Source organism: Mastigoproctus giganteus, chromosome 9 (genome assembly GCF_048544385.1).
Source record: "Mastigoproctus giganteus isolate SK-2022 chromosome 9, ASM4854438v1, whole genome shotgun sequence".
In the NCBI taxonomy this organism is placed as follows: domain Eukaryota; kingdom Metazoa; phylum Arthropoda; class Arachnida; order Uropygi; family Thelyphonidae; genus Mastigoproctus; species Mastigoproctus giganteus.
This window is the reverse complement of record NC_143583.1, coordinates 125,867,529-126,423,680: the sequence shown is the minus strand read 5'-3', so window position 1 is coordinate 126,423,680 and position 556,152 is coordinate 125,867,529. Positions and strand designations below refer to the sequence as shown.

The 556,152-nt window shown below is 40.5% G+C and overlaps 1 protein-coding gene across 1 annotated transcript; it reads left to right on the top strand.

Moving 5' to 3' along the window:
• The first annotated feature begins 121,694 nt into the window (after positions 1-121,694).
• On the top strand, positions 121,695-442,136 carry LOC150080705 (gonadotropin-releasing hormone receptor-like). The gene is made up of 3 exons (XM_090380790.1): positions 121,695-122,605; positions 439,248-439,452; positions 441,622-442,136. The coding sequence occupies exons 1-3, from the start codon at positions 121,868-121,870 to the stop codon at positions 442,134-442,136; spliced, it is 1,458 nt and encodes a 485-aa protein (XP_090236916.1). The 5' UTR covers positions 121,695-121,867.
• The last annotated feature ends 114,016 nt before the right edge of the window (positions 442,137-556,152 follow it).

The following is a 556,152-nucleotide window of genomic DNA, read 5'->3' as shown; positions in this document are numbered from 1 at the left end:
GTACTTGTCACGGATGGGGGAGGGGTATAGTATTCTATGTGTTGCTACACCGGTGGTTTCCCCTCAACTCCGTGATGTAAGGTTGCGATGCTATACGAACTCTAGAAAATGTGTGTAATTGTGTAGTGTTATGTTGTCCATCTGGCCTCTTAGCCATAGGGCCTTTGGAAACCGATTCCCCCATATTGCAGAACCATATTACCGAACCGAATTCCATTCTACCAGCACAAAAACAAGAAATTACGTTACAACAGGCTCAGAAATACAACTCTGGACAGTGGAAGGTCGAAATACTGATGTCTAGTCTGATAAATCCCAGTTACTGCCGTTTCACCCTGATGGGAGGGCCAGAATATGATGAAAACAACAATGAGTTCATGGACCCATCCTCTAGGATGTCAAAAATGCAATCTGCTGATGGTGATTTAATGGTGTGGGGAGTGTTCTGTGGCGCACATTTAGCTCTCTGATATCAGTGGAGCAAATTTAGATGCCGCAGTTGATCTAGAAATTGTTTCCGACTTGGCGCATCTCTTCATGGCACTCTTTCCCTCTGCGAGTGGGTTATTGCAACAGAATAATTCTCCATGTCATGTCAGAATTGTACAGTACTAGTTCCAGGAATGTTAGGGTGAATCCAGCTTTCTGGGATAACTCTGCCCCTGCCATCAGATCTCGGTCTAGTTTAAGAACTATGAGAAGAGGTGGAACGAGCTCTTCGGAGTACATATCCTCAACCGTCCAATTTTCAATAACTGTGGGAAATAATTGAGTCAACATGAATCAGAATCGGTGTGGCACTTTAGACATCTCATTGAGTCTATGGCAAATCCAAACTGTTCTGAGAGCTAAAGTAGGACCTACTCGCTATGACGTAGGCTCACCTAATAAAGTGGCCACTCACTGCATGAAGGGTGTTGTATATTGTGAAGTCTGTACTGTATTGTATATGTAGTACTATAAAGTCTATGGTATATAAGTAGCCTGGCGGCTACATATATATTAGCACCCTTAGACCTTTTAATGACGGCACATTGGTAGCGATCGGTGCAATGTCTGACTGTGTGGAAAAGGCATTCGGTTTGAATTATATTTCGACGAAATAAAATTGGGCATTTTCACAACATAGCCGACTTAGTTGGTCTTGGACACGGTTATCATGGTTCTTCACTCGATTACTCCGGTATTTTATCCAGAGAAAGAAGTGTACCGACCAAAAATTAGACGCACATTGAAGAAACGATATATTGACAGCTCGTGGCTTTGGTTGCCTCTGTATTATTCTAAAAAACGACTAGGCCAAGCAGTAACTGTAGTGTAGAATGTTAAATCCTTGATTGTTTAGCAGAAATAACCAGAACAGCAATTACTGTTGTGGCAGTTAGTGCTTTGAGTTGTTTATAATCTGGGCAGAGCCAACTAAGACCTTGGTTCATAATGTTTATAAATTTCGTACATTCTTCGGTTGTGTTACCCTTTCTTGCGAGACGAAAATACGACACTTTTTGAGCAGAAACCGTACAACTTTCTCCTGGCGGCAATTAATAAGTGGCACCCACATCTATGATGTTCTAAACGATGAATTAAAAATATTTTAAGCATCGGAGTTAACGCTCATATTTGTATCGTGCATTTTCATGCAGAATAATACGTGTTCTGTTCATGAGGTGATTTGCATGTTGTGCGGGTTTAAAAACCCCGAATACTTTTAGGGGAAGGAAACCCTGCTCCCTCCGACAGCCCCTATTGAACGAGTGGCAGACAACTTCCCCTTGCACGTAACACATTTGGCGATGTAAAAGTGATAGTATTTTTGTAGAATTATAATTCTTCAGGTCGGACTAGCAACCACTGTAGAACACACACTCTTGCACCGCCGTATTGCTGTCAAACTTCTGTTCCCCCAAAATTCGAAGATTTGGAAATCTGAAGGGAAAACGTGCAAGGTGAAGGATGTTCAGAATTTTGGGCGGCGGTTGTTCAGAATAAACTTCTTAACTTATTCTGTATTCGTATGAGTGTTTTCTGCCAATAACAGTAAGAGAGTGAGACGACTGCCTTCAAATGCAGTATACAACGCCTACTCCCGCGCTTTCTAAAGTGAATCCATCGTGAACTGTACTGCAAATCTTCGGTTAATAAGCCAGTTCGGAGCTTTCTTTCACCGAAAATAATTATCCAATACTGCTCAACCTTTTTACTTATTTCTGTGAACGCCATCTTGCGTTGTGAAAAGTGTATAGTGCAGATAGGATTAATGTATGGATCAGAATCCTTGTGGCACTTTCGACATTCGTTGAGTCTATGGCAAATCCAGACCTTTCTGAGAGCTAAAGTATCACCTACTCATTAGGCACTAACATGGTGTTGGGTCATCCTTTATTTTTAAAACAGCTTCTATTTTACGAGGAATAAATTCAAATTAATCCCGAACTGTCTTAAGAGGAAAACTGGACCATTCTTCATGGAGGAATGTTTTAATCTCCATTAATGAGGAAGGTGGAGCAAATCTGTTTCTCACCCTCCTCTCCAAATAATCCCACAGTAGCTCAATAAAGTTTAAGTCTGCTGACTATGCAGGCCATGGGATATGCTTACCCTCAATTTAATGTTCCTCAAACCAAGACTGGACACACCTGACTGTGTGTGTGTATTGAAACATTATCATCTTGAAACATGGCATCGTTTGTGGGAAACAATGTTTGCACTCTGTAATGAACCTGATCACTCAGAGTATCAATGTAATCAGTGGCAGCAATTGGTCTATTCAAGGTGATGAGAGAACCTAATGAATATTAAGATATCGTTGCCCAAACCACTGATCCTCCATTATGTTTGCCGTTGGCACAAGACAGTCAAGATGATGGGCTTCCTTTGGCATTCGTCAAACAAAATGTGTGAATGATGATTCGTCTGCAAAACAAGACGCTTCCATTCATCAAGTGTACCATTTTTGTGCTCCTTACACCACGGAATCCTCTTCCCAGCATTGCTATCAGTAACGAGTGATTGGCAGTAGTAGCTCGGCCATAAACTCTAGTTTTATGAAATTCTCACGGAATTGCTTTGCTAGAAACTGGATTGCTGAGACCCGCATTAAATTCTTCAGCTATTTTCGAGGAAGTAGTTTTATGTTTTCGGGCTAAAATCGTTTTTAGTGTCCGGCGGTCTCTTTCAGTCAGCTTCGATTTCTGCCACAATACGTCCTATCAAATTTTTCCCTATACTTCTTGAAAATCGATACATCACTTTCGATACAGTTTCTCTGGATATATTAAACAAATCTGAGTTTTAGTCACCGATGCCTCCCATGCTAAACGTGCACCAACAATTTGACCTCTTTGGAATTCAGACAGGTCGGTCATTTTCTTCATGTGCCTTTTTATTTCACCTCTAAAAACACACACTCTTGACTATGTTCATAAATACCTCGATTAGAGAAACTATACAGGGTGTCTATAAATTATTCACCTAACTACGAAGCTCGATCAAAATTCTATTATAATAGGCATCTCAAAATAGTTTCTTGCAGTTATCAAAGCAATTCAATGAGTTAGTTGGTTCTCATCGGTTGACAACCTTGATCCCAGCAAGCATTGCGAAGTTGTACAGCATTAATATGGCGACAGTGCTGGAGAAAGCAATGTGCGTGTTGTAACTGTGACATACCAAGTCTTAGTTACTGCAAAAAGACGTTTTCATCGGGAATTTTAGAAAGATCCACTTATGGAACAATCAATGAGGCGATTGTTGAAACAGTTTCAAGAAATCTGCAGTGTGCTGCACCAGAAAGGAGCAGGCAGACCTAGTGTATCTGGAGATAAAGTTACAGAAATTCAGTAAGTGATTACTCGAAGTCCTACAAAATCTACCTGCCGGACAACCTGCAGCTGCAAATACCGCGAGCAATATTGCATATGGTGGTTCATAAGAGACTGAAACTTTTTTTCTTACAAAGTGCAAATTTCAGGAAATTGAGTCTCACGACAAACCACAACGAGAGGAATTGGCTGTGACAGTCTCAATCGCATAGACGAAGATGGGCAGTTTCTGTAAAATGTCGTTTTCAGTGATGAAACGACTGGTAAAGTTAACGGGCTCAATTGTCTCATATGAATCTGAACATTCCCGCTCAGTTCGTGAACACGATGTGATAGTCCCGAGGTAAACGTGTGGTTCGCACTGTCCTTCAGCCAGGTGATTTAAATCATTTTCTTCCACGAAAAACACTGCGAACTTCGCAAATTACCTAGATATGCCCGAATTGTATGCTGCACCTCAGCTGAAAGACTTCCTCAATAAAGAAATGGATTGGCCGGGATGGTCCCATCAAATCTATGAATTTTTTGTATGTGGCTACTTGAAAGATAAGGTGTATGCAACAAAACTTAGTCACAGAGTTAAAAGACTGGACTGTACAGGCAGTGACTTCCATTTCTCAAGAGATGCTTAAAAACACTTCGACTGAAATCGTCTACCGTCTCGACATTCTACTTGGTGCCAAAGTTGTGTAATAAGAAAGTCTTTCAGTTGCTTTAAGTGCAGCAAATCGTTTTTCAATGCCTGTTGCAATTTTTTTTTCAATCGGTCGGTCTTTTTTCACAATCAGGTGACTTATTTCAAGTGTTTCCATTATTTTGTCCACCCTCCCCCGTTGGATATCTGGTTTTTGTATTCCAAATCCACGACACTACGTTAATTAAGAAGAAGGGACTTCTTGCTTTTGACTATCCCATGCTGAGCTGCTCTGTGAACAAGAATTACAACAAGAATATGAAAGTCAACTCCAATATTTCTTTATTGGCTCAGGTAAGTTTCTGGCTACCACTTTCAAGGTTGAAAATATATTGCAGTAATGGAAATATCGTATTTTAAATCAGTTGATTATTTGTTTTAATTTTGGTACTATGATGTATATCTTACAGTACGGTCTCATCCATGTAAATATTGTTTTTAATTTGTTTTATGCAACCACCACGTACACTTGTACATAAAATTCATGTACGCGAATTTTATGTGCCTCAAAACGTTTGAAATTAATGTCATATTCCTAGGTGATATTAAACTTACCTTTTAATCATTTATATTAAGTTAAATTGGAACAAACATTAATAACCAAGCTGAAAAACGGCGTGTTTTAACAGACTGCAGGAATTTCCATGCAGAAAAATAAGAATATAATCGAAGTACTCGTAAAACAGAGCATTAAAATCAAACTGAAAGTTCTGCTCTCTTAAGTGTAGTCGGCGCCAACGGAATTCGATTCGACAAGTTTCGCTGGGGTAAAGTAGGTTGCAAGAGTGAGTAAAAATATCGGTGAATCGAAAAGACAATGTCGGTCGGCTGAGGATATGTTTTAACCATTTTGAACTGCCCTAGAAGTTTTAATTATATAAGAGGACGCTAAGCGTTTAATAATCTTTTAGTCCTCCAGAATACGCGGATCTTATTGAAAGATCTGACTTGTGTTAATTCTTCTTACTGAAAGAAGAATTCATAGTGCGAGTATAATTGAACATGTTGGAGTGATGCTTATTTATGAATAATTATTTTTCTGTGTTTTTTAAATTGCACTGTCCTGATTCAAGACACAATATACGTAATTAATGATTTAATTACTTTTATTTTATAAGCCATACGCTGTGCAAAAAGTTGCCTTCCGAATAACTACATCCACATACTCGGAATTAAACGAGTTGACTCGTTAGATTTTGAGTATGGATCCAGCGCTCTTATGGGACTTAGACCACGCCAGTTAGCGTGAATATTCACTGAATGCTCTCAAGACTGTAAAAGCTTCCACAAAAACTTTATCAAGCCCAACGATTACTGCAATTTTTGGGCCATTGTAAGGTGACGAATCCACCCCCCCCCCAAAAGATTAACACTTGAGAATTCTTTAATGGTTTTTCCCATGCAGAGGGACTGTAGTTAGCTAATCTCATTCACCCCATGGGATATTTCGATCCATCTTTCTCACAGAGCGAGTTATCAGGGTGAGGCTTTGCTTCGTCGGAATTGTGGACACAACCAACCAGCTTTCAACCGACTTGATTTGTGGTTAGTCCATGATTCCTATTAAAAGAATATTAGTGTTACAATACGTTTCTTTTTATTTTCTTCATTTTGGGTGAGTAAATAAAATAGATTTAGTGTATACGAACCTGTTATTTTCCTTTTTATTTATAAAAGAAACATAGTAAGAGGGCTCTATAAATTCTACCGTGTTTGCAGAAGGGAGTCTCCGGTCGGGTGCCAAGTGGGCTAGCTTTTGAGGTGTATCGCGCGAAAGGTTAGTTTGCAAGTTCTATACGATTACTCATAATTCAGAAAAAGCGTAGACTGAAGCGATTACTTTGTGCGATGTACTCTTCCAAAAGTTCTGTGGAATAAGTTAAAAAGCTAGTTGTTTTGGTAATTTTTCTTGTCTGTATTCGGCACTTCTCTTACTCAGAACATAGTGTGAAAGTTTACTGATTCATCCCTGTTCAGGGCCGAATTGCATTTTGTGTGTGGCTGTAAAACCAGAAGAACTAATGGGGAAAAAAATATGCCTCTCCACTGCATGGGACCTACGTGGGTAACTCAGTGTTTACGATCGCCTGATAGTCAGTATGGATATAAGAAAGGATAATTTCGAAGGGAAAGTCAGTGCAGGTCTTATTAAAAGGACGATTAAGCTTGAATAGAAGTCCGCTTGTACGAGCTGAAGGAGTGCAGTAGCACACGCCCTTTGAGTAGACCGGGGTTCAAGCCCCTGACTGCTGGATACGGTCGATCTGCCAACCCGCACTGGACCAGCGTGGCAGATTATGGTCCATTTCCCTCAGCATGAATTGTTGAGGAGGCTTCCATCCTGCAGTGGATTGATAATGGCTGCACTTTTTTTTTTTTTTTTTTAATAAGACTGTAGTCAAGTACTTGGGAGTGAGTGTGCGAGAGCGGATGAGCTTTATTCCGCATGTAAAATATTTAAGAAGCAAGGTTGGTACATTGTATTCCAAGCTGAAGAGTTATATGGGTTGATTGGGGAATTAAGGGCAGAGCACTTACTACTTTATTTGATTCTCTTTACACCCATCATTTATGCTTCTGTGGGTTGACTGCGTAGTATAACTAACACGACTGTTAAAAAGTACTTATTTGAAGCACGAAGATTCGCTCTCCTTTGCACAACCAGGGCTTGTCGAACAGTTTCGACTGAAGCACTGCAAATGATTGCAGGAAGGCTTCCAGTGGATCTTCAAGTAATACTGAATGCATTAATGTACTGCACTATTAAAAAAAAAAAAAAAATTATGCTCATGTGGGAATGAGGAAACTGCTGAGCACTATGTTGAATTGTGATAATTATGTGGGCATTCGAATGGAATTAGAAATATCCCTGAGCCAACTGGAGTGTAGTAGTCTTTGGATCATACTCACAGATAGGAGGATATTCGCTTAATTTAACGAATTTGTTGCTGATGTCTTTAAGAGAAGGAACAGGTTGATTAGGCCAGTAGGACCCATCCATCTCGCCCATCCATTGGGATGGGCGATTAACGTTTGTATTAATTGGTATATTGGCTCTCGTGGGTAGCACAGTTGGTAGGATCGCTGTCCTCCCCACACCGGGTGGAAAAGACCGGAACAATTTGTATATTGTAAACTCCATTGACCTGGTAATCATGCCGGAGTATAAACAAGAACTGAGACACATTCAGATTTCTTTTTTAATAGGCCAATGGTTCTATTGTGATTGATTATGATAAAGCGTCAAACACAAAAATATAATACAGAGTGTGTCAAAAAATCACGTTATTGGCGTTACCATATTAATTCTGTTCTCCCGGAAGCTCTTGTTTTTCGTTCGACAAACAGATAAACCATCAGAAGAATACTCGTTATTACAGACAACATACTAACGCCTCATAGCCTTAGTTCTTTTGCCACTTAAGACACGCACACACCACTTCACTATCATGTTGTGAATTTTCTGCTTCGCTTTATTTTAAGATATTTTTGCTTTTATTTTAGCTTATTTTGTTTCAGAACGTTTGAAATATGTTCGAAATCGGGAAAAATCGTCCTGATCGACGATTTTTCCTGATTAACCCCTGGGCCACTGTCCACGAAAAGCCTTAGAATTCATGCAGGATTACTTATAGCCCCCCCCATCCTCTTTGGCTATTCGGAGTATAAAATCAGTATTTAGTAATCTGTATTAAATGCGTTGTAAGCCATTTCAATTTAAACGAAAATTAAAAGTAATATAACATACATTGGATAGATGGCGCCACCACATAGTATTTGCAATATATAGCAAATTTCTGTTTTATTTCTGAAATTATGACGTACAATAAAGTAACAACTGACACAGCATTAATTAATAAAACATTTATTTTTGAGTGTTCTCTGAATTTAAGCGACGAAATTTTAGTTCTAAAATTATACCTTAAACTTCTTAAATAAGTTCTCAGTTGAAGATGAAGTTACATTTATCTGCGGTAGATGGCGCCACTAACTGTTAATCCGATACAGATGACAACCAAAATTAATGATTCGCTTAATTGAACTGCTTGACTTTAAAAATAATTATATACTTTAAATGCTTCTGACTGACCTGAGACAATCATTATCTTCAAATTTCTGAGGTGAATATACGGATTTGACATAAAATGTAAAGTTTAATTGCTATCTTATTTCTGCATTCATTTTAGTTAATTGAATTTTTTCCTGAACCAGTCCTTTATATAAATAATTCGGAAATAAACCATTCATTAATGTCTTAAGTACTTTTGTATGTCCCAAGCTGCTGATGCTCCCGAAATCTATCAACTAGAAAACAGTACCAATAAGTCTTTAAAAAAAACCCAGCTAAATTTGCCAATTTATCAGCGAATTACTCAACCTCTGCATAAAGCCTAACTATTGCTCATATTACAAATGGCCTATTTTAAGAAATCGGCTGATGGAAAAGAGTAGTGAGGAAAATCCTAATTATCTGGCACTGTTCTATTTAGTTAAATCTTTTAAGAGTACTTGGCAAATGCCCTTAGTGCGTTGTGTACGGACGAAAAGACTGGTTCAATGGATGCTGACGGTTATATCAAAATTTCTGCCAATAAGGTCCATTGAAGGAAGGGTTTATTGTAATAACATTTAAATAACTTGAGTGCACAGACTTACTGCCTAATGGGTATCGTTTAATTGGCTGACTACGATCTAGTTAGCTGTCACTATATAAAACGAAATCAAAAAATCTAAACCCTCGAGATTTGTCTTGGCCATTTAGCCAAATTCCTTATCTCCAAAGCGAAGGAACGAAAACTCAAATGCATTTTAATGAACTAAGTATCATTTTTGAATGAAGTTTTCTGTTACATATGAAGCATTAAAGAATGGGCAAGAAATGAAGAAAAGTTTTCAAAATAAATAAAATACTATGTACAATTAAAATTAATACTCAGTATTACACAAAAATGATAAATACATCAAAGTAAAGCATAAATAATGTACATTCTAGTAACTCTTGGCAGCTTATGCTTGCTTCATTGGCTAAGGGATGCCATCAAAACTTTAGATCTGCTTTAGGATCCCCGTACCGAGATTCAATTATGTCATCTTTTCTTGGACAACGCACATAAGGGGAGGGACAGAAACTTAAGTTGAAAAAGGAGGGTTGCAGTATAGATGTGCAAAAAGTTGCTTTCAGCCAAAGATTGATTGTTGGAACAACTTCTATCTGGTGTTGTGGAGGTGGGTACTTTGAATAAATTTAAGGAAGAATTATTCAGATTATTGGAGGGGATGGAAAGATCAGGTGGCATAGTTTTTTGTTTTGTTTTGCTGATGTTTTACAAGCTTGCATCCTTCCATCATTGTCAATACTCGCATATCAAGTTTTTCAATGATGAATCTAGAATTAGAGGTGAACAAACTTAAAATGCTCTGACAAGAGTATGAGAAAACTGATTCCATTAATTATTATAAATGTAAAGCTGTTTATTGAAGATGTGTACAGTAAACTGTGATATTTATTTTTTGAACTGAGCTATTCAAAAGAAACGGTGAATCATATTTTGTTTCAAGCTTAGCGAAATGGCTTCAGATAGATGTTATGTTGAGAATAGTTTGGAAAAGTGTTATCAAAAGCACCAATGATCAGATGTTTTTTTAAGACAAGGTGCTCATACCGCCTTATACATTCCATAATTTCAGGCTAAAGGCCTATAATACTCCTTCCACATTATTATCTAAACCATGCTCCATTGTTTAGAAATATGATGTTGAAAGGAAAGTGATTTAACGTTGTCTTGAAGATTCGCAGAAGAAAACATCGCGTGTGGGAAATACTGTCAAGTATTGTGAAGGGAGAATTTCGCAAGCGCTTTTAAGATGGCAGAGCGACTAGTATCTTTAGTGTTGTGTGTATTCGTATTTTGGAAAATATAAACTGTTCTGCAAAACTGGTTTAGCTTTCTTTAATGCGTTCCTGTTTCTAAATCTTTAGCAGTTTGCTCTTCTTGGTAATGATTGCACTGTATTATAGAGATGGGATCGTTGTATCGCTGGGTTTCCATTAAGGAGTGAGAGTACGCAGTATTTACAATGAAACACTTCCTAGTTCATTTCGCAAATATACGTGGTCTCAATTCTAATCTCAATGATGTCCATTTCCAATTACCGTCTGCCAAACCCCATGCACTTTTTCTGACAATCTCCGTTAATGGTTTATTCAACTACTGCTCATCTCAGTTGCCCAAATTATTCGCTGTATGATTACTTTCCCCTCAAAAGTGGTACTTGTGCATATGTCTGTTCCGATATTGCTGTCATAGACTTGGTAATTTAGAATCTCCTCCTCTTTTCGATCTTCTTTGGCTTAAAATCTCTCTACCTCATTCTGTCAAATTCAACTGTTGTCACTACCGTTCCCCAACTCCACTAATCACTTGGAACTCTTTGTCTTCCTCTCTTTGCAACTTGACATTTTCCTGTCCAAATTTCCTAACAGTCAGGTAATTTTCCTTGGTGATTTTAATGTTCACAACTCCAGCTGGTTTCCGTTTTCTAGTCACGCCGACCCAGCTGGTCGGGGATGCTGAGGCTTTTGCAATTACTAATGACCTCGCACAGATTGTGCATTTAGCTACCGGACAATTCTAACCATACAGCCAACGCGCTTGATCTTTTTCTCACAAACAACCCTTCTAAGTACACGGTCAAATTGAGTGGTCCTTTAGGTACCTCAGATCACAACTTGGTGATGATCTCTTCTCCGATGGAGGCTTTATCTCATGGCTATTCCCAACCTCGTGTTGTTTGGCATTACAAGAATGCAAAATGGAATGACCTGCGAGACTTCTTTTCCTTGGTCGGATTACTGTTTCAAAAGTTCTGATGTCAACGTTTGCTCAGATCGTGTCAGTGAAATTATTTTTGCAGGAATGGAATCTTTTATTCGACACTCCACTTTAAAATCTCGTCCTTTACCTAAACCTTGGTTTTCCAATAAATTGCTAAGGCTGTTCAAGAGAACGTTGCATATCGTAATTGGCTTGATTACAACTCTTCAGTTTCATTTTCTGCATACACCAAGCTCGCAATAATTGTAAAGTAATTAGTAATCAGTCCAAACTAGATTTTGAGCAGGCTAAGAGTAGGAAACTTGCTTCTTGCTCTAATGGTAGCCGAGCATTCTGGTCTCTTGCCAAAGTTATTGGCCGCAACTTTTGCCCATCTCTGCTTCCACCTCTGTCAAAACCAAATGGTTTTATTGTCACTTCAGCCAAGGATAAAGCTAACCTGCTAGCATCCCATTTTTCTTCCAGCTCATGTATTAATGATCTTGGTAAAACACCTCCCACCATTCCCAACACGCTCCATTCAATGCCTCCTGTGGTCTTCCGTCAAAAGTATGTCAAAAAGATTTTGACGAATCTTGATACTGAGAAAGCTCCAGGCCTTGATGGTATTTCTCCACTTGTTCTCAAAACATGTGCTCCTGAACTTATTCTTGTTTTTTGCCGCATTTTTTTCCCTTTCTTATTCCAAAGGTGTTTTTCCCTCTGCTTGGAAATTTGTCATATCCAGCCAGTTCCTAAGAAGGGTGACAAATCCCTCCCATCCAATTATCGCCTCATCGCAATTACTTCTACATTACTTCTAAAGTAACGGAGAAATTAATTAACCACCAACTCTTAAACTATCTAGAAACCTTTCGTCTGATGAACGATCGCCAGTATAGTTTCCGTCAGTGTCGATCCACTGGTGATATTCTGGCTTATGTTACCCATTTATGGACAAATTCAATGGAAAAGCTCGGTGAAACACAAGCAGTTGCTATTGACATTTCAAAGGCTTTCGATCGTGTTTGGCATATAGGTCTTCTAAACAAGCTTCCGGGTGCATAAGTACACGTGCCTTGAGTGACCGGGGTTCAAGCCCGTGACTACTGAATACGGTGCTGTTTCTGGTATTCTGTCTATCTTGTGAACTCCTCTGACCGTTTGGTCGTCCCGGAGTATAAACAGAAAATTTATTTATTTATTATTTATGGTCTGCCAACTGTTTTTTGTTATTGGTTATCCAGTTTTCTGACTGAGAGTGATGGTAGATGGTGTTTTGTCTAACTTCTCCACTAATGCTGGTATCCTCCAAGGTTCAATTCTTTCCCTCATTCATTTCCTCTTGTATATTAATGACCTTCTTCTATTGGATCCATAGTTTTGCTGATGATAGCAAAATTTCCGCCACTCTGCGGTAGACAACATGATACATTTTAGAATTTCTCGCACTGTGAAGGGCGCAAAATTTGAAATAAACCTAAACGCGGAAGCAACTCTTTGGCGAATTTAAGAGTCTTTTAAACTGGAAAATGGAAGAGGTTAAGAGGCTGATGATGCTTCTTTTTAGTCTAAAACGGTTTTTTCTTTGAAATTTTCAGCGGAATTAATGCTTTTTAAAATAAAGCGTAAAGCACAAGCCGCCCTTTAAAAGTGAAAACAATAAGTATTGCAGTCCATTAACAAAATATGAAGTAAAATTAAAAAAAAAAACCCAAAATATTGAGCACCCGTCAGGTGTTCCGCCACAGTTTTTGCTGTAAAACTTCATTTACAGCAAAAACGGTAGCTGGACGCTTGACAGGTGCAATTACTGCCGACTTCGGGCTACCATAAAAAGAGGTTAATAAGAATTTTGAACGATATCGAACCATTTATTTTCGATACTGTCCTAGTGTACTTTGCCACGCGAATTTCATAAACGAGATTATTTAACAGAGACGATCGCAGTATTATTTGGTTCAAGGTCACATGGTTGGGTTTTTCGATACCAAATGAGTCATTTATGTCGAATGAGAAATTGAAGAATCTCCCATCGTCCTTGGCAGAGGCCTAACTTTGACATACAATATTTGCAGCTATTTAAAGCTAGGATTTGGTTTAATTCAAGAATAAATTTTGCATATAATTTTTTTTTAAATACTGTATCACAAGAGTTAATTCTGTTATAATTACCATAAAAGTATTAACTGTATTATACTCGCCATCAACTATGACTCCAATAATTAACTTGTTTTAGAACATAACTAGATAAAAAAAAAAAATATATCAAATAATCGTGCAACCACATTAACATTAATAACAGAAGATATCAATCTCTCCTAAATTGGATTTCAACCGAAGTTTCACGACAATATCACTCGATCTTAACCAAGTTTAACTAGGTTTTCAATATCATTATTTAACATTTTCTAATAAGTTTGTCTCTCCTATTCCAGTAAAAACGATAACTACTTTTCATACAGGTTTGAAAATAACTAGAGCGCACTTATAATTTAATTTAAAAGATTCATTATAGATTTTTCATAAAGTCACATTGGATTAATATTATTAATGAAATAAATAAGTTTTATAATGAGTTGAGCGACAACGTTCTTTATCTTGTTAATAACTCAGTCGTAAAAATAAAATGATTATGCTTTTGGAAAAGCGTACTCTCAAAAAAGCAACTGGTAATTATGTAATTTTAAACTTAGAGTTAAATGTAATTTTTCTACCTGGTTTATCTCAATTCTTCGAGATGACTCATCTTAAATTTACTAAAGCAGGGAGGGAGAAGGGAAAATATTTGAACATCGAGAGAAAGTTATTCTTTTTCGGAATATTTCTCCACTGTATATCACATATAAGCTCTTCAGAGGACAGGCAAATGGCATTCCAGGGTGGTATTTCATTGTTACGAAGACTAGGATTTGTGTGATATCTGGGAAGACTCTGTCCTATTGGGTTACGATGATTGGGAGAAGTATAATACTCTTTATTGGCAGTGGGCCTAAGAAGAGCAATACTAGGGACAGCCGCAAAGGCCGTCCCTAGTATAGCCTTCACTAATGAAGGATGGATGAACATTCTCCTCAATATATCCCCAGATGAAAGTGCCCATGATTAACCCAAAAGAATATTCTCGTCAATGAAGGCTGTGTAATGATATTAATCATGCCCAAAGGGATTTCCTCTCACAGCGGTACACGTTGGTTGCAAAGATATGACGTGGGAGATGCGCAGTTCCAATTTCTCTACAGGTGTCTCTTAACAGTTTCGTTTATTGCTGGGCCATTTGAAACAATGCTTGAAATTTGTTGTATACACGCATACGTTAGTTAAGCGTAGGATTCGTCGACCATTCCTTGTTAATAATAATAATAATAAATAAATTTTCTGTTTGTACTCCAGGAAGATCACACGGTCAGAAGAGTTAATGTTGCTGCACAAACTTCGAACCAAGTATTTGCTAGTGCTATTGTTGCTAAGACCATCTTACCATTTCTGAAGCATTAGTTGCATTATCAGTGACCCATGCACTATTAGTGAATTCAAAAATTCCTAATGGTGCAGTAAGTAAAGCTGAAAGATAAAGCGGTAAAAGTAATTATAAACAAATTACATTAAGATTGAAAGCAAAATAAAAACATACCCATTTAATGAATGCACGCGAAATAATATTTAAAACGAAAATTCAGTTAGCCTTGTCTACAACGGACTGGATACTATTAGCAGAAGGAATAAACCAGTAATACACGAAATTCCTAACGGGGTAGGTGCATAACGTTCCTAACGGGGTAGGTGCAACAGAAAGTTCGTAGAAATTTCTGTTGATATCACTTAAGAGCCGATGGTTCTACATGTTAGGAATTCAGCCATAACAACTGCATTATTAATTAACCGCTTGTGCTTTGAGGAGTGTACATGGGCGTTGAGTTCCGTGTGGCTATAATTAGTATTCCGAGTTTACTCATATGTTTAAATGCACAGTTGTAGAAGTGCACAAGGGGTTTGTACATTGCATCCTAAATTGTGACACCTCTGAAACTTCTAGTATTGGAATACCCTGCGAGAGAAGCTTCATTAGTAAATTATGGTCAGATGGAATTAAGCAAGCGTCATATTCCTGAAAACCTAACCCGTTCATTATGCTTCACTTAGCTAACCCCTGCCCTTTTCTTGTCCTTGTGAATAGCACAGTTGGTATAATCGCTTCCCACCACACCTGATGGAAAAGACGTGAGTGTCGAGTACTGGGCGCAATACGGTCTTGGTCGCTGATATGTGTGTAAAGCCCAACGACAACCAATCACACCATTTGCTAGATGTCACATGGTTAGGGTGCTGTTTTCAACTGACTCTCTTCTATGCCTTAGTGTAGTTGAAGTTGTAAGTGATCAACTGAAGTTTCTCTTAATATAAGGTTCTCAAATGATCTAATTTGTGTATAAAAAATAATAGCATACCAGAAAGAAGAGATAGATACCTGTCCACTTTTATTTCGAAAGGAAGGTAGCTAACATAGTAATATTGCCCAAAAAGAATACGCGATTACTCATTTTGCCTTTTCATTTGAATCACTTTTTTTTCTTAGCTGTTTATTGCACTGGAAGTTATTACGAGCGCTGATCTCATTATCTTTCGCTTCCAAATGTCCTTTCGAAAGAATCCAATTACTGCTTGCAGAGTAGCAAAAGTGATGTAAAATATGTTACTCAAAATGCGTTCTTTGATTGAACGAATTGCCCTATTCTAAAAACTGATAATCGAACCCTACAAAATGCAAAAATGATTCAGGCAACGCCTCAAAAAGGCGTTCTACCTTATATTGAAGTTACTCAATCTTTCAATTCGCTGGATTTAGATTCTCTGAAATTGTTTTTGTCTGAAAACACTTTCGCAATAAAACAAGTTTTGATTTAATTCTTGGCTTTGAGGGGAGTAGGAGGTATGCACACAATGAAGTGTCATTTGTGCTCCTACTGGGAAATGCTGAAAGAGCTTGATCCATCAGGTATTCCGTATACGCCTTCATAATTAGGGGTTTGCCAATGTCCGTGGTATATTAATGCTTCGTAGAGGAAGAGTCTCTAAATTGGATTAGAATGAATAAATGGCAATATAACTGGGAAAGTTGTAATAATACAATAAAAAGAAAATATAAAATGTGACATGCTTTCCTGTTTTGAACTTTCGTCCAAAACAGGAAAATAGACCACAGAATGCACATAATTTACAGATATATTGTTCTGACCGTTTGTAACCTTAGTTTCCTTTGCGTGTTTAACATGCACACGCGATCATGTCCTGCTATTTTCACGAATTCCACAATACCGTCTGATATCACTGTCATTAGTGTTGATGTATTATTTTCTTAACTGAAGACTCCGAATACATTGTAAACAACTTTTGTAATAGCAATTTTTGCTGTATATGCTCTTTATAAGGCTACTTAATAATTGACAAATAATTCTTTCTTCTCAAATTTATAATATGAGAAATTGAGACTTTAACATCTTTCTGTTTTAGATTTTTTAGGTCTAAACATCTCTTCTTTCTGAACTTGCACTGGCTGCATGAATCGAGGATGAAGTTGGTGGAAAAAAAAGCAACAGATTTAACAAAAGCATGGTCGATATGAGCATCTAATATAATAAGCATTCAAAAATAGCACATATGATTATTAATTTGATATAAGATGACATTTGGTCAGCTTAGTTTAGAATATGAGCCAAGGCAATTAGTGTCACGAAGAATTTATGATCTTTATAGAAATTGAATGTATTATAAAGCCAGTTTGTCTCATTTGAGAGATTAGTGTGCATAGATCAGACGCCATCTGTGATTTCCCACATCTGCGCCATATGTTCGCTGTGAAGGAATACAGTACTACTGTAAATGCCAGAAAAGTATTGTGTTGTATATGACATATTGCGTTAGGTTCTGTTGTGCGTTCTGGCATTTGGCCGCAGGGCCCCTGGTGGGACTCCACGTTGCCCGCACACACCACTAGGAGGTAGCCAGGTTGCCCATTATTCTCTGGCTTGTCTCGCCAGGGTCGCCAGAGCTTCCTGACGGATACAAAAAAAAAAAAAAAAAGGTAGAGTCGGGGAAGTACAGAGTGTACGCAAGAAAGGAGGGTAAATCTAGAAATATGGAGGATGTAGGCGAAGGCATCCTCCAGGTTATCAATGGAGCAATAAGCGGCATCAATTGAAAGGGGAACCCGGGAAGGACGATAAATAAGACACAGCAAGAGAGCTGCGTTTAAGTTGCCACTGAGGAATGAGGTGGCCCATACGCCAGTTGATCCTATCCAGGTTAAGATCGGTTGGCCAGTTAGGTAAGGATCAGATGTTTGGGTTGTTCCTATTTTGTGTTGGCAATAGGGTGCTCCGTCTTGTGAAGAGGGCTTGTGCAAACTTGGTAAACTCATAGTAGTAGTAGTCTTCTTCTGTGATGAATAAGTGTTCATTCCCTTGAAGGTTATCTTGTATACGAGTAAACAGGATGCTGCGGAGGTCCTCATAGTGTTGACAGGTATTTACTAGATGGTTCCAGTCTTCTATTTCACCACATGCACAGTAGGGGTTGTCAATGATTCCCATGGATTTTAGTTTATGGTTTATTGATCCGTGTCCGGTAATGAGGTAGGTGGTATAAAGACCAGGAGAGAACCAATTTGGAGACTTGGGAAATACGGCATTTACATAAGGTATAAATTTCTTGGTGATTGGGTCCTTGTCGGTAGCAGTCCATATGTCCTGCCAAGTCTGAAGTAGTAGGATTTCATTCAGGTTATTGATGGAGTGTCCAAGGATAGTTGCTGGTATATCCCTGGATAGGGATATACCAGCAACTTCGAATAACCTCCAGATCAAGTGGAAGGACGCTCTCAAGAACCTGAAGGGCTGGGTTGTTAACTGTGCAGCCTGCCCTTGTAATAGTAAGAAGGATGGTGCGCTGGATGGTTCCAGTTTACGTTTGTTGTAAAGAGTTGCCCTGCGAAACCAGACCCCAGATCCATACGTTATGAAGGGAAGGAAGATTGATTTGTACAGAACCTTTTTACATTCACGATTTGAAAACCTGGGTTTGGATTCTGTCAGTGACAGAATGAATTTTTATTGATTTCTTTTTGATTCGTGGTTAAGTTAGCCGGTGTCCAGCAAGGGATAGCATGTTCCCATTACTGGCTCGGATTTTGTCTTCAACACAGAAAAATCTGCAAGGATATGTATTTAAAAAAAAAAAAAAAAAAACCCAGCATGCGGCAGGTGCATGGAGCTTCCATTTCGTTCATTGAAAATGTTTTTGTTGCTTATTTTTTAAATAACACCTTCGGGTTAAGTATCTACGATCCAACCTCATGAAGAACACCGATCGAAGATGAGAAAATTCTCGTCGAACGGTTTTCTGCTTTATCACACAACGGCCGAATAAGTCGCATGGGTTTTCCTATCGGAAACGCACGTTTTTCCATTCTGGAATACAAACTGAATATGACATACATGAAATTCACACGTGATATTCTTATATTAATACTTTAGTTGACTTGGCACAAATTTTATGCAATGTAAACTCGGCCTCGCCTCAAGCCACTTTAAAACGTCTCGCCTTCATTCTGAAGTTCGATTAATTGAACAGGCTCAATACTTTGCTTATTAGAAGCTGGAAGCGGCGAAACCCATGTTTAGTCTCCAGAGAAAACCTCCGACAACACCCCATCTCTTCCATCATGCCATATGATTGCTCTCATCCGCGGTTATTATGGACATCATCGCTCTAACTACTATTAGAGGCGCCACCGTAGCCAGGTGGGTAGGAGCAGCAGTGCGTAGCACACGCTTCTTGATTAGACCGGGGTTCGAGCCCGTGACCACCAAATACGGCGGATGCGGAAAGGTCAGGGAATGACCACCGCATATCCCGGAGCAATATGGCCTAAGCTGCTAATGCTCCTAAAAACCAAACAACTACTACTATTACTTACGTTTCGAGGGTACATCTCTAAAACGGTGTTTGTTGGCCGGCAGCTAGACGGTCCATCGGACAGATCTATTGGTAACTCTCTAGGAGGCATCCAGTTCAACTAGTGTATAATCTCTTTATCAGATAGTGACTAGAGGGAGTCCGAGCGTTGTGTATGCGGAAGGTATTGTCGAGGCTACGTTATGTCAAAGAGATGGACATATTTTTGCCGCGTGTACGCCATATCCTAAAATATCGTTACTTCATACTACATGTCCTCACTTTTTCTTAGTACTGAATATATCATGAACAGCAAAACTTAAAGAACAATCTTATCTGAGAAAATATCTAAACATCTCAAACATTTTCTCGTTCATATCACAGCATACGTGGTTGTCAACTGCAATCCCTATGATATCCTTTTCCACCTAGATCTATCAAGTGCTTTACTTGCTTTTTGTGAGAGAATTCTAATTATCAGTTGATCCAACCACTGCTCATCTCAGTTGTCCTAATTGATCGCTGTACGATTATTTTCGGTTCAAATGGGAAACTTGTGCATGGCATGTCTGCTCTGATATTCCCTGTCAGTGACTTACTAATATAAAATCTCCGCTTTTCGATTTCCAAGATTCTCTGACCTTATCACAAATCCTAGGCGATAACTCCAACATTGAAAATATATTTACTTATTTAAAATTAATAGGATATTTTGACCAGATATAAATCATATTTAAGAAATATAAACGTCCTTGTCACTAAACATTAAGATAGGCGCAATATGGCCAAAGATGCTTTTGCGCCAAAAAACCCAACAACAACCAACCAACCGCTTTTCGATCTTCTGTGGCTTAAAATCTCTCTACTCCATTGTGTTAAATTTATCTGTTGCCTTTATCATTCTTCCAACTTCACCAATCACTTGGAACTCTTTGATTTCCTCTTTTGAAGTTTGATTTCCTCACTGTCCTACCAGCGAAGTAACGTTCATTTGTGATTTTATTCACAACACCAGCTGGTGGAGATGCTGTGGCTTTTGCAATTACTAATAACCTAGTACTGTACCGATTGTTCACTTACCTACTAGAATAGGAAGCAATCCTAACCACACAGCCAATACTCGATCTCACGAAAGATCCTCTCAAGTACACGGTCGATGGTGAGTGATCTTCCAGGCAACTCAAATGACGACTTGGTGATGGTCTCTTCTCTTGGGCCGTTCTCAACCCTGGTGCTGTTTTGCATTACAAGAATGTAAAATTGGACGATATGCGAGATTTCTGTTCTTTTCTTTGGTTGGATGACTGTTTTAAATCTTCTGATGTTAATGCTTGCTCAGATGGTGTCAGTGAAATTATTCTTATAGGGATGAAATCCTTTATTTTATGTGCTAAGGCTGTTCAAGGTAAGACTGTTTTGCTTATCGCAATTGGCTTGCATCGAAATCTCTAGCTTCATTTTCTGCTTATAGCAAAGCTCCCAACAATTGTATAGCAGTTATTAATCAATCCGAACTAGATTTTGAACAATAAGAATTGAAAACTGTCCAACTGACAGTCGAGCATTCTGGTCTCTTGCCACGCTATAGGTCAGACATTTTGCCCATCTCTACTCCCACTTCTGTTAAAACCCAACGGTTCTATTTCCAACTGCGCTAAAGATAAAGCCGACCTGCTAGCATCCTACTTCGTATAACTCGTATATCGATAATTTTAGTAAACAACCTCCTATTCCCATGAACACTCCATTCAGTGTCACTTGTGGTCTTCCTTGAAAAGGGGTTTACGCGATTGTTCATTGATATAGACTACACTGTTATATTACGTTATAGATCAAGTTAGGATTGAAATGATACAATTTAAAAGAATTGAATCACCCCAATACAAAACGCTTAAACGATTTATGGCTACGTTTCAAGAACTTACTGTTTCCCATCTTCAGGCCTGTTATCGGGGAATATCTTGGTCCGAATGGATGAGGAGGACTGAGCTCCAGTTAAATTCCTTTAAATTTTATCATTTAAATAATAAACTTAATCTACTACGTGATGTAATAGTGTAGTGTCTATCAGTCCATTAATATAATGATATCAGAAGAATTTTGAACAGGAGTGATGTCAAGAAAGCTCCTGTTCCGGATGGTATTTCTCCACTTGGTCTCAAAACCTCTGCTACTGATCTTATTGCTGTTCTTGGATTTCTACTTGGAAATCTTGTGTTGCCTTTTAACATTTCTTGTTCCACTTGAAAATTGCCCCTGTTTTTATTGAAGAAATTCACTAGAAAGTCAGTTCCGAAGAGAATTCGCTTTTAAATATTTTGGTTTTAGACATTTAACATTTATATATAAGCAATCATAAAATAACTTCCACGAAATATTCGCCGTAAGCTTTTCCAAGACATTTTTCTCTTCCCTGAATCGCTTTACGATAGGCACCGCAGAAACCATTCCTAATTGATTATTTGTTTACAATTGTTAAAAGCCTGATGAGTATTGTGAAATGCAAATTCATGTTCCAAAATACAAAGGAATCACCATTATATCATTTGCGGAAATATTTATACATAAAACATTTCCTCTTTTAATGTTTCCTCTAGCCATGGAGCTGGAACGTGACGATGATATCGCCAGAAGGTACCGATGGAGTCTGTTATAGAAGAGGCCACACTTTGTGTGGAGTCTCAGTTGTAGTTTGGAGTACGACATTATCCTGATGAGTTAGTAGCCCATAAAGAGATCTAATCTATTGTAAAAGTGATGTTATATGATAACTAATCAAATCTCAGAAATATAGTGAGTCTAGTTTACATGATTTCCTAATTATCCATTCGTTCTGTTAGTCACATTCAGTAGCTAGAAAATAACTCTGAAAAAAAACGATCTACTGGCGATAAAATGCTCCTTGGGCAACTGCCAAATGAACACTAAGTTGTTTAAGTAATTTATTTGGCATACATGTTTAGCCCTTTCAAGGAATATATAAAATGGAAAGTTTCTGAAGAGTAATCTGAACAAAATTTTATTTTTAGAAATAAATGATTTCTTGACCCACTTTTTTCTCATTTATTGTAATAGCTGGATAGATAGGCGCCGTACATTATTAGTGAGCATTGTAATAAACCAAGAAACGAGCTAAGATAGATAAATGAAGACATTTTTGGCACGGTCATCTCCCTAAGGTTGATCCATCGGCTGTTTTGTTCTCGTGGGCACTGTCACAGAAGTCTACATTTTCTTCATAATGGCGCCGATTTATAACAGTTGCTATATATATATATATATATGCACACAACCCTTCCCACAAGGTAAAGTTCAAAAGATTATTTGCGATTCCATGCACTGGGAGCTTAAATTGCTGCTAATCTCCCTTAATTCTTTTATTTATTCATCGAACGCCGGTTACAAACTTTATAATAAACAACACATAGTCCTATTCTATAACATCGAATACCTTATTGGAAGCACCTAAATATACTCCTTTAGAATGAAGCTCTTAGCTAAATATTATATAATTATACGAGAATTTGGTCGGCGTATCACTAAAACGAAGTAAGATAGATCCAAATTACTGTCCTCATGGGTAGCACAGTTGGTAGGATCGCCTTTCTCCACACACTGGGTGGAAAAGACCAGAGTTCAAATGCCATCGATGACGGGAGGAATTTTTAAGTCTTTCAAAACGTTGTTGAGTTGGTCGGTTTCAGACGAGGGTTGCATTGGTTTTACTCCCGGAAACTAATTTTTCATCCAGCAAACAGAAAATCGATCTCAGAACACGCGCAATTTACAGACAATATATACGGAGCAACATGGCATTAGTTGTCAATGCTCCTAAAACCCAACAACCACCACCAACCAAATTACTTTAACGCACAAGTTGTAGTTTACACACACGGTAAGTGACTTAAAGTGCCTCCGTGGGCAGGAGCAGCAGTGCGTAGCACACGCTTCTTGATTAGACCGGGGTTCGAGCCCGTGCCCACCAAATACGGAGGATGCGGAAAGGTCAGGGAATGACCACAGCATATCCCCGGAACAATATGGCCTTAGTTGCTAATGCTCCAAATAACAACAACGAAAAAAATGTGGGTTTCTGCGTTGTTTACTTGAACTGATGTTTTTTATTTTGCATCGATTTTTCTATCGCAGAAGAAGTTTTCATAAAATTGGCATGTGTTAGATATGAAGAAAAGAAACCGTGCTGCTTGGATGCGCGTGAAACGAACGATCAGAGAATGATTATTTTGTTGACATCAAAGTACTTCATTTGCGAACTTATCGGTGCAAAGAAATGCTCCATTCTGATTTTTTTATTCATCTTGAGATCATTCTAGCTTAATTTAACCATCAATGTATCGTTATCTATTCGAAAACACTTGTGTTCAATTCGTTCTTAGCATGATGAATTAGGTTTCTTTTGATCCTTCCTTCGTAAACCATTGAAAAAAGCAACTCCTTATTAACTGCGAAATATAATTATATTACAGCAACTGCGTAGTAATTAAAACGATGATTTAACGATGTTTTTTTTTTTCCTTCACAGAATTTAACTTTTTGCAGTCAAGTAGCGTCGTGAAAGCTACGCAGCAAACGTTAAGATAAATTAATTCAAATGAATGAAATATCGAAGTCCACACGCAAGTGTATCCATTCCATTAAGTTAGTATGGCTGATCCTCCAGTTGTAGCCACGCAATAAAAAAGTCAAATAGAAAGGTCGGCTCACACGTTACAAGACATATTTTTATTTCTGTTAGTTTTTAAAGAAACGGAAATGAAATTCCAATAAACCTTTAATGAATTATTGGAATAAACTAAAAAGGATAGATTGAGAAAAGAAACAATTTGGATAATATGAAAGGGTGACGTGGGAGTGAGTGAGGGCAAATGTTATTTCAGCACTCTTAAGATCCAAACTCGCAGGAGATTTTGATATTACAACGTAGTGTGGCATATCATCCGAGATGAGGTTTGCTAAGAAAATTACAAACGAAGCTAAGTGGGTAATTTACGAGGTCATTTTAAGAAGTGTGCTCGAAGACTTTCCAGTGAACCAAAGATTAAGAGCCTTCATACAAAAACACTTTAAAGTATTCAAATCTTAAGTACAGATAACTCAAGACCTCCAGTAATGTAATGATGATTCTCAAACAATCGTTTGGGCTTTGTTTTTCAATTAAATGGTTGGTATGAGGAGATGGTTTTCAATGTGTTACTCACAATGCTTTTTGTACTAGTAAGCATCCTCATATTCAAATTGAAGAAGAAATTAACCAGATTTCAGTTTTGAGGATTGAATAGCATCTGCGGAATGCTCAGATCTCTATTTTTCTGTACAATTATTGCAGACTCGTATCTAAGTATATTTGGCATTCAAAAGGATTTTCCCTTCCTTATTATTGCATTGCTATGTGACAATATCTCGATAAAAACAAATCATGAAAGTGGATAGGCTACATGGACTTATCGAGATCGCCTCATCTTTCCTGTATGTGTATATTGTTGGGGTATATTACCCGAAAGACAAAGTGGTTGTTATAAAACCAGGAAATAAACATGCTAAATAATTGGATAACTTTCAAAAATTAACCGAATTCTGTGTATTTAAAGTGTTTTTTTTTTTTTTTTTTTTGCCAGAGCATGCGTTCAGTATACCTAAGTACATTGCTGCCCAAACCATTGTTGATCTTCCTCCTTGTTTAGCCGAAGACATTCAAGATGATGCGCTTCCTTTGGTATTCGTCAAACATAATCTCTCCCTGATGTTGGAAAAAATGCGATTGATGATATTGTCTGAAAATATGACATTTTTGTGATCACCAAGTGTCTAGTTTTAGTGCACCTACATCATTGCATTCTCTATCTAGTATTACCATCAGTAACGAAGCTATTCGGCAATAGTGGCGTTGCCATAAAATTCAGCTTTATGGAGTTCTCGCCGAATTGCTTTGCAGAAACTGCATTGCTGAAACTCGCATTAAATTCTGCAGTTATTTTTGAAGCAGTAATTTCATGTGTTTGGGCTGTAGTCTCTTTCAATCAGCATCGATTTTTTGCCACAATTCCCCTCTCAGATTTTGTTTTTCTGTACTTGTTGAACATGGACATTACTTTCGATAAAGTTTATCCGCACGGGTTGCAGAGTGACCGTAACTACCATCCTACTCCCTATTCTCTATATCAGGTGCAAAAAGCACGATTCGACTCCTACCAATGACGCGTGGAACTTTTATGGGCTTTTTTTTTTTTTTTTTTGCGTGGTCGCCGTGATAGTAGGTCTTGGGTATGAATAGCAAGGTACTCCCCTCATCCGCCTCGGGATTTTCGTTCAGCAGATCGACAGGGAACGCGTGAAATTTATGGACATAATAAACGTGGGCAGATGAATTAGTTTGGAGGAAAACTATTTTGAATAACTGCTGATGCTTATACTATTTTTTGATTGATTCAGAATGGTTTGAACACAGAACTATCATGAGCCTTATAATGAAGGAGAGGATTGAAATTGTAAAGTGGCATGTAAAATATGAAAATGAGGCAGAAGTTGTACTCCAGTTCAAGAAGATTCCCAAAGAAACTTAAATTTTGGAACTTGAAATATCTAAAAAAACTTAAACGGAATCATAAAGAAACTTAAATTTTGGAACTTGAAATATGTTGTTTCAAAGTTTGATTAAGGATGATCCAGAAAGAAGATTGGAATTTTCCAAACGGTTTTTGGTCATTAGTGTCAGCAACATCTGGGTTTCGAATCTAGATATCGTTGACAATGTTTTGTGGACTGATGACGCCGCACTCAAACAAATGGAATTGTTAGTCGCCATAACTCTTTTTATTGCACTATCACTAACTCTTTTTTTTCGTAGGATGGAACAAGCTCACTAGGCAAAAATTGTTCGCGAATTCTTAGACCAAAAGTTCCCAGGTCTCGTTGGATCGGACCGTGCGACTCCATTGTATTTCATTCTCTCCTCCTATGATTTAACACCCTGCGATTTGCTTTTTGTGGAGATTATTTGAGGATAAAACAATTAATAAGGACTGTCTACTTGGGTGACACAGTCGTTATAACCCCTGTCCTCCCCAGACCGGATGGAGAGAAAGCTCGGATTTGTATTCAGTCACTGACGCGAGGAACTTTTAAGGACTTTCACATTTTTCTCACACTTTCCTCCTCCCTCAGAAACTTGGGGTTTTCTTTCAGAAAAGCTGGCAGAGCGACTATAGAACACTCATGTTTATGGACATATAATACACATGGGCGTATTATAAGTTCGATCTTGGGTCGCCCCTAACATGACTGTCTTTTCTGTTGTGCTATCATTAATTAAAAAAAACTATTGGAGGGGATGGACAGGTGATGTGGGAGGTTTTGGTTTTCTTTTGGCTGATGATATATAAGCTTGCGTTTTATGCCACTACTAATTTTAGTTTACATAATCTCTGTTTTATTTACAAAATAGACCACACTTCCTGCATTAACTAAACCTTCTGATAATCAGATGTAAATGCCAAGTGAAACGAAAAGTTAGTCAAAGTTATAAGAATAAACATGCCTTATAGAAAAAAATGCAGTATCGGTGAATACTCTTCTTGCCTTAGGACTGTCTCGGGAATATGAACAGAAGCTTTAATGTTTTCGAATAAAAACACAGCTGACTTACTTAATCAGCTGTGTCATAAGAAAACAACATAGAGAAATGAAGCAAAATCGTTCTTTCCTTTGAGATTCATGAATATAAGCAGGAACCAATGGCTTTTTAATGTCAGACAGAATATTTCAAACGGACTTTGACAGTCTACCAAATGTTTCTTTTTTATTTACATGCCATCATTCTTTAAGACATACTTGGCACTCTCTGGCGATGGTAATCGTCCCAAACATATTACTGGCGCCGTCATCTAACCTGAACTACCAAGAGATCTTAATACACTTAGTTCGCGTTTTTATCGCTATTAAAGACTTATTCCTCAGTGGAACTCTAACTCATTCGTGTTCATTCCAGATTGGAATCCCTGAACTCGTTATGAATCGAATGAAGATTAAATTGGCAAAAAAACTGTGCAATGATCCAAATGAGTAAAACATATATGTAGTGAATTTTTCATTATTACTGTTAGCTATTTTCTCTCTCTCTCTCTCTCTCTGTCAGGCAGAAGTGGATTGAAATAAAATGCTGGTAATCAAAAAGCTATTCTAATTGCAAAGGGTGTTTGCCGACTTTTGTGAGAAGCCAAAAAACTTAAAACTCATCTGAGAATGAAAAATAAAGCAGTAAAGTATTTCACCTTTTTATAAGCCAAAATGTGTTCTTGTTTAACTCATCTCTGAATTATTTTTATAGCAATTCACAATTTCTATTTACATACAATGAAACATTTTCTGAATCTATTCATATGACCAAGGATTCCAATTTGCTTTTTATTCTATGCAATGCGAAACATGATTCAAAAGTATTTTTAATAAAGAAAATTTTAAAATCAATAATAACAGCTTGCGAAGTTCTGCTTGTATTATCGCATAACTGTACGTGGAATTTTATACGCTGTATAATGTATTTGTAAGAAGTAATTATGTATTTTACATTGGATTATACTCTACAAGGATATTATACTCGCATTATGCATAATACTGCATACGGAATTATGAAGTTCCTAAAATCAAAATACTGTATAATCAAATTTAAAAAATTCATTAAAATAAAACAACACAAATAATTATATAGAATTTTACATTTATTTCCACATCAAGATTGTATTGCATATCGAAATATGATGGTTGAAATACCTAAATTAAAAATGGGGGAAAAACATTTTAGTTTTCCATCCTGATTGTATCTTAACTTTAATCTGGGTCTTCCAAGGCTTCTCCTGCCTTTTGGTGTCCCGCCCTTTTTTATTCTCTACTAGATGTCTGTTTTCCATTCGGTTGAAGTGTTAATTCCGTTTTAATCTTCTGTTTTTTATCCAATTATTTATGGGCTCAATTTCATATTCATCCCTTATCGCAAAGCTCGTAATTCCCTTAATTATGTCCCTTAATGATTATTGTGTAATCTTACGTGTACCTTCATTTCTGCGGTTTCATTTATTTGCGTCGTTTTCTTGTGTTTCGCATCCTTATGTCAAAACACGTCTTACATCTGCTCTTCTATATATTCTTGTTTCTGTTTCATTTCTTAGATCCTTATCTAAGACACTTTCAGCATCCAGCTATTTTGTTAGTTGTTCCCGCCTGATTTATGACTTCATTCTACTGCGGTATTTATTTCTATGCCCAAATATTTCATTTTTTCCCTTCTAACTCCAATTTAACTCGATTCTGTTTTATTTTCCGAAATCTTGGTGCTATATTTTACTGAAGTTTGTTTAAATCTGCGCAGCAATATTTATAAATCATCTTCCGCGCGCGTGTGTGTGCAAGAAATACTGTTATCTGCATAATATATTTTAATTCTTCATTTCCTTCTACTTTCTTAGCTTCTAAATTTATATCTCTAATAATTTTGTCCATAATAAGAGTAAGAAGTGTTGGACACGATGAATCACCTTGTCTTACACTTTTTTTTTTTTTAATTGATACTTCTTTACGTACGGTGTTTGATTTTCCGTATAAATTTCTTTCACTGTTCTAGTAAGGTTTTTACGTATATTTCTTCTTTCTAATATGATTAATACATCTTACAATCTTAGTCTATCAAAGGCATTTTCTAGATGAACAAAGCATAGGAATACTGGCACATTAAATTCAATTAATTTTTAAATATTTTGTTTCGATATAAATACTTTATCTTCCCTTTGGTTTATCTTGAAATTCCAAGATATTCTTGTTCTATTTTTGCGTATAATTTCAATGTGTTATATGATAAATTTACTCTTCTATAATTTTCTGCCTTATTTTTATCTCCCTTTTCAGAATTAGCATAGTTTTTTTTTTTTTTTCCATGGATTTTTACACTCAATGATCACAGAATTATGACCACCCCCATTCGTAATAGACTGCCTTATATATTGCAGTAAAAAAAGCGGAACAGTGTCCGCTTTTTATACTGAGACAAGGGATGTCCTCTCCTCACGCTGATCGCCGTCGACGGCGAATGCTGTCGTGTCAACAACATGTTAGTTGGACATGGGAGGATGGGAAGTGAGTGTGCTGGTCGGATGAGTTCAAATACCTGGTCCAGCACACCAGCAGAAGCCTTCGTGTGTGGCGTAATTAGCATGAATCCATGGACTCATGGTGCCCGCTATCCAGGCAGGTGGCGATGGTTGCTTAATATGGGGCATGTTTTGCTGGCAGGAACTAGGGCTCCTGGTGCGTATAGACCAACGTTTCACCGGTAAGGTTTTTTTGTTTCTTGTTCTAGTTTGCGATCTCCATGGTTTCACCCATGCCACTGCATTGTCTGTACTTAGCAAATACTAAAGCTGGCTTTGTAAGTGTAGCGTAGGTCTGTAAGTATTGTATTGTGTCGGTACCTGGTGACTTTCCAGTCAGGGGGCAGCAGACATCTGGTAGGCTGCCCCTGGCTCCAACCCCAGTCACGTGAAGGTACGCCAAGAACTACTATCCAGGATGAGTCTTGCATCGGACTTTCCAGAAAATTCGGGAGAGGTCCAAAAGAAACATTGAACAGAGGAAGAAATAGTTGAAGAGTGAGGTAAGATGGAGCGGGAAAGTAGAGAGAAAGGTAGGGGAAGAAGGATACAGTCTCAAGAAAAGTAGACGTTTTATAAGATGAATGAAGAAATGTAAAGCAAAGAAAGTCTGGACAGTGGCGTCCGGCAATCACACTCCCGTAAGGGTCAGCAGAAGGACCACCCAGGGCTCTACCAAGGTCAGTAGATCCCGAGAGGGTAGTCTATCATATCGGTGAGGTCTGAATCTAGTGTGTATCTGTCAGCGGTGGTCCCCTACAAAACCGCGTAAGAGTCACTGTGAAGAAGCAAAACCTGCCAAGGCCAGATGAGGGTATAAGTGGGTATATAGGTATCGTGAGAACATTGTTCGTGTTGTTCATCTGGCCTCTTAGTTACTGGAAGGCCCGCCCTCCCGTAACAAAGAGAGAAGGCTTCTAGTAACTAAGTTACAGTAAGGCCCCACAGGGTAGGGGCATTCCAGCATCCGTCTACGGCACGAGTAGCCGGGCCAGGTTAGTAGAGGGATGCCTGTCGGGGTGAACCCTTCCTGCTTAAGAGGGAGGGAGAGAACCAAGGAAAAGTTGGAAGGGGTGGAGAAAGCGTTAAGAAAAAACGGGGACCACAAGGAGTATATTTTTACGTATATTTCTTCTCAGGTGAGTAGAAAATCAAATCAGAGGCCACTATTGGAAGAACACTCAGTCAGGTCAGCAACAGTACATGATAGAGGAGACAGGAGTGAGCGCCAGAAGACGACAGAGGTAGGCACCCCTGCCTCAAATAGGGCCTGCTGGGAGAAATCCCACGCCGCCACAATGGTGTCAAAAAGAGATTCAACTCCGAAGGATTAGTATGAAGTTGAGGTTCAGCGCCTGAGAGAACAGAACATGGTCCAGTCCACTCTTCCCTCTCACCACAGGTAAGGTCTACCGGCAAATCTTAAGCGACCATGTGCAACCTGCCATGTTGCATTTTTTTTTTTTCTGGACCGTGTTATCGAGCCCACACTATGCGCGAGTGGTTTGAGGAACACAGTGAAATATCACCCATCTTAGTTGGCCCTCAAATTCTTCTGATTTCAATCCAATTTAACACCTGTGGTATGTTTTGGAACGGAAGTGAGGCGTTGGGACACGCAACCAACACTGGGAAAAGTCTTGCAGGCAGCATTGCTGCAGATCCCTACTGAAGTCTTCACACGTCAAGTGGAGTCAATGCCGAAGCGAGCAGCTGCTGTTATCCGTGCGAAAGGTCGCCCAATATTTGGTAAGTGATCACAATTCAGGGATAACTCAGTGTACAAAGTAATTCAATACGATATGTTATATAATATGATATTTTCGTGGATTAAAATAGAGATCATAATTACTATATAAATGATGTCATTAGTAAAATAATGTTTTCAACAGCGCACCTAAAAAAAAATAAGTTGTCTTGATATGTCACAAGAGAACGAACCCCACATTTTTGACTTGATTTTTAATACATTACACTGCATTTGCATACGCTGCGTCGAAACCAGTAGTTTCTAACTGTCTTTGGGAATGCGACTCATTTTAATCAGTTAGGCTTCGCGACCAAGCTAATTGAAACTTGAAAAATAGGAGGGTGGGATGCAGAGGGATTTTATTATAAATTATAATATCAAATACGGCAAATGAAGGCTATATTAATATTCACCATTTGAAGAAAAAAAAGCACGCCTGCTTTGTAAATTGATTATCTTTAGTATTCAAAGATATTGCAGTTCATTTGGTTTCCTTAGTTCAAAGTACCTTCTTTTCTTTTCGCTAAACTCAAAGGGCAAAATAAAATTTTCAATACACTGCTTCAATAAAAAATTGTTACTATTTTAGCGATATTAGGTGCTCAATAAAATTTGAAAAAAACATTTTTCAGTTGTTCCCATCAATCTTTCTCTAAGTGAAAGTGGCAAAAGCCAAATTAACGAAGGAGGTAAAAATGAACGTGCCATTTTTATATTTGCATGTGAGTGTGCGCTGTAGTTATTTCCATTTAAAGACAGATTTATGTCTCGATGGTAATTCTCATTCAAGCCGCCTTGCTGGCTGTTTTGTTATTTTCGTTACAGTGTTGTAAATTACTCTTCTGACTTTTGCATCATTGCATTCTTAAATCTTCTCATAAATCGCCTTCCACATCGTTCACAAGGCTATCCATAGCAACCTTCTAAATGACTTTCAATATGTTCTGTTGCACATGTCTCGGAGGCACACTCAATCCGCTTTTAATTACAGAATTGCGCTTTGTTTAAATTATATCTACTCCACACTGATCCTTTAATTCGGTATTCTGAACTCGAAATGACAATTTTGCTTTCAAGTTATGAAATATTCAAAATAGTTCATCCAGAAAAATCCAATTATAGTTTAAAACTAATCATTACTTATAAAGCTGCATTGTATTCCATGTAGTTTAAATTGCGGTTGGAAGAAACTTAAAAAAAAAAAAAGACAAGGAAGTCCTGTGCTTTTCTTGCAAATATCAACTGAGCCAAATAATTTTAGCTATTGCGTGATGTTTGAAGTATTCCTTCCTAACCGTACGGCAGCTCTCATAGAATAACTAGTTTTGCTGTTTTTCTAAGATTTGTCACTAGACAATTCCCAACCGAAAGTGTAAAAACGAAGAAACTTTCTTACATGCCTCTGTCGTCTAATGAGGCACCAACAAGGCTTGAAATAGGCTCTTATATTTTGAACCAATGCCATAATAACCTCTTTGCTATACCATTTGTTTAAATCAGGGATTCCCTGATTCTGGAGAGAGTTCGAGTCTCATTGACGACTGGAGGAATTTCTAAAATCATGCAATCAAGGCTCTAGTCGCCGATCTCTGGCGGACAGAGCACGCTTTTCCCTGTGAGTCATTCCGGGATTTAACTCCACACCATGCCAATTGGCTCCTTGAACAGACACTTCTACAGACACCTGCCGATTTAGTATGGAGTAAACAACAGTTATTCCAACGTTAGTATTTCTATTTTCCTGATCAGTAATTCCTGGTGTATGTTTAGCAACCAACAACTTCTACTGACGACTGGCCGCGCTTGTATACATTTATGCATGCACTTACAGGACTAGTTTATTGACTTAGTGGATTATAAAAACAATGAAGTAAGAAATATTTTAGTGCAATATCTTCGTAAAACGTTATTTCATTAAAACCAATCTAATTTCTAAGGGAATGTTTAAAATTTGTGTAATTTGATGGTCTTTATTAACAATATGAATATAATTGTACCCATTATGATTTATAAATCTCTGAAACACTTACAAAATCTGCTTATTGCTTAGCATATAGGTCGTGTTTTTGATACATTTCTGAGTTAGATAATCTATTGTTTATAATTCAAATCTTATCTGGCTTAACTTTGATTTCAACCTGTTTTTTTCCCCCTAGAAGATAAACTGCTTCTAAGAGATGTTGTCTTCCAAAACCGCTGTCTTCCCTTTAAAATGATTATCTTCTGAGTTATTTTTTCTTTTTATGGGGAAGAGAGATCGAGATCTTTGGAAATGGGTGGATCGGAACTCGGTAATGTTGCTACATATTCACCTTTTATTGTTTTTCTCTGAAAGGAAACGACCAAGCCTGAATAAAATGAGACGAGCCAGGCTCAAACACATCCTGTGTTTCATGGAAGCAATATCGACAGAAGGGTAGAGTCGTAAATGCTAGACACACTTAAAGATCTGTAGGGAAACAACTATTACCTAAGCTTAACATGTACCACAACAACGCTACTACTATCGTGCATCGAAACCACGGATCGATACTAAGACTATTGGAAAGTTCATTTCTGGACTTAAGAATGAAATGCTCCACTGGCGCTAAATGAAGTTTAGATAATAAACACTGCAAAACAAATGAAGTTTTCCTTCTAAGGAATGACCATTTCCATTATTCTGATTATGAAGAAAATCAGAGAATGATAATTGAGAGCTCAACGTTGTATGATTTGTAATATTGTACAGTGTACTGGAGGGGTCTGTCTCTTCCAGTTTTTCTTAGTTGTACAACTCTCCAGAACCACGAAATTAAATATAATCAAATATATACACGATTATTCAAAGTTTTATTATGAAATTCCAGAACTCGGAGAGTGAAGACTACAATTTTGTTGTCACAAGTTAATTAGATATACTGAGACATGCATTTTAAGAGACTGGGTTATCTTAAAGTGAGTAAAAGCATTTACTTAGAACATCAGGCTTTTGAAGTTATTCTTAGTAGCAATTATTTATGTTCGAACGATTTCTACTAGATCACGCGTAGAAGGAATCCTACTGCGATCATTTTAAAGGAAATTGTTTTATGTTCCATCAGAATAATATTAAAACAAATTTGAAAGATAATAAGCAGATGCATTTAGGAACCAGTTTGAACAGTAGTTTAAGAAATTTGGATATAATGATGCAGTGGATTTCAATTAGTGCAATATTTGAAAAATGTATTAAATTTATACATGTACATAGAAGCAAGGAATACTAATACTGTTTTTAGCCTAAAAGGAAATAAAAATCCGAAACAATTTGCACGGAAGATGGCTTACACTTTAAGATTTTGTGAAACGTACAATGAATGCTAGGATTTTTTGATGGCGATGGAAAAAATATTAAAAATGCTCCAATGCTTTTCATTGGTATGATAAAACACAATGCATAGGGTTAGGTTTCAGCTGGGAACTCTTAATCTAAGCATAATAATTAACGCGCACCTGATACGTATTATCCTCACACATATGCTAGATAAGTATCAGTAAAAAGTAGGATGTGAAAGATATGCATTCGTCTTTAGAGGCAAATGAAGACTGGAAGGAAGGACCAAGAGATACTAAGATGCCCTTCACACAAGAGATGAGAAAGTAAATTGTCGCATAACGGAATGCCTATTTGCCGATAAGAATGAACATCCAAAACAAGCTGCTGGAAACTTCATTCGTCCATGAAAGAGAACAAAAGTATCATTTATGCCAAGCCGTGCAGATCATCACAGTGACTCCACAGAGTATGTCAATGGTTGAAACGGACAGTGAGAAGAAATCGCAAAGTCACTTTTAATGAGCTGACCAGAGAGACAGTTGACAAAATTAGGATAAGCGTAGAGCGAACAAATATCATAAAAAACGCTCCATAGAATAGGTTACCATAGCTGTGCAGCTGCTCCTAAGCTGGAGTTTTCTTAGAAATGTACGCTACACGGACTATCCTGGTGCAGAGGCAGAACGTTAAATGATGAATCATGTACACAGTCCGGTGGATGCAACTGGGTATGGCATACGGACAAAAAGGAAATTGTTTTAGCCAGATTGCAATTCACCAATAATATTGGTGACGGTAAGTGTGAAGATATTGGCCTACTTTACGTGGTTTGGACTTGGCTCAGATTGTCATCGTGGAAATCATGAATACACTGGCGATTCCCGCCACCTACTGAAGGTAGAAAGTACTTCCGTAGAATTTTGAACACTGTGATCGAGTTAATCTTGGGCAAGGATTGCATAGTGTCTTCTTCGAAAAACTTTGATTTTTTTTTTTCATCTAGAAAACTGGAAAATTTCATAGAATATACGCAACATTCAACTTACCTTGACTTTAAGGATTTAATCTTCTTCACTCTCATTCTACACAGTTCCATAAGACCTACCTACTAATAGGTAGATCGAGTGGCATTGTATTTGAAATAAGATTTTCATTTGTTTTAGAAATAAAATTCTAAATAACATAATGCTTAATAGTTTTTATGCACGTGGATATTTTTCATTTGTTTTATCGCCAAAGCAGTTAAGGTGTAACTATAATCTGTGTCAATTATGTGTATTATTTTATGGTTGGATTCACAGTTTTCTTGGTGAAAAAAAGTTTCTGCGGGGGGGGGGATACTTTGATCCTTATCCCAAGCCAACTAACCCAGAGTGTGAAAAAAGCCTCTAAAATTCCTTCTATTACTTACTAGAATACATTATCAAATAACATTCAATAAAGTCAAATTTTCATTTTTAAATTAAAGATATAAGCAATATAAAGGTCAAAAATAAAGCCCAGTTTAATTTTCAGTGGTTACCTTATTTTATCAGGAAATATTATTTCTCTTTCCATTGAAATATCTTTTTTTATATTTCACATTTATATTACTTCGTTTAATTTTCTCTCTCAAGAAACAGATAGATATGGGAGGGGGCACCATACCTGGGTTTCATCAAGTATACCCGAAGTAAAGAAAATACACGTGAAATTACTTTCTCCATTACGTCTCTGGTTCAGAGAAATATGGGTTAATGGTTGCTGTTTGAGCAAAACTAAACTAGAGGCCAATATCATGAACAAATATACGTTTTCGAGAATGTTTGTTCATCTCATACAGCTACTTGTTCACCGGACACAGTGAAAGGCTTATCGAGGATCTTACCGTATGCTGGACAGTTTCGTAAGCTAATGCATCCAGAAATTAAATATTAAAAAGTAGTTTCAATTATTCAAGATTTAAGCGTCAATTTCGAGATCTCTTTTAGAGACTCGTCTATTTCTCTGTTTACCAAAAATAGAAGTCATCTAGAAAACCAAAATTTTAAAAGCAAATTCATTGGAGTAAACGATTTAGAGACTTTTGAATTCATCCAACAAGTCCATGTTCCATTTCAGTTAAAACGTTTCATGTTTCAGAAGCAATGCATCCAGTGAGGTTGGTAATTTTTAACTTGTGCTTTTTAAGGGACGAGAATATCGTTTGCATAAAGCATGGTAACGTCAAATAAAGTGCACAAAAACAGACCCACCCTGAGAGGCAGATGTGTTATGAAACAGGCTGTAATGTAAGTTGCATTGGTGTATTCTCTACTGTTTTGATGTAAATAATTAAATTTAATTGTAAATAGTTATTTTCAGTCACGCGGAACTGGATATAAGAGCGAACAGTGCTTGAAAACCAACCGCAATGCCTGCTTTCAGAATTGCATCCAAAAACCGCTTCTTAGCAAGAGATCAGGTTTTAAAAATAACGTTGAAATTCTGTATGACAGGTATCGTAGTGAACCAACATTGCTGTCATTCTGGTAATATAAAGTTGTCAGAACTAACGAGAACGCTGGACAGGCATTTGATAAGGTGTTAAGTTCGCCACAGAAATACCAACTCTGTGTCACAGAACTAAACTTCAAAGTCACTTCACCGCAACGCATAGTCCACAAAATGGGTGTATTTTCTTACAGGACAAAAGAGTTACCCAAGCATTGGTTTAATTTTTGGTATACTACTTTATTTTGGCGTATATTTTTATTAAAAATCTTTAATCTGAATATCAGCGTTGATATTTATAGTAAATATCAAACCCTTCAATTTTGTATTTATAAAATTATGGAGGAAAGCCTCAAAGTTTTCAGGGAACCTAAATTTTCCGTATGATTATAACGTTTTAAAGTCCATGTGGTTTGGTTAAGGTACAGCAAAAGATTAATGACATGCAATGCTGCTGTTTCTTGGAAGGCCTTCGCGGATATTTCCTATCCAAGCTTCCATTAACTCGTTACTCAAGTTTTCATCTCTCTGAAGACTTCCATTTTTTTTGCTAGAGTTCTTTGTTGATTACCATCTGGATGTAGTGTAACATCTGAAACAGTAAGAAGCGTTTTATAAATAGATTTGAAGGCTATATCTTATAGAATACATTTTTATTGGAGAGCAATAACGTCACCATGTGCCCACGAGTAGTTTTACTAAAAAAAAAAAAGAAATGAAAAAGGCGAAAGAGTCCATGTTTACTGGCTCCTTGCCGTATATGATAAAATCAGTTTCTGCATTACAGATTTCCCATCCAAACATGATCCACACATGATAAATCACAGAATTACAATGGCGCCATTAAAATATATTGTTGTTTATTCCACGCGGCTGTTGTAAAATAATCCTCATTCTAAATTTTATCAGTTTTGTACTTTTAAATATTTGAATACAATGAAATTATGATTTCATTACTGGTAATGTGTAAAATGTTATTACATATTTTCGTTTCATTTTTATTTAATTTTATATTTGCATATTTCGATTTTGCCTATTTCAGTGTAAAATATCCGATGTCTAGTATTACTACAGTAATGAAAATATAGAAGTATTATAGCTTGACTAGCTATGAAGACGCAATGTCTAAAATGTTCAGCCAAGATATCTGAGGCATTAGCTTCCAGCGTTAGAGGTAGGAGAGAAATCTTATACATAATCTCTTTCGAAGGAGAGAAGCAAATGTTTCTTAAAGGATTGCTGGAATTCTGCAAATAAAAATTACCATGAGTTCTGGATCATTAATTTTTCCCCATGAGGCAGTTTATACGAACAAAAACTATCCTTGAAGCCTGTTCCTAAGAATGAAGAGCAGATCTATGAAAAATATATTCATCTGCTATAGACATTACATTCTCGGTTGCAAAGCTTATACGCTTTAGGCACATGATGCTATTTTTTCTGCTCTCAAAATAAATTTTTTGGAGAACCATTTTACATTTGCAAAATAATTTAATGTGGCATAAAGAAATCGCTCTTAATTTCAATGAACAATTTGAGAATTACACCGTTACATTTTATTTAGAAGGAAATCCAAATAAAGAGTTACTCTTTTTATATAAACTTAATGTTGCCGCTAAGTCTCTGTGAAATATTCGTGTTGACATTTCAATTTATAAAGTATGCAAAAATCCGAGTGATTAACGAGTATATCGATTGAATGCGAAGGAATGCCAACTATAAACAGAAGGATGACAATCAGTAATTGCCAATGACTGTTACACCAAGTGAAATTATTTAACAAGAAGAGTCTAATGTCGGATCCTAGAAGTCAATTCTTTCGTACTAAAGCAGAAGGAAGTTAACTGGTAGATTGAAGAATGTTAATCAGCTTTCGTGGATTATCACTCCGTTCTTTTAAATATCATTCAAATAACAGATCAGTGAGAATCACAATTATTCTCCTTCGAGTGCCTGACTGAGCTCTTCTATAAATTATATTTTCTAACCGCACGTTCTGCAAAGGTCATTGGTGCTGAATTCCACAGTTAATTTGATTCGTTTGAAACGCAGTATTGATCAGTAATTTGTGCAGTGACGTATATGAAATAAGATGCCGTGTGTGTCATAGCATATTACTACACCAATAACAGTAGGTATTCTCCAAACCTACACATTTATCTATAATTTGGTCATAGAATTCAATCATCACTTCTCCCATTTTGCATATATAAACACGAATATTTTAAGTAAAGTTATATTTAATTTGCATAATTCCGCTTCACCTTCTTTCAGCTAATATTTTTCATCTACCAACAACAGTATTATTAAAATTAATTAATGCTAGTTTACTGATTGGTTTAATAATTACTGTTTCGTGAGGATATCGTAAACTTAGTGTTATGACATATTGCCACTGCTAAGATCTTATTCTATAATATCCCAGCCATTCCATGACTTCTGTACTGTAATTCTGAGTTATATCTAAAATATGTGCTGACTGAAAATGTGTAAATATATTGTAGTAAAGGAATAATAATACTACTACTTTAAGGACCACAAAATTTTGATGGCTTCTTTGATTAATAAAAATCTAGGTTAAAATGTAATTATTAATATGCATCGCGAAGTTTACTATTTACAGTACCCTACTGACTGATTTGATTCATATTACCAACTGATTTTGTTAACTACTGCAAATTCTAAATTAGAAGTGATCATGGAAACAATCTTGGAAGCTAATAAGATTTTTGTACCAATGGATGAACTGATCAAACAATTTGCAGAGAGAACAATGCATGGGTGGATTATAAATTATCAGGGGACACTGAAACCTACAGTAAGTATAAATTATCTGCAATCAAGTCAAGCTAATGCAAATTAATAGAAGTCTTTTGCCAAGAATGCAAAGAGTAGCAAAGAATCATTTGCTTGTGTTATAGCACTAGGAGAGGAATGAACCATATTGGCCTACCGGATATGAATAGCATAACGATTGATAATCCTGTTCAGGCTACTGACAAACTGAATGAATATATTCCATCTATATTCATGCGAGTAGAAGTTAAGGATGACAATACTAGGAATATATGAAGTCATAACTGAGTTTTAATGATTCTGTGATAACTTAGAAAAAGCGAAGAGAAACTGTAGTAGCTAAGGAGCTTACGGAATCTATCCATTTGTATTAAAAGAAGCAGCATGAAAGTTAAGCAAACCTCTAATCATCATTATGAGAGCTCTGGTTTCAGGGTAGATCGCTACAGATTGGACATGTGAATATAAATATTGATGGCATCCTTATCGTTCACACAACAGGACTTTAGCTTTGGAAGGATGGCTGGATGATACGAAAATTTGATTGCAGCCAGAGAGTGATTGACTGTTAGAACAAACATCCGTCTGGTGTTAAGAAAGTGGGTACTTTAAATAAATTTAAGGAAGAATATGACAAATTATTTGGCTGTATTGACAGCTGATATTTTTTATTTTTGGCTGATGCTGTGAAAGCTTGTTTCCTTGCGTCGTTTCCTACTGCTAATAACAATACTACTGTTTCCTTGATGTGGATTTGTTAGGAGTTATTTGAATATTTGTATGATCACAACTAGAAATGTTAAGGTTTAAAAGGGACAACAGATCCTCTATGGGTCGTCTTCTATCCTTTCTTTCCAATTCTGTTTTGAAATGACGTTTTGTTATAAATGAGGATTCGAAGTTGCTGTTTCTCTCGCAATGAAATGGAGTTGGAGTCCATTTCTGACCCACATTTTTTTACGTGTAGTTTTCTTGCCGAAGAATCTTGACAAGAACTAGTTATAATAGTATAGTAACTGTACACCATCAACAAAAAATTGTATTTCTGCGATCCGTGAGAAGTGAATATTTTTTACTGGTCAATAATAAATAAACAGAATCGCCTTTTGTAAACTAACTTGTCTTGTGAACAGAACTTTGCAGGTATTACAACGAAAGTGAAATGTAGCTTAAAGAATTGTCTACATTTACTTAAATAAGAACTTTTAATTTCTTTTTGCTTTTAACTGTTAATGCCAGCATGCTAACATTTACCTATTTTGTAATATGTAAATCATAAACAGACGAATTAAAGTTGGTGATTAGTTTTCTGAAAACATCTGCCAACTGTATATTCACTTTCTCACGATTGTAGCAATGGTGAAATCATAATGATCTGATCTCTGTTTTTTGTGAAAGATTACCGTTACGTTTCTGAAATCTCACATGCGTGACATCAATTTTCATCCAGAATGATTTAGAGCGGTACTAGCGATAATTTTCATCGGGAAAGTCTGAAGAAAAATCCTTTCTGTTCTAGTGATGGCAAAGCTTTCACGCTAATTAAAACTTTAATCAAATTGGACACTAGAAACAATTGGTAGCAGTCGTGAATATATAACGAAGCTCTCAGCCTGAGCACTTGTCTCTGGTATAAACTCACTGAGGTTTACCAGTATTCATTAATTAATTAAAACAAGTTACTGAAGCGTTTAATGGTTCTTTGTGAGTGACAAAGTCATTAACCAGAATACAAGTGGCAGTTCTGTTTTAAGTGTTCGTTTACAACTCTCTGAGGTCGTTAGTGTAATAATGGTAAACAGCGACATAAATGTGCTAAGTGCAAACAAATAAGAATGGCCAGCAGTGACTTAGTATATTCAGAGAAAGCGCTCTACTAGCGTTTATACCTATCCTAACAAAATCCCTGGACGAATAACAGTATTTATCCCGTACGTACCTCTTTCTGTTCTGTTTTGGTAATTTAAGTTTCAAGCCCATTTATGGCTGTGGCTACTTGTATTATCTAAGTTTAGGAATAAAATTCGTCATGACATACCGGCAAATGTCTACAGATTTAGAATATTTTTACGAGAATATAGATTGCAATGGCGTTGCGAGATCTTCATTTTATTTCAGTTCAATAATGAGAACATCCTTTGGGCACTTTTAATTTCACAACACACTAGAGTTACTACTGGGAAACGGCACCATCAAAGTGCTTTTAGGTGTTTGTTGGTACAAAGGCGAGCTATATTATTCCAAAGTTGATGAGTGTACAAAAATGGAGTTGCTACTCAGCACATACGTTTTGTAACATATACAGAAAGATTGATCATTTCGGTCGATATTTTAAAATAAGAATTACCTCTGAAGATAATGACAATCCAGGAATAGTTCTTTCAGAACTACCTCTGGATTGTCATTTGAAGCCAACACCAAACTCTTTGGGTAGTGTTTGGTGTCTACTTGCAAGCTAATTTATGGCTTTAAAAGTTTAATATTTTATCAAGAAATTTCGTGGCTCTGCAAGGGTAAATAAAGTTTTCAATTGACAAATGTGTGAGTATTGGAAGTGCCAATTTGAAGGGTGAAAGTGTTGGGATAATGCTTTTGTTGCATCCATTTTTAATTTGCATTTGAGGTTATTTATATTTGCAGCGAAATTTTAAACTTTTGGTCACTGAAGTGAAGTAAAAAAACATGCCAAGAATTCAGTTACGGTTTTTTTTTAAATAGTTAGAAAACCCAGTCTTCTAATGGGCAGGCAAATTTCTTATATATAATTACACCCTGGCTGTGTCCGCAAACTGCTTTCCTAATAATGACTCATTGGCGAAATCACCAGTCAATGTGTTTGATGCTCCATTTTTATTTTCTTACAGGCTACCAAGCTCCACTTACATTTTCTTACAGGCTACCAAGCTCCACTTACATTTTCTGACAGAATCCCAATTATCAGTTGATTCAACCATTGTTCACCTCGGTTGTCCTAATTATTCAATGTACGATAGCTTTCCCTTCAAAAGTGATTCTTGTGCATATGTCTGCTCTGATATTCCCTGTCAGAGACAATTTAGAATCTCTTTTCCATCTTCTATTGCTTAATCTCACTTCCTCATTCTGCCAAATTCATCTCCTGCTTCTATCGTTCTCTCTCAACTCAACTAATCACACGGAACTCTTTGATGTCCTCATTTTGAAATTCGACTCTCTCCAGTCCAACTTTCCAAACAGTGAAGTAATTTTCCTTTATTTTATTGTTCACAACTCCAGCTGGCTTCCATTTTCTAGTCACAGGGACCCAGCTGTTCGATATGCTGAGGCTTTGCACTAATGACCTCGCACATGTTGTTCATTTACACACCAGACAATCCTAACCACAAAGCCAATTTTTATCCTTTTCTCACACAACTCTTCCAAGTTCACGGTCAAGGTGAGTGGTCCTCTAAGCACCTCAGATCACAACTTCGTAATGGTCTCTTTTCTAATAGAGCCTTTGCCTTGTGGCAATTCTCGACCTCGTGTTGTTTGACATTAAAAGAATGCAAATTGGAATGATATGCGACATTTCCTTCCTTTTTTTTTTCTTAAATGGATTACTATTTAAAATCGTCTTCTGTCAGCGTTTGCTCAGCTCGTATCAGTGAAATTATTCTTGTAGGGGGAAATCCTTAATTCCACACTCCGCCTTAAAATCGCGTCCTTTTTATTAAACCTTGGTTTTCTAACAAATGTGTTACATATCAAATTTGACCTGCAACCAAATTTCCAGATTCGTTTTCTACCTACACCAAAGTTCGCAACAATTGTAAGGCAGTTATTAATTTGCAACAACTATAAAGCACTCCAAACTAGATTTTGTGCAGGCTAAGAGTAGAAAACTTGCTTCTTGTCCAAACAGTAATCGAGCATATAGACCACAACTTTTTGTCCATCTCTAGTCCCACCTCTGTCAAAACCGGATGTTTCAATTGCCACCTCAGCTAAAGATGAAGCTGATCTGTTAGCGTCCTACTTTTCTTTTAACTCTTGTATTGATGATCTTGGTAAACCTCCTATTATCATTCCCAGTACACTTCATTCAATATCTCCTATGGTCTTCCGTTAAAAGGATGTCAGACGAATATAATTAAGGAAGGACGTTACGTGGTCGTTTTCCATTAAGATTAATTACTATATTTAATACAACTCGTATGCCACGTGAAATTTAATAATATAGTTTAAGCTTATAACTTAAATGTATAGTGGTTTGGAATATTAGCTTAATAAACTATATTATTAATAATATATAATAATTAATCTTAATGGATGTCAGACGAATTTCTTAAACAGTCTTGATGCCAAGAAAGCACCGGAAACAGATGTATTTCGCCACTTGTTCTCAAAACTTATGCTCCTGAGCTTATTTCTGTTCTGTGTAGCCTTTTTACACTTCCTTATTCCACCGGTATTTTCTCTTCTGCTTGGAAATTTTCTCATGTCCAGCTAGTTCCTGAAAAGAGTGACAAATTCCTTCCGTCCACTTATCATCCCATTGCACTTCTATACTTTTTAAAGCAATGGAGAAATAAATCAAGGGCCTACTCCTAAACTATCTGATCAATGATCGCGAGTTTAGATTTTGTCAGTGTCGATCCACTGGTGATATATTTACTTATGTTACCCATCTATGGACAAATTCAATGGAAAGTTTGGTGAAACTCAAGCAGTTTATCGTGACATTTTCTGAAGCTCTTTATCATATTTTGCATGATCTTCCAAACAAGCTTTCATTTTATCGTTTTCTGACCGTCTTTGCAATTGGATATCCAGTTTTCTCTGGCTGCTTTCTGTAGGTGCTGGTAAATGACTGTCTTCTAACTTCTCCAGTGATTCTTGTATTCCCCAAGGCTCAGCTCTTTCTACTACCTTTTACTTCTTGCATATTAATGACCTTCCTCTGACTGGAAATCCTGTTCATAGTTGTGTTGATGATACATTGCATTCCACTTTCCAGTTTGAGAAGCCTTGCCCTGCATAAACAGCTTCAACGTTTTAAATATACACTACCAATTCCTTAAGTCCAGATTTTCAGCTAATTCTACAACGGGTGGGGGAGTGGGCTAACATAACAATTAATTTCAATCTTTCTAAAACTCAGTTCTGTCTTATCTCGCGAAAAGGATTCTTCTGCTCCTGTGCTTATCTTCGACGACACTCAGATTTCTAGACAAGATCACACATTTCTATTAGGGATTCTGCTGACATCTAATCTCTCTTGTGCACAAGCACATTACAAATATTGCTTCCTCTGAATCTAAAAAAAAAAAAACTGGGTTTTCTCTTTCGTTCTAGGCGTTACTTTCCTTTCAAACAGCTGTTCACTCTGTACAAATCTGAAAGGCGTCCTACCGTAGAATATTGTTCCCACATCTGGGACGGTTCCCCCAAAACCTCTCTCGGGCTCAAGATTACATTCACAAGAATGAATTTAGGTAAATTAATGGCCCATCTATAACAAAATCTTTGCAAAAACAGAACGTCTCATAGACGTTCTGTTTTTGCTGAATGCATTTTCTGTAGATACTTCCTTGGACAATTCTTCTGAATTGACGTCTGTAATTCCCGAATTCCCGCTGTCTCTTCTAAACCACTCCGAACACGTGCGCAACCAGCCAGCATCGCTTTAACGTTCAAATTCATAGCATTTATTTTTTTCTTCAGATCTCTTTTTCTGGAACATGAGATCCAAATGTCTTTTTATTACTAGTTGGAAATTATATATAGAGATGGAACTCAAACGTTTCCTGTATGTTCCTATCATTGATGACTACTGTCTTCACTATTCATTGTCAAAAAGAACAGAATCGCAAAATGTTTGATATACGTGATCCGTTGGCCCTCTGTTCTTCGTAAAGGCAAAGTAGAAAGATTATCACTGATGAAGTGGGGAAACACTTCGAAACGTTTCATTTCCATCTGCATATAATTGCCATATGTGTTTGTGATAATGGACAATAAAGAGCAATCTTATGGTATATTTCTTTAAACTGAAAGGGAGGATAAAAAACAAATACTGCTTGTATCTTTTTCGTAGATAACCGATTCCACGTTTGTTTATTTTCCACGAATTTTCTGCTGCAGAGAAAGCCCTGCTTCCATCCATGTACTTGGCTAACTGATGGTTTCCCCACGACATCAGTGTAGCTGCCGCGGGTTCGTTTTACTTTCTTTCCCCAGAATCTACTAAGGAAACTAATTGCTTTCCGATGATGTCTTCCCGAAATCAATGGACCCAAATCTAATCCAATCATTTGTGGAGAAAGAATCGGTGGAAAGTTTCTCTGCTGTAATGAATTCTCCTTGTACGACTGTTTTCTTGTCCTAGATTTTTCTGAAAAATAAATGAGAAAACATCAGTATTAATATTTGTCAACTTTTAAACAGATTTACATGTTTCACTTCGTCTATTGAATATTCCAAGTTCATCATAAAATTAATGCATTTCAAAGTGCTTCAGAGTTTCGTTGATGAACGGCAAGACAATTTCGAAAGCATAAGCATTTAATGAATTTGATTTGAATTCGCTCAGATACATGAAAGATATTTCTGTTGTTGGGACCAAATAATGTCAGTTATCAAGAACTGGAAGTATAAGCTCTTATAGAGAAGAATCGTAACTCTTAAAAGACAAAGAAAATCATTAAATTAAACCGAAGTTTGGAAGTCTGAGATATTATTGAAGTTGATATGGCAAGAGATTAAGACCTTATTAAACAGCACACCTAGGTCTCTCTAATGATCACTATAATATTTAGTACTTTATATTTCTTGTGTATAATTTTTACTAGATTGTTTTCTCCGATACCAAATTTTGCTAATTACTCTGAACTTTAACATATTCGATCATTGGCAGTGTCTTTTTTAAATGTTTACTAGCATCTTCGCAACAAAATCAAATACTGTAGTAGCTCTTTATAGTACGATACCATTTGCATATTCGATACCTTTATATTACTATACAGTATTTAAAAATTCTCCTTAGAAGACCTACTGTTTCTAAGGTGTCAGTATTTTCATTTTAAATCATTAATAATTTATTTATTGTAGGATTAAAAAGCGAATAAGAAATACTTGAAATAGTATTCTCTTTAAATAGAATTTTCTCATTTCATTTTCGCTATTAACCGGCTCCGCTGTTGTACCAAGCAGTGAGGAGGCGGCCAGCACTTTCAAATTCATAGTGATGACCCCTCTTGACTCCTTCGTACAACAGTGGACCCGGTTGATAACTTATATCAGCGACTCTCAACGATGTTCCACCAATAAGCCCTCCCAGAAGTCCAACTTCTTATTCTCATGATCTTTAAGTCCTCTTCTACGTCATCCATCCATCTTTTCCACGATCTTCCTCTCCCCATCCTACCATTAGGTGTCCAGTTCATTATACTCTTAGGTGTTCTGCTATCATCCCATTCTGATGTGTCCCAGTCAGGCAAGTCTCTGGCTCTTCACAAATCTAACTATGTCCGCGCCCTGAATAAGATGGTCAAGTTCGTGGTTCATTCTGATCCTCCGGGATCTGTCAACGTCTTGTACGGGCCTAAAAACGTTTTGTAAATTCTACACTCGAATACTCTCAACGACTGCTCTCGTTAATGTCCAAACTTCACAACTGTATGTCACTTAACGACGTTACTTCATTAAAATACAAGTTGAAAGTTAAGAAAGATGGAACTGAGAGTCTTGCGGCTGTCTTGGGAACTTAGAGCCATTAAGAGTTTCCTAACTGATCACTTAGTGTGTGGAGACATTTTAAGTAATACCGCACCTCATTTAATGTTGCCGCCGTTCTACATTTCGAAACCACTGGTATATATGACACTCCTGGCTGAAAGTAAACAAACATTCAGAAGCTAAAACTTCTGAAATATGGTTACTATCTTTGTTTTGTAGTATTAGGCAATCCAAAGAAGAAGAATCGCATTGTAAACTAAGCAACGTCATAATAATAACGTAGTATAGGCTCTGAAAATCCGAGGTTCTCGGATGCAGCCATCTCTCCCGAGAATAATTAACTCTACCACAGTTTGAAAAAAGCGAATAAAAGTAAGTTCACTCAGAAAAAGGAAGAATTTCTCATCTCTGACCTGGTGACTGGAATTAAACCCAGTCCTTTCACACACAAGTAGAAAAAGGCGAGTTTGTGTTCTGTGTTATACGTAGTAAAGATTTTAGTGACCCCCGTGTAAGCAACTGGAAACTAAATGGGACAAGCCATTCCCACAACAAATTCAATACCTCCAATGAGAATTAAAGGACATGGCCTACAACTCTGCGACTGACTGAACCCTGAATCTGCAAAAGCCCACATGGACCTGAACCATGCAGCTTCACTGCCATCAAGACTCGTTGGGGACCAGAATCGAGCACCTGACTCGATTCCTTTCCAAACCTACCACGGCGGGGCGGAGACTCCTTGTGTCCCCTCGCCGAACCCCCTCCCCTTTCCTCTCTGGTGAGGCATGGGCATGCTTCATTGACCAACTGGGGGCATCTTCTCTATCGCTCCCATATTTCTATCTTTACCCCCCAGTCTTCTGTCTCCCCTCCTACTCTATCTATATACAATGCGAACGCCCCACACACTAAATTTAGCAACACTCAAAATAATCTTCGCCCAGTCTTGGCCTATCCATCTATGTAATATCAAACCCCCCGCGGTGTGTATAGGCATACAACATATGGTGTATGCAGACAAGTGAAATGAGTATATACGTGCATATACATATTATGGTTTTTTTTTTTTTTTTTTTTTTTTTTTTTAGGTCCTAGCCGCCGAAATCTCAGGAAACTAAGCGGCAGGACCTGCCAGAGTAACTAAGTCTACTGGGCTCCTGGTCTGCCTCCACGGGGCGAAGGTGGGGCAACGTTGGGCTCCAACAGGGGTCCAGCGGCTAAATGACCAGATGAACAACGGTACACGACATTACACATGTACAATACCCACACACTTTTAAATCTCTGGCATTCCCAGCAAACTGGTACACCCACAATGAAAGCAACGCGGAGATGGGGGAAACCCCTGGTGCCGCATGACATCAATATACCTTACACCTTACCCCCATGTAAGATTTATCATTCGATTATTAAAAACACTTATCCTTTTCTAAAAATACTCTTGGATGTCAAGCGTTGTATACAGGTCTGAGATAATGGTGAGTGCATTAGTTCTGTAATTGTTTTAATTACCTTCATTAAATCTTTCTCGTTTAATGGCTTTAGGTCAACCCAAAATAAGCTTTCCCTGGTAAGCACAATATACCAGAAGAACTAAATTGCATATTGTTTCGTAATACGAAACTGGCTTAGCACGCATTCATCTATATTGCGATAAACCGAACATTTTCTGAAAGGTTAGAAGAGAAATTACGAAAGACACGCGTGTTATTCAAAACAGCCGTGTGAACTTTGTCTTTCAGATCCCCAAAAGAATTTTAAATCTAAGGAAAAGGAAGTGGGAAGCACGTCTTTCTTCTGAACTCAGTTTTTGAAGAACATCAAGCGTACATATAGCGTAAATTTAATGCAGTGTGTAAACAACATAAATTAAAATTCTTGTGAAAAAATACTATTAGAGTATTTCTCCTTGAATTTGACTATCATAGAATATATTTCATGTTTGAATTTATGATAAATCTTTTTTTGTGTGTGTGTTTTGCTTTCAACAACGTCTTCATTAAATTTTATGAGCAAAAAGCAACCGAAGACAGCTGGATAATGAATTCCCTTGTTTGTGTTCAAAGGAAAATAAGGCCATGAGGCGTCAGCATAAATAAGACATTTCATGTTATGTTTGTATGTCTTTCGAGATGGAAAACAACAGTTTCCATGGAGGAATCGTGCAACTCTCATGAAATATAAATGAGCAATGTGGCGAATGCGCAAAATCGAATTGCTTTGGGTTCGTACATAAGTCATTGTTTTTTTTATTGCATGTTTATAAATCATGATTTCTAACTAATTTCTAACGCCCCTGAACGCACATTAACGCATTACGCACATTAACTAACTTTTTAAATTGCATTTTGTATGGATTGTAGTTTTGAGAGAAATATTAACATGGTTAAAGAAAGATTTTATTCCTTATATAATGAACCTTCCCTGCTTCACACCTCGTGTGCAACGTTGGTAACATGCTTCTCGAAATTCAATTTTAGTAAATGTACTAAACACTTAGATTCCGAAAATCCCTTTATAAAGTGAGGATAAATTTACATCTCTATGAAAGGGGTTGCCTTCTCCTAAATTCGATAAAAGAAAGAATAGCATTTTGCACAGTTAACATCATTAAATCGGTTGTCCATTTAATGATAACGCGATTGCTTGTTGTGTTTTTTTTTTTGTGCGCTCGAAATAAATATTTCGGATATAAACAAATAAATATTCTGGAAGGGGCCTGCATGAGTGATTATCATTATAGACGAAAAAATGACGTCATTGGAAAACAAATAGGTACTAGTAAGTCATCAATGAAAAGTAGTTTGTACATAAACTACGTTACAAAACTTATTCGGACACATAAGAATAAATGTTTCACTATGGAGAGTTGTGAAAACAGTGCAGGGCGGCGCATTATTATAAAGATATATATAAATGAATCTTCAGAACGCAGAAGTGTCATTTAAAATAAACGAACTTGGCGAATTTGAACATGGACCAATATGTCATCGAACGCAGTCCAAAATGGTCGACATTCAAATTAAGCTAAAAGTAGCTTATTGGTCCGAGGTATCTGCTTGACACATTCTAATCTCTATATTCGGATAAGCATTTGGCAATTTTTTTTAGTTTATTTTCTCTGACTGTATCTTTAACTTCTTAGGTCCACTAAGGGGTTCGGAATTTCCTGTCTTCCCATGATCATATTTCGCAGCTTCCAGTAAATTTCTCTTAAACCTGAAGACAATTTATCATCAGAATGTTATTCGGCTTTTGAGCAAAAGCGTTTCTATAATTAATTGATTGTTGGCATTTCTTAGAACTTTTCTGAGTTTCGTTTTAACCTTTTTATACCTCTTATTTCTGACACAAACTATAATTTTTAATTTTCTCAATAAAAGATGGACACATATTTAAATCATCTACATATACCCTTATACTTTCAACTAGTTGAAGTTCCTTTTCTTATGATAATACAGCCAGTCAAGCTTTTCTCGGTTTTTTTTTTTTTTTTTTTGTTACTTTCTCTCTATCCTGAAATACTGTGCTTTTTAATTAAGAGTGCATGACTTGAACAAAATTCTAGTAGACTTTTACCATCACTTAAATTTACATTTCTTTCCAAATCTTCCTAAAATATCTCTGTAGATGTTATTTCCAATTCCTACCCTGATATGAAGTTTTCTGAACAGTGCAGACAGGGTGCCAGAGATGCGCTCATGGGGTATTGTCAATGATGTACAGGAATTTTGCTAGCAGGGAAAACGAGGTGATTATCCCTTTGTATCAGGCAATGGTCAGGCGACGTCTTGAATACTGCGTACAGGTCTAGAGGCCTCATTTTAGGAAGGATGTTGAGTTATTTGAGCATGTACAGCGAAGGGCAACAAGACTGGTGAGGGGAACGAAGGGATTCTCTTACCAAGAAAGGCTTAAGTACTGTAAATTTCAGCGTCTGAAGACTAGGCATCTGCGAGGTGATCTGATTGAGGTGTATAAGGCTGTAATGGGTTGAGCAGGCTCAATTCGTAAGGGTTTATTCCTCTTTCTCAGATTACGAACCTGATGGGGCATAAATTCAAATTGAAGAACAACAGTTGTAGAATAGATGTGCGGAAATTTGACTTTAGCCAGCGGGTGGTTAATTGCTGGAACAAACTTCCATCTGTCGTTGTAGAAGTTGATAGCTTAATTGATGACACATACGGTAAGCTTGCTTTCTTGAATAATATATTACTACTACTACTGAAATTTACAACCAGTGCTATTCTTTCTTTTGTCATTTGTTTTTTTATTGCTCTTTTTAGATACAAAGGATTTTTTTTATGAGCCTTCAGTTGTTCCATTTGCACAAGCAAATTTCATCACCCAAATTTCTACTTTAACATTTACCCATTAACCCCATTGAATAATGCTTCTCAGCCAATTAAACTTTCTTCGAAACTAATTCTAAACACTGTTGTTACACCTGTATCTCACTAACAGAACAAAATTAATATATAATTTTTGTGTAGTTGCCGCTGACATATTTCTTGTTACTGCTAAATCTACCATTCCGTTATCGTTCTTCTATTAATTCTATGTCTTTGCTGTTCAAGGCTCTGACATCGATGGTTCTCCCAGTAGCCTGTGTGTGGTATTGCAGGTGGCTCCTAGGCATTTGCCCATCTCCAGCTTGTTCATCTGTGGTGGCGCACAATCTCTGCAGATTGGCTCCGGAAAAGTGTTGGCGCTCGTATTAGCCTAAATCGAATTTAGTCGGAATATTCCCATAGTAGTCTCTTCTCCCTCGTTCGTTCAATAGTTGAACAAACGATAGACCCACACTGGTCTGCCTCCACGGGGCGAAAGTGGGGAAACGTTGGGCTCCAGCAGGGGGTCGAGCGGCTAAATGACCAGATGAACAACGGTACACTACATTACACATGTACAATACCCGTACACTTTTAAACCTCTGGCATTCCCAGCAAACTGGTACACCCACAATGAAAGCAACGCGGAGATAGGGGAACCCCTGGTGCCGCAAGACATCAATACACCTTACCCCACACCACTCGCCCTCGTAGGTAGTACAGTTGGTAGGGTCGCCTTCATCACCACACCGGGTGGAGAAGACCCGAGTTCGAGTCCCGTCGATGACACAAGGAATTTTTATGGGCCTTTTTCACAACCTGGCTGAGTTAGTCGGTATCCGCCAGAGAGTGACTGGAGAGAGTCCGAGTAGTGTGTATGCGGGGGGCATTGTCGAGGCAACGTTATGTCAAGGGTCTGGGTATATTCTTACCATGTGTACGCCATATCCAAAATGTCATTACTCCATATAGCATGTCCCCCCCCGCCCCCACTTTTTCTTATTATTGAATAAACCATGAATTGTCAAACTAAAAGAGTAAACTTATCTGCGAAAAGATCTAAACCTCCCAAACACTTCCTAGTTCATTTCAAAAATATACGTGGTCTCATTTCTAATCTCAACAATGTCCATTTCCACTTAGCCTGCCAAACCCCATGTACTTTTTCTGACAGAATCTAGTATCGGTTGATGCAACCACACTCCGAGTACCTCTCAATGCATGTATACATTAATGTTGATGGTAGTCGTACGTTCGAGCACTGTGTTATGGATTGTTTTTTTTTTTTTTTTTTTCTATTTTGTGTGCAGCAGCAAATGATTTGTATGCATTAAACGACACTAAATTACTGAATCTGTTGTTCGATTTTTACAACCCTTTAATAGCTTTCTGCTGCTATAACGACTCATTTATTACCTATGTTTACTTGACAAAAAATGTTTCATTTATCACCTGTTCAAGTTTGTCGGTAGAGTTTCTCTGCACTCTGTATAGTGTGACATAATGACCTAATTTTTTAGGTCACTAAAATTTTAATTCTGTACTTTTACGACCTGGTTCTGGCGCACTATAGCCTCAGTAGCTAAGGCGCCAATAAAACCCAAAACCAAACCAAATTGTCACTTAAGCCAAGGATAAAGCTGAGCTGCTAGCATACCATTTTTCTTCCAACTCATGTATTAATGATCTTGGTAAAACACCTCCCACCATTCCTAACACGCTGCATTCTATGCCTCCTGTGGTCTTCCGTCAAAAGGATGTCAGAAGGTTTGACAAATTGTTTCTAAAAAAGGCTCAAGGCCATGATGGTATTTCTCCACTTGTTCTCAAATCCTGTGCTCCTGTTCTTTGCCGCCTTTTTTCACTTTCTTATTCCAAAGGTGTTTTCTTCTGCTTGGAAATTTGCTGATATCCAGCCAATTGCTAAAAGGGTGACAAATCCCTCCCACCCAATTATAGTCCCATTGCAATTACTTCTACTCTTTCTAAAGTAATGGAGAAATCAATTAACCGCCAACTCTAAAAACTACCTAGAAACCTTCCGTCTGATCAACGGTCGCCAGTATGGATTCCGTCAGTGTTGATCCGCTGGTGATATTCTGGCTTAAGTTACCCATTTATGGACTAATTCAATGGAAAGGTTCGGTGAAACACAAGTAGTTGCTCTTGACATCTCAAAGGCTTTTGATCGTGTTTGGCATAAATGTCTTTTAAAAAAGCTTCGTCTTATGGTTTGCTAACTGGTTTTTGTAATTAGTTTTCTCTCTGACCGTTTACTTGAGGGTAATGGCAGATGGCTCTTTCTTCTAACTTCTCTGCTAATGCTGGTGTCCCCCCAAGCTTCAGTTCTTTCCCCTACTCTTTTCCTCTTGTATATCAGTGACCTTATTCCATTGACCTGAAATGCTATCCATAGTTCTGCTGATAATAGCACATTGCATTCCACTTTCCAGTTTGAGAAACCTTGCCCTGCTCAATCAGCTTCAACTTCTGTAATATTTGCTACCAATTCCTTAAATGCCGATCTCCAGATAATTCTCCAGTGGGGCAAAGATAATTTAGTTGATTTCAATCCTTCTAAAATTCAGTCTTGTCTTATATCTAGAAAAAATGATTCTTCTGCTCCTGTGCTTCGATGTATCTTCGATGACCCTCGGATTTCTAGACAAGATCACACATCTCAATCAAGGATTACCCTTACGAAAAGGATTCTTCTCCTATGCTTATCTTTGGTGACACTCCAATTTCTAGGCAAAATGATATCTCTTTTGGGGATTACTCTTGACTTCTTGGCACAAGCACATTACAAAGATTGCTTCCTCTGCATCTAAAAAAACTTGACTTTCTCCTTCGCTGTCAGCGTTACTTTTCTTCCAAACCAATTCCATTCAGAAGAGGGCAGTTAAGTTAATTAATGATTCATCTCTAACAGAGTCTCTCCACTCGCTGTGTCATAGACGTACTGTTTCTGCTGCATGCCTTTTCTACAGATACTTCCATGGGCACTGTTCTTCTGAATTGGCTTCTATAATTCCTGCTCTCTTTCAAAACAGTCCGAACACGTGCTGCCACCAGCCAACATCCATTTACTGTCCAACTTCAAACTCACAGAACCAACTTTTCATCTTCTTCGTTTATTCATTCAACTGCCCTTTTCTGGTATCACCTTCCTTACGTATATCCTGAAAATTACAGTCTATAAAAGTTCAAGTCTAATGTCAAGAAATATCTTCTTTCGGCTTCTCAACCCCTAACCCATGTACGATTCTAAATATTATAGGTTGTAATACCTCTTGTGTTTGGAGTTTTCATAAAAAAAAAATGAAGGTATCATGGTTTTTTCATCCAGCAAACGAAAATCGACCTCAGAACATACGGCATTTACAGACAATATACACGGAGCAATATACTGTAACTCATAAGTCACTGATGCTCCTAAAATCCTACTACCGCCTACATCACTCTGAGATGTATAGAAAAGCAATGGATGTTTTACACGATCCATAGCGTGTGGGTTGTTAGCTATTGTTTGCTGTTACATAACAGATGAAGTAGCAGGGTGTGAAAGGGCTCCCAGTGCTTGTCTCACTACATGTGACTGCAATTTACATTACAGCTTGCGTAATTATCGTTGGTAGTTAATGGGAATTGTGACAGAATTTCATAATTTCTATTGAGAACTGCCAGAAGCTATGATCATTATTAGACACAAGAACATGGGCTAACTGCTGAGAGATTTTTTTTGGAGACATTGAGAAATAGCAGTTTTACCATATTCCGAATTTTATATTTAATTTTCTTACATAATTTTCCGAATACAATGGGTTTTGTTCAGCGTAACTGCGACCAGTATACCAGAAAGAGCATTTGTAGTAAATTATGTGGACATATGGTGTATGTTATGTAGGGCGTCTCCTGAATGCTAGTTCCACCACTGCGTAGTATTCTGTGATGATACAAAACTCTGTAGAATGCTATATTTGTGCAATGTGTTTTGCTACCAGGGAGCATCGACGGGTACTTGGGGGCAGCCACGGAGGGTACTCCCCAGTACTCGTCCACACCACGAGGTGGTGGGCCACAACTATACGTATACTGTTCAAGATGGACTCAAAAAAAAAAAAAAAAAAAAAAAAACTGCCACCCACAATCAGAATTGTGGCCTTATGGCGTTGCCAACAGATTCCATAAGGGTAGGAGAAGCAAAAGTCTCGCCCAGAGATGCTAGCGTCCCACCTCATCCGGGCGTGGCAGTAAATTTATGCATCGCCGCAATAAACGAGCAATTTTTTTCTATTGCTATCTTTGTATGCGTGTGATTCGCACGCATACGGTAGAAGAAATTGAATCAAATCTCCTCGCTGGTGCCTATTCTCCAGAGGCTGCAATTTGAAAAACTGAAACCTTTTCTAGTGAGACCACCTGTTTTCTTCTCTCACCAATCTTGTTGCTCTTCTCTGCAGCAGTTTCAGCAGATCCGTGTCCTTCCTAAAATGAGGCTTTCAGACTTTCAAGCAGTGCTCAAGATTTAAAATAAATATCTTCAACATTGTTTAGAAAACATTGTCAAGTGTACCATTAGCAACAAAGATTAAATTGCTTCGCGCAAAACGTCATTTGGCGTTGTTTTTCTACTATACCGAAAGTACTTAAGCACTATATAGATTTGCTGAGAATAGCATTTACAACATTATTTTCAAAAGTTCGTAGGCCCTTAAATAATTCTGTCACCAAACTGCGTTATGGCAATTTGTGAAATGACTGAAAATATTGATATAATACTCAAGTGTAATATCAGAAGGAAACTCCAGCGGGAAAATAGATCTATTCGTTAAAAAGAATCTTAATGATAGAAATGACCTATCATTATTTAAAAGAAATACCTTCAGTATTTGAAAAATATTGTCGAGTGTGTCATTATGAACAACCACATTTTCTGAGCGAAAGAAATTTGCTTGTTACATGAATCAATTTTTACTCCAGTAAGGAACCAATCTGAACATTTTTCTACAGTACACCATGCATTCCGATTGCTCGAAAAAACACGAACGTTCACAGATTTGCCACATTTTCCAGTTAGGAACACGTTTCGTAGCCTTTATTATAAAGGCCACTTCTGTTTCGTAGAGACCCGCTGTTTGCCGTTACTGTTCAACTCTGACTTTGCAAAGCACATCATTTTCTATAAAGCAACGAATATTTCACAAAGCTGATTTTTATTTTCAACAGTTTGAATTCTTTTCTACATGATTAGCAATTCATTTATTGCTGAATCCTGTTGTAGAATCGTTTAATAAGTAAATTAGTTTAACAAAAGTGTGATTGCGACTGAACTCAATGAAGGTTTTTCCTAATATTGCAGACATTTCAAGAAGGTTGCCACACAACGTTTGGGACCAGCAGTCAATAGTCTGCTGTTAGTCAGTTACTGTCCCGGCAGCTGTTTTGACTGTTTTCTTTATAATTTGTACAGAGGTTCTTTGGATTTCTTTGATGGTATAGGGAGAATGACAATTGGGGATTGTTTTTATTCCTCCAACCCTTGCTGCGTTCTGGTGTGAGGACAGAGCAAGGGGTTTACTGATTGTAACTGATGGGGAGAGGGGGAATTAATGACTCTATCCTTCTTCCTATTGAAGGAAATCAGTGTTTGACTCAATAGGCTGCACTTCTACAAATTCTGGTCAGCGCTAATGTTTGATGGTCTGGATATGGAATTTTACGTTAATCAGGTGACTACTTTGCGATGAGCCACACTTTTTAATACGACCGATCAATGTAGAATTTCACGCAATAGCAGTCAACTCTGTGTACTGAGTTACGAATTTATGGACAACAGGTCCTGGCTATATCTGTTTTATCCTTTTGTTGCCATAAATAATGCACAATAAATAGTGCTTTTTGACCTCGTGAATTTTTGATTCTGGGCACAATTTCCTCCATGTTTGGATGGTGTGGGAAGAATGGCATATTATTTTGCTTATTTTCTTCTTGAGGAGGTTGAAGATGCTGATCATGTGGGATATCACTCTGTTAACAAAATCATTTGGCCAATAATTATTTTTTAATTATTATTTATTATTATTCATTGATTTTATTGCTGATGGAATATTGCCAAAATGTGAATATAACTACAAAAATATGTTTATAAACCAACAAGCGATGACAGTTAAGGGTAGTTTAATAACTAACATAATTAATTGCAGACCTGTTTATTGATACCTTTTTTTAAGCATCTCTCATTACTAATTCAGTTGGAGTAAAAATTAAATCTTAACAAGCAATTCAAATATCGAAATTTTTGAAAGATTTGTATTCGCCTAGTAGCTGTGATAGACCGATGTGTTTTTTTTTTTTTTTTTGATTCCTTCTGATCTCTATAGCGACTACACAAATTTGTTTCGATCTTAGAATTATGATATTTTTTTTTTTTTGAAATGGTAAGTGAAGCGTCGCGAAGGATAAAGCTGGGATACAGATCAGTGATTCGGTTCCTCTTTCTGCTAGAGAAAACGCCAAAACAATCCACGAAGTAATGATCGCTGTTTATGGAGAAGATTGCCCAGGTTAATGTTATTGCACATTGGTATCAACAATTCAAATGTGGAAGAACCTTACAGTACATGATGGAGAAATCCCAGGTCTTCCGATAACTGCTCAAACAGAAGAGCGTTGCAAAAATTGAGGCATTTAAATCCGGAAAATCGCAGTATTAGTGTTAAAAAAAAAAAAAAAAAAAAAAAAAAGCTAGTTGCAGAGCTCCAAATTATTGTAGGGGTCTCTGGAGAATATCATCCATCAACAGTTGCATATGAGTCAAGTGTCTGCTAGTTGGGTTCGCAGACTTCACTCCCCGACCAGAAGGAAAGGGCACAACGTGCACACGAAATGTTGTCGATGTGCCAGGAAAAGCAAGAGGAGTTTTTTTTTTTTTTTTTCCATTGCTAGTTAACATGAATGAAACTTGGATCCAGCACAATGATTCCGAAACTAATCAATTGTCAAAACAATGGAAGCATGCAGAATCACCCCCATCCTCCCCATAAAGGCAAAAGTGCAACCAAGTGCTAGCAAGATGATGCTTTCAGTTTTTTGGGATCAGAATGGTGTAATACCAACAGATTACCTTCAAAAGGACTATACTGTGACGGCGAAGTATTATTCCAACCTCCTCATATTCAACTGCTGCTATAAAAGAAAAAAAAACACAGGAAAATCTGTCAAAATGTGGTGTGCGTCTATTGGAAATAAGCGCGTAATATAATTTATTACACAATTGTCATGATTTGATGGGTCACGAGCTCCCTAAATCTATATATGAGACAGTCGTGGAAGGTGGTCTCCTCTGAACAGAGGTCCTCCTCTTGTGGACATTCCAACAACCATGGGTCCCTTGAATCACCCCACTGAGATTACTTTTATATCGGAACACGTCAATCCAATTCCTAATAATAGATTCTCAGATGTTCGACCATATTCCTCTATACGATAAAGTTATAGTTGAAACAATCGGTCTGTTGTATTCACTTTCGTAGATTTGTATTTAAATCATAATTCCTCGCTTTCAGACGATGGCTGCTACCTGCTCCTACTACCTGCTCCAGGCTGCTACCTGCTCCTACTACCTGGGCGTCTAAAACATGTCACATTGCCTTTGGTGCATACCAGATCCAGTTTTCGTATTCCTTCTGTTGTGCTATACCGAGGCTCCACCAGAGTCTCCAACCCCTTTGAGATGGCCTGTTGTTCACTGAAGCCACCACATCAGCATGCCTTTTAATCCTGATGTCATGGGACCTGTGACATCGGAGAGCAACATGGGCCTGAGACTGTGCAGTATCGCAGCCTCCCCTACATTTCTGATCCGAAGATCGTCCTCTAGATGTTTCTGAGAGGGTAGGTAGAGCATTAATACAGGTCCTCAGTAGCCAAATGTAATCATGGCGAGTCAGGAACCGGGTCATGTCCCCGATCCATTGATGCTGGGCAGAGACGGACTCCCTCCGTAGAGCTCGTCCATCAACAGAATTGTATAAGTTTTTCCATCTATTCCGAACCATTTGTTTAGTATTCATCACTAAAGTTCCATCAGTAAACAGTTTCCTAACACTATTCTTCTCTCTCAAGAATGAACTTCTTTCAGTAAGCATGCTTATTAATTGGGATTCTGAGGACATTAATTTCTTCATACGATTATCTTTTAAGATGGGGATACACCATCGATAAGATGGAACCCCAAGTCCTCCATGCTTAATGGACGCATAAAAGTACACGTTGGGGACCTCCTTGGGGAGGCTCAACCACTTCTTTATCGTCCGAGATTTGAAGATAAAGGGAGTTGAGTCGTCCGGCTGTAATCCTACCCAGTACCAATCTGTGATATATTCGTGGTATCGGAAAGGTTTTCAAAATAAACATGAGTTGTTGGGGTTTAAGTGGAGCCTTCTTTAACCGACTCAACTCAACCTCTAGATTAACAGCTACTTTAAATTTCCCGAGGGCTGAGAACTCCACCTCAAGGTATGCCCACTTGTCCTCTAGCTTCATTTCCAGTAAAACATCGTTACCTGCAAGGAACTTACATAATTCAATTTTTATTTTCTTCTGTTTTCCTGATGGAACAAAGGACATCGTCCATGATTTCTTGAGATTCATTTCAAGACCTCTCTTAGATAAGGACTTGGCTCGGTCTAATAGTTTTGAAGGCACGCTTCGTCTCAGCCATCAATATAATACCATCGGCAAAGGCCATTGCGTTTACAAACTCAATAGGAGATCGAAACCATAGTGAATAGAAGGGGTGAGAGGGATCCCCCTGCCGCACTCCTCGAGTCAGTGCTACGCAATGGCCTCTGCCTCTGAACCTCATAGTTGTGGTTTCCATATACGTTGCAGAGATACTTAAAAAGATTATATGGAATTCCATGTCTATGGGCTACTTCCACAATTGCAGAGTGGCTTACTGAGTCAAAGGTCTTCAGAAGGTCCATGGTTGCTAGATGTAGTGGCCTTAGCTTAGATCGTGATTCATCCAAAATTGATTGTAGTATATACACGTTCTCTGCTGTGCCATCCGTTGGAATAAAAGCTCTCTGGCGAGGATCCAATTTTATAATATTGGCAAGTATAATAATATTGTGAAAAGTTAATTTTTTTTTTTTTTTTTGGCTTTTTTTTTTTTTTTGGCTTTTTTTTTTTTTTGGCTTTTTTTTTTTTTTGGCTGACGCTGCATAAGCTTGCTTTCTTGCATCAAATGCTAATGCTAATAACACAGGCGACATTGATATTAGTCTAAAGTCAGCTGGAGAGTCGGATTCCTTTTTCTTGGGAATGAAGATAGTTACAGCTTTATAAAATGACTTTGGCAAACGGTCAGAATATAAAAGAATGTGGAACAGATCTTGTAATATTACACTTGGAATGTTTCTAAGCATCACAGGAGCTAAGTTGTCAAGACCAGGAGATGTCTTAAATTCCGAAAAACCATCTTTTATTTCCTGAAGGGAAATTGGTTTATATATTTGTTCTGCAACTTCCTTATCAGGTACTTCGATGGTGTTGTACCTAAGCATAGCTTGAGAGCCGCTCCTTTGTTGTTCTTTAGGACAGAACACATCCTCCCAATAGGTGAAAGTGTCATGATCAATGTTCCAATCACCGATTTCAATGTCATCTATAACTTAAAGCGCAGCGACGCCTAATCTTGTAATACAGAATTTGCATCCGTGTAAAATCCTTCTTGCGTTGTTGTCTCTTGCTTAACTTTTTCTTGTTTGTTTCCGCAACAGCTTCTCTTCTAGATGGTCTTCTTATTGTTATATCCGATCCTATTAACATAGTTTTAATATACTTGTCGAGCTCTTCGAAGTCTAATCTGTCATCCAGGACCTCAAAGGTAAACCTTCAGCAGACGGTGGTTGTAAGTATCCTCCGGTATAGTGGCTAATGAAGAGACCATAGCTTCCCTCAACTGACCCTTGGTGTCTTACTGCTCCTGGCTCTCGATGATCACATCCTCTCGCAGATATTCAACTGATGGACGTTGAGATGGTAGTAGCAAAGCAGAAGAAGAGGGAAAGATCCTAGGCGGAATGGATGTTGGAGGCGCCATTCGAGGTTCATCCCCAGGTCTGGAGCCGGGATCCACTACAGATTCCCGGCTCCTCCTGGTCCCCGGAGCTTCTTCCCCGGTGGTACCAGACACAGTGTACAAACCCGAAAACCTTTCGGCTTCTGGTACCACAGCTGGCCAAGGCATTTCTTTTGATTTAAGGGAGGGGAGAGACGTAGAAGATGGAGCAGTTTCAGCACTTCCGTATGAGTCTGTAGAAGGTCCTGCACCTACGCGGCGTTATTGCGTCTACCTTTGATGGCCTCGATTGATCGATGTGCGGAACCAGGACTGGAGAAGCTGGTTGATGTTTTTGTCTCTGAAGTGTCGTAGTTCCACCTCGGCATGTGCAAGCATTTGCAACTTCTCCTCCGACCATCGTACATGAACGCGTCTGGCATCTATTTGAATGTTAGCTTCAGGTGGATTATTCCTTTGTATGAAGGCCCGAGCCTGATTTGGTGGTGAACGATCTCGAACAATAACTGCACAGAAACGGTGATCAGCGGCAGCTGGTTGCAAGATTCCTCCAACCCTTCTAGAGGGCTGCGCCTCAGCATAGGGTGGTGCTGGATTATCCACGGCTGGAAGCCGACGGACAACCTCTTTTCTCTGTTGCTTACTCGTCACTAGATCCAGAACTCCTGGCGGCGTAATGGGCCCATGAGGAGATATAGCGCGTACCACTTTCGCCAGGCGAACCTGCCCAGCCCACGCCACGACGAGTTAGGTTAGTCCGCCCTTGTGGTTGATGTTAGTCGCCACTTAGTGGGCCAATAGATGAAAATGACCATGGATGAAACTTGGATCCATTACAATGATTCCGAAAGTAAACAAATGTCAAAACAATGGAAGCATGCAGAATCACCTCCCCTCCCCAAAAAGGTAAAGGTGCAACCAAGTGCTAGCAAGATGATGCTTTCCATTTTATGGGATCAACGTGGTGTAATACTAACATATTTCCTTCAAAAGGACTCTACTGTGACGGAGAAGTATTATTCCAATCTCCTCATATGCAACTGCTGCTATAAAAGAAAACACAGGGAAATCTATCAAAAGGTGTGCGTCTATTGAAAATAAGCTCGTAATATAAATAAACGTTCCACGATAATGCCCCTGCACATTCCTCTCATTTTACAGTAAGGTGTGTCTACAAATGCGAGTTTGCAAATATTGCTGCATCGAAAACACTTTGCTGTTGCTGATAAACATGATGAGGTGATTTCTGCTGCAGGAGTCATGGTTTGAAGGGCAATCAGAGGACTTCTACAAAACTGGCCTATTTACAGGTGGAGAAATGTTTAAATTTGCCTGGTGATTATTTTAAAAAAGTGTAATACATGGTGTTCATTTCAACGCTCTGTCACAACGACTTCTGGGTGAATACAAATCTATTTTGACCCACCCCCTTGTAACTAATTGAGACTGTTTTCTACTTCTTTCGATGCTGAATTTTTGTTTCGTTCTTGTTTCAATATAACTGAACGAAATAAAATAAAAAAAAAAATGCTTGAGAGAGAGTGCGCCCAGAATTCTCCCCGTACTGGAAATCTAGTACTTCAGTCTAAATTCGAGTTCCAAACAGGAATCGTTTATAATTTTAATTGCAGCCGCCTTGTTTGAAAACGGAAGAGCGAAGGAAAACTAGCCGGATATAGACATAATGAGCTCATAAGACCACTTTACATTTTTAGAAAGTAAGTTTAAACGCATGCTAAAATTCTGACAGTGCAGGAAGAACCATCATCCATACAGATTTCCGAGGATAATGGTGTATTCGTCATCAATTTGTTTCCAAAGCAACCACTAATCTTCGTATGAGACTAATTAATCATAAGGGCAGCTTGCATGATTTGAGGAAGAATGGGATGGAGTTAGTTTCCTATGCACCCGAATACAAAAACAAATTAACAAGGAGATGCATCAGCGACAATCGATTTATGCGTTTTGAAATGGAATAGAAGGAAACGTTTGCAAATAAAATGCGTTTTACTCTATTTCCTTCAGTGCTTATCAAAAAAATGCGATTTAAATTTCATTTCTTTGATGAAATGACGTGTAAACGTTTATTTATATTACTTAAGTAATATAAATAAAAGTTGCACGTCTTTCGTGGGACATATGACCTCCCATCGGCCTGGATTCTACCCTGAGAAATTCGTTGCAATAAAGCATGTTATTATTCTTTCTATTTTCTAAATTGGATATTCTCTTGAACTTTCGTAGTATCCAGAAAATGAATAGCGAACTGAATATTTGGGTTCTATCAGCCTCTCAAATGTACAGTACCCAGTATTTACTTAAGTATAATGAAATTTTAATGCGCCTTTCCAATTTCCATGGCCCCGAGTGCCAAGCGATAGCGACAAGTGATTTTCTCTTCGATATATAGAGATTAATTTTCTTTTCTAGTCATTTCCCCTTTTGTTTACTTCAGGTGGTTCTGTGCTTCAAGTGTTGAAATAAGGACCCAGAAAGGAAATCTACCTTTCTTTATTTAGTGTAGATATTAATTACTAGCAAACTAACTTCTACAACCGCTTGGTCACTGGTGGCACCGCTCCTGCTCCACGTGGCGGGGTCGGTAATCTGGAAGATGAAACTTGATCTCCCAGAGCTAAAAGGAGCAACGAGGGATATTAACAGGCTTATGAATCCCTTGGATCTAGATTCATCGATCAGAGATGATATAAATACATCCAATGCAAAAAAGGCAGAAAATATAAGGAACTGAAAACCCTGCTCTTCTTTTTCTTATTCTGCACTCCTTGACAGATAACTCATTGAGTAAGCTGTCCCCATTTTAATTCAGAAATGTCTTAAACGTGAGTGGCCCGCCAAAAATTGTCCGAAGATTTCAATCGGAAGAACTCCTAGTAGACATGGGTGAGCATAAATACTCAAATTCTCTTAAAAATATCAACATTTGGTGGAATTCCCACAAAGGTTACCCCCCCCCCATAGCACCTTGAATTCCTATAAAGGGATAACTGCAGTGAGAGATCTCCTTAATGTATCCGAGGAACAGAGCGTTCAAGAACAAAAGTGATAAAATGTAGTACATTCGAAAAGAATTCGAAAAGTGATAAAATGTAGTACATTCGAAATTACGATCCAAAAAGATGGAGTACTTACTTCTACTCGGACCGTAAACTCCGCCGTTAATACCTTGATCAAAACTGTTTCCATCACTGCCTCGTGGCGGTGGTCTTCTACCATCTAAGAAGTCTTGTGTGTCTTTCAAAAACATCTTTCACAAAATTATTAAAATAGATACACGGGCATTTATCAGTAAACAGAACACGCAGACTGTCTCTCTTCAAGATACCAATAGATCTCTCAAATTTTGCTCTTATATCCGTTTATTGAACACATTCAAACATAATGTGTTCTGAAGTTTCATTATCTGCACAAGAACAGAGCCCTGATTCTTGACACCCCAATTGGGATTAATTATATCTTAGCCCATGCCCTGTTACAAGGAAACTTGCATTAAACCAAAATTGCAACCAGGGCTTTCTTTTTGGGTTTATAATCTTCACATTGGGAAAGAACAAAATGGTCTGCCTGCATTTAGTTGTCTTGCCATTGTACAAAGATTTCTTGTACAATAATCTTCTTTTCTTTCAATCATTATGCTTATATACATAATCCTCCATAGGACATGAAGTTATTTAAATATAGGTTCTCTTCATATTATTCTTAGTGCCATGTAACAATCCTTTAAGTAGGACTTCACGTTGAGTAGCCAACCACTTGCAAAGCCTCGGAGGAGACCGTCCGACACGCCCTAGAGATACCCAGTAATGCAAATCTTTGTGCCTGTACAAGATATTTCTCTACCATAACAGTATCAACTCTACGTGCCCAAGCTCCAGAGGCATACGTCGCGATCAGGGCAAATAGACAATTATATAACGAGATTAATGCTAGTTCGTTATACTCCAATCGGTCAGAATAACTCTCCGGAGCTTGGCATACAATGGTCTGACTTTATTCTTCGGTTTATTCTTTCGCCCCATTTCGAAAGCCAATTAAATTGGCTTTCGAAATGGGGCGTAATTGTGAGTCCATTTTTGATTTATTTTATTGTAGTGGTTTTCATCTGTTGGTGATATTTCACATAAATTTGGACCTGGTGCCCGTCAGAGGGGGCGCCGTTAAATTTCTATTTAATTGGCTTTCGAAATTTAATGAATTATTATTTTATTATTCTTATATTTAGATGTTCTAAATTATCTTAAAGCTTCTGCTGCAATATTTTTATTCTTGTTACTCCTCTGTTCCCTCCCTGTTGGTTTGGTCGTTATGTTTAATTTTGACTATTTTCGCTCTTCTGTCTTGCCATGCTGCTGGCATTATTTTTAATTCTTATTCTAATTTATTTTTATGGTTATATTTCAAGCATCATGTGGAGGAATATGCTTTTTGCTGCCTCTGATGTTTGCCTGTACCTTTTTTTTTTTTTATTTATTTTTATTATGAAAGATTGAGTTTCCAACTATTTTAAACGTTATTCAAATATATGTATAATTATATATAGATAGATATGTGTATGTGTGTCTACTTATCTCATCTATATAATATCGGTGTAAATACACCATAGTTAACCCATATATTTGAGCTACGATTGTAGCGTAGAAGGCATCGTTTTAAATGTATCTCATAATGTGGTTGCCTTCACAACAAGATAGCTACTATTGAATTACTTCAAATAAATAACGCTTCTCTAGTAGAGAAGACTACTGTTATTTATTTTCAGCAGTACCACCACCCAGACGATCGTTTCGAAGCTTTTTGGCTTCGTCATCAGTGGGCGGGCAGGTACCCAGGTAATACAACAAGCCATCTCAGTTGCGAAGTTATATCCACATTATGAGAGATGCCAGAAGGGTGTGGTGGTAATGTATTTGGAAAATTAAATGCACTAGGCATAATCCTTATGGGTTTTGATAATTAACTATATAATATCGGTGTAAATACACCATAGTTAACCCATATATTTCCAGCCCACTGATGACGAAGCCAAAAAGCTTCGAAACGATCGTCTGGGTGGTGGTACTGCTGAAAATAAATAACAGTAGTCTTCTCTACTAGAGAAGCGTTATTTATTTGAAGTAATTCAATAGTAGCTATCTTGTTGTGAAGGCAACCACATTATGAGATACATTTAAAACGATGCCTTCTACGCTACAATCGTAGCTCAAATATATGGGTTAACTATGGTGTATTTACACCGATATTATATAGTTAATTATCAAAACCCATAAGGATTATGCCTAGTGCATTTAATTTTCCAAAAACTTATCTCATCATACTTAGTTCTAACATTCACATTTCTTTCTGAAAAATATAATCTTGGTATACTAAGTACAAGTTATTAGCATATTCTGCTGCTCTAATTCTTGATAGGTTACTTCCCCACTAGAGCCGGACGAAGCACCACAAAAATCGACAAATATAGCCAGCACGTATCTTGCATCTCTCCTCTCCACAGTCTCGGTCAATCTATATGCTGCGTCCGCAGTACTTCGTCCGATTTTGAACCCATATTGGTTCATTGGGGACATATTTTCTTTCGTATGTAATCATCAAGCGGCTTACGCACAACCTTTCATACACTGCCCAGTGTATGAAAGACTATGCCAGTATCGAGAGAAGAGGAGTAATGGGACGACACGCACCATTTTCGTTCATTAATCTGTCTGTTCCTTTAATTATCAACTTTAATTGTGCCTCCTTCTAGCTCTTAGGAAAAGTACCCTCTCTCAAACATCTATTGCATAAATCAACAATCTGTGGAGTCAGCAAATATGCTTCAACACAGCAACTTCAACTTTATCAAGGCCCATTGACTTACCATCCTTTGCATGGTTCACCACAACACTAAGTTATTTAAGTGTAAATTCATCTTCGTCATTATTAGGATGGTAGAGCATATTAGCGTCAACATCTGAGAGGGCGTATTTTGGTGTTCATCCATTCTTAGAAAAAATCGTCCAGCATCCTGTTTATCGTGTCCGTCGAATTTAATGTTTGATTGCCTTCGATACCTATTGCATTGGTTATTTCAGCTAAGTTCTTCTTGTTTGTTAAAACTTTAAAAATTGCTCTACACCAATAAATGGATCGTTGTTCCTCGACATACCTTTTCCAATGATTATGTTTAGACTCATTGACTGCCTTAACGTACTCTTTTTTTTTCACGATACATATTAATATAATCATTCAGGTACATCGACACTGCCTAATTTTCGATGTCTTTGGCACAATCTTCTTAGCTTCATTGTTTGTTTCTTTAAATCAGTCAACCTAGTACACCACCAATACACTCGTCTGCTTACTTATACAATTCTTTCTCAGGCAACGTTACAGGAGTTAATTTATTATTTTTGTCAATTCTTGTACATGGTCATTGGCATTTAACCCGCTCCAATTTACGTTAGCAACCAAGTCTAAATATTGGGCATTGAATATTGGCCATGTACCACTATTAACATAATAATATTTTAAATCATACATATTTCGAATTCCATCTTGATTCTTAATAGAAAATAGCATAAAATTGTGGTCACTAGAAGTGTAGCCTTCCACAACCTTCCCGTCTCTTATCTTATTATTTACAGTTCCCATCTCGAAAGTAAAATCAATATAGCACTGGCCATGTACCGTAGAGTACGTCGGAGAATGTCCGCTAATATTCAATACCTCCATTCCTGAGGTGGCTATAAATTCTTACAGTGCCTCTCTCATCAGAATTTTTTTCTCCCCAGAGCGGAGAATTAGAATTAGTCGAGTGCCACGACTACCTCAGAGGAGCCAAGCAATCTGTCCACATTCCCAAGGTACTCCACATCAGATTTAAGCATTTCAGAATGCTGCTAATTCAATGTCACATGGTATACCCGACCAAAGATGCCGATCAATTCACAACAAATCGCATTCTTATTGCACAAGGGCAACACTTTTTTTGTAACAACCAGATCTTGTGCTCTAACAATGATCGCAGCATTTGGAGAGTCCCCCTCAGACAGCACTCTGCAACCTTGTGGATAGCACTTCACTTGTCCGTGAACGGCGTATGACTGCTGGAGGAGAGCCATAGCAATATCGTCTTTTTCCATCATGCAATTTGTAGAGCCACACGTTTTTGCTATTTGGGCATTTAGCTGCATAATTGTTATGCCATTATCCATAATTTACTTTTCTTTTGTAAATTTCAAGAGCCTTCTTATGCTCCTGGACATGCTTTACTCAAAGCAACATAGCCCGTTTTCAACTTATTTCTCTTACAATTGCAACAGGTAGATGTTTATTCTTATTAGTGTGGTTCCTAACTGTGTCCGAACTCAACACAGTGGCCACAAAGCTTCTCCTTCCTGGAATAATTTGCCACATGGCGAAGCATCAAGCACTTAAAGCATTACGTTACAGTAAAGATTTCCTTAAATCTGCAAGCAGACCAGCCAACTAACAATCTATTTTTTATTTTTAGCTCGCTTCCATACATTAGGAGCTCATTGTAGTATCCAGTTCTGTGTTCCTGTCCTTTGGCCTGTTTATGGCCAATACTTCGATACAACCCATACATTTCTTCTCGCTTAGCTCTAGGTCTTTAAAATTCTTAAGCCACACTTGTTTAGGTAGTTCTTTTCTTTTAGTTCCATGTTCCGCAAGCTTAGTGCAGAGAAGGAAGGCGTTTTCATTGGTCCACAAATAAGGCAACTTTTCAAAGAAGACGAACAGTTCGAATTTAGCGAGAAATCAGGGAGTAAAGCCTTTCGAAATGTTTCGACTGGTTTTCTAGTAAATGTTAAAGCCTGCAACTACAGGCAGCTTGTGGAAGATCTCATTACTTCTTACAAAAAACTGGGGCGCAACATCTCATTGAAGATGCGTTTCTTGCACTCGCATCTGGATTTCTTCCCACCAAACTGTGGTGCCGTCAGCGACGAACATGGTGAGCTTCTATGCGCCATGTTAACCGATTATTGTAGGTTGGTTGGTTAAAATGAATGCTCCCGAAGATGAATACAAGCGAAAGCCGAAAAGGTCCTGTTTGATACAGGTGTGTCCGTAGCTACATCTTACTGCCATATATAAAAAAAATACTACTTTTTTTCGAAAACATAAGCCAATCTGCCATTTTAATTATTTCCATGTTTAGCACTTAAGTCTATAAAGTAAACTTACTTTTATGTCCGTAACAAGATATGACCCAAAATTTCTTGCTTCAGTGTTATTCCATTACAATCTACTCCTGCCAAAGGAATGATCATCAACCCTTAAATTATCTCGAACATTTCTCTCCAATCAGTAACCGCCAATGTAGATTCTGTCAGTTTGGATCCATTGGAAATATAATGGTTTATATTGTAATCTTTGGATGAATTCATTGGAAAGGGTTGGTGAAACTTAAGCAGTTGCTGTTGATATTTCTAAGGCTTTTAGTTGTGTTGGACATAGTCTTCTAGACAAGCTTCCATTTATGGACTATCTACTGTTTTGTGCAATTGAGTATCCAGTTTACTCTGACTATTCACTGAGGATGATGATAGGCAACTTTCTGTCTTCTAACTTCTCCACTAATGATGGTGTTCCCCACGGTTTAGCTCTTTCTCCTACTCTTCTCTTGTATATTAACAGCCTTCTTCGACTGTCATCCATAGTTTTTTTTTTGATGATAGCACTCGCATTTCACCTTCAGGTTTCACAAACCTTGCTCCACCAAGCGGTTTCTAGCGCTCTCCAATATTTCTTAAATGCAGATCTACATGAAACGTAGCAATTCGACGAGGAAAACAGCGTCAATCCTTCTGAAAACTCATTCCTGTCCGCGATGTTTGTAGTTCTTATTTAAAAAAAATATCTCGGAACCCTCTGGCGATGGAAGAATGTGATAGGAATGGAGTGCATAGAAGTTGCATGTATAAAATTTTTCTATCTCTTTTTTAATTTGGGCTGGTGCAGAAAAATCCTGATTATTCTTGCATCCTTTGGACTATATTGATGAAGTCCGAAAGATGCACGAGATTAATACATTCATATTAATATGAATCTGACTTTCGTTTCCATCTTTTTACTTTTACTGATAGTAATATAATCTTGATTCTTTATTGATTTTTTTTTCTAAATAGTATATTCTGAATCTTGATATTTTCTTTAGTGGAATTCGAAATGTAATAAGTCGTATGATTTGATTTTGGAATGTTGCAAACTCGACGTGCTGCTCTGAAAATATTTATGAAAACTAGCTACAGCGAAATTTTATCAGAGCCGAATAAGTTTAAAAATTTAATACTCCTTTTACTTATAGCCGGGACAAGCTTCTAGTTACTGTATACTGCTATTCTAAAATAAGTTTAACTAGATGATTATTTAGAAATTTTTAAATCTGAAAATAATTAACTGTTACATTTGAAGGAACATGATATAAATACTGACAGATCAAAGTATTAGAAGCTCCATTCAATTTACATTGACGGCATGCAAAGGAAATAAATAACGAATAGTGCGTATATCATGAAATCTCGCGACCTTGAGCTTTAAATACCAAAATTAACTGTAATTGGATAGTGTGGGTGTGTACGTGCGTTCATTACTTCAAATTATTATTATTTTTTTTTTTTTTAGGAGCATTAGCAACTAAGGCCATATTGCTCCGGGATATGCGGTGATCATTCCCTGACCTTTCCGCATCCTCCGTATTTGGTGGTGACGGGCTCGAACCCCGGTCTAATCAAGAAGCGTCTGCTACGCACTGCTCCTTCCCACCTGGCTACGGAGGCGCCTACTTCAAATTATGACGATTCTTGAATGTCCAAGAATAACAGATGAACAGATCTTGCCCAAAAGTTTAGCGTATTGCTAAAGGCTATGGTGTAAAGTGGACTGCCTTTAGAATTAAGTCATTTAATTCTTGGAGGCCTTTTCAGTCGAGATTGTAGTTAGTTAGTTTCGCCAGTCTACGATAGGATTCAAACCCAAATCTTTCCAGAGGATTTTGAGACGGTGAAAGTCCTGTGTCCACTAACTTCCACGTAAAACTAGTGGTTGCAGAAGAATAAGGAATCTGTCCTATTTCTATCAATGGAGATCACATGGTTCATATGTGACATACACTGCCCTACAAGTAATATCTGGACACTTGCCTTTAGACAAATGTTTGAGTCATTTAATATTTTGTGCTGAAACTTTTTTTTTTTTTTTTTGCTTTTATGACGGCCTTCAATCTTCGCGGCGTACTCTCAACAGCTTTTTATAAATGTCAGGTGATATGTTCCTCCACTCTGCCTTTAACGCAGCCAACAGTTAAGCCGTGTTCTTTGGGCGATCTCGATGTGCACATACCCGAAGATCCAATACATCCCAAAGATGCTCGATAGGGTTCAGATCACTCCTCTGGGCTGGCCTGGCCAATCCAAATTTTCACACCAATGTGGTAAAACTACTCTGTTACGACGCGAGCAGTATGGCATGGCGCGTTGTTTTGCTGATACAGGTATAGGCTTTCCCCGAAGTATTGCCATAAAATTTTGGAAGTGCATAATTGTCCAGGATCTCCTTTTATTGCAGAGCATTCATGGTTTTGTCGATAACGACTAATGAGCCCAAGCCAAACCATGAAAGGAGCTCCATACCATGACACTGCCCCTGCCAAACTTCATTGTTGGGAGGTTACAATCAGGAAGGAACCGTTCCCCTGGCATTCGCCACACCCAGGAACGGCCATCAGACTGGTAGGGTGCGAACCTCGACTCGTCTGTCCATAGGGCTATTTTCCACTGCTCTACAGTCCAGGATTCACGCTCTTTACACTACCATGTTAATCGGCGTCTAGCATTTGTTGAGGTGATCAATTCTGTTGAACTGTTGAGGTAATTCTGTTTAACGTGTCATCTTGCATGCCCACGTTTGCAATTGTCTGTTCGAAGCCGAGTGTGCATAGTTATAGCAGGTTCTGTGACGTTGAATGCCTAGGCCCCGTTTCTCCATCCATGGATGAGTTGTCCGGATATTAATGGTAGGGCCGTGTGTGTGTGTTTTTATTTTTAGATTATCGATGCGCCATTTTGGCCACTCATGGACTTAATTGCGAAAGATTATAAACGAAATCTTGCTATTTTTCTAATCTAATAAATTATTTTTTTATTTATTTACGTTTGTGTTTGTTCTTTAGCTTTTATGTATCAGTTTACCTAATAATACTAGTAGGATTACAGCGCAGCTACATTCTGTCATAGTATGCCGCATTGAATCACTGCATGTTAGACAAGAGCGATGGATGATACGCGAGTTAATGATGGAGAATATTGTGTAATAAAACGAAGACCATGAGTAGAAACTATGCCTACTCCCAAAATGAGAAAGAGAATTTATTTAACCTACTTAATAAAGCTTCATGTACCAGAACATGACTCGGCATGGCCCCGGGTGCCAAGCGATAGTGTCCAAGCGATTTTCCTAAGTGACATATAGTGCTCTTTCTAAGTGATTTCGTTATATTTTCTTTCCAGTGCTTTTCTCATCCTTATTTCTTTATAAGTGGTTCTGTACTTAACAGGTTCTAAGTAAGAACCCAGAAAGGAAAATTACCTTTCTTTTCCTAGTATATTTATTAATTTTCGCACTAACAAACTAACTTCTCCAACCGCTTGGCCACTAGGTGGCACTGCTCCTGCCTCCACGTGGCGGGGCTGGAAGTCTGGGAGAAGAAATCCACTCTCCCAGGACTAAAAGGAGCAACGATGGACAAAAATAAACAGTCCTCGTGTGGATCTTATGATTCAGAACTAGACAAACATAATCCAGATCATGACGACACAAATGTATCCCATGCCAAGAGACAAAAAAAAGAAGGAATGGATAAGATCACACCACTCTTTCTAATACTACACTCCTCCACAGACGAACCACTGAGTAAGCTGTCCCCATTTTTGATACAGAAATGTCTCGAAAATGTGGCTGGCCCTCCAAAAATGGTTCGGCGATTAAGATCCGGAGATTTATTGATTGAAATGACCGAACATCGACATGCTGAGAGGCTATTGAAAATTTCTACTTTCGGTGGAATTCCCACGAAGGTTACCCCACATGCCACCTTAAACTCCTCTAAAGGGGTAATATCAGAGTGGGATTTATTAAACGTATCAGAGGATGAACTTGTGCATGAACTAAGAGATCAAAACGTAGTACAAGCCAAAAGAATTGTGATTAAAAGAGATGGAGAACCTGCTTCCACACGCACGGTGATCCTAACATTCAAAACACCAAATCTGCCTACTTCTATTAAAGCTGGTTATCTTAGATGCCAAGTAAGACCATACATCCCAAATCCAGTCCGGTGCTTTAAGTGCCAAAAATTTGGTCATTCCCAAGCTGTCTGCAGAAGTGTAGCCACTTGTGCTAACTGCGGATCAAAAGAGCATACACACACAAACTGTAACACTGAAGTGCAAATTTGTCCTAACTGCCATGGTAACCACTCTGCCTTCTCTAAGGAATGCCCTCAATGGAAAAGAGAAAAGAATATTCAAAAATATAAGATAGAGCAGAAAGTATCCTATCAAGAAGCTAAAAAACATTTTGCAGCACCTGCTAAGTCACCTACATATGCTTCAGTTACCCAACGGCTACGCTCAGTAGAAACTCAGACAGACTGCTCAGTCCCTCCAAATATCTCAATATCTGGTTGGACTAAATCGCTCCTCTCCTCATCAAAGGAAAAACCTACTCCTAAATATGCTACTCGAGAAGCAAATACTCCTGTAACAATACCTCCAGATAAGAAGCCTAATGAGCAACCAAATGAACGAGCCAAGACTCCTGAAAGAAGCAACACTACTAAATTTATACCCGATACCATGGATATTGATGAAAAGATAGATGAAGATGATTCAATTCTTGAGATTCATCCAGAGGATGACATTGACACGGGTAGGCCAGTCTTCCCAAAAAAAGAAAAAGCAAAAGTAGACAAGCGCAAACAAAAAAATCCGCCCTAAGAAACCAAACCCTCCTTTTAAAACCAAACAATGCACACAGTAATTCAATGGAATTGTCGCGGATTTCGTGCTAATATCGATGACCTCTACGATCTCCTAAGTGAATATAAGCCCGTCGCAGCATGCATACAAGAAACAAACCTGACGAATGCAGTATCTATAACAGTTAAACACTTCACCATGTACAGAAAAGATAGAAACTGCTCTAATACAGCACACGGAGGAGTGGCGCTGTTAGTAAACTCTTCAATTCCCTCCAGACCTGTTCCCTTGCAAACACCGTTGGAGACAATTGCAGCCCGTATCACCATAGGCATAACAATAACCTTAGTCTCATTGTATCTGTCACCAAACCACGCTTACACCCTTGCTGATTTAGATGACCTAGTAGGACAAATACCCGCTCCTTTCTGTATTCTGGGTGACTGGAATGGCCATAACCCTCTATGGGGTTCTCAACAACTTGACTGCAGAGGGAAAATAATTGAGAAATTCCTGGATAAACACAATCTAACTATTTTAAACACAGGTGATCACACATATATTCATGTACCATCTGGCTCAAGCTCTGCCATTGACCTAACAGTCAATAACAAAAAAAAAAAAAAAAAAAGATTTTTTTTTTTTTTTTTGGCTGGTGCAGCATAAGCCATAGGCTTTCTTGCACCATGCGGCCGTTACTAATACTAAATACTAAAGTATGTTCTCCAACAATATTTCCTCTCATTGACTGGACAGTTACTGACAATCCTCTTGGTAGTGATCACTTTCCAATCATCTGTAATTTCTGTACAAGTTCTCCTCCGATCAACAGAATTAGAACAATTTGGAAATTTGACAAGGCCAACTGGGCTAAATATCAAGAAATAGCTCATTTAGATTCCACTATCATTGCTACTGACAAGATAGATTCTGCAGTAAGCTATATCACAGAACGAATAATGACAGCCGCTGAATCCGCTATCCCAAAATCATCATTTAAAATCCGACTCCATCCAAAAATGTGGTGGAACGAAGCATGTAGCATTGCTAAAAGAGAAAGAAATAAGTCCTGGAATCAGTTTAGAAAACATCCAACCACAGCCAACCTCCTACAGTTTAAAAGAGCAAGGGCTAAGGCTCGTTATATAAGACGAACGAGTAAAAAAGAAGCATGGTCACGCTATGCTGCCACAATAAACAGATTCACAGATACTGCTACAGTCTGGAAAAAAATCAAACGTATCAATGGCAAATACCCACTTGTTACTTCCCCAATTCTATTTCTGAAAGGAAAGGAAATTTCTGAACCCGAAGAACTTGCTAATGCATTTGGCTCGTCTTTTGAATCACTCTCAGCTGTCTCCGCCTATGAACCAGCCTTTCAGATGCTAAAACGCAATACAGAAAAGTATAAACTGAATTTTAATTCCGCTCTCCAACATTCATACAATCTGCCGTTGACCATGACTGAATTGCTTAATGCGCTCACAAAAGTGAAACACAGTGCTCCAGGTCCTGATGGAATTTATTACTCAATGATTTCCCATTTAAGTGAAAGATCATTATGTGCTCTCTTACTACTCTATAATAGAATTTTCTTAGAGGAATATTACCCCACCAGCTGGTGCCATTCGTATGTGCTAGCCTTCCCGAAACCAGGAAAAGACCACACAGACCCAGCAAACTATCGACCTATCTCCTTAACAAGTAGCTTGGGAAAAACAATGGAAAAAATGCTTAACACCCGACTAACGTGGTATTTGGAGACTCAAAACATTCTGAGTCCAAGCCAGTATGGTTTTCGGAGAAGTAGATCGACGCTCGATCTCATTATCAAAGCAGAAGCAAATATTCGGAACGCCTTTCTAAGAAATGAGCACTTCGTTATGATATGCATTGACATCGAGAAAGCATTTGATACAACTTGGCGTTATGGGATTCTTCGGGACTTACATAAATCTGGTCTTCGGGGTCATCTCCCGAAATTCATTCAGAACTTCCTATCTAACAGATCCTTCCAAGTCCTCTACCACTCGTCACTTTCTGGCACATATGTTCAAGAAGAGGGAATTCCCCAGGGCTCAGTGCTGAGTGCAACACTTTTTGCCATCAGGATCGATTCTATAACTAATAGTATACCTAACACAGTTGATGCATACCTGTATGCTGATGACCTTGCCATCTCATGTCATTCTCAAAATATGCGACTTATTGAGAGACAACTACAAGTCACCATTAATAGAATAGTCTCTTGGCCAAAAACAATGGCTACAGAATTTCTAAACCGAAAACAACTGCAGTACACTTCTGTCGTAAACGTACATTACATCCTGATCCAAACCTCCAGTTAGACTCCCATTGTATTACATTTCAACCAAGCACTCGTTTTCTTGGTATAATACTTGATAAAAAATTAAACTTCCTTGAACATATAAAATATATTCGTACCAGCTGTCTTAAGAAACTAAATATTCTCAGAGTAATCTCCTCTATGTCATGGGGTGCAGATCGGTACATGTTGCTACATTTATACCGCTCATTAATTAGATCCCGCTTAGACTATGCATCTCCTGCATACGCCTCAGCCAGGCCAAGTGTACTGAAATGGCTTGATCCCATTCATCATAGCGCACTTCGAATAGCACTGGGTGCCTTTCGTACATCTCCCATTTTAAGTCTATATACGGAAGCCAATGAACCGCCGCTAGACCTTCGGCGACAAATTCTTCTCCTAAACTATGCCGCAAAAATCAGCAGCCTTCCACATCACCCTATATGGCAATATCTCTTCAGACCAAAATGGGAAAACCTCTATCGTACTAAATCACGTCTCAACAAACCATCTGGCATTAGGCTTCAAGCTCTAAACACTAGCTGGGGAATCAGCATGAATAACATAATGCAGGATACTAGCATGCAAATCCAGCCATGGCAAATACCCACAATATACGTTGACAGATATTTTCAGAAATGGGGGAAGAATAATCTTCCAGATATTAACATCAGACAATTACATCTGGCCCACTCAATTCAGTTTAGGAGTTATATGCAGATATATACAGATGGATCCAAGACTGCCAGTAAGGTTGGTACAGCTGTAGTCCTGCCGGATGCTATCATTGCTGAACAGCTTCCCTCAGAATGTAGTAATTATACTGCTGAGTTGTATGGTATTTTACTAGCCCTGGAGAAAATAAAAGAAGCCTCATATACTCAATCCATAATATATACCGATTCATTAAGTGCCGTCAATTGTATGCAAAGTAAACGCCCCAACAGTCATCCTCTGGTACAACAAATCTGGACTCAGTTAATGGCAATTCATGCACGTGGTCACCGCATTATTTTTTGTTGGATTCCTGGTCACTCTGGAATCCCAGGAAATGAACAGGCAGATTTAGCTGCCAAAAATGCTTCAAATCCTATTTCTTACAATTTCAAGACACCTTATGTTGACTATAAATCCATTATACAGCAGACCTCTAAAGAACAGTGGAAACATATATGGGAAAAAGAATTACATAAACTTTTTGAAATAAAGAAAGAACCCAAACAGTGGCGCTCCAGTCTGAGAGGAAATAGAAAAGAAGAAACTGTACTAGCACGACTGCGCATAGGTCACACATACCTCACTCACAGTTATCTATTAAGAAAGGAAGATGCCCCACAATGCAGTAACTGTTCATGTCCACTCACTGTAAAGCATATCGTTATCGAATGCCCGCTATATCTAAGAGAACGAAAAACTGCTTTCTCCTTACTTTCCAAAAATTGCAATCAATTAACACTACGTAATATTCTGGAAGATCGTCAAGATATGGATGACGTTTTTGTTTTCCTAAAATCAATTGATAAATATCACCTTGTTTAAATTTTTATCAGAATCAGCATCAACAGCAAAGATATACTAGTCAGAAATCAGTGCATTATAGCCACAGTTGCTGATGCACCAACAAACCTAACAACAACAACAACATGACTCGGCATAGCTAATAAAGATCGATACTGACACTTTCGTAGGCTAGTAATAATAAAAAAAAAAAAGGAAGCAGCCATAACTGAAGACCAAGTGACCTTCCAGACTACGGTACACACATAGTTCTTCATCAAGGCCAAAACTAAAGACACGCTCTTAAGGCCTTATGTTATAACAGGACCAATGTTTTCTGATTCTTGTTGTAGGAATAAGAGTGATTTGCCAACTAGTGGCTTCTGTTGATGGTAGTCTTCTATTTCCCTCAGCTGTGCGATTTAATTGGCAATTTCTACTGCGCTTTGGCTTCAGGTAAAACTTTCCACATCGAAGCCAAAATTAGCCTTTTCTCTGCGTATTATTCAAGAATCAATTTGAAAAGTAATGTGAAAGTGATGCTATGTAACACGTAGTGTGTAATGAGCAAATATATCGTCTGAAAAGAAACTTCCAGAACGCCCCAGCTCCAAAATGATTGCTATTTCACTTAACCTTTTGGCAACGCTTATCCAAATGGCTGAATTTGCACATTGGGCAAGTGCCCTGTTATGCTGCAGTAAGTTTTAAGCTTCTTCACCAATGGAACATACCACCTGCAGTTTCATAGGCACTACACTATTAGAAATTAACTGGCGGATATATCGGCAAAAAATCCCTCCACATTAGATTTGACCTCTGCTCATATTCCAGCCTCTGATCATGTCATCATAAAAGCAGCATGCCTTGAATAGTGGAAAGAGCTATGGCACACCCAGACTAATAACAAACTTTTCCAATTGAAACAGGAACCAAAATTTTGGCACTCCAGCATTTAACCAACTAGAAGGGAAGAAGTGGTACTTGCACGGGCAAGAATAGGACATACTCATCTGACACACCTCCATCTACTCAAGGTGATGATGCTCCTCAGTGTCCACACTGCTCAGTACATCTAACAATTAAGCATGTTCTTGTCGACTGTCCTCAATATAATCAAGACAGAACATCAGTCCTGCTTTCTCTGAATAAACTACAAGAACCAATATCACTAGAGCATATTATAGGCGACAAGGCAAAAATGAATGAACTTCTGTTTTCTGAAAACAAATTACATCTCGGAAATTAAGATTTTTGAGATATGTTTATATATACATTATTTTCTTATTTTTATCTGCATAATATGCTTTTACATTTGTTCCGGGCAATTTTGAAGAGCCATGTATATAGGGTTTCTACTCGCGGCAATTTTTTAAATTTTATCAGGTCTGCAGGTGAATCAGAAAGGTTGCCCAGTTTTGACCTACGATCAATGCTCATTTCCCATGACAGAAAAAAATTCTAGGGAGCCTGCACATTGCGAAAGATACCCATTTGGGATGTATAGTCACTCTAAAAACTTTGATCAGTCAGTGAAATCTAGAATTTTTTTTTTTTTAATGTTTGTAAGAGATTTTTGAATGATTGGATGGCTGCATGATTGAGTGAGTGCAACCGATCACTAAATTTTAACTCTTTCAAGCGGAATGCGTTGTCATGACTTTTGCTGCAGTCGTATTATTGATTTACCACTGCATAAAATTTATCAGTAAATTTTATTTTTATTCATGACATGCTACAATATTTTACCGTTTCCAGAATAAAACAATTTCTGTATTTCCAAAAGGAAACTTTGTCTGGTGTTTAAATCGGTTATTTATTTATTTATTTTTAAAGATTTTCCGTTTTATATTTTTAATAATCGAAGTTTTTTCTATTCCTATTCAATTTTTGCATCGAATGTGGCATTTTCCTTTGTCTGTTATTCGCTTCAGAAATATTCTGCAAATACTACATCCACAATCTTGGCGAGCTACGATTCTCTTAGGGATTTCTTTAGGAATAGATTTTCGCTTTTCGTTTTCTTTGGTTTAAGGGGAAAGTGACAACGCACAAAATTACTGCCGAAGAATGTGCACGAGAGCGAATTGCTCGCTACAAAACTGAGCTCCTTCGGTATTAAGTTTAAAGCACGTTGAACTCAAATCGTTTTCTTCGATTTCAGCAGTAGAATTTTGAAAATCTGAATTGAGGTCTTTTGAAAAATATTCAATTCAACATTTAATACTTGAAGTTTCCAGCATTTCTTAAAAGAAAGGATCGAACACCCTTCTCTTGCTCAATTCCACTTTTGCATATCAGTAATAATATTGTTAATCTGGCTGTGCTAGACGTTATAACCTTTAGTGACATCAGAGACTTCTATTTATCGATTTTTCTTGCTAATCAGATGTGCAGCTCGATCTATTTTTCCCAGATATTTCGGTGTATTATTCTCGCCTTTTTCTGTCTTCTGGTCGAACTCAGACCTCTCCAAATGAGCGACATGGCTAAGGTCAGATTTTAGATAATTCCGTTTTGTTTTTTCTCTTCTTTTATAAGTTATGCACAGAGCTTTCGTATGCAGTTTGTTATGTACGTATTCTATAGTCATCAAGCTCCGGTGAGCTGATAGCGAAACTTATTGAAATCACATTAGTGACAACGTTTTAATTCTGTTAACTAAATAATCTAGAAATATTGTTGGAATCGCGTTTGAATATTTTTATTGGATAACACAATAGCTCTCATTGGAGATTTCTCTAATCTCCATAGAGTGATAAGCTTTGAGAGAGTGTGCAGTTGTTCAAGTACTTGTGTGATATTATTACCGATGACAACAAAGTCAATGTGGAGGCAAAGTTAGACCAGCTTACGGTAACAGGTATTATTTCGGCTATTAGAAACTACGTAGATCCGCGAGTGTTTTGAGGAAGTACGTTAACCATTTACAAAATAATAACAGTCGTTCTGTATGGTGTTGAAACATGGACAGTGCCGAAGAGATGAGAACATACTGTAAAGTGTGTTTAGGATCAAACGGCACCAGGGGTTTCCCCCATCTCCGCGTTGCTTTCATTGTGAGTGAACCAGTTCGCTGGGAAATGCCAGAGATTTAAAAGTGTATGGATATTGTATATGTGTAATGTCATGTACCGTTGTTCATATGGTCGTTTAGCCGCTGGACCCCTACTGACGCCCAACGTTGCCCCACTTTCGCCCCGTGGAGGCAGACCAGGAAACACCAGTAGACTAAGATTTACTCTGGCAGGTCCTGCCGCTTAATTTCCTGAGATTTCGGCGGCTAGGACCAAAAAAAAAAAAAAAAAAGAGGAAAAGAAAGTTAAAAAATAAACTAAGATATATATATTTTTTTTTATTTTTATTTTTTGGTAAATTCTATGTGGAATAACGCTAAATTTTTGAAACGCCGAGTGTATGAGCGAAAAACGTAATTTGGAGATGATTAAATCAATTCCGATGTGTAGGGCATTCGCTTGCGTATGTGCAGGTAGAGTGGGTGGGGAGACTGAAGTCTGGGGGGAAAAGACAGAAGTATGGAGTCGAGAGAGGAGGCAACTCCAAGTCACAGGTGGGACATGCTCATGCCCCACCAGAAGGGAAAGTGGGAATGGCGAGAAGGGGATGAGACAGTAAGACCGTCTCTCCCCCCCACCGGGGATATGGGTATTAAAGATGAAGGAGGCTAGGGTGCCCTCTTCAAGTCTCCAAATGGCGTTTGGCAGCTGTGCTGCGGTAAGTCTTTTCTTCAATATTGAGTCGATTTCAGTCCAGTCGCTCATGGGGTAAGCTCCGTCCTTGTGTTTTTCACTCACTTGTTTCAAGATTTTTCTCTGTAGTAACTGTTGGATAGTATTTTATGGTCTTGTACAGTTTAACTTGTGGTGATCTTTCTTCAGACACGATTTATGGTAATTAGCAGTTTTCTCCTCTCGAAGAGGTCCTGCGCATATTGAGAAAGTGCTCTGTATTCCTCTTCTGTGTCAATGAAGTGGGATTCCTGTCCTTTCGGAAGGTAGTGTATCTTTGTGATCAGGATGCCTCTAAGATCTTCGTATTCTGGGCAGTCGTAGACCAAGTGGTTCCAGTTCTCGATCTCCCCACATGTGCAGTTGGGGTCCTCAACAAGGCAGAACCCAAGCAGCTTCTCCTTAAAGGGACCATGACCAGTAAGGAGCGAAGTCAAATGCTTCCCCGGAAAGTACCAGGCTGGTTGCTTGGGATATATTTTGCTGAGGTTGGGAAGGAATTTTCTTGTGATTTCTCCTTTTGTTGTATCGGTCCATCTTTGTTGCCACTCCCGAAGTAGGTAAGCCTGTAATCGGACTTTTTCTGTTTTTGTACTACTCGCTGGGTCAATTATGAAATCCTGGAAGGTGGCAGCAACAGAACATACTGTAAGTGTGGAAAATAAGGCATCAGAAAAATATACCGGGCAGTCACTGAGGACGGACAATGGGAGATTTGAACGAACAGAGAATTGCGCCAGATTTACAAACACCTGGACCTAACAGGAATAAGGAAAAGAATACTGCGATGGCTTGGGCACTTGGAAATGATGGAAGAGAACAGACATGCTAAACCGAATGTTACACATTTTAATATTGTTAGAGAAAATACTTAAGGGCAATTGAGTTCAAGACACTTTCCCCTTGATGTATTATGGTTTCTTCTATTAGAAAGAAATGAGATGATAGGTTCAACATCTGGTGCATTAATTTTCCTTATGATTAGTTGTTTTAATGTTTCTAGAGATGACTATAAATTTCTATAGTTCAACACGACAGTAACAAAACGAACTTATAGTTCGTTTTGTAACGAAGTATATAGAGTGGCAGAGAGAACTCCACCCTGTGGATTCCTCTAGAAATTTCAAAGGTCACTTTTCAGATAGTTGTGGGTTATCAGCAGATTACATTTAGGCAGGAGTTTGGCAAAGAACTGCTTCCTGAAACGTTGAAAGAATTTTCTAATACGCTGAATGTTTGGCCCTTTTCATGAAATGGAGAGCTCATGCGATCTATAGTACGTACAGAATTACAGTAGGCTCCATTGAGGCCTGGATAGATTTTTTTTTTTTTTTTTTTGGCTGTTGCTTTAACGAGAAGACCATGATTTTTGACTTCTCAGGATTGATACGCAGACCTAATTGTTTGAAGTAGATGCATATTGAGGCGAGAGTGGATGTTAGCTCTTCTGATATTTGGTGACGGTCTTGGTTTGCCTTAATTGGCGTGAGTACCTTTTAGATCGTCAGCATATGCCAGGATATTTAACTTTTGGATCAACAGTGGAGAAATAAGGGCGGTGAAGGGGAGGCCAGATAGTACTGCCCCTTGCGGGACTCCAACCGAGAATACTTTGCAGTATTGGGATGTAGCCATTCAGTGTATATAAAGACCTTTGATTGATAGTTCTTGATCGTTTGTATCTGAAAGTGGTTTGTAATGGTTGATCTTTCACTAATAACGTTCTAAAGGTAGAAAGGTATGTTGGTAGGTACTTTGCGTGCCAAGATGGTTAGAATTAAAATGCTTAGTTCTGGCCATTTTGAGGCATCTATTTTTACAAAGCCGTGCTCATCTTAATTTATTTTGTGTTTGTATTTAATTTTTGGATATTTCTACCAACTCGATGTAAAGGATTTAGTGTTGTTTTGGTAAGAGTCTTTATCAATAAAACGAGAGCTTTTATTTGCACGACTGCGTAGACTTTTGCTTGCTGTTATAGTTTTAACATTAGAGTCGTGCAACATCAGTCACATTATGAGATTTGCTTTGCATACAGCACCCTGGATGCAAAACAAATCTTTTGAAGAGCAAATTCATGGAGTAACAAGAAGAAACTCCTTGTGCCTTTTGCTTCCTCATGGTTTGGCCACTGGCACTCAAATTGTGGTCCGTGGTGGTCCGCAAGAAAGTGGACTCCCTGATCATTGTATGCGCTACGACTGAATTACCTAGCAAAATGATACGAGTTAATCTGTCACACAAATTTTTAGAACTTGTTGAATTTTTAGAGGGAACTTTTTTTTTTTTATTTCTCTCCAGCATTTTTATAAGTCGTTATGTAAATATACAGTTTGAAACGTGGAAGGGAAAATTTTGAAAGTGGCTTAGAAATATGTTGTTTTAATCGATAATGTTTTCTTATTGAGAGCAATAAAACAAAATTAATTTTGGGAGTCCACCGATAAAGCTAAGAATCAGAAGGGCGCAAAAACGTTTGCGAGATACTGCTCCGGACACTGTTGGCTCCAAATGTCATCTTTTAGTTTTATTCTTTCCACCTAAAGAAGGCCGAAGTGGCACACTTGTTACATGTACATAAGCAAGGTATGCTGTCACGTTTAATGCACGCCACTCGCTTGGTTTGTATTAAACTCCTAACTGTAATTTTTCGTAATCAGCATCCATCGTACACTTCTATTCATCAATACAATATCCATCTTTCTCGTACACTCATACATCACTAATAAATCGAAACGGAAACAAAAAAATCTACATTTATGAGGAATATTACACTTAAAGGCAATATGCTCGCTCACAAATTTAGAGAAATGATAATAAAATAAAAAATCTGTAGCAGGTACATAATGTTCTGCCGCTAGCATATTTAACGTGTTTTACATTTAAGAGTCATCGGCAGGCGTTAAAACCGCTTTAATTTTCAGATATTAATAAAATTCATGGATAATAATATGACTTTTTTTTTTTGTATTTTAAAACCTTAATATTTCGGTTTCTAAATTCCTTAGCTTTCCAACGATATGCTATACGTCCACATCATCACGTGAGAAACATTCCTTGATCACATGTTATATTTTCCACTATCCTGGAAAAACTACTGCAATTTTCAGATGTTTGAAAGTTTTCCCTCTAGTATAGAGCTAAGATAAAGCTCCCTGCAAAATTTCATTAAATTTGGTCCAGTAGAAGATAAATTATTGTTGCCATGATAAGAGTATGCAACGGTACAAGTTACAATAATTCGCATTTGGCGGAAGCTGAAGATGACGTCGCTTCCGTAACGCTTTTCGCATGACGGTTTTTCGTTACAAAATTTTTGGAATAACGCCAGTAAAAACGCAAGTCAGAAATGTCTATCCATGTTAGAGAATGTTAAAATCTTATTGTGGAATAAGAAATAAAGGCTTTACAGAATTTTCTTTTTCCGGTTCGTTGCAGGTCACATTATACCATCCGTACTCGGTCTATGGTTACCCCTCTCTGACTTAGGCTATCTTCCACACTTGTATAAGTACTCGCTGTCACGTTTTACTATTCTTTAGAGAACACATCACCCATTTACAAAGCACTTCCTTGGAATTTCTCTTTTCCTCTTCTATTCCTTCTAAGTTGCAATCTCTAAATCTGCTTCTGCTCTGCCACAGTCAGTTTAATCAGTCAACATTTAATTTTTAAGTTTCCTCTTTTCCAAATGTCTGTTGCATCTCAAATATCTCGTGTAGTTCATAGTTGATTCATTCATCCATTTTCGCTGCCATAGTAACCATCTATAAACAGCAGTCCCCAGATTATCTGCATTTTCTACTCCTTCACTAAGCGCATCACTCATTATGATAAATAAAAATAGGCTGAGTGCTTACTACTGTCTGCTATTTTCATTCTATCTTCTCTGCAATGGTCGGTCGTCTCTCTACTTCGTGAAGTTAATTTTTGTTTCATTTTGCACAGTGAGCATCCGTTCGCAGTATTCTGTCTATTTTCTTTGTTGTTCGTCCTTTATCCTCTGGGAGGATTCCATTTTCATCTCTTACTGTTATAACACCTCTATGGACGTCCTATGTTTCCTTCCTCTAACAATAAATGGGTTACCATCAATTTTCTTTATCACCTTCTGCAGCAAATACTTCATTCTGGTTTCCTAGTTTCACTGGTAACTTAATATCAATTTTACTTTACATTTTCCAACAACCAGTTGGAAAATACTACAAAATGGTATACTGCCTTTTTTATCCCCTTTTTTTATCTTTGCGTTGTGGTCCTTTTTACCTAAATAAAATCCCGGCTTAGTCAATTCTTTCTTCTTTGCCATCCAATCTTAAAATAAAATTTCCTTATAACAGGTTATAGCGGTCCACCGGACATATTTGTCGTTATTTAAAATTCAGTTTTGTTCTGCACTACACGTTTTCTTCCTTTATTTCAACCTTAAGTTTCACTTGCTCTCAGCTTCCACTTTCTACATCTCGATTCTTTCGCATGACCACTTCAGCTATCACTCTAAAATTCAAATTTTCACGAGAAGTACAGTACTTGAACAATTTACTACAGAATTTTGATTTGCTAATAATTTAGTACAAATTTTTTTTTTTTTAAATTTTGATGTAATGGTTGAACTTTATCATATTATTTTAATAATATTTCTTTTAAAGATGAACTACTCAATGTTTTTAATTTTCTGCGAATTTGAATCTTTCGTTATTGATGGCATTCTAAGAATGCAGCTTAAAGGTTGATTTCAAGGGTTTCTGTTTACTCCTCTAGAACATTCGTACGAATAGTAACCGTTTCTGATTATTTCATTTAGGGTGCTCCTCATAATTGTGCCAATTTAAAGGTTGAAAGAAAATTGCTGGAGGGAAATGTCTTTAAGCGTATGTTCAAATATATCGCGTTTTCTGTTCAAAGAGCAATTATAATCAGTTCTCAATACAGAAATGAATTTCCTTCAGTAAAATCACAAGATACGCCGCTCATCCGACTCAAATATCTGGTTTGCCTTAATTGGCAAACCAGATATTTGAGTCGGGCATATTCAGTCTTTAGTGAATAACCATCAGTCTGTCGTTCGCATTATAAATGGAAGGATGTTATTCGCATAAAGAGGAACTTGGTTAGCTTCTAAAATTAAATGCATGAATTCATTGATGTCATTGGAGTTCTGATAATTGCTTGTTTACTTGAACTGTACTTTGTATAGTTTAGAGATGTACAGTTGGAGAAAACTCTATTTGCGGTTTAAACCTCTGCTGGCTAATTAGTCTTACACGTGCTTATCCGCTGAAATTGTGCATAGCATATAAATAACGCGTATTCTGAGCTACATACAGAAATAATGTAAAATACAGTATTGTGTAAGATGGTATGGGAAATGCACGCTAATTCTGAAATATGAAAATTAGTACATTAAAAATGAATACCCAGCAGAGAAAGCAAACAGATAACATTTATAGGGATATTATTATCTTTAGAAGCCAATTAACACTCACAATGGGATCTCATACTGTTAAAGAAAGAACAGGACATAAAGAGACATAATAAAAATCAATATTGCTATATTAGTTTTACATTAAACATTAGTAAAATGAGTCTAAGCTTGCCCTCATGGTTTGCACAGTTTGTAGGATCGCCGTCCTCCCCACACCGGGTGGAAAAGACCCGAGTTAGTCCCGTTGATGACGGGAGGAATTTTTATGGGTCTTTTTCGCAACATTACTGAGTTAGTTGGTCTCAGACGAGATAGCATGGTTTTTTTCCCTCCAGGAAACTCGGATTTTCGTCCAGCAAATAGAAAATCGGCCTTATAACACAAGCAATTTACAGACAATAAACATGGAGCACCGTGGGCTTATTTGCCTATGCTCCTAATACCGAACAACAACCAACAAGTCTACGCTTTTCTGTTCCATTAAGTTTTATTTCACATTATCTTTAGGCCCCGGGTGCGAAGCGAATTCGAGGTCAAGCGTTCTATTGCGAAATAAAGAGATTTTTCCCAGTGATAAGTTCACCAAACCTAGCCAACATAATAGCTCCCACCAACAGAGGAAACTCAAGAAACCAACAACAATTCAAATCCAAACTCTCCAGACTAAAACAAATGGACAGGATGTTCCCCAATGCATCCCTTCGCCTCATAAATTATCACAACATTGATTGTAAGAGGTTTCTCAACTCTGAAGCCTACAGGAGTCTCATTTCCAAACAAATTATGAGAAATACAAACGGCTGCCTACCTACAACCCAGTAACTACATCCAGAGCCAAATGTGATGTTCTGCAATATATATTTTTAATCATTATAATTCATATTCGTTGTTAATGTATATATAGAATATGCTATGTAATTTTTTATATATATATTTGTCTCCTTTGTACTGAATTTATGCCCCTAGCCTAGTGCTGTGATGGGCTTGCTGTAGTTGCAATAAATGAAATTTATTTATTATTTATTCTTTTTTAGTTTCATCGTTTACTATTAGCATTCCATTTATAAACCCGTTCTACACTTGAAAAGTTTCAAGTAAGAACAAAGAGGGGAAATTCACCTTTCTCCTTAATTACATTTATTTTTTTTACTAATCAACTAACTTTTCTATCCGCTTGGCCTCCTTGCGGAACTGGTCCTGCCTCCTCGTGGCGTGGCCGGAAACCTTGGCAGATAAGTTCTTTTCAAGGGCGAAAAGGAGCAAACATGGCAAATACAGACCATGTCGACGCCGAAAATGACAACCCTAAGAGACAAAAGACTAGTTGCATGGAGCAACCCTGCCCATATTTCTTAATCTTCCACTCGCTTAATAACCAGCCAATGAGTAAATTGTCTCCATTTGTTATACAGAAACATCTGGAAGGTATTGCAAAATCTCCCAAGGTGAAGAGACTGAAATCAGAAGACTTACTTATAGAAACCATGAATCAAAGACATTCTGAAACCTTTTACAACTAAGAAGCTTTGCTGGCATTCCTGTAAAAATATCTCCTCACGCAACCCTAAATTCATCTAAGGGTGTCATATCTAGTTGAGATTTATTAAATGTCACCGAGGAGGAAATAACCCAAGAAATGCAGGGACAGAATGTAATAAAAGAATAATGATTAAAAAAGATAATCAACTGGCACCTACCAGAAATATTATTCTTATATTCAATACGCCTAATTTACCCTCCGCTCTAAAAACAGGTTATTTATTTTGTCGCATCCGCCCCTACATTCCCAACCCTTTAAGATGCTATAAATGCCAGAAGTATGGCTATTCTCAAACTATATATCGAGGGATTCCTGTCTGCCCCAACTGTGGATCCTCAGACCACATACAAAATGACTGCATATTACAAAAATGACTTGTCCAAATTGCAAAGGTGACCATCCTGCATATTTCAAGACAAGTGGAAAACCGAGAAAAAATAGTAAAATACAAGGTTGAGAACAAAGTCAGTTCCCAAGAAGCGAGAAAACTAGTTGCACCAACTATATACCAAAATATTACCTATGCAAATGCTATAAAAATTATCAAGCAGTCTCCGCTCGAACTGATGTTACAGTTCCTACTAATAAATCAATTTCTGATTGCGCAAGAAATGTCCTCTCTGAGCTCCAAACAATTTCATGCAGGCAACAATCCAGGACCATAGACCGAGCAAATAATACTCCTCTAACAATACCAGCGGCATCTCCTCCTCTAGTGATTGCTACCACATCTCGTATTATAAACTCATACTGTGAAAAATATTCAGGACACAGATGCCACATTTATACAGGAAAATCCTATTTTAGATATCCATGCTGAAGAAGAAATGGACACTGGTCGGCCAGTTTTCCAAAAAAAAAAAGACAATTTGGAACGTCATAAAGCAGTCACCTTCAAAAAGCAGCCAGAATCAGCTCCATCAGCTAAACTCAAATAATGCCATTGTATTTTACAACGGAACTGCAGAGGCTTTCGTTGCAATACAGGCGATATCCAAGATCTAATTAATCATTATTCTCCAGTTGCTCTTTGTCTTCAGGAAACGTACCTAACCCATGCAAATTTCTCCTTCGATAAAGAACTATTGCCTTTATCGAAGAGATCGAAATGCAGCCCATGGTGGCGTGGCAATCCTAATTAATTCAAAGATCCCAACTAAACATATTCCACTTCAAACAGAAATAGAAGCCGTTGCTATTCGTATAACTCTCCACATTGCAATAACACTTGTCTCAATCTACCTTCCGTCAAACCATACTTACTCTTTAAAAGATCTTGAAGACCTCTTCATACAGATACCTCCACCCCTCTGTATATTAGGGAACTTTAATGGTCACCACCCCTTATGGGGCGCTACTAAATTAGATAGACGTGGTCGACTAATTGAAAGCTTTTTAGAGGCACTAAAACTCGCCATACTTAATACTAGTGCACCCACACATGTACAGCTCCCAACTGGACACACCTCAGCAATAGATCTCTCAATTTGTTCTCCAGTACTGGTCTCGACGATAGAGTGGTACGTATTAAATAATCCTATGGGCAGTTACTACTTTCCAATAGTATTCAACCTTTGGATAGCACTGACTCCTTCAACTCAACCCTGCAGAAAATGCAAATTGGGTAAAATTTCAGTCATCAATTGCTCTTGATGAGGAAATAATTTTCCTCTAGCCTATTGATAACGTGACAAATTACATCATGTCGTACCTTCTAAATGTGGCGAAACACGCAATACCACTAACTAATCCGCCGGGCCGAAAGCATTAACAAACTTACTGGAAACCCTCAACAATAACAAACTTACTGGAAACCCTTTTTCGCGTGCAGAAAGCACTAAATGAGAAAAAGCAAATCGATATTATTTTTTTTGGATATCTCCGCAGCCTACGACAACGTCTCAATTCCAGCGCTCATTGCGATTTTAAAGAATTATTTTAATGTAAGAGGAAATCTGTTAACTATAATAACCAGCCTGCTAGAACATAGAAAACTTATTGTTAAGCACCAAAAGCTACAATCTTGCTTTACCATCTCGCAAGGAGTGCCACAAGGGGGAGTTCTTTCGGCTACTCTCTTCGCGGCCGCCCTGGAGCCGTTTCTTGCACGGTACTACAATTTTATAACATATGCTGATGATGTAAAATTCTTCATCACTTCCAAAGACCATGAATCAGCAGAAGGTATTTGTCAGATGGCAAATAGCACAATCAGAGAATTTGAGAGCTACCTGGATTGCATCGGGCTCCGTATTAATGCGCAGAAGTCTGCCCAAATGACCATAACTTGCAAGCAGAATAAAAATGACATCTCGATCTCTGTTAACGGGTCTAATGTGGTAAAAGTGCACTCTCACCTGGACCTGGGTCTTAAGTGGGATGACAGACTCACCTTTGCTCAACACTTCGCCCATATGAAGACAAAAATATTCGCCGCTTTATGGGCTACCAGACAGGAACTGGTAGGAATTAGGGATCCTCAGCTAGCGACCAAGTACATTTTAATGTGTGTCCTGCCAATTGCAATGTATGCCTCGCAAATCTGGTCTTCAGCTCCAGATTCACATAAGTCCGTCCTTGGGATCGAGTACTGGTTCTTGCGATGGCTTAACAGAGTTGCTGGCCACCCTTTTATTATCTCAAGGGCCATTCTCTACTCAAACCTTAACATCACACCCTGGATGCAGCGGACAATTAACAGGAACATACACACTCTCGCACAAATGCTCACAGGCAGAGTGGATGCTCCAGTCCTGGATAATATTCTAGTCAAACCGCGTGCCACTGGTAGACGTTGCGGAGAAGTAAATAATCCACTGCGTTCAGTCCTGAACAATCTTAGTAGCCTGCAAAGATTCTTCCCATCAAATGCAGCGAAAATATTTAACTCACTACACATAGATGCCGAAAAACTGTGTGAGGATGCAACATACCGGAAAGAGATCTTCCAGGATTCGTACAGACTTACCAAAATATGAATCGGCTGCAAAGTACCAAAGAATTTAGAGTAAAAGAGAAACTTTCTGCTTTAAGAACAATAATAATTTGTTGACTGTAAAAATATACCTTCTGTAACAGTTATGTTAATATGTATGTTATAGATGGAATTATTAGTGAATTGTAAATATATCAGTTGTATAATGTATGTACAGAATCATCAATGTGTAAATACTGTATATGTTAAACATAAAATGTGTATATAATATTTCGGGACGAGACTACGTGTTCAGTATATGTAACCCACTGCACGTAGTATCTCGTACCCTGATATGTACTTAGCACCCTCCTGGCACTTTGCCGTCCCGGGGTGGTTTCCTTATGGAAATAAACGGATAATAATAATAATAATTATAACTACTGGTGGAATAAGGATTGCACCAAAGCAAAGAAAGCCAAAAATAAAGGCTGAAATTTATTTCGTCAATGTCCGACTACACCTAATCTCTTTAATTTTAAGAAATTAAAGGCAAAAGCACGTTTCACATAAAGGCAAGCCAAGAAAGAATCCTGAACCCATTTTGTCAATCATCAACAAAAATACTGACACCAAAATTAGACCGCTTTCTGGTAAGTTTCCTACCGTACCTTCTCCAATACTGTCCTGTAATGGGCGAGATCTATCTAGTCCTTTGGATATCGCAAATGCATTGGGCAATACATTTGCTGAAATCTCAGCGGTATCAGCTTACACACCATCGTTTCCTTTTTCCAAATGATACCATATCAGAACAGATACCCCTGGACTGCAGCATTTACACTGCAGAGCTGCATGGTATAGAGTTAGCTCTAGATCACATAAGAAAACACCATTACCAACGGTGTGTTATATATGCCGATTCAATGAGTGCACTACAGGCTTTAACAGCGATGTCACATACTAATCATCCAACCCTGTCCCGAATTCAGCAGATAATATACAACCTCTATGTAAGTGGATTCGATATCCGCTTCTGCTGGATCCCCAGTCACATCGGGATTAGAGGAAATGATTTGGCTGACATTGCAGCCAAATCGACACCACTGACGGTTAATCCTGGCCTGTTAGTCCCCTATACAGACTACAGGCAAGTGATCCGTCGTAACCTACAATCTCAGTGGCAAGATTCGTGGCATCGCCTGGTTATTACAAATAAACTATGTCGAATTAAGCCTGTGATCCATCCTTGGCGGTCCAGCTTACGCAGGGATCGCAAAGAGGAAGTTGTTCTTGCTCGGCTCCGCATAGGACATTGTCATTTGACACACTCCTTTCTGCTGAGGGCTGATGACCCTCCTATGTGCGAGCAATGCGACACCATCTTATCTGTTCAACATATTTTATGTGACTGTACTAGTTTTAGAAATGCTCGTTTTATCGCTTTTAACCATCTGACTGAGCCGTATACACTCAGTCAGATTTTATCTGACAATGACCATGTGTCTTCTATTTTTAGCTTTCTAAAATCAGTAAACCTCTTTACTCACATTTAAAAAATCTACCTTATTATTGTTACTTGTTTACTGATATTTATCTTTTACAGTTTATACTTGGTTTTTATATTTTGACTTAGTGACCTAATTCATTAGGTCACTGAACGTTTTTTACTTTTTTATGACAAGGTTTTGGCGCATTATAGCCTTAGTTGCTGATGCGCCAATAAAACCCAACCAACCAACCATCGTTTCCAAGAATTAAAAACACTGCAGAACAGCATCCTATTAACTTACAAACGGCCCTCCTGCCATATAACAAACGCCTACAATATTCCGAACTGTTGCATGCCATCGGAACAACCCACAATGGTGCTGCCGGACCAGATGGGATCTATTATGTCATGCTACAATATCTTGATGACAGAGCTTTACGCCTCCTACTGGTTTTTTTTACAATTGTGTTTTTCTTGAAAATGTTTATCCAGCTTCTTGGCATCATTCTACTGTTTTGGCGTTCCTAAATCCTGGAAAAGATCCAACCAATCGCCATAACTATAGACCAATATCTCTCTCAAGCTGCCTCAGCAAAATTCTAGAAAAAAATGTCCACAGTAGACTTGTCTGGATCATTGAGTCAGAATGGTTAATGAGCAATAGTCAATATGACTTTCGTCAAAACAGGTCATGCTTGGATTTTATAGTTAAGGCTGAATTTTCCATTCGTAATGCCTTCGTTAAACACGAACATCTAGTAATGGTTTCCATAGATATAGAGAAGGCCTTTGACACCACCTGGTGGCATGGTATACTAAAAGATCTTTACTCTCTTGGTCTGCGGGGCAGCCTTCCTATATTTGTGAATTTTCTACATACTAGATCGTTTCAAGTTCGATACCAGCAAGCACTTTCTGTTACGCTCCTTCAGGAAGAAGGCGTTCCACAGGGATCAGTACTAGTGCCACTCTTTTCGCTCTTAGCATAGGTTCTATTACTAAACTTCCAAATACCGTAGAGACTTACCTTTATGCAGATGATCTTTCCATCTCCTTTCATTCCCAAAACATGAGATCTATTGAACGACAGCTTCAGATATCATTAAATAAAATACAGCGATGGGCCGGCGTCAACGGCTATAGAATCTCACAGCAGAAAACAGTTGCTATACATTTTTGTAAACAACGCAAGTTTCATCCGGATCCTGAACTTCATATCTCTTATATCTCCATCCCAGTAGCTAATAAGATCGGATTTCTAGGATTAATCATGGATAACAAGATAAATTTCTTAGAGCACATTAAAAAATTACTAGTAAATTTATAAGAGGAGTTTACCTCAATATAGTACGTGGAACACTTCCGTATGATACCCTCCAGAAATTAAAACGGAAAAAACGAAAAAATCGACAACTTACCGGTACATTAAAGTAAAATATAAATAATTAAAGTAAATTATAAATAATTAAATAATCAATTTAACACAATTCAAAATCAATTCAAAACAATTAAAATTCAAATTAACGCAATTAAAAGAATCTAACGAAAATATACAAAACGATTTTCCTTCCTGAAGCTGACAATGCTTTTCGACCGACTGTCGTGATCACAGGAATGAAAATTATCGAATCAGGCTAAACCTGCAACTTAAATAGTGATTGTGTCTTCGCGCATGCGCGTAAAGGTCCACGCATCGGAGATCAAATATGGCCGCCGAACATTAACAGAATTCTCGTGTAATTTAATTTCAACGGTTTCTGCAATTAATAGTCGCGTATAATTACGTTGAACGTTAAGTATTTTGGCCTCGTTAAATAAAAAAGTATGTTTTTCGTTAATGGCATGAAAGGCTAATTCTGACGCTGCTGAACGAGAAGCACGAACAGAGGCTTCGTGTTGATTTACACGGATATTAAGAGAAAACCGCGTGGAACCCTGATAAGACGAGTCGCAATCACCGCAAGAAATTTTTTGAATGGCTTGGTACAAAATTACATTAAATCTACACTAAGGTACTCGGCCCAAAGTTACCATATTTCTTTCCTAAAATATTGCCTTCAAAACAACATCGTTCCGAAGTTTGCCAGGGTGAATTTAAATCAAAAAATTTCAGGCATAAAACAACTATCACTGGCGACATCACGTAATATTGTTAAGCTTGCCTTAAAATCTCGATATTCGGATAAACAAAAATACCTTTCCCAGGTTAGGAAGCTTCGCGATAAATTAAAAAATTATCTACATCCGAACGATTGGTCTGTATTGAAGACCTCCATAGATTTGCGACGGGAAGCACAAGCCTCAGAAATAAAAAACAGACACGTTAATAAGTTGCAAACATTATCGAATAGTTCAAGACACGTTCATACGAATTCTAACACATTGTCGCGAGCTTGCGACCAAGTTCACACGAGTTGGGTGACATCCCCCCCCACAGACACATAACGCACTACCACAGAATATGTCGGCTAGTTCACGAACACCCCCTCACCCAGTATCCAACGAACCGACACATCAACAGGTTACAAATCTTTCCTCGTGTACACTATCGCAGGACCAGATTTCACTTTTATCCAAAGGATTAAATTATAATTTACCACCTCGAAAGCTGCCAAAAAAACAATGCGTAATTGATTTTGAATTTGGACTTCGTAGTGTTCCACAAAAAGATGTATTTATTCAACAAGTTAATCAAGTAGTGAATAACATAAAAGAAACACGACTTCCTAAATTGAATACACATGACAGTTCAGCTTTACGAGAACTTCGAGAAAATAAGGACATTATTATACAGAGGGCAGATAAAGGAGATACAGTGGTAATACTAGATAAACATGATTATATTAATAAGTTAGATTCAGTTGTATCTGATAGCTCCACTTATTGTGAAGTGGACCCGACACTGTTTACCAATTTGGTAAATCAATACAATAAAACGTTAACCACATATCGTAAAAACGACTACATTACTATGGTTCAGTTGAAGGAATTGAAGTCCAGAACATACAATATTCCTGCACTTTTTGGTCAGGTAAAATTACACAAGCCTGGATTTCCGATTCGACCTATTGTTTCCTACAGGAACTCGGCATTTTCAGCCTTAGCCACACATGTATATAACATTATAAAACCTTTTAGACAGGTTATACAATTTGGGATTAAGAATTACGATACATTATTTAATAATCTTAAAGACTGTAGACTCGGCGACAATGACAATTTATTCTCATTAGATGTTACATCATTATATACGAATGTAAACGTTGAATACACATTAGATATTATTTGGGATATGTTAAATAAAAACTCGACACCGATTAATTATACGAAGCTGCCTATAAAGGAGATTTTTCACTTAATTAAACTATTAGTTGAGGCTAACTACATCACCTTTCGAGACAAGGTGTACAAACAAATTTTTGGATTACCAATGGGTTTGAGCCTGAGTGGCTTAATGTCAGAGATCTATCTCTCAACGATTGAGCAGATACATTTGACACCTTTTCGTCCCCGTATCACATACTATGGGAGGTATTTAGACGATGTTCTAGTTATTACCGATAGTAGTACTATCCAAGATATTTTACATTCGTTTAACAATATTCATTCTAGACTCAAATTTACATTGGAAAGGGAAGATACGGATACTAAGTCATTAAACTTTCTAAATTTCACGCTTACCCGGGACTCGAACAAAATACAATTTAGCATCTATCGAAAACCCACAAACACCGGTATGCTTCTACATTATAATAGCTACCACCCGTTCACCTACAAAAGATCGATTATCTTTAATCAATTTCTAAATGCCTATAAATATTCAACGACGGATTCTGCTTTAGACTCAGAAATACAAATATTAACTAGCAGATTCTTGAACAGGGGTTATCCCATTAACACAATAAATCGAATTAGGGTACAAGCTAAGGATAGGATACAAAATACTGCACCAATCAACAATAGTAATATCAAAAAATACTTTATTTCTGTCCCATATGTTGAACAGTGGCACAAACAGCTTAACAGATTCTTTAAAGATACCGAATTTAAAATTATAGCTAGGCCTATACGGAAGTTACACACTATATTGAACAATCGCTCGGTTCTTTCGGCGTTCGCAACACAAATTAATGATCTAGTATACAACATTTCTTGCGGTGATTGCGACTCGTCTTATCAGGGTTCCACGCGGTTTTCTCTTAATATCCGTGTAAATCAACACGAAGCCTCTGTTCGTGCTTCTCGTTCAGCAGCGTCAGAATTAGCCTTTCATGCCATTAACGAAAAACATACTTTTTTATTTAACGAGGCCAAAATACTTAACGTTCAACGTAATTATACGCGACTATTAATTGCAGAAACCGTTGAAATTAAATTACACGAGAATTCTGTTAATGTTCGGCGGCCATATTTGATCTCCGATGCGTGGACCTTTACGCGCATGCGCGAAGACACATAATCACTATTTAAGTTGCAGGTTTAGCCTGATTCGATAATTTTCATTCCTGTGATCACGACAGTCGGTCGAAAAGCATTGTCAGCTTCAGGAAGGAAAATCGTTTTGAATATTTTCGTTAGATTCTTTTAATTGCGTTAATTTGAATTTTAATTGTTTTGAATTGATTTTGAATTGTGTTAAATTGATTATTTAATTATTTATAATTTACTTTAATTATTTATATTTTACTTTAATGTACCGGTAAGTTGTCGATTTTTTCGTTTTTTCCGTTTTAATTTCTGGAGGGTATCATACGGAAGTGTTCCACGTACTATATTGAGGTAAACTCCTCTTATAAATTTACTAATATCATTATCAACGTAGAACATATTGAGTATTACAGCTCTGATTCATACTATCTAATTAAAAAATTACGTACACCCTGTCTAAAAAAGATAAACATACTTAGAGCACTATCTGCCCTAACCCGGGATGCAGATCGTACCTCCTTACTTCTATTATACAGGGCATTAATCAGATCCCATCTCGATTATGGAGTTCCCATTTATGATTCTGCCAGAGAGAGTGCATTACGCTGGCTTGATCCAGTTCAACATAGTTCACTGAGGATTGCACTTGGTGCATTCAGAACATCACCAGCACACAGCCTTTGCATCGATGCTCATGAACCCTCACTATCTTTATGTAGGAAATCGCTATTGCTGAAGTACTCTGTCAAGATACAAAGTTGTGCCTCGGATCCCATTCAGTCATACCTTTTCAATCAGCCATTAGAAAATCTGTGCAGAAATAAACCTAGCATAGTAAAACCAACTAGTCTTCGCCTTCGTGAACTAATACAGGTTTGGAATGTTTCCATCCATTCCGTACAGCAGGTAGTAACTTGTACTCAACCACCATGGGTTCCACCTCCTATACCGACCTGTGACACTTACCTCTATCAATGGGGAAAGAATATTTTACAACCATCAAATATCAGACAACTTCATGCAGTTCATACTCAAAGATATATTGATTTTTACCAATATACACAGATGGCTCTAAATCAAATTCAAACGTTGGAGCAGCTGCAGTGTTCCCGAATACAATTGTATCAGTATCCCTTCCATCTGAATTCAGTATTTTTTTTTTTTTCAGCTGAATTAATCCCAATTATAAACTAGCTTTAGCAAATCTCTCTTCTGACCGTTCTTTAAAATCAATAATTTACACTGATTTCCTCAACTCAATCAAGGCATTGTGTAATTCCTCAGATAAAATTCACCCTGTTATTAATGAAATTAGAAGATTATTACTGCAGATTGAAGAACGCCACCAACTAGTTACCTTCTGTTGGATACCAGCACCGTCTAGTATTTTGGGCAGTGAACTGGCCGATAATGCTGCAAAAAACCCAACCAGCTTAGATTTAATCAATATCCCTGTTCCAGCACCAGACTATGCACTAATGATTAATGCTGCATGCCTATCAGAATGGGCAGCACTATGACATTTTCAAACTAATAACAAACTCCTTCAGATTAAACAGGATTCGAAAATCTGGCACTAGTGTCCGTGCATCAAGACGAGAAGTAATCCTTTCAAGAGCAAGAATAGGTCATACTCACTTAACCCACTTTAATTTACTCACAGGAGATGATCCACCACAGTGTTATATAAATTTGACTGTTAAACAAATTCTCCTTGACTGCCTCTATTATAAACAAGACAGAATTTCAACTCTGCAATCGTTGGTTAACTTTCATCAACCAATAACTCTAGAGAACTTTATTGGTGACAAAGCCAATATTTCTGAATTTTTCCGCTTCCTCAAGCAAACTGGAATTTTTAATATTTTCTGATTAAGAACCTTACTGACTGTACGAGACTTTCTGATTTCCTTTTTATAATAAATGAATAGGCGCATTGTAGCTTATGCCCTATGAAACCCCCATAACAACAACATTATATTTATTTCACTTTCACGCATATCATAAGTTGATGAGGGAACACACTGTTTTTGAAACCTGGTGCGATGAGTTCCTGGAGGTTGAAACCGGTCAAATGGACAAGATCGACTTTGCCGATGACGTTTTTCTCCATGTAAAAAGTAACACAAGAGCCCTTGAAGACCAAGCAAACTATGCCCTGAACCTTCTACATGACTGGACTAAAACCCGTAAACTGTAATCTATAGTAGTAAAATTTAAATCTATATTACTGTAAGGGAAATTACACATAAGAAGAACATCTTTAGATAAATATCTCGGAAAGCCCCTCGACGTGGGCACCTGTACGTGGTGAGGGGACCTCCCAGTGACGCTGCTGGACTTCCAGACTAGCATCACTGGGATCCAACGCCCACAGCCCAGGTTCCAGGCTTACATCAATGGAATCCGGCGTGTTTGCCGTGCGCTGCGATCCGTGGAAATTCGGAAAGGGGATCCTGGTGGGTGAGGGGCCCAGCTTCAATACACCACTCCACTTTGGCCCCTGCTTCGACAAGACGGGTGGTCCTGGAAGGCCCGGCTAGGATCAATCGGCTAGTAGGCTCGCCTACGAGGGTCAACCGTGTCAATGCCACGCCCCTACCCTCATGGTCCGAGGGACAGGATTCAGGTTGGCGGCGGTGCGGGTATAGTGTCTCGGTAGCCCTGGCGTTCCACTCCCGAGCGCATTTATTGCATGCCGGGTAGTGGGCGTCCCTTTGGGCTCCGTGGTGGATGGGGAGCCCGGTCACTGAACAATTTAAAAACTATATGAATCCTGATAAACTTACTTCTTCAGGGGCCCCAACCCGGTCCCTATCTGAAAATTTAGACAGAGAAGCAGATAGCATTATTGCTAAAAAGAGGCAGCGAACCGAATTACCATCAGGGCCTGTCCCAAGGTTCTTAATCATGCATTCTACCAATGAGATACCGATTGGTAAAATGTCGCCCTTTTTATTCAAAAAGGGTTAGACGGGTTAACAGGTTCACCCAAATCAGTTAAGAGGCTTCGTTCTGGGGAATCTCTTGATTGAATCTAAAAATGACAGGCAATCAGAACATCTCCGAGTAACATCAATCGGAGGAATACCTATAACAGTAACACCACACAGAACACTCAATTCATCGAGAGGTGTCATTTCGGAGTGTGGGACCTTCTCGACGTAACCGAGGAGGAAATCTGCTCCGAATTAAAACCACAGGGAGTCATTGCCGTCAAGAGAATCACTGCGCGAAGGGATGGAAAAATAGTTAAAACCAGGAGCGTTATCCTGACTTTTAACTCTCCTAAACCTCCTGACGAGATTAAAGCTGGATACATCAATTGTTCAGTGCGTCCATACGTTCCGAACCCTTTACGGTGTTTTAAATGCCAGAAGTATGGACATTCTCAAATGGCCTGCCGTGGAGTCCTTGCATGCGCTCGATGCTGTGCAAAGGACCACGAAACAACAGCATGTTCAGCCGCAAAACCCACCTGTATTAACTGTGAAGGCGAACACTCGGCCTACTCACGAGCATGCCAGAGGTGGAAAGAAGAAAAAGAAATTCAACGGCTGAAGGCAGAGCTAAACATATCATACCAGGAGGCTAGGAAATCGGTAACATTACCGAAATCGCCCAGAAGGTAGCAGGGAGATGTTCCGTCGGAACTCAGACGGACATGACCATTCCTCCAAAGGAGTCTTTCACTCCCATCGCGCGTTATCTCTTAAGTTCTCAAAAACCTGCACAGAAGGACCAATCAGCTGCCACTCCTATATCGGTACCTCCTAATACTCCACAAGTAACAAAGGTAATTATAAATGAAAAGAATAAGAAAGGGGAAAGTCTCCCCTACTACCCAAGAAAAGATGGATGTCGAGCATAAGGAGGTACCCGAAGATTCAGTCTTGGAACTCTTTGCGGAGGAAGAAATGGACACGGAACCCCTCTGTCATGCTGATATCATGCCTGTTCTCTTCTGAGGCATTGGGTGGGCACTACTCACACTGGCCGGATGGTGCACTGCCACTAGAACAGGAAATAATCTGAAGTCCTGGATGGTGCACTGCCACTAGAACAGGAAATAATCTGAAGAGTTCTCAACTACAGCCTTAAGAGGTAGATCTCTACTGACATCCTAGGGATCAATACATTCATACTAACTGACCCAAAACAAGAGACAAAAGTAGTAATGACCTATCTATACCAGCAATAGCAAGACAGGTAGGACTAAGCAGATAAAATGGAGGTCACTAAGAGGTTCCTGCCACAGGTAACGCTAGTCTCCTGCAAGACTTCACCGTGGTTCGCGCCATGTCTATACACCACATTCTTGCTAACAGGGCCTGGTACCCTGAATGCAAAATTATGCCAACTGGGCCTCACATCTACCTCAAATGTACCCGTGGTTGAGTCCATGTCTTATGACTACCCCAATTACTATCCCCACAGATGTATACTTATGACAAAAGTAGGAGCTACAAACCACGGAGATGAACTACTCATCTCTGATGACGTGCATTACATGACATGCTCTGAATTTTCTCAGAATGCTTTTGAGTCTAGGAGAGTACGTACAATGGTAACCAAAACTGTTACCTCCGTCTGCCATGACAAGTTCTCCTCCCTGACTGTGACAACTGCTGATATTGAAAAACCCGAATGAGAGTGGCCTCCTAGAATATGTTTCTAACGCAGTGAAAATGTGTATGAAAGGAAGTGTTTTTGACTATTCTGTGTATAAAAAATTCAAGCTCTTTGAATGTAAATATGTTCTATAAAATTATGTTGTAAACTACTGTTATTATTTTGGTGTTATGTTATTAATATTATAACTCGATTATACACATTGATAATTACCATAAGTTTACCACCCTTAGCAAAGCAATTAGTGCGAATGTCAGTATATTTGTAATGGATGGTGTATCAGAAATTGCGTATAGGCAGGTACCTGTATAGATATATGCATGAATGCCGATAAGCACGTCTGTGAGTAACTGAGTGTGGCTGTGTATGTTTGGGTGATTGAATGTTTGCTCGTGTGTGTGCGTGTGCATACAGCTGTGTGTATCTTAGAATATATGCAAAAATGTGAGCGAATGCATGTTTAAAAGTTGTTAGGTATGAAAGTGTTAATATTCGTAGTTTTTGGGTGGGAAATGAGTCCAAATTTACCTGGAAAAAATGTGTATATGTAAGAGTGGCAGGTGTACAGATAGGCTGAATGCATGAAGTATGGTTTTGGCAAGCGTCCCTATTCGAGCTGCAATGTGCAATCTAACAGGAACCCCTCTGTCATGCTGATATCATGCCTGTTCTCTTCTGAGGCATTGGGTGGGCACTACTCACAATGGCCGGTGTGGAAATTAGAGTAGTACTGTGCATCCACAGCGCGACCCACACATAGGGTGCCCTGGCCCTATGACTTCCCCCCCCCACAATCCATTCCACAAGTTTTCGCCAGGTGGTCTCTACCACCATAATTTTTTTTTTTTTTACTTTTACTTAACAGTTCCTCCCTGTGGAGGATGGGTACCTCCACAGGGATGCCCCTCTGTTCCTTTCAACTTCCTATTTCTAGGTTGACAGCTATCCTATTGTTCACCTTGTTCTTCATCTGTTCCCTCCTTCATGTCCTTTTTTCCAGAGGATTTTTTTTGGGATTCCCCTACCTGGAAAGCTTAGGTGCAGTCCAGGGTTCGTCCCCACCAAAGAACTTTCTCCTACTACACTCGGCTACCTCCCCGAGAGGGTGGATGGAAATGCTGCTCCCACCACGGACCCTGGCAGCTAAATGTCGGAGGAACGAACAGACTAACATAATCCAACACTACACCAGGCAAACCAATACTAAAACCTACGTTATCTCTGCCATTTATAGAGTTTGTATTGGGTCACAGAGAATACCACGCGGTTTGTAGGGAGACCCCTGGTGCCGCTTGTCAATAAAACACTATGCACTATAGCCTTTAGGAAAATAAAATAGCCTATTCAGGGAAAATAGTATCTTATTGTCACTATCGTGGGACACTAATGACGAACAAAACATGTAGAGATGTATTTATTCAAAAAATTAATGTTGGCCATCTTCCACCAAGATAACCACTTGTATATGTCATTGGAAACTTTCTACTAATTTCTGAAACAAAGCAGACGGTGTTGCTTTAAGTTGAACGGTGTGATGTTAGAACTTGCAAGGAACGCTTCTATAAAAAGACCACAAAGACATGCCTGCCAAGAACATAAACGGGGGAGACAGAATTCATGGTTCGATACAGAGACTCGTCCTTTTTACGTTCCGGGGAACACTTACAGTTGTGCTTGTAGCTGCTCTCAGCTACAAACTGAGGTTCTGTACGATCCGGATGAGATAACCAGCCATCTCAAAGGAAGTCGGCTCCTGTAGTCAGTATTTTACGCCTACAGGACTCGTTATTACCTCAGAGCTTTCATTTCTTTAGCATGGTGTTAAGTAGAGAATGTTTGCTTCCTGAGTAGTAGCACGCTCAGTTTCCCCACATTGCATTCAATTAATATTCCCCCTCTGAAACTCTTTACTTCTTTCAGTGTGCTAATTTCTGATGTGTTCGGTGAACACATTTGAAGTGAATTCTGAAATAACTGCTGATGACTTTATAAGACAAAATATTTCTATAATTCGTAGCTATATACAATTACTAAGATTAGGGTGTTCAGGTTTTTGATACGATAATACAGCAGTATGTTAAAATCTTAAGAGGAGTTGTACCAAGTCATTTTTGCACTTGAGTGGAAGCACGTGTGTGTGCTGATCGATCTTCTGAACCTTCCGAGTGGTTCAATTATTATTTTAAAATGGAAATATAGTTTGTGTGTATACATCCTTCCTTTGTAGACAACTAATTCTGTCTAAGCTGATGGCTCCACTAGGATAGATCATAAAACCTACAAAAAAAGTATTATTCCAGCTATTAAAGGCTCTTTAATGTGCCTACACTTGTAGATCATCCTGGATTTGTGCAAATTCACTAAATTTAATTGAACACTGTTTGTGCCCAGAGTTTAAAAAGCACACCTTCTCTCTTGTCTTTACTGACACCAAAAAGGCTCCTCTTTGCAATGATATTTCCTGAATTTTGATCACAATAATCTGTATGATGAGTCATACAATTTATTCTGAATCATTTATATTTCAAATCACCACTGTTTTGAAATATAAATGTCGAGATGATTTAAAGATACCACTTATGTTTATTCACGTTCACTGCTCGGTTTGATTGTTTTGCAGGATGGAAAACTGTCACTTGTCGCCCGAGAAGTAAATTAGCCTGCTAATTAGGTTACACTGCAGAGGTTGGGAAGGCCTAGGATCACTGAACGTAACTCGACCCTAGGAGAGTTCTTTTTTTTCCCTCTCAAATTGTGGGAAAGCAACCGTATAAAACTGCCAATTACAATTGCAACGTTATGCAAAATATAAGAATAGGAAAACCTATATTCCTTTTTGCGCTGATGCAAAAGATATAAAATAATCGCACAATTGAGAATTCTTTTTTTATTCTCATAATCTGCAAATTAATATTAATTGCCTAACTTATGTCTTACAGTTATTTCTTATAACCTTGAATTACTGCTTAGTAACCTGTATACTCGTTTTGCTTAATACTTCCTTTTATTACGTCATGCCACTATTTCCACCTGTATCAATCCCTGACTGCAGTTTTGTTGCCATAACAGACAGCTGCTTCTGTGTCATGATTTATGCGGTTCCTGAAGGTACTAACAACACGCAATAAAGATCTCATAATTTTTGGTTATGGTGAATACTTATGTTTTCTGCATGGTTCTCAAACCATAGACCTTGATATAGAAGGAGCATAAGAATAATCAAAATCTTCAGTGGAAAATTTTATGATTGAATTATCAATAATAAAGACATACCTTATGAATAATAGTAATGTGGATGGTTGGTTGCTATTGCAATCTATTATTAAACTATCGGTGTTTTGAACCAAACTCTTAATGAGGCTCAACGAGAAATGTAAAAGTATAATAATAAAGTCTGCATTCAAAATATTATGGAATAGTTTTGCAAAGGTCCAGTTGATCGTATTTTACTCGATGATTTCATTATAAAATCTACCACAAATTCTTAAGAAGTTAATTAACTTTGAGTCATTGCTACAACCTTCAAGTAACATTTGAGTATTCCTACTTTTTTTAAAGTAAGAATACTCCGTGAGCAACCCTATTACAAAGAGGGAGGATAAAGGAAGTAAGGGCTCATTTTAAATCCAGAACCTGTTCAAACACTTCAAAAATAAATTGTTACGGCCGTTTCTTTTAAGAACATCTAAATGCATGACACAGTTCATTCCATCTACGAAGCCAAAACTTGATATTATACTGTGCGGATAAAAGTGGAATGTAATTTCAAACGAAGAAGATCATTAGATCACTAAAACCGACTACAGAGATTAATAAAATATGCGTTCTGTAGGAATGCAAAAGATTCTTACAGATGTGGATCGATTGTGGCTTTGCAAAGAGAAACGTTATATTCAGACAGTACGTGTATCTGTAATCTTAGACGATCCCGCAAAGATTTCTGAAATAAATCTCAGTGCGACGCCTCTAGAGGAAATACAGGTTGAATCTTAAACTAATCTTCGAAATCATTTAAGTTATGTCAGACAAATGGGTATTTCGCCATGATTTGGAAACCGCAATGGATCTTTCTACAGAAGATGGATAAAAAGGGAGAAAAAGAAAAGCTGCAGTCAGAAATTTTGATTGAGTTATCGACCGAAACCTTCCGTACTAAAATAATCGAGTTGGACTTATCTGTGCCAGCTGGATATATGAAAGTTGATCCGTTCTTTTGAAATGGACGTTCTGTTTGAAATCTGGTACGAAAATTGTTCAGTGCATTTCATTTACAACCACAATTATTGCTTTGGCTCCTGGACAGGATTATTCGGGCTGTGATGGTTAATATTTCTATGCTTCCTTCTGCACACTCATTTTGATAATATAAGATATGCAATAAATGATTTAATTACAGGTATAACACTAAGACCATTGTGTTTGAACTACATATTTTAAGAACGCTTCGTTAAGTTAAATTCGTTTGGTTTGGTCTCAACAGTTTATCACAGGTGTCGTCCGAGGTTTCATTCCTTTTCGGTACATATGTTTGGCGTGCGCTTTTTTTTTTTATTTATTATCAGGGTGTGCTTTCTATTCGCAGAATTTTTCTAGATTAATGTCAGATTATTAATGAAATCCACGTTTTCTAGGAAACTTGCGTCTGAGGTCTTTCAGACTTAAAACTGTTTTGTACTGGAATCCTAAAATCGATTTTGTTTCTTCTAACAATTTTGGGAATTTTGACCAGATCTATGATATCAGGGACGTCGATTGAGTCCTGTGATAAGTCTGACGAATGACAATAGGTTAGTTACGACGTGTTGATTACACGGGGTGACTCCAACGTTGAAGTGCAGTTGGCCTCTGGAAATAGTGTACTGGTTGCTCATCGCCAGTTGTACCATTAAGACTCAGAACTTGTTGAAATGTGTCGTAGAAGTAGAGATCTATGAAATAGAGATAACGGAAGACGTATTTTCTGATCAATTCTGCGTCGTAACTCCGTGTTAGTTTCTGGCAGATTATCCAGAATGCATTATGGAACTTTTAACTCTTGTGTACAGCACGTTAGTTTCGATCTTTCCCCATTCGCACCACAAAGAAAAGGTATGGTTCGAATCCCGTCAAACACAAGAGGAATTTGTAATGGACTTTTTGTACACCGCGAGTGAATTACTCGATTTCGGGTGAGGAGTCAAAGATTTCTATTTCTCCTGGAAATTCAAATCAATGAGTCTCATATTTTTGTCTTAGCCTTGGCCGCAAAAACAAAAAGAAAAGAAAAAAACATTTATCAAACTTTTTGGCTCGCACAACCATAAATGTTTCGGCTGGATGATGAAATGCTGGGAGACCAGTGACACACGTTATGTCCACCATATCTCATTCGTTTTTCAGCCACGATGGGAAAATTTGTACAACACCCGTAAGACTGCCAATCGTTATTTTGGTATTCGTCTCCAAGAGCTACTCAAAGAACTTAAAATCAAGGTAGACAAGGTTGCCCAAACACCAAAGCAACCCCTTCCACCCTGGCATGCTCATGTTCCAACATGTGACTTGTCCCTTAGAAATTGGGGAAAGTCGGACACTCCATCGTTTGTCTACCTGCAGCTTTATTCAGCACACCGAGCTGAACATTCTGACTTCGCGCCAGTTTACACAGACGGTTCGAAGTCGGAATCATATGTGGGATCTGCTGCTGTCTTTACAGACACCACTAAATCAGAGCAGACTCTCTCTGAATGCAGCATATTTACTGCAGAGCTGCACGCTATAGAGTTAGCCTTGGATCGCATTAGTAAATGCCAATACCAACGGTTCATTTTGTATTCCGACTCGCTCAGCGTGTTACAGGCTTTAATATCTGTGAGATATAATCCTCATCCAGTTCTGTCTAGTATTCAGCAGAAGATTCACTTCCTCCTTGGATGTGAATATGATATCCGCTTCTGCTGGATTCCCAGCCACATTGGGATTAGGGGAAATGATTTGGCCGACACCGCAGCCAAATCAGCAATTCCCGATAATAACCGCTGCCTGTTAGTCCCCTATACAGACTACAGGCAAATAATACACCAAAAGATATATCCCAATGGCAGGATTCGTGGAATAGACTACGAATAAATTATATCAAATAATGCCTGTAATTGAACCGTGGCAGTCTAGTCTGTGCAGCAATCGTAAGGAGGAAGTTGTTCTTGCCCGGACCCGCATAGGACATAGTCATTTGACACATTCATATTTGCTCAGTCCTGATAATCCTATGTGTGAGTCCTCTGACAGTTTTTTATCAATTCGACATATTTTAATTGACTGTCCAGATTTTAGAAAAATACGTCTTACCGCTTTTAACCATCTGACTGAGCTGCAATTTTGTGTACTGGAAAGTGACTAGTATAGACGGCTAGGTAATAGAAATAATAAATCTTAAAGAAAAAATATTATACAGAGACACGCATCATTCCTTTTATTTTATTCTGTTGGGTTCTGCCATTTTATTCAAACAAAGACTCCGTGACCTGAAGTTTTATATTAAATCGATGTTGGATGAGTTGGCATTCTTTTTCCTAAAAGAAAAGAATCCTTTATTTTAAAAATTCGTCGGCACTAACACAAACAACTTTATTAAACGGCAGAGCGTGGGGAGAATTTCAATATGAATACAGTGAAAAAGCATCTACTCCTTTAGAGAGACACCTTGTTGGATGTTACTAACATTTTTGATTAAATTCAATCTTGAACAGTGTATACAGTATACATTGGTCGAAATGAATTCCTACAACATAAATGCGAAGATCGAATGTGAATGATTAACTATTACTTTGCTTGGTATTTTGCTTGACTATTAGTTATCCCATGTTTGGCAGAGGAAACAAGAAAATTAAACGAGTCGAGAAATTCAAAACGAATAGGGTTTTATGTCTCACTAGCATCAACAAATTAAGAAAAATATCGAATTTTATTAGTAACTTAAAATACATTGCTCGACAAAATTAGCAGAAAAAATTTGTTTACACGAATATTCGTTGTAATAGGCATCCTGGCATGCAAATTGCGAGTATCCAATATAAATCGACCTACCACTTTACAGCCCCCATTATGCAAATTATTCATGCCTATAAAAGCATGAGTGCGACCACATTACTTCATACCCGTTTTTTTAGCATGCTCAGTGGGATAGCTACAGCTCCATTAGTCAGGATAGCAAGTTATCATCGTTTAGATGATTCTTTGAGATGGCGAGCCGTTGGACGACTTGAAGCCGGGCAGTGGCAAGCTGGCTTAATTCTGCGTCGCTTGCGGCTGACACGGGTTAAAACATTTCAACCCGGATTATGTTAAGAATGCTTAATTCAAGTAGACGCTACGAACGGAAGCCAGTGGTTTGTATTTCATTAACCACGAACCAACGCAGAGTTCATCGAAATTGGTGCCATGAACATATGATTTGATCAATTTTGAATGACATGCATTTTTCTACTTGTACTCCAGGACGACTGAATAGTTAGAGGATGTTGCGTCCAGAATATCAGTGTGTTGTTAATCTGTATTATTCTGTTAATTCTCACAAAAAAAAAAAAAAAGAAAAGGGTCAGGAGTTGCCAGGATAAACACGAATACGTTAGATAACGTTACAAAATACCATTCGTTTAACACCCAGCTCTAAATTGGAACTGACTGACTATTAGATATGTGTAACTATTGAAGTGGATATTCAACATATACCCTGAGGGGGACAGAAATCATGGGATACCTACCTTGTAACGGGTAGACCCACTTTTCGCCGTGATAAGAGCAGTCACACAGAGAGGCGTTTAGTTCACGAAAGAGTTCCACAGGTATTTCCATCCATGCTTGCTGCACAGCTGTCCATAATTCCGTCGAATTCATGAGTGGAGAATCCAAAGCTCGAACGGACCTTTGCACAGCATCCCAAAGATGCTCCACAGGATTCATGTCCGATGAACGGGGAGGCCATTCCATGGTGGTAAAATCTACAGAATGCTCTTCGAACAATGTTCTAGTCACCATGGCTCTGTGGGGAGGCGCATTGACCTGCTGGAAGAGTCCATTGCCCTGTGGGTGCACGGTGACCATGAAAGGATGCAGAGGGTCTGCAAGGACGGGCACGTAACCTGGACCGTCCACAGATGCGTCTAGACGTACCAGAGGTCCGAACATGTACCATTACCGCCGTCCGCCTGCCTGAACAGTTCCTTGTTGATATGACGGGTGCATAGCTTCGTGCGGTTTCCGCGAGATACACCCTCCCGTCCGCTCGAAATAACTGGAAATGGGACTCATCAGACCAGGAGACCCGTCTCCAATCATCCAAGGTCCAGTGTCGATGTCCTTCCGCCCAGTCGAGACGTAGAGTCCTATGTCGTGGTGTTAGAAATGGGACGCTGGTGGGTCGGCGACTCCCATAACCTATTGCGACTAATGATCGCCTGATGGTCTTGGGGAAGACGTTTCTGGCAACTTCCTCGTTTAAGTTGGCGTTGATTTGTGCCACTGTCGCTCTTCGGTTGGCTGAAACAAAGCGAGACAGACGTTGATGGCCACGTTCATCCATCACCTTTCTTCGCCCACCACTGTCTACGATGAGTTATTATTCGGGAAATGGCGTATTTCCGATACTCTTGATACTGGCATTTACTGCCATGAAGGAAATTTGTCATCTCCATTGTACCACTCTATTTAGTATGGTAGGACAAATAAAGATTTTATTTATTTATTTAGTGTCGAAAACGGGAATAGTGAAACTCTGTACCACCTTCACGATAGAGTGATCCATGCGTCGGGCACCCACTATCATCCCTTTTCGAAGTCGGTGAACTCACAATGTTTATCCATACTGACATCGAATTACCGTCTACGTGAATGCAGTATACCTATATACCTGCCAATCGGTGGCTTCGTTCACTAGCGAGAGGGGTGACAGCGTCGCGTTGCTCAAGGACCAGTTATCCCATGAATTCTGCCCTTCCAGTGTATATTGTGCGTGCATCCGCTATAAGGTCTGATTGGTATTTAATAAAATTTGTCACGTTTATTCTCATTACAGTTGAATTTGGAATAGTGCAGTTAATCGTCTGTATTGTAATTGGCAATTATAGTGTGCGCTAATATAAATGAAGCTGCAAAAAGTATTCTCCAGAACTTTCCCTTTTAAATTTTGCAAAAGGAATAAATTAACGGTGGTGGTTCACAGCTGCGTGTAAATTAGCAATTAGAGCAAAGTTAGTAAGTTTTAATCAGACAGCAAACACCGTAATGTGGGGACACGTTACTTGTGTAACCAAATTCCAATAAAAAAAACACGCCTTTAATGACCCTCAAAAAAAAATCAAGTAATAAATATTTCTAAGCTCTTGAGGATGTCGTGTTTCTTGTGCATTCCCTAGAAACCAAATGGGATACAGTCTCGTTGTTCTCGTTCCACTGGCGAGGTACTTGTGTATTTATGAGCCTGTAATTACCCTTCAGGAATGCCTTGTTCTTTGCTGCGTGCAATTTTACTTTATTTTGATATTAAAGAATATTAATTTTTCACGCGAGCAGCTTAGCTTACACTTTGCCGTATCCTCTCGATGAAACCACCCATAAATTGTTTTTATTATCAAATTCTCCAACTCTTAATTTAATCGCAAATTCCATGTTGAATTGTGTGAAAAACGTTCTCTTAGTTGCGCATAATCATCTCTGAATTATTCAGAAGTGCATTCGCTCATTGCCACTTGTTAATTAGTCAGGTTTTGCACTTATTTCATCCAAATGAACTAGAAACGTAAAGTTAGCCTCATTAGCATACACTTGTGGAACCTTTCTTACTGCCTCATGGCATTGACTTGCCTTTCATACCAATGAACGGATCGCTCGTTTTAATTTTCACCAAGGCAATTAAGCCACGAGATGTCAGTACATCGTGTCTACGAACTGCTTGTATTCTATAGTCTACGAAAACACCGGTATGGGGTTTTCATCCGGAAAAATCCAGGATGAAAATCCGAATTTTCTGAAGATAACCCGTTGCTCTTTCGCGAGACCGAAAATGTAGGTCATGGTGTATCAAAAGTCCATCTCGGTTCCAGGTGAGTTGACATTTGAACCCAAGTCTTTTCTAGTGTGCAAAGACATATATTATAACCATTGTGTTAGCTGAGAGGTCCATTGACATTCCATTAATCTTTTTTTAAGTCATTCCTTTCATGACCTTACTCTGCTTAGCCAAATAATCTCTAAATGGCAGATCCGTTCTCTGTAGCCCTTGCGCCATTAAACAACAAAACAACATTCTTTGTAGTCTAATATCAACGTCTTTAAAAACTCATGTCTGATTGTATAACAAGAAAGCTTTCGATTTGAAATTCTTGATCTAATAATAAAAAAGTATTAAATCACAAAGATGTCTCGTTAATACCAAGATACATTTTACTTTGATCATACGAACGAAGAACACCTAATCTCCCCATTTCTCCTTTACACTTTCACAAACTATATTTTCTTGAGTAAAACAAGCGTGGGATCATTGGTTTTGAATTATTTTTGCTACTTTGATTGCAGTATTAAATATTAAACAGGCAATCTTTTGGGAAAAAGATTATTTCGAAGATGAATTAGCGAAATACAAAGTTTTGTATTAGCGAAATACAAATTTTAGTTTTATTACAGAGTTAAAAGATCTTAGAATACTAAAAGATTCTCAAATAAAAAAAAAATTCTTAGAGAGATAATGGCTGATTCGAAAAAATCCATTGTTCTCTAAAGGATTTTGCTAAATTATTTTCATTTGCTTCTTGAGCTGCTGAAAAAATAAAATAACACTCCATTCTTTTAAGCTTCTGCTTGATGGAGAGTCATGAAAAATATTCGTCACACGTGTGGACTTCTTTTAGTGAACTTTATCAATAATATATAAAATGGTTAGTATACTTTTGGGATCCAACAAAGAAATGTTCCATTTCATCAAGAGTAGATGTGAAAATGTGGTTATAAAGTGAAACTTCTGTTTCGCAAATTAAGAATTTCTTTGAATGGACTGCGCTTTGTTCAATTCAAAATTTTCACGTTCCTTTCTTTCGTATGGTATTAGTAAAAAAGTCTCGCGCTTAGTTAGTATAAAAGCAAATTACGGCTATTACAAATATGCGCCTTGTTGTCAGGAAAGTAAATATTCAGTGAATGATAAAGTTTCGTGCAAAATAGAAAGTAAAAGCAGTACGCTGTTGCCATTTGCGATTTTACGACTGCTGTTAAAGTGGATTGGTAAATGAGCGCATTCAGAACAAAAATTGGAAATGAAAGGGGGAAAAGAAGAGAGAGAGGTGTCTTTACTTATTATTAAACTTCTCACTGGTGTTGATCCTCACAAAAATACCTTATTCGCGCTTAGGTCTGTAAAATCAACATCAGGGGGAAAAATCAAAATGAGAATCTCTTTTCAAAGTCGACATTTTTAATTAATTTTCGTTTATATTCTAGGCGTTCTACAACTCCTTACATACCCGAAAGCAGCAATAACTCGTTTATTTTCTCCGAATAAAAATATAAAATAATCATCAGAAAAAAAACTTCAGTGTTTCATCACTCTCCTTAGCTGAAGCATAAGAAAGATGCTGCAGATTTTATCCCAAGACCAATCTACAGAAACTGTAGATGATTTGGCAAAAGATTAGCACTGCTGGAGCTGTTACACTTCAGTGCGACTACAAAATGTCAGACGCCATTTATATACTTATTGGAAACATCACTCCATTGAAATAATTTCTTAAAGTACCTAAGATGTTGTTTCTTTAAGATTCTTAAACAAATGGAGCTTTCCGTTCATATTTTCGTGCGTTTGTCTACATATGTATACGTTCATCAGTCGATGTGCGTATTAGGCTGAAGAAGCGTGGATCTCTCTCTCTCTCTCTCTCTCTCTCTCTCTCTCTCTCTCTCTCTCTCTCTCTCCTCCTCTGAGACCCGCTAATTCAGACTGATGCTAATAGTCGCTGTATTAGCAAGTATGTAACCGTTACAATATACAGTTTTAATTGCCACCACATACTCAGTACGTGATGGCGATTGGTGACATGATTACAAAACTTTCTTACACGCACATAACCAGAACGTGTTTCCTTCATCAAATTACTACATCCTGGCATGCGCAGTGCGAAACAAATCAAACCGATGAAAAGCGGCGACACTTTTCTAAGTGCACAATCCGAATGAGCATTTTCAGAACATTTTTTAAAACTGGAACGTCAATAAGTTTCCTACGTGCGCAGAAGTACAAAATGTGACAAAATTATGCATATTTGCAAAAAGGTGTAATTATAACGTACACGCGGTAATGTAAAACATAATAAATCATATCTTTTGAAACGGTTGCCGTGTAATTACATCAAACTCCAGGTGACCTTTCGGATTTCGCAGTGATTATAATCACCATCCACCACTTCGGGTGGAAAGAGCTGAATTTGAATTCCATCAATTTATTTTCTACATGAAACTCGGGTTTTTCATCAAATTCATAACCAACTGACTGAGGAAAACACGCAATTACAGATACAATATACTGACGCCTTGTAGCCTTCGTTGCTTTGGTGCTTAACAGGCATCCAACAAGGTTGGATGCATGTTAAGCACCAAATTTTAGTCTTATAAGGGAGTTACTTCGTGCATTCTGCAAATACACGGCAAACGTGAGTTGTAACTTAATAGTATGAAGTCAAATAGGTAAAAGTGTAGAATTATCACTGAATAAAAAGAAATGTGTGCTCGTTTTACGCGAGGAAGACACGAATAATGCCACTATGGCTGAAAAAATAGGATAATATAACGTTTAAAATTGGTGGAAACTTATAAAATAATCATCGCATCGAGTATCTGAGTTGGTTTATTGTTTTTTTTAATCCTGAAAGATTTCTTGAACATAAGAACTAATTCTTAAACTTTTAACTCTTTAAAGATATGTCATTTTCTATAAAATGATTTGTATGTTTTAGTATACCAGACAGTGAAGAAGATACAAATTTTCCGTGGTAATTATGCTGACTTTGTGGGGGTGGGGGTTGTTATGATGAAACAATCTATCTCTATTTATCCCTGGCTGGGTCGCCAATTGTGGGGGTGGGGTTTTTTCTTATATATATATATATATATATATATATATATATATATATATATATATATATATTACCTTTTATTTTGTTATTATTTGTTATTTATATTTATTATTAATTATATTCTTAAAATCCCCACTTTGCATCTGACTTGTTATCTCACAGAATTCCGGTTCTGAGGGAGTTTCTATATTAGTGCACTCCTTCTTTGGGCTTTGCTGTGTGTTCAGAAATGACCAAACACTATTTGCTTTAAGTAAAATACAATCAGTTTATTATACATACTTACAAATAAAAGATAAGACAAATCATTACACATTATTCACTTCATATATAGGTACATGGCATGGATCACGTTCCTGGTCATTAGGCTCTCCCATCCATCATCTTCTTCTTACTATAGGCCCACTAACATCTCGTACAATCAGTTTAATTTAACTCTTTCTTAATTACAATTGACATTTATTATTTATCTATTTATATCTTTCTTTTTCATACCTATCTAGCACAATCCTACATTCTTCTTCATGTTTGATACAATTCTTCTTCTGGAATTATGTCCACTCTACAAACTATTCTATTCTATTCTATTCTATTCTCTCCCCAGCACTTTAAAGTTACATGTTAATGAAATGTACATGGGATTATTTATTTCTTCATTCCCTCAGGTAAACTTCAGCATATAGCGACTGACTTCTCTACTTCAGTAACATTATATAAATAACATACAACTGTACCTGCTCTATAGGCTAACCCGTCCAAAATTATTACTTTTACTCCATTGATTAATCAGTAAATAAATCATAACTGTAAACCATCCTTCATTAACTATTTCTATGATATTTCCTTACTTATCTATACCTTAACTTAACTCTTAACTGTATGCTTCCCTAAATCTCACTTAATATTTATCTATCTTCCCTGCAGTCCTTTGCAATTACATAGAGGTAAATTCGTTGTTTAACCACTTACTTCTGGGGATTTGGATCTTACCGCTGATACAATGTTTGGCCTGTGACTTTCTGCTCTGCATCGGGTCCTCCATTGGATTGGGAACGTTCATCTGGAATGCTAAACTCTGCCAGGGACACTTTTCGCTTTGCCGATCATCCTGGTCTCGTATCCTTCTTTGCTGTGCCGGATCATTCAGTAGGGGTCGCTTCCCATCGCTTTATTTCCACAGGACGGTACGGTGTTCTTCTCGCTGTCCTCCTTTCAAATATATCTCTCAGTGGACGCTTTCGGACTTCTGTGTTTCATCTCGAGAAAGTTCCCCTTTCTGTAACTCATCTATACTTCATTAAAACTATCAGAATTTAGTGAACTCACCATAACTGGTTCTACTGGTGGATCGCTTCCGGGGACTGTTTCCTGGGCCTATCTTTCCAAAAAATCACTCTCGAAGAAAACTTTATCATCTTCCGAAAAACTTTATCTCCAAAAAAACTTTATCACATCTCAAAAATTCATCTCCGAAAAACTTCATCACATATCTAAAACATCTTATCACATTTTTATCCCCTTTTTGCACGCGCTCTTCCCCTTTATTTTCCCAAAATTTAGTAACGCCCCTCCTTTCCTCGGCCAATCATTTCTATCTGACCTTCATCACCTCCATTCTCATTTGCCTATGACACCTGACAGGAAGGCCGAGTTCCTTCCGGTGTAGAAATAACTTCCGTTTCTAGAGAATTCTCGAATCTTCTGGAAATGACCAGAATTTTCTGGAGCTCGGTACCCATCCGGAAAACATCTGCGTCCATTTTCTTGATTCGTCTCGCCTTATTATAAAATGACCACACCTGCTCTGTTTGCAGTAAACAAGAGCGCCCCCGCTGGTACCCCTATTGTCATCTCTGGACCAAACCGTCCCTTGCCATACTATCAGTTGACCCCCCACTGTTCCGTCTTGCTATCTTCGCTTGCTGTTTCCGGTGTGGGCACTGATCGTATATCTGTTTCTAATGTTTTTCTTCAAGGTATATTTGCTTGTACATTAAATTTAACCTTCTCTTAAATTAATTCCATTAGCGCGAGACCCATTATCTTAAACAATATTAGTGACTTTAAGTGTTTTCCTTTGTGGTTTACAATATCACTATCTAGCGTTCTTTCTTAAATTATATTTAAATTTAACTTGTAAGACTTTGTGTCTTTCAACTTCTCAATATTATGTTGAGCCTCAAATACTTTTAATGAACTGAGTTGTTAATTGAGAAATAAACTAACGCAAAATCTGATTTGGATTTAGAGGGGCCGTACTCTCGAAAATATCTGGATGCTGAAAGTGCTATAGATATTTCATTTATAGTTTAAATACCTCCAAATATAGTAACGATGCAGAAAAAATTTAAACCAATAAAATAAAGCTATCTATGCAATAATTTGCTTCTGTTACGGAATTCTCTTTGAACTTCAATAACTCGAAGACTAGACAAGTTTTGATTTGATTCCTTTTGCAATAGGTTTTATTTATTGATTTGGCTTCCGCTGAAACTAATTTTCCATTTACTTTCAAGAGAAGACAATTTCTTATCTTTTGCCATCGCAATCAACAAATCTCAGGGTCAGATTTCAATAAAGTTGTCATTTTCGTTAATGGACAACTTTACGTAGCAGTTTCCAGGTCCAGATAAGTCTGTGCAATAACCAATTTTTTTTAAAGGATGCTACAACCATACGTGTAAAAAAAATTATCAAATTGCATTATTACCAATGTCCATCCCATTGACACCTTAACTAGCAGCGAAGGGAGTCGCTGCTTCCTATTGAGAATATCCAGTAGGACGCATGCACGGTATTCTCCATGACCATTTGCATATGACACCTGTCTGTGCACTCTCTATGTTCCAAGACTACTTACACCTGAGCAACAGCAAGTTCGCATGGAAGTTTGTCAAGAGCTGCAACGGATGGTTACTGAAGGTGGTGAGGTTTTGAACAAGACAATGGCGGATGGGACATGGCTTCATTTCGACCCAGAGAGTAAGCAACTAAGCCATGTTTAGAAGTCTACATCTTCGCGAACACCGAATAAAGCAAACGTTATGGCTTCTGCAGAAAAGGTCATGGTCATCTCCTCTTTTGACATTCAAGGAATGATTTACCATGTTGTACTACGTCATACGGCTGTTACATGAACTTAGTAAAGAATTGTACTGGATTCTTTGTAGAATCGCATTCATAACGACAATGCGAGACCTCACATTGTCATCGAGTGCTTAACCAGCATTAATGTTAAATGTGTTCACTGTATTCCCAATATAGTGAATTTTACCCAAACAACCTTTCGGGGGCAGCAGATATATGCCCTTGTTTAAAAAATGGAAAAGTAAAAACAAGGATAAGGGGATATGTCTACTGTCCCTGCAAGGCTGTCTGGGTAACATTATTCACTATATTCCGAATAAAGGATTCAATTTATTCGGAATTGATGTTCAATATATCTGGAAAACAGAAAAATTTGTTATTTTTCTGTTTCCAGAGTTCCTGCTTCATTCAATTTTCCGATTAGGAGGGAAAAAAAAAAAAAAAAAAATATATATATATATATATATATATATATATATATTATCCTCGCGAGATTCCCTTAGTATCATACATTTGTGTTACATTTCAGGCGCTTTAGCAAAAAGTAATGATTCTTGACTTACAGCAAAAGAAGTGAACTCATCAATATGAAAATATGTAAGTAATTTTGAAACGGATTAGAGTTCCTGTTCCAAATTTATCGTAATATTTCTCTAGGGGAACTTGAACTTAGAACCATCCCAGAGAACAGCAGAATATAGGTTGAAAATTTGGCCTCCATCAGACTTTTCCTTATCGAGTTATATGCGAAATAGCTTTTATTTGCATGAATAGATTTCTGTGGTTGGTTGGGGGACCAGGGCAGGCTATAATTGGTCCTAAAAGCTTTCTACAACCAACAAAACGTACGCAGAAAATGTGATATCCATTGAACATTTTTCTTATTAAGTAATGTCCAAACTTTCTTGTATTACAAGTAAGGTAATGTACGCGGTGCGTTACATTTCAACCTTGGGGGCTTCCCCAACTCTGGGGGTGTACTTGTTATATTCTTGGTGCATTGCTGATATTGTTTTCGCTACACACAAAGAAAGGATCGTGAAGGGAGGGTATGAAAAGCAGTCTACATACCTATAAAGGATCTCTTTGTTCCACCACGGTTTCTAGATTTGAATCTAATCGAGAACTTATGGGATTCGTTAGAAAGGTGTATCACAGAGTGACAGCAGTTGTTGGAATAGAGGAAGCCTGAAGAACTGAAAAGAACAGATTATCATCACTAGAGTTCTTGTGCATCTAGAATTAATGGCAAAGAAGGCTGTTTTTTTGCTATTAAAGGATGACCAAATATTTAACTGCATTTGTAATGTTTTGGCAATGTACTGCATTTCAGATTATTTATTTGGATTTATTCATACACTGAAATGAAGGGTATTAGTTCCTTATAATGCATTGCGTCAATATAATTAAAGGATCAATCTCCTCTGGTAAATGAACTTCATTAAGTTCATGTTTGTTATCATGCTGCATAATCCGTTGACTTCAATTAATCACTCGAATTGCCGAAGGCGTTGAAAAGAACTATAGAAATAATGCTTCCCTTATTTAATAATTAAGCTTTAATGTTTCCCTTATTTAATAATTTGTACTTAAGTTGCTATCTTCCAGACTTCTTTCTGTCTCCTGAGAACCGTGTTCAAAACGATGTTTCGCTATACTCAACTTCCTCGTGGAAAGTTCGTTCAAAATACTCTTGCGAATAATTAATGAAATAAGCCACGCTCTGAGTATCCTTCCTATGGATTTATAACGATGATTAATGATCTACCAGAAACATGATTTACTTAAGACGTTATCCTTGTGGGTGGCACAGTGGATATAATCCGTCCACTCCACACTGGTGTAAAATTCGCGGTTCTAATTCCTTTATGGACTTTTTTTTTTTTTTCAGTGCGGTTGAGTTAGTCCGTTGCATGGTTTTTTCCTGTTTGTTTTTGTCCCGCCGGATTCTAGACTTTCATCTGGCAAACAGACAAATCGACCACAGAATGCATTCGTTTATACACAATACACTGATGCCTCATAGCCTTAGCTTCTTTGGCGCTTAACACATTATTTCTACCATATTTAGGTTGTAACTTTGGGAAACACTAAGTACCATTTCTAAATCACGAATTTTTTCTTTCTCACTTTTACCATAAATATTTCAGTTCATCTGGCGTGTTCTAACACCCAATTCCTTCTCTTATAATCCGTGAATATTATTCTTCTCTACCCAGTCCGACTGGGATTCATATAGGGTTATTCAATTAAAGGCATTAGTTTTTCATATAACAATCACTTTGCAGTACAACGGAATTTTATTTAAAACCAATATAGAATTTTTAAATTCGACTACTGCGGAACTTGTTGGAAGTGTCCATCTTACTGTTTTGTTGGTGAACAAAACAGAAAATTGGTATCGTGGAATTTTGCTAAGCTCGAGCACAGATAGTTACGAACAGCTTTGGTCCTACAAACGCACTTTCATCAATCGATATCAAAGTTTCGTAGGCGTCTCTTGGTTTTATCACATGGCCGCTAGATGGCGTTGGGTACACCATCACAACTTTTGGGAACTTAGAGAAACCTGGCTGCTTGCGGAGAGTATTCAGTGCGATGCGGCGATAAGTACTAGCAGCGGTGGGAACAGTATCCAGGCGTGACCTCTGATGGTAACATTTCGAATCCGGGAACCACCTGAAGTTAATGATTTGCGTTCCGATGGTAAAACGTTGAACGGAGGGTAAGAAAATGAGGAAAAAAAATGTATTCTTCGTGCGCGTACTTTTATCCTTAATGTAATAATGGCCCACCGAGTGAAGTACTCACGTGCGTTACAGGTGTTAATGGTGGTAGCAGTTATTACAGGTGCGAGGGGCATGCGGGTCCCCCACGGAAACCTGGAAGAAATAGCAAAGGAAGAAGACGACGAAGAGGAGACGGATGATAACCAACTAGCCTTGGAACCCAACCCAACTTCGAGTTCGGCCGCTGATGACGGAAACGTATCGTGTGGGTGGCCCTCAGCTCTACCCTCTACGGATGTTCTAATGACGTCTAACGACAATAGCAACGACATGGTCAACGAAAGTTTAGACTGTCAACAGTTAAAACACGCTCCCCAGTTTGTTCCTTCTACGATGGTCCGCGTCGTGACCCTGTCTCTGATCGCCCTGATCTCTCTTGTGGGGAACGTGGCTATCCTGGTGTCTATTTGCCGCACGCACAAACAGTGTCGGTCCACTATTTACCTTCTAATTGCCCAACTGGCAATTGCGGATCTGTTGGTCACCTGTTTCTGTGTGATCGCCGAAGCTGCTTGGACTTACACGGTCCAGTGGCTGGCTGGAGACGCTATGTGCAAAATTGTGAAGTTTCTGCAGATGTTCGCTCTCTATTTGTCTACTTTTATTCTAGTCATTATCGGCTTCGATCGCTTTTCCGCAGTTCGATTTCCAATGAGGCGTGCCAATGCCAAACGCAGAGTACAGAAGTTTATAATCATTGTGTGGATTCTCAGCTGCGTCTTCAGTTTGCCCCAGGTGAGCGCAATATTGTTTCTAACACTTGATTCTTATAGATATTTACCATTTCATCGATTATTCATTTATTAGAACTCACCACCGATCGAGAATACTGTTTATATTGCAATCAATGGTGGTCTTGAAGTGGTTTAAGATTCATAAGAGAAATACAAAACCCAAAAGGATAAAGAATTTGTATCTTTATGAAAATCTTCAAGCATTGAACACAATCAAAGCAGTTTCGGACTGTTTTCATTTTTTTGTTGATAACTGAACTTCGAACTTATCATGCAACAGTTAACTTTGCTTCAGTAGATTTTAAAATCCTCCGCGAACAATTATATTATAAAGTAATCCAATAATGAATTCAAAATGAGTTATAGAATAATTAAATTTGGAGTGCGGCTTTTTCATTGAATATAAAATTACTAGGATTAATTTTTATAGATTTGAACACAATGCAATTGAAATAATGTAGTCCTCTAAACTATATTTCTTATGAACTTTTAAAAACAAAATAAAATTTTCAAATAGTCATAAATTCATTTATAAATAGGGAAATTACTTGATGCAATGCAAAGAAAATGGGTATCCAGTTGAGCAGAATAAACTTTTGTCTCGAGAAAATTATGACTGCGAGGGGAAGATGAATAACAGAATGATATTCTTTATCAAGTACTTACTGGCGCCGTGTATCGCGAAAGACAATTGCTTAGGGAAAAATAGAAAAAGCTGGTTCAGCACAAGATGAGATGGAGGATATCTTTAGATGTGCTTAAGCGAGTGCGGGTCAAACGAGGCTATTTGATCAGCCGATCAATAAGGAGTGTGGAATTTCTGTTGTTAAAAATAGTTGGTGAACTGTCTAGGTACATTTCTTAGGATTAATAAAGTCTCAGATCAAAAGGCGATACGTCACCTGACCTGATATTACACGAAGGGACCCGATATATTACTTTGTTACAGGGAAAAAAATGGAGTAGTTTTAAATATATATGCGACAGTTACAGAGCCATTTTAACTACACTGGAACTGGAAAGTTAACGAAAGAACACAAAAGTATTATAAATTAAAATATTCTATTAAGTTATTTCGGATGGTCTTAGTGAGACCATCCAATTTGTTTCATTGTCTTAGCAATGCTCAAAAGCCGGACAAATTTCCATCTAGAATTACAGAATTATGCAAATAAATTCACGAGTGACCAAAACCGGTGCATCCATAACTCTTAAACTCAACAGTAAGGTTTGGCCTCTATGGTAGAGCAATTTATCCAGCACTTTAGGCGTTATATTGACTCCTCATGCTGAGAATGAAACTATTAATAGTGCTACGTTATTAGTTTCCATTCTCACATATGAGCTCATATGTGAGGAAAATCTATCTTTCTGAAAAATCTGTGACATAAAATTCACTTGTGTACAGCATCCCAGTCATTCTCTGTTGGATTCGAGTTTGCAGAATCTGGCTTGCGATTCTATATGGAATATATTCTCCATCTGAAGGTATTAGCTTTCTTGGAGAATTCTAGGGGAATTCCATTATGGTCCATTAAAAGTAAGTCTAGAACTGCTTTTGCAAGAAGGACGAACATGAGGACAAAGATCTCGATACCTTACTACCGTGAAAAGTACTAGTTTGAGAGATTTGTATGGACATTGACAATGATTCCAGCTCATGCCAGCACCTCTAAACTTATCTTTTTCTTCAATGTTACGGGATGAAATCGACTTTCTTGTTCCCTCCAGATAAAAGTGCGTAAGAGATTCGACTGAATCTCAACTCATCATATAGTTGTACCATGGAAAACGCTCATCCCGCATTCGTTATTCCTGGGTCCAACTGACATGCTGTGAACACCAGCAGATATGCTCTTTTGAGCATAGAGGCCAAGAGAACATAAACAGCTGCTCTTGTGTATAAAGATCCCTCTCGTGGAGTCGTCTACGGGCATTATGCCTGAAGTAGGTAGCCGTACTCTGAAACCTCTTGAAGATATGGAGCTTCGTAGTTAGGATCAGATAAAATATTTTCTGTTTACACTCCGGGACGGCCACACAGAGTTCACGAGAGAGAAAAATGACACAAGAAACTGCACTGTATTTAGCAGTCACGCAAGCTTTTACCACAGTTACTCAAAGCGCTTATTCTTGTGCATCCTTCCTGACCACATAACAATCGTTGCGTGCCGGTGACAACAGGAATTGTCTTCTAGACAGATTGCTTGCTTTGGAACTGGTTCTACAGTCTATTTATAGTGCCGGGAATCATATTATATCAGCTGGCCATTTCGTCTTCAAAGTGCTAAGAAATGTTTAATGCATCGTGGGTAGCAACTGTGCTACCACGAGGGCACTGTACTTCATTAACCTTATTGAAGTCCTTGCGGGCAGCACATTGGTTATGCGCACTGCCCTCCCCACTTGGAATCCCGTCAATGATGCAACAAACTTTTATGGGATAGTTTCGCTCGTAGCTGAGTTAGTGGATCGGAGGAGAGGATAGCAAGGTCTCTCTCTTTCTCACTCTGAAACTCAGGTTTTTTTTTAACAGCAAAACAGGCAACCAACCAGAGACCAGTAAGTAAGGTTTACTTACTTTATTTACTTTATTATAACAAGTATTATAAAAAAACAAAAACTTTGCGGACTACCTTAGTTCTTAAAATATTTTTGGAGAATTACGTTACTCCCAGCTGAGATATCCAAGAAGAAGCCAAAGTTGTTTCTTATGGTAGAACATCTTTTGCTTTCGTATTACATTATGAATATGATTAAAAATTGTAAATTTCAGTGTTTTCTCCAAGTAAATACATTTTGTTTGTAAATTGCATGTAATCTGCGATCGACGTGCCTTTTTTGATGGAAGAAGAAACCAGAGTTTCGAGAAGAAAAAACAAGCAGCCCTTGATATGGACTGTTTCGGGCATCTTGTGAAAGCTCAAATTCCATTCGTCATTGACGAGATTTGTACCCTGGTATCTTCCACCCGGTGTGAAGAGAATAATTACATCAGCTGTGCTACTGCGAATGGACGATATTTTTAATGAATTTTATCGAAAAATCTCTCTAAAGCATGTAGAGTCACTAAAATTACGATTACGACAGAAGAGGTCTATTGGGGGGGGGTAAAAGGTTAATACAACTTTCTCTCTTATTAAAATGTTTCGAATGTAGGTAGGCCCAGTTCATCCTTGAAGTCGTGGTCCTTTCGCATTGGTAGGTTGAAGTTTTACTGTTCATGGTCGCAACAGTTGAAGTTATGGTATATAGGCTCAATTAGGAGAAAATAGTTATGACACGGGTGGATAAGCCACTCAGATTTCTGGTATAGGTCCAACGTAGCCAGACCTTGTGGGTAGCGCAGGTTGTAGAATCGGTCCTCCCCACACCAGATGGAAAAGAGCAGAGTTCGAGTACCCTTGATGGCTTGAAATTTTATAGGTTTTTTTCACGATGTCGCTGAGGTAGTAGGACTCGGGTAGCATGGTTTTATTTCCCGGAAACTCTGGTTTTTCATCCAGGAAAACAGAAAATAGACCGCAGGACACGCGCCATTTACATACAGTATACACGGAGCAATGTAGCCTTAGTCACTGATGCTCCTAAAACCCTACTATAACAATCAACGGAGCCACTGTGAGCTGAATTTTCAAATTCAACTCAGTGGCTACGTTGGACATGCTAGGACTCATGGATATTAACGTCACCTGCTCAATTAAAACTAATATTTCTGCTGGAGGAATGGAAAAATATTTTCATCGACGTAGACGTATCATAAATTGATAAATGGTATTTCACGAAGAGTTAATGCCCTATTTTACACTCATAAGAAGGCCATATTGAAATCAGAACTACTAACCGAGATTTTTTTTCTTGTTGCTGCCCCAATTCTTTTGTTAATGCATTGTAATCAGGTACAGGAGTTTGCATTATATATACATACCTTTTTTATACAATCTGTTTTATGGAGTGATCTTTTATTCTTTTTTAGTTATTCAGTTTTTATTTTATTTCTCTTAGACACATAATATTATGAATTATTACTGTTAGCCTTCACTCGTTTGAGTTATAATGGATGCCGTTACTTTTTGTTCTTGATTTGGAGTGTTTAGCTGTATAAATTATCTTTAATTATCCTGTAACAAAATGTTTTTCTTTTACATACCGTGGAGGGTAAATAACATGGATGGAAGTGGTTTTTTTCACACTTTGGCTGAGTTACTCAGTTTCTAGAAAAGAGCTGCTGTTTATTAAGAATTGGAGGATCCAAATAATAAATTTTTAAAGCTGTGGAATAGTCTTTGGAACTGACGACCAGATTTTTGATGCGTATACAGTGACAGGAAACATACCTACCAGGTGGGCAGGAGCAGCAGTGCGTAGCACACGCTTCTTGCAGCCATATGGTGGCTGCATTAGTTGGTCTCGAAAGAGGACCACATGGTTTTTTCTCCTACAGTCCCCGGATTTTTCATCCAGAAAGCCCGAAACCTGACCAGAGAATCCATGTTAATTACAAACAAAAAGAACACAACGGGTGTACAAGTATGAACTTTGAATCGAGTAATGCTAAAATATAAAGTGATTCCTTTTCTTACAGTTATTCCTCTAATAGTAGAACGTTAATAGTAATTCATGAAAGATGTCAACAAGTAGTCAATTACTGCCATGAAAACTTGAAATGAACGGATTAATCATCTGTTTTTCTTTGTTATTCGTCATGCCTTCTGCTTATTTATAAAGGAATATCTTAGGGGATGGGATTTTTTTTACAAAGTATAATTCAAGCTTGGAACACCACTGGACCAATTACATCTGTTTCTGGAGATAGCGCTGAATATAAAAAGTCATTTAGGTGTTATGGTTTTCTTGTACCCAAATTACGAGTGTTTTGAACAGGCTTCTCATAGGAAATTGGGTCCAGCGTCACTGATGTCAGCCGCACATTAAGCTTCCTGACTAGCAATCGCAACACGCTAGGAATAACTTCGATATAGCAGGTGTGAGGAGTCTCTTAGACGTTGTGGAGAACACAGGGCGGAGATAAGAAACGTCTGGGAGACTGTTCATTACCTGGAACGTCATGAGCCGCCAAGGAAAAGATGTGTAGGAAATTGCTGCATGATAACAGTTTCTGCTCTGTGTACGAGTGACCACAGTACTATATATAATGTAGATTCTTGAACAAACTATCTGGAATTTTGAAAATCCGAAATGAAAAACCCGACGAAAAAATCTCCCAGTAATAAAAACTTCCTCTAATAAAAATCCCCCAAGTTTCCATAAAAATAAAAACGCCCATTTTACCAAATTTTTTGTATAAGGGCGCAGTGAGTTAAGTAAAACATTAATGTAATAACATTATGCAATAATGAGGTTAAATGAATTACAAATAATAGTGTAGTAAAGTTAGAAAGAATATATATAAATAAATAATGACAATGGTTTATGGAAGCACAAAATATTTTGATTGGCCAGACAATTCAGTGCAAGTTCGGCAAAATTTCTTACCAAATTATTTTATTTTGAATTTGGTAACAATTTTCTATTTTAAATCTACAAAATTTTTAAAATAGAAATTTCTAAATTTAAAATAAAAAGAGGATAAACCACAGTGGCTTCTTGATATGATAAAATGTACCCTTTGGTTTATGATTATTCATTTATTTATATATCATTTCTATGCTATTGGTTGTAATTAATTTAACCTCATTATTGCATAAAATTATTATTACATTAATTTATACTTATCTCACTTAATCTGTCAAAGTCCCCTCTTCTGAAATTAAAACCAGCGCCTTAACTACTGCAACATCTTTCTCCATCTTCCAACTAACCACTGCTTGATCACTGCCTTCCATTTGTTCTTGTATTTTATACCCCGTGATGTCATCTAATTCGTGTGTAATGATGAGGTCAAGAATATTCTCACCCCTAGTATTCTCTGTGACTTTCTGGTACAAATAATAATCTAGTTTATTTAGAAAAATTTCCCCAAGGCGTGTTTCTCTCCCGCTTTTTCCAATCAATGTGGGGCATAAGAATTTTCGCTTACTTGTTCATTCCATTTGCGTGTAAAGACTGTCGTCATATTCTTCACAATCTTCTGGTCTGTAGATTACTTCCATTCTCATTATACTTTTGCGCAAATTAACTCACACCACACAGACTACACCGATACGAGTACCAACCAGAGTCATGAACTGTTGCTTCATCCATTCTCCTTTCCATTTAAACTCCAGAACTGTTTTCTAAATTAGTTCCTGGAAATTTTACTATTATTGCTTTGAAATTAGATGGTATTCACCTTGTTAAAAATTGACTTAAGTTAATATTAATTGTTTATTAACATTAGGATTATAACAAGTTTTAAAAAGTTCACATTCAACAGTTTTTCATTATCTTTTTTTCTTTATTATCTTGTGTTCCTTTTTAATACATTTTCATCATCTGTTTTGTTTATATATTTCTCTGTTTTTTTTACTTTAATAAATTTCTTTTTTAATTCTTTTATCATTGATTTGTTTCTCTCTTTCATTAATTACTTTGATTTATTCATTATCTACTAACTACTACATTTTTACAATTCAAGAATTCCTTTATTTTCAAGGACATATTTAGCTTTATTAGTTTTTGATAATTGATTTTGATGTAATATAAAGTTAAATTTTCTTTTAGTTAAGTTGGTATAATCGTTAAAAATTTAAGCTGAAAAATAGTTTTTATTCTTTAAATTTTGGCATTGATCAGTCAACATTTAGTAAATTTTTTTATGAATAAAGATAGTTTAAAAATTTCTTTGCAGGTGATTTTCCCCGTTTTTATCTAGAAAATTATTTAAAAAGTCCCCAATTACTGATGGTTTTCTCACTTTTTTAAAAAATAAAACAGCGTTATAAATTTAATTACTCATAATTGCAATTTTAAAAGTTTTTTTTTCTTCCTTGTATTTGTTATGAGAATAGCGTTTTTAAGTTTCATTCCACAGTCACTTAGTACAACACAATTATGCTTGTTTTTGTGCAGAAACTGTGCATTATTTAAATGTTTGACATCCACCATCTGCTTTTATTTCCATAAAAACTTCTTGCATGTAAACCTTGTCTCTTAAAATAAAATGTTTGTGTTTTTCTTCAAGTTCACATAAAAATATCTCTGTTCATCTAAATTTTAAAACTATACCCTTTTTTTTTAATTCATTCTATTACCATCTTTACAATGTGGATGACATATTATGAATTCAATTTTATCGTTTGCTTGATTATACTTCTAACACAGTTTTGATGCAAATTTTGTTTCTTTTATAAAGAATTTTATAAAATTGCTTTCACAGTATTTAAATTTTCATGATATTTAAATTGAAACTGTGAAGAAAGATTTCATTTTTATATTTAAAGTATTTTATAAAATACTTTAAATATAAATTAAATAATTAAACAATTTTTTAAAATTTCCTTTATAAATGTTACTTGAAAAAACTAAAATAATTGTTCACTTTCAGCTAATCCCCAATTTAAATAATATTAGTGTTCCTTATCCAATTACCTGTTTTTAAAATTAAAACAAAATATGGAGAAAAATAATTGTAACTTTATCTGATAATAATGAAAATACTTTAAAGTATTTCTTCCAGATATATTTAAAAATGAAATACATTAAAATATTTCATAAATCAACATTAAATAAAGTAAATTAATTTATAATGTTTGTAAAAATGTCATAATTTTGAAAATATTTACTTAATTTTTATATTGATTTAATAATGGTAATTTTAATAGGGTTTAACAACCATTTTTACAACGTAATATGCTGGTCTCCTTTTATTTACTATAATCGCATGAAATGTTATTTGTATGTGAACAATATTTTTCATATAATTTTCATATAAATGGGAGTGATATTTTTCATATAAATGGGAGGATTTATTAAGGAAAGGTTTCAATATTCGGGGTTTTTTTAAATATTTGTACTAAAACCTATTGTTTTTTAAAAAAAAATACCAATTTATATTTAATTTAAATAAACTATATGAATAGCTTCATTTAGCGAAACGAACATATCAATGAAAATTTGGGGTTGTTAGTGGAAATTTTTTTTTTATTCTAAATTTCTTTCATCACCTTGCAATTTACAATAATATATATAGTAGGGGGCCTCGCCCCCTGCTGGCTTGGCTCGTTCATTTGCACGGCCTAAATCGCAATATGATATTTCAGTGGTTTCTTTGTTATCAGGATCTTGTGAAGATCTTACGTTAATGTCTAAGCCATATAACGTTCGTTGAATGTCGACCTGTTCTTCATCCATATTAGCTACCTGCTTCCTGTTGCGTTGATTTTCCACTTGCTCCGCCGTCATTGAACTTGTTTTCTGATTAGTTCGTAACCTTTCGACATGTTTCCCTCTGTATTTTTGTGCAGTCTCCTGACGGTTCGTTCTCTCTCGGAGTCGGTGATTGCCAATCTAGGTCATGGCACTGTATTAATAGCTACGTTAGTAAGCATAATTAGCAAATCAAACGTCACGATTCCAGACACATCTGTCGAAAATCACTGATCGATATCCAATCAGGAAATGACCTATGCAGTTATTTACCTGTGCATTTGTAGTGACGTTTTTGCCCTGCCCACTTGTACCACATGAATTGCATCCCTCTTCGCCCACTGACTACTGCACCCCCACCACGCAGCATTCTCAAGGTCGAATAAATATCACCAAGAGGAAAACTCAATGTGTGATATACACACACACACACACACACACACACGTGTGTGTGTAAAAAAAATTAAGATAATTTATGTATCTTGGGTGTGGGCGACTCTCTGCAAAGAAAGGTGGCTGTAATGTGAAAATTACACACACAAACTACTAGAATAATCGTGGCTTAAACCATAATCCAAAAATTCTGTTGTTTTAATAATTGGATATCGGCTTTAGTAATGTTTTTCACTCTACTTGGCCCCGAGTGCCAAGCGATATTAGTGACCACAGCGCCTTTTCATAGTGATTATCTGATACGCTTTACTGTATATACGTTTCTCCTGAGTTTCGCAAGTCCGTTAACTCTTGAGCATTATAATTGAATAGATCTTTCAAATTATATAACCCAGAAAGGAAAGTACCTTTCTTTAACCCCCTTTTTTATTTTTCGTTAATACTAACCTTCACTTCGCTTGGGTCACTAGGCGGCACCGCTCTTGCCTCCACGTGGCGGGGCTGGTAACCTGGGAGAAAAAGGTAATCTCCCGGGGCCAAAAAGAGCACGTCATGAGTAAATCAAACTCGGACTTATCTGGGCTGCCAGATGCACCCCAGTCAACAAAAAAGAAAGACAGTTCTATTGCAGGAACTTCAAAACGGCAGAAAACTGACTCTGACATCTATCCTACTCCAGCTTTCCTGATCATGCACTCAACTGGTGAAAATGCAATTGGCAAAATCTCGCCATTTAGGGTACAGAAGGAATTAGAAAGCAGAGCTGGAACTCCTAAGTCTGTAAAAAGACTTAGGTCAGGAGATATTCTGATCGAGACCTCTAATAGTAAACACTCAGAGCGGCTCTTGAATATTAATCTCTTTGCTGGAATACCAGTTACTGTGACACCCCACAGATCACTGAACACCTCTAAAGGAGTGATTTCTGATTGGGATTTAATAGATGTATCCGAAGAGGAGATGCTTGAAGAACTTAAAGAAGAAGGCGTTATACAGGTCAAGAGAATTTCCACCAGAAAAGAAGGGGTTCTGACTCCTACACGTAATCTCATTTTGACCTTTAATACACCACATCGCCCAGCATCCATTAAGGCTGGATATCTCGTCTGTAATGTCAGACCTTATATTCCAAATCCCCTACGGTGTTTCCGATGCCAGAAGTACGGACATTCCCAGACAGCTTGCCGGGGAACTCCTGCTTGTGCAAAGTGCGGGTCAGTTGAACACAACTGCGAAGCCTGTACTGCACCCCAACCGATATGCCCAAACTGCAAAAAAGATCATCCCGCTTACGCTAGAACATGTGAACGCTGGAAAACTGAGAAACTTATTCAGATTTATAAAACCAATCATAACGTGTCCTATCAAGAAGCTAAGCGAAATATCTCACCACCAAACCTTGCAAATAGATCTACGTATGCTCAAATCACCAAAAAATTCCAATCAACCGCATCGCAAACTGAACTAACAGTACCCCCAAAAGAGTCTTTCTCGAACTATGTAAAAACACTGTTCAATGCAACTGAAACTCAGGCAGTCAATACGCCTATTTCTATACCAATCGAAAATCTCCACTCCCTGGATGAAGGGCACAAAGAAAAACAAATCGTAACTTCTACTCACCAACAAGAAATGGATACTAAGGAAATACCCCCAGATGACCCGGTCCTACACATTTTTGTAGAAGAAGACATGGAAACAGAAAGGCCCTACTTTCGAAAGAAAGACAAAAACAAGAGTGAAAAACAGAGAACCTCAGCACCAAGAAAACGCTCGGAAAGTCTAACTAGAGATAAACAATGAACACAATAATTCAATGGAATTGTCGTGGTTTCCGTGCCAATATTAATGACCTATACGACCTTATCTCTAAATACACACCAATATGTCTCTGCCTCCAAGAGACATATTTCAAACCTCAAGACACACCAAAACTGTCTTATTACAATATCTTTAGAAAAGATAGAACTGATCAAAATACTGCACATGGTGGTGTAGCTGTTATAACAAACCCACATGTTCCTGTCAAACAGGTCTTACTGAACTCTCCCCTCGAGGCAATAGCGGTCCGTGTAGCTGCTGACATCCATATTACAATCTGCTCCTTATATATTCCCCCAAGCTTTCCGATCCAACAAAATGATCTAAACAACCTCATAGCTCAACTCCCCACACCTTTCCTCATTCTGGGAGACTTAAATGGTCATCACACACTATGGGGTAACAACAATATTGACCAAAGAGGAAAACTAATTGAAAAATGTTTAGATGATAACAACCTTCTCCTTCTAAATGACGGGTCACCTACTTATGTTCACCTTCCTTCTGGAACATATACTGCAATAGACCTGTCTATCTGTTCTGCAACTTTGTATCCTACTCTAAAGTGGACGGCAAACAATGATCCACTGCATAGTGATCACTTTCCCATTACAATTGAATTACTAAATAAACCCTCTTATCAACTTACTAGAATTCCTCGGTGGCTAATTGATAAAGCAGACTGGGAGATGTATAAAAAATTAGCTAAAGTGGACCCTGAAATTATACAAAAATCCCCAACCAAGGAAGCGGTTGAGTATGTCACAAAAACTATACTACACGCAGCAGGACAAGCTATACCAAAATCCTCCTCAAAATTACCTGTACACCCAAAAATATGGTGGAATGACGAATGCCGTGCAGCAAAAAGAGACCAAAATAAAGCTTGGAATACTTTTAGGCGCTATCCAACCACAGCTAATCTCATTCAGTTTAAACGCGTTAGAGCAAGAGCCAGGTATGTTAGACGCAGTAATAAAAAGGCCGCTTGGATTCGCTTCACTTCAACCATCAATCAAGCAACTCCCACACACAAAATTTGGAAAACAATCAGGAAAATGAGTGGTAAATATCAAACGACACCTCAGCCTATCATGGAATGGAGAGGGCAGAACATTTCTGACCCTGCCCAAATTGCCAATATACTAGGAGAAACTTTTGCCAAAACATCAGCAACAGAAAGTCACATACCAGCCTTCAGAAGATTCAAAGCAAATTCAGAAAAACAAAAGTTAAACTTTTCTTCAAAAGCAGAAGAACAATATAACTTACCATTCACTATCCACGAACTACATAGAGCCTTGTCAACATCTAGGCCTAGCGCTGTAGGACCAGATAATATCCATTATTCGATGATACAGAAACTAAGTGCTGAATCACTGCAGTCACTTCTTGATCTGTTCAATAGGCTCTACCGGGAAGACACATTCCCTGAACAATGGCACCACGCTACAGTCCTTGCATTCCTTAAACCAGGAAAAGACCCGACAAACCCTACTAGCTATAGACCCATTGCCTTGACCAGTTGCCTTTGCAAAATTCTGGAAAAGATGGTGAACCGTCGACTGATATGGTACCTGGAAAATTTCAATCTCTTAAATTCTGCACAATTCGGCATTCGACAGAACAGATCAACACTAGATATACTAGTAAAACTAGAGAATTCCATTCGGAATGCATTCCTTAGATCGGAACACCATGTAATGGTTTGCTTTGACATCAGCAAGGCCTATGATTCCACGTGGAAGTATGGAATACTCCGTGAATTACACCGCCATGGACTTCGGGGCCATCTCCCGATTTTCATACGCAATTTCCTAGACAAGCGAACTTTCCAGGTTCGATTTAAAACTTCACTGTCGGAACTATTTTTTTCAAGAAGAAGGAGTTCCCCAGGGCTCTGTACTTAGTGCTACACTCTTTATAATTGCAATAAACACCATTGCTGAACAACTTCCAAACACTATCGATAAGGCACTGTTCGTAGATGACCTTAGTATTTCTTGCCATGCGAAAAACGGCCCCGGGTGCCAAGCGATTGTGACTGAGCGATTTCTCTGTGCTATTACTGCGATTTCTCAAAAGTGATTTATAGTTATTTTGAGTTCTTCACGTTAATAAATCTATTCATTTAAAAACAGCTCTTGTAACAAAAACACTTGTACAGAGCAAGAAAGGAAAGGCACCTTTCTTTATTTCTTCTAGTTTACTACTAACCACTTACTACTTTTCGCTTGGTCACACCAGGCACTGCTCCTGCCTCCCCGTGGCGGGGCCGGTAACCTTGGCAGAAAAGTTCATCTGCCAGGGGCTAAGAGGAGCCAACATGGAACAAAGTATGTTTCCAACTCTAGAGCCGTCGAGCTGTCGGCCAAACACAGAAATGAACCATGATTCGTCGCAAGCAAAGAGGTTGAAAACCAATCCCTCGGCGACAGACTTACCTGCATTCTTAATCATGCACTCGCTATCTGATCAGCCTCTCAGTAAGCTATCCCCTTTTTTAATCCAAAAACACCTGGAAAGTATTGCAGGGTCTCCCAAGACGGTTAAGAGACTGCAATCAGGGGACTTACTTATTGAAACCATAAATGGCAAACACTCTGAAAAATTACTTAAAAAGACAACTTTCGCTGGTATTCCAGTGAAAGTAACTCCACATGCAACCCTAAATACATCAAAGGGTGTAATATCTAGTTGGGACCTGATGAATGTGACGGAGGAAGAAATTAAAGAAGAGCTTCAGGAGCAAAATGTAACAGCTGTAAAAAGAATTATGATAAAAAAAGACAATATTCTCACACCTACCAGAAATATCATTCTTACATTCAACAGTCCAAACCTACCCACATCAATAAAAGCTGGATATCTACTTTGCCGCACTCGTCCTTTCATACCCAATCCGTTGAGATGTTATAAATGCCAGAAGTATGGCCACTCTCAAACAACGTGCAGAAGCAACCCAGTTTGTCCCAACTGTGGATCCTCCGATCACATTCAAAGTGATTGTTCGGTGAAAGAAATGATCTGTCCCAACTGCAAAGGCAACCATCCGGCCTACTCTAAGACATGTGAGAGGTGGAAAACAGAGAAAAAAATTGTGAAATATAAAGTTGAAAACAGAGTTAGTTATCAGGAGGCTAGAAAATTAATTGCACCGAGTATACCTAACCGTACCTATGCCAATATTACAAAAAAATATCAAACCATTGCCACACAAACCGATGTTACCGTACCTTCAAACACTTCCATCTCTGACTGGGCTCGGGCTGTTCTCTCTCAGCAACAGTCCAGTGCCGTTAAGCACTCAGACCAAGCAAATAATACGCCTCTCACAATACCAGCAAAAACTCAATCTCCGCCAGTGAATGCCACTACAAATAATAATAGTTCGTCTTCGAAAAAGATTATCCAAGACAAATCGATGGAGGCAGAGTATCCATCCAAACAGGAAGATCCAATTCTGGAAATATTTGCTGAAGAAGAGATGGACACTGGTCGCCCTTCCTTTCCGAAAAGAGAAAAACCAAAGCCAGAACGCCATAAGACAGCCACGTCAGGTACAGCTTCTTCCTCTAAATTCAAATAATGTCTAATATCTTGCAATGGAATTGCAGAGGCTTTCGTGGAAACATTGATGACATCCGTTATTTAATTAATCGCTACTCTCCAGTTGGTTTCTGCCTGCAAGAAACCTATTTAACTCCTCAAATTTCCATTTCCATCAAAAACTACTCGATCTATAGACGCGATCGGAACACATCCGATTCTGCTAGAGGTGGTGTAGCAATTTTAATTAGTACAAGGATTCCAGCTAAGCAAATTACTCTTCAAACCCAAATCGAAGCTGTCGCTGTGCGTCTGATTACCCAAACTGCATTAACTCTAGTCTCACTTTATCTCCCACCAAACCATGCTTACTCTTATAATGATCTTAAAGAACTTTTATTACAGCTACCCTCCCCTATCTGCCTGCTAGGGGACTTCAACGGCCACCACCCTTTATGGGGTTCATCTAAATTAGACAAACGCGGCCGACTGATTGAAACTTTACTGGAAAAAGAAAACCTCACTCTTCTTAACAGTGGCTCGCACACCCATATACAGTTACCCAATGGACAGACTTCTGCCATTGACCTATCGATTTGCTCCCCAATACTGTTTTCAGCTATGCAATGGTCCACCCTGGATGATCCCATGGGTAGTGATCACTTTCCAATTGTTTGTAATCTGTTGACTACCCAACCACAATTACAACATCCCTGCAGGATATGGAAATTCTCTAAAGCCAATTGGGCGAAATTTCAATCAGCAATCACTCTTGACAAAAAAACTATTCAACTACAGCCCATTGATGAAGTTACTGATTATATTACATCCCGCCTTTTAGTTGCAACTAAGTACTCAACTCCGTTATCAAATCCCCCGTCCCGACGGCATTTCAACTACTGGTGGAACGAAGAGTGCACAAGGGCAAAGAAGGAAAAAAATAAAGCATTTAATTTATTCCGTCGATCTCCAACCACAGCTAATCTAATTAGCTACAAGAAACTAAGGGCAAAAGCGCGTTACATTCAAAAGCAGGCCAAGAAAGATTCTTGGACTAGGTTCGCATCAACTATCAATAGGAACACTGACTCCAGACTAATATGGAAAAAAATTAGGCAGCTTTCTGGGAAGTTTCCAACTGTTCCTTCCCCAATTCTCTCCTGCAATGGGCAAGAACTCTCTGCTCCTATAGATATAGCCAATGCCTTGGGCAAAACTTTTGCTGAAATATCGGCTGCATCAAACTACACTCCAAAATTCCAGAAAATTAAGACTGCCAAAGAACAGAGACCTATCAACTTTCGAACCTCACTGTCACTTCCATATAATCAGCCTCTGCAATATTGTGAACTTTTACAGGCCATCAGAACAACGCGAAACAGTGCCTCTGGGCCAGATGGCATATATTATGTCATGCTGCAGCATCTCGATGAGAAAAACTTACAAATGATTCTAATCTTTTTTAACCGGATCTTCCTGGAAAATATTTATCCAACCTCTTGGCACCACGCTACAGTTTTGGCGTTTTTGAAACCTGGAAAAGATCCCGCCAGTTCTAATAGTTACAGACCAATATCTCTGTCAAGTTGCCTTGGTAAAATTCTTGAAAAAATGATCCATAGTCGACTCACTTGGATCATTGAAACTCAACATCTACTGAGTAATTGTCAACATGGCTTTCGTAAAAACAGGTCATCCCTAGATCTGATGATCAAGGCGGAATCTGAAATTCGCAATGCCTTTGTGAAAAACGAACACCTTGTCATGGTCTCCATTGATATAGAGAAGGCATTTGATACTACCTGGCGGTATGGCATTCTCAGTGACCTATATAATCTTGGTCTACGAGGCAACCTACCCATATTTATTAGGAACTTCCTCAAGAGCCGATCTTTCCAGGTGAGATATCAAAATTCCCTTTCTGCTACATTCTCGCAAGAAGAAGGAGTACCACAAGGATCAGTTTTGAGTGCAACCTTGTTTGCCCTTAAAATTGATTCCATTACAAAAGTACTCCCAAATACTGTAGAGGCTTACCTTTACGCTGACGATCTCGCTATTTCTTGCCATTCTCAGAACATGAGATCTGTCGAAAGGCAATTGAGATGTCCCTCAATAAAGTTCAAAAGTGGGCTGAGCTCAATGGATATCGTCTTTCCCCAGAGAAAACAGTTGCGATCCACTTTTGCTGTCAACGCAAATTGCATGCAGATCCTGAACTTCGGATTTCAAATTCTACCATTCCGATTGCCAGCAATATGAAATTCTTGGGACTAATCCTGGACAGTAAGCTCAACTTCTTAGATCATGTTAAATTAATACGTACTGCCTGTCTCAAAAAGATCAACATGCTAAGAGCTTTATCTGCCCTCTCTTGGGGAGCAGATCGTACAACATTGCTGCTCTTATATAGAGCACTGATTAGATCCCGTTTAGACTATGGTGCTCCAGTTTATGATTCTGCCCGAAGGAGTGTGCTACGCTGGCTGGATCCTATTCAACATAATGCATTGCGGATTGCAACTGGTGCATACAGGACATCTCCAACTCAGAGTCTATACATTGAAGCTAATGAGCCCCCTTTGCATCTTCGTAGAAAAATGTTACTACTTAAATATGCAGCCAAAATACAGACTTGCCCTTTGCATCCTATTCAGCCATACCTTTTTAATCAACCACTAGTTAATCTCTATAGAAATAAACCAAGTAAAATCCAACCGGCTGGCCTACGGCTCCTTGAAATATCGCAGAACTGGAATGTTCCTCTCCACAATATGCAACAGATAAAGAATTACTCTCATCCACCATGGACCACCTTTCCTCAACTGACCTCTGATACCTATTTTCTTCAATGGGGAAAGAATTGCCTGCCGGCAGTGACTGTGCAACAACTCCATGCTAGCCATCTTCAAACTTATGCCGACTTCTTACCGATATATACGGATGGTTCCAAATCTCTGTCAACTGTTGGAGCAGCAGCAGTGTTTCCCTCTGCTATCATATCAGCTTCTCTTCCACCTGAGTATAGCAACCTTTCAGCAGAACTGTATGCAATACAGTTAGCTCTAGAAAATTTGAATTTACATCCATCTGCAAAATATATAGTTTATACTGACTCTCTCAGCTCAATCAAAGCAATGCAGAATACATCTCAAAAGAATCACCATATTGTAATGAAAATCAGGAGTTTGTTATTGCAGATTTATGATCGTCAACAACTAGTGAAGTTTTGCTGGATTCCAGCACATTCAGGCATAAAAGGGAATGAAGTGGCTGATACATCCGCCAAAAGTCCAAGTTCAGACCTAACTTCTGTCCCTATTCCAGCGCCCGATTATAATATCTTAATTCAAGCAGCATGCCATGCACAGTGGACAGAATTATGGCATAACCAAACGAATAACAAGCTTTTCCAGCTGAAACAAAACCCAAAGTTCTGGCATTCCAGCAATCAGACAGTGCGGCGGGAAGAAGTGGTACTCACACGAATGAGAATAGGACACACCCATCTGACTCACCTCCATCTACTAATGGGCGATGATCCTCCTCAGTGTCCATACTGCTTAGAACATCTAACAGTCAAACACATTCTGATTGACTGTCCGCAGTATCAACAACATCGAGCTGCAATACTTCAAAATCTGGCTAATCGTTCAGAAAGATTGACATTACATCATATCATTGGAGAGGACGCAAATGTTAACAAACTTTTCTGCTTTTTAAAACAAATTGGAGTGTATCATCTTTTATAAATAGGCTACAGAACTGAAACTAATTTAAACTGGATTATTTTTTTAATATTCCTACGAATAGGCGCACTATAGCCATAGCAGCTAATGCGCCAATAAACATCCATACCACACACACACATACCATGCGAAAAACATGAATACGATCGAGAGACAGTTACAAGGGGCAATAAATAAGATCAGTACATGGGCACAAACCAATGGTTTTCAGCTTTGTTCTCAAAAAACGTTGTGCATCCATTTTTGCCGACAACGTAAATTGCACCCACACCCGGAACTACAACTGAACGGACAACCAATAGCAGTTCAACCCAGCATACGATTCTTAGGAATCACCTTAGACCATAAGCTTACATTCCTGGAACATATTAAAAGACTAAGAACATCCTGCCAACAAAAATTAAATATTATCCGGGTTCTCTCAGCAACAAAGTGGGGAGCTGATCGCCTTACCTTATTACGGCTATACAGATCTTTAATAAGATCAAAACTTGACTATGGGGCACCAGTGTATAGCTCAGCAAGGCCTAGTGTCCTTCGCTGGCTTGATCCTCTCCATCATAGTGCAATACGCATTGCTCTAGGAGCATATCGCACGTCTCCAATACATAGTCTATATGCCGAAGCTCACGAACCCCCTCTCTCTATCAGAAGGCAACAACTTATATTACGCTATGTATATAAAATTAGATCTATGCCTGAACACCCAAATTGGGAATTACTTTTCACCCCCCAACACAGCAGGTTATACCATAACCGCCCTACTGCTAACCGACCGTTAGGTATAAGAATAAGACATCTTCTAGAAGAACTTAATCTGAGTTTTGATAATATTTCAAATACCCCTCCACTATTCCTTGCTCCGTGGAGCATTACTCCACCTTTATGTGATAAATACCTTAATAAATGGGATAAATCTGCACTACATAAAGAAAATTTCTTGCAATTGTACCTTGCAGTGGTGGAGCAGTTTCCAAACTTTGTTGTAGTTCATACAGATGGGTCAAAGAATGACACCCACGTTGGAATTGCCGCAGTTTTCCCGAACATAACATTGGCCTACAAACTGCCACATGAGTTCAGTATATTTTCTGCCGAACTATTGGCAATTCAGGTTGCACTGAAGCATATCGAGACCTCCAATATTGAAAACAGCATAATTTTCTCTGATTCTCTAAGTGCACTTCAAGCCCTGGAAAACACCATGAACATCACCCACCCAGTCGTAAAAGAAATAACAAACTCTTTATTTACCTTATCCGAGCTTGGAAGAACCATACATTTCTGTTGGGTCCCAGGACATATGGGAATTCCAGGAAATGAATTAGCGGACAATGCCGCAAAAGCGGCCGACTTACCACCTGATGTACAGTGGAGAGTTCCTCATCAAGATTATAGACGAATAATACATGAAAAATGCATGTACCAGTGGCAATCAACGTGGCAAAACCAACTTGAAAATAAGCTTCGAAGTATCAAGCCAAATCTTGAGCAATGGCCTTCAAGTCTCAGTACAATTCGACAACAGGAGGTAATACTAGCTCGTCTCCGTATAGGTCACACTAATATTACTCACGGTTACCTTTTAAGAGGAGAGATTCACCCCCAGTGTGATCACTGTAAAACAGTGCTTTCAGTGAAACATATCCTTGTGGAATGCACAAAATTTGCAATAGAACGCCAGAATCACTTCAATCCAGCCTCAACTGAAGAACCACTAATGCTTAGTTCACTTTTGGGCAATAAAACAGATGTCTCAAAGATTTTTAACTTTCTCAAAGCAATCAATGTATACCACCTCCTTTAGCTAGTCAACAATCAGTTTCCTGACTCTCGATCCGTAAAGAAATAGGATAAATACTAACCTATGTATGGCGCATTATGGCCATAGACGCCCATGCGCCTAAAAAATCCCCAAACAAACAAACAAACAAACAATCACTCTACTTTTCTCCAGTCGTCCAGGAAAGAAGGCATTCTTCAATAAATTAATAACGTTGTCTTAATTTCATGCATTTTTCTCAATAAATCCTACGTCTATTGAAACGTTGCTACCTCAGTATATATTTAAAACCTTTTTGATAACGTTGCTTTTGACCTCAATTTCTGAACCATGAGAAGTGAAGCTGCTGCTAACTGTAATTGCGACACACGATAATTAAAAGTGCATTAAAGCGGTGCACTTTTAATTAACTGTTATTAAATTTGCATTTTTTTTTATTTCAAATCATAGGTAATTCTATTCTCATAACGTTGCTGAACCTATTTCTCTAATAAATTTATATAAGTCGCATTTTCAATTCTTTGTTGAGTCGATTGAGATTTCCAATTACCGCAATCCATGATCCTAACCTTCTATCAAGGGAGGAGCTTTTTTAGAATATTCTCTGATTGATAATTGATCGAGGATCCATTTATTTATTCATCAAACATTTATGCTGGTTGGTGGCGGGCTCAAAGAAGGAAATCCAAATCAAAGGTTTATTTGAAATCTCGAACCAATATAATCACATGCAGAGGAATGCACGTTCTTCGTAATAATGGGGGTTTAATTTTACCCAGCAATGAACATCGAGTGACTTAGCACTTCAGTAAATGATGGCACGATTTATGATGTTAGAAGCCATTAACATTTTCCTCGCATCTCAATTAAAGTTATGTCATTATTTGATGGGTTTGAGCACAGTGTTAATCGCTTAAATGTTTCATATCTCTATTCATCGTTGTTCGTGGTATTTGAATTTCTGATAAACGTTGTATGTTACTCAACGTGGTGAGTTCTTCAGTGGTGAGCTGTCAACTGTTTCTTCGTCGGTAACAGCACTTCTTGCATTCCTGGCTGATGGTATTCCAGTTGTGTGCATTTTCTTTCATATATTGCCCTACCAAAATATTAGAGAACTAAATTAATAACTTGTTTTAATTTTAAAGGAGGATCAGCTAGTTTTGACACTTCTTGCCAGAGGTTGTACAAAGTTTACATGGAATCGTTGTTCACGTTGGTCTATTCCGGGAAGCGTATGCTTCAGATTTCCTATACTTTCGTTGGCAGCTATTGTTGTTTTCTGTGTTGCACATTTTAAAAGGATCCTTTTCGTATTCTCAACTGGATTCAAATTACTGCAGTTGGTAAGACGTCAATAATTCAGGAAGAACCAACTGGTTGATCCGAAGCTGTGGCTCTCCAGCTTTCAGAAAAGCAGACGTCAGCTACGCACAAAGTGCACGAAAGGGCATAACATTCTTCGCTCTCTCTCTCTTTCTCTCTTGGGGTGCAGACCGATACCCACTAACAGTAAAGCATATCATCACAGAATATCCTCAATAGCAAAAAGAACGGAAAACAGCTTTTCCCTCTAATTTTCATAATTATAATCATATAAAACTGCAGTGTGTCCTAGAAGAGCGAGAGAATATGGATGACATTTTTTCTTTTTCTAAAATTTATTAATAAATATCACTTTATCTGAACCCCTATCTCCTGTAAGAAACACGAAGAAAATATCAGACAGTAATTAGTGCATTATAGCCTAAGTTGCTGATGCACCAATAAATCTAACAAACAACAACAACAGCAGACCGATGCACTCTGCTCCATCTATACCATTAACTTGTACGCTCAAAATTAGATTATGGGTCTCAGGTATATGCATCTGCCAGAAATAGCGCTGTTCGTTAGCTTGACCCCATCCATCATCAAGCCATTCGTATTGCTACTGGTGCATTCAGACCATCACCTGTCCAAAATCTGTATGTCGAAGCAAATGAACCACCCTTGTCGCTTCGACGAATGCAGTTGTCTCTACAATACGCTTTCAAGCTGAAATCCTGGCCAGACCACCTGACGTGGACATCCGTTTTTGAGCCACAATGGGAAAATCTTTATAACACACCACGCACTGTCAATCGCGCATTCGTGTTCAAGAGCTACTCAATGAGCTTAACATCTCGGTAGACAAGGTTGCTCGATCACCAAAGGAGCCCCTTCCACCCTACAATGTACAAACACCAGCATGTGACTTCTCGCTCAAGATTGCGACGAAGTCTAATACTCCGTCTTCTGTCTACCTTCAGCTCTATTCGCAACACCGTGCAGAACATTTTGACTTCTTGCCAGTTTACACAGACGGCTCGAAATCAGAATCGTATGTGGGATCTGCTGTTGTTATTTCCAAATAATACCATATCAGAGCAGATACCCCTTGACTGCAGCATTTACACTGCAGAGCTGCATGCCATAGAGTTAGCTCTAGATCACATAAGAAAACACCGTTACCAACGGTGTATTATATATGCCGATTCAGTGAGTGCACTACAGGCTTTATCAGCGGTGTCACGCACTAATCATCCAATCCTGTCCCGAATTCAGCAGATAATATACAGCCTCTATGCAAGTGGATTCGATATCCGCTTCTGCTGGATCCCTAGTCACATCAGGATTAGAGGAAATGATTTGGCTGACACTGCAGCTAAATCGGCAGCCCTGACGGATAATCTTGACCTGTTAGTCCCCTATACAGACTACAGGCAAGTGATCTGTAGTAACATACAATCTCAGTGGCAAGATTCGTGGCATCGCCTGGTTACTACAAACAAGCAATGTCGGATTAAGCCTGTGATCTATCCTTGGCGGTCCACCTTACGCAGGGATCGCAAAGAGGAAACTGTTCTTGCTCGGCTTCGCATAGGACACTGTCATGTGACACACTCCTTTTTGCTGAGGGCTGATGACCCTCCTATGTGCGAGCAGTGCGACACCATTTTATCCGTTGAACATATTTTATGCGATTGTACCAGTTTTAGAAATGCTCGTTTTACTGCTTTTACCCATCTGACTGAGCCATATACTCAGTTAGATTTTAAATGACAATGACCATGTGTCTGCTATTTTTAGCTTTTTGATATTTGTAAACCTTTTTACTGATATTTAAAAAAAATCTTCCTTCTTATTGTTACTTGTTTATTGATATTTGTCTTTTACAGTTTAGACTTGTTTTTATACCTTGACTTAATTCATTGGGCCACTGAAAATTTTACATTTTTATGACCAGGTTTTGGCGCATTATAGCCTTAATTGCTAATGCGCCAATAAAACTCAACCAACATCTTTAAGTAAATACCACAGTCCATTGTGATCAGTCACCCAGTGGTTCTTTTATCTGCAAATTCTTAATGCATGAGAAATCACGGCTGATTATCAGATCAATAGTATTACTCCCTTTTTGTTGCCTCTCGAACACGTTGCTGTAGAAAACAGTCATCCGATAAATCCTAGTGCGAGTGCCCAATCCACAAGTTTCAGTCAATATTTGGAATGTTAAAATCCCCCATTATAAGACACTCTGATTTATTGGCCCACTCTTTCTCTGTATAATTGTTCATTGTACTCATCAGAGTCATTAGGCCTATAACAAACACACACACACACACACACACCTACTCTCATTTTCCCTTTCCCAGTGCTTATGTCACACCAAACTGACTTAACATTGCATTGTCCACCAACGTCAACTGGATGCACTTCCTTAGATTGTGTGTTTCTTCTAACAGCCATAACGCCTCCCCCCCACCTTCCTATCCTTTCTGTACACATTGTACTCCCCCAATTCCAATTTTGCACTGCTTATGTCTGTGTGACACCACGTCTCTGATATCCCAACAATATTCGCCTTTAATGTCTTGACCAGAACTTCAAACTCATCAAATTTATTAACTATACGTCTAGCATTGCTGTACATGCAAGTATACATGCACCTGTTCTTACTCTTAGTTACCCTAACACAGTCCATGTATTTACTTTTTCAACTATGACTCTCAGCTGTCCTGGAAATCTCCAGCACCTTGTTTTCTAGGCTGCTGCTCATTCTAATAGAAGCAGTGCAAGAATCACCTTTGCCTGCGGCCACTGTTAAACCCCAAGCTAGCAGTTTTCCGACCTACCTAACACTGACTCGATAACACCAGCAAATATTCTTGCACCCTTTCTATTTAAGTGTTCCCCATCCCTGTAGAAGCAGTCTCTCCTGTCAACAAGCACAGACCACGCTGAAAAATTCTACCCCTTGAGCCTTGTACAATCCCTCCAGGGCCGAATTGATTGACAAGGCTCTCATCATACAGTATACCCCTCTTATCGTGTCTGTGCAGAATTGTACACCCTTTGACATTCAACACTAACTCGCGAATTTTTTTCAACATTGACCTGTACTTGTTGAGTAAATCTGCATATATCTTACTCTTAATGTCATTAGTTCCCACGTGTACAACAATATCACCTTTTGTGTCCTTAAAAGATATCTGTTCTATAACGTCATCAACGTTTGCCCCTGGCAGACAATCCCTAGTCCTGTTCCACCTATCCTTCTTGTTATCACCATCTCTCTGACAATAACTAGTATATTGTTGGTGCATGCAAGAGCCGTTAGCATGTACATATAAAGGATATTCGATTCTGTGATACTTTGTTGGAGCACAAAACAATAGTTTCCTTTTTAATTTCAGAATTGTTCTTTTGTGCGGTTCTACTTTTCCAGAGCATCCCATTTTCTATACGACTAGAAGTCGCAGAACGAGAATTCTAAAAACTTGCTGGTACGCTGTCATTACTGGAGCAGACGGCAGACGTTCTTCAAAGTAAAATTTATGGAATCCATTAGCTTCAGTTTTAGCCAATGACGAAAAATTATAAACAGATAGATACACTGAGTGATCACTGAACTATGACCACCCCTATGAAAAGTGGATGCGACCCGTTGACCACGTGTGGTACGAGAGTGCGCAGTTAGTCGACCTACGTACCATAGATAAGGCGCCTCCGTAGCCAGGTGGGAAGGAGCGGCAGTGCGTAGAACACGCTTCTTGATTAGACCGGGGTTCGAGCCCGTCACCACCAAATACGGAGGATGCGGAAAGGTCAGGGAATGACCACCGCATATCCCTGAGCAATATGGCCTTAGTTGCTAATGCTCCTAAAAACCAAATAACAAACCATAGATAAGGTGGCAGTAGTTCAGTAGGTAGTACAATTCCGAGCGTGATGGGTATGCGGAAGGATTTATCGAACTTTGATAAATGGCAGATTGTAGGAGCTCGACGAGCTGGTGAGTCCCGCTGTAGTTAAACTGTACCAGGACTGGCGTCAAAATGGTCAAACAACGACCCAACGGCAAAACTGCGAAGGTCAGCGAAAGGTTGATGTTAAAGGTGAGCACCAGGTCCGACAACTAGTACAGGCGCAGCACTGTTGAAGAGTAAACTATCCAATACAACATGGGCCAACCCAGAACAATATCTGGCATGACCATGCGTCGCACGTATGGGCTATATCATCAGACTATTCCTACGGCATCCTCTCCTAACCAAGGTTCATCGGCTTAAAAGTCTCCCCTGGTGCAAAGGGCATGCAAGTTGGACGTTAGAAGACTGGAAAAATGTGAGCGTGTTGGAATGAGTCATGTCATGTGCATGTAAAACAACGTATCACTAGTCTCCGCTATCGTCAACTGCTTGCTGACTGTGTTAGTTAGTTATTTGGTTTTTAGGAGCATTAGCAACTAAGGCCATATTGCTCCGGGATATACGGTGGTCATTCCCTGACCTTTCTGTATTTGGTGGTGACGGGCTCGAACCCCGGTCTAATCAAGAAGCGTGTGCTACGCACTGCTGCTCCTTCCCGCCTGGCTACGGAAGCGCCTGCTGACTGTGTACACCCCGCTATGTTACACTTTTTCCCGAATGGCGATGGTGTCTTCCAAGATGACAATGCGTCGAGCCATCGGGCACTTGTTGTGCAGGAATGGTTTGAGGAGTTCTGACTTCCATCATATCGATTGACCTCCGAACTCTGCCGATATCAATCCCATAGAGCACTTGTGGGACACTATTGAAATGCATATCAGGCGTCTGGATACCCCAACCACCTCCATACCTGCATTGCTGACCGCATTACACACACTTTGGTTGGCCATACCTCCCGAATGCTTCCGGCATCTTGTTGAATCAACGTCACGTCGGATAGCTGCTGTACTGAGATCGAAAGGAGGACCTACAAAGTATTAGGTAGGGGGTCATAATTCAGTGATCACTCAGTATATATTAGAACCGAAAAGCGATGGCAATTTTAAAGATAAGAAGTTCAATCCTAGCGCCACTCTCTAGATTCCATTACAGCACATGCATTCACACTAGTGGTGTGATAAATATAGTAAAGCCATCGTTGCGCAGAATCCCACAAGAATGGATTGTCACTGTCAGTCGTCTTCTTCTTACCACACAAAGCAGCGAGGCGAAAAATTGATATCCTGACTTTCTTAGGGAAGGAAAATACTATCGCGATATTCAGTAAACCATACTCCCTCGCTGGAGTAAACGGCACTTTCTAGCGCGTAGAGAAGTTTGCTTAACACCTCTGTTTCTCTGGCAGTGTTATTTGAATTTATGCTCGTGCTTGTTTGCCATAAGCACATTTTCACGCGTTCGTTATTCCTTTAAGTATTGCCTTCACGGCTGCACCCATGTGTTTAAAGCTCACATGCTCCGACATAAATTATTTCACAATGGTACTTGTAGTTGGACTGCTATTATTAGCTATTTCTTGAAACTGGTTATCTGAAATGGGCTAGAAATATTTTGTTCCTGTTCTTGGGAATTTTTTTGGTGCATCGCTTACTAAGGCCATAATGTTTCATCGTTTTATATCAAATAGTTTCATAGATTAACTCTGTTGATCTAAGAATATTGAAAATCTCAAGAAATACACGAATGTTGCAATGTCATCAAGAGGTTTATATTTTAACCGGAAATTTTAACGAGATTCCAGAGCTTTATGTGACTCAGGTAGTGAGTCACATAAAGCACAAGTCACACAAGCCCTTTTTTTTATTTACATCAAATTGATGTATACACTTTTCCCTGCTGGAGATACAGGATGAACTGCGTGACTAGTCATGGGTGGGAAACCCCATGAGCTCTCGACAATGCACCTAAGGTTTCCTTTTGTCAGTGGAAAGGCGCGATTGGAAGAAAGTTAGTTGGTCATCCTAAGCATCTAAGTCGAGATATTCCGGACTTTTGAAGATATCTCTTCAGGACGACTGTCATGTTCTTCAGTCTTTCTTAATGAGTGCTATTTGAGCTGCTTTCTGTTCAGTTCTCCTCCAAAAGTTTGGATTGGACCTAAACAGAAAGCAGCTTAACTGTTTCTCAGGACAACTGTTTGTAGATGCTACTGACCAATCCAGTAGTTTGGATTGTACGATAGCGTTCCGCTAGCAACAGTTGTCCTAAAAGACTTCTTCTTCTGAAGTGTCACATCATTTAATTATTACTGGAATAAAGATATAAACCAACCTGGTATCCTCAGTAATATCTGTAATGGATATACAGACATGTATCTAGTTAATAGCGTACTGGACCGCCTTTCGCCGCGATACCCGCTTCCACCCTGCGTGGAATCGACTCTACGGGACTGCGGAAGGTATAAGGTATGTTAGTGTCTAGCGGCTCCTGGGATTTCTCCCATCTCCGCGGGTGTACATTGTATCGGGCCCAGAGATTTGAAGTGTGTGGGGGTCATGTGCTGTGTATTGTGTTGTGCCCTTTGTTCCTCCGGTCTATTAGCCGCCGAGCCCCTAGTGGGACCCGACGTTACCACACCATGCCACTGGGAGGTTGACCGGGTGTACCACTGTAGCTAGAGTACTCTGGCGGGTCCTGCCACCTACTTTCCTGGGATTTCAGTGGCTAGGACCAGATTTGAGAATGAGATGATCGCTGTTTCTTGAGCAACGGTTGTAATTTTAACAGAGCGTAGGGTTGTTCGCTGATAATTTGTTCTAGGGCCAAATAGGTCGGGCAGTAATTTTGATGTTTTTAGATTTAGACCTGTGTGTGTATATATATGTGTGTGTGTGTGTGTGTATGTGTATGTATATATATATATATATATATATATATATATATATATATACTATCATTGAATTTTATTAAATTTTAATATTAATTCAATTATAATAAAGTAAATAAATAAATAATTAGGCGTTCATTAGAGGCAGTGACATGCAATTCCTCCATATGAAGCTGAAATACATCCAATATTTTAAATTAAATAAATTAAACATAAGCCAGTATTATGGCAAAAACTGTAGAGCGAAAATTAACATAAAAATAAACAAACGAACGAAAAAAAGAATAGACATAATAGTAGCCCGATAACCCTTGTATAATTTCGAGTTTTAAATCCGATTAATAAAAACTATGCAAATTTTAGGATAATGCCAATTATATAATAATTTAGCGGTACCCCCCGAGAGGTACCAGTTCCGAAAGACGTGAAATATCACCAAAATATGGTTAAAGGAACTACCAAACGATAATAAATTAAAATAAATATAGACTGACCATCATGCCCCATATCGACAGAGGACCACGAGGCCAATAATGGTCATGGAATCGCTGCATTTCAATCGCTATACAAATCGTCGCCGTGGTGAAAAGATCGAAGTACCAATTCACCCTCCCTCCTCCGATCGATCCACCAGTGCAAAGGATTTGCACGGCGGTGGTCCTTATGCAGCGAAAAATAAACTATAGAGCAGAGAGCACTCTAGAGCAGAGCAAATTTATTTAATTTAAAATATTGGATATATATATAATCATCAAGAATAATATAATAGAGAAGTTATATGCTATAGGGGGAAGAAAACTAAGAATTAGATTAGATAAGACAGTTACAATAACGTGAATTATGGATCAGGGTCACTGCTATCGCAAAAGTACCCTACAGCCATAATGTATATATAAAATATTACTAGTATAAAATACATTAAGTAGATGTTTATGCATGGAAATGAACTAATGAAAATACGGTGTATAATGCATATGCATAAATATGCATAAACATCTACTTAATGTATTTTATACTAGTAATATTATATATATATATATATATATATATATATATAATATTACTAGTTTTGCAATATGACGCAACAATGAATCACAGGAAGCTGCTTGTTGCTGCATGTTGAGACATGTTCATACGTGCAGAGTAGCCGCCGCGCCAAGTCGATGGGCTCAGTTATTCATTAGTAGTGAGGGTGTAAAGTGCTTGCGATGGCATCGTGGTCACGAAATGAGATAAGGACAGTTTTGCGGTATAATTTCGTGCGTGGTTTAACCATAGACCAGTGCTTAGAAGAAATGACTCTTGCACTACATGATGATTGTCCACATCGTACAACGATATTCAGGTGGTATAGAGAATTCCAAAGGGGAAATTTCACTCTGGAGGATTCTGAGAGGCCGGGAAGGCCACGAACGTCAGTTACGGAGGAAAACGTTACTGCTGTGAGGAAAATGCTTGACGAAAACAGGCGAGTGACCTACCAACAGATAGAGGATACTTTGGGCCTAAATGCACCAGCAATTCGTTCGATTCTGCAAGATCATTTGCACGTGAAGAAACTTTGTTCTCTCTGGGTGCCGCATCAACTGACTGAAGAGCAGATGACACGACGTGTGACTTGGTGCCGGGAGATGTTAAAAAAGTTTGATAAGGGACAATCTCGGTATGTGAACAACATCGTGACAGGTGACGAGACTTGGCTGTACTATTACGATCTGCCGACCAAGGCTCAAAACACAGTTTGGGTCTTTGATGATGACGACACACCCGTAATTGTCAGAAAATCCCGATCTGTAAAGAAGAAAATGATAGCTGTATTTTTCAAATCGAGTGGAATTGTGGAACGTGTCGTTTTGGACACGCAGAAGACAGTCACAGCTAAGTGGTATACTGAACAATGCCTGCCTAAAGTCATTGGATCTACGAAGAACCTGCGGCCAAAGTCAAGAATGGACACCTGGTACCTCCATCACGAAAATGCTCCAGCTCACCGCGCCAAAGCCTGCACCGAATATCTGACCACGACAGGACTGAAACCTCTCGAGCACCCTCCCTACAGTCCAGACCTTGCTCCCTGCGACTTTGCACTGTTCCTCTCATGTGAAAATGAAGCTAAAAGGGAGGCGGTTTTCCAGTGATGAGGACCTTCTACGGGCTTGGGACAACGAGTGTGCTTTACTCCCTAATGAAACTTGGCAGAACTGGTTTAAAGATTGGTTTCGGAGGATGGAGAGGTGTATTGAATGTAGAGGAAATTACTTTGAAAAAATTAAATAAACAAAGCTGTATTGCAAAACTTTCCTAGTACCCTTTGTATATATAAAACATTGTGCAAGGGAAAAGTAAGGGAGGAAGGCAGAAGACTGGAGGGTAGGAAACATAAGAAAGGGGCCAACAGGGAAGATGGCCCCTGTTGGCCCCTTTCTGTAAGAGAAAGATAGGGTGGGGGAGTAAAAGAACGGATGGTAGGAAACAGAAGAAAGAAGCCGAAAAAAAATTAGAGAGAGATATACCCCGCAAGTTCAGGGTAGGTACAGCTAGCACGGCGAGTCAGTTGGAGCCGACAACTTGCTGGAAATCCAGCAGTGTGAGTGCTGCTATGGTGGATGGGTCATGTTCAGTAAGGTCTAGTTCAGGTGTCGTCATTGGGACTCCATTTGGTGAGTCTGTGTCGCATCCAGACTGAAGGCTGGTCCAGTAGTCCATGATAACGAATAGTGGGGGTGGTCAAAACCGGGAATCCAAGATTGATGGTCAAGTCCAGGGATCGATGGTAGGCCTCTTCTTGATGAGATGTGTCACGTCTGGTCGAGAGAAGTTGGTCCAGGAATCAATGATGAGGAATTTGTCAAGGTATGTGTGGACCCTGTTTTTGATTGCACTGCTGGTAAGGTGTCCTGGACAGAAGAACGTCCCAGCGTTAGGCGGAGCGAGGCACTGCAGTGGTCCAGAGAATCCTGTGTTCCATCGCATCCCACAAATATTAGATGAGATTGATGTTAGAGGAATTTTGCGGCCAGGAGAGCACACGAAGTACTTGTACATGATCCTCCAACCATTCCTTCACACGGAGCGTTATCTTGTTAATTTTCATAATTGCAATCAGTTAACACTACAGTGTGTTCTAGGAGATCGAGAGAACATGGATGACATTTTTCTTTTCTCAAAATTGATAAATAAATAAATATCACCTTATCTGAACCCTTTTCACCTGTAAGAAAAACGAAGAAAATATCAGACAGTAATTAGTGTATTATAGCCTAAGCTGCTCTTGCGCCAATAGCTCTTAAAAAACAACAACCACCACCACCACCACCTTACTTCATCAGACAAGAAGACACTTCTCTGGCAATCCAATGTCCAGCTATGAATGGCGCTCCCGTTTCCAATTCAGGCGGAGGTGTCGATGGCGATCGGTCAACATGGACACATGAACGGGTCGCCTTCTCCTTAGGCCTTTCTGCAAGATCATCAACTAGATGGTGTTCATGGAAACGTTTCTCTGCGCCTTAGTTGTAGTATACTGCTAATTGCGGGATGGTGAACCGTCTGTTGTTCCGAACAGCACATGTTCACCTCGACTGTCAACCGATGGTGGCCTGACACGTTGGGCAGTTGTGCGTCCAACTGCCCAATGCTTTGGTTCATAATTGTATTTAGATGTAGTCGATTAGATGGATTGTAACTTATATGATCTCAAAATTAACCCAGTTTAATTCAGGAAGGAATTCATTGCAGTGTTAATTGAAACTGGATATTTTATACTTAAAACCGGATAATAATAATAAATGAACCAATATTCTTAGCATCCAGTTTTATTTATGAAAAACTTAACGAACGAACATCTTACATACTCAGAGAATATCCGTAAAACGAAATCTTACATAAATATTTCGGGGTAGATTATTAGGGCGAAACCGAAAAAAATGTTTATATAAACCTGGATCAAATTTCTTATTTATTCGTGCCAGACCTTTCCTGAATGACTCTATATGCTCGAGAAATTTCTGGTAATTAGGGGTAAGCACCGTACTAAGCTAGAATTAGCGTATTCTGAAATAAAAAAAAAAAAAAAAAAAGAAATCCTGCAGAATATAACTTGACATGTAAAAGCATTGTGTATTAAAAATTCTTCGCCAGTTTAATGATGCTGAATAAATTTTAATTTTTTTACTTTATTATCTCATAATTTCCGACTTCACGACGTTCATCAAACACTTAATCTCTTCAGCATGTATTAAACAACTGAAGATAATGTCCTGAATGTTTTAATAGATAAATAATAAACAGCAGGAGTCAGAGGAGGGAACTCTAACTTACTTCGTTACGTAGTGCACTCCAGGGGAGAAGGAGGAGGCTAAAATTTCTTCATGTTAGTCAATGGCTTTAGATGTAGCCTCCAGCTATGAAGGCTGCATCTAAAGGTATTGGGCAACTGGTCTGGTGATACCATAATGAGAGGGAATAACGAAGTTGTGGGCCACTGAGTTTTGAAACACCCTATCTTAAGGAGATTGAGGTGTATAAGGCAACGAGGAGTGAGCAAAATGAACGATGGTAGAATATTCACATTAAAAAGAAATACAGCGACTAAGGAGTCGTAAAGATACCAATCTTGGACAAGTTATAGATTGAGCCCAAGTAAGCTAACGTTTGGGAAGTGTCGTCGACCACTGGAACAAACAGTCTGGTTGGATAGTCGAGGCTGATAAACTGCAAAATATTAAAGATCAGCTGAGTCGGTACCCTCTGGCGGAGGAACGAATAACAGAGCACTTGGTACATGAAGGGCGAATCGTTATTTAAAAATTAAATTCCGAAGTAATCAAATCCGCGATTTACCGCACAAATGTATGCATTTTCCAGTGCTAAACCAGTTATTACAGCATGGTAAATTAACATCTGGGATCCAACATTGTCTTACAACTATAGGGAAAAAAAAAAAAAAAACTATAATCCTAAAATTGTTGGGAAATTTGTGATGTCCCTTTATTTGTATAATGCACCGACTGGAAGCTATTTCTCCTCACAGACAATGATCCTCCTCAGTGTACACACTGCAATTCTCAACTCACAATGAAGCACATTCTTGTTGAATGCACCTTATACTCACATGCCCAGCAACTCTCTTTCAGTTTTCTTCCCAATCTTAAAGAATCTTTGAAGCTCTGTCATATCGTAGGTAACGATGCCAACCCCACAGAATTTTTCTCATTTATCAAACGGATAAACTTTTGATCGTTTCTGACTGAACAGAGATCATAAGTATCTTCCACATCACTGATAGGCGCAGTATGGCCTGAGCAGCCCTTGCGCCAAAAATAACAACCACCGACTGGAAGCTCTGTGGTGTGTATTAATGTTCTGCAAAACCGCATGAGGTCAGGCACGGACTTGAGTAAAAGCTTCGGCTGTTTCGATGTGGATTATCTGACTAGCAATTACACACTGCTCATGGAGAGTTTAGGATATATTTTCCCAGCATGTTTCTGAATAAATGTGTCAAAAGCAGAACAGTTCGGGCAACAAAATCTGAGAGATATCCGCGTAACTGTGAAAATGCCTCTACCGGGAATCAAACGTTGAAACTTAGTATCCTAACTGAGATAGCGTCTCTGCAGCTTTAATTCGCAGAAAAACTATATGACAGATTGCATTATTGCATCAGGAAGTGATGAATGAGATGTGGATGCCGAAGTTGGAACTCCGGCACTAACAGGCACCTCTGAATACACAAATAATTGGATCTTCTTCTCACTTCTGTTACACAAAATAGTTTGAATCTGAAAAGCGATTAAAACCATTTGAAATAAGATGGTTTTTGCACATTTTGCCCTTCCTTACCCCCAGGTAAGATATCACTAAAAAGATTACTCACACCTTGGGATCTGACCTGGTTGCCCCCGCACTCAGCTCAGACCCGATAAAGAGGCATGTGCACAAGCGCTTTCGAAGTTGTCTAAATTTTTCGAAAGTTAATGTCAGATACAATTTATCAATCGTATTCACCACGATTCCTATCCTTTGAAAGACCATTGAATAATTATGCTTTTCGGCAAAATACAACAATGTACTGCAATCTTAAAGAAAACCAACAAGAATTTACACGATGAAAAGTTTTACAGCTAGATTTTGCATTTTATTTAGACTTTGTGTTATAAAGTTCGGCAGGTGATTATTCTGTTTGTTTATTTTTACTACCCATCAAATAAATTAATTTAAACTATACTTAGGTTTATGACAGAATTCTCGCAATTTGTTCTAATCGTTTTGATTATAGAAAAAAAAACAACCTTATTTATCTCTAATTTTTCTAGATAGTTAAACTAAATTAATAAAGAAAATTGTCATCTAACAGAACTTTTAAAATATATAAATAAATTGCGAAGTTGTCGTGGCGAGAAACACTTCCCTTTCGCAGCGTTTTGCAAATTGTATAATTTAAAAACCATCCCGTAAAAACTACTGACTTCAGCCTGAAGTAGCCACAGTTTAATCTTAGGACATTAAGGGAATTATTTTAAAGAATAAAACAATTGATAATCGAATAAGAAACCAGCTACCAAAGCTATTCCAGTCTCGATCCTACCTGATGTGCAGGGCCGTCAGAACTCTATTAGCACGCTTGCTTTTTGTGATATGCTTTTGAGGGTATTCTGATGAAAGGTGCAATATCGTACATCAAACTCCAAACCACTGATCAGGACAACAGCGTTGAACATTCTTCTCATCACATCTGATATCCTGCATATTTCGGAATTCTGATTTGATTAATCGCAGAAATCGTTCAAGTAGCCCAGCGGTAGAAGCATCTCCAATTTTTGTAACACGGGTGATATCTCGTCCCCTGACAAGCCCATTTGGGTTTTTTATTCCGATTTTAGTGTTCTAAATCTAATGTATGACCTTTTTATCAGTCGATTGCAATGATTTGGTTTGGTACAAGATTTTTTCTGGCTCATTAGCAACAATGACTATTATCCGCCAAGACAAATAGATTGCAACACTTCAGTTCTTCATTTTCTTAATAATTATCTAAATTTTAGATTATGTTGTTTATACCACTAAAAGGCCCCAGGTGCCAAGCGATTTTGTGATCAAGTGTCTTTGCCAGTGAATTGCGCTCTCTTGAATAAGTAAAATCGTCTTCTTTATTTACAGCGTTACACTAACAATCAATTAAATAAGCTTCAGTAAAGAAATCACTTTACTTGAACAGGAGGAAAAGTAACCTTCTTTCTTTTTTTCCCCTTTTTTCTTTGCATATTACTACTAACCTACTACCGCTTGGTCACAAAGGTGGCACTGCTCCTGCCTCCACGTGGCGGGGCCGGTAACCTGGAGGGGAAAAGGTCTCCCTTCCAGGGCGAAATGGAGCAAGAAGTCCATAAAACCCAGAAAAACACTGGGTACACAGAAGAAACTCTGACAAGGCAAGAAAAAGAGGAGTCTGGTTCTGTCGCAGCAAAACGTCAAAAGACTGACGTAGGCAGAATCCGAACCCCAACCTTTTTGATTATACATTCAACTGAAGAACAACCAGTTGGAAAACTCTCCCCTTTCCTAGTGCAAAAATGCCTAGAAAGCTTAATAGGTACTCCCAAGACAGTTCGTCGATTAAGATCTGGAGACCTACTGGTTGAAGTTGTCACTGCCAGACAATCTGAACAACTACAAAAATTACAATCCTTTGGTGGAATTTCGGTCAACGTTTCACCGCATGTTTCCTTGAACACGTCAAGAGGTGTCATCACTGAGTGGGACCTCATCAATTTGTCAGATGAAGAACTCAAACAAGAATTACGAGAAGGAGTCATCAATGTAAGGCGAATCCTCACGAAGAAGGATAATGTACTAGTTCCTACCCGGAATATAATCCTTACTTTCGATAATCCTAAACCACCAACATTGATCAAAGCCGGTTACCTTAACTGCCGAGTTAAACCATACATACCAAATCCATTACGCTGCTACAAGTGCCAGAAATTTGGGCACTCAGACGGTCTGCAGAGGAGCAGCTTCCTGTGCCACATGTGGATCCACTGAACATTCTACAAATGACTGCAATAACACAACTCCAAACTGCATTAACTGTAAAGAAGCCCATCCGGCGTATTCGAAGGAGTGTCCCCTTTGGAAACGCGAAAAACAGATACAGCGATACAAAACTGAACATAATGTAACCTACCAAGAAGCTAAAAAATCTTTACCAGTTCCAAATACTAACAAGCCAAGTTATGAACCAAAAATCACGTATCAATTGCTACCCAAATAGAGGTAACTATACCACCAACAAAGTCACTAGCTGAATGGGCAAAGTCAATATTGTCCCCAGTGCCAACACCCCAAACAAAAAGCAAACAAAGCAAAGCAATAAATACGCCGATCACAATACAACCAGATGCCACTCAACAGTAAAATACTAGTGTCTACCACTCCCGACTCAAACCAAACAGACTACATGGATTCAGAAGATAATTCAAACCAAGATGGACAGATTTTAGAACTGTTTACTGAAGAGGAGATGGATACAGCGAAACCTTATTTCCCAAAGAAGGGAAAAGGTAAATTTGAGCGATCTAAACCTTCTGCACCTCGAAAACAAATCGAGGGCCCCACAAAACCAAAATAATGCTTACTTTCGTACAATGGAACTGCAGAGGCTATCGCAGTAATTTGGCTGACATCCGAGATCTCCTTTCACAGTATGATCCTGTTGCCTTCTGTCTACAGGAAACCAATCTAACAGCAAATACAATTGTTTCCCTTCAGAAATACATAATACATCGGCAGGATCGTGTTGCCCATAATCTGAACAACATTGCACATGGAGGAGTAGCGCTGATCGTCAACTCCCAGATACCCTCAAAAGCAATCCCACTAAAGACAAACCTTGAAGCAGTTGCTGCACGAATCAATGTCAACTTTGATTTAACCATAGTCTCATTATACTTACCCCCTAACCAAAACATAAGCTACGCTGAATTAGAAGAACTAGTGATCCAGCTTCCCAAACCCTACTGTATCCTAGGAGACCTGAACAGTCACCATCCGCTATGGGGAAACCATAACTTGGACAAGCCTGGAAAAACTATCGAAAAATTACTTGATCAACACAATCTGATAACTCTCAATAATGGAGCGCACACTTATACGCATCTTCCTACAGGATCTACCTCAGCTATTGATGTCTCTTTATGCTCAGCAACCATATACCCTCTGTTCGGATGGACTATTCACAGCAACCCACTGGGCAGTGATCATTACCCTGTGATATGCCGCATTGATACAAGCGTTCCCCATATTTTCTACCGAATTCCAAAATGGATATTCTCCAAAGCTGAATGGGATACGTACAAGTAGCTGGCTACACTAGAAGAAAAACAAGTCCAACAAACACCCATAAACTTGGCAGTAGAACATATATCTAACAAAATACTGCAAGCAGCGGACAAAGCAATTCCGAAACGATCCACTAAAATATCGGCCCGCTCTAAAGTGTGGTGGAATAATGAATGTAGTGCCGCGAAAAAAGAAAAGAACAGAGCATGGAACATCTTCAGAAAGTTTCCAACGACAGAAAACCTCATCTGCTTTAAAAAGGCAAGGGCAAAAGCAAAACGAGTTAGACAGACCAGCAAAAGGGAAGCATGGAGGCGTTTCGCTTCCACAATTACAAAAACGACAAAAACCCAAACAATTTGGGCCAAAATACAGCGTATGTATGCAAAACATCCAAGTGTCAACTGTCCCATTCTGACTGTAAATGGCTCTGATATTACAAAGCCAGAGGAGATTGCAAATGCTCTAGGTAGATCTTTCATGGAAATATCAGCTGTGACATCATACTCGCCACAATTCCAGACACTCAAAGCACAAGCTGAAAAACACTCAATTAATTTTGAATCAACATCCAGTGCTGCATATAATCTCCCTTTTACAATGTCAGAATTACATCATGCTCTAGCCTCCACTAAATTCAGTGCAGCAGGGCCAGATGGAATACATTACATAATGATAGCAAAACTTACTGAACCGGCACTTAAAACACTTTTATTGCTCTACAACAGAATATTCAAAGAAAACACTTTTCCTGACAAATGGCGGCATGCTTACGTTTTGGCATTTCCAAAACCTGGAAAAGATTCTTCAAATCCGCAGCATTATCGACCTATTGCACTCACCAGCTGCATATGCGAGGTAATGGAAAAAATGATCAACGCTCGGTTATCCTGGTTTCTAGCTCGAAATAACCTTATGAATCCAGTGCAGTGTGGCTTTCGTGAAGGTAAATCCACTCTTGACCTTTTGATTAAGACAGAAATAAACATCCGTGACGCCTTCGTACGCAAAGAACATCTTGCGATGGTCTTATTTGATATTGAAAAAGCGTTTGACACTGCCTGGAGATATGGTATAATGCGAAATCTATACGATCTGGGACTACGCGGACACCTACCACAGTTTATAAGAAACTTCCTACAACACCGCTCATTCCAAGTTCGATTTCACAACCACTTATCTTCAAAGTTCATACAGGAAGAAGGAGTGCCACAAGGATCAGTGCTAAGTGCTACCCTCTTTAATATAAAAATGAATTCAATAACACAGGACCTGCCACAAACAATATCCACTACCCTGTATGCCGATGACTTTAGTATCGCCTGCCATTCGCCTAATATGCGAATGGTAGAGAGACAGCTGCAATGTACAATCAACAAAATAGCAAAATGGGCCCAAAACAATGGGTTTCGCCTCTCAACCCAAAAGACTGTCGGTATACACTTTTGCAGGAAGCGTAATCTACCACCACACCCAGAACTTCGACTAGAAAATCAAATCATACCAGTTGTCCCTAGTGTCCGCTTTCTTGGTGTGATACTTGACCAAAATCTCACCTTCCTGGAACACATAAAAACATTCAGGATTACCTGTCTAAAAACTCAAAGGGCATCCAAACCTTCCCACTTGGAACGGACTTTTCTCTCCTAAATGGGTAAACCTATACCAAGCGTATCCATCAATAAATCCACCAACCGGGATACGTCTTTGCGCATTGCAGGCCGATTGGCAAATTGACTTTAGTAAGATACAGCCCACTGCCTCTCATACAGTCCCACCTTGGACATGTTATATACCACCGTGTGACTTTTCATTGACAGCCTGGGGAAAACACACCCTATCTCAACAGAACATACTGCAAATGTTCGCCGCTTTGAGGACACAGCACGGCCAGTACACACCAATTTACACAGACGGGTCTAAAACAGACAATCATGTTGGTGCAGCAGCAGTATTTCCTAACACCACTCTTTCCAAAAAACTTCCCATTGAATGCAGCAGCTATACTGCAGAACTCTGTGCACTCCACATGGCCTTAAACTACACACTCTCAAGAACGAAACTGCACAGCGTTATTTATACCAACTCCATTAGTACTATCCAAGCCATACAACGCAATACAAAAAATGATAACCCCTTACTTAGACAGATCTGGAACACTCTGACCAAATTTAAACCAGAATAAACAACAACAAGTTCTGTTATGTTGGATTCCTGGTCACGCTGGAATTCCTGGAAATGAACAGGCCGACCTAGCTGCCAAAACTGCTACCGATCCTATAGACCAATCCTTCACTACACCTGCATCTGACTATAAATATATTATAAATAAACGATGCCTTGAAAAATGGCAACATATCTGGCAGAATCAAGTCAACAATAAGCTACTTGGCATTAAAAAAGGTCTTAAACCATGGAGATCTAGTATACGTGAAAACCGACATGAAGAAGTTGTACTAGCCCGATTAAGGATAGGCCACACGCACCTAACACATCTTTATTTGCTTGCAGCCACTGATCCGCCAACGTGTACAAGCTGTAACACCCAGCTCACTGTCCATCATCTACTTATTGATTGTCCCAAGTACAGTACTGAGCGACAAGCTATGTTTATCTCATTTCCCCCGACGAACACCTCTCTCAGCATTTCTGACCTACTAGCAGACACACCACATGTGACCAAAATATTTGATTTCCTCAAACAGATAAAACTATACAACATGATATAATTTTGAACATCATCTATACAGATAGAACTATGTATCTTAATATCACCATAGCTAGGCGCATTATGGCCTTTGCTGTCCTTGCGCCGTCAAGCCCTAAAACAAACAAACATACCACTAAAAAATCTCACGAATTTTAATGAAAAAATGTTTATTAATTATATTTAAGTTTTCACAAACATGTTGGAAACAGCAACGTGTAACATTTAATCTCTGGCATTTTAAGTTTGTGGGGGCGTTACTCAATTACAATTGTAATACTGTACTTCGCTTCGTGTGCTTATCTTTTATGGCGATCAATTTTATTTTTCTTATGAACAGCCTTCTTTGCATATTACCGTCTGCATGCCACTTTCAAATTGGTAACTTCTAAATTCGTTAAGGGAGCAAAAAATCACCATGGACCAGCGTATAGCATGCCGGTGAATCTTTTTGAAAAAACGTGCCATTCTAATGAAAAGTAGTGCTTCGCTACTCGATAAACTGTACTCAGCCGGATACAATGGGGTAATGCAAACGATACCATTTTGCTCTCTGTTAGTCACTCGGGTTTCACGAATCTAAAACAATATAAATATTGAAAAAAAAAAAAAAAAAGAGCGTATACAAGAATATAAGGCACTGTTAGGAAGGTACAAAAAGAATCAATTACTAATCACCAAACCAGTGAGTCAGCAGGATTAAATATTTTTCCGCTGGCAATGTCAGAGGACGTTATGCTACTTCCAGGCTAGTCTGGGAATGTGAATGCTCGCTTTTACCTCAAACAGCTGGCAGAAAAGAACGGTGCCGTAACAATTCTATAACGCATAGCTGTTTGTCCAATTGCTTGTAGCATAACTAGTCTTACTTGAAGCAATTCTTTCTAAAATTAAATCCTCATAACCAACTATCCATCAATAGGGTCTTTTGTTTCCTCAGCGTGCTGACTTGTCTTTGTATCTTGTGTTAATCATTGCTGGTTCTCTCTCTTTGATAAACCTCCTAAAATTTAGTGTTACGTGTCACGGTTTTTCAATGGAGCAACGAACGAATATAAAATTTTGCTTTAAAACATGGAAAAATCTGCGACAAAAACGAATGAAATGTCAAAGCTATTTATGGTAATGAAATTTAATGAAAGTTATACAGGTGTGTTAAAATTGCATAAGCCGTTCAAACAAGAATGTGAGGATGCTCGCGATGATCCAAGAAGTGGGCATCCGTCAGCCTCTCGAAATGAGGACAGAAATTCTGGAAATAGTGCCAAAAAATTCTCGTTTGACCCACAGAATGACGGCTGATGAATTAGATATGAATAACGAGACGGTTCGTCAAATTCTGCAAGAATATTTGTGGAAAAGAAAAGTCTGTTCAAAATTTGTGCCGCACAACCGCACGGATGAGCATGAGCAAGGAAGGGTATCGTCATGCGAAGGCTTCATCCAGACTTGTCAAGACAATCCTAATTCATTCGACTATTTTCACTGGAGATGAGTGTTGGGTGTTTCAGTACGATCCAGAGACGTATCGTCAGAGTATGTATGCAGTGGACCTCAAAATCATGCCGGCCGGGCTAGCCGAGTGGGTAAAGTACCTACCCGGCAACCCAAAGGTCGCGGGTTCGATTCTCGCCTCGGGCTTGGATCAAAGTACTGCAAAAACCTTGGGAGGTGCAATATGGCCACAGAAGCCGATGCGCCAACAACTACCAAATCAAAAATCAAACCTCAAAATCATTACCAAAGCCCAAAGAGTTTTAGTTTACAGAAATTCAGGATAAAGACTTCGCTGATCCTGTTTTTCGACAAACAGGATATGATTCGCAAGGAATTTTTTTAACTGAAGGGGAGAGAGGTAATGTTGCCTTCTACGTACATGCGCTTCAAAGACTATTGAAGTGCATTTCCTGGGTGAAACCGCAATTTCTAGAGAAAGGCATCTGGTTCTTTTTGCGCGACAATGCTCCGCCCATTTCGTACTCGTTGTGAAGAAATTTCTGACGAAACGTGGCATTGCAGAGAACAACCATACATCCTACTGGCCCGATCTAAAAACCCAGCGGACTTCTTCTTTCCCAAGGAGAAACATGCCCTCAAAGGAAAGATTTCAGGATGTCGAGGACATAAAGAAAGACGTAACTGCCGAATCGAACGCCATCTCTTTGGACTCCTTTGCTGAATATTTTCATAAACTTTTAGCACGGTGTTACGCTCACAATATTACAAAAAAGAAGCAAATCTACGTGATCAGAACATTTGAGATACTTATTTACCACAATTAAACCACAACAGTTATCACTTTCATGTAACTACACTGCAAACTACTGCTTAGAAAATACGATGTTCGCTGCAAAATCATGCAAAAGCTCCACAAATATTGAATCGTAACTTACGAAATCTATAACTAAACTTAAAAAATAAGCTAACGAAAATGATTAGGACTATTAAAAGGCCCCGAGTGCCAAGCTAGTGATTATAGTGATATTTCCAATATCACTATAAACAGATCTCTTCATCAGCGACAAGTCAGAAAAACATTCTGTAATAACTCTTTGCTGGACTCTGGAATAGAAGGCAATGAAAAAGCAGATAATGCAGCAAAGTCAGCTACAGAACGGCCAAACAAAATAATGATAGTACCATACACTGATTTCAGACCAACTATTATATTAGAACTAGTGAAGACGAATGGGCCCAGATATGGAGAAGTCAAATCAATAATGAACTGCGGGAAATAAAACCGAATCCACAAATATGGAAATCAGGCATTAGAAAAAGTCGCAGAGAAGTAATGCTTGCCAGACTACGAATTGGCCACACTCACCTCACGCATTATCATCTATTATCTAATGAAAATCCCCCTCTCTGTTTCAACGCCAAGTTCAGCTTACAGTGAAACACATCCTATTAGATTGCTGCGCTTCAGAAATTCCAGATTCCTTTGCTTCCAGAGTCTAAGCAATACTCGGAATCCATTTACTCTTCAACAGATATTAGACAACTCGGCAAATCTAGATGAACTGTTCAATTTTATTCGGCAAATCCAATTTGACAAACAAATATGAAAGAATTGATTTTCATTAAAATAAAACATGGAAAGACAAATCTTGCCCTTTGATGCCCTTGTGTCTTAAAACCCTTAAACAACAAAAACGACTATTAAAACTGTTTATTGAGCATAATTTAACAGGATAATTAAGTAAAAAAAAAAATGGCAAAATTTATCCGCTTCCTAGAACTGAAAATTCTTCTACTGCACACAATTGTAGCCTCGATGTTATGATGCTGAATTCTGTGATATCACTTAGGACTCTTATTTGCTATAAATGTGTCACTGCACTTGCAATTGTTTCATTTGGTGTGATTTATTTTATGTAAAATAGCTGGCCCGTTCGGCCTATGTTCTATTACTCAGTTTGTGAAAATTATAAATGTCACATAACGTATCGGTTTCTACCACTAAAATGACATTTAATCAATTGAGTTTATTGTCTTCATGCGATCCGTTAAAGCTGCAACGATGTGATAACCAGGCCTCTTCGTGAGAAACAGCAATTACGTTGTCAACAACATGGAATCAGTTTGTGCCCGCTATAGCGTGAACAGACAATATAAATCTGTTACTAACTACTAAAGAATCAACACTGTTCACAGTCTCATAGCGTTTTTGAAAATTAACGGTAGTTTCCAAGAATATTTAAGCGAATTATTTAAATTTATGCCATAATTATCAGAAGGCATGCTTCGCTTAGTTCACTCCTGGTCAACTTTAACGTTGCTGTTATTAAAGATACGGTTCGTGCAGGCGACCGGAAAAACCAACGAAAAGATAATTTGAGAATTATGTTAAACTCATTTAAATTTTGTATGAGGCTTAACTTAACACGAATTTTCTTGTTATATCACCGCGTTTTTCTTCATGAAAGCTGATGATAATTAACTTTTCTTTTTCCATTCTTTTCGTAAGATTGTTTATCTAGTCCGCGTTATCAAATGTCCGCAGTAAATTCTTTTGAAGAAATATCGTAGGAACTTTCTTATACATTCTTCTACCAAAAGTCATGGACTAATTGCAGAAAATTGTGTGATTAATTGGACAGTTTTGTGAGCTATACATTAAGGATCATGAAAATGCCTCGAGGATTGTGAACGCATGTTTTTGTCAGCGCCGAACTCAACCACTTCATAATGTAGTGGAACGCAGCATTAAGGAAAGACTAAGATGGGCCACTTAAGAGGAGCTCTCGGATATAAAGGAGACCTCGAGAAAATATTACCAGATTTCAATCAAATTTTTTTCTAACACTTTACACACCACGTTAAATATATTAATAAATGTTACCAACCCTTTGCTTGGTTCTTGTTCACATGTAGTGGCTTGTTGTTTGATGCTCCTTTATTAAAATGTTTATTATGGTGTATAAACGATAGAATAGTTCATTCATTTTTTTGATGGATTCCACCCTGAGAATAGCATTTTGGAAACTGCTCAAACCATTAAGAATAATCCTGAAATGATAGGGAAATCGTGGATCCGTTGTGCTGGATGCTGCATTGAACAAAATGGGGGTCAAGTTGAAGGTTTTTTTTTTTTTTTTTGAGGTTTCTCTTTTCGAGTTTCTTTCAATTTCTTCTTTTTATATTTTGTAATTTATGACTAATTTTTAATATCTAGGAAACAGTCGTTCTTTTGAGATGATAAGTTTAAGAACTTTCCCTTATTTTTATCTGTTGAATGTGATCCAAATTTATTCCTTGCATTTTAAAAACCGTGAATATTGAACGAATGAGACAATTATCATAACAATTCTCATCGGTACTTCAAAACAGTTTCTATTTCCACTTACCTTAGTTTATTTATATCTAATCCCTTCAAAATCCAAATTAAAAAGGTCTCACGGAAATATAGGAATCGCGTTGCTTAATTAAAGAAACGGTAGGATTAAACTTAGTAAACAACCACTCTACTGACGACGCTGAGATGTATTTATAAGATAATCACTCCTTAAGGGAAATGCAGCGCAGAACTAAGTCTGATGTAACAGTAGCTATCTCCTCTAATTCAATTCTATCTAGATAATGTCGCCTGCTATTCGAAATAGCTGTTTTGGACTTAATCACCGAAGTCAAATTATTCCGAGCCTGTTTGGGCTAAGTTTCTAACAGATGTAATTCAAATTAGCATTTTTCAATGAGAAATTGCATGCTTGCTCCAAGCTAGAACATCAGCCAGTATCTAGTTAACTGCCTGATTTAAAAAGATTGTTCGTAATCGATGTAAGGTTAAAGAGGAAGCGTAAAACATCAATTTCAATGCCTTTTTCCTAAGTTTATCAATAGTAACGGTAGACAATAACCAAACAATCTCACTGTTTCAAATAATTATTCATTTTACAATATCAATATCATGCGCATACAAAACAATCTATATATCATCCAACAATTCACCATCTAGTTGCCTGTGTTATAACTGATTCCAGTTTGTCCCAGTAAAATGAGTTCAAATAAGCGATAATTTCGCTGACTGTGGAGAAAAACACACAGATAAATAAGCAATATAACAGGAATAACATCGTTATGTAATTCCTCAGATAAAGTTCACCCTGTTCTAGATGAAATCGGAAGCTTATTACTGCAAATTAAAAGACGCAACCAACTGGTCACTTTTTGCTGGATTCCAGCCCATTCCGGTATTTTAGGCAATGAACTGGCCGATAAAGCTGCAAAAAATCAAACTACCTTAGATTTAACCAATATTCCTGTTCCAGCATCAGATTATGCACTAACCGTTCATGCTGCTTGCCTATCACAATGGACAGCACTATGGCACTCCCAGACTAATAATAAACTCTTTCAGTTTAAACATGATCCGAAAATTTGGCGCTCCAGTATCCGTACCTCGAGACAAGAAGTAGTCCTTTCAAGGGCAAGAATAGGACATACCCATCTGACCCACCTTCATTTACTCACAGGAGATGATCCACCACAATGTACACATTGTTCTAATAATTTGACTGTAAAACATTCTTATTGGCTGCCCCTATTATAAACAACCCAGAACTTCATCCTTGATCTGACTGGTTAATCGTCATAAACCAATAACTCTTGAAAATCTCATTGGTGATAAGGCAAATATTTCTGAATTTTTTGACTTTCTCAGGCAAACTGGACTTTTTAATTATTTCTGATTTCAGATTTTCTTCTGATTTATGGAAAACTCATGTTTTAATATAATAAGTGAATAGGCATATTATAGCCTTAGCAGCATATGTGCCATTAAGCTTCCAGAACAACAACAGGAATAACAATCTAACAGTTATGAATATAATTCTGGTTATTTGTTTCTTTATTTTTAATTTTTACAGCCCAGACAGTGATAATGCTTATCAACTTTCGTACCATAGAAAATGTTTTATCAATTTGTTGAGTAAAAGGGAGGTGAAATGGTCCTTAGATTCAAAAGTTACTGAATATTAACTCGATTGATGGCTCTTTTAAAAGCCTGAAGCGGCATAAAGATGTCAGCGTCATAATTTAATTAGTTTTGCATTTGGATGATGGAAATTTGTAGCAAGAAGTTGAAAAGATAGTGGAATATCAGAAATAATACGTCAACGTAAATAATCCTGGGGATATTTGAACTGTAAGACAAAGAGCATATGAGAGGAGTCTTCGTCAGAATGCTGAATTTTATATGTAGACAACACGGTGAGGTAATAAACCAAAGTGCCTACAGCGATGCAGATTGTCAAAACGATAGTAGACGTGGGTGTGAAAAACGCAGATATCAAATTAGCCTGAATATTTTCTAACTTGTTTATTGAACAAGATGGGATGGCATTCTTGAATAGGTCATAATAAAGAAGAATGGAGAGGACTAGTTGTTCGCAGGGATTAAGGGAAGGAGCCAAAGAAGAAAATGTTCCTTCAGTGTTTGATTAGACCCTCGAACCAGAAAGAACGAGGTATTACAGACGAGACCCGAAGAGAAATATGAACATTAAATCGAAGACATATACCTAAGTCGACAGCGGACCAGACGGTTTGTATTTTTACCATCGATGACTAATCAGAATGTGTTAAATGATTCTCTTTCGGTCTAGCTCAGTCAATAGCACTTAATTTGTTTTCAGAAACTTTAAATTCATTGAGTTCTTACATGACCAATTCCTTTGCAATAATCAGATTTTAAAACCTACTAAATTCCAATCTCATCAGTATTCCTGTATTTTCTTCGACCGGAGTGAAAGCATTCACAATCCTTTGTATTTATAGCATTGCAAAGCTATTATTCATAGAAATACAAATTCAATTTCACAAGCACACTATTTTATCATAATGCTAACCACCCCCATTTATTTCCAGTACATTTATCCATCCTTATCGTTAGTATTTCTGAACTTCGACCGGAAACGAGAATCGCACCCAGGTAACGCGGCGAAAGAGCAGCTACCTTACCGGCCAGGTCCTTTAAAATGGCTACAAATATTCAAAGCATAACCACCTATAAATTCAGATGGCTATTGGCTGAGATCGCATTACGTTCCGTTAATAATCTCTGCTGGAAACTTTGTGCCATTTTGGACAAAGAAAACCCCACGCTGCTCTTGGAATACATGCTCTGCTCACAAAGGTTAAATGAGAAATCGTTGGAAATTTCTGCGTTACTTCCAACTCCACCTCACAATTCAAAGGCCAAACATTAATAAATTAAATTTTGATATGCCGCCTTATCCTTCCAAAACTTGGGTTACCCGTGTTTGATATAAATATTTTCTCTTCAATTCTCAGAGCTTCTAAATCGGCTTTCTTTTGAATTCTTCCATTCTACACACGAAAGATGAATGTATCCTCGCACTTTACTTCATACCTTTTTTTTTTTATGGTAGCAATATTTACATTCTGTTAGAAATACTACTCAACAGTGGGTGTAGCTGTTCACATCATTTTATTTTTCAAATTTAATTATTTGCTCATTTTAATTTATCATTAAAATCCTTTCATGAATGTTTCTATCTTTACACAGAATGTGATGAAAGAAACATAGCAACAGTACTCATCGTAGTCCAAATAATCGTGGCCACGGGTTAACATAAACAATTAGCATCACATAATATAAAGTTTAGTGACAGTAAGGATGATATTTAATCATTGACTCTCTAGTTACACGAAGTAGTTACATATTATATTAGGTAATCACCAATGATATAACCCACACAGCAAATAACATTCCATGACGTCCTATAGTTTCTTTACCAGTGAAGTGGCAAGTTACCGACGTAAAAGAACATCAGTACAGCTGTGTCGAAATGATCGGAGTTCACGGATGAGCTTCATGGTTGAATTCACCGAGGATGCATTTTCGATACCTTGGTTCTTTGCAGAAATCTGACGAAATCAAAGTCCAGTTGGACCAGGCTAACCATCTGAGTAGGGATAAACCTGTATATGATGTGCAGTCCATGTTTATTGTGACACAGGGACTAGGTAGCTCGTAGGCCATAGATGAGGAATCCTCCAGCGGCAGAAATCCCATACCTGTGGCACGTCAGTTGTACTAGCAAGAAGTTTTACAGTAACGGTTAGCCTGATGTGTCCAATTGTCATTGACAATCTGGAATTGCTGATTGTAATTGCCAAATCGGTGGTGTTATGACTAGCTTGAATACAGGTCACCTCAACACCCAGAATTCCTGTGCTAAAGGGAGCTTCAGAGTAGTGGGATCCTGCAGCTCCATCCCATAAAAGAATGGAGGAGTAAATGATGGTGTTGACGTAGTCTTTGTTATGCAAAGGACATCAACATGCAATATGTGCTGCTTTGCATTCCATTTAAACTTCTGCATTCTTGCTGTGACCCCTCAACGTGGGCACCGGTACGTGGTGAGGAGACTTCCCAGTGATGCTGCTGGTCTTCCAGATTAGCATCACTGGGATCCAACTCCCATACCTAGGTTCCAGGGTTACATCATTGGAATCCGGCGTGTGCACTCGTGCGCCGCGACCCGTGGAAATTCGGAAAGGGGGATCCTGTTCGTTGAGGGGCTCAGCCTTGATACACCACTTTGGCCCCTGCTTCGACAAGACTGGTGGTCCCGGACCGGCCCGACTGCGATCAATCGGCGGGTGATTCTTACTGCTTGGGTCAACTGCGTTCCAATAAGTCTCCCTCCCTTGGTCCTGGGACGGGATCAAGGCTTATTGGAAATGTGGGTATGGTGCTCGTAAGCGAACTTGGCGTCCCATTCGTGTACGCAGTACCTGCTAGTTCACGAGTGGGCGTCCCCTCGTTAAGCTCCGTAGTGGGTGAGGTACTTAGGGCATCTGAAATTATGTTACTCTTATGAGTATTTTAAACTCTAATTCTTCTGGGCCCCTAAAAAGGCCCCTACCTAATCCAGATGATAGCACGGATAAAACCTCCGTAAAAGAGCCAGAACTGAGGACACGCCACCATCAGTGACGCCACTTTTCATCATTCTCCATTCCACCGGAGAGCAGTCAATCGGAAAGATGTCGCCCTTCTTTATCCAGAAAGGATTACAAGGGTTGGTAGGTTAATTTAACTGCGTTAAACGACTGCGTTCTGGCGCCCTTTTGGTCTAAGCTTCTAGCGCAAAACAAGCGGCAAAAATCTTGAACTCTACATCCATAGGGGCAATACCTATCACCGTAACCCCCCACAAAACTCTGAATTCTTTACGAGGTGTTATATCACAGTGAGACCTTCATGTCGCTGATGAAGAGATCTGCTCTGAATTAAAAGACCAAGGAGTGACAGCTGTAAAGAGAATATCGAACGAAAGGATGGGAATCTCGTCCCTACCCGAGTTCTTATCCTCACATTCAGCACCCCACGGCCTCCAAGCTCCGTCAAAGCAGGCTATCTAAACTGCCCAGTGAAGATTTACATTCCAAACCCACTCAGGTGTTTTAGATGGCAAAAATACGGCCCATCACAAACATCTTACCTTGGTAAACTTGCCTATGCTCGATGTGGTGCTAAAGACCACGAGAGCAAGGAATTCTCAGCTTCAAAACCCACCTGTGTCAACTGTCAAGGAGAGCATCCCGCCTATTCTAGAGCATGCCAGCGGTGGAAGGACGAAAAAGAAATCCAAAAATTAAAAACAGAGCATCCTACCCAGAGGCTAGAAAACGTATCCAACCAATAAACAGCGGGAAACCTTATGCCCAGAAGGTTTCTGCTAAGTGCACTATCGGTACACAAACTGAGATGACCGTACCACCTCGAAATTGAGTTCAGAAAAGCCCACCAAAACAACACAGACAGCTGCTACTCCTATATCCGTACCTCCTAGTGCTCCAGCACTACCAAAATGAAGTGGTAAAGGAAAGCCAAAAAGATCAGAAGAGCTACCCGTAATATCAGAAACAATGGATGTAGAGGATAAGAAGGTACCGGACGATTCAGTCTTGGAACTCTTTGTGGAGGAAGAAAAGGACACCCGACAGCGTCTATACTTCCCCAAAGAAGATAAACCCAAGACTGACAAAACAAAGCCCTCAGCACCACGGAAGCCGCCTGATGGAACCATCATGCCAAAACAATGGCTATATTCCTATAATGGAATTGCCGTACATTCCGGCGAAATACTGATGACATCAAGGCCCTCCTGTAAAAGCACGAGCCAGTTTGCTTTGGCTTGCAGGAGACTTACCTTAAGGCCAAATGATTATCCCTCCATGCATAACATAACATTTTTTCGTAAGGACAGAATTGCGGATGGTCCTACTCATGGAGGCATTCCCAAACGAATAATAAACTCTTACAGATTAAACAGGTTCCGAAAATCTGGCTCTCCAGTGTCCGGACATCAAGACGAAAAGAAGTAAGACTTTCAAGAGCAAAAGTAGGTCATACTTGCCTGACCCACTTTCATTTACTCACAGGAGATGATCCACCACAGTGTCCACATTGTTCTCTAAACTTGACTGTGAAACACATTCTCTTTGAATGTCCATACTATAAACAAGACAGAAATACAACCCTGCTATCTTTGGTTAACCTTCGGAAACCAATAACTCTAGAGAATTTCATTGGTGACAATGCAAATATTCCTGAATTTTTTAACTTTCTGAAGAAAATTGGAGTTTTTAGTCACTTCTGATTTCTGCCTTTTCTGACATGACAAGAAATTCTCATATATTATTACAATAAAGGAATAGGCGCATTATAGCCAAAGCAGCTTATGCGCCATAAAACCTCCACAACAACAACCTACTCATGGAGGAATGGCTATCCTTGTGGGCAACCAGATCCCAGTTCAGCCTTTCCTACTTACAACCAGCATAGAGGCTGTTGCAATTCGCCTTACAGTTGCATTTTTATTAACCGTCTGCTCTATTTATTTGCCACCTGGGACTGACATCTCCCAGTAAGACCTCGATGATCTTGTAACGCAGTTTCCTTCCCCTTTCTTGCTTCTCGGGGATTCTAATGGATATAATACCCTGTGGGGTAGTGCTAGCAATAATAGAAGTGGACCAGTCATAGAGCATATGCTAAATGACAATGACCTCTCCCTTCTAAATGTGGGAACCAACACATTCTTCCACATGCCTACCCGTACGTTTTCTGCCATTGATCGTTCTATCTGCTCCCCTTCTTTACTCCCTTCATTCAGTTGGGAAGTGGAGGAGAAACCATATGGAAGTGATCACTTCCATGTGATAACCTCGTTACACAGTGGGAGACCGTGTCTTCCTTTCAGGTTACCACGGTGGAACACCGATCATGCTGACTGGACTGCCTTTCCAACAAAAGGCACATTTTGACCTCAGTGCCTTCAGTCAGGAGCCTATCTATGATGAAGTTACGTACATCACAGAAATCATCGCCCAAGCAGCTGCGAATGCGGTTCCAAAAACAACTGCTCGGTTTCCACCGTTTCCCAAACTTTGGTGGAAGTAACAATGCACAGCAGCTAAAAAGGCACAAAACAAAGCTAGTAGGATATTCCGACGATATCCCACCACGGCCAACCTTATAGCCTTTAAACGCGCACGAGCCAAAGCAGGCTAAATCTGCCGTCACAGTCAAAAGCAATTGTGGATCCCTTTTACTAAATGAATTACTCAGTCCACTAGTACTAATTTGGTCTGGGACAAAATCCGGAAAATTAAGGGAAAATATACATCCTACAATTCTTCAATCCTAGATTATAATGGATGCATTATTGCAGATCCAACTGCAATAGCCAATTCTCTTGGGGAAACATTCTCTAACATCTCTGCGACTTCTTCGTATTCCCCAGAGTTCCTGGTCCTGAAACATTTAAAATCGAAAAACAGGCACTTAATTTTAAGTCTAAGAGCCTTTATCCCTACAACGGGACATTCACTATAGAGTAACTGAAAAGAGCTCTCATGCTTTCCAAGGCAAGTGCTGTTGAACCAGATGGCATCCATTAGGAAATGATTAAGCATCATTCATCAAAATCTATGAATCATCTGCTCCTTCTATACAACAGAATCTTTATTGAAGGGCAGTTTCCGGATTCCTGGCGCAAGGCAATCATTCTTGCCTTTACTAAACCTGGAAAGGAACCTAAAGTCACTACTAATTATCATCCTATTGCACTGAATAACAGTCTCTGTAAACTCCTAGAGAGATTGGTTAATTTTCCTTTAATGTGGTATTTAGAATCAAATCACCTTCTCTGTAACATCCAGTGCGGGTTCCGAAGGAACCGGTTCACACTGGGCCATCTTAGTAGATTGGAAACATCCATCCGGGATGCTTTCCTAAAACTTGAACATTTGGTGTATTCTTTGACATTTAGAAAAAAATGTCAACTTGTAGTTTTGGTATCTTAAATGATTTGCATAGCCTTGGTCTTAAAAATGGGGAAATTGGCCTCTCCCCATTTTTATTAAAGACTTTTTAGCCAATCGATCTTTTCCTGTTCTTGTGGGATACTGACTCTCTCGTCACTTCTGTCAAGAGGAGGGAGTACCACAAGGTTCATATTAAGTGTCACGCTTTTTTGCCATAAAAATAAATTCCATCACAGAACTTCCTCCGACTGTAAACAGTGCCCTCTATGCTGATGAATTTAGTATATTTTGTCAGTCATGCAACATGAGGGTTATTGAAAGACTACTGCAAAAAGCCATTGATCACCTAAATTCGTGGGCACTGTCTAATGGTTTCAGGTTCTCGCAGCAGAAGACCGTTTGGGTACACTTTTGTCGTAAGCGTAATCTTCATCCTGAACCTGAATTAAGGCTCGGACATAATGCTATTCCAGTAGCGGAGGACACAAAATTCATGGGACTCCTATTTGATAAAAAGCTGACCTTTCTGGATCAATCCGTCAACTCCGCACAAAGTGCACAAGAGGCCTGAATATTTTGCGCTCTCTCTACTCTACATATTGGGGAGCGGACGGATGCACTCTACTACGCATTTACCGTGCGCTTGGGCCCCGAGTGCCAAGCGATATTAGTGACCACAGCGCCTTTTCATAGTGATTATCTGATACGCTTTACTGTATATACGTTTCTCCTGAGTTTCGCAAGTCCGTTAACTCTTGAGCATTATAATTGAATAGATCTCTCATATTATATAACCCAGAAAGGAAAGTACCTTTCTTTAACCCCCTTTTTTATTTTTCGTTAATACTAACCTTCACTTCGCTTGGGTCACTAGGCGGCACCGCTCTTGCCTCCACGTGGCGGGGCTGGTAACCTGGGAGAAAAAGGTAATCTCCCGGGGCCAAAAAGAGCACGTCATGAGTAAATCAAACTCTGACTTATCTGGGCTGCCAGATGCACCCCAGTCAACAAAAAAGAAAGACAGTTCTATTGCAGGAACTTCAAAACGGCAGAAAACTGACTCTGACATCTATCCTACTCCAGCTTTCCTGATCATGCACTCAACTGGTGAAAATGCAATTGGCAAAATCTCGCCATTTAGGGTACAGAAGGAATTAGAAAGCAGAGCTGGAACTCCTAAGTCTGTAAAAAGACTTAGGTCAGGAGATATTCTGATCGAGACCTCTAATAGTAAACACTCAGAGCGACTCTTGAATATTAATCTCTTTGCTGGAATACCAGTTACTGTGACACCCCACAGATCACTGAACACCTCTAAAGGAGTGATTTCTGATTGGGATTTAATAGATGTATCCGAAGAGGAGATGCTTGAAGAACTTAAAGAAGAAGGCGTTATACAGGTCAAGAGAATTTCCACCAGAAAAGAAGGAGTTCTGACTCCTACACGTAATCTCATTTTGACCTTTAATACACCACATCGCCCAGCATCCATTAAGGCTGGATATCTCGTCTGTAATGTCAGACCTTATATTCCAAATCCCCTACGGTGTTTCCGATGCCAGAAGTACGGACATTCCCAGACAGCTTGCCGGGGAACCCCTGCTTGTGCAAAGTGCGGGTCAGTTGATCACAACTGCGAAGCCTGTACTGCACCCCAACCGATATGCCCAAACTGCAAAAAAGATCATCCCGCTTACGCTAGAACATGTGAACGCTGGAAAACTGAGAAACTTATTCAGATTTATAAAACCAATCATAACGTGTCCTATCAAGAAGCTAAGCGAAATATCTCACCACCAAACCTTGCAAATAGATCTACGTATGCTCATATCACCAAAAAATTCCAATCAACCGCATCGCAAACTGATCTAACAGTACCCCCAAAAGAGTCTTTCTCGAACTATGTAAAAACACTGTTCAATACAACTGAAACTCAGGCAGTCAATACGCCTATTTCTGTACCAATCGAAAATCACCACTCCCCGGATGAAGGGCACAAAGAAAAACAAATCGTAACTATTCACCAACAGGAAATGGATACTAAGGAAATACCCCCAGATGACCCGGTCCTACACATTTTTGTAGAAGAAGACATGGAAACAGAAAGGCCCTACTTTCGAAAGAAAGACAAAAACAAGAGTGAAAAACAGAGAACCTCAGCACCAAGAAAACGCTCGGAAAGTCTAACTAGAGATAAACAATGAACACAATAATTCAATGGAATTGTCGTGGTTTCCGTGCCAATATTAATGACCTATACGACCTTATCTCTAAATACACACCAATATGTCTCTGCCTCCAAGAGACATATTTCAAACCTCAAGACACACCAAAACTGTCTTATTACAATATCTTTAGAAAAGATAGAACTGATCAAAATACTGCACATGGTGGAGTAGCTGTTATAACAAACCCATTTGTTCCTGTCAAACAGGTCTTACTAAACTCTCCTCTCGAGGCAATAGCGGTCCGTGTAGCTGCTGACATCCATATTACAATCTGCTCCTTATATATTCCACCAAGCTATCCCATCCAACAAAATGATCTAAACAACCTCATAGCTCAACTCCCCACACCTTTCCTCATTCTGGGAGACTTAAATGGTCATCACACACTATGGGGTAACAACAATATTGACCAAAGAGGAAAACTAATTGAAAAATGTTTAGATGATAACAACCTTCTCCTTCTAAATGACGGCTCACCTACTTACGTTCACCTTCCTTCTGGAACATATACTGCAATAGACCTGTCTATCTGTTCTGCAACTTTGTATCCTACTCTAAAGTGGACGGCAAACAATGATCCACTGCATAGTGATCACTTTCCCATTACAATTGAATTAGTAAATAAACCCTCTTATCAACTTACTAGAATTCCTCGGTGGCTAATTGATAAAGCAGACTGGGAGATGTATAAAAAATTAGCTAAAGTGGACCCTGAAATTATACAAAGATCCCCAACCAAGGAAGCGGTTGAGTATGTCACAAAAACTATACTACACGCAGCAGGACAAGCTATACCAAAATCCTCCTCAAAATTACCTGTACACCCAAAAATATGGTGGAATGACGAATGCCGTGCAGCAAAAAGAGATCAAAATAAAGCTTGGAATACTTTTAGGCGCTATCCAACCACAGCTAATCTCATTCAGTTTAAACGCGTTAGAGCAAGAGCCAGGTATGTTAGACGCAGCAATAAAAAGGCCGCTTGGATTCGCTTCACTTCAACCATCAATCAAGCAACTCCCACACACAAAATTTGGAAAACAATCAGGAAAATGAGTGGTAAATATCAAACGACACCTCAGCCTATCATGGAATGGAGAGGGCAGAACATTTCTGACCCCGCCCAAATTGCCAATATACTAGGAGAAACTTTTGCCAAAACATCAGCAACAGAAAGTTACATACCAGCCTTCAGAAGATTCAAAGCAAATTCAGAAAAACAAAAGTTAAACTTTTCTTCAAAAGCAGAAGAACAATATAACTTACCATTCACTATCCACGAACTACATAGAGCCTTGTCAACATCTAGGCGTAGCGCTGTAGGACCAGATAATATCCATTATTCAATGATACAGGAACTAAGTGCTGAATCACTGCAGTCACTTCTTGATCTGTTCAATAGGCTCTACCGGGAAGACACATTCCCTGAGCAATGGCACCACGCTACAGTCCTTGCATTCCTTAAACCTGGAAAAGACCCGACAAACCCTACTAGCTATAGACCCATTGCTTTGACCAGTTGCCTTTGCAAAATTCTGGAAAAGATGGTGAACCGTCGACTGATATGGTACCTGGAAAATTTCAATCTCTTAAATTCTGCACAATTCGGCATTCGACAGAACAGATCAACACTAGATATACTAGTAAAACTAGAGAATTCCATTCGGAATGCATTCCTTAGATCGGAACACCATGTAATGGTTTGCTTTGACATCAGCAAGGCCTATGATTCCACGTGGAAGTATGGAATACTCCGTGAGCTACATCGCCATGGACTTCGGGGCCATCTCCCGATTTTCATACGCAACTTCCTAGACAAGAGAACTTTCCAGGTTCGATTTAAAACTTCGCTGTCCAAACTATTTTTTCAGGAAGAAGGAGTTCCCCAGGGCTCTGTACTCAGCGCTACACTCTTTATAATTGTGATAAACACCATTGCTGAACAACTTCCGAACACTATTGATAAGGCACTGTTCGTAGATGACCTTAGTATTTCTTGCCATGCGAAAAACATGAATACGATCGAGAGACAATTACAAGGGGCAATAAATAAGATCAGTACATGGGCACAAACCAATGGTTTTCAGCTTTGTTCTCAAAAAACGTTGTGTATCCATTTTTGCCGACAACGTAAATTGCACCTACACCCGGAACTACAACTGAACGGAAAACCAATAGCAGTTCAACCCAGCATACGATTCTTAGGAATCACCTTAGATCATAAACTTACCTTCCTGGAACATATTAAAAGACTAAGAACATCCTGCCAACAAAAATTAAATATCATCCGGGTTCTCTCAGCACCAAAGTGGGGAGCTGATCGCCTTACCTTATTACGGCTATACAGATCTTTAATAAGATCAAAACTTGATTACGGGGCCCCAGTATATAGCTCAGCAAGGCCTAGTGTCCTTCGCTGGCTTGATCCTCTCCATCATAGTGCAATACGCATTGCTCTAGGAGCATATCGTACGTCACCAACACATAGTCTATATGCCGAAGCTCACGAACCCCCTCTCTCTATCAGAAGGCAACAACTTATATTACGCTATGCATATAAAATTAGATCTATGCCTGAACACCCAAATTGGGAATTACTTTTCACTCCCCAACACAGCAGGTTATACCATAACCGCCTTACTGCTAACAGACCGTTAGGTATAAGAATAAGACATCTTCTAGAAGAACTTAATCTGAGTCTTGATAATATCACAAGTACCCCTCCACTACTCCTTCCACCGTGGAGAATTACTCCACCTTTATGTGATAAATACCTTCACAAATGGGATAAATCTGCACTAAATAAAGAAAATTTTTTGCAATTGTACCATGCAGTGGTGGAGCAGTTTCCAAACTTCATTGTAGTTCATACAGATGGGTCAAAGAATGACACCCACGTTGGAATCGCCGCAGTTTTCCCGAACATAACATTAGCCTACAAACTGCCACATGAGTTCAGTATCTTTTCTGCTGAACTAATGGCAATTCAGGTTGCACTGAAGCATATCGAGTCCTCCAATATTGAAAGCAGCATAATATTCTCTGATTCTCTAAGTGCACTTCAAGCCCTGGAAAACACCATGAACATCACCCACCCTGTCGTTAAAGAAATAACAAACTCTTTATATACCTTATCTGAACTTGGAAAAACCATACACTTCTGTTGGGTCCCAGGACATATGGGAATTCCAGAAAATGAATTAGCGGACAGTGCCGCAAAAACGGCCGACTTACCACCTGATGTACAGTGGAGAGTTCCACATCACGATTATAGACAAATAATACAGGAAAAATGCATGTACCAGTGGCAATCAACATGGCAAAATCAACTTGAAAATAAGCTTCGAAGTATCAAGCCAAAACTTGAGCAATGGCCTTCAAGCCTCAGTGCAATTCGACAACAGGAGGTAATACTAGCTCGTCTCCGAATAGGTCACACTAATATTACTCATGGTTATCTTTTAAGAGGGGAGAATCACCCCCAGTGTGATCACTGTAAAACAGTACTTTCAGTGAAACATATCCTTGTGGAATGCGCAAAATTTGCAATAGAACGCCAGAATATCTTCACTCCAGCCACAACTGAAGACCCACTAACACTTGTTTCACTTTTGGGCAATAAAACAAATGTCTCAAAGATTTTTACCTTTCTCAAAGCGATCAATGTATACCACCTCCTTTAGCTAGTCAAAAATCAGTCTCCTGACCCTCGATCTATAACGAAATAGCAGAAATACTAACCTATGTATGGCGCACTATGGCCATAGATGCCCATGCGCCAAAAAAAAATCCCCAACCAAACAAACAAACAAACAAACCGTGCGCTTGTACGATCCAGATTAGATTACGGGTCCCTTGTATACAATTCGGCCAGAAACGGTGTACTTCAATGGCTGGATCTTGTACATCATCAGGCTCTCCGTCTCGTGGCCCCGGGTGCCAAGCGTTCCGTGACCAAGCGATTTCTTTGCGTATCTCAAAGCGTTATCTCTAAAGAGCCTTCAAGTGATAGATTATATTTTGTTTCAACAACCGTTTTCTTTATTTATTAATTAGTGTAGCTCTTTTGCACTAGAAGAAGTAGGCAAAGGCCCAGAAAGGAAAGTTACCTTTCTGTTTTTTATTTCTAATAGTACTAACTAACTAACTTAGCCGCTTGGTCACCTTGTGGCACTGCTCCTGCCTCCCCGTGGCGGGGCCGGAAATCTGGGTGGTAAAACCAACCCCCAGGGCCAAAAGGAGCAAAACATGGACTGTGACAATTTTCCACCGATTAGGACTGCAAATCCAAATACACTAGATTTGCACATACCCGATAATGATTTATCCAATCCAAAGAGACTGAGGACGGATGCTCCCCGAATGGAAAACCCAAGTTTTCTGATTCTGCATTCGCTAACTAACCAATCGTTGGGTAGTTTATCACCATTCCTCATTCAAAAATGTCTTGAGAGCGTAGCTGGCTCCCCTAAAATGGTACGACGACTGAAATCTGGCGACCTGCTTGTTGAGACCACCAACTCAAAACACTCTGAGTCTCTACTCAGACTCACCTCATTTGGTGGAGTTTCAGTTAAAGTGTCCCCACATGCCACTCTTAATTCATCCAAAGGTGTTATTTCTGAATGGGACCTGATGAATGTATCAGAAGAAGAAATTGTTCAGGAACTGCAGGACCAGAAAGTCACACAGGCAAAACGAATTATGATGAAAAAAGATGGAGAACTCCTTCCAACTCGTAGCATAATTTTGACATTCAGCTCACCTAATTTACCTTCATCCGTAAAAGCAGGGTATTTGCATTGTCGCATTCGCCCATATATCCCGAACCCAATAAGATGTTACAAGTGTCAGAAATTCGGACACTCACAAACAGTCTGTCGAGGAGACCCCGTATGTCCTAACTGTGGTTCAAAAGATCATTCCCAGGCTGACTGTAAAGCCCAGGCTCCACTCTGCGCCAATTGTAAAGGTAACCATCCAGCCTTTTCTAAAAACTGTGAACAATGGAAATATGAGAAAAAAATTCAGAAATATAAAATAGAAAAGAAAGTTTCATTCCCAGAAGCCAGAAAGCAAATACAACTAATCACACCTAGACGCACGTATGCTGAAGCCGCTAAAAAGTTTCATTCAGTATCGGTGCAGACTGATACATCAATACCTCCAAATACCTCTATTTCAGAATGGGCTCGTTCCCTACTCAGTTCTGCACCTCAACCTTCAAAGCAACAGATTTCTACTAGAGCTAACAATACACCAGTCACGATACCACCTTCTGCCGGTGCAGATCCCGTAAGATCCGTCCAAGCAGATAACGCAGATTCTAATCGAAAACAGACATTTGACTCCTCCCTTATGGATACTAATGAAATTTCCAATCAAGATGATACCGAAACCATTCTGGAGATCCATCCAGAGGATGAAATAGACCAAAGACCGGTTTTCTCAAAAAGAGAAAGGATTAAAATTGACCGTGCCAAACAGACTTCCAAAAAGCAGTCAGATTCAGTTCCTTCATCTAAATTGAAATAATGAACAACGTTGTCCAATGGAATTGTAGAGGCTTTAGGAGCAACATTGATGACATATACGACATAATTAAGCAGCATAAACCAGTGGGCATCTGCCTACAGGAGACATATCTGACTCCTCAGGTATCTCCTTTGATAAAAAACTATACTCTTTTCAGACAAGATAGACCTATTGCAAATAATGCTCGTGGTGGAGTAGCCATACTCATAGATTCGCGAGTCCCATGCAGACGCATTTCTTTACAAACCTCTATAGAAGCCGTTGCTACCCGAATAGCAATTGGCATCACTCTGACTCTTGTTTCGATCTATCTACCACCCAATCATCCGTGTACTATTCACGAACTTGAAAATCTTATAATGCAGTTGCCAACCCCTTTCTGTTTATTGGGCGACTTCAGTGGACACCATCCATTGTGGGGTTCTCCCAATGCAGATGGACGAGGGCAACTCATTGAAATGCTCATTGACAGACAAAACTTAACCATCCTAAATACTGGTTCACCCACTTACATCCATCTCCCAACAGGAACAGTGTCTGCAATAGATCTATCAATATGCTCTCCGATCCTCTTTCCTAATATTGAGTGGACAGCTCTAGATGATCCACTAAACAGTGACCACTACCCATTAATCTGTAAGATCCAAACATCACGCTCTTCAACTGCAAAAAACCAAATAAAATGGAAATTTACCAAGGCAGATTGGGCCAAGTATACCTCTCATGTTTCATTTGATAAACAGATCATTGAATCCTTCCCAATTGACACAGCCACTGATCATATCACCAAAGAAATTCTAGCAGCTGCATCCATTGCCATCCCACAATCACAATCAGTCACCTACAGACCCATAAATTATTGGTGGAACGATGAATGTAAGAATGCCAAAAAAGAAAAAAACCGAGCGTGGAATATATTTCGCAAATACCCTACTACCAACAACCTTATAAATTATAAGAAACTAAGAGCCAAAGCCCGACACATCAGAAAGGAAGCTAAAAAAAACTCTTGGATCCGATTTGCGACTTCAGTAAATAAAAATACTGATGTAAGAACAATATGGAAAAAAATAAGACAGCTAAATGGCAAATTTCCTCCATTATCCTCGCCAATATTCAACTGGAATGGACAGGAGCTCTCTAGTCCTGCAGAAATTGCGAATACTCTAGGGACAATATTCTCCCAGTTGTCTGCCTCGAACTCGTATGATCCGTCATTTCAGAAGATCAAAGCCTCAGCCGAAAAATCAAAACTTAACTTCAAAACCGCTGCTTCTCTACCATACAATCAGACACTTACTATGATTGAACTTCAAAAAGCTATATATTCCTCAAAGAACAGTGCTGCTGGTCCAGACGGACTATATTACATAATGCTTCAACACTTAGACAATAAATCACTGTCATTGCTGCTGACCTTTTACAACCGTATATTCATTGAACATTCATACCCCACTCGCTGGCATCACTCCTATGTAGTGGCAATTCCCAAACCAGGCAAAGATCATTCTATCCCTCACAATTATAGACCCATCTCTCTTACCAGTTGTTTGAGTAAAACATTAGAAAAAATTATACACCGCCGATTAACATGGTATCTGGATTCAAAACATCTAATCTCTGATAACCAGTTTGGTTTCAGAAAAAATCGCTCATCCCTAGATCTTATGGTTAAAGCTGAAACAAATATCAGGAATGCATTTATACGAAATGAACATCTTGTCATGGTCTGCCTTGACATAGAGAAGGCCTTTGACACCACCTGGCGTTTTGGTATCTTAAAAGATCTTCATTCCCTTGACCTGAGAGGTCACTTACCATGCTACATACAAAACTTCCTTCAGTATAGATCTTTTCAAGTTCGCTATAGAGAAGTCTTCTCACAAATCTATATACAAGAGCAAGGAGTACCACAGGGCTCAGTTCTCAGTGCTACTTTATTTGCATTGAGAATAAATCATATTACCAAATGTATTCCCAAGACTGTGAACTCATATCTCTATGCTGATGATCTGACTGTTTCCTGCAGTTCGCCGAATATGAACTTCATTGAAAGGCAACTACAAATCTCACTAAACAATATTGAACTATGGATGACACAGAATGGTTACAGACTATCTCATCAAAAATCGAGTGCCATTCACTTTTGTAACAAACGAGGGATGCATCCTGACCCAGAGCTACACCTAACAAATCATCCTATCTCAGTTATGAGTAGCATTCGCCTCCTCGGTCTAATTTTTGATAGGAAACTTAATTTTTTAGAACATATCAAATATCTCCGGACAACCTGCCAGAAAAAAATGAACATTCTCAGAGTTCTTTCTTCTACAACATGGGGTGCTGACCGTTACACCTTACTTCACCTGTATAGAACTCTAATTAGATCTCGTCTTGATTATGGAGCCCCGGTGTATGACTCTGCTAGGGAGAGTGTGCTAGTACGGCTTGCTCCTGTTCAACATTCTGCCCTTAGGATTGCTACAGGTGCTTATAGAACATCGCCAGTACAAAGTCTCTACGCCGAAGCCCATGAAATTCCACTCTGCCTCAGAAGGAAGATGTTACTTTTGAATTATGCCGCTAAAATTCAAAGCATGCCTACCCATCCAATTTGGCCAATACTTAGTGATCCACAGTTTAAAATGTTCTACAGAAATAAACCCAGAGCAGTCCAACCTACTGGCATCAGATTGCAGGCTCTATCTGAAAGCTGGAATGTGCACCTTGAAAAAGTCCTCCAAGATCCAAACACTTCAGTTCCCCCATGGTCCTGGGTTAATCCATCCTGTGACAATTACTTCCTGAACTGGGGAAAAGATTCCCTTGCAAATATTAACGTGCGACAACTTCATACTTCTCACACACAAAATTATCCGCATTTCATGAAAATATACACAGATGGATCAAAGTCTGATAGTGGAGTAGGTGCTGCAGCAGTTTTCCCTTTTAACACCATCTCTGTATCTCTGCCTACTGAATGCAGCAGTTATACAGCTGAGTTATTCGCCATTAAACTTGCCCTAGAAAATATTATTCATTGCTCCATTAAAAAAAGTATAATATATACCGACTCGCAGAGTACACTAGTAGCCCTACAAAACATCTCCTCACCAACCAATCCTTTAATACAAACCATAAGAAGTAAGATGATTCTTATTCAGGAACGCCAACAAGTAGTCATCTTCTGCTGGATCCCAGGTCACACTGGGATCCCAGGAAACGAATGCGCAGACCATGCTGCAAAACATCCATCTAACCCATTATCTTCAGGCTTTTGTGTTCCATATGTTGATTACAAACCTATGATACGAAGGACATGTAAGGAACAATGGACACTTCTATGGCAAGCTCAAACGGGTAATAAGCTATTGGAAATAAAATCAGAACCACAGTTATGGACCTCTAGTTTTCGTACTAACAGAAAGGAAGAAGTCATCTTAACCAGAGCACGAATCGGCCACAGCCAGTTTACTCACCTATTTCTCCTTACAGGAAATGATCCTCCACAGTGTTCTCAATGCAACTGTCAGCTAACAATGAAGCACATTCTTGTTGAATGCACTCTGTACAAACATGCTCGGCAATGTTCATTCAGCTTCCTTCCAAATCTAAAAGAACCTCTAAAACTCTCTCACATCATAGGCAACGATGCTAATCCCTTGGAGTTATTCTGTTTTCTTAAACGAATAAAACTATATGATCGTCTCTGACTGTTTCCATAACAGTCACCATTGATAACTTTCATATCACTGATAGGCGCAATATGGTCTAAGCAGCCCTTGCGCCAAAAATAACAATAACAACAAATCTCCGTCTCGCTATTGGAGCATATCGAACATCTCCTGTCCAGAGCTTTTACGCCGAAGCAAACAAACCACCGTTATGTCTTCGACGTAAGCAGTTGTCTCTAAAGTACGCTTTAAAACTGAAATCCCTGCCAGACCATTCTACGTGGCCATTCGTTTTTGAGCCACGATGGGAAAATTTGTACAACAGCCGTAAGACTGCCAATCGTCCTTTTGGTATTCGTCTCCAAGAGCTACCCAAAGAACATAAAATCAAGGTAGATAAGGTTGCCCAAACACCAAAGAAACCCCTTCCACAATGGCATGATCACGTTCCAGCATGTGACTTCTTCCTTAAAAACTGGGGAAAATCGGACACTCCATCTGCCTACCTGCAGCTTTATTCAGCACACTGAGTTGAACATTCTGACTTTGCGCCAGCTTATACAGACGGATCGAAGTCGGAATCATATGTAGGATCTGCTGCTTTCTTTCTGGACGCCACCATATCACAGCAGATTCTCCCCGAATGCAGCATACTTACTGCAGAGCTGCACGCTATAGAGTTAGCCTTGGATCACATTAGTAAATGCCAATACCAACGTTTCATTTTATATTCCGACTCTCTCAGCGTGTTACAGGTTTTAATAACCGTGAGATGTAATTCTCATCCAGTTCTGTGTTGCCTTCAGGAGAGGCCCCGAGTGCCAAGCGATATTAGTGACCACAGCGCCTTTCCAGAGTGATTATCTAGTACGCTTAATTGTAAATACGTTATTCCTGAGTTTCGAAAGTCCGATAACTCCTGAATATTATAATTAAATAGATATATTCAAATACTATAACCTAGAAAGGACAACCACCTTTCTTTAATCCCTCTTTTTATTTTTAGTTATTACTAACCCTTTTCTTCGCTTGGGTCACTAGGCGGCACCGCTCTTGCCTCCACGTGCCCCTCGACGTGGGCACCTGTACGTGGTGAGGGGACCTCCCAGTGATGCTGCTGGTTTACCAGATTAGCATCACTGGGATCTAACGCCCATACCTTGGTTCCAGGGTTACATCTTTGGAATCCGGCGTGTGCAGCCGTGCGCCGCGACCCGTGGAAGCGGAAAGGGGGATCCTGGTGGTTGAGGGGCCCAGCCTTAATACACCACTTTGGCCCCTGCTTCGACAAGACGGGCGGTCCCGGACCGGCTCGACTGGGATCAATCGGCGGGTGGTTTTATACTGCTAGGGTCAACTGCGTTCCAATAAGTCTCCCTCCCTTTGGTCCTGGGACGGGATAAAGACTTATTGGTAACGTGGGTATGGTGTTCTAAGCGAACTCGGCGTCCCATTCGTGTACGCAGTACCTGCTAGTTCACGAGTGGGCGCCCCCTCGTAGGGCTCCGTGGTGGGTGAGGTACTTAGGCATCAGACATTTTTTCTTTACTCCTATGAGTAATTTAAATTCTTCTTCTGGGGCCCCAACAAGGCCCCTACCTAATCGATCGTCGGAAGAAAGTGAGAGCAATTCTGCTAAAAGAGCCAGAACTGAGGAGAAAACACCATCTGTGACACCGCTTTTCCTCATTCTCCATTCCACAGGAGAGCAGTCAATAGGGAAAATGTCACCTTTCTTTATCCAGAAAGGATTAGAAGGGATGGCAGGTTCACCCAAATCCGTAAAACGGCTGCGTTCTGGAGATATTCTTATTGAAGCATCGAATATAAATCAAGCAGAAAAAATTTTGAAAGCCACATCTATAGGGGGAATACCCATTATTGTAACCCCTCACAAAACTTTGAACTCTTCACGAGGTGTCATATCAGAGTGGGATCTCCTTCATGTTTCTGAAGAAGAGATCTGCTCTGAATTAAAAGAACAAGGAGTAACAGCTGTCAAGCGAATATCCATGCGTAAGGATGGGAATCTTGTCCCTACCCGAGTTCTCATCCTAACATTCAACACCCCAAGGCCTCCAAGTTCCATCAAGGCAGGGTACTTAAACTGCCCAGTGAGGATTTATGTTCCAAACCCACTGAGGTGTTTTAAATGTCAAAAGTACGGCCACTCACAAACAGCTTGTCGTGGTAACCCTGCCTGTGCTCGATGTGGTGCTAAAGATCACGAGAGCAAGGAATGTATAGCTCCTAAGCCTAACTGTATTAACTGCCAAGGAGAGCACCCTGCATACTCTCGAGCATGCCAGCGGTGGAAGGACGAAAAGGAGATACAAAAGTTAAAAACGGAGCTTAACATCTCCTACCCAGAGGCTAGAAAACGCATACAACCAATAAATAGCGGGAAGCCTTCATATGCTCAGAAGGTTTCTGCGAAGTGCACTATCGGTACACAAACAGATATGACTATACCACCAAGAGAGTCATTCACGCCGATTGCCCGCTATTTATTGAGTTCACAAAAGCCCACCACAAAAACACAATCAGCTGCTACTCCAATATCCGTACCTCCTAGTGCCCCACCACTAACAAAACCAAGTGGTAAAAAAGAGCAACCAAAATTAACAGAATCAATGGATGTAGAGGACAAGGAGGTACCGGACGATTCAGTCTTGCAACTCTTCGTGGAGGAAGAAATGGACACCGGACAGCGTCCATTCTTCCCCAAAAAAGATAAAGCCAAGACTGATAAAAGTAAGCCCTCAGCACCTCGGAAACCGCCTGATGGACCCACCAAGCCAAAATAATGGCTAAATTCCTACAATGGAATTGTCGTGGATTCCGGCGAAATACAGATGACATCAAGGCCCTCCTGCAAAAGCACGAGCCAGTTTGCTTTTGCTTGCAGGAGACTTATCTAAAGGCAAATGATGATCCCACCATGCATAACATCACAATCTTTCGTAAGGATAGAATTGCGGATGGTCCTGCTCATGGAGGAGTGGCTATCCTTGTGAATAATCAGACTCCAGTTCAGCCCTTGCTAATTACAACCAGCATAGAGGCTGTTGCAATTCGCCTTACAGTGGGATTTCTATTAACGGTCTGCTCTATTTATTTGCCACCTGGGACTGATATCTCCCAGGAAGACCTTGATGATCTTCTAACGCAGTTGCCTCCCCCTTTCTTACTTCTCGGGGATTTTAATGGACACAATACCCTGTGGGGTAGTGCTAACATCAACGGAAGGGGACGAGTCATAGAGCGTATGCTCAATGACAATGACCTTTCCCTTCTAAATACTGGAACAAACACCTTCTTCCACATGCCTACCCGTACTTTTTCTGCCATTGATCTCTCTATCTGCTCCCCTTCTCTACTCCCTTCACTCACTTGGGAAGTGGAGGAGAATCCATACGGAAGTGATCACTTCCCTGTGATAACCTTGTTACACAGTGGGAGACCATGTCTTCCCTTCAGGTTACCGCGGTGGAAGATTGATCAGGCTGACTGGACTGCCTTCCAACATCAGGCAAATTTTGATCGTAGCACAGTCAGTCAGGAGCCTATCAATGATGCAGTTAAGTACATCACAGAAAATATTGTCCAAGCAGCTGCGAATGCTGTTCCAAAAACATCTGCCCGGTTTCCACCATTTCCCAAACCATGGTGGAATTCACAATGCACAGCAGCCAAAAAGGCTCAAAACAAAGCGTGGGGGATATTCCGTCGATATCCTACCACGACCAACCTTATAGCCTTTAAACGTGCACGAGCCAAAGCACGCTACATCCGTCGTCAGAGTCAAAAGGAATCGTGGATCCGTTTTACATCATCTATTAACCAGTCTACCAACTCTAAGGTAGTCTGGGAAAAAATCCGGAAAATGAAGGGTAAATACACAGCACACCCCTCATCGGTCCTTGAATATAATGGATGTACTATTGCAGACTCTACTGCAATAGCCAATGCTCTTGGGGAAACATTTTCTAAGATCTCTGCAACGTCATCTTACTCCCCAGAGTTTCTGGTCTTAAAGTGCAAGACTGAAAATCAGGCCCTTAAATTCACATCGAAGGGTTCCCACCCATATAATGGGCCATTTACTATCCACGAGCTAAAAACAGCACTTGCCCATACAAAGGCTACCGCTGTTGGACCAGACAACATCCATTATGAAATGATCAAACATCTTTCACCAGAATCCATGGACTGTTTGCTTTTCATGTATAACAGAATCTTCCTTGAAGAGCACTTTCCGGATACCTGGCGCAAGGCAACTATACTTGCTTTTGCTAAGCCGGGAAAGGATCCTAAATGTCCAAAAAACTATCGTCCTATTGCTCTGACCAGCTGTCTGTGCAAAATATTGGAGAGAATGGTCAATGCTCGTCTCTTATGGTATTTAGAATCGAACGACCTTCTCTCCCTCTTTCAGTGCGGCTTCCGAAGAAACAGGTCCACACTGGACCACTTAATTAGACTGGAAACATCAATCCGTGATGCTTTCCTAAAAAGAGAACACTTGGTGTCCATCTTCTTTGACATGGAAAAAGCGTACGACACAACTTGGAGATTTGGTATTTTAAAAGACCTTTACAATCTCGGTCTGAGAGGCCACCTTCCCATTTTTATTAAAAACTTTTTATCCTGCCGTTATTTCCAAGTTCGTGTAGGATCCTCCCTTTCACGGCCTTTTTATCAAGAGGAGGGGGTACCGCAAGGATCTGTCTTAAGTGTTACGCTTTTTGCCATTAAAATAAATTCTATTTCTGAACAACTTCCTCCAACTATAAACAGTGCACTCTATGTCGATGACTTCAGCATATTCTCTCAATCATGCAATATGAGGGTTATTGAGAGACAACTGCAACAAGCTATTGACCGCGTTAACACCTGGGCCACGGCCAATGGATTCAGGTTCTCACCGGAGAAGACCGTTTGCGTCCATTTTTGTCGCAAACGTAACCTCCACCCTGAGCCTGAATTACGACTTGGACAAAGCACCATTCCAGTTGTATCAGAGGCGAAATTCCTGGGACTCATTTTTGACAAAAAGTTGACATTTGTTCAACACATTCGTCAGCTACGTACGAAGTGTACGAGAGGGCTTAACATCCTCCGCTCTCTCTCTTCTACCTCTTGGGGTGCAGACCGATGCACTCTTCTACGTCTGTACCGTGCACTTGTACGTTCAAAATTGGACTATGGGTCTCAGGTATATGCATCTGCCAGAAATAGCGCTGTTCGTTGGCTTGACCCCGTCCATCATCAAGCCATCCGCATTGCTACCGGTGCTTTTAGAACTTCGCCTGTCCAAAGTCTGTACGCCGAAGCAAATGAACCATCTTTGTCGCTTCGGCGAATGCAGTTGTCTCTGCAATATGCCTTCAAGCTGAAGTCCCTGCCGGACCACCCCACGTGGACATCCGTTTTCGAGCCACGATGGGAAAATCTTTATAACACACGACGCAATGCCAATCGGCCATTCGGCATTCGTGTTCAAGAGCTACTCAATGAGCTTAACATCTCGGTAGACAAGGTTGCTCGATCATCACAGGAGCCCCTTCCACCCTGGCATGCACAAACACCAGCATGTGACTTCTCGCTCAAACTTGCGACGAAGTCTAATACTCCGCCCTCTGTCTACTTTCAGCTCTATTCACAACACCGTGCAGAACATTCTGACTTCTTGCCAGTTTACACAGACGGCTCGAAGTCGGAATCATATGTAGGATCTGCTGCTGTTTTTCCAGATAAAACCATATCAGAGCAGATACCTGTTAACTGCAGCATTTACACTGCAGAGCTGCATGCCATAGAGTTAGCTCTAGATCACATAAGAAAACACCGTTACCAACGGTGTATTATATATGCCGATTCAATGAGTGCACTACAGGCTTTATCAGCGATGTCACACACCAATCATCCAACCCTGTCCCGAATTCAGCAGATAATATACAGCCTCGATGCAAGCGGATTCGATATCCGCTTCTGCTGGATCCCCAGTCACATCGGGATTAGAGGAAATGATTTGGCTGACACTGCAGCCAAATCGACAGCCCTGACGGATAATCTTGACCTGTTAGTCCCCTATACAGACTACAGGCAAGTGATCCGTAGTAACCTGCAATCTCAGTGGCAAGATTCGTGGCATCGACTGATTACTACAAACAAACTATGTCGAATTAAGCCTGTGATCCATCCTTGGCGGTCCAGCTTTCGCAGGGATCGCAAAGAGGAAGTTGTTCTTGCTCGGCTCCGCATAGGACACTGTTATTTGACACACTCCTTTTTGCTGAGGGCTGATGACCCTCCTATGTGTGAGCAATGCGACACCGTTTTAACCGTCGAACACATTTTATGTGATTGTTCTAGTTTTATAAATGCTCGTCTTACTGCTTTTACCCATCTGACTGATCCGTATACACTCAGTCAGATTTTAAATGACAACGACAATGTGTCAGCAGTTTTTAAATTTTTAAAGTCGATCAATTTGTATACAGTCATATGAAATAAACAATTTGCTTTTGTCATTGTACTGATTTTATGACTGTATGCACCTTAAGACGAAGTAGCTTTTTACAAGTTGCCAGTCTTACCTTTTTATATTTTAACTTTTTCCTGGCGCACTATAACCCTGCTGTTTTTGCGCCACAAAAATCAAAATCAATCAATCAAGCCTCCACGTGGCGGGGCTGGTAACCTGGGAGAAAAAGACAATCTCCCGGGGCCAAAAAGAGCATATCATGAGTAAATCAAACTCAGACTTATCTGGGCTGCCAGACGCAACCCAGATATCAAAAAAGAAAGACAGTTCCACAGCAGGAACGGCAAAGCGCCAAAAAACGGAGCCAGAGACATATCCAATTCCAACCTATCTGATCATCCATTCAACTGGTGAGAATGCAGTTGGCAAACTTTCTCCCTTTAGAATTCAAAAGGAATTGGAAAGTAAAGCAGGATCTCCGAAATCCGTAAAAAGACTCAGATCAGGAGATCTTCTCATAGAGACGTCTAATACCAAACATTCTGAGCGACTTCTGAAAACAAATTACTTTGCAGGTCTCCCAGTAACTGTAACACCCCACAGATCACTAAACACCTCTAAAGGAGTGATCTCAAACTGGGACTTACTAGATGTAACTGAAGAAGAAATGCTAGAAGAACTGAAAGAACAAGGAGTTATTCATGTCAAGAGAATCTCCACGAGAAAAGATGGTAATCTGATCCCTACCCGCAATCTGATCTTGACCTTTAACACACCGAATCGTCCATCATCCATTAAGGCCGGATATCTGGTATGTAATGTCAGACCGTATGTCCCAAACCCGCTACGGTGTTTCCGATGCCAGAAGTATGGACATTCTCAAACAGCTTGCCGGGGAACCCCTACTTGCGCAAAGTGTGGTTCAATCGAACATGATTGCGAAAACTGTAATGCTCCTCAATCAGTATGTCCAAATTGCAAGAAAGATCATCCCGCTTATGCCAGAATATGCGAGCGCTGGAAAAGTGAGAAACTTATCCAGAAATATAAAACTGAGCATAATGTTTCTTACCAAGAAGCAAAAAGAATCATCTCACCACCAACTCATGCAGACAGACCTACGTATGCCCAAGCCATCAAAAAATTCCAATCAACCGGATCGCAAACTGAACTAACAGTATCCCCAAAACAGTCTTTCTCAAATTACGTAAAATCTTTGTACAGTGCAACTCAAACCCAAGCAGTAAATACACCAATTACCATACCACAAGAAAATGTCCAGAGTCTGGATCAAGGACCCAAAGAAAAACATATCCTAACTTCTAGTCACCAACAACAAATGGACACTGAAGAAAAATCAGCAGATGACCCTGTTCTTCAAATTTTTGTTGAAGAAGACATGGACACCGAAAGGCCTTCCTTCCCAAAAAAAGATAAAAGCAAAAGTGAAAAACAGAAAACTTCAGCAACCCGAAAACGCTCAGAAAGCCTAATAAGAGATAAATAATGCACAGAATAATACAGTGGAATTGTCGTGGATTCCGTGCCAATATCGATGACCTATACGATCTTTCTTGTAAGTACTCACCAATATGTCTCTGCCTTCAAGAGACGTATTTAAAACCCCAAAATACACCAAAACTGTCTCGTTACAACATTATTAGAAAAGACAGAACCAATGGGAATATTGCACATGGTGGTGTAGCCATTTTAACAAACCAACATATTGCTACCAAACAGGTCTCACTGAACTCTCCCCTCGAGGCAGTAGCAGTCCGTGTGGCAGCTGACATCCATATGACAATCTGCTCCTTATACATCCCACCAAGCTATACCTTCCAACAAAATGATCTCAACAATCTTATAGCTCAACTCCCAACACCTTTCCTCATTTTGGGAGACTTAAATGGTCATCACACTCTATGGGGTAACAACAACATCGACCAAAGAGGAAAACTAATTGAACAGTGTCTAGACTATAACAACCTCCTTCTTCTAAATGACGGTTCACCAACATACGTTCACCTTCCTTCAGGAACAAGCACTGCAATAGACTTGTCTATCTGTTCAGCAACCTTATATCCTATTCTAAAGTGGACGATAAACAACGATCCGCTACATAGCGATCATTTCCCCATAATAATTGAATTACTTAATAAGCCCTCTCATCATCCTACTAAAATTCCACATTGGCTCACTGAAAAAGCAGATTGGCAGTCCTATAAAAAATTAACTAAGCTTGATTCCGAAATAATCCAAAATTCCACAACTGATGAAGCAGTTGACTATGTCACAAAAACGATATTACATGCAGCAGAACAAACTATCCCGAAATCCTCATCTAAATTACCGATTCATCCAAAAACCTGGTGGAGTGATGAATGCCTTGTGGCTAAAAAAGAGCAAAGCAAAGCTTGGAATTCTTTTCGCCGGAGTCCAACTACAACCAATCTCATTCAATATAAGCGCGCTAGAGCAAGAGCGAGATATGTCAGACGCTGCAATAAAAAGGCTGCTTGGATCCGATTCACTTCAACTATTAATCAAACAACGCCTACACATAAAATTTGGAAAGCAATCAGAAAAATGAGTGGCAAATATAAAACGATACCTCTACCCATCATGGAATGGAGAGGGCAGAATGTAAATGATCCTGCTGAAATTGCCAATATACTGGGCGAAACCTTTGCAAAAACATCAGCAATAGAAAGTTATACACCGACTTTCAGAAGATTAAAAACAAGTTTAGAAAAACAAAAGTTAAACTTCTCTTCAAAAGGAGATGAACAATACAACTTACCTTTTACCATTCACGAATTACACAGAGCCTTGTCAACATCTAGACGCAGTGCTGTAGGACCAGATAATATTCACTATTCCATGATTCAGAAACTTAGTACCGAATCATTACAGTTACTTCTTCATCTATTCAATAGACTCTTCCTGGAAGATAAATTCCCTAATCAATGGCATCGTGCCACAGTCCTTGCCTTCCCTAAACCAGGTAAAGACCCTACAAATCCCACTCATTATAGACCAATTGCCTTGACCAGCTGCATTTGCAAAACTCTCGAAAAGATGGTGAACCGCCGACTGATCTGGTACCTTGAAAATCTCAATCTCCTACATTCTGCACAATACGGTGTCCGACAAAACAGATCTACACTAGATATACTAGTCAGACTAGAAACTTCCATCCGAAATGCATTCCTCAGATCGGAACACCATGTGTTAGTCTGCTTTGACATCAGTAAGGCCTATGATTCCACGTGGAAGTATGGAATACTCCGTGAATTACATCGTCATGGACTTCGGGGTCACCTCCCGATTTTCATACAGAATTTCCTATGCAAGCGTACATTCCAGGTTCGATTCAAAACCTCACTGTCCCAAGTATTTTCCCAAGAAGAAGGAGTTCCTCAAGGCTCTGTACTCAGTGCTTCACTTTTTATAATTGCAATAAACACCATTGCCGGACAAATTCCAAACACTATTGATAAAGCACTGTTTGTAGACGACCTGAGTATTTGGTGTCATGCAAAAAACATGAATACTATTGAGAGACAGTTGCAAGGGGCAATAAATAAGATCTGTTCATGGGCTCAGACTAATGGATTTCAACTTTGTCCGGAAAAAACATTTTGCATCCATTTTTGCCGCCAACGAAAACTCCATCCCAATCCAGAGCTAGAACTGAATCGCCAACCAATAGCAGTTCAACCGAGCATACGGTTCTTAGGAATCACTTTAGACCAGAAACTCACCTTTGTTGAGCATATCAAAAGACTAAGAAACTCATGTCAACAAAAACTAAATATCATCCGGGTTCTCTCTGCAACTAATTGGGGAGCTGATCGCCTTACTTTATTACGGCTATATAGAGCATTAATAAGATCAAAACTTGACTACGGAGCACAAGTCTATAGTTCAGCAAGACCTAGTGCCCTTCGCTGGCTTGACCCTATCCATCATAGTGGCATACGGATTGCATTAGGAGCATATCGCACGTCTCCAATACATAGCTTATATGCTGAAGCACACGAACCTCCTCTTTCGATCAGGCGACAACAACTGATACTACGTTACGCCTATAAAATTAGATCTATGCCAGAACACCCAAATTGGCAGATACTTTTTTCATCACAGCACACCAGGTTATACCAAAACCGCCCTAATGTTAATCGTCCTTTGGGCATGAGAATAAAACACCTCTTAGAAGAACTAAATCTAACCTTAGACAATGTGGCACATAGCCTCCCATCCTCTCTTGCTCCTTGGAATATCATTCCGCCCTCATGTGACTTACATCTACATGAATGGAATAAATCTACATCGCATAGAGAAAACTTCTTGCAGCTATACCATGCAGTAGTGAACCAGTTTCCTAGCTTTTCCATAGTACATACTGATGGATCAAAGAATGATGTCCACGTTGGAATCGCCGCAGTTTTCCCAAACATCACATTAGCTTATCAGTTATCACGTGAGTTCAGTATATTTTTCCGCAGAACTAATAGCAATTCAGGTTGCACTGAATCATATCGAGTCTTCCGATATTAACAACAGCATTATTTTCACAGATTCCTTAAGTGCCCTTCAAGCACTAAAAAACACAATGAACATGACCCACCCAGTCGTGGAAAGAATAGTCAACTCTCTGCATACCTTATCAGTACTTGGGAAAAACATACACTTCTGCTGGGTCCCAGGACATATGGCAATTCCTGGAAATGAACTAGCGGACAATGCTGCCAAATTAGCTCACCTTTCATCTGAGAACAAGTGGAAAGTGCCTCATCAAGACTATCGACCAATAATCCATGAAAAATGCACGCGCCAATGGCAGTTATTATGGGAAAATCAGCCAAACAATAAACTTCGAAGTATCAAGCCAAACCTTGAGCGATGGCCTTCCAGCCTCAGTTCAATCCGACACCAGGAGGTAATATTGGCTCGTCTGCGAATAGGACATACAAATGTAACTCATGGTTATCTTTTAAGAGGAGAGATACCCCCTCAATGTCATCACTGTAATACAATGCTCACAGTGAAACACATTCTGGTCGAATGCACAAAATATACAAGAGAACGCCAGATGCTTTGCACTTCAGCCACAACAAAAGATCCTACACTTACCTCAATTTTAAACAATGAAACAAATGTCTCAAGCATTTATAATTTTCTCAAGATAATTAAAGTATATCACCTCCTTTAGTTAGAAAAACTTTTTGGTCCCTTCTTTCCATTTTCTCTATTTGAAAAGAAATTACATGCATAGTTACCATATGCATGGCGCACTATGGCCATAGTTGCCGATGCGCCCAATAAATTCCGAAACAAACAAACAAACAAACCTTCAGTAGAAGATTCACTCTTTCCATGAACATGAATACGATATGCGCTTCTGCTGGTTTCCCAGCCGCATTGGGACTAGGAGAAATGATTTGGCTGACACCGCAACCAAATCAGAAATTCCCAATAATAATCGCTGCCTGTTAGGCCCCTGTACAGACTACAGGCAAATAATACACCAAAAGATGCACTCCCAATGGCAGGATTCGTGGAATAGACAGACTACGAATAAATTATATCGTATAAAGCCTGTAACTGAACCGTATCAGTCCAGTCTGCGCATGAATAAGGAGGAAGTTGTTCTTTCCCGGACCCGTATGGGACATAGTCATTTGACACATTCGTATTTGCTGAGGGCTGATGAACCTCCTATGTGTGAGTCCTGTGGCACAATTTTATCAATCAGACACATTTTAATTGACTGTCCAGATTTTAGCAATATTCTTTTTGCCGCTTTTAACCATCTGACTGAGCCATATACACTCAGTCAGATTTTATCTGACAATGACAATGTCTGCTGTTTTAGTTATTTTAAATCAATAAAGGTTTTTACTTGTATTTAAAATTTACATGTTATTGTTATTTCTTTATTGATTTATCTTTTCTACATTTTATACCTTTTTGTTATTTTATATCTTGGCATGGTGACCTAATTAATTAGGTCATTGAAAGCTTAAATATTTATATATCATCTGGTCTTGGCGCATTATAGCCTTAGTTGCTAATGCGCCAATAAAATCTAAACCAACCAAACCAAATCTTGTTGTGATGAGATCAAGGTGATTATTGAATGTGAATTTTTAATTTGAATGTGGATGACATTAGTTATAGACATTAGTTGTTCAGTTAGCATTAGAAAAGGCAGTTGATATTGGCTGTAGCTGCTGAACATGTGAGGAAACTGAGCCTTGTGGGTAGGTCTGACTGTATATTCTGTCCACATAATAGGAAATATGCCTTGATTAAAGCCAGCATTGTAAACGCTGACAAGAGGATCTATAATTTACGGACTTAGTGCCCTCGCCAATAAAAGACGCACACATCAGGGTCCATTGTTTCACTGTCAGGGATGGAGTTCATGGCAGTGATGCCCATCTGTCCAGTCAGCTGAATTTTTGCAAGAACGTAGAAATAATCCTGATCTTCATACAGATGAGGAAAGGAACGTATCGTGGATGAATTAAACCTTGATACGTAGCCCATCCAGTCTTATGGACTAATATCATTCCATATATTTGTCGGGTTGAATAAAGGGCTAGTGTGGGATTCGTGCATTGTTTGATTGCATTCGATATTTTTATATTAAGAGTGGCACGTGCTTTTGAGAAGTCAGTTCTATCTTTACTACGCGTTGTGCGTGTTTCTTTTTTTTTTTATCTTCTTGAAAAGCGTTTGAAGCCATCATACTTTGGATTCACTCTCTGGCTAACATCCGAAAACCGATTATGTTAGATCATATCATTGGAGAGGAGGCAAATATGAATGAAATTTTCTGTTTTTGGAAGCAAATTGGAATTTATAAACAAATATAATTAGTTTGAGCTGAAATGAAATTGAACTGGCTTCATAATTATTTTTTTAACATTCTTGTGAATAGGCGCCCTACAGCCATAGAAGCTTGTGCGCCATTAAACACACACACACACACACATGCTTTGGATCTGCTTAGTGATTGCTTTTGTAACAGAACAGGAGAAACGAGAAGGGTTGTTTTCACACTTATTCATAAACGCAATCACAAAATCGCTTCTCTTATCTTAGGCATCGTTGCATAAATCTTAAGCCGAAGAAGAAAACTACGTTTTCTGTGAAGCATGTTTAACACTATTTCATTTTCGAAAAGGTAAATTTAAAATATTATGGGGAAACAAAAATTTGCTACTTTCTTCAACTGCTTACACACTTTTCGCCCTTTCCTAGTTAAAGCAACTGCCCGTCATGAAAAATTCATTTTTTCCAGCTCTCTTTTACAGTCTTTCAACATCCTTTACTTTTATCGCCTCTCAGTCTACATGGGACTAAACTAACAAGAGAACTTGCTCAATCCGCTTTATCTGTTACATTTGCATTGTGCCTGCATCCAAGGAATTGAACTCGATGGTCAAGATATATGTTGCATGATTTGAAGGAGGTATTTACGTAGGGTTCCTTTATATAGAAAATACTTTTGGTTTACTTGAGAGAGAGGGCCCCGGGTGCCAATCGTTATAGTGATCAAGCGATTCCCTGAGTGATTTCTATAGCGTTTTTATCAAAGCTACAGTTATATTAATTTGTAAAAGTTTTCTTACGTTCCCATTAATTATTTCTTAACTTAGTATTACGAATTGTAACTAAGTTACAGGAAGGAAAACCACCTTTCTTTTTTTTCCATTACTTACTATTACTTTTTCCATTACTTTTTCCATTACTTTTTCCATTACTTTTCCATTACTTACACTAACTTACTAGCCTTTACATCGCTTGGTCACTCTAGCGACACTGCTCCTGCCTCCCCGTGGCGGGGCCGGTAACCTGGTAGAAGAAATCCACTCTTCCGTGGCTGAAAGGAACAAAGATGGAAAACAGTTCTTTTCCACCTTTAGAGCCATTGAGCTCAAGACTAGAAAATGACACCGAAAATGACTATTCTCAACCAAAGAGGTTGTAAACAACCCCGCAAGAGGAAATACCAGCATTCCTCATACTGCACTCTCTATCAGAGCTGCCTCTGAGTAAACTATTCCCATTCCTTGTCCAAAAATGAATAGTCTGCTGCAGGTTCACCAAAAACAGTAAAGCGGTTCCAATCTGGGGGATCGTCTGGTAGAGACCATGAAACCCCAGCATTCCGAAAAATTGTTAAACATGACTATTTTTGGCGGACAACCAATAAAAGTTACTCCCCATGCCACCCTAAACTCCTCGAATGGAATAATCACAGAATGGGACTTGTTAACTGTATCAGAGGAGGAGATAGTTCAAGAGCTACGTGAACAAAAAGTCATACAAGCAAGGAGAATTGTGACTCGGAAAGATGGTGTTTTTTGTTTCCACTAGGAGCATAATTCTCACTTTCAGCTCTCCCATCCTACCATCATCTGTTAAAGCAGGTTATCTCCGTGTCCGTCCTTACATCCCAAACCCAATCAGGTGCTACAAGTGCCAAAAATGCTGACACTCCCAAACTGCATGTCGAGGTAAGTTAGTATGTCCAATTTGTGGATCGAAAGAGCACAATCAAACTGAATGCACTGCTACGACTTCTATTTGCCCAAACTGTAAGGATGATCACCCAGCTTTTTCCAATTGTTGTGAACTTTGAAAGCAAGGAAAAAAATCCAGAAATATAAAGTGATATATTCAGAGGCGAGAAGGCAAATGCTAAAAACAGATCCAAAGCGTACATATGCAACGGCTGCTAAACAATTTCAGTCAATAGGTACACAAACAGATGTTGCCGTTCCCCCAAATATGTCTGTCGCTAATTGGGCACGTTCCATGCGCTCTGCCCCCAAACAGTGCCCTTCGCAACAAAAAACTGAACAAGCCTGTAATACCCCAATTACCATTCCAGCTAATGTAAACCCAACAGCAAAACAAAAAGTGACAGAAACCATGGTACTGAAACCACCAGATTCAACCAGAAGGGATATTGACCAGTACAATGACTCAGAAGATGCCATATTAGAATTTCATGCGACTGATGAGATGGACATAACTCGTCCCTACTTTCCAAAGAAAGACAAAAGAAAATGGGATCGATGCAAACAAGTCAACTAAAGAGCAGTCAGAAACTAAAACAACCAACAAAACCGCTTAATGGAAAGATTCCTTCAATGGAATTGTAGATGGTTTCGCGGTATAAAATATGATTTACGTGATCTCATCCACCGTTATGATCCATCAGGCATATCCCTTCAGGAAACCTATTTAAATTCACAAGTGTGTCCTACTATAAAAATTTCTCTATCTTTAGAAGAGATAAAAATATGGACTCGCCAGCCCGTGGAGGAGTGACCGTTCTTATAAGAAATAACGTACCATCCAAACATATTGCTCTTCAGACTCCTTTTGAAGTAGTGGCAGTGCGCATTGAAATTGGCATCACTCTTAAAATAGCATCTATGTATATTCCTCCTAATTTCTCATTTTCTCCAGATGACCTAGAAAATCTAATAGAACAGCTACCGTCTCCTTTCTGCTTACTTGGAGACTTTAATGCTCATCATCCGATGTGGGAATCTCAAACAATTGATTAGAGAGGCAAGTTAATAGAATCCCTTCTGGACTCTTATCAACGTACCCTTTTGAACACTGGTAAACCTACCTATATTCATTTTTCGACAGGATCCATGAACGCAATAGACCTGTCAATCTGTTCTCCCTCCGTATATACTATTATGGAGTGGTCCGCTCTTGAAAATCCACTAAACAGTGATCACTTTCTGATTCTCTGCAAGCTGCAAACACGGGCAAACTTTCCTTCACTACGTCGCTCTACTTGGAAATTTCGTAGGGCACACTGATATGAATATGCATCTCATGTACAGTTAGACAATAAAATAATCCAATCTCAAACCATAGATAATGTCACAGAACATGTAACTATTCAAATATTACAAGCTGCTACCTCTGCAGTACCAAAATCTTTTCCGGGGAAACGGAAACATAGTAATTACTGGTGGAATCAAGATTGCACACACGCCAAACAGTACAAAAATGGAGCTTGGAATTTATTTCGTAAATTTCTCACAACTACCAATCGAATTAATTTCAAAAGACTGAAAGCCAAGTTCTGCCAAAAAGATGAAAAGCAAAGAAAGATGCCTGGATTAGCTTTTCCTCGAGTATAGATACTGAATGCATAATTATGTGCAATAAAACTGGCTCTAGATAACATAAACGAATATCATATCAAACAATCTCTGATATATGCAGACTCTTTATATAAGTGCAATCAGTGCCTTTCAACCTACCTTTCCTCCCTCTCATTCCGTTCTTAAAGAGATCCAGTCTAAATTATTTTACCATCAAACAGCCAACCGCAAGGTTACCTTCTGCTGGATTCCTGGTCATGTCTGCATCCAAGGTAATGATCGTGCGGATGAGGCTGCTAAACATCCCGACTGTGGATCTTACAGTCAACTGAAAGTTCTATACACTGACTACAAATCTATTATTAAAAAAACATGATGGAAAGAATGGTCTCACCTCTGGCAATCTCAAACCAATAATAAACTGTTCCAGCTAAAAAAAAAAAAGAGCCTCAACTGTGGACATCAAGTTTTAGAAGAAACAGGCGACAAGAAGTAATTCTGGCAAGGCTGCGCAGCGGTCATTCAACTGTGTGTGTTTTTCACGCTGTAGGCATCTATATTTCTACCATCAAACCTCTGTATAAAATTAATAGGAAAGACAGTTGTTGATGGAGTCGCGTGATGGTTACCAATGCGTTATGTGTCTATTCCCTCAATTACTTTGTCGATCAAGGGGTTGCACGATAAAATGGATAACTCTGTGTCATAAAGTTTATTACGAAGCAGGTTGAATAAAAACCTCCCTTTTTGTTTCTTTATTAGCAGACTAATTCAGAATTGGGCGAAACATCCTACAAAAATACCACGAAATTTTCAATTCAGTAAGCAATAATATTTGTCGAAGAAGTCATGATGGCTGTTATTACTGGAAATTTACCGCATCAATCAGTGCGAAGTTTCTAACGGAAAGGAAGCGTCTCCCGTTCCAAAGAAAATCCGATCTGATGAAAAGAGTGGGAAAATGGATGGCTAACTAGTTGATGCCACTCTAAGACAATTATGCTTTCGAGTGACTTTTGTTTCCGAAATTAAAGGTGATGATGAAGGTGAAATTTCATAATCATTACAATTAAAGTCAGACGTAAAAGGCAGCTACAAGAAGCGGAGAAAATCCTAGGAACAGTTTATACGCTATTTATGAAAGGCATATACTTCATATCATTATTTATTAAGTTAATTAGTGTTCCAATAACAGCTATGATCTTATTTATTGTTCGTATTACGTATTTTTTGGGTGGAACAATAGATAAGGAGTTAATCTTCTTTCATTGAACCACACCCATATCACCAGTGGGGGCGTGGATTACGTGATATATTATGACGATAAAGAAAGGAAATAGTCCTCTCCTTCCGATCCCATTACCCTTTGTCAAGTAACATTTAATATTTTCGATGGGGTGTGCAATTAAAAACAAGTGGAATGAGTTTTATAGAAGTTAGTCTTCATTCGAACTGATCCCGAATAGAAACTGGTCAACTAGTTTTAACAAGCAGTCTTCCTGTGGTCAAGCTAATAGAAGAGGTACACTAAAAACAGACAATACGATTAATAGAAACTGACTTTCTGTGAAATCTCTGGAGAGTATTGTTCGTTAAAGAGTTGAATTCTGAGTTTTAAGACGCCAGACTCATTTCTTATTCACGATGAATACTATCCTTTGACCAGCTGTCGAAAAAGAAACGTGTTAAAAGCTTCTCGCCTCAAATTAAAGAGAGGACTTTCTTTAAGTTTTTTTTTGTTGTTGTTGCGACGTACCAACATTTAGAAATCGATTCACGAGTTTTCAAGACGACCTTTTAGTCAAAAGAGAAAAAAGGTTTTTCTTCAGTTTCAGTCTTCACTCTTTAGAACTTTTATAAGTAGTTGTCAGGCGTGATAATTAAAACTAGCTCCGATGGAAGGAACAAAATAAAACGTATTTTCTTGATAGAATTGTTTAACAAGGCTTATTTAACAAGAAAGCGTGAGAAAAAGTCGGGATCATTTAATGGGTGAACGTGAAGAAATAGACGAGGTACAGGAGGAAAGAGATGAAAGGCAATCGCCATCTGAAAAAGTATCTAATGAGGTACGCAACTACTGAAATTTTTTTCCCACTAATATTATATCGGGCTACACAAACAAATAACATTCAAACATAATAGCTTTCATTTTCACTCCTCGTTTTGTGTTTCTTCTGAATTTGTAGGGTGTAAAACTCCCACTCATTAAAGTATGCAGCCTATTTGTCACACGCTCGTGGTTAGCACGGTTGGCACAATCGCTATTCTCCCCACACCTGGTAGGGTAGGCCCGATGTCCAGTTTCATCAATGATGAGAGGAAGTTTTATAGGCCTTTGTTCGTTATAACGTGGCTGAGGAGGTAGCATGGTTTTTTTCTCCGGGAAACTCGGAATTTTCATTAAGTAAACAGGGAATAGACCACAGAATGCACGCAATTTACAGACAATACACACGGAGCATCATGGCATTAGTCGCTGATGCTCCTAATACCCTATTACAACAACCATTTGTCACTTGAAATTGAGCGAACGTGATCGAATTTCGTTGAGGGAATTCGTATTAGGTCTGCATACTTTTAGGCAAGTTTGCCTTCATCAGGAAAACGATAAGAAGTCCGATACATACTTGTAAAGCCTTCACAGGAATTGAAATTAAGCTGTCGTCGACCCACAGAAAGTCAGTATTGAGGATATAAAAAGGTTGCTGTACATTCAAAGAAACTGAATTTGTAAGATATGAACAAGACGCTCAGTGCAAACAGCAACATGTATGTGTACACAGTTGAAGTGAAATGAACTAACCTTTTTTAAAGGTTCGCGTTGCACCGATTATACTGGTTGATATCGAAAAACTCTGGAATAAATGTCGAATTCGCACCTTAGGCGAAAGGGATTAATTGCACTGACAACTGTGGGACTACTGAGGTACAAGTTAGCAAAATTCAGTAAAAGGAAATAGGAAGTGGCCAATAGAAAAAATCTCTCGAGATCGAATAAACTCCTAATTGAATAGAAAGCCAGGGCTCAGATTTGTTTCAAGGATTGTCAGAGGACTTGTACTCTAGGACAGTCATCCAATTTCACTCTTCCAAATAAAAAACAAAATGGCCCCGAGTGCCAAGCGAGTGATCAAAGCGAATCTACAAGTGAATTTCAAAGCGACTTCTCTAGAGTTAATAGATTTCAGAGAAATTTCAAGTGTTTCATTTGCTAAGTTATTTATTTTCAGCTCTTCTAAATAAAGAAGTAAGCTTTTCAAAAAGAAAGGAAAGGTACCTTTCTTCTTCTTGTATATAGAAATAACACATAACACACTAACCACTAATCTCTAATCGCTTGGTCACTGGTGGCACCGCTCCTGCCTCCACGTGGCGGGGCCGGTAACCTGGAGGAAAAGTTATCCTCTGGGGCTAAAAGGAGCAACCATGGATTATGACAACTTTCCAGTACTTGAGCCTAGACGCTCATGTCATGACTCAAATGAACCCGAACGTGACGAATCACAATCTAAGAGACTACGCAAAAATGAGAATCAGCAGGAATATCCAGCGTTCCTCATATTACATTCTCTTTCTGCCAAACCTGTGAGTTCACTTTCACCATTTCTAATCCAGAAATGTTTGGAAAGCGTGGCTGGTTCACCGAAAATGGTGAAAAGACTCCGATCCGGAGATCTTCTAGTCGAAACAACTAAGCACCAGCATTCTCAGTCTCTACTGAAATTATCCACTTTCGGCGGAATACCAGTACAGGTCACCCCTCATGCCACTTTAAATAGCTCCAAAGGAGTAATAGCAGAGTGGGACCTGATGAATGTCACTGAAGACGAGATAGTAGAAGAACTAAAAGATCAAAAGGTAGTTCAAGCAAAGCGGATAATAATTAAAAAAGATGGTGAACTTGTTCCCACTAGGAATATTATCCTCACATTTAGTACACCAACCTTACCATCATGTGTCAAAGCCGGATACCTTAATTGCCGAATACGTCCCTACATTCCGAACCCAATCAGATGCTTCAAGTGTCAAAAATTTGGACACGCGCAAACAGTATGTCGAGGAGACGCCATCTGCCCAAACTGTGGTTCTAAAGCTCATGCACAAACGGACTGCAATGCAGAAACGCCACAATGCCCAAATTGTAAAGGCCAGCATCCAGCATACTCAAAATCATGTGAACTCTGGAGGGTAGGAAAAGAGATCCAGAAATACAAAGTTGAGCAAAAGGTCACCTACCAGGAAGCTAGGAAAAATGTTATGCTCAGTATGCCAAAAATTACCTATGCTGCGGCAGCCAAAAAATACCAGTCAGCTGCAACACAAACGGCAGTCACAGTACCTCCATCCATCTCAATTGCTGATTGGGCCCGATCAGTGCTGTCGGTCCCACAGCAGCCACCTACAGAACAATGTAAAGTGACTTGTGCTAACAATACTCCGCTAACAGTCCCACCAACTGCAACTGATACTCTACCAGAAACTGTGAAATTGAAAGCATCATCCCCAAATATTGCACAACAACCATACTCAGGAAATATGGACACAGATGCTGGTACCCCGCATGATGAGACAATATTAGATTTACATGCAGAAGATGATATGGACCTTGGGCGTCCTAGCTTCCCAAAAAAAGAAAAGATGAAACCAGAACGACACAAGCAGGTTGGATATAAAAAACAGACAGAACCATACTCAATCCCAAAAACTAAATAATGCAGAATATTATACAGTGGAACTGTAGAGGTCTACGAAGCAATATATTTGATATTTATGACCTAATCAAACAGCACAGTCCAATCAGCCTCTGCTTGCAAGAAACCAATCTAACTCCGCAGGTGACTCCAGTGATTAAAAATTATAGTATCTATCAACAAGACAGAAGCAATACTAACTCAACCAGAGGAGGTGTAGCCATACTAGTTGACAACAAAGTTCCTACAAAACAGATCTCCCTGCAGACCACATTAGAAGCTGTAGCCATACGTATTGTTTTAAATTTTACTTTAACCATTGTCTCTGTATACCTTTCCCCAAACAAAGAATTCACTGTGAAAGAACTGGAGGACCTTATAAAGCAGCTTCCATCTCCTTTCATTCTACTAGGAGATTTCAATGGGCACCACACTATGTGGGGATCTCCCCAGATAGACAAACGAGGAAAACTTATTGAAACAGTTCTTGAGAGCCAGAATCTCACATTATTAAACACTGGTGCTGACACTTATATTCATTTTCCCACCGGAGTATCTACTGCCATAGACTTATCAATATGTTCCCCAAAACTATTCCCAATCATTCAGTGGATAGTTTCAAGTAACCCACTAAACAGTGACCATTACCCAATTATTTGCAAATTGCAAACAAACAGAACCACACATATAGCCAGCCGCATAAAATGGAAATTTTCAAAAGCAGACTGGAACAAGTTCACAGATTCAATTTCCTTTGATAATGAAGTCATCAAAAGCCAGTCCATAGATAAAGTTACCGACCACATTACTGCACAGTTAATAACAGCTGCAACCTGTGCTGTACCAAAAACCACAGCCAGTCCTCGCAGACATGCCAATATCTGGTGGAATGATGCATGCCGTGATGCTAAAAGAGAAAAGAATAAAGCATGGAATCGATTTCGCAAGTATCCAACAACTGAAAACTTGATTAATTTTAAGAAACTTAAAGCAAAGGCACGTTATGTGCAGAAAAAAGCGAAAAAAGACTCTTGGATCCGGTTCGCTTCCACTATTACTAAAAATACAGAGATTAGAAAAATCTGGAATAAAATCAAAAAACTGAATGGTAAACTGTTCCCCGAATCAATGCCGATTATAAGCTGGAAAGGTAAAGACTTCTCCACTCCAACAGAAATTGCAAATGCCCTGGCAGATTGCTTTTTCCAAATCTCCGCAGCATCAGCATATGAGTCTACGTTTAAACAGCTAAAAGCTAAAGCAGAAAAGCATAACCTGAACTTCAATACAAGGGCATCTCCTCCATATAACCGACCTTTTACATCATTTGAACTAGAGAGCTGTCTAAATAGGTCGGGTGATAGTGCACCAGGGCCTGATGGGATATACTATATAATGCTTAAACATTTAAACAAACAAGCTTTGAATTCATTGCTAATATACTTCAACCGGATATTCTCAGATGGCTACTTTCCTCTTTCTTGGCGTCACTCAATAGTTCTAGCGTTTGCTAAATTTGGAAAGGATCAATCAGATCCACGAAACTATCGGCCAATATCTCTCAGCAGTTGCCTTGGTAAGACACTAGAAAAAATGATCCACGCCCGTTTAGTATGGTATCTAGAATCTCATTCGGTGATGAATAAGAATCAGTACGGATTTCGAAAAAATCGGTCAACTCTAGACCTTATGGTCAAGGCAGAATCCGACATACGCAATGCTTTTATCCGTAAAGAACATCTAGTCATGATTTGCTTGGATATCGAAAAAGCCTTTGATACCACCTGGCGGTATGGCATACTTCAAAATCTGTATGCCACAGGGCTCCGGGGTCAACTACCCCTTATCATACAGAGTTTTCTAGAAAACAGGACCTTTCAAGTGCGTTACTGCAATTCACTCTCCCGTACATTTGTCCAAGAAGAAGGGGTCCCACAAGGATCAGTTCTAAGTGCAACGCTCTTTGCGGTTAGGCTAAATAATGCAACAGAAAATATTCCGGCTAATGTTGACACCTATTTATATGCAGATGACCTTACTATATCCTATCATTCACAAAGCATGCGGTCCATTGAGCGACAATTGCAGCTCTCGATAAATAAAATAGAATCATGGGCATCCCGCAATGGCTATCGTCTCTCTGCAACAAAAACAACTGCTATCCATTTTTGCAAAAAGCGTCAGCTCCATCCAGATCCCGAGCTAATATTAGGAACCCAAAAAATACCACTTAGCAAAAGTATCCGGTTCTTGGGCCTTACACTTGACACCAAACTTACCTTTCAGGCACATATACGACAAATAAGAACTCAGTGCATGAAAAAGATTAATATCCTCAAAGTTATATCTTCCATGACATGGGGAGCCGATCGCTTCACTCTTCTACATCTGTATCGAACCTTAATAAGATCTCGTCTAGATTATGGAGCCCCAGTTTATGATTCTGCACGAAAGACAGCATTGGCTTGGCTCAATCCGGTCCAGCATAGTGCTCTCAGGATTGCCTTAGGGGCCTTTAAGACATCCCCAGTGCAAAGTATGTATATAGATGCCAATGAACCTCCACTACATCTTAGGAGAAAAGTACTGCTTCTTAGTTATGCAGTCAAATTACGTAGTCACCCGTCTCATCCCATCTGGACATATCTTTTTGAACCGCAGTGGGAAAACTTATATAGAAATAAACCCAACGAAAACAAACCTGCTGGTATTCGGCTACAAGAGGTAACTCAAAATTGGAACATCTATCTTGGAAATATCTTTCAAGCTACGGACGCAGTACAAGCACCATGGGCAATGTATATACCTCATTGCGATGACTATTTTCTTCAGTGGGGAAAACACTCCTTATCGAACCACAATCTCAGACAACTACATGCGAATCACGCATTGACCAATGCTCACAGTCTTCAGATATACACGGACGGCTCCAAAACTGATGTCTCCGTGGGAGCTGCAGTAATGAGTCCTGCATGCACTGTCTCTGTCCAATTACCACTTGAATGCAGTGTTTTTACGGCCGAACTATACGCAATCAAAATGGCTTTAAAACTCCTTAACGATGTTCCAAACACCCAAGTAATAATATATACAGACTCTTTAAGTGCGGTGAATGCTCTGCAGAATAAATCACAACATTTGCATCCATTCCTCTCACAAATCAGGTCACAGTTATGCCAACTCAACAAAAATAATCGGACTGTTACGTTTTGCTGGATACCGAGCCACGTTGGAATTCCAGGAAATGAGCGTGCAGACGAAGCAGCAAAACACCCCACTTGCTTCGATTCCACCCCTGTTCCTTTTTCTGACTACAAACCAGTCATACGGCGGATATGTACTGAGATGTGGTCTGAAATGTGGCATAATCAAACCGGTAACAAACTTCTTGAAATAAAACACAATCCACAGCTGTGGAGATCCAGTTCCCGATCAAACAGGCAGGAAGAGGTCGTGCTGGCAAGAGCACGAATTGGCCATACACATCTTACACACCTATTTCTACTGCTAGGAGAAGATCCTCCACTTTGCCCGCATTGTAGTTCCATACTTACTGTAAAACATATTATCATTGAGTGTACACATTATCATTCAGCTAGAATCGCATGTTTCAAATCCTTAATTAGCTCACAAAAACCTCTGCAACTAAGCCATATACTTGGAAATGATGCCACTTTATCAGAACTGTTCACCTTTCTAAAAATGATTAACGCATACAATCACTTCTAGAATAGTCTCCTTTCCTATATTGACAAACACTCCAAAGTAACGGTATAGGCGCAATATGGTCATAGCAGCCCTTGCGCCAATAAATCCCACTCCAACAACAACCAACAAAAAACAAAATTAACGTCTCCTGTTAGATCTCAGCCTGATAAAAGCTAACTGTATGAATCATATGTCAGATGCACCTGATTACCTTCCAGGTAATTATATGCATTTAATTCATCAATATTTTAAGATAATAAAATTTTAGGGCAGTTTTGGCATTGTAGTGATTTTTGACAATGACAATGTGTCTGCTGTTTTTAGCTTTTTTAAATCAATAAATATTTTTACTTGTACAGTATTTAAAATTTACATGTTATTGTTATTTCTTTATTGATTTATCTTTTTTACATTTTAAACCTTTTTTATTTTATATCTTACATGGTGACCTAAGTAATTAGGTCATTGAAATTAAAATTTTTATATATAACCTGGTTTTGGCGCATTATAGCCTTAGTTGCTAAAGCGCCAATAAAACCCAGCAACCAACCAACTAACCTAACCAGGAACTTATGCTCCTTGACCCTGGCTTCTTTTTGCTGACCTCAGCTCGCTCTGTTACATGTGAGTTATGCTGACGACGCCTTATCTTCTTTTAGTCGTGGTATTCATTCTCCTGTTGTAGTGGCTATTTTATACACCGCTGCTCCTCCAGCGTGAGATTTGGCGAAGGTACAAGGATCTACTTCTCTCTTACTGTGACATGCCTTTCTGCTCAGCGAACAGGGGATCATATCCCATACCTTCCCATAACTAAGGGACCAGTCGAACAACAACAATACTCGCGGAGGAATGGAGCGCTGTACCATTTCGGTCTATTGTACGTTCATGTAAAGATTATCCACGAGTATGGAGTGTATTGTAGTGGGCACAAGGGTTCCGACACGCTATAAACTGGGAAGGAGCGACATCAGTGTGAAACCAAAATGTAAAATGTTGCCTTAAACGTTTTGGAGGATAGTGTATGTTTGATTAAGGCGTAGATATTCTCCAACCGTAGCAATTCTGAACGAGTACTTTACAAGAAAATATGCAGAGTATGATGAAATTTCATATTACAAAATCAATCTCGAAATATGCCTAAACAACAAATATTGAAATCTTCGTGTCATTAAAGCATGATGGAAATTTATTGCGATACCTGGTGTAATTTTAAAATGCTAAAATATTCGTTGAACTCGTGGAAAAGAATTTATATAATAAATTTTATCGAGTTTTACATAGTTTGCGGACCAATTAAAACATTACAGACTTGTGCTTCTAATTTAGATAATTACTTGCCTTTTATTATTAGTGTACTGGCATTAACGATTCTCTGCCGCAAAGTGGCAAAAGGAGTATTTTATGGAGCTATTGGACCGTGAAAGTCTCAAGGCTATTCGAGAAACACGATACTTTTCCTGAGATGAAATAAGTAGCAGAAGAAGGTTTTATGAAAATATTCGAGATATTTACCAGGAGTCTTTACCTGTACTTATAGCGGTGTTAATTCAGTCTCATTCGGCCATGACAGCCTGCTTATATGAACTAATCTATTAATAACATACGCACATAACAACCAACATTCGAGCATAGAAGGGAACAATTATTGATTTAAATTTATTCATTAAATATGGAAATAATATTTGCAGCTCTTTTTAAACATTCTGTTAAGAGAAGCTCTAAAACCAAGTTGTCAACAAATAAATACGCAAAAGAAACAATATTTGAAACAAAGCCGGCGGACAGATAAATAAATGTAAAATAATTTTAGGAGTTGGTGCCGTTGGTTTCTTTTTTTTATTTTCGCGCCGAATTGTTTAATATTTATTAATCAAAATGGTTAATAAAACTTAATTAATAGCAATAATTAAGGTTATGAGGTGCCAGTATAGTGTGATTGTAAATTCCGTGTATTCTATGGTCAGTTTGCCTTTTTTGCTAGATGAGACACCCAGTTTACAGAGGGATGTAGCTGTGCATGCCTTTGTCCGAGACAGATTTCCATAGTGTGAATAAAAGGTTGAAATTATTCTTAAATCTTTAATTAATCAAATTGAATAGATGTGTCTAAGTAAATTGCTAAAAGGAAGCCCTCACGAATAGCACAGCTGGTAGGATCCCCATCCTCTCAAATCAGGGTGGAAAAGACCTGAGTACGAGTCCCGTCGATGATGGCAGGAATTTATGGGCCTTTTTCACAACTTCGCTGAGTTCATAAGCTTCAGGCAAGGTTTTTTTCTCCTAGACACTCGGGATTTTCTTCAAGCAAACAGAAAATCGACCACAGAACCACGTGCCATTTACAGACAGTATACTGTATATGGCATTAGTCGCTGATTATCCTAAAACCTAACTTCAACGAGAGCTAAAATTAAATTATAAAACCAGACATCGTCACCATTTTACAACTTCTTTAAGATAATTGGAAAGAAGACAGATTGACGGATTTTGTGCTTGTGTAATTTTAATTTGAGGAATTTGCTTAGGTGTACCTGTTAAATTTCATAAACTAAAGATTAAGCATAATCTTTACGCGAATTTGATGTTTTACTTTTCACTTTAGAAGTTAGATTAGCTTCCATTTATGTCCTTCACACAACCTGTCTTGTTTTTTTGGTGCTGACATAGTTCTATTTCTAATTCATTCCGTAGTTCTATTTCCTTTTAACTAGCAAGCTTTTTCTATGCAATGCGATTCAAACTACAGTGGAGATGTTTTTTAAACCATGAATATATGGACTTAGTTTGTGTAATTTTCTTAAATATAATCGGGAAAATGCGTTTAAGAGAGTGACTACCTCTGCGCGAAGACATCTCTGCACGCATCTATTCTCATTAGTTTCAGTTTTCAGTATTTCCTTCTAATAATAACTGAACCGTCGAGTTACGGCACATAAAACTATGAGAGAGCCAGTTTCCATTTTTCTGACTCTTCACGGAATTTTATTTCACTAATGAATACTTGGCTCTAGCGGGATAGAATTTCCGTATTGAAGGTTAGCGTAATGGCTACATTAAATGGATCACGTTTCTGTGTTAAATTCTTCCGTTTTATTTTATATATGCACTGGTGTCTGGGCACAGGTGATCTAAAGTTTTCTCTCGTCTTTCTTTTATACCTTAAAATAATTGCTAACTGGAGAAGCCATATATCACGAAAACTATCAGCCAATCTACAGGTAATGCAATCATCGAAACTGCAGGAAAACATCCTCTGAGCACACGTTTAATTCTATTACTCTTGTTAATTCTATTAAATTAAGCATTCCAATTTTTGCAGATTATTTACTCTTCTACTTCAAGTGGTATTTGTGATTACCGTGGCAATTTGCTACATCCGACATCCTGGATCCAGACATCTCGCTTCTCTTAATTGAATCCATCTCAAATCTTTTCTAAGGTGGACGTGTGTTTTGAATTCAGCTTTTGACTAATCATACTTCAAAGTAAATGTGGATGACTAATCCTGTCAGTGAATTCATTTGCTCTTAGACTTCTCAAGCACGTGCATTTCAAGGATTTAGAGACCGCAGCATTTCAGAACCGGATGAGCTGTATCAGTTTTCTGTAGCGGTATTAAGTCGTAGCAAGTGTATTTCTTGGCTGCTTCTTTGTTGTATTAACGCCTTCGTCACCGTCTTTGCCTCTGACACACTTAATAACCATCTGCTTCGAAAATATTCTTTGGCAAACACATCTGTATTCTTGGTACTTCGTGAAGTGCGCAACTCCGATTTTAAAATTTTACTTGGTCTCTTTAAAGTGTGTGTTTTTGAAGCAGAAGACACATTAATTTTTATCTGTGAGCAGCATATTCCAGCTGCCTGTGACAATCATCACCTGTGGGTCTTCCTTGGATTTCTGGCTCGGTCAACTTGTTCGGTTATTTTCTGACATTATTCTGAATATTTAGGGAAAAAAATGCTTTGAAAGAAGCTAAATGATACTTTCAGTGACTTAGGTAAGAGGGCTGTTCAATAAAGAATGATCATAATTATTCAAGAACAATCGTACCGATTGCTAATTCTAACTCCGGAATTTATGACCAAAGCAAGCTGCATCACATAGCAATTAAGCGGTTGACGCGTGCGCACGGTGACCTTGGTGTTTGGTCAAGTTTATCCCTGTTCAGTTTCGCTTACGTAATTGAACAGGACGTGACACGAACAGTATGCTGCTCTCAAATTTTGTTTGCGTCTCAAGAAAACATCAGTGAAGTGCGTGAAACGTTAAAAGAGGCGTATGATGAATCTACGCATCCATATAGCACAGGTGGCAAGTGGTTTAGAAAGCTTGAAGATGGGCGTGGTACGATAACAAAAATTTGTCCTGTAGCTCCAACCACTGCTGTCACCACAGAAAACATAAACACACCTTCTGTAATCGTGAGAGAAGATAGTCATGTAAAAGTAAAGCAACTGTTAGAGATGTGGAGAATATCAGTAGGAAGCACAGAGAGTATTTTCCATTACCACTCACATGTCTGTTCACCCTGGATTCCAAGCCTACTCACACCTGAGCAACAGAAAGTTGGCATTGAGGTTTGTCAGGAGCTGCAACCGATGGTTCATGAAGATTGAGTTTCTGCACAAGGTGATAAGGGCGGATGAGACATGGCTTCATTATTACGATCAAAATAGTGAGCAACAAAGCTCCGTTTAGAAGTCTGCGTCATCGACAACTCCGAAAAAAGCAAAGGTTGGGGCTTTTACAGAGAGGTTATGATCTTTTTTTTTTTGCAATCAAAGAATTGTTGCATATGCGGACATGGATTATTGTAAAGGATAGTTCCTAGAACTTCAGTTCAACTCTACCTCGTGTGCCTCTGTGAAAAACAGTTAACTGTAAAAGGGCCAGATGTGTGATTAGTGGGAATTGTGCGTGTTCTGTTGTTTTGATCACTTGGCTATCCCGAAGCATAAGTCATCTGGAGAGATGATTCCGGACACTCGCCCACACTACAGGAAGGTGACCCAGTCTCAGTAGAGCATGTGCTGTCTCAATTCGAGACTCCCACTTGATGTTGATAAAAGATAAGAAAGATTCCTCCTCTGGGGACCCACTCCAGAGGGGGGAGGCAAGAAAGAAAGCGAGAGAGAATAAAAAAAAACGAGTTGGTGGGAATAAAAAAAAATAGCACACTACTGTTATTATACATTCCTGAAATCATACTGTCACTTGACATCATGATCATTATAGCCAACCCTTACTCTCTAACTATACCACAATTATTCACTGCTTAGCAATATGCTTGCAGATGGATACCCCATTGGTTACAATTACAGACCAAGATAAATAATAATTAGTCATCTGCCATAAATCACTCCAACAAAGAGGCAAATGACGAACTAATTCTCAGAAAAAAGAACCAGTCGAATCCTAAACTGTTTAACTAAAGTAATATGATTATTCTTATTCAGTGGGTGATTTTATCCACATTATGCCAACAATTAATTTACATGCAGATTTTAGCTGCTTACTACTATTTCTGAAATATACAAAGTTCTTCATCCAGGAATGTTTACTAGCAGTTGTGTCAAGTTATACGACTATTACGGGACCTTACTACAGAATTGTACTGCACACTTTGTGGTTTCACATTCGTCTCCAACAACTGCACGCACGTGTGTGGATGCTGCATCACGACACTGCAAGACTTAACATTGCTCATACTGCCATCGAGTAGTCAGTGTTAATAGTGGCATAGTATTTTGGGTTAGGCGCCACCGGTGGTTTCCCACATCTGCGCCGTATGTACTCTGTGATGGAATGTAGAACAACTGCAAAGGCAAGAAAAAACTAATGTCTGGTTTATGAAGTACTGTGTTTTGTTCTGTTGTCTCTGGCTGATTGGCCGCAGGGCCCCTAGTGGGATCCTGCGTTGCCCGCCACCACCACTGGGAGGTCAGCCAGACTGCCCGTTATACTCTGGCTGATCTCTGCCAGGGTCGCCTGAGCTTCCTGACAGAGACCAAGTAAAAAAAAAAAAAAAAACTTTTGTTGAAGAAAGCACACTAGGAATTAGTAAGAGTAGTGGGCCAGAATGTAGGGCAAGGAACAGAGATGGACCAAGGTGAAGGGACCACCCGGTGATTTAAGGCGAAGTGGGGGAGAGGGTATAGGAAATTAAAGTCACAGGGGCAGATGCCCCCGTATGAGCGCGATTGGCCTTGCGCTCTGAAGGGATGTCCCGCACTCAGCAGAGTGCTACCAGCATAGATCCCGCATCCACAACAGGGTACCAGCATAATCCTACCCAGACTGTAATTGGTTGCTGTAATTTCCTGCATACTAGGAATTACAGAAAGATGTGGGTAATGCATTTATTCTATCCCTGTTGAGGTTTGCAATGGTGGTGGTGGAATGTTCCGGTCAGGCCTGTCATGGGTGTGACAAACCCGTCTGGTGTTAATAACTGCCTGTGCAAATCGTGTGAAGGCTGCATAGGATGTTTCATCGTTTGAGGATGTGCTCCTGTTGGCAAGGGTTGGATTGTATCTCGGTGAAGAGTCGTAGGCAGTAATCATCATATGAGGAGCACTCGTACATGACGTGGACCCAGGACTCCTCATCTCCACATGGCAGTAACGATTGTTTCGACACCGAGCGCTGTTAACTTTTGCTGGAATGGGCCGTGCCCAGTAACCAGAAAGGTTGCCTGCAGTCCAGGTAAATACCAGGGAGGAGGCTTTGGATAGGTAAGGGCGATTGTGGGGAACAACTTCTTAGTTATTTCTCCTTTATTTGTTGCATTCCAGGACTCCTGCCATACACGCTGCAGATGGCTGGCTACACGCCTTTTTTCTTGCTTATGATCATTTGTGAGTTCCAGATGCAGATCTAGTAGTTGGGTGGGAATACCTTTCTTGTGGCGCTGGTAGAGGCCTCTTTTCAGTACTTCCAGGTAGAGGGGCACGAATCCTGCGATGACTTGGAACGCAGGGGTGCTGACTGTGCGGCACGCCCTGGTAACAGACAGAAGCATAATTCGCTGAATTGAATCGAGTTTACGCCTGTTCCCCTCAAGTGTTGCTCTAGTGCCCATATGGATGCCGCATAGCAGACAATCGGTACGAATACCGCTTTGTAGATGAGAGAGCCTTGTGCTTCAGACCCCAGTCAGCCCGGCTTATTCTTCTGATCATGGCTGCATATTTTCTTATTTTAATGGCAAGGTACTTCAGGTGCGGATTGCATCTATGTGGAGGCCTAGGTATTTAACTTCAGTATATAATCTGATTGGTATGTTGTTTATTTTCATGACTGGGGTCTGCGGATTTGAAATTTCCCTTTCAACAGGATGGACTTCGTTTTTACACCGAGATAGATAGTTGGTGCAGTAAGGCCCAATTCTGTGGCCATCCGAGAGCTTGATTTGCTTTCAATCCATCTCTTGTGTCAGAATGTATTACAAGAACAAGGTCATCAGCGTAGGCCGGGGGTAAGACCCCGCCGAGATCCATCCCAGGAACTCGTCCAGGACAATTGACCACAGGAATGGTCCCAGAAGAGAGCCCTGGGGGCAACCTCGGGTAACACATCTGGAGACTCTTTGATATTTGGTTACAATTTGGACGGATCTGTTTTTGAGGTAGGATTTTATACTCTCATAGAGATTGTAGGAAACTCCAGCCAGCCGTAGCCTCCTAATAATGCTGGACCACCACAGCTAGCTGAAGGCGCCGGCGAAATCCACCATAATGGCTTGGGTATACTTGTGCTGCGTTTCATTGGCTTGGGAGATGAGCTTATGGACTGCGGCCTCAGAGCTGAGACCCGTATTGAAGCCGTACTGGTGCATAGGCTTCATTGCTGGCTACTATTTGACTTTGCTCTGGGCTTAACTGTGTTTTCCAGAGGGAAGAGGGCATCAAGAATATTATTTAGAGAGTCAGTCCAAGAGGCGGTGAAGGTTCCATCAGGTTTCTGCAAGAAGTCCAAGACTTCTTTCCTGGGCAGCTTATTGATTACAATGCGCAAGAATATTCCCCATGGGTTGCTGTTTCCAGTGGAGGTTACCAAGGTTCTCTATGATTCTCTCTTGCTTCTGCGAATTTCAAGTGTGTAACGGTTTCTCAACAGTCGATAAGCTTTCCGCGCAGCGTCCACTTCCTTGGGGGGGGGGGAGAATGGGCACTAGCCCTTTGGAATGCTTTCCGAGCGAGGTTGACCCCTTTCTTTAGGTCGCGAAGGTTGGCGTTAATGTCAAATGTGTTCCTCTTTCGCCCTACAGTCCTGACCATGGACTCTGCGATATTTTGTTTTATTTAAAGGAGCAGCGCAAAAATCGTTTCAGTGGTCAGAAGTTAAAAAGACATCGGAGACGATTCTCAAACGCATGTCAAAAAATGGCTTCAACCATGTGTTTGAAGATTGGTAGAAACGTTGTAGTAAACGCATTTCATCAAATAGGGATTACTTTCGAAAGAACTGTCAAAACATGGATGATTAATAAAAGTATGTTGTGAAAAGAAATTATGATCATTCTTTATTGAAAAGCACTTGTATATTTATGATAAATATGTATGTTCACTGACGTCATTTCCTCAGTTTATAAATTCGAAAAGTGGCTCATGGAAACGAGTTCATCAGTTTAATTTATAAATTTATTAAAATTTTATAGCTGGTTAATTTCTTTGACTCCACCTCGCTGTTTTAATTGTCATCTATCAGAAGGTTTATTTAAATTTTTTTTTGTAATTTGTACAATCATATTCACACATTACAAAGACATATATAGAACGTATATTTTTGTCAAAGGAGAGAGAGTTATCGATCCACTCAATGGCGTTGGAAAACAAAGGAATTTAGCGCAACAGGGATTATCCGATCCAGACAGTAGACACAATGAGACGAGTAACTATAGGGGTGAATCCTCGAAAGCAAACGCTAGTTATTTCCATAAACACAGAGCGTATATCCTACGCTTTGACTAATCTCGCAAGTATCATCTAACAGAAAATACAAACAAAAAGTGTCGTGTGTTGAATTGATTATTGGTTTCTGCTGATGGCTTGTTTGTCTGAATTGATTATTGGTTTCTGCTGATGGCTTGTTTGTCTATGGAATTAACTGGCTTCCAGTTCATTTACTTTTGATTTCAGCTCGTATAGATAAATACAGGTGGTTTATGCGGGAAAGGCTTGACGCATTTTGTCAGAAGCAGTTATAGATTTTCAGAGATCATTCGAGGCTCCGCTTTTTGTATTTAGAGGTAAGTGAAACACGTAGAAAGAGTTTGGTGACATTGTTTTGGTGACGTACGTTGCTAGGCTCTCTAACAGAAATAAATAAATACACCAGTGAGCTGGAAATAATTTTCTTGTCAAAGTCAGTAGTAGTCGTTGACCTGAGAGATTCAATGGAGTGTAATAATGATCAACAAAGGCGCACACATGGGAAAGATGGTGAAACAGTAATAGACGTTGACCTGATGTATTAGGAGTGTAATAATGCTTATCTTACGTACTTGGGAAATATGGCAAGTCACAATGGATTTCATTTCTGCGCCCAAGAACAGGAGGGAAGGCTGATAAATTGTGTCATTATTTGACAATATAAAGAGTCTGCATCGAAAGGAATATGTGTTCGTTTACGATCTTGCGTACTTCTTATATGCACGGAATATCTGTTAAGGGAAAATGGATACTGTAATATCTTTCAGATTCTTGGCAAAAATGAAAGACGTATTATGAATCATGGCGTCGATGACGAAAGATCTTGTGGGGCTTTCTTGAGAATTCGAAGATCCGAGAGATAATGACGTAGCCCAGTGGTCAGGAGCGAGAGTGCATAGCACGCGTTCCTTGAGTGGACTGGGGTTCAAGCCCGTGACTACTAAATACGATAAATATTTTGTATTGACGATTTATTATAAACTCTACTGACTTGATTGTCGAGCCGGAGTATAAACAGAAAATTTATTTATAATTCGGGTGCGGCCTTGGAATAAAATAAATAAATAAATTTTCTGTTTATACTCCGGGATGACCAAACGGTCAGAGGAGTTCACAAGATAGACAGACAGAATACAAGAAACAGCACCGTATTCAGCAGTCACGGGTTTGAACCCCGGTCACTCAAGGCACGTGTATTTATGCACCCGCGCGCCTGACCACTAGGCTATGGCGGCCTTTAGTAATAACTTAGTAAACATTTAGTGGGCATTATCACAAAATAAATAATGCATTACAGCATGGTTGTTCTTGTTGCATTTAATACATTTTGAACAAGTTTGGCTAACGATTATTGATGGTTGCATCGAAACATTGAACTGTTTTTCTTTTGTATGAATAACAGAAAGTTGTTGTTGACAAAGAAAGCTTGGGGAGAATGCATTTTATACGTAATTAAATAAACATTTGAAGAGATTCCGATATACTTTTATATCGGAATGTAACTATAATCATTTTGTAACAAAAATACTCAAAGAATATTACATAAAATATTAAACAAAATAGTACATGAAAATGTGCAAGGATCGATGAATTTGCACTTTGATCAAAGCATTTCCAAGATGCTTTAATCAATGTGCAAATTCAGCTTTCTGGACCAATGTTATTGGTTCAGGGGACTGAAAGAAGTTGTTGTTATTTGGTTTTTAGGAGCATTAGCAACTAAGGCCATATTGCTCCGGGGATATGCGGTGGTCATTCCCTGACCTTTCCGCATCCCCCGTATTTGTTGGTCACGGGCTCGAACCACGGTCTAATCAAGAAGCGTGTGCTACTCGCTGCTGCTGCTCCTGCCCACCTGGCTATGGAGGCGCCCTGAAAGAAGTCAATAAGAAAGTTGTATTCATGAAAATATAAGTTACAGCCTTTAGGCAAGTGCGATTGCCAAAAGAGTTGAGCCGGAGTAGTGGTTTGCAAATTAAGTAGAAAATAATGCACCCGGCAGCACTACGCTGACTGGAAGAACCATCTTCCAGAAGCCAGATAACGAACAGCCTTTACTGTAGCCTATTTTATGCACAGTTTGGTTTCTTTTCTTTTGTTCTTTAATATCTCTGCCATCAGCGAATACAAACATCAATTTTCATCGTATAATGGTGATAAAATTGCCAGTTATTTCACGGATAACGTTTTCTTTGGCATTCGATTCTCTGCATTACACTTCACTTTTGCGTGTCAGTGACCGATTTCACTTTTCTGGGTTGCACCTAACGATGCACATCCGCTTGTTAACTTGCTGACTGTAGCCGTTGCCTTTCGGTGATAATCACGAGGTTGCTTTGAAGGATTGATGTGGCCACGCTGCAGCGAATCAAAGGCACATGGAATCAAATCAGAGTTCTTTCTTTCTTTTTCTTCTTACAACTTTTTAACATGTTCTCTTTCGCTCTCTCTTCTTGCGTCTTATAAAATAATGATAACATTTTACAAACTTGTTTGTTTCTTTGAGTTACATGTTAAAATTATGCTCTAGTGGACTGCTCAACACACATTAGTAAATTTTCGCAGTCAGAACCCTTAAATGAGTAATTTGTATTATGTATAAATCATACACCTTTTGGCATCTCTCATACTGTAAAAAATTTTTCTGGGTTGTCTGCTCTTCACTAAGGGAGCCGAACCATTCACTGAAGATGGAACAACTATTCCGAAACGGTGTCGTCTGGATAGTAGCATTCTTCTGAGAATAAACAATGAGTTCTTCTCTATTTGGAGAAACGTTGCTTATTCTAAAGTGGTAGGCAACTTGTGAAGGATTTCACAATATGAGATGTTATAGTAATGATGACGTTTTGAGGAGTTGTTTCTTTTTTGAGTTTACTACGCCATAGTTCACTGCTCAATACACATTTCTTATTTTCTGCCCCTCAACGTGGGCACCTGTACGTGGTGAGGGGACCTCCCAGTGACGCTGCTGGGTTTCCAGATTAGCATCACTGGGATCTAACGCCCATACCTTGGTTTCAGGGTTACATCTTTGAAATCCGGCGTGTGCAGCCGTGCGCCGCGACCCGTGGAAGCGGAAAGGGGGATCCTGGTGGTTGAGGGGCCCAGCTTCAATACACCACTTTGGCCCCTGCTTCGACAAGACGGGTGGTCCCGGACCGGCCCGACTGGGATCAATCGGCGGGTGGTTTTATACTGCTAGGGTCAACTGCGTTCCAATAAGCCTCCCTCCCTATGGTCCTGGGACGGGATAAAGACTTATTGGTAACGTGGGTATGGTGTTCTAAGCGAACTCGGCGTCCCATTCGTGTACGCAGTACCTGCTAGTTCACGAGTGGGCGTCCCCTCGTAGGGCTCCGTGGTGGGTGAGGTACTTAGGCATCAGACATTTTCTCTTTACTCATATGAGTAATTTAAATCCCCTTTCTTCTGGGGCCCCAACAAGGCCCCTACCTAATCGAGAAGATGAAAAAGAAAACACCTCTGCAAAAAGAGCCAGAACTGAGGATACACCAACACCATCAGTGACACCGCTCTTCCTCATTCTCCATTCCATCGGAGAACAGTCAATTGGAAAGATGTCACCCTTCTTTATCCAGAAAGGATTAGAAGGGTTGGCAGGGTCACCAAAATCCGTTAAACGACTGCGTTCTGGCGATCTTTTAGTTGAAGCTTCCAGCACAAAACAAGCTGAAAAATTCTTAAACTCTACATCCATAGGGGGAATACCTATCACCGTAACCCCCCACAAAACTCTGAACTCTTCACGTGGTGTTATATCAGAGTGGGACCTTCTTCATGTTTCTGAAGAAGAGATCTGCTCTGAATTGAAAGACCAAGGAGTGACAGCTGTGAAAAGAATATCGATACGAAAGGATGGGAATCTCGTCCCTACCCGAGTTCTTATCCTCACGTTCAATACCCCAAGGCCTCCAAGTTCCATCAAGGCAGGCTATCTAAACTGCCCAGTGAGGATTTACATCCCAAACCCACTGAGGTGTTTTAGATGCCAAAAATACGGCCACTCACAAACATCTTGTCGTGGTAACCCTGCCTGTGCTCGATGTGGTGTTAAAGACCACGAGAGCAAGGAATGTTCAGCTTCAAAACCGATCTGTATTAATTGCCAAGGAGAGCACCCCGCCTATTCTCGAGCATGCCAGCGGTGGAAGGATGAAAAAGAAATCCAAAAACTGAAAACAGAGCTGAATATCTCCTACCCAGAGGCCAGAAAACGTATCGAACCAATAAATAGCGGGAAACCTTCCTATGCTCAGAAGGTTTCTGCCAAGTGCACTATCGGTACTCAAACTGAGATGACTATACCACCGAAAGAGTCATTCACTCCGATTGCACGCTATTTATTAAATTCACAAAAGCCCACCAAAAAAACACAATCAGTTGCCACTCCTATATCCGTACCTCCTAGTGCTCCACCACTACCAAAACCAAGTGGTAAAAAAGAGCAAAAACGTTCTGAAGAGTCACCCGTAATACCAGAAACAATGGATGTAGAGAACAAGGAGGTACAGGATGAATCAGTCTTGGAACTCTTTGCGGAGGAAGAAATGGACACGGGACATCGTCCATTCTTCCCCAAAAAAGACAAAGCCAAGACTGATAAAAGTAAGCCCTCAGCACCTCGGAAGCCGCCTGATGGACCCACCAAGCCAAAATAATGGCTAAATTCCTACAATGGAATTGTCGTGGATTCCGGCGAAATATAGATGACATCAAGGCCCTCCTGCAAAAGCACGAGCCAGTTTGCTTTTGCTTGCAGGAGTCTTATCTAAAGGCAAATGATGATCCCACCATGCATAACATCACAATCTTTCGTAAGGATAGAATTGCGGATGGTCCTGCTCATGGAGGAGTGGCTATCCTTGTGGGTAATCAGACCCCAGTTCAGCCCTTGCTAATTACAACCAGCATAGAGGCTGTTGCAATTCGCCTTACAGTGGGATTTTTAATAACGGTCTGCTCTATTTATTTGCCACCTGGGACTGACATCTCCCAGGCAGACCTTGATGATCTTCTAACGCAGCTGCCTCCCCCTTTCTTACTTCTCGGGGATTTTAACGGACATAACACCTTGTGGGGTAGTGCTAACATCAACGGAAGGGGACGAGTCATAGAGCGTATGCTCAATGACAATGACCTTTCCCTTCTAAATACTGGAACAAACACCTTCTTCCATATGCCTACCCGTACTTTTTCTGCCATTGATCTCTCTATCTGCTCCCCTTCTCTACTCCCTTCACTCACCTGGGAAGTGGAGGAGAATCCATACGGAAGTGATCACTTCCCTGTGATAACCTTGTTACACAGTGGGAGACCGTGTCTTCCTTTTAGGTTACCACGGTGGAAGTTTGATCAGGCTGACTGGAATGCCTTCCAACATCAGGCAAATTTTGAACTCAGTACAGTCAGTCAGCCTATCAATGACGCAGTAACGTACATCACAGAAATCATTGTCCACGCAGCTGCTACTGCTGTCCCAAAAACATCAGCCCGGTTTCCACCATTTCCCAAACCTTGGTGGAATTCACAATGCACAGCAGCCAAAAAGGCTCAAAACAAAGCGTGGGGGATATTTCGCCGATATCCTACCACGAACAACCTTATAGCCTTCAAACGTGCACGAGCCAAAGCACGCTACATCCGTCGTCAGAGTCAAAAGGAATCGTGGATCCGTTTTACATCATCTATTAACCAGTCTACCAACTCTAAGGTAGTCTGGGATAAAATCCGGAAAATGAAGGGAAAATATACATCCCACCCTTCTTCAATCTTAGATTATAATGGATGCGCTATTGCAGATCCAACTGCAATAGCCAATGCTCTTGGGGAAACATTCTCCAACATCTCCGCAACATCCTCATACTCCCCAGAGTTCCTGGTCCTGAAACATAAACTGGAAAGAGAAGCACTTAATTTTAAGTCCAAGGGCCTCTATCCCTACAACGGGGATTTTACTATTCAGGAACTGAAAAGAGCCCTCGCTCTTTCCAAAGCAAGTGCTGCTGGACCAGATGGCATCCATTACGACATGATTAAACATCTTTCACCAAAATCTATGGATTGTCTGCTCTTTCTGTATAACAGAATCTTTACTGAAGGGCAGTTTCCGGATTCCTGGCGAAAGGCAATCGTTCTTGCCTTCCCTAAGCCAGGAAAGGATCCAAAAGTCACCACCAACTATCGTCCTATTGCTCTGACTAGCTGTCTGTGCAAAATCCTGGAGAGAATGGTTAATTCTCGTTTAATATGGTACTTAGAATCAAATGACCTTCTCTCCAACATACAGTGCGGCTTCCGAAGGAACCGGTCCACTCTGGACCATCTTATTAGATTGGAAGCATCCATCCGGGATGCTTTCCTAAAACGTGAACACTTGGTGTCGGTGTTCTTTGACATGGAGAAAGCGTATGACACAACTTGGAGATTTGGCATCTTGAAAGATCTGCATAGCCTTGGCCTTAGGGGGCAACTCCCCATTTTTATTAAAAACTTTTTAGCCAATCGATCTTTCCAAGTTCGTGTGGGATCCTCACTCTCTCGTTCCTTCAGCCAAGAGGAGGGAGTACCACAAGGATCAGTACTAAGTGTCACGCTTTTTGCCATCAAAGTGAATTCCATCACAGAACAACTTCCTCCAACTGTCAACTGTGCCCTCTATGTTGATGACTTTAGCATATTTTGTCAGTCATGCAACATGAGGGTTATTGAAAGACAACTGCAGAAAGCTATTGATCGCCTCAACTCCTGGGCTCTTGCTAATGGCTTCAGGTTCTCGCCGGAGAAGACCGTTTGCGTACACTTTTGTCGTAAGCGTAATCTTCATCCTGAACCTGAATTAAAGCTCGGACAAAATGTAATTCCAATAGCAGCGGACACAAAATTCTTGGGACTCGTATTCGATAAAAAGCTGACCTTTCTGGATCACATCCGTCAACTCCGCACAAAGTGCACAAGAGGGCTAAATATTCTGCGCTCTCTTTCCTCAACATCTTGGGGTGCGGATCGATGCACCCTACTACGCATATATCGTGCACTTGTACGATCCAGACTGGATTACGGGTCCCTGGTATACAATTCGGCCAGAGACAGTGTACTTCGCTGGCTCGATCCTGTCCATCATCTGGCTCTCCGTACCGCTATTGGAGCATATCGCACATCTCCTGTCCAGAGCTTATACGTCGAAGCAAACGAACCGCCATTATTGCTTCGACGTAAGCAGTTGTCTCTAAACTACGCTCTAAAACTGAAATCCCTGCCAGACCACCCTACGTGGCTAACCGTTTTTGAGCCGCGATGGGAAAATTTGTACAACACCCGTAAGACTGCCAATCGTCCTTTTGGTATTCGTGTCCAAGAGCTACTCAAAGAACTTAATATAAAGGTAGACAGGGTTGCCCAAACACCAAAGCAACCCCTTCCACCCTGGCATGCTCATGTCCCGGCATGTGACTTGTCCCTTAGAAATTGGGGTAAGTCGGACACTCCATCGTCTGTCTACCTGCAGCTTTTTTCAGCACACCGAGCTGAACATTCTGACTTCGCGCCAGTCTACACAGACGGCTCGAAGGCGGAATCATATGTGGGATCTGCTGCTGTCTTTAGAGACAGCACTACTTCGGAGCAGATTCCTTCTGAATGCAGCATATTTACTGCAGAGCTGCACGCTATAAAGTTAGCCTTGGATCACATTAGTGAATGCCAATACCAACGGTTCATTTTATATTCTGACTCTCTCAGTGTGTTACAGGCTTTAATATCCGTGAGGTATAATCCTCACCCGGTTCTGTCTAGCATTCAGCAGAAGATTCACGTTCTCCATGATCGCGAATATGACATCCGCTTCTGCTGGATTCCCAGCCACATTGGGATTAGGGGAAATGGTTTGGCTGACACCGCAGCCAAATCAGCAATCCCTAATAATAATCTCTGCCTGTCAGTCCCCTATACAGACTACAGGCAAATAATACACGAGAAGATACATTCCCAATGGCAGGAGTTGTGGAATGGACAGACTGGGAATAAACTATACCGTATAAAGCCTTTAATTGAACCGTGGCAGTCTAGTCTGCGCAGGAATCGTAAGGAGGAAGTTGTTCTTGCCCGGACCCGCATAGGACATAGTCATTTGACACATTCGTTTTTGCTGAGGGCTGATGACCCTCCTATGTGTGTGTCCTGTGGCACAATTTTAACGATCAGACACCTTTTAATTGACTGTCCAGATTTTAGCAGCACTCGTTCTACCGCTTTTAACCATCTGACTGAGCCGTATACACTCAGTCAGATTTTATCCGACAATGACAACGTGTCTGCTGTTTTTAGCTATTTTAAATCGATAAAAGTTTTTAATTGTATTTAAAATTTATGTTATTGTTATGTCTTTATTGATTTATTTTTTTATATCTTTGTTATTATACATCTGGACATGGTGGCCTAACTACTTAGGTCACTGAATGTTTTAATTTTTTTTTTTACATATGACCGGTATTTGGCGCATTATAGCCTCAGCTGCTTATGCGCCAATAAAACTCAAATCAAATCAAATCAAAAATCTTATTTTCTGTAATTTATTTTATTCGGTTATTTGTTTGCTATGAGATCTAACACGCGCCGTAGTCAATCAACACGAGAAATAACAAATTAAAAGTTCCAAATGGCAAATATAAAGTTCTTGCTAATTTGATGAGATGTATGTCTTCGACTTCGATCCTAAAGGCATTTCGCACAGTTTAGGGCTCGACAAAAGCGATCGCTACGGTCACAATGACCACTAATATAATTTATAATTCATTTAACATATAACAAAAATAATCATGTGAAGAAATATAAAAGCTTTTAGGTTTCACGCAATTCATTTTTCAACGGATCGTCCAATATCTTTAGTTGATAGATTTGGCAAGGTGGCGTTATGAATTCAACCCCAACTAGCGAGGTAATCGCCAGTATTTTCCCCTTACCACGTGATTTCTGTTTACTGCGTAATGACTCTTCCAGAAGCCTTTTTCACATTAGTTCAGTCATCAGGAAAGTATCCTCCATTGTATCACATCTTTAAATTAATTTTAATGACATGCAGCTGGCAATGTTTTGTGTAACACGCGACGTGCCTTGGCATTAGTACCGAACTCAGAATCACGCTAGCTGAACAACATGTGGGTTGGTTACCGGAGAGAAGAGCTAAATTGCTAACTATTCTAGGCGAGAGAGAGACGTTCACATTTTTAGTCTGTAAGAGAATGAAACGGCTAGAATATTCCGCACTTTGTCCTTGAAAAATACTCTCGAGCATGCCATGGCAATCGTGTAACCAAATTCCATTCATGAAACTTCCAGTCTGACCGGCTTTCTTTAATAAATGATACATCTTTCTACGAAATTGAGAACTATCAAGCATTAATAAATAAATACTGATTTATGTATAATAAGCGTAATATATATAATTTAATAAACAGCATGCTTCTAAGTAATTTCAATTACAGGACTAGAAATAGTTGTTTCTTTATAAACAGGAGTACAAATAGTAAGACAGTAAGTTTTTCAATTGGTAATTTAAAAAAGAATCTGAAAAAAATGATTACTGACCAAGGTAGCAATTGTAATGCCTTTGAAGATGGAAAAAAAAAAAATATGTATAATTCACCATTCGTACGTGACTCTGGTTTTACTATGACGTGAAGACCTATTCAGAGGAAATATTACTTCATTTGTATAGAAAGATGCATTTATACGATCATCATCCGATGATAAAAATTAGGACTTTTTTTAACTAAACAAATCACTTAAATATCAGTGTATTAGATAAATATCTCCGCATGATCTACATTTTAATTGGAGTTATCCTTGATGTATTTACAGTATAAAATATTAAAAACGTAAAAACGAGATGTGGTACAGAAATGTAACCTTGAACATTTATAGATCACAATTGTAACATTTAAGATGACACTGATCTGACTGACTTCCTTTTAGATATGATTGTAATACTACAAATAGGCGAAGAGCCATTCGTTTCTTATGTGCTAAAATCATGACGCCAATAAAGATCCATAAAAAAATTGTGGCGGTGTCCTCCGTAGCCGAGTGGTCAAGCGCAGAAGCGCTATACTTGCAGTATAGCGCTTCTGCCACTGGAAAGTTGCTGGAGAGGCCTTCATCCTGCAGTGGATTGAACATGGCTGATGATGATGCTTCTGCCACTGAATACAAGCGCTATGCGCTTGTATTCAGTGGCAGGTGGAACTGCGTTGGCAGGCTATTTTCGGAATCTCAAGTTCTCCTAGTGTTTTCTGATCTGATCGTGCTGCTCAATACATAGCCTCATTGTTGCTGGTTAGTACCTCACACGGAATTTAATTCTCATTGACAGCTACGTGGTCCTCTGAGTTGCATAGGGTAGCAAGCCTGAGACTACTGTTTTCTTCGTTGGCTCTTGACGGGGACGTCGACTTGTCTGTTTTCGTGGAATTATTAGGTTCAGTTACCTTTCTCTTCAATTTCGACCTTTTATTTAATGGTACTTTCTGATTTACCGGTGTTTTGCATTCTTGGCATAGGTAGGATTTTTCGCTTGGCAATTGTCAACTTCGAATGATTATTGACACAGCATGCCCCGAAGCTAAGTGAGCAGCTGACACATTGTATCGTAAGCGACGCAAGCTTTTGACATTGGCTGCAAGTGCGTATATCGGGGGACATGCCTTTCTTCTGAGTAGGACTAGGCATATTTGAACTCTGCCTGGTTATACTGTAGTGGCATTGGAATATCTTTCTTTTCTGTGTTTTTAGAACTTAAGCTCAGAATGCGAGTTTTCAATACAATTCGCCACAGTAAGAATTATCAGATTTCCTTAAGATTGCAGGCCTTTAGGCGCTGGGGTTGGTGTGAATAGACTTGGTGGATTACTTTCCAATTCAGCAGACCTCATTGCTTTTACCAACGTATTTCATTAACTGGAGCCGTGGTGACTGACACTGGAACATTGCAACTGATATCAGTCGTGGAAGGATACTTATTTGTATACATAAAACAGAAAACCTTGGAATTGTTAACTGCTTCAGCATAGGAATGAGATTCGTAAATATAGCAGTGGGAGGCAAAAATTTTCTAGTTTTCACTAAGTCAAAAAAGAATATCCGCAGAAAGAGCGTAGAGGGTGTTTACGTTTAGCTTTTATCCACGGCTCTCCATTATCTTGTCTTCTGCAGTTACATGGATCCTAAATAAGCCATGTATATTCGCATTTAGCTGTTTCTAGAGCCACAGAAAACGCCGCACGTGTAATATCCTACTCTGGTCGTTTTATTACCTTTTCTGTAGAAACCGCGAGATTACTTAGACTCGTGTTGTGTTCATCTCTTCTGTAATGCGGAGTTATTACTAAGACAGGATAGCGTAATATGTGTTTTCTCTATAGTAGGGAGGTGGGGAATGGTACCGGGGAAAACACCAGCCCAAAACGTTTCCTCACATCGTGTTCTTCTCACAAGTGACGTCTAGAAGCTAGATCGATGAATTGTAGGCAAGTATACCAGGGGAAACTACCACGTGAAGAAGAATACAAATTTATTAAGCTTTGCGGCATAATTGCTTTTAAGTAATTTTTAGTGAATTTCTCATTTTAGACAGATTATATGTCTGAGTTTAGACATATAATTATTTAAATTGGTATTAGTATTGGCAACTGATCCTGTGAAGCAATATTTATACATACGTAATCTGTACTCTTAAATACGTTATAAAAAGAAATTCAAAGCTTGTTATTTTTACTGTCTCTGCTGTACTCTCCACTCGGAATTATTTTCTCTCAGCATAAACCTAATTGAGTTTATCCCTGGGCGTTTAAATTGTTTATAATCTGATTAAAGAAGGAATCTTGTTCGCAAATTGAAAACAGTCCTGTTTACTTTACTAAACGAGTTTCAAGTTAAGAGGTTTAGGCAGAAGTTTGAATATCAAATATACACAGCTTTTGCTTGACAGCACACAGAATTTCTTGGAAGAAACTTTGTTTAAATTTAAAGAACATTTGAAAGAGGGAGAAACAGAAAGAAGCCAGATTTCAATAAGGTTATTGACATAATGATCTCTGAGAAACTATTTTTATCTGAGAAAACCTGAAAGAGAGCAAGGCTCTTGAGGCATATGATATGAATCCAATTAGCATCAGTAGTGGCAATGGATGCAAAAAAAAAAAAAAACACTTCCCACCCATTACACGACCATATTCTTCAATAGTTTGTAGTCATTCTTTGAATTATTTCAAATTACCCACTTCCATAAAATACATGAAGTTTGTTCCAGAAATAAACCACTCGCTGCCTGAAGGCAAACTTCCGGACATCTATTCTGCAGTCGTCCTTCATCAATTTGAATTTCTGCATCCTCAGATGCAGTAAGCCGAGCAAGAGCAAGAATCCCATCAGCATGGAGCTTGTTAAAGTCATAAACAGCTCGATCAGATCTCCTCTCAAGTGCCTAGTTCCAGACGCTGAAATTTGCACGACTGAAGGCTTTCTTGTTCCATTCGCCAATCTGGTTACCCTTCTCTGTACTCGTTCCAGTAGCTCTACTCCCTTCCTAAAACGAGGCCTCCAGACCTGTGTGCAGTACCCAATGTGTGGCCTGAACATTACCTTATGCAACAGTATAATCATCTCTTTATACCTGCAAGAAAAAATCCTATATATCATTGACAAGGCACCATACGTGTCCTGGTACTCTGGCTGCACTGCCAAGACACTTCATATCTGACTGCACAATTATTCTCAGGTCTTTTTCATTTTCCACTACCCTGAGTGTAGTACCGCACAGTTGATATGTTGGGATTACTGTTAACCATATGCAGTACTTTTCATGTGTCAATGTTAAACTTCAACTGCCATTTCTTAGTCCATCTGCCTAACTTTTCTATATCCTGTGTAGTAGCATACTGTAATTTACCATCCTACCAACCTTTATCAATAGAGTGAGCGGATATTCGTCCATGTTTGCTCATTTTTAAGGCAAATTGCAGCCGCCTTGCTCGCTTATTAAACTTTCAACAGTTCTATCGCAAAATTGTTTCAGTGGGATAACTTATTTTCTCTTAATTAATGCGACATATTCCCTTAGGCCACCTACGCACTGCGCGTTTCTTTTTTTTTTTTCGTCATCGAACTATATGGATCCCCTTAGGGATTTTGTAAACCCATTTCCTTGTGAGTATTGCGAAGTCCAGTTCTCTAAACTCAATTTAAACATAGGAAACTTCACCAGTCACAAAGGTTGATAATTTAATTGGCAGAATGGACCATTTTAATTTTCGTCCCTGTTGTCTGCCGGCTCTCTATCCGTATCGAAATAATCTCATACGAAGTATATACACTTGCGCCATCGATGAACCCACTTGTACAAGCATCAGGGAACCCATTTCTTTGATAAGTCCTTTACAGTGGCCGTTATGTTCTGTAATGCACCTGTGCCAATTCAAAATTGTAGTTTTCTTCAAACACTCATCTTCTTGAATAAATATTTCTCTCACAGTTTCTGTGGCAATACGTCGACCATCATACCGTATAACAAAACTCTGCTCAGTCTTCAAATCGTCCATTATGTGGTTAAGAGTAACAGAAAGTAACTTAAGAGTCCTATGTTAGAGGGTGCCTCCGTAGCCGGAGACGCCCTCTAATGAGGTTTCAGCTTAGTCAACATTCTGTTGCACAAACTTTAGTTACGTGATTAGAGAAAGCGCGTACTCTCTAATTCACGTAATGAGCAACTTCTCGATGAGCATTAGAGGATTCTACTCTTCGTGTTGTGCGTACAATTAGGAAATTAATCCTTGTCAAACAAAAAGGAATGCGCAAGTTTCTGTGACCATTTCAAGAAACCGCCTGGTGCTTACTGTTAAATTCAAGGCTGGAATGTTTATTAATCGCCTGGTGAGATTCTAATGTTTTACTCAGTGTTGCAATCGGCGCTCGGTAACCTTTTCCTATTATAGCTTAGATATTCTTGGAATGCTAGGAAATTGTTGTTGCAGAATTCTTAACAGCAATTCCTAAATTTGCACTGCTGAAGAATTCCTCAACCATTGCTGCTTCCTCAACTGTTGCATAGGTAACGCTCCAGACGAGATGGACCCAACCTTTGTTTTCAAAGTAGTACGATTACAAATTTGTAATCGGATAACTAAATTAGGTCAGTGATCTGCTTCTGTCTTCTCTTAATCTTGATATAAACAGCGAATCATTTGTTAATTTGATTTTGAAACAATATGCAGAAAGAAAAGTGTTCATGCGATCGCCACTGTGTGTGATCGCTCCCCCCCCTTAATAACTTCTGTTTACAGGCTGATATAAACAAAATGTATAGTACAAGGGAAGGAGTTGTTGTTATTTGGGTTTTAGGAGCATTAGCAACTAAGGCCATATTGCTCCGGGGATATGCGGTGATCATTTCCTGACCTTTCCGCATCCTCCGTATTTGGTAGTCACTGGCTCGAACCCCGGTCTGATCAAGAAGCGTGTGCTACGCACTGCTGCTCCTGGCTACGGAAGCGCCAAGGGAAGGAGGTGAGGGAAATAACAGTTACTGTATTACATAGAATAAACGCCGAATCAAGCAAACCCATGAATTGAGAACCAGTACATCTGTTTCTTTAAATACCTTGTATTGTTTCCACAATGAATTTCAGAGAAAGAGGAGTAATATTGTGGCGTTCCTTCTCCTCGTTCTGATTGAGAACTCTGGTAGTGCAAAAAACCAACTATGCCAAATCATCCACTGAGATCTTGGACCATTCTGTAGTGCCCACACTGTCCTGCGGAAATGGGCGCTCCATATTCCAGCACAATAATGTCCCGTACAGCGGCGAGCAATAGAAACTTGGTTTGAGGAAACCGAAGTCCCATAGTTTGATCGGATCCAGTCTCGAATTCGATCGAACAACTTTGGGATGATCTGTAACTCAGCACGAAAACTGAGCCAATACACCCCTGTTCTTCTTTTGAACTGAATGAGAAATGGATGAAAATTTCTGCCGCCACTACAAAGATGAACAGATAACAATGCCATTGTTCAGTAAAACTCGTGTTTTTCGAAACGCGATGGAGTCTGAATACTTTTGACAGGGTATACTAGACCCATACATATGTTACGCATAGTATACTTCTTATGTTCGCAAATTATTTCTTTCCGAAGCCATCGAATGTTGTGGGAAAACGAATAATTTGATCAAATTCTTTCCGAACAGTAAGAATGCTCACGTAATTTCTGTTTCAATGAAAACGTTAACCACGAACGGTATTAGAACCTACTGTACTTAGTACCGTGCGTGGATTGAGGGTTAAGAAGATGAAAGAAGGTACTTGTTGACATTAGGCTTTAATTTCTGTAGTTGTAATTTTCAAGAAATGCGTTTGAAGGAAGGTTGTTCCAGAAAACCGGAAGCTGAAAAAATCTCGTCGTTTGCGTTTGAAGTTAGACAGTTAAAGGATGCTGACTGGTTGCTGCAAGTGTTCCGACTGATTTAAAAAAGAGGGGGAATTATCGAATCCATTTCAGAAAAAGAGGGCCCCGGATGCCAAGCGATTCTTGCGTGTTTATAAAGCGTTTTTCCTCCAAGCGACAGAGTTTTCCTTGTTTTCCTTGTAGAAATAACATTTTCTGTTAAGTAGCTCTACTTACTTAAAAACACTAAGAAGAGAGCCCAGAAGAAGGCAAGTATCTTTTTCTTTAATATAGCTAGCCGTACTAACTTACTGACTAACTCTACGCTTGGCCACCAAGCGGCACTGCTCCTGCCTCCCCGTGGCGCGGCCGGTAACCTGGGTGGTAAAGACAAACGCCCAGGGCCAAAAGGAGCGATCATGGATAAAAATCATTATCCAAACTTTTAGCATTTGAGCTCAAGAGCGGAAGCTTCTAACACTGACCATGACTCAAGTCAACTTAAGAGTGCGAAGAGAAGCGGAATGTCATGACGATTCTCCAAACTTCCTGGCGATCCATTCCCTATCTGCCCAACCTGTGGGTAAGTTATTACCATTCTTAATTCAGAAAATCTTGGAGTCAATTGCTAGATCACCAAAAATGGTTAAAAGATTGCAATCCGGAAACCTTCTGATAGAAACAGCCACCTCAGAACATTCTGAGCGGCTGTTAACAGCAACATTTGGTGGGTTGACAGTAGAAATTACTCCCCACAAAACACTAAAATTCATCAAAAGGTGTCATCAGCGAGTGCGACCTAATTACAGTCTCCGAAGAAGTACTCCAAGAACTCAGCAGTCAGAAAGTAATAAATTTAAAACGGATCATGACGAAAAAAGATGGAAATCTTACTTCAATAAGATCCATCTATTCTGATATTTAGCACTCCAGACTTACCATCCTCTATTAAAGCTGGTTATTTAAACTGCCGGATTCGACCATACATCCCGAATCCTGTTCATTGCTTTAAATGTCAGAAATATAGCCATTCCCAGCAGACTTGTCGAGGGGAAGCCATATGTCCCATTTGTGGCTCTAAAGATCACACCCAAGTGGATTGTTCAGTCAAAACTCCTGTTTGTCCAAACTGCAAAGGAAGCCATCCAGCCTTTCCCAAAAGTTGTGAGCTATGGATAACAGGAAAAAAAATTCAAAAATACAAAATTGAAAATAGTCACGTTTCCTGAGGCACGTAGACAAGTTATGTCGACCATGCCTAGTGATCGTTCTTATGCAGCTCGCACTCGAAACTTTGTTTCCACTGAAGCTCAAACGGATGTATCAGTTCCGCCTAACACCTCTCTGGTGAATTGGCTTAAATTCACACTTTCAACCTCTAAAAAAGATAATCTTCATAATCGTCCAAAAAAAAAAAAAGAAACTAGCGAAGCCACAAATACTCCAATCAGTATCCCTGCTCATACCCCATTGGTCCAGTTGAAAAAGAACAATTAAAATCTCACTCAGTCTCTAAAAAAAGGAATCGCCTACCAATAATATGGATGTAGATGAGCTGCTAGGTAACGAGGAGCCCATTCTAGAACTCCATGCAGATGACACCATGGATATTGGACGCCCACATTCCCAAAAAAAGACCGGAAAAAATGTTCCACGAACAAAAAACAGTCAGACGAATCATCCTCAGCTAAACGTAAATAATGTATAACGTCATACAATGGAACATCAGAGGACTAAGTAGTCATTCTGATGACTTAAGGGATTTACTAGCTCAATTCAATCCCATAGGTGTATGAATACAGGAAACTTTCTTGTCATCCCAAAATTCTCAAATTATGTGATATACAGACGATATTGGAGTTCAAACTCTCCTGCCCGTGGCGGAGTAGCTATTCTTGTTAACTCTGTTCCATCCAGGCCGATCCAATTGAGAACTACTCTAGAAGTTGTGGCAGCTCGCATTGCAGTTGGTATTTCAGTTACCATGTTTCCATCTATATTTCACAACCTCTACCACTTCCGCATTCAGAACTTGACAGTCTGATTTCACAACTCCCAACTCCAATTTGTCTCTTTGGTGACTTTAATGGACATCATCCATTGTCGGGATCTGCTACAATGGATAGAAGAGGCAAATTGATGGAGGAATTCATGAACAATAATGATCTTAATTTATTAAATTCTGGATCTCCTACTTACATATACCTAGCAACAGGATCTTTTTCTGCAATAGACTTGTCCATTTGTTCACCATCTATCTTTTCAGTCATGACATGGTCGGTATTAACCGATTCCTTTAACAGTGATCACTTTCCAATTATTTGCTCACTACAAACAAGAGTAACTCCGAATCCTGTTCAACGGTCCAACTGGCAGTTTAAAAGGCAAACTGGGAAGGCTATTCTGTCCAAATACTCTTAGACAGATTTTATGTTCAAAGAAAACATATTGATTAAGTAAATACTTATATAACCAATCAGATTCTCACTGCAGCTAATGCTTCCATTTCAAAATTCACGCCTTATCGCAAACACAGAAATCACTGGTGGAATACAGATTGTTTAATTGCCAAACAGGAAAAAAATCGTGCTTGGAATAATTTCCGCAAGTATCCCACCACTAGTAACCCAATTGCTTATAAAAAACTCAAAGCGAAAGCTAGACAAGTTAGGCGGAAAGCGAAACAGGATTTATGGATGCTTTTGCCTCAACCATTACCGGATACACTGGTCATCTGGAAAGGAATACAGGCATTAAATGGCAAATTTGGTCGGCCCCCCTCTCCGATACTTCATTGGAGAGGGAAAGACATTTCTACTCCTGAAGAAGTTGCAAATGCATTAGCAGAATCATTTGAAAAAATCTCCGCTTCTGCCACCTATGCGTCCATATTCCAGAACATCAAAGCAGGTGCAGAACGGTATAAAATCAATTTCTTCACGCACCGCTCACTGTCGTACAACTAACCGTTTACATTAATAGAACTTCAAGGATCATTAAACAGATCTTCTAATAGCGCTGCAGGTCCAGATGGAGTTCATTACATTATGCTAAAGCATTTACTTGATGAAGACTTGAGAACTCTATTAATTTTTTATAATCGGATCTTCACTGAAAATGCCTATCCTTCTTCATGGCGCCATTCGTTCGTTATCGCCTTACGAAAACCAGGAAAAGATCCTTCCTGTTTTGAAAATTACAGGCCAATATCTCTTACGAGCTGCATGGAAAAGTTTCTAAAGGATGGTTCATACTAGACTCACCTACATTCTGCAGTCAGAGAATCTCCTTCCAGGACAACAATATGGCTTTCGGAAAAACAGATCAACGCTGGACGTGCTTATCAAAGCCGAATCTCATATCCGCAATGCCTTTGTCATGAAACAACATCTAGTCATGGTCAATTTAGATCTTGAAAAGGCATTTGACACTACATGGCGGCATGGTATCATAAAGGATCTTTACCAACTGGGGCTTCGGGGCCATTTGCCGGAAATAATTCAAAATTTCCTGCAATTGCGTTCTTTTCAGGTCCGATATAAAAACGTACTCTATACTTCTCACATTCAGGAAGAGGGACTCCCGCAGGGATCAATACTTAGTCCAACACTGTTTTCAATCCGAGTTAGCAGCATGACACGAGATATCCCAAAAACTGTTCAAACGTATATGTATGCAGATGATCTTACCATTTCATGTCAATCTCAAAGTATGAATACTATTGAACGGCAGCTACAACTTGCCATAACCGAAATAGAATCCTGGACTTTACGGAAAGGTTACAAACTCTCAGAAAAGAAATGCACTGTCACTCACTTTTGCAAGAAGCGAGCTTTCCATCCCGAACCTGAACTACAAATAAACAATACTCCAATCCCGCTCGTTAATACTGTTAAATTTCTGGGACTAATATTAGACAGCAAACTAAATTGCCAAGCCCATATCACTTATTTGAGAACTTTTTGTATGAAGCATTTGAATATACTTCGATCGGTCTCGTCGATGTCATGGGGAGCTGATCGATATACTTTACTGCCTCTTTATAGAAGTTTAATCCGTTAACGGCTAGATTATGGATGTCCAGTGTATGACTCTGCCCGGAATACTACTTTAAAACGGCTAAATGTGATTCATCACAGTGCTCTGAGGACTGCGCTAGGAGCTTTCAGGACTTCTCCGATCCAAAGTCTTTATATTGAAGCGCATGATTCCCCATTAAACCTGCACAGAAAAAGGCTACTGCTTCAGTACGCTGTTAAGATCCGGAATCTACCATCGCACCCAAGTTGGGAGTGTCTTTATAATACTCGTTGGGAAGCCTTCTATGAGAGCAAGCCAAATGAAAATAGACCTGCCTCTCTCAGGATCAAAGAGCTTTTTCACAGTTGGAATGTCGAATTAAATGAAAATTTTCAAGAAAACTGCACCTGTTCCACCTTGGCCATATGTGTCTGTCTCTCAAGATATACACTTCCTCCAGTGGGGGAAAAATATGATACCTGCCTGCGATATCAGACAGTCACATTCCGCTCATGCTGCTATGAACAGCTATGCCTGTAAAATTTATACAGATGGTTGAAAAACTGAGTATGGTAGGTGCGGCGGCAGTTTTTCCATTATGTACAATTTCATCTACACTACCGCTAGCTTGCAGCGTTTTCACTGCTGAATTGTATGCCATTAAGTTAGCGATTAATAAGATTATTGAGCTTTCCATCTCATCTGTCATAATTTACATGACTCCCTGAGTGCTGTCTCTGCCATAATGAAGAATTTCTCCTCTTCTCATTCTACATTGAAACAGATTCATTCCCAGCTATTTTCTTGCGGTATGTCCAATCAGTTTTTGCTGGATCCCTGGCCATTCAGGCATTACGGGAAATGAAAGTGCTGACTTTGCCGCTAAACATCCTCAACCTGCTCTCTCACAACATCCTCAAGTTCCTTACACTGACTATAAGTCTGTCATACGCAAAGCTTGCTACCATAAATAGTCACAGACCTGGAAATGCGACACGAACAATAAACTTGACCGGGTAAAAGAAGATCCAAAACAGTGGCCGTCTAGCTTCCGACGAAACAACGAGAGGAAGTGGTACTGGAAAAGACCCAGAATTGGACACACTCACCATACTCATCTCTTTCTATTATTATTGGGAGAAAACCCACCACAGTGCTCATCCTGTCAGACGCAACTTACGGTCCGTCATTTTCTGGTTGATTGTCCCTTACATTCAACCATCCGATCAAACACTTTTCAGTCACTCTCCACGTTGAGTACATCATCTGATTTATCTAATTTCCTAGGAAATGAAGCGAATATTACAGAACTTTTATTATATTTAAAACATATTGGCTTGTACAGAAGCATATAATTTAAGTTCTCTAACGATATATGCTTGTAAATTAACGATTAACAGACACAATTTGGCCTTAGTAGCCCTTGTGTCGTTAAGCTGAACAACAACAACAGAAAAAGAGCAGTGTCCATGGAAAGTATCTATAAAAAGGCATTAAGCAGAAACAGAACGTCTGAGATAGAGCAGAGCGACATTATTATTAACTATATTTTTTCCTAAGAGACACCCGGTCACGGCCGTTAATGGGGGCATACATATATATTGCATTCTATTACTGTATGCAGTCTGTTTCATTTCCCCAGGAATGCAGTATTTTCACTGTGGAACTCTATGGCGTTAAGATGGGTTTGACCTTTCTTGCTAATAATTTCACTCCGAAGACTATAATCTATACAGACTATTTGAGTCTATTAATTCTGCTCGTAGTGTCAAGCGATCTCTCTAGTGCGAGATTAAAGCTGAATTTCATATTCGAATGCCTTTGTCATAAAACAACGTCCAGTCATGGTCAACCTAGATCTTCAAAAGGCATCTGACAATACATGGCTTCATGGTATTATTATGGATCTTTACCATTTGGAACTAAGTAGTCATTTACCTGAAATAATTCAAAATTTCCTGCCCCTGCGTTATTTTCAGGTCCAATATAAAAAGATACTCTTTGCATTTTATATTCAGCAGGAAGGAGTCCCATATGGCTGAAGAGGCCGTTGTGCCAAAAACCTCAAATACAACAACACCAACACGAAGCAATATGGCCATAGTCACTGATGCTCCTAAAATCCCACTACAGCAACGACAGCATGAAACCCAATATTCTCTCGAAATGGCCGCATATGTATCAGTAGTTTATATTTCGCGCTGTAAAGGGCACCAAATTTGAAATAAATTTTGAAATAAACCTGAAAATGTAACTAACTAATAGTATTAAATAGGCATAATAAGATTTTTTTAATTTCTTAGTGGGTAAGAGAAAAATGCTTCTATTTGATGTCTAATACGTTTTTTTTCTTTGTCACTTTTAGTAAAATTAATATTTTTTCTGGTGAAATTTTAAAAACACTTAAACCACAAAAAAATACCGCAAAACAATTAATGTCGTTGATAGGGTCAATAGGTAAGGCAGTTGTTGTTTTGCTCCAATGAACCTCTCTACCAAAACAAAAAAAAAAAAAAAATAAATAAAATTAATTTAAATAATTTTAAAACTGAAAAGATAAAAAGAACCAAGCAACATTCGCCCCTGGGCAACGAACTCACGACTCTTCGTACAAAGAGTGCACGAATCCAAGCCTGAAGGAGTTCTACCTTTTTATTTTAGTTTTTTCTATCCCGTTATAGTTTAATCAGAACGCTTAAGCCCACCAGTCGGATTCTTCTTTGTTTTGATTTGTCCTGTCATTTGGTTTATGTTAATAATAATAATAATAATTGTGTGAGTTATTTATTGAAGTCCAATCTTTGTTTATTATGATTTTTTAATTTGAGTTGCATATCTGTATATTCTGTTGGATTCGTGGACATCTAAATTTGCATTTTGTTTCTTATTTTTCCTTATTTATTCCATAGAGGACGGTGGCCATAGTATATTTTATGTTTGGTCTGCCATTTCTATTAATATCCAGGGCATATCAGGATATCCACTGATCAGTGACTGAAAAGCGAGAGAATCTTGGTTTAGGTATTTTTAAATTTTAATCTGAAACGACTTAATCAAGTTTTCATGGTCCCGGGTGCCAAGCGATTGTGACTGAGCGACTTCTTTGTGCTTTCACTGCGACTTTCTGAAAGGTGAAATCTAGTTCTTTTTTACGTTCCTCTCTTTAAAACATCGTTTTGTTTAATAATAGCTCTTGTATCAAAAGTACTGGTAGAGAGCAAGAAAGGAAAGTAACCTTTCTTTATTTTTCATATTTAATACACTAACTCCTAATTTCGCTTGGTCACTCCAGGCACTGCTCCTGCCTTCCCGTGGAGGGGCCGGTAACCTTGGCAGGAAAGTTCATCTGCCAGGGGCTAAAAGGAGCCATTATGTAACTCAATATGTTTCCGTCTTTAGAACCCACAAGTTGTCGGGCAGAGATAGAAAATGAGCATGACTCGTCTCAACCAAAGAGGTTAAAAACCATTTCCTCTACAGCTGAGTTTCCTGCATTCTTAATAATGCACTCATTATCAGAACAGCCTCTCAGTAAGTTATCCCCCTTTCTAATCCAAAAACGCTTAAAGTATTGCAGGTCTCCCAAGACGGTTAAGAGACTGCAATCAGGGGACTTACTTGTAGAAACTGTCAACAGCAGGCATTCTGAAAAACTCTTACAAACGACAAACTTTGCTAAACTTCCAGTGAAGGTAAGTCTCCCATGCAACCCTAAATACATCTAAGGGTGTTATATCTAGTTGTGACCTTTTCAATGTGACAGAAGAAGAAATTAAAGAAGAGCTTAAGGAACAAAACGTAATTGCTGTCAAACGAATTATAACGAAAAGGGACAATATACTTGCACCCACCAGAAATATCATTCTCACTTTTAACAGTCCAAATCTACCCTCATTAGTAAAAGTAGGATATCTACTTTGTCGCATTCGTCCTTATATTTCTAATCCGTTGAGATGCTGTAAATGCCAAAAGTATGGCCACTCTCAAACGGTATGCAGAGGGAACCCAGCTTGTCCCAACTGTGGATCCTCCGATCACAGTCAAAATGATTGTTCAGCGAAAGAAATGACCTGTCCCAACTGCAAAGGTAACCATCCTGCTTACTCTAAAACATGTGAGAGGTGGAAAATGGAGAAAAAAAATTGTAAAATATAAAGTTGAAAACAAAATTAGTTATCAGGAAGCAAGAAAATTAATTGCGCCCAGTATACCTAACCGTACCTGTGCCAGTATTGCAAAAAATATCAGACAATAGCCACGCAAACTGATGTTACCGTTCCATCTAACATATCAATCTCCGACTGGGCTCGAGCTGCCCTCTATCAGCAAGAGTCGAATACCCTGAAGCACTCAGACCAAGCAAGTAATACGCCTCTTACGTTTCCAGTAAAATCTCCTCCTCCGCCAGTGATTGCTACTACTTCAAATAATCCTAGTTTATTTTCAGAAAAGATTATTCAGGGCACATCGATGGATCCAGAGTATTCATCCAAACAGGAAGATACGATTCTGGAAATATTTGTAGAAGAAGAAGATATGATCACAGGTCGCCTACCTTTCCAAAAAGAGACAAACCAACGTCAGAACGCCATAAGATTATGATACATTCCCAACCCGGTCCGGTGCTTTAAGTGCCAAACATTCGGTCATTCGCAAACTGTGTGCAGAGGTGTATGGTCACTTTTGCTTCTTGTGGTTCAAAAGAACACACAAACACGGACTGTAATAATGAAACCCAAAACTGTCCTAACTGCCATGGAAATCATTCTGCCTTCTCTAAAGACTGTATCCAATGGAAAAGGGAGAAGAACATTCAGAAATATAAAATAGAGAACAAAGTGTCATATCAAGAGGCAAAGAAACACTTTGCAATCCCTACTAAATCATCTACATACGCCTCAGTTACTCAACAGCTACGCACAATATCAATTCAGACTGCTCCGTCCCTTCAAATTTCTCCATATCTGGTTGTGCGAAATCATTACTTACTTCATTAAAAGAACAATCTCCCTCCAAATATGCAATCCAAGAAGTAAATACATCGGTAACAATACCTCCAGATAAGAATCCCAATCAGCAACCGAAAGTACAAACTAAGAGCTCTGATTCAGATCTGATACCATGGACACTGATGAAAAAGCGGATGAAGATGACACATTTCTTGAAATTCATCCAGAAGGTGACATTGACACAAGCAGACCAGTCTTCTCAAAGAAGGAAAAAGGAAAAATAGACAGGCGTAAGCAAACTACCTCACGGAAGTTAGCAGACACTAGCTAAAACCAAACAATGGATACCGTTATTCAATGGAATTGTCGTGGGCTCCGTGCTAACTTTGACGACTTTTACGATCTCCTATCTGAATACAAGCCTGTTGCAGTATGCATTCAAGAAACAAATCTCACAAATGCAATATCTATGACAATTAAGCATTACAATATGTATAGAAAAGATAGAAACTCATCTAATTTAGCTCATAGAGGAGTAGCACTCATAGTGAACTCTTTGGTGCCCTATATATCACTAAATCATACATACACCTTTGCTGATTTAGATAATTTAGTAATGCAAATACCTGCTCCCTTTTGTATTATGGGTGACTGGAATGGCCATCACCCGCTATAGGGTTCTCAACATCTCGACTCCAGAGGACAGATAATTGAAAAAAAATTAGATAAACATAACCTGACTATTTTAAACACTGGTGCTCATACATACGTGCATTTACCATCTGGCTCAAGCTCTGCTATTGATCTTTCAATATGCTCTCCAGTGATATTTCCTCTCATAGACTAGACCGTTACTAATAACCCTCGCGGTAGCGATCACTTTCCTATCATCTGTGCTTTCTGTATAAGTTCTACTCCTCAGAGTAACATTAGGACAACGTGGAAATTTGCTAAGGCGAACTGGATTAAATACCAAGAAATAGCTCACTTAGATACTGTCTTCATAGCAACCCACACAATTGATTCTGCAGTAAGCTACATTACAGATAAAATAATGAAAGGATCCGAGACTGCTATACTAAAATCATCATCAAAAATGTGGTGGAACGAAGCATGCAACAGTGCTAAAAAAAAGAAAGGAACAAATATTGGAATATTTTTCGAAAACATCCAACCACAGCTAACCTCCTACAGTTTAAGAGAATCAGAGCTAAAGCTCGTCATATAAGACGAGTGAGTAAAAGAGAAGCATGGGCGCATTATGCCTCCACAATAAACTGATCCACAGATATTTCTACAATATGGAAAAAAATCAAAAGAATTAATGGTAAATACTCGCAGACAACTTCTCCTATTCTACTTGTAAAAGGGAAAGAAATCTCTGAACCTATAGAAATTGCCAATGCCTTAGGCACTTCGTTTGAAACGCTTTCAGCTGTTGCCACATATGAACCAGCATTTCAATTGTTAAATTCCAGACAGAAAAATACAAACTAAATTTTAATACTGCCATCCTTCATTCTTATAATCTGCCTCTGACCATGAATGAATTGCGTAATGCACTTGCGCGAGTGAAAAACAGTGCTCCAGGTCCCCACGGCATTTATTACACCATGATCTGTCATTTAAGTGAGGTATCATTAACTGTCCTCTTACAACTGCATCACAGAATTTTCTTAGAGGAGAATTACCCCGCTAGCTGGTGCCATTCCTATGTGCTAGCGTACCCAAGACCAGGGAAAGCTAAAGGAAAAGACCACCAGATCCCAAAAATTACCGTCCTATTTCTCTAACAAGTTGTCTGGGAAAAACATTGGAAAAAATAATTAACTCCAGACTGACATGGTTTTTAGAGATTCAAAACATTCTAAGTCCAAGTCAGTATGGTTTCCGGAGAAAAAGATGTACACTTGATCTCATCAAGGCCGAAACAAATATCCGGAACGCGTTCCTGAGAAATGAACACCTAGTTATGGTATGTGTTGACATCGAAAAAGCCTTTGATACAACTTGGCGATATGGGATTCTTCAGAACTTGCATAAATTTGGACTTCGGGGTCATCTCCCAAAATGTATTAAGAACTTTCTAGGCAATAGATCCTTTCAGGTCCGATTCCACTCTTCATTATCTCGAGAATGTGTACAAGAAGAGGGAGTTCCCCAAGGATCAGTGTTGAGCGCCACACTCTTTGCCATTAGGATTGATTCTATTACCAAGTGCATACCTAACACAGTTGATGCATACTTGTACCTGACGATCTTGCCATGTCATGCCATTCTCAAAATATGAGACTTATTGAAAGACAACTACAAAGCACCATTAACAAAATAGTCTCTTGGGCCAAAAATAATGGATATCGGATTTCTAAACCAAAAACGACTGCTGTGCACTTCTGTCGCAAACGTTCTTTACATCCGGATCCAGACCTTCAGTTGGATTCTTATTGTAATACTTTCCAACCTAGTATTAGATTTCTTGGTGTAATATTTGATAAAAAATTAAACTTCCTGGAACATATAAAACATATTCGTACAAGTTTTTTTAGAAAACTAAATCTTGTCAGAGTAATTTCTTCTATGTCACGGGGTGCAGATCGTTACGTGCTGTTACATCTACACCGCTCACTGATCAGATCCCTGTTAGACTATGGGTCTCCTGCATGACTCAGCCAGGCCAAGTATATTGAAATGGCTCGATCCTGTACATCACAGTGCACTAAGAGTTGCACTGGGGGCTTTTCGCATATCACCAATCTTAAGCCTCTACACCGAAGCCTATGAACCACCGTTACACCTTAGGAGAGAAACTCTACTACTAAATTATGCAGCCAAAATCAGCAGTCTCCCACATCATCTCATGTGGCAATGCCTCTTCATGCCAAAATGGAGAGAAATCTATCAAACTAAACGGCGTTAATAAAAAAAAAAAAAAACATCCTGCATTATTCTTCAAGCTTTGATCGCAAGCTGGGGCCTGAAGATTTCTAACATTCTCCAGGATACTACCATGGAAACTCAGCCATGGCAATTGCCTTCAGTACATATTGATAAATATTTTCAGCAATGGGGAAAGAATAACTTCACCGATATCAACATTACACAAATACATATGGCTCACTCCATCGAGTTTAGCAGCTTCATTGAACGATATACAGATGGATCCAAAACTGGTAATAAAGTAGGCACAGCTGTAGTACTATATCAAATGCCACCATCTCCAGACAGCTCCCACCAGAATGCAGTACTTATACCTCAGAGTTATATGGTATTCTACTAGCCCTAGAGAATATAAAAGAATCTTCGTACACTAAAACCATCATATATACGGACTCGTTAAGTGCTGTTAATGCTCTACACTGTAAATCCTTCCCTAGTCATCCTCTGATACAGAAAAGTTTGGCACAGTTATTAGCACTTCATGGACGTGGACAGCTCGTAATATTTTGCTAGATCCCTGGACACGTTGGAATCCTAGGAAAGAGCAGGCAGATTTAGCTGCTAAAATTGCTACAAATGTGTTGCCATCTAATTTCAGGACTCCTTATAGTGATCATAAGTCCTTCATCAAACAGATATATAAAGAAGTGTGGACACGCTTGTGGAAAGATCAGACAAATAATAAACTTTTTGAAATCAAGAGAGAACCTAAACGGTGGAAATCCAACCTGAGACGAAACAGAAAGGAAGAAACTATTCTAGCCAGATTACGCATTGTTCATACTTTCCTCACTCATAGCTATCTACTAACAAACATTGAACCTCCACAATGCACTAATTGTTTATGCCCACTAACAGTAAAGCATATCATCAAAGAATGCCCTCAATATCAAAAAGAACGGAAAAACAGCTTTTTCCTCTAATTTTCATAATTACAATCATTTAACACAGCAGTGTGTCCTAGGAGATCGATAGAACATGGATGACATTTTTCTTTTTCTAAAATTTATTAATAAATATCACCTTATCTGAACTGCTATCTCCTGTATGAAAAACGAAGGAAATATCAAACAGTAATTAGTGCATTATAGCCTGAGTTGCTGATGCGCCAATAAATCTAACGCACAACAATATAAGACTATGGCGTTCTGAATTAAAATAATGCCGTATATTATAGAGTGGAATTGTAGAGGCCTTCGTGGCAACATTTGATGACATTCTGTACTTAATTAGACGCTACTCTCCAGTGGGTTTCTGTCTGCAGAAAACCTATTTAACTAATCAGATTTCTGTATCCATAAAACACTACTCAATCTTCGAAAAGATCAGAATACATCCGATTCTACTCGTGGTGGTGTAGCTTTTCTGATTAACTCAAAGATCCCTGCTAGCCAAATCATTCTCCAAACCCAAATTGAAGTCGTTGCTGTGCGTCTGATTACTCAAATTGCGTTTAAACTAGTCTCAGTCTACCTCCCACCAAATTATACCTACCTTTTATAATGATCTTGAAGAACTTCTAAAACAGCTATCCTCCCCTGTTTGCTTGCTAGGGGATTTCAATGGCCACCACCCTTTATTGGGATCCTCTAAATTAGATAGACAAGGCCGACTGATTGAAACTCTACTAAATAAACAAAACCTCACCATTATTAATAATGGTGCACACACTCATATACAGTTACGTACCGGACAGACTTCTGCAATTGACCTCTCGATTTGTTCCCCGATACTGTTTCCAGTCATTCAATAGTCTGCTATGGATGATCCCATGGGAAGTGACCATTTTCCAATTGTTTGTAACCTGCTCATTAGACCAACTCTGTAGGAAATGGAAATTTTCTAATGGGCCAAATTTCAATCAGCAATCACTCTGGACAAAGAAACTATTCAACTACAGCCTATCAATAAAGTTACTGATTATATCACAACCCGTCTTTTAACTGCAGCTAAATACTCAATTCCCTTATCAAATCCCCCAACCCGACGGCACTTCAACTACTGGTGGAACGAAGAGTGCACGAAAGCAAAGAAGAAAAAAAATAAACATTCAATTTATTTTGTAGATTTATAACGACAGCTAATTTAATTAGCTACAAGAAGCTAAGGGCAAAAGCGCAGTTCATTCACAGGCAAGCCAAGAAAGATTCTTGGACTCGGTTTGCATGTACTCTCCACAGAAATACCGACTCCAGTTAATATGGAAGAAAATTAGGCAACTTTCTGGGAAGTTTCCAATCATCCCTTCCCAAATTCTTTCATGCAATGGGCAAGAAATCTCTGGTCCTTTAGTTATAGCGAATGCCTTGCCCAAGTCTTGAATAAATTGCCCAAGTCTCAGCTGCATCAAAGTACACTCCCAATTTCCAAAAAAAATTAAGACCGCCACCGAACAGAGACCCATCAACTTTAGAACCACACTATCACTTCCGTATAATCACCCTCGTGAATATTGTGAACTTTTACAAGTCATCAGAACAACACGAAACAGTGCCGCAGGGCCAGATGGCATATATTATGTCATGCTGCGGCATTTCGATGAGAAAAACTTACAAATGCTGCTAGTCTTCTTTAACCGGATCTGCCTGGAAAATATTTATCCCACCTCTTGGCACCATGCTACAGTTTGGCGTTTTTGAAACCTGGAAAACATCCCTCCAGTCCTAATAGTTACTTCTGAAACACATAAACTACTATAATTTTATATAAAAATCATAACAAAAGACATCATTGAATAAGCCATAAATCATAAGTTTGGTGCATTATAGCCATAGAAGCTGATGCGCCGGTAAAATATCCAATCCAATCCAATCCAACCAACTTAATAGTTACAGGCCAATCTCTCTGTCAAGTTGCCTTGGTAAAATTCTTGAAAAAATGATACACAGTCGGCTCACCTGGATCATTGAAACTCAACATTTACTGAGTAATTGTCAACATGGCTTTGGCAAAAATAGGTCCTCCCTAGATCTGATGATCAAGGCGGAATCTGAAATATTCGCAATGTTTTTGTGAAAAACCAACACCTTGTTATGTTCTCCATTGATATAGAGAAGACATTTGATACTACCTGGTAGTATGGCATTCTCAGTGACCTACATAATCTTGGTCTACGAGGCAACCTGCCTATATTTATTGGCCCCGGGTGCCAAGCGTTCCGTGGCCAAGCGATCTCAGTGCGTTTTCCAAAGCGAGCTATCTAAAGAGCTTTTGCCATTGTATATATTCTGTTTATTTCTGAATACCGTTTTTTCTCATTTTATATTTAAGTAGCTCTTTTGTTCTACAAGAAGTAGGCAAAGGCCCAGAAAGGAAAGAAACCTTTCTGTTTCGTTTTCTTTATTACTAACACAACTAATAGCCGCTTGGTCACCTCGTGGCACTGCTCCTGCCTCCCCGTGGCGGGGCCGGTAACCTGGGTGGTAAAGACAAACCCCCAGGGCCAAAAGGAGCCGACATGGATATAAGTGACTATCCACTGTTAGAGCCCTCGAGCTCAAGGTCAGAAATTCCTGACATTGACCATGACTCCAATCGTCCAAAGAGACTAAGGACGGAAAATCAGAATAATGACGTGCCAGCATTTCTTATAATGCACTCATTATCCACGCAACCTGTTGGCAAACTATCGCCTTTTCTTATACAGAAATGTTTAGAATCGGTTTGTGGATCTCCTAAAATGGTTAAGCGTCTCCAATCTGGAGACCTTCTAATTGAAACTTCTAAGACAATTCACTCAGAGAAGCTGTTAAAATTAACATCATTTAACAGTATTCCAGTGTCAGTTACGCCCCATAACACTCTTAACTCCTCTAGAGGCGTTATCAGCGAATGGGACTTACTATCAGTGTCAGAAGAAGAGATAATACAAGAACTCAGGGAACAAAAAGTGACTCATGCGCGGAGAATAATGACCAAAAAAGATGAGAACCTACTACCAACCAGGTCCGTCATTTTGACATTTAGTACTCCGACTCTTCCATCTTCTGTTAAAGCAGGTTATTTAAACTGCAAGATTCGGCCCTACATCCCAAACCCATTCGCTGCTTTAAGTGCCAGAAGTATGGCCATTCTCAGACGGCATGCCGAGGCGATGCTGTGTGTCCTATTTGTGGCTCTAAGGAGCATTCCCAAGGAGACTGTACAGCTGCCACTCCTAGTTGCCCTAACTGTAAAGGAAGCCATCCTGCCTTTTCTAAAGCATGTGACCTTTGGAAAACAGGCAAACAAATCCAGAAATATAAGGTAGAGCATAAAGTCACATACCCTGAAGCAAGGAAGCAAATACTGTTAACCCTGCCTAGCCGATCATACGCATCGGTCTCTAACAACAGCCGGTCAATTTCAACTCAAACAGATGTCTCCATAGAACCAAACATTTCATTTGCCACCTGGGCCAAAACTATGCTAACGTGCAATAAAAAAATCTACAGTTAATGAAACCAGCAACACGCCAATCAGTATCCCAACTGATGCCATCTCAACCTTGCCCGAAAGAACAAAATCTGTTAGTGTTGAAAATCAAAAGACAATGAAATCATGCTATAGCAACATTCAAATGGAAGTTCAGTCAGAGGACGAAGACACAGTCCTAGAATTACATGCCAATGATACCATGGATACAGGACGCCCAACCTTTCCCAAAAATGAAAAATCAAAACTAAGCAGGCAGAAACCTCAGAAAAAACAGTCAGATCAATCTTCGTCAAATAAACCCAAGGGCCCCGAGTGCCAAGCGTTTCTAGTGATCAGGCGATTTCTGTGCAATTCTAAAGCGATTCATAAAGTGAAAGAGTGTTAGATATATCAAGAGTTTAAAGTTAATTCTCTTCTGTAAATATATATAGTTACTAAAAAGTATCAGTGCAAAGGTTCCTAAGAAAGGAAAGTCACCTTTCTTTTATATATATTCTAGTCCTACTAACCACTAATCTACTTCCGCTTGGTCACTAGGTGGCACCGCTCCTGCCTCCCCGTGGCGGGGCCGGAAACCTGGGAGGAAAAGCTCTCACTCCCAGGGCCAAAAGGAGCAAACATGAATGACTCAAACATTACCACGAATCCCAAAGATCTGACTCCTTTGAGTCGGAAAAATGAGGACAATGTGACTACTGCAACCAAAAGGCAAAAAAAGGAAATAGCATCACTTAATGCACCTACCTTTATTGTCTTTAATTCTACGACAGAACAGCCATTAGGAAAATTGTCGCCATTCGTCATCCAGAAATGTTTAGAAAGTGTGGCTGGAACACCAAAAAATGTTAAGCGACTAAAATCAGGCGACATTCTAGTCGAGACAGCAAATGCCAAACACGCAGAAAGACTGCTTCAAATGAAAATATTTGGTGGGATCCCAGTAAAGGTCTCTCCCCATAATACGCTAAATACATCGAAAGAAGTAATTTCTGAGTGGGACCTTATCAGCGTCTCCGAAGAAGAAATTAAAAATGAACTTGAAAATCAAGGCGTTATAGCTGTGAGAAGAATTAAAATTACAAGAGATGGGACACTTATCCCAACCAGAACTATCATACTAACGTTCAACACTCCTAAACCACCTACAACTGTGAAGGCCGGATATCTAAATTGTAACATCAGACCATACATTCCAAATCCTCTCCGCTGCTTTAAATGCCAAAAGTATGGTCATTCACAAATGGCATGCCGTGGTGTAGCTATCTGTTCCAACTGCGGGTCCCAGGATCACAGCAATCAGAACTGTTCATCCGAGAAACCGAAATGTCCAAACTGCAAGGGAGACCATTCTGCCTATTCCAAGAATTGTGAATATTGGAAAAGAGAAAAGCAGATTCAGCGGTATAAAGTGGAACATTCTGTCACATACCAAGAAGCTAAGAGACCTATACACCCGACTATCTTAAACAGACCTTCCTACGCGCAGGTCATAACGAATTGTCGTACAATAGAAACCCAAACAGATTTTACAATTCCTCCAAAGAAATCTATCTCAGACTGGGCACGAGCACTACTCACAATTTCCCAGCCAAAACATCAAGAGAAACTCACCAACACACCACTTTCCGTGCCTCCCGATAAGAAACACTCAGAATCGAAAGCACCTCAAGGAAAACATCATGTCATAAGTCAGAAGGCAACCGAACAAATGGAGACAGAAGCAACCAACCAAGCAGATGAACCAGTATTAGAGATTTTCGCGGAAGGCGATATGGACACCGGAAAACCATATTTCCCGAAAAAGGAAAAACCAACGTGTGAAAGACTTAAAACAGCATCTAGGAAACAGACCGAAAACCTCTCCAAAATCAAATAATGAAAACCATAATCCAGTGGAATTGTAGAGGACTCCGCACTAACATAGGTGATATATATGACCTGATTACACAGTATGCACCATTATGTCTTTGCTTACAAGAAACCTACCTCAGACCTCAAGACTCTACCTTAATAAAGAACTATACAGCATACCGAAAGGAGAGAGTAACAGGTGGCACAACCCATGGTGGTGTGGCAATACTAATAAATTCTCGCATTCCTTCCCAGATTGTCCCGCTAAACACAACCCTTGAAGCGATTGCAGTACGCATAGCCGCTAGATCCCTCATAACAGTAATAACAATTTATGTTCCACCAAACCAAAATTTATTACAACAGGACTTAGAAGACATTGTAAGGCAGTTGCCAACCCCCTTCTGTATACTAAGCGACCTCAATGGGCATAGCCCTGTGTGGGGTAACACAACCACAGATCGGAGAGGAAAACAAATTGAAAAATGGATAGACGAGAATGATTTAACTTTGTTGAACGACGGCACACATACTTATACACATCTTCCATCAGGAAATACTACAGCTATAGACCTGTCTATATGTTCTCCAATACTATTTCCAAGACTTGATTGGTCAGTGCACAGTGATCCTCTCAGCAGTGATCACTATCCAATAATCATCACCATGGCATTAGGAACCACATGCAAGTCACGCAAAACTCCCAGATGGAAAATAAATGAAGCAGATTGGGAAACTTATAAAACATTAGCAAAACTAAACGTTGATACCATCAAGCAAAAACCGTTAGATGCAGCAGTACAATATATAACAAATAAAATAATTCAAGCTGCTGAATACTCTATCCCAAAAACATCGTCTCACTTTCCAACACATCCAAAATCATGGTGGAATGCAGAATGTGCGCAGACTAAGAAAGAGCGAAACAAAACCTGGAATACTTTTCGCAGATATCGAACTTTAGAAAACCTCATATTGTTCAAGAAGGCACGGGCAAGAGCCAGATATATTAGGCGGGCCAGTAGGAAAGAATCCTGGATAAAATTTGCATCTACATTAACAAGTTCTACACCATCTAAAACTGTCTGGAATAAAATTAACAAAATGAGTGGCAGATACCCGATTACCCCAACTCCGATCCTAAACTGGAATGGACAAGTCACTGCAGAGCCATCAGAAATACCCAATGCACTGGGCGAAACCTTCGCCAGAATATCAGCGACCACTTCATATACTCCCAGTTTTCAAATATACAAGGCAAGAATGGAAAGACATAAACTGAATTTTTCCACAAGAAATAATGAAGAGTACAACCTACCCTTAACATTCTACGAATTGAAACACGCTCTATCCCAGACAAAGCAAAGTGCTGTAGGTCCAGACCAAATCCACTATATGATGTTAAAACAACTCGATGATCAATCCCAAATGGCATTACTAGAACTATATAACAGAATCTTCCTAGAAAACCAATTTCCAGACAGTTGGCGTCATGCAATAATTCTTGCTTTCCCAAAATCGGGGAAAGACCTCTCTGACCCACGCAACTACCGTCCAATTGCTCTAACCAGTTGCCTGGGAAAAGTTATGGAGAAAATTATCAATGCTCGTCTAACATGGTTTTTGAACAGAAATAACCTCCTCAATCCAGCACAGCATGGTTTCAGAAAAAATCGTTCAACACTAGATTTACTGATCAAATTAGAAAACAGTGTGCGGAATGCCTTTATCCGAAAAGAGCACCACGTAATGATATGTTTCGACATAGAAAAAGCTTACGATACTGCGTGGCGTTATGGAATTATTCAAAACCTATACCACCTTGGATTACGTGGACATCTTCCTAAATATATTCAAAATTTCTTACTCCACAGGTCATTTCAAGTTAGATTGCAGAATACTCTTTCAAAAGTTTTCACCCAAGAAGAGGGTGTACCTCAGGGGTCTGTGCTTAGCACAACCCTCTTTGCTATCAAAATAAACTCCATAACTGAGCATATACCAAAACCTATTGATACCGCTTTATACGTTGATGATTTCAGTATGTCCTATCATTCTCAGAGTATGCGAACTATAGAACGTCAGTTACAGGGAGCAATAAATAAAATAAGTCAATGGGCACAAACAAATGGCTTCCGGTTTTCCACACAGAAAACTGCATGTATACACTTCTGTAGGAAACGAAACCTACACCCAGATCCTGAACTTAAGCTAGATGGATATATGATCCCAGTTGTACCAAACATAAGATTCTTAGGACTTCTCTTAGATAAAAAACTGACATTCCTTGAACATATTAAGTAACTAAGACATTCTTGCATCAAGAAGTTAAATCTACTCAAAGTTCTCTCCGCAACAACTTGGGGTGCAGATCGACATACACTACTTAAACTTTATCGAGCAATAGTGCGTTCCAAGCTGGACTATGGAGCACCAGTTTACGACTCTGCAAGACCAAGTGCACTGAGATGGTTAGATCCCATACACCACAGTGCACTCCGTATAGCACTTGGAGCTTTTCGCACTTCGCCTGTACAAAGCCTATATGCAGAAGCCCATGAACCTTCACTACAACTTAGACGACAGAACTTATTATTACACTATGCTGCAAAGATAAAATCCATCACCGACCATCCAAATAGAGAGGTTCTGTTTTCATCGTACTTGCAAAATGTATACCAAGCCCATCCACGAATAAACCGCCCTTCCAACATCCGACTAAAAGATTTACTGTTATGCCGAGAGCTTAATTATGATAGCATAGCTACCACGACTACACACATTATTCCACCATGGATCATAATTCAACCTGTGTGTGACCTGCATTTCCAATCTTGGGGGAAAACAAATCTCCCGAGAACAAACTACCAGCAACTACATGCAGCATACAAAGAAAAATATGAACATTCAACTTTCATATACACAGATGGCTCAAAAACAGAAACTTGTGTAGGAGCTGCGATTCACTCTGAAGACTGTACTCTCATCCAACAACTTCCAAAAGAATGCAGCATCTTTACAGCAGAATTACAAGCCATTTTGATGGCCGTAAACAAAATTAAACATGAACAGATAGCAGACAGCATAATTTTCACGGACTCGCTTAGCTCTGTCATTGCTTTACAGAATGCCAATACTAAAGCACACCCAGTTTTACAACAGGTACAATATACAGTATCTACGCTATTGCAAAATAATCACAAGATCAGTTTCTGTTGGATTCCAGGCCACACAGGAATAACTGGGAATGAAAAAGCAGATAAAGCGGCAAGAGAAGCTGCTACCTCTTACTATGCATTCCGCTCAATACCATATACCGATTACAAGTCGTTAATCCACCAAAGCAGTTTAAAACAATGGCAACAACATTGGAAAGATCAAAGTAACAACAAACTTCGTGTAATTAAACAAACACTCCGACCATGGACTACCAGTTGCCGATCCAACAGACACGAAGAAGTGATCCTTGCTCGATTGCGAATTGGGCATACCCATATGACCCATTCTTACCTACTCAGAGGTGAAGACCCTCCTCAGTGCCAAAACTGTCAAGTTCCACTCACTGTACATCACTTCATGGTGAACTGTCCAAGATTTACTTCAGAACGTATAAAAGCCTTTCAAATAACCACGAACGCACAAAACAACCTAACGCTCAAAACAATTTTAGATAACCGGCCAAATATTACCGACGTTTTCTTTTTCCTTAAGTTAATCGGATACTACCAAAACATATAAAAATAAATAGTGTAACATTTACCAAAAAGTTACGTAATTATAAAATAAAATCTTGGCTTCCCATCTGAACAACATAATAAAAAATGTCGAAATATGAAACTCTAACCTAGATTAGGCGCATTATAGCCTAAGCTGCTCTTGCGCCAATAGCTCTCAAACAACAACAACATAAACCCAACCAATGAACAAATTCCTACAATGGAACTGCAGAGGATTACGCAGTAATATAGATGACCTGAATGATTTACTCACACAAACTAACGCATTAGGAGTATGCTTACAGGAAACATTTTTATCACCAAAAGTTTCACTCAAATTCAAAAACTATACTATGTTTAGGCGAGACAGGGATTCTGACTCTTCTCGTGGAGGGGTAGGTATTCTTGTCAAAACTACCATACCATCAAGACATCTCCAACTAGAAACCTCCCTAGAAGTTGTAGCAGTTCGGATAGCAATGGGAATATCATTAACCCTTGCATCTGTTTATATACCACCTAATTATCCTTGTACCCAGACTGAACTTGACAACCTTTTAACACAACTGCCACCTCCTGTCTGTTTACTCGGTGATTTTAATGGTCACCATCCATTGTGGGGATCCTCCACTATGGATAAGAGAGGCCAATTAATTGAAACATTCCTAGATAACCATAATCTGACTGTATTAAACACTGGCTCTCCAACTTATGTTCAATTACCTGCAGGCACAACATCTGCCATAGATTTATCTATCTGTTCAGCATCTCTTTTTCCAAGTATGGAATGGTTGGTGTTGAACGATCCATTCCACAGTGACCATTTTCCAATCATCAGCTCAATTCAAACACAGGTCGTATCATGCCCCAAAGCCCGTATATCTTGGAATTTCCACAAAGCAGACTGGAAAAACTACTGTACTTGTGTCCTATTAAACAAACAGTATGTACAGCAACAACATATTGATGAAGTAACCGAACACATTACCAGCCATATATTATCAGCAGCTGAAATTTCTATTCCAAAATCCAACCAGAGCAAGCTGGTACACCAAAACCAGTGGTGGAATCAAAATTGCACCATAGCGAAAGTAGAAAAAAACCGTGCTTGGAACCAATTTCGCAAATTCCCCACTACTGCCAACCTTATAGCTTTCAAAAAACTGAGAGCCAAAGCAAGACAAATTAGGAAAAAAGCAAAACGTGACTCCTGGATTAAGTTCGCCTCAACTATTAACAAAAATACTGACACTCGGATTATCTGGAAAAAAATACAAGCTCTCAATGGAAAATTTCTACCTCTACAGTCTCCAATAATTCAGTGGAATGGGCAGGACCTATCTTCTCCTACTGACATCGCAAATGCTTTAGCAGAATATTTCTATAATACGTCCGCCTCAACCACTTATGTGACTGCTTTTCAGAGAATTAAAACTAATGAAGAACGAAAAAAATTGAATTTTTCAACTAATCACCCACTTCCATATAACCAGCCCTTTACTATAGCTGAACTCAAAGAATCCTTGAGTAAATCTCCAAATAGTGCAGCAGGACCAGACGGCATTCACTACAGAATGCTTAAACATCTGTGTGAAGCTGATCTGTACATACTATTGCTATTTTATAATAGGATCTTCTCAGAAAACACATATCCTCTCTCATGGCGTCATTCCTATATTTGTGCAATACCAAAACCGGGAAAAGATACATCTCTAGTTCAAAATTACAGACCAATATCATTGACAAGCTGTTTGGGCAAGACCTTCGAAAGGATGGTGCATAAGAGGCTCACCTGGATTCTTGAATCCCAAAATCTGCTTTCTGATCACCAATATGGCTTCCGCAAAAACAGGTCCACCCTAGATTTACTTGTTAAAATTGAATCCAACATACGTAACGCCTTCATCAGGAGACAACATTTAGTTATGGTCAACCTGGATATTCAGAAAGCATTCGACACCACATGGCGTCATGGTATTATCACAGATATGCATCAGTTAGGGTTGAGAGGCTGTCTCCCTCAAATTATTCAGAACTTTTTAAAGTTACGTACCTTTCAAGTCAGATATCAAAACTTCCTATCAGCATCTCATATTCAAGAAGAGGGTGTCCCACAGGGTTCTATACTGAGTCCAACCCTATTCGCAATTAGGGTCAACAATATATTGGAAGATCTTCCAAAAACTATTGAAGTATATATGTATGCAGATGACCTCACCATATCGTGCCAATCACAAAATATGAATACTATCGAAAGACAGTTACAAATTACTCTAAACAGAATAGAATCGTGGACTTTACGCAATGGATACCATCTTGCTGAACAGAAATCCACTACCACTCATTTCTGCAAACTCCGGTCATTTCATCCTGATCCTGAGTTAAAGTTAAAAAATGTGTCGGTTCCTCTGGTTAACACTGTCCGCTTTCTTGGCCTGATTCTAGATAGAAAACTGAACTTTCAAGCACATGTGGCCTATCTTCGTACCATCTGCTTGAAGAAATTGAATATCCTTCGGTGTGTGTCATCCATGTCTTGGGGCGCTGATCGTCATACGCTTATCCATATTTATAGAGCTGTCATCAGATCCCGTTTGGACTACGGTTCTCCAGTGTATGACTCTGCGAGGAAGAGTACATTAGAACGATTAAATACCATCCAGCACAGTGCCCTTCGAGTTTCTCTAGGGGCTTTCAGAACCTCCCCAGTCCAGAGCCTTTACATTGAAGCCCACGAACCTCCCTTACATCTTCGGAGGAAAACATTGCTTTTAATGTATGGCACAAAAATCCGCAGTCTTCCCTACCACCCGAATTGGAGATGTCTGTACAACACCGAATGGGACTCATTTTACAACAGTAAACCAAATGAAAACAGACCTGCTGCACTTAGACTTAAAGAACTAACTCAAACGTGGAATATCGCAATCGACAATATATATCAGGACATAACACCTCCTGATCCACCGTGGACAAATATCCCTGCAATTTACGATGACTATTTCCAACAGTGGGGAAAGAACACCTTGTGTCCCTTCAATATCGCACAGTTACATGAAGCTCACTCTGCTTTTAATTCACAGGCCTGTAAGATCTATACAGATGGATCGAAAACTGAGACCCAAGTAGGCGCTGCTGCGATCTTTCCATCTTTCAGCACTTCTGTCTCATTACCTGTAGAATGCAGTATCTTCACTGCTGAGCTTTATGCTATTAACTTGGCTCTAGGGCATATTACTCAACTTCTAATTTCGTCTGCCATAATATACACTGACTCGCTCAGTGCTGTCTCTGCCATAAATAGTAATACTAACTCCTCTCACCCTGTAATAAAACAAATCCATTCTAAATTACTTGTGTGTAATGAGTCAAACCAAACTGTAACATTCTGTTGGATTCCAGGTCATTCTGGGATAGCAGGAAACGAAAGAGCAGATCTAGCAGCCAAACAACCAGATACTACTCTTTTGCAGACTTTTCGATCCCCATATACTGATTATAAACATATCATCCATAAAGCATGTTACAATAGCTGGTCATTAATCTGGAGAGGTTATCCAGAAAACAAATTATACCAAATAAAACCAGAACCAAAGCTGTGGCCCTCCAGCTTCCAGAAAAGCAGACGAGAAGAAACAATTTTAGGAAGGCTCAGGATTGGGCATACTTATCTCACTCACCTCTATCTATTAACTAATGACAGCGCTCCACAATGTACATCATGTCAAGTACAACTGACCATTCGCCATTTGTTAGTGGACTGTCCCCACCTTCAGAACATCCGCTTAGATACTTTTAAATCAATTGCTAAAACACAGTCATCAATAAATTTATTGCAGATTCTGGGAGATGATTCTAATAAAAAGGAACTATATACTTTCCTAAACCGGATACAAATATATCATAAAATATAGATATTATTTCATATTCACCATTAGAAGACACAATATGGCCCAAGTAGCCTATGTGTCGTTAAACCCAACAACAACAACAGCCTATATTTATTAGTAACTTCCTCAAGAGCAGGCCCCGGGTGCCAAGCGTTATAGTGATCAAGCGATTCTCAGTGATTTCTAGAGCGTTTTTCTTGAAGCTGCAGTTTTTGTTCAGTTAAAAAAGTTTTCTTACGTTTTCATTAAATACTAGTAAACTTAGACTTACGATCTGTAAGTAAGTTTCAGAAAGGCAAATCACCTTTCTTTTTTTTCATTTAAACTAATATACTAACTCTTATACCGCTTGGTCACTCTAGCGGCACTGCTCCTGCCTCCCCGTGGCGGGGCCGGTAACCTGGGAGAAGAAATCCACTCTCCCGGGGCTGAAAGGAGCAAAGATGGATAACAATTCGTTTCCACCTTTAGAGCCTCCGAGCTCAAAACTAGTGACTAAACACACCGATGATGACTTCTCCCAACCCAAGAGGTTGAAAACAAATCCTCAAGAGGAGATACCAGCATTTCTCATACTGCACTCTACATCAGACCAGCCTTTGAGTAAATTGTCCCCATTCCTTGTGCAAAAATGCTTAGAGGCTGTCGCAGGTTCACCAAAATCAGTAAGGCGACTCCAGTCTGGGGATCTTCTGGTAGAGACCATGAAATCCCAGCATTCTGCAAAGCTATTAAATCTGACAACTTTCGGCGGACATCCAATAAAAGTCACTCCCCATGCCACCTTAAATTCCTCCAAGGGAGTAATTGCAGAATGGGACTTATTAACCGTATCAGAGGAGGAAATAGTCAAAGAGCTACGAGAACAAAGAGTCATCCAAGCCAGGAGAATCATGACTCGTAAAGATGGTACTCTCATTCCAACAAGGAGCATAATCCTCACTTTTAGCTCTCCCATCTTACCAACATCTGTCAAAGCAGGCTATCTCCATTGCCGTGTCCGACCCTACATCCCAAACCCAATCAGGTGCTATAAGTGCCAAAAATATGGACACTCTCAGACTGCATGTAGAGGTGAGGCAATATGTCCTAATTGCGGATCGAAAGACCACAATCAATCCGATTGCAATGCTACCACTCCTAATTGCCCAAATTGTAAAGGGAATCACCCAGCTTTCTCTAAAATATGCGAACTATGGAAGCAAGGGAAAAAAATACAGAAATATAAAGTGGAAAACAAAGTCACTTATTCAGAGGCGAGAAGAGAAATAATCAAAATGGAGCCAAAGCGAACGTATGCCACAGCTGCCAAACAGGTGCAATCAGTAAGTATCCAAACGGACGTTACAGTTCCTCCTAATACATCTATCGCGAATTGGGCACGATCCATACTCACTTCTCCCAAACAATGTCCTTCACAACAAACAACTGAACAAGCCAGCAATACTCCAATCTCCATTCCAGCCGATGCGTCAACAATGAAACCAAAAGCTACAGAAACCCCAATGGTGCATCCACGGATTTCAACGGAAATGGATATTGATCAGGAGAAAAATTCAGATGATGGAATTTTAGAACTCCACGCAACTGATGAGATAGACACAACACGTCCTTTCTTTCCTAAGAAAGACAAAGTAAAAATAGAGAGGTATAAACAAGCTACAACCAAAAAACTGTCAGAAGCAAAAACAACTAACAAGAACGCATAATGGAAAGAATTCTTCAGTGGAATTGTAGGGGCTTTCGTAATGCAAAAGATGACTTGCATGATCTCGTAAACCGCTATGAACCAGCATGTATATCCCTACAAGAAACCTATTTAAATCCACAAGTGTGTCCTACCATTAAAAATTATACCATGTTCAGAAGAGATAGGAGTATCGACTCGCCAGCTCGTGGAGGCGTGGCAGTTCTTGTTAGAAATAATATTCCATCTAAACCTGTTGCTCTTCAGACTCCTTTTGAGGTAGTGGCAATGCGCGCAGAAATTGGCATGACTATTACAATAGCATCTATATATATTCCCCCAAATTCCTCAATCTCCTCAGAAAATCTAGAAAATCTAATAGACCAGCTACCACCTCCTTTCTATTTACTCGGAGACTTCAATGCTCATCACTCGCTGTGGGGATCTCCAACAATCGACAAAAGAGGTAAACAAATAGAAAATCTTCTCGATGTGTGCCAACTTACCCTTTTGAATACCGGAGAGCCTACCTATATACATTTTTCAACAGGATCCATGAGTGCAATAGACCTTTCAATCTGCTCTCCCTCCATATGTACTAATACGGAGTGGTCAGTTCTTGAAAATCCACTAAATAGTGATCATCTACCAATTCTCTGCAAGCTGCAAACACGGGTAAACTCCCCTTTGCCGGGTCGCTCCAAATGGAAATTTCGTAGGGCACACTGGAATGAATATGCTTCAAATGTTCAGTTAGATGATGAAATAATTCAACTTCAACCCATAGATTATGTCACACAACATATAACTAATCAAATATTACAAGCTGCCAACTCTACAATACCAAAGTCCTTGCCTGGGAAACGCAAACACAATAATTACTGGTGGAATCCGGATTGTACATACGCTAAACAGGAAAAAAATAGGGCTTGGAATTTGTTCCGCAAATTCCCCACAACCAGTAACCTAATTAGTTTTAAAAGAATGAAAGCTAAGTTCCGCCAAATAAGAAGGAAAGCAAAAAGAGAAGCATGGATTAGCTTTTCCTCTAGTATAAACAAGGACACAGATATCAGACTCATCTGGAAGAAAATACGAACAATTGATGGCAAATATGTCCAGTCCCCATCCTCAATATTAAACTGGAAAGGAAAGGAGTTGTCCTCTCCGGCAGAAATTGCAAATGCCTTAGCCGAATCATTTGCCAGTATATCAGGTGTATCCACCTACGACCCAATCTTTCAGAAAATTAAAAAATCATCAGAGCAGCATAAGATCAATTTCTCCACCAGAGTTTCACACCCGTACAACCAGCCATTTACATTAACAGAACTTTTAGGGGCGCTCAATAAAACTTCCAGTAGTGCTGCTGGTCCAGATGGGATCTACTACATCATGATAAGCCAACTAAACAACAGAACAAAAAGGGTATTGTTAAAATATTACAATCGAATATTTCTAGAAAATATTTACCCAAACTCATGGCGTCACTCAATTATACTAGCCTTTCCAAAGCCAGGAAAGGATCGCAGCTTTCCACATAATTACAGGCCGATTTCATTGACCAGCTGCTTAGGCAAAGTCTTGGAAAAAATGGTTCACAGGCGGCTAACGTGGTTCCTGGAAACTAACAACTTGCAAAATAACAATCAGTACGGGTTTCGAAAGAACCGGTCCACGTTAGATGTAATGATAAAAGCAGAAGCAAACATCCGAAATGCCTTCATAAGGGGACAACATCTGGTCATGATCAATCTTGATATTGAGAAAGCCTTTGATAACACCTGGCGATACGGTGTACTTCAAGATCTTCATTCTTTTGGCTTGAGAGGTCATTTACCCCACTTTATACAAAACTTCCTATGCCACAGAACATTTCAGGTTAGATACATGAACAATTTATCTAAATCATTTGAACAAGAGGAGGGTGTTCCTCAGGGGTCCATTCTTAGTCCGACGTTATTTTCAATAAGAATTACAAACATGACACAGGATGTACCTAATACAGTAGAATCGTATATGTTCGCTGATGACCTCGTTGTTTCTTGTCAATCCCAATCCATGAACACCATTGAAAGGCAACTCCAAATTTCCATCGCTAAAATTGAATCATGGGCATTGCGGAATGGCTATTCCCTATCAGAAAAGAAATCTAGTGCAATTCATTTTTGTAAAAAACGCAAACTTCACCCAGATCCAGAAATATTTTTAAAAAACAACCTGATTCCTGTCACTAACAGTTTCCGACTGTTGGGGTTATATTTAGATAACAAACTTAATTTTGCTTCCCATATTGCTTTCCTTCGAACTACATGTCTAAAAAAACTGAGCATCCTGAGAGCAGTCTCTGCTAAGTCCTGGGGTGCTGACAGAAGCTCTCTCCTTCATCTGTATAGAGCTTTAATAAGATCACGATTAGACTATGGATCACCTGTCTATGACTCCGCTAGGAAAAGTTCACTATTACGTCTGAACACCATACAGCATAGTGCTCTTAGGATAGCTGTGGGAGCCTTCAGAACATCTCCGGTCCACAGCCTGTATATTGAGGCAAATGAACCCCCTTTGCATCTCAGGAGAAAATCCTTATTGTGTAAGTATGCAGCAAAAATTAAAAGCATGCCATTCCACCCTAGCTGGCAGTACCTGTTTGATCCTCAATATGCTGAATTATATCACAATAAGCCTAATGAAAACCGCCCTGCAGGGATTCGACTGCAAGAACTCACAATCAGTTGGGATCTTAAATTTCACAACATATTCCAAGACCTTGCTACTCCTGAAACTCCCTGGACTGAATTCTCACCTCTCTGCGACAATTTCTTTTCAAGATTGGGAAAATCCTCTCTGGCAAATATAAACTATCAACAGCTCCATAAAACTCATTTGTTGGAAAATTCAGATAAAGTACCTATCTATACTGATGGCTCCAAAACAGATGCAGCCGTTGGTGCTGCAGCAGTTTCTTCTACCTTTTCAGATGCTGTGTCTCTTCCAACGGAATGTTCTATCTATACTGCAGAATTATTTGCTATTAAACTAGCTCTAGATAGAATACACAACAGCTGTATAAAGCAATCCCTGATATACACAGACTCCTTAAGCGCAATCACTGCCATTCAAACTACCATGTCGCCCTCACATCCGATTCTTAAAGAGATACGGTCCAAGTTATTTTACTGTCAAAAAGCCAACCAGAAGGTTACCTTCTGCTGGATACCTGGTCATGCAGGCATTCCAGGTAATGAACAAGCGGACGCCGCCGCTAAACACCCTGACTCAAGCAATTCCAGGCAACAAACAGTGCCCTACACCGACTACAAATCCATCATTGAAACAGCATGTAGGAAGCAATGGTCTGACCTCTGGAAAGCTCAAATAAATAATAAACTGCTGCAGATAAAAAAAGAGCCAAAATTGTGGACATCTAGTATCAGGAAAAGCAGGCGACAAGAAGTAATTCTAGCAAGGCTCCGCATTGGACATTCACATCCAACTCATCTGTATTTGCTTATGGGAGAGAACCCTCCTCAGTGTTTGTTGTGCCAGTCGCAGTTGACAATATATCATATTCTCATTGAATGTCCCCAACTTTCAACTACCAGAAAATCAACCTTTACATCCCTATCCCATTTGAAGGAACCGATTACCTTATTGCAGATTCTTGGCAATGATGCAAATTTGGAGGAACTGTTTACTTATTTGAAACAGATAAATCTTTATAATAGCCTATGATCACAATAACATGAGAAATTAGCGATAAGCAAATATCGAACAGGCACAATATGGCCCAAGAGGCCCTTGTGCCAGAAAACCCAAATACAACAACAACAAACAATCCTCAAGAGCTGCTCTTTCCAGGTTCGATGCCAAAATTGCTTTTCTTCTACATTCTCGCAGAAAGAAGGAGTACCACAGGGGTCGGTATTGAGCGCAACCCTATTTGCCCTTAGAATTGATTCCATTACAAAAGAACTTCCAAATACTGTGGAAACCTATCTTTATGCTGACGATCTCTCTATTTCTTGCCATTCTCAGAGCATGATATCTATTGAAAGGCAATTGCAGATGTCCCTCAATAAAGTACAAAAATGGGCTGAGTTCAATAGAAATCGTCTTTCCTATCAGAAAACAGTTGCGATCCACTTTTTCAATCAACGTAAATTACATATATACCCTAAACTTCGGATATCAAATTCCACCATCCCGATTGCCAACAATGAGATTCTTGGGATTTATACTGGACAGCAAGTTAAACTTCTTTGAACACATTGAAGTAATACGTACTACCTGTCTTAAAAAGCTGAACATGCTAAGAGCTCTATCTGCCCTGTCTTGGGGAGCAGATCGTGCAACTTTTCTTCTATTATATCGAGCACTGATTAGATCCCGTTTGGATTACGGTGCCCCAGTCTATGATTCTGCCCGAAAGAGTGTATTGCGCTGGCTCGATCATGTACAACACAATGCGCTGCGAAGTATTTTCATTACGAACAATATTGTCAGATAAATCTAATATATCCGAAGTCTACTACAATTTGATATAAAAATCATAACAAAAGACATCATTGAATAAGCCACAAATCATAAGTTAGGCGCATTATAGCCATAGAAGCTGATGCGCCAGTAAAATATCCAATCCAACAAACCATGCATTCAGACAGTTCGGCGAGAAGAAGTGCTATTTGCAAGGATTAGAATAGGACATACTCGTTTGACTCACCTCCATCTACTCACAGACGATGACCCTCCTCAATGTTCACAGTGCTCTGAGCATCTAACAGTCAAACATATTTTGATTGATTGCCCACATTATCGATAATATCGAACTTCAATATTTCATTCTCTGGCTAAACTCCGAGAACGGCTAACGTTCAATGATATCATTGGTGAAAACGCAAATATTAATGAACTTTTCTGTTATTTGAAACAATTAGGAATGTATGAACGACTATGATTGGTTTCTGACATGAAATGAGGTTGAACTGTCTTCACATTAATTATTTATTTATTTTTATTTTTTCAACATTCCTATGAATAGGCGCAATATAGCCACAGCGGCCTGTGCGCCAGTAAACACCCATAGCGCGCACACACACGCCAAGTTTTCATTCCATATAATAAAAAACTAATATTTTATTTTTATTTTTTTAAATAAAACGTGTAAAACACACAGCTTGTTTTAAAAAATTGAAATATTTTTTAAAACTTAAAGTTATTAAATACAGTAAAACATCGAAATATACTAAGAAAAAATGAAATACCGGTATGGCTCAAGCGGAATTAAAAAATAGTAATAAAGCTAAAAGAGTTTTTATTAAAAAGAAATTTAATTGTTTTATTTTGGGAAAATATTTCGGTTTTCTTTTTAATTCTGATTAAACAGCGCCAAAATTATCTTTTCTTAAAATATCCAATGCTTAATGTATGAAACTTTTTTTTTTAAGTTAAAAAAACAGTTTTTAAAACAAGCTGTGTGTTCTGCACCTTTTTATTTCAAATTTTTTTTTAATGTAAAATTTATTTTATTATAAATTATAAAGGTTTTAGGCATAAAACGGAAGCATAGCCTCTTCCATTTTCCAGTTTTACGTATTATACTGTACTGTATTACAATTCGCGAATTTTTTGGACAGCTACAAACAGCCACAGAATGCATTCTGTCGCAATTTTGTGAACTGAACGAAATTTATTGAACAAATTGTCAGAGAATATTGAGTAATACGGCTGCCGTGGTCCCCTGTGTAACTTGCGGTTCACTCTTCTCCTTGAAATATTCCCTGAAGTCTCCCACTCTGCTTTTATTTTCGCAAGGTACCTTTGACCACTTTACGATCCGAGTTCGTTGCGTCGCTTGTAATGCCCGTCAAGAACAGGTAATTGTTTATAGAGGAAAGGGCCACACAGCAATGTAGTCTTCTGTTTACTCTAAGTTTACTAATTCTGGCTGCAGTGCGTAAACAGATTTACTTTGGATTTTCTCGTAATATCACCACCTTTCAGACACTGCAGTGGTCAACGGTTCAGAGAGTTGATATCATCGAGGTCTTCCTTGAATTGTAAACAGCGACATTTAGTCATAACAGCGTTATGCAAAACAGTTTAAACTCAATAAGATATGAATACAACGTGATACCGTTAATAGTATATTAGATAGAACGACGCGTGACTCACGTTGTGATTGTATTTTATATTTTAATCGTATTTAATATTTTTAATATGAATAATTAATATACAAGTTTTTAACTAGCGTCAGACTAATGCATGCCTGCCCACGATCGCACTCTTTATAGTGCTATGAAAAGTGGAGTAGATGATGACATCAAAGAAAGAAGAGATCAGAAAATCAGATGCTAATTTTCAAGATAATATCTCGTTCTATACATTCTACATTACAGCTCTTAGATGTCACGTGGAACGTATGTGTACCTCATTCTTATCGCGATGGACTTCTTTTCTTGCTGATCCTGACAGAGAAAAAACACACACACATAATTGATATAGTCTGCCTTTCATTTTAGTAAAAGATGTAAAACCATACTTCACATTCAAGGCCTTTTTTCTGCAGGAGATGGATGCAGAGCAGCCGAAAGCCAAAATTAAGTATTCCTCTCGCATCCGAAATTAAATACTAGATTTGAAACAAGAGCAGATGGAAATCTAAATAGACATTAGTATACAACAAAGGTTTTCAGAATTCTATCATATTAGGAAATTCAGTAACGTGCCGCAAAAAAATAACGCAATATAATTGCTAATATTGCCCGTATGAGATCAGATACGATTAATATTAGCTGAATTAGATTGAAGAGGTATGGATGCAGGGTTCAGTGGTAAACAATTTATTGAAAAGGACCACTATAGCAGTTTTGAAAAAGGCGAACATGATCTGTAACTGACTGAAAATTAGCAACACTGTAAATGTCTTCATCGATTAAACTTCAGACGTTCAGGGATAGGTAGCCAAGATGCAAATATGGTTCTCATCTTTAGCGAGTTTGTTCCCAGATTTCGACACGTTCTAACCACTTCCAGGTATCCTACATGCAATTCTACACTCGTAAACACACCTAAATAGTAAAATGGTGCGGTTTTAAGTGTCACTTATTTCTACAGAGTGATATCCTGACTGCGACTTCGTTCAGTAAACATTTCGCCACCTTTTCTTGAAGCCTACCACGATCTGGTAGGAGGATAACAGCGAGAAACAAAACCCGGTATATCTTTCTGACTCGTGGAAAGTGAGATTACTTTTCTCTAGATGTTTCGACAGGATATTACGTTTCATTTCAAAGGTCCTAATAACTACATGTAAGTGGAGCAGGTTAGCCGAAAGTCCAATAAGCTCGCATTGGCCACATTTGTGAAAATTAAAGTATAATGTTGCGCAGCGCTGTGTTTATGCCGTTTGTACAATGGCCATGTTTAATGTTCCATCGCTACTAACCCTGTTTACTGAGACACGAAAAATACGTCCATTACATTACTGTTTGGATAGCTAAGTAGAACTATTTAATCCAGAAAGTGTCCACATTCAAGCTACAGCGTAAAAGCCACCAAATTCCAATCCTCGTCATTAAGAATTCCAATATTTGCATTTCTGGACATCGACAACAGAGGGCAGCATTATTAATTTTACTTTGCATAAATATCCGGTAAAAATATAATATATTATCTGTTTATCCTTCCTTTTTATATGCAATTAAAATCAAACATTCCGTTTTAATTGTTATCGATAAAAAATAAATATAACCAATTAAAAAGAAAAAGTTACATAAGTGTACGTTCAAAAATGGCCTCTTGCCAAAAAAGATTAATTACTGTGTGGAAAATTACTTGAATGACTACTTTTAGTAATGGCATAAACATTTCTAAAGAATAAGGAGTCTTAGAAAAATATAAGAATGTAGAAATTGAAGTTAAATCAATCCTGGACTAACTGCGTTATCCATTGTATATATTTCGACGAGATTGAGGATTGCGTTTTTCCTTTCTTTATTTTCAAACAAAAGAAAACCAAACAATAAGAGAAATTTCTTTCAAAGTAAACTAAATTCTTTCAATCAGTTTTAGAAAGGACAGTAAGATAAACTTACTGTAAACTTACGATAAAGAAAGACTCGCTTTCCCTTTTCACTGTTTCCGTTCGGGTGGTATTAGTAACCTTCTAGGATCCGTTTCTTCTAAAATTTCAAGACTTCATTTTTCTGCATGTATCTTTGGAAATGTCATTAAAAGATGACCAGAATAACAATGCAACCATCCACTTAAACTAATAGCTTATACCGGTTGCAGAAAATGTGTTCTTTAAATAAATTAACCGTAAATTATGGTTCAGTTGCTCTCCACGGCGTATGAAAGTAAAGTGTGTGAACTGTTTAGAGTGATAAATGATCTTAGCGGAATTGGTAGAGCCATTTATAAGTACACAAAACTACCTTTTCAAGGAAACCATAATAGATATTTCCAGTTAGTTGTTAGAGAAGAAGTAATTTATCTGCTGGCAGCAGATAAACAAATCTCCAGTTTAAGGATCCGTTCTACAGAATCTTTATGCTGGAATTAATGCAACCATGTCTCTGTTATATTTCAGATATTTGTTTCTTCAAAAACAAAATGTATGGTCACGTAATTTACTTTGATGAATCGATTTATTATGGCACCTGTGAATAATTATCACATATGCAAGGAACTTACTACTGCCCTACATCCAATTATTCTTTTACCGTTAAGTAGCTTGCTTATTAGGTATACGACGACCCATCTTTTCATTTTCTTCTTCTTGTTCTTTCTCTCTCTCTTTCACTTGTCGAGGGGTTTCCAACACTTCATTTGTATCCTTTTATCATTCTCCATCCTGTATATATACTTTTCCCATTTTTTTAGGAGTATTAGCATATATGCATAACCGCATATGTCCGTCCTCAGCCTGTCTGTGTCCTTCCGTTCGTCCGTCCGCATGTAACAACTAGGCTCCCAGTAGACAGATTTTCGTGAAATTTTATATTTGATTCATATAGAAAGATTTGGCCAGCCATCTGATATGTCATTAAAATAAGAAAAATGGAAATCCTGTAATTATTATTTCTTTCTTCCATTCCAAAAATTTCCAATAAAAATTTCTTAGATTAATTGTAATTTTAATGCAGTATGCTTTGCTTCAGACAGTCTATACACTCTTCGTGTGTGTTGTTATGTAAGACTCATGAACGTGGTAGCGCCTGCGGCTAAGTTTAGAAAACATAAAAAATTAGTTTTATTAAGTATTTTATAAAGTTATCATCTTAGTAATTAATTGAAAAAAAAATTAAGTTAATCGTAGAAAAAGAGAAAAAAATTCAATTAAAAGTGCGTGGCATCCTTTTGCAATTCATTTTGGTTTTCCTGCATTGTCCACATAGTAGGACAATACTTAATTAATAATTAAGTAATAAGTAGTAATAATTAATAATTAATTAATAAATAAAAAATACCTAATTTTTTTATTTAAATTTGTTTACTTTTATTTCTTTAATTAATTCATCCATTATTAAAATAATGATCAATATTTATATTGAAATATCTAATCTAGATATAACTACTGATGAATATTTATATATGTAAATATCTAATTTAAATATTTATATTTCTGTTCACTGTTGTTGAATTTTATTAATTTTACTCGATTAAAAGCTTTTGTTAATTCAATATAGTACGCATAAATTGCTCTATTATGCGCTAATAATTTAATTACCTACTTTATCATAAATATGGTATCTATGGATGACCTATTTCTAAATAAATTATTGTTCGTCACTAAATTCTACCATCTTATTTAATTTTTTTTTCTAATATTCCCTTTGTTCCCATCAATGCCCCATTTAATAGATTAATACCTCTATAATTTTCTTGTAATTGTTTATTTACTTTTCCATATATTGTTATGCAGGATCTCTCCAAACCTCCTTTTATAAAAATAAAATTTTATCGTGTGACTATTGTACGTTACATCCGAAACCACTTACATGATAGAGGATATCTTCAAGTTTTAATTAACCAACAGGAAATTATGCTGAGATCAACTGCAGTTGATGGCTCTGACTACTTTAAATTTTACACTCTGGGGATTCGTGAAACACGAGGCGTGTCACTATGCCAGGAACAATTATGGAACATAAACGATGCATCTGTGAAGCAATCGGCCGCGTTGACAGGGATACATTTTGACGAATATGGGAGGAACTAGATTACAGGTGTATCTCCAGAGTAATTAGAGGTACCCACATATCACACCTCTGATTGAAACTTTAAGATATCCTCTATCACTTGAAAGTAGTTTCAGGTCTATATTATGCGCCTATCTACACAATAACGTTTTAGTCTTCTAGAGGAAATTTGTGGACACGCCCAGTATTTTTCTGCGCTTTTAAAAAACGTTAACCAACTAACATTTTAAAAAATGTTAGTTGGAGGAAAACCCGATCTTCAAGGAAATAAAACTATACAACCCTCACCTGAGACCGACCGAAAAACTCAGCCACTTCACGATAAAAGCCGATTAAAATTCCTCCAGAAAAGTACAAAAAGTTCTACCGTCTACTTCTGAGTTGAAGTCCACTAATTTTTTGAATTTGAAATTTTGAAATTTCTAATTAAAATCTCTGAAAATTTTCTGAGACATGCTACTCGTTATTTTTTATTTTTTCGTAATCTATAAGATATCTTGCTGTTTGTTCGACCAGAGTACAGATATACAGAACAAATATATTGAATCCAACTGAGCATGATCTAAGATCACTTTGTCACCTACCCATGAAAAGTTCGATTTCTCATGAGAAGGACGTCCAAAGACTCTCACTCTTTCATCCAAACGCTCATTCACTGGCCCCGGGTGCCAAGCGTTCCGTGACCAAGCGATTTCTTTGCGTATCTCAAAGCGTTATCTCTAAAGAGCCTTCAAGTGATAGATTATATTTTGTTTCAACAACCGTTTTCTTTATTTATTAATTAGTGTAGCTCTTTTGCACTAGAAGAAGTAGGCAAAGGCCCAGAAAGGAAAGTTACCTTTCTGTTTTTTATTTCTAATAGTACTAACTAACTAACTTAGCCGCTTGGTCACCTTGTGGCACTGCTCCTGCCTCCCCGTGGCGGGGCCGGAAATCTGGGTGGTAAAACCAACCCCCAGGGCCAAAAGGAGCAAAACATGGACTGTGACAATTTTCCACCGATTAGGACTGCAAATCCAAATACACTAGATTTGCACATACCCGATAATGACTTATCCAATCCAAAGAGACTGAGGACGGATGCTCCCCGAATGGAAAACCCAAGTTTTCTGATTCTGCATTCGCTAACTAACCAATCGTTGGGTAGTTTATCACCATTCCTCATTCAAAAATGTCTTGAGAGCGTAGCTGGCTCCCCTAAAATGGTACGACGACTGAAATCTGGCGACCTGCTTGTTGAGACCACCAACTCAAAACACTCTGAGTCTCTACTCAGACTCACCTCATTTGGTGGAGTTTCAGTTAAAGTGTCCCCACATGCCACTCTTAATTCATCCAAAGGTGTTATTTCTGAATGGGACCTGATGAATGTATCAGAAGAAGAAATTGTTCAGGAACTGCAGGACCAGAAAGTCACACAGGCAAAACGAATTATGATGAAAAAAGATGGAGAACTCCTTCCAACTCGTAGCATAATTTTGACATTCAGCTCACCTAATTTACCTTCATCCGTAAAAGCAGGGTATTTGCATTGTCGCATTCGCCCATATATCCCGAACCCAATAAGATGTTACAAGTGTCAGAAATTCGGACACTCACAAACAGTCTGTCGAGGAGACCCCGTATGTCCTAACTGTGGTTCAAAAGATCATTCCCAGGCTGACTGTAAAGCCCAGGCTCCACTCTGCGCCAATTGTAAAGGTAACCATCCAGCCTTTTCTAAAAACTGTGAACAATGGAAATATGAGAAAAAAATTCAGAAATATAAAATAGAAAAGAAAGTTTCATTCCCAGAAGCCAGAAAGCAAATACAACTAATCACACCTAGACGCACGTATGCTGAAGCCGCTAAAAAGTTTCATTCAGTATCGGTGCAGACTGATACATCAATACCTCCAAATACCTCTATTTCAGAATGGGCTCGTTCTCTGCTCAGTTCTGCACCTCAACCTTCAAAGCAACAGATTTCTACTAGAGCTAACAATACACCAGTCACGATACCACCTTCTGCCGGTGCAGATCCCGTAAGATCCGTCCAAGCAGATAACGCAGATTCTAATCGAAAACAGACATTTGACTCCTCCCTTATGGATACTAATGAAATTTCCAATCAAGATGATACCGAAACCATTCTGGAGATCCATCCAGAGGATGAAATAGACCAAAGACCGGTTTTCTCAAAAAGAGAAAGGATTAAAATTGACCGTGCCAAACAGACTTCCAAAAAGCAGTCAGATTCAGTTCCTTCATCTAAATTGAAATAATGAACAACGTTGTCCAATGGAATTGTAGAGGCTTTAGGAGCAACATTGATGACATATACGACATAATTAAGCAGCATAAACCAGTGGGCATCTGCCTACAGGAGACATATCTGACTCCTCAGGTATCTCCTTTGATAAAAAACTATACTCTTTTCAGACAAGATAGACCTATTGCAAATAATGCTCGTGGTGGAGTAGCCATACTCATAGATTCGCGAGTCCCATGCAGACGCATTTCTTTACAAACCTCTATAGAAGCCGTTGCTACCCGAATAGCAATTGGCATCACTCTGACTCTTGTTTCGATCTATCTACCACCCAATCATCCGTGTACTATTCACGAACTTGAAAATCTTATAATGCAGTTGCCAACCCCTTTCTGTTTATTGGGCGACTTCAATGGACACCATCCATTGTGGGGTTCTCCCAATGCAGATGGACGAGGGCAACTCATTGAAATGCTCATTGACAGACAAAACTTAACCATCCTAAATACTGGTTCACCCACTTACATCCATCTCCCAACAGGAACAGTGTCTGCAATAGATCTATCAATATGCTCTCCGATCCTCTTTCCTAATATTGAGTGGACAGCTCTAGATGATCCACTAAACAGTGACCACTACCCATTAATCTGTAAGATCCAAACATCACGCTCTTCAACTGCAAAAAACCAAATAAAATGGAAATTTACCAAGGCAGATTGGGCCAAGTATACCTCTCATGTTTCATTTGATAAACAGATCATTGAATCCTTCCCAATTGACACAGCCACTGATCATATCACCAAAGAAATTCTAGCAGCTGCATCCATTGCCATCCCACAATCACAATCAGTCACCTACAGACCCATAAATTATTGGTGGAACGATGAATGTAAGAATGCCAAAAAAGAAAAAAACCGAGCGTGGAATATATTTCGCAAATACCCTACTACCAACAACCTTATAAATTATAAGAAACTAAGAGCCAAAGCCCGACACATCAGAAAGGAAGCTAAAAAAAACTCTTGGATCCGATTTGCGACTTCAGTAAATAAAAATACTGATGTAAGAACAATATGGAAAAAAATAAGACAGCTAAATGGCAAATTTCCTCCATTATCCTCGCCAATATTCAACTGGAATGGACAGGAGCTCTCTAGTCCTGCAGAAATTGCGAATACTCTAGGGACAATATTCTCCCAGTTGTCTGCCTCGAACTCGTATGATCCGTCATTTCAGAAGATCAAAGCCTCAGCCGAAAAATCAAAACTTAACTTCAAAACCGCTGCTTCTCTACCATACAATCAGACACTTACTATGATTGAACTTCAAAAAGCTATATATTCCTCAAAGAACAGTGCTGCTGGTCCAGACGGAGTATATTACATAATGCTTCAACACTTAGACAATAAATCACTGTCATTGCTGCTGACCTTTTACAACCGTATATTCATTGAACATTCATACCCCACTCGCTGGCATCACTCCTATGTAGTGGCAATTCCCAAACCAGGGAAAGATCATTCTATCCCTCACAATTATAGACCCATCTCTCTTACCAGTTGTTTGAGTAAAACATTAGAAAAAATTATACACCGCCGATTAACATGGTATCTGGATTCAAAACATCTAATCTCTGATAACCAGTTTGGTTTCAGAAAAAATCGCTCATCCCTAGATCTTATGGTTAAAGCTGAAACAAATATCAGGAATGCATTTATACGAAATGAACATCTTGTCATGGTCTGCCTTGACATAGAGAAGGCCTTTGACACCACCTGGCGTTTTGGTATCTTAAAAGATCTTCATTCCCTTGACCTGAGAGGTCACTTACCATGCTACATACAAAACTTCCTTCAGTATAGATCTTTTCAAGTTCGCTATAGAGAAGTCTTCTCACAAATCTATGTACAAGAGCAAGGAGTACCACAGGGCTCAGTTCTCAGTGCTACTTTATTTGCATTGAGAATAAATCATATTACCAAATGTATTCCCAAGACTGTGAACTCATATCTCTATGCTGATGATCTGACTGTTTCCTGCAGTTCGCCGAATATGAACTTCATTGAAAGGCAACTACAAATCTCACTAAACAATATTGAACTATGGATGACACAGAATGGTTACAGACTATCTCATCAAAAATCGAGTGCCATTCACTTTTGTAACAAACGAGGGATGCATCCTGACCCAGAGCTACACCTAACAAATCATCCTATCTCAGTTATGAGTAGCATTCGCCTCCTCGGTCTAATTTTTGATAGGAAACTTAATTTTTTAGAACATATCAAATATCTCCGGACAACCTGCCAGAAAAAAATGAACATTCTCAGAGTTCTTTCTTCTACAACATGGGGTGCTGACCGTTACACCTTACTTCACCTGTATAGAACTCTAATTAGATCTCGTCTTGATTATGGAGCCCCGGTGTATGACTCTGCTAGGGAGAGTGTGCTAGTACGGCTTGCTCCTGTTCAACATTCTGCCCTTAGGATTGCTACAGGTGCTTATAGAACATCGCCAGTACAAAGTCTCTACGCCGAAGCCCATGAAATTCCACTCTGCCTCAGAAGGAAGATGTTACTTTTGAATTATGCCGCTAAAATTCAAAGCATGCCTACCCATCCAATTTGGCCTATACTTAGTGATCCACAGTTTAAAATGTTCTACAGAAATAAACCCAGAGCAGTCCAACCTACTGGCATCAGATTGCAGGCTCTATCTGAAAGCTGGAATGTGCACCTTGAAAAAGTCCTCCAAGATCCAAACACTTCAGTTCCCCCATGGTCCTGGGTTAATCCATCCTGTGACAATTACTTCCTGAACTGGGGAAAAGATTCCCTTGCAAATATTAACGTGCGACAACTTCATACTTCTCACACACAAAATTATCCGCATTTCATGAAAATATACACAGATGGATCAAAGTCTGATAGTGGAGTAGGTGCTGCAGCAGTTTTCCCTTTTAACACCATCTCTGTATCTCTGCCTACTGAATGCAGCAGTTATACAGCTGAGTTATTCGCCATTAAACTTGCCCTAGAAAATATTATTCATTGCTCCATTAAAAAAAGTATAATATATACCGACTCGCAGAGTACACTAGTAGCCCTACAAAACATCTCCTCACCAACCAATCCTTTAATACAAACCATAAGAAGTAAGATGATTCTTATTCAGGAACGCCAACAAGTAGTCATCTTCTGCTGGATCCCAGGTCACACTGGGATCCCAGGAAACGAATGCGCAGACCATGCTGCAAAACATCCATCTAACCCATTATCTTCAGGCTTTTGTGTTCCATATGTTGATTACAAACCTATGATACGAAGGACATGTAAGGAACAATGGACACTTCTATGGCAAGCTCAAACGGGTAATAAGCTATTGGAAATAAAATCAGGACCACAGTTATGGACCTCTAGTTTTCGTACTAACAGAAAGGAAGAAGTCATCTTAACCAGAGCACGAATCGGCCACAGCCAGTTTACTCACCTATTTCTCCTTACAGGAAATGATCCTCCACAGTGTTCTCAATGCAACTGTCAGCTAACAATGAAGCACATTCTTGTTGAATGCACTCTGTACAAACATGCTCGGCAATGTTCATTCAGCTTCCTTCCAAATCTAAAAGAACCTCTAAAACTCTCTCACATCATAGGCAACGATGCTAATCCCTTGGAGTTATTCTGTTTTCTTAAACGAATAAAACTATATGATCGTCTCTGACTGTTTCCATAACAGTCACCATTGATAACTTTCATATCACTGATAGGCGCAATATGGTCTAAGCAGCCCTTGCGCCAAAAATAACAATAACAACAATAACAACAGCTCATTCACTCAACTTCCGGATTTTCATAAACATGATGTTGCAGTAAGCGATTAGTCGCGATATACAAGTGAAAATTAGGTATCCGTGGCTAGAGAGAGAGAGAGATTTATAGCTTTTTGATATAATCTTGCATGATTATGCATTTGCTAGCTCTTCTGCTGCATTCTGAAAGGAAACCCCCTTGCTGATAATTGGCGATCTTTTTGCTATGGGAAAACTATTTCAAGCCAACAGATATTCACAGACGTGGAAATAATAATAAGTACAAAAGGACATTAAAGAGATTATGGCCCCATTTGTAAAAATGGGGTCATAATCTCTTTAATGTAAAAAATCTCTTTATTTGTAAAAAAAAAAGTGATTAATAAAGCTCAGCTAATCCTGTGGGATCTGGAATATTTATGTAAAATTAAAAGAGGAATAAAGTAAATACGACAGTTACAAAAAAAAAAAAAAAAAAAAAACATGCATGAAGAACAAGTCAGGAATCTTTTTTTATTTTTTTTATGGTGGAGATGCATCCATGTATCTTAAATATATGGAAATTGATTGGTTACTTTATGTAAAATACAAGAAAATTAAAACATCCACTGAGAAAAACATGTCTTATTAATTAAAATACCATTCATGCTGCTCATTTAATATTTCATATAAATATTTTAATGCCAATCAGAAATAACAACAATAATAATAAAAAATATATATAACGCATGTGAACTACACTCACCGGCCAAAAAAATTAGAAAACTTCATTCAATATCTAATCTCGATATACTTGCTGACTTTCAACCCATGCGCATCGTGCATGGATTGCAGTAGGTGTCTGAGGGAGTCTGCTCCAGATTTGACCATTCTTCTATCAGCATACTTGTCAAATGTTTTATTGTGGACGGCAGAGAAGTGCAAAGCCGAATTACCTTTCCAAAATATCCCAGACATTCTCATTCAATTCAGATCTGGAGAATTTAAGTGGCTAGGGTAGGCATTGGAAATCTTGGGCATTCCTAGAACCATTCAGATACAATTTTTGCACGGTAATGAAAAAATTAGACTTAAAATAAAATTAACAAATTCATCCAGTGAAATACAAACAAATTAATCAAATCCATTGAACTAGAAAGCATTATAACATTTATATGAAATTAATTAATGCCAGGATCAAGTTATATATTCATATGAATCCGAAGTTTTCCAGTGACGAATAACCTCTAAAAAAATCGATCACAGAAAATAGAAAAACGTTAACAGTACTGATTTCAATGGAGTGAATCTGCAAAGAAATATCCTTCCAAAAGGGAATAGAACTAGAGAACGTGGTAGTCGTGCGGTGCTCGTAATTCTTAACGAGTTGTTCAATTACTGAAATGGGTCTGTTTATGGCCAGCTTTCAGTTTAGTGAAATTAATCATAATATGGATTATCTGATTTTGTATGTGCAGCAACGGATTCTTACAACAACCAAATGCTACACGTTTTCTTATCGGTTTGTGCTCACCAAAAGGACATTGACTTTGTCTGTGAATTAATAATCGCCTTCGTGGCAGATAACGTAGAAATGTTTGAATTTTAATAAGCACACGTGCCATGACTTCGCAGAATACATAAAATCAGGGTATCGGCCATGTTGTTATTACTTTTTATAAAACATGATGCAGAGAAGTACCAGAAATTATGCGCGTTCCACGTATTACTTTCTCCAGCGCTCTCTCGAGACAAATTCTGTTTACGGTGGTAACTCGTAACATCCTGGAAAAACTTTTCTAGTCAATTGTTGGGCACACAATTTCTGCGTCTAATAAGATAAATTGTAGCCTAAATAAACTGTTCGTTTCTTTGGAAACTCTTTCAATACATTAATAGAAGTGCCAGTTTCAAGAGTCACGGAAAAGATGGCGCTACCACAATCATACTCTGATAATGGATTTCTTTGCGTGATCGAGATATGACCTGGTGAGGTGAATAGCCTATATATAAGCTATAGAGCCTATTTTGGAAGACAAGTTATAAAACACTCTACACTAAAGCCACATGAAAACAGTTTTGATGAGGTCACTGGGAAAGTTGTAAGAGTGCTATCTGATCAATACGTCAAAGAGAAACTGGCTGCATGAGTACTCTGGTGAAAAGCTTCTAATATTTGTATGATAAACTACAGATGTTATATGTTGTAAGTAAATGTATATTATAAATGGCACTTTTTGATCACGTGAAATGGGAAACAAAATAGATTTTATTGCCACTTATGGCAATAAAATATATTTTAAAAACCATATATCAACAAACCCTATTTCACGTGGTAAAAATGTTATTATGTATATATAGTAGTTCTTAAGGACAGAAAACAAGCAAAGTCATTTCCCAATCGTATTCTAATATTTATTATTTTAAGGAAGCCCATGCGCTACTCACAATTAGGGCAAAGTTGTAAGAAGGGTGTTCAACATGCATGTTCACATAAGTTTGCATTTATTACAATCACAGATTTAGTATTAGCAATGGCCACATGGTGCAAGGAAGCTTACGGTTTATGCTGCACCAGCCAAAAAAAAAAATAATAATAAAATAAATAAATAATAATAAAATAACGAAAAAAATAAAATAACAAAAAAATAATAAAATGATAATATTAAAAAGAAAATAAAAAAATATATATACAGTATATAATAACAAATAACAAGAGAAAAGGAAATGGACAACCTAAGCGTTCCCTTCTCCCGTAGGTAATTATCCAGCTGACCTTTGAATTTCCCCAAACTGTCAGCCTCTACCACCCATGAAGGCAACTTATTCCAGTAATTTATAACTCGCTGGCTAAAATAAAACTTCCTGCAATCTAGTCTAAACAACAACCCCCGTAACTTGAAATAATGGCCCCTTGTTCTACAATCATTTATAACCGTGAAAAATTTGTCCTCATTCATTTTGTTTATGCCTCTCAGAGCCTTAAACACCCCAATCAAGTCTCCTCTAAGGTGTCTAGTTTCCAAGCCCTGCAACCCACATATTCGAAGTCTTTCCTTATATGGACTCCCTTTTGCCGAACTCACCAGGCGAGTTACCCGTCTCTGGATCCTTTCAAGAAGCACAATGTCCTTCTTTAGGTTCAGTCTCCATACTTGAACACAGTATTCCAATTGTGGTGTAACAATAGCCTTATACAATCGCATTATGAAGTCCTTATGTCTACTAGCAATTGTTCGCTACATCATCGATAGGACACCATGGGCCTTCCTTGCAACCTGTCTATAATGCTCAGAGAACTTAAAAGTCTGACTGTATCGTAACACCCAAGCCCCTTTCCTCCACTACCGGATTTAGTTCAACTCCGCCAAGTGTATAAGTTATTTTGGGGTTACTGTTCCCCAGGTGCAATACCTTACACTTTGCTGGATTAAAGCATAGCTGCCATTTTTATGACCATCCCTGAAGTCTGTCTAGGTCATTCTGAAGAAGAAGCTCTGCTTGGCGGCGATCATTAACTACCCTACCAATCTTTACATCATCTGCAAATTTAGATATCACGCCGTCTATCCCTTCATCGATATCATTTATGAAAATCAAAAACAACATTGGTCCCAAAACTGATCCTTGGGGAACTCCATTTCTTACATCAATCTAATCGGAGGAATAACCATTTATCGTAACCCTCTGCCTCCTACCCTGAAGCCATCCAGCTATCCATGTAAGGACTTTGCCTGTGATTCCAACCTGTGCCAGCTTATAAAGTAACCGCTCATGTGGGACTGAGTCAAAAGCTTTGCTGAAATCCAAATAAACAATGTCGAAATTATTCCCAAAGTCCAGCTCTTGAATGACTTTGTCAAAATAGTTAACCAGATTAGTTTAAACATGATTTTCCCTTAACAAAACCATGCTGAGTATCCTTCAGAATTCCATTTCTATCTAAATGATCCTGAAATACAACTTTGATCATTGTCTCCATGTTTTTCCTTACTATTGAAGTTAGACTAACCGGCCGGTAATTTCCCACTTCACTCTTAGAACTGCCCTTATGTATTGGAGACACATTGGCACTTTTCTAATCCAACGGAATCACTACCAAGTTCAGCGATGCTCGCATAATTAGCCTCAATGGTTCGATGCACTCACTTGTCGCATTGAACATCTTGAGAGAACATTTTGTTTTTTTGTGATATCTCAGCGCTGTTATCACTTGAGGGACTTCCTCAATTCGGATTCTGTCCGGAGAATAACTGAAATACACAGACAAAGAGAATTATGAATATTTTGGAGTTCTAAGCAGGAGTTATTCCGGCAACCGGAATGGAGTATTCATATTAAAAATGCGCGCGTAGTATTGCATGTGAACCAATTCATTATTCAAGAGAGCTAACAGCATTTTCATGCATTAAGTGTTCCATTTTTATGTATTTTCAGTCTGACGAAGGACGTTTTCTTCTGGGAAAACATAAATCTCTCTCTCGTTTACACACACTTTCACTGATTGTGACTCCACTCATCCCAAAACAAATGATCACTGAGTCCGCTCACGTCGCCAAATCAAATCATTAAATTTCAATTATAGCCTTTACTGCAACAAATTTTAAAGTCCAAAAAGTAACAGCATTAATGTCACATTGCGCGATAAATATCAACACAATTTCGTGAACCTAATGGCAATAATTTTTCTCTACTTTACCTATTACACCGTGTGTGTTAAGCAAGTCGAACGATAATCAATGAATTATGTGTTAACGACTCCACCCATTTCAGAAGAATCACTCTGCTGATCAGGAGCTGCTGCTGCGAGGAATAACAATGTAACACTCCCTGATACCGGTTTTCCGTGTTCTTATTACTGATTGCTTGATATCTAGTGTTAAAGTCAAAACTGTTATTGACTTACACAAGGCATGGGCGATTGGGTTTTTCTGCTTTTCCATATTAGCAAAATGTTCGAATCCTTTGAGCGAGGTATGGATTTTTGCGTGTTATTGGGGCAGTCGATTATATGGGGTCGTGGTAGACCTCCGGTACCACCGGTTTGTCAGTAATACAGGGCAAACAAACCGCCCTTCCTGATGAAATTTGCAATCACAGTAAGCTGACCCATGATTGTATGATATGTATTTTGCGCCCATCTAAAAAGCCGGAACTCGACCCGAGTCATCTAATCAATAGGATTTTTGGGACTCCAATTACAGCCACTGTATTCATTTTAGGTGTACACAACAAGCGGAGGGTCATGTCATTCCGACAAAACGCCAGAAATGAAACTTGCCACCTCGGTGGTGACACCTTCGATTAATGTACGGAAGAGCGAAGCTGTACAGATGTTCGTTAAGAGCGGAAATTACCCGTGGCAATATAACGCAGTTTGTCTAGTCAACGCCACCTAGTGTTTTCGTGCGGTTAGCTCGATTTATTTTTCTAGATGTAAGTCATTTCCCTTACTCCCTCTCTGAGATGACAGTCTCGTTAAAATCATAGTTAAATTCTAGCGCTAGCGCAGCATTCAACAGAACAGTACAGCAAGCCAAACAAAACGTAAATCTCATATAAATCACTGAGAAGTGCTGCCCTCTATCGGGATTATTTTGTTGCGACACAGGTAGTACATTGTGACTTAACTTTAAGAGTTTTACACTGCTATCACTAGGTAACAAAAAATGTGTCTATATTTTAACTGTTTCTTATATGTATTTTATGTGTTTGTTAGTATGTTATGTGTTTATATTAGCAGCCTTTTGTTCCCTTTACCAATCTCCTTGCCCTTCTCTGTACTCCTTCCTAAAATGAGGCCTCCAGACCTGTATACATAAGCTGTATCCTGATCTTTGCTTTATACAAAGGGATAATCACTTCCTTATCCCTGCTAGCAAAATTTCTGTATATCATTGACAAAACCAATGAGTTACTCTTGCAGCCTTTGTTTGCATTTGTCAATGTTGAACTTCAATTGCCATTTCTCAGCCCATCTGCCTAACTTTTTTAGATTCTATTTCAGCAGCACGCTCTCATTACTGCAATTAACCAACCTGCCGACCTTTGTATCATCTGCAAACTTTGATATTAACCCTAATATGCCTTCATCAATATCATTGATAAATATAGAAAACAACAATGGACTCAACACCGAACGTGGAATAATGTTATGTGATTTTATTTTATTTATTCCATATAAAACAATTATTTATTTACATAATTATTCAATTCCAAATTAACATTATAATACGTTTACGAGCAGAGTAATATTATAGCATTAAAAATGCATTAAATGATGTTTAGCATGGTTTCACAGTTGCGCAATTTTTCCATAATTTTGTGGTTTCAATGCATTGAAAATACAGATCAGAACAAGTAGATGTTTATACGGAAACACGTAAAGAGTATGGTTCAGCATTCTCCTAATATGTCTCATAATTTTCCTGCAGTCTTATAGTGCCTTGATAGTCTTATAGTGCCTTATAGTGCCTTGATTTAATTATGTCTGTAGGAACTACAGCCTACTGCCATAACTGAATCAAGTGTACCACAATTGAATCAACATCAGGTGTTATAAATGAAAGCTGGCAATAACAATATCTTATTCTGGCAAATCCTTCTATGCGGGACCTCGCAACAAGTTGAGTTGTTTTGCCCAACGCCTGGATACATTTCTATTAGGACATCCTCTTCAATTCGCTTCCAGTATACAGAACTATTTCATATGTAGTTCATGAAATAACTCCCAAATCTTAGTGATTTCCAGAAATTTTCAGTTAATGGTATTTATAAATAATTAAAACAAAAGTTGCAGTTAATATTACAAAATTATCTACTATAATTAGTGACCCACCCGATATCATATTAAACTACTTATATGCAATATCAATTTATGAATTGTTCATAAATTTATGAACTTCGAATTATTTCATAAACTGTTTATCAATTTATGAAATAATTTATGAATTGTTCCTGTCAAGTTAAAAATAAAGGGAAAGCTAGTTACCGCCGTTCAGAAAAAGTATTCGAGCGCAATGAACACATCGTGTAAATGTTTACAGAGCCATCATTTTTGCCTCTCCATCCTGTGGACGAGAAATGACGTTTTCCTCCTTACGAGCAGATCCATCGATTCACGCAGTTGTGAACAAATTGCATCTTCCGTTTGGGTAGTTGGGAATAGTCTGTACTCAGCAAGATAGTGGTCATATGATTCGAAAAAAGAAAAATTCTTCTCCGAATTCCATCATCTTCTGTAACAAATTACCCGAAGCAAAATGTAAAAATGTAGCGACGTCCAGTCACGTGATGTTGGCATATATTTGATATCTATTTTTTTTTGTGCGAATTCTAGTGATTTCTAGGGAGAGTACTAGCTTCTCACAACTCTTTCTCCGCTAGCAACGTTACTGCTGGCCACGAGCAGCGTCACTGCTAACCATACAATGTTTCTGCTACCTTTCCTAGAAACGTGCAGCTCTTCTGATCGCTTAGTCGCTTGTTGGACCTCTCCTGCAACCACGTGGCGTGGCCGGTAATCTGAGAGAAAAGTTATCTTCCACGTCTAAAAGGAGTATCCACGGATTTAAATGACTTTACACCTCTAGGACCTTCAAGCTCAAGGGAAGAAACATTCATTAATAATGACTTCAAATAATCCAAAAGGCTTCGAAAGAAAGCACAGTGCCATGACATGTCAAACTTTCCGGTAATACTCTCCCTGTCCACCTACAAAGAAAAAAAAAAAAAAAAAAAACAGAAAAAAATACTCTACATACAAAAAACAGATGAATTATCCTCAACTAAACTTAAATAATGCGTACATCATACAATGGAACTGCAGAGGACTAAGCAGTCATTCTGATGACTTAAAGGATTTACTCGCTGAATTCAGTCCTATAGGTGTATGCCTACAGACATCCTTGTCACCTCAAGTCTCTCCAAAAGTTTCAAATTATATCATGTACAGACGCAATAGGAGCTCAGAATCTCCTGCATGTTGAGGAGTAGCCATTCTTATTAAGTTTTAAATTCCATCGAGGCCAGTCCAATTACGAAACCACCCTAGAAGCTGTGACAACCTTCATTGCAGTTGGTACTTCAATTACCCTTTTTTCTATTTACCTTCCACCATTTCTTTCATTTCTCCATTCAGAACTCGACAACCTCCATACACAACATCCAACTCCAATTCGTCTTTTCGGCGAATTTAATGGTCACCATCCTTTTCGGGGGAGGTCCGCCAAATGATTGAAGTTTTTTTTTTATAATAATAATGATCTTAATTTACTAAACTCTGGATTACCCACGTATATCCACCTACCTACAGGCTCTAGCTCTGTAATTAACTTGTCAATTTGTTCACCATCCATCTTTGCATTTATGATGTGGTCGAAACAACCCCATTTAGCAATGATCATTTTCCAATGACATGCTCTTTACAAACAGTGCTAACTTCAAATTCTGATCAACGAGCCACTTGGAAAGTTAATAAGGTGAACTGGGATGGCTATTCTGCCCAAATACTCATGTGGGGCGGAATAATAATCAACGGCAGCACACCTCTTCATGTTATTGTTAGGCGTACTGTAACTGCTCATAGATACTGAGCACAGATCCTTGAACCCAATGTGAGACTTTTTTAGGGGTGCGGTTGGCCCAGATTTCTTTCCATGCACGACAACGCCACTGCGCATAAAGCTGAAGTGGTGGTCAAGGAATATCTTGAAACTGAAGATATCCAGCGACTATCATAGCCAGCAGGAGCACAGACTTAAATCTGATCGAACATGTGTGGGCCCTCCCGGGCGCCGCATTACTCGCCCATCGCCAACTCCTCGGTTTAGTTGGTAAGCTAAGGTCTGCGCGCTGCTGGAAGAATGGGGTTTGTTTCCACAGAATCTTATAGACATCCTTATCGAGTATGGTTCACCTCTGTCAGGCCTGTTTAGCCATTGGAAGGATCTTACGCCGTACTTATGTCATGTGACCATACTCTCGAGCATCTTATACGGACTTCTGTAACGCGACCTTTTCGGTAATTCTTATACAGCCCATATCAATTGTCCCTTATACCCGTCCGAAGTTTCTCGCTGTCTTCGCATTTCATTATTATTCTATGGTACACCACCATACTAAATTTTTTCCGCTTCATCAGAAGCTGACCGAGTTACACCACGTTTTCTACGTGTTCTGTTAATTTTCTCGAGCAGTGTAGTAGAGTCATGAAAGTTAGAAAATCCGAACCAGAATAAAGAAGTATTAGCAGGCACGGAACATCTTGGAAGAGTTAGTCGAGTTAGAGATGGTTGTGCGATCTCCTTCGGAAACCCAGGTTTTTCATCCCCAAAATAGCTAACTGACCACAGAATACCTTGGCTCCTTGTAGCCTTAGCTGCTTTAGCTCAACAGGTAACGTTCTAAAACTGATCTTCTACAACAAGTACGATAATGTCATACTAATGTAACTGGGAGATAGCCTAGATTACTACCTAGGGTTCAAGATTTCGTGTATAGATTTTTTAACAAGAAATCTATGCCTGAATAAATTATGCACCTATAGATTTCTGGCAAATTTTTTACTTACTCGCTCATTTGGAGAAAATTCTTTGAATTCAAAATGATATTTGTATTTTGTAAGTATTACTGTACATCTCGAATATTTATATCCTCGATGATGCAACAGTGGACAATAGGATTATTAATTTCTGCTGCTGGACACGTTATCATATGCACCCTCGTATCATATACATGTACAAACATTAACTTCAATAAATATTTGCCTTTACGAAACTGTGAATAGAGTGGATCTGTGCATTTTCACGGGACTGATACTAACAGACGTAACTATTAATTTTATTTTAATAACTTGGAGCGTGTCCACCTGACGGTTGGAGTTTGTCTTGAAGGAATGGCCTTACTTAATATCACCTGTCAGAGTTTGATGGATTTATATAATAAATGCAGACTCTGACGTAATTCTGGACTGTTAATGCTATACGAGTATTCATGGAATTGACTGAGTGCGTAACATATAGGAACAATGTTCTAATGTTAAAATACTGACGCTTTTTTGCAGAGGTGAAGCCTTTCCTACTTGTGCTCTTATTAACATAAAGTTATTGTTTCAAGAATGAAACACAATTTCATTTTAAAGCACAATTTATCCTGAAATAAAATTATGAACTATTTAACAATTCTTATATTTTCGCTGTTGTTTGTAATATTTAACAATAGCGAAAATGGAATGTTTGTTATATATCCACGCATTAACCGATTTCGGTATTTTGTAACCAGCAATTGATCTCGTTATGACGTCACACCAGCTGTGTGATGAAAACAAACTCTGCAACTTTTTCGTCTGCCTTATGTGGGATCCGAACGCAAACGATTTTGTGTCCAATTTATTTTAATACTTAAACAGTCTCCTAGATGGCAGTTCCAAAGTGTAATTTGTTTCAAAGGATATCAATGTAACATACAGAATATTCTAGGAGGGGAAAAGCGCTTATACCTTATCCGCAATGCAGCTTTATTTTGTTATGAATGATGCTACGTACACAACAGTTGACTGGTCAGTGTGAGTAGACTTCCCCAGGCCAATTGTGCGAATCCACGTGATACCACAAACTATGGTAATGCTATTTAAAGAGTTAATCTTGTAACCTAGGCCCCGGGTGCCAAGCGAATTCGAGGTCAAGCTATTTTTCTGCGAAAACAGAGTGCTCGTCAAAAGCGATTAAAGTTTTTTCTAATTTCCTACGTTTCTATTAGCAGCTTTATTTTTATATCGTTCTACACTTAAAAGCCACAAGTTAGAACAGAGAAAGGAAACTCACCTTTCTTTATTTATCCATATATTTCTATTTTTGCTAACTAACTAACACTTTAACCGCTTGGCCTCCTAGCGGCACTGCTCCTGCCTCCCCGTGGCGGGGCCGGAAATCTTGGCAAGTAAGACCACTTGCCAAGGGCTAAAAGGAGCAAACATGGCAAACACAGACCATCAGGATATTGAGAACGAAAATCCAAAGAGACAAAAGACTGATTGGATGGAGCAACCTTGCCCATCGTTCTTAATTTTCCACTCTCTTACTAGTCAGCCCATTAATAAATTGTCTCCGTTTGTCATACAAAAACATCTGGAGGGTATTGCAGGATCTCCCAAGACGGTGAAGAGACTGCAATCAGGAGACATACTAGTAGAAACCACCAACCACAGACATTCTGAGAAGCTGTTACAGCTTACAAGTTTTGCTGGCATTCCAGTCAAAATATCACCGCACACAACCCTAAATTCATCTAAGGGTGTGATATCCAGTTGGGACTTATTAAACGTTACCGAGGAAGAAATAACCCAAGAGCTGCAGGGACAACACGTAATTGAAGCAAGACGAATAATGATTAAAAAAGATAATGAACTTACACCTACAAGAAATATTATTCTCACCTTCAATACACCCAACTTACCCTCCTCTGTAAAAGCAGGTTATTTACTTTGCCGAATCCGCCCGTACATTCCCAATCCTTTAAGATGTTTTAAATGTCAAAAGTATGGTCACTCACAAACTGTATGCAGAGGAGTTCCTGTCTGTCCCAACTGTGGTTCCTCGGATCACATACAAAGTGACTGTACGACTACTAAAATGACATGTCCAAATTGCAAAGGTGATCATCCTGCCTATTCTAGAACTTGTGAAAAATGGAAAACGGAGAAACAAATTGTAAAATACAAGGTCGAGAACAAAGTGAGCTACCCAGAAGCGAGAAGACTAGTGGCACCTACTATGAATAAAAATATTTCCTATGCTAATGCAGTTAAAAAATACCAAACAGTCTCTACTCAAACTAATGTTACAGTTCCTACTAATATTTCAATTTCAGATTGGGCTAGAACTGTCCTCTCTGTGGAAAAACCAAATGTACCTAAACAACAACCCAAACTCTCAGACCAAGCAAATAATACTCCTCTTACAATACCAGCGGAATCTCCTCCTCCAATGAGTGCTACCACACCATGTATCACAAATTCAAATAGAATCAAAAATAATCGAGACACAACCATGGACACAGATGGAACATCTATAGAGGAAGATCCACTTTTAGAAATCCATGCCGAAGAGGAAGAAATGGACACTGGTCGGCCAGTCTTCCAAAAAAAAGACAAACACAAATTGGAACGCCATAAACCAGTCACTTTCAAAAAGCAGTCAGAATCCGCTCCATCAACTAAACACAAATAATGCCTTGTATTTTACAATGGAACTGCAGAGGCTTTCGTTGCAATACAGTCGATATCCAAGATCTAATACATCGATTTTCTCCAGTTGCCCTTTGTCTTCAGGAAACTTACTTAACTTTGCAAATTTCTCCTTCGATAAAGAACTATTGCCTTTATCGAAGGGATCGTAATACAGCAAATGCTGCCCATGGTGGTGTAGCGATCCTGATTAATTCAATGATCCCAACTAAACATATTCCACTTCACACTGAAATAGAAGCTGTTGCTGTGCGTATAGCGCTCCATATTGAAATAACTTTAGTATCAATCTACTCACAGCCAAACCGTACCTACTGTTTAAAAGATCTTGAAGATCTCCTTATACAGATACCTCCACCTCTCTGTATGTTAGGGGACTTCAACGGGCACCACCCCTTATGGGGCGATCCTAAATTAGATAGACGAGGTCGACTCATTGAGAGCCTAATAGAGGCAGTAAACCTCACTATACTCAATACTGGCACACACACTCCCGTTCAGCTCCCAAATGGACATACCTCAGCCATAGATCTCTCCATTTGTTCTCCATTACTGGTCCCGACCATAGAGTGGTATGTTTTAAATGATATAATGGGTAGTGATCACTTCCCAATCGTATGCAACCTATTAATAGCACAGACTCCTCCAGCTCAACCCTGCAGAAAATGGAAATTTGCCCGAGCAAACTGGGCAAAATTCCGGTCATCAATATCTCTTGATGAGCAAAAAATCCGTCTCCAGCCTATCGATGATGTGACAGAATACATCACGTCACATCTCCTAAATGTGGCTAAAGAAACAATACCACTGTCAAATCCCTCGGTTCGTAAGCATTATAATTATTGGTGGAATGAGCAATGCACAAAAGCCAAAAAAGCAAAAAATAAAGCCTGGAATTTGTTTCGGAAATATCCAACAACACCCAATCTAATTAATTATAAGAAGTCAAAGGCAAAAGCACGCTTCATACAAAGGCAAGCCAAGAAAGAATCCTGGATCCGTTTTGCATCAAGCATTAACAAAAACACTAACACAAAAATAATATGGAAAAAAATTAGACAACTTTCTGGTAAGTTTCCTACTGTACCTTCACCAATTCTGTCCTATAATGGGCAAGATCTATCTAGTCCTTTGGATATCGCAAATGCTTTGGGCAACACATTTGCTGAAATCTCAGCGTCAGCAGCTTACACTCCACCTTTCCAGAGAATTAAAAACACTGCAGAACAGCACTCTATTAACTTCCAAACTGCTCATCTTCTGCCGTATAATAAACCTCTACAATATTCCGAACTCTTGCATGCGATCGGAACAGCCCACAATGGTGCTGCCGGACCAGATGGAATCTATTACGTCATGCTACAACATCTTGATGACAAAGCTTTGCATCTCCTTCTGCTCTTTTACAATCGTATTTTTCTAGAAAACGTCTATCCAACCTCTTGGCATCATTCTACTGTTTTGGCATTCCTAAAACCTGGAAAAGATCCAACCAATCCCCATAGCTATAGACCAATATCCCTCTCAAGCTGCCTCAGCAAAATTCTAGAAAAAATGGTCCACTGTCGACTCGTCTGGATCTTTGAGTCAGAATAGTTAATGAGCAATAGTCAGTATGGCTTTCGTCAAAACAGGTCATGCTTGGACCTTATGGTGAAGGCTGAATTTGCCATTCGTAATGCCTTTATTAAGCATGAACATCTAGTAATGGTTTCCATAGATATAGAGAAGGCTTTTGATACCACCTGGCGGCATGGCATACTAAGAGATCTTTACTCTCTTGGTCTGCGGGGCAACCTTCCTATATTTATAAAGCATTTTCTACACACTAGATCGTTTCAAGTACGATACCAATATGCCCTCTCTGCAACTTTCATTCAGGAAGAAGGTGTTCCACAGGGATCAGTACTGAGTGCCACTCTTTTTGCTCTAAGAATAGATTCTATCACTAAACAACTTCCAAATACTGTAGAAACTTACCTTTATGCAGACGACCTTTCCATCTCCTGTCATTCCCAAAATATGAGATCTATTGAACGACAGCTTCAGATATCATTAAATAAAATACAGCAATGGGCCAGTCTTTACGGCTATAGGCTTTCGCAGCAGAAAACAGTTGCTATCCATTTTTGTAGACAACGCAAACTTCATCTGGATCCTGAACTTTACATCTCTAATATCTCCATCCCAGTCACTAGTAATATTAGATTTCTAGGTTTAATCATGGACAACAAGCTAAATTTCTTAGAGCACATTAAAAAAGTACGTACTGCCTGCTTAAAAAAGATAAACATACTCAGAGCTTTATCTGCACAAACGTGGGGTGCAGACCGTACCTGCCTTCTTCGATTATACAGGGCATTAATTAGATCCTGTCTTGATTATGGAGCTCCCATTTATGACTCTGCCAGAAAGAGCGCATTACGCTGGCTTGATCCAGTACAACACAGTGCACTGAGGATTGCACTTGGCGCATTCAGAACATCGCCAGCACATAGCCTTTACATTGATGCTCACGAGCCGCCACTATATTTACGTAGGAAATTGCTTTTGCTGAAGTATTCTGTCAAGATACAAAGTTGTGCCTCACATCCCATTCAGCCATATCTTTTCAATCCGCCATTTGAAAATCTGTACAGAAATAAACCTAGCATAATAAAACCAGCTGGTCATCGCCTCCTTGAACTACTGCAGGTTTGGAATGTATCCATCCATTCCGTACAACAAGTCGCCACTTGTACTCAACCACCATGGGTTCCACCTCCTATACCGACCTGTGACACTTACCTCTGTCAGTGGGGAAAGAATATCTTGCAATCATCAAATATCAGACAAGTTCATGCTGTTCACACTCAAAAATATATTGATTTTTTACCAATATACACAGATGGCTCTAAATCAAATTCAAAAGTTGGAGCAGCTGCAGTGTTTCCGAATACAATTGTATCAGCAGCCCTTCCTCCTGAATTCAGTATCTTCTCAGCTGAGTTATTCGCAATTAAACTAGCTTTAAAAAATCTCCCTCCTGACTGCTCATTAAAATCAGTAGTTTACACGGATTCCCTCAGCTCAATCAACGCTTTGTGTAGTTCCTCAGATAAATTTCACCCTGTTATAATTGAAATTAGAAATTTATTACTAAAAATTAAAGATCGTCGGCCCCAAGTGCCAAGCGATAGGGACCAAGCGATTTTCTTAAGCGAATTCTAAAGTGATCCTTCCAAGTGATTTTGTTCTCTTTCATTTCTAGCCGCTCTTATTCTCAGTTCATTGTAAGTGGTTCTTCACTTAGCAGATTTTAAGTAGAACCCAGGAAGGAAAATCACCTTTCTTTTTTAGGATATTTATCCATTTTTTCACTAACAAACTAATCCGCCAGCCGCTTGGTCACTAGGTGGCACTGCTCCTGCCTCCCCGTGGTGGGGCCGGAAACCTGAAAGGAAAAATAATCCTTTCAGGGCTAAAAGGAGCAACAATGGACTTGACAAACCAGGCTTCTCCTGGAATTATGGATCAAACTGATCACAATCGGCAGCAAGATGATCCTAATCCATCTACTGCCAAAAGACAAAAGAAAGATGTGACCCACACCATCTCGCCACTCTTTCTAATTGTTCATTCACTATCAGACCAACCAGTTTGTAAACTTTCTCCCTTTGTTATACAGAGGTGTCTAGAACATATAGCTGGTCCACCGAAAATGGTTACCAGATGATTATTACTGGCCCCAGGTGCCAAGCGATTTATTAGTGACTAAGCGATTCCCAGCGATTTATAGAGTTAGAAAAAAAATATATCCGTTTCTTTAATTTTCATCGTTAACTTACTTTCATTTTTTTGCGAAACAGCTCTTTGTCTTACAAGCAGTAAGTGAAGACACAGGAAGGAAACTCACCTTTCTTATTTTTTCTCTTAATCTCACTTTACTAACCTAACACAGTAGCCGCTTGGTCACTAAGTGGCACTGCTCTTGCCTCCACGTGGCGGGGCTGGTAACCTGGGAGAGGAAAGTAACACTCCCAGGGCCAAAAGAGCAAACATGAGTAGTAAAATGACTACTGATACTACAGGGCTTCAAGAGAAAGCCCTACCAAGTAGAGATACAGAAAAGACAAAGGCAAAGAGACAGAGGACTGATATGGACCCACCAAAAATACCGACATACATTGTTATACATGCGACAGGAGATCAGACATTAGGACGTATGTCTCCCTTCGTAATTCAGAAAACGTTAGAGGGTCTAGTAGGATCTCCCAAGTCTGTTCGACGACTGAGATCCGGGGACATACTAGTAGAAACAGAAAGTCCTAATCACTCCCAGAAGTTGCTAGCTACGACAATCTTTGGAGGATTACCAGTAGTTGTAACACCACACAACACGCTGAATTCTTCCAGAGGAGTGATCTCCGAGTGGGACCTCTTAAATGTGTCAGAAGAAGAGCTCATAGAAGAATTAAGAAGCCAAGGGATAACAGCAGTGAAGAGAATCAATATCCGAAGGGATGGAAATATAATTCCAACAAGAACTCTAATCATAACCTTTAATACTCCGAAACCTCCAGCAACAGTAAAAGCAGGATATCTGAACTGCCAAGTAAGACAATACATTCCAAATCCATTGCGATGTTACAAATGTCAGAAATTTGGACATTCGCAAATGGCATGCAGAAACTCGGCTACCTGTGCAAAATGTGGTTCTAAAGAACACGAGACTACAGATTGCTCTGCTAACACCTTGATATGTACAAACTGTAAAGGGGAACATCCAGCCTACTCAAAAACATGTGAAAAATGGAAACAAGAGAAACTAATTCAGAAATACAAAACAGAACACAACACAACGTACCAAGAAGCAAGAAGAATAATAAAGCCATGGCCTACAAACAAGCCATCATATGCACAAGCAGTGATCCAATACAAATCAGTAGAAGTGCAAACCGAAATTTCCATGCTGCCAAAAGAATCACTTAATGAAATGAAGGCACAAAAACAGGAGAAAATAGTGAGTAGTCAAATTTCTATTCACACAGAACAAATACCAACAAATCAGCACCACAACAAAGACCGAGGTAAACCTACAAACACCAAAACAACCGAACAGATGGATATAGGAAAAATAAACACAACGGAAGAACCAGTATTAGAAATTTTCACAGAAGAAGATATGGACATGGACAGGCCTCAATACCCTAAAAAAGATAAGACAAAATATAAGAATGTTCCATTTCGGAAACAACCCGAAAGCCCTAGAAAAACCAAATAATGGATCAGTTCATCCAGTGGAACTGTAGAGGACTACGGACCAATTACGACGATGTCCAGTATCTAATTACACACCATACGCCAATATGCTTCTGTCTTCAAGAGACATACCTTAGACATCAAGAAACTCTTTCAGTAAAAAATTATACAATGTATAGGAAAGACAGAATAAGAGATGGGCCAACACATGGAGGAGTAGCCATCTTGGTTCATAACCACATCCCAACTGAACACATTCCTTTAAACAGCAACCTCGAAGCGATAGCTGTAAGAATAACACTAAGATTTAAGTTAACCATCTGTTCAGTGTACCTTCCACCAGGATCAGATATAACTTTTGAAGAAATAGACCAACTAATCTCCGAACTCAAATCACCTTTCTGTATAATGGGAGATATGAATGGGCATAGTCATCTGTGGGGAAACACTGACATCAACAGACGAGGACGAATAATAGAAAGAATAATAGATCACCATAATCTTTCTCTACTTAACAACGGTAAACATACTTATTTTCACTTTCCTAGTCGTACGACCTCAGCAATAGACCTAACCATATGCACCCCTTCACTCCTACCAGAGTTAAAGTGGCAAGTAATAGAAAACCCATACAGCAGTGACCACTACCCAGTAATCACCACACTGATCAGAAATACTCCCTGTCATCCCAGCAGACCACCCCGCTGGAAAATTGAAAAAGGCAACTGGGAAAAATTTAGAGAACTCGCAATATTTAATTCACAAAGCATTCAAGAAAAATCAGTCGATGAAGCTGTGAAACACGTCACAGATACCTTAATACAAGCAGCTGAGCAAACAATACCCAGAACTTCAACTCGTTTCCCGCTACATCCAAAATCCTGGTGGAATGAGGACTGTATGACAAAAAAAAGACAACAAAACAAAGCATGGAATAAGTTCCGGAGATGTCCTACAACGGAAAATCTGATAAAATTTAAACAAGCACGAGCGCTAGCCAGGTACACAAGGAAACAAGCCAAAAAAAATTCCTGGATCCAGTTTAGTTCCTCAATAAATAGAACAACAAATACACAGACAATATGGAATAAAATACGGAAAATGAACGGGAAATACAAAAACCAACCATCCTTAGTATTACACTGGAATGGCGAAAGCATTACTGAACCTTCAGAGACAGCTAATATACTAGGAGAAATATTTGCCAGAGTATCGTCAAAACAATCATATCGTGAAGAATTTTTGACCTATAAAGAGAAAACTGAAAAAAACAGAATTAATTTTAACACCAAACATATTGACTCCTATAACCAACCAATTACATTGCATGAATTACGTGAAGCATTATCAAAAACAAAATCAAGTGCAGTTGGACCAGACAACATACATTATGATATGCTTAAACATCTGAAGCAAAAAGAAATAGAAAACCTTCTTAAACTGTACAACCGCATTTTTCAAGAAGAGCAATATCCTGAAGCTTGGCATCATGCAATAGTATTAGCTTTCCAAAAACCGAATAAAGATCAGAAGGACCCAAACAACTATCGACCGATAGCACTCACTAGCTGCTTGAGCAAAGTTTTGGAGAAAATTATCAACAAACGATTAATCTGGTTTTTAGAAACAACCAACTGGTTAAGCAGTATGCAATGCGGGTTTAGAGGTAATAGATGCACCTTAGATCACCTCGTAAGAATAGAAACAGACATAAGAGATACATTTATAAGTTCAAAACATATGGTTACCATATTTTTTGATATAGAAAAGGCATATGATACAGCTTGGAGATACGGTATACTACAAGACATCCACGATACAGGCCTCAGAGGACATTTACCGCACTTCATTCAAAACTTTATGAAAAACAGAACATTTCAGGTCAGAGTACAGAACACTATGTCAAAAATATATAAACAAGAAGAAGGAGTCCCCCAGGGGTCTGTCCTCAGTGCTATACTATTCGTCATAAAAATAAATGGCATCACAAAACAACTTCCATCCACGGTGTCGCATGCACTATATGTAGATGACTTCAGTATATCGTATCAAGCACAGAATATGGGAACAATAGAAAGGCAACTGCAATGCGCAATTAACAAAATCAGTAGTTGGGCCCAGAAAAACGGATTTAGAATTTCACAACAAAAAACAGTCTGCGTACACTTCTGCAGGAAAAGAAATTTACATCCCGACCCTGAACTAACAATAGAAGGTCACAAAATACCCGTCAAACAAAGCGTAAAATTCCTTGGACTCACTTTAGACAACAAGTTAACCTTCGTAGAACATATAAAGCAATTACGAATACAATGTATGAGACGGCTTAATATCCTTAAAGTATTAACATCACTATCTTGGGGAGCAGACCGTTATACCCTGCTCAATCTGTACAAAACTCTAGTAAGATCAAAAATAGATTACGGAGCACCTGTTTATGCTTCCGCCAAAAAGAGCGCCCTCAAATGGTTAGACCCAATTCACCATAGTGCACTACGAATAGCAACAGGAGCATTCCGCACATCACCTTCATACAGTCTTTATACAGAAGCGAATGAACTACCATTGTTCCTCAGGAGACAAAAGCTGGCCCTACTCTATGCATACAAGATAAGATCCACAAGAAATCATCCGACTTGGGCATCATTATTCTCACCAAAATTTGAAAACATATATAGGAATCGCAAAAGTGCAAACAAGTCTCTAGGAATCAGACTGCAAGAGCTACTGACAACATATGATCTTAACGTAGATAATGTTGCAAATCTTGAAAGGCACATAATACCACCATGGATAAACCACTCCGCAACTTGTGAACTCTCCACGCAAACCTGGAATAAAAATAACTTATCAGACATTAACTTTCAACAACTGCATGCAGCACATAGAACTAAATATCCCAATCATTTACCAATATATACAGATGGATCAAAAGCAGAGAACCATGTAGGAGCATCGGCAGTATTCCCAGACACTACACTGGCACGCCAACTTCCAAAAGAATGCAGCGTCTACACTGCAGAATTAGTAGCAGTTCAGATAGCCCTGGAGTACTTCAGAACCACATATCATTTGAGAACAGTAATATACTCTGATTCATTAAGTGCAATACAAGCCATTCAAACCACGACCAATACAACCCATCCAGTTCTAGTGCAAATTAAACAGATATTAACGGATTTAACAAAAGAAAAAGAAGAAATACTTTTCTGCTGGATACCAGGACACAAAGGGATAAAAGGAAACGAAGAAGCTGATAGATTAGCAAAATCAACAACTAACCTTCAGAAACCTTTCCCAGTTCCGTATCAGGATTATAAACCAATCATTCAAAACCGCTCTCTGACACAATGGCAAGAACTCTGGCAAAAACAAACTTCAAATAAATTATATAAAATAAAACCAAAAGTTGAACATTGGAAAACAAGCACAAGAAAATCAAGGAGAGAGGAAGTTGTTCTGACTAGACTACGAATTGGACATACACACCTCACACATGGCTATTTACTACGTGCAGAAGAACCTCCAAGATGCCAAACATGCAATACTACCCAAACAATCAGACATATACTCATAGAATGCCCAACCTATGAAAATGATCGACGAAAGATTTTCTCATCATTATATAAAAGAAATCAAGACATCACCCTCAGAGATATCCTAGGTGACGAGGGACGGGTATCAGACATTTTCAGATTCATGCAGACAATCAACATCTACCATCTACTATAAATAATGATAGAGTATATAATCACAGAAAATATTTAACTGCAGTTAATACGACAAGATATAGAGAATCAATATACATACAAAGACATAATATAACAAATGAACTGGCGCATTATGATCTCCGTTGTCAATGTGCCAATAAACAACAAAACAAACAAACAAACAAACAAACCGAAAATGGTTCGCCGCTTGAAATCAGGCGACCTTCTGATAGAAACGTCAAATCATCGACATTCTGAGCTTCTTCTTGAAACCAAAACGTTTGGAGGGATTCCCATCAAAGTCACTCCACATGCCACTTTAAATTCATCTAAAGGGGTTATCGTGGAATGGGACCTCCTAAATAGCTCTGAAGAAGAAATCGTACAAGAGCTACAAAACCAGAATGTCATACATGCCAAAAGAATCCTTATTAAAAAGGATGGAAACCTCGTTCCAACTCGCACCATCATACTTACTTTCAGTACTCCAACTCTACCATCATCAGTCAAAGCCGGGTACCTGAATTGCCAGGTAAAGCCATATATCCCCAATCCGATAAGATGCTTCAAGTGTCAAAAATATGGCCATTCCCAAACAGTATGCAGAGGACAAGCTATTTGTGCCACTTGTGGCTCAAAAGAACATACCTGTAAAGAATGCAATACACAGTCTCCTTGCTGCCCAAACTGCAAAGGAGACCACCCTGCCTATTCCAGAGACTGTAATATATGGAAAAGAGAAAAGCAAGTTCAAAAATATAAAACTGAACATAAGGTAACATATCAAGAAGCCAAAAAGCAGATACCACTATTTCCAGCAGTGAGATCATATGCAGCAGCAGCAGCAACAGCAGCAACTACAGTACAGAAAACAAAGGTAATTGCAATACAGACTGACATCACAATCCCGCCTAACATCTCAATAGCAGATTGGGCACGTAACATTCTTATACAAACAAAACAAAAAGTAGATCAGGCAATTAATACACCCATTGTAATCCCACCAGATGCTGAAGATCCAACACCAACAAGCAGTACAAATTCCACCAAACCTGTTGAAAAAACACAAAAAAATACTGACACTATGGAAATTGATGAAAAGGAGAAAGAAGATGAACCAGTTCTGGAACTTTACGCAAATGATGACATGGACAGTGGTTGCCGACCCAGCTTCCCCAGAAAAGAAAAAATCAAAACAGATCGATTAAAACAAGCAACTCATCGTAAGTCATCTGAATCAAGTACTAAACCCAAATAATGCGTACACTTCTACAATGGAATTGTCGTGGCATTCGAAGTAATTTAAGCGATATCAAAGATCTAATTTCCGTATATGCTCCTGCAAGTATCTGTTTGCAAGAAACAAACCTAACTCAGCACATAAGTATTTCAATCAAGAACTACAATGTATATAGGCAAGATCGAAAAACCAATACAGGTCATGGAGGAGTCGCCATTCTTGTTGACTCTAATGTTCCATCCAAGCATATTCAGCTACAAACACCCCTTGAAGCAGTCGCGGTACGCATCGTGACTGGAATTACCTTGACTATGATTTCGCTCTACCTTCCACCTAATCATGCGTATTCACTGCAAGAATTTGAGGATCTAATTGAACAATTACCATCTCCTTTTTGTTTGATGGGGGACCTTAATGGGCATCATATCATCTGGGGATCACTTCATACAGACAAAAGAGGACAGATGATTGAAAAACTTATAAATAATAGGAACCTAACACTCTTAAACACAGGTACTCACACCCATGTCCACTTACCAACAGGGACTACCTCTGCAATTGATCTCACCATCTGTTCCCCAGCTCTCTTTCCTCTCCTTGACTGGTCTGTTTCCGATGATCCTTATAGCAGTGATCATTACCCAGTTGTTTGTCACCTACTAGCAAATGATGTACAGCAACCTATAAGAGGTATAAAATGGAAATTTTGCAAAGCAAACTGGGAAAAATACCAATATGCTGCTTCTCTAGATGAGAAAATCATAAGACATACTGATATCAATAATGCTGTTACTCACATCACAAATCAAATAATTTCTGCAGCAAACATTGCAATACCAAAGACAGCTAACCAGTCTCATAAACATTATAAGCCGTGGTGGAATGAAGAATGCTTGGAAGCAAAGAAAGAAAAAAATAAGGCTTGGAATCAATTCAGAAAGTATCCCACCACCACCAATCTCATAAAATATAAGAAAGCCAGAGCAAAAGCACGCTATATACGCCGGAAATCTCAGAAAGAATCCTGGATATCCTTTGCAAGCAAAATTAATAGAAATACGGACAGCAGAATAATATGGAATAAAATTAGACAAATTTCAGGCAAATATACAACCGTCCCTAAACCGATCATAAGCTGGAAAGGTCATGACATAACTGAACCAGAAAAAATTGCAAATCTACTAGGAGAAACGTTTGAGGAATTGTCAGCAACAACGTCATACAGACCAATCTTTCAAACATATAAAGCTCAAATCGAAAAATACAAAATCAATTTCCATGCAGCTCATGAGATTTCATACAATCAATCCTTCACTATAAATGAATTACATAAAGCCCTAGCCAAATCTAAAGAAAGCGCAGCAGGTCCGGATGGAATCCACTATCAAATGATCAAACACCTCCCTAAAAACTCTTTATGCATGCTGTTACTGCTGTATAATAGGATATACCTTGAGGATACATATCCAGACTCTTGGCGACATTCGTTTGTACTGGCCTTTCCAAAACCTGGGAAGGACCATTCAAATCCATATAATTATCGTCCCATCGCGCTCACTAGCTGTCTAGGTAAAATTTTAGAAAAAATGGTGAATGATCGGTTAACATGGTTTCTTGACTTCCATAACCTCCTGAGTCCTAGTCAGTATGGGTTCCGGAAAAATAGATCAACAATAGACATAATGACAAAAGCTGAATCAAATATTCGCAATGCCTTTCTCCGAAACGAACACCTTGTAATGATATGCCTTGATATTGAAAAGGCGTTCGATACTACGTGGAGATATGGTATCCTTCATGAATTGTACAAATTAGGTCTTCGAGGCCATCTACCAAAGTTCCTTCAGAATTTCATGACTAAAAGAACTTTTCAAGTCCGTTATCATCATATTCTGTCTCTAATATACAATCAAGAACAGGGGGTCCCCCAAGGCTCAGTCCTCAGTGCAACCCTTTTCGCTATCAAAATAAACCCTGTAACAGAAGTTATTCCAGCAACAGTTGAAACCTACCTATATGCCGACGACCTCACAATATCATGTCACTCACAGAATATGCGGACAATCGAGAGGCAGCTCCAATGTGCTATTAACAAAATAGAATCCTGGTCCATCTATAATGGATATCGAATCTCAGTACAAAAGACAGCGGCAATACACTTCTGCAGAAAACGAAAGATGCATCCTGATCCAGAACTCAGGATAAGCAATCAACAAATTCCACTGAAACAGAGTATCCGGCTACTAGGACTAATCATGGATCAAAAATTAAATTTCCTAGAACACATAAAATATCTACGTACAATGTGCTTAAAGAAATTAAACATTCTACGAGCTGTATCAGCCATGACATGGGGAGCTGATCGTTATTCACTTTTGCATGTTTATCGTGCAATGATAAGATCTAAATTAGATTATGGTTCTCCCATTTACTCCTCAGCTAGGAAAAGTGTGTTAAACTGGTTAGATCCAATTCATCACAATGCATTACGTGTTATTTCAGGAGCCTTCCGTACCTCACCTGTGTATAGCCTATACACAGAGATCCATGAACTCCCACTCAGTCTTCGTAGACAAGTTCTTCTTATGAACTATGCTGCGAAAGTTCAAAGCCTTCCTGGACATCCAACATGGCAATACTTGTATAAACCGAAATGGGAAAATTTATATACGAACAAACCTCATATCTGCAAACCTGCAGGTATCCGACTAAAAGAAATACTCTCACAATTGAACTTAAGTATGGATAAAATCTACCAAGATACCCCCACAGCCGTTCCACCGTGGAAAATCAGTTCAATTGACTGTGACATGTTCCTCATAAAATGGAAACAGAGCAATATCCCAAGTCAACATATAAAACAGCTTCATTCCTCTTATGTAACGCAATTCTCTGACTATTCTCATCTGTATACTGATGGATCCAAGACGGCCACACACGTTGGTGCTGCTGTTGCATTGCCAAACAACATAATCTCACAGTCTCTTCCAATAGAGTGCAGTATCTTTAGTGCCGAATTGTTTGCAATAAGTCTCGCCCTAGATCACATTGCCAAAACTTCCCTCGTAAAAAGTATTATTTTCACAGACTCATTAAGTGCAATATATGCTTTACAGACAGAGGATCATCCATCTCATCCGTATGTAAGAAAAATTCTTTCCTCCCTATTACACCTTCGGGAAAACAAACAAAGAGTCAGATTCACTTGGATTCCTGGACATTCTGGAATACTCGGCAATGAACGTGCGGATGATGCTGCAAAACATCCTTCTAACAAAAATTCTCACTTGCATAAAATACCGCTCAATGACTTTAAAAACATCAATCGAAAAGCCTCTGAAAATATATGGACGCAGACCTGGAAATCTCAAACAAACAATAAATTATACCAAATTAAACAAGAGCAGAAATCCTGGAAATCAAGTTTTCGGTCAAACAGACATGAAGAGGTTATCCTCGCCCGGCTTCGCATCGGGCACACATATTTAACACACTCTTACCTCCTAATGAAAGACGATCCTCCACAATGCTCTCAGTGTCTGACCACACTAACAGTGAAGCACATCATCATAGAATGTCCACGATACCAAATTGCCCGCCAATCAGCATTCAAATCGCATTCAAATGAGCCATTAAGCCTTGAACTCATTATGGGAGAAAACTCAAACCTCAGTGAACTCTTATCATACCTCAGCTTAATAAACTTAACTAATCATATCTAATATGTTAAAGCAGTAACAATGTAACAGGAAATAACAAAACTTGAACAGGCGCAATATAGCCGAAGTTGCTCTTGCGCCGTTAAACCCCAAACAACAACAACAACATTAAAGATCGTCACCAACTGGTCGCCTTCTGCTGGATACCAGCACATTCTGGTATTTTAGGCAATGAACAGGCTGATAAAGCTGCAAAAAACCCAACCAGCTTAGATTTCACCAATATCCCTGTCCCAGCCTCAGACTATGCGCTAATGATTCATGCTGCATGCCTAACAGAATGGACAGCACTATGGCATTCCCAAACGAATAATAAACTCTTTCAGATTAAACAGGTTCCGAAAATCTGGCCCTCCAGTGTCCGGACATCAAGACGAGAAGAAGTAATTCTTTCAAGAGTAAGAATAGGTCATACTTACCTGACCCATTTTCATTCACTCACAGGAGATGATCCACCACAATGTCCACATTGCTATATAAATATGACTGTTAAACACATTCTCATTGACTGCCCCTATTATAACCAAGACAGAATTTCAACCCTACAATCACTGGTTACCCTTCAACAACCAATAACCCTAGAGAATTTGATAGGTGACAAGGCAAATATATCTGAATTCTTCTGTTTTCTGAAGCAAATTAGAATTTTTAATCTTTTCTGATTAAGGACATTTCAGGCAGTACGATTCTTTCCCTTTTCCTTTAATAGAAATGAATAGGCGCATTATAGCCAAAGTTGCTTATGCGCCATGAAACCCCCACAACAACAACAACTTGTAACCTACTGTGATCACTGTCCAGGAATAAGGATAGACAATATATTTATAAAGTAAATCTATGTTGAACAAAAACAGTGTTGGTGAATCAGTTGTACCTGGAGATATTTTGTGTGGCTATTGTTGATAGAAAATAAACTTTTGCAGAAACTAGTTGAAATAAAAGTCAAATGCATTTTCCATTCATACCTTGCTTTTATTTCTCAATTATTGGAGAAATATCCGAACAAGGCTTTCCCATTTGATTAGAAAACTTGAAATGGTAAAAATTTCGACGACCAGATAATTTTATGGTAAATGCCAAAAAAAAAATCCGGAGAAAATGCGCTTCGCTGATGTGCTTAAAACTCTAAAACAACGACCTATGTTTATACAATCAAATTGCTTGTGAATGCGATTTTGCAGTTGGATTTCAGTATAAGTAGGGCAGGTATGAAGAAACACAATGGAACAGACAATTGCACAAGAATCGAAAAATCAATATTTTGTTGGTCTTCGCTTAACCACGTAATGACAATTCATTTCCATGTGGAAATACAGAATTCTAAAAAAGAGAAACAAGAGAATCCCAGAGGAAATTGGCATGAAGTACCACTGGGTACTTATGAACAAGAATGCGAATCATATAACAATTCTTCGTAGTTTTATCTTGGATAACATACTTTGAAATATTTGAAGTTCGATATATTTATTCTGAATAGTGATGACAGCATTTACATTGGCTACCAGGTCATCCATACTTTTAACTGTCATGAAAATTAACAGTTCCTTTAGATGCCCTCAAAGAAAAACAAGTCCAAGGGTTTCAGGTCTAAGCTTCATGGATTCCTTTCTCTACCGTCATACGGCATGGTTATACTCCATGTCACGTTATGAGTACTGCATATTAAATGACATGATAGAGCTGTTATTGTCAATCGATCTAAGGAGGCCTGAAATATACATCTTATATAAGAGTAGCTGTCAAATCTTTAATTTAAATTTGATGCTGCCACAATTTACAGTTGTAATTCCACATTATTTATTTATTCTTTTTGTATCAGCTAATGTCGCTGTTTTCACACCCCTCCTAGAAAAGGCTTGAGGTTAGATAACGCCAATAAGAGTTCCTGTCGTCCGGATGAGATCAACTATCTTTTTTTTTTCACTAATAGTGTGTTAAACAGTCCGGGAGAAAGCTTGCCCATTTTTTTTTCTCTCCCGAAAACAACAGATCTTAGGTATATATAAGTATTTCGTCCAAAAGAGGAATTTGACTTTCGCCCATGTCGAATGCTGCTGCAAATTATAGAGGAAATGTTCTTACCATATTGATTTTCACTCTTTCCTTTTATAACCCCTTCTAGTTTTACAAACTGTGGTCCACTAAAAATAATTAACAAGGTTTTCTTATGGTTCTTTGGAACGTCACCTACTTTTGTGATAGCAGTTCATGTACAGTTGGTTGCGATTTTTTGGCTTATATTTTCGGTAAAGATTAATGGGCCGATATGCGTTATTGGGAGTGATGTTATGTTAAGTAACCGAAATTCCTCACAGACAAAAAATTCAATTTCTTCCGTCTGAGATCAGCTAAGGGTGCCGATCGAAGTGCTTATTAACATTTTCCTGCAGAGAAAAAAACTCGGTTCGAAATTTGAGTTTTTTTTCACCCGAAAAATAGGCAACAGTAGTAGAAGGGTTTTAGAAGCATCAGCGACTAAGGCCATATTTCTCCGTGTGTATTGTCTGTAAATTGCTTGTGTTCTGTGGTCTATTTTCTGCTTGCTGTACGAAAAACCGGAGTTTCCAGGAGAAAAACCACGCTACCCTCTCGCCTGAGATCGACTAACTCAGCCATGTTATGGAAAGGGCCCATAAAAACGGGCCACTCGGTGTGGCCCGTTTTTATGGGTCTTTTCCATCCGGTGTGGGAAGGAAGGCTGTGCTACCAACGAGGGCCGAAAAGAGGCAAACAGACCATAAACTACACGCACTTGCAGACATAATACACTGATACCTCATACCTTTTCTTTTGGTGCAAAAAATAAAACAACAAACGAACGAACAGCTGATGAGACTGATTTAATTACAAATTTCACTATATCATTTGTATGGAGATTCTAAGTAGAGAGGCTGCTGAAATAAATAACACAGTAAATAATTTATGGAGATGAAGAAAGCTTGCTGACATTGCAATTATTGTTTTCAGAAAATACGAAGAGAGGTTTCTTCCAGAGAACAAAGTAAAAGGAATGAAGAAGACAAAGCAGTTTAGTAAGTTTGGCGTTGAGAAGACGTCGACGCCGACGAGTTGATTCTAAATTACATTTTTAAAAATGTTATTCAAAACCACTAGATGCCAGGTCAAAACAACAGTTCAGATAAATATATTACGCAGCAGAAAGCGAATTTTCATAACAAGAGTGGAGTGGGAGCATCGATGTTCAAATGACATCTTTGCGAGATTGAGAAAAGCTGATTCTTTGGATGAAGACGAAGCATAAAAGGAAAGTGTTTATTATATATTATGAATAAAAGAAAAGTGGTTCCGCAATTTATTTATTGAAGTTACCATTAAATATGTTTTAATTTGTGTCCCATGGTAACCAGGCTAAAGGCGTTGGTATATTTCAATCCCGCAAAATAGCCAAACAGACCATAGAATATGGTCCGTTTGGCTGTTTTTCGGGATTGAAAACTCGCGTTTCTGTGAGGAAAAGATATAGCCCTCTGACGTAGCCGATTAGCTCATCCATATTGTGAAAGCAACCCATGAAAGTTCCTCCCGCCCATATGGGATTAAAACCAATGCCTTTTCCATAAGATGTAAAAGGAGCGATCATAATCGCTGCTAATCGCGGACAGGTAACAATGAGAAGAGTTAATTACAACGGACATCTTTTTATCCATGATAAAGCTATACCAAATTAGCTATATCATCACACAAAATACAGCCCTCGTGGGTAACACATTTCGTAGAATTTCCGTCCTCCCCACACTGGGTGGAAAAGCCCAGAGTTCGATTCCCGTCGATGATGTGGGAAATTTTTATGGTCCTTTCTCACAACGTGGCTGAGTTAGTCGATCTCAGACGAGGGTAGTGTGGTTTTTTTTTATTTCCCGGCAACGCGGGTTTTCGTCCAACAAACTGAAAATCAACCACAGAGCACACAATTCATGGACAATATGCACGGAGCAATATGGCCTTAGTCGCTGATGCTCCTAAACCCCACAGCAAAAACAACACGCAAAACATCACGTAAATTGTAATTTCAAATACGTTCACAACAACATTTTTTTTCTCTTTTTAGGAAAGTGAAGTGAAGTGAAGAGAAAATTCCGATATGGTAAATTAGGAGTACTGTAAAGAAAAAGGAATTTGCGTAGTAAACTAGCCGTAGTTATTTTATGAGGGCATTGTTTCTTCTCGCTTAAAGAGGTTGTCTGTTTAAGCGGGAAGAAAAGAGCTGTAGCATCATCTTGCACTACAGTAACCAAGTTTCTGAACCAAACGACTAACGGAACAACAAACCGTAAAGAAGTAAATCAGTAATCAGGAGGAACATCGAATAAAACACTTTATGCAATCAGAGGATTGCAATTTCAGACACGCTCTCTTCCACAGAAGTAAAATACAATTTGATTAGAGTTGAGTGACTTCAAAGTAGTTTGGCAAATGAAGAAGCAGAGTATTGGGATAAAAATGTTGAAAGTCAAAACAGCCTCGACTGTTGTTCCACAAAGGTACAAGAGAGAATATGATATAATACACTGACATGTGATTATTCCAGTGGTTATCAGTTGCTTTTTATTGGTAGTAAACTAACAACCACAAATAGGTCCAAAGGAGCTGGAAAGACCTGAATTTTATGTCTCATTTGAAATGCCATATCTTTATAAATTTACTTACAAAAAAAACCCCGGGATTTCTCAAATATTTCTTCATAATTCAGCAAAATATTCAGAGATTACTTAAAATAATTTGATAATCTTCTTTAGTGAAATTAAAGGGCGTCCTAAGCTTTTTTCATCTCGTGGTACTTTTGTTAGGATTTTCTGACTTGAATTGGTAAACAGTAATGATGTGTTTTGCTGTAGTAAAGCCCTAAAAGCAATTTTATAAACGTCAACAAAATCAGCAATCATTTGTAGCCTTCCATGCAAAGTTCCAAACTTTAAATTTCGTGCGCTGCTTCTATTATAAGAATCTCTGTATTTAAAGAAGCGCGTATTTTATGTACCCATTTCTGAATATATAAGGAGCAAAGAGTTCGCTTTATGGGAAAAGTGCTGCGCCTTCTTCAATTTCCATTTACTTTTATACTTCCGGTGTCAACGAAAGTAGAAAAAAGAAACTATATTTCGGTTCTGACTCTCTCGTATGTCATACGCCGGTTCATTCATTTAAAGTTTTCTAAAAGTTTTGAAGTTCAACATTCATACGAAACACTTCCAGGCTGACCTTTGAATTCAGCGGTTGCGTAAATCTTAAGGTTTAATTTGAGATTCCGGGAAAGGCGTCAGTTATGTGCGACTTCACAATTTAAAGCAAAAAGGTAAACACACGCAGGAAGTAAAACATATTTGAATAACGCAGTGCAATTGGTTGAAGGATTAAGTTCTTGGTGTTCTGGCAGGACTTTAAAAAACTGAAATCTAAATTCATTTTCAGAGAGAAAAGGAAAGAGACAGAGAGAGAGAATACACAAAATTGTTGGTATAAAAGAAGAACTGATAAGATAATAAAAGCTAATATCAGATAAAAATATAAATATTTCTTCACTTTGAATAAAATTAATTAATGAGCAATTTCTTAATCACTTTGTTATGCAAAACCGAACTAATTATCAAAGGTTATCGACAGAATAAGGAACAAACGATAGATGTAAAAAAATAGATCAAAAAAGTAATGGCCGTTTATTTACAATTAAATTATATTCATTACAATACTTCTTCTATTTCAGTAATTAGACATATAGTTGTAATATTTTTAGTCAATAGAAATTACCTATATGTGGATTGAGTAGTTTATTTATGGACTTAGTGGCTCCTATGCAGGATTTTATTATAATCGAACAGCACTTAATAATTCGTATTTTAAATGTTGAAGACGTAAAACCGTCAGAAATCTGTAAGAAAACAATATTGCCCAAATAAAATTTAACGAACATTACAAACGATTACTCGAACAAAAAGACTTGGAATCATGAACAGTTCTCTTGCAACTTGGCGAACATTCTCACCTTATAAAACTGGTTAGTGAGCCCTCAAATGTGGCAATGATGTGGTACTTGAAAATGCAATGAGGAGGTGGAATTGACCTCCAAAATGGCGAGCGACGAATGATGTCCCATTACAAAATAATACTGGATTCTTATTTTAGAGGTCCTGTTTTTATTTGTAATGTAATGCAATAACACCACTAGTGAGATAACCGAACCTACTTTCAGGATTTATGTTTTACCATAAGCAATCTTGCTTTTCTTGCATTAAGATTAATGTATCTATTGTTCTTTTCCCTTTACTGAACCCACATTGTTCTTCTTCTAAGAATTGTTCACTGTATTTATTAAGTTTATTCTTTAGTATATTAGAGTATAGCTTTGCAGCAGATGAGAGCAGTGTTATCCGTCTGTAGTTGTTAGGGTTATTTCTGGAACCTTTTGTGTAAATTGATTACTATTGCTGTTTCCCAATCTTTGGGTATCTGTTGCTTATGCCATATGATGTTAAATAATTTTAGTAGTGCGTTTTTTAGTAAGGTGCCTCCATATTTAAATAGTTCTACATTCAAATTGTCTATGCCTGGGCATTTTCGGTTTTTGATTTTTGTAGTATTAATTCTAGTTCTTCCATTGTTATATTTTCTTCATCTTTGGTTATCACAGATTCATCTTCCAATTCCCTAGTACCAGGGTTATACCATAGTTTGAAATAGTGTTGCTTCCATTCTGCTTGAGTGATGGAGTTGGGTTTTATTTGATCATTTGTGTCTAGTTGTAATTTCTTAAATTTTAAAACCTCTTCTCTGTGGGCCCGTGATATCACGTTCTAAAGATTTAGCAAATTTGTCCAAGTCTTCTCGTTGGATTCTTAAATAATTAAAAGTTATTTAGTTAATTCCGATTAATATCCTAAATTGGATTCCTCGTCAAGTTCTTTCTAACCATCTGTTTATTCTGCATGGAAAATTTAAATCTGACTGAATCGTAATCCTAAGTCTTTTTCGTCCTGAACCACTTTTAATTCAGTTTCCCTAACTTGAAAATAATTTCTGGATTTCTGATCCTCAGGTGCAAACCTTAAATTTAGAAGCATTAAACTGCAATCACCATTTATGCCACCGATCTAAATCATTCTGAAGTAAAGTGGCCTGGTTTTTGACCTTACCTACCCTATCTACTATTAAATCATCAGCAAACTTTGGCAACTTACCGTGCCCTCCAGAATCAACACCAACAACAAAGATATACTAGTCAGAAATCAGTGCATTATAGCCACAGTTGCTGAAGCACCAACAAACCTAACAACAACCACCTGCCCTCCATCATCACTATCATTAAAGAAGATGAGAAATAGAAGTGTCCCCCAATAGCGATCCCTAAGAAATTACATTTGCCACTCCACGCTGATGCGCCATAAAACACTTAAGCAAACAAACAAACTTGCCATACCTGTCAACCTGGAGGAATGTCCATTTATGCGTCCTCTGTCTCCTATCTTTAAGTCTCCTGTCCTTATGATGCTGTCTGTCTCCTGTCCTTATGATGCTGTCTGTCTCCTGTCCTTATGACTATTGTCTCTCTCTTTTCCCTTGATCTAGCTGAGGTTCTTATCGGTAATTCAAATTTTCTCTAGTTTATGTGACAGCCTTTCATGGGGAACCTATCAAAAGTTTTGGTGAAGTCAAGGTTCCACGAATTCTCGAAATACGCTCCGTTTTGTTATTTAAGGTTTTTGAAACCAGTGTGCTAAAGGGTGTTTTTGAACAGCTTAATTTTTAATGGCTTTTATAACTATTTTTCTCCATAAAAAAGTTATGCTCTAAATTCTTAGTTATTTTCTGTCATATACATCTTCTGAAATGATAGCTGCCTTGTCTTCTTGCAGACACAAGTAATGGATGATCTTATTTTCCGAAACAAAGTTGTAAATAATCGATGAATGACATTGGATGAAGGGACTATGACGAAAATTACTTCGTCCCACCTTCTGCCTTTCTCTCTAGAGGTCAATACTAGTGGGAGTTATTCTCTCATTCGGTCTTTCAGCGGCCCCGGGTGTCAAGCGTTCCGTGGCAGAAGCCCAGAAAGGAAAACCACCTTTCTGTTTCCTTTTCTATTAGTACTAACTACTAACTCAGTCGCTTGGTCACCTCGTGGCACTGCTCCTGCCTCCCCGTGGTGGGGCCGAAACTTAGGTGGTAAAGCAAACCCCCAGGGCCAAAAGGAGCAAAACATGGATTTCGACAACTTTCCCCGATCCAGACAACAAATCCTAATTCAATGGATTTGCACCATCCCGATGATGACGGCCCCGAGTGCCAAGCGATAGTGACAAGCGATTTTTCTCTGCGACTCATAAAGTGATCTTTGAAAGTGATATAGTTCTATTTTTTGTTGTACGATTTTCTCCTGTTTTGTTCACTTAAAGCGGTTCTTCACTTAAAAAGTCTTACGTAAGAACCCAGAAAGGGAATCTACCTTTCTTTCTTAGTATTTATATTAAATACTCACACTCTACTAACCTTAATATCCGCTTGGTCACTGGTGGCACTGCTCCTGCCTCCACGTGGCGGGGCTGGTAGTCTGGGAGAAGAAAGTACTTCTCCCAGGGCTAAAAGGAGTAAACATGGATACTAATGATTTCCCACGATTAGAGCCAAAGAGCTCGCAACAAGACAACCACGAAACTGATCATGACTTTTCATTGTCGAAAAGACTAAAAAAGGATGCAAACAAGCAGGAAGCTCCAGCTTTCCTGATCATCCATTCTCTGTCTTCACAATCTGTCAGCAAGCTTTCGCCTTTCATCATACAACGATGCCTTGTAAATGCAGCAGCATCTCCAAAAATGGTGAAACGCCTTCAATCTGGCGACTTGCTAATAGAGACCTCTCTTCCAAGACACTCTGACCTCCTGTTAATTTGGCCCCGAGTGCCAAGCGAGTGGCTCTGTCATTGCTTTACAGAATGCCAATACTAAAGCACACCCAGTTTTACAACAGGTACAATATACAGTATCTAAGCTATTGCAAAATAATCACAAGATCAGTTTCTGTTGGATTCCAGGCCACACAGGAATAACCGGGAATGAAAAAGCAGATAAAGCGGCAAGAGAAGCTGCTACCTCTTACTATGCATTCCGCTCAATACCATATACCGATTACAAGTCGTTAATCCACCAAAGCAGTTTAAAACAATGGCAACAACATTGGAAAGATCAAAGTAACAACAAACTTCGTGTAATTAAACAAACACTCCGACCATGGACTACCAGTTGCCGATCCAACAGACACGAAGAAGTGATCCTTGCTCGATTGCGAATTGGGCATACCCATATGACCCATTCTTACCTACTCAGAGGTGAAGACCCTCCTCAGTGCCAAAACTGTCAAGTTCCACTCACTGTACATCACTTCATGGTGAACTGTCCAAGATTTACTTCAGAACGTATAAAAGCCTTTCAAATAACCACGAACGCACAAAACAACCTAACGCTCAAAACAATTTTAGATAACCGGCCAAATATTACCGACGTTTTCTTTTTCCTTAAGTTAATCGGATACTACCAATACATATAAAAATAAATAGTATAACATTTACCAAAAAGTTACGTAATTATAAAATAAAATCTTGGCTTCCCATCTGAACAACATAATAAAAAATGTCGAAATATGAAACTCTAACCTAGATTAGGCGCATTATAGCCTAAGCTGCTCTTGCGCCAATAGCTCTCAAACAACAACAACAACAACAACAGCCAAGCGAGTGACTAAAGCGATTCTATAGTGATTTGAAAGCGATTTTCTTAAAAGAGCGATTGATTGTAGTTGAACGTTAGTTTCTAATTTCCAAAGTTATATAATTTTGCTCTTCTAAAGTAAAGAAGTCAGCTTACTCAACAGAAAGGAAAGCCACCTTTCTTCTTGTATATAAAACTAATCTATTAACGCACTAACACTAACAACCTTATCGCTTGGTCACTGGTGGCACCGCTCCTGCCTCCACGTGGCGGGGCTGGAAGCCTGGGAGGAGAAATCCACTCTCCCGGGACTAAAAGGAGCAACTATGGACAACACAAAACAGTCCTACTATGGATCTCTTGATCCAGATTCAAGTAGACATGACGACCATGATAATTTGAATAAATCCCATGCTAAGAGACAAAAAAAAGAAGGGACAGATTTTTCTGCTCCTCTCTTCTTAATATTACATTCCTCCACAGACCAACCATTGAGTAAACTCTCCCCATTTTTGATTCAGAAATGTCTCGAAAATGTGGCTGGGCCTCCAAAAATGGTTCGGCGACTAAGATCTGGAGACCTATTAGTGGAGATGAGTGAATACAGACATGCTGAAAGACTCTTGAAAATATCTACCTTTGGTGGAATTCCCACAAAGGTTACCCCACATGCCACCTTGAACTCCTCTAAAGGGGTAATATCTGAATGGGATCTTCTAAATGTATCAGAGGATGAACTTGTCTCCGAATTAAGTAACCAAAATGTAGTCCAGGCAAAAAGAATTGTCATCAAAAAAGATGGAGAGCCTGTCCCTACACGAACAGTCATATTGACATTTAAGTCACCAAATCTCCCCGCAACTATAAAAGCTGGATATCTCAGATGCCATGTTCGACCGTACATTCCCAACCCAGTTCGGTGCTTTAAGTGCCAAAAATTCGGTCATTCGCAAACTGTGTGCAGAGGTATAGTCACTTGTGCTTCTTGTGGTTCAAAAGAACACACACATACGGACTGTAATAATGAAACCCAAAACTGTCCTAACTGCCAGGGAAATCATTCTGCCTTCTCTAAGGATTGTATCCAATGGAAAAGAGAGAAGAACATTCAGAGATATAAAATAGAGAACAAAGTGTCATATCAAGAGGCAAAGAAACACTTTGCAATCCCTACTAAATCATCTACATACGCCTCAGTTACTCAACAGCTACGCACAATATCAACTCAGACTGACTGCTCCGTCCCTCCAAATATCTCTATATCTGGTTGGGCGAAATCAATACTTACTTCATTAAAAGAACAATCTCCATCCAAATATGCAACCCAAGAAGTAAATACTCCGGTAACAATACCTCCAGATAAGAATCCTAATCAGCAACCGAAAATACAAACTAAGAGCTCTGAAAGAACTGATACGCACACATTCAGATCTGATACCATGGACACTGATGAAAAAGCGGATGAAGATGACACATTTCTTGAAATTCATCCAGAAGGTGACATTGACACAAGCAGACCAGTCTTCTCAAAGAAGGATAAAGGAAAAATTGACAGGCGTAAGCAAACTACCTCACGGAAGTTAGCAGACACTAGCTAAAACCAAACAATGGATACAATTATTCAATGGAATTGTCGTGGGCTCCGTGCTAATTTTGACGATTTTTACGATCTCCTATCTGAATACAAGCCTGTTGCCGTATGCATTCAAGAAACAAATCTCACAAATGCAATATCTATGAAAATTAAGAATTACAATATGTATAGAAAAGATAGAAACTCATCTAATTTAGCTCATGGAGGAGTAGCACTCATAGTGAACTCTTCGGTGCCCTCTAGACCTATTCCCCTGCAAACATCTTTAGAGGCTATTGCTGTCCGTGTCACTTTCGGAATCACAATAACATTAGTTTCATTGTATCTATCACCAAATCATACATGCACCTTTGCTGATTTAGATAATTTAGTAATGCAAATACCTGCCCCCTTTTGTATTATGGGTGACTGGAATGGCCATCACCCGCTATGGGGTTCTCAACATCTTGACTCCAGAGGACAGATAATTGAAAAAATTTTAGACAAACATAACCTGACAATTTTAAACACTGGTGCTCACACATATGTGCATTTACCATCTGGCTCAACCTCCGCTATTGATCTTTCTATATGCTCTCCAGTGATATTTCCTCTCATAGACTGGACCGTTACTAATAACCCTCGCGGTAGCGATCACTTTCCTATCATCTGTACTTTCTGTATAAGTTCTACTCCTCAGAGTAACATTAGGACAACCTGGAAATTTGCTAAGGCGAACTGGATTAAATACCAAGAAATAGCTCACTTAGATGCTATCTGCATAGCAACCCACACAATTGACTCTGCAGTAAGCTACATTACAGATACAATAATGAAAGCATCCGAGACTGCTATACCAAAATCATCATCCAAGATCCGGCTTCATCCAAAAATGTGGTGGAACGAAGCATGCAACAGCGCTAAAAAAGAAAGGAACAAATATTGGAATATTTTTCGAAAACATCCAACCACAGCTAACCTCCTACAGTTTAAGAGAGTCAGAGCTAAAGCTCGTCATATAAGACGGGAGAGTAAAAAAGAAGCATGGGCGCATTATGCCTCCACCATAAACAGATCCACGGATACTTCCACAATATGGAAAAAAATCAAAAGAATTAATGGTAAATACTCGCAGACAACTTCTCCTATTCTACTTGTAAAAGGGAAAGAAATCTCTGAACCTACAGAAATTGCCAATGCCTTAGGTACTACGTTTGAAACGCTTTCAGCTGTTGCCACATATGAACCTGCATTTCAATTGCTAAAATCCCAGACAGAAAAATACAAACTAAATTTTAATACTGCCATCCTTCATTCTTAAAATCTGCCTCTGACCATGAATGAATTGCGTAATGCACTTGCACGGGTGAAAAACAGTGCTCCAGGTCCCGACGGAATTTATTACACCATGATCTGTCATCTAAGTGAGGAATCATTAACTGTACTCTTACAACTGTATAACAGAATTTTCTTAGAGGAGTATTATCCTGCTAGCTGGTGCCATTCTTATGTGCTAGCTTTCCCGAAACCGGGAAAAGACCACACAGATCCCAAAAATTACCGTCCTATCTCTCTAACCAGTTGTCTGGGAAAAACATTGGAAAAAATAATTAACGCCAGACTGACATGGTTATTAGAGACTCAAAACATTTTAAGCCCAAGTCAGTATGGTTTCCGGAGAAAACGATGTACGCTTGATCTCATTATCAAGGCCGAAACAAATATCCGGAATGCGTTCTTGAGAAATGAACACCTAGTTATGGTATGTGTTGACATCGAAAAGGCCTTCGATACAACTTGGCGATATGGGATTCTTCAGGACTTGCATAAATTTGGACTTCGGGGTCATCTCCCAAAATTTATTAAGAACTTTCTAGGCAATAGATCCTTTCAAGTCCGTTTCCACTCTTCATTATCTCGAGCATATGTACAAGAAGAGGGAGTTCCCCAGGGATCAGTGTTGAGCACCACACTCTTTGCCATTAGGATTGATTCTATTACCAAGTGCATACCTAACACAGTTGACGCATACTTGTACGCTGACGATCTTGCCATGTCATGTCATTCTCAAAATATGAGACTTATTGAAAGACAACTACAAAGCACCATTAACAAAATAGTCTCTTGGGCCAAAAATAATGGATATCGGCTTTCTAAACCAAAAACGACTGCTGTACACTTCTGTCACAAACGTTCTTTACATCCGGATCCAGACCTTCATTTGGATTCTCATTGTATTACTTTCCAACCTAGTATTAGATTTCTTGGTGTAATATTTGATAAAAAATTAAACTTCCTGGAACATATAAAACATATTCGTACAAGTTGTCTTAGAAAACTAAATCTTCTCAGAGTAATTTCTTCTATGTCATGGGGTGCAGATCGGTACGTGCTGTTACATCTATACCGCTCACTAATCAGATCCCGGTTAGACTATGGGTCTCCTGCATATGACTCAGCCAGGCCAAGTGTATTGAAATGGCTTGACCCTGTACATCACAGTGCATTAAGAGTTGCACTGGGGGCTTTTCGCACATCACCAATCTTAAGCCTGTATACCGAAGCCTATGAACCACCGTTACACCTTAGGCGTGAAACTCTACTACTAAATTATGCAGCCAAAATCAGCAGTCTCCCACATCATCCCATGTGGCAATACCTCTTCACGCCAAAATGGAGAGAAATCTATCAAACTAAACGGCGTTACAACAAACCATCTGGCATTAGGCTTGAAGCTTTGATCACAAGCTGGGGCCTGAAGTTTTCTAACACCCTCCAGGATACTAGCATGGAAACGCAGCCATGGCTTCCCATGGCTCCAGTAAATATTGATAGACATTTTCAGCAATGGGGAAAGAATAGCTTCTCCGAAATCAACATTAGACAAATACATATGGCTCACTCTACAGAGTTTAGCAGCTTCATTCAGCTATACACAGATGGATCCAAAACTGGTAATAAAGTTGGCACAGCTGTAGTACTACCAAATGCCACCATCTCCAGACAGCTCCCACCAGAATGCAGTAATTATACCTCAGAGTTATATGGTATTCTACTAGCCCTAGAGAATATAAACGAAGCCTCGTACGCTAAATCCATCATTTATACGGACTCGTTGAGTGCTGTTAATGCTCTACAGTGTAAATCCTTCCCTAGTCATCCTCTGATACAGAAAATTTTAGCACAGTTATTAGCACTTCATGGACGTGGACAGCTCGTAATATTTTGCTGGATCCCTGGACACGTTGGAATCGTAGGAAACGAGCAGGCAGATTTAGCCGCTAAAATTGTTACAAATGAGATACCATCAAATTTCAGGACTCCATATATTGATCAAAAGTCTTTTATCAAACAGACATATAAAGAAGTGTGGACACGCTTGTGGAAAGATCAGAAAAATAATAAACTTTTTGAAATCAAGAGAGAACCCAAGCAATGGTAATCCAGCATGAGAAGAAACAGAAAGGAAGAAACTATTTTAGCCAGATTACGCATTGGTCATACTTTCCTCACTCATAGCTATCTACTAACAAACAGTGACCCTCCACAATGCAGTAATTGTTTATGCCCACTAACAGTAAAGCATATCATCATCGAATGCCCGCAATATCAAAAAGAACGGAAAACAGCTTTTTCCTCTAATTTTCATAATTACAATCATTTAACACTGCAGTGTATTCTAGGAGATCGAGAGAACATAGATGACATTTTTCTTTTTCTAAAATTTATTAATAAATATCACCTTATCTGAACTGCTATCTCCTGTAAGAAAAACGAAGGAAATATCAGACAGTAATTAGTGCATTATAGCCTAAGTTGCTGATGCACCAATAAATCTAACAAACAACAACAACAACCTCCTGTTAAAACTTACATCTTTAAGTGGAATTCCAATCCAAGTCACTCCACACAACACCCTGAATTCTTCCAAGGGAGTGATCAGTGAATGGGACCTATTGAACGTTTCCGAGGAAGAAATAATTCAGGAACTAAAAGATCAAAATGTAACTCAGGCCAAGAGAATCATGATACGAAAAGACGGCATCTTAGTCCCAACCCGTAGCATAATTTTAACCTTTAGTTCGCCGAATCTACCATCCTCGGTTAAAGCAGGCTATTTAAACTGTCGTGTTCGGCCCTATATCCCGAACCCTCTGAGATGCTACAAATGTCAGAAATTTGGCCACTCCCAGACAGCATGCCGTGGAGATGCAACATGTCCAAACTGCGGATGCACAACTCACACTCAATCTGAATGCAAGGCACAAACTCCGCAGTGTCCTAATTGCAAGGGCAATCATCCAGCCTACTCCAAAGATTGTGATCTTTGGAAGTTAGGAAAAAAAATACAGAAATACAAGACAGAAAATAAAGTATCTTTTCAAGAAGCTAGAAGACAAGTAAAATCAAGTATTCCAAAAACTACTTATACTTCGGCTGCCCATAGTTACAAATCAGTAGCATGTCAAACAGAAGTGTCAGTCTCTCCAGATAAATCGATCGCCGACTGGGCTCGATCCGTACTATCAACTCAGCCTACATCTGAATCACAGTTAGTGGACCAAAGTAATAATACGCCACTCACAATTCCAACTCAGAACATAACCCACAATACAGTGGCAGAAAAATTGCATAAATCAGATAGTGTGGAAGTGAAACAACCAACAAGCATGGATACAGATGATATGCCCAACCAAGAAGATTTTCTTGAATTATATGCAGATGGAGACATGGAGGATAAAAATGATTCAGGACGCCCTTCTTTTCCTAGAAAAGAAAAATCTAAATCTGACCGTCACAAACAACCTACGCATAAAAAGCAGACAGATTCAGCTTCCTCTTACAAAACCAAATAATGGAACATATTATACAATGGAACTGTAGAGGTCTTCGCAGTAACCTAGATGATATATACGAATTAATTCATCACTATAAACCTCTTGCAATGTGCTTACAAGAAACTAATTTGACATCACTGGTCTCAGTCTCAATCAAAAATTATACTGTATTCAGGCAAGACAGGACTGTGTCTAATAACGCTCATGGCGGAGTAGCGATACTCGTGGATTCCACCATCCCCGCCAGACGTATTCCCTTACGAACATCCTTAGAAGCTGTTGCCACGCGTGTTGTTAGTGGTATTACTTTGACATTGGCTTCCATTTATCTTCCGCCCAATCATCAATATACTATTCAGGAACTTGAAGATCTTGTTATGCAGTTACCATCACCGTTTTGTTTACTAGGAGACTTTAATGCACATCACCCATTATGGGGTTCCCCCACCTCAGACAGACGGGGTAAGCTGATCGAAACGTTGATTGATAGGCAGAATTTAACATTACTGAATACTGGGTCTCCTACATATGTGCATCTCCCTACTGGCTCAATATCTGCTATAGATCTTTCCATATGTTCCCCAATCCTCTTTCCAAGTATAGATTGGATACCTCTGAATGATCCTTATAGTAGTGACCATTATCCATTAATCTGCAAAATTCAAACATCCTGTTCCTACCCAACAGAAAGTCCAATTAAATGGAAATTTTCAAAGGCTGATTGGGAAAAATACAGATCGCACATCTCATTTGACAACGATATCATTCAGTCCGGTTCCATCAATAGCGTTACTGAGCATATCACAAATCAAATGCTGGCAGCTGCATCCGTCGCAGTTCCTCAATATCAAGCAAGTAATAGACGAAAATTAAATTACTGGTGGAATGAAGATTGCAATAATGCAAAAAAAGAGAAAAACAAAGCATGGAATCTTTTCCGCAAAAATCCTACCACCCCCAATCTTATTAACTATAAACGGCTCAGAGCTAAAGCTCGCTACATCAGACGCAAAGCAAAAAAAGAAACTTGGATTAAATTCGCCTCATCAGTTAATAAAAATACCGATATCAGATTAATCTGGAGAAAAATAAAATGTTTAAACAATAAATTTCCTCCTCTATCCACCCCGCTACTAAACTGGAATGGACAAGAACTCTCTAATCCCACAGATATATCAAATGCACTGGGAATTGTATTTTCTCTGTTGTCTTCTTGTAATGCTTATGATCAATCATTCCAAAAACGTAAAACCGTTGCAGAGAGATCCAAACTGAATTACGCTGACAATTCTGCTTTATCGTATAATCAGCCATTTACCACGTTCGAGCTACAGCAAGCTCTTACCAACTCAAGAAACAGTGCTGCTGGCCCTGATGGGTTATATTATGTAATGCTCCGAAATCTGGATCAAAGATCACTGTTTTCGCTGCTCATATTTTATAATCGAATATTTTCTGAACATACCCTCCCCAGCTCCTGGAGTCATTCTTATGTAATACCGATTGCAAAACCCGGTAAAGATCATTCGGTTCCTCAAAATTACAGACCGATATCCCTCACCAGCTGTCTCAGCAAAACTCTTGAGAAAATGATACATGGCCGTCTCACCTGGTTCCTCGAGTCTCAAAACTTGATAAATAAAGAACAATTTGGATTCCGGAAAAACCGATCCGCCTTGGATCTTATGATCAAAGCTGAGTCAAATATCAGAAATGCTTTCATCAAAAAGGAACATCTCGTCATGGTCTGTCTTGACGTTGAGAAAGCCTTTGACACTACGTGGCGTTTTGGAATCTTAAAGGATCTACATTCTCTTGGCCTGAGAGGTAATTTACCATATTTTATCCAAAATTTTCTTCAACGGAGATCCTTTCAAGTTCGTTATCGGGGAACCCTCTCTAAAATCTTTATCCAAGAAGAAGGAATTCCACAGGGATCTGTTCTCAGCGCTACCTTGTTTGCAATGAGAATAAACCATATAATTGAACTCATTCCGAAAACGGTGGATTCATACCTTTTCGCAGATGATCTCTCGATTTCCTGTCATTCTCAAAACATGCATTACATTGAACGCCAACTTCAAATATCAATGAATCGCATCCTGACATGGATGACACAAAATGGTTATAGACTATCCAGCCAGAAATCTACTGCCATACACTTCTGCTCTAGACGCAATATGCATCCTGAACCTGAGCTGCAATTGAATAACCATCCTCTTCCCATAACTGACTGTACTCGTCTACTGGGATTGTTCTTTGACAATAAGTTAAATTTCCAAAAGCACATTGAACATCTCCGGACTACTTGTCAAAAAAAACTGAACATTCTCAGAGTCTTATCAGCCACAACATGGGGAGCAGATCGCCAAAGCCTGCTACATATATATAGATCCATAATCAGATCTCGACTGGACTACGGTGCCCCTGTCTTCGATTCTGCTAGGGAGAGCGCTTTATCTCGCCTCAATCCTATCCAACATTCAGCTCTCAGAACAGCACTAGGTGCGTTCAGAACATCTCCAGTGCAAAGCTTGTATGTTGAAGCTCATGAACCTCCCCTAAATATCAGGAGAAAGATGCTGCTGCTGAATTATGCAACCAAGATCCAAAGCCAGATGACCCATCCTAATTGGCCAATACTCTACAATCCACAGTTTATGACCTTATACAGAAACAAACCACAGACAGTTCGGCCTGCTGGTATTAGGTTAAAACAGCTAGCAGAAGATTGGGATGTACACTTCAATAAAATTTTACGAGATCCTATAGATCCTGAACCTCCATGGTCTGTCATCACACCATCTTGTGACAATTATTTCTACCAGTGGGGTAAACACTCTCTATCAGATATTAATATCCAGCAGCTACACATAGCGCATACTCAACGTTATCCTGACTTCGCTAAAATTTATACAGATGGATCGAAGTCTGAGAGTGGATCAGGCGCAGCAGTAGTACTCCCAGATGCTACCATTTCTCTATCTCTCCCAACAGAGTGCAGTAGCTACACAACTGAATTATATGCCATAAAGCTTGCTATAGAAAGTATTTTCCATATGTCAATTCAAAAGAGCTTAATTTACACAGACTCGCAGAGTTCCTTATCAGCCTTGCAAAACAATTCCCCGTCTACTCACCCTCTATTAAAGCTCATTAGAACAGAGTTGATACGTCTGAGAGAGTGCCAACAAAAAGTTATTTTCTGCTGGATACCTGGTCATACTGGAATACCAGGAAATGAAATTGCGGATGATGCTGCCAAACATCCATCTAGAGCAGCCCCAACAAATTTCTTAATACCGTTTACTGATTATAAAATGAAGATCCGAAGTATATGTAAAGATCGATGGACTCTACAATGGCAAGCACAAATTCATAATAAACTTTTTCAAATTAAACCTGTACCAAAATTATGGGCCTCTAGCCTCATTACTAACAGACAAGAAGAAGTAATCCTAACCAGAGCCAGAATCGGTCATACTCATTTAACTCATTTGTTCCTCCTCTCAGGGAATGACCCTCCTGAGTGTAATCATTGTCATACACCACTTACAGTGAAACACATACTTCTAGAATGTACTCTGTATCATAATGCTCGACTAATGTCATTCAGTTCTCTAGCAAGCTTAAAGGTACCATTGTCACTTAGCCATATCATAGGCGAAAAATCAAACATCGCAGAATTCTTCTCCTTCCTAAAACAAATAGGAATGTATAGCCGTTTCTAATTGCTTCTACATGAAACAAACAGGCAGTATGAACCGCTTTTCTAAGTGCAATATGGCCTAAGTAGCCATTGCACTTAAAACCCCATAAACAACAACAACAACAACCGATGATGACACAAACACCAGAAAGAGACTGAAGATGGATGCTTGCAGAATAGAACATCCAACGTTCCTGATCTTGCATTCTTTAACAAATCAGGCCATAGGCAATCTATCTCCATTTCTCATACAGAAATGTCTGGAAAGTGTAGCAGGTTCCCGGAAAATGGTGAGACGTCTTAAATCTGGCGACATACTGGTTGAGACCACCAGTTCCAACCACTCTGAGTCCCTTCTGAAAATCTTCACATTTGGTGGAATTCCAGTCACGGTATCACCACCTGCTACACTCAATACCTCCCCCTCAACGTGGGCACCTGTACGTGGTGAGGGGACCTCCCAGTGATGCTGCTGGTTTTCCAGATTAGCATCACTGGGATCCAACGCCCATACCTTGGTTCCAGGGTTACAACATTGGAATCCGGCGTGTGCAGCCGTGCGCCGCGAGCCGTGGAAGCGGAAAGGGGGATCCTGGTGGTTGAGGGGCCCAGCCTTAATACACCACTTTGGCCCCTGCTTCGACGAGACGGGTGGTCCCGGACCGGCTCGACTGGGATCAATCGGCGGGTGGTATTATACTGCTAGGGTCAACTGCGTTCCAATAAGTCTCCCTCCCTATGGTCCTGGGACGGGATAAAGACTTATTGGTAACGTGGGTATGGTGTTCTAAGCGAACTCGGCGTCCCATTCGTGTACGCAGTACCTGCTAGTTCACGAGTGGGCGCCCCCTCGTAGGGCTCCGTGGTGGGTGAGGTACTTAGGCATCAGACACTTTCTCTTTACTCCTATGAGTAATTTAAATCTTTCTTCTGGGGCCCCAACAAGGCCCCTACCTCATCGAGACGAAATCAATGAAAATACCTCTGCAAAAAGAGCCAGAACTGAGGATACACCACCATCTGTGACACCGCTTTTCCTCATTCTCCATTCCACCGGAGAACAGACACTCGGGAAAATGTCACCATTTTTCATCCAGAAAGGATTAGAAGGGTTGACAGGATCTCCAAAATCTGTAAAAAGGCTACATTCTGGAGACATTTTAGTCGAAGCTGCAAACCAAAAACATGCACAGCAACTACTGAAAGCCACATCGTTAGGGGGACTACCTATCGTCGTTACCCCCCATAAACCCCTCGACGTGGGCACCTGTACGTGGTGAGGGGACCTCCCAGTGACGCTGCTGGTTTTCCAGACTAGCATCACTGGGATCTAACGCCCATACCTTGGTTCCAGGGTTACATCGTTGGAATCCGGCGTGTGCAGCCGTGCGCCGCGACCCGTGGAAGCGGAAAGGGGGATCCTGGTGGTTGAGGGGCCCAGCTTCAATACACCACTTTGGCCCCTGCTTCGACGAGACGGGTGGTCCCGGACCGGCTCGACTGGGATCAATCGGCGGGTGGTTTTATACAGCTAGGGTCAACTGCGTTCCAATAAGTCTCCCTCCCTATGGTCCTGGGACGGGATAAAGATTTATTGGTAACGTGGGTATGGTGTTCTAAGCGAACTCGGCGTCCCATTCGTGTACGCAGTACCTGCTAGTTCACGAGTGGGCGCCCCCTCGTAGGGCTCCGTGGTGGGTGAGGTACTTAGGCATCAGACATTTTTTCTTTACTCTCATGAGTAATTTAAATCCTTCTTCTGGGGCCCCAACAAGGCCCCTACCTAACCGATCAGATGAGAATGACACCAATTCTGCCAAAAGAGCCAGAACTGAGGATAAACGACCATCTATTACACCGCTTTTCCTCATACTCCATTCTACCGGAGAGCAGTCAATTGGGAAGATGTCACCCTTCTTTATCCAGAAAGGATTAGAAGGGCTGGCAGGATCACCAAAATCTGTAAAACGGCTGCGTTCTGGCGATCTTTTAATCGAAGCTTCCAGTGCAAAGCAAGCAGAAAGAATCCTGAATGCGACATCCATAGGGGGAATACCAATCAGTGTAACACCCCACAAAACTTTGAACTCTTCACGAGGAGTCATTTCAGAGTGGGATCTTCTTCATGTCTCTGAGGAAGAGATCTGCTCTGAACTAAAAGACCAAGGAGTGACGGCTGTCAAGAGAATATCAATGCGGAAGGATGCGAATCTCGTCCCTACCCGAGTTCTCATCATAACATTTAACACCCCACGGCCTCCAAGTTCCATCAAGGCAGGCTATTTAAACTGCCCAGTGCGGCTTTACATCCCAAACCCACTGAGGTGCTTTAAATGCCAAAAATACGGCCATTCACAAACGGCTTGTCGTGGTAACCCTGCCTGTGCTCGATGTGGTTCAAAAGATCACGAGAGCAAGGAATGTTCAGCTTCTAAACCGATCTGTATAAATTGCCAAGGAGAGCACCCTGCTTACTCCAGAGCATGCCAGCGGTGGAAGGATGAAAACGAGATCCAAAAACTAAAAACAGAGCTGAATATCTCCTACCCAGAGGCCAGAATACGCATGCAACCAATAAATAGCGGGAAACCTTCATATGCCCAGAAGGTTTCTGCGAAGTGCACTATCGGTACACAAACAGAGATGACTGTACCACCAAAAGAGTCATTCACTCCGATTGCACGCTATTTATTGAGTTCACAAAAGCCCACCAAAAAAACAGTCAGCTGCCACTCCTATATCCGTACCTCCGAGTGCTCCACCACTACCAAAACCAAGTGGTAAAGAGCTAACAGATAAAACAGATAAAACAGAAACAATGGATGTCGAGCACAAGGAGGTACCGGATGAATCAGTCTTAGAACTCTTCGCGGAGGAAGAAATGGACACGGGACAGCGTCCATTCTTCCCCAAACAAGATAAAGCCAAGACTGATAAAATTAAGCCCTCAGCAGTTCGGAAGCCGCCTGATGGACCCACCAAGCCAAAATAATGGCTAAATTCCTACAATGGAATTGTCGTGGATTCCGGCGAAATACTGATGACATCAAGGCCCTCCTGCAAAAGCACGAGCCAGTTTGGTTTTGCTTGCAGGAGACGTATCTAAAAGCAAACGATGATCCCACCATGCATAACATTACAATCTTTCGTAAGGATAGAATTGCGGATGGTCCTGCTCATGGAGGAGTGGCTATCCTTGTGAGTAATCAGACCCCAGTTCAGCCCTTGCTAATTACAACCAGCATAGAGGCTGTTGCAATTCGCCTTACAGTGGGTTTTCTATTAACGGTCTGCTCTATTTATTTGCCACCTGGGACTGACATCTCCCAGGAAGCCCTTGATGATCTTGTAACGCAGTTGCCGCCCCCTTTCTTATTTCTTGGGGATTTTAATGGACATAACACCCTGTGGGGTAGTGCTATCATCAATGGAAGGGGACGGGTCATAGAGCGTATGCTCAATGACAATGCCCTTTCCCTTGTAAATACTGGAACAAACACCTTCTTCCACATGCCTACCCGTACGTTTTCTGCCATTGATCTCTCTATCTGCTCCCCTTCTCTACTCCCTTCACTCACTTGGGAAGTGGAGGAGAATCTATACGGAAGTGATCACTTCCCTGTGATAACCTTGTTACACAGTGGGAGACCATGTCTTCCTTTTAGGTTACCACGGTGGAAGTTTGATCAGGCTGACTGGAATGCCTTCCAACATCAGGCAAATTTTGACCTCAGTACAGTCAGTCAGGAGCCTATCAATGATGCAGTTAAGTACATCACAGAAATTATTGTCCAAGCAGCTGCGAAAGCTGTTCCAAAAACATCTGACCGGTTTCCACCATTTCCCAAACCTTGGTGGAATTCACAATGCACAGCATCAAAAAAGGCCCAAAACAAAGCGTGGGGGATATTCCGTCGATATCCTACTACTGCTAATCTAATAGCCTTCAAGCGCACACGAGCCAAAGCACGCTACATTCGCCGTCAGAGTCAAAAGGAATCATGGATCCGTTTTACGTCATCTATTAACCAGACTACCAATTCTAAGGTAGTCTGGGATAAAATCCGGAAAATGAAGGGAAAATATACATCCCACCCTTCTTCAATCCTAGATTATAATGGATGCGCTATTGCAGATCCAACTGCAATAGCCAATGCTCTTGGGGAAACATTCTCTAACATCTCTGCAACATCTTCGTATTCCCCAGAGTTCCTGGTCCTGAAACATAAACTGGAAAGAGAAGCACTTAATTTTAAGTCCAAGGGCCTCTATCCCTACAACGGGGATTTTACTATTCAGGAACTTAAAAGAGCCCTCGCTCTTTCCAAAGCAAATGCTGTTGGACCAGATGGCATCCATTATGACATGATTAAACATCTTTCACCAAAATCTATGGATTGTCTGCTCCTTCTGTATAACAGAATCTTTATCGAAGGGCAGTTTCCGGATTCCTGGCGCAAGGCAATCATTCTTGCCTTTGCTAAGCCAGGAAAGGATCCAAAAGTCACTACCAATTATCGTCCTATTGCTCTGACTAGCTGTCTGTGCAAACTCCTGGAGAGAATGGTCAATTCTCGGTTAATTTGGTAATTAGAATCAAATGACCTTCTCTCCAATATCCAGTGCGGCTTCCGAAGGAACCGGTCCACTTTGGACCATCTTATTAGACTGGAAACATCCATCCGGGATGCTTTCCTAAAACGCGAACACTTGGTATCGGTGTTCTTTGACATGGAGAAAGCGTATGACACAACTTGGAGATTTGGCATCTTAAAAGATCTGCATAGCCTTGGTCTTAGGGGACGACTCCCCATTTTTATTAAAAACTTTTTAGACAATCGATCTTTCCAAGTTCGTGTGGGATCCTCACTCTCTCGTTCCTTTAGCCAAGAGGAGGGAGTACCACAGGGATCAGTTTTAAGTGTCACGCTTTTCGCCATCAAAGTAAATTCCATCACAGAACAACTTCCTCCAACCGTAAACAGTGCCCTCTATGTTGATGACTTTAGCATTTTTTGTCAGTCGTGCAACATGAGGGTTATTGAAAGACAACTGCAAAAAGCCATTGATCGCCTTAAATCCTGGGCACTTGCTAATGGCTTCAGGTTCTCGCCGGAGAAGACCGTTTGCGTGCACTTTTGTCGCAAGCGTAATCTTCATCCTGAACCTGAATTAAAGCTTGGACATAATGCTATTCCAGTAGCAGCGGATACAAAAGTTTTGGGACTCGTATTTGATAAAAAGTTAACCTTTCTGGATCACATCCGTCAACTCCGCACAAGGTGCACAAGAGGGCTGAATATTCTGCGCTCTCTTTCCTCTACATCTTGGGGTGCGGATCGATGCACCCTACTACGCATCTACCGTGCACTTGTACGATCCAGACTTGATTACGGGTCCCTGGTATACAATTCGGCCAGAGACAGTGTACTTCGTTGGCTGGACCCTGTCCATCATCAGGCCCTCCGTATAGCTACTGGAGCATTTCGAACATCTCCTGTCCAGAGCTTATACGTCGAAGCAAACGAACCGCCGTTATCGCTTCGACGTAAGCAATTGTCTCTAAACTACGCTCTAAAACTAAAATCCTTGCCAGACCATCCTACGTGGCTATCCGTTTTTGAGCCACGATGGGAAAATTTGTACAACACTCGAAAGACTGCCAATCGTCCTTTTGGTATTCGTCTCCAAGAGCTACTCAAAGAACTTAATATCAAGGTAGACAAAGTTGCTCAAACACCGAAGCAACCCCTTCCACCCTGGCATGCTCATGTTCCGGCATGTGACTTGTCCCTTAGAAATTGGGGAAAGTCGGACACTCCGTCTGTCTACCTGCAGCTTTATTCAGCACACCGAGCTGAATATTCTGACTTCGCGCCAGTTTACACAGACGGCTCGAAGTCGGAATCATATGTGGGATCTGCTGCTGTCTTTACAGACAGCACTACATCGGAGCAGATTCCCTCTGAATGCAGCATATTTACTGCAGAGCTGCACGCAATAGAGTTAGCCTTGGATCACATTAGTGAATGCCAACACCAACGGTTCATTTTATATTCTGACTCTCTCAGCGTGTTACAGGCTTTAATAACCGTGAAATATAATTCTCATCCAGTTCTGTCTAGCATTCAGCAGAAGATTCACTTCCTCCGTGAACGTGAATATGACATCCGCTTCTGCTGGATTCCTAGCCACATTGGGATTAAGGGAAATGATTTGGCTGACGCCGCAGCCAAATCAGCAATTCCAAATAATAACCGTTGCCTGTCAGTCCCCTATACAGACTACAGGCAAACAATACAGCAAAAGATACATTCCCAATGGCAGGATTTGTGGAATAGACAGACTGGGAATAAACTATATTGTATAAAGCCTGTAATTGAACCGTGGCAGTCTAGTCTGCGCAGGAATCGTAACGAGGAAGTTGTTCTTGCCCGGACCCGCATAGGGCATATTCATTTGACTCATTCGTTTTTGCTGAGGGCTGATGACCCTCTTATGTGTGTGTCCTGTGGTACAACTTTAACTATCAGACACCTTTTAATTGAATGTCCAGATTTTAGCAATATCCGTTTTACCGCTTTTAACCATCTGACTGAGCCGTATACACTCAGTCAGATTTTATCTGACAATGACAATGTGTCTGCTGTTTTTAGCTATTTTAAATTAATAAAAGTTTTTAATTGTATTTAATTTATGCTTTTGTTACATTATTATATATTTCGACATGGTGGCCTTACTAATTAGGTCACCGAGAATTTAAACTTTTTAAATATTACCTAGTCTTGGCGCATTATGGCCACAGCTGCCAATGCGCCATAAAAAACCAAACCAATCAATCAATCAATCAATCAACCCCCCATAAAACCTTGAATTTCTCACGCGGTGTTATATCAGAGTGGGATCTTCTTCATGTTTCTGAAGAAGAGATCTGCTCTGAACTTAAAGACCAAGGAGTGACGGCTGTCAAAAGAATATCGATGCGGAAGGATGGGAATCTCGTCCCTACCCGAGTTCTCATCGTAACGTTTAACACCCCACGGCCTCCAAGTTCCATAAAAGCAGGCTATTTAAACTGCCCAGTGAGGGTTTATATCCCCAACCCACTGAGGTGTTTTAAATGCCAAAAGTATGGCCACTCTCAAACAGCTTGTCGCGGCAACCCCGCCTGTGCTCGCTGTGGTGCTAGAGACCACGAGAGCAAGGAATGTTTAGCTTCCAAGCCAAGTTGTACAAACTGCCAAGGGGAACACCCTGCATACTTTCGAGCATGCCAGCGGTGGAAAGAGGAGAAGGAAATTCAGAAACTAAAAACAGAGCTAAACATCTCCTATCAGGAGGCCAGAAGACGCATCCAACCTATAAATAGCGCCAAGCCCTCATATGCCCAGAAAGCTTCTGGGAAAAGTACCATTGGTACTCAGACTGATATGAGTATTCCACCAAGGGAGTCTTTTACCCCCATTGCGTGCTATTTATTAAGTTCCGAAAAGCCCACCCAAAAATCACAGTCAGCCGCCCCTGCTATATCCGTACCTCCTAGTGCTCCACCACTTCCAAAACAGAGTACTAAAGAAACCAAGAAGAAAGGGGAACAGACATCTACAATTCAAGAGACAATGGATGTCGAAAATAAGGAGGTACAGGACGACCCTGTCCTGGAACTCTTTGCGAAAGACGAAGAAGAAATGGATACAGGCCAACGTCCAGTCTTTCCAAAGAGAGATAAACCCAGGACTGAGAAAATGAAGCCCTCAGCCCTTCGGAAGCCACCAGACGGACCCAGTAAATCAAAATAATGGGTACATTTAAATTTCTCCAATGGAATTGCCGTGGATTTCGTAGAAATAGAGATGACATCAAGGCTCTCCTGAGTAAGTATGAACCAACTTGCTTTTGCTTACAGGAGACGTATTTAAAGGCAAACGAGGACCCTTACTTACGTAACTGCTCAGTTATTCGCAGTGACAGAGCTGGGGATGGACCTGCCCACGGAGGAGTCGCTCTCCTTGTGGGTAACCATAACCCCTTTCAAGTTGTGCTTCTCACCACTAATCTGGAGGCTGTAGCAGTTCGTCTTACAGTTGGGTTCCTTTTAACTGTTTGCTCCATATATTTGCCACCTGGGAACGACACCGCCCAGGCAGACCTTGATGATCTCATTAAGCAACTGCCACCCCCTTTCCTATTATTAGGGGATTTTAATGGGCATAATCCGCTGTGGGGTAGTCCTGACATCAACAGAAGGGGTCGGATTATCGAGCGATTGCTTGAAAACAATGACCTGGCCCTTCTAAATGTGGGATCTAACACCTTTTTCCACACGGCTACCCGTACATTTACTGCCATTGATCTTTCCATCTGCTCCTCTTCCCTCCTGCCTCTGAGTACATGGGAGGTTGAAGATAACCTTTATGGTAGTGATCACTTCCCCGTGTTATCCACCATTTCAAATGGGAGACAATGTCATCAGTCGAGGATACCACGTTGGAAGATCGATCATGCCGACTGGAATGCCTTTCGTCATCTGGCAACATTTAATACCACTATAGTCGGCCAGGAGCCAATTAATGAGGCAGTAAAAGACATCACAGAAAGTATAGTCCAGGCAGCAGCAGTTGCAATTCCCAGGACATCGTCCCGCTTTCCACGTTTTCCAAAACCATGGTGGAATGGAGAATGCACAGCAGCTAGGAAGGCTCAAAACAAAGCATGGGGAATATTTCGTCGTTACCCCACCACAGATAATTTAATAGCCTTTAAACGTGCACGTGCCAAAGCACGGTACATTAGACGTCAGAGCCAAAAAGAATCTTGGATCAAATTTACATCTTCCCTTACACGGGCCGCCAATCCCAAAGCCATCTGGGACAAAGTTCGGAAAATGAAGGGCAAATATAACTCACACCCTTCATCGATCCTGGAACATAATGGATGTACAATTGCAGATCTAACTGCAATTGCAAATACTCTAGGGGAGACATTTGCTAAAGTGTCTTCAGAAACTGCTTACCACCCAGAGTTCCTCGCACACAAGCAGAGAGCAGAAAAACATCAACTAAAGCTGTCCTCTAACAATCGCGAGGAATACAATCAGCCCTTTACACAGTGGGAGCTGAAAGCAGCACTCTCGCTATCCAAGGCGAGTGCTGTTGGGCCAGACGACATCCATTATGAGATGATAAAACACCTTTCATCTGAATCTATGGATCATTTGCTCCATCTCTACAATAGAATCTATTTTGAAGAGACATTTCCGGACTCATGGCATATGGCAACCGTCCTTCCCTTTCCGAAACCTGGAAAGGATCCAAAAATACCAAAAAATTATCGTCCTATCGCTCTGACGAGCTGCTTGTGCAAGATTCTGGAAAGAATGGTCAATGCTCGTCTTTTGTGGTATTTAGAAGCTAACGACCTTCTTTCCAGAATACAGTGTGGCTTCCGAAGGAACAGGTCAACACTTGACCATTTAATCCGCTTGGAAACATCTATACGTGATGCTTTCCTGAAACGTGAGCACCAGGTGTCGGTTTTCTTTGATATGGAAAAAGCGTACGACACGGCTTGGAGATATGGAATTCTAAAAGACATACATAACTTTGGTCTTAGAGGACACATTGCCCTCTTTATCAAAAACTTTCTTACAGACCGGTCTTTCCAAGTTCGTGTAGGATCCACCCTCTCCCGGCCATTCTGCCAAGAAGAGGGAGTTCCACAAGGATCAGTTTTAAGCGTTACGCTTTTTGCAATCAAAGTTAACTCTATAACTGAACAACTTCCTCCAACCGTAAACAGTGCCCTCTTTGTAGATGACTTTAGCATCTTTTTGCAATCATGCAATATGAGGGTCATTGAAAGGCAATTGCAGCATGCCATAGACCACGTCAACTCTTGGGCAGTGACTAATGGGTTTAGGTTCTCGCCACAGAAGACAGTCTGCGTACACTTTTGTCGCAAACGGAACCTTCACCCTGAACCAGAACTAAAACTCGGACAAGACATCATTCCAGTAGCACCCGAGACAAAATTCTTGGGGCTCATTTTCGACAAGAAGTTGACATTTTTACCTTATATTCGTCAACTGCGGACAAAGTGCACAAGAGGGTTGAATCTTCTACGCTGTATTTCCTCGAATAAATGGGGAGCAGACCGCTCCACTTTACTCAGCCTCTACCGTGCACTTGTCCGATCTAAACTAGACTATGGGTCCCAAGTGTACGCATCGGCTAGAAACAGTGTACTTAGGTGGCTGGACCCAGTTCACCACCAAGCCATTCGTATCGCTACTGGAGCATTTAGAACATCCCCTGTCCAGAGTTTATATGTTGAAGCAACTGAACCGTCACTGTCATTTCGACGAAAGCAATTGTCTTTAAAATATACGCTTAAATTAAAATCCCTGCCAGACAACCCTACGTGGACATCTGTTTTCAAGCCACAATGGGAAAACCTATATAACACTCGTCAGACTGCCAATCGGCCTTTTGGTATCCGTGTCCAAGAGCTGCTCAGAGAGCTCAACATCATGGTAGACAATGTTGCCCAGTCACCAAGGCAACCACTTCCACCCTGGCATGCTCGCCTACCATCGTGCGACTTCTCCCTTAAAAATTGGGGTAAGTCCATAACTCCATCTTCTATCTACCACCAACTCTATGCTGCCCACCGGGCCGAATACTCCGACTTCTTGCCTGTCTTCACTGATGGCTCGAAGTCGGAGTTGTCTGTTGGATCTGCTGCTATCTTTCCAGGTCTTTCTATATCTGGAAAGATTCCCCAACAATGCAGCATATATACAGCTGAGTTGTATGCTATAGAGTTAGCCTTGGACCACATTAAAACCCATAGGTATCAAAAGTGTATGGTGTACACTGATTCTCTAAGTACACTGCAGGCTTTATCGGGTAGGAGGTATAATCCTCATCCATTTGTGACCCGGATTCAGCAGACGTTGCATTCCTTGTTTGACTGTTCATTTGACATTCGTTTCTGCTGGATTCCAAGCCACATTGGGATAGTGGGAAATGAACTGGCAGATGCTGCGGCCAGGTCACCCGAACCCCACAACACTTATTGCCTGCTAGTCCCCTATACAGACTACAGGCAGTTAATACATGATAAATTACTGTCCCAATGGTAACAATCCTGGAATGAGCAAGTCACAAACAAGCTCTATCAGATAAAGCCTGTAATCCGACATTGGCAGTCTAGTCTGCGCAGGAATCGCAGAGAGGAAGTTGTTTTAGCTCGTCTCCGCATAGGACACAGTCATCTTACACATGCTTTTTTGCTGAGGGCAGATGACTGTCCTATGTGTGAGAATTGTGACACCTATTTAAGCATACGCCACATTTTAACCGAGTGTCCACGTTTTAGACACGAACGTGATTTCTATTTTACCGCTTTTAGTCCTCTGGCTGAGCTTTATACACTCAGTCAGATTTTATCCGACAATGACAATGTGTCTGCTGTTTTTAACTTTTTAAAATCAGTAAACCTTTTTAATCGAATTTAAAATTCATTTGGCATTCCTTTGTTCATATGTTTTGTACTTTTACTCCTTTTATATCTCGACATGGTGGCCTAACTACTTAGGTCACTGAATGTTTTCACTTTTATATATGACCGGTATTTGGCGCATTATAGCCTCAGTTGCTGATGCGCCAATAAACTCCAAACCAAACCAAACCAAAGCCTCTCATGCAGTCCCGCCATGGATGTATCATATACCGCCGTGTGACTTTTCATTCACAGCCTGGGGAAAACACACCATGTCCCAACAGAACTTGCTTCAAATACATGCCACACTGAGAACCCAGCACGGCCAGTACACACCGATCTACACAGATGGATCTAAAAGTGAAAAGCATGTTGGTGCAGCAGCAGTATTTCCTAACATCACTTTGTCCAAAAAACTCCCCACCGAATGTAGCAGCTATACTGCAGAACTCTGTGCTATCCACATAGCCTTAAACTACACACTCTCAAGAACTATACTCCACAGCGTTATTTATACCGACTCCATTAGTACTATCCAAGCTATACAACACAATACAAAAAATGATAACCCCTTACTTAGACAGATCTGGAATAGTCTGACCAAGTTAAACCAGAAGAAACAACAGGTTCTGTTATGTTGGATCCCTGGTCACGCTGGCATTTCCGGAAACGAACAGGCCGACCTAGCTGCCAAAACTGCTACCGATCCTATAGACCAATCCTTCACTACACCTATATCTGACTATAAGTGCATTATAAATAAGCGATGCCTTGAACTATGGCAACATATCTGGCAGAATCAAGCCAACAATAAGCTACTTGGCGTAAAAAAATATCTAAAACCATGGAGATCTAGTATCCGTGAGAACCGTCATGAAGAAGTTGTATTAGCCCGATTAAGGATAGGCCACACACACCTGACACATCTTTATTTGCTGGCAGCCACTGACCCACCACTGTGTACAAACTGCAACACTCAGCTCACTGTCCACCATCTACTTATTGATTGTCCCAAGTACAGTATTCAGCGACAAGCTATGTTTATCTCATTTCCCAAGACGAACACCTCTCTCAGCATTTCTGATCTACTAGGAGACACACCACATGTGTCCAAAATTTTTGATTTCCTCAAACATATAAAACTATACAACACAATATAAATTTGAATAGCATCTATACAGATGCAATTCAAGATTTAACATCACCATAGTTAGGCGCATTATGACCTTTGCTGTCCTTGCGCCGTAAAGCCCCCAAAACAACAACAACAACAGCGCATTGGACATACTCATCTCACGCACTTTCACTTACTCACCAAAGCAAACCCCCCAGAATGTTTTCACTGTTCTTGTCAACTCACTGTAAAACATTTCCTCATAGAATGTCCACAATACCACATGGCGCGACAGTCAGCCTTCCATCTCCCTATAAATTTCCAAGATCCTCTGACCTTATCACAAATCCTAGGCGATAACTCCAACATTGAAAATATATTCACTTATTTAAAATTAATAGGATATTTTGACCAGATATAAATCACATTTAAGAAATATAAACTTCCTTGTCACATAAACATTAATAGATAGGCGCAATATGGCCAAAGTTGCTTTTGCGCCAAAAAACCCTACAACAACAACATACACAGACGGTTCGAAGTCGGAATCATACGTGGGATCTGCTGCTGTCTTTACAGACAGCACTACATCGGAGCAGATTCCCTCTGAATGCAGTATCTTTACTGCAGAGCTGCATGCCATAGAGTTAGCCTTGGATCACATTAGTGAATGCCAATACCAACGGTTCATTTTATATTCCGACGCTCTCAGTGTGTTACAGGCTTTAATATCTGTGAGGTATAATCCTCATCCAGTTCTGTGGCCCCGGGTGCCAAGCGAATCCGAGGTCAAGCGTATCTAGTGCGAATCAAACAGTGATCTTTCTGAGAGATAAAGTTCTTTTTAAGTTATACCTTTTGTATAAGCAGTTTATTTATCATAAATAAGTTCCGCACTTGTAAAGTATCAAGTAAAGACAGAGAAAGGAAATTCACCTTTCTTTTTATTATATATATTATATATTCTTTACTAACAACTAACCTTTCTAACCGCTTGGCCTCCTTGCGGCACTGCTCCTGCCTCCCCGTGGCGGGGCCGGAAACCTTGGCAGAAAAGTCCTCTTGCCAAGCCCCTCGACGTGGGCACCTGTACGTGGTGAGGGGACCTCCCAGTGACGCTGCTGGACTTCCAGACTAGCATCACTGGGATCCAACGCCCACAGCCTAGGTTCCGGGCTTACATCAATGGAATCCGGCGTGTTTGCCGTGCGCTGCGACCCGTGGAAATTCGGAAAGGGGGATCCTGGTGGTTGAGGGGCCCAGCTTCAATACACCACTTTGGCCCCTGCTTCGACAAGACGGGTGGTCCTGGAAGGCCCGGCTAGGATCAATCGGCTAGTAGGTTCGCCTGCGAGGGTCAACCGTGTCAATGCCACGCCCCTACCCTCATGGTCCGAGGGACAGGATTCAGGCTGGCGGCGGTGCGGGTATAGTGTCTGGGTAGCCCTGGCGTCCCACTCCCGAGCGCATTTATTGCATGCCGGGTAGTGGGCGTCCCTTTGGGCTCCGTGGTGGGTGGGGATCCCGGGCACTGAACACTTTAATAAACTCCATGAATCCTGATAAACGTATTCCTTCAGGGGCCCCAACCCGGTCCCTATCTGAAAATAATGACGGAGAGGCAGATAGCATTATTGCTACAAAGAGGCAGAGAACCGAAGTACCATCAGGGCCAGTCCCAAGGTTCCTAATTATGCATTCTACCAATGAGACACCAATTGGTAAAATGTCGCCCTTTTTCATACAAAAAGGGTTAGATGGGTTAGCAGGTTCACCCAAATCAGTTAAGAGGCTTCGTTCTGGAGACCTTTTAATTGAAACTAAAAATGACCGGCAATCTGAACATCTACTCCGAACAACATCAATCGGAGGAATCCCTGTAACGGTGACACCACACAGAACACTCAATTCATCGAGAGGTGTCATTTCGGAGTGGGACCTTCTCGACGTCACCGAGGAGGAAATCTGCTCCGAACTAAAACCACAGGGAGTTACTGCCGTCAAGAGAATCACTGCGCGAAGGGATGGGAAAATTGTTAAAACCAGGAGTGTTATCCTGACTTTTAACTCTCCCAAACCTCCTGATGAGATCAAAGCTGGATACATCAACTGTCCAGTACGTCCATACATTCCGAACCCTTTACGGTGTTTTAAATGTCAGAAGTATGGACATTCTCAAATGGCCTGCCGTGGAGTCCTTGCATGCGCTCGATGCGGTGCAAAGGACCACGAAACAACAGCATGTTCAGCCGCAAAACCCACCTGTATTAACTGTGAAGGCGAACACCCGGCCTATTCACGAGCATGCCAGAGGTGGAAAGAAGAAAAAGAAATTCAACGGCTGAAGGCAGAGCTAAATATATCATACCAGGAGGCAAGGAAATCGGTCAAACCCCTGAATATCAACAGACCTACCTACGCCCAGAAGGTAGCAGGGAGATGTTCCGTCGGAACTCAGACGGACATGACCATTCCTCCAAAGGAGTCTTTCACTCCCATCGCGCGGTATTTATTAAGTTCACAAAAACCTGCAAAAAAGGACCAGTCAGCTGCCACTCCTATATCGGTACCTCCTAATGCTCCACAAATTACAAAAGTAGATACGAAAGAAAAGAATAAGAAAGGGGAAGTCCCCCCTGGTTCCCAAGAAAAGATGGATGTAGAGCAGAAGGAGGTACCCGATGATTCAGTCTTGGAACTCTTTGCGGAGGAGGAAATGGACACGGGACAGCGTCCATTCTTCCCCAAAAAAAGATAAATCCAAGACTGATAAAACTAAGCCCTCAGCACCTCGGAAGCCGCCTGATGGACCCACCAAGCCAAAATAATGGCTAAATTCCTACAATGGAATTGTCGTGGATTCCGGCGAAATATAGATGACATCAAGGCTCTCCTGCAAAAGTACGAGCCAGTTTGCTTTTGCTTGCAGGAGCCATATCTAAAGGCAAATGATGATCCCACCATGCATAACATCACAGTTTTTCGAAAGGATAGAATTGCGGACGGCTCTGTACATGGGAGAGTGGCTATCCTTGTGGGTAACCAGACCCCAGTGCAGCCCTTACTAATTACAACTAGAATAGAGGCTGTTGCAATTCGCCTTACGGTGGGATTTTTATTAACTGTGTGCTCTATCTATTTGCCACCTGGGACTGACATCTCCCAGGCAGACCTTGATGATCTTCTCACGCAGCTGCCTCCCCCTTTCTTACTTCTCGGGGATTTTAATGGACATAACACCCTGTGGGGTAGTGCTAACGTCAACGGAAGGGGACGAGTCATTGAGCGTATGCTCAATGACAATGACCTTTCCCTTCTAAATACTGGAAAAAACACCTTCTTCCTTATGCCTACCCGTACTTTTTCTGCCATTGATCTTTCTATCTGCTCCCCTTCTCTACTCCCTTCACTCACCTGGGAAGTGGAGGAGAATCCATACGGAAGCGATCACTTCCCTGTGATAACCTTGTTACACAGTGGGAGACCATGTCTTCCTTTTAGGTTACCACGGTGGAAGATTGATCAGGCTGACTGGACTGCCTTCCAACAACAGGCAAATTTCGATCTTAGCACAGTCAGTCAAGAGCCGATCAATGACGCAGTACAGTACATCACAGAAATCATCGTCCAAGCAGCTGCTAAAGCTGTCCCAAAAACATCAGCCCGGTTTCCACCATTTCCCAAACCTTGGTGGAATTCACAATGCACAGCAGCAAAAAAGGCTCAAAACAAAGCGTGGGGGATATTTCGCCGATATCCCACCACGAACAACCTTATAGCCTTCAAACGTGCACGAGCCAAAGCACGCTACATCCGTCGTCAGAGTCAAAAGGAATCGTGGATCCGTTTTACATCATCTATTAACCAGTCTACCAACTCTAAGGTAGTCTGGGATAAAATCCGGAAAATGAAGGGAAAATATACATCCCACCCTTCTTCAATCCTAGATTATAATGGATGCGCTATTGCAGATCCAACTGCAATAGCCAATGCTCTTGGGGAAACATTCTTTAAGATCTCTGCAACATCTTCGTATTCCCCAGAGTTCCTGGTCCTTAAACACAAACTGGAAAGGCAAGCACTTAATTTTAAGACCAAGGGCCTCTATCCCTACAACGGGGCATTCACTATAGAGGAACTGAACAGAGCGCTCACTCTTTCCAAAGCAAGTGCCGTTGGACCAGATGGCATCCATTATGAAATGATTAAAAATCTTCTACCAACATCTATGGATTGTCTGCTCCTTCTGTATAACAGAATCTTTACTGAAGGGCAGTTTCCGGACTCCTGGCGAAAGGCAATCGTTCTTGCCTTTCCTAAGCCAGGAAAGGATCCAAAAGTCACCACCAATTATCGTCCTATTGCTCTGACTAGCTGTTTGTGCAAAATCCTGGAGAGAATGGTCAATTCTCGTTTAATATGGTATTTAGAATCAAATGACCTTCTCTCCAACATCCAGTGCGGCTTCCGACGGAACCGGTCCACTTTGGACCATCTTATTAGAATGGAAGCATCCATCCGGGATGCTTTCCTAAAACGGGAACACTTGGTGTCGGTGTTCTTTGACATGGAAAAAGCGTATGACACAACTTGGAGATTTGGCATTTTAAAAGACATACATAGCCTAGGCCTAAGAGGGCATCTGCCTTTTTTTATTCAAAACTTTTTAGCCAATCGATCGTTCCAAGTTCGTGTGGGATCCTCACTCTCTCGCTCCTTTAGCCAAGAGGAGGGAGTACCACAAGGATCAGTATTAAGTGTCACGCTTTTTGCCATAAAAATAAATTCCATCACAGAACAACTTCCTCCAACTGTACACAGTGCCCTCTATGTTGATGACTTTAGCATTTTTTGCCAGTCGTGCAACATGAGGGTAATTGAAAGACAACTGCAGAAAGCCATTGATAGTCTGAATTGCTGGGCACTTGCAAATGGCTTCAGGTTCTCGCCGGAGAAGACCGTTTGCGTACACTTTTGTCGCAAGCGTAATCTTCATCCTGAACCCGAATTAAGGCTCGGACAAAATGCTATTCCAGTAGCAGCAAACACAAAATTCTTGGGACTCATATTCGATAAAAAACTAACTTTTTTGGATCACATTCGTGAACTCCGCACCAAGTGCACACGTGGACTTAATATTCTCCGCTCGCTCTCCTCTACATCTTGGGGAGCAGACCGATGTACCATTCTTCGGCTTTACCGTGCACTAGTGCGATCCAAACTAGATTATGGGTCCCAGGTATATTCCTCAGCCCGAGACAGTGTCCTGCGGTGGCTGGACCCCGTCCATCATCAGGCTATACGCATCGCTACTGGAGCATTTCGAACATCTCCTGTCCAGAGCTTATACGTCGAAGCAAACGAACCACCGTTATCACTTCGACGTAAGCAGTTGTCTCTAAAGTACGCCTTAAAACTGAAATCCCTGCCAGACCATCCTACGTGGCCATTCGTTTTTGAGCCACGATGGGAAAATTTATACAATACTCGAAAGACTGCCAATCGTCCTTTTGGTATTCGTATCCAAGAGCTACTCAAAGAACTTGATATCAAGGTAGACAAGGTTGCCCGAACATCAAAGCAACCCTTTCCACCTTGGCATGCTCGTATCCCGGCATGCGACTTGTCGCTTAGAAACTGGGTAAAGTCGGACACTCCATCATGTGTCTACCTGCAGCTTCATTCAGCACACCGAACTGAATATTCTGACTTCGCGCCAGTCTACACAGACGGTTCGAAGTCGGAATCATATGTGGGATCTGCTGCTGTCTTTACAGACAGCACTATATCAGAGCAGATCCCCTCTGAATGCAGCATATTTACTGCAGAGCTGCGCGCTGGAGAGTTAGCCTTGGATCGTATTAGTAAATACCAATACCAACGGTTCATTTTATATTCTGACTCTCTTAGCATGTTACAGGCTCTAATATCTGTGAGATATAATCCTCATCCAGTTCTGTCTAGCATAGAGCAGAAGATTCACGTTCTCCATGAACGCGAATATGACATCCGCTTCTGCTGGATTCCCAGCCATATTGGGATAATGGGAAATGATTTGGCTGACGCCGCAGCCAAATCAGCAATTCCCCATAATAACCGCTGCCTGTTAGTCCCCTATACAGACTACAGGCAAATAGTACATCAAAAGTTACATTCCCAATGGCAGGACTCGTGGAATAGACAGACTGGAAATAAATTGCATCGTATAAAGCCTGTAATTGAACCGTGGCAGTCTAGTCTGCGCAGGAATCGTAAGGAGGAAGTTGTTCTTGCCCGGACCCGCATAGGACATTGTCATTTGACACATTCTTTTTTGCTGAGGGCGGATGACCCTCCTATGTGTGAGTCTTGTGGCACAGTTTTATCAATCAGACACATTTTAGTCGAATGTTCAGATTTTAGCAATATCCGTCCTACCGCTTTTAACCATCTGACTGAGCCTTATACACTCAGTCAGATTTTATCTGACAATGACAACGTGTCTGCTGTTTTTATCTTTTTAAAATTAATAAATATTTTTACTCATATATAAAATTTTTACATTTTTCTTTTATATATTTGTTATATATTTTGACATAGTGACCTAACTAATTAGGTCACTGAAAGTTTAAAAATTTTCGTTTATAAATGACCTGGTCTTGGCGCATTATAGCCTTGTAGCTGATGCGCCAATAAAACCAAAAAACCCAAACCCACTCCCCCACCATGCGACTTTTCCCTTAAGAAATGGGTAAAGTCTGAAACCTCGTCATCTGTCTACCAGAAGCTCTACTCTGCACACCAAGCTGAGCACTCAGACTTCCTGTCCGTTTACACAGACGGCTCGAAGTCTGAATCGTGCGTAGGATCTGCTGCTGTCTTTCCAGACACTATAATATCTCAGCAGATTCCTCCTGAATCCAGCATATACACTGCAGAGCTGTATGCTATAGAGCTAGCCTTGGATCACATTCGAACTTGTCAATTCCAAAGGTCAATAATATATTCTGACTCTTCCAGTGTACTACAGGCTTTATTATCTCTGAGACACAATTCTCATCCAGTTCTTTGTCGGGTTCAGCAGAAGATACATTCTCTTCATGAATACAAGTTTGATATCCGCTTCTGCTGGATTCCTAGCCACATTGGGATAAAAGGAAATGATTTGGCTGACGCTGCAGCCAAATCAGCAACACCCACTCATAATTGTTGCCTGTCAGTCCCCTATACAGACTACAGGCAAATAATACGTAACAAGATATATTCCCATTGGCAAGAACTGTGGCACAGACAGAGAACAAATAAACTATACCAAATAAAGCCTGTAATAGAAATATGGCCGTCTAGTCTGCGCAGGAATCGGAGCGAGGAAGTTGTTCTTGCCCGACTCCGCATAGGACACAGTCATTTGACACATTCTTTTCTGCTGAGGGCGGATGACCCTCCTATGTGCGAGTCTTGCGACACCGTTTTAACTATAAAGCATATTTTAATAGATTGCGTTCATTTTACCCATGTTCGCAATATATATTTTACCGCTTTTACTCATTCGACTGAGCCTTATACACTCAGTCAGATTTTATCAGACAACGACCACGTGTCGGCAGTTTTTAAATTTTTAAAAGCTACTAATATATACCCACATTTATAAATAACAATTTGACGAGGTAACCTTTTTAAAGGTTACCAGAATTTATCTTTATTGATATTTTAATCGTTTCATGGCGCAGTATAACCTTAGCTGTTTTTGCGCCAATAAACACAAAATCAATCAATCAGAGTCGCAATCCTCGTCGGCAACCAGATCCCATTTCAGGCTTTGCAGCTTACAACTAGCATTGAAGCTGTAGCAATTCGCCTTACAGTGGGGTTCTTATTAACTGTCTGCTCTGTTTATTTGCCACCTGGGATTGACATCCCCCAGAAAGACCTTGATGATCTTATCATGCAATTGCCCTCCCCTTGTTTAATTCTTGGGGATTTCAATGGACATTACACTCTGTGGGGTAGTGCTGACATCAATGGAAGGGGACGAGTCATAGAGCATATGCTCACTGACAATGATCTCTCCCTCCTAAATGTGGGAACAAACACCTTCTTCCACGGCCCCGGGTGCCAAGCGAATGTGATCGAGCGTTTTCTCTGTGCTTAAAAAGTGATTATATAAAAGCGATTTAAAGTTATATTAAGTTACTGCCCTTAAGAAATTTATTTTTTATATCAGCTACTGTCACAAAAAGTACTTGTACAGAGCAAGAAAGAAAAGCTACCTTTCTTTATTTTTCATACTTCTTTTACTAACACTTAATACTCTACGCTTGGTCACACCGGGCACTGCTCCTGCCTCCTCGTGGCGGGGCCGGAAGTCTTGGCAGAAAAGCTCATCTGCCAAGGACTAAAAGGAGCAAACATGGATCAACATGCCTTTCCGCCTCTCGAGCCGACAAGCTCTCGGCCAGAGTTAGACCCTGACCATAATACGTCGCAACCCAAGAGGTTGAAAACCACTTCCTCAGCGACAAATTGTCCTGCATTTCTTATAATGCACTCTCTTGCAGATCAGCCTCTCAGTAAGCTCTCTCCGTTCCTTATCCAGAAACAACTGGAAAGTTTGGCAGGATCTCCTAAGACAGTCAGGAGATTACAATCAGGCGACCTGCTATTGGAAACAGCGAACAGTAGACATTCAGAGAAACTGCTAAAACTTACAAGTTTTGCTGGAATTCCAGTAAAGGTTTCTCCCCATGCCACCCTAAATACATCTAAGGGTGTTATATCCAGCTGGGATCTATTGAATGTCACGGAGGAGGAGTTAACACAAGAGCTTCAAGATCAAAATGTCACTGCTGTGAAAAGAATTATGGTGAAAAGAGAAAATATACTCACACCTACAAGGAATATTATTCTAACTTTTAACACGCCAAATCTACCACCATCGATAAAAGCAGGCTACCTACTCTGCCGCATTAGACCATATATTCCTAACCCATTGAAATGTTTTAAGTGCCAGAAGTATGGCCACTCTCAAACGGCATGCAGAGGAAACCAGGTTTGTCCTAATTGTGGGTCCGCTGACCACACCCAAACTGACTGCTTGGCAAAAGAAATGACTTGTCCCAACTGTAAGGGAAACCATCCTGCCTACTCAAGGACGTGCGATAGATGGAAAACTGAAAAGCAAATCGTTAAATATAAGATTGAAAATAAAGTGAGCTTTCAGGAAGCACGGAAATTAATTGCTCCCAGTATGAATAAACGTACGTACGCCAATATTACGCAAAAATATCAATCAGTAGCCACTCAAACTGATGTTACAGTCCCTTCTACCACCTCAATCTCTGACTGGGCTCGGACTGTTCTCTCTCAGCAACAGTCCAATGTCCCGAAACAGTTGAACCAGGCAAGTAATACTGCACTTACAGTACCAGCTACAACTTCTTCTCCTTCCCCAGTGATTTCTTCTATACCGAATAATCGCAACTCAAATTTAAAAAAGAATATCCAAGAAACGTCTATGGATACTATTGACTCATCCAGACAGGAAGAACCGATCTTAGAAATATATGCGGAAGAAGAAATGGACACCGGTCGACCATTATTCCCAAAAAAAGATAAACCAAGGCCTGAACGTCACAAGACAGTCACATTAAAAAAACAGTCAGAAGCAGCTTCTTCTACTAAACATCAGTAATGCCTTACATTCTACAATGGAAATGTAGAGGATTTCGTAGCAACCTTAACGATATTCAAGTCTTAATTAACCGCTACTCTCCAGTTAGTTTCTGTCTACAGGAAACCTATCTAACTCCGCAAATTTCCACCAACATAAAGAACTATGTAATCTATCGGCACGATCGTAATAATTCAAATACTGCCCGTGGGGGTGTGGCCATCTTAGTCAGCTCAAATATCCCGACCAAGCAAATTTTTTTGCAAACTACAATTGAAGTTGTCGCCGTACGTTTGATAACCCAGATTGCTTTAACACTGGTATCAGTCTATCTCCCACCAAGTCATACCTTCTCTTACCAAGACCTTGAAAACCTGCTAATGCAACTAGAACCCCCTGTCTGTCTCTTGGGTGATTTCAATGGCCACAACCCCTTATGGGGATCGACAAAATTAGATATCCATGGCCGCTTAATTGAAACCTTTCTGGATAAGGAAAACCTTACTGTTCTTAATACTGGTGCACCTACTCACATACAACTACCAACTGGACAAACCTCTGCAATCGATCTATCAATATGTTCCCCGATTCTGTATCCAATTATAGAATGGTCTGTTATAGACGATCCCATGGGCAGCGACCATTTTCCGATTATTTGCGACCTGCTCACTGCACAACCACCATTAATCATACCCTGCAGGAAATGGAAGTTCTCTCAAGCCAACTGGGTCAAATTTCAATCAGTTGTCACCCTGGATGAACAATATATACAAACACAGTCGATAGATGAAGCCACCGAGTATATCACTTCACATATAATATCTGCAGCTAAATGTTCGATTCCATTGTCGAATCCCCAGTCCCGACGGCACCTTAACTATTGGTGGAATCAAGAATGCACAATAGCTAAGAAGTTAAAAAATAAAGCGTGGAATTTATTTCGTAGATCCCCAACCACAGCTAATCTTATCAGTTACAAGAAACTAAGAGCAAAAGCACGTCGCACTCAAAGAGAAGCAAAGAAGAATTCTTGGATTCGGTTTGCATCCACCATAAACAGAAACACTAACTCCAGGTTAATATGGAAGAAAATCAGGCAGATTTCTGGAAAATTTCCAACCACCCCTTCACCAATTCTTTCATGGAATGGGCAAGAACTATCTGCTCCTCAAGACATTGCAAATGCCTTGGCTAAAACTTTTGCCGAAGTTTCTGCGGCATCAAATTATTCTCCGGATTTCCAGAAAATAAAGACCCAGACTGAACAACGAGCCATCAACTTTCGAACTTCAGTTTTCTTTCCATATAATCAGCCTCTGCAATATCATGAACTTATACATGTCATTAAAACAACACGCAACAGTGCCGCTGGACCAGATGGAATCTCTTACATTATGTTACAACACCTTGGTGAGAGAAATTTACAAATACTGCTGGTCTATTATAACCGGATATTTATGGAAAACATTTATCCCAGCTCTTGGCATCATGCCACAGTTCTTGCCTTTTTGAAACCCGGTAAAGATCCTACCAGTCCTAACAGTTATAGACCTATTTCTCTATCCAGTTGCCTCGGTAAATTACTTGAAAAAATGATCCATAATCGCCTTGTTTGGATCATCGAAACGCAACAACTAATTAGCAATAATCAGCATGGCTTTCGAAAGAACAGGTCCTCCTTAGATCTCATGATCAAAGCTGAGTTTGCAATTCGTAATGCCTTTGTGAAAAACGAACATCTTGTTATGGTTTCCATAGATATAGAAAAGGCATTTGATACTACCTGGCGTCGTGGCATTCTCAGTGACCTCCATGCTCTAGGTCTACGAGGCAACCTTCCTATATTCATCAGGAACTTTCTCAGGACTCGTTCGTTCCAAGTTCAATACCGCAACTCGCTTTCTATGACATTTTTACAGGAAGAAGGAGGAAATTTTCTAAGGCAGATTGGACAAAATATGCTTCCCACGTATCCTTTGACAACCAGACCATTGAATATCATCCAATTGACAAGGCTGCCAACCATATTACAAAACAGATCCTAGTAGCTGCATCTATTGCCATTCCACAAACACAGACAAGCATCCGTAGAAACAGAAACTACTGGTGGAATGAGGACTGTAGAAATGCAAAAAAAGAAAAAAACCGTGCTTGGAACTTGTTCCGCAAATACCCTACCACTGCTAATCTGATAAACTACAAAAAACTTAGAGCTAAGGCCAGACATATTAGGAAGAAAGCAAAAAACGACTCTTGGATTAGATTCGCAACTGAAATTAATAAAAATACTGACGTCAGAATTATATGGAAAAAAATCAGGCAATTAAATGGAAAATTTCACCCATTGTCCTCCCCACTTATCACCTGGAATGGGCTAGAACTGTCTACTCCTGCAGAGATTGCAGATGCCCTAGGCGCAGTATTTGCACAGTTATCTCAATCAACGGCATACGAACCATCTTTTCAGAAGATTAAGACTTCAGCTGAAAAATTCCAGCTTAATTTCAGAACCAAATCGTCTCTACCGTACAATCAACCACTCACTATGCTAGAACTTCAAGAGGCTCTATCCACTGCAAGGAACAGCGCTGCTGGCCCTGATGGAATATACAACATAATGCTACAACATCTAGATAATAAATCGCTATCTTCCCTTCTGACATTCTATAATCGCATCTTCATGGAACAGTCATTCCCCAGTTCCTGGCGTCACTCTTTTGTACTGGCAATACCCAAACCAGGGAAAGATCTCTCTATGCCTAATAATTATAGACCCATTTCTCTCACCAGCTGCTTAAGTAAAACCCTAGAAAAAATAATACACCGTAGACTGACATGGTACCTTGATTCCCAAAACATGATATCTGATAATCAATTTGGTTTCAGGAAAAACCGATCATCACTGGATCTTATGATCAAAGCAGAAACAAATATTAGGAATGCATTTATTCAAAATAAGCATCTCGTCATGGCATGTCTCGATATAGAGAAAGCCTTTGACACCACTTGGCGTTTTGGCATCCTGAGAGATCTTCATTCCCTGGATCTGAGAGGTCACTTACCTTACTTCATACAGAATTTCCTACAGCAGAGGACCTTTCAAGTTCGCTACCGGCAAGTCCTTTCCAAAACATTTATACAAGAAGAAGGAGTCCCTCAGGGCTCTGTTCTTAGTGCAACTTTGTTTGCAATAAGAATAAACCAGTTGACTAAAGTTATTCCCAATACAGTGAATTCATACCTTTATGCTGATGACCTGACGGTCTCTTGCAGTTCACAAAACATGAGTTATATTGAGAGGCAACTTCAAACATCAATAAATAATATCGAACTATGGATGACACAGAATGGCTACCGACTATCTTATCAGAAATCTAGTGTCATTCACTTTTGTAACAAACGAAAGATGCACCCAGATCCTGAAATACACCTAAGAAACCAACCTGTCACTGTTGTGAACAACGTTCCTCTTCTTGGTGTGATTTTTGACAATAAATTGAACTTTAAAGAACACATTAATCATCTACGGACTGTTTGCCAGAAAAAAATGAACATACTAAGAGTTATCTCTTCTACATCGTGGGGTGCAGATCGTTGCACCTTACTTCACTTATATAGAGCCCTAATCAGATCTCGCCTTGATTATGGTGCCCCGGTGTACGATTCCGCTAGGGAAAGCGTGTTAGCACGACTTGCCCCTATTCAACATTCTGCCCTCAGGATTGCTGTAGGTGCTTTTAGAACATCGCCAGTACAAAGCCTTTATATTGAAACACATGAACCTCCCCTCAGACTCAGGAGAAAGATGTTACTCCTAAATTATGCTGCTAAAATTCAAAGTGTATCTACTCACCCCATTCGGCCAATACTTAATGATCCACAGTTCTCTATGCACTATAGAAACAAACCTAGAGCAGTTCAACCTACTGGTATCAGATTGCAAGCATTATCGCAAACCTGGAATATACATCTTGACAGAGTCTTCAAAAATTCAAACAGTGCAGATCCTCCATGGTATTCTATTAAAGTATCCTGTGACAGCTATTTCCTAAACTGGGGAAAACATTCGCTTGCTAATATCAATATACAGCAACTTCATACTGCTCACACACAAAATTATCCACATTTTACAAAAGTATACACTGATGGATCAAAGTCTGAAAGTGGAGTCGGGGCTGCAGCTGTCTTTCCCTATAACACCATCTCTGTTTCCTTGCCCACTGAATGCAGCAGTTACACAGCAGAATTATGGGCCATCAATCTTGCCTTAGAAAATATCCTCCATCTGTCAATCCAAAAAACTGTGATATATACAGACTCACAGAGCGCACTTATAGCCTTGCAAAATTCCTCCTCGCCAACACATCCTGTAATAGCAATAATAAAATCTCGGCTGATGCATATCCAAGAGCAACAGCAAGTAGTCATCTTTTGTTGGATCCCAGGCCACATGGGGATATCAGGTAATGAAAAAGCGGATTATGCAGCAAAACAATCATCCAACATAACATCTACAAATTACTACGTTCCATACATTGACTACAGATCCTATATAAGACATGTATGTAAGGAACAGTGGACACTTCTATGGCAAGCTCAACCGCAGAACAAGCTCCTGCAAATAAAATCTGAACCACAGTTATGGACTTCCAGTTTCCGTGCAAGCAGAAGGGAAGAAGTGCTCCTGTCCAGAGCGCGAATCGGTCACAGTCACCTCACCCATCTTTATCTACTCACAGGAGACGATCCTCCTAAGTGTACGCACTGTAACGCTTTTCTCACAATCAAACACATTCTCATTGATTGTACACTATACACTGACGCCCGAATATCCTCTTTCAGTATTATACGAAATCTTCAAGAACCTTTAACACTTCGTCATATTATAGGCAATGATGCAAATCTTCAAGAATTTTTCTGCTTCCTCAAAGAGATACAACTATATGATCGCATCTGATATGATTCTATGATCACAATGTCTGAACTCCATACCTTTGATAGGCGCAATATGGCCCTAGTAGCCCTTGCGCCAGAAATAACAATACCAATACCAATACCAATACAGGAAGAAGGAGTGCCACAAGGGTCCATACTTAGTGCAACCCTGTTTGCCCTAAGAATCGATTCCATCACAAAAGATCTTCCAAATACTGTTGAGACCTACCTTTATGCCGATGATCTCTCTATTTCTTGCCATTCTCTGAATATGAGATCCATTGAACGGCAGCTGCAGATATGTTTAAATAAATTCCAAAGGTGGGCAGAGTTAAATGGCTATCATCTATCACAGCAGAAAACTGTTGCAATCCACTTTTGTAATCAACGGAAAATGCATACAGATCCCGAACTTCAGATGCAAACTTTACTGTTCCAGTGACTAACAGCATCAAATTCTTGGGCTTAATCCTTGACAGGAAACTGAATTTCCTTGAGCACATTAAATCTGTGCGTATATCCTGCCTCAAAAAGCTGAACATACTAAGAGCTTTATCTGCCTTGTCTTGGGGAGCAGATCGTACATCTTTGTTGCTCTTATATAGAGCATTGATCAGATCCCGATTGGATTATGGTGCTCCTCTTTATGATTCCGCCCGTAAGAGTACATTGAAATGGCTGGATCCTATACAGCATAGCGCATTGCGGATTGCACTTGGTGCTTTCAGGACATCTCCTACTCATAGCTTGTACATTGAAGCTGATGAGCCCCCCCTTCACCTCCGCAGAAAAGCGCTGCTTCTAAAGTATGCAGCCCGAATACAAAATTGTGGTCATCATCCTGTTCAGCCATACCTCTTTAATCCACCACTTCAAAACCTCTATAGAAATAAACCCAGTAAAATAAGACCAGCAGGCTTACGCCTCATTGAGTTAATGCAGAGTTGGAATGTTCAGATTTTCAACAGGCAACATTTAATGAATTACTCCCAACCGCCATGGATTCCGCCTCCTCAGTTATATTTCGATACTTATCTTGACAAATGGGGAAAGAATCGTCTACCAACACTCAATATGAAGCAACTCCATGCGGCCCCGGGTGCCAAGCGATTGTGACTAAGCGACTTCTCAGTACTTCCAGTGCGATTTCCAGAAAGCGATTTACAGTTCCTTTTTGTTGTTATCGTTTAAAAAATCTTTTCATTTTATAACAGCTCTCGTAACAAAAGTCCCTGTACAGAGCAAGGAAGGAAAGCCACCTTTCTTTTTTCTCATAGTATATTACTAATACCTACTAATCTTCGCTTGGTCACACCAGGCACTGCTCCTGCCTCCCCGTGGCGGGGCCGGAAATCTTGGCAGAAAAGTCTCTCTGCCAAGGGCTAAAAGGAGCAAAGATGGACTATACCAACACAGACTCTTGCGGGCTCAATGCCCCATCACATTCTAGAGAGCAGGAAGAATATACCCCTTCCTTTGCTAAGAGACAAAAGAAGGATACAGACCAGAATATCTGGCCTCATTTCCTCATAATACATTCTTTGACTGACCAGCCAGTCAGCAAGCTTTCTCCTTTTCTGATCCAGAAAAGTTTAGAGAATGTCGCTGGCTCACCAAAAATGGTTCGCAGACTAAAATCAGGTGACCTGCTTGTTGAAACAACACAATCCAAGCATTCTGACAAGCTACTTAAATTGAAAACACTTGGAGGAATTCCCATAGAAGTGTCACCTCATGCCACCCTAAACTACTCAAAAGGAGTTGTAACAGAATGGGATCTTCTACACGTATCCGAGGAAGAAATTAAACAAGAACTCTCAGACCAAAATGTCATTCAAGTTAAAAGAATCCTAATTAAAAAGGATGGTTCATTACTTCCAACCAGAAACATCATACTAACGTTCAACTTGCCAAATCCACCAACTACTGTAAAGGCCGGATACTTGAACTGTCATGTCCGACCGTATATACCGAACCCAATCAGATGTTATAAATGTCAAAAATTTGGGCATTCACAAACAGTATGTCGGGGGACTGCTGTATGTGCTTCATGTGGATCTAAAGACCATATCCATACCGAATGTTCTGCACAAACCTTGCAGTGTCCAAACTGCAGAGGCAACCATTCCGCTTACTCAAAAGACTGTGAAACATGGAAAAAAGAAAAAATGATTCAGAAGTATAAAATCGAGCACAAAGTTTCCTACCCTGAGGCAAAAAGACAAATATCACCAATTACAATAACACGCTCATATGCAGCAACTGTCCAACAGCATAAACAAATAAATGCTGTTACCACCACTACCACTTCAGTTCAAACCAACGTTACAGTCCCACCAAACATCTCTATTTCTGATTGGGCTCGCTCAATCCTAGCTCCATCAGCAAAATCATCTTCAACCTCAACTTCTAATCAAGCCATAAATACACCTGTTACAATTCCGCCAACAATGCCGTCTATGTCACGGCCAATCATGAATACTAAAAATATAGATAAAGATGACAAACCCCCTGTCCATGATCATATGGATACATATGAAAAAGAAGCCCCAGAAGAACCAATCTTAGAGATATATGCTGAGGAAGAGATGGAAGTTCGCCCAATCTTCCCCAGAAAAGAGAAAAAGCCTGAGCGATCCAAGCAGACCCCCACTCGTAAAAAGTCAGAGACAAATACAAATACAAAGCCAATATAATGCGCACAATAATACAGTGGAATTGTCGAGGTTTTCGCAGCAACCTGGATGACATTCGCAATCTAGTTGATAAATATCACCCGGTAGGCGTCTGCCTTCAAGAAACTAACCTCACACCACAAATAAATGCAGCAGTAAACCACTACGGTATCTACAGACAAGACCGAAGTTTTTCCGGAGGAGCTCATGGTGGAGTTGCAATCTTAATTGATTCCAAATTTCCGTGTAAACGCCTCCAACTACAAACTCTTTTGGAAGCAGTCGCAGTTCGAGTCTCAGTACATTTTACTTTCTCACTGGTCTCACTCTACCTTCCCCCAAATCAAGAATTTTCATTTTCAGATTTGGAAGCGTTAGTAGCCCAGCTTCCACCTCCGGTCTGTATTATGGGAGATTTAAATAGCCACCATCCCATGTGGGGATCCCGTCATCAAGATAAACGTGGTAAATTGATTGAGAAATTACTGGAGGAGCAAAATCTCTCTCTCCTTAATACTGGTACTGAGACATACATCCATTTGCCCACTGGAACAGCCTCTGCAATTGACGTATCCATATGTTCACCTGTCCTATACCCATTGATTGAATGGTCAATATTGAAGAATCCACTGAATAGCGACCATTATCCTGTGATCTGCAAAATACTAACAAATGATGTTGCACATCACGATGGCCAAAAAAGATGGAGATTCCATAAAGCTGACTGGACTAAATATAAAACAATTGCAGCAATAGATGAACAAATAATCACCACTCAGCCCATAGACAATGCTACAGCTCATGTCGCAAACCAAATTTTAATAGCAGCTGAAGCTACAGTTCCTCGGTCATCTGGAAAATGCCATAAACATGACACAGCATGGTGGACTGAAGAATGCAGTATAGCCAAAAGAGAGAAGAACAAAGCTTGGAATCTCTTCCGAAAATATCCCATTTTCATCAATCTCATAAATTTTAAAAAAGCCAGAGCCAAAGCTAGATATCTCCAGCGTAAAAGTAGAAAGGAATCATGGATACGTTTTGCCTCCACAATTAACAAAAATACAGATACCCGTGTCATATGGAACAAAATCAGAAAACTGAATGGGAAATTTCTTTCAGTTCCAACTCCACTAATAATCTGGAATGGACAGGAGATAACCAACCCCAAGGAAATCGCTAACTTACTGGCAACTATTTTTGCAAATATATCAGCAGTATCGGCATATACTCCATCTTTTCAGAAAACTAAAACTGCAGCTGAAAAATACAGACTAAATTTTAAAACCAACAAACAACTCCCATATAACCAACCTTTCAACATAGAAGAATTACAGAAAGCTCTGTCTAAGTCTAGGAAAAGTGCAGCAGGACTTGATGGAGTTCACTATGAAATGATCCAACAACTTAATGAAAAATCTCTAAAGGCATTGCTTATGCTATACAATAGAATTTATATGGAAAACTACTATCCAAATTCCTGGCTTCACTCCCTTATAATTGCCTTACCAAAACCTGGCAAAGATCACACGATCCCTACAAATTATCGACCAATAGCGCTAACAAGTTGCCTTGGGAAAATCCTCGAAAAGATGGTGAACAATAGATTAACCTGGTTTCTGGAAACATATAACGTTCTTAACATAACTCAATACGGATTTCGTAAAAACAGATCATCTCTGGACCCCATGATAAAAGCAGAAGCAAATATCCGAAATGCTTTTCTAAGGAATGAGCATCTAATAATGATCAGTCTTGATATAGAAAAGGCCTTTGATACTACCTGGCGATACGGCATTCTTAAAGATCTCCACAATATCGGTTTGCGAGGAAACTTACCACTCTTTGTAAAAAATTTTCTGAAAGTTAGAACCTTCCAGGTAAAATACCAAAACAATCTGTCAAAAATATACACACAGGAAGAAGGTGTACCCCAAGGCTCAGTGCTGAGTGCAACCTTATTTGTCATCAAAATAAACTCCATTATTAAAGACCTGCCAAAAACAGTTGAAACATTCCTTTATGCTGATGATGTTACTATCTCGTGCCATTCACAAAACATGAACATGATAGAAAGACAATTACAAAGTGCAGTGAACAAAATAGAACTGTGGACTAAAAACAATGGCTACAGATTATCAGAACAAAAAACAATAGCTGTACACTTCTGCAGACAACGAAAAATGCATCTAGATCCAGAAATAAAACTAGAAAACCGGCTGATACCTCTAGCAAATAGTATACGTTTCCTTGGCCTGATTCTTGACAAAAAACCTAACTTTTTGGAACACATCAAATACCTCCGAACAACCTGTCAAAAAAAACTAAATATTCTCAGAGTTCTTTCTGCAATGAAGTGGGGAGCCGATCGGTTCACACTTCTTCACCTATACCATGCTATAATCAGATCAAGACTAGACTATGGAGCCCCTGTGTACAGTTCGTGTAGACCAAGTGTCATCAAATGGCTCGATTCCATACATAATAGTGCCTTACGAATCTCTTTAGGTGCATACAGAACATCACCAGTACAAAGCTTATATGCAGAGACTCATGAGCCCTCATTATATCTCCGGAGGCAAATGCTGCTATTAAACTATGCAATTAAAATCCGAAGTCTGCCTCACCATCCTACTTGGCAGTATCTTTTCAATCCACAGTGGGAAATCCTCTACAGCAATAAACCCACAGTAAATAAACCAGCCGGAATACGACTAAAAGAAACAATTTCAAAATGGGGCCTAAACTTTGAAAATGTACATGAGGATAACAGCATAAGTATTCCACCATGGCACACCCACACGCCAAACTGTGACACTTATTTTCAACAATGGGGAAAAAGCACTCTGGCAAATGTCAACATAAAACAGATGCATGCAGCCCACGCATCACAGTTCTCGGAATACCTTCATATATATACAGACGGCTCTAAAACAGACACCAAAGTTGGTGCTGCAGTGGTACTTCCACACACTGTTCTCTCACAACAACTTCCAAATCAATGCAGTAGTTATTCCGCTGAACTATTCGCCCTACAAATGGCCTTAAAATACATAGATTCTTCCCCTCTTCTAAAACATCTCATCTACACAGATTCATTGAGTGCAATACAAGCTCTCCAAAAAAGACAGACTCCATCACATCCCTTTCTCTATCAGATACAAGCTCACCTTGTGAAGCTTAAAAGCAAAATGAGGCAAGTAAAATTCTGTTGGATCCCAGGACATACAGGCATTGAAGGTAATGAAAGAGCTGATCAAGCAGCAAAGAATCCTATAAACGTAAACCAAAGGTTTTGCAAAGTTCCATATACCGATTACAGACCAATCATAAAACAGTTTCTCCACAATCAGTGGTCACAAATGTGGCAAAATGAATTAAACAATAAATTGTTTCAAATAAAACATGAGCTACAGCCATGGAAATCGAGTCTTCGCAAGAATCGGCATGAAGAAGTCATTATATCCAGATTACGCATTGGACATACACATCTTACGCACAATTATTTACTCACCAAAGCAAATCCTCCAGAATGCCCTCACTGTTCTTCTCAACTTACTGTAAAACATTTCCTTATAGAATGTCCACAATACCACATGGCGCGACAATCAGCCTTCCACCTCCCTATAACTTCCCAAGATTCTCTGACCTTATCACAAATCCTAGGCGATAACTCCAAAATTGAAAATATATTCACTTATTTAAAATTAATAGGATATTTTGACCAGATATAAATCATATTTAAGAAATATAAATGTCTTTGTCACTAAACATTAATAGATAGGCGCAATATGGCCAAAGTTGCTTTTGCGCCAAAAAAACCCAACAACAACCAACCAACCAACCCAACTATTTTCCTGTAGTATGTCCAATCTGTCAATCTGCTTTTGCTGGATCCCTGGCCATTCTGGCATTCCGGGAAATGAAAGTGCAGACTTTGCCGCTAAACATCCTCAACCCACTCTCTCACAACAACCTCAGATTCCATACACCGATTACAAACCTGTTATTCGTAAAGCATGTTACCACAACTGGTCACAGATATGGAAAAGGAAGACTAACAGCAAACTTTACCAAATAAAACAAGAACCAAAGCTGTGGCTCTCTTGCATCAGACCAAACAGACGTGAGGAAGTGGTGTTGGCAAGGCTAAGAATTGGACATACACATCATACCCATCTCCACTTGCTATTGGGAGAAATCCCACCTCAGTGTTCATCCTGTAACAGTCGGCTCACAGTCCGCCATTTTCTGCTTGATTGTCCCTTGCATTCAACCATCTGGTCAAACACTTTTCAATCAATTTCCAGGCTTAACGTATCACCTGATTTATCTCATATCCTAGAAAACAATGCAAATATTGAAGAACTTTTAACATACTTAAAATGTATTGGCCTATACAACAGCATATAATTTAACAACTATAAAGATTGGGTCATGCAATTAAACGATGAATAGACACAATTTGGCCTCAGATGCCCTTGTGTCTTTAAACCCAATAACAACAACAACAACAACAACAACAACCACCCTGGCATGCTCGTGTCCCTGCATGCGACTTGTCGCTTAGGAACTGGGGAATGTCGGACACTCCATCATGTGTCTACCTGGCCCCGAGTGCCAAGCGATAGTGTCCAAGCGATTTTCCTAAGTGATATATAGTGCTCTTTCTAAGTGATTTCGTTATATTTTCTTTCCAGTGCTTTTCTCAACCTTATTTCTTTATAAGTGGTTTTGTACTTAACAGATCCTAAGTAAAAACCCAGAAAGGAAAATTACCTTTCTTTTCCTAGTTTTTTTATTAATTTTCGCACTAACAAACTAACCTCTCCAACCGCTTGGCCACTAGGTGGCACCGCTCCTGCCTCCACGTGGCGGGGCTGGAAGTCTGGGAGAAGAAATCCACTCTCCCAGGGCTAAAAGGAGCAACGATGGACAAAAATAAACAGTCCACGTGTGGATCTTATGATTCAGAACTGGACAAACATAATCCAGATCATGACGACACAAATGTATCCCATGCGAAGAGACAAAAAAAAGAAGGAATGGAGAAGACCACTCCACTCTTTCTTATACTACACTCCTCCACAGACCAACCATTGAGTAAGCTGTCCCCATTTTTGATACAGAAATGTCTCGAAAATGTGGCTGGCCCTCCAAAAATGGTTCGGCGATTAAGATCCGGAGATTTATTGATCGAAATGACGGAACATAGACATGCTGAGAGGCTATTGAAAATATCTACTTTCGGTGGAATTCCCACGAAGGTTACCCCACATGCCACCTTAAACTCCTCTAAAGGGGTAATATCAGAGTGGGATCTATTAAACGTATCAGAGGATGAACTTGTGCATGAACTAAGAGATCAAAACGTGGTACAAGCCAAAAGAATTGTTATTAAAAGAGATGGAGAACCTGCTCCCACACGGACGGTGATTCTAACATTCGAAACACCAAATCTACCTACTTATATTAAAGCTGGTTATCTTAGATGCCAAGTAAGACCATACATTCCAAATCCAGTCCGGTGCTTTAAGTGCCAAAAATTCGGTCATTCCCAAGCTGTCTGCAGAAGTGTAGCCACTTGTGCTAACTGCGGATCAAAAGAGCATACACACACAAACTGTAACACTGAAGTGCAAATTTGTCCTAACTGCCATGGTAATCACTCTGCCTTCTCTAAGGAATGCCCTCAATGGAAAAGAGAAAAGAATATTCAAAAATATAAGATAGAGCAGAAAGTATCCTATCAAGAAGCTAAAAAACATTTTGCAGTACCTGCTAAGTCACCTACATATGCTTCAGTTACCCAACGGCTACGCTCAGTAGAAACTCAGACAGACTGCTCAGTCCCTCCAAATATCTCAATATCTGGTTGGGCTAAATCGCTCCTCTCCTCCTCAAAGGAAAAACCTACTCCTAAATATGCTACTCGAGAAGCAAATACTCCTGTAACAATACCTCCGGACAAGAAGCCTAATGAGAAACCAAATGAACGAGCCAAGACTCCTGAAAGAAGCAACACTACTAAATTTAAATCTGATACCATGGATATTGATGAAAAGATAGATGAAGATGACTCAATTCTTGAGATTCATCCAGAGGATGACATTGACACGGGTAGGCCAGTCTTCCCAAAAAAAGAAAAAGCAAAAGTAGACAAGCGCAAACAAAAAAATCCGCCGTAAGAAACCAAACCCTCCTTTTAAACCAAACAATGCAGACAGTGATTCAATGGAATTGTCGCGGATTTCGTGCTAATTTAGATGACCTCTACGATCTGCTAAGTCAATATAAGCCCGTCGCAGCATGCTTACAAGAAACAAACCTGACGAATGCAGTATCTATAACAGTTAAACGCTTCACCATGTATAGAAAAGATAGAAACTGCTCTAATGCATCACACGGAGGAGTAGCGCTGTTAGTAAACTCTTCAGTTCCCTCCAGACCTGTTCCCTTGCAAACACCGTTGGAGGCAGTTGCAGCCCGTATCACCATTGGCATAACGATTACATTAGTCTCATTGTATCTGTCACCAAACCATGCTTTCACCCTTGCTGATTTAGATGACCTAGTAGGACAAATACCCGCTCCTTTCTGTATTCTGGGTGACTGGAATGGCCATAACCCTCTATGGGGTACTCAACAACTTGACTGCAGAGGGAAAATAATTGAGAAATTCTTGGATAAACACAATCTAACTATTTTAAACACAGCTGATCACACATATGTTCATGTACCATCTGGCTCAAGCTCTGCCATTGACCTAACAGTATGTTCTCCAACAATATTTCCTCTCATAGACTGGACAGTTACTAACAACCCTCTTGGTAGTGATCACTTTCCAATCATCTGTAATTTCTGTACAAGTTCTCCTCCGATAAACAGAATTAGAACAATCTGGAAATTTGACAAGGCCAACTGGGCTAAATATCAAGAAATAGCTCATTTAGATTCCACTATCATTGCTACTGACAAGATAGATTCTGCAGTAAGCTATATCACAGAACGAATAATGACAGCCGCTGAATCCGCTATCCCAAAATCATCATTTAAAATCCGACTCCATCCAAAAATGTGGTGGAACGAAGCATGTAGCATTGCTAAAAGAGAAAGAAATAAGTCCTGGAATCAGTTTAGAAAACATCCAACCACAGCCAACCTCCTACAGTTTAAAAGAGCAAGGGCTAAGGCTCGTTATATAAGACGAACGAGTAAAAAAGAAGCATGGTCACGCTATGCTGCCACAATAAACAGATTCACAGATACTGCTACAGTCTGGAAAAAAATCAAACGTATCAATGGCAAATACCCACTTGTTACTTCCCCAATTCTATTTCTGAAAGGAAAGGAAATTTCTGAACCCGAAGAACTTGCTAATGCATTTGGCTCGTCTTTTGAATCACTCTCAGCTGTCTCCGCCTATGAACCAGCCTTTCAGTTGCTAAAACGTGATACAGAAAAGTATAAACTGAATTTTAATACCGCTCTCCAACATTCATACAATCTGCCGTTGACCATGACTGAATTGCTTAATGCGCTCACAAAAGTGAAAAACAGTGCTCCAGGCCCTGATGGAATTTATTACTCAATGATTTCCCATTTAAGTGAAAGATCATTAAGTGCTCTCTTACTACTCTATAATAGAATTTTCTTAGAGGAATATTACCCCACCAGCTGGTGCCATTCTTATGTGCTAGCCTTCCCGAAACCAGGAAAAGACCACACAGACCCAACAAACTATCGACCTATCTCCTTAACAAGTTGCTTGTGAAAAACAATGGAAAAAATACTTAACACCCGACTAACGTGGTATTTGGAGACTCAAAACATTCTGAGTCCAAGCCAGTATGGTTTTCGGAGAAGTAGATCGACGCTCGATCTCATTATCAAAGCAGAAGCAAATATTCGGAACGCCTTTCTAAGAAATGAGCACTTTGTTATGATATGCATTGACATCGAGAAAGCATTTGATACAACTTGGCGTTATGGGATTCTTCGGGACTTACATAAATCTGGTCTTCGGGGTCATCTCCCGAAATTCATTCAGAACTTCCTATCTAACAGATCCTTCCAAGTCCTCTATCACTCGTCACTTTCTAGCACGTATGTTCAAGAAGAGGGAGTTCCCCAGGGCTCAGTGCTGAGTGCAACACTTTTTGCTATCAGGATCGATTCTATAACTAATAGTATACCTAACACCGTTGATGCATACCTGTATGCTGATGACCTTGCCATCTCATGTCATTCTCAAAATATGCGACTTATTGAGAGACAGCTACAAGTCACCATTAATAGAATAGTCTCTTGGGCCAAAAACAATGGCTACAGAATTTCTAAACCGAAAACAACTGCAGTACACTTCTGTCGTAAACGTACATTGCATCCTGATCCAAACCTTCAGTTAGACTCCCATTGTATTACATTTCAAACAAGCACTCGTTTTCTTGGTATAATACTTGATAAAAAATTAAACTTCCTTGAACATATAAAATATATTCGTACCAGCTGTCTTAAGAAACTAAATATTCTTAGAGTAATCTCCTCTATGTCATGGGGTGCAGATCGGTACATGTTACTACATTTATACCGCTCATTAATTAGATCCCGCTTAGACTATGCATCTCCTGCATACGCCTCAGCCAGGCCAAGTGTACTGAAATGGCTCGATCCCATTCATCACAGTGCACTTCGAATAGCACTGGGTGCCTTTCGTACATCTCCCATTTTAAGTCTATATACGGAAGCCAATGAACCACCGCTAGACCTTCGGCGACAAATTCTTCTCCTAAATTATGCCGCAAAAATCAGCAGCTTTCCACATCACCCTATATGGCAATATCTCTTCAGACCAAAATAGGAAAACCTCTATCGTACTAAATCACGTCTCAACAAACCATCTGGCATTAGGCTTCAAGCTCTAAACACTAGCTGGGGACTCAACATGAATAACATAATGCAGGATACTAGCATGCAAATACAGCCATGGCAAATACCAACGATAGATATTGAAAAATACTATCAGAAATGGGGAAAGAATAATCTTCCAGATATTAACATCAGACAATTACATCTGGCCCACTCAATTCAGTATAGCAGTTACGTGCAGCTATATACAGATGGATCCAAGACTGCTAGTAAAGTTGGTACAGCTGTAGTCCTGCCAGATGCTATCATCGCCAAACAGCTCCCCTCAGAATGTAGTAATTATACAGCTGAGTTGTATGGTATTTTACTAGCCCTGGAGAAAATAAAAGAAGCCTCATATACTCAATCCATAATATATACCGATTCATTAAGTGCCGTGAATTGTATGCAATGTAAACGCCCCAACAGTCATCCTCTGGTACAACAAATCTGGACTCAGTTAATGGCAATTCATGCACGTGGTCACCGCATAATTTTTTGTTGGATTCCTCGACACTCTGGAATCCCAGGAAATGAACAGGCAGATTTAGCTGCCAAAAATGCTTCCAATCCTATTTCTTCCAATTTCAGGACACCTTATGTTGACTTTAAATCCATTATACACCAGACCTCTAAAGAACAGTGGAAACATATATGGGAAAAAGAAATAAATAATAAACTTTTTGAAATAAAGAAAGAACCCAAACAGTGGCGATCCAGTCTAAGGCAAAATAGAAAAGAAGAAACTGTACTAGCGCGACTGCGCATTGGTCACACATACCTCACTCACAGTTATTTATTGAGAAAGGAAGATGCCCCACAATGCAGTAACTGTTCATGTCCGCTCACTGTAAAGCATATCGTTATTGAATGCCCACTATATATAAGAGAACGAAAAACTGCTTTCTCCTTACTTTTCAAAAATTGCAATCAATTAACACTACGTAATGTTCTAGAAGATCGTCAAGATATGGATGACGTTTTTATTTTCCTAAAATTGATTGATAAATATCACCTTGTTTAAATTTTTATCAGAACCAGCCTCAGCAACAAAGATATACTAGTTAGAATTCAGTGCATTATAGCCACAGTTGCTGATGCACCAACAAAACAAATCAAACAACAACAACAATGTGTCTACCTGCAGCTTCATTCAACACACCGAACTGGATATTCCGACTTCGCGCCAGTCTACACAGACGGTTCGAAGTCAGAATCATATGTAGGATCTGCTGCTGTCTTTAGAGACAGCACTATATCAGAGCAGATTCCCTCTGAATGCAGCATATTTACTGCAGAGCTGCACGCTGTAGAGTTAGCCTTGGATCATATTAGTAAATGCCAATACCAACGGTTCATTTTATATTCCGACTCTCTTAGCATGTTACAGGCTTTAATATCTGTGAGGTATAATCCTCATTCAGTTCTGTCTAGCATTCAGCAGAAGATTCACGTTCTCCATGAACGCGAATATGACATCCGCTTCTGCTGGATTCCCAGCCACATTGGGATTAGGGGAAATGATTTGGCTGACGCTGCAGCCAAATCAGCAATTCCCAATAATAACCGCTGCCTGTTAGTCCCTTATACAGACCACAGGCAAATAATACACGAGAAGGTTCACTCCCAATGGCAGGATTCATGGAATAGACAGACTGCGAATAAATTATATCGTATAAAGCCTGTAATTGAACCGTGGCAGTCTAGTCTGCGCAGGAATCGTAAGGAGGAAGTTGTTCTAGCTCGTCTCCGCATAGGACATGGTCATCTTACACATTCTTTTCTGCTGAGGGCAGATGACTGTCCTATGTGCGAGAACTGTGGCACAGGTTTATCCATGAGACACATTTTAATTGATTGTCCAGATTTTAGAAATATCCGTTTTACCGCTTTTAGTCATCTTACTGAGCCATATACACTCAGTCAGATTTTATCCGACAATGACAATGTGTCTGCTGTTTTTAGCTTTTTAAAATCAATAAATATTTTTAATCGAATATAAAATATACACTTTTCCTTTATATATTTATTATACCTTTGGACATAGTGACCTAACTAATTAGGTCACTGAAAGTTGAAACTTTTTTATAAACGACATGGTCTTGGCGCATTATAGCCTTAGTAGCTAATGCGCCAATAAAACCAAACCAACCAACCAACCAACCTGGCGAAAGGCAATCGTTCTTGCCTTTCCTAAGCCAGGAGAGGATCCAAAATTCACCAACAATTATCGTCCTATTGCTCTGACTAGCTGTCTGTGCAAAATCCTGGAGAGAATGGTTAATTCCCGTTTCATATGGTACTTAGAATCAAACGACCTTCTCTCCAACATCCAGTGCGGCTTCCGAAGGAACCGGTCCACTTTGGACTATCTTATTAGACTGGAAACATCCATCCGGGATGCTTTCCTAAAACGCGAACACTTGGTGTCGGTGTTCTTTGACATGGGGAAAGCGTATGACACAACTTGGAGATCTGGCATCTTAAAAGATCTGCATAGCCTTGGCCTTAGGGGGCAACTCCCCATTTTTATTAAAAACTTTTTAGCCAATCGATCTTTCCAAGTTCGTGTGGGATCCTCACTCTCTCGTTCCTTCAGTCAAGAGGAGGGAGTACCACAAGGATCAGTATTAAGTGTCACGCTTTTTGCCATTAAAGTAAATTCCATCACAGAACAACTTCCTCCAACTGTAAACAGTGCCCTGTATGTTGATGACTTTAGCATATTTTGTCAGTCATGCAACATGAGAGTTATTGAAAGACAACCGCAGAAAGCTATTGATCGCCTCAACTCCTGGGCCCTTGCTAATGGCTTTAGGTTCTCGCCGGAGAAGACCCTTTGCGTACACTTTTGTCGTAAGCGTAATCTTCATCCTGAACCTGAATTAACGCTCGGACAAAATGGAATTCAAGTAGCAGCGGACACAAAATTCTTGGGATTCGAATTCGATAAAAAACTGACCTTTCTGGATCACATCCGTCAATATTCTGCGCTCTCTTTCCTCAACATCTTGGGGTGCGGATCAATGCACCCTACTACGCATCTATCGTGCACTTGTACGATCCAGACTAGATTACGGGTCCCTGGTATACAATTCGGCCAGAGACAGTGTACTTCGATGGCTGGATCCTGTCCATCGTCCGGCTCTCCGTATCGCTATTGGAGCATTTCGAACATCTCCTGTCCAGAGCTTATACGTCGAAGCAAACGAACCACCGTTATCACTTCGACCTAAGCAGTTGTCTCTAAAGTACGCCTTAAAACTGAAATCCCTGCCAGACCCCCCTCGACGTGGGCACCTGTACGTGGTGAGGGGACCTCCCAGTGACGCTGCTGGTTTTCCAGACTAGCATCACTGGGATCTAACGCCCATACCTTGGTTCCAGGGTTACATCGTTGGAATCCGGCGTGTGCAGCCGTGCGCCGCGACCCGTGGAAGCGGAAAGGGGGATCCTGGTGGTTGAGGGGCCCAGCTTCAATACACCACTTTGGCCCCTGCTTCGACGAGACGGGTGGTACCGGACCGGCTCGACTGGGATCAATCGGCGGGTGGTTTTATACTGCTAGGGTCAACTGCGTTCCAATACGTCTCCCTCCCTATGGTCCTGGGACGGGATAAAGATTTATTGGTAACGTGGGTATGGTGTTCTAAGCGAACTCGGCGTCCCATTCGTGTACGCAGTACCTGCTAGTTCACGAGTGGGCGCCCCCTCGTAGGGCTCCGTGGTGGGTGAGGTACTTAGGCATCAGACATTTTTTCTTTACTCTCATGAGTAATTTAAATCCTTCTTCTGGGGCCCCAACAAGGCCCCTACCTAACCGATCAGATGAGAATGACACCAATTCTGCCAAAAGAGCCAGAACTGAGGATAAACGACCATCTATTACACCGCTTTTCCTCATACTCCATTCTACCGGAGAGCAGTCAATTGGGAAGATGTCACCCTTCTTTATCCAGAAAGGATTAGAAGGGCTGGCAGGATCACCAAAATCTGTAAAACGGCTGCGTTCTGGCGATCTTTTAATCGAAGCTTCCAGTGCAAAGCAAGCAGAAAGAATCCTGAATGCGACATCCATAGGGGGAATACCAATCAGTGTAACACCCCACAAAACTTTGAACTCTTCACGAGGAGTCATTTCAGAGTGGGATCTTCTTCATGTCTCTGAGGAAGAGATCTGCTCTGAACTAAAAGACCAAGGAGTGACGGCTGTCAAGAGAATATCAATGCGGAAGGATGCGAATCTCGTCCCTACCCGAGTTCTCATCATAACATTTAACACCCCACGGCCTCCAAGTTCCATCAAGGCAGGCTATTTAAACTGCCCAGTGCGGCTTTACATCCCAAACCCCCCCTCAACGTGGGCACCTGTACGTGGTGAGGGGACCTCCCAGTGATGCTGCTGGTTTACCAGATTAGCATCACTGGGATCCAACGCCCATACCTTGGTTCCAGGGTTACACCATTGGAATCCGGCGTGTGCAGCCGTGCGCCGCGACCCGTGGAAGCGGAAAGGGGGATCCTGGTGGTTGAGGGGCCCAGCCTTAATACACCACTTTGGCCCCTGCTTCGACGAGACGGGTGGTCCCGGACCGGCTCGACTGGGATCAATCGGCGGGTGGTATTATACTGCTAGGGTCAACTGCGTTCCAATAAGTCTCCCTCCCTATGGTCCTGGGACGGGATAAAGACTTATTGGTAACGTGGGTATGGTGTTCTAAGCGAACTCGGCGTCCCACTCGTGTACGCAGTACCTGCTAGTTCACGAGTGGGCGCCCCCTCGTAGGGCTCCGTGGTGGGTGAGGTACTTAGGCATCAGACATTTTCTTTTTACTCCTATGAGTAATTTAAATCCCAATTCTTCTGGGGCCCCAACAAGGCCCCTACCTAATCGAGATCATGACGCAGATAACACCTCTGCAAAAAGAGCCAGAACTGAGGAAACACCACCACCATCAGTGACACCGCTTTTCCTCATTCTCCATTCAACCGGAGAGCAGTCCATTGGAAAGATGTCACCCTTCTTCATCCAGAAAGGATTAGAAGGGTTGGCAGGTTCACCAAAATCTGTAAAAAGACTGCGTTCTGGCGACCTTTTGGTCGAAGCTTCTACCACCAAGCAAGCGGAAAAAATCATAAAGGCTACATCCATAGGGGGAATACCTATCATCGTAACCCCTCACAAAACTCTAAATTCTTCACGTGGCGTCATATCAGAGTGGGACCTTCTTCATGTTTCTGAAGAAGAGATCTGCTCTGAATTAAAAGACCAAGGAGTGACAGCTGTCAAAAGAATATCGATGAGAAAGGATGGGAATCTCGTCCCTACCCGAGTTCTCATCCTAACGTTTAATACCCCACGGCCTCCAAGTTCCATAAAGGCAGGCTATCTAAACTGCCCAGTGAGGATTTATATCCCAAACCCACTGCGGTGCTTTAGATGCCAAAAATACGGCCACTCACAAACATCTTGTCGTGGTAATCCTGCCTGTGCTCGATGTGGTGTTAAAGACCACGAGAGCAAGGAATGTTCAGCTCCAAAACCTATCTGTGTCAATTGCCAAGAAGAGCATCCCGCCTACTCTAGAGCATGTCAGCGGTGGAAGGATGAAAAAGAGATCCAAAAGTTAAAAACAGAGCTGAATATCTCCTACCCAGAGGCCAGAAAACGTATCCAACCAGTAAATAGCGGGAAACCTTCATACGCCCAGAAGGTTTCTGCTAAGTGCACTATCGGGACACAAACTGAGATGACTATACCACCAAAAGAGTCATTCACCCCGATTGCACGCTATTTATTGAGTTCTCAAAAGCCCACCAAAAAAACACAGTCAGTTGCCACTCCTATATCCGTACCTCCTAGCGCTCCACCACTACCAAAACCAAGTGGTAAAGAGCCTGCAGTAAGAACAGAAACAATGGATGTAGAGAACAAGGAGGTACAGGATGAATCTGTCTTGGAACTCTTTGCGGAGGAAGAAATGGACACGGGACAGCGTCCATTCTTCCCCAAAAAAGATAAATCCAAGACTGACAAAAGTAAGCCCTCAGCACCTCGGAAGCCGCCTGATGGACCCACCAAGCCAAAGTAATGGCTAAATTCCTACAATGGAATTGTCGTGGATTCCGGCGAAATACTGATGACATCAAGGCCCTCCTGCAAAAGCACGAGCCAGTTTGCTTTTGCTTGCAGGAGACTTATCTAAAGGCAAATGATGATCCCACCCTGCATAACATCACAATCTTTCGTAAGGATAGAATTGCGGATGGTCCTGCTCATGGAGGAGTGGCTATCCTTGTGGGTAATCAGACCCCAGTTCAGCCCTTGCTAATTACAACCAGCATTGAGGCTGTTGCAATTCGCCTGACAGTGGGATTTTTATTAACTGTGTGCTCTATTTATTTGCCACCTGGGACTGACATCTCCCAGGAAGACCTTGATGATCTTTTATCGCAGTTGCCTCCCCCTTTCTTACTTCTTGGAGATTTTAATGGACATAACACCCTGTGGGGTAGTGCTAACATCAACGGAAGGGGACGAGTCATAGAGCGTATGCTCAATGACAATGACCTTTCCCTTCTAAATACTGGAACAAACACCTTCTTCCATATGCCTACCCGTACGTTTTCTGCCATTGATCTCTCTATCTGCTCCCCTTCTCTACTCCCTTCACTCACTTGGGAAGTGGAGGAGAATCCATACGGAAGTGATCACTTCCCTGTGATAACCTTGTTACACAGTGGGAGACCGTGTCTTCCTTTTAGGTTACCACGGTGGAAGTTTGATCAGGCTGACTGGAATGCCTTCCAACATCAGGCAAATTTTGACCTCAGTACAGTCAGTCAGGAGCCTATCAATGACGCAGTAACGTACATCACAGAAATCATTGTCCAAGCAGCTGCGAATGCTGTTCCAAAAACATCTGCCCGGTTTCCACCATTTCCCAAACCTTGGTGGAATTCCCAATGCACAGCAGCAAAAAAGGCTCAAAACAAAGCGTGGGGGATATTCCGCCGATATCCTACCACTGTTAATCTAATAGCCTTCAAGCGTGCACGAGCCAAAGCACGCTACATTCGCCGTCAGAGTCAAAAGGAATCATGGATCCGTTTTACATCATCTATTAACCAGGCTACCAATTCTAAGGTAGTCTGGGATAAAATCCGGAAAATGAAGGGAAAATATACATCCCACCCTTCTTCAATCCTAGATTATAATGGATGCGCTATTGCAGATCCAACTGCAATAGCCAATGCTCTTGGGGAAACATTCTCTAACATCTCCGCAACATCTTCGTATTCCCCAGAGTTCCTGGTCCTGAAATATAAACTAGAAAAACAGGCACTTAATTTTAAGACCAAGGGCCTCTATCCTTACAACGGGGCATTCACTATAGAGGAACTGAAAAGAGCCCTCACTCTTTCCAAAGCAAGTGCTGTTGGACCAGATGGCATCCATTATGAAATGATTAAACACCTTTCACCAAAATCTATGGATTGTCTGCTCCTTCTGTATAACAGAATCTTTACTGAGGGGCAGTTTCCGGACTCCTGGCGAAAGGCAATCGTCCTTGCCTTCCCTAAGCCAGGAAAGGATCCAAAAGTCACCACCAACTATCGTCCTATTGCTCTGACTAGCTGTCTGTGCAAAATCCTGGAGAGAATGGTTAATTCTCGCTTAATATGGTATCTCGAGTCAAATGACCTTCTCTCCAACATCCAGTGCGGCTTCCGAAGGAACCGGTCCACTTTGGACCATCTTATTAGAATGGAAGCATCCATCCGGGATGCTTTCCTAAAACGGGAACACTTGGTGTCGGTGTTCTTTGACATGGAGAAAGCGTATGACACAACTTGGAGATTTGGCATTTTGAAAGACTTACATAGCCTAGGCCTAAGAGGGCATCTGCCCTTTTTTATTCAAAACTTTTTAGCCAATCGATCGTTCCAAGTTCGTGTGGGATCCTCACTCTCTCGCTCCTTCAGCCAAGAGGAGGGAGTACCACAAGGATCAGTATTAAGTGTCACGCTTTTTGCCATCAAAGTGAATTCAATCACAGAACAACTTCCTCCAACTGTAAACTGTGCCCTCTATGTTGATGACTTTAGCATATTTTGTCAGTCATGCAACATGAGGGTTATTGAAAGACAACTGCAGAAAGCTATTGATCGCCTCAACTCCTGGGCTCTTGCTAATGGCTTCAGGTTCTCGCCGGAGAAGACCGTTTGCGTACACTTTTGTCGTAAGCGTAATCTTCATCCTGAACCTGAATTAAAGCTCGGACAACATGTAATTCCAATAGCAGCGGACACAAAATTCTTGGGACTCGTATTCGATAAAAAGCTGACCTTTCTGGATCACATCCGTCAACTCCGCACAAAGTGCACAAGAGGGCTAAATATTCTGCGCTCTCTTTCCTCAACATCTTGGGGTGCGGATCGATGCACCCTACTACGCATCTATCGTGCACTTGTACGATCCAGACTGGATTACGGGTCCCTGGTATACAATTCGGCCAGAGACAGTGTACTTCGTTGGCTCGATCCTGTCCATCATCTGGCTCTCCGTACCGCTATTGGAGCATATCGCACATCTCCTGTCCAGAGCTTATACGTCGAAGCAAACGAACCGCCATTATTGCTTCGACGTAAGCAGTTGTCTCTAAACTACGCTCTAAAACTGAAATCCCTGCCAGACCACCCTACGTGGCTAACCGTTTTTGAGCCACGATGGGAAAATTTGTACAACACCCGTAAGACTGCCAATCGTCCTTTTGGTATTCGTGTCCAAGAGCTACTCAAAGAATTTAATATAAAGGTAGACAGGGTTGCCCAAACACCAAAGCAACCCCTTCCACCCTGGCATGCTCATGTCCCGGCATGTGACTTGTCCCTTAGAAATTGGGGAAAGTCGGACACTCCATCGTCTGTCTACCTGCAGCTTTTTTCAGCACACCGAGCTGAACATTCTGACTTCGCGCCAGTCTACACAGACGGCTCGAAGGCGGAATCATATGTGGGATCTGCTGCTGTCTTTAGAGACAGCACTACATCGGAGCAGATTCCCTCTGAATGCAGCATATTTACTGCAGAGCTGCACGCTATAAAGTTAGCCTTGGATCACATTAGTGAATGCCAATACCATCGGTTCATTTTATATTCCGACTCTCTCAGTGCGTTACAGGCTTTAATATCTGTGAGATATAATGATCATCCAGTTCTGTCTAGCATTCAGCAGAAGATTCGCGTTCTCCATGAACGTGAATATGATATCCGCTTCTGCTGGATTCCCAGCCACATTGGGATTAGGGGAAATGATTTGGCTGACACCGCAGCCAAATCAGCAATCCCTAATAATAATCGCTGCCTGTCAGTCCCCTATACAGACTACAGGAAAACTATACAGCAGAAGATACACTCCCAATGGCAGGATTTGTGGAATAGACAGACTGGGAATAAACTGTATCGTATAAAGCCTGTAATTGAACCGTGGCAGTCTAGTCTGCGCAGGAATCGTAAGGAGGAAGTTGTTCTTGCCCGGACCCGCATAGGACATAGTCATTTGACACATTCGTTTTTGCTGAGGGCTGATGACCCTCCTATGTGTGTGTCCTGTGGCACAATCTTAACAATCAGACACGTTTTAGTTGACTGTACCAGTTTTAGAAATGCTCGTTTTACCGCTTTTAACCATCTGACTGAGCCGTATACACTCAGTCAGATTTTATCCGACAATGACCATGTGTCTGCTATTTATAATTTCCTAAAATCAGTAAACCTTTTTAATCATATTTAAAAATCTTATTATTTTAAGATTTTCCATTGTTACTTATTTACTGATATTTGTCTGTTACAGTTTATACTTGTTTTTATAACCTGACGTAGTGACCTAATTCAGTAGGTCACTGAAACTTTTTTACCTTTTATGACAAGGTTTTGGCGCATTATAGCCATAGTTGCTGATGCGCCAATAAAACTCAACCAACCAACCAACCATCCCAAACCCACTGAGGTGCTTTAAATGCCAAAAATATGGCCATTCACAAACGGCTTGTCGTGGTAACCCTGCCTGTGCTCGATGTGGTTCAAAAGACCACGAGAGCAAGGAATGTTCAGCTTCTAAACGGATCTGTATAAATTGCCAAGGAGAGCACCCTGCTTACTCCAGAGCATGCCAGCGGTGGAAGGATGAAAAAGAGATCCAAAAACTAAAAACAGAGCTGAATATCTCCTACCCAGAGGCCAGAAGACGCATGCAACCAATAAATAGCGGGAAACCTTCATATGCCCAGAAGGCTTCTGCGAAGTGCACTATCGGTACACAAACAGAGATGACTGTACCACCAAAAGAGTCATTCACTCCGATTGCACGCTATTTATTGAGTTCACAAAAGCCCACCAAAAAAACACAGTCAGCTGCCACTCCTATATCCGTACCTCCGAGTGCTCCACCACTACCAAAACCAAGTGGTAAAGAGCTAACAGATAAAACAGATAAAACAGAAACAATGGATGTCGAGCACAAGGAGGTACCGGATAAATCAGTCTTGGAACTCTTCGCGGAGGAAGAAATGGACACAGGACAGCGTCCATTCTTCCCCAAAAAAGATAAAGCCAAGACTGATAAAATTAAGCCCTCAGCAGTTCGGAAGCCGCCTGATGGACCCACCAAGCCAAAATAATGGCTAAATTCCTACAATGGAATTGTCGTGGATTCCGGCGAAATACTGATGACATCAAGGCCCTCCTGCAAAAGCACGAGCCAGTTTGGTTTTGCTTGCAGGAGACATCTAAAAGCAAACGATGATCCCACCATGCATAACATCACAATCTTTCGTAAGGATAGAATTGCGGATGGTCCTGCTCATGGAGGAGTGGCTATCCTTGTGAGTAATCAGACCCCAGTTCAGCCCTTGCTAATTACAACCAGCATAGAGGCTGTTGCAATTCGCCTTACAGTGGGTTTTCTATTAACGGTCTGCTCTATTTATTTGCCACCTGGGACTGACATCTCCCAGGAAGCGCTTGATGATCTTGTAACGCAGTTGCCGCCCCCTTTCTTATTTCTTGGGGATTTTAATGGACATAACACCCTGTGGGGTAGTGCTATCATCAATGGAAGGGGACGGGTCATAGAGCGTATGCTCAATGACAATGCCCTTTCCCTTGTAAATACTGGAACAAACACCTTCTTCCACATGCCTACCCGTACCTTTTCTGCCATTGATCTCTCTATCTGCTCCCCTTCTCTACTCCCTTCACTCACTTGGGAAGTGGAGGAGAATCTATACGGAAGTGATCACTTCCCTGTGATAACCTTGTTACACAGTGGGAGACCATGTCTTCCTTTTAGGTTACCACGGTGGAAGTTTGATCAGGCTGACTGGAATGCCTTCCAACATCAGGCAGCAGGACCTGATGGAGTTCACTATGAAATGATCCAACAACTTAATCAAAAATCCCTAAAGGCTTTGCTTATGCTATACAACAGAATTTACATGGAAAACTACTATCCAAATTCCTGGCTTCACTCCACTGTAATTGCCTTTCCTAAACCTGGCAAAGATCATACGATTCCCACAAGTTATCGTCCAATAGCACTAACAAGTTGCCTTGGGAAAATCCTCTAGAGAATGGTGAACAACAGATTAACCTGGTTTTTAGAAACACATAATGTACTTAACATAAATCAATACGGCTTTCGTAAAAATAGATCTTCTCTAGATCCCATGATAAAAGCAGAAGCAAATATCCGAAATGCTTTTCTAAAGAATGAGCATCTAATAATGATCAGTCTCGACATAGAAAAGGCCTTTGATACTACCTGGCGATACGGCGTTCTTAAAGATCTCCACAGCATTGGTTTGCGAGGCAACTTACCACTCTTAGTGAAAAATTTCCTGAAAGTCAGAACCTTCCAAGTAAAATATCAAAACAATCTGTCACAAATATATTCTCAGGAAGAAGGAGTTCCTCAGGGCTCAGTACTGAGTGCAACCTTGTTTTCAATCAAAATAAATTCTATTACAAAAGACTTGCCAAAAACAGTGGAAACATTCCTATATGCAGATGATGTTACTATTAAGTGCCATTCACAAAACATGAAAATGATTGAAAGGCAGTTACAAAGCGCAGTAAAAAAAATAGAATTATGGACTAAAAACAATAGCTATAGAATATCACAACAAAAAACAATGGCTATACATTTCTGTAGAAAGCGAAAAATGCACCCAGATCCAGAAATAAGACTAGAAAACCAGCTGATACCGCTAGCAAATAGTATACGTTTCCTTGGCCTCATTCTAGATAAAAAACTTAACTTTTTGGATCACATCAAATGCCTCCGAATAACCTGTCAAAAAAAACTAAATATCCTCAAAGTTCTTTCTGCAATGAAGTGGGGAGCTGATCGGTTCACACTACTCCACCTATACCATGCTATAATCAGATCAAGACTAGACTATGGAGCCCCTGTGTATAGTTCTTGTAGACCAAGTGTCATCAAATGGCTCGATTCCATACATCATAGTGCCTTACGAATCTCCTTAGGGGCATACAGAACATCACCAGTCCAAAGTTTATATGCAGAGGCCCACGAACCCTCACTATATCTCCGGAGGCAAATGCTGCTATTAAACTTAAACTACATTCTGACTTCGCGCCAGTCTACACAGACGGGTCGAAGTCAGAATCATATGTGGGATCTGCTGCTGTCTTTACAGACAGCACTACATCGGAGCAGATTCCCTCTGAATGCAGCATATTTACTGCAGAGCTGCACGCTATAGAGTTAGCCTTGGATCACATTAGTGAATGCCAATACCAACGGTTCATTTTGTATACCGACGCTCTCAGCGTGTTACAGGCTTTAATATCTGTGAGATATAATTCTCATCCAGTTCTGTCTAGCATTCAGCAGAAGATTCACGTTCTCCATGAACGTGAATATGATATCCGCTTCTGCTGGATTCCTAGCCACATTGGGATTAGGGGAAATGATTTGGCTGACGCCGCAGCCAAATCAGCAATTCCCAATAATGACCACTGCCTGTTAGTCCCCTATACAGACTACAGGCAAATAATACATCAAAAGATACATTCCCAATGGCAGGATTCGTGGAATAGACAGACTGCGAATAAGTTATATCATATAAAACCTGTAATTGAACCGTGGCAGTCTAGTCTGCGCAGGAATCGTAAGGAGGAAGTTGTTCTTGCCCGGACCCGCATAGGACACAGTCATTTAACTCATTCGTTTTTGCTGAGGGCTGATGACCCTCCTATGTGTGTGTCCTGTGGCACAATCCTAACGATTAGACACCTTTTAATTGACTGTCCAGATTTTAGCAGCACCCGTTTTACCGCTTTTAGTCATCTGACTGAGCCTTATACACTCAGTCAGCCCCTCGACGTGGGCACCTGTACGTGGTGAGGGGACCTCCCAGTGATGCTGCTGGTTTTCCAGATTAGCATCACTGGGATCCAACGCCCATACCTTGGTTCCAGGGTTACATCATTGGAATCCGGCGTGTGCAGCCGTGCGCCGCGACCCGTGGAAGCGGAAAGGGGGATCCTGGTGGTTGAGGGGCCCAGCCTTAATACACCACTTTGGCCCCTGCTTCGACGAGACGGGTGGTCCCGGACCGGCTCGACTGGGATCAATCGGCGGGTGGTATTATACTGCTAGGGTCAACTGCGTTCCAATAAGTCTCCCTCCCTATGGTCCTGGGACGGGATAAAGACTTATTGGTAACGTGGGTATGGTGTTCTAAGCGAACTCGGCGTCCCATTCGTGTACGCAGTACCTGCTAGTTCACGAGTGGGCGCCCCCTCGTAGGGCTCCGTGGTGGGTGAGGTACTTAGGCATCAGACATTTTTCTTTACTCTCATGAGTAATTCAAATCCCCTTTCTTCTGGGGCCCCAACAAGGCCCCTACCTAATCGAGATGATGACGCAGATAACACCTCTGCAAAACGAGCCAGAACTGAGGATAAATCACCACCATTAGTGACACCGCTTTTCCTCATTCTCCATTCCACCGGAGAGCAGTCCATTGGAAAGATGTCACCCTTCTTCATCCAGAAAGGATTAGAAGGGTTGGCAGGTTCACCAAAATCTGTAAAAAGACTGCGTTCTGGCGACCTTTTGGTCGAAGCTTCTACCACCAAGCAAGCGGAAAAAATCATAAAGGCTACATCCATAGGGGGAATACCTATCATCGTAACCCCTCACAAAACTCTAAATTCTTCACGTGGTGTCATATCAGAGTGGGACCTTCTTCATGTTTCTGAAGAAGAGATCTGCTCTGAATTGAAAGACCAAGGAGTGACAGCTGTAAAGAGAATATCGATACGGAAGGATGGGAATCTCGTCCCTACCCGAGTTCTCATCCTCACGTTTAACACCCCACGGCCTCCAAATTCCATCAAGGCAGGTTATCTAAACTGCCCAGTGAGGATTTATATCCCAAACCCACTGCGGTGTTTTAGATGCCAAAAATACGGCCACTCACAAACATCTTGTCGTGGTAACCCTGCCTGTGCTCGATGTGGTGTTAAAGACCACGAGAGCAAGGAATGTACAGCTCCAAAACCCGCCTGTGTTAACTGCCAAGGTGAGCACCCCGCCTATTCAAGAGCATGCCAGCGGTGGAAAGACGAAAAAGAAATCCAAAAACTAAAAACAGAGCTGAATATTTCCTACCCAGAGGCCAGAAAACGTATCCAACCAGTAAATAGCGGGAAACCTTCATATGCCCAGAAGGTTTCTGCTAAGAGCACTATCGGGACACAAACTGAGATGACTATACCACCAAGAGAGTCATTCACCCCGACTGCACGCTATTTATTGAGTTCTCAAAAGCCCACCAAAAAAACACAGTCAGTTGCCACTCCTATATCCGTACCTCCTAGTGCTCCACCACTACCAAAACCAAGTGGTAAAGAGCCTGAAGTAACAACAGAAAGAATGGATGTAGAGAACAAGGAGGTACAGGATGAATCAGTCTTGGAACTCTTTGCGGAGGAAGAAATGGACACGGGACATCGTCCATTCTTCCCCAAAAAAGACAAAGCCAAGACTGATAAAAGTAAGCCCTCAGCACCTCGGAAGCCGCCTGATGGACCCACCAAGCCAAAATAATGGCTAAATTCCTACAATGGAATTGTCGTGGATTCCGGCGAAATACTGATGACATCAAGGCCCTCCTGCAAAAGCACGAGCCAGTTTGCTTTTGCTTGCAGGAGACTTATCTAAAGGCAAATGATGATCCCACCCTGCATAACATCACAATCTTTCGTAAGGATAGAATTGCGGATGGTCCTGCTCATGGAGGAGTGGCTATCCTTGTGGGTAATCAGACCCCAGTTCAGCCCTTGCTAATTACAACCAGCATAGAGGCTGTTGCAATTCGCCTTACAGTGGGATTTTTAATAACGGTCTGCTCGATTTATTTGCCACCTGGGACTGACATCTCCCAGGAAGACCTTGATGATCTTGTAACGCAGTTGCCTCCCCCTTTCTTACTTCTCGGGGATTTTAACGGACATAACACCCTGTGGGGTAGTGCTAACATCAACGGAAGGGGACGAGTCATAGAGCGTATGCTCAATGACAATGACCTTTCCCTTCTAAATACTGGAACAAACACCTTCTTCCATATGCCTACCCGTACTTTTTCTGCCATTGATCTCTCTATCTGCTCCCCTTCTCTACTCCCTTCACTCACCTGGGAAGTGGAGGAGAATCCATACGGAAGTGATCACTTCCCTGTGATAACCTTGTTACACAGTGGGAGACCGTGTCTTCCTTTTAGGTTACCACGGTGGAAGTTTGATCAGGCTGACTGGAATGCCTTCCAACATCAGGCAAATTTTGACCTCAGTACAGTCAGTCAGGAGCCTATCAATGACGCAGTAACGTACATCACAGAAATCATTGTCCACGCAGCTGCTAATGCTGTCCCAAAAACATCAGCCCGGTTTCCACCATTTCCCAAACCTTGGTGGAATTCACAATGCACAGCAGCAAAAAAGGCTCAAAACAAAGCGTGGGGGATATTTCGCCGATATCCTACCACGAACAACCTTATAGCCTTCAAACGTGCACGAGCCAAAGCACGCTACATCCGTCGTCAGAGCCAAAAGGAATCGTGGATCCGTTTTACATCATCTATTAACCAGTCTACCAACTCTAAGGTAGTCTGGGATAAAATCCGGAAAATGAAGGGAAAATATACATCCCACCCTTCTTCAATCTTAGATTATAATGGATGCGCTGTTGCAGATCCAACTGCAATAGCCAATGCTCTTGGGGAAACATTCTCTAACATCTCCGCAACATCCTCGTACTCCCCAGAGTTCCTGGTCCTGAAACATAAACTGGAAAGAGAAGCACTTAATTTTAAGTCCAAGGGCCTCTATCCCTACAACGGGGATTTTACTATTCAGGAACTGAAAAGAGCCCTCGCTCTTTCCAAAGCAAGTGCTGTTGGACCAGATGGCATCCATTATGACATGATTAAACATCTTTCACCAAAATCTATGGATTGTCTGCTCCTTCTGTATAACAGAATCTTTACTGAAGGGCAGTTTCCGGATTCCTGGAGAAAGGCAATCGTTCTTGCCTTCCCTAAGCCAGGAAAGGATCCAAAAGTCACCACCAACTATCGTCCTATTGCTCTGACTAGCTGTCTGTGCAAAATCCTGGAGAGAATGGTTAATTCTCGTTTAATATGGTACTTAGAATCAAATGACCTTCTCTCCAACATACAGTGCGGCTTCCGAAGGAACCGGTCCACTTTGGACCATCTTATTAGATTGGAAGCATCCATCCGGGATGCTTTCCTAAAACGCGAACACTTGGTGTCGGTGTTCTTTGACATGGAGAAAGCGTATGACACAACTTGGAGATTTGGCATCTTAAAAGATCTGCATAGCCTTGGCCTTAGGGGGCAACTCCCCATTTTTATTAAAAACTTTTTAGCCAATCGATCTTTCCAAGTTCGTGTGGGATCCTCACTCTCTCGTTCCTTCAGCCAAGAGGAGGGAGTACCACAAGGATCAGTATTAAGTGTCACGCTTTTTGCCATCAAAGTGAATTCCATCACAGAACAACTTCCTCCAACTGTAAACTGTGCCCTCTATGTTGATGACTTTAGCATATTTTGTCAGTCATGCAACATGAGGGTTATTGAAAGACAACTGCAGAAAGCTATTGATCGCCTCAACTCCTGGGCTCTTGCTAATGGCTTCAGGTTCTCGCCGGAGAAGACCGTTTGCGTACACTTTTGTCGTAAGCGTAATCTTCATCCTGAGCCTGAATTAAAGCTCGGACAAAATGTAATTCCAATAGCAGCGGACACAAAATTCTTGGGACTCGTATTCGATAAAAAGCTGACCTTTCTGGATCACATCCGTCAACTCCGCACAAAGTGCACAAGAGGGCTAAATATTCTGCGCTCTCTTTCCTCAACATCTTGGGGTGCGGATCGATGCACCCTACTACGCATCTATCGTGCACTTGTACGATCCAGACTGGATTACGGGTCCCTGGTATACAATTCGGCCAGAGACAGTGTACTTCGTTGGCTCGATCCTGTCCATCATCTGGCTCTCCGTACCGCTATTGGAGCATATCGCACATCTCCTGTCCAGAGCTTATACGTCGAAGCAAACGAACCGCCATTATTGCTTCGACGTAAGCAGTTGTCTCTAAACTACGCTCTAAAACTGAAATCCCTGCCAGACCACCCTACGTGGCTAACCGTTTTTGAGCCACGATGGGAAAATTTGTACAACACCCGTAAGACTGCCAATCGTCCTTTTGGTATTCGTGTCCAAGAGCTACTCAAAGAACTTAATATAAAGGTAGACAGGGTTGCCCAAACACCAAAGCAACCCCTTCCACCCTGGCATGCTCATGTCCCGGCATGTGACTTGTCCCTTCGAAATTGGGGAAAGTCGGACACTCCATCGTCTGTCTACCTGCAGCTTTTTTCAGCACACCGAGCTGAACATTCTGACTTCGCGCCAGTCTACACAGACGGGTCGAAGTCAGAATCATATGTGGGATCTGCTGCTGTCTTTACAGACAGCACTACATCGGAGCAGATTCCCTCTGAATGCAGCATATTTACTGCAGAGCTGCACGCTATAGAGTTAGCCTTGGATCACATTAGTGAATGCCAATACCAACGGTTCATTTTGTATACCGACGCTCTCAGCGTGTTACAGGCTTTAATATCTGTGAGATATAATTCTCATCCAGTTCTGTCTAGCATTCAGCAGAAGATTCACGTTCTCCATGAACGTGAATATGATATCCGCTTCTGCTGGATTCCTAGCCACATTGGGATTAGGGGAAATGATTTGGCTGACGCCGCAGCCAAATCAGCAATTCCCAATAATGACCACTGCCTGTTAGTCCCCTATACAGACTACAGGCAAATAATACATCAAAAGATACATTCCCAATGGCAGGATTCGTGGAATAGACAGACTGCGAATAAGTTATATCATATAAAACCTGTAATTGAACCGTGGCAGTCTAGTCTGCGCAGGAATCGTAAGGAGGAAGTTGTTCTTGCCCGGACCCGCATAGGACACAGTCATTTAACTCATTCGTTTTTGCTGAGGGCTGATGACCCTCCTATGTGTGTGTCCTGTGGCACAATCCTAACGATTAGACACCTTTTAATTGACTGTCCAGATTTTAGCAGCACCCGTTTTACCGCTTTTAGTCATCTGACTGAGCCTTATACACTCAGTCAGATTTTATCCGACAATGACAACGTGTCTGCTGTTTTTAGCTATTTTAAATCAATAAAAGTTTTTAATTGTATTTAAAATTTGTTATTGTTATCTCTTTATTGATTTAATTTTTATATATTTGTTATTATTTATCTGGACATGGTGACCTAACTAATTAGGTCACCGAGAATTTAAACTTTTAAATATTGCATAGTCTTGGCGCATTATGGCCACAGCTGCCAATGCGCCAATAAAAAACCAAAAACAAACAAACTCAGTCAGATTTTATCCGACAATGACAACGTGTCTGCTGTTTTTAGCTATTTTAAATCAATAAAAGTTTTTAATTGTATTTAAAATTTGTTATTGTTATCTCTTTATTGATTTAATTTTTATATATTTGTTATTATTTATCTGGACATGGTGACCTAACTAATTAGGTCACCGAGAATTTAAACTTTTAAATATTGCATAGTCTTGGCGCATTATGGCCACAGCTGCCAATGCGCCAATAAAAAACCAAAAACAAACAAGCTGCTATTAAACTATGCAATTAAAATCCGAAGTCTTCCTCATCATCCTACTTGGCAGTATCTTTTTAACCCACAGTGGGAAATTCTCTACAACAATAAACCTACAGTAAATAAACCAGCTGGAATACGACTAAAAGAAATAGTTTCAAAATGGGGCGGCCCCAGGTGCCAAGCGATTTTGTGATCAAGTGTATTTGCCAGTGAATTGCGCTCTCTTGAATAAGTAAAATCGTCTTCTTTATTTACAGCGTTACACTAACAATCAATTAAATAAGCTTCAGTAAAGAAATCACTTTACTTGAACAGGAGGAAAATTAACCTTCTTTCTTTTTTTCCCCCTTTTTTTTCTTTGCATATTACTACTAACCCACTACCGCTTGGTCACAAAGGTGGCACTGCTCCTGCCTCCACGTGGCGGGGCTGGTAACCTGGAGGGGAAAAGATCTCCCTTCCAGGGCGAAATGGAGCAAGAAGTCCATAAAACCCAGAAAAACACTGGGTACACAGAAGAAACTCTAACAAGGCAAGAACAAGAGGAGTCTGGTTCTGTCGCAGCAAAACGTCAAAAGACTGACGTAGGCAGAATCCGAACCCCTACCTTTTTAATTATACATTCAACTCAAGAACAACCAGTTGGAAAACTCTCCCCTTTCCTAGTGCAAAAAAGCCTAGAAAGCATAATAGGTACTCCCAAGACAGTTCGTCGGTTAAGATCTGGAGACCTACTGGTTGAAGTTGTCACTGCCAGACAATCTGAACAACTGCAAAAATTACAATCCTTTGGTGGAATTTCGGTCAGCGTTTCACCGCACGTTTCCTTGAACACGTCAAGAGGTGTCATCACTGAGTGGGACCTCCTCCATTTGTCAGATGAAGAACTCAAACAAGAATTACGAGAAGAAGGAGTCATCAATGTAAGGCGAATTCTCACGAAGAAGGATAATGTACTGGTTCCTACCCGGACTATAATCCTTACTTTTGATAATCCTAAACCACCAACATTGATCAAAGCCGGTTACCTTAACTGCCGAGTTAAACCATACATACCAAATCCATTACGCTGCTATAAGTGCCAGAAATTTGGGCACTCACAGACGGTCTGCAGAGGAGCAGCTGCCTGTGCCACATGTGGATCCACTGAACATTCTACAAATGACTGCACTAACACAACTCCAAACTGCATTAACTGTAAAGAAGCCCATCCCGCGTATTCGAAGGAGTGTCCCCTTTGGAAACGCGAAAAACAGATACAGCGATACAAAACTGAACATAATGTAACCTACCAAGAAGCTAAAAAATCCTTACCAGTTCCAAATACTAACAAGCCAAGTTATGCCCAAATAACCAAAAATCATGTATCAATTGCTACCCAAACAGAGGTCACCATACCACCAACAAAGTCACTAGCTGAATGGGCAAAGTCAATATTGTCCTCAGTGCCAACACCCCAAACAAAAAGCAAACAAAGCAAAGCAATAAATACGCCGATCACAATACAACCAGATGCCACTCAACAGCAAAATACTACAGTGTCTACCACTCCCGACTCAAACCAAACAGACTACATGGATTCAGAAGATAATTCAAACCAAGATGGACAGATTTTAGAACTTTTTACTGAAGAGGAGATGGATACAGCGAAACCTTATTTCCCAAAGAAGGGAAAAGGTAAACTTGAGCGATCTAAACCTTCTGCACCTCGAAAACAAATCGAGGGCCCCACTAAACCAAAATAATGCTTACTTTCTTACAATGGAACTGCAGAGGCTATCGCAGTAATTTGGCTGACATCCGAGATCTCCTTTCGCAGTATGATCCTATTGCCTTCTGCCTACAAGAAACCAATCTAACACCAAATATAATTGTTTCCCTTCAGAAATACGTAATACATCGGCAAGATCGTGTTGCCCACAATCTGAACAACGTTGCACATGGAGGAGTAGCGCTGATCATCAACTCCCAGATACCCTCAAAAGTAATTCCACTAAAGACAAATCTTGAAGCAGTTGCTGCACGAATCAATGTCAACTTTGATTTAACCATAGTCTCATTATACTTACCACCTGGCCCCGGGTGCCAAGCGTTCCGTGGCCAAGCGATTATAGTGCGTCTCTGAAAGCGTTTTCTAAAAAGAGAATTTAAGCAATCAGTTTATATTTTAGTTTCAAACACCGTTTTCTTAATTTATATATATTAGAGTAGCTCTCTCGCACTACAAGAGGTAGGCAGAAGCCCAGAAAGGAAAATCACCTTTCTGTTTCCTTTTCTATTAGTACTAACTACTAACACAGCCGCTTGGTCACCTCGTGGCACTGCTCCTGCCTCCCCGTGGCGGGGCCGGAAACCTGGGTGGTAAAGCAAACCCCCAGGGCCAAAAGGAGCAAAACATGGATTTTGACAACTTTCCCCCGATCCAGACAGCAAATCCTAATTCAATGGATTTGCACCATCCCGATGATGACAAAAACACCAGAAAGAGACTGAAGACGGATGCTTGCAGAATAGAACATCCAACGTTTCTGATCTTGCATTCTTTAACAAATCAAGCCATAGGCAATCTATCTCCATTTCTCATTCAGAAATGTCTGGAAAGTGTAGCAGGTTCCCCGAAAATGGTGAGACGTCTTAAATCTGGCGACCTACTGGTTGAGACCACCAGCTCCAAACACTCTGATTCCCTTCTGAAAATATCCACATTTGGTGGAATTCCAGTCACGGTGTCACCACATGCTACACTCAATACCTCCAAAGGTGTCATCTCAGAATGGGACTTAATGAATGTCTCAGAGGAGGAAATTGTAAATGAATTGCAAGATCAGAAGGTCATACAGGCGAAAAGAATTATGCTGAAGAAGGATGGAGAACTTATCCAAACTCGCAGCATCATACTGACATTTAGTTCACCAAACCTACCAACATCGGTGAAAGCTGGGTATCTGAATTGCCGCATTCGCCCGTATATTCCAAACCCATTAAGATGTTATAAATGTCAGAAATTCGGACACTCTCAAACAGTCTGTCGAAGTGATGCGGTATGCCCTAACTGTGGCTCGAAGGAGCATGCCCAAGCTGATTGCAAATCACAGTCCTCACTCTGCCCTAACTGCAAAGGCAACCACCCAGCCTTCTCTAAGACATGTGACCAATGGAAGTATGAAAAGAAAATCCAGAAATACAAGGTAGAAAAAAAAGTCTCATTTTCAGAAGCAAGAAAACAAATACAACAACTGATACCAAAACATACATATGCTGATGCTACCAAAAGATTTCACACAATATCCGTTCAGACTGAAACATCAATCCCACCAAACATTTCTATTTCTGAATGGGCACGATCTATACTCTCTTCAGTACCACAGTCCTCAAAGCAACAGACTTCAACCAGATCTAGTAACACTCCAGTCACGATACCACCTGCTGCTGCTTCAGCTTCCGTAAGACCTGCTCAAAGAGAAAATTCTGACCCCATTAATAAACAGCATGCTGAATCCTCTTCTGCTATGGACACAAATGAGGCTTGCAATCAAGAAGAAAATGAAACCATTCTGGAAATTCATCCAGAAGACGAAATAGAAACCAGACCTGTTTTTTCAAAGAGAGAGAAAATGAAAGCTGACCGCCTGAAACAGATCTCCAAAAAACAGACAGATGCAGCTACTTCATATAAATCCAAACAATGAAAAACATCGTACAATGGAATTGCAGAGGCTTTCGCAGCAATATTGACGACATCCACGAAATAATCATGAACCATAATCCAATTGGAATCTGCTTACAAGAGACATATTTAACACCTCAGTTGTCTCCCTCGATAAAAAATTATACTCTCTTTCGGCAAGACAGACCTACAACCACAAATGCTCATGGAGGGGTAGCCATACTCGTAGATTCACGAGTCCCTTGTAAATGCATTCCGCTACAAACTACGATTGAAGCTGTTGCCACGCGAATAGCGATTGGCATTAGCCTAACACTAGTTTCTATCTATCTGCCACCCAGTTATCCTTGTACCTTTCAAGAACTTCAAGATCTCATTATGCAGCTGCCAACCCCATTCTGTTTACTGGGCGATTTCAATGGACACAATCCATTGTGGGGATCTCCGAACATAGACGCCCGAGGACAGCTCATTGAAATGCTTGTCGACAGACAAAATCTAACCATATTAAATACAGGCTCACCAACATATTTCCATCTCCCAACCGGATCAGTCTCTGCAATAGACCTATCCATCTGCTCTCCTATCCTCTTTCCTAATATTGAGTGGACTGCTCTGGACGATCCACTCAGTAGTGACCACTACCCAATAATCTGTAAAATACAAACTTCACTCTGCATAACTTCAGAAACCAGCACAAAATGGAAATTTTCTAAGGCAGATTGGACAAAATATGCTTCCCACGTATCCTTTGACAACCAGACCATTGAATATCATCCAATTGACAAGGCTGCCAACCATATTACAAAACAGATCCTAGTAGCTGCATCTATTGCCATTCCACAAACACAGACAAGCATCCGTAGAAACAGAAACTACTGGTGGAATGAGGACTGTAGAAATGCAAAAAAAGAAAAAAACCGTGCTTGGAACTTGTTCCGCAAATACCCTACCACTGCTAATCTGATAAACTACAAAAAACTTAGAGCTAAGGCCCGACATATTAGGAAGAAAGCAAAAAAAGACTCTTGGATTAGATTCGCAACTGAAATTAATAAAAATACTGACGTCAGAATTATATGGAAAAAAATCAGGCAATTAAATGGAAAATTTCACCCATTGTCCTCCCCACTTATCACCTGGAATGGGCTAGAACTGTCTACTCCTGCAGAGATTGCAGATGCCCTAGGCGCAGTATTTGCACAGTTATCTCAATCAACGGCATACGAACCATCTTTTCAGAAGATTAAGACTTCAGCTGAAAAATTCCAGCTTAATTTCAGAACCAAATCGTCTCTACCGTACAATCAACCACTCACTATGCTAGAACTTCAAGAGGCTCTATCCACTGCAAGGAACAGCGCTGCTGGCCCTGATGGAATATACAACATAATGCTACAACATCTAGATAATAAATCGCTATCTTCCCTTCTGACATTCTAACCCCTCGACGTGGGCACCTGTACGTGGTGAGGGGACCTCCCAGTGACGCTGCTGGGCTTCCAGACTAGCATCACTGGGATCCAACGCCCACAGCCTAGGTTCCGGGCTTACATCAATGGAATCCGGCGTGTTTGCCGTGCGCTGCGACCCGTGGAAATTCGGAAAGGGGGATCCTGGTGGTTGAGGGGCCCAGCTCCAATACACCACTTTGGCCCCTGCTTCGACAAGACGGGTGGTCCTGGAAGGCCCGGCTAGGATCAATCGGCTAGTAGGTTCGCCTGCGAGGGTCAACCGTGTCAAAGCCATGCCCCTACCCTCATGGTCCGAGGGACAGGATTCAGGCTGGCGGCGGTGCGGGTATGGTGTCTGGGTAGCCCTGGCGTCCCACTCCCGAGCGCATTTATTGCATGCCGGGTAGTGGGCGTCCCTTTGGGCTCCGTGGTGGGTGGGGAGCCCGGGCACTGAACCACTTAAAAAAACTCATGAATCCTGATAAACTTACTTCTTCAGGGGCCCCAACCCGGTCCCTATCTGAAAACATAGACGGAGAGGCAGATAATACTATTGCAACAAAGAGACAGCGAACTGAAACACCATCATCAGGGCCGGTCCCAAGATTTCTAATCATGCATTCCACCACTGAAAAACCGATTGGAAAAATGTCACCCTTCTTCATACAGAAAGGGTTAGATGGGTTAGCAGGTTCTCCCAAATCAGTTAAGAGGCTCCGTTCTGGAGACCTTTTAATTGAAACTAAAAATGACAGGCAATCTGAACATCTCCTCCGAACAACATCAATTGGAGGAATCCCTATAACAGTGACACCACACAGAACACTCAATTCATCGAGAGGTGTCATTTCGGAGTGGGACCTTCTCGACGTATACGAGGAGGAAATCTGCTCCGAATTAAAACCGCAGGGAGTCATTGCCGTCAAGAGAATCACTGCGCGAAGGGATGGAAAAATTGTTAAAACCAGGAGCGTTATCCTGACTTTTAACACTCCTAAACCTCCTGATGAGATTAAAGCTGGATACATCAACTGTTCAGTGCGTCCATACATTCCGAACCCTTTACGGTGTTTCAAATGCCAGAAGTATGGACATTCTCAAATGGCCTGCCGTGGAGTCCTTGCATGCGCTCGATGCGGTGCAAAGGACCATGAAACAACAGCATGTTCAGCCCCAAAACCCACCTGTATTAACTGTGAGGGAGAACACCCGGCCTACTCAAGAGCATGCCAGAGGTGGAAAGAAGAAAAAGAAATACAACGGCTGAAGGCAGAGCTAAACATATCGTACCAGGAGGCAAGGAAAGCGGTGAAACCGCTCAACATCAACAAGCCTACCTACGCCCAGAAGGTAGCAGGGAGGTGTTCCATCGGAACACAGACGGACATGTCCATCCCTCCAAAGGAGTCTTTCACTCCCATCGCGCGTTATCTGTTAAGTCCGCAAAAACCTGCACAGAAGGACCAATCAACTGCCACTCCTGTATCGGTACCTCCTAATGCTCCTCAAGTAACAAAGGCAATCACCAAAGAAAAAAATAAGAAAGGTGAAGTACCTCCTACTTCCCAAGAAAACATGGAGGTCGAACAGAAGGAGGTACCCGAAGAATCAGTCTTGGAACTCTTTGCGGAGGAGGAAATGGACACGGGACAGCGTCCATTCTTCCCCAAAAAAGATAAATCCAAGACTGACAAAAGTAAGCCCTCAGCACCTCGGAAGCCGCCTGATGGACCCACCAAGCCAAAATAATGGCTAAATTCCTACAATGGAATTGTCGTGGATTCCGGCGAAATATAGATGACATCAAGGCCCTCCTGCAAAAGCACAAGCCAGTTTGCTTTTGCTTACAGGAGACATATCTAAAGGCAAATGATGATCCCACCATGCACAACATCACAGTTTTTCGAAAGGATAGAATTGCGGACGGCTCTGTACATGGGGGAGTGGCTATCCTGGTGGGTAACCAGACCCCAGTGCAGCCCTTGCTAATTACAACCAGCATAGAGGCTGTTGCAATTCGCCTTTCAGTGGGATTCTTATTAACTGTATGCTCTATTTATTTGCCACCTGGGACTGACATCTCCCAGGCAGACCTTGATGATCTTCTAACGCAGCTGCCTCCCCCTTTCTTACTTCTTGGGGATTTTAATGGACATAACACCCTGTGGGGTAGTGCTAACATCAATGGAAGGGGACGAGTCATAGAGCATATGCTCAATGACAATGACCTTTCCCTTCTAAATACTGGAACAAACACCTTTTTCCACATGCCTACCCGTACTTTTTCTGCCATTGATCTTTCTATCTGCTCCCCTTCTCTACTCCCTTCACTCACCTGGGAAGTGGAGGAGAATCCATACGGTAGTGATCACTTCCCCGTGATAACCTTGCTACACAGTGGGAGACCATGTCTTCCCTTCAGGCTACCGCGGTGGAAGATTGATCAGGCTGACTGGACTGCCTTCCAACAACAGGCAAATTTCGATCTTAGCACAGTCAGTCAAGAGCCGATCAATGACGCAGTAAAGTACACCACAGAAATCATCGTCCAAGCAGCTGCTAACGCTGTCCCAAAAACATCAGCCCGGTTTCCACCATTTCCCAAACCTTGGTGGAATTCCCAATGCACAGCAGCAAAAAAGGCTCAAAACAAAGCGTGGGGGATATTTCGCCGATATCCTACCACGTACAACCTTATAGCCTTCAAACGTGCACGAGCCAAAGCACGCTACATCCGTCGTCAGAGTCAAAAGGAATCGTGGATCCGTTTTACATCATCTATTAACCAGTCTACCAACTCTAAGGTAGTCTGGGATAAAATCCGGAAAATGAAGGGAAAATATACATCCCACCCTTCTTCAATCCTAGATTATAATGGATGCGCTATTGCAGATCCAACTGCAATAGCCAATGCTCTTGGGGAAACATTCTTTAACATCTCTGCAACATCTTCGTATTCCCCAGAGTTTCTGGTCCTGAAATATAAAATCGAAAAACAGGCACTTAACTTTAAATCTAAGAGCATTTATCCCTACAACGGGGATTTCACTATTCAGGAACTGAAAAGGGCCCTCGCTCTTTCCAAAGCAAGTGCCGTTGGACCAGATGGCATCCATTATGAAATGATTAAACATCTTTCATCAAAATCTATGGATTGTCTGCTCCTTCTGTATAACAGAATCTTTACTGAAGGGCAGTTTCCGGACTCCTGGCGAAAGGCAATCGTTCTTGCCTTTCCTAAGCCAGGAAAGGATCCAAAAGTCACCACCAATTATCGTCCTATTGCTCTGACTAGCTGTCTGTGCAAAATCCTGGAGAGAATGGTTAATTCTCGTTTAATTTGGTATCTAGAAACAAATGACCTTCTCTCCAACATCCAGTGCGGCTTCCGAAGAAACCGGTCCACTTTGGACCATCTTATTAGAATGGAAGCATCCATCCGGGATGCTTTCCTAAAACGGGAACACTTGGTGTCGGTGTTCTTTGACATGGAGAAAGCGTATGACACAACTTGGAGATTTGGCATTTTAAAAGACTTACATAGCCTAGGCCTAAGAGGGCATCTGCCCGTTTTTATTCAAAACTTTTTGGCCAATCGATCGTTCCAAGTTCGTGTGGGATCCTCACTCTCTCGCTCCTTTAGCCAAGACGAGGGAGTGCCACAAGGATCAGTACTAAGTGTCACGCTTTTTGCCATAAAAATAAATTCCATCACAGAACAACTTCCTCCAACTGTAAACAGTGCCCTCTGTGTTGATGACTTTAGCATTTTTTGCCAGTCGTGCAACATGAGGGTTATTGAAAGACAACTGCAGAAAGCCATTGATAGTCTGAATTCCTGGGCACTTAAAAATGGCTTCAGGTTCTCGCCGGAGAAGACCGTTTGCGTACACTTTTGTCGCAAGCGTAATCTTCATCCTGAACCCGAATTAAGGCTCGGACAAAATGCTATCCCAGTAGCAGGAAACACAAAATTCTTGGGACTCATTTTCGATAAAAAACTAACTTTTTTGGATCATATTCGTCAACTCCGCACAAAGTGCACACGTGGACTTAATATTCTCCGCTCGCTCTCCTCTACATCTTGGGGAGCAGACCGATGTACCATTCTTCGGCTCTACCGTGCACTTGTGCGATCCAAACTAGATTATGGGTCCCAGGTATATTCCTCAGCCCGAGACAGTGTCCTGCGGTGGCTGGACCCCGTCCATCATCAGGCTATACGCATCGCTACTGGAGCATTTCGAACATCTCCTGTCCAGAGCTTATACGTCGAAGCAAATGAACCACCGTTATCACTTCGACGTAAGCAGTTGTCTCTAAAGTACGCCTTAAAACTGAAATCCCTGCCAGACCATCCTACGTGGCCATTCGTTTTTGAGCCACGATGGGAAAATTTATACAATACTCGAAAGACTGCCAATCGTCCTTTTGGTATTCGTTTCCAAGATCTACTCAAAGAACTTAATATGAAGGTAGACAAGGTTGCCCAAACATCAAAGCAACCCTTTCCACCCTGGCATGCTCGTGTCCCGGCATGCGACTTGTCGCTTAGAAACTGGGGAAAGTCGGACACTCCATCATCTGTCTACCTGCAGCTTCATTCAGCACACCGAATTGAATATTCTGACTTCGCGCCAGTCTACACAGACGGTTCGAAGTCGGAATCATATGTGGGATCTGCTGCTGTCTTCACAGACAGCACTATATCAGAGCAGATTCCCTCTGAATGCAGCATATTTACTGCAGAGCTGAACGCTGTAGAGTTAGCCTTGGATCATATTAGTAAATACCAATACCAACGGTTCATTTTATATTCTGACTCTCTTAGCATGTTACAGGCTTTAATATCTGTGAGGTATAATCCTCATCCAGTTCTGTCTAGCATTCAGCAGAAGATTCACGTTCTCCATGAACGCGAATATGACATCCGCTTCTGCTGGATTCCCAGCCACATTGGGATTAGGGGAAATGATTTGGCTGACGCCGCAGCCAAATCAGCAATCCCGAATAAAAACCGCTGCCTGTTAGTCCCCTATACAGACTACAGGCAAATAATACACGAGAAAATACATTCCCAATGGCAGGATTCGTGGAATAGACAGACTGCGAATAAATTATATCGTATAAAGCCTGTAATTGAACCGTGGCAGTCTAGTCTGCGCAAGAATCGTAAGGAGGAAGTTGTTCTAGCTCGTCTCCGCATAGGACACAGTCATCTTACACATTCTTTTCTGCTGAGGGCAGATGACTGTCCTATGTGCGAGCAATGTGACACCATTTTATCCATTGAACATATTTTATGTGATTGTACCAGTTTTAGAAATGCTCGTTTTACCGCTTTTAACCATCTGACCGAGCCCCATACACTCAGTCAGATTTTATCTGACAATGACCATGTGTCTGCTATTTTTAATTTTCTAAAATCAGTAAACCTTTTTACCAATATTTAAAAAAAAAAAAAAAAAAAAATCTTATTGTTATTTACTGATATTTGTCTTTTACAACTTATACTTGCTTTTTTACCCGGACTTAGTGACCTAATTCTTTAGGTCACCGAAAATTTTACCTTTTATAACAAGTTTTTGGCGCATTATAGCCTTAGTTGCTGATGCGCCAATAAAACTCAATCAATCAATCTGACATTCTATAATCGCATCTTCATGGAACAGTCATTCCCCAGTTCCTGGCGTCACTCTTTTGTACTGGCAATACCCAAACCAGGGAAAGATCTCTCTATGCCTAATAATTATAGACCCATTTCTCTCACCAGCTGCTTAAGTAAAACCCTAGAAAAAATAATACACCGTAGACTGACATGGTACCTTGATTCCCAAAACATGATATCTGATAATCAATTTGGTTTCAGGAAAAACCGATCATCACTGGATCTTATGATCAAAGCAGAAACAAATATTAGGAATGCATTTATTCAAAATAAGCATCTCGTCATGGCATGTCTCGATATAGAGAAAGCATTTGACACCACTTGGCGTTTTGGCATACTGAGAGATCTTCATTCCCTGGATCTGAGAGGTCACTTACCTTACTTCATACAGAATTTCCTACAGCAGAGGACCTTTCAAGTTCGCTACCGGCAAGTCCTTTCCAAAACATTTATACAAGAAGAAGGAGTCCCTCAGGGCTCTGTTCTTAGTGCAACTTTGTTTGCAATAAGAATAAACCAGTTGACTAAAGTTATTCCCAATACAGTGAATTCATACCTTTATGCTGATGACCTGACGGTCTCTTGCAGTTCACAAAACATGAGTTATATTGAGAGGCAACTTCAAACATCAATAAATAATATCGAACTATGGATGACACAGAATGGCTACCGACTATCTTATCAGAAATCTAGTGTCATTCACTTTTGTAACAAACGAAAGATGCACCCAGATCCTGAAATACACCTAAGAAACCAACCTGTCACTGTTGTGAACAACGTTCCTCTTCTTGGTGTGATTTTTGACAATAAATTGAACTTTAAAGAACACATTAATCATCTACGGACTGTTTGCCAGAAAAAAATGAACATACTAAGAGTTATCTCTTCTACATCGTGGGGTGCAGATCGTTGCACCTTACTTCACTTATATAGAGCCCTAATCAGATCTCGCCTTGATTATGGTGCCCCGGTGTACGATTCCGCTAGGGAAAGCGTGTTAGCACGACTTGCCCCTATTCAACATTCTGCCCTCAGGATTGCTGTAGGTGCTTTTAGAACATCGCCAGTACAAAGCCTTTATATTGAAACACATGAACCTCCCCTCAGACTCAGGAGAAAGATGTTACTCCTAAATTATGCTGCTAAAATTCAAAGTGTATCTACTCACCCCATTCGGCCAATACTTAATGATCCACAGTTCTCTATGCACTATAGAAACAAACCTAGAGCAGTTCAACCTACTGGTATCAGATTGCAAGCATTATCGCAAACCTGGAATATACATCTTGACAGAGTCTTCAAAAATTCAAACAGTGCAGATCCTCCATGGTATTCTATTAAAGTATCCTGTGACAGCTATTTCCTAAACTGGGGAAAACATTCGCTTGCTAATATCAATATACAGCAACTTCATACTGCTCACACACAAAATTATCCACATTTTACAAAAGTATACACTGATGGATCAAAGTCTGAAAGTGGAGTCGGGGCTGCAGCTGTCTTTCCCTATAACACCATCTCTGTTTCCTTGCCCACTGAATGCAGCAGTTACACAGCAGAATTATGGGCCATCAACCTTGCCTTAGAAAATATCCTCCATCTGTCAATCCAAAAAACTGTGATATATACAGACTCACAGAGCGCACTTATAGCCTTGCAAAATTCCTCCTCGCCAACACATCCTGTAATAGCAATAATAAAATCTCGGCTGATGCATATCCAAGAGCAACAGCAAGTAGTCATCTTTTGTTGGATCCCAGGCCACATGGGGATATCAGGTAATGAAAAAGCGGATTATGCAGCAAAACAATCATCCAACATAACATCTACAAATTACTACGTTGCATACATTGACTACAGATCCTATATAAGACATGTATGTAAGGAACAGTGGACACTTCTATGGCAAGCTCAACCGCAGAACAAGCTCCTGCAAATAAAATCTGAACCACAGTTATGGACTTCCAGTTTCCGTGCAAGCAGAAGGGAAGAAGTGCTCCTGTCCAGAGCGCGAATCGGTCACAGTCACCTCACCCATCTTTATCTACTCACAGGAGACGATCCTCCTAAGTGTACGCACTGTAACGCTTTTCTCACAATCAAACACATTCTCATTGATTGTACACTATACACTGACGCCCGAATATCCTCTTTCAGTATTATACGAAATCTTCAAGAACCTTTAACACTTCGTCATATTATAGGCAATGATGCAAATCTTCAAGAATTTTTCTGCTTCCTCAAAGAGATACAACTATATGATCGCATCTGATATGATTCTATAATCACAATGTCTGAACTCCATACCTTTGATAGGCGCAATATGGCCCTAGTAGCCCTTGCGCCAGAAATAACAATACCAATACCAATACCAATACTTACCACCTAACCAAAACATAAGCTACGCTGAATTAGAAGAACTAGTGATCCAGCTTCCCAAACCCTATTGTATCCTAGGAGACCTGAACAGTCACCATCCGCTGTGGGGAAACCACAACCTGGACAAGCGCGGAAAAACTATCGAAAAATTACTTGATCAACACAATCTAATAACTCTCAATAATGGAGCCCACACTTATACGCATCTTCCCACAGGATCTACATCAGCTATTGATGTCTCTTTATGCTCAGCAACCATATACCCTCTGTTCGGATGGACTATTCACAGCAACCCACTGGGCAGTGATCATTACCCTGTGATATGCCGCATTGATACAAGCGTTCCCCATATTTTTTACCGAATCCCAAAATGGATATTCTCCAAAGCTGATTGGGATATGTACAAGCAGCTAGCTACACTAGAAGAAAAACAAGTTCAACAAACACCTATAAACTTGGCAGTAGAACATATATCTAACAAAATACTGCAAGCAGCGGACAAAGCAATTCCGAAACGATCCACTAAAATATCGGCCCGCTGTAAAGTGTGGTGGAATAATGAATGTAGTGCCGCAAAAAAAGAGAAGAACAGAGCATGGAACATCTTCAGAAAGTTCCCAACAACAGAAAACCTCATCTGCTTTAAAAGGGCAAGGGCAAAAGCAAAACGAGTTAGACAGACCAGCAAAAGGGAAGCATGGAGGCGTTTCGCTTCCACAATTACAAAAATGACAAAAACCCAAACAGTTTGGGCTAAAATACAGCGTATGTATGCAAAACATCCAAGTGTCAACTGTCCCATGCTTAATGTAAATGGCTCTGATATTTCAAAACCAGAGGAGATTGCAAACGCTCTAGGTAGATCTTTCAAGGAAATATCAGCTGTGACATCATACTCGCCACAATTCCAGACACTCAAAGCACAAGCTGAAAAACACTCAATTAATTTTGAATCAACATCCAGTGCTGCATACAATCTCCCTTTCACAATGTCAGAATTACATCATGCTCTAGCCTCCACTAAACTCAGTGCAGCAGGTCCAGATGGAATACATTACATAATGATAGCAAAACTCACTGAATCTGCACTCAAGACACTATTATTGCTCTTCAACAGAATATTCAAAGAAAACACTTTCCCTGACAAATGGCGGCATGCTTATGTTTTGGCTTTTCCAAAACCTGGAAAAGATTCTTCAAATCCGCAGCATTACCGACCTATTGCACTCACCAGCTGTCTATGGAAGGTAATGGAAAAAATGATCAACGCTCGGCTATCCTGGTTTCTAGGTCGAAATAACCTTATGAATCCAGTGCAGTGTGGCTTTCGTGAAGGTAGATCCACTCTTGACCTATTGATTAAGACAGAAATAAACATCCGTGACGCCTTCGTACGCAAAGAACATCTTGCGATGGTCCTATTTGACATTGAAAAAGCGTTTGACACTGCTTGGAGATACGGTATAATGCGAAATCTATACAATCTGGGATTACGCGGACACCTACCACAGTTTATAAGAAACTTCCTACAACACCGCTCATTTCAAGTTCGATTTCACAACCACTTATCTTCAAAGTTCATACAGGAAGAAGGAGTGCCCCAAGGATCAGTGCTAAGTGCTACCCTCTTTAATATAAAAATGAACTCAATAACACAGGACCTGCCACAAACAATATCCACTACCCTGTATGCCGATGACTTTAGTATCGCCTGCCATTCTCCTAATATGCGGATGGTAGAGAGACAGCTGCAATGTGCAATCAACAAAATAGCAAAATGGGCCCAAAACAATGGTTTTCGCCTGTCAAACCAAAAGACTGTCGGTATACACTTTTGCAGGAAGCGTAACCTACACCTACACCCAGAACTTCGACTAGAAAATCAAATCATACCAGTTGTCCCTAGTGTCCGCTTTCTTGGTGTGATACTTGACCAAAAGCTCACCTTCCTGGAACATATAAAAACACTCAGGATCACCTGTCTTAAAAAGCTAAATATCTTAAGAGTTCTATCAGGCACAACATGGGGAGCTGACCGATACACACTATTACAGTTGTACCATGTGCTTATACGTTCCCGTCTAGACTATGGTTCTGTAGTTTATAGCTCTGCTAGACAAAGTGCTTTACGCTGGCTTGATCCTGTGCACCACAGTGCTCTACGTCTTGCACTGGGGGCGTACCGAACATCACCTGTCCATAGCCTATATGCTGAAGCACATGAAACCTCCCTGCAGCTACGCAGACAAATGCTTCTATTACAATATGCAGTAAAACTCAAAGGGCATCCAAACCATCCCACTTGGAACGGACTTTTCTCCCCTAAATGGATAAACCTATACCAAGCCTATCCATCAATAAATCCACCAACTGGGATACGTCTTTGCTCATTGCAAGCCGATTGGCAAATTGACTTTAGTAAAATACAGCCCACTGCCTCTCATGAAGTTCCACCTTGGACATACTATATACCACCGTGTGACTTTTCATTGACAGCATGGGGAAAACACACCTTATCCCAACAGAACGCACTGCAAATGTACACCGCACTGAGAACCCAGCACGGCCAGTACACACCAATTTACACAGACGGGTCTAAAACTAACAATCATGTTGGAGCAGCAGCAGTATTTCCCAACACAACTATATCCAAGAAACTCCCTTTAGAATGTAGCAGCTATACTGCAGAACTTTGTGCTATCCACATAGCCTTAAACTATGCACTCTCTAAAACCATATTGCACAGTGTTGTATATACAGACTCCATTAGTGCTATCCAAGCCATACAACGCAATACAAAAAATGATAACCCCTTACTTGGACAGATCTGGAATACTCTGACAAAGTTAAACCACAAGAAACAACAAGTTCTGTTATGTTGGATCCCTGGTCATGCTGGAATTTCTGGAAATGAACAGGCCGACCTAGCTGCCAAAACTGCTACCGACCCTATAGCCCAAGCCTTTACTACACCTGCATCTGACTACAAGTACATTATAAAGAAACAATGTATGGAACAATGGCAACGCATCTGGCAGAGTCAGGCCAATAACAAATTACTCGGCATTAAAAAAGATCTCAAACCATGGAAGTCTAGTATTCGTGAGAACCGTCATGAAGAAGTTGTATTAGCCCGATTACGAATAGGTCACACCCACCTGACACATCTCTATCTACTTACAGCCGCTGATCCACCACGTTGCACAAACTGCAAAGCCCAACTTACAGTCCAACACATACTCATTGACTGCCCGATTTATAAAAATGAGCGTCAAACTTTATTTGCCTCTTTTTCAGCAACGAATTCTCCGAGCATTGCCCATCTTTTAGCAGATATGCCACATGTAGACAAAGTCTTCACTTTCCTTAAAGAGATAAAACTGTATAACACACTGTAAACGTTAACTGCAATATAAAAAAAAAAAAAAAAAAAAAAAAAGCACTAAACTTTACCAGAGTTAGGCGCATTATGGCCATGTTGCTCTTGCGCCGTAAAGCCCACACTCAAACAAACAAACATCAAAATGGGGCCTAAGTTTTGACAACATACATGAGGATAATAGCATAAGTATTCCACCATGGTTCACTTTCACGCCTAACTGTGACACTTATTTCCAACAATGGGGAAAAAGCACTCTTGCAAATGTCAACATAAAACAGATGCATGCAGCCCACTCATCACAGTTCCCTGAATACCTTCATATATATACAGATGGCTCTAAAACAGACACCAAAGTTGGTGCTGCAGTGGTATTTCCACAGACTGTTATCTCACAGCAACTCCCAAACCAATGCAGCAGCTATTCTGCCGAGCTATTCGCCATACTAATGGCCTTAAAATACATAGCAACTTCCCCGCATCTGAAACATCTCATATACACAGATTCATTGAGTGCAATACACGCTCTGCAACAAAGGCAGACTCCATCGCATCCCATTCTTCATCAGATACAAACTCATCTTGTGAAACTCAAAAGTAAAATGAGGCAAGTAAAATTCTGTTGGATTCCAGGACATACAGGCATTGAAGGTAATGAAAGAGCCGATAGAGCAGCAAAGAATCCTACAAACACAGATCTAAAGCTTTACAAAGTTCCACATTTCGATTACAGGCCTATTATAAAAAAAATTCTCCATACTCAGTGGTCACAAATGTGGCAAAATGAAACAAATAATAAACTGTTTCAAATAAAACATGAACTTCAGCCATGGAAATCGAGTCTTCGTAAAAATCGGCACGAAAAAGTCATTTTAACGAGACTGCGCATTGGACATACTCATCTCACGCACTTTCACTTACTCACCAAAGCAAACCCCCCAGAATGTTTTCACTGTTCTTGTCAACTCACTGTAAAACATTTCCTCATAGAATGTCCACAATACCACATGGCGCGACAGTCAGCCTTCCATCTCCCTATAAATTTCCAAGATCCTCTGACCTTATCACAAATCCTAGGCGATAACTCCAACATTGAAAATATATTCACTTATTTAAAATTAATAGGATATTTTGACCAGATATAAATCACATTTAAGAAATATAAACTTCCTTGTCACATAAACATCAATAGATAGGCGCAATATGGCCAAAGTTGCTTTTGCGCCAAGAAACCCTACAACAACAACAACCAACATCAGGCAAATTTTGAGCTCAGTACAGTCAGTCAGGAGCCTATCAATGATGCAGTTAAGTACATCACAGAAATTATTGTCCAAGCAGCTGCGAAAGCTGTTCCAAAAACATCTGACCGGTTTCCACCATTTCCCAAACCTTGGTGGAATTCACAATGCACAGCAGCAAAAAAGGCCCAAAACAAAGCGTGAGGGATATTCCGTCGATATCCTACCACTGCTAATCTAATAGCCTTCAAGCGCACACGAGCCAAAGCACGCTACATTCGCCGTCAGAGTCAAAAGGAATCATGGATCCGTTTTACGTCATCTATTAACCAGACTACCAATTCTAAGGTAGTCTGGGATAAAATCCGGAAAATGAAGGGAAAATATACATCCCACCCTTCTTCAATCCTAGATTATAATGGATGCGCTATTGCAGATCCAACTGCAATAGCCAATGCTCTTGGGGAAACATTCTCTAACATCTCTGCAACATCTTCGTATTCCCCAGAGTTCCTGGTCCTGAAACATAAACTGGAAAGAGAAGCACTTAATTTTAAGTCCAAGGGCCTCTATCCCTACAACGGGGATTTTACTATTCAGGAACTTAAAAGAGCCCTCGCTCTTTCCAAAGCAAGTGCTGTTGGACCAGATGGCATCCATTATGACATGATTAAACATCTTTCACCGGCCCCGGGTGCCAAGCGATTGACTGAGCGATTTCTATTTGTACTTTCACTGCGACTTTTTGATAGGTGAATTCTTCGTTCTCTTTTACGTTCCTCTCTTTGAGAAATCCTTTAATTTAGTAGCTCTTGTATCAAAAGTACTGGTATAGAGCAAGGAAGGAAAGTAACCTTTCTTTATTTTTCATATCTAATAGACTAACTCCTACTAATTTCGCTTGGTCACTCCAGGCACTGCTCCTGCCTCCCCGTGGCGGGGCCGGTAACCTTGGCAGAAAAGTTCATCTGCCAGGGGCTAAAAGGAGCCAAGATGGAACAAAATATGTTTCCTTGTTTAGAACCGACAAGCAGTCGGCTAAACACAGAGCATGAGCATGACTCTTCGCAAGCAAAGAGGTTAAAAACCATTTCCTCTGCGACCGAGTTTCCTGCATTTTTATTAATGCATTCATTATCAGAACAGCCTCTTAGTAAGCTATCCCCCTTTCTTATCCAAAAACACTTGGAAAGTATTGCAGGGTCTCCCAAGATGGTTAAGAGATTGCAATCGGGGGACTTACTAGTAGAAACTCTCAACTGTAGGCATTCTGAAAAACTCCTGAAAGTGACAAACTTCGCAAAAATTCCAGTAAAGGTAACTGCCCATGCAACCCTAAATACATCTAAGGGTGTTATATCTAGTTGGGACCTTTTGAATGTGACAGAAGAAGAAATTAAAGAAGAGCTAAATGAACAAAATGTAATTGCTGTCAAAAGAATCATGACTAAAAGGGACAATATACTCACACCCACCAGAAGTATCATTCTCACCTTTAACAGTCCAAATCTACCCTCAACAGTAAAAGCAGGATATCTACTCTGTCGCATTCGTCCTTATATTCCTAATCCGCTGAGATGCTACAAATGCCAAAAGTATGGCCATTCTCAGACGGCATGCAGAGGGAACCCAGCTTGTCCCAACTGTGGATCTTCTGATCACAGTCAAAACGAATGTTCGGCAAAAGAAATGACTTGTCCTAATTGCAAGGGTAACCATCCTGCTTACTCTAAAACATGTGAGAAGTGGAAAATGGAGAAAAAAATTGTAAAATATAAAGTCGAAAACAAAGTTACTTATCAGGAAGCAAGAAAATTAATTGCACCCAGTATATCTAACCGTAGCTATGCCAGTATTGCAAAAAAATATCAAACAATAGCCACACAAACTGATGTTACTGTTCCATCCAACATATCAATCTCCGACTGGGCCCGAGCTGTTCTTTCTCAGCAACAGTCCAATATCCAGAAGCACTCAGATCAAGCAAGTAATACGCCTCTTACGATTCCAGCAAAATCTCCTCCTTCGCCAATGATTGCTACCACACCAAATAATCCCAGTTCAACTTCAAAACAGAGTATTCAGGAAACATCACTCGATCAAGAGTACCCCTCTAAACAGGAAGATCCAATTCTTGAAATATTTGCAGAAGAAGAAGAAGAAGAAGAAGATATGGACACAGGTCGCCCCACCTTTCCAAAAAGAAATAAACCAAAGCCAGAACGCCACAAGACAGCCACGTCAGGTACAGCTTCTTCTAAACTCAAATAATGCCTTATATTTTACAGTGGAATTGTAGAGGCTTTAGATGCAACATTGATGACATTCAGTATTTAATTAGACGCTACTCTCCAGTGGGTTTCTGTCTGCAGGAAACCTATTTAACTGCTAAAATTTCTGTTTCTATAAATAACTACTCAGTCTACCGAAGAGATCGGAATACATCTGACTCTGCTCGTGGTGGTGTAGCCATTTTGATTAACTCAAAGATCCCTGCTAGTCAAATCATTCTTCAAACCAAAATTGAAGCCGTTGCTGTGCGTCTGATTGCTGAGATTGCATTTACGCTAGTCTCAGTCTATCTCCCACCAAACAATTCCTACTCTTTCAAAGATATTGAAGAACTTTTAGAACAGCTGCCGTCACCAGTGTGCTTGCTAGGGGATTTCAATGGCCACCACCCTTTATGGGGATCCTCTAAATTAGATAGACAGGGCCGACTGATTGAAACTATACTAGATAAACAAAACCTTACCATTCTTAATACTGGTACACACACCCACATACAGTTACCTACTGGACAGACCTCTGCAATTGACCTCTCAATTTGTTCTCCGATACTGTTTCCAGTCATTCAGTGGTCCGCCATGGATGATCCAATGGGAAGTGACCATTTTCCAATTGTCTGTAACCTGCTCACTGCACAACTACCATTAGACCAACCCTGCAGAAAATGGAAATTTTCTAAAGCCAAATGGGCCAAATTTCAATCAGCAATCATTCTGGACAAAGAAACTATTCAGCTACAACCTATAGATAAAGTAACCGATTATATCACATCCAGTCTTTTAGTTGCAGCAAAATACTCAATTCCATTATCAAACCCCCCAACCCGACGGCACTTCAACTACTGGTGGAACGAAGAGTGCACAAAAGCAAAGAAGGAAAAAAATAAAGCATTCAACTTATTCCGTCGATTTCCGACAACAGCTAATTTAATTAGCTACAAGAAGCTAAGGGCAAAAGCGCGGTTCATTCACAGGCAAGCCAAGAAAGATTCTTGGAGTCGGTTTGCATGTACTATCAACAGAAATACCGACTCCAGAATAATATGGAAGAAAATTAGACAGCTTTCTGGGAAGTATCCAACCATCCCTTCCCCAATTCTTTCATACAATGGACAAGAACTCTCTGGTCCTCTAGAAATAGCGAATGCCTTGGGTAAAACCTTTGCCGAAGTCTCTGCTGTATCAAATTACACTCCGAAATTCCAAAAAATTAAGACCTCCACCGAACAGAGGCCCATTAACTTTAGAACCTCGCTATCACTTCCGTATAATCAGCCCCTTGAATATTGTGAACTTCTACAAGCCATAAAAACAACGAGAAACAGTGCAGCTGGGCCAGATGGCATATATTATGTCATGCTGCAGCATCTCAATGAGCAAAACTTACAAATGCTGCTAGTTTTCTTTAATCGGATCTTCCTGGAAAATACTTATCCAACATCTTGGCACCATGCTACAGTTTTGCCCTTTTTGAAACCTGGAAAAGATCCTTCCAGTCCTAATAGTTACAGGCCAATCTCTCTGTCAAGTTGCCTTGGTAAAATTCTTGAAAAAATGATCCACAGTCGACTCAGCTGGATCATTGAAACTGAACAACTATTGAGTAATTGTCAACATGGCTTTCGCAAAAATAGGTCCTCTCTAGATCTGATGATCAAGGCCGAATCTGAAATTCGCAATGCCTTTGTGAAAAATGAACACCATGTCATGGTCTCCATTGACATAGAAAAGGCATTCGATACAACCTGGCGGTATGGCATTCTCAGTGACCTACATAATTTTGGTCTACGAGGCAACCTGCCTATATTCATTAGGAACTTTCTCCAGATCCGCTCTTTCCAGGTTCGATACCAAAACTCCCTTTCTTCTACTTTCTTGCAGGAAGAAGGAGTACCACAGGGGTCGGTTTTGAGTGCAACCCTATTTGCCCTTAGAATTGATTCCATTTCCAAAGAACTTCCAAATACTGTAGAAGCCTATCTTTATGCTGACGATCTCTCCATTTCTTGCCACTCTCAGAACATGAGATCTATTGAACGGCAATTGCAAATGTCCCTCAATAAAATTGAAAAATGGGCTGAGTTCAATGGATATCGGCTTTCCCATCAGAAAACAGTTGCAATCCACTTTTGTAACCAACGCAAATTACATTTAGACCCCGAACTCCGGATGTCAAATTCCAGCATCCCGATTACCAACAATATTAGATTCTTGGGATTAATATTAGACAGCAAGTTAAATTTCCTTGAGCACATTAAAGTAATACGTACTACCTGTCTGAAAAAGCTGAACATGCTTAGAGCTCTATCTGCCCAGTCTTGGGGAGCAGATCGTACAACTTTGCTGCTCTTATATAGAGCACTGATTAGATCTCGGTTAGATTACGGTGCCCCAGTTTATGATTCTGCTCGAAAGAGTGTATTACGCTGGCTCGATCCTGTACAACACAATGCACTGAGGATTGCTCTTGGTGCTTATAGGACATCACCAACCTATAGTCTATATATTGAAGCCCATGAGCCCCCTCTTTACCTCCGCAGAAAAATGTTACTACTTAAATATGCAGTCAGAATACGAAACTGTTCTCCGCACCCCATCCAACCATATCTCTTTAATCCATCATTTCACAATCTCTATAGAAATAAACCAAATAAAATACGCCCAGCAGGCCTACGGCTCCTTGAAATAGCACAAAATTGGAATGTTCCTCTCCAGAGTAGGCAGCACAGAAAGAATGATTCTTGCCCACCATGGACCCCATTTCCTCAACCAGCCTGTGATAATTATTTTCTCCAATGGGGAAAGAATCGTCTACCAACTCTGAATGTGCAACAACTCCATGCTAGCCATATTCAAAACTGTTTTGACTTCTTACCGATATATACTGATGGTTCCAAATCTCATTCAACTGTTGGAGCAGCAGCAGTGTTTCCCTCTGCTATCATATCAGCCTCTCTTCCACCTGAGTACAGCAGCTTTTCAGCGGAATTATATGCAATTCAATTAGCTCTAGAAAATTTGAGTCTTCACCCATCTGCAAAATATTTAATTTACACCGACTCTCTCAGCTCAATTAGAGCAATGCAGAATTTCTCTTATAAGGATCACCCTATACTAAATCAAATCAAGTATTTACTATTGAAAATTGAAGATTGCCAGCAACGAGTGAACTTCTGCTGGATCCCAGCACATTCAGGCATCAAAGGGAACGAGTTGGCTGATATTTCGGCTAAAAATCCATCAACAGCAGATTTAACCTCTGCCTTTATTCCAGTTTCTGATTATAATATTATAATTAAAACAGCTTTTCATGCACAATGGACAGAGCTATGGCATAAACAAACAAATAACAAACTGTTCCAGATAAAACAGGACCCAAAATTTTGGCACTCATGCATTCAGACAGTTCGGCGAGAAGAAGTGGTACTCGCGCGGATTAGAATAGGTCATACCCATCTAACGCACCTCCATCTACTCACAGGCGATGATCCTCCTCTTTGTTCACAGTGCTCTGAGCATCTAACAGTCAAACATATTTTGATTGACTGTCCACATTTTCAACAACATCGAACTTCAATATTTCAATCTCTGGCTAATTTCCGTGAACGAATAACATTAAATGATATCATTGGTGAAAATGCCAATATTAATGAACTTTTCTGTTATTTAAAACAAATAGGAATGTATAAGCGACTGTGATTAGTTTCTGGAATGAAATGAGATTGAACCGTCTTCACATTAATTATTTATTTTATCTTTTCAACATACCTATGAATAGGCGCAATATAGCCACAGCAGCTTGTGCGCCATTAAACACCCATACCACACACACACACATCTTTCACCAAAATCTATGGATTGTCTGCTCCTTCTGTATAACAGAATCTTTATCGAAGGGCAGTTTCCGGATTCCTGGCGCAAGGCAATCGTTCTTGCCTTTGCTAAGCCAGGAAAGGATCCAAAAGTCACTACCAATTATCGTCCTATTGCTCTGACTAGCTGTCTGTGCAAAATCCTGGAGAGAATGGTCAATTCTCGGTTAATTTGGTACTTAGAATCAAATGACCTTCTCTCCAATATCCAGTGCGGCTTCCGAAGGAACCGGTCCACTTTGGACCATCTTATTAGACTGGAAACATCCATCCGGGATGCTTTCCTAAAACGCGAACACTTGGTGTCGGTGTTCTTTGACATGGAGAAAGCGTATGACACAACTTGGAGATTTGGCATCTTAAAAGATCTGCATAGCCTTGGTCTTAGGGGACGACTCCCCATTTTTATTAAAAACTTTTTAGACAATCGATCTTTCCAAGTTCGTGTGGGATCCTCACTCTCTCGTTCCTTTAGCCAAGAGGAGGGAGTACCACAGGGATCAGTTTTAAGTGTCACGCTTTTCGCCATCAAAGTAAATTCCATCACAGAACAACTTCCTCCAACCGTAAACAGTGCCCTCTATGTTGATGACTTTAGCATTTTTTGTCAGTCATGCAACATGAGGGTTATTGAAAAACAACTGCAAAAAGCCATTGATCGCCTTAATTCCTGGGCACTTGCTAATGGCTTCAGGTTCTCGCCGGAGAAGACCGTTTGCGTGCACTTTTGTCGCAAGCGTAATCTTCATCCTGAACCTGAATTAAGGCTCGGACATAATGCTATTCCAGTAGCGGCGGATACAAAAGTTTTGGGACTCGTATTTGATAAAAAGTTAACCTTTCTGGATCACATCCGTCAACTCCGCACAAGGTGCACAAGAGGGCTGAATATTCTGCGCTCTCTTTCCTCTACATCTTGGGGTGCGGATCGATGCACCCTCCCCTCGACGTGGGCACCTGTACGTGGTGAGGGGACCTCCCAGTGATGCTGCTGGTTTTCCAGATTAGCATCACTGGGATCTAACGCCCATACCTTGGTTCCAGGGTTACATCTTTGGAATCCGGCGTGTGCAGCCGTGAGCCGCGACCCGTGGAAGCGGAAAGGGGGATCCTGGTGGTTGAGGGGCCCAGCCTTAATACACCACTTTGGCCCCTGCTTCGACGAGACGGGTGGTCCCGGACCGGCTCGACTGGGATCAATCGGTGGGTGGTTCTATACTGCTAGGGTCAACTGCGTTCCAATAAGTCTCCCTCCCTTTGGTCCTGGGACGGGATAAAGACTTATTGGTAACGTGGGTATGGTGCTCTAAGCGAACTCGGCGTCCCATTCGTGTACGCAGTACCTGCTAGTTCACGAGTGGGCGTCCCCTCGTAGGGCTCCGTGGTGGGTGAGGTACTTAGGCATCAGACATTTTCTTTTTACTCATATGAGTAATTTAAATTCTTCTTCTGGGGCCCCAACAAGGCCCCTACCTAATCGATCGTCAGATGAGAGTGAAAGCAATTCAGCTAAAAGAGCCAGTACTGAGGAGAAAACAACATCTGTGACACCTCTTTTCCTCATTCTCCATTCCACCGGAGAGCAGTCACTTGGGTTCAAGTTCGTTATCGGGGAACCCTCTCTAAAATCTTTATCCAAGAAGAAGGAATTCCACAGGGATCTGTTCTCAGCGCTACCTTGTTTGCAATGAGAATAAACCATATAATTGAACTCATTCCGAAAACGGTGGATTCATACCTTTTCGCAGATGATCTCTCGATTTCCTGTCATTCTCAAAACATGCATTACATTGAACGCCAACTTCAAATATCAATGAATCGCATCCTGACATGGATGACACAAAATGGTTATAGACTATCCAGCCAGAAATCTACTGCCATACACTTCTGCTCTAGACGCAATATGCATCCTGAACCTGAGCTGCAATTGAATAACCATCCTCTTCCCATAACTGACTGTACTCGTCTACTGGGATTGTTCTTTGACAATAAGTTAAATTTCCAAAAGCACATTGAACATCTCCGGACTACTTGTCAAAAAAAACTGAACATTCTCAGAGTCTTATCAGCCACAACATGGGGAGCAGATCGCCAAAGCCTGCTACATATATATAGATCCATAATCAGATCTCGACTGGACTACGGTGCCCCTGTCTTCGATTCTGCTAGGGAGAGCGCTTTATCTCGCCTCAATCCTATTCAACATTCAGCTCTCAGAACAGCACTAGGTGCGTTCAGAACATCTCCAGTGCAAAGCTTGTATGTTGAAGCTCATGAACCTCCCCTAAATATCAGGAGAAAGATGCTGCTGCTGAATTATGCAACCAAGATCCAAAGCCAGATGACCCATCCTAATTGGCCAATACTCTACAATCCACAGTTTATGACCTTATACAGAAACAAACCACAGACAGTTCGGCCTGCTGGTATTAGGTTAAAACAGCTAGCAGAAGATTGGGATGTACACTTCAATAAAATTTTACGAGATCCTATAGATCCTGAACCTCCATGGTCTGTCATCACACCATCTTGTGACAATTATTTCTACCAATGGGGTAAACACTCTCTATCAGATATTAATATCCAGCAGCTACACATAGCGCATACTCAACGTTATCCTGACTTCGCTAAAATTTATACAGATGGATCGAAGTCCGAGAGTGGATCAGGCGCAGCAGTAGTACTCCCAGATGCTACCATTTCTCTATCTCTCCCAACAGAGTGCAGTAGCTACACAACTGAATTATATGCCATAAAGCTTGCTATAGAAAGTATTTTCCATATGTCAATTCAAAAGAGCTTAATTTACACAGACTCGCAGAGTTCTTTATCAGCCTTACAAAACAATTCCCCGTCTACTCACCCTCTATTAAAGCTCATTAGAACAGAGTTGATACGTCTGACAGAGTGCCAACAAAAAGTTATTTTCTGCTGGATACCTGGTCATACTGGAATACCAGGAAATGAAATTGCGGATGATGCTGCCAAACATCCATCTAGAGCAGCCCCAACAAATTTCTTAATACCGTTTACTGATTATAAAATGAAGATCCGAAGTATATGTAAAGATCGATGGACTCTACAATGGCAAGCACAAATTCATAATAAACTTTTTCAAATTAAACCTGTACCAAAATTATGGGCCTCTAGCCTCATTACTAACAGACAAGAAGAAGTAATCCTAACCAGAGCCAGAATCGGTCATACTCATTTAACTCATTTGTTCCTCCTCTCAGGGAATGACCCTCCTGAGTGTAATCATTGTCATACACCACTTACAGTGAAACACATACTTCTAGAATGTACTCTGTATCGTAATGCTCGACTAATGTCATTCAGTTCTCTAGCAAGCTTAAAGGTACCATTGTCACTTAGCCATATCATAGGCGAAAAATCAAACATCGCAGAATTCTTCTCCTTCCTAAAACAAATAGGAATGTATAGCCGTTTCTAATTGCTTCTACATGAAACAAACAGGCAGTATGAACCACTTTTCTAAGTGCAATATGGCCTAAGTAGCCATTGCACTTAAAACCCCATAAACAACAACAACAACAGTCACTTGGGAAAATGTCACCTTTCTTTATCCAGAAAGGATTAGAAGGGATGGCAGGTTCACCTAAATCGGTAAAACGGCTGCGTTCTGGAGATATTTTAGTCGAAGCATCAAATACAAAGCATGCTGAAAAAATTTTGAATGCCACATCTTTAGGGGGAATACCCATTATCGTAACCCCTCATAAAACTCTGAACTCGTCACGAGGTGTCATATCAGAGTGGGATCTTCTTCACGTTTCTGAAGAAGAGATCTGCTCTGAATTGAAAGAGCAAGGAGTGACAGCTGTGAAGCGAATATCTATGCGTAAGGATGGGAATCTTGTCCCTACCCGAGTTCTCATCCTAACATTCAACACCCCACGGCCTCCAAGTTCCATCAAGGCAGGGTACTTAAACTGCCCAGTGAGGATTTACGTTCCCAACCCACTGAGGTGTTTTAAATGTCAAAAGTACGGCCACTCACAAACATCCTGTCGTGGTAATCCTGCCTGTGCGGCCCCGGGTGCCAAGCGTTCCGTGGCCAAGCGATTATAGTGCGTCTCTGAAAGCGTTTTCTAAAAAGAGAATTTAAGCAATCAGTTTATATTTTAGTTTCAAACACCGTTTTCTTAATTTATATATATTAGAGTAGCTCTCTCGCACTACAAGAGGTAGGCAGAAGCCCAGAAAGGAAAATCACCTTTCTGTTTCCTTTTCTATTAGTACTAACTACTAACACAGCCGCTTGGTCACCTCGTGGCACTGCTCCTGCCTCCCCGTGGCGGGGCCGGAAACCTGGGTGGTAAAGCAAACCCCCAGGGCCAAAAGGAGCAAAACATGGATTTTGACAACTTTCCCCCGATCCAGACAGCAAATCCTAATTCAATGGATTTGCACCATCCCGATGATGACAAAAACACCAGAAAGAGACTGAAGACGGATGCTTGCAGAATAGAACATCCAACGTTTCTGATCTTGCATTCTTTAACAAATCAAGCCATAGGCAATCTATCTCCATTTCTCATTCAGAAATGTCTGGAAAGTGTAGCAGGTTCCCCGAAAATGGTGAGACGTCTTAAATCTGGCGACCTACTGGTTGAGACCACCAGCTCCAAACACTCTGATTCCCTTCTGAAAATATCCACATTTGGTGGAATTCCAGTCACGGTGTCACCACATGCTACACTCAATACCTCCAAAGGTGTCATCTCAGAATGGGACTTAATGAATGTCTCAGAGGAGGAAATTGTAAATGAATTGCAAGATCAGAAGGTCATACAGGCGAAAAGAATTATGCTGAAGAAGGATGGAGAACTTATCCAAACTCGCAGCATCATACTGACATTTAGATCACCAAACCTACCAACATCGGTGAAAGCTGGGTATCTGAATTGCCGCATTCGCCCGTATATTCCAAACCCATTAAGATGTTATAAGTGTCAGAAATTCGGACACTCTCAAACAGTCTGTCGAAGTGATGCGGTATGCCCTAACTGTGGCTCGAAGGAGCATGCCCAAGCTGATTGCAAATCACAGTCCTCACTCTGCCCTAACTGCAAAGGCAACCACCCAGCCTTCTCTAAGACATGTGACCAATGGAAGTATGAAAAGAAAATCCAGAAATACAAAGTAGAAAAAAAAGTCTCATTTTCAGAAGCAAGAAAACAAATACAACAACTGATACCAAAACATACATATGCTGATGCTACCAAAAGATTTCACACAATATCCGTTCAGACTGAAACATCAATCCCACCAAACATTTCTATTTCTGAATGGGCACGATCTATACTCTCTTCAGTACCACAGTCCTCAAAGCAACAGACTTCAACCAGATCTAGTAACACTCCAGTCACGATACCACCTGCTGCTGCTTCAGCTTCCGTAAGACCTGCTTAAAGAGAAAATTCTGACCCCATTAATAAACAGCATGCTGAATCCTCTTCTGCTATGGACACAAATGAGGCTTGCAATCAAGAAGAAAATGAAACCATTCTGGAAATTCATCCAGAAGACGAAATAGAAACCAGACCTGTTTTTTCAAAGAGAGAGAAAATGAAAGCTGACCGCCTGAAACAGATCTCCAAAAAACAGACAGATGCAGCTACTTCATATAAATCCAAACAATGAAAAACATCGTACAATGGAATTGCAGAGGCTTTCGCAGCAATATTGACGACATCCACGAAATAATCATGAACCATAATCCAATTGGAATCTGCTTACAAGAGACATATTTAACACCTCAGTTGTCTCCCTCGATAAAAAATTATACTCTCTTTCGGCAAGACAGACCTACAACCACAAATGCTCATGGAGGGGTAGCCATACTCGTAGATTCACGAGTCCCTTGTAAATGCATTCCGCTACAAACTACGATTGAAGCTGTTGCCACGCGAATAGCGATTGGCATTAGCCTAACACTAGTTTCTATCTATCTGCCACCCAGTTATCCTTGTACCTTTCAAGAACTTCAAGATCTCATTATGCAGCTGCCAACCCCATTCTGTTTACTGGGCGATTTCAATGGACACAATCCAGTGTGGGGATCTCCGAACATAGACTCCCGAGGACAGCTCATTGAAATGCTTGTCGACAGACAAAATCTAACCATATTAAATACAGGCTCACCAACATATTTCCATCTCCCAACCGGATCAGTCTCTGCAATAGACCTATCCATCTGCTCTCCTATCCTCTTTCCTAATATTGAGTGGACTGCTCTGGACGATCCACTCAGTAGTGACCACTACCCAATAATCTGTAAAATACAAACTTCACTCTGCATAACTTCAGAAACCAGCACAAAATGGAAATTTTCTAAGGCAGATTGGACAAAATATGCTTCCCACGTATCCTTTGACAACCAGACCATTGAATATCATCCAATTGACAAGGCTGCCAACCATATTACAAAACAGATCCTAGTAGCTGCATCTATTGCCATTCCACAAACACAGACAAGCATCCGTAGAAACAGAAACTACTGGTGGAATGAGGACTGTAGAAATGCAAAAAAAGAAAAAAACCGTGCTTGGAACTTGTTCCGCAAATACCCTACCACTGCTAATCTGATAAACTACAAAAAACTTAGAGCTAAGGCCCGACATATTAGGAAGAAAGCAAAAAAAGACTCTTGGATTAGATTCGCAACTGAAATTAATAAAAATACTGACGTCAGAATTATATGGGAAAAAATCAGGCAATTAAATGGAAAATTTCACCCATTGTCCTCCCCACTTATCACCTGGAATGGGCTAGAACTGTCTACTCCTGCAGAGATTGCAGATGCCCTAGGCGCAGTATTTGCACAGTTATCTCAATCAACGGCATACGAACCATCTTTTCAGAAGATTAAGACTTCAGCTGAAAAATTCCAGCTTAATTTCAGAACCAAATCGTCTCTACCGTACAATCAACCACTCACTATGCTAGAACTTCAAGAGGCTCTATCCACTGCAAGGAACAGCGCTGCTGGCCCTGATGGAATATACAACATAATGCTACAACATCTAGATAATAAATCGCTATCTTCCCTTCTGACATTCTATAATCGCATCTTCATGGAACAGTCATTCCCCAGTTCCTGGCGTCACTCTTTTGTACTGGCAGTACCCAAACCAGGGAAAGATCTCTCTATGCCTAATAATTATAGACCCATTTCTCTCACCAGCTGCTTAAGTAAAACCCTAGAAAAAATAATACACCGTAGACTGACATGGTACCTTGATTCCCAAAACATGATATCTGATAATCAATTTGGTTTCAGGAAAAACCGATCATCACTGGATCTTATGATCAAAGCAGAAACAAATATTAGGAATGCATTTATTCAAAATAAGCATCTCGTCATGGCATGTCTCGATATAGAGAAAGCATTTGACACCACTTGGCGTTTTGGCATACTGAGAGATCTTCATTCCCTGGATCTGAGAGGTCACTTACCTTACTTCATACAGAATTTCCTACAGCAGAGGACCTTTCAAGTTCGCTACCGGCAAGTCCTTTCCAAAACATTTATACAAGAAGAAGGAGTCCCTCAGGGCTCTGTTCTTAGTGCAACTTTGTTTGCAATAAGAATAAACCAGTTGACTAAAGTTATTCCCAATACAGTGAATTCATACCTTTATGCTGATGACCTGACGGTCTCTTGCAGTTCACAAAACATGAGTTATATTGAGAGGCAACTTCAAATATCAATAAATAATATCGAACTATGGATGACACAGAATGGCTACCGACTATCTTATCAGAAATCTAGTGTCATTCACTTTTGTAGCAAACGAAAGATGCACCCAGATCCTGAAATACACCTAAGAAACCAACCTGTCACTGTTGTGAAGGCCCCGGGTGCCAAGCGTTCCGTGGCCAAGCGATTTGTAGTGCATTTCTAAAAGCGATTTCTGCAAAGAGTATTTGAGCAAACAGATTCTATTTTTGTTTCAAAAACCGTTTTCTTGATTTCTTTGTATATCCAAGTAGCACTTTCACTCTACAAGAAGTAGGGAAAGGCCCAGAAAGGGAATCCACCTTTCTGTTTTTTTTTCTATAAATACTAATTACTAACCCAACCGCTTGGTCACCTCGTGGCACTGCTCCTGCCTCCCCGTGGCGGGGCCGGTAACCTGGGTGGAAAAGATAATCCCCCAGGGCCAAAAGGAGCCATCATGGATTCTACAAATTTTCCACCCTTAGAGCCTTCAAGCTCAAGACCAGAATATGGTAACGAAGACAAGGAAAATAGCCAACCCAAAAGGCTTCGAACAGAAACACACTGTTCAGATATTCCCAATTTTTTGGTGATGCACTCTCTGTCTACCCAGCCTGTGGGTAAGTTATCTCCGTTCGTGATTCAAAGACATCTAGAATCTATTGCAGGATCACCAAAAATGGTAAAGCGACTCCAATCCGGAGATCTCCTGATTGAAACAGCCACCACAAAACATTCGGAGTGGCTATTAAAGACAACGACATTTGGTGGGTTGCCAGTATCTGTTACTCCCCACAATACCTTAAATTCATCAAAGGGTGTCATCACAGAATGGGACTTAATTACTGTGTCTGAGGAAGAATTAGTACAAGAACTTAGCAACCAAAAGGTAATCAGCGCTAAAAGAATAATGACAAAAAAAGATGGAAATCTCATTCCAACTCGTTCCATCATTTTAACTTTTAGTACTCCTGATTTGCCATCCTCAGTAAAAGCTGGATATTTAAACTGCCGAATTCGTCCATACATCCCAAATCCTCTTCGCTGTTTTAAATGCCAGAAATATGGCCATTCACAGCAGGCATGCAGAGGTGACGCCATCTGCCCTATTTGTGGAGCAAAGGATCATACGCAGGCAGATTGTCCAGCCGCAATTCCCATCTGCCCCAACTGCAAAGGCAATCACCCCGCATTTTCTAAAACATGTGAAATGTGGAAAACAGGTAGGAATATCCAAAAATATAAAGTAGAACACAAAGTCACATATCCTGAGGCACGCAGACAAATAATGCTGACCATGCCAAGTCCATCTTATGCCTCTCGAACCCGAAGTTTTCATACAACTGCAATTCAAACAGATGTGTCGATACCGCCCAACGTCTCGCTAGCTAATTGGGTTAAAGCAACCATATCAACCACAGGAAAAGAAAATTCTAAAACGAAAACCAGCAATGCCACCAACACCCCAATTAGTATCCCAAATGATACTGAGACAGTCTCAAATGACACAGAAAAATTCCCAATTGAGACTCGGACAGTTCTGCATAACAAAGAAAAACTTAAAACTGCTAAAGATAAGAATAAACCTGAATCATCAGCCAGTAGTATGGAAGTAGATGTAAACCCAGATCATGAAGAACCCATACTAGAACTTCATGCAAATGACACGATGGATACTGGACGCCCTACTTTCCCGAAAAAAGACCGAAAAAAATCCTCTTCAAACAAAAAACAGTCAGATGATTCATCCTCAACTAAACCAAAATGAACCACAACATCTTACAATGGAATTGCAGAGGCTTTCGTTCCAACACAGACGATATTCAATACCTAATTAACCAATATTCTCCGGTTGCCTTTTGTTTACAGGAAACGTACCTAACCACACAAATTTCTCCTTCGATAAAGAACTATTGGATTTATCGAAGAGATCGAAATACTCCTAACGCTGCCCATGGTGGTGTGGCAATACTAGTAAATTCAAAGATCCCATCTAAACATATCCCACTCCAAACTGAAATAGAAGCTGTTGCTGTTCGTATAACTCTCCATGGTACAGTAACACTAGTCTCAGTCTATCTACCACCAAACTGTACTTGCTCTTTAAAAGATCTCGAAGACCTCTTTATACAGATACCTCCACCTTTCTGTATATTAGGGGACTTTAACGGGCACCACCCATTATGGGGCTCTACTAAATTGGATAGACGAGGTAGACTAATTGAAAGTTTTTTGGAGGCACTAAATCTCACTGTACTCAATACAGGTGCACCGACACACGTACAGCTCCCAGCAGGACACACCTCAGCAATAGATCTCTCAATTTGTTCACCAGTACTAGCCCCAACCATAGAGTGGTATGTAATAAACGATCCCATGGGCAGTGACCATTTTCCAATAGTATGCAACTTTCTGAAAGCAAAGACTCCTTCATTTCAACCCAGCAGAAAGTGGAAATTTGTCCGAGCAGACTGGGCAAAATTTCAGTCATCAATTGACCTTGATGAGGAAAAAATCCGCCTCCAGCATATTGATGATGTGACAGAATACATCACGTCGCATCTTCTAAATGTGGCTAAAGACACGATACCACTATCAAATCCGCCGGGCCGAAAGCACTATAATTACTGGTGGAATGACAAATGCACCACAGCAAAGAGAGCAAAAAATAAAGCCTGGAATTTGTTTCGGCAGTGCCCAAGCACAGTCAATCTCATTAATTATAAGAAATTAAGGGCAAAAGCACGCTTTATACAAAAGCAAGCAAAGAAAGAATCCTGGACCCGGTTTGCATCCACTTTTCACAGAAATACTGATCCCAAAATAATTTGGAAAAGAATTAGACAGCTGTCTGGTAAGTTTCCTACCATACCTTCTCCAATCCTCTCCTGGAATGGGCAAGATATATCTAATCCTGTAGATATAGCCAATGCTTTGGGCAATATTTTTGCAGAAATCTCAGCAACATCAGCATATACTAGCTCATTCCAAAGAATTAAAAACACTAAAGAAAAGCATGGTATTAATTTTGAAACTTCAAACCTTCTCCCATATAATAAACCTCTGCAATATTCTGAACTATTACATGTCATTAGAACAGCCCGCAATGGTGCTGCTGGACCAGATGGGATTTATTATGTCATATTACAACATCTTAATGACAAAGCTTTGCGCCTCCTCCTAGTCTTTTACAATCGTATATTTTTAGAAAATGTTTTTCCAGTTTCTTGGCATCACTCTACAGTTTTGGCATTCCTAAAACCTGGAAAAGATCCATCCAACCCATATAGCTATAGACCCATATCTCTCTCAAGCTGCCTCAGTAAAATCCTTGAGAAAATTATCCACAGAAGACTCATCTGGATCATCGAGTCGGAAGAGCTAATGAGCGGTAGTCAATATGGCTTTCGTCAAAACAGGTCATGCTTAGACCTTATGGTCAAGGCTGAATTTGCCATCCGTAATGCTTTTGTCAAACATGAACATCTAGTAATGGTTTCAATAGACATAGAGAAGGCATTTGATACCACCTGGAGGCATGGTATACTTAGTGATCTGTACTTTCTCGGACTACGTGGCAACCTTCCTGTGTTTATTAAGAACTTTCTACATACTAGATCATTTCATGTTCGATACCAACATGCCCTCTCTTCAACTTTCATTCAAGAAGAAGGTGTTCCACAGGGATCAGTATTGAGTGCCACTCTTTTTGCTATTAGAATTGATTCCATCACCAAACAGCTTCCAAACACAATTGAGACATATCTATATGCAGATGACCTTTCCATCTCCTGCCATTCCCAAAACATGAGATCTATTGAAAGACAGCTTCAAATTTCACTAAATAAAATACAACAATGGGCCAGCCTCAACGGCTACCGACTCTCTCAGCAGAAAACAACTGCAATTCATTTTTGCAGACAACGAAAACTTCATCCGGATCCTGAACTTCAAATTTCCAATGTCTCCATCCCAATCGCTACTAACATCAGATTTCTAGGATTAATCCTTGACCACAAATTAAATTTTCTAGATCATATTAAAAATGTACGGACTTCCTGTCTGAAAAAGATAAACATACTCAGAGCGTTATCTGCCCGAACGTGGGGTGCAGATCGTACCTCCCTGCTTCGGTTGTACAAGGCATTAATCAGATCCCGTCTCGATTATGGTGCTCCAATCTATGATTCTGCCAGAAAGAGTGCATTACGCTGGCTTGATCCTATTCAACACAGTGCTTTGAGAATTGCAATTGGTGCGTTCAGAACGTCGCCAGCACATAGTCTCTACATAGAAGCTCACGAGCCCCCACTAACTTTACGCAGGAAAACACTGTTGTTGAAATATGCTGTCAAGATACAAAGTTGTGCCTCTCATCCCGTTCAGTCATACCTTTTAAACCCACCATTAGAAAACCTATACAGAAACAAACCCAGCATAGTTAAACCAGTTGGTCTTCGCCTTCTTGAAGTGGTGCAGGTTTGGAATATTTCCATCCGGAAAGTACAGCAGATACCAACCTTTGCTCAACCACCATGGGCTCCTCCTCCTCTTCCAACATGTGACACTTACCTCTGCCAATGGAGAAAGAATACTTTGCAAGCAACAAACTTCAAACAAATTCATGATTATCACATTCAAAGATATATTGATTTCTACCAAATTTATACAGATGGCTCTAAATCTAATTCAAATGTTGGAGCAGCTGCAGTGTTTCCAAATGCAGTTGTATCAGTATCCCTTCCATCAGATTTTAGTATATTTTCTGCTGAATTGTATGCAATAAAACTTGCTTTAGAAAATCTCTGTTCCGACTGTTCTTTAAAATCTGTTATTTATACTGATTCCCTCAGCTCAATCATGTCACTAAGTAATTGCGAAGATAAAGTTCACCCTGTTCTAGATGAAATCAGAAGCTTGTTACTACAAATCAAAAAACGTCAACAACGGGTTGCTTTTTGTTGGATACCCGCCCATTCCGGTATTTTAGGCAATGAACTGGCTGATAAAGCTGCAAAAAATCCAACTACCTTTGATTTAACCAATATCCCTGTTCCAGCATCAGATTGTGTACTAACCGTTCATGCTGCTTGCCTATCACAATGGACAGCACTCTGGCACTCTCAGACTAATAATAAACTCTTTCAGTTTAAACAAGATCCGAAAATTTGGCGTTCCAGTGTTCGTACATCGAGACGAGAAGAAGTAGTCCTTTCAAGGGCAAGAATAGGTCATACTCATCTGACACATCTTTATTTACTCACAGGAGGTGATCCACCACAGTGTACACATTGCTCTAACATCTTGACTGTTAGACATATTCTAATTGACTGCCCCTACTATAAACAACACAGAGCTACATCCTTGATCTCACTGATAAATAATAGTAAACCAATAACTCTTGAAAATCTCATTGGTGATAAAGCAAATATTTCTGAATTTTTTGACTTCCTCAAGCAAACTGGACTTTTTAATAATTTCTGATTTAAAATTTTCTTTTGATTTTATGGAAATTCCTCATCTCCTAAAATAATAAGTGAATAGGCACATTATAGCCATAGATGCTTATGTGCCATTAAGCCTCCATAACAACAACAACAACAACTGTTGTGAACAACGTTCCTCTTCTTGGTGTGATTTTTGACAATAAATTGAACTTTAAAGAACACATTAATCATCTACGGACTCTTTGCCAGAAAAAAATGAACATACTAAGAGTTATCTCTTCTACATCGTGGGGTGCAGATCGTTGCACCTTACTTCACTTATATAGAGCCCTAATCAGATCTCGCCTTGATTATGGTGCCCCGGTGTACGATTCCGCTAGGGAAAGCGTGTTAGCACGACTTGCCCCTATTCAACATTCTGCCCTCAGGATTGCTGTAGGTGCTTTTAGAACATCGCCAGTACAAAGCCTTTATATTGAAACACATGAACCTCCCCTCAGACTCAGGAGAAAGATGTTACTCCTAAATTATGCTGCTAAAATTCAAAGTGTATCTACTCACCCCATTCGGCCAATACTTAATGATCCACAGTTCTCTATGCACTATAGAAACAAACCTAGAGCAGTTCAACCTACTGGTATCAGATTGCAAGCATTATCGCAAACCTGGAATATACATCTTGACAGAGTCTTCAAAAATTCAAACAGTGCAGATCCTCCATGGTATTCTATTAAAGTATCCTGTGACAGCTATTTCCTAAACTGGGGAAAACATTCGCTTGCTAATATCAATATACAGCAACTTCATACTGCTCACACACAAAATTATCCACATTTTACAAAAGTATACACTGATGGATCAAAGTCTGAAAGTGGAGTCGGGGCTGCAGCTGTCTTTCCCTATAACACCATCTCTGTTTCCTTGCCCACTGAATGCAGCAGTTACACAGCAGAATTATGGGCCATCAACCTTGCCTTAGAAAATATCCTCCATCTGTCAATCCAAAAAACTGTGATATATACAGACTCACAGAGCGCACTTATAGCCTTGCAAAATTCCTCCTCGCCAACACATCCTGTAATAGCAATAATAAAATCTCGGCTGATGCATATCCAAGAGCAACAGCAAGTAGTCATCTTTTGTTGGATCCCAGGCCACATGGGGATATCAGGTAATGAAAAAGCGGATTATGCAGCAAAACAATCATCCAACATAACATCTACAAATTACTACGTTGCATACATTGACTACAGATCCTATATAAGACATGTATGTAAGGAACAGTGGACACTTCTATGGCAAGCTCAACCGCAGAACAAGCTCCTGCAAATAAAATCTGAACCACAGTTATGGACTTCCAGTTTCCGTGCAAGCAGAAGGGAAGAAGTGCTCCTGTCCAGAGCGCGAATCGGTCACAGTCACCTCACCCATCTTTATCTACTCACAGGAGACGATCCTCCTAAGTGTACGCACTGTAACGCTTTTCTCACAATCAAACACATTCTCATTGATTGTACACTATACACTGACGCCCGAATATCCTCTTTCAGTATTATACGAAATCTTCAAGAACCTTTAACACTTCGTCATATTATAGGCAATGATGTAAATCTTCAAGAATTTTTCTGCTTCCTCAAAGAGATACAACTATATGATCGCATCTGATATGATTCTATAATCACAATGTCTGAACTCCATACCTTTGATAGGCGCAATATGGCCCTAGTAGCCCTTGCGCCAGAAATAACAATACCAATACCAATACCAATACCTGCCTGTGCTCGATGTGGTGTTAAAGACCACGAGAGCAAGGAATGTCTAGCTCCTAAGCCTAATTGTATTAACTGCCAAGGAGAGCACCCTGCATACTCTCGAGCATGTCAGCGGTGGAAGGACGAAAAGGAGATACAGAAATTAAAAACGGAGCTAAACATCTCCTACCCAGAGGCTAGAAAACGCATACAACCAATAAATAGCGGGAAACCTTCATATGCCCAGAAGGTTTCTGCAAAGTGCACTATCGGTACACAAACTGAGATGACTATACCACCAAAAGAGTCATTCACCCCGATTGCACGCTATTTATTGAGTTCACAAAAGCCCACCAGAAAAACACAATCAGCTGCCACTCCTATATCCGTACCTCCTAGTGCTCCACCACTACCTAAACCAAGTGGTAAAGAAAAGCCAAAAACTTTAGAAGAGTCATCCGTGACACCAGAAAGAATGGATGTAGAGAACAAGGAGGTACAGGATGAATCAGTCTTGGAACTCTTTGCGGAGGAAGAAATGGACACGGGACATCGTCCTTTCTTCCCCAAAAAAGATAAAGCCAAGGCTGATAAAAGTAAGCCCTCAGCACCTCGGAAGCCGCCTGATGGACCCACCAAGCCAAAATAATGGCTAAATTCCTACAATGGAATTGTCGTGGATTCTGGCGAAATATTGATGACATCAAGGCCTTCCTGCAAAAGCACGAGCCAGTTTGCTTTTGCTTGCAGGAGACGTATCTAAAGGCGAATGATGATCCCACCATGCATAACATCACAATATTTCGTAAGGATAGAATTGCGGATGGTCCTGCTCATGGAGGAGTGGCTATCCTTGTGAGTAATCAGACCCCAGTTCAGCCCTTGCTAATTACAACCAGCATAGAGGCTGTTGCAATTCGCCTTACAGTGGGATTTTTATTAACGGTCTGCTCTATTTATTTGCCACCTGGGACTGACATCTCCCAGGAAGCCCTTGATGATCTTCTAAAGCAGTTGCCTCCCCCTTTCTTACTTCTCGGGGATATGAATGGACATAACACCCTGTGGGGTAGTGCTAACATCAATGGAAGGGGACGAGTCATAGAGCGTATGCTCAATGACAATGCCCTTTCCCTTCTCAATACTGGAACAAACAACTTCTTCCATACGCCTACCCGGACTTTTTCTGCCATTGATCTCTCTATCTGCTCCCCTTCTCTGCTCCCTTCACTCACTTGGGAAGTGGAGGAGAATCCATACGGAAGTGATCACTTCCCTGTGATAACCTTGTTACACAGTGGGAGACCATGTCTTCCTTTTAGGTTACCACGGTGGAAGTTTGATCAGGCTGACTGGAATGCCTTCCAACATCAGGCAAATTTTGAACTCAGTACAGTCAGTCAGGAGCCTATCAATGATGCAGTAACGTACATCACAGAAATGATTGTCCAAGCAGCTGCGAATGCTGTTCCAAAAACATCTGCCCGGTTTCCACCATTTCCCAAACCTTGGTGGAATTCACAATGCACAGCAGCAAAAAAGGCTCAAAACAAAGCGTGGGGGATATTCCGTCGATATCCTACCACTGCTAATCTAATAGCTTTCAAGCGTGCACGAGCCAAAGCACGCTACATTCGCCGTCAGAGTCAAAAGGAATCATGGATCCGTTTTACATCATCTGTCAACCAGGCTACCAATTCTAAGGTAGTCTGGGATAAAATCCGGAAAATGAAGGGAAAATATACATCCCACCCTTCTTCAATCCTAGATTACAATGGATGCGCTATTGCAGATCCAACTGCAATAGCCAATGCTCTTGGGGAAACATTCTCTAACATCTCTGCAACATCCTCGTATTCCCCAGAGTTTCTGGTCCTGAAAGATAAACTGGAAAAAGAGACACTTAATTTTAAGTCTAAGAACATCTATCCCTACAATGGGCCGTTCACTATTCAGGAACTGAAAAGAGCCCTCGCCCTTTCCAAAGCAAGTGCTGTTGGACCAGATGGCATCCATTATGAATTGGTTAAACATCTTTCACCAAAATCTATGGATTATCTGCTCTCTCTGTATAACAGAATCTTTATTGAAGGGCAGTTTCCGGATTCCTGGCGCAAGGCAATCATTCTTGCCTTTCCTAAGCCAGGAAAGGATCCAAAAATCACCACCAATTATCGTCCTAATGCTCTGACTAGCTGTCTGTGCAAAATTCTGGAGAGAATGGTCAATTCTCGTTTAATATGGTATTTAGAATCAAATGACCTTCTCTCCAATATCCAGTGCGGCTTCCGAAGGAACCGGTCCACTTTGGACCATCTTATTAGACTGGAAACATCCATCCGGGATGCTTTCCTAAAACGTGAACACTTGGTGTCGGTGTTCTTTGACATGGAGAAAGCGTATGACACAACCTGGAGATTTGGCATTTTAAAAGATCTGCATAGCCTCGGTCTTAGGGGGCAACTCCCCATTTTTATTAAAAACTTTTTAGCCAATCGATCTTTCCAGGTTCTTCGTGTGGGATCCTCACTCTCTCGTTCCTTTAGCCAAGAGGAGGGAGTACCACAAGGATCAGTATTAAGTGTCACGCTTTTTGCCATCAAAGTAAATTCCATCACAGAACAACTTCCTCAAACTGTAAACAGTGCCCTCTATGTTGATGACTTTAGCATATTTTGCCAGTCATGCAACATGAGGGTGATTGAAAGACAACTGCAGAAAGCCATTGATCGACTCAACTCCTGGGCACTTACAAATGGTTTCAGGTTCTCGCCGGAGAAGACCGTTTGCGTACACTTTTGTCGTAAGCGTAATCTTCATCCTGAACCCGAATTAAGGCTCGGACGAAATGCTATTCCAATAGCAGCGGATACAAAATTCTTGGGACTCGTATTTGACAAAAAGTTGACCTTTCTGGATCACATCCGTCAACTCCGCACAAAGTGCACAAGAGGGCTGAATATTCTGCGCTCTCTTTCCTCTACATCTTGGGGTGCGGATCGATGCACCCTACTACGCATCTACCGTGCACTTGTACGATCCAGACTAGATTACGGGTCCCTGGTATACAATTCGGCCAGAGACAGTGTACTTCGGTGGCTGGATCCTGTCCATCATCTGGCTCTCCATACCGCTATTGGAGCATATCGAACATCTCCAGTCCAGAGCTTATACGTCGAAGCAAACGAACCGCCGTTATTGCTTCGACGCAAGCAGTTGTCTCTAAACTACGCTCTAAAACTGAAATCCCTGCCAGACCACCCTACGTGGCTATCCGTTTTTGAGCCACGATGGGAAAATTTATACAACACCCGTAAGACGGCCAATCGCCCTTTTGTTATTCGTGTCCAAGAGCTACTTAAAGAACTTAATATCAAGGTAGACAAGGTTGCGCAAACACCAAAGCAACCCCTTCCACCCTGGCATGCTCATGTCCCGGCATGTGACTTGTCCCTTAGAAATTGGGGAAAGTCGGACACTCCGTCATCTGTCTACATTCTAGTCAGAATGTAGACAGATGACGTCGGTGTGAACATTCTAGTCAGAATGTTCACACCGAGCTGAACATTCTGACTTCGTGCCAGTCTACACAGACGGCTCGAAGGCGGAATCATATGTGGGATCCGCTGCTGTCTTTAGAGACAGCACTACATCGGAGCAGATTCCCTCTGAATGCAGCATATTTACTGCAGAGCTGCACGCTATAAAGTTAGCCTTGGATCACATTATTAAATGCCAATACCAACGGTTCATTTTATATTCAGACTCTCTCAGCGTGTTACAGGCTTTAATTTTTTGCCAGTCGTGCAACATGAGGGTTATTGAAAGACAACTGCAGAGAGCCATTGATAATCTGAATTCCTGGGCACTTGCTAATGGCTTCAGGTTCTCGCCGCAGAAGACCGTTTGCGTACACTTTTGTCGCAAGCGTAATCTTCATCCTGAACCTGAATTAAGGCTCGGACAAAATGCTATTCCAGTAGCAGCGAACACAAAATTCTTGGGACTCATAATCGATAAAAAATTGACCTTTTTGGATCACATTCGCCAACTCCGCACAAAGTGCACAAAAGCCCTTAATATACTCCGCTCGCTGTCCTCTTTATCCTGGGGTGCAGACCGATGCACCCTTTTACGGCTTTACCGTGCACTTGTGCGATCCAAATTAGATTATGGGTCCCAAGTATATTCTTCAGCTAGAGATAGTGTCCTCCGATGGCTGGACCCTGTCCACCATCAGGCTATCCGTATCGCTACTGGAGCTTTTCGAACATCTCCTGTCCTGAGTCTATACGTCGAAGCAAACGAACCACCGTTATCGTTTCGACGTAAGCAGTTGTCTTTAAAGTACGCTTTAAAACTGAAATCCCTGCCAGACCATCCTACGTGGCCCTTCGTTTTTGAGCCACGATGGGAAAACTTGTACAACACCCGTAAGACTGCCAATCGTCCTTTTGGTATTCGTGTCCAAGAGCTACTGAACGAACTCAATATCAAGGTAGACAAGGTTGCCCAAACATCAAAGCAACCGCTTCCACCCTGGCATGCTCGTGTCCCGGCATGCGACTTGTCGCTTAGAAACTGGGGAAAGTCGGACACTCCATCATCGGTCTACCTGCAGCTTCATTCAGCACACCGAATTGAATATTCCGACTTCGCGCCAGTCTACACAGACGGTTCGAAGTCAGAATCGTATGTGGGATCTGCTGCTGTCTTTACAGACAGCACTATATCAGAGCAGATTCCCTCTGATTGCAGCATATTTACTGCAGAGCTGCACGCAATTGAGTTAGCCTTGGATCAAATTAGTAAATGCCAATACCAACGGTTCATTTTATATTCCGACTCTCTTAGCATGTTACAGGCTTTAATATCTGTGAGGTATATTCCTCATCCAGTTCTGTCTAGTATTCAGCAGAAGATTCACGTTCTCCATGAACGCGAATATGACATCCGCTTCTGTTGGATTCCCAGCCACATTGGGATTAGGGGAAATGATTTGGCTGACGCCGCAGCCGAATCAGCAATTCCCAATAATAACCGCTGCCTGTTAGTCCCCTATACAGATTACAGGCAAATAATACATCAAAAGGTTCATTCCCAATGGCAGGAATCGTGGAATAGACAGACTGGAAATAAATTATATCGTATAAAGCCTGTAATTGAACCGTGGCAGTGTAGTCTGCGCAGGAATCGCAAGGAGGAAGTTGTTCTTGCCCGGACCCGCATAGGACACAGTCATTTAACTCATTCGTTTTTGCTGAGGGCTGATGACCCTCCTATGTGTGTGTCCTGTGGCACAGTTTTAACGATTAGACACCTTTTAATTGACTGTCCAGATTTTAGCAATATCCGTCTTACCGCTTTTCATCATTTGACTGAGCCGTATACACTCAGTCAGATTTTATCTGACAATGACAACGTGTCGGCTGTTTTTAGCTATTTTAAATTAATAAAAGTTTTTAATTGTATTTAATTTATGTTATTGTTACGTTTTTATTGATTTATTTTTTATATCATTGTTATTATATATATGGACATGGTGGCCTTACTAATTAGGTCACCGAGAATTTAAAAAAAAAAAAAAAATTTAAATATTACCTAGTCTTGGCGCATCATAGCCGTAGTTGCTAGCGCGCCAAAAAAAAAAAAAAAAAAAAAAAAATCCAAAAAATCCAAAATACAGGCTTTAATATCTGTGAGATATAATTCTCATCCAGTTCTGTCTAGCATTCAGCAGAAGATTCACGTTCTCCATGAACGTGAATATGATATCCGCTTCTGCTGGATTCCTAGCCACATTGGGATTAGGGGAAATGATTTGGCTGACGCCGCAGCCAAATCAGCAATTCCCAATAATAACCACTGCCTGTTAGTCCCCTATACAGACTACAGGCAAATAATACACGAGAAGATTCACTCCCAATGGCAGGATTCGTGGAATAGGCAGACTGCGAATAAATTATATCGTATAAAGACCGTAATTGAACCGTGGCAGTCTAGTCTGCGCAGGAATCGTACTGAGGAAGTTGTTCTTGCCCGGACCCGCATAGGACACAGTCATTTAACGCATTCTTTTCTGCTGAGGGCTGATGACCCTCCTATGTGTGTGTCCTGTGGCACAATCTTAACGATCAGACACCTTTTAATTGACTGTCCAGATTTTAGCAGTACCCGTTTTACCGCTTTTAATCATCTGACTGAGCCTTATACACTCAGTCAGATTTTATCCGACAATGACAATGTGTCTGCTGTTTTTAGATTTTTAAAAGCAATAAAGGTTTTTAATCGTATTTAAAATTTATATGTTATTGTTGTTTATTTATATTTTTAGATCTGGACATGGTGGCCTAATTAATTAGGTCACCGAGATGTTAAATTTTTTAGATATTACCTGGTCTTGGCGCATTATAGCCTTAGTTGCTAGTGCGCCAATAAAACCCAAATCAATCAATCAATCGATGCACCCTACTACGCATCTACCGTGCACTTGTACGATCCAGACTTGATTACGGGTCCCTGGTATACAATTCGGCCAGAGACAGTGTACTTCGTTGGCTGGACCCTGTCCATCATCAGGCCCTCCGTATAGCTACTGGAGCATTTCGAACATCTCCTGTCCAGAGCTTATACGTCGAAGCAAACGAACCGCCGTTATCGCTTCGACGTAAGCAATTGTCTCTAAACTACGCTCTAAAACTAAAATCCTTGCCAGACCATCCTACGTGGCTATCCGTTTTTGAGCCACGATGGGAAAATTTGTACAACACTCGAAAGACTGCCAATCGTCCTTTTGGTATTCGTCTCCAAGAGCTACTCAAAGAACTTAATATCAAGGTAGACAAAGTTGCTCAAACACCGAAGCAACCCCTTCCACCCTGGCATTCTCATGTTCCGGCATGTGACTTGTCCCTTAGAAATTGGGGAAAGTCGGACACTCCATCGTCTGTCTACCTGCAGCTTTATTCAGCACACCGAGCTGAATATTCTGACTTCGCGCCAGTTTACACAGACGGCTCGAAGTCGGAATCATATGTGGGATCTGCTGCTGTCTTTACAGACAGCACTACATCGGAGCAGATTCCCTCTGAATGCAGCATATTTACTGCAGAGCTGCACGCAATAGAGTTAGCCTTGGATCACATTAGTGAATGCCAACACCAACGGTTCATTTTATATTCTGACTCTCTCAGCGTGTTACAGGCTTTAATAACCGTGAAATATAATTCTCATCCAGTTCTGTCTAGCATTCAGCAGAAGATTCACTTCCTCCGTGAACGTGAATATGACATCCGCTTCTGCTGGATTCCTAGCCACATTGGGATTAAGGGAAATGATTTGGCTGACGCCGCAGCCAAATCAGCAATTCCAAATAATAACCGTTGCCTGTCAGTCCCCTATACAGACTACAGGCAAACAATACAGCAAAAGATACATTCCCAATGGCAGGATTTGTGGAATAGACAGACTGGGAATAAACTATATTGTATAAAGCCTGTAATTGAACCGTGGCAGTCTAGTCTGCGCAGGAATCGTAAGGAGGAAGTTGTTCTTGCCCGGACCCGCATAGGACATAGTCATTTGACTCATTTTTTTTTTTTTTTTTTTTTTTTGATTTGGTAGTTATTGGCGCATCGGCTTCTGTGGCCATATTGCACCTCCCAAGGTTTTTGCAGTACTTTGATCCAAGCCCGAGGCGGGAATCGAACCCGCGACCTTTGGGTTGCCGGGCAGGTACTTTACCCACTCGGCTAGCCCGGTCGGCTATTTGACTCATTCGTTTTTGCTGAGGGCTGATGACCCTCCTATGTGTGTGTGTGTCCTGTGGTACAACTTTAACTATCAGACACCTTTTAATTGACTGTCCAGATTTTAGCAATATCCGTTTTACCGCTTTTAACCATCTGACTGAGCCGTATACACTCAGTCAGATTTTATCTGACAATGACAATGTGTCTGCTGTTTTTAGCTATTTTAAATTAATAAAAGTTTTTAATTGTATTTAATTTATGCTTTTGTTACATTATTATATATTTCGACATGGTGGCCTTACTAATTAGGTCACCGAGAATTTAAACTTTTTAAATATTACCTAGTCTTGGCGCATTATGGCCACAGCTGCCAATGCGCCATAAAAAACCAAACCAATCAATCAATCAATCAACCCTGCCAGACCATCTTATGTGGCCATTCGTTTTTGAGCCACGATGGGAAAATTTGTACAACACCCTTAAGATTGCCAATCGTCCTTTTGGTGTTCGTCTCCAAGAGCTACTCAAAGAACTTAAGGTAGACAAGGTTGCCCAAACTCCAAAGCAACCCCTTCCACCCTGGCATGCTCATGTTCCAACATGTGACTTGTCCCTTAGAAATTGGGGAAAGTCGGACACTCCATCGTCTGTCTACCTACAGCTTTATTCAGCACACCGAGCTGAACATTCTGACTTCGCGCCAGTCTACACAGACGGTTCGAAGTTGGACTCATATGTGGGATCTGCTGCTGTCTTTACAGACACCACTACATCGGAGCAGATTCCCTCTGAATGCAGTATATTTACTGCAGAGGTGCATGCTATAGAGTTAGCCTTGCATCACATTAGTGAATGTCAATACCAACGGTTCATTTTATATTCCGATTCTCTCAGCGTGTTACAGGCTTTAATATCTGTGAGATATAATCCTCATCCAGTTCTGTCTAGTATTCAGCAGAAGTTTCACTTCCTCTTTGGACGTGAATATGATATCCGCTTCTGCTGGATTCCCAGCCACATTGGGATTAGGGGAAATGATTTGGCTGACGCTGCAGCCAAATCAGCAATTCCCAATAATAACCGCTGCCTGTCAGTCCCCTATACAGACTACAGGCAAATAATACACCAAAAGATATATTCCCAATGGCAGGATTCGTGGAATAGACAGACTGTGAATAAATTATATCGTATAAAGCCTGTAATTGAACCGTGGCAGTCTAGTCTGCGCAGGAATCGTAAGAAGGAAGTTGTTCTTGCCCGGACCCGCATAGGACACAGTCATTTAACTCATTCATTTTTGCTGAGGGCTGATGACTCTCCTATGTGTGAGTCCTGTGGTACAACTTTAACTATCAGACACCTTTTAATTGACTGTCCAGATTTTAGCAATATCCGTTTTACCGCTTTTAACCATCTGACTGAGCCGTATACACTCAGTCAGATTTTATCTGACAATGACAATGTGTCTGCTGTTTTTAGCTATTTTAAATTAATAAAAGTTTTTAATTGTATTTAATTTATGCTTTTGTTACATTATTATATATTTCGACATGGTGGCCTTACTAATTAGGTCACCGAGAATTTAAACTTTTTTTTTTTTTTTTTTTTTTTTTTTTTTTTTTTTAAATATTACCTAGTCTTGGCGCCCCCTCGACGTGGGCACCTGTACGTGGTGAGGGGACCTCCCAGTGATGCTGCTGGTTTTCCAGATTAGCATCACTGGGATCCAACGCCCATACCTTGGTTCCAGGGTTACATCATTGGAATCCGGCGTGTGCAGCCGTGCGCCGCGACCCGTGGAAGCGGAAAGGGGGATCCTGGTGGTTGAGGGGCCCAGCCTTAATACACCACTTTGGCCCCTGCTTCGACGAGACGGGTGGTCCCGGACCGGCTCGACTGGGATCAATCGGCGGGTGGTATTATACTGCTAGGGTCAACTGCGTTCCAATAAGTCTCCCTCCCTATGGTCCTGGGACGGGATAAAGACTTATTGGTAACGTGGGTATGGTGTTCTAAGCGAACTCGGCGTCCCATTCGTGTACGCAGTACCTGCTAGTTCACGAGTGGGCGCCCCCTCGTAGGGCTCCGTGGTGGGTGAGGTACTTAGGCATCAGACATTTTTCTTTACTCTCATGAGTAATTCAAATCCCCTTTCTTCTGGGGCCCCAACAAGGCCCCTACCTAATCGAGATGATGACGCAGATAACACCTCTGCAAAACGAGCCAGAACTGAGGATAAATCACCACCATTAGTGACACCGCTTTTCCTCATTCTCCATTCCACCGGAGAGCAGTCCATTGGAAAGATGTCACCCTTCTTCATCCAGAAAGGATTAGAAGGGTTGGCAGGTTCACCAAAATCTGTAAAAAGACTGCGTTCTGGCGACCTTTTGGTCGAAGCTTCTACCACCAAGCAAGCGGAAAAAATCATAAAGGCTACATCCATAGGGGGAATACCTATCATCGTAACCCCTCACAAAACTCTAAATTCTTCACGTGGTGTCATATCAGAGTGGGACCTTCTTCATGTTTCTGAAGAAGAGATCTGCTCTGAATTGAAAGACCAAGGAGTGACAGCTGTAAAGAGAATATCGATACGGAAGGATGGGAATCTCGTCCCTACCCGAGTTCTCATCCTCACGTTTAACACCCCACGGCCTCCAAATTCCATCAAGGCAGGTTATCTAAACTGCCCAGTGAGGATTTATATCCCAAACCCACTGCGGTGTTTTAGATGCCAAAAATACGGCCACTCACAAACATCTTGTCGTGGTAACCCTGCCTGTGCTCGATGTGGTGTTAAAGACCACGAGAGCAAGGAATGTACAGCTCCAAAACCCGCCTGTGTTAACTGCCAAGGTGAGCACCCCGCCTATTCAAGAGCATGCCAGCGGTGGAAAGACGAAAAAGAAATCCAAAAACTAAAAACAGAGCTGAATATTTCCTACCCAGAGGCCAGAAAACGTATCCAACCAGTAAATAGCGGGAAACCTTCATATGCCCAGAAGGTTTCTGCTAAGAGCACTATCGGGACACAAACTGAGATGACTATACCACCAAGAGAGTCATTCACCCCGATTGCACGCTATTTATTGAGTTCTCAAAAGCCCACCAAAAAAACACAGTCAGTTGCCACTCCTATATCCGTACCTCCTAGTGCTCCACCACTACCAAAACCAAGTGGTAAAGAGCCTGAAGTAACAACAGAAAGAATGGATGTAGAGAACAAGGAGGTACAGGATGAATCAGTCTTGGAACTCTTTGCGGAGGAAGAAATGGACACGGGACATCGTCCATTCTTCCCCAAAAAAGACAAAGCCAAGACTGATAAAAGTAAGCCCTCAGCACCTCGGAAGCCGCCTGATGGACCCACCAAGCCAAAATAATGGCTAAATTCCTACAATGGAATTGTCGTGGATTCCGGCGAAATACTGATGACATCAAGGCCCTCCTGCAAAAGCACGAGCCAGTTTGCTTTTGCTTGCAGGAGACTTATCTAAAGGCAAATGATGATCCCACCCTGCATAACATCACAATCTTTCGTAAGGATAGAATTGCGGATGGTCCTGCTCATGGAGGAGTGGCTATCCTTGTGGGTAATCAGACCCCAGTTCAGCCCTTGCTAATTACAACCAGCATAGAGGCTGTTGCAATTCGCCTTACAGTGGGATTTTTAATAACGGTCTGCTCGATTTATTTGCCACCTGGGACTGACATCTCCCAGAAAGACCTTGATGATCTTGTAACGCAGTTGCCTCCCCCTTTCTTACTTCTCGGGGATTTTAACGGACATAACACCCTGTGGGGTAGTGCTAACATCAACGGAAGGGGACGAGTCATAGAGCGTATGCTCAATGACAATGACCTTTCCCTTCTAAATACTGGAACAAACACCTTCTTCCATATGCCTACCCGTACTTTTTCTGCCATTGATCTCTCTATCTGCTCCCCTTCTCTACTCCCTTCACTCACCTGGGAAGTGGAGGAGAATCCATACGGAAGTGATCACTTCCCTGTGATAACCTTGTTACACAGTGGGAGACCGTGTCTTCCTTTTAGGTTACCACGGTGGAAGTTTGATCAGGCTGACTGGAATGCCTTCCAACATCAGGCAAATTTTGACCTCAGTACAGTCAGTCAGGAGCCTATCAATGACGCAGTAACGTACATCACAGAAATCATTGTCCACGCAGCTGCTAATGCTGTCCCAAAAACATCAGCCCGGTTTCCACCATTTCCCAAACCTTGGTGGAATTCACAATGCACAGCAGCAAAAAAGGCTCAAAACAAAGCGTGGGGGATATTTCGCCGATATCCTACCACGAACAACCTTATAGCCTTCAAACGTGCACGAGCCAAAGCACGCTACATCCGTCGTCAGAGCCAAAAGGAATCGTGGATCCGTTTTACATCATCTATTAACCAGTCTACCAACTCTAAGGTAGTCTGGGATAAAATCCGGAAAATGAAGGGAAAATATACATCCCACCCTTCTTCAATCTTAGATTATAATGGATGCGCTGTTGCAGATCCAACTGCAATAGCCAATGCTCTTGGGGAAACATTCTCTAACATCTCCGCAACATCCTCGTACTCCCCAGAGTTCCTGGTCCTGAAACATAAACTGGAAAGAGAAGCACTTAATTTTAAGTCCAAGGGCCTCTATCCCTACAACGGGGATTTTACTATTCAGGAACTGAAAAGAGCCCTCGCTCTTTCCAAAGCAAGTGCTGTTGGACCAGATGGCATCCATTATGACATGATTAAACATCTTTCACCAAAATCTATGGATTGTCTGCTCCTTCTGTATAACAGAATCTTTACTGAAGGGCAGTTTCCGGATTCCTGGAGAAAGGCAATCGTTCTTGCCTTCCCTAAGCCAGGAAAGGATCCAAAAGTCACCACCAACTATCGTCCTATTGCTCTGACTAGCTGTCTGTGCAAAATCCTGGAGAGAATGGTTAATTCTCGTCTAATATGGTACTTAGAATCAAATGACCTTCTCTCCAACATACAGTGCGGCTTCCGAAGGAACCGGTCCACTTTGGACCATCTTATTAGATTGGAAGCATCCATCCGGGATGCTTTCCTAAAACGTGAACACTTGGTGTCGGTGTTCTTTGACATGGAGAAAGCGTATGACACAACTTGGAGATTTGGCATCTTAAAAGATCTGCATAGCCTTGGCCTTAGGGGGCAACTCCCCATTTTTATTAAAAACTTTTTAGCCAATCGATCTTTCCAAGTTCGTGTGGGATCCTCACTCTCTCGTTCCTTCAGCCAAGAGGAGGGAGTACCACAAGGATCAGTATTAAGTGTCACGCTTTTTGCCATCAAAGTGAATTCCATCACAGAACAACTTCCTCCAACTGTAAACTGTGCCCTCTATGTTGATGACTTTAGCATATTTTGTCAGTCATGCAACATGAGGGTTATTGAAAGACAACTGCAGAAAGCTATTGATCGCCTCAACTCCTGGGCTCTTGCTAATGGCTTCAGGTTCTCGCCGGAGAAGACCGTTTGCGTACACTTTTGTCGTAAGCGTAATCTTCATCCTGAGCCTGAATTAAAGCTCGGACAAAATGTAATTCCAATAGCAGCGGACACAAAATTCTTGGGACTCGTATTCGATAAAAAGCTGACCTTTCTGGATCACATCCGTCAACTCCGCACAAAGTGCACAAGAGGGCTAAATATTCTGCGCTCTCTTTCCTCAACATCTTGGGGTGCGGATCGATGCACCCTACTACGCATCTATCGTGCACTTGTACGATCCAGACTGGATTACGGGTCCCTGGTATACAATTCGGCCAGAGACAGTGTACTTCGTTGGCTCGATCCTGTCCATCATCTGGCTCTCCGTACCGCTATTGGAGCATATCGCACATCTCCTGTCCAGAGCTTATACGTCGAAGCAAACGAACCGCCATTATTGCTTCGACGTAAGCAGTTGTCTCTAAACTACGCTCTAAAACTGAAATCCCTGCCAGACCACCCTACGTGGCTAACCGTTTTTGAGCCACGATGGGAAAATTTGTACAACACCCGTAAGACTGCCAATCGTCCTTTTGGTATTCGTGTCCAAGAGCTACTCAAAGAACTTAATATAAAGGTAGACAGGGTTGCCCAAACACCAAAGCAACCCCTTCCACCCTGGCATGCTCATGTCCCGGCATGTGACTTGTCCCTTCGAAATTGGGGAAAGTCGGACACTCCATCGTCTGTCTACCTGCAGCTTTTTTCAGCACACCGAGCTGAACATTCTGACTTCGCGCCAGTCTACACAGACGGGTCGAAGTCAGAATCATATGTGGGATCTGCTGCTGTCTTTACAGACAGCACTACATCGGAGCAGATTCCCTCTGAATGCAGCATATTTACTGCAGAGCTGCACGCTATAGAGTTAGCCTTGGATCACATTAGTGAATGCCAATACCAACGGTTCATTTTGTATACCGACGCTCTCAGCGTGTTACAGGCTTTAATATCTGTGAGATATAATTCTCATCCAGTTCTGTCTAGCATTCAGCAGAAGATTCACGTTCTCCATGAACATGAATATGATATCCGCTTCTGCTGGATTCCTAGCCACATTGGGATTAGGGGAAATGATTTGGCTGACGCCGCAGCCAAATCAGCAATTCCCAATAATGACCACTGCCTGTTAGTCCCCTATACAGACTACAGGCAAATAATACATCAAAAGATACATTCCCAATGGCAGGATTCGTGGAATAGACAGACTGCGAATAAGTTATATCATATAAAACCTGTAATTGAACCGTGGCAGTCTAGTCTGCGCAGGAATCGTAAGGAGGAAGTTGTTCTTGCCCGGACCCGCATAGGACACAGTCATTTAACTCATTCGTTTTTGCTGAGGGCTGATGACCCTCCTATGTGTGTGTCCTGTGGCACAATCCTAACGATTAGACACCTTTTAATTGACTGTCCAGATTTTAGCAGCACCCGTTTTACCGCTTTTAGTCATCTGACTGAGCCTTATACACTCAGTCAGATTTTATCCGACAATGACAACGTGTCTGCTGTTTTTAGCTATTTTAAATCAATAAAAGTTTTTAATTGTATTTAAAATTTGTTATTGTTATCTCTTTATTGATTTAATTTTTATATATTTGTTATTATTTATCTGGACATGGTGACCTAACTAATTAGGTCACCGAGAATTTAAACTTTTAAATATTGCATAGTCTTGGCGCATTATGGCCACAGCTGCCAATGCGCCAATAAAAAACCAAAAACAAACAAACAAACAAACAGTCTTGGCGCATTATGGCCACAGCTGCCAATGCGCCATAAAAAACCAAACCAATCAATCAATCAATCAACCCTGCCAGACCATCTTATGTGGCCATTCGTTTTTGAGCCACGATGGGAAAATTTGTACAACACCCTTAAGATTGCCAATCGTCCTTTTGGTGTTCGTCTCCAAGAGCTACTCAAAGAACTTAAGGTAGACAAGGTTGCCCAAACTCCAAAGCAACCCCTTCCACCCTGGCATGCTCATGTTCCAACATGTGACTTGTCCCTTAGAAATTGGGGAAAGTCGGACACTCCATCGTCTGTCTACCTACAGCTTTATTCAGCACACCGAGCTGAACATTCTGACTTCGCGCCAGTCTACACAGACGGTTCGAAGTTGCACTCACATGTGGGATCTGCTGCTGTCTTTACAGACACCACTACATCGGAGCAGATTCCCTCTGAATGCAGTATATTTACTGCAGAGGTGCATGCTATAGAGTTAGCCTTGCATCACATTAGTGAATGTCAATACCAACGGTTCATTTTATATTCCGATTCTCTCAGCGTGTTACAGGCTTTAATATCTGTGAGATATAATCCTCATCCAGTTCTGTCTAGTATTCAGCAGAAGTTTCACTTCCTCTTTGGACGTGAATATGATATCCGCTTCTGCTGGATTCCCAGCCACATTGGGATTAGGGGAAATGATTTGGCTGACGCTGCAGCCAAATCAGCAATTCCCAATAATAACCGCTGCCTGTCAGTCCCCTATACAGACTACAGGCAAATAATACACCAAAAGATATATTCCCAATGGCAGGATTCGTGGAATAAACAGACTGTGAATAAATTATATCGTATAAAGCCTGTAATTGAACCGTGGCAGTCTAGTCTGCGCAGGAATCGTAAGAAGGAAGTTGTTCTTGCCCGGACCCGCATAGGACACAGTCATTTAACTCATTCATTTTTGCTGAGGGCTGATGACTCTCCTATGTGTGAGTCCTGTGGCACAATTTTTAACGATCAGATACCTTTTAATTGACTGTCCAGATTTTAGCAGCACCCGTTTTACCGCTTTTAATCCTCTGACTGAGCCGTATACACTCAGTCAGATTTTATCCGACAATGCCAACGTGTCTGCTATTTTTAGCTTTTTGACAGCAATAAAGGTTTTTAATCGTATTTAAAATTTATATGTTATTGTTATTTATTTATGTTTTTAGATCTGGACATGGTGGCCTAATTAATTAGGTCACTGAGATGTTAAATTTTTCTAAATTACCTTGTCTTGGCGCATTATAGCCCTAGTTGTTAATGCGCGAACAAAATCCAAACCAAACCAAACCAAGTCACCACTGGGCTAATCGTCCCATAATAATAATGTTATTATTATTCACGTTCTGACAAAAGTAAGAAGGTAGTTGACGAAATATCCTTCAATCCAATGACTGTAATTATTCTCATATTACTTAATTCAAATGGATAATTATTGCTGATTCAGTGTCTTGTAATTATGGTTTCAGATGGTCATATTCCGAGTGATGAGGGGCCCATTCATGGAGGAATTCTACCAATGTGTCACATATGGTTTCTACACGGCGCACTGGCAGGAGCAGCTCTACACCACCGTTAGCCTCATCCTCATGTTTCTTCTTCCTCTCATCATCCTAATCTCCACTTACATTTGCACCTTCTACACCATCTCCAGTAAGCAAAGAAAATTTCGTGGTACGCTTTCTGACTATGCTCTCAGTAACATTTGTAATTCCTTCTCTTTTGTTCGCTGGCATGTAATGCCTGTTGCTTAAAGCATGCGTCATCTAGAATAGCTACGTCATTGAAAATATAAAACGAATCTATAAGCAAGGTTATTAAATTTCGTGAGAGATTCCTTGGAAGAAGATGGGTTCGATGTTTAAAAAAAAAATGTTTATACGTTGAGAATGAGTGTGCGAGGACTCTTTTTTTTTTTTTTCCCCACAAACACAGCATTAAATAATTAAGTATATCAAAGAAAGCATGGATATATATTGGAGCAGCATTTACTGACAAAGCCTGTCTATATATTTTATTTAATTATTTATTCCTTAATTAAACTTAAGTGTAAAATGAATTGACAGTTAATAAATTGACTTAGCAGATAATATAAGTGCTACTTTGTAAATTTTGTATCGTTTCAAATTCAGTGCTCTATTTATAAATATAGTTCTATACCGCAAGAACAATATTGTAAATGTAAATTTCCAGTGATCTATGCCAACCATTTTTAACGTAATTTTACGAACGACATCTTTGTGGCTAGATCTTTAGACGACGAAAGAGTTTACTGACATATGGGTTAGTGCAATCGCATCACTTTTATCCGTAATAAATTGGCATTGTTTTCATTATATCTCATATTGTGAATATGCTATATGTCAGTAAACTCCTTCGTAGTCTAAGGCTCTAGCCACAAAGATGTCATTTAGTGTAAGCTATGTACACCATCAGACATCTCTCATATTGTGGAATTATACTTCATAACTAGGTTGTCACTATTGCAACAGCAGGCTACCTGCCCACCGACCGATGAAAGGCTAATGAGCCTTGGTTGTATCCGCCGGGTGGTGCAATACCATGGCCAACTCGTTGTCACTGTGCTACTTAGAGATAAACAGAATCCCTTATTCCTTCGAGGGAGGGAGGCGATCTTCTTTCTCAAATACACAACCTATTTTCCGTTATAAGTATCTAACGTAGTTTTCTTTTACTTTAGGAGTTCACTAGGGGGAAATTATTGCGTCTATAATCGTCCCTTTTGTACAAAGGTTATAACGATGTATTTTAATACATATTATACGTGGTATATAATTAACTAACGATGCTACAAAGACAAAACACTTGTCTCCTCGTAAATGACACGCATATACAATAACACTATGCGCATTTATAATTTTCTATAGAAAACTAGAAGTTAAACAGCGTTAATAGAATTTTCCCTAATACAGTCAAGAAACCAGGTTCTCTTTTCAGCTAATAGCACCACAAAGATTGTATTTAGCCTGGATGTATTCCTAATTTACAAGAAAACTCTTTCATAAGGGATTACACAAGTGTTCAGCGATTATTGACTAGGATCGATGGCAACCTGCGCTCTTGTAGTAATCACTGAAATAGAAATAACTCGAAGAAAACTACCATAAATAAGCATTTTCATCCGGCAATATCAGCTATTTATGTTGAAGGAAGAAGAAGAAGAAGAATTGAAACTACTTTCCCCTTAAGTAATACGTTAGATTAATAAATAGATATCCCTAGACGTGCAACTTAATCAGATCATTCATCATTCGCTTTCTGCCAGTGCAAACATAATAATTTCATGCCTGCTACCTCGTGAATAAGGCAATGCACTAGCTGCTGGTTAAATTATCCGTTTAAGAGGTATTAAGAGCAACAAACCTTTAATTTGAACTGCTGAATAAAGTCATTTTATAGGAGATAGAAAAATAAATCATCTATACACACTGAAATAAATAACTCGTGCTACTAGCTGTTAGCTGGTCTAATTGCAGTTTACTTGGAAATCGCATCGTTCAAAATCTTTAGATTGCACACAGTAAATATTAATCGTACCTGACATATTCATAATCATACCTTTTAAAATTTTGAGTCATACTACGTGTATTGCTCTAACTTTATTGTAATGCCATAATCTCAGGGCACTAAAGTTACTGTAGTTTCCAACTGTACAGAAATCGGAGTAATTAAATACGATGAATTGCCAGATCACTTTCGTTTTTGTGTATGCATGCGCACGTTCTCAAAGGTTAAGTTAGTTCCAAAACATTATTATGTTGCGGTGTCATAACCGCTGTTGTAAGATTATAACGTACTAAAATGCCAATTCATGTTTTTCAGGGAAGGAACACGTCTTCTCCGATCGACCCAGAAATGTAATGGACGACGCCAGGAGAAAACTGCTAAGGAAGGCAAAAATGAAAGCTCTGATGATAACAGTGGTCATAGTGTTAGCGTTCGTTGTGTGCTGGACTCCCTATTATTCGATGATGATCATCTTCATCTTCCTGAATCCGGACAAACAACTGAGCGAAGAACTGCAAGCTGCCATCTTTTTCTTTGGCAGTTCCACCGCTATGATCAACCCCCTCATCTACGGCGCCTTTCACCTTCGACGAAAGCCGTCACGAACTAAAACCATAAACTGCAGCAGCGCCTCCTCGCGAGGCGAAAACACGGTGATGCTGGTGACCTTCAGAAAATCGAAGACGTCTCACGCAGCCAAAGGCGAAGAAACGGACACGATGGCCATCAGGTGCGGTTCGTATATATCACGTGAACAGAAAATGTCCTCATTCAGGGCATCTACTGCTAACAGCGTTCTAACACGAGGACAAAGTTGCTCACGGCAATAGATGGTGCCGATAACTGCTCAGAAAACGGTGGTGTGATCATTAGAACATATCCTTACAATCATTGAATTGCCTCAGCATGAGCTTGTATCTAAACATTTCAAGTCGTCCATTCGATATTGTCTCAATTCATTCATGTATTAAAAATGTTTGTATAAAGTTTTGACCCCATTTTTCCTAAAGCTTATTGTTATTTTTAAGCTTAAACACTGTTTTCAATAACAAATATTCGAATGAGACTATCTGTGCGCAATATGAGCTACAATAATTCCAGGCCCCGGGTGCCAAGCGTTATAGTGATCAAGCAATTTCCTGAGTGATTATTAGAGCGTCTTCTCAAAGATATAGTTCTGTTTCAGTTATAAAAGTTTTCTTACTTTCCTATTATTAGGCAACTTAGTCTTACAAATCGTAAGCTAGTTTAAGAAAGGAAAAACCACCTTTCTTCTTTTTTCCTTAAATTAACGTACTAACTTTTATACCGCTTGGTCACTCTAGCGGCACTGCTCCTGCCTCCCCGTGGCGGGGCCGGTAACCTGGGAGAAGAAATCCACTCTCCCAGGGCTGAAAGGAGCAAAGATGGATAAAAATATGTATCCACCTTTAGAGCCATTGAGCTCAAGACGAGAGAACATAAATGATAACGATAATGACTTCTCTCAACCCAAGAGGTTGAGAACAACCCTTCATGAGGAGATACCATCATTCCTCATTCTACACTCTCTCTCAGAGCAGCCTCTGAGTAAGTTATCGCCGTTCCTTATACAAAAATGTATTGAGTCTGCTGCAGGCTCACCGAAAACGGTAAGGCGACTTCAGTCCGGGGATATTCTTGTAGAGACTAGTAACTCTCAACATTCTGCAAAATTATTAAAGCTGACTACCTTTGGTGGACAATCAATAAAGGTCACTCCCCATGCCACCCTAAACTCCTCGAAGGGGGTAATTGCAGAATGGGACCTGTTAAATGTATCAGAAGAGGAAATAGTCCAAGAACTTCGAGAACAAAAAGTAATCCAAGCAAGGAGAATTCTGACTCGGAAAGATGGTATCCTTGTCCCCACAAGGAGTATAATCCTCACTTTTAGTTCTCCTATCCTACCAACATCTGTTAAAGCCGGCTATCTTCATTGCCGTGTGCGTCCTTATATCCCGAATCCAATCAGGTGCTATAAGTGCCAAAAATACGGACACTCCCAAACTGCATGTAGAGGTGAGGCAATATGTCCAAACTGTGGATCAAAGGATCATAATCAATCCGAATGCTCTGCTACTTCTCAATGCCCAAACTGTAAAGGTAATCATCCGGCTTTTTCGAAAATATGCGAATTATGGAAACAAGGGAAAAAAATCCAAAAATATAAAGTCGAGAATAAAGTCACATACTCAGAGGCAAGAAGAGAAATACTCAAAACAGAACCAAAGCGTACATATGCCACTGCTGCTAAAAAATTTCAGTCAGTAGGTATTCAAACAGATGTTACAGTTCCTCCAAATCTATCCATCTCGGATTGGGCACGTTCTTTGCTCTCTGCTTCCAAACAGTGTCCTCCTCAACAAAAAATTGAACAAGCCAGTAACACCCCAATTACCATTCCAACCGACGTGCCTCAAACAGCAAAACCAAAAGTGGCAGAAACTAAAGTTCTGAACCCACCAGTAGCTACGGGCATGGATGTTGACCAACGCAATGAATCAGATGATGGTATATTAGAACTGCATGCGACTGATGAGATGGATGTCACACGTCCCTACTTTTCAAAAAAAGAGAAAGGGAAATTGGATCGATCTAAGCAAGTTTCAACTAAAAAGCAGTCAGAAACAAAAATAAACAACAAAACCACTTAATGGAAAGATTCCTCCAATGGAATTGTAGAGGCTTTCGCAATACAAAAGACGATTTATATGATCTCATCGACCGGTATGATCTAGCAGGCATAGCCCTACAGGAAACCTACTTAAATGCACGAGTGTGTCCCACCATTAAAAATTACACCATCTTCAGACGAGATAGGAGAATAGACTCGCCAGCCTGTGGAGGAGTGGCAATTCTTGTTAGAAACAACGTTCCATCGAAACATATTGCTCTTCAGACCCCTTTTGAAGCAGTGGCAGTGCGTATTGAAATTGGCATCACTCTTACAATAGCGTCAATATATATCCCTCCTAATTTCTTATTCACTTCAGACGACCTAGAAAATCTAATAGACCAGCTACCATCTCCGTTCTGCTTGCTCGGAGACTTCAATGCACATCATTCGCTGTGGGGATCTCCAACAATTGACAAGAGAGGTAAGCTAATAGAATCCTTTCTTGATGCTTATCAACTCACCATTTTAAATACTGGCGAGCCAACCTACATTCATTTTTCGACTGGATCCATGAGTTCAATAGACCTCTCGATCTGTTCTCCCTCCTTATATACTATTATGGAGTGGTCTGTTCTTAACAATCCAATGAACAGTGATCGCCTGCCAATCCTCTGCAAACTCCAAACACGAGCAAACTGGCCCCGAGTGCCAAGCGAGTGATCAAAGCGAATCTACAAGTGAATTTCAAAGCGACTTCTCCAGAGTTAATAGATTTCAGAGAAATTTCAAGTGTTTCATTTGCTAAGTTATTTATTTTCAGCTCTTCTAAATAAAGAAGTAAGCTTTTCAAAAGGAAGGAAAGGTACCTTTCTTCTTCTTGTATATAGAAATAACACATAACACACTAACCACTAATCTCTAATCGCTTGGTCACTGGTGGCACCGCTCCTGCCTCCACGTGGCGGGGCCGGTAACCTGGAGGAAAAGGTATCCTCTGGGGCTAAAAGGAGCAACCATGGATTATGACAACTTTCCAGTACTTGAGCCTAGACGCTCATGTCATGACTCAAATGAACCCGAACGTGACGAATCACAATCTAAGAGACTACGCAAAAATGAGAATCAGCAGGAATATCCAGCGTTCCTCATATTACATTCTCTTTCTGCCAAACCTGTGAGTTCACTTTCACCATTTCTAATCCAGAAATGTTTGGAAAGTGTGGCTGGTTCACCGAAAATGGTGAAAAGACTCCGATCTGGAGATCTTCTAGTCGAAACAACTAAGCACCAGCATTCTCAGTCTCTACTGAAATTATCCACTTTCGGCGGGATACCAGTACAGGTCACCCCTCATGCCACTTTAAATAGCTCCAAAGGAGTAATAGCAGAGTGGGACCTGATGAATGTCACTGAAGACGAGATAGTAGAAGAACTAAAAGATCAAAAGGTAGTTCAAGCAAAGCGGATAATAATTAAAAAAGATGGTGAACTTGTTCCCACTAGGAATATTATCCTCACATTTAGTACACCAACCTTACCATCATGTGTCAAAGCCGGATACCTTAATTGCCGAATACGTCCCTACATTCCGAACCCAATCAGATGCTTCAAGTGTCAAAAATTTGGACACTCGCAAACAGTATGTCGAGGAGACGCCATCTGCCCAAACTGTGGTTCTAAAGCTCATGCACAAACGGACTGCAATGCAGAAACGCCACAATGCCCAAATTGTAAAGGCCAGCATCCAGCATACTCAAAATCATGTGAACTCTGGAGGGTAGGAAAAGAGATCCAGAAATACAAAGTTGAGCAAAAGGTCACCTACCAGGAAGCTAGGAAAAAAGTTATGCTCAGTATGCCAAAAATTACCTATGCTGCGGCAGCCAAAAAATACCAGTCAGCTGCAACACAAACGGCAGTCACAGTACCTCCATCCATCTCAATTGCTGATTGGGCCCGATCAGTGCTGTCGGTCCCACAGCAGCCACCTACAGAACAATGTAAAGTGACTTGTGCTAACAATACTCCGCTAACAGTCCCACCAACTGCAACTGATACTCTACCAGAAACTGTGAAATTGAAAGCATCATCCCCAAATATTGCACAACAACCATGCTCAGGAAATATGGACACAGATGCTGGTACCCCGCATGATGAGACAATATTAGATTTACATGCAGAAGATGATATGGACCTTGGGCGTCCTAGCTTCCCAAAAAAAGAAAAGATGAAACCAGAACGACACAAGCAGGTTGGATATAAAAAACAGACAGAACCATACTCAATCCCAAAAACTAAATAATGCAGAATATTATACAGTGGAACTGTAGAGGTCTACGAAGCAATATATTTGATATTTATGACCTAATCAAACAGCACAGTCCAATCAGCCTCTGCTTGCAAGAAACCAATCTAACTCCACAGGTGACTCCAGTGTATTTAGACTAAGGCGCATTTAGGGCTAGAGCCTCAAGCTGCGAACAAATTTAGACTATGTTTTAGACATAGTCTAAAGTTGACATAATCTAAGTTTATTTAGACATAGTCTAAATTTGTTCGCAGCTTGAGGCTCTAGCCCTAAATGCGCCTTAGTCTAAATACATAGTCTAAATTTGTTCGCAGCTTGAGGCTCTAGCCCTAAATGCGCCTTAGTCTAAATACATCATACACCATCAGGCATCTCTCATATTGTGGAGTTATACTTCATAACTGTTTTTGCCATCATTGCATCACTTGGGTACCTACCCACTCACTGACGAAGGGCCAAATAGCCCTGAAACAGTGCTGTCTGGGTGGTGGTACCTATCTGAGAATAAGTAACACTAGTCTTCTCCTTAGGTGAAGCGTTACTTATTCGAAGTAGTGCAATATCATGGCAACTCGTTGTGAAGGTATTCACAATATGAGATATAACCTAAAACGATGCCACCTTAAAAATTTTCTGTTTATACAGAAATGGCTGTGTATTATGATGCTAAGCACTTTATATACATAGTGACTCCAGTGATTAAAAATTATAGTATCTATCAACAAGACAGAAGCAATACTAACTCAACCAGAGGAGGTGTAGCCATACTAGTTGACAACAAAGTTCCTACAAAACAGATCTCCCTGCAGACCACATTAGAAGCTGTAGCCATACGTATTGTTTTAAATTTTACTTTAACCATTGTCTCTGTATACCTTTCCCCAAACAAAGAATTCACTGTGAAAGAACTGGAGGACCTTATAAAGCACCTTCCATCTCCTTTCATTCTACTAGGAGATTTCAATGGGCACCACACTATGTGGGGATCTCCCCAGATAGACAAACGAGGAAAACTTATTGAAACAGTTCTTGAGCCAGAATCTCACATTATTAAACACTGGTGCTGACACTTATATTCATTTTCCCACCGGAGTATCTACTGCCATAGACTTATCAATATGTTCCCCAAAACTATTCCCAATCATTCAGTGGATAGTTTCAAGTAACCCACTAAACAGTGACCATTACCCAATTATTTGCAAATTGCAAACAAACAGAACCACACATATAGCCAGCCGCATAAAATGGAAATTTTCAAAAGCAGACTGGAACAAGTTCACAGATTCAATTTCCTTTGATAATGAAGTCATCAAAAGCCAGTCCATAGATAAAGTTACCGACCACATTACTGCACAGTTAATAACAGCTGCAACCTGTGCTATACCAAAAACCACAGCCAGTCCTCGCAGACATGCCAATATCTGGTGGAATGATGCATGCCGTGATGCTAAAAGCGAAAAGAATAAAGCATGGAATCGATTTCGCAAGTATCCAACAACTGAAAACTTGATTAATTTTAAGAAACTTAAAGCAAAGGCACGTTATGTGCAGAAAAAAGCGAAAAAAGGCTCTTGGATCCGGTTCGCTTCCACTATTACTAAAAATACAGAGATTAGAAAAATCTGGAATAAAATCAAAAAACTGAATGGTAAACTGTTCCCCGAATCAATGCCGATTATAAGCTGGAAAGGTAAAGACTTCTCCACTCCAACAGAAATTGCAAATGCCCTGGCAGATTGCTTTTTCCAAATCTCCGCAGCATCAGCATATGAGTCTACTTTTAAACAGCTAAAAGCTAAAGCAGAAAAGCATAACCTGAACTTCAATACAAGGGCATCTCCTCCATATAACCGACCTTTTACATCATTTGAACTAGAGAGCTGTCTAAATAGGTCGGGTGATAGTGCACCAGGGCCTGATGGGATATACTATATAATGCTTAAACATTTAAACAAACAAGCTTTGAATTCATTGCTAATATACTTCAACCGGATATTCTCAGATGGCTACTTTCCTCTTTCTTGGCGTCACTCAATAGTTCTAGCGTTTGCTAAACCTGGAAAGGATCAATCAGATCCACGAAACTATCGGCCAATATCTCTCAGCAGTTGCCTTGGTAAGACACTAGAAAAAATGATCCACGCCCATTTAGTATGGTATCTAGAATCTCATTCGGTGATGAATAAGAATCAGTACGGATTTCGGAAAAATCGGTCAACTCTAGACCTTATGGTCAAGGCAGAATCCAACATACGCAATGCTTTTATCCGTAAAGAACATCTAGTCATGATTTGCTTGGATATCGAAAAAGCCTTTGATACCACCTGGCGGTATGGCATACTTCAAAATCTGTATGCCACAGGGCTCCGGGGTCAACTACCCCTTATCATACAGAGTTTTCTAGAAAACAGGACCTTTCAAGTGCGTTACTGCAATTCACTCTCCCGTACATTTGTCCAAGAAGAAGGGGTCCCACAAGGATCAGTTCTAAGTGCAACGCTCTTTGCGGTTAGGCTAAATAATGCAACAGAAAATATTCCGGCTAATGTTGACACCTATTTATATGCAGATGACCTTACTATATCCTATCATTCACAAAGCATGCGGTCCATTGAGCCACAATTGCAGCTCTCGATAAATAAAATAGAATCATGGGCATCCCGCAATGGCTATCGTCTCTCTGCAACAAAAACAACTGCTATCCATTTTTGCAAAAAGCGTCAGCTCCATCCAGATCCCGAGCTAATATTAGGAACCCAAAAAATACCACTTAGCAAAAGTATCCGGTTCTTGGGCCTTACACTTGACACCAAACTTACCTTTCAGGCACATATACGACAAATAAGAACTCAGTGCATGAAAAAGATTAATATCCTCAAAGTTATATCTGCCATGACATGGGGAGCCGATCGCTTCACTCTTCTACATCTGTATCGAACCTTAATAAGATCTCGTCTAGATTATGGAGCCCCAGTTTATGATTCTGCACGAAAGACAGCATTGGCTTGGCTCAATCCGGTCCAGCATAGCGCTCTCAGGATTGCCTTAGGGGCCTTTAAGACATCCCCAGTGCAAAGTATGTATATAGATGCCAATGAACCTCCACTACATCTTAGGAGAAAAGTATTGCTTCTTAGTTATGCAGTCAAATTACGTAGTCACCCGTCTCATCCCATCTGGACATATCTTTTTGAGCCGCAGTGGGAAAACTTATATAGAAATAAACCCAACGAAAACAAACCTGCTGGTATTCGGCTACAAGAGGTAACTCAAAATTGGAACATCTATCTTGGAAATATCTTTCAAGCTACGGACGCAGTACAGGCACCATGGGCAATGTATATACCTCATTGCGATGACTATTTTCTTCAGTGGGGAAAACACTCCTTATCGAACCACAATCTTAGACAACTACATGCGAATCACGCATTGACCAATGCTCACAGTCTTCAGATATACACGGACGGCTCCAAAACTGATGTATCCGTGGGAGCTGCAGTAATGAGTCCTGCATGCACTGTCTCTGTCCAATTACCACTTGAATGCAGTGTTTTTACGGCCGAACTATACGCCATCAAAATGGCTTTAAAACTCCTTAACGATGTTCCAAACACCCAAGTAATAATATATACAGACTCGTTAAGTGCGGTGAATGCTCTGCAGAATAAATCACAACATTTGCATCCATTCCTCTCACAAATCAGGTCACAGTTATGCCAACTCAACAAAAATAATCGGACTGTTACGTTTTGCTGGATACCGAGCCACGTTGGAATTCCAGGAAATGAGCGTGCAGACGAAGCAGCAAAACACCCCACTTGCTTCGATTCCACCCCTGTTCCTTTTTCTGATTACAAACCAATCATACGGCGGATATGTACTGACATGTGATCTGAAATGTGGCATAATCAAACCGGTAACAAACTTCTTGAAATAAAACACAATCCACAGCTGTGGAGATCCAGTTCCCGATCAAACAGGCAGGAAGAGGTCGTGCTGGCAAGAGCACGAATTGGCCATACACATCTTACACACCTATTTCTACTGCTAGGAGAAGATCCTCCACTTTGCCCGCATTGTAGTTCTATACTTACTGTAAAACATATTATCATTGAATGTGCACATTATCATTCAGCTAGAATCGCATGCTTCAGATCTTTAATTAGCTCATAAAAACCTCTGCAACTAAGCCACATACTTGGAAATGATGCCACTTTATCAGAACTGTTCACCTTTCTAAAAATGATTAACGCATACAATCTCTTCTAGAATAGTCTCCTTTCCTATATTGACAAACACTCCAAAGTAACGGTATAGGCGCAATATGGTCATAGCAGCCCTTGCGCCAATAAACCCACTCCAACAACAACGAGCAAACTCCCCTTCCCCACGTCGCTCCATTTGGATATTCCGTAGGGCACACTGGAGTGAATATGCCTCTCATGTTCAATTAGATGATAAAATTATACAATCTCAGACCATAGAAAATGTCACGGAACACATTACTACTCAAATATTACTAGCTGCCACCGGCCCCAGGTGCCAAGCGATTTATTAGTGACTAAGCGATTCCCAGCGATTTATAGAGAGTTAGAAAAAAAATATATCCGTTTCTTTAATTTTCATCGTTAACTTACTTTCATTTTTTTTGTGAAACAGCTCTTTGTCTTACAAGCAGTAAGTGAAGACACAGGAAGGAAACTCACCTTTCTTATTTTTTATCTTAATCTCACTTTACTAACCTAACACAGTCACACAGGAATAACTGGGAATGAAAAAGCAGATAAAGCGGCAAGAGAAGCTGCTACCTCTTACTATGCATTCCGCTCAATACCATATACCGATTACAAGTCGTTAATCCACCAAAGCAGTTTAAAACAATGGCAACAACATTGGAAAGATCAAAGTAACAACAAACTTCGTGTAATTAAACAAACACTCCGACCATGGACTACCAGTTGCCGATCCAACAGACACGAAGAAGTGATCCTTGCTCGATTGCGAATTGGGCATACCCATATGACCCATTCTTACCTACTCAGAGGTGAAGACCCTCCTCAGTGCCAAAACTGTCAAGTTCCACTCACTGTACATCACTTCATGGTGAACTGTCCAAGATTTACTTCAGAACGTATAAAAGCCTTTCAAATAACCACGAACGCACAAAACAACCTAACGCTCAAAACAATTTTAGATAACCGGCCAAATATTACCGACGTTTTCTTTTTCCTTAAGTTAATCGGATACTACCAATACATATAAAAATAAATAGTATAACATTTACCAAAAAGTTACGTAATTATAAAATAAAATCTTGGCTTCCCATCTGAACAACATAATAAAAAATGTCGAAATATGAAACTCTAACCTAGATTAGGCGCATTATAGCCTAAGCTGCTCTTGCGCCAATAGCTCTCAAACAACAACAACAACAACAACAACCTAACACAGTAGCCGCTTGGTCACTAAGTGGCACTGCTCTTGCCTCCACGTGGCGGGGCTGGTAACCTGGGAGAGGAAAGTAACACTCCCAGGGCCAAAAGAGCAAACATGAGTAGTAAAATAACTACTGATACTATAGGGCTTCAAGAGAAAGCCCTACCAAGTAGAGATACAGAAAAGACAAAGGCAAAGAGACAGAGGACTGATATGGACCCACCAAAAATACCGACATACATTGTTATACATGCGACAGGAGATCAGACATTAGGACGTATGTCTCCCTTCGTAATTCAGAAAACGTTAGAGGGTCTAGTAGGATCTCCCAAGTCTGTTAGACGCCTGAGATCCGGGGACATACTAGTAGAAACAGAAAGTCCTAATCACTCCCAGAAGTTGCTAGCTACGACAATCTTTGGAGGATTACCAGTAGTTGTAACACCACACAACACGCTGAATTCTTCCAGAGGAGTGATCTCCGAGTGGGACCTCTTAAATGTGTCAGAAGAAGAGCTCATAGAAGAATTAAGAAGCCAAGGGATAACAGCAGTGAAGAGACTCAATATCCGAAGGGATGGAAATATAATTCCAACCAGAACTCTAATCATAACCTTTAATACTCCGAAACCTCCAGCAACAGTAAAAGCAGGATATCTGAACTGCCAAGTAAGACAATACATTCCAAATCCATTGCGATGTTACAAATGTCAGAAATTTGGACATTCGCAAATGGCATGCAGAAACTCGGCTACCTGTGCAAAATGTGGTTCTAAAGAACATGAGACTACAGATTGCTCTGCCAACACCTTGATATGTACAAACTGTAAAGGGGAACATCCAGCCTACTCTAAAACATGTGAAAAATGGAAACAAGAGAAACTAATTCAGAAATACAAAACAGAACACAACACAACGTACCAAGAAGCAAGAAGAATAATAAAGCCATGGCCTACAAACAAGCCATCATATGCACAAGCAGTGATCCAATACAAATCAGTAGAAGTGCAAACCGAAATTTCCATGCTGCCAAAAGAATCACTTAATGAAATGAAGGCACAAAAACAGGAGAAAATAGTGAGTACTCCAATTTCTATTCACACAGAACAAATACCAACAAATCAGCATCACAACAAAGACCGAGGTAAACCTACAAACACCAAAACAACCGAACAAATGGATATAGGAAAAATAAACACACCGGAAGAACCAGTATTAGAAATTTTCACAGAAGAAGATATGGATATGGACAGGCCTCAATACCCTAAAAAAGATAAGACAAAATATAAGAATGTTCCATTTCGGAAACAACCCGAAAGACCTAGAAAAACCAAATAATGGATCAGTTCATCCAGTGGAACTGTAGAGGACTACGAACCAATTACGACGATGTCCAGTATCTAGTTACACACCATATGCCAATATGCTTCTGTCTTCAAGAGACATACCTTAGACAACAAGAAACTCTTTCAGTAAAAAATTATACAATGTATAGGAAAGACAGAATAAGAGATGGGCCAACACATGGAGGAGTAGCCATCTTGGTTCATAACCACATCCCAACTGAACACATTCCTTTAAACAGCAACCTCGAAGCGATAGCTGTAAGAATAACACTAAGATTTAAGTTAACCATCTGTTCAGTGTACCTTCCACCAGGATCAGATATAACTTTTGAAGAAATAGACCAACTAATCTCCGAACTCAAATCACCTTTCTGTATAATGGGCGATATGAATGGGCATAGTCATCTGTGGGGAAACACTGACATCAACAGACGAGGACGAATAATAGAAAGAATAATAGATCACCATAATCTTTCTCTACTTAACAACGGTAAACATACTTATTTTCACTTTCCTAGTCGTACGACCTCAGCAATAGACCTAACCATATGCACCCCTTCACTCCTACCAGAGTTAAAGTGGCAAGTAATAGAAAACCCATACAGCAGTGACCACTACCCAGTAATCACCACACTGATCAGAAATACTTCCTGTCATCCCAGCAGACCACCCCGCTGGAAAATAGAAAAAGGCAACTGGGAAAAATTTAGAGAACTCGCAATATTTAATCCACAAAGCATTCAAGAAAAATCAGTCGATGAAGCTGTGAAACACGTCACAGATACCTTAATACAAGCAGCTGAGCAAACAATACCCAGAACTTCAACTCGTTTCCCGCTACATCCAAAATCCTGGTGGAATGAGGACTGTATGACAAAAAAAAGACAGCAAAACAAAGCATGGAATAAGTTCCGGAGATGTCCTACAACGGAAAATCTGATAAAATTTAAGCAAGCACGAGCGCTAGCCAGGTACACAAGGAAACAAGCCAAAAAAAATTCCTGGATCCAGTTTACTTCCTCAATAAATAGAACAACAAATACACAGACAATATGGAATAAAATACGGAAAATGAACGGGAAATACAAAAACCAACCAGTATTACACTGGAATGGCGAAAGCATTACTGACCCTTCAGAGACAGCTAATATACTAGGAGAAATATTTGCCAGAGTATCGTCAAAACAATCATATCGTGAAGAATTTTTGACCTATAAAGAGAAAACTGAAAAAAACAGAATTAATTTTAACACCAAACATATTGACTCCTATAACCAACCAATTACATTGCATGAATTACGTGAAGCATTATCAAAAACAAAATCAAGTGCAGTTGGACCAGACAACATACATTATGATATGCTTAAACATCTGAAGCAAAAAGAAATAGAAAACCTTCTTAAACTGTACAATCGCATTTTTCAAGAAGAGCAATATCCTGAAGCTTGGCATCATGCAATAGTATTAGCTTTCCAAAAACCGAATAAAGAACAGAAGGACCCAAACAACTATCGACCGATAGCGCTCACTAGCTGCTTGAGCAAAGTTTTGGAGAAAATTATCAACAAACGATTAATCTGGTTTTTAGAAACAACCAACTGGTTAAGCAGTATGCAATGCGGGTTTAGAGGTAATAGATCCACCTTAGATCACCTCGTAAGAATAGAAACAGACATAAGAGATACATTTATAAGTTCAAAACATATGGTTACCATATTTTTTGATATAGAAAAGGCATATGATACAGCTTGGAGATACGGTATACTACAAGACATCCACGATACAGGCCTCAGAGGACATTTACCGCACTTCATCCAAAACTTTATGAAAAACAGAACATTTCAGGTCAGAGTACAGAACACCATGTCAAAAATATATAAACAAGAAGAAGGAGTCCCCCAGGGGTCTGTCCTCAGTGCTATACTATTCGTCATAAAAATAAATGGCATCACAAAACAACTTCCATCCACGGTGTCGCATGCACTATATGTAGATGACTTCAGTATATCGTATCAAGCACAGAATATGGGAACAATAGAAAGGCAACTGCAATGCGCAATTAACAAAATCAGTAGTTGGGCCCAGAAAAACGGATTTAGAATTTCACAACAAAAAACAGTCTGCGTACACTTCTGCAGGAAAAGAAATTTACATCCCGACCCTGAACTAACAATAGAAGGTCACAAAATACCCGTCAAACAAAGCGTAAAATTTCTTGGACTCACTTTAGACAACAAGTTAACCTTCGTAGAGCATATAAAGCAATTACGAATACAATGTATGAGACGGCTTAATATCCTTAAAGTCTTAACATCACTATCTTGGGGAGCAGACCGTTATACCCTGCTCAATCTGTACAAAACACTAGTAAGATCAAAAATAGATTACGGACCACCTGTTTATGCTTCCGCCAAAAAGAGCGCTCTCAAATGGTTAGACCCAATTCACCATACTGCACTACGAATAGCAACAGGAGCATTCCGCACATCACCTTCATACAGTCTTTATACAGAAGCGAATGAACTACCATTGTTCCTCAGGAGACAAAAGCTGGCCCTACTCTATGCATACAAGATAAGATCCACAAGAAATCATCCGACTTGGGCATCATTTTTCTCACCAAAATTTGAAAACATATATAGGAATCGCAAAAGTGCACCCCTCGACGTGGGCACCTGTACGTGGTGAGGGGACCTCCCAGTGACGCTGCTGGTTTTCCAGACTAGCATCACTGGGATCTAACGCCCATACCTTGGTTCCAGGGTTACATCGTTGGAATCCGGCGTGTGCAGCCGTGCGCCGCGACCCGTGGAAGCGGAAAGGGGGATCCTGGTGGTTGAGGGGCCCAGCTTCAATACACCACTTTGGCCCCTGCTTCGACGAGACGGGTGGTCCCGGACCGGCTCGACTGGGATCAATCGGCGGGTGGTTTTATACTGCTAGGGTCAACTGCGTTCCAATAAGTCTCCCTCCCTATGGTCCTGGGACGGGATAAAGATTTATTGGTAACGTGGGTATGGTGTTCTAAGCGAACTCGGCGTCCCATTCGTGTACGCAGTACCTGCTAGTTCACGAGTGGGCGCCCCCTCGTAGGGCTCCGTGGTGGGTGAGGTACTTAGGCATCAGACATTTTTTCTTTACTCTCATGAGTAATTTAAATCCTTCTTCTGGGGCCCCAACAAGGCCCCTACCTAACCGATCAGATGAGAATGACACCAATTCTGCCAAAAGAGCCAGAACTGAGGATAAACGACCATCTATTACACCGCTTTTCCTCATACTCCATTCTACCGGAGAGCAGTCAATTGGGAAGATGTCACCCTTCTTTATCCAGAAAGGATTAGAAGGGCTGGCAGGATCACCAAAATCTGTAAAACGGCTGCGTTCTGGCGATCTTTTAATCGAAGCTTCCAGTGCAAAGCAAGCAGAAAGAATCCTGAATGCGACATCCATAGGGGGAATACCAATCAGTGTAACACCCCACAAAACTTTGAACTCTTCACGAGGAGTCATTTCAGAGTGGGATCTTCTTCATGTCTCTGAGGAAGAGATCTGCTCTGAACTAAAAGATCAAGGAGTGACGGCTGTCAAGAGAATATCAATGCGGAAGGATGGGAATCTCGTCCCTACCCGAGTTCTCATCATAACATTTAACACCCCACGGCCTCCAAGTTCCATCAAGGCAGGCTATTTAAACTGCCCAGTGCGGCTTTACATCCCAAACCCACTGAGGTGCTTTAAATGCCAAAAATACGGCCATTCACAAACGGCTTGTCGTGGTAACCCTGCCTGTGCTCGATGTGGTTCAAAAGATCACGAGAGCAAGGAATGTTCAGCTTCTAAACCGATCTGTATAAATTGCCAAGGAGAGCACCCTGCTTACTCCAGAGCATGCCAGCGGTGGAAGGATGAAAAAGAGATCCAAAAACTAAAAACAGAGCTGAATATCTCCTACCCAGAGGCCAGAAGACGCATGCAACCAATAAATAGCGGGAAACCTTCATATGCCCAGAAGGTTTCTGCGAAGTGCACTATCGGTACGCAGACTGAGATGACTGTACCACCAAAAGAGTCATTCACTCCGATTGCACGCTATTTATTGAGTTCACAAAAGCCCACCAAAAAAACACAGTCAGCTGCCACTCCTATATCCGTACCTCCGAGTGCTCCACCACTACCAAAACCAAGTGGTAAAGAGCTAACAGATAAAACAGATAAAACAGAAACAATGGATGTCGAGCACAAGGAGGTACCGGATGAATCAGTCTTAGAACTCTTCGCGGAGGAAGAAATGGACACGGGACAGCGTCCATTCTTCCCCAAAAAAGATAAAGCCAAGACTGATAAAATTAAGCCCTCAGCAGTTCAGAAGCCGCCTGATGGACCCACCAAGCCAAAATAATGGCTAAATTCCTACAATGGAATTGTCGTGGATTCCGGCGAAATACTGATGACATCAAGGCCCTCCTGCAAAAGCACGAGCCAGTTTGGTTTTGCTTGCAGGAGACGTATCTAAAAGCAAACGATGATCCCACCATGCATAACATCACAATCTTTCGTAAGGATAGAATTGAGGATGGTCCTGCTCATGGAGGAGTGGCTATCCTTGTGAGTAATCAGACCCCAGTTCAGCCCTTGCTAATTACAACGGCCCCGGGTGCCAAGCGTATTTCGAGGCCAAGCTATATTCTTGCGATTTATAAAGTGCTCTTGATAAGTGATTGAAATTATATTTTACGTTCACATTTCTATAAACAGTTTTACTTTAAAAAACAGTTCTATACTTGAAAAGTAACAAGTAGAACACAGGAAGGAAATACACCTTTCTTTACATTTTCCTCAATTTATATTTTTACTAATTAACTAACACTTCAACCGCTTGGCCTCCGAGCGGCACTGCTCCTGCCTCCCCGTGGCGGGGCCGGTAACCTGGGGGAAAAGTTATCCTCCAGGGCGAAAAGGAGTAACGATGGATATAAATGACTATCCACCACTAGAGCCTTCAAATTCAAGGCCAGACATACCAAATGATGATGACCTAAACCAACCAAAAAGGCTCCGAAGAGAAGTGCAGAGCAATGAGATGCCAAACTTCCTTGTAATACATTCGCTCTCCAACCAGCCTGTTGGCAAATTGTCACCATTTGTCATCCAAAGATTTTTGGAATCCATTGCTGGTACGCCGAAAATGGTTAAACGTCTGCAGTCCGGAGACCCACTGATCGAAACAGCTTCCTCAAAACATTCAGAATGGCTGCTTAAAACAACAACCTTTGCTGGGCTACCCGTATCTGTAACTCCCCACAATACGTTAAACTCGTCAAAAGGTGTCATCACAGAGTGGGACCTGATTACAGTATCTGAAGAGGAACTAGTACAGGAACTGGGCAATCAAAAAGTAATTAGTGCAAAACGTATAAAAACCAAAAAAGATGGAAATCTTGTTCCAACCCGATCCATAATTTTAACATTCAGCACCCCAGATTTGCCATCCTCAGTAAAAGCTGGCTATTTAAACTGCCGAATACGGCCTTACATACCTAATCCTCTACGTTGCTTTAAATGCCAAAAATATGGACATTCGCAACAAGCATGTAGAGGTGATGCCATTTGTCCAATTTGTGGTTCCAAGGAGCATACACAAACAGACTGTTCAGCCTCAAGTCCCATTTGTCCAAACTGCAAAGAAAGTCACCCAGCCTTTTCCAAATCTTGTGAAATGTGGAAAACGGGGAAGAAAATCCAAAAATATAAAATAGAGCACAAAGTCACGTACCCTGAGGCACGCAGACAGGTTATGTCGACCATGCCCAGTCGTTCATATGCAGCTCACACTCGAAGCTTTAATTCAACAGCAGCTCAAACAGATGTATCCATACCTCCCTGCACATCTCTATCTAACTGGGTTAAAAACACATTATCAAGCCCTGTCAAAGACACACATCAAATTAAAACCACTGAATCGACCAACACTCCAATCAGTATCCCAGTTGAGACTCGGACAGTCCCGCATGACAAAGAAAAACTGAAAACTACTAAACACAACAATAAACCTGAATCATCCACTGGTAGTATGGAAGTAGATGTAAACCCAGATCATGAAGAACCAATACTAGAACTTCACGCAAACGATACTATGGATACCGGTCGCCCTACCTTCCCGAAAAGAGACCGAAAAAAATCCTCCTCAAACAAAAAACAGTCAGATGAATCGTCCTCATCTAAACCAAAATGAACCACAGCATCTTACAATGGAATTGCAGAGGCTTTCGTTCAAACACAGACGATATTCAATACCTAATTAATCAATATTCTCCGGTTGCCTTTTGTTTACAGGAAACTTACCTAACCACACAAATTTCTCCTTCGATAAAGAACTATTGCATTTATCGAAGAGATCGAAATACCGCTAGCGCTGCCCATGGTGGTGTGGCAATCTTAGTAAATTCAAAGATCCCAACTAAACATATCCCACTCCAAACTAATATAGAAGCTGTTGCTGTTCGTATAATTCTCCATAGTGCAATAACACTAGTCTCAATATACCTACCGCCAAACTGTACTAACTCTTTAAAAGATCTTGAAGACCTCTTTATACAGGTACCTCCACCTCTCTGTATATTAGGGGACTTTAACGGGCACCACCCATTATGGGGCTCTCCTAAATTGGATAGACGAGGCCGACTAATTGACAGTTTTTTGGATGCACTAAATCTCACTATACTCAATACAGGTGCACCGACACACGTACAGCTTCCAACAGGACACACCTCAGCAATAGATCTCTCAATTTGTTCACCAGTACTAGTCCCAGCCATAGAGTGGTATGTAATAAACGATCCCATGGGCAGTGACCACTTCCCAATAGTATGCAACTTTCTAAAAGCAAAGACTCCTTCAATTCTACCCTGCAGAAAGTGGAAATTTGTCCGAGCAGACTGGGCAAAATTTCAATCATCAATTGACCTCGATGAGGAAAAAATCCGCCTCCAGCACATTGATGATGTGACAGATTACATCACGTCGCATCTTCTAAATGTGGCTAAAGACACAATACCAATATCAAATCCGCCGGGCCGAAAGCATTATAATTACTGGTGGAATGACAAATGCACCACAGCAAAGAGAGCAAAAAATAAAGCCTGGAATTTGTTTCGGAAATGTCCGAGCACAGTCAATCTCATTAATTACAATAAATTAAGGGCAAAAGCACGCTTCATACAAAAGCAAGCAAAGAAAGAATCCTGGATCCGTTTTGCCTCAAGTTTTCACAGATATACTGATTCCAAAATAATATGGAAAAAAATTAGACAGCTGTCTGGTAAGTTTCCTACCATACCTTCTCCAATTCTCTCTTGGAATGGGAAAGATCTCTCTAATCCAGTAGATATAGCTAATGCTTTGGGCAATACTTTTGCCGAAATCTCAGCAGCAACAGCCTATCCTACCTCATTCCAAAGAATTAAAAACACTGAAGAAAAACATGGTATTCACTTCAAAACTGCCCGTCTTCTCCCATATAACAAACCTCTGCAATATTCTGAACTTTTACATGTCATTAAAACCGCCCGAAATGGTGCTGCCGGGCCAGATGGGATTTATTATATCATGCTACAACATCTTGATGACAAAGCTCTGCGTTGCCTCCTGGTCTTTTACAATCGCATATTTTTAGAAAATGTTTATCCAGCATCTTGGCATCACTCTACAATTTTGGCGGCCCCGGGTGCCAAGCGTATTTCGAGGCCAAGCGATATTCTGGTGATATATAGAGCGCTCTTCTAAAGTGATTGAAGTTATTTCCTTTTAAGTTCCTACGTTTCTACCAAAAGCCTTTCTTTTATAACTAGTTCTATACTTGAAAACCACAAGTTAGAACACAGAAAGGAAACACACCTTTCTTTTTCCTATATTTCTTGTTCTATTAACCAACTAACACTTCAACCGCTTGGCCTCCGAGCGGCACTGCTCCTGCCTCCCCGTGGCGGGGCCGCCGTATTCTGGGGGAAAAGTTATCCCCCAGGGCTAAAAGGAGCAACGATGGATAAAAATGAATATCCACCTCTAGAGCCTTCAAACTCAAGGCTAGACAAACCTAATGATGAAGACGTGAACCAACCAAAAAGGCTCCGAAGAGAAGTTCAGTGCAAAGAAATGCCAAACTTTCTGGTGATACACTCTCTCTCCAACCAACCTGTAGGCAAATTATCACCATTCGTAATCCAAAGATTTCTGGAATCGATTGCTGGAACACCAAAAATGGTTAAACGACTGCAATCCGGAGACCTATTAATTGAAACAGCCAACTCCAAACATTCCGAGTGGCTGCTCAAAACAACGACATTCGGTGGCCTGCCAGTATCTGTTACTCCACACAACACCTTAAATTCCTCGAAAGGCGTTATAACCGAATGGGACCTACTTACAATATCAGAAGAGGAATTAGTTCAAGAACTGAGTAATCAAAAAGTAACCAACGCCAAACGCATAATGACTAAAAAAGATGGAAATCTCGTCCCAACTAGGTCAATCATTTTAACCTTCAGTACCCCAGATTTGCCATTATCAGTGAAAGCTGGCTATTTAAACTGCCGAATTCGGGCTTATATTCCTAACCCCATTCGTTGTTTTAAATGCCAAAAATATGGACATTCCCAACAAGCATGCAGAGGAGAAGCTATTTGCCCTATTTGTGGTTCCAAGGAACATACACAAGCAGACTGTTCAGCATCAAGTCCCATTTGCCCTAACTGCAAAGAAAGTCACCCAGCATTTTCAAAATCCTGTGAAATGTGGAAAACAGGGAAGAAAATTCAAAAATATAAAATTGAACACAAAGTCACATACCCTGAGGCACGCAGACAGGTTATGTTGACCATGCCCAGTAGTTCATATGCGTCTCACACTCGAAGCTTTATTTCAACAGCAGTACAAACAGATGTATCAATACCCCCCAGCACATCTATGGCTAATTGGGTTAAAAATACATTATCTAATTCAGGAAAAGACACACATCAAACTAAAACCAGTGAATCGACCAACACTCCAATCAGCATCCCAACTGATACTCGGACAGTCTCGCATGAGAAAGAAAAATTAAAAACTACCAAAGACAACAAGAAACCTGAATCATCCACCAATAGTATGGAAGTCGACGTACACTCAGATCTTGAGGAACCCATACTTGAACTTCATGCAAATGACACTATGGATACTGGGCGCCCCAGCTTCCCAAAAAAAGACCGGAAAAAGTGCTCAAACAAAAAACAGTCTGATGAATCATCCTCAACTAAACCTAAATGAACCACAGTATCTTACAATGGAATTGCAGAGGTTTTCGTTGCAACACTGACGATATTCAATACTTAATTAACCGATATTCTCCAGCTGCCTTCTGTCTACAGGAAACTTACCTGACCTCACAAATTTCTCCTTCGATAAAGAACTATTGCCTTTATCGAAGAGATCGAAATACCGCTAATGCTGCCCATGGTGGTGTAGCAATCCTAGTAAACTCGAAGATCCCAACTAGACATATCCCAATCCAAACTGAAATAGAAGCTGTTGCTGTTCGCATAACTCTCCATAGTGCAATAACACTTATCTCAATCTACCTACCACCAAACCGTACTTACTCTTTAAAAGATCTTGAAGACCTGTTTATACAGATACCTCCACCTCTCTGTATATTAGGGGACTTTAACGGGCACCACCCATTATGGGGTTCTCCCAAATTGGATAGACGTGGCCGACTAATTGAAAGCTTTTTAGAGGCACTAAATTTCAGTATACTCAATACTGGTGCACCGACACACGTACAGCTCCCAGCAGGACACACATCAGCAATAGACCTCACAATTTGTTCACCAGTACTAGTCCCAACCATAGAGTGGAATGTAATAAATGATCCCATGGGCAGTGACCACTTTCCAATAGTATGCAACTTTCTGATAGCAAAGACTCCTTCAATTCAACCGTGCAGAAAGTGGAAATTTGTCCGAGCAGACTGGGCAAAATTTCAATCATCAATCGACCTTGATGAGGAAAAAATCCGCCTCCAACATATTGATGATGCCACAGATTACATCACGTCGCATCTTCTAAATGTGGCTAAAAATACAATACCACTATCAAATCCCCCGGGCCGAAAGCATCATAATTACTGGTGGAATGACAAATGCACCACAGCAAAGAGAGCAAAAAATAAAGCTTGGAATTTGTTTCGGCAATGTCCGAGCACAGTCAATCTTATTAACTATAAGAAATTAAGGGCAAAAGCACGCTTCACACAAAAGCAAGCAAAGAAAGAATCCTGGATCCGTTTTGCCTCTAGTTTTCACAGAAATACTGATTCCAAAATAATATGGAAAAAAATTAGACAGCTGTCTGGTAAGTTTCCTACCATACCTTCTCCAATCCTCTCTTGGAATGGGAAAGATCTCTCTAATCCAGTAGATATAGCTAATGCTTTGGGCAATACTTTTGCCGAAATTTCAGCAGCAACAGCCTATCCTACCTCATTCCAAAGAATTAAAAACACTGAAGAAAAGAATGCTATTCATTTTCAAACTGCCCGTCTTCTCCCATATAACAAACCTCTGCAATATTCCGAACTTTTACATGTCATTAAAACTGCCCGCAATGGTGCTGCCGGGCCAGATGGGATTTATTACGTCATGCTACAACATCTTGATGACAAAGCTTTGCGCTGCCTCCTGGTCTTTTACAATCGCATATTTTTAGAAAATGTTTTTCCAGCTTCTTGGCATCACTCTACAGTTTTGGCATTCTTGAAACCTGGAAAAGATCCATCCAACCCCAATAGCTATAGACCTGTATCTCTCTCAAGCTGCCTCAGCAAAATTCTTGAGAAAATTATCCACAGAAGACTCGTCTGGATCATTGAGTCGGAACAACTAATGACCCATAGTCAATATGGCTTTCGTCAAAACAGGTCGTGCTTAGACCTTATGGTCAAGGCTGAATTTGCCATCCGTAATGCTTTTGTCAATCATCAACATCTAGTAATGGTTTCAATAGACATAGAGAAGGCTTTTGATACTACCTGGCGGTATGGTATACTTAGTGATCTTTACCTTCTCGGACTAAGAGGCAACCTTCCTATATTTGTTCAGAACTTCTTACATACCAGATCATTTCAAGTTCGATACCAACATGCCCTTTCCACAACTTTCATCCAGGAAGAAGGTGTTCCACAGGGATCAGTACTGAGTGCCACTCTTTTTGCTCTGAGAATAGATTCTATCACTAAGCAGCTTCCAAATACAGTTGAGACTTACCTTTATGCAGATGACCTTTCCATCTCCTGTCATTCTCAAAACATGAGGTCTATTGAAAGACAGCTTCAGATATCACTTAATAAAATTCAACAATGGGCGAACCTGAACGGCTATCGGCTCTCGCAGCAGAAAACAGTTGCCATCCACTTCTGTAGACAACGCAAACTTCATCCAGATCCTGAACTTCAAATATCTAACATCCCTGTCCCGGTCACCAGCAACATCAGATTTCTTGGATTAATCCTTGACAATAAGTTAAATTTCCTAGATCATATTAAAAATGTACGGACTTCATGTCTAAAAAAGTTAAACATACTTAGAGCTTTATCTGCCCAAACGTGGGGTGCAGACCGTACCACACTTCTTCGGTTATACAGGGCATTAATCAGATCTCGTCTCGATTACGGTGCTCCAATCTATGATTCTGCCAGAAAGAGTGCATTACGCTGGCTTGATCCCATTCAGCACAGTGCGTTGAGAATTGCAATTGGTGCATTCAGAACGTCGCCAGCACATAGTCTCTACATTGATGCTCACGAGCCCCCACTAACTTTACGCAGGAAAACACTGTTACTCAAATATGCTGTCAAGATACAAAGCTGTGCTTCTCATCCCATTCGGTCATACCTTTTTAACCCACCGTTAGAAACCCTATACAGAAACAAACCTAGCATAGTAAAACCAGCTGGTCTTCGCCTTCTTGAACTTGTGCAAGTTTGGAATATTTCCATCCATTCCGTAAAGCAGGTAGCAACTTATACTCAACCTCCATGGACTCCTCCTCCTCTTCCAATCTGTGACACTTACCTCTGTCAATGGAGAAAGAATTCCTTACAAGCCGCAAATATCAACCAAATTCACGCAGTTCACATTCAAAGATATTCTGATTTCTCTCCAATTTATACAGATGGCTCTAAATCTAATTCAAATGTTGGAGCAGCTGCGGTGTTTCCAAATACAATTATATCTGCTTCCCTTCCATCAGAATTTAGTATATTTTCTGCTGAATTATACGCAATAAAACTAGCTTTAGAAAATCTTCATTTTAACTGTTCCTTAAAATCTGTCATTTACACTGATTCCCTCAGCTCAATCATGTCGTTATGTAATTCCTCAGATAAAGTTCACCCTGTTCTAGATGAAATCAGAAGCTTATTACTGCAAATTAAAGAACCCAACCAACAGGTCACTTTTTGCTGGATTCCAGCACATTCCGGTATTTTAGGAAATGAACTGGCCGATAAAGCTGCAAAAAATCCAACTACCTTAGATCTAACCAACATCCCTGTTCCAGCATCAGATTATGCACTAACCATTCATGCTGCTTGCCTATCACAATGGACAGCCCTGTGGCACTCCCAGACTAATAATAAACTCTTTCAGTTTAAACAAGACCCGAAAATTTGGCGCTCCAGTGTCCGTACATCGAGACGAGAAGAAGTAGTCCTCTCAAGGGCAAGAATAGGACATACACATCTGACCCACCTTCATTTACTGAGAGGAGATGATCCACCACAATGTACACATTGTTCTAACAATTTGACTGTAAAACATATTCTTATTGGCTGCCCCTATTATAAACAAGCCAGAACTTCATCCTTGATCTCACTGGTTAATCTACATAAACCAATTACTCTTGAAAACCTGATTGGTGATAAGGCAAATATTTCTGAATTTTTTGACTTTCTCAGGCAAACTGGGCTTTTCAATTATTTCTGATTTTCCTTTGATTTAGGGAAAACTCATGTCTTATATAATAAGTGAATAGGCACATTATAGCCTTAGCAGCTGATGTGCCATTAAACCTCCAGAGCAACAACAATTTTGGCATTCCTGAAGCCTGGAAAAGATCCATCAAACCCAAATAGCTATAGACCCATATCTCTCTCAAGCTGCCTCAGTAAAATCCTTGAGAAAATTATCCACAGAAGACTCGTCTGGATCATTGAGTCGGAACATCTAATGAGCCATTGTCAATATGGCTTTCGCCAAAACAGATCATGCTTAGATCTTATGGTCAAGGCCGAATTTGCCATCCGTAATGCTTTTGTCAAACATGAACATCTAGTAATGGTTTCAATAGACATAGAGAAGGCTTTTGATACCACCTGGCGGTATGGTATACTTAGTGATCTTTACCTTCTCGGACTACGAGGCAATCTTCCTATATTCATTCAGAACTTTCTACATACAAGAACATTTCAAGTTCGATATCAACATGCCCTTTCCCCAACTTTCATCCAGGAAGAAGGTGTTCCACAGGGATCAGTACTGAGTGCCACACTTTTTGCCCTGAGAATAGATTGTATTACTAAGCAGCTTCCAAATACAGTTGAGACTTACCTTTATGCAGATGACCTTTCCATCTCTTGTCATTCTCAAAACATGAGGTCTATTGAAAGACAGCTTCAGATATCACTTAATAAAATTCAACAATGGGCGAGTCTCAACGGCTATCGGCTCTCACAACAGAAAACAGTTGCCATCCATTTCTGTAGACAACGCAAACTTCATCCAGATCCTGAACTTCAAATTTCTAACATCTTTGTCCCGGTCACCAGCAACATCCGATTTCTAGGATTAACCCTTGACAATAAGTTAAATTTCCTAGATCATATTAAAAATGTACGGACTTCATGTCTAAAAAAGTTAAACATACTCAGAGCTTTATCTGCCCAAACATGGGGTGCAGATCGTACCACACTTCTTCGGTTATACAGGGCATTAATCAGATCTCGTCTCGATTACGGTGCTCCAATCTATGATTCTGCCAGAAAGAGTGCATTACGCTGGCTTGATCCCATTCAGCACAGTGCTTTGAGAATTGCAACTGGTGCATTCAGAACGTCGCCAGCACATAGTCTCTACATTGATGCTCATGAGCCCCCACTAACTTTACGCAGGAAAACACTGTTACTCAAATATGCTGTCAAGATACAAAGCTGTGCTTCTCATCCCATTCGGTCATACCTTTTTAACCCACCGTTAGAAACCCTATACAGAAACAAACCTAGCATAGTAAAACCAGCTGGTCTTCGCCTTCTTGAACTTGTGCAAGTTTGGAATATTTCCATCCATTCCGTAAAGCAGGTAGCAACTTATACTCAACCTCCATGGACTCCTCCTCCTCTTCCAATCTGTGACACTTACCTCTGTCAATGGAGAAAGAATTCCTTGCAAGCAGCAAATATCAACCAAATTCACGCAGTTCACATTGAAAGATATTCTGATTTCTCTCCAATTTATACAGATGGCTCTAAATCTAATTCAAATGTTGGAGCAGCAGCAGTGTTTCCAAATACAATTGTATCAGCTTCCCTTCCGTCAGAATTTAGTATATTTTCTGCTGAATTATACGCAATAAAACTAGCTTTAGAAAATCTTCATTTTAACTCTTCCTTAAAATCTGTCATTTACACTGATTCCCTCAGCTCAATCATGTCGTTATGTAATTCCTCAGATAAAGTTCACCCTGTTCTAGATGAAATCAGAAGCTTATTACTGCAAATTAAAGAACCCAATCAACAGGTCACTTTTTGCTGGATTCCAGCACATTCCGGTATTTTAGGAAATGAACTGGCCGATAAAGCTGCAAAAAATCCAACTACCTTAGATGTAACCAACATCCCTGTTCCAGCATCAGATTATGCACTAACCATTCATGCTGCTTGCCTATCACAATCGACAGCCCTGTGGCACTCCCAGACTAATAATAAACTCTTTCAGTTTAAACAAGACCCGAAAATGTGGCGCTCCAGTGTCCGTACATCGAGACGAGAAGAAGTAGTCCTCTCAAGGGCAAGAATAGGACATACACATCTGACCCACCTTCATTTACTGAGAGGAGATGATCCACCACAATGTACACATTGTTCTAACAATTTGACTGTAAAACATATTCTTATTGGCTGCCCCTATTATAAACAAGCGAGAAGTTCATCCTTGATCTCACTGGTTAATCTACATAAACCAATTACTCTTGAAAACCTGATTGGTGATAAGGCAAATATTTCTGAATTTTTTGACTTTCTCAGGCAAACTGGGCTTTTCAATTATTTCTGATTTTCTTTTGATTTAGAGAAAACTCATGTCTTAATATAATAAGTGAATAGGCACATTATAGCCTTAGCAGCTGATGTGCCATTAAACCTCCAGAGCAACAACAACTAATTACAACCAGCATAGAGGCTGTTGCAATTCGCCTTACAGTGGGTTTTCTATTAACGGTCTGCTCTATTTATTTGCCACCTGGGACTGACATCTCCCAGGAAGCCCTTGATGATCTTGTAACGCAGTTGCCGCCCCCTTTCTTATTTCTTGGGGATTTTAATGGACATAACACCCTGTGGGGTAGTGCTATCATCAATGGAAGGGGACGGGTCATAGAGCGTATGCTCAATGACAATGCCCTTTCCCTTGTAAATACTGGAACAAACACCTTCTTCCACATGCCTACCCGTACGTTTTCTGCCATTGATCTCTCTATCTGCTCCCCTTCTCTACTCCCTTCACTCACTTGGGAAGTGGAGGAGAATCTATACGGAAGTGATCACTTCCCTGTGATAACCTTGTTACACAGTGGGAGACCATGTCTTCCTTTTAGGTTACCACGGTGGAGGTTTGATCAGGCTGACTGGAATGCCTTCCAACATCAGGCAAATTTTGACCTCAGTACAGTCAGTCAGGAGCCTATCAATGATGCAGTTAAGTACATCACAGAAATTATTGTCCAAGCAGCTGCGAAAGCTGTTCCAAAAACATCTGACCGGTTTCCACCATTTCCCAAACCTTGGTGGAATTCACAATGCACAGCAGCAAAAAAGGCCCAAAACAAAGCGTGAGGGATATTCCGTCGATATCCTACCACTGCTAATCTAATAGCCTTCCAGCGCACACGAGCCAAAGCACGCTACATTCGCCGTCAGAGTCAAAAGGAATCATGGATCCGTTTTACGTCATCTATTAACCAGACTACCAATTCTAAGGTAGTCTGGGATAAAATCCGGAAAATGAAGGGAAAATATACATCCCACCCTTCTTCAATCCTAGATTATAATGGATGCGCTATTGCAGATCCAACTGCAATAGCCAATGCTCTTGGGGAAACATTCTCTAACATCTCTGGAACATCTTCGTATTCCCCAGAGTTCCTGGTCCTGAAACATAAACTGGAAAGAGAAGCACTTAATTTTAAGTCCAAGGGCCTCTATCCCTACAACGGGGATTTTACTATTCAGGAACTTAAAAGAGCCCTCGCTCTTTCCAAAGCAAGTGCTGTTGGACCAGATGGCATCCATTATGACATGATTAAACATCTTTCACCAAAATCTATGGATTGTCTGCTCCTTCTGTATAACAGAATCTTTATCGAAGGGCAGTTTCCGGATTCCTGGCGCAAGGCAATCGTTCTTGCCTTTGCTAAGCCAGGAAAGGATCCAAAAGTCACTACCAATTATCGTCCTATTGCTCTGACTAGCTGTCTGTGCAAAATCCTGGAGAGAATGGTCAATTCTCGGTTAATTTGGTACTTAGAATCAAATGACCTTCTCTCCAATATCCAGTGCGGCTTCCGAAGGAACCGGTCCACTTTGGACCATCTTATTAGAATGGAAACATCCATCCGGGATGCTTTCCTAAAACGCGAACACTTGGTGTCGGTGTTCTTTGACATGGAGAAAGCGTATGACACAACTTGGAGATTTGGCATCTTAAAAGATCTGCATAGCCTTGGTCTTAGGGGACGACTCCCCATTTTTATTAAAAACTTTTTAGACAATCGATCTTTCCAAGTTCGTGTGGGATCCTCACTCTCTCGTTCCTTTAGCCAAGAGGAGGGAGTACCACAGGGATCAGTTTTAAGTGTCACGCTTTTCGCCATCAAAGTAAATTCCATCACAGAACAACTTCCTCCAACCGTAAACAGTGCCCTCTATGTTGATGACTTTAGCATTTTTTGTCAGTCATGCAACATGAGGGTTATTGAAAGACAACTGCAAAAAGCCATTGATCGCCTTAATTCCTGGGCACTTGCTAATGGCTTCAGGTTCTCGCCGGAGAAGACCGTTTGCGTGCACTTTTGTCGCAAGCGTAATCTTCATCCTGAACCTGAATTAAGGCTCGGACATAATGCTATTCCAGTAGCGGCGGATACAAAAGTTTTGGGACTCGTATTTGATAAAAAGTTAACCTTTCTGGATCACATCCGTCAACTCCGCACAAGATGCACAAGAGGGCTGAATATTCTGCGCTCTCTTTCCTCTACATCTTGGGGTGCGGATCGATGCACCCTACTACGCATCTACCGTGCACTTGTACGATCCAGACTTGATTACGGGTCCCTGGTATACAATTCGGCCAGAGACAGTGTACTTCGTTGGCTGGACCCTGTCCATCATCAGGCCCTCCGTATAGCTACTGGAGCATTTCGAACATCTCCTGTCCAGAGCTTATACGTCGAAGCAAACGAACCGCCGTTATCGCTTCGACGTAAGCAATTGTCTCTAAACTACGCTCTAAAACTAAAATCCTTGCCAGACCATCCTACGTGGCTATCCGTTTTTGAGCCACGATGGGAAAATTTGTACAACACTCGAAAGACTGCCAATCGTCCTTTTGGTATTCGTCTCCAAGAGCTACTCAAAGAACTTAATATCAAGGTAGACAAAGTTGCTCAAACACCGAAGCAACCCCTTCCACCCTGGCATGCTCATGTTCCGGCATGTGACTTGTCCCTTAGAAATTGGGGAAAGTCGGACACTCCATCGTCTGTCTACCTGCAGCTTTATTCAGCACACAGAGCTGAATATTCTGACTTCGCGCCAGTTTGCACAGACGGCTCGAAGTCGGAATCATATGTGGGATCTGCTGCTGTCTTTACAGACAGCACTACATCGGAGCAGATTCCCTCTGAATGCAGCATATTTACTGCAGAGCTGCACGCAATAGAGTTAGCCTTGGATCACATTAGTGAATGCCAACACCAACGGTTCATTTTATATTCTGACTCTCTCAGCGTGTTACAGGCTTTAATAACCGTGAAATATAATTCTCATCCAGTTCTGTCTAGCATTCAGCAGAAGATTCACTTCCTCCGTGAACGTGAATATGACATCCGCTTCTGCTGGATTCCTAGCCACATTGGGATTAAGGGAAATGATTTGGCTGACGCCGCAGCCAAATCAGCAATTCCAAATAATAACCGTTGCCTGTCAGTCCCCTATACAGACTACAGGCAAACAATACAGCAAAAGATACATTCCCAATGGCAGGATTTGTGGAATAGACAGACTGGGAATAAACTATATTGTATAAAGCCTGTAATTGAACCGTGGCAGTCTAGTCTGCGCAGGAATCGTAAGGAGGAAGTTGTTCTTGCCCGGACCCGCATAGGACATAGTCATTTGAATCATTCGTTTTTGCTGAGGGCTGATGACCCTCCTATGTGTGTGTCCTGTGGTACAACTTTAACTATCAGACACCTTTTAATTGACTGTCCAGATTTTAGCAATATCCGTTTTACCGCTTTTAACCATCTGACTGAGCCGTATACACTCAGTCAGATTTTATCTGACAATGACAATGTGTCTGCTGTTTTTAGCTATTTTAAATTAATAAAAGTTTTTAATTGTATTTAATTTATGCTTTTGTTACATTATTATATATTTCGACATGGTGGCCTTACTAATTAGGTCACCGAGAATTTAAACTTTTTAAATATTACCTAGTCTTGGCGCATTATGGCCACAGCTGCCAATGCGCCATAAAAAACCAAACCAATCAATCAATCAATCAGCAAAAGTGCAAACAAGCCTCTAGGAATCAGACTGCAAGAGCTATTGGCAATATATGATCTTAACGTAAATAATGTTGCAAATCTTGAAAGGCACATAATACCACCATGGATAAACCACTCCGCAACTTGTGAACTCTCCACGCAAACCTGGAATAAAAATAACTTATCAGACATTAACTTTCAACAACTACATGCAGCACATAGAACTAAATATCCCAATCATTTACCAATATATACAGATGGATCAAAAGCAGAGAACCATGTAGGAGCATCGGCAGTATTCCCAGACACTACACTGGCACGCCAACTTCCAAAAGAATGCAGCGTCTACACTGCAGAACTAGTAGCAGTTCAGATAGCCCTGGAGTACTTCAGAACCACATATCATTTGAGAACAATAATATACTCTGATTCATTAAGTGCAATACAAGCCATTCAAACCACGACCAATACAACCCATCCAGTTCTAGTGCAAATTAAACAGATATTAACGGATTTAACAAAAGAAAAACAAGAAATACTTTTCTGCTGGATACCAGGACACAAAGGGATAAAAGGAAACGAAGAAGCTGATAGATTTGCAAAATCAACAACTAACCTTCAGAAACAACCTTTCCCAGTTCCGTATCAGGATTATAAACCAATCATTCAAAACCGCTCTCTGACACAAAGGCAAGAACTCTGGCAAAAACAAACTTCAAATAAATTATATAAAATAAAACCCAAAGTTGAACATTGGAAAACAAGCACAAGAAAATCAAGGAGAGAGGAAGTTGTTCTGACTAGACTACGAATTGGACATACACACCTCACACATGGCTATTTACTACGTGCAGAGGCCCCGGGTGCCAAGCGTTATAGTGATCAAGCAATTTCCTGAGTGATTATTAGAGCGTCTTCTCAAAGATATAGTTCTGTTTCAGTTATAAAAGTTTTCTTACTTTCCTATTATTAGGCAACTTAGTCTTACAAATCGTAAGCTAGTTTAAGAAAGGAAAAACCACCTTTCTTCTTTTTTCCTTAAATTAACGTACTAACTTTTATACCGCTTGGTCACTCTAGCGGCACTGCTCCTGCCTCCCCGTGGCGGGGCCGGTAACCTGGGAGAAGAAATCCACTCTCCCAGGGCTGAAAGGAGCAAAGATGGATAAAAATATGTATCCACCTTTAGAGCCATTGAGCTCAAGACGAGAGAACATAAATGATAACGATAATGACTTCTCTCAACCCAAGAGGTTGAGAACAACCCCTCATGAGGAGATACCATCATTCCTCATTCTACACTCTCTCTCAGAGCAGCCTCTGAGTAAGTTATCGCCGTTCCTTATACAAAAATGTATTGAGTCTGCTGCAGGCTCACCGAAAACGGTAAGGCGACTTCAGTCCGGGGATATTCTTGTAGAGACTAGTAACTCTCAACATTCTGCAAAATTATTAAAGCTGACTACCTTTGGTGGACAATCAATAAAGGTCACTCCCCATGCCACCCTAAACTCCTCGAAGGGGGTAATTGCAGAATGGGACCTGTTAAATGTATCAGAAGAGGAAATAGTCCAAGAACTTCGAGAACAAAAAGTAATCCAAGCAAGGAGAATTCTGACTCGGAAAGATGGTATCCTTGTCCCCACAAGGAGTATAATCCTCACTTTTAGTTCTCCTATCCTACCAACATCTGTTAAAGCCGGCTATCTTCATTGCCGTGTGCGTCCTTATATCCCGAATCCAATCAGGTGCTATAAGTGCCAAAAATACGGACACTCCCAAACTGCATGTAGAGGTGAGGCAATATGTCCAAACTGTGGATCAAAGGATCATAATCAATCCGAATGCTCTGCTACTTCTCAATGCCCAAACTGTAAAGGTAATCATCCGGCTTTTTCGAAAATATGCGAATTATGGAAACAAGGGAAAAAAATCCAAAAATATAAAGTCGAGAATAAAGTCACATACTCAGAGGCAAGAAGAGAAATACTCAAAACAGAACCAAAGCGTACATATGCCACTGCTGCTAAAAAATTTCAGTCAGTAGGTATTCAAACAGATGTTACAGTTCCTCCAAATCTATCCATCTCTGATTGGGCACGTTCTTTGCTCTCTGCTTCCAAACAGTGTCCTCCTCAACAAAAAATTGAACAAGCCAGTAACACCCCAATTACCATTCCAACCGACGTGCCTCAAACAGCAAAACCAAAAGTGGCAGAAACTAAAGTTCTGAACCCACCAGTAGCTACGGGCATGGATGTTGACCAACGCAATGAATCAGATGATGGTATATTAGAACTGCATGCGACTGATGAGATGGATGTCACACGTCCCTACTTTCCAAAAAAAGAGAAAGGGAAATTGGATCGATCTAAGCAAGTTTCAACTAAAAAGCAGTCAGAAACAAAAATAAACAACAAAACCACTTAATGGAAAGATTCCTCCAATGGAATTGTAGAGGCTTTCGCAATACAAAAGACGATTTATATGATCTCATCGACCGGTATGATCTAGCAGGCATAGCCCTACAGGAAACCTACTTAAATGCACGAGTGTGTCCCACCATTAAAAATTACACCATCTTCAGACGAGATAGGAGAATAGACTCGCCAGCCTGTGGAGGAGTGGCAATTCTTGTTAGAAACAACGTTCCATCGAAACATATTGCTCTTCAGACCCCTTTTGAAGCAGTGGCAGTGCGTATTGAAATTGGCATCACTCTTACAATAGCGTCAATATATATCCCTCCTAATTTCTTATTCACTTCAGACGACCTAGAAAATCTAATAGACCAGCTACCATCTCCGTTCTGCTTGCTCGGAGACTTCAATGCACATCATTCGCTGTGGGGATCTCCAACAATTGACAAGAGAGGTAAGCTAATAGAATCCTTTCTTGATGCTTATCAACTCACCATTTTAAATACTGGCGAGCCAACCTACATTCATTTTTCGACTGGATCCATGAGTTCAATAGACCTCTCAATCTGTTCTCCCTCCTTATATACTATTATGGAGTGGTCTGTTCTTAACAATCCAATGAACAGTGATCACCTGCCAATCCTCTGCAAACTCCAAACACGAGCAAACTCCCCTTCCCCACGTCGCTCCATTTGGATATTCCGTAGGGCACACTGGAGTGAATATGCCTCTCATGTTCAATTAGATGATAAAATTATACAATCTCAGACCATAGAAAATGTCACGGAACACATTACTACTCAAATATTACTAGCTGCCACCATTGCAATACCAAAATCTTTACCAGGGAAACGGAAACACAGTAACTACTGGTGGAACCAAGATTGTACGCATGCGAAACGGGAAAAAAACAGATCTTGGAATTTATTTCGTAAATTCCCCACAACTAGTAACCTAATTAACTTCAAAAGACTAAGAGCCAAGTTCCGCAAAATAAGAAGAAATGCAAAGAAAGAAGCCTGGATCAGCTTCTCCTCAAGTATAAATAAGGACACAGATAGTAGAATCATTTGGAGGAAAATTCAAACGCTCAATGGCAAATATGTCCAGTCCCCAGCTACAATACTAAATTGGGAAGGGAAGGAATTGTCATCACCAGCAGAAATAGCAAATGCCTTAGCTGAATCATTTGCCAGCATATCAGCAATATCCACCTTTAACCCAACCTTTCAAAGAATTAAAGAATCTGCAGAAAAGCGTAAGATTAATTTTTCCACGGCAGTTTCACATCCATACAACCATCCATTCACATTAGCAGAATTAGTAGGGGCACTAAATAAAACACCAAATAGTGCTGCTGGTCCAGATGGGGTCTATTATATAATGTTAAAGCAACTTGACAACAGAGCAAAAACAACATTGTTAAAATATTACAACCGTATTTTCTTAGAAAATACCTACCCACTCTCCTGGCGTCACTCAATTGTTCTAGCCTTCCCGAAGCCAGGTAAGGATCGTACCTTTCCGCATAACTACAGGCCAATATCACTGACTAGTTGTCTAGGAAAAGTCCTTGAAAAAATGGTTCACAGGCGGCTAACGTGGTTCCTGGAAGCAAATAACTTACTAAACAGCAGCCAGTATGGATTTCGAAAGAACCGGTCCACGCTAGATGTGATGATAAAAGCTGAGGCAAACATCCGAAATGCCTTTATAAGGAGAGAACATCTAGTCATGATTAATCTCGATATCGAGAAAGCCTTCGATACCACCTGGCGATATGGTGTACTAAAAGATCTCCATTCTTTCGGCTTGAGAGGTCAGTTACCTCAATTCATACAAAATTTTCTATGCAACAGAACGTTTCAGGTAAGGTATATGAACAATTTATCCAAATCATTTGAACAAGAGGAGGGTGTACCGCAGGGTTCTATTCTAAGTCCAACATTATTTGCAGTAAGAATTACAAACATGACACGGGAAGTACCAAATACAGTAGAATCCTATATGTTTGCCGATGACCTCATTATCTCCTGTCAATCCCAAACTATGAACATCATTGAAAGACAACTTCAAATTTCCATAGCTAAAATAGAATCATGGGCACTGCGGAATGGTTATTCTTTAGCCGAAAAAAAATCCACTGCAATTCACTTTTGTAAAAAACGAAAACTCCACCCGGATCCAGAAATATTTTTAAAAAACAGCCTGATACCTGTCACTAACAATTTTCGTCTGTTGGGGCTACATTTAGATAATAAACTTAATTTTGCTTCCCATATATCTTACCTTCGAACCACGTGTCTTAAAAAACTGAACATCCTAAGAGCCGTTTCCGCCATGTCCTGGGGTGCTGACAGAAGCTCTCTTCTCCATCTCTATAGAGCTTTAATAAGATCACGCTTAGATTATGGATCACCTGTCTATGACTCCGCTAGGAACAGTTCCCTATTACGACTGAACACCATACAGCATAGTGCCCTTAGGATAGCTGTGGGAGCCTTTAGAACATCTCCGATCCATAGCCTGTATATTGAGGCAAATGAACCTCCACTGCACCTAAGGAGAAAATCCTTATTATGTAACTATGCACTAAAGATTAAGAGTATTCCATCACATCCTAGCTGGCAGCACTTGTTCGACCCTAAATACACCATGCTATATCAAAATAAACCTAATGAGAATCGCCCAGCAGGGCTTCGACTGCAAGAGCTCATGATCAGTTGGAACATTAATTTTCAGAATGTCTTCCAAGACCGTGGTACTCCCGAACCTCCCTGGACTGAATTCGTACCTCTCTGTGACAATTTCTTTTTAAGATGGGGGAAGACATCCCTGGCGAATACAAATTTTGAACAGCTCCATAAATCGCATTCCTTGGAAAACTCAGCAAAAGTACATATCTATACTGATGGCTCCAAAACGGATACAGCTGTAGGTGCTGCAGCAGTCTCCTCCAACTTCTCAGTAGCTGTTTCTCTTCCCACTGAATGCAGTATTTATACTGCAGAATTATTCGCAATAAAACTGGCTCTAGATAATATAAACAAGTACCATATCAAGGAATCCTTGATATATTCAGACTCCTTAAGCGCTATCACTGCCATTCAATCTACTTTTTGTCCCTCTCACCCCATTCTTAAAGAGATCCGATCTAAGTTATTTCACAATGAAACAGTCAATCAGAAGGTTACCTTCTGCTGGATCCCTGGTCATGTTGGCATCTCAGGCAATGAACATGCGGATGCTGCTGCAAAGCATCCCGACGCTGGATCTTCCAGACAAATAAAAGTTCCCTACACCGATCACAAATCTGTCATTAAAACAACATGCAGGAAACAATGGTCTCTCCTTTGGAAAACTCAAACCAATAATAAATTACTGCAGATAAAAAAAGAGCCACAACTGTGGACATCTAGTTCCAGGAGAAGCAGGCGACAAGAAGTGATTCTAGCAAGGCTCCGCATCGGCCATTCGCACCCAACTCACCTGTTTTTGCTTATGGGAGAGAATCCTCCTCAGTGTTTCTTCTGTCAGTCGCAGCTCACAATAAAACACATCCTCATAGAATGTCCCCAACTTTCAACAGTCAGAAAATCAAGCTTTAGCTCCCTGTCCAACTTAAAGGAACCATTAACGTTATTTGATATTCTTGGCAATGAAGCAAATTTCGAGGAACTGTTTACTTATTTGAAGCACATAAATCTGTATGATAGACTGTGATCAAAGTGACAAACAAATCCTGAATAGGCACAATATGGCCCAAGAGGCCCTTGTGCCAAAAAACCCCAATACAACAACAACTACGTGCAGAAGAACCTCCAAGATGCCAAACATGCAATACTACCCAAAAAATCAGACATATACTCATAGAATGCCCAACCTATGAAAATGATCGACGAAAGATTTTCTCATCATTATATAAAAGAAATCAAGACATCACCCTCAGAGATATCCTAGGTGACGAGGGACGGGTATCAGACATTTTCAGATTCATGCAGACAATCAACATCTACCATCTACTATAAATAATGATAGAGTATATAATCACAGAAAATATTTAACTCCAGTTAATACGACAAGATATAGAGAATCAATATACATACAAAGACATAATATAACGAATGAACTGGCGCATTATGATCTCCGTTGTCAATGTGCCAATAAACAACAAAACAACCAACCAACCAAACTAGCTGCCACCATTGCAGTACCAAAATCTTTACCAGGGAAACGGAAACACAGTAACTACTGGTGGAACCAAGATTGTACGCATGCGAAATGGGAAAAAAACAGATCTTGGAATTTATTTCGTAAATTCCCCACAACTAGTAACCTAATTAACTTCAAAAGACTAAGAGCCAAGTTCCGCAAAATAAGAAGAAATGCAAAGAAAGTACCCGTGGAAGCGGAAAGGGGGATCCTGGTGGTTGAGGGGCCCAGCTTCAATACACCACTTTGGCCCCTGCTTCGACAAGACGGGTGGTCCCGGACCGGCCCGACTGGGATCAATCGGCGGGTGGTTTTATACTGCTAGGGTCAACTGCGTTCCAATAAGTCTCCCTCCCTATGGTCCTGGGACGGGATAAAGACTTATTGGTAACGTGGGTATGGTGTTCTAAGCGAACTCGGCGTCCCATTCGTGTACGCAGTACCTGCTAGTTCACGAGTGGGCGTCCCCTCGTAGGGCTCCGTGGTGGGTGAGGTACTTAGGCATCAGACATTTTCTCTTTACTCATATGAGTAATTTAAATCCCCTTTCTTCTGGGGCCCCAACAAGGCCCCTACCTAATCGAGAAGATGAAAAAGAAAACACCTCTGCAAAAAGAGCCAGAACTGAGGATACACCAACACCATCAGTGACACCGCTCTTCCTCATTCTCCATTCCATCGGAGAACAGTCAATTGGAAAGATGTCACCCTTCTTTATCCAGAAAGGATTAGAAGGGTTGGCAGGGTCACCAAAATCCGTTAAACGACTGCGTTCTGGCGATCTTTTAGTTGAAGCTTCCAGCACAAAACAAGCTGAAAAATTCTTAAACTCTACATCCATAGGGGGAATACCTATCACCGTAACCCCCCACAAAACTCTGAACTCTTCACGTGGTGTTATATCAGAGTGGGACCTTCTTCATGTTTCTGAAGAAGAGATCTGCTCTGAATTGAAAGACCAAGGAGTGACAGCTGTGAAAAGAATATCGATACGAAAGGATGGGAATCTCGTCCCTACCCGAGTTCTTATCCTCACGTTCAATACCCCAAGGCCTCCAAGTTCCATCAAGGCAGGCTATCTAAACTGCCCAGTGAGGATTTACATCCCAAACCCACTGAGGTGTTTTAGATGCCAAAAATACGGCCACTCACAAACATCTTGTCGTGGTAACCCTGCCTGTGCTCGATGTGGTGTTAAAGACCACGAGAGCAAGGAATGTTCAGCTTCAAAACCGATCTGTATTAATTGCCAAGGAGAGCACCCCGCCTATTCTCGAGCATGCCAGCGGTGGAAGGATGAAAAAGAAATCCAAAAACTGAAAACAGAGCTGAATATCTCCTACCCAGAGGCCAGAAAACGTATCGAACCAATAAATAGCGGGAAACCTTCCTATGCTCAGAAGGTTTCTGCCAAGTGCACTATCGGTACTCAAACTGAGTGGACTATACCACCGAAAGAGTCATTCACTCCGATTGCACGCTATTTATTAAATTCACAAAAGCCCACCAAAAAAACACAATCAGTTGCCACTCCTATATCCGTACCTCCTAGCGCTCCACCACTACCAAAACCAAGTGGTAAAAAAGAGCAAAAACGTTCTGAAGAGTCACCCGTAATACCAGAAACAATGGATGTAGAGAACAAGGAGGTACAGGATGAATCAGTCTTGGAACTCTTTGCGGAGGAAGAAATGGACACGGGACATCGTCCTTTCTTCCCCAAAAAAGATAAAGCAAAGGCTGATAAAAGTAAGCCCTCAGCACCTCGGAAGCCGCCTGATGGACCCACCAAGCCAAAATAATGGCTAAATTCCTACAATGGAATTGTCGTGGATTCCGGCGAAATACTGATGACATCAAGGCCCTCCTGCAAAAGCACGAGCCAGTTTGCTTTTGCTTGCAGGAGACTTATCTAAAGGCAAATGATGATCCCACCCTGCATAACATCACAATCTTTCGTAAGGATAGAATTGCGGATGGTCCTGCTCATGGAGGAGTGGCTATCCTTGTGGGTAATCAGATCCCAGTTCAGCCCTTGCTAATTACAACCAGCATAGAGGCTGTTGCAATTCGCCTTACAGTGGGATTTTTAATAACGGTCTGCTCTATTTATTTGCCACCTGGGACTGACATCTCCCAGGCAGACCTTGATGATCTTCTAACGCAGCTGCCTCCCCCTTTCTTACTTCTCGGGGATTTTAACGGACATAACACCTTGTGGGGTAGTGCTAACATCAACGGAAGGGGACGAGTCATAGAGCGTATGCTCAATGACAATGACCTTTCCTTTCTAAATACTGGAACAAACACCTTCTTCCATATGCCTACCCGTACTTTTTCTGCCATTGATCTCTCTATCTGCTCCCCTTCTCTACTCCCTTCACTCACCTGGGAAGTGGAGGAGAATCCATACGGAAGTGATCACTTCCCTGTGATAACCTTGTTACACAGTGGGAGACCGTGTCTTCCTTTTAGGTTACCACGGTGGAAGTTTGATCAGGCTGACTGGAATGCCTTCCAACATCAGGCAAATTTTGAACTCAGTACAGTCAGTCAGGAGCCTATCAATGACGCAGTAACGTACATCACAGAAATCATTGTCCACGCAGCTGCTACTGCTGTCCCAAAAACATCAGCCCGGTTTCCACCATTTCCCAAACCTTGGTGGAATTCACAATGCACAGCAGCCAAAAAGGCTCAAAACAAAGCGTGGGGGATATTTCGCCGATATCCTACCACGAACAACCTTATAGCCTTCAAACGTGCACGAGCCAAAGCACGCTACATCCGTCGTCAGAGTCAAAAGGAATCGTGGATCCGTTTTACATCATCTATTAACCAGTCTACCAACTCTAAGGTAGTCTGGGATAAAATCCGGAAAATGAAGGGAAAATATACATCCCACCCTTCTTCAATCTTAGATTATAATGGATGCGCTATTGCAGATCCAACTGCAATAGCCAATGCTCTTGGGGAAACATTCTCCAACATCTCCGCAACATCCTCATACTCCCCAGAGTTCCTGGTCCTGAAACATAAACTGGAAAGAGAAGCACTTAATTTTAAGTCCAAGGGCCTCTATCCCTACAACGGGGATTTTACTATTCAGGAACTGAAAAGAGCCCTCGCTCTTTCCAAAGCAAGTGCTGCTGGACCAGATGGCATCCATTACGACATGATTAAACATCTTTCACCAAAATCTATGGATTGTCTGCTCTTTCTGTATAACAGAATCTTTACTGAAGGGCAGTTTCCGGATTCCTGGCGAAAGGCAATCGTTCTTGCCTTCCCTAAGCCAGGAAAGGATCCAAAAGTCACCAACAACTATCGTCCTATTGCTCTGACTAGCTGTCTGTGCAAAATCCTGGAGAGAATGGTTAATTCTCGTTTAATATGGTACTTAGAATCAAATGACCTTCTCTCCAACATCCAGTGCGGCTTCCGAAGGAACCGGTCCACTTTGGACCATCTTATTAGATTGGAAGCATCCATCCGGGATGCTTTCCTAAAACGTGAACACTTGGTGTCGGTGTTCTTTGACATGGAGAAAGCGTATGACACAACTTGGAGATTTGGCATCTTGAAAGATCTGCATAGCCTTGGCCTTAGGGGGCAACTCCCCATTTTTATTAAAAACTTTTTAGCCAATCGATCTTTCCAAGTTCGTGTGGGATCCTCACTCTCTCGTTCCTTCAGCCAAGAGGAGGGAGTACCACAAGGATCAGTACTAAGTGTCACGCTTTTTGCCATCAAAGTGATTCCATCACAGAACAACTTCCTCCAACTGTAAACTGTGCCCTCTATGTTGATGACTTTAGCATATTTTGTCAGTCATGCAACATGAGGGTTATTGAAAGACAACTGCAGAAAGCTATTGGTCGCCTCAACTCCTGGGCTCTTGCTAATGGCTTCAGGTTCTCGCCGGAGAAGACCGTTTGCGTACACTTTTGTCGTAAGCGTAATCTTCATCCTGAACCTGAATTAAAGCTCGGACAAAATGTAATTCCAATAGCAGCGGACACAAAATTCTTGGGACTCGTATTCGATAAAAAGCTGACCTTTCTGGATCACATCCGTCAACTCCGCACAAAGTGCACAAGAGGGCTAAATATTCTGCGCTCTCTTTCCTCAACATCTTGGGGTGCGGATCGATGCACCCTACTACGCATCTATCGTGCACTTGTACGATCCAGACTGGATTACGGGTCCCTGGTATACAATTCGGCCAGAGACAGTGTACTTCGTTGGCTCGATCCTGTCCATCATCTGGCTCTCCGTACCGCTATTGGAGCATATCGCACATCTCCTGTCCAGAGCTTATACGTCGAAGCAAACGAACCGCCATTATTGCTTCGACGTAAGCAGTTGTCTCTAAACTACGCTCTAAAACTGAAATCCCTGCCAGACCACCCTACGTGGCTAACCGTTTTTGAGCCGCGATGGGAAAATTTGTACAACACCCGTAAGACTGCCAATCGTCCTTTTGGTATTCGTGTCCAAGAGCTACTCAAAGAACTTAATATAAAGGTAGACAGGGTTGCCCAAACACCAAAGCAACCCCTTCCACCCTGGCATGCTCATGTCCCGGCATGTGACTTGTCCCTTAGAAATTGGGGTAAGTCGGACACTCCATCGTCTGTCTACCTGCAGCTTTTTTCAGCACACCGAGCTGAACATTCTGACTTCGCGCCAGTCTACACAGACGGCTCGAAGGCGGAATCATATGTGGGATCTGCTGCTGTCTTTAGAGACAGCACTACTTCGGAGCAGATTCCTTCTGAATGCAGCATATTTACTGCAGAGCTGCACGCTATAAAGTTAGCCTTGGATCACATTAGTGAATGCCAATACCAACGGTTCATTTTATATTCTGACTCTCTCAGTGTGTTACAGGCTTTAATATCCGTGAGGTATAATCCTCACCCGGTTCTGTCTAGCATTCAGCAGAAGATTCATGTTCTCCATGATCGCGAATATGACATCCGCTTCTGCTGGATTCCCAGCCACATTGGGATTAGGGGAAATGATTTGGCTGACACCGCAGCCAAATCAGCAATCCCTAATAATAATCTCTGCCTGTCAGTCCCCTATACAGACTACAGGCAAATAATACACGAGAAGATACATTCCCAATGGCAGGAGTTGTGGAATGGACAGACTGGGAATAAACTATACCGTATAAAGCCTTTAATTGAACCGTGGCAGTCTAGTCTGCGCAGGAATCGTAAGGAGGAAGTTGTTCTTGCCCGGACCCGCATAGGACACAGTCATTTAACTCATTCATTTTTGCTGAGGGCTGATGACCCTCCTATGTGTGAGTCTTGTGGCACAGTTTTATCAATTAGACACATTTTAATCGAATGTCCAGTTTTTAGCAGTATCCGTCTTACCGCTTTTAATCATCTGACTGAGCCATATACACTCAGTCAGATTTTATCCGACAATGACAATGTGTCTGCTATTTTTAGATTTTTAAAGTCAATAAATATTTTTACTCGTTTATAAAATCTACATTTTTCTTATACTTCTTGACATAGTGACCTAACTAATTAGGTCACTGAAAGTTTAAATTATTTTATAAATGACATGGTCTTGGCGCATTATAGCCTTAGTAGCTAATGCGCCAATAAAACCAAAACCAAACCAAACCAAGCAAAGAAAGAAGCCTGGATCAGCTTCTCCTCAAGTATAAATAAGGACACAGATAGTAGAATCATTTGGAGGAAAATTCAAACGCTCAATGGCAAATATGTCCAGTCCCCAACTACAATACTAAATTGGGAAGGGAAGGAGTTGTCATCACCAGCAGAAATAGCAAATGCCTTAGCTGAATCATTTGCCAGCATATCAGCAATATCCACCTTTAACCCAACCTTTCAAAGAATTAAAGAATCTGCAGAAAAGCGTAAGATTAATTTTTCTACGGCAGTTTCACATCCATACAACCATCCATTCACATTAGCAGAATTAGTAGGGGCACTCAATAAAACACCAAATAGTGCTGCTGGTCCAGATGGGGTCTATTATATAATGTTAAAGCAACTTGACAACAGAGCAAAAACAACATTGTTAAAATATTACGACCGTATTTTCTTAGAAAATACCTACCCACTCTCCTGGCGTCACTCAATTGTTCTAGCCTTCCCGAAGCCAGGAAAGGATCGTACCTTTCCGCATAACTACAGGCCAATATCACTGACTAGTTGTCTAGGAAAAGTCCTTGAAAAAATGGTTCACAGGCGGCTAACGTGGTTCCTGGAAGCAAACAACTTACTAAACAGCAGCCAGTATGGATTTCGAAAGAACCGGTCCACGCTAGATGTGATGATAAAAGCTGAGGCAAACATCCGAAATGCCTTTATAAGGAGAGAACATCAGGTCATGATTAATCTCGATATTGAGAAAGCCTTCGATACCACCTGGCGATAGGGTGTACTAAAAGATCTCCATTCTTTCGGCTTGAGAGGTCAGTTACCTCAATTCATACAAAATTTTCTATGCAACAGAACGTTTCAGGTAAGGTATATGAATAATTTATCCAAATCATTTGAACAAGAGGAGGGTGTACCGCAGGGTTCTATTCTAAGTCCAACATTATTTGCAGTAAGAATTACAAACATGACACGGGAAGTACCAAATACAGTAGAATCCTATATGTTTGCTGATGACCTCATTATCTCCTGTCAATCCCATACTATGAACATCATTGAAAGACAACTTCAAATTTCCATAGCTAAAATAGAATCATGGGCACTGCGGAATGGTTATTCTTTAGCCGAAAAAATATCCACTGCAATTCACTTTTGTAAAAAACGAAAACTCCACCCGGATCCAGAAATATTTTTAAAAAACAGCCTGATACCTGTCACTAACAATTTTCGTCTGTTGGGGCTACATTTAGATAATAAACTTAATTTTGCTTCCCATATATCTTACCTTCGAACCACGTGTCTTAAAAAACTGAACATCCTAAGAGCCGTTTCCGCCATGTCCTGGGGTGCTGACAGAAGCTCTCTTCTCCATCTCTATAGAGCTTTAATAAGATCACGCTTAGATTATGGATCACCTGTCTATGACTCCGCTAGGAACAGTTCCCTATTACGACTGAACACCATACAGCCTAGTGCCCTTAGGATAGCTGTGGGAGCCTTTAGAACATCTCCGATCCACAGCCTGTATATTGAAGCAAATGAACCTCCACTGCACCTAAGGAGAAAATCCTTATTATGTAACTATGCACTAAAGATTAAGAGTATTCCATCACATCCTAGCTGGCAGCACTTGTTCGACCCTAAATACACCATGCTATATCAAAATAAACCTAATGAGAATCGCCCAGCAGGGCTTCGACTGCAAGAGCTCATGATCTGTTGGAACATTAATTTTCAGAATGTCTTCCAAGACCTTGGTACTCCCGAACCTCCCTGGACTGAATTCGTACCTCTCTGTGACAATTTCTTTTTTAAAATGGGGGAAGACATCCCTGGCTAATACAAATTTTGAACAGCTCCATAAATCGCATTGGCCCCGGATGCCAAGCGTTTTCCGTGGCCAAGCGATTTTCTGAGCTCTATAAAGCGATTCAAAGCGTTCTCCTTTAAAGGAATCACTCTTCTTTTAAGTTCCCCGTTAGTTTCTCTTAAGTTCTTAAAAAAAGCACTGTAAACTTCATCTTACAAGTTGTAAGTTAAGTCAGGAAAGAAAAGGCAACTTTCCTTTTAATTTTATTAGAGTTACTAACCCAACTAACCTAACAACCGCTTGGCCACTCGTGGCATTACTCCTGCCTCCCCGTGGCGGGGCCGGTAACCTGAGTGGGAAAGCCAACCCTCAGGGCCAAAAGGAGTACAAAATGGACAAAGAAACCTTTCCCTCACTTGATCAGTTGAGATCACCTACTGATCAAGACCAACCCGATCATGACTCTTACCAAAATCGAAATAAAAGACAAAAAACAGACCTATGTCAACAAGATCACCCAGCCTTTCTCCTTATTCATTCTGTTTCAGATTCTCCTGTTAGCAAATTATCTACATTTCTAATCCAGAAATGCTTGGAAAATGCAGCAGGATCACCGAAGATGGTAAAGCGATTACAGTCTGGAGATCTGCTGGTAGAGACAATGAAGCCAAAACACTCAGAATTCTTATTGAAACTGACAACTTTTGGTGGAATTCCCGTGAAAATAACGCCTCATGCCACTCTGAATACATCAAAAGGAGTTTAGCAGAGTGGGATCTGATTAACATCTCAGAGGATGAAATTGTACAAGAATTGACAGATCAAAAAGTAATACATGCAAAAAGAATATTAATCCGGAAAGATGGAGAATTAAAGCCAACAAGGAACATAATACTGACCTTTAGTACCCCAAACTTACCAACAATGGTTAAAGCAGGGTATCTGAATTGTCGTATACGTCCATATATACCGAATCCCATCAGGTGTTGGCCCCGAGTGCCAAGCGATAGTGACAAGCGATTTTCTCAGTGATCTATAGAGTGCCCTTATTAAAGAAAACGTTTTATTTGATTTCTAGTGTCTTTTTCTATTTAATTTACTTCCAGTTGTTCTGTGCTTAAAGTATTAAGTAAGAACACAGAAAGGAAAACAACCTTTCTTTATTTAGTATATATATTTTACTAATAACAAACAACTAACTTCTACAACCGCTTGGTCACTGGTGGCACCGCTCCTGCCTCCACGTGGCGGGGCCGGTAACCTGGGGGATAAGACAACCCCCGGGGCTAAAAGGAGCAGAGATGGAAACAAGTGATTTTCCACGCTTAGAGCCGAAGAGCTCTCAATTAAATGAGACACATGACACTGACCATGACTCCTCTATCTCAAAGAGAATGAAGAAAGACACTGGCAGACAGGAATTACCAGCCTTCCTGATTATACATTCTCTGTCAACGCAACCTGTCGGCAAGCTCTCCCCCTTCGGCCCCGGGTGCCAAGCGTTCCGTGGCCAAGCGATTCTAGTGCGTCTGTAAAAGCGTTTTTTCCTAAAGAGATTTTCAGCGAATAGATTCTATTTTTGTTTCAACAACCGTTTTTCTTGATTTCTCGATCAAAGTAGCTCTTTCGCACTACAAGAAGTAGGCAAAGGCCCAGGAAGGAAAACCACCTTTCTGTTTCTTTTTATATTAATACTAACTTCCTAACCCAGCCGCTTGGTCACCTTGTGGCACTGCTCCTGCCTCCCCGTGGCGGGGCCGGAAACCTGGGTGGTAAAGCAAACCCCCAGGGCCAAAAGGAGCAAAACATGGACTTTGAAAACTTTCCCCCGATTCAGACAGCAAATCCAAATTCAAAGGATTTGCACCAACCTAATGATGACAAAACCAACCGAAAGAGACTGAAGACGGATGATTCCCTAATAGAACATCCGAGTTTCCTGATCCTGCATTCCTTAGCGAACCAGGCCCTAGGCAATCTATCGCCATTCCTCATACAAAAGTGTCTGGAAAATGTAGCAGGTTCCCCCAAAATGGTGCGCCGTCTCAAATCTGGCGACCTGTTGGTTGAGACTACAAGCTCTAAACATTCAGAGTACCTTCTCAAGCTCACAACATTCAATGGAATCCCTGTTAAGGTGTCACCACACGCAACACTCAATACCTCCAAGGGTGTTATCTCAGAATGGGACCTAATGAATGTTTCAGAAGAGGAAATTGTCAACGAATTGCAGGATCAGAAGGTCATACAAGCGAAGAGAATCATGATTAAGAAAGATGGCGAACTTATTCCAACTCGCAGTATCATACTGACATTTAGCTCACCCAACCTACCATCATCAGTAAAAGCCGGGTATTTGAACTGCCGCATTCGCCCGTATATCCCAAACCCGCTAAGGTGTTATAAATGTCAAAAATTTGGACATTCCCAAACTGTGTGTAGAGGCGATGCCGTATGCCCTAACTGTGGATCGAAGGAACATGCCCAAGCTGATTGTAAATCGCAGTCCTCACTTTGCCCTAATTGTAAAGGCAATCACCCAGCTTTCTCAAAAACATGCGATCATTGGAAATACGAGAAGAAAATTCAAAAATACAAGATAGAAAAGAAAGTCTCATTTTCCGAAGCCAGAAAACAATTACAGCAACTAATACCGATGCCAAAACGTACATATGCCGACGCTGCTCAAAAATTTCACTCAATATCAGTTCAAACAGATACATCAATCCCGCCAAGCATCTCTATTTCTGAATGGGCTCGAACTTTACTCTCTACTGTACCTCAGTCCTCAAAGCAACAGACTTCTAATAGATCTAATAACACACCAGTCACGATACCTCCTGCTACTCTTACAACTCCTGTAAGATCTAGTCAAACAGAAAACTCTGATCCCGGTAACAAGCAGCATGCTGAATCTTTCTTCATGGACACGAATGAGACTTGCTCTCATGAAGAAACGGAAACCATTCTGGAAATTCATCCAGAAGATGTAATAGACGCCAGACCAATATTTTCAAAGAGAGACAAAATAAAAATTGACCGACAGAAACAGACTTCCAAAAAGCAGACAGACACAGCTTCCTCATTTAAATCCAAACAATGAAAAACATCATCCAATGGAACTGTAGAGGCTTTCGCAGCAATATCGACGACATCCACGAGATAATTAAGCGTTATAAACCAATTGGAATCTGTTTACAAGAGACATATTTAACACCTCAGGTGTCTACTTGGATAAAATATTACACTCTCTTTCGGCAAGACAGACCTGCTACTAATCCACCGTTATCGCTTCGACGTAAGCAGTTGTGTCTAAACTACGCTTTTAAACTGAAATCCCTGCCAGACCATCCTACGTGGCTATCCGTTTTTGAGCCACGATGGGAAAATTTGTACAATACCCGTAAGACTGCTAATCGTCCTTTTGGTATTCGTCTCCAAGAGCTACTCATAGAACTTGATATCAAGGTAGACAACGTTGCCCAAACACCGAAGCAACCCCTTCCACCCTGGCATGCTCGTATTCCAATATGTGACTTGTCCCTTAAAAATTGGGGAAAGTCGGACACTCCATCATCGGTCTACCTGCAGCTTTATTCAGCACACCGAGCTGAATATTCTGACTTCGCGCCAGTTTACACAGACGGTTCGAAGTCAGAATCATATGTGGGATCTGCTGCTGTCTTTAGGGACACCACTACATCGGAGCAGATTCCCTCTGAATGCAGTATATTTACTGCAGAGCTGCACGCTATTGAGTTAGCTTTGGATCACATCAGTAAATGCCAAAACCAACGGTTCATTTTATATTCTGATTCTCTTAGTGTGTTACAGGCTTTAATAACCGTGAGATTTAATTCTCATCCAGTTCTGTCTAGCATTCAGCAGAAGATTCACTTCCTCCGTGAACGTGAATATGATATCCGCTTTTGCTGGATTCCTAGCCACATTGGGATTAAGGGAAATGATTTGGCTGATACCGCAGCCAAATCAGCAATTCCCAGAAATAATCGCTGCCTGTCAGTCCCCTATACAGACTACAGGCAAAGAATACTCGAGAAAATACACTCCCAATGGCAGGACTCGTGGAATAGACAGACTGGAAATAAACTATATCGTATAAAGCCTGTAATTGAACCGTGGCAGTCTTGTCTGCGCAGGAATCGTAAGGAGGAAGTTGTTCTTGCCCGGACCCGCATAGGACACAGTCATTTAACTCATTCATTTTTGCTGAGGGCTGATGACCCTCCTATGTGTGAGTCTTGTGGCACAGTTTTATCAATTAGACACATTTTAATCGAATGTCCAGTTTTTAGCAGTATCCGTCTTACCGCTTTTAATGATCTGACTGAGCCATATACACTCAGTCAGATTTTATCCCACAATGACAATGTGTCTGCTATTTTTAGATTTTTAAAGTCAATAAATATTTTTACTCGTTTATAAAATTTACATTTTTCTTATACTTCTTGACATAGTGACCTAACCAATTAGGTCACTGAAAGTTTAAATTATTTTATAAATGACATGGTCTTGGCGCATTATAGCCTTAGTAGCTAATGCGCCAATAAAACCAAAACAAACCAAAACAAACCTGCTACTAATAATGCTCACGGAGGGGTAGCGATACTTATAGATGGAAGAGTACCCTGCAAACGCATTCAGTTACAAACCAATGTTGAAATTGTTGCCACACGAATAGCCATTGGCGTTACCCCAAACCCCTCAACGTGGGCACCTGTACGTGGTGAGGGGACCTCCCAGTGATGCTGCTGGTTTTCCAGATTAGCATCACTGGGATCCAACGCCCATACCTTGGTTCCAGGGTTACATCTTTGGAATCCGGCGTGTGCAGCCGTGCGCCGCGACCCGTGGAAGCGGAAAGGGGGATCCTGGTGGTTGAGGGGCCCAGCCTTAATACACCACTTTGGCCCCTGCTTCGACGAGACGGGTGGTCCCGGACCGGCTCGACTGGGATCAATCGGCGGGTGGTTCTATACTGCTAGGGTCAACTGCGTTCCAATAAGTCTCCCTCCCTTTGGTCCTGGGACGGGATAAAGACTTATTGGTAACGTGGGTATGGTGCTCTAAGCGAACTCGGCGTCCCATTCGTGTACGCAGTACCTGCTAGTTCACGAGTGGGCGTCCCCTCGTAGGGCTCCGTGGTGGGTGAGGTACTTAGGCATCAGACATTTTCTTTTTACTCATATGAGTAATTTAAATTCTTCTTCTGGGGCCCCAACAAGGCCCCTACCTAATCGATCGTCAGAGGAGAGTGAAAGCAATTCAGCTAAAAGAGCCAGAACTGAGGAGAAAACAACATATGTGACACCTCTTTTCCTCATTCTCCATTCCACCGGAGAGCAGTCACTTGGGAAAATGTCACCTTTCTTTATCCAGAAAGGATTAGAAGGGATGGCAGGTTCACCTAAATCGGTAAAACGGCTGCGTTCTGGAGATATTTTAGTCGAAGCATCAAATACAAAGCATGCTGAAAAAATTTTGAATGCCACATCTTTAGGGGGAATACCCATTATCGTAACCCCTCATAAAACTCTGAACTCGTCACGAGGTGTCATATCAGAGTGGGATCTTCTTCACGTTTCTGAAGAAGAGATCTGCTCTGAATTGAAAGAGCAAGGAGTGACAGCTGTGAAGCGAATATCTATGCGTAAGGATGGGAATCTTGTCCCTACCCGAGTTCTCATCCTAACATTCAACACCCCACGGCCTCCAAGTTCCATCAAGGCAGGGTACTTAAACTGCCCAGTGAGGATTTACGTTCCCAACCCACTGAGGTGTTTTAAATGTCAAAAGTACGGCCACTCACAAACATCCTGTCGTGGTAATCCTGTCTGTGCTCGATGTGGTGTTAAAGACCACGAGAGCAAGGAATGTCTAGCTCCTAAGCCTAATTGTATTAACTGCCAAGGAGAGCACCCTGCATACTCTCGAGCATGTCAGCGGTGGAAGGACGAAAAGGAGATACAGAAATTAAAAACGGAGCTAAACATCTCCTACCCAGAGGCTAGAAAACGCATACAACCAATAAATAGCGGGAAACCTTCATATGCCCAGAAGGTTTCTGCAAAGTGCACTATCGGTACACAAACTGAGATGACTATACCACCAAAAGAGTCATTCACCCCGATTGCACGCTATTTATTGAGTTCACAAAAGCCCACCACAAAAACACAATCAGCTGCCACTCCTATATCCGTGCCTCCTAGTGCTCCACCACTACCTAAACCAAGTGGTAAAGAAAAGCCAAAAACTTTAGAGTCATCCGTGACACCAGAAAGAATGGATGTAGAGAACAAGGAGGTACAGGATGAATCAGTCTTGGAACTCTTTGCGGAGGAAGAAATGGACACGGGACATCGTCCTTTCTTCCCCAAAAAAGATAAAGCCAAGGCTGATAAAAGTAAGCCCTCAGCACCTCGGAAGCCGCCAGATGGACCCACCAAGCCAAAATAATGGCTAAATTCCTACAATGGAATTGTCGTGGATTCCGTCGAAATATTGATGACATCAAGGCCCTCCTGCAAAAGCACGAGCCAGTTTGCTTTTGCTTGCAGGAGACTTATCTAAAGGCGAATGATGATCCCACCATGCATAACATCACAATCTTTCGTAAGGATAGAATTGCGGATGGTCCTGCTCATGGAGGAGTGGCTATCCTTGTGAGTAATCAGACCCCAGTTCAGCCCTTGCTAATTACAACCAGCATAGAGGCTGTTGCAATTCGCCTTACAGTGGGATTTTTATTAACGGTCTGCTCTATTTATTTGCCACCTGGGACTGACATCTCCCAGGAAGCTCTTGATGATCTTCTAAAGCAGTTGCCACCCCCTTTCTTACTTCTCGGGGACATGAATGGACATAACACCCTGTGGGGTAGTGCTAACATCAATGAAAGGGGACGGGTCATAGAGCGTATGCTCAATGACAATGCCCTTTCCCTTCTCAATACTGGAACAAACACCTTCTTCCATATGCCTACCCGTACCTTTTCTGCCATTGATCTCTCTATCTGCTCCCCTTCTCTGCTCCCTTCACTCACTTGGGAAGTGGAGGAGAATCCATATGGAAGTGATCACTTCCCTGTGATAACCTTGTTACACAGTGGGAGACCATGTCTTCCTTTTAGGTTACCACGGTGGAAGTTTGATCAGGCTGACTGGAATGCCTTCCAACATCAGGCAAATTTTGAACTCAGTACAGTCAGTCAGGAGCCTATCAATGATGCAGTAACGTACATCACAGAAATGATTGTCCAAGCAGCTGCGAATGCTGTTCCAAAAACATCTGGCCGGTTTCCACCATTTCCCAAACCTTGGTGGAATTCACAATGCACAGCAGCAAAAAAGGCTCAAAACAAAGCGTGGGGGATATTCCGTCGATATCCTACCACTGCTAATCTAATAGCTTTCAAGCGTGCACGAGCCAAAGCACGCTACATTCGCCGTCAGAGTCAAAAGGAATCATGGATTCGTTTTACATCATCTGTTAACCAGGCTACCAATTCTAAGGTAGTCTGGGATAAAATCCGGAAAATGAAGGGAAAATATACATCCCACCCTTCTTCAATCCTAGATTATAATGGATGCGCTATTGCAGATCCAACTGCAATAGCCAATGCTCTTGGGGAAACATTCTCTAACATCTCTGCAACATCCTCGTATTCCCCAGAGTTTCTGGTCCTGAAACATAAATTGGAAAAGGAGGCACTTAATTTTAAGTCCAAGAACATCTATCCCTACAATGGGCCGTTCACTATTCAGGAACTGAAAAGAGCCCTCGCCCTTTCCAAAGCAAGTGCTGTTGGACCAGATGGCATCCATTATGAATTGGTTAAACATCTTTCACCAAAATCTATGGATTATCTGCTCTCTCTGTATAACAGAATCTTTATTGAAGGGCAGTTTCCGGATTCCTGGCGCAAGGCAATCGTTCTTGCCTTTCCTAAGCCAGGAAAGGATCCAAAAATCACCACCAATTATCGTCCTATTGCTCTGACTAGCTGTCTGTGCAAAATTCTGGAGAGAATGGTTAATTCTCGTTTAATATGGTACTTAGAATCAAATGACCTTCTCTCCAATATCCAGTGCGGCTTCCGAAGGAACCGGTCCACTTTGGACCATCTTATTAGACTGGAAACATCCATCCGGGATGCTTTCCTAAAACGTGAACACTTGGTGTCGGTGTTTTTTGACATGGAGAAAGCGTATGACACAACTTGGAGATTTGGCATTTTAAAAGATCTGCATAGCCTCGGTCTTAGGGGGCAACTCCCCATTTTTATTAAAAACTTTTTAGCCAATCGATCTTTCCAGGTTCGTGTGGGATCCTCACTCTCTCGTTCCTTTAGCCAAGAGGAGGGAGTACCACAAGGATCAGTATTAAGTGTCACGCTTTTTGCCATCAAAGTAAATTCCATCGCAGAACAACTTCCTCGAACTGTAAACAGTGCCCTCTATGTTGATGACTTTAGCATATTTTGCCAGTCATGCAACATGAGGGTGATTGAAAGACAACTGCAGAAAGCCATTGATCGACTCAACTCCTGGGCACTTACAAATGGTTTCAGGTTCTCGCCGGAGAAGACCGTTTGCGTACACTTTTGTCGTAAGCGTAATCTTCATCCTGAACCCGAATTAAGGCTCGGACGAAATGCTATTCCAATAGCAGCGGATACAAAATTCTTGGGACTCGTATTTGACAAAAAGTTGACCTTTCTGGATCACATCCGTCAACTCCGCACAAAGTGCACAAGAGGGCTGAATATTCTGCGCTCTCTTTCCTCTACATCTTGGGGTGCGGATCGATGCACCCTACTACGCATCTACCGTGCACTTGTACGATCCAGACTAGATTACGGGTCCCTGGTATACAATTCGGCCAGAGACAGTGTACTTCGGTGGCTGGATCCTGTCCATCATCTGGCTCTCCGTACCGCTATTGGAGCATATCGAACATCTCCAGTCCAGAGCTTATACGTCGAAGCAAACGAACCGCCGTTATTGCTTCGACGCAAGCAGTTGTCTCTAAACTACGCTCTAAAACTGAAATCCCTGCCAGACCACCCTACGTGGCTATCCGTTTTTGAGCCACGATGGGAAAATTTATACAACACCCGTAAGACTGCCAATCGCCCTTTTGGTATTCGTGTCCAAGAGCTACTTAAAGAACTTAATATCAAGGTAGACAAGGTTGCGCAAACACCAAAGCAACCCCTTCCACCCTGGCATGCTCATGTCCCGGCATGTGACTTGTCCCTTAGAAATTGGGGAAAGTCGGACACTCCGTCATCTGTCTACCTGCAGCTTTTTTCAGCACACCGAGCTGAACATTCTGACTTCGTGCCAGTCTACACAGACGGCTCGAAGGCGGAATCATATGTGGGATCCGCTGCTGTCTTTAGAGACAGCATTACATCGGAGCAGATTCCCTCTGAATGCAGCATATTTACTGCAGAGCTGCACGCTATAAAGTTAGCCTTGGATCACATTATTAAATGCCAATACCAACGGTTCATTTTATATTCAGACTCTCTCAGCGTGTTACAGGCTTTAATATCTGTGAGATATAATTCTCATCCAGTTCTGTCTAGCATTCAGCAGAAGATTCACGTTCTCCATGAACGTGAATATGATATCCGCTTCTGCTGGATTCCTAGCCACATTGGGATTAGGGGAAATGATTTGGCTGACGCCGCAGCCAAATCAGCAATTCCCAATAAAAACCACTGCCTGTTAGTCCCCTATACAGACTACAGGCAAATAATACACGAGAAGATTCACTCCCAATGGCAGGATTCGTGGAATAGGCAGACTGCGAATAAATTATATCGTATAAAGCCCGTAATTGAACCGTGGCAGTCTAGTCTGCGCAGGAATCGTAAGGAGGAAGTTGTTCTTGCCCGGACCCGCATAGGACACAGTCATTTAACTCATCGTTTTTGCTGAGGGCTGATGACCCTCCTATGTGTGTGTCCTGTGGCACAATCCTAACGATTAGACACCTTTTAATTGACTGTCCAGATTTTAGCAGCACCCGTCTTACCGCTTTTAGTCATCTGACTGAGCCTTATACACTCAGTCAGATTTTATCCGACAATGACAACGTGTCTGCTGTTTTTAGCTATTTTAAATCAATAAAAGTTTTTAATTGTATTTAAAATTTGTTATTGTTATCTCTTTATTGATTTAATTTTTATATATTTGTTATTATTTATCTGGACATGGTGACCTAACTAATTAGGTCACCGAGAATTTAAACTTTTAAATATTGCATAGTCTTGGCGCATTATGGCCACAGCTGCCAATGCGCCAATAAAAAACCAAAAACAAACAAACAGATGGAAATCTCGTCCCAACTAGGTCAATCATTTTAACCTTCAGTACCCCAGATTTGCCATCCTCAGTAAAAGCTGGCTATTTAAACTGCCGAATTCGGGCTTATATTCCTAACCCGATTCGTTGTTTTAAATGCCAAAAATATGGACATTCCCAACAAGCATGCAGAGGAGAAGCTATTTGTCCTATTTGTGGTTCCAAGGAACATACACAAGCAGACTGTTCAGCATCAAGTCCCATTTGCCCTAACTGCAAAGAAAGTCACCCAGCATTTTCAAAATCCTGTGAAATGTGGAAAACAGGGAAGAAAATTCAAAAGTATAAAATTGAACACAAAGTCACATACCCTGAGGCACGCAGACAGGTTATGTTGACCATGCCCAGTCGTTCATATGCGTCTCACACTCGAAGCTTTATTTCAACAGCAGTACAAACAGATGTATCAATACCCCCCAGCACATCTATGGCTAATTGGGTTAAAAATACACTATCTAATTCAGGAAAAGACACACATCAAACTAAAACCAGTGAATCGACCAACACTCCAATCAGCATCCCAACTGATAATCGGACAGTCTCGCATGATAAAGAAAAATTAAAAACTACCAAAGACAACAAGAAACCTGAATCATCCACCAATAGTATGGAAGTAGATGTACACTCAGATCTTGAGGAACCCATACTAGAACTTCATGCAAATGACACTATGGATACTGGGCGCCCCAGCTTCCCAAAAAAAGACCGGAAAAAGTGCTCAAACAAAAAACAGTCTGATGAATCATCCTCAACTAAACCTAAATGAACCACAGTATCTTACAATGGAATTGCAGAGGTTTTCGTTGCAACACTGACGATATTCAATACTTAATTAACCGATATTCTCCAGCTGCCTTCTGTCTACAGGAAACTTACCTGACCTCACAAATTTCTCCTTCGATAAAGAACTATTGCCTTTATCGAAGAGATCGAAATACCGCTAATGCTGCCCATGGTGGGGTAGCAATCCTAGTAAACTCGAAGATCCCAACTAGACATATCCCAATCCAAACTGAAATAGAAGCTGTTGCTGTTCGCATAACTCTCCATAGTGCAATAACACTTATCTCAATCTACCTACCACCAAACCGTTCTTACTCTTTAAGAGATCTTGAAGACCTGTTTATACAGATACCTCCACCTCTCTGCCCCTCGACGTGGGCACCTGTACGTGGTGAGGGGACCTCCCAGTGATGCTGCTGGTTTTCCAGATTAGCATCACTGGGATCCAACGCCCATACCTTGGTTCCAGGGTTACATCATTGGAATCCGGCGTGTGCAGCCGTGCGCCGCGACCCGTGGAAGCGGAAAGGGGGATCCTGGTGGTTGAGGGGCCCAGCCTTAATACACCACTTTGGCCCCTGCTTCGACGAGACGGGTGGTCCCGGACCGGCTCGACTGGGATCAATCGGCGGGTGGTATTATACTGCTAGGGTCAACTGCGTTCCAATAAGTCTCCCTCCCTATGGTCCTGGGACGGGATAAAGACTTATTGGTAACGTGGGTATGGTGTTCTAAGCGAACTCGGCGTCCCATTCGTGTACGCAGTACCTGCTAGTTCACGAGTGGGCGCCCCCTCGTAGGGCTCCGTGGTGGGTGAGGTACTTAGGCATCAGACATTTTTCTTTACTCTCATGAGTAATTCAAATCCCCTTTCTTCTGGGGCCCCAACAAGGCCCCTACCTAATCGAGATGATGACGCAGATAACACCTCTGCAAAACGAGCCAGAACTGAGGATAAATCACCACCATTAGTGACACCGCTTTTCCTCATTCTCCATTCCACCGGAGAGCAGTCCATTGGAAAGATGTCACCCTTCTTCATCCAGAAAGGATTAGAAGGGTTGGCAGGTTCACCAAAATCTGTAAAAAGACTGCGTTCTGGCGACCTTTTGGTCGAAGCTTCTACCACCAAGCAAGCGGAAAAAATCATAAAGGCTACATCCATAGGGGGAATACCTATCATCGTAACCCCTCACAAAACTCTAAATTCTTCACGTGGTGTCATATCAGAGTGGGACCTTCTTCATGTTTCTGAAGAAGAGATCTGCTCTGAATTGAAAGACCAAGGAGTGACAGCTGTAAAGAGAATATCGATACGGAAGGATGGGAATCTCGTCCCTACCCGAGTTCTCATCCTCACGTTTAACACCCCACGGCCTCCAAATTCCATCAAGGCAGGTTATCTAAACTGCCCAGTGAGGATTTATATCCCAAACCCACTGCGGTGTTTTAGATGCCAAAAATACGGCCACTCACAAACATCTTGTCGTGGTAACCCTGCCTGTGCTCGATGTGGTGTTAAAGACCACGAGAGCAAGGAATGTATAGCTCCAAAACCCGCCTGTGTTAACTGCCAAGGTGAGCACCCCGCCTATTCAAGAGCATGCCAGCGGTGGAAAGACGAAAAAGAAATCCAAAAACTAAAAACAGAGCTGAATATTTCCTACCCAGAGGCCAGAAAACGTATCCAACCAGTAAATAGCGGGAAACCTTCATATGCCCAGAAGGTTTCTGCTAAGAGCACTATCGGGACACAAACTGAGATGACTATACCACCAAGAGAGTCATTCACCCCGATTGCACGCTATTTATTGAGTTCTCAAAAGCCCACCAAAAAAACACAGTCAGTTGCCACTCCTATATCCGTACCTCCTAGTGCTCCACCACTACCAAAACCAAGTGGTAAAGAGCCTGAAGTAACAACAGAAAGAATGGATGTAGAGAACAAGGAGGTACAGGATGAATCAGTCTTGGAACTCTTTGCGGAGGAAGAAATGGACACGGGACATCGTCCATTCTTCCCCAAAAAAGACAAAGCCAAGACTGATAAAAGTAAGCCCTCAGCACCTCGGAAGCCGCCTGATGGACCCACCAAGCCAAAATAATGGCTAAATTCCTACAATGGAATTGTCGTGGATTCCGGCGAAATACTGATGACATCAAGGCCCTCCTGCAAAAGCACGAGCCAGTTTGCTTTTGCTTGCAGGAGACTTATCTAAAGGCAAATGATGATCCCACCCTGCATAACATCACAATCTTTCGTAAGGATAGAATTGCGGATGGTCCTGCTCATGGAGGAGTGGCTATCCTTGTGGGTAATCAGACCCCAGTTCAGCCCTTGCTAATTACAACCAGCATAGAGGCTGTTGCAATTCGCCTTACAGCGGGATTTTTAATAACGGTCTGCTCGATTTATTTGCCACCTGGGACTGACATCTCCCAGGAAGACCTTGATGATCTTGTAACGCAGTTGCCTCCCCCTTTCTTACTTCTCGGGGATTTTAACGGACATAACACCCTGTGGGGTAGTGCTAACATCAACGGAAGGGGACGAGTCATAGAGCGTATGCTCAATGACAATGACCTTTCCCTTCTAAATACTGGAACAAACACCTTCTTCCATATGCCTACCCGTACTTTTTCTGCCATTGATCTCTCTATCTGCTCCCCTTCTCTACTCCCTTCACTCACCTGGGAAGTGGAGGAGAATCCATACGGAAGTGATCACTTCCCTGTGATAACCTTGTTACACAGTGGGAGACCGTGTCTTCCTTTTAGGTTACCACGGTGGAAGTTTGATCAGGCTGACTGGAATGCCTTCCAACATCAGGCAAATTTTGACCTCAGTACAGTCAGTCAGGAGCCTATCAATGACGCAGTAACGTACATCACAGAAATCATTGTCCACGCAGCTGCTAATGCTGTCCCAAAAACATCTGACCGGTTTCCACCATTTCCCAAACCTTGGTGGAATTCACTATGCACAGCAGCAAAAAAGGCTCAAAACAAAGCGTGGGGGATATTTCGCCGATATCCTACCACGAACAACCTTATAGCCTTCAAACGTGCACGAGCCAAAGCACGCTACATCCGTCGTCAGAGCCAAAAGGAATCGTGGATCCGTTTTACATCATCTATTAACCAGTCTACCAACTCTAAGGTAGTCTGGGATAAAATCCGGAAAATGAAGGGAAAATATACATCCCACCCTTCTTCAATCTTAGATTATAATGGATGCGCTGTTGCAGATCCAACTGCAATAGCCAATGCTCTTGGGGAAACATTCTCTAACATCTCCGCAACATCCTCGTACTCCCCAGAGTTCCTGGTCCTGAAACATAAACTGGAAAGAGAAGCACTTAATTTTAAGTCCAAGGGCCTCTATCCCTACAACGGGGATTTTACTATTCAGGAACTGAAAAGAGCCCTCGCTCTTTCCAAAGCAAGTGCTGTTGGACCAGATGGCATTCATTATGACATGATTAAACATCTTTCACCAAAATCTATGGATTGTCTGCTCCTTCTGTATAACAGAATCTTTACTGAAGGGCAGTTTCCGGATTCCTGGAGAAAGGCAATCGTTCTTGCCTTCCCTAAGCCAGGAAAGGATCCAAAAGTCACCACCAACTATCGTCCTATTGCTCTGACTAGCTGTCTGTGCAAAATCCTGGAGAGAATGGTTAATTCTCGTTTAATATGGTACTTAGAATCAAATGACCTTCTCTCCAACATACAGTGCGGCTTCCGAAGGAACCGGTCCACTTTGGACCATCTTATTAGATTGGAAGCATCCATCCGGGATGCTTTCCTAAAACGTGAACACTTGGTGTCGGTGTTCTTTGACATGGAGAAAGCGTATGACACAACTTGGAGATTTGGCATCTTAAAAGATCTGCATAGCCTTGGCCTTAGGGGGCAACTCCCCATTTTTATTAAAAACTTTTTAGCCAATCGATCTTTCCAAGTTCGTGTGGGATCCTCACTCTCTCGTTCCTTCAGCCAAGAGGAGGGAGTACCACAAGGATCAGTATTAAGTGTCACGCTTTTTGCCATCAAAGTGAATTCCATCACAGAACAACTTCCTCCAACTGTAAACTGTGCCCTCTATGTTGATGACTTTAGCATATTTTGTCAGTCATGCAACATGAGGGTTATTGAAAGACAACTGCAGAAAGCTATTGATCGCCTCAACTCCTGGGCTCTTGCTAATGGCTTCAGGTTCTCGCCGGAGAAGACCGTTTGCGTACACTTTTGTCGTAAGCGTAATCTTCATCCTGAGCCTGAATTAAAGCTCGGACAAAATGTAATTCCAATAGCAGCGGACACAAAATTCTTGGGACTCGTGTTCGATAAAAAGCTGACCTTTCTGGATCACATCCGTCAACTCCGCACAAAGTGCACAAGAGGGCTAAATATTCTGCGCTCTCTTTCCTCAACATCTTGGGGTGCGGATCGATGCACCCTACTACGCATCTATCGTGCACTTGTACGATCCAGACTGGATTACGGGTCCCTGGTATACAATTCGGCCAGAGACAGTGTACTTCGTTGGCTCGATCCTGTCCATCATCTGGCTCTCCGTACCGCTATTGGAGCATATCGCACATCTCCTGTCCAGAGCTTATACGTCGAAGCAAACGAACCGCCATTATTGCTTCGACGTAAGCAGTTGTCTCTAAACTACGCTCTAAAACTGAAATCCCTGCCAGACCACCCTACGTGGCTACCCCTCAACGTGGGCACCTGTACGTGGTGAGGGGACCTCCCAGTGATGCTGCTGGTTTACCAGATTAGCATCACTGGGATCCAACGCCCATACCTTGGTTCCAGGGTTACACCATTGGAATCCGGCGTGTGCAGCCGTGCGCCGCGACCCGTGGAAGCGGAAAGGGGGATCCTGGTGGTTGAGGGGCCCAGCCTTAATACACCACTTTGGCCCCTGCTTCGACGAGACGGGTGGTCCCGGACCGGCTCGACTGGGATCAATCGGCGGGTGGTATTATACTGCTAGGGTCAACTGCGTTCCAATAAGTCTCCCTCCCTATGGTCCTGGGACGGGATAAAGACTTATTGGTAACGTGGGTATGGTGTTCTAAGCGAACTCGGCGTCCCACTCGTGTACGCAGTACCTGCTAGTTCACGAGTGGGCGCCCCCTCGTAGGGCTCCGTGGTGGGTGAGGTACTTAGGCATCAGACATTTTCTTTTTACTCCTATGAGTAATTTAAATCCCAATTCTTCTGGGGCCCCAACAAGGCCCCTACCTAATCGAGATCATGACGCAGATAACACCTCTGCAAAAAGAGCCAGAACTGAGGAAACACCACCACCATCAGTGACACCGCTTTTCCTCATTCTCCATTCAACCGGAGAGCAGTCCATTGGAAAGATGTCACCCTTCTTCATCCAGAAAGGATTAGAAGGGTTGGCAGGTTCACCAAAATCTGTAAAAAGACTGCGTTCTGGCGACCTTTTGGTCGAAGCTTCTACCACCAAGCAAGCGGAAAAAATCATAAAGGCTACATCCATAGGGGGAATACCTATCATCGTAACCCCTCACAAAACTCTAAATTCTTCACGTGGCGTCATATCAGAGTGGGACCTTCTTCATGTTTCTGAAGAAGAGATCTGCTCTGAATTAAAAGACCAAGGAGTGACAGCTGTCAAAAGAATATCGATGAGAAAGGATGGGAATCTCGTCCCTACCCGAGTTCTCATCCTAACGTTTAATACCCCACGGCCTCCAAGTTCCATAAAGGCAGGCTATCTAAACTGCCCAGTGAGGATTTATATCCCAAACCCACTGCGGTGCTTTAGATGCCAAAAATACGGCCACTCACAAACATCTTGTCGTGGTAATCCTGCCTGTGCTCGATGTGGTGTTAAAGACCACGAGAGCAAGGAATGCTCAGCTCCAAAACCTATCTGTGTCAATTGCCAAGAAGAGCATCCCGCCTACTCTAGAGCATGTCAGCGGTGGAAGGATGAAAAAGAGATCCAAAAGTTAAAAACAGAGCTGAATATCTCCTACCCAGAGGCCAGAAAACGTATCCAACCAGTAAATAGCGGGAAACCTTCATACGCCCAGAAGGTTTCTGCTAAGTGCACTATCGGGACACAAACTGAGATGACTATACCACCAAAAGAGTCATTCACCCCGATTGCACGCTATTTATTGAGTTCTCAAAAGCCCACCAAAAAAACACAGTCAGTTGCCACTCCTATATCCGTACCTCCTAGCGCTCCACCACTACCAAAACCAAGTGGTAAAGAGCCTGCAGTAACAACAGAAACAATGGATGTAGAGAACAAGGAGGTACAGGATGAATCTGTCTTGGAACTCTTTGCGGAGGAAGAAATGGACACGGGACAGCGTCCATTCTTCCCCAAAAAAGATAAATCCAAGACTGACAAAAGTAAGCCCTCAGCACCTCGGAAGCCGCCTGATGGACCCACCAAGCCAAAGTAATGGCTAAATTCCTACAATGGAATTGTCGTGGATTCCGGCGAAATACTGATGACATCAAGGCCCTCCTGCAAAAGCACGAGCCAGTTTGCTTTTGCTTGCAGGAGACTTATCTAAAGGCAAATGATGATCCCACCCTGCATAACATCACAATCTTTCGTAAGGATAGAATTGCGGATGGTCCTGCTCATGGAGGAGTGGCTATCCTTGTGGGTAATCAGACCCCAGTTCAGCCCTTGCTAATTACAACCAGCATTGAGGCTGTTGCAATTCGCCTGACAGTGGGATTTTTATTAACTGTGTGCTCTATTTATTTGCCACCTGGGACTGACATCTCCCAGGAAGACCTTGATGATCTTGTATCGCAGTTGCCTCCCCCTTTCTTACTTCTTGGAGATTTTAATGGACATAACACCCTGTGGGGTAGTGCTAACATCAACGGAAGGGGACGAGTCATAGAGCGTATGCTCAATGACAATGACCTTTCCCTTCTAAATACTGGAACAAACACCTTCTTCCATATGCCTACCCGTACGTTTTCTGCCATTGATCTCTCTATCTGCTCCCCTTCTCTACTCGCTTCACTCACTTGGGAAGTGGAGGAGAATCCATACGGAAGTGATCACTTCCCTGTGATAACCTTGTTACACAGTGGGAGACCGTGTCTTCCTTTTAGGTTACCACGGTGGAAGTTTGATCAGGCTGACTGGAATGCCTTCCAACATCAGGCAAATTTTGACCTCAGTACAGTCAGTCAGGAGCCTATCAATGACGCAGTAACGTACATCACAGAAATCATTGTCCAAGCAGCTGCGAATGCTGTTCCAAAAACATCAGCCCGGTTTCCACCATTTCCCAAACCTTGGTGGAATTCCCAATGCACAGCAGCAAAAAAGGCTCAAAACAAAGCGTGGGGGATATTCCGCCGATATCCTACCACTGTTAATCTAATAGCCTTCAAGCGTGCACGAGCCAAAGCACGCTACATTCGCCGTCAGAGTCAAAAGGAATCATGGATCCGTTTTACATCATCTATTAACCAGGCTACCAATTCTAAGGTAGTCTGGGATAAAATCCGGAAAATGAAGGGAAAATATACATCCCACCCTTCTTCAATCCTAGATTATAATGGATGCGCTATTGCAGATCCAACTGCAATAGCCAATGCTCTTGGGGAAACATTCTCTAACATCTCCGCAACATCTTCGTATTCCCCAGAGTTCCTGGTCCTGAAATATAAACTAGAAAAACAGGCACTTAATTTTAAGACCAAGGGCCTCTATCCTTACAACGGGGCATTCACTATAGAGGAACTGAAAAGAGCCCTCACTCTTTCCAAAGCAAGTGCTGTTGGACCAGATGGCATCCATTATGAAATGATTAAACACCTTTCACCAAAATCTATGGATTGTCTGCTCCTTCTGTATAACAGAATCTTTACTGAGGGGCAGTTTCCGGACTCCTGGCGAAAGGCAATCGTCCTTGCCTTCCCTAAGCCAGGAAAGGATCCAAAAGTCACCACCAACTATCGTCCTATTGCTCTGACTAGCTGTCTGTGCAAAATCCTGGAGAGAATGGTTAATTCTCGCTTAATATGGTATCTCGAGTCAAATGACCTTCTCTCCAACATCCAGTGCGGCTTCCGAAGGAACCGGTCCACTTTGGACCATCTTATTAGAATGGAAGCATCCATCCGGGATGCTTTCCTAAAACGGGAACACTTGGTGTCGGTGTTCTTTGACATGGAGAAAGCGTATGACACAACTTGGAGATTTGGCATTTTGAAAGACTTACATAGCTTAGGCCTAAGAGGGCATCTGCCCTTTTTTATTCAAAACTTTTTAGCCAATCGATCGTTCCAAGTTCGTGTGGGATCCTCACTCTCTCGCTCCTTCAGCCAAGAGGAGGGAGTACCACAAGGATCAGTATTAAGTGTCACGCTTTTTGCCATCAAAGTGAATTCAATCACAGAACAACTTCCTCCAACTGTAAACTGTGCCCTCTATGTTGATGACTTTAGCATATTTTGTCAGTCATGCAACATGAGGGTTATTGAAAGACAACTGCAGAAAGCTATTGATCGCCTCAACTCCTGGGCTCTTGCTAATGGCTTCAGGTTCTCGCCGGAGAAGACCGTTTGCGTACACTTTTGTCGTAAGCGTAATCTTCATCCTGAACCTGAATTAAAGCTCGGACAACATGTAATTCCAATAGCAGCGGACACAAAATTCTTGGGACTCGTATTCGATAAAAAGCTGACCTTTCTGGATCACATCCGTCAACTCCGCACAAAGTGCACAAGAGGGCTAAATATTCTGCGCTCTCTTTCCTCAACATCTTGGGGTGCGGATCGATGCACCCTACTACGCATCTATCGTGCACTTGTACGATCCAGACTGGATTACGGGTCCCTGGTATACAATTCGGCCAGAGACAGTGTACTTCGTTGGCTCGATCCTGTCCATCATCTGGCTCTCCGTACCGCTATTGGAGCATATCGCACATCTCCTGTCCAGAGCTTATACGTCGAAGCAAACGAACCGCCATTATTGCTTCGACGTAAGCAGTTGTCTCTAAACTACGCTCTAAAACTGAAATCCCTGCCAGACCACCCTACGTGGCTAACCGTTTTTGAGCCACGATGGGAAAATTTGTACAACACCCGTAAGACTGCCAATCGTCCTTTTGGTATTCGTGTCCAAGAGCTACTCAAAGAATTTAATATAAAGGTAGACAGGGTTGCCCAAACACCAAAGCAACCCCTTCCACCCTGGCATGCTCATGTCCCGGCATGTGACTTGTCCCTTAGAAATTGGGGAAAGTCGGACACTCCATCGTCTGTCTACCTGCAGCTTTTTTCAGCACACCGAGCTGAACATTCTGACTTCGCGCCAGTCTACACAGACGGCTCGAAGGCGGAATCATATGTGGGATCTGCTGCTGTCTTTAGAGACAGCACTACATCGGAGCAGATTCCCTCTGAATGCAGCATATTTACTGCAGAGCTGCACGCTATAAAGTTAGTCTTGGATCACATTAGTGAATGCCAATACCATCGGTTCATTTTATATTCCGACTCTCTCAGTGCGTTACAGGCTTTAATATCTGTGAGATATAATGATCATCCAGTTCTGTCTAGCATTCAGCAGAAGATTCGCGTTCTCCATGAACGTGAATATGATATCCGCTTCTGCTGGATTCCCAGCCACATTGGGATTAGGGGAAATGATTTGGCTGACACCGCAGCCAAATCAGCAATCCCTAATAATAATCGCTGCCTGTCAGTCCCCTATACAGACTACAGGAAAACTATACAGCAGAAGATACACTCCCAATGGCAGGATTTGTGGAATAGACAGACTGGGAATAAACTGTATCGTATAAAGCCTGTAATTGAACCGTGGCAGTCTAGTCTGCGCAGGAATCGTAAGGAGGAAGTTGTTCTTGCCCGGACCCGCATAGGACATAGTCATTTGACACATTCGTTTTTGCTGAGGGCTGATGACCCTCCTATGTGTGTGTCCTGTGGCACAATCTTAACAATCAGACACGTTTTAGTTGACTGTACCAGTTTTAGAAATGCTCGTTTTACCGCTTTTAACCATCTGACTGAGCCGTATACACTCAGTCAGATTTTATCCGACAATGACCATGTGTCTGCTATTTATAATTTCCTAAAATCAGTAAACCTTTTTAATCATATTTAAAAATCTTATTATTTTAAGATTTTCCATTGTTACTTATTTACTGATATTTGTCTGTTACAGTTTATACTTGTTTTTATAACCTGACGTAGTGACCTAATTCAGTAGGTCACTGAAACTTTTTTACCTTTTATGACAAGGTTTTGGCGCATTATAGCCATAGTTGCTGATGCGCCAATAAAACTCAACCAACCAACCAACCCTACGTGGCTAACCGTTTTTGAGCCACGATGGGAAAATTTGTACAACACCCGTAAGACTGCCAATCGTCCTTTTGGTATTCGTGTCCAAGAGCTACTCAAAGAACTTAATATAAAGGTAGACAGGGTTGCCCAAACACCAAAGCAACCCCTTCCACCCTGGCATGCTCATGTCCCGGCATGTGACTTGTCCCTTCGAAATTGGGGAAAGTCGGACACTCCATCGTCTGTCTACCTGCAGCTTTTTTCAGCACACCGAGCTGAACATTCTGACTTCGCGCCAGTCTACACAGACGGGTCGAAGTCAGAATCATATGTGGGATCTGCTGCTGTCTTTACAGACAGCACTACATCGGAGCAGATTCCCTCTGAATGCAGCATATTTACTGCAGAGCTGCACGCTATAGAGTTAGCCTTGGATCACATTAGTGAATGCCAATACCAACGGTTCATTTTGTATACCGACGCTCTCAGCGTGTTACAGGCTTTAATATCTGTGAGATATAATTCTCATCCAGTTCTGTCTAGCATTCAGCAGAAGATTCACGTTCTCCATGAACGTGAATATGATATCCGCTTCTGCTGGATTCCTAGCCACATTGGGATTAGGGGAAATGATTTGGCTGACGCCGCAGCCAAATCAGCAATTGCCAATAATGACCACTGCCTGTTAGTCCCCTATACAGACTACAGGCAAATAATACATCAAAAGATACATTCCCAATGGCAGGATTCGTGGAATAGACAGACTGCGAATAAGTTATATCATATAAAACCTGTAATTGAACCGTGGCAGTCTAGTCTGCGCAGGAATCGTAAGGAGGAAGTTGTTCTTGCCCGGACCCGCATAGGACACAGTCATTTAACTCATTCGTTTTTGCTGAGGGCTGATGACCCTCCTATGTGTGTGTCCTGTGGCACAATCCTAACGATTAGACACCTTTTAATTGACTGTCCAGATTTTAGCAGCACCCGTTTTACCGCTTTTAGTCATCTGACTGAGCCTTATACACTCAGTCAGATTTTATCCGACAATGACAACGTGTCTGCTGTTTTTAGCTATTTTAAATCAATAAAAGTTTTTAATTGTATTTAAAATTTGTTATTGTTATCTCTTTATTGATTTAATTTTTATATATTTGTTATTATTTATCTGGACATGGTGACCTAACTAATTAGATCACCGAGAATTTAAACTTTTAAATATTGCATAGTCTTGGCGCATTATGGCCACAGCTGCCAATGCGCCAATAAAAAACCAAAAACAAACAAACAAACAAACCACCTCTCTGTATATTAGGGGACTTTAACGGGCACCACCCATTATGGGGTTCTCCCAAATTGGATAGACGTGGCCGACTAATTGAAAGCTTTTTAGAGGCACTAAATTTCAGTATACTCAATACTGGTGCACCGACACACGTACAGCTCCCAGCAGGACACACATCAGCAATAGACCTCACAATTTGTTCACCAGTACTAGTCCCAACCATAGAGTGGAATGTAATAAATGATCCCATGGGCAGTGACCACTTTCCAATAGTATGCAACTTTCTGATAGCAAAGACTCCTTCAATTCAACCGTGCAGAAAGTGGAAATTTGTCCGAGCAGACTGGGCAAAATTTCAATCGTCAATCGACCTTGATGAGGAAAAAATCCGCCTCCAACATATTGATGATGCCACAGATTACATCACGTCGCATCTTCTAAATGTGGCTAAAAATACAATACCACTATCAAATCCCCCGGGCCGAAAGCATCATAATTACTGGTGGAATGACAAATGCACCACAGCAAAGAGAGCAAAAAATAAAGCTTGGAATTTGTTTCGGCGATGTCCGAGCACAGTCAATCTTATTAACTATAAGAAATTAAGGGCAAAAGCACGCTTCATACAAAAGCAAGCAAAGAAAGAATCCTGGATCCGTTTTGCCTCTAGTTTTCACAGAAATACTGATTCCAAAATAATATGGAAAAAAATTAGACAGCTGTCTGGTAAGTTTCCTACCATACCTTCTCCAATCCTCTCTTGGAATGGGAAAGATCTCTCTAATCCAGTAGATATAGCTAATGCTTTGGGAAATACTTTTGCCGAAATTTCAGCAGCAACAGCCTATCCTACCTCATTCCAAAGAATTAAAAACACTGAAGAAAAGCATGCTATTCATTTTCAAACTGCCCGTCTTCTCCCATATAACAAACCTCTGCAATATTCTGAACTTTTACATGTCATTAAAACTGCCCGCAATGGTGCTGCCGGGCCAGATGGGATTTATTATGTCATGCTACAACATCTTGATGACAAAGCTTTGCGCTGCCTCCTGGTCTTTTACAATCGCATATTTTTAGAAAATGTTTTTCCAGCTTCTTGGCATCACTGTACAGTTTTGGCATTCCTGAAACCTGGAAAAGATCCATCCAACCCGAATAGCTATAGACCCATATCTCTCTCAAGCTGCCTCAGCAAAATTCTTGAGAAAATTATCCACAGAAGACTCGTCTGGATCATAGAGTCGGAACAGCTAATGAGCCATAGTCAATATGGCTTTCGTCAAAACAGGTCATGCTTAGATCTTATGGTCAAGGCTGAATTTGCCATACGTAATGCTTTTGTCAAACGTGAACATCTAGTAATGGTTTCAATAGACATAGAGAAGGCTTTTGATACCACCTGGCGGTATGGTATACTTAGTGATCTTTACCTTCTCGGACTACGAGGCAACCTTCCTATATTTATTCAGAACTTCTTACATACTAGATCATTTCAAGTTCAATACCAACATGCCCTTTCCACAACTTTCATCCAGGAAGAAGGTGTTCCACAGGGATCAGTACTGAGTGCCACTCTTTTTGCTCTGAGAATAGATTCTATCACTAAGCAGCTTCCAAATACAGTTGAGACTTACCTTTATGCAGATGACCTTTCGATCTCCTGTCATTCTCAAAACATGAGGTCTATTGAAAGACAGCTTCAGATAGCACTTAATAAAATTCAACAATGGGCGAGCCTCAATGGTTATCGGCTCTCACAGCAGAAAACAGTTGCCATCCATTTCTGTAGACAACGCAAACTTCATCCAGATCCCGAACTTCAAATTTCCAACATCGTTGTCCTAGTCACCAGCAACATCAGATTTCTTGGATTAATCCTAGACAACAAGTTAAATTTCCTAGATCATATTAAAAATGTACGGACCTCATGTCTAAAGAAGTTAAACATACTCAGAGCTTTATCTGCCCAAACGTGGGGTGCAGATCGTACCTCGCTTCTTCGTTTATACCGGGCATTAATCAGATCCCGTCTCGATTATGGTGCTCCAATCTATGATTCTGCCAGAAAGAGCGCATTACGCTGGCTTGATCCAATTCAGCACAGTGCTTTGAGAATTGCAACTGGTGCATTCAGAACGTCGCCAGCACATAGTCTCTACATTGATGCTCATGAGCCCCCACTAACTTTACGCAGGAAAACACTGTTACTCAAATATGCTGTCAAGATACAAAGTTGTGCCTCTCATCCCGTTCAGTCATACCTTTTCAACCCCCCATTAGAAATCCTATACAGAAACAAACCTAGTATAGTAAAGCCAGCTGGTCTTCGCCTTCTTGAATTGGTGCAAGTTTGGAATATTTCCATCCATTCCGTAAAGCAAGTGGCAACTTATACTCAGCCACCATGGGCTCCTCCTCCTCTTCCAACCTGTGACACTTACCTCTGTCAATGGAGAAAGAATACTTTGCAAGCATCAAATGTCAACCAAATTCATGCAGTTCACACTCAAAGATATACTGATTTCTCCCCAATATTTACAGATGGCTCTAAATCTAATTCAAATGTTGGAGCAGCTGCAGTGTTTCCGAATACAACTGTATCAGTTTCCCTTCCATCAGAATTTAGTATATTTTCTGCTGAATTATATGCAATTAAACTAGCTTTAGAAAATCTCTATTCTGACAGTTCCTTAAAATCAGTTATTTACACTGATTCACTCAGCTCAATCATGTCATTATGTAATTCCTCAGATAAAGTTCACCCTGTTCTTGATGAAATCAGAAGCTTATTACTGCAAATTAAAGAACGCAACCAACTGGCCACTTTTTGCTGGATTCCAGCCCATTCCGGTATTTTAGGCAATGAACTGGCTGATAAAGCTGCAAAAAACCCAACTACATTTGATTTAACCAATATCCCTGTTCCAGCATCAGATTATGTACTAACCGTTCATGCTGCTTGCCTATCACAGTGGACAGCACTCTGGCACTCTCAGACTAATAATAAACTCTTTCAGTTTAAACATGATCCAAAAATTTGGCGCTCCAGTATCCGTACATCGAGACAAGAAGAAGTAGTCCTTTCAAGGGCAAGAATAGGACATACCCATCTGACCCACCTTCATTTACTCACAGGAGATGACCCACCACAATGTACACATTGTTCTAATAATTTGTCTGTAAAACATATTCTTATTGACTGCCCCTATTATAAACAAGCCAGAACTTCATCCTTGATATCATTGGTTAACCTTCATAAACCAGTAACTCTTGAAAATCTCATTGGTGATAAGGCAAACATTTCTGAATTTTTTGACTTTCTCCGGCAAACTGGGCTTTTCAATTATTTCTGATTTCAGATTTTCTTTTGATCTAGGGAAAACTTATGTTTTAATATAATAAGTGAATAGGCACATTATAGCCTTAGCAGCTTATGTGCCATTAAGCCTCCAGAACAACAACTAACTATATTAAATACTGGTTCGCCAACTTACCTCCACCTCCCAACAGGAACAGTCTCTTCAATAGATCTCTCTATCTGCTCTCCAATCCTTTTCCCTAGTATCCAGTGGACAGCTCTGGATGATCCTTTACTTCAGAACGTATAAAAGCCTTTCAAATAACCACGAACGCACAAAACAACCTAACGCTCAAAACAATTTTAGATAACCGGCCAAATATTACCGACGTTTTCTTTTTCCTTAAGTTAATCGGATACTACCAATACATATAAAAATAAATAGTATAACATTTACCAAAAAGTTACGTAATTATAAAATAAAATCTTAGCTTCCCATCTGAACAACATAATAAAAAATGTCGAAATATGAAACTCTAACCTAGATTAGGCGCATTATAGCCTAAGCTGCTCTTGCGCCAATAGCTCTCAAACAACAACAACAACATCTGGATGATCCACTCAATAGTGACCACTACCCTATAATATGTAAAATTGAAACTTCACACTGCATACCTTCATCATTCAGTTCTCTAGCAAGCTTAAAGGTACCATTGTCACTTAGCCATATCATAGGCGAAAAATCAAACATCGCAGAATTCTTCTCCTTCCTAAAACAAATAGGAATGTATAGCCGTTTCTAATTGCTTCTACATGAAACAAACAGGCAGTATGAACCACTTTTCTAAGTGCAATATGGCCTAAGTAGCCATTGCACTTAAAACCCCATAAACAACAACAGCATACCTTCAGAAACTCACACAAAATGGAAATTTTCCAAGGCAGACTGGGCAAAGTATACCACTAACGTATCCTTCGACAATCAGATCATCAAATCTCATCCGATTGACACAGTTGCCGACCATATTACAAAACAGATTCTAGCAGCTGCATCCACCGCCATTCCACAATCAAAGTCAAGCATTCGTAGAAACAGAAATTATTGGTGGAACGAGGATTGTAAGAATATAAAAAAAGAAAAAAACCGTGCATGGAATTTATTCCGCAAACATCCTACCACCACTAATCTTATAAATTACAAGAAAATTAGAGCTAAAGCCCGTCATATTAGAAAGAAAGCAAAAAGAGACTCTTGGGTTCAATTCGCAACTACAATTAATAAAAATACTGATGTAAGAATTATTTGGAGGAAAATAAGACAATTAAATGGTAAATTTCCCCCTTTGTCGTCCCCACTTTTCACCGTGAATGGACAGGAGCTATCTACTCCTGCAGAGATTGCAAATGCTCTAGGGACGGTATTTTCACAGTTGTCTGACTCTACGGCATATGATCCATCATTTCAAAAGATTAAAGCTGTAGCAGAAAAATCCCATCCGAATTTTAGAACTACATCCTCTTTCCAATACAATACACCACTTACTTTGGTAGAACTTCAAGAAGCTTTATCCACCGCTAAAAACAGTGCTGCTGGCCCGGATGGAATATACTACATAATGTTACAACATCTAGACAATAAATCATTATCTTCGCTACTGACCTTCTACAATCGCATATTTATGGAGCATTCCTTCCCCAGCCTCTGGCGTCATGCTTTTGTACTGGCGATACCCAAACCAGGGAAAGATCATTCTATTCCGAACAATTACAGACCCATTTCGCTCACAAGCTGCCTAAGTAAAACCATAGAAAAAATGATACACCGTCGACTAACGTGGTATCTTGATTCCCAAAATATTATCTCTGACAATCAATTTGGTTTCCGAAAACACCGATCATCTCTAGATCTCATGATCAAAGCGGAAACAGACATCAGGAATGCGTTTATCCAAAACAAACATCTAGTAATGGTATGTGTCGACATAGAGAAGGCTTTTGACACCACTTGGCGGTTTGGTATCCTGAAAGATCTTCATTCCCTGGACCTGAGAGGACACTTACCGTACTTCATACAGAATTTCCTACAACACAGGACCTTTCAAGTTCGCTATCGGCAAGTACTTTCGCAAACATTCATACAAGAAGAAGGAGTCCCGCAGGGCTCTGTACTCAGTGCAACCTTATTTGCAATTAGAATAAATCAGATGACAAAAAATATTCCAAAAGCTGTAAACTCTTACCTCTATGCTGATGATTTGACTGTGTCTTGCAGCTCGCAAAACATGAGCTTTATCGAAAGGCAGCTGCAAACATCTATAAATAACATTGAGTTATGGATGATACACAATGGTTACCGATTATCCTATCAGAAATCTAGAGTCATTCACTTTTGTAATAAACGAAAGATGCATCCAGATCCAGAGATACAACTAACAAATCATCCCATCACAGTGGTGAATAGCATTCGTCTCCTTGGTTTAATTTTTGATAATAAACTGAACTTCTTAGAATATATCACACATCTAAGGACTGCTTGCCAGAAAAAAATGAATTTATTAAGAATTATCTCTTCTACATCATGGGGTGCAGATCGGTACACCTTACTTCACTTGTACAGAGCCCTGATCAGATCTCGCCTTGATTATGGCGCCCCGGTGTATGATTCTGCTAGGGAAAGCGTGCTAGCACGTCTTGCCCCCATTCAACATTCTGCCCTCAGAATTGCTGTAGGCGCTTATAGAACATCGCCAGTGCAAAGTCTTTATGTCGAAGCCCATGAACCTCCGCTCAGCCTTAGGAGAAAGATGTTACTTCTGAATTATGCAGCCAAAATTCAAAGTCTGCCTTCTCACCCCAATTGGCCAATACTTAACAACCCACAGTTCTCAATGTACTACAGAAATAAACCTAGAGCAGTTCGACCTGCTGGCATCAGATTACAGGAACTATCACAAAATTGGAATATACATCTGGACAAAATCCTTCATGATCTGAACAGTTCAGATCCTCCATGGTCCTATATTAAAGCATCCTGTGACAGCTATTTCTTAAACTGGGGAAAACATTCGCTTGCAAATACCAACCCCTCGACGTGGGCACCTGTACGTGGTGAGGGGACCTCCCAGTGACGCTGCTGGACTTCCAGACTAGCATCACTGGGATCCAACGCCCACAGCCTAGGTTCCGGGCTTACATCAATGGAATCCGGCGTGTTTGCCGTGCGCTGCGACCCGTGGAAATTCGGAAAGGGGGATCCTGGTGGTTGAGGGGCCCAGCTTCAATACACCACTTTGGCCCCTGCTTCGACAAGACGGGTGGTCCTGGAAGGCCCGGCTAGGATCAATCGGCTAGTAGGCTCGCCTGCGAGGGTCAACCGTGTCAATGCCACGCCCCTACCCTCATGGTCCGAGGGACAGGATTCAGGCTGGCGGCGGTGCGGGTATAGTGTCTGGGTAGCCCTGGCGTCCCACTCCCGAGCGCATTTATTGCATGCCGGGTAGTGGGCGTCCCTCTGGGCTCCGTGGTGGGTGGGGAGCCCGGGCACTGAACAATTTAAATAACTTCATGAATCCTGATAAACGTATTCCTTCAGGGGCCCCAACCCGGTCCCTATCTGAAAATAATGACGGAGAGGCAGATAGCATTATTGCTACAAAGAGGCAGCGAACCGAACTACCATCAGGGCCAGTCCCAAGGTTCTTAATAATGCATTCCACCAATGAAACACCGATTGGTAAAATGTCGCCCTTTTTTATACAAAAAGGGTTGGATGGGTTAGCAGGTACACCCAAGTCAGTTAAGAGGCTCCGTTCTGGGGACCTCTTGATTGAAACCAAAAATGACGGGCAGTCTGAACATCTACTCCGAGTAACATCAATCGGAGGTATACCCGTAACAGTGACACCACACCGAACACTAAATTCATCGAGAGGTGTCATTTCGGAATGGGACCTTCTCGACGTCACCGAGGAGGAAATCTGCTCCGAACTAAAACCACAGGGAGTTACTGCCGTCAAGAGAATCACTGCGCGAAGGGATGGGAAAATTGTTAAAACCAGGAGTGTTATCCTGACTTTTAACTCTCCCAAACCTCCTGATGAGATCAAAGCTGGATACATCAACTGTCCAGTACGTCCATACATTCCGAACCCTTTACGGTGTTTTAAATGTCAGAAGTATGGACATTCTCAAATGGCCTGCCGTGGAGTCCTTGCATGCGCCCGGTGCGGTGCAAAGGACCACGAAACAACAGCATGTTCAGCCAGCAAACCCACCTGCATTAATTGTGAGGGAGAACATCCGGCCTATTCAAGGGCATGCCAGAGGTGGAAAGAAGAAAAAGAAATCCAACGGCTGAAGGCAGAGCTCAACATATCGTACCAGGAGGCAAGAAAAGCAGTGAAACCTCTTAACATCAAAAAACCTACCTACGCCCAGAAGGTAGCAGGGAAATGTTCGATTGGGACTCAGACGGACATGTCCGTCCCCCCAAAAGAATCATTTACTCCCATTGCACGTTATCTTTTAAGCTCCCAAAAACCTGCACAGAAGGACCAATCAGCTGCCACTCCTATATCGGTACCTCCTAATGCTCCACAAGTAACAAAAGCAAAAGAAAAGAATAAGAAAGGGGAAGTAACACCTAGTACCCAGGAAAACATGGATGTCGAGCAGAAGGAGGTACATGATGAGTCAGTTTTGGAACTCTTCGCTGAGGAAGAAATGGACACAGGACAGCGTCCATACTTCCCCAGGAAAGATAAATCCAAGACTGACAAAATTAAGCCCTCAGCACCTCGGAAGCCGCCTGATGGACCCACCAAGTCCAAATAATGGCTAAATTCCTACAGTGGAATTGTCGTGGATTCCGGCAAAATACTGACGACATCAAGGCACTCCTGCAAAAGCACAAACCAGCTTGCTTTTGCATACAGGAGACTTATTTAAAGGCAAATGATGACCCCACCATGCATAACATTACCATCATTCGTAAGGATAGAATTGTGGATGGTCCTGCCCACGGAGGAGTCGCAATCCTCGTCGGCAACCAGATCCCATTTCAGCCTTTGCAGCTTACAACTAGCATTGAAGCTGTAGCAATTCGCCTTACAGTGGGGTTCTTATTAACTGTCTGCTCTGTTTATTTGCCACCTGGGATTGATATCCCCCAGAAAGACCTTGATGATCTTATCATGCAATTACCTTCCCCTTGTTTAATTCTTGGGGATTTCAATGGACATAACACTCTGTGGGGTAGTGCTGACATCAATGGAAGGGGACGAGTCATAGAGCATATGCTCACTGACAATGATCTCTCCCTCCTAAATGTGGGAACAAACACCTTCTTCCACATGCCTACCCGTACTTTCTCTGCCATTGATCTTTCTATCTGCACCCCTTCTCTCCTTCCTTCACTTGCTTGGGAGGTAGAGGAGAACCCATATGGAAGCGATCACTTCCCCGTGATAATCACATTAACTAGCGGTAAACCGTGTCTTCCATTTAGTTTACCGCGGTGGAAGCTTGATCAGGCTGACTGGAATGCCTTTCAACATCTGGCAAATCTTGACATCGCTACAGTCAGTCAGGTGCCAATCAATGATGCAGTCATGTACGTCACAGAAACAATTGTCCAAGCAGCTGCAATTGCAATCCCAAAATCATCTAGCCGGTTCCCACTATTTCCGAAACCTTGGTGGAATTCCGAATGCACAGCAGCAAAAAAAGCACAAAACAAAGCGTGGGGGATATTCCGCCGATATCCCACCACTGAAAATTTAATATCATTCAAACGTGCACGTGCAAAAGCACGTTATGTACGACGTCAGAGCCAAAGGAAATCTTGGATTCGTTTTACATCTTCCATAACTCAGGCTGCTAGCTCAAAGGTAGTCTGGGATAAGATCCGGAAAATGAAGGGAAAATATCCACCATGCCCTTCTGTGATCCTCGAGCATAACGGATGTCCAATTGCAGATCGAACTGCAGTAGCAAATACTCTAGGGGAAACATTTGCAAAAATATCTGCAATAACATCTTTTCCCGCAGAGTTTTTGGCCCTGAAAGAGAAAAATGAGAAAAACCCCCTGAACTTCTATTCAAAAGGGCTTGAATCTTATAACAAGCCCTTTTCACAGGAGGAATTAAATGCTGCACTCTTTCCCACGCACGCAAGTGCTGTGGGGCCCGATGACATCCACTATGAAATGGTAAAACACCTCACACCACAATGTAAGGATCACCTGTTAATTCTGTTTAACAGAATTTTTCTTAATAAACAATTTCCGGATTCCTGGCGGAAGGCAATCGTTCTTCCCTTCCCAAAACCAGGAAAGGATCCTAGAAATCCAAGTAACTACCGTCCTATTGCTCTGACAAGCTGTTTGTGCAAGATCCTGGAAAGAATGGTAAATTCTCGCCTGGTATGGTATTTAGAAACAAATGGTCTGCTTTCCAGGACACAGTGCGGCTTCCGAAGAAATAGATCCACTCTGGATCATTTAATCCGATTGGAAACGTCCATTCGTGATGCTTTTATTAAATCCGAGCATTTGGTAGCAGTTTTCTTTGATATTGAAAAAGCGTACGACACAGCCTGGCGATTTGGGATTTTAAAAGACCTCTATAACTTTGGTCTTAGAGGTAATCTTCCTCTTTTTATTAAAAACTTTCTTTCGAATCGCCAGTTTCAAATCCGTTTAGGATCCACCCTCTCTCGAGTTTTCTCTCAGGAAGAGGGAGTCCCACAAGGATCCGTTCTAAGTGTCACGCTTTTCGCAATCAAAATAAACTCTATCGCAGAACAACTTCCACCCACTGTAAACAATGCCCTCTATGTTGATGACTTTGCTATATTTTGTCATTCATGCAATATGAGGGTCATTGAAAGGCAACTGCAGAAAACCATTGACCATCTTACAGCTTGGTCTTTGGCTAATGGGTTCAGATTTTCATCACAGAAGACTGTTTGCGTACACTTTTGTCGCAAACGTAATCTTCATCCTGACCCAGAATTAAGGCTAGGGCAAAATAACATTCCAGTTGTAGCAGAATTCAAATTCCTTGGACTTATTTTCGACAAAAAGCTGACATTCTTACAACATATTCGTCAGCTGAGGACAAGATGTGTCAAAGGGCTTAACATCCTTCGTGCCCTTTCGTCAACCTCATGGGGCGCAGATCGTGCTACCCTTCTTCGTCTCTACCGGGCACTTGTCCGTCCCAAACTCGACTATGGGTCTCAGGTCTATGGTTCTGCTAGAGATAGTGCCCTTCGGTGGTTAGATCCAATCCACCATCAAGCCATCCGGACAGCCACTGGAGCATTTCGCACATCTCCTGTCCAAAGCCTTTACGTCGAAGCAAATGAACCATCTCTGTATCTTCGACGTAAGCAGTTGTCCTTACAGTATGCATTCAAATTAAAATCCCTGCCCGATCATCCCACGTGGCCATCCGTTTTTCAGCCGCGTTGGGAAAATCTCTACAACACCCGTCGGACTGCCAACAAACCATTTGGTATTCGCATTCAAGGGCTGCTGAATGAGCTGAACTTGACGGTAGACAATGTTGCCCAGTCACCAAGGCAATTCTTTCCACCCTGGCATGCTCATTTTCCAACTTGCGACTTCTCCCTTAAGATCTGGGAGAAGGCTACTACACCGCCATCTGTCTACCAGCAACTCTTTGCAGTACATCGACAGCAGTATTCTGACTTTCTGCCAATCTATACAGATGGCTCAAAGTTGGAATGTCATGTGGGATCTGCTGTTGTGTTCCCTCACAAAACAATATCCTATAAGATCCCACAAGAAACTAGCATCTATACTGCAGAGTTGCATGCAATACAAACAGCCCTGGATCACATTAAAAATTGCGACTACCAGAGGTATATGATTTACTGCGATTCATCGAGCGTGTTACAGGCTCTGGTATCGGTGGGTTTTAACCCTCATCCGATCCTGTCCAGGATCCAGCAGATTCTTTTTTCTCTCAAGACATTAGAATTCGATATTCGCTTTTGCTGGATCCCAAGCCACATTGGGATCCGGGGAAATGAATCGGCTGATGCTGCTGCCAAATCAGCCATTTCCCTGGATAATCATTGCCTGTCAGTCCCCTATACAGACTACAGGCAAATAATACGTTCTAAACTGCTTTCCCAATGGCAAGATTCTTGGCACGGACAGACCACAAATAAATTACATCAAATCAAGCCTGTAATTTCGCAATGGCAGTCCAGTCTGCGCAGGGTCCGAAGAGAGGAAGTTGTTCTTGCTCGGCTCCGCATAGGTCATAGTCATCTAACTCATTCCTACTTGCTGAGGGCGGATGACCCACCTATGTGCGAGATGTGTAATGTTATTTTAACCGTTCGTCATATTTTAATAGAATGTCCTGTTTTTATAGAAGCCCGACGCTTGTATTTTACCGCTTTTAATAATCTGACTGAGCCATTTACACTCAGTCAGATTATAGGTGACAGACACAATACGTCTGACGTCTTTAATTTTTTACAATTTGTTAATTTTTATACAAAGCTCTAAGTTTTATGCTTTTACTATTATACCTTTTTAACACAAATATTTGACGTGGTAGCCTTGGCTACCAAAATATTTAATAGCATTTTAAAATTTGACTTGGCGCATTATGGCCTTAGCTGCCAATGCGCCATAAAAAACCAAATCAAATCAAATCAAATCAAATCAAAGCAAATACCAATATACAGCAACTGCATGCCGCTCACACACAAAATTACCAAACTTTTACGCAAGTATACACTGATGGATCAAAGTCTGGTAGTAAAGTCGGTGCTGCAGCTGTCTTTCCCTTTAACACTATCTCTGTTTCACTTCCCATCGAATGCGGCAGTTATACAGCTGAATTATATGCTATCAAGCTTGCCTTAGAAAACATTCTCCACCTGTCCATCCAAAAAAGTGTAATATATAGTGACTCACAGAGTTCAATCTTGGCCTTGCAAAATTCCTCCTCAACAACACATCCCTTAATAAAATCTATAAAATCTCAACTAATGCATATCCATGATCACCAACAAGTTGTCATCTTTTGCTGGATCCCAAGTCACACTGGGATATCAGGGAATGAAAAAGCAGACTATGCAGCCAAACATTCATCCAACATAGCATCACCAGGTTACTATGTTCCATATATGGACTACAGATCCCATATAAGAAATACATGCAAAGAACAATGGACACTTCTATGGCAATCTCAACTGAATAACAAGCTCCGTGAAATAAAACCTGAACCACAGTTATGGGTTTCCAGTTTTTCTGTAAACAGAAAAGAAGAAGTCATCCTGGCCAGAGCCCGGATCGGGCACAGTCAGCTCACCCATATTTTTCTTCTTACAGGGAATGATCCTCCGCAGTGTATGCACTGCAACTCCGTTCTCACAATAAAGCACATACTCGTTGAATGTACCTTATACACTGATGCCCGAAAAGCTTCATACAGTAATCTCCAACAACCTTTGACACTCCAACAGTTCATAGGTAATGATGCAAATCTCCCGGAATTTTTCCGCTTCTTAAAACGCATAAATCTGTATAATTGTCTCTAACTGTTTTTTACAGACACCGTGAAATCCTCACCTCGTTTATAGGCGAAATATGGCCTAAGTAGCCCTTGCGCCAGAAATAACCATACCAATACCAATACCAATCTCCCCCTTCACCATTCAGAGATGCCTAGAACATGCTGCAGGTTCACCAAAAATGGTGAAACGTCTTCAATCTGGAGATTTGTTAATAGAGACCACCAATTCTAGACATTCTGAGCTACTACTACGTCTGACAACCTTGAGTGGAATCCCAGTTCAAATCACACCACACACCACCCTCAATTCTTCAAAGGGAGTGATCACTGAATGGGATTTATTGAACGTCCCCGAAGATGAAATAGTTCAAGAACTTAAAGAACAAAACGTCACTCAAGCAAAAAGGATCATGATCCGAAAAGATGGCAATTTAGTCCCTACCCGGAGTATAATTTTAACATTCAGTTCTCCAAATCTACCATCTTCAGTCAAGGCAGGATATTTAAACTGTCGCGTTCGGCCCTATATCCCGAACCCTCTAAGATGTTTCAAATGCCAGAAATTTGGCCATTCCCAGATAGCATGCCGTGGAGATGCAACTTGTGCAAACTGTGGGTGTAAAACTCATACACAAACAGAATGTAAGGCACCAACTCCACAGTGTCCGAATTGCAAAGGCAACCATCCCGCTTATTCCAAAGACTGCGACCTCTGGAAGTTGGGGAAAAAAATACAAAAATATAAAATTGAAAATAAGGTTTCCTATCAAGAGGCAAGAAAACAAGTAAAATTAAGTATGCCGAAACACACCTATGCTACTGCTACACACAGTCACCAATCAGTAGCATGTCAGACTGAAGTGACCATTCCTCCAGACACATCGATCTCCAACTGGGCTCGGTTAGTCCTATCCAATGAACACCCATCTCCACCAAACGTAGTAGACCAGTGCAGTAATACACCACTAACAATTCCATCCCAGAGACCTCCCCGTTCTCAAACAGTAGATAATTTACAGCAACCAGATCCTGTTGAGGCAAAGCAATCTCATATATCAAGCATGGACACTGATGACATAACTAATCAGGATCTGCTGGAAATACATGCAAATGGAGATATGGAAGAAATTAATGACTCAGAACGCCCTACTTTTTTAAGAAAAGAAAAATTAAAACTCGAAAGATTTAAACAAGCCACCCACAAAAAACAGACAGACTCAACTTCCACCCACAGAACTAAATAATGGAACAGATCATACAGTGGAATTGCAGAGGTTTTCGCAGCAGTATTGACGATATTTATGAATTAATTCACCATTTCAAACCCGCTGCTATGTGCTTACAAGAAACCAATTTAACACCACAAGTCTCCGTTTCAGTCAAAAATTATACCATCTTCAGAAAAGATCGATCTGAAACTAACAGTCCTCATGGAGGAGTAGCTGTTCTTGTGGAATCAAGAGTCCCTTCCAGGCAGATTCCTTTGAAAACACCATTAGAAGCTGTTGCAACCCGTATAGTTATCGGTATTACATTGACAGTGGTCTCGATATATCTTCCGCCAAACCATTTATGCACATTTCAGGATCTGGAAAACCTTATTTCTCAATTACCATCTCCAATCTGTCTATTAGGCGATTTTAATGGACATCATCCATTGTGGGGTTCACTGGTCTCAGATGGACGTGGCGAACTTATTGAAATGCTACTTGATAGAGAGAATCTGACACTGTTGAACACTGGCTTACCCACCTACGGCCCCAAGTGCCAAGCGATAGGGACCAAGCGATTTTCTTAAGCGAATTATAAAGTGATCCTTCCAAGTGATTTTGTTCTCTTTCATTTCTAGCCGCTCTTATTCTCAGTTCATTGTAAGTGGTTCTTCACTTAGCAGATTTTAAGTAGAACCCAGGAAGGAAAATCACCTTTCTTTTTTAGGATAATTATCCATTTTCTCACTAACAAACTAATCCGCCAGCCGCTTGGTCACTAGGTGGCACTGCTCCTGCCTCCCCGTGGTGGGGCCGGAAACCTGAAAGGAAAAATAATCCTTTCAGGGCTAAAAGGAGCAACAATGGACTTGACAAACCAGGCTTCTCCTGGAATTATGGATCAAACTGATCACAATCGGCAGCAAGATGATCTTAATCCATCTACTGCCAAAAGACAAAAGAAAGATGTGACCCAAACCATCTCGCCACTCTTTCTAATTGTTCATTCCCTATCAGACCAACCAGTTAGTAAACTTTCTCCCTTTGTTATACAGAGGTGTCTAGAACATATAGCTGGTCCACCGAAAATGGTTCGCCGCTTGAAATCAGGCGACCTTCTGATAGAAACGACAAATCATCGACATTCTGAGCTTCTTCTTGAAACCAAAACTTTTGGAGGGTTTCCCATCAAAGTCACTCCACATGCCACTTTAAATTCATCTAAAGGGGTTATCGTGGAATGGGACCTCCTAAATAGCTCTGAAGAAGAAATCGTACAAGAGCTACAAAACCAGAATGTCACACATGCCAAAAGAATCCTTATTAAAAAGGATGGAAACCTCGTTCCAACCCGCACCATCATACTTACTTTCAGTACTCCAACTCTACCATCATCAGTCAAAGCCGGGTACCTGAATTGCCAGGTAAAGCCATATATCCCCAATCCAATACGATGCTTCAAGTGTCAAAAATATGGCCATTCCCAAACAGTATGCAGAGGACAAGCTATTTGTGCCACTTGCGGCTCAAAAGAACATACCTGTAAAGAATGCAATACACAGTCTCCTCTCTGCCCAAACTGCAAAGGAGACCACCCTGCCTATTCCAGAGACTGTAATATATGGAAAAGTGAAAAGCAAGTTCAAAAATATAAAACTGAACATAAGGTAACATATCAAGAAGCCAAAAAGCAGATACCACTATTTCCAGCAGTGAGATCATATGCAGCAGCAACAGCAGCAACTACAGTGCAGAAAACAAAGGTAATTGCAATACAGACTGACATCACAATCCCGCCTAACATCTCAATAGCAGACTGGGCACGTAACATTCTTTTACAACCAAAACAAAAAGTTGATCAGGCAATTAATACACCCATTGTAATCCCACCAGATGCTAAAGATCCAACACCAACAAGCAGTACAAATTCCACCAAACCTGTTGAAAAAACACAAAAAAATACTGACACTATGGAAATTGATGAAAAGGAGAAAGAAGATGAACCAGTTCTGGAACTTTACGCAAATGATGACATGGACAGTGTTGGCCGACCAAGCTTCCCCAGAAAAGAAAAAATCAAAACAGATCGATTAAAACAAGCAACTCATCGTAAGTCATCTGAATCAAGTACTAAACCCAAATAATGCGTACACTTCTACAATGGAATTGTCGTGGCATTCGAAGTAATCTAAGCGATATCAAAGATCTAATTTCTGTATATGCCCCCGCAAGTATCTGTTTGCAAGAAACAAACCTAACTCCGAACATTAGTATTTCAATCAAGAACTACAATATATATAGGTAAGATCGAAAAACCAATACAGGTCATGGAGGAGTCGCCATTCTTGTTGACTCTAATGTTCCATCCAAGCATATTCAGCTACAAACACCCCTTGAAGCAGTCGCGGTACGCATCGTGACTGGAATTACCTTGACTATGAGTTCGCTCTACCTTCCACCTAATCATGCGTACACACTGCAAGAATTTGAGGACTTAATTGAACAATTACCATCTCCTTTTTGTTTGATGGGGGACCTTAATGGGCATCATACCATCTGGGGATCACTTCATACAGACAAAAGAGGACAGATGATTGAAAAACTTATAAATAATAGGAACCTAACACTCTTAAACACAGGTACCCACACCCATGTCCACTTACCAACAGGAACTACCTCTGCAATTGATCTCACCATCTGTTCCCCAGCTCTCTTTCCTCTCCTTGACTGGTCTGTTTCCGATGATCCTTATAGCAGTGATCATTACCCAGTTGTTTGTCACCTACTAGCAAATGATGTACAGCAACCTATAAGAGGTATAAAATGGAAATTTTGCAAAGCAAACTGGGAAAAATACCAATATGCTGCTTCTTTAGATGAGAAAATCATAATACATACTGATATCAATAATGCTGTTACTCATATCACAAATCAAATAATTTCTGCCGCAAACATTGCAATACCAAAGACAACTAACCAGTCTCATAAACATTACAAGCAGTGGTGGAATGAAGAATGCTTGGAAGCAAAGAAAGAAAAAAATAAGGCTTGGAATCAATTCAGAAAGTATCCCACCACCACCAATCTCATAAAATATAAGAAAGCCAGAGCAAAAGCACGCTATATACGCCGGAAATCTCAGAAAGAATCATGGATATCCTTTGCAAGCAAAATTAATAGAAATACGGACAGCAGAATAATATGGAATAAAATTAGACAAATTTCAGGCAAATATACAACCGTCCCTAAACCGATCATAAGCTGGAAAGGTCATGACATAACTGAACCAGAAAAAATTGCAAATCTACTAGGAGAAACATTTGAGGAATTGTCAGCAACAACGTCATACAGACCAATCTTTCAAACATATAAAGCTCAAATTGAAAAATACAAAATTAATTTCCATGCAGCTCATGAGATTTCATACAATCAATCCTTCACTATAAATGAATTGCATAAAGCCCTAGCCAAATCTAAAGAAAGCGCAGCAGGTCCGGATGGAATCCACTATCAAATGATTAAACGCCTCTCTAAAAATTCTTTATGCCTGCTGTTACTGCTATATAATAGGATATACCTTGAGGATACATATCCAGACTCTTGGCGACATTCGTTTGTACTGGCCTTTCCAAAACCTCGGAAGGACCATTCAAATCCATATAATTATCGTCCCATCGCACTCACCAGCTGTCTAGGTAAAATTTTAGAAAAAATGGTGAATGATCGGTTAACATGGTTTCTTGACTTCCATAACCTCCTGAGTCCTAGTCAATATGGTTTTCGGAAAAATAGATCCACAATAGACATAATGACAAAAGCTGAATCAAATATTCGCAATGCCTTTCTCCGAAACGAACACCTTGTAATGATATGCCTCGATATTGAAAAGGCGTTCGATACTACGTGGAGATATGGTATCCTTCATGAGTTGTACAAATTAGGTCTTCGAGGCCATCTACCAAAGTTTCTTCAGAATTTCATGACTAAAAGAACTTTTCAAGTCCGTTATCATCATATTCTGTCTCTAATATACAATCAAGAACAGGGGGTCCCCCAAGGCTCAGTCCTCAGTGCAACCCTTTTCGCTATCAAAATAAACCCTGTAACAGAAGTTATTCCAGCAACAGTTGAAACCTACCTATATGCCGACGACCTCACAATATCATGTCACTCACAGAATATGCGGACAATCGAGAGGCAGCTCCAATGTGCTATTAACAAAATAGAGTCCTGGTCCACCTATAATGGGTATCGAATCTCAGTACAAAAGACAGTGGCAATACACTTCTGCAGAAAACGAAAGATGCATCCTGATCCAGAACTAAGGATAAGCAATCAACAAATTCCACTCAAACAGAGCATCCGGCTACTAGGACTAATCATGGATCAAAAATTAAATTTCCTAGAACACATAAAATATCTACGTACAATGTGCTTAAAGAAATTAAACATTCTACGAGCTGTATCAGCCATGACATGGGGAGCTGATCGTTACTCACTTTTGCATGTTTATCGTGCAATGATAAGATCTAAATTAGATTATGGTTCACCCATTTACTCCTCAGCTAGGAAAAGTGTGTTGAACTGGTTAGATCCAATTCATCACAATGCACTACGTGTTGTTTCAGGAGCCTTCCGTACCTCACCTGTGTATAGTCTATACACAGAGATCCATGAACTCCCACTCAGTCTTCGTAGACAAGTTCTTCTTATGAACTATGCTGCGAAGGTTCAAAGCCTTCCTGGACATCCAACATGGCAATATCTTTATAAACCGAAATGGGAAAATTTATATACGAACAAACCAAATATATGCAAACCTGCAGGCATCCGACTAAAAGAAATACTCTCACAATTGAACTTAAGTATGGATAAAATCTACCAAGATACCCCCACAGCCCTTCCACCTTGGGAAATCAGTTCAGTTGACTGTGACATGGTCCTCATAAAATCGAAACAGAACAATATCCCAAGTCAAAATATAAAACAGCTACATTCCTCTTATGTAACACAATTCTCTGACTATTCTCATTTGTACACTGATGGATCCAAGACGGCCACACACGTTGGTGCCGCTGTTGTATTGCCAAACAGCATAATCTCACAGTCTCTTCCAATAGAGTGCAGTATTTTTAGTGCTGAACTATTTGCAATTAGTCTCGCCCTAGATCACATTGCCAAAACTTCCCTCGTAAAAAGTATCATTTTCACAGACTCATTAAGTGCAATATATGCTTTACAGACAGAAGATCATCCATCTCAGGCCCCGGGTGCCAAGCGTTATAGTGATCAAGCGATTTCCTGAGTGATTTCTAGAGCGTTTTTGTCAAAACTACAGTTATATTCATTTGTAAAAGTTTTCTTACGTTCCCATTAATTATTTGTTAACTTAGTATTACGAATTGTAACTAAGTTACAGGAAGGAAATTCACCTTTCTTTTTTTCTCTTTAAACTAACGCATTAACCCTTATACCGCTTGGTCACTCTAGCGGCACTGCTCCTGCCTCCCCGTGGAGGGGCCGGTAACCTGGGAGAAGAAATCCACTCTCCCAGGGCTGAAAGGAGCAAAGATGGAAAAAAGTTCTTTTCCACCTTTAGAGCCATCGAGCTCAAGACTAGAAAATGATACCGAAAACGACTACTCTCAACCAAAGAGGTTGAAAACAATCCCACAAGAGGAAATACCAGCATTCCTCATACTACACTCTCTATCAGAGTTGCCTCTGAGTAAACTGTCCCCATTCCTTGTCCAAAAATGCATCGAGTCTGCTGCAGGCTCACCAAAAACAGTAAAGCGGCTCCAGTCAGGGGATCTTCTTGTAGAGACCATGAAATCCCAGCATTCTGAAAAATTATTAAACATGACTACTTTTGGCGGACAACCAATAAAGGTTACTCCCCATGCCACCTTAAACTCCTCGAAGGGAGTAATCGCAGAATGGGACCTGTTAGCTGTATCAGAGGAGGAGATAGTTCAAGAGCTAAGTAAACAAAAAGTCATACAAGCAAGGAGAATTATGACTCGGAAAGATGGTGTTCTTGTCCCCACTAGGAGCATAATTCTTACTTTCAGCACTCCCATCCTACCATCATCTGTTAAAGCAGGCTATCTCCATTGCCGTGTCCGTCCTTACATCCCAAACCCACTCAGGTGTTACAAGTGCCAAAGATATGGACACTCCCAAACAGCATGTCGAGGTGAGTCAGTATGTCCAATTTGTGGATCGAAGGAGCACAATCAAACTGAATGCACTGCTACGACTTCTGTTTGCCCAAACTGTAAGGGTGATCACCCAGCTTTTTCCAAAAGTTGCGAACTTTGGAAGCAAGGAAAAAAAATCCAGAAATATAAAATTGAGAATAAAGTGACATATCCAGAGGCGAGAAGGCAAATCCTAAAAACAGATCCAAAACGCACATATGCAACGGCTGCTAAACAATTTCAGTCAACAGGTACACAAACAGATGTTGCCGTCCCCCCAAATATGTCTATCGCTAATTGGGCACGCTCTATGCTCTCTGCCCCCAAACAGTGTCCTTCGCAACAAAAAACTGAACAAGCCAGTAATACCCCAATTACCATTCCAGCTAATGTAAATCCAACAGCAAAACAAAACGTGACTGAAACCATGGTACTGAAACCACCAAATTCAACCAGAATGGATATTGACCAGCACAATGACCCAGAAGATGCCATATTAGAACTTCATGCGACTGATGAGATGGACGTAACACGTCCCTACTTTCCAAAGAAAGACAAAGGAAAATCGGATCGATACAAACAAGTCACAACTAAAAAGCAGTCAGAAACAAAAACAAACAACAAAACCGCCTAATGGAAAGAATTCTTCAATGGAATTGTAGAGGGTTTCGCAGTACAAAAGATGATATATGTGATCTCATCCACCGTTATGATCCAGCAGGCGTATCCCTACAGGAAACTTATTTAAATTCACAAGTGTGTCCTACTATAAAATTGGCGCCTCCGTAGCCAGGTGGGAAGGAGCAGCAGTGCATAGCACACGCTTCTTGATTAGACCGGGGTTCGAGCCCGTCACCACCAAATACGGAGGATGCGGAAAGGTCCTTCAGGGAATGACCACCGCATATCCCGGAGCAATATGGCCTTAGTTGCTAATGCTCCTAAAAACCAAATAACAACAACACACACACCTACTATAAAAAATTACTCTATCTTTAGAAGAGATAGAAGTATCGATTCTCCAGCCCGTGGAGGAGTGGCGGTTCTTATAAGAAACAACGTACCCTCCAAACATATTGCTCTTCAGACTCCTTTTGAAGTAGTGGCAGTGCGCATTGAAATTGGCATCGCTCTTACAATAGCATCTATATATATTCCTCCTAATTTCTCATTTTCTTCAGATGACCTAGAAAAACTAATAGAACAGCTACCGTCTCCTTTCTGCTTACTTGGAGACTTCAATGCTCATCATCCGATGTGGGGATCTCCAACAATTGACCAGAGAGGCAGGTTGATAGAATCCCTTCTGGACTCTTATCAACTGACCCTTCTGAACACTGGTGAACCTACCTATATTCATTTTTCGACAGGATCCATGAGTGCAATAGACCTGTCAATCTGTTCTCCTTCCGTATATACTCCATAATAGTATATACGGAAGGAGAACAGATTGACAGGTCTAAAAGAAATTGAAATCGATTCTTGAAAATCCACTAAACAGTGATCACCTTCCGATTCTCTGCAAACTGCAAACACGGGCAAACTCTCCTTCACCACGTCACTCCACTTGGAAATTTCGTAGGGCACGCTGGTATGAATATGCAACCCACGTGCAGTTAGACAATAAAATAATTCAATCTCAACCCATAGACAATGTCACAGAACATGTAACTAAACAAATATTACAAGCTGCTGCCTCCGCAATACCAAAATCTTTCCCGGGGGAACGCAAGCATAGTAATTACTGGTGGAATCAAGACTGCACACACGCCAAACAGTACAAAAATAGAGCTTGGAATTTATTTCGCAAATTTCCCACAACTACCAATCTAATTAACTTTAAAAGACTGAAAGCTCAGTTCCACCAAATAAGACGAAAAGCAAAGAAAGATGCCTGGATTAGCTTTTCCTCGAGCATAAACAAGGATACAGACAGCAGAATTATCTGGAGAAAAATACAAACACTAAATGGCAAATACATTCAGTCCCCAGCTACAATACTAAACTGGGAAGGGAAAGAGTTGTCATCCCCGGGAGAAATAGCAAATGCCTTAGCGGAATCATTCGCCAGTATATCAGCAATAGCCTCCTACAAACCAACCTTTCAGCGAATTAAAAAAACTGCAGAGCAGCATAAGATTAATTTTTCCACGAGAATTTCACATCCATATAACCAGCCATTCACATTAACAGAACTTTTTGGAGCGCTCAATAAAACATCAAATAGCGCTGCTGGTCCAGATGGGATCTACTATATAATGTTAAAACAACTGAACGACAGAGCAAAAAGATCATTGTTAAACTATTACAACCGAATATTCTTAGAAAATGCTTACCCAATTTCCTGGTGTCACTCAATAGTTCTAGCCTTCCCAAAGCCCGGAAAGGATCGTACCATTCCACATAACTATAGGCCAATTTCACTGACCAATTGTTTAGGCAAAATCCTGGAAAAAATGGTTCACAGGCGGTTAATCTGGTTCCTGGAAACTAACAACTTGCTAAATAGTAATCAGTACGGGTTTCGGAAAAACCGTTCCACCTTAGACGTAATCATAAAAGCAGAGTCAAATATACGTAATGCCTTCATAAGGAGACAGCATCTGGTGATGATTAATCTAGATATACAGAAAGCCTTTGATACCACCTGGCGGTATGGTGTTCTTAAAGATCTACACTCTTTCGGCTTGAGAGGTCACTTACCCCAATTTATACAAAGCTTCCTATGCCATAGAACTTTTCAGGTCAGATACATGAATAATTTATCCAAAACATTTGAACAAGAGGAAGGTGTACCACAGGGTTCGATTCTGAGTCCAACATTATTTGCGATAAGAATCACCAACATGACAAGGAATGTACCAAGTACAGTACAATCGTACATGTTTGCCGATGACCTCATTATCTCTACTCAATCCCAGACTATGAACACCATCGAAAGGCAACTTCAAATTGCTATAGCTAGTATAGAATCATGGGCATTGCGGAATGGTTATTCCCTAGCAGAAAAGAAGTCTACTGCTATTCATTTCTGCAAAAAACGGAAATTACATCCGGATCCAGAAATATTTTTAAACAACAGCCTGATTCCAGTCACTAACAATTTCCGTCTGTTGGGGTTAAATCTAGATAATAAACTTAATTTTGCTTTCCATATGGTGTACCTCCGGAATACTTGTCTTAAAAAACTGAATATCCTAAGAGCTGTCTCCGCTATGTCCTGGGGTGCTGACAGAAGCTCTCTCCTACATCTTTATAGAGCTTTAATAAGATCGCTCTTGGATTATGGAGCACCTGTCTACGACTCTGCCAGGAAAAGTTCTCTATTACGTCTGAACACCATCCAGCATAGTGCCCTTAGAATAGCTGTTGGAGCCTTCAGAACATCTCCGGTTCACAGCCTGTATATTGAGGCAAATGAATCCCCTCTGCATCTCAGGAGAAAAATGTTATTGTTAAATTATGCAGCAAAGATTGGAAGTACTCCAGCCCACCCCAGCTGGCAGTATCTATTTGAACCTCAACACACCCTGCTATATCACAATAAACCTAATGAAAACCGCCCTGCTGGTATTCGACTGCAAGAACTCATGGTCAGTTGGAAAATTAACTTTAAGAATATATTCCAAGACCCTGCTACCCCTGAACCTCCCTGGACTGAATTCATACCTCTCTGTGACAATTTCTTTTCAAGATGGGGAAAATCCTCCCTGGCAAATACCAACTTTCAACAGCTACATAAATTGCATTCATTGGAAAACTCAGAGAAAGTTCAGATCTATACCGACGGCTCCAAAACAGATACGGCCGTTGGTGCAGCAGCAGTTTCTGCCACTTTCTTAACAGCTGCCTCTCTTCCCTCTGAATGCAGTATCTATACTGCAGAATTATTTGCAATAAAACTGGCTCTAGATAACATAAACAAATACCATATTAAACAATCTCTGATATATACAGACTCTTTAAGTGCAATCAGTGCCTTTCAATCTACCTTTCCTCCCTCTCATCCCATTCTTAAAGAGATCCGGTCTAAATTATTCTGCCATCAAACAGCCAACAACAAGGTTATCTTCTGCTGGATTCCTGGTCATGTCGGCATCCAAGGTAATGATCGTGCAGATGAGGCTGCTAAACATCCCGACTCTGGATCTTACAGTCAACTGAAAGTTCCATACACAGACTACAAATCCATTATTAGAAAAACATGTTGGAAACAATGGTCTCACCTCTGGCAATCTCAAACCAATAATAAACTGTTCCAGATAAAAAAAGAGCCTCAACTGTGGACATCAAGTTTTAGAAGAAACAGGCGACAAGAAGTAATCCTGGCAAGGCTTCGCATCGGTCACTCACATCCAACTCATCTGCATTTGCTTTTGGGAGAGAATCCTCCTCAGTGCTTTTTTTGCCAGTCGCACCTAACAATAAAGCATATTCTCATTGAATGTCCCCACCTTTCATCTGTCCGAAATTCCAGCTTCAGCTCCCTCTCCAACTTGCAGGAACCCTTAACCTTATCACATATTCTTGGTAAGGAAGCAAATTTCGAGGATCTGTTTAAGTATTTAAAATGCATAAACTTATATAATAGCATCTAATCATAACGTGAAATCAGAGATACCCAAACCATGAACAGGCGCAATATGGCCCAAGAGGCCCTTGTGCCAAAAAACCTCAAATACAACAACAACAACAACAATCATCCATCTCATCCGTATGTAAGAAAAATTCTTTCCTCCTTATCACACCTTACGAAAAACAAACAAAGAGTTAGATTCACTTGGATTCCTGGACATTCTGGAATACTAGGCAATGAACGTGCGGATGATGCTGCAAAAAATCCGTCTAACAAAAATTCTCACTTGCATAAAATACCGCTCAATGACTTTAAAAACATCAATCTAAAAGCCTCTGAAAATATATGGACGCAGACCTGGAAATCTCAAACAAACAATAAATTATACCAAATCAAACAACAGCAGAAATCCTGGAAATCAAGTTTTCGGTCAAACAGACATGAAGAGGTTATCCTCGCCCGACTTCGCATCGGACATACATATTTAACACACTCTCACCTCCTAAGGAAAGACGATCCTCCACAATGCCCTCAGTGTCTGACCACACTAACAGTGAAGCACATCATACATATTTAACACACTCTCACCTCCTAAGGAAAGACGATCCTCCACAATGCCCTCAGTGTCTGACCACACTAACAGTGAAGCACATCATCTTAGAATGTCCACGATACCAAATTGCTCGCCAATCAGCTTTCAAATCGCATTCAAATGAACCATTAAGCCTTGAACTCATTATGGGAGAAAAATCAAACGTCAGTGAACTCCTTTCATACCTCAGCTTAATAAACTTAACTAATCATATCTAATATGGTAAATCAGTAACAATATAACAGGAAATAACAAAACTTGAACAGGCGCAATATAGCCGAAGTTGCTTTTGCGCCATTAAACCCCAAACAACAACAACAACAACAATACCCACCTACATCCATTTTCCTACTGGGTCAAGCACTGCTATCGATCTCTCAATCTGCTCTCCGATCGGCCCCGGGTGCCAAGCGTTCCGTGGCCAAGCGATTATAGTGCGTCTCTGAAAGCGTTTTCTAAAAAGAGAATTTAAGCAATCAGTTTATATTTTTAGTTTCAAACACCGTTCTCTTTATTTCTATATTAGAGTAGCTGTCTCGCACTACAAAGAGTAGGCAGAAGCCCAGAAAGGAAAACCACCTTTCTGTTTCCTTTTTCTATTAGTACTAACTTACTAACACAGCCGCTTGGTCACCTCGTGGCACTGCTCCTGCCTCCCCGTGGCGGGGCCGGAAACCTGGGTGGTAAAGCAAACCCCCAGGGCCAAAAGGAGCAAAACATGGATTTCGACAACTTTCCCCCGATCCAGACAGCAAATCCTAACTCATTGGATTTGCACCATCCCGATGATGACACAAACACCAGAAAGAGACTGAAGACGGATGCTTGCAGGATAGAACATCCTACTTTCCTGATCTTGCATTCTTTAACAAACCAGGCCATAGGCAATCTATCTCCATTTCTCATACAGAAATGTCTGGAAAGTGTAGCAGGTTCCCCGAAAATGGTGAGACGTCTAAAATCTGGCGACCTACTGGTTGAGACCACCAGTTCCAAACACTCTGAGTCCCTTCTGAAACTCTCCACATTTGGTGGAATTTCAGTCAAGGTGTCACCACATGCTACACTCAATACCTCCAAAGGTGTCATCTCAGAATGGGACCTAATGAATGTCTCAGAGGAGGAAATTGTAAATGAATTGCAAGATCAGAAGGTCACACAGGCGAAAAGAATTATGCTGAAGAAAGATGGCGAACTTATCCCAACTCGAAGCATCATACTGACATTTAGTTCACCAAACCTACCTACATCGGTGAAAGCCGGGTATCTGAACTGCCGCATTCGCCCGTATATTCCAAATCCATTAAGATGTTATAAATGTCAGAAATTCGGACACTCCCAAACAGTCTGTCGAGGTGATGCTGTATGCCCTAATTGTGGCTCGAAGGAGCATACCCAAGCTGAATGTAAATCACAGTCCTCACTCTGCCCTAATTGCAAAGGCAACCACCCAGCCTTCTCTAAAACATGTGACCAATGGAAATATGAAAAGAAAATTCAGAAGTACAAGGTAGAAAAAAAAGTCTCATTTTCAGAAGCAAGGAAACAAATACAGCAAGTGATACCAAAATATACATATGCTGATGCTACCAAAAGATTTCATACAATATCTGTTCAGACTGACACATCAATACCACCAAACATTTCTATTTCTGAGTGGGCTCGATCTATACTCTCTTCCGTACCACAGTCCTCAAAGGAACAGACTTCAACCAGATCTTGTAACACACCAGTTACGATACCACCTGTTGCTGCTGCAACTTCCGTAAGACCTGCTCAAAAAGAAAATGCTGATCCCATTAATAAGCAGCATGCTGAATCCTCTTCCGCTATGGACACAAATGAGACTTGCAATCAAGAAGAAAATGAAACCATTTTGGAAATCCATCCAGAAGACGAAATAGAAACCAGACCTGTTTTTTCAAAGAGAGAGAAGATGAAAGCTGACCGCCTGAAACAGATTTCCAAAAGGCAGACAGATGCAGCTACTCCATATAAACCCAAACAATGAAAAACATCGTACAATGGAATTGCAGAGGCTTTCGCAGCAATATTGACGACATCCACGAAATAATTATGAACCATACTCCAATTGGAATCTGCTTACAGGAGACATATTTAACACCGCAGTTGTCTCCCTCGATAAAAAATTATACTCTCTTTCGGCAAGACAGACTTACAACCACAAATGCTCATGGAGGGGTAGCCATACTCGTGGACTCACGAGTCCCTTGTAAACGCATTCCGCTACAAACTGCCATTGAAGCCGTTGCCATGCGAATAGCGATTGGCATTAACCTAACACTGGTTTCCATCTACCTGCCACCCAGTGATCCTTGTACGTTTCAAGAACTTCAAGATCTCATTTTGCAGTTGCCAACTCCTTTCTGTTTATTGGGCGACTTCAATGGACATAATCCATTGTGGGGATCTCCCAACACAGACGCCCGAGGACAACTCATTGAAATGCTTGTCGACAGACAAAATCTAACCATATTAAATACAGGCTCTCCAACTTATTTCCATCTCCCAACAGGATCAGTCTCTGCAATAGACCTATCCATCTGCTCTCCTATCCTCTTTCCTAGTATTGAGTGGACTGCTCTGGACGATCCACTCAATAGTGACCACTACCCAATAATCTGTAAAATACAAACTTCACTCTGCATAAATTCAGAAACCAGCAAAAAATGGAAATTTTCTAAGGCAGATTGGACAAAGTACGCTTCCCATGTATCCTTTGACAACCAGATCATTGAATATCAAGGCCCCGGGTGCCAAGCGATTGACTGAGCGATTTCTATTTGTGCTTTCACTGCGACTTTTTGATAGGTGAATTCTGCGTTCTCTTTTACGTTCCTCTCTTTGAGAAATCCTTTCATTTAGTAGCTCTTGTATCAAAAGTACTGGTATAGAGCAAGGAAGGAAAGTAACCTTTCTTTATTTTTCATATCTAATAGACTAACTCCTACTAATTTCGCTTGGTCACTCCAGGCACTGCTCCTGCCTCCCCGTGGCGGGGCCGGTAACCTTGGCAGAAAAGCTCATCTGCCAGGGGCTAAAAGGAGCCAAGATGGAACAAAATATGTTTCCTTGTTTAGAACCGACAAGCAGTCGGCTAAACACAGAGCATGAGCATGACTCTTCGCAAGCAAAGAGGTTAAAAACCATTTCCTCTGCGACCGAGTTTCCTGCATTTTTATTAATGCATTCATTATCAGAACAGCCTCTTAGTAAGCTATCCCCCTTTCTTATCCAAAAACACTTGGAAAGTATTGCAGGGTCTCCCAAGATGGTTAAGAGATTGCAATCGGGGGACTTACTAGTAGAAACTGTCAACTGTAGGCATTCTGAAAAACTCCTGAAAGTGACAAACTTCGCAAAAATTCCAGTAAAGGTAACTGCCCATGCAACCCTAAATACATCTAAGGGTGTTATATCTAGTTGGGACCTTTTGAATGTGACAGAAGAAGAAATTAAAGAAGAGCTAAATGAACAAAATGTAATTGCTGTCAAAAGAATCATGACTAAAAGGGACAATATACTCACACCCACCAGAAGTATCATTCTCACCTTTAACAGTCCAAATCTACCCTCAACAGTAAAAGCAGGATATCTACTCTGTCGCATTCGTCCTTATATTCCTAATCCGCTGAGATGCTACAAATGCCAAAAGTATGGCCATTCTCAGACGGCATGCAGAGGGAACCCAGCTTGTCCCAACTGTGGATCTTCTGATCACAGTCAAAACGAATGTTCGGCAAAAGAAATGACTTGTCCTAATTGCAAGGGTAACCATCCTGCTTACTCTAAAACATGTGAGAAGTGGAAAATGGAGAAAAAAATTGTAAAATATAAAGTCGAAAACAAAGTTACTTATCAGGAAGCAAGAAAATTAATTGCACCCAGTATATCTAACCGTAGCTATGCCAGTATTGCAAAAAAATATCAAACAATAGCCACACAAACTGATGTTACTGTTCCATCCAACATATCAATCTCCGACTGGGCCCGAGCTGTTCTTTCTCAGCAACAGTCCAATATCCAGAAGCACTCAGATCAAGCAAGTAATACGCCTCTTACGATTCCAGCAAAATCTCCTCCTTCGCCAATGATTGCTACCACACCAAATAATCCCAGTTCAACTTCAAAACAGAGTATTCAGGAAACATCACTCGATCAAGAGTACCCCTCTAAACAGGAAGATCCAATTCTTGAAATATTTGCAGAAGAAGAAGAAGAAGATATGGACACAGGTCGCCCCACCTTTCCAAAAAGAAATAAACCAAAGCCAGAACGCCACAAGACAGCCACGTCAGGTACAGCTTCTTCTAAACTCAAATAATGCCTTATATTTTACAGTGGAATTGTAGAGGCTTTAGATGCAACATTGATGACATTCAGTACTTAATTAGACGCTACTCTCCAGTGGGTTTCTGTCTGCAGGAAACCTATTTAACTGCTAAAATTTCTGTTTCTATAAATAACTACTCAGTCTACCGAAGAGATCGGAATACATCTGACTCTGCTCGTGGTGGTGTAGCCATTTTGATTAACTCAAAGATCCCTGCTAGTCAAATCATTCTTCAAACCAAAATTGAAGCCGTTGCTGTGCGTCTGATTGCTGAGATTGCATTTACGCTAGTCTCAGTCTATCTCCCACCAAACAATTCCTACTCTTTCAAAGATATTGAAGAACTTTTAGTACAGCTGCCGTCACCAGTGTGCTTGCTAGGGGATTTCAATGGCCACCACCCTTTATGGGGATCCTCTAAATTAGATAGACAGGGCCGACTGATTGAAACTATACTAGATAAACAAAACCTTACCATTCTTAATACTGGTACACACACCCACATACAGTTACCTACTGGACAGACCTCTGCAATTGACCTCTCAATTTGTTCTCCGATACTGTTTCCAGTCATTCAGTGGTCCGCAATGGATGATCCAATGGGAAGTGACCATTTTCCAATTGTCTGTAACCTGCTCACTGCACAACTACCATTAGACCAACCCTGCAGAAAATGGAAATTTTCTAAAGCCAAATGGGCCAAATTTCAATCAGCAATCATTCTGGACAAAGAAACTATTCAGCTACAACCTATAGATAAAGTAACCGATTATATCACATCCAGTCTTTTAGTTGCAGCAAAATACTCAATTCCATTATCAAACCCCCCAACCCGACGGCACTTCAACTACTGGTGGAACGAAGAGTGCACAAAAGCAAAGAAGGAAAAAAATAAAGCATTCAACTTATTCCGTCGATTTCCGACAACAGCTAATTTAATTAGCTACAAGAAGCTAAGGGCAAAAGCGCGGTTCATTCACAGGCAAGCCAAGAAAGATTCTTGGACTCGGTTTGCATGTACTATCAACAGAAATACCAACTCCAGAATAATATGGAAGAAAATTAGACAGCTTTCTGGGAAGTTTCCAATCATCCCTTCCCCAATTCTTTCATACAATGGACAAGAACTCTCTGGTCCTCTAGAAATAGCGAATGCCTTGGGTAAAACCTTTGCCGAAGTCTCTGCTGTATCAAATTACACTCCGAAATTCCAAAAAATTAAGACCTCCACCGAACAGAGGCCCATTAACTTTAGAACCTCGCTATCACTTCCGTATAATCAGCCCCTTGAATATTGTGAACTTCTACAAGCCATAAAAACAACGAGAAACAGTGCAGCTGGGCCAGATGGCATATATTATGTCATGCTGCAGCATCTCAATGAGCGCTCCGTGAACGTGAATATGACATCCGCTTCTGCTGGATTCCTAGCCACATTGGGATTAAGGGAAATGATTTGGCTGACGCCGCAGCCAAATCAGCAATTCCAAATAATAACCGTTGCCTGTCAGTCCCCTATACAGACTACAGGCAAACAATACAGCAAAAGATACATTCCCAATGGCAGGATTTGTGGAATAGACAGACTGGGAATAAACTATATTGTATAAAGCCTGTAATTGAACCGTGGCAGTCTAGTCTGCGCAGGAATCGTAAGGAGGAAGTTGTTCTTGCCCGGACCCGCATCGGACATAGTCATTTGACTCATTCGTTTTTGCTGAGGGCTGATGACCCTCCTATGTGTGTGTCCTGTGGTACAACTTTAACTATCAGACACCTTTTAATTGACTGTCCAGATTTTAGCAATATCCGTTTTACCGCTTTTAACCATCTGACTGAGCCGTATACACTCAGTCAGATTTTATCTGACAATGACAATGTGTCTGCTGTTTTTAGCTATTTTAAATTAATAAAAGTTTTTAATTGTATTTAATTTATGCTTTTGTTACATTATTATATATTTCGACATGGTGGCCTTACTAATTAGGTCACCGAGAATTTAAACTTTTTAAATATTACCTAGTCTTGGCGCATTATGGCCACAGCTGCCAATGCGCCATAAAAAACCAAACCAATCAATCAATCAATCAATCTCAATGAGCAAAACTTACAAATGCTGCTAGTTTTCTTTAATCGGATCTTCCTGGAAAATACTTATCCAACATCTTGGCACCATGCTACAGTTTTGCCCTTTTTGAAACCTGGAAAAGATCCTTCCAGTCCTAATAGTTACAGGCCAATCTCTCTGTCAAGTTGCCTTGGTAAAATTCTGGAAAAAATGATCCACAGTCGACTCAGCTGGATCATTGAAACTGAACAACTATTGAGTAATTGTCAACATGGCTTTCGCAAAAATAGGTCCTCTCTAGATCTGATGATCAAGGCCGAATCTGAAATTCGCAATGCCTTTGTGAAAAATGAACACCATGTCATGGTCTCCATTGACATAGAAAAGGCATTCGATACAACCTGGCGGTATGGCATTCTCAGTGACCTACATAATCTTGGTCTACGAGGCAACCTGCCTATATTCATTAGGAACTTTCTCCAGATCCGCTCTTTCCAGGTTCGATACCAAAACTCCCTTTCTTCTACTTTCTCGCAGGAAGAAGGAGTACCACAGGGGTCGGTTTTGAGTGCAACCCTATTTGCCCTTAGAATTGATTCCATTTCCAAAGAACTTCCAAATACTGTAGAAGCCTATCTTTATGCTGACGATCTCTCCATTTCTTGCCACTCTCAGAACATGAGATCTATTGAACGGCAATTGCAAATGTCCCTCAATAAAATTGAAAAATGGGCTGAGTTCAATGGATATCGGCTTTCCCATCAGAAAACAGTTGCTATCCACTTTTGTAACCAACGCAAATTACATTTAGACCCCGAACTCCGGATATCAAATTCCAGCATCCCGATTACCAACAATATTAGATTCTTGGGATTAATATTAGACAGCAAGTTAAATTTCCTTGAGCACATTAAAGTAATACGTACTACCTGTTTGAAAAAGCTGAACATGCTTAGAGCTCTATCTGCCCAGTCTTGGGGAGCAGATCGTACAACTTTGCTGCTCTTATATAGAGCACTGATTAGATCGCGGTTAGATTACGGTGCCCCAGTTTATGATTCTGCTCGAAAGAGTGTATTACGCTGGCTCGATCCTGTACAACACAATGCACTGAGGATTGCTCTTGGTGCTTATAGGACATCACCAACCTATAGTCTATATATTGAAGCCCATGAGCCCCCTCTTTACCTCCGCAGAAAAATGTTACTACTTAAATATGCAGTCAGAATACGAAACTGTTCTTCGCACCCCATCCAACCATATCTCTTTAGGCCCCGGGTGCCAAGCGATTGTGACTGAGCGATTTATCTGTGCCTTATAGTGCGATTTCCAAAAAGTGATATATAGTTCTTTTGCGTTCCTCTCGTTAAGTAATCTATTTATTTTATAACTGCTCTTGCTACAAAAGTACCTGTACAGAGCAAGAAGGGCAAGCCACCTTTCTTTTTTCATATTCTTATTACTAACCCCCTACTACTTCTCGCTTGGTCACACCAGGCACTGCTCCTGCCTCCCCGTGGCGGGGCCGGAAACCTTGGCAGAAAAGCTCATCTGCCAAGGGCGAAAAGGAGCAAAGATGGAGCAAAATGATTATCCATCTTTAGAGCCGACAAGCTCTCGGCCACTTACTGAAATTGATCATGACATTTCACAACCCAAGAGGTTGAAAACAAATTCAACAACCAAAGAGTTTCCTTCCTTTTTAATTTTACATTCACTTTCAGAACAACCTCTCAGCAAATTATCTCCTTTCCTCATCCAGAAACACCTGGAGAGTATTGCAGGTTCTCCGAAGACTGTGAGAAGGCTGCAATCTGGAGACCTTCTTTTAGAAACAACAACAAGTAAACATTCAGAGAAACTCTTACAACTTTCAAATTTTGCTGGGATACCAATTAAAGTATCTCCCCATGCTACCTTAAATACATCCAAAGGTGTGATTTCTAGTTGGGATTTGTTGAACGTGACAGAGGATGAATTAACCCAAGAACTTCAGGATCAAAATGTTATTGCATCAAGAAGGATCATGACTAAAAAAGACAATAACCTTATGCCTACCAGGAATATCATTCTTACATTTAATTCCCCAAACCTACCATCAACAGTAAAAGCTGGCTATCTACTTTGTCGTGTTCGCCCGTATATACCCAATCCCTTGAGATGCTACAAGTGCCAAAAGTATGGTCACTCTCAGACAACATGTAGAGGAAACCCAGTTTGTCCAAACTGTGGATCTTCCGATCATACTCAGGCTGAATGTTTGGCGACAGAAAAGACATGTCCCAACTGTAATGGTAACCATCCTGCATATTCTAGAACTTGTGAGAGATGGAAAACTGAGAAACAAATTGTTAAATATAAGGTTGAGAACAAGGTAAGCTTTCAAGAAGCAAGGAAAATAATTGCTCCTACCATGCCCAAACGTACCTATGCAAATGTTGCACAAAAACAACAAACAGTATCCACCCAAACTGAAGTTACCGTCCCCTCAAACATATCAATCTCTGACTGGGCTCGAGCTGTCCTCTCTCAGCAACAGTCCAGTAACCCCAAGCATTCAGATCAGGCAAGTAACACTCCTCTTACAATACCAGCGACATCTCCTACTCTACCGGAAGATCCAATATTAGAAATTCATGCCGAAGAAGAAGAAATGGACACTGGTCGGCCAGTTTTCCTAAAAAAAGATAAGCAAAAATTGGAACGTCATAAACCAATCACCTTCAAAAAGCAGTCAGATACATCTCAAATAATTAAACACAAATAATGGCCATAATTGTACAATGGAACTGTAGAGGCTTTCGTTACAACACAGATGATATCCATAATCTAATTAACCAGTATTCTCCAGTTGCTCTCTGTCTCCAAGAAACTTACTTAACCTCGCAAATTTCTCCATCGATAAAGAACTACTGCCTTTATCGAAGAGATCGCAATACAGCAAATACTGCCCACGGTGGTGTAGCAATCCTGATAAATTCAAAGATCCCAACAAAGCATATCGCACTTCGAACTGAAATAGAAGCTGTTGCAGTTCGTATAACTCTCCATATTGCAATAACACTAGTCTCAATCTATTTACAGCCAAACCATACTTATTCTCTAAAAGAACTTGAAGACCTCCTCATACAGATACCTCCACCTGTCTGTATATTAGGGGACTTTAATGGGCACAACCCCCTATGGGGTGCTTCTAAATTGGATACACGTGGTCGACTCATTGAAAGACTTTTAGATGCACTAAACCTCACCATACTGAATACTGGCACGCACACTCACATTCAGCTCCCAACTGGAAATACTTCAGCAATAGACCTTTCCATTTGTTCTCCAGTACTGGTCCCGACCATAGAGTGGTATGTTATAAACGACCCTATGGGCAGTGATCACTTCCCAATCGTATGCAAGGTATTGATAGCACAGACTCCTTTAACTAAACCCTGCAGGAAATGGAAATTTACAAGAGCAAACTGGGCAAAATTTAAGTCATCAATCTCTTTCGATGAGAAAAAAATCCGTTTCCATCATATTGATGATGTGACAGACTACATCACGTCGCATCTCTTAAACGTGGCTAAAGATACAATACCATTATCAAACCCACCGGGTCGAAAGCACTATAATTATTGGTGGAATGAGGAATGCACCAAAGCAAAAAAAGCAAAAAATAAAGCGTGGAATTTGTTTCGGCGTTATCCAATCACAGCCAATCTGATAAATTATAAGAAAGTAAGGGCAAAAGCACGTTTCATACAGAGGCAAGCCAAAAAAGAATCCTGGGCTCGCTTTGCATCAACAATTAACAGAAATACTGACAGCAAATTAATCTGGAAAAAAATTAGACAGCTTTCTGGCAAGTTTCCAACCATACCCTCTCCAGTCCTCTCATGGAATGGGCGAGATTTAACTAGTCCCTCGGATATAGCTAACGCTTTGGGCAATACTTTTGCTGAGATCTCGGCAACATCAGCTTATACTACATCTTTCCAACGAATTAAAAACAGTCGAGAACGGTATTCTATTAACTTCCAAACTGCCCCCATTCTGCCATATAACAAACCTCTACAATATCCTGAATTATTGCATGCCATTAAAACAGCTCGTAATGGTGCCGCCGGACCAGATGGGATCTATTATATCATGCTGCAACATCTTGATGACAAGGCTTTGCGCCTCCTCCTGGTCTTTTACAACCGTATTTTTTTAGAAAAAACTTATCCAGCTTCTTGGCACCACTCTATTGTTTTGGCGTTCCTGAAGCCTGGAAAAGACCCAACCAATCCCCATAACTACAGACCTATATCTCTGTCAAGCTGCCTCAGCAAAATCCTTGAAAAAATTGTCCACAATAGACTCGTCTGGATCATAGAGTCACAACATCTCATGAGCAATAGTCAGCATGGCTTTCGACAAAACAGATCATGCTTAGATCTCATGATCAAGGCTGAATTTGCCATTCGCAATGCGTTCGTTAAACACGAGCATCTGGTTATGGTTACTATAGATATACAGAAAGCCTTTGACACCACCTGGCGACATGGCATACTTAGTGATCTTTATTCTCTCGGTCTACGCGGAAACCTTCCCATATTTGTACAGAACTTCCTATACACTAGATCGTTTCAAGTAAAATACCAAAATGAGCTCTCTACAACTTTCATTCAGGAAGAAGGTGTTCCTCAGGGATCTGTGCTGAGTGCCACTCTTTTTGCTCTTAGAATAGATTCCATCACTAAACAGCTTCCAAACACAGTTGAGTCATATCTTTATGCTGATGACCTCTCCATTTCCTGCCATTCCCAAAGCATGAGATCAATTGAAAGGCAGCTTCAGATATCACTGAATAAAATACAACAATGGGCCAACCTAAACGGCTATCGACTCTCACAACAGAAAACAGTCGCCATCCATTTTTGTCGACAACGCAAACTCCATCTGGATCCTGAACTCCAAATTTCCAACTTCTCCATCCCAGTCAATAGTAACATCAGATTTCTAGGATTAATCCTTGACAACAAATTAAACTTCTTAGACCATATTAAAAATGTACGTACTTCCTGTTTAAAAAAGTTAAATATACTCAGAACTTTATCCGCCCTAACATGGGGTGCAGATCGCACCTCCTTACTTCGGCTATACAGGGCATTAATCCGATCCCGTCTTGATTATGGTGCTCCTGTCTATGATTCTGCCAGAGCAAGTGTTTTGCGCTGGCTTGATCCAGTTCAGCACAGCGCCTTGAGGACTGCACTTGGGGCTTTCAGAACATCACCAGCACATAGCCTCTACATTGACGCTCATGAGCCCCCGTTAACACTACGTAGGAAAACACTGCTACTGAAGTATGCTGTCAAAATACAAAGCTGTGCCTCGCATCCAATTCAGTCATATTTATTTAATCCACCACTAGAAAACCTCTACAGAAGTAAGCCTAGTATAGTAAAACCAGCTGGTCTTCGCCTTCTTGAACTGATGCAAGATTGGAAAGTTCCCATTCATTCTGTACAAGAAGTAGTAACATGCACTCAACCACCATGGACTCCTACTCCTCTACCCACCTGTGACACTTACCTTTGCCAATGGGGAAAAAATGTTCTTCAAGCATCAAATGTGAAACAACTTCATGCAATTCACACTCACAAATATTTTGACTTTTCTCCAATTTATACAGATGGCTCTAAATCTAACTCAAATGTTGGAGCAGCAGCAGTGTTCCTAAATACCACTATTTCAGCAGCCCTTCCACCTGAATTCAGTATATTCTCAGCAGAATTATATGCAATTAAACTAGCCTTAGAAAACCTCTGTTCTGACTGCTCACTAAAATTTGTTATTTACACTGATTCCCTCAGCTCAATTATGGCATTATCTAACTCCACAGATAAAGTTCACCCTCTTCTAAATGAAATTAGAAGATTATTACTGCAGATTGAAGAGCGCCACCAAATGATCACCTTCTGCTGGATTCCATCCCATTCTGGAATTTCTGGTAATGAACTGGCCGATAAAGCGGCAAAAAATCCATCTACCTTAGATTTAACCACTATCCCTGTTCCAGCATCAGACTACCCACAAATCATTCGTGACGCATGCCTAACAGAATGGACAGCACTCTGGCACTCTCAAACACATAACAAACTTTTTCAATTTAAACAGGATCCTAGAATTTGGCGTTCCAGTGTCCGTTCATCAAGACGAGAAGAGGTACTCCTTTCAAGATCAAGAATAGGCCATACACATTTGACTCACCTTCATTTACTCACAGGAGATGATCCACCACAGTGTCCACATTGTTTTCTAAATCTGACTGTGAAACACATTCTCATCGAATGCCCACACTATAATCAAGACAGAAATACAACCCTGCTATCTTTGGTTAACCTTCGCAAACCAATAACTCTAGAGAATGTCATTGGTGACAATGCAAATATCCCTGAATTTTTTAACTTTCTGAAGAAAATTGGAGTTTATAGTCATTTCTGATTTTTGCCTCTTCTGATATAAGAAGAAATTCTTATATATTATTACAATAAAGGAATAGGCGCATTATAGCCAAAGCTGCTTATGCGCCAGAAAACCCCCACAACAACAACAACATATCTCTTTAATCCATCATTTCACAATCTCTATAGAAATAAACCAAATAAAATACGCCCAGCAGGCCTACGGCTCCTTGAAATAGCACAAAATTGGAATGTTCCTCTCCAGAGTAGGCAGCACAGAAAGAATGATTCTTGCCCACCATGGACCCCATTTCCTCAACCAGCCTGTGATAATTATTTTCTCCAATGGGGAAAGAATCGTCTACCAACTCTGAATGTGCAACAACTCCATGCTAGCCATATTCAAAACTGTTTTGACTTCTTACCGATATATACTGATGGTTCCAAATCTCATTCAACTGTTGGAGCAGCAGCAGTGTTTCCCTCTGCTATCATATCAGCCTCTCTTCCACCTGAGTACAGCAGCTTTTCAGCGGAATTATATGCAATTCAATTAGCTCTAGAAAATTTGAGTCTTCACCCATCTGCAAAATATTTAATTTACACCGACTCTCTCAGCTCAATTAGAGCAATGCAGAATTTCTCTTATAAGGATCACCCTATACTAAATCAAATCAAGTATTTACTATTGAAAATTGAAGATCGCCAGCAACGAGTGAACTTCTGCTGGATCCCAGCACATTCAGGCATCAAAGGGAACGAGTTGGCTGATATTTCGGCTAAAAATCCATCAACAGCAGATTTAACCTCTGCCTTTATTCCAGTTTCTGATTATAATATTATAATTAAAACAGCTTTTCATGCACAATGGACAGAGCTATGGCATAAACAAACAAATAACAAACTGTTCCAGATAAAACAGGACCCAAAATTTTGGCACTCATGCATTCAGACAGTTCGGCGAGAAGAAGTGGTACTCGCGCGGATTAGAATAGGTCATACCCATCTAACGCACCTCCATCTACTCACAGGCGATGATCCTCCTCTTTGTTCACAGTGCTCTGAGCATCTAACAGTCAAACATATTTTGATTGACTGTCCACATTTTCAACAACATCGAACTTCAATATTTCAATCTCTGGCTAATTTCCGTGAACGAATAACATTAAATGATATCATTGGTGAAAATGCCAATATTAATGAACTTTTCTGTTATTTAAAACAAATAGGAATGTATAAGCGACTGTGATTAGTTTCTGGAATGAAATGAGATTGAACCGTCTTCACATTAATTATTTATTTTATCTTTTCAACATACCTATGAATAGGCGCAATATAGCCACAGCAGCTTGTGCGCCATTAAACACCCATACCACACACACACACACATTGAATATCAACCAATTGACAAAGCTGCCAACCATATTACAAAACAGATCCTAGTAGCTGCATCTACTGCCATTCCTCAATCACAGTCAAGCATCCGTAAAAACAGAAACTACTGGTGGAATGAGGACTGTAGAAATGCAAAAAAAGAAAAAAACCGTGCTTGGAATTTATTCCGTAAATACCCTACCACTGCTAACTTGATAAACTACAAAAAACTTAGAGGTAAGGCCCGCCATATTAGGAAAAAAGCAAAAAAAGACTCTTGGATTCGATTCGCAACTGAAATTAATAAAAATACTGACGTAAGAATTATATGGAAAAAAATCAGGCAATTAAATGGCAAATTTCACCCATTGTCCTCCCCACTTATCACCTGGAACGGGCTGGAACTGTCTACTCCTGCAGAGATTGCAGATGCCCTAGGCGCAGTATTTTCACAGTTATCTCAATCAACAGCATACGAATCATCATTTCAAAAGATTAAGACTTCAGCCGAAAAATCCCACCTGAATTTCAGAACCAAATCCTTTCTACCGTACAATCAACCACTCACTATGCTAGAACTTCAAGAGGCTCTATCCACTGCAAGGAACAGCGCTGCTGGCCCTGATGGAATATACAACATAATGCTACAGCATCTAGATAATAAATCGCTTTCTTTGCTTCTGACATTCTATAATCGCATCTTCATAGAACATTCATTCCCCAGTTCTTGGCGTCACTCTTTTGTACTGGCAATACCCAAACCAGGGAAAGATCTCTCTATGCTTAATAATTATAGACCCATTTCTCTCACCAGCTGCTTAAGTAAAACCCTAGAAAAAATAATACACCGTAGACTAACATGGTACCTTGATTCCCAAAACATAATATCTGATAATCAATTTGGTTTCAGGAAAAACCGATCATCACTGGATCTTATGATCAAAGCAGAAACTAATATTAGGAATGCATTTATTCAAAATAAGCATCTTGTCATGGCATGTCTCGATATAGAGAAAGCCTTTGACACCACTTGGCGTTTTGGCATCCTGAGAGATCTACATTCCCTGGATCTGAGAGGTCGCTTACCTTTTTTCATACAGAATTTCCTACAGCAGAGGACCTTTCAAGTTCGCTATCGGCAAGTCCTTTCCAAAACATATATACAAGAAGAAGGAGTCCCTCAGGGCTCTGTTCTTAGTGCAACTTTGTTTGCAATAAGAATAAATCAGTTGACTAAAATTATTCCCAATACAGTGACTTCACACCTATATGCTGATGATCTGACGGTCTCTTGCAGTTCACAAAACATGAGTTTTATTGAGAGGCAACTTCAAACATCAATCAATAATATCGAACTATGGATGACACAGAATGGTTACCGACTGTCCTATCAGAAATCTAGTGTCATTCATTTTTGTAACAAACGAAAGATGCACCCAGATCCTGAAATACATTTAAGAAACCAACCTGTCGCAGTTGTGAACAGCGTTCGTCTTCTTGGTGTGATTTTTGACAATAAATTGAACTTTAAAGAACACATTAAACATCTACGGACTGTTTGCCAGAAAAAAATGAACTTACTAAGAGTAATTTCTTCTACATCGTGGGGTGCAGATCGTTGCACCCTACTTCACTTATATAGAGCCCTAATTAGATCTCGCCTTGATTATGGTGCCCCGGTGTATGATTCTGCTAGGGAAAGCGCGTTATCATGTCTTGCCCCTATTCAACATTCTGCCCTCAGGATTGCTGTAGGTGCTTATAGAACGTCGCCAGTACAAAGTCTTTATATTGAAACCCATGAACCTCCCCTCAGACTCAGGAGAAAGATGTTACTCCTAAACTATGCGGCCAAAATTCAAAGTATATCTACTCACCCCATTAGGCCAATACTTAATGATCCACAGTTCTTTATGCACTATAGAAACAAACCTAGAGCAGTTCAACCTACTGGCATCAGATTGCAGGCATTATCGCAAACGTGGAATATACATCTTGACAAAGTCCTCCAAGATTCAAACAGTGCAGATCCTCCATGGTATTCTATTAAAGCATCCTGTGACAGCTATTTCCTAAGCTGGGGAAAACATTCGCTTGCTAATATCAACATGCAACAACTCCATACTGCTCACACACAAAATTATCCACATTTTACAAAAGTATACACTGATGGATCAAAGTCTGAAAGTGGAGTCGGGGCTGCAGCCGTCTTTCCCCATAACACTATCTCTGTTTCCTTGCCCATTGAATGCAGCAGTTATACAGCAGAATTATGTGTCATCAACCTTGCCTTAGAAAATATCCTCCATCTGTCCATCCAAAAAACTGTGATATATACAGACTCACAGAGTGCACTTATAGCCTTGCAAAATTCCTCCTCGCCAACACATCCTGTAATAGCAACAATAAAATCTCGGCTGATGCATATCCAAGAACACCAGCAAATAGTCATCTTTTGTTGGATCCCAGGCCACATGGGGATATCAGGGAATGAAAAAGCGGATTATGCAGCAAAACAATCATCCAACATAGCATCGACGAATTACTACGTTCCGTATATTGACTATAGATCCTATATAAGGCATGTATGTAAAGAACAGTGGACACTTTTGTGGCAAGCTCAACTGCAGAACAAGCTCCTGCAAATAAAATCTGAACCACAGTTATGGGCTTCCAGTTTCCGTGTAAACAGAAGGGAAGAAGTCGTCTTGTCCAGAGCGCGAATCGGTCACAGTCACCTCACCCATCTTTATCTACTCACAGGAGACGATCCTCCGAAGTGTACTCACTGCAACTCTTTTCTCACTATCAAACACATTCTCATTGATTGTACACTATATACTGCTGCCAGAAAAGCCTCATTCGGTACTCTACGAAATCTTCAAGAACCTTTAACACTTCGTCACGTTATAGGCAATGATGCAAATCTAATAGAATTTTTTTGCTTCCTCAAAGAGATACAGCTATATGACCGCATCTGACATGATTTTATAATCACAATGTCTGAACTCCTTTACCCTTGATAGGCGCAATATGGCCCTAGTAGCCCTTGCGCCAGAAATAACAATACCAATACCAATGCTCTCCGATCCTGTTCCCAACCATAGAATGGACAGTACACGACAATCCTCTAAACAGCGATCACTTTCCGCTGATTTGTAGCATTCAATCCACCCATTTCAAACAAACGCAAACAAAAACTCAATGGAAATTTTCCAAAGCAAACTGGACAAAATTTACCAATCATGTATCTTTTGATGATGATGTCATTACGTCTTTTCCTATTGACGCTGCCACCGAATATATTACAAAGCAGATACTAACAGCTGCAACAACAGCCATCCCAAAGTCTCAAATAAGAAACCATCGGCATACCAATCACTGGTGGAATGGTGATTGCAATAAAGCGAAAAAGGAAAAAAATGCAGCATGGAATACCTTCCGCAAATATCCCACCACTGCCAACCTTATTAACTACAAGAAACTGAGAGCCAAAGCTCGTTGCATTCGGCGAAAGGCCAAAAAAGATTCATGGGTAAAATTCGCCTCCTCAATCAACAAAGATACTGATACCCGAATAATCTGGGAAAAAATAAAGAAGCTAAGTGGAAAATATCATGTACCACCTTCTCCTATTATTAACTGGAATGGGAAGGAGATCTCCTCTCCTGGAGAGATTGCCAATGCCTTAGGAACTGTGTTCTGTGAATTATCTGCCTCAAGTGCATATCAACAGTCTTTCCAAAAAATTAAAGCCGGAATAGAGAAAAGGAAACTGAACTTCAAAGCTAACTGCCATTTACCCTATAACCAGCCACTAACAATTTCTGAACTGAAAGAAGTTTTGTATACCTCAAGAAACAGTGCTCCTGGCCCTGACGGAATTTACTATATAATGCTTCAACATCTCAATCAGAAATCACTATCTTTATTGCTTAAACTTTACAATCGGATATTCTCAGAACATATATTCCCGACCTCCTGGCAACATTCTTATATAATAGCTATACCGAAACCTGGAAAGGATCACTCGATTCCGCACAATTATAGACCAATTTCTCTTACCAGCTGCTTGAGTAAGGCTTTGGAAAAAATGGTTCACCATCGTCTCACATGGTATCTTGAATCCCGAAACATAATCAGTAATAATCGGTTTGGTTTTCGAAAGAACAGATCATCCCTAGACCTCATGACCAAAGCCGAATCCAACATAAGAAATGCATTCATCAGAAATCAACATCTCGTCATGATATGCCTTGACATAGAGAAGGCTTTCGATACCACATGGCGATACGGCATCCTAAGAGATCTCCATTCTATTCATATGAGAGGGCACTTACCATATTTTATTCAAAGCTTTCTTCGACATAGGTCTTTCCAAGTTAAGTACCGGCAGGTTTTATCTCAAACATATATACAAGAAGAAGGAGTCCCACAGGGCTCTGTTCTTAGTGCCACTCTGTTCTCACTACGAATAAACAATATTACAAACTGCATTCTAAACACAGTTGACTCATATCTCTATGCGGATGACCTTACCATATCCTGCCATTCCCAGAATATGAACTATATCGAGAGGCATCTACAAATATCCATGGCCCCGGGTGCCAAGCGTTCCGTGGCCAAGCGATTTGTAGTGCATTTCTAAAAGCGATTTCTGCAAAGAGTATTTGAGCAAACAGATTCTATTTTTGTTTCAAAAACCGTTTTCTTGATTTCTTTGTATATCTCAGTAGCACTTTCACTCTACAAGAAGTAGGGAAAGGCCCAGAAAGGGAATCCACCTTTCTGTTTTTTTCTATAAATACTAATTACTAACCCAGCCGCTTGGTCACCTCGTGGCACTGCTCCTGCCTCCCCGTGGCCGGGCCGGTAACCTGGGTGGAAAAGATAATCCCCCAGGGCCAAAAGGAGCCATCATGGATTCTACAAATTTTCCACCCTTAGAGCCTTCAAGCTCAAGACCAGAATATGGTAATGAAGACAAGGAAAATAGCCAACCCAAAAGGCTTCGAACAGAAACACACTGTTCAGATATTCCCAATTTTTTGGTGATGCACTCTCTGTCTACCCAGCCTGTGGGTAAGTTATCTCCGTTCGTGATTCAAAGACATCTAGAATCAATTGCAGGATCACCAAAAATGGTAAAGCGACTCCAATCCGGAGATCTCCTGATTGAAACAGCTACCACAAAACATTCGGAGTGGCTATTAAAGACAACGACATTTGGTGGGTTGCCAGTATCTGTTACACCCCACAATACCTTAAATTCATCAAAGGGTGTCATCACAGAATGGGACTTAATTACTGTGTCTGAGGATGAATTAGTACAAGAACTTAGCAACCAAAAGGTAATCAGCGCTAAAAGAATAATGACAAAAAAAGATGGAAATCTCATTCCAACTCGTTCCATCATTTTAACTTTTAGTACTCCTGATTTGCCATCCTCAGTAAAAGCTGGATACTTAAACTGCCGAATTCGTCCATACATCCCAAATCCTCTTCGCTGTTTTAAATGCCAGAAATATGGCCATTCACAGCAGGCATGCAGAGGTGACGCCATCTGTCCTATTTGTGGAGCAAAGGATCATATGCAGGCAGATTGTCCAGCCGCAATTCCCATTTGCCCCAACTGCAAAGGCAATCACCCCGCATTTTCTAAAACATGTGAAATGTGGAAAACAGGTAGGAATATCCAAAAATATAAAGTAGAACACAAAGTCACATATCCTGAGGCACGCAGACAAATAATGCTGACCATGCCAAGTCCATCTTATGCCTCTCGAACCCGAAGTTTTCATACAACTGCAATTCAAACAGATGTGTCGATACCGCCCAACGTCTCGCTAGCTAATTGGGTTAAAGCAACCATATCAACCACAGGAAAAGAAAATTCTAAAACGAAAACCAGCAATGCCACCAACACCCCAATTAGTATCCCAAATGATACTGAGACAGTCTCAAATAACACAGAACAATTCCCAATTGAGACTCGGACAGTTCCGCATAACAAAGAAAAACTTAAAACTGCTAAAGATAAGAATAAACCTGAATCATCAGCCAGTAGTATGGAAGTAGATGTAAACCCAGATCATGAAGAACCCATACTAGAACTTCACGCAAATGACACGATGGATACTGGACGCCCTACTTTTCCGAAAAAAGACCGAAAAAAATCCTCTTCAAACAAAAAACAGTCAGATGATTCATCCTCAACTAAACCAAAATGAACCACAACATCTTACAATGGAATTGCAGAGGCTTTCGTTCCAACACAGACGATATTCAATACCTAATTAACCAATATTCTCCGGTTGCCTTTTGTTTACAGGAAACTTACCTAACCACACAAATTTCTCCTTCGATAAAGGACTATTGGATTTATCGAAGAGATCGAAATACTGCTAACGCTGCCCATGGTGGTGTGGCAATACTAGTACATTCAAAGATCCCATCAAAACATATCCCACTCCAAACTGAAATAGAAGCTGTTGCTGTTCGTATAACTCTCCATGGTACAATAACACTAGTCTCAATCTATCTACCACCAAACTGTACTTGCTCTTTAAAAGATCTTGAAGACCTCTTTATACAGATACCTCCACCTTTCTGTATATTAGGGGACTTTAACGGGCACCACCCATTATGGGGCTCTACTAAATTGGATAGACGAGGTAGACTAATTGAAAGTTTTTTGGAGGCACTAAATCTCACTGTACTCAATACAGGTGCACCGACACACGTACAGCTCCCAGCAGGACACACCTCAGCAATAGATCTCTCAATTTGCTCACCAGTACTAGTCCCAACCATAGAGTGGTATGTAATAAACGATCCCATGGGCAGTGACCATTTCCCAATAGTATGCAAATTTCTGAAAGCAAAGACTCCTTCATTTCAACCGTGCAGAAAGTGGAAATTTGTCCGAGCAGACTGGGCAAAATTTCAGTCATCAATTGACCTTGACGAGGAAAAAATCCGCCACCAGCATATTGATGATGTGACAGAATACATCACGTCGCATCTTCTAAATGTGGCCAAAGACACGATACCACTATCAAATCCGCCGGGCCGAAAACATTATAATTACTGGTGGAATGACAAATGCACCACAGCAAAGAGAGCAAAAAATAAAGCCTGGAATTTGTTTCGGCAGTGCCCAAGCACAGTCAATCTCATTAATTATAAGAAATTAAGGGCAAAAGCACGCTTTATACAAAAGCAAGCAAAGAAAGAATCCTGGACCCGTTTTGCATCCAGTTTTAACAGAAATACTGATCCCAAAATAATATGGAAAAGAATTAGACAGCTGTCTGGTAAGTTTCCCACCATACCTTCTCCAATCCTCTCCTGGAATGGGCAAGATATATCTAATCCTGTAGATATAGCCAATGCTTTGGGCAATATTTTTGCAGAAATCTCATCAACATCAGCATATACTAGCTCATTCCAA

Bases quoted from the DNA above. Each gene is read 5' to 3' on its own strand.
- LOC150080705 (XM_090380790.1), top strand. From the start codon at position 121,868: ATGGCCCACCGAGTGAAGTACTCACGTGCGTTACAGGTGTTAATGGTG. The intron at 122,606-439,247 runs GTGAGCGCAATA...TTATGGTTTCAG, and splicing joins GCGTCTTCAGTTTGCCCCAG to ATGGTCATATTCCGAGTGAT. The intron at 439,453-441,621 runs GTACGCTTTCTG...CATGTTTTTCAG, and splicing joins TAAGCAAAGAAAATTTCGTG to GGAAGGAACACGTCTTCTCC.